The sequence below is a fragment of the Haliotis rufescens genome, unplaced genomic scaffold (assembly GCF_023055435.1).
Source record: "Haliotis rufescens isolate VD_foot unplaced genomic scaffold, xgHalRufe1.0.p SCAF_7, whole genome shotgun sequence".
Classification (NCBI taxonomy): Eukaryota; Metazoa; Mollusca; class Gastropoda; order Lepetellida; family Haliotidae; genus Haliotis; species Haliotis rufescens.
The window spans coordinates 58722562-59299277 of NW_025964361.1; the positions used below are offsets into that span (position 1 = coordinate 58722562).

At 40.5% G+C, this 576716-nt stretch overlaps 20 protein-coding genes, 3 long non-coding RNA genes and 1 pseudogene across 34 annotated transcripts in view; 7 read left to right on the forward strand and 17 right to left on the reverse strand.

Annotated features, from left to right (window-relative positions):
• The first annotated feature begins 7044 nt into the window (after positions 1-7044).
• LOC124147548 lies at positions 7045-14058 on the forward strand. Its single transcript, XM_046518180.2, has 4 exons — positions 7045-7355; positions 10816-10915; positions 11830-11990; positions 13350-14058. The coding sequence occupies exons 1-4, from the start codon at positions 7307-7309 to the stop codon at positions 13574-13576; spliced, it is 537 nt and encodes a 178-aa protein (XP_046374136.2). The 5' UTR covers positions 7045-7306; the 3' UTR covers positions 13577-14058.
• Positions 14059-16883: 2825 nt separating this feature from the next.
• LOC124147547 (protein shisa-5-like) lies at positions 16884-25267 on the reverse strand. The gene is made up of 4 exons (XM_046518178.2): positions 24969-25267; positions 22354-22465; positions 20999-21144; positions 16884-19679 (listed from the first exon to the last, which is right to left on the reverse strand). The coding sequence occupies exons 1-4, from the start codon at positions 25015-25017 to the stop codon at positions 19399-19401; spliced, it is 588 nt and encodes a 195-aa protein (XP_046374134.2). The 5' UTR covers positions 25018-25267; the 3' UTR covers positions 16884-19398.
• A 7485-nt stretch (positions 25268-32752) lies between these two features.
• On the reverse strand, positions 32753-38800 carry LOC124147504 (protein shisa-5-like). Its single transcript, XM_046518109.2, has 4 exons — positions 38701-38800; positions 36371-36515; positions 34793-34956; positions 32753-33195 (listed from the first exon to the last, which is right to left on the reverse strand). The coding sequence occupies exons 1-4, from the start codon at positions 38747-38749 to the stop codon at positions 32873-32875; spliced, it is 681 nt and encodes a 226-aa protein (XP_046374065.2). The 5' UTR covers positions 38750-38800; the 3' UTR covers positions 32753-32872.
• Positions 38801-46969: 8169 nt separating this feature from the next.
• LOC124147546 lies at positions 46970-52986 on the forward strand. Its single transcript, XM_046518177.2, has 3 exons — positions 46970-47100; positions 47761-48168; positions 48425-52986. Exon 3 carries the CDS (start codon positions 48460-48462, stop codon positions 52984-52986), a length of 4527 nt encoding a protein of 1508 aa, XP_046374133.2. The 5' UTR covers positions 46970-47100; positions 47761-48168; positions 48425-48459.
• A 16303-nt stretch (positions 52987-69289) lies between these two features.
• On the reverse strand, positions 69290-85134 carry LOC124147542 (post-GPI attachment to proteins factor 2-like). Its single transcript, XM_048388341.1, has 5 exons — positions 84781-85134; positions 74621-74879; positions 72500-72615; positions 71140-71248; positions 69290-69544 (listed from the first exon to the last, which is right to left on the reverse strand). The coding sequence occupies exons 1-5, from the start codon at positions 84952-84954 to the stop codon at positions 69399-69401; spliced, it is 804 nt and encodes a 267-aa protein (XP_048244298.1). The 5' UTR covers positions 84955-85134; the 3' UTR covers positions 69290-69398.
• Positions 85135-103565: 18431 nt separating this feature from the next.
• On the reverse strand, positions 103566-133296 carry LOC124147543 (post-GPI attachment to proteins factor 2-like). 2 transcript variants are annotated; one of them, XM_046518170.2, is made up of 5 exons: positions 133071-133296; positions 132256-132514; positions 130244-130359; positions 126348-126456; positions 103566-105097 (listed from the first exon to the last, which is right to left on the reverse strand). In XM_046518170.2, exons 1-5 carry the CDS (start codon positions 133230-133232, stop codon positions 104949-104951), a joined length of 795 nt encoding a protein of 264 aa, XP_046374126.1. In that variant the 5' UTR covers positions 133233-133296; the 3' UTR covers positions 103566-104948. The 2 variants fall into 2 exon arrangements, with proteins under 2 accessions (XP_046374126.1, XP_046374128.2); XM_046518172.2 differs by lacking the exon at positions 103566-105097 and adding an exon at positions 113030-116906.
• Positions 108151-108960, forward strand: LOC124147544. Its single transcript, XR_006862789.2, has 4 exons — positions 108151-108346; positions 108547-108600; positions 108714-108758; positions 108848-108960. It is a non-coding gene; the product is annotated as an uncharacterized LOC124147544 (long non-coding RNA).
• On the reverse strand, positions 109263-112286 carry LOC125376263 (annotated as a pseudogene).
• On the reverse strand, positions 112483-115677 carry LOC125376262. The gene is made up of 2 exons (XM_048388340.1): positions 113799-115677; positions 112483-113537 (listed from the first exon to the last, which is right to left on the reverse strand). The coding sequence occupies exon 1, from the start codon at positions 115675-115677 to the stop codon at positions 114559-114561; it is 1119 nt and encodes a 372-aa protein (XP_048244297.1). The 3' UTR covers positions 112483-113537; positions 113799-114558.
• A 5292-nt stretch (positions 133297-138588) lies between the features above and the next one.
• On the forward strand, positions 138589-154143 carry LOC124147541 (autophagy-related protein 13-like). Its single transcript, XM_046518168.2, has 5 exons — positions 138589-138990; positions 140619-141184; positions 141974-142159; positions 142553-142856; positions 146207-154143. Exons 1-5 carry the CDS (start codon positions 138832-138834, stop codon positions 146420-146422), a joined length of 1431 nt encoding a protein of 476 aa, XP_046374124.1. The 5' UTR covers positions 138589-138831; the 3' UTR covers positions 146423-154143.
• Positions 154144-169341: 15198 nt separating this feature from the next.
• LOC124147539 (post-GPI attachment to proteins factor 2-like) lies at positions 169342-195188 on the reverse strand. The gene is made up of 5 exons (XM_046518167.2): positions 194910-195188; positions 175338-175602; positions 173795-173904; positions 172679-172787; positions 169342-171598 (listed from the first exon to the last, which is right to left on the reverse strand). The coding sequence occupies exons 1-5, from the start codon at positions 195069-195071 to the stop codon at positions 171432-171434; spliced, it is 813 nt and encodes a 270-aa protein (XP_046374123.2). The 5' UTR covers positions 195072-195188; the 3' UTR covers positions 169342-171431.
• Positions 195189-216665: 21477 nt separating this feature from the next.
• On the reverse strand, positions 216666-352311 carry LOC124147537 (beta-1,4-mannosyltransferase egh-like). 9 transcript variants are annotated; one of them, XM_046518157.2, is made up of 4 exons: positions 352193-352311; positions 310668-310724; positions 248227-248522; positions 216666-225657 (listed from the first exon to the last, which is right to left on the reverse strand). In XM_046518157.2, exon 4 carries the CDS (start codon positions 225559-225561, stop codon positions 224194-224196), a length of 1368 nt encoding a protein of 455 aa, XP_046374113.1. In that variant the 5' UTR covers positions 225562-225657; positions 248227-248522; positions 310668-310724; positions 352193-352311; the 3' UTR covers positions 216666-224193. The 9 variants fall into 9 exon arrangements, with proteins under 9 accessions (XP_046374113.1, XP_046374118.1, XP_046374115.1 ...); XM_046518162.2 differs by lacking the exon at positions 352193-352311 and adding an exon at positions 339663-339681; XM_046518159.2 differs by lacking the exon at positions 352193-352311 and adding an exon at positions 333085-333405.
• LOC125376247 (oleosin-B3-like) lies at positions 280074-280742 on the reverse strand. The gene has a single exon (XM_048388231.1). The coding sequence runs from the start codon at positions 280740-280742 to the stop codon at positions 280074-280076; it is 669 nt and encodes a 222-aa protein (XP_048244188.1).
• Positions 283916-305178, forward strand: LOC125376044. Its single transcript, XR_007218930.1, has 3 exons — positions 283916-284102; positions 303278-303365; positions 305077-305178. It is a non-coding gene; the product is annotated as an uncharacterized LOC125376044 (long non-coding RNA).
• Positions 310430-325471, reverse strand: LOC124147517 (uncharacterized transmembrane protein DDB_G0289901-like). Its single transcript, XM_048388232.1, has 4 exons — positions 325452-325471; positions 324396-325178; positions 310668-310724; positions 310430-310436 (listed from the first exon to the last, which is right to left on the reverse strand). The coding sequence occupies exons 1-4, from the start codon at positions 325469-325471 to the stop codon at positions 310430-310432; spliced, it is 867 nt and encodes a 288-aa protein (XP_048244189.1).
• LOC125376045 lies at positions 342221-343982 on the forward strand. The gene is made up of 3 exons (XR_007218931.1): positions 342221-342351; positions 342821-343025; positions 343194-343982. It is a non-coding gene; the product is annotated as an uncharacterized LOC125376045 (long non-coding RNA).
• A 1936-nt stretch (positions 352312-354247) lies between the features above and the next one.
• On the reverse strand, positions 354248-355903 carry LOC124147516 (proline-rich extensin-like protein EPR1). The gene has a single exon (XM_046518122.2). The coding sequence runs from the start codon at positions 355901-355903 to the stop codon at positions 354248-354250; it is 1656 nt and encodes a 551-aa protein (XP_046374078.2).
• Positions 355904-380410: 24507 nt separating this feature from the next.
• LOC124147536 (carbonyl reductase [NADPH] 3-like) lies at positions 380411-401450 on the reverse strand. The gene is made up of 8 exons (XM_048387492.1): positions 401330-401450; positions 397511-397592; positions 396592-396770; positions 395090-395202; positions 389735-389863; positions 382776-382917; positions 381300-381363; positions 380411-380679 (listed from the first exon to the last, which is right to left on the reverse strand). Exons 1-8 carry the CDS (start codon positions 401354-401356, stop codon positions 380582-380584), a joined length of 834 nt encoding a protein of 277 aa, XP_048243449.1. The 5' UTR covers positions 401357-401450; the 3' UTR covers positions 380411-380581.
• Positions 401451-410125: 8675 nt separating this feature from the next.
• Positions 410126-423747, reverse strand: LOC124147501 (carbonyl reductase [NADPH] 3-like). Its single transcript, XM_046518107.2, has 8 exons — positions 423721-423747; positions 422567-422648; positions 421731-421909; positions 419838-419950; positions 413059-413187; positions 412084-412225; positions 411404-411467; positions 410126-410262 (listed from the first exon to the last, which is right to left on the reverse strand). Exons 1-8 carry the CDS (start codon positions 423745-423747, stop codon positions 410165-410167), a joined length of 834 nt encoding a protein of 277 aa, XP_046374063.2. The 3' UTR covers positions 410126-410164.
• A 553-nt stretch (positions 423748-424300) lies between these two features.
• Positions 424301-430145, reverse strand: LOC124147515 (carbonyl reductase [NADPH] 1-like). Its single transcript, XM_048388233.1, has 7 exons — positions 430097-430145; positions 428708-428821; positions 428067-428245; positions 425698-425810; positions 424920-425033; positions 424518-424668; positions 424301-424435 (listed from the first exon to the last, which is right to left on the reverse strand). Exons 1-7 carry the CDS (start codon positions 430143-430145, stop codon positions 424301-424303), a joined length of 855 nt encoding a protein of 284 aa, XP_048244190.1.
• Positions 430146-438207: 8062 nt separating this feature from the next.
• LOC124147534 (carbonyl reductase [NADPH] 1-like) lies at positions 438208-451267 on the reverse strand. Its single transcript, XM_046518155.2, has 8 exons — positions 451117-451267; positions 448541-448622; positions 447002-447180; positions 445882-445994; positions 442789-442917; positions 442194-442335; positions 441792-441855; positions 438208-440536 (listed from the first exon to the last, which is right to left on the reverse strand). The coding sequence occupies exons 1-8, from the start codon at positions 451141-451143 to the stop codon at positions 440439-440441; spliced, it is 834 nt and encodes a 277-aa protein (XP_046374111.1). The 5' UTR covers positions 451144-451267; the 3' UTR covers positions 438208-440438.
• A 955-nt stretch (positions 451268-452222) lies between these two features.
• Positions 452223-459528, reverse strand: LOC124147500 (carbonyl reductase [NADPH] 3-like). Its single transcript, XM_046518105.2, has 8 exons — positions 459324-459528; positions 458183-458264; positions 457293-457471; positions 455168-455280; positions 454589-454717; positions 454036-454180; positions 453327-453390; positions 452223-452721 (listed from the first exon to the last, which is right to left on the reverse strand). The coding sequence occupies exons 1-8, from the start codon at positions 459363-459365 to the stop codon at positions 452624-452626; spliced, it is 852 nt and encodes a 283-aa protein (XP_046374061.2). The 5' UTR covers positions 459366-459528; the 3' UTR covers positions 452223-452623.
• A 5180-nt stretch (positions 459529-464708) lies between these two features.
• LOC124147533 (carbonyl reductase [NADPH] 1-like) lies at positions 464709-472140 on the forward strand. Its single transcript, XM_046518152.2, has 8 exons — positions 464709-464785; positions 466503-466584; positions 467634-467812; positions 468042-468154; positions 469004-469132; positions 470075-470216; positions 470941-471004; positions 471595-472140. The coding sequence occupies exons 1-8, from the start codon at positions 464762-464764 to the stop codon at positions 471687-471689; spliced, it is 828 nt and encodes a 275-aa protein (XP_046374108.2). The 5' UTR covers positions 464709-464761; the 3' UTR covers positions 471690-472140.
• Positions 472141-477459: 5319 nt separating this feature from the next.
• Positions 477460-576716, reverse strand: part of LOC124125607 — a 149611-nt gene continuing 50354 nt past the window's right edge. Inside the window, exons 1-34 of one of the 3 annotated variants that reach the window (XM_048387361.1) lie at positions 534158-534263; positions 531661-531772; positions 530005-530151; positions 508290-508433; positions 507225-507434; positions 506753-506950; positions 503285-503416; positions 501999-502142; positions 501682-501825; positions 500418-500561; positions 499684-499827; positions 498950-499093; positions 498215-498358; positions 497477-497620; positions 497134-497271; positions 495999-496142; positions 495120-495225; positions 494805-494884; positions 494232-494545; positions 493790-493877; positions 493629-493705; positions 493352-493388; positions 493014-493114; positions 492665-492793; positions 491902-492047; positions 491344-491479; positions 490398-490544; positions 490211-490232; positions 489478-489512; positions 489110-489229; positions 488769-488873; positions 488368-488504; positions 488113-488245; positions 477460-479147 (exon numbers count right to left, since the gene is read on the reverse strand). In XM_048387361.1, the coding sequence (XP_048243318.1) occupies positions 479076-479147; positions 488113-488245; positions 488368-488504; positions 488769-488873; positions 489110-489229; positions 489478-489512; positions 490211-490232; positions 490398-490544; positions 491344-491479; positions 491902-492047; positions 492665-492793; positions 493014-493114; positions 493352-493388; positions 493629-493705; positions 493790-493877; positions 494232-494545; positions 494805-494884; positions 495120-495225; positions 495999-496142; positions 497134-497271; positions 497477-497620; positions 498215-498358; positions 498950-499093; positions 499684-499827; positions 500418-500561; positions 501682-501825; positions 501999-502142; positions 503285-503416; positions 506753-506950; positions 507225-507434; positions 508290-508433; positions 530005-530068 (4023 nt within the window). In that variant the 5' untranslated portion in view covers positions 530069-530151; positions 531661-531772; positions 534158-534263 and the 3' untranslated portion in view covers positions 477460-479075. Of the gene's footprint in view, positions 479148-488112; positions 488246-488367; positions 488505-488768; positions 488874-489109; positions 489230-489477; positions 489513-490210; positions 490233-490397; positions 490545-491343; positions 491480-491901; positions 492048-492664; positions 492794-493013; positions 493115-493351; positions 493389-493628; positions 493706-493789; positions 493878-494231; positions 494546-494804; positions 494885-495119; positions 495226-495998; positions 496143-497133; positions 497272-497476; positions 497621-498214; positions 498359-498949; positions 499094-499683; positions 499828-500417; positions 500562-501681; positions 501826-501998; positions 502143-503284; positions 503417-506752; positions 506951-507224; positions 507435-508289; positions 508434-530004; positions 530152-531660; positions 531781-534157; positions 534264-568988; positions 569133-576716 lie in introns of those variants that run through there. The other 2 variants (XM_048387362.1, XM_048387360.1) reach the window with 2 other exon arrangements.

The following is a 576716-nucleotide window of genomic DNA, read 5'->3' on the forward strand; positions in this document are numbered from 1 at the left end:
TAGTCGTTTTTTATGGCAAGCATACGGTTGCTGAACCCGGATATTCACGGGTCTCAGGGTACTTGTTACTGATCAAGTTTATAAAGTAGACAGACAAAGATGTGTTTGACTGACTTCAGTCCAATTTGCTAGTCCAGCCAAATTGCCGAGTATAGTCCTTTGAGCGGATTGTAGACTATCAGTTAGTCTCTGAAACGAACATACTTCACCGTTGTGTATATTATCAGGATAAGATATAATAAAACGGAGCCCAGAGTCTATGTTCGTGTTCGGAAACTGTAAGAACCTAGACTTGCCAATTATTATATATTTTCATGGGCTGTATTGGAAACAGTGTGTTGTTTGAGGGTCTGAATGACAGACCAAGCGTATTGCAAAAGATGACGATTAAGAAGATCAGCAATTAAGCTAACGAAAATGTGAACGCTTAATTTGAGTAATTACAAATCCTACCAAACTATACACACATGTACACTGATATGCTGACAGGTCGATCAGCATGATCGTTAAAAAACATCTACTCGTTTCATATGACAAGCATGGTATTCTAATAATGCAGCGCCTGGAGCATACACAGCGCATGGATGGAGTCATGTGCTTCACGAGAGGACAATATAACAGTATCTGCTCTTTCCTGAAATTACATGGGACCTAAACGTGCAAAATAGACTGAGAGAAAGCACTGTCCAGGTGACTTTGTTAACAAATAATAATGTTACACACATGTGTAGGTTTGTGGATACCACATGTATATAGAAATATTCCGTAGACATACCACACGCAGTGTTGATAAGGATTCATGATGCAGCGAGGTCTATGGATCATCAGTATGTATCAGGATTGAGACACAATCACCTGCATATGACTTTGAAAGCAAACACGAGAAACTATTTTATGTGTGTTATCTGTTTATTCATATCTAATTAGTCCCCTATGCATAGGACAAATATATAACGTTTAAATAGCGTAGATCACATTTAGATGTGTGAGTGAGGTGAGGTGAGGTGAGGTGAGGTGAGGTGAGGTGAGTGAGTGAGTGAGTGAGTGAGTGAGGTGAGGTGAGGTGAGGTGAGGTGAGTGAGGTGAGTGAGGTGAGGTGAGTGTGTGAGTGAGTGAGTGAGTGAGTGAGTGAGTGAGTGAGTGAGTGAGCGAGGTGAGTTGAGTTGAGTTGAGTTGAGTTGAGTTGAGTTGAGTTGAGGTGAGGTGAGGTGAGGTAAGTGAGTGAGTGAGTGAGTGAGTGAGTGAGTGAGTGAGTGAGTGGAGTTGGATTAACACTGCTTTGATTAGTATTTCAACTGAGTCGAGCTGGGCTGGGAGGAAAGCCCTAAGTGACACAGGTCGTTGGTGTATATCTGGGATATACAGTGATGATAAAGACAAAGACCATCACTAGGGTGAACCTGGAATTCGAACCTACGATCAGCGGCACCTGACCATAAACCGCTGGACCACCCGAGCCCCTACAATGATGTAACTATGATTGATTTTAGATCTTCCTTGTGACATGACATGTCATGGTATGACAATAATACAGTGTTTTGGATCAGGTAAGTATTTTCGTTTTGAACAAGACATCGTGTAAGATACTGTCAACGTTTGGGTGTTCTCAAGGCCTGGCATCAGGAAGAAGGCACGGGAGAGAGAGACGCTGTCTGTGCAGGGGGTGGACCTGGCGCTGGTTGAGGGGATGACTCCGTCGTCGGGAGGTAGGCTGTTTCAACCATCACTGCAGCGTATGATGGGGGAGGCTGTGATATACCTGCCGTCGGGAGGTAGGCTGTTTCAACCATCACTGCAGCGTATGATGGGGGAGGCTGTGATATACCTGCCGTCGGGGGTAGGCTGTTTCAGCCATCACTGCAGCGTATGATGGGGGAGGCTGTGGCATACCTGTCGTCGGGGGTAGGCTGTTTCAGCCATCACTACAGCGTATGATGGGGAAGGCTGTGCCATACCTGTCGTCGGGGGGTAGTAAGCAGGGGGTGGGGCAGGGTAGGCGTGGCTTCTGTTGAGTGCAGGTGTAGTTGGTATCGTGCCTAGGTGAAGACAATACAGAAGAAGGAATTTCCTGGCAGCCATTACTTCTGTTCGTTGTTTTATACTGAACTAAGCAATATTCCAGCTATGGGGTATGTAAATATTCAAGTCTTGACTGAACGGTCTGGTGATTTACATCATAAGAAACAATCCACGCAGTCGGGATACATGACACACAATCACGCATTCACCGAACCAGATTACTCAAACCTTGTCGCCTCTTATGACCAGCATTGGCTCGTGGGTATCAATTCATACCAGGGCCCACTTGCACAAAGCGATATTAGCGCTAAGATTATCTTAACTCCCATACTTTAACATAGGCTTACGATAGTCTTAGCGCTAAGATCGTTTCGTGCAAGTGGGCCCTGGACTTCCAGCGGGACAAACATTTCACGAACCCGACTAAATCGTTACCGTACACATACGAAACTTTGCTCTAATTACAGCATGTCATACACGGCCGTCAGAGTTGGCGACAATGATGTGTTCACTCGTGGCTGCTGAAACTATCAACTTTAAAGAAACATATGCTATATGTTATCTCTAAAATGGGGTGTTACCTGTGGATATGACAGCAAGTCCGTTGCACGCGGCGTTATCGTTGTTACGTTGTTGCTTTGGTCTCGCCGACAGCAGCAGAAGAAGATTAGTACCACCAGGACGATCAGCCAAACAGTATCACTCCCGCGTCCAGTAAACAGCTGTGTCGACGTGCTGCTGTTGCCACTGTGATAGTCGACAGTCGAGTGAGTGAATTGTGCATCTTACATACGATATGGTACAGGATCATACTTAAGCTATGTATGTATGTATGTATGTATGTATGTATGTATGTATGTGCGTAAGTGCGTGCGTGCGTGCGTGCGTGCGAGCGTGCGTGCGTGGGTGGGTGGTTGGGTGGGTGCGTGCGTGCGTGCGGGTGGGTAGGTGGGTGTGGGTGTGTGTGTGTGGTGTGGGTGTGGGTGTGGGTGTGGATGGGTGGATGGGTGGATGGATGTAAAATGTGCTGCAGTATATGGACACATGTCATTTACGACACGGTGCAGTATATGGAAACCTGTCATGGACAACATGGTGCAGTATATGGACACCGGCCATGTACAACATGGTGCAGTGTATGGACACCTGTCTTGTACACCATGGCGCAGTATATGGACACCTGTCATGTACAACATGGTGCAGTATATGGACACCTGTCGTGGACAACATGGTGCAGTATATGGACACCTGTCGTGTACAACATGGTGCAGTATATGGACACCGGCCATGTACAACATGGTGCAGTATATGGACACCGGCCATGTACAACACGGTGCAGTATATGGACACCTGTCGTGTACAACATGGCGCAGTATATGGACACCTGTCTTGTACAACATGGTGCAGTATAAGGACACCTGTCGTGTACAATATGGTGCAGTATATGGACACCTGCCATGGACAACATGGTGCAGTATATGGACACCTGTCTTGTACAACATGGTGCAGTATATGGACACCTGTCATTTACATCATGGTGCAGTATATGGACACCTGCCATGTACAACATGGTGCAGTATATGGACACCTGCCATGTACAACATGGTGCAGTATATGGACACCGGTCATGTACAACATGGCGCAGTATATGGACACCTGTCATGTACAACATGGTGCAGTATATGGACACCTGTCATGTACAACATGGTGCAGTATATGGACACCTGTCGTGTACAACATGGTGCAGTATATGGATACCTGTCATGTACAACATGGTGCAGTATATGGACACCGGCCATGTACAACATGGTGCAGTATATGGACACCTGTCGTGTATAAATTTGTCGCTTATAATTATTTTAAATTTGTGCCATACAACAACTTCTTGAACACGGCAACACTTGTTTATTGTAAGGCGTACAACCCGTTACAGAAGTATGTAGAAAGAACTGCAAAGTCATTGAGAACATAGGCACGAAGACCTACCTTCCGCTTCCACAGCAGTATCTGGTGTTGGTTCTTCCACAGCATCTGTCGGGAACAGTACGCTGTCCTGTAGCCCCAATAATAACACAATCGGGAAGCAAACGCTACACAAAAAGAGACACCGTTAATTGTTCGTGGGGTGCTTTACCTAACACAATTTTGGTTTGAGGATGTCTGCTGGTATGTATTTGTGTTCACTGAGTAAATCGAACTATCGTTTATCGAGTCCTTTAGGAACACATTTCAAGTCAATCTGTCGCCAATATGAACGGTTGCAGGCAAGGATCGTAGACTCAACGTGAAGTCGTGTATGGCTTAAAACATCTTCTGCACAATGTGTGAAAAACCAGAAACGTATAATTAGGGCATAAATATCTTCCTTAAAACCTTGGCTTGCCATCCACTTGGTCGATCAAGCATCTGACGTTAAGGCAAAGTTAACCTCACACGAACAGTCCTTTCCTAAAAAACATCCCCACAGCTGATGGTCGAATATTCAGTAAAATATAGTTTTTAATAGCGTTAGAAATATACGCGTTTCTCACACATGCTCATACGGATCGTTTCAGAACAGTCTAATCAATATAAAACCACAACGTCTTAATGAAATGTTTAATGTCTACATGCATGACATGTGATGGTAATGAGAGGTATTTTATTTTGTTCTCAAGACTGGATGCGCTCACCATTGGGGTTGAAAGGAAGTCACAGTTCACAAAGCGAACATTAAACAATCGTTGGCAATGAAATACCCTCTAAATGTTAAATGTTGCACTTTTCAGGAATATCAGTTATGATTGGGGTTTCACATGCTTATTTAAACACCCTCATGGAAAAGAATGTCTGTTCTAAAACCTTCAGGTGCACATGGACAAAATCGGATCCATTAGAAATGCAGCATTTTGGGAATGCTCTTTTTCAAAGTTTCGATTCAGTAACTAACAGATACGGGGTAAAAGAAAACAGACGTAAACTGAAGTTAGGTTTGATCAGGTTTAACTCCAGCCCAGACAGGTTGGACACAGGATCAAGACTTATTACACATTGAAACTGTTGCGAACCTGTTGCCTTTGGTAATTATCCTTGACATGACCTTACAGAAGTATCAAATGAAACATACACTGTACATATATAAGACGAACACTAAACCAATGAAAACATTTCTGTAAAATAATTATAATTGTTTTTCTTCGAAAGAACCTTTCATCTTCCGTTGTTTTCATGTGGAATAAAACAAACTTGTCTTGGTTAGTTAAAGATTTGCCTCGGCTTTTAGTAGAAAACACATACCTAAAAATATAAATAATTTTATTCCACAATCATGGCGCAGGACAATACATATATGTACTTCCTATGTAGAATGCGGCATTTAGCGATGGGTGTGTCATACTTAATGTCCTTGCCTACATGTATGTAGTTGACAATGCATGGAATGTTCTGTTTGTTTCGTATATTTGTTTATTTTTGTTTTAATGCCATTGGAATGCAATCGAGTTCTTATTACTTCGCACAGATTTCTCTTACATTTAGCTGGCCCTTATGACCACTTTGATACGCATTATCTCACTGTCGTGACTTAGACACAATCAAGATAAATCGACCTCATCTGTTGGTTGTCAGTGGAATATAAGTCCATATACACTATACACCAGATTAACCAAAATGTTCTTTTGTAATGTTACCAACCGTTCAGACGTATGCTAAAGAAAAAACACATACTAACTCTGCCTCGGTGACCTCAGAATTCCAGACCATGTAGATGTCAACTGCTCACTTGTCGTTTTTACGATGACACAAAATCACCCATTTATTCTTGATACCTGAGATTAACACAATGTTCCCGTCACTGACCAATACGACATCGTTTTGTTAACACCCAGCCAGGTTGTTACCATTACAGCTGCTACTGCTGCTTCAAGACAGGGCCGTTCTCATCTATATATGACCGCGACATATCCAATGTGACTTTTACTAATCAATCACTTCTGAAAACACCATATTTTCACTCCAAAAAACAGCTTCTGTTTCCTCCTTGTTATAAGCTTGTTCGTGAGTCCAGTGGTTAAAGAGTCGGCTCGCCACGCGAAATATTCGAGTTCTATCCCCGCATGGGTTCAATTTGTGAATCTTATTCTCCGGCTGTTATATGGCTGTTATATTACTTTTACTCCTAATGCCATTGAGTCACTTGGTTACATTTATGTTTTCCATATTTGTTTTCCATATTTCATATTTGTCTTTATGTCTTCCCTTATTGTAAAGAGAATTTCAGTTACAAAACATGTACAGTCCTCCGTCGATTTCAGTAACCAATGGCAATTTTGGCCACAATATGTTGATTATTATTTATTAATAAATATATGTTTTAAAGTTTTGTTCTTGGCATTTGTGTACATGAACTGTCGACGGGTGTAATTGCATGCATGCATGTTTGACAGGAGTCCATGGTGGATTTCATCAAGTAAAGAAGGCAACACATGAAGCGTGTTTTATTGTCTGTGGGTCCTGGTGATGTGAGGCGGGCAGTGATTAAAATGTAATAATTAATTCATTATGGTTATTAATTGAGACTGGAGGCATTATATAGTTAATAAATATATGTTTTAAAGTGTTGTTCTAGGCATTTGTGTACATTAACTGTCGACGGGTGTAAATGCATGCATGCATGTTTGACAGGAGTGCATGGTGGATTTCATCAAGTAAAGAAGGCAACACATGAAGCGTATTCTATTGGCTGTAGGTACTGGGTGACAACAATATCTAATCATTACTTCATTAGGGGTATACGCGCGACCGACTATATGATCCATGTGAAGCTGGAAGAGCTATCAGCCTTACGCTGAAGAATGTCCTGACACTTGTACTTGTAACATATTTATGTTGTCCGGAAGAAATGACTTCGTATATTTACCATTGATGCACAATGCACACCGGAAGGCAGACAATTTATACTCATGATTCAAGTCGCCATTTCCCATAAATATCCGACTACATCCCCCTGGACATCCGTTCGCTATTACATTTTATTTGTTACAGCTAGTTCATGGTGACAAGGATGTATAAAGACTGTTAATCACACACTTGGTCTCTGGACATCTGGGACAAGAAGTCATATCGCTCACATAGTTAGTTAGTAATTCACATACTGAGTAACCAGCAGAGTTAATATACAGTGTTATTGAACGTACAGAACACGTAGATACCAACGAGGACTTCGTCCAGCCAGGAATCGTTTGGCTACAAGGAATAAAGGTTGACGTCACTGTCTGTTTGGTGAAGTGTAGTGAGGTGTGTGTTCACGATGTACTTTCTGAAACGTGGATGGATACTTCTCACTCTGACTGCTGTTTGTGAGTATATACATGCTCTATGAGTTTTTGGCCTTCGGGGAGAACTTACTGCGCTGGAAAACCACTAATATCACTATCACCAGCCAACCACCCCACCATCCCGATTGCATGGATCGATGCTCATGATATCAATCACTGGACTGTCTGGTCCAGACTCGATTATTTACAGACCGCCGTCATATAGCTGCGGCGTTAAACAACAAACCAACCAACCAACCAACCACCCCACCACCTCAAAACCGAACCACACCACACATGCCCTATATATTGATGCATTTTGAAATACATTACTGAAACATTAAATGTTGAAACAACGTGTCCTGGGATTTTTTCGGGTAATATTGTAGTTTTACAAGCTTTATGGTTGTAGTATGTGCACGTGTACCCCAAACGCGGCTCTTACACGATAAGGTAGTGTGAGTGATCAGTTGGGTTTAACGCCGCTTGTAACGTTGTTCCGGTTATAGCACGACGTTTCAGCGTGATGTGGGAGGAACGCCCGAAGTGATGCGGGTTTTAGACGTTTAACAATTAGGTAAAACCCACGAATACGACTATGTTGCGAACAAACCTGGAAACATGATTGGGAATTCGAACTCACAATCTGTGTTTCCCCGAACACCTAAGGGACACAACTCTGCACAGTTAATTCCGGCGCCATATGCGACTGGGTCACCCGTGCCCCCATTTAGAGTCTCGTTGTGTGTTTATGAGCGTAATGACACCGATGGTCTTGTTTTAAAGCTGTTTTAGTGTCACGATTAATTATATTTCAAGCGATGATGGAAATCCTTGGTTAATGTACACTACATGACATCTGCACATAGGGCATTTAGACACTGTTAAGTATGTCTGCTGGCATGTATTTGCGTTCACTGCGCAACTCGAATGTCGTGTGTTAGGCTATCGACAAAATTACGTCGCAGGGGAGAATAATGGAATAAAAGTCAAATCGTCAAACAAATAAATTGAACTGATTTACTTACGACAGGTCACGTATTCTGAACGGCAAACGTGAATGGGAGTAGCGCCGCTACGTGCTTACACTATGACGTCACTGCGACATATATAAATCTCGTTTCGTAACGTCATGGCACTGTATGACATCATCAATGCAACGTCGCTGCACGTTAGAAATTGTAGGAAATACGTAACTGAGCACGTTTGTATCCACTTGCTACAAAATGAGCACACTAACATAAAGAAACATGTTTTTTATAGCTGAACATTTTATCCCTAACATATTTGATTTTTAAAATTTTTTTTAAATAATGAAGTTTTTTTAAACACATGCTATTAATTATACGTTAATGTTAAACTGAAAACCCGGTGAATGGTTTCCTTACGAGGTGAGGTGAGGTGAAATGGGGTTTAACGTCGCGTCCAAGATTATTGCACTTATATAGCGACGTGCATGCACGTGTGTGTGTGTGTGTGTGTGTGTGTGTGTGTGTGTGTGTGTGTGTGTGTGTGTGTGTGTGTGTGTGTGTGTGTGTGTGTGCGGCTGCTTGTACTAATCCGGACTGATGCCGATTTATAGTGCTAGCTCACTGAGATACCATGCAGTTTAACATGAATACCCCACTCAGACACAGTATACCGACTCCGAGCCGACCAGTCCTTGTTTTAGCCTCTTAAAGCCGAGCGCCAGACAGGTTAAACAACAAGTACCATCTTTTAACGTCTTTTGGTATGACGCGGCCAGGGATCGAACCCTGGACCTTCCGCTATCCGTGCGGACGCTCTACCACTAGACCACGGAGGTGGTCCGGTTTCCCTACGAGTCTCTATAGGAAAGTGTGAGTGTGGCAGCAGTACTTACACTTTGCACCGAGCACAACAAATGCAGAGTCGCCTTCATATTTCAATTGGATTTGAAAACGTCCTCCTCTCAGAAACAGTTAAACACTCTGAATTCAGACAAGCGGACATCCGTAATAATGATGACGTGAACCCATAACAGGAACATATTCACACATGCACGGATTATTTCGAAATAATTGTCATTTAAATTGAGATTTAAATTTAGTCACATTCCCTGACGTGGGATGTACACACGGAGATGAATTGCGCAATTGACTTTCGCTCACTTTAACAGCGGAAACTCCGATATGAAACGTCAATGAAATATCAAAATTCAAATTTAAACGAGTGCATTGTACATGTATTGTGAACATTATTTATGGTACCAAATATAAGCGTTTGCTTTAACCGGATGCTGTTATAGCTTATGATCCAACGTATGACAACAGCATACTCTGTCAATGACCTGTGTCACTTGGGGCTATAATAATATATACCCTGATATAATTGAAATACTGTTTGAAGCGGCATGACACTATATAGAGTGTCTACCCTGTTTAACTAACACTCTTCAACATTCGACCACCTCCTTGCCCTAGAGCATAGAGTTGTCTACCCGGTGAGCGGAAGGTCGGAGGTTCGATCCCCGGCCGCGTCATACCCAAAGACGTTAAAAGATGGTTCTTGTTGTTACCCTTCCTGGCGCTCTGCATAAACAGACTAAAACATGAACTGATTGGCTTGGAGTCAGTATACTGTGTCCGGGCGGTGTATTCGTGTTAAACTGTGGCATGGTATCTCAGTGAGCTAGCACTATGAAATCGGCATTAGTCCGGACTAGTACATGTAGCCACACACACACATACACTTGCTTGCACGTCGCTTATATACGTGCAATAATCTTGAAAGCGACGTTAAACCTCATGTCACCTCATCTGTTCAAGGGGGCACGGGTGGCCCAGTCGTCTAAGGCGCCGCGATTCGCTGTGCAGAGTTGCGTCCCTTGGGCACGCCAGAAACCTATGATTGTGGGTTCGAATCCCGGTTCGCCCCGATTATGTTTCTAGGTTTGTCAGCACTATACCCGTGCTCGTGGGTTTCACCGAAGTGGTAAACGTCTGCGACCTGCATCACTTCGGGCTTTCCTCCCACATTAAGCTGACACGCCGCGATACTGTTAAAAGCGGCGTTAAACCCAACTCACTCACTCACTCACTCATCTGTTCTACATTGCTTTAACAAAATGTGCGAAGTTTCTTAATTCAGAAAGATTATCAGTACTTGATCATTTATCAAGTTCGATTACTTTTGATTTGGCTTTATAAAGTATTTTGATGTACATTATGTCTACGAAGATTATCAAAATATGGACACGGTAATATAAAAACGGTATTTATCGGTAACGGTAAATCATTCTTATTAAAATGATTACAAGTTCTGTCTTCGGGTCAATTTTTTCCCATCACCCCTTCTCTATTGCTTTTGTGTGGTTAGTAGGGTTTCTCAATGATACGAATACTAAGAGATGGCAAATAACATTTTAATTTTCTTTTATGTCAAATAATCTATCAAATAAAAACCTGTCGAAAAGTATGTACTGAACTTGTCCATCTGACATACGTCGACAGAATATAAATTTTAACATTCAATTTTTCAGCCTATGCCTTTGACGTGTGTACCGAGGTTGGGGATTTTCATACCAGGACACTGACGTGTGACGATTTATGTTGTGGGTCACTTTCTTCCAGATATTGTTGGTAAGTATGATTGTAAAGATGCATCACTTGTGACGTTAAAGATCATAACAAGCAGACGAAGTCATGATCATTCCTTTCCCAATTTACTCGCATTATTTTATCCGTAGATGTGAAAATACACTCACATACCAAATCAGATGTATGTAGCCTTGATTTAAACATACAGTTCCAAGCACGTGGTCCTATGTACAGCATGTAGGTCACACATGAGGCAAAAGCATTGTTGGTTGCGGAGAGTCACGGGATGGGTGACCGCGTACGGCAGCTTCATTCTTGGGATTCGGCCCTGCCCAACACCGAAGCAGCAAGTGACTGTTCGAAATGTGCCTCTGTTCACCCTGCAGTGAATGGGTACCCGGTAGGATGAGATGTTATGTGACTCTTAACCTTCCAGCCCCTCCCAGGCGGATAGGATTGTATTCTCCCAAGGGAGTTGAGAAAGAAAACCGCTTGCACACTGATCCCTTGATCGGTGTAATAATGGTGAAAGGCTTTGACAAAGTCCGTGTGTGGGGAGGCAATATATCGCAATATAAATAGCTATCATTAAAGTTCCTTGGTTACCAGCGTGATATATATATCAAAATGTACCACAATGTACGAAACGTTGATACATCAGATACATTTGAGATACATCAGATACATTTTGAATCCTGACTAGCGTAAAATGGTTGCCAATATTTTCACAATATCAGAGTGATAACATATTATTGCATTTATCCCTCATGGGGTTCTCCACACATTTCTGCTTTCATAAAAGGCGACATAATTGGATCGGATGGTCGGACTCAGTGATAATCATGACTCTGATAATCGAGACTGAATATCCTCTGGCGTTATGTTCATCATACTATCAATCACTGGTTTGTCTCGCCCAGCTTCGGTATAGCTGTACTAATTCGTGTTTCTTCTAGCTCAAAGAGACGTCTGTCAGCAAAGAGTATTGGGGTCGTCGTGACTTGTGTTGTGTTCGGGATCGCCTTAATTATCGGAGCACTCTACTGCTGTTGGTTATATCAAGGCCCCCGGGGTCGCGCCGTGACCACCAACCAACAACTAGCCGTCGTACAGACAGGTACTACACATACTCCATCAATATGTATAATCCATCAATATGTCGTACATGTGTTGATGAAATGACACATAACAGCTACAGTCGTTATTTTTATTTGACGAAACAAATGGGTACTTCCTACCTGGTTTCATGCCTGATTTCCAGTGGTCCATTCATATACTATTCACAGCTATTTGGCCCTTTACGCCAAATGGAACTTGTTTCGGCTGATAATCAAGACTGGTTATTCCCTTACTTTGACAATGTATATTTCTATGGTGTGAATGTGTTGATTCACAACGTATGTTGTGCTTTGATAACATTTTTGCATTTTTCGTTGTGGTTTTCTTTCTGAAAGGCTCTGAGGATGTCAACGTCTTCACATGTAATTTTGTTTTGTTTTCGTTATTTGGGGAAAGTAGTTCTCAGACTTTAAGGAATTAAATTTTTAATCATTATTAGGTACCAAATGCAGGTATGTCATATCAAAAAGACGCAATCATTAATCGTATTATTCAGTTGTTTTTCTCAATAGAACGTTTCTCCATAAACAGTAAATTGAAGTGGAAGTGTGTGCTTCAATCTCATTGGTTCAAACTCTTCTGTCAGTGCGTATGAATCCATTTCTTGCAAAGTATAATGTCCCAAATCTGAAATCCATCCTTGAGTCTGGAGACATAAATTGATATGCACTACTTTGGAGTTGCAGTTGAATATACAATGTAGGCATATTCCCTTTTATATATATCATCTCTGGAAATGAAAGTAACAGTGACACTATACACTGTGACCAGTGACCACACATTTGAGGAAGATGGTTCAGAAAAGATCAACAATAGTAGTTGTAGCTATCTACAGATATCTGGAAAATATTTTCATACTACTGGGTCGTAAAACTGAACTCACTCACCCTCTCATATGAACGTTGTGGTTTCATATAACTTTCATGATATAATAATAGTTTTGACATGCACGAATATCTGGACTCTGTTTTTTTTTTATTTAATGCTTATATACCTGAAGAAATCACTTTCCAGAAGATGCCAATTTCGTCATCATTTTAATCAAAACTTGTATGACAATGTAACTACTTTACTGCTCGATAGTACTTGAAAGAAAATATATATCTTAATGTTGCTATGTGGTGCTATGCTTGCTTTTAATATTCCCATATATACGAACAAGCAGGCTTGTACTTGTACAGGGGGTATTATTAAAATATGACATGCTTCTTATCATTACGAATTTGACTGCTCTGTTGTTTTACTATATGCCTATAAGGCTGATGCAGAATAACTGATTGCCGTTGACAATGTGAAGTAATACCCTTACTAGCCTCGCTATAAGTAGACTCAAATGTATCCTTGATCCTTTATCCAGGTACAAACCCCACCGGTGCTGCATATAATGCAGGATACATCTACCCATCTCAGCTTGCTCCAGGTACGTACTGCCCCCAACCTGCAGGGACGGAACAACCCCCACCACTCTACTTCCACAGACCAGGGCCAGTCTATGATCCAACAACAGGAGAAGCATTTTCTCCGTTTACACTCTCTGAAAACAACTCTGACACCAAAGCCTTGACAACCAGTGGGCAGGTTTAAGACAGCCTGCGGTGGTAGAGAATCGCGTAGCTGATAGACAATAGAGTTTACTACAATATCTGTTGCATGAATAGGGGTAAGGAAGCCCGGAGGGCAATCTTCTATGCATGATCTACTTATAAGCAGCAGAATCCCTGCACCTGTTCACAGAAGATTAAAACCAAAATTTACATACCTTTTTCAGTTTCAACAAATTCAGTAAATGCGATATCGTGTGACTTGATTTCTGGTCTTTCGCTTGATTGTCATCTTCTGAGTTAATTGTGTATGTTACATAGGACCAGTCGTTGTATCATACCTACGAATGATTCACACCACGTTTTACGTGATGCGTCAAAACAACCGCACGTAAACATAACGTACGTGTGTGCGTGCGTGCGTGCGTGTGTGAGAGAGAGATAAGTACTTTCGTCGTGCGTCACTTCTTATTGTAACGCAGTTGTGTATCATTATTTCTTTTGTATAAGTATTTGATGTTTTAAGATCATGTTTTTGCATTTGTTTCGGTCTGTTTTGTCGGCTTTAACCACTAGGCTACCCCGCCGCCCTCAAACACAAAAGTAATATGGGCAAGAGGACGATTTTCTTTAACTTCGAGAGAAATTCTAAGTGTGAGCAAGTTCGTGACGCAAGAGTCACAATCGGGAAGCATACGCTACACAAAAAGGGACACCGTTAATTGTTCGTGGCGTGCGTTTACCTTCCATCTCACAATGAACACAGTGTTAGTTGAGGATGTCTGCTGGTATGTATTTGTGTTCACTGAGTAAGTAAATCGAACTATCGTTTATCGAGTCCTTTAGGAACACATTTCAAGTCAGTCTGTCGCCAATATGAACGGTTGCAGGCAAGGATCGTAGACTCAAAGTGAAGTCGTGTATTGCTTAAAGCTGCCCACATAACGCACTTGGAACCATACGCTACACAAAGAAACACAGTTGGTACGATCAGTCAAGCTCATCTCTGACGACGATGTCAATAATTGTCCTCTGTACGTAAGGTCTGTAAGCCCTAATTCCTAGAGCCCTAAGTCGCCCAGCCACTATATGTCGAATAACAATATGCCCAAGGACATTCGTGACGTCACTGTCGAGAATCGATCAGGGAGATGCAAAGTACCGGCCCCTTTGGGCGTAGTTACCCTGGGTCTGCCTGTTCTTGGCCTGATGTCTGCCCGGTGTGTCTGTAACGTTGCATCAGGTTACTTACAGCAACACGGGAGCAACCAAGAGGTCTAGCAATGTGGGCACGGGTGGCTCCCACCTGTATCATACATACCCAGGGTCAGCTCGCGTTGTTCGGGGGTCAGACGTAGCATTCTGTGGGGGTTATTTATCAGTGTCATCGTCTGATATGCAGTCCGTATCATTTATATACCCTCAGAGGTTAAAGCGTTCGCTCGCCACACCTAAGACCCGGGTTCGATTCCCCACATGGGTACAATGTGTGAAGCCCATTTGTGGTGTCCCCCAACCGTGATATTGCTGGAATATTGCTAAAAGCGGCCTAAAACCTCACTCACTCACTCACTCACTCACTCACTCACTCACTCACTCACTCACTACAATTGGAACGTTAGATTATATTATCTGGTTTTAAAACTTTAAATCTCAGAAAAAAATAAATACTCTGAATAGAGATCAACGGACATCCCCAAGAAGGTTTTCCAAGACAACATGCATTTAGGATAGCAGGTACTGATGTTGCTTCAAGGAATGAGGATGTGGTCCATTCGTCTAAGGCGCCGCGATTCGCTGTGCAGAGTTGCGTCCCTTGGGCACGCCAGAAATATATGATTGTGGGTTCGAATCCCGGTTCGCCCAAATTATGTTTCTAGTTTGTCAGCACCATACCCGTGTTTGTGGTGAACGTCGACGACCTGCATCCCTTCGTCCTTCCTTCCACATGTACATTAAGCTAACACGCCCTGATATAATTGTAATAATCATAAAAGCGGCGTTAAACCCACTCACTGTTTTGTGGGAGCAGCTCTGTGTGTGCTGTGCTCACTGAAGAGCAGGAGAGCGTGACGACAATGTACACCAACCACTTCCTGGTCTATGTTATAAGGGCATGTTATTCAAGTTCTATTTTAGTCTGAATACAAATCATGAAAGAAATCCTTGTCGAATTGTGGCCATGCATACATGCCCTCGATATGATGGCATTACGAAATAGTGTAAGCTAGAAACATCTACAAGCATTTTTTTCTGCAGATATATCAAATGATGGGATTTCGTGATCGGTGCACATAACGCTCCCGAATATAGCCCCGGCTGTACAAACACAGCATACACATATATACCGCGATAAAGGTATCAGGTCCCCAGCTATGTCACATCGTCATGGAAACAATCGAGTCTGGGTCAGACAAACCGGTGACTGAAAGCATCAGCAGCCATTCCTTTCAGCGGAGCACAGATGCAGACTATCAGTCCAGTCGCACATTGAGAATATCAGGTCAGGTGAGGTGAAATGGGGTTTACCGTCGCGTCCAAGATAATTGCACTTACATAGCGACGTGCATGTGCGTGTGTGTTTGTGTGGCTGCTTGTACTAGTCCGGACTGATGCGGATTTATAGTTCTAGCTCACTGAGATACCATGCCGCAGTTTAACATGAATACCCCACTCAGACACAGTATACTGACTCCGAGCCGACCAGTCCTTGTTTTAGCCCCTTAATGACGAGCGCCGGACACGGTAACAACAAGTACCATCTTTTAACGTCTTTTAGTATGACGCGGCCGGGGATCGAACCCCGGACCTTCCGCTCTCCGGGCGGACGCTCTACCACTAGACCACGGAGGCGGTCTTCAGAATATCATCTACCAGCGCATACGATGTAAATCTGCGTCCTTATATTGCAATGATATACTGCTCTACTGTATGGTGTGCGGAGTTGTGTCCTTAAGTTGTAGTGTGGTACCTTTATTAATGAACGGAGTTCTCTCACTCAGTGTCAAACACAAAGAGGACCTGAACCCGTCGTTCTGAACCCATATGAACCATGTTCGACGCTACGACTAACTTCTTCCTCAGTATGTCGCTAAGGCGCCATAATCCGTCTTGCATAGTTGCGCCCTTGGCCGATTCAGGATCTGCTGATCGCGGGTTCGAATCCACGAGTCGAGTAGAATATGACCATCGCTTTGCTTCAGCCATGCATGGCTCGTTGGTGTTACCAAATTGGTAAGCTTCATGACCTGCACCATTTCAGCTGACTGGCCGTGAAATTACAAATATATACTGTTCAAAGCCGTATTTGACCCATCTGAATCCCACCCAATATCACGATAAAACACACATTCAACTTACGAATACTTTTTTATTGTACAAATAGCCTGGGAGGATTGTATCAAATTTAAACTCACAGACAGATGTGAATCTTATACATGTATTGATAACCTTAACTTTAATTATTGTGATGATGATATGGACAATATGGCTTAAAAATAAGACGAATCGTATAATTGTGTAATCAAAAGGCCATTTGTTTACCCGGCCCATTTTGTGTGTATCGGGGCAAAAAGGTCAGATGCATCTACACCTTTCTTTCCTTTTCAAACTGCTGCACAATACCATGTATAACAAAATAGAATCTCACCACAACTGTTGTAAAGAAAATAAATTAAAGGCAGAATAACAATTTGTTAAAATTACATTTCATTAAAAAATATATATCTTAAGAGAGCATATTCCTACATCTGCCAAAATATAACAGAGTACATGTTAGCTTTAATGACAATGAGAGGAGATTTAAGTTAAAGAAACTATCACGATATTGTAAATTAAAACATCACAGATGGACATACTATTTATTATAATGTACATCCTATTCTCACATGCACCTCATGTGGTTGTCATCTTCATGAACATAGAAAGTATGGATATAAACAATATACATATTTACAAATATGAATGATATGTTCAATTGATACTGAATTACTAGCATTGTTTCCGCAGGGCATACATCCGCGAATCTCCAGACATGCTACACTATTCTTGTATGTTTCTCACATTACACGTTATCATTTAACATACCATTGCATAAACACGTGTAAATAACAGGCCAGTGTCACTAGGTCAAACGAACTGAATGTTTAATGAAAAGCGATATAATTACTTCAACATAGGAGATTCGGGTTCTTAGGACAGTGTTCATCAATGGTCAGTCACAAGGTAAAACCTCATGCAAATTTGATCAAGTTTAATTAAGGTCAGGGTGTGTTAAACGTAAACATAGAACTTTCAATCTAAGTGTTGCTTATCCCACCGTTGGGGTTATATTATGGTTATCGTGTTTACCGTCACTGTTTTGTTCTAAAAATGGCTGGTAGTCATAACGCATTGATTTGTATCGTGCACAGAAAGGGAGTTTCCAATTCAGTACTTAATTCACATATGGTCCTCCAGTCTCTGGGTATCGCTCGATGCCTACCTTTACGAAGAAAATATGGGAACTACGAATGTGACATAAGGTATTCAACGATGGCAAAATGACCTGGGTAGCATTTACATGAAATACCAATTCATAATGCAACTAATTTAGGTGATATATTCATTTTAACTATTTATATAAACTAAGTAAATGTAAAATATCTTAAATGTGTTCATTGAAATTCCGGTAAATAGAGGTTCATTAACGTCTTTAATTGCTTCTGACAATCTTCCATGCCGCCTTAAACATTGCATCTTCAAGCCTCTTGTTTCAATATGGCATCACCTCCTACTAACAGACCATGTTTCAGACGCTCTAGAGATGGTGAAAATGACACGGTTCACACAGTTGGCTCGGGTGTACCTTAGTTGTTTGCGTAGTGAGGTCTGGTCTTTGATTGGGATTATCAGAGAGAACAAGTGATCTGGATGGGGATTTCATATCAGGACTAGCACCATTTATAAACCTCTCCTTGCGGAGACTACGTGTCTGTTGTGATCAAATACCATACATACTGTGTGCAACATGTCGTTCCCTAATTTGTTTTGGAACTTTGTCATTTGAACCACGAGTGTCCACATACATGAAGAATTAAAAAAAAAAAACGCCAGAGGGTTATCAATCTCGACAATATGCCGAAACATATTGCATGGCGCGTTAAAGGCAACATGGTAATGAATTTAATTTAACTGATCACTGAAGATCCGTGATGACACAAGGTGTTCGCGAAAAGGGTAAGCATTTCCTGCTCTACCGGAAGTAGACTAATCATTCTTCTTTTCTTGTCGATTATACGATATTATGTGTTTGAATACATGGATGTGCAAGAACTGAATATGTCTGTTTGAATTCCTTATGTGGAAATATTGTGCTTCCAGGTTATATGTTAAATATGTCATTCCGATTAAACACCAGTATTCGAGAACCACAAATTCATGTCCGTAAATATGGACAAGTATATGTACATATAAAATGTTGAAATACTAATCGCAATAGTTGACAACAAATGCAATATTTATTAATTTCTTTAAAAAAACGTCAAAACATGTAACTTTCCAACAGGAAATTAAAACTAGTATTTGATCAATGCACATAGCCGGTGTGAAATACTATAAATGATCAAATTGGTCAGATCTTACTTAATAAATCTCTCAATATTCCTTGCTGTTGATCACCCAGCCAACGAATATAAAATGAGACATCTGGAATGATTCTCAGTAGTCATGCATATTGTCTCCTGAGCATAAAGCTAAAACTGCAGATTTAATACGTATACGTAATTAATACATATATCAAACTGTAAGAGAGTATACGTACCATGGCTCATAGTACTCACTTCATTTAGTTTTAAATCATTATTATCTTCGTTTCCACACCCCGAATTATGCTAAAGGTGTGTATGCGTGCTCGTCTGGAGGGGGAGCCGAAGATTTGGAATCAGGTGGTCCATTTTGTAAGGGAGCGGCCGTTGCTGCCGTTGGGGAATATGGTGGCAGAGGCATCGGTGGATATTGTGGCCCCGCCATCGGGGAACTGGGTTGTCCCGCCATGACGGTGGAATACGATGGGGGTGGCTGTGCCATTGCTGTTGGTTGGGGGTAGTAGATTGGGGGTTGAGCTGGATAGTTGTAGCCTTGGTTGACGGTTGTTGTGTTTACTGTGCCTGAGTGGGAGAAACATTGTGTAAATAGAAGCAGCAGAACCATTTCCATATTCATAAAACATCTCTGCCCTAGCCAGTGTCGATTATAAGCAAACATCTCCAAGACCCACTTGCACAAAGCGATCTTAGCGCTAAAATGATCGTAACTCCCATACATGAACATAGGCTTACGATAGTCTTAGCGCTAAGATCGCTTTGTGCAAGTGGGCCCTGATCTTAAATCAGACAGTTGCAGAGATTATCATACAGATCCATGTACGATGTTTCTCTCATGAGGATATGGTGACAAACATGTGTTCTAGATTATGAGTGAGCGAATTTGATTTTACCCCGCTTTTAGCAATATTCCAGCAATATCACGGCGGGGGACACCAGAAATGTGCTTCACACATTGTACCCATGTCGGGAATCGAACCCGGGTCTTCGGCGTGACGAGCGTCTAGATTATGAAGACCTGTGGTATGGACATGTACATTCTGGGGCGGTCGGGTAGCCTAGTGGTTAAAGCGTTCGTTCGTCACGCCAAAGACCCGGGTTCGATTCCCGACATGGGTACAATGTGAGAAGCCCGATTTTGGTGTCCCCCGTCGTGATATTACTTGGATATTGCTAAAAGCGGCGTAAAACCATATTCACTCACTCACTCATATGTACATTCTGACCCATGAACATCCGGGTATTCAGCAACCCATGCTTGCCGTATTATGCTTGTCGTAAGAGGTGACTAACGGGATCGGGTGGTCAGGCTCGCTGACTTGTTTGATGCATGTCATTGTATCCAAGTTGCGTCAATCGGTACTCACTGGATCGTCTGGTCCAGAATCGAATATTTACAGACCGCCGTCATATAGCTGGAATATTGCTGGGTACATTCTATGTAGCGGGACATACTTAGGTCAGATGCCACACGTGTAACGGGACATTCTTAGGTCAGATGCCACAAGTGTAACGGGACATTCTTACGTCAGGTGCCACACGTGTAACGGGACATTCTCAGGTCAGGTGCCACACGTGTAACGAGACATTCTTACGTCAGATGCCACACGTGTAACGGGACATTCTTACGTCAGGTGCCACACATGTAAAGGGACATTCTTACGTCAGGTGCCACACGTGTAACGGGACATTCTTACGTCAGGTGCCACACGTGTAACGGAACATTCTTACGTCAGGTGCCACAAGTGTAACGGGACATTCTTACGTCAGGTGCCACACGTGTAGCGGGACATTCTTACGTCAGGTGCCACACGTGTAACGGGACATTCTTACGTCAGATGCCACATGTGTAACGGGACATGTCTATAAATAAGCAGTCTCACCTGTTGATATGACAGCAAGTTGGTTGGTGGTCATCAAGCGACCCTGTGTCCGTGATCGCCTACAGCAGCAGATACATGTTACAATCACGGCGATGAGAGCCAGGCTCCCAAACCCGCTCCCCGTGTATACACCTGTACTCGAGTAGCTGCAACGGTGATTGAACTTTGTTTGTTATATTTCACGAGTATATAGTAATAATAATATACACACGCGCTAAAAATCAACCAGATACACACAACACAGACAAACAGAGAGAGACACACACATGCACAACTCAAACACGAACACACATCAACACACACACTGACACACACACACAGATACACACACTGACACACACACATTTTCACATTCACAAACACACGCAAAATCACACACATCACAGACACACTTACACATACAACTACACATTCACAAATACACACACATCCACAAACAGAATCAGAATCAGTTTATTCTCAAAAACCACAAAAGGTGGTACAGAGTATATTACAATAAATAATTATGTATATGTACAAAAAGCAGACAGGATGGCAGTAAATAACAACATACACACACGGCGCACACGTACGCACTCACACACATACACACACGCACACGTACGCACTCACTTACACACACACACACACACACTCACACGCACTCACACACACACACACACATACACACACACTCACCATACATATATACATACACACACTCACACGTACGCACTCACTTACACACACACACACTCACCATACATACATACACACACACACTCACCATACATACACACACACTCACACACATACACACACACTCACCATACATACATACATACATACATACATACATACATACATACATACATACATACATACATACATACATACATACATACATACATACATACACACTCACAAGCACTCACACACACACAAACACATACACACACTCACCATACATACATACATACACACACACTCACCATACATACATACATACATACATACATACATACATACACACACACTCACACGCACTCACACACCATACATACATACATACATACATACATACATACATACATACATACATACATACATACATACACACACACACACACTCACCATACATACACACACACACACTCACCATACATACACACACACTCACACACACACATACACACACACTCACCATACATACATATATACATACACACACACTCACCATACATACACACGCACTCTCTCACATACACACACACTACACACACACACACACACACACACACACACACACACACACACACACACACACACACACACGCACACACGCACGCACACACACACACACAAGGGCTACCCACCTTGTACAGCAGTATCTGTTGTAGGTTGATCCACAACACGAATCTGAGCAGTAGATGCTCTTTATGCTCGAACTGTAGCTACTCCTCTCATAACACACTTCGAAAGCATACGCTGAAGGAAGAAACAATGGGTTGTTAATAATGGACTGATTTTCGAGTGATGCCCTTCAATAACAGGAATTATAGCATGTCTCAGAAGAGGCACGTGTCACAATATAAACACAAGCTATGTAAATGCTGCAACCCATGTTTGATATGTATACATAAGTCCGTTTTTAATTTCAGTATTTTATAATGGTATGAATTAATGTTTATCATTTATTTAAATTATTCGTTTATGTATATGTGCACTAAAGTAAATAACATTGATAAGTGTCAGGCATTAGAAGCTCCATACACTACGACACAAAAGGGTTTTGTTCTGGAAACTGTTTTACACATAACAATATGACTGTAGTCTTTGTAACAGTGGTCCTGTTTCTATATTATTTGTATCGTTTTCTGGACCTTTAAGTTTTCATGTCAACACCAATGGTATTATGAAACAGGAAGCGATATTTACATCAGCCAGTTGGGCCTATTTACCAATCCCTTTCAAGTTGAATGAAATATGTTAACACTCAGTGTCGGGCCTTGTGTGGATCAGCCTTTGTTTCTCCACGCTTCATCAACGCCATGGCCAAGACAGAGAACACTGCTCTCCACTCCTGGCTGGTGATTACGCGTTGTTATGGTGTACACGGTTAACTGAACAACCCAGCTGATGTGTATACGGTGACGCGGGTATCCTAGATCTGCGTGTGACTGGTGAATATACGACGATAACACTGACGATAACACTGATCTCTGCTTAAACAGTCCTCTGCTCTGCTTATACAGTCCTTCCAACCTTTCCCTCACAAATATGACTAATGATAATTTATGGCTACGATAGAAAACATAGTCATGATTTGTCACAGTCAGTATTACTAATAAAAGAGGTTGAACAAATTTTATTCCACTCTACTTAAAAGGGATTCGTAAATATGCTTTACGGTATATAAATACCGCTCCCTGTTAATTCCAGTGTTGACATCAAAACTTTAAGGCCAAGAAACAATACAAATTATATAGTATTATGACCACTCCTCTTGTCAAAAATACGGACTGTGATATATTTAGACTCATTGTACAAGCCTACCACTATTTTCTATAAAAAAACACATGGACAGACATAAGTATGTGGTGGCTGACAACTATAGTTAAATTCCCCTGACCATACTGTTTTCAGATCAAAATTGTGCAGCAGTACATATAGCTTCTTTTGTTAGGATAAGGAGGACAAGTAGTGATGTGAAGTGGAGACTCTAAAGAAAAAACGCACTGTCATGCTGTAATATTTGAAATATGTCATATGTTTTACAACGCTTTTTCTTTATATCTATATTCATATTTCCACGTCCTCAGTAACAACACATTGTTGATTCTTAATATTGATAATTTATAAATAATTATTTTTGCCACATTAATAACATCATCTACGGTCCTACAAATACTATACCACTCCCCCGCCATCCACACAGAAACACCCACCCACTCCATCCCACCCCATTGTGGTCTTGTGGATAGAGCGTGAATGGCAGGTAGTTCGATCCCCAAGTCGCGTCATACTACAAAACGTTGAAAGATGGTACTTGTCACATAGATGATAGGGGAATCTCAGTGTGATAGCATTATAAAACCGGCATATGAATAGACAAGCAAAAGCACACGCACGCACACACACACACACACACACACACACACACAAGCGCACACGCACACGCATACACACACGTCGCTATATGAATGGCATGAGCTTGAACTCGCAATTTAAGACACTACACCATTCCCCCTGCCAAGTATTTCGTGATAATTTGATGCAACTTGGTCTATTGTGTTACATTTCAGAAGTGATGTAGCTGATCGGATGGCCTCTGTGTCATCGTAATCCAAGTGGAAGTTGCTCATAACATTAATCACTGGGTTGTCTGCCCCAGATTCGCTTATTTACAGACCACCGTTATATAGATAGTATATTGCTGAATGCGGCGTTAAACAACAAACAAATCGGGGGGGGGGGGGGGGGGGGGGGTAATGTAAGTGCGAACTCTTGAACTTGGTAATGGTTCAGAACTCATTTGTAGTGACAATGGTATTATTTGAGTGCGGTGTTACTTACAGTATTATTTAGACATGTAGGTGTCTGCTTTGCTTTTTTTAAAACAGCGCCTGGCCAGAAGTATAAAAACTTATAATTATATATATTATAAATTATATAATACTTATATATGACGCGGAACAAGCAAAAGTTACAAATATTTAAAGGTTAGGGGTAAATAAAACTCGTAGCTGGAAAATGGGTTACAGGCGGAAATATTTCCCACATAGATACAAGACCTATGAATTGGTGTCAGCTAAGGGTTAGTTTTGTTAAGCTGATTTCATACAGTGAGTGGCTGCTTGTCGTGGATGTGTTATACAACATTTTCCATAAATGTATATGTGCAGTGACTCAAGAGACCACGACGTGATTCCTTGTATCTAGATTGCCTACATGATTCTAGTTATGATGACTATATACACTGAATACTCACAGGCGGTGATAAAAGGTAGAATAATCCACAAAAACTTCAGGGAAATCATGGTTATCAGCGTCTAGATATCCGACATTCACCCACTTGGGTTGCCTAGATCCCGGATGTAGAGGTACAACCGACCTTCCCGCCTGTGACCTGTGACCCGTGAGGACACAGTGGAGCATAACGCAGCACAATACCTACACCAGGCTTTCAATACACAACCCGGTTCGTCACTGCTTATTTCGAAATCCCTTCTATCCTCAACGCATGACAGGATCTAAGTAACCAGCAGGCCTCGTGTGCGTCACACCTACACTTACATGACATTGCACAATATATGACAGAAGGAATAATGCCTGAGGAGGATTCTTTAAGAAAGACATCCACACCGTCTATGCGATCATATATCATGGCTGTGTAAATACATGTGCCAGGCTGGCATCTACCCAGGTTATATCCGCTCCGTGTTGTAAACACATGACTGGTCCCATTAAACCTGTGTGTCTCGCATACCGCCTGTATGGGGTTCGGGAGAAGTGAAGTGGACATTCAGAGTGCGGTTAGTGAAGTAGTGCGTCGCGTCTTGCAGTATTGCACCAATACTGCCGGAAGGACAAGCATCTCATCCGTGATGAGGAAGTTGATTCATTACTGCGATTGATGAATCATAAACCTGTTGCTGATACGTATAAAGAGGAAATAATTTGACGTGTATTTCTCATTTACTTTGTTTCATTTTTGTTGCCGTGTTGTAAATGCGCTATCGTGTCACTGGATTTACTGGTCTTACAATCACTTGATTGTCTGGTTTGTTTACAAGCCGTCGTCGCATGGTAGCAGTACTTCTTTTCGGCATCGGGCACAATTGTTTCCAGTTGTTGTTGCTATCGGTAGAACAGGACATATGCTTACTCTTTTCGCGAACACCTTGTGTCATCAATGATCTAGCCATATTATTTTACACACACACACACACACACACACACACACACACACACACACACACACACACACACACCACACACACACACACACACCACACACACACACACCACACACACACACACACACACACACTCCAACCCACTCCCACCCCCACACCTTCACACACCCAATATGCCCGTTGCCTGTCAATACAGTAACAGGCCTATTCTACCCCGGAATGCTCACGGGGCTATTTCAAATCTTGATTCAGCAACCTTTTCTTGGATTATTTCGTCATGATATCTACACACTCCATTTTTTCTGATCATGTATGATGTTATAAAGTAGTTTATAATCGTGTTATCGGAAAAGTGAGGTGCATACTATATAAACCGCACAGTGTCACACTATGGCAAACAATGCATCACGGATGTGATACAAACTATGACCCGTACAACTTCCTACATAAACACCAAGTGTTCCTCATAATATCCTGTATAGTTTGGTTGCAACCTATAGGCTTGAATAATACAGTCATATGGGGATGCTTTTGGTCATGATTTTCAAGAAACTTCTTGACGCCTGTATCAAATGGGAGGTTTGCATTTATTTCTGAATTGAGGAAACAATGAGTTAATCCAGAAATCTGTACGAAAAAGAATTCAGAATGAAACCAACAAACAACAAATGGTATACAATTAACAGTTGTAATATCAAATGTACTAGGTTTACAAATGAATACAAAAAATACTGCAAAGTAAGTACAATGACAGTACACAAGAGAGTGTCAGTACCAAAGTCAATGGCAGTACTATTAAAATGGCAGTATCAAATATGAAAATAGAGGAAATAGCAAAACGTCAGTGATAATAATATTCACCTAGCAGCAACAGTGGTCAAGCTTCCAAAATAGGCCTAGGTTGGATATCCAGGGTGAAAAGTGATCTTCACTCAAAAGCTGGTCTTGGTGTAATGTGGGACGAAATGTGAGATGATATAGTGAGTGAGTATGGGTTAACGCCGCTTTTAGCAATATTCCAGCGATATCACGGCGGGGGACACCTAAAATGGGCTTCACACATTGTACCCATGTCGGGAATCGAACCTGGGTCCCCGGCGTGACGAGCGAACGCTTTAACCACTAGGCTACCCGACCGCCCCGAGATGATATAGCCACGCGTTGGCCCCCTTATTTAGTCTCACCAGCTTGCAGAACTTTCCATAACGGACTGGATTGGTCTATGCTGTTGTGCAACTTTCCAGACAACATCACCTTATAAATATAGTAACCTCTACGCCACAGCTTATATCAAACAAATACATTCTTGATAAATAATTATTTTTAAAACACTGAATCTACGCAAAAACAATCTAACACAATTCCAACATTGTTTTACAATACACAACCATAAAACATTATGAAGGAGTATGATTGTAGGACTTACACTAGAAAATCGCATTAATGTTTGATTGACCTCCAGAATTCATTTCATATCTGACTTCTTGCAGCATTTTCATATACTACCCAATTTCAGTTTATAACTCGTATATTATCATTTTTTATTCGCATTTAGCTGGTAGGTACTGTTTGCAATAGGTCGGATCGTTCGTTGTTCTGAATCTGTGAATCTGTGAATCTTTTGACAGTTATGTGGTGCATGAGGACATCCTTGATGGTCCAGCCAAGAAGTCCATGACGATCCTCCCTGTGTGCGGCCTAGCATTGTCGTGCTGTAAGAGTATTCCCTGTTACTGTTGGTGAAGGGTATATCAGTGTGTTGGCTTTTTACGCCGCGTGTAACAGTATTCCGGTTATATCAGGGCGTGTGGTATAGACGTTTACCACTTTAGTAAAACCCACGAGCATGAGTAAATGTATAGTGCTGACAAACCTAGAAACATCTCGGGGCGAACCGGAATTCGAACCCACAATCATAGGTTTCCGGCGTGCCCAAGGGACGCAACTCTGCATATCGATTAGACGACTTGGCCACCCGTGTCCCTGGCCGTTGAGGTTGCCACGGATAAAAAGTCCCGTCCGTCAGTTGCCACAAATTCCTCCCCAAACCATCACCCATGGGTAATACTACTAAACACAATATTTGAAGTTGCAAGTTCGATTCAGGTCACTGGAAGGGGACACAGGTGGCCTAGTCGTCTAAGGCGCCGCGATTCGCTGTGCAGAGTTGCGTCCCTTGGGCACGCCAGAAAAATATGATTGTGGGTTCGAATAATAATCGACCCGATTATGTTTCTAGGTTTGTCAGCACCATTTCCGTGCTCGTGGGTTTCACCGAAGTGGTAAAACGTCTGAGACCTGCATCACTTCGGGCTTTTCACCCACATTAAGCTGACACGTTGTGGTATAACTAGAATACTGTTAAAAGCGGCGTTAAACCAAACTCACTCACTCACATACAATTCAAATGAAAAAAACAACAACCAGGCGTTACAGTTCAAATGTAAAACCTCTCCGCGGGTCTCAATTGAAAGTAATACCTCTCACAAGGATACTGTGTGACAGCAAGATACCTACAATACTAAGGCAAAACTAGCAGTAGGTTTATAAGTAAAGGAGATACCACTCCTTAGGATTACTTGAGATTGTAAACCCTGATAGGAGGGGTGTTCCCGTATGTCAGGGTTTACAATCTCAAGCAATCCCGAGGAGAAGTGTTTTGTCCTACTTACAAAGCGACTCATCACATAGATAATTTTTTATGTGGTTTTACAATTTCAACCAAAACCGATGAGTCGTGTTTTATCCAAACTATGCAACTCTAAATGCAAGAACTACCAGAAAAAAATAAGAAAGTAACGAGATAGCGATAGGAATTCGACCAAAGCGTGCGAGAGAAAAAAACACCTTCAGCATGGACCAACTGGAGTCACGACAAGTAAAATTGAGCATCACCTACCGGCTCAGTGGGAACACGGCGGGTTACACAACTAAACACGATGTGTGCATGAAATGCTTATGTTGTCAAAAGTAATTCAGGGATTTCTCTGGTAAATATATCCAGCGATTTCGTGTAATCCCTGAATATTTTAGGGATTACATGGAAGCCTTGACCAAAACAGAGTTAGCATCAGGTTGCTGAAAGGTTGAGGGATTTCACGAAGTCCCTAGTTCCACAATCTTTCTACAACATATACACATTCTTGTTCTTCATGTCATGTCAAAGGCATTTAACATGTTTTGAATCTTAAATCTCATTGTTAATATCCTCACTGGAACCGTATACATGTATGTGGCAGTCATGTCACAATTAGTGTACTTCCATACGTGTAAAGTAATGTAGGGTGGTAAGGAAACTCACCGAATGTCTTCCGAGAAGAAGTATACTAAGACGAGTTGATAAGTTACAACTATCAGAGGCTTGGGGAATTTGTCAACGAGCCATGATATATTTGAACTTAGAAGGCACAAGGGTGAGATTCTATTTTATCATCTTCCAACGTTTTGTGTTTGTAAACAGTAATATCCAGTGTCTTGACTGTACATGCGTGGCCGGGATTAATGACCTCATATGATTGTGACGTAATGGGGACGCCAAAATGGTCTGCAAAGGGTTGTGCACTCTCCTACCAAGAGTTCCATGGGACCAGCATACACAGTCCATTCAAGATATTCTATATGTTTTTGATCTGTTTCATTTTTGACAAGTCTACATATCATATGTTATAGAATGTTATAGAATGTTTAACTTTCATTGAGAAATATCCAAAATCATGAAAAACTATTTCCATTTGCGTAGTTATCCTATGTTTACATTGGTTGTACGGCTCCACGTGCTGTCATCGAAGCATTACGAAGAGCTAGCGATACGGTCAGTTTGATGTGTAAATATGTATCGTGATGTCGCAGCCACTGTGATGTCACTGTCGCAGTTTTAGTAGCATAGTTTTATAATTATGCAAAACAACATTTAAAGAGCCCCAAAGTACTTGCATTAGTCCGTTCTATTCTGATTTCTGAAAAAGCGCGTTTGTTTACCAACAAGAGAAAAGTCCGGTCACGTGATATGCAAATGAGCGTTTGGCAGTGGTGTTATGCCGGAGTGTGAGGGTTGGGATGCAATGTCGTTGTAGCAATATCTCCTAGGAGATATTGGTTGATCTCACCCAAGCGATATATCCCGTTTAAGCCGGTATTGGATGATAAATCATGTTTACTTCGATTGTGGAGTAGGTTGGTAGCTTTGCAGATTCGCGTCGTAGCTTCGTGCCGGATTCACTCGCGGTTGCCCGATTAGTAATTCTGCTCTGTCAACACCATCCATTGGTCGTCCAGCCGCAATTCTCTGTGAAGGGTTGCGTCCCTTAGACGTATCAGATAATTCAATACCAATTCAAAGCGAAATCCAAACCATTTATTCACAATTCTATTTCTAGACTCTCATCGACTGCCCAGCCAAGAATGAAAAAAATGTGTCAAAGACTTAAACTACATAGCGTAATTTATGACATATATAACTGCACACCGTGCAGCATAATGTTTGTTAACCATGGGCCTACCTTCAACAATACTGATAAGATTTTATCTGAATTTCAGCGACATCTTTCTATTATGACAAAACAATGACTTTGCACCCAATTTTGAGCCATATTGAGAGTTGGATACATTCATTTCTCGAACACCCAGTGTCATCGTCTTTACAATACATAGCATTTTTATTGTATGAATATGCATTGCGTTTATTTTTCAGCATTGGCAGGATTTACCAGCAGCCGTATGAAATTATGAGCGGTGGAGGCGTGATTGAGTGAGTTAGTGAGTTTGGTTTAACGCCGCTTTTAACAATATTCAAGTTATATCGCGACGTGTCAGCTTAATGTGGGAGGAAAGCCCGAAGTGATGCAGGTCACAGACGTTTACCACTTCGGTGAAACCCACGAGCACGAGTATGGTGCTGACAAACCTAGAAATATAATCGGGACGAACCGGGACTCGAACCCACAATCATAGGTTTCTGTGCTCAAGGGACGCAACTCTGTACAGCGAATTGCGGCGCCTTAGACGACTGGGCCACCGTGCCCCCTGAGCGGTGGAGGAACGCAGTGTACATAAACCCGGAAGTTTTCACGATGGTTTTCCTGCTGAACGTCAATAATCGGCTCCAAGAAATGTTAAACATTACAAGAAATACTAACTCAACGGAAGGTTTGCTCTCGAGACTTTAATCAAACAGACAATATAATGAATCCATTATTCTGATTTTAAAATTTCCACTGAACCACAGTTTTAGAGGGATCAGATACATATTTGTTTTTCCGTATGTAAATATATGGATAATCATGTTTAGAAATATATCCCCCCTATAGCACTTCCTTGATACACCTTATCTGCTACTGTGATAAATTAATGTATAAGTTGATCTTAATCAAGCGTGTATGGTCTAAAATACCCATGAGACCTCGTGCGAATAATATACAATACAAAACTCCAAATGTCACGGAGAAACAAGGAACAAATGTCCAGGTGAGGTGGGATGAAATGGCGTTTAACGTCACGTTAAAATTTATTGTACTTTAAAGCGACGTCAATATGTTTAATAGTGATAACGCACTGAGATACATGTTCCATGCCTCAGTTTGACATAAATTTATGTACCTCTCTCCGATATCCGCTTAATGCCAAACAAGGTGACAACAAGCACCACCCTTTAACGACGTGGTATGATGCGGCCGGGGATCGAACCACAGACCTCCCGCTCTACGGCCGGCGTTCTATCCACTAGACCAAGGAGGCCCATACGTCTAACAACGACCAAATGTGCTAACCCAACTGTGTTGCAAAAGGAACGTATTTCTTAAACATATTTTTTATTAATTGTAAGCAGCTGAATCTCTATACTTTTACACAGCAGTAATTCAAAATTTACGTATCCTTTATATTTTTTTAACAAAATTAGTACATGCGTATTCGTGTGACTGGATTTCGGGTCCTTCATTTTATTGTCTAGTTTGTTTACATGCCGCCGTCGCATGGCAGGAGTACTGCTGGGCAGTGTGTGGCAACATTCCCATGCAGTTTTACAGTAAAGTACGGTTATAACGAACTCAAAGGGACTACTAATTTTAGTTCGTTATAACCGAAGTTCGTTATAAGCATATATACAGCATAACTACAGCAAATAGTCGGGACCAAAAAAGTAGGTTCGTTATATCCGTCAGTTCGTTATAAGCGTGTTCGTTATAACCGTAGTTTACTGTATATAAGTTGTGTGAGTGGCGGATGCTACCGGAAGGGAAGGACATGCTCACCCTTTTCGCGAACACCCGGTGTGATTTTCGGTGACCCATCAATATAATTTCCACCGCTATTTTGCTCTTTACTTTCAATGGAATCTGTTTTTGCGGATAATCGAGACTGGTTGTTCTCTGGTGTTGACATTTTATATTGATATCACAACAAATTGCCATGAAACATCTGTTTCCTTTTAAATGGGAACTTGTTCTGACACGATTGATTCAGGCTATTTAAAACCCTCTTTGTTTATCGACAAATTCTTAGTTCACATCAAATATAACGTTAAAAGATGGTACTTGTTGTTAACCTCCCTGGCGCTCGGCATTAAGGAGTTAAAACTAGGACTGGTCGGATCGGAGACTGAGTGGGGTATTCATGTTAAACTGCGGCATGGTATCTCAGCGCGCTAGCACTATTAACCGACATCAGTCCGGACTAGTAAAAGCAGTCACACACACACACACACGCACGCACGCACGCACGCACGCACGCACGCACGCACGCACGCACGCACACGCGCACACACACGTGCACGTTGCTTTATGAGTGCAATAATCTTGGACGCGACGTTAAATCCAATTTCACCTCACCACACGGTAAATATAACTAAAAAACGCAAATATAATATTAAACGGTAACTCTAATTACACAGAGAATATGACACATTTTGACACATGTCCAATAATACAACGCAAAAAGTTTGGATGGAAATATTTTCAGTTCCGATGCGCATCATTCCTGTTTAAGGAATGGTTTCGTAGACATGGCTGTCACTGACGGATGCTGGGTACTCTGATGCAGGGTGACGGGTCTCCTTCACCGACTGCGGGTCGACGTGAGCAGGTGAGGCTCTTCTGGATTTAGGGACATAAGCTGGCCCTGTGGGTGAGGTGGAGACCATTTGTGATGGTGGCGTGTACGGTGGCGCAGTCGGTGAAGATGATACAACTTTTGTTGGCGGCGAGTAGGGTGGGGGAGGATAAGCTGTTCCTGCTGGTTGGGGGACTCGTGGGTGCGGCTGAGATGCGAGATCGTAGCCTGGATTAAAGGCACGGTTTGCTGTACCTGGATCAAAAGGAATATATGTGTAGATCAAAACAGCGTCTATGTTAGCATATATTAGTATCTCTATACTGTGAAGCAGAATTCAGATAGAAATAAAATTCAGTTATGATTATAGTAATTGTACAAAAACACACACACACACACACATACACAATACACACACACACACAATACACACACACACAATACACACACACACACACACACAATACACACACACACACACAAAAAATGTAGTCAATAGATTACATCAGAGCATTTAATCAGGCACGTTTTGCACGTGCATTGGTTCTGTAATACCCTCAGGCGTGCCTTGACGCAGTCCAGTTCTGTTCAGGAACACTCTTACAGTGGAAAGAGTATAATATTACCCTGGGTCAAGTTCCAAACAACAAAAACTAATCGCCATGATCTTAGTTTAATATGGACTTCCAACAGTCGTAGCTCTTTGGTAAAAATGTAAACACACACAAGACGTATTTACATCTAACCATGGTTAGGAATGTGTTTAAATCCTAGACGAAATAACCATTTGGTGTGTTCTGTCTTAACACGTTTAGGGTCTAAACACATGAAAAGAACTATCGTTATAGCAGCCTAAACACCACCTAATCACAACATCCCCATAATCTAAACACGTTATAAATTACCTACGATGAATTTCAAGGGGGGTCTTCTAGTCTTTCCAATAATTACACACTAAACACGTTTAGCTGTTTAACACAGCCCTTATCATGTTTAGGATCTAAACACTTTGTTTAAGTGTATAGATCGCCATGGCTCCAGGGCCTCGTTCCACAAAGCGATCTCAGCGCAACGACGATGGTTAGCCAATGTTAAAGTATGCGATCACCTTAGCGCTGAGACCCCTCTAAATACCAGTTACAAAGCGTAGGTGTACGATATAATTTGTGAAAAGACCGTGCAGTCTAGACAGGAAAAGTTGTGTCAGGTTTCCATTCATATACGGATCCATATTACTCACTAATCAAGTTAAGTCTTTCAGAGCAATATTCGTCGGGTACAGAAACACTGGACAAGAACACCTTAATGGGAGACATCACCGAAATCAATGTTGTATGTATGTTGCAAAACGATCTTTCTGTTACAAATGAAAAAGAAATGGTTTTGAAAATGACGAAGGGAGAACTATTGTGATCGAGTGTTGCGTCACATGACTACGGCAGCAGGGTACGCCAAGGCTGCTGCTGGTCTAAGAGTCAAATGAAGCCATACGAAATGTCTCCCTCTCATTGTTGTACCGAAAGACCTAATATACATGCAGGAATTAAAGGCGTCTTAAATTACACATGATGCTTTCTAAGAAATAACCTCATGTGAACAACACGTTTCACGGTAAACCAAAGGATAAAGCGCACTTTGAATGCATGGACAATACTTGTATTTCACATTTACCTACCCAAAAGCCTACATGAATTTTCACGAAGTCACAAATAGACACATTTGTGCGGACACTTGATGTCGTCGCCTGACGTCAAGTGCGGTAGTTTCATTTATTCAAACGCCCATCCACAGTGCTCCCGATATGTCATGACTAGTTCCCAAGAACTAAGCCATCATTAAGTACAGTGTTTACCTGCAGGTTTGATGTGCCGTTGGTGTTCTTGTCCCGCTTGACCTGGTTCTCTTCTAGAAGACTTCCCGCAGCACCCGCAGCACAGAGCGATGCCGACAATGATGGAGATGAAGGCGACAGCCCCTACTGCGATCCCTGCAACCGCGCCCGTGGACAAACCAGAGCTACACGTACAGGAAACAAGCTCTTGTCAGACACAGTGACGAGATGTACTCTGTAGGTAACGTTTAAGGACTTGACATACAATGTCTAGCCTTAAACATCACCTTCATGTAACGAAATATTCAAACAAGAATGCAAAGGGGAGTATTATACTTCTTAAATACATTGGTACACTGTTTAAAGACCTGTTGCTGCAAGGGGCGCAATATCCTACTCTTCACCCAGACGCTCTCTCGTGGAGAGTTTTGGAACAGCTGAGTGAGTGAGTTTGTTTTACGCCGCTTTTAGCAATGGTCTAGCAATATCACGGCACCAGAAATGGGTTTCACACATTGTACCCATGTCAGGTATCGAACCCGGGTCCTCGGCGTGAAGCGCGAACGCTTTAACAACTGTGCTATCCGACCGCCCTTGGATAAGCTGTGCAACGTATTCAATGTGCCCTTTATCTTCAAATCCCTCCGATTCGGATAGTCTATCAGTTATATATCATCCCTTCACCTCAGCCTGACATGCCAATTGGCTCAATTACTCATAATACCCTCATATCATTTATGTCCACCTTGGGACACTGGTAAAACCCCAGTTGTCTAAGGCACCGCAAGTCGTGTCCAGACTTGCGTCACCATAAGCGTGTCAGAATCCTATGGTCGTGGGTTCCATTCCATCATTTCCTTGGACATAAGTATTGCTTTTTCAGTAGTGTGGGTTTCAGCAAGGAGGTTGCAGCAATCACAAGGAGGTTTTTCCCGCATTGACACAGTGAATACTGTTCAAAGTGGCGTTAGACCACTCACTCTCTGTTGGAAAAAGATAGTGACCTCATCCTGTCCTTTCTTACATTATTATAAAAATAATTGGCTAATGCCTTCATGATACGCCAGTCCCAAAGTAGAATATCATGGTCAATGCTTCTCTGAGGCACTGACACCACAGTGAAAACAGGTTCGTTGCTTTAATTCTAGGTCTTCTTATCCACCTGGAAACTGGATAATTGTTCATGCGTCATGGTCGGCTATGACATTAACCCCGTAGACGTCAGCCAGTGCAGTCACGATTTATAGTTGCCTAATATTGTCATGTTTCTCAGTCAACACCCTCCCAAACATCAATGTGTCAAGTCATCTCATAATGACGTGTTTTAATACCAGTCATGTTTGTAATTGTCAGTTAGTTTCTACGGTGATTCTCGACCGAGAGAGTCAGGGAAAGAGTGAATGTTGTTTTACGCCGATGTCGCATTACAATTATTTCATGGCAGATGTTAATGCAATGTCGCCCAGACAAACGTCCGTTGATAAGGACCGTTGTATGAACTGCTTTTTCAAGGGTGTGATGACACACCGCCATCTTTGGAACCATCTGATTCGACAAGCATGGAGTTCTTGAGAATTTTTTGTTTGTTGTTTAACTCACCTCGTGGGGCAACAATGCTTCGAGTCTGGGCTTCCACAGCAACGGTCAGGACATGTCAGTTTCTTCTCTGACCCATAATTGTCTCTCCTCCCAGGGACAACATCAGTCGTTTTCTCGCGCTTGTAGCATTCTTCATACCCATATACTGAATAACATAAACCGCACATGTACTCAATGATATAAATCATACATCTTGATACACAGCACATGTACTCAATGATATCAATCACACGTCTTGATACATATCACATGTACTCAATGATATCAATCACACGTCTTGATACATAGCACATGTACTCAATGATATCAATCACACGTCTTGATACACAGCACATGTACTCAATGATATCAATCACACGTCTTGATACATAGCACATGTACTCAATGATATCAATCACACGTCTTGATACACAGCACATGTACTCAATGATATCAATCACACGTCTTGATACACAGCACATGTACTCAATGATATCAATCACACGTCTTGATACATATCACATGTACTCAATGATATCAATCACACGTCTTGATACATAGCACATGTACTCAATGATATCAATCACACGTCTTGATACACAGCACATGTACTCAATTATATCAATCACACGTCTTGATACATAGCACATGTACTCAATGATATCAATCACACGTCTTGATACACAGCACATGTACTCAATGATATCAATCACACGTCTTCATACACATATACTGAACCAGATACACCACACATATACTCAATGATGTTAATCATACGTATTCAGATTCAAAGTTGGAATGTCTTCTTTAATCATTTGTCATTTTTGTAAAAAACGACTTTTCATCATTTGAATGTAATACTTGATGGGAGACTACGGATGATACGGTGCCAGTGTCATCTTACTCATAAAGAAGGTGAGGTGAAATGGGGTTTAACGTCGTCTAAGACTATTGCACTTATATAGCGACGTGTGTGTGGTTGTGTGGCTGCTTGTACTAGTCCGGACTGATGCCGATTTATAGTGCTAGCTCACTGGGATACCATGCCGCAGTTTAACATGAATACCCCACTCAGACACAGTATACTGACTCCGAGCCGACTAGTCCTTGTTTTAGCCCCTTAATGCCGAGCGCCAGACAGGGAAACAACAAGCACCATCTTTTAACGTTTCTGACGCGACCGGGGATCGAACCCCGGACCTTCCGCTCTCCGGGCGGACGCTCTACCACTAGACCACGGAGGCGGTCACTCTTAAAGAAGAGTTTCGAAAGAACGAATTTGGAAACCTCGGCTATAAATCTTGTTTCTTGCTCCTTTATTGGGCGGAATTTCAAGAACGAACAGCTTTACAGGGAAAGTCGGATAAGGGATGCAGCATGGCTGGCTGTACCTACTTTTGCTGTATGAAAATAGTGATTGTCTACCTGTGTAATGTCTTGTGCAGTAAGTGATATAAAACGTTTTGTTTGTTTGCTTGTTTAACGCTAGGTTAACATACAATTCCCGAAATAATGTATTGCATAACGTTAACAAATATAATTCGGTAAAGGAGCAACCGAATACCACGGAATCCGCATAGAGCCAAAAATGGGACGTTGGAGCTAGAACTGAAAAGTGGAGGAGTGAGTGAGTGAGAGAGTTTTCAGCCATATTCCAGCAATATCACGACGGGGGACACCAGAAATGGGCTTCACACATTGTACCCATGTCGGGAATCGAACCCGGGTCTTCGGCGTGTCGAGCGAACGCTTTAACCACTAGGCTACCCGACCGCCCCGAAAAGTGGAGGAACCCCCGCCATGCGCTAAATGAGAGATACATGGTAGTGAATGTTTTAACAAGAATAAGCCCTTGGGTATGTAAGAGAGACGAGTTTAAAGCCGCACTTAGCAATATAAGGGTGGCCTGTAAATCATCGAGTACAATAAACCAGTGATTTGTATTGTGGGCAACGATTCAAAACGTCGGAGTACGATACAATCATCCTTGTGTCAAGCTCTGACGACCAGATCCAACAGCATCTCTTACGACAAACACAGGTTGCGCAGAGGACGATTCTAAGCAGGAATCCCACAGGCATAAAGATATAATATAGTCGGGAAATCAGTTACTAACTTATTACTGACCAATATTGTGTGAAGTATTTCACTGAACTGAACAGTGAACATCCTTTTTCTGTGATTAGTTTTTCCTTACTACATTGCGTTGCATATTCATTTACCGCAGATAACAACGTGACTGTGAGCGAGTGAGTGAGTGAGTGATTGTAAGAGGCAAGGAAACAATGCATACATCAAACACATGACATTTGATAAATATTGATATGTGATATTTGAGGCATGCTACTCACAAACTGTGGTCAAGAGAGAGAGAATGAGAGCAGTCTTCAGGGAGACCATCTTTGCCAAGTGTAAATATAAACTGTCCCTGACGCATGGTCTTGCTTTCAATAGGAGAGGTGACGTGGTTTGTCATGTGAACGCATTAAAGCACATCCACTAACCTGTAAGGACTATATTTAGTAGCCTCAGTGATGCATTAACTTTCAAATTCAATGTATGTTTTGTTATTCGGAAATATGTATGTTTATTAAGTGTTTAACGTCGCAGTATTCCAGCTATAAGACGGCGGTTTGAAAATAATCGAGTCTGGACCAGACAATCAAGTGACTGACATCATGAGCATCGTCAAGTGACTGACATCATGAGCATCGATCCACGCAATTGGGATACAATGACATACATTAACCAAGTCAGCGACCCTGACCACCTGATCCCGTCAGTCGTTCTACGGCAAGCGTATCGCCCCTTACGGCAACCGTGGGTTGCTGAAGGCCTATTCTAACCCGGATGTTTACGGGTGAGAGGTTCTTGAACACTTTGAAATTTTGAATGGTAATGTGCAACACACCATACAATCTGTACGTACTACACATTCTGTAGTACGTGAACATTAACATATTGAGCATGAATGCAGACATTTGTTAGAAGTGTCATGGCGGCGCCCACGACAGTTGTGCAGGTAAACAAGGACTCCGACCCGAGTTACAACAAATCGATTGTAATCAGATAACGCAACTCAGTACGCAACTAGGATTTGATAAGAGTGAGTGAGTTAGGTTTAGCGCCGCTTTTAACAGTATTCCAGTTATATCACAGCGTGCCAGCTTAATGTGGGAGGAAAGCAGGTCTCAGACGTTTACCACTTCGGTGAAACACACGAGCACGAGTATGGTGTTAAACCTAGAAACATAATCGGGGCGATCCGGGATTCGAACCCACAATCATTGGTTTCTGGCGTGCCCAGGGGACGCAACTCTATAGCGAATGATTACCGTGTTTAAAGACTGGCGTATAGAATGGACAGTTTGGAAGGCTCCATTGAAAAGAGAATGGCTGACCTATACAAGAAAACAGAAATCCAAAATACATGTTGTAGACATAGAACTGTAGTAAGGGTGAGGTCGGATTTCGGTTGGTTGGTTGGTTTGTCGTTTAACGCCGCACTCAGCAATTTTACATGACGGCGGTCTGTTAATAATCGAGTCTGGATCAGACAATCCAGTGATTTACATGAGCATCAATCCACGCAATTGGGACTGATGACGTGCATCACCCAAGTCAGTGAGCCTGACCACCCGATCCCGTTAGTCGCCTTTTACGACAAGCATAGTCGCCCTTTACAGCAAGCATGGGTAGCTGAAGACCTATTCTACCCCGGAATCTCCACGGATTTCGGAACCTGGACGGATGGTCTGCTCTGAACACTGATCAGTGTTATTGAAAATTGTTAATTATAATATTTTAAGTGTTTGTGAAAGCTTTTAAAATATGATGAATTGCTGAGTGTTGATGGAATCGTTTCGGCTGAAATGAACTATTTGAAATCATTTGTGATGTGATAGATGTCTCTACATTTGCAAGACTATGTAGTGAGGACGATGATATAATCCTGTCTGTACTACTTGGCGGTATGTCTGAGTGTGTTAGCTCTTTATCTCAAAGTCTATGGGGTGACCTTATGGTTATTGTGTCAAGATACTGTAGGAAATGGCTGTATCTGTTACAAAACAGTTATAAGAATGCTTGATTGTCATGCATTTTGTAGTTATCATTTCTAATAATATTGTTCAATTGTACTACTGTACAGCTCTGTAATTATACATAATATCATATATGATATGTATCTTCAATATCTGGAGGAAATAAAGAATATCTATCTATCTATCTATCCATCAGGCAGCAGCTGCACAGTAGGGCTAAAAGTGCTCTGGTCGAGTGGAGGTTTTTTTCACTAAAAGGTTTCTGTGTTGACCTGCTGCAGACGCATGGGGGAGCAGAATAAAGCGAGTTGAGTACGGCACATCACAGCGAGATGTCCGACGAGTTGCAGCCCTTCCTCTGTTCCCTACCGAAGGGAGTTCAGGATACCTAGATCAAGATCACGAACACAAGTCCAGAATTCCAGCCGATGCCCCTCTTCAAAGTTTATGTGACAACCACTTAAGGCTTGTGGGTTGAGGCTGCATTTGGATCATGGTGCCCGAGACCATGAATCTATCGATATCTCTACCAGCGCAACCTGCGACGCAAGGATAACCTCCATTGTGAAAGGAAAATCCAAATGTGTTGCAAAACAATCATATTTCTTAAACGGTATTTTTCTTCACTTATAAGACGCAGAATATCTGCACTTGTACACAGAGAACGAAATGTAGAATTAACACTAGTGTACAGTTCAATAAAACTAGTAAATGCGCTTTGGTGTGACCGTATTTCTGGCCCATCACTTGATTGTCTGGTTTGTTTACACACCGCCGTTGCATGGACGGAGCACTGCTGTGCGGCGTCAGGCACAAACGCACACTTTATTATGCAAATTGAGCGAATGGTGGGAGCTACCGGCAGGATAGGACATGCTTACCCTTGGCGCGAGCAGCTTGTGCCATCACTGATTTTCAGTGGTCTATTCAAGTAAGCTCTCCACGGTTGCCTAAATGCAATATTTGTGATCAGATTCTGAAAACGTCGTCAACAACGTGATGAACGTCTAAGGGATATTGCTTCAAACTGGTCGAACTCAGCGAGAGACAATATCCTCAATGTATCTCAGTTTCTGATTTGCATACTTTCCGACAGGTTTCTGCAGAAACAAAATGTAAATGATGGGCCCCGCACACGACACCCAGGTAAAGTAGGGAATATCGAACACAACAGATGATTATGGAAATACAACGAGGTATAGAGTGACAGTTATGGAAGGATAAGAAAGGGGAAGCCTTGTGTAATGTCCAAATGTTTCAACTCATTGTTCTGAACTTTGCCTCCCCATCTCACCCACCAAAGGCCACTTTGATATTAAACGTTGGACTTCAAAGAAGAAGCTGCTGGCTCTATTATAAGCTGAGTTTATATAACTGCATATGGGATTAAAACTGCAGGTTGGTTGATCAAGGGACTCATACAATTTTGTGAAAGTGTCATAGGTCATTCCAGCTACTTCAATGCGTTTTGCTTATATACAGGAAATGCTCGGCTTGCTTATTTGGCTGTCTATTCCTTTGCTGAAAGACCCGTGAAGATTCGGTGTCTAGCCGGTTGAGCCACATTTCTAAAAATGACTTTTGCCGAATGCGCCACATTTTCAGCTGTGTGCATTTCACCTACTCTAGCCGGTAATTAGTTAATCAGATTACCGATACCTTTAAATGAGTGTCTCACATTTAAATTGAGTAGACTCACCTCAATTAGCTTGTAGAGATTACTAAGCGTGGTGTTCTTTAGAGATCAATGGCGGTCTTAATTGACATTGAGTTAATCCTGTTATTCATAACGTATTTAATTGACGTCCTGTTCACTTCATGTCAAACTACAGGAATAGTATTTAAACACAAAAACATGAAACCCGCCTCCCTAAAACTCCAGATAAACAACAAACCAATCCAATTCCTAAAACAAACCAAATTCTTAGGACTAATTTTCGATGAACATCTTTCCTGGGACGCTCACATAAATAATCTAATAACTAAATGTAGCAAAGATCTAAATGCGCTAAGATGCCTCACTGGCTCAAACTGGGGGGCCTCGAAAGACACCCTCCTCTCACTCTATATATCACTAATTAGATCTAAAATAGACTACGGATGTGCCATGTACGACACCCTAAACCAATCCCTAAGCAAAAAACTAGACTCAATCCAATATCAGGCTCTAAAACTAATAACACGCACTCAACATGGCACCTCCTACACTTCACTCCAGGCCTTAACAGGAGAAATGCCACTAAGTCTACGTAGTGAACAATTAACCCTAAATTTCTGGGCCGCGTCTCAATCCAACCCCCTAATTCAAAGCCTAATAAACAAAAATATAAGCCCCAAAAACCAAGCCCTAGCTCGAAAACACCCTCTACTTACTCCAATATCCCAAAGAATAACCAATTACTTACATGAACACCAAATAAACAATCTTAAAACAAAACTGTAAAAAATCAAATATCTTCACCCCAAAACTTAAAACACCCAAAATAGACATAACACTAGCTAGCACAATAAATAAACAAACCGACCCAAACATAGCTCAAACCACCACACTAGCATACATACTTGAAAATTGGCCAAATTGGTGTCACATTTACACAGACGGATCCTCAGATCCGATCTCCAAACACACAGGTTTCGGAGTCCACATCACACAACCTACTAAAGCCACACAATCCTACCGACTCCCAAACAATCAATCAATATTCACTGCCGAACTAATGGGCATGGCCTCAGCCCTTTATAATCAACAATCTAAAAAACAACAAAAAATCCTAATACTTACCGACTCGCTCAGTGGACTACAAGCCCTCTAAAATAAAAACACCAAAAACCGCCCTGAACTAATAAATCAGATACTAAAGAGCTCAAACGATTTAACTAACGCAGGCAAACAAATAGTATTCATTTGGATCCCCGCCCACGTAGGAATATACGGCAATGAAAACGCCGATAAAGCAGCTAAACTATCCCTTAAAATCCCAGAAATAAGCTTAAACCTACCCATCTCCAAATCAGAAATTAAAAGTGTTACCAAACAAAAAATCACCAAAAAATGGCATAACCTATATCAAAACTCAAATAGCCAAATCAAAAAGGTTCTCAAAAAAAACCTAACCAAACCAAAAATTTTACATCCGTCCAAAAAAATCGACAGAGTAATTACTAAACTCCAAACAGGACATACCAACCTAAATAACCACCACAAAATAATAAGAAAACACGCAACATGAACCTGCCCACATTGCAAACAACAAGAAACCCCAGAACACGCACTCATACACTGCACCCACTACCTAACACACCGAACTACACTACAAACCACCCTAAATCTAAATAAGGCTCTTACTCTAGAAGCAATCCTAAACCCACAAAATAAAATAGAAAAATTCAAAGCCTTAGGCTTCAAAATTTCCAAAATTCTATATAAGCAACCACTAAAACACCCCTACTGGATTGCCAAACAACTTATTCCCCTTTTCGGAAACACATTAAATGGCTTGGCCGGGCCCGTGTGCGAAATACGCTGCAGTCGGAAAGCGCACGTAAAATCTCCAATATAAGTAAGTAAGTAAGTAAGCACTTTATGTCAGAACCATGGCAAATGCACAAGTTCAAATAAAGTTCATTGAAAGTGGCAGAGGAGGCGTCATTTTGTACTATGATGGCTTTAAGTTACGGTGTAAGAACAGTCGTGGTGAAAGAAGATACTGGTCCTGTATTGTCAAGGAGTGCACTGCAAGGATCACAACTCAGGGTGAGTTGCTCCACGCCACCTCGTGACAAGGTGGATGATGTGTGGCTTGATGCCATTGCTGACTCTCCTGCTGGCCCTAAAGTGACTGCCTCCATGGACAATGTGACAACCAGTTGGGTTCAAGGACAGGCCTTCATCCCAGAGATTTGGAATCACTTCGAAAACCAAGGCAACCGTACCAACAATCACCTAGAAGGGTGGCACAACAAGATAAAGAGACTTGTCAAGAAGTGCCACCGGAACATCTACGAGGTAGTGAAGCTCTTTCAGCGCGAGCAGTCACTCACAGAGGTTGCAGTCCTGAGACTCTCTCACCAGTGGTCAGAACCTTCACGAAGAAGGAAGTACAAAGCAACCGATGCTCGTATTGCATCCCTCAAGACCCAGCCACTGAACCAACACCTGAGTGAGATGAAATATGCTGACCACGTGGGCGACCTCCTTCATCTGCAGCAATGACATTATGGTAGTGTTCGGCATCATCAAGCCATGCAGTAGCGTAATACATCTGTGTCTTACATATAAGTGCAAACATTGTCATTGTTTTGGATGTGCTACACAACAATTCATTACACAATCATGACCCGTAATGTGACAATGTAATATGACCTGTCATGATATCCATCAATGTGATGTTTTGATGAATATATTATCCCTGTTATGATCTAAAAATGAGAAAACAAGACTTGTTTTGTTAAATACGGTAACCTGTTAGAATCACAAAGCATGTTTTGACAGCATAGCCACGAGAGCCACATTCCACAATCATGGAACCGTAACCATTGCCCCGCGAGCCACATCAATTTTGGCTATCTATTTTCGAAATGTGGCTAAGGCGGCCTGTAACCGAAGATTCCGGGGTAGAATAGGTCTTCAGCAACCCATGCTTGCCGTAAAAGGTGTCAGACTCGCTGACTTTGTTGATTCATGTCATCAATCCCAATTGCGTGGATCGATGCTCATGACATTAATCACCGGATTGTCTGGTCCAGACTCGATTATTTACAGACCGCCGTCATATAGCTGGAATATTGCTGAGTGCGGCGTTAAACAACAAACAAACCAACCAACTAACCAACCTTAGCTGAAAAATGCAGATCCAAATTGTCATTAAGCCAGATTCATCAATATATTAAGTACTGCTGACGACGATATCGTGTGGTCCAAAGGTCCAAAGCTTTCTTACATATGTGCCCCCTGATTTTGCTATAAGATTAATGATCTTTTATCTAGTCTAACCTCCTTGTTATCTTTTGCTATGGCTTCACGTTTTTAAAGTTCAAACTTGGCGTGCTACTGGTGAGGTGCTAAATGGGTCTTCTGCTGATTCGTTGGTTAGTTTGTTATAATCAATAGGCCATAATCTCGTGAAGATCACGTGTAATATTTTCATCAATGTTCACCACCTCTGTGGGAACGAAGGATTTTCTATCATTACCTATACCTATCCCATTCATTGTGGTTCTTTTTGATTCCCCTAATGGTGAAGTTGAGTGGGTGTGGATTAGGCTTGTCTCCCTGAACAAGATGAATTTCCCTGAAGAGTGTGTGTTCAGTCAATGATTATAGGTTTCTTGCAAACCTGAGGTTAGGTCTACTAATGCTGTGATGTCTACAGATGGATTCGACGCTCTGCAGCACTTCCATTCCTCCTAGTCACCCTGGTGCACGATGTATGGAAGACGCTCTTGCCGTTAGACAGACACAAGAGCTCCATGACAACATGACCAATACCTGTTCAATTCCACCATGGTATCCAGAACCACGATGACAAACTTTGGTCATCGACAGACAACCATATCGAGGGATGGCACTCTTATCTCAACAAGGTGGGTACAGGGCACATCCTTATGTATATGCTCTTGTCAAAGCGCTGCAGCGATTGAAGATGATCGAGAGAAGCAAACTGTCTAAGATGGTCCTTGGTGTCCGTCCCCCACCCGCCAGAGGACTTACAGTGAGGCTGACCATAGACTGTCAAGACGAAGACCATTTCTGAGGAGGACTGGACACTCCTCTTGAGTTCCTAACTGCTGCATGACACAAGTCCTCCTATAGAACGAGACTCTTCTATGTCTGAAACATTCACATGAACAAAACAATGAGTAATAATTGTGACGAGCAGGACTATATCCCTTTAGTTCAAGGTTAAAGGTAGTAATTGAGAATACCACTGGTACATAAATGTGTTTATTTAGCACTGTATAGGCATGTCCCACTTTTGGCATTAGTTGACTCCACCCACTTAAAACACTCTGCACAGCAGATTGCGGCGCCTTAGGCCAATGGGCCACCACACAGTTGGACCACTCTGGCAAATCAACTTCAAGGAGATAAGAAAGTAAGACACAATATATGTTTTTCATTGAATGCTATAGTTCTTTATTGCTTCAGAGCAAAGTGTTCAAGTTATGCAGACTACAAATTTGTCACTTCTAACCATTACTGGTGTTATCTTTAGACTTTGCGTTATGTCATGGGGTCTAAAGGGTATTATCCTATTGTGAATGATAAGAAAACTTGAGAAATTCTCTTTTCTTATACTGAAATTTGCTTGGTTTTGTATTTGAAATTAAATATTGAACTATGGATATACTTCTGTCAGTGACCCTGTTTTACATGTAGTTGTGCACAACATTGACTCAGTCCTCTTGTCATAGGCACGGTGGTATGTGTTAAACCAACTCTCGTTTATCAAACAGGATTGTTCCTGCTAGCTGATAACAATACATATGTCCTATCCGGGTCTCAAGGGGAACTACTTGATTTACTGATATATAGGTCATGTCGGGTCAAAATGTTGTTATGTAATGATAGTCTTAAGCGGGTCACCCGTCTCACTAGCGTGTGGACATGACTTGAAATTACCTGCAGTTTGCAATGACCGGGAGCCATTGTGAACATACCTTGTTTCGTTGGAGTATGTGTGCTGTTGTCTGGACGTCTAGTCTCAGGTAGGTGTAACATATATTCGTTGTAACATATGCATATCTGGTTTCAAATACATCTCGCGTTATTTTTATTCGAGCTCACACTTGATTAGAACGACCAATGAGATTGGGTGAAAGTTAGGGGAATACAGTGAATTATTCATCACACAATGATGTCAGGTGAGTTTGTATTAAGTCAGTGTACAACTGTAGCGAATACTGCATTGTGAGTTATTAGGTGGCCATGGACATTTGAAGAATCCAGCATCACTTTATAAACTATTTCAGTAAGGAGAAGCATGACATCAGAATAGTTAATAATTGATATGATCAGAATATCAGATATTGGTTGGATAGATCAGGACGGCCAAATTGTCAAAATTTGTCCCTTTTCCGTGCTTTGTTGACACCGATACGTGTGACATGTGCCATCCAGCTTTGACCTTATGTTTACCAAGTCTCGCTTTCAAATTTGAATGTTTGGGTGTCTATTCATCATCACAGATAGATGCAATCAACCAGACTCATTATTCGGACAATCATCCGATTCAAGGTCAATGCATTTTCACGTTCATGTACAGATCATCTAATCCCCAGATTACAATCTGATTACATTATCAAGCTTGTCTGTGCATTAATGCTTACCCCTTTAACTGAAAGGCCTTTTTCACTTGTATACTTCAGAATGTGAGGTGAGATACCATTGACAGACAATAGCCTTTGCTTCTTGCCTAGGTAGACAACAATTCTCAAGTGAAAAGTCCGTGCACTCTCCCGAAACCTGAGACAGAAAGCAGGGATATACAGGTGATCAATGGTCACAGTCTAACAATAGAAAGGTGCACATCAAAAGAACACAAACGTCAAAGCCGGAACAGATCCCACGCAAAAGTCAAAATGCCAGCGATGGAACACTGAAAATCAGCGTTGACACCAGTTGCTCACGAAAAGGACTGACATTTGTTCCTACTAGAACTGCTGCTACTACTACTACTACTACTACTACTACTACTGACACCACTTAGGTGCACGAATCATTCACAAGAACACTGACTGCTGGTAGAAAGGATATTTCAGACTCCAAAACAAAAGGTAGGAAGAAAAAATATCCGCCTCAAAGAATTCATTCCATAGGACTGTCACATATTTTCACCTGCATTTCATCGTCCATACCTCGTCAATGTAGTCATATGTCCAAAATCTTATTTATTATTCTTTTTCTACTGACCTAATATTGACATCAATACCCCTTGTCTGAGCAATGTCCCCTTTTTGGCCGATAATGTTCATTGAATTCTGAATTTCAATTCCTTTAGATGTACCTAAACCAATGTATTTATTATTACAGATAAATTCTACAAATATTCTTGGGAAACACTGAAAATGAGTTCATCAGATCAGGTACCGGATTGCAACAAGAAATTTCTCTTGCCATGGGTGAAAATATCAAAGCTGGTGACAAAGCATAAGCAGCATATGACGCCCGAAGAGATAATAAATGACATTCTAAAAAAAAGTTCTAAGTTGCATCAGAAGACCATTCTTCGTCAAATTGTTGACAGCATGGAGGAGTTTCATGTGCAGCTGTATTACTCTAAAAGACAGTCTAAAGTAAAATGTAAATTTGATTCTTTTGTTGCTGAAGAAGAAAGAAGTAGGCAAACTGTCAATATGAGAATTGACGCGTTGTTGTTTTTCTACAGAAATGTTGGACATGAGCCAGAGATTTATGCACTTACCACTGGCTGTGCTTTGAAATTACTGAAGGGTCATATCGACTGTGGTTTCCCTAAATATATTGGCCGGCGAATACTAGGTTTCCATCTAAAGGTATTGTCATCAAAACATTTATTTGGGGACAAAATTTCATCTTATGCAAACTACTGGCAGACTGAGTCCGAAACATTCCTGTCATTTTGGGACTGTCTTGGTGACATCACAAACAAGTATCAGATGCCTGTCAAGAAACAGTCGTCAGTATACACACTTCTTACTGGAAATAAGGAACGTGTTGTAAACGTGGAGATCAGTGAAGACAGTATAACATTTCACAAACGTCTTAGTTGGTTAGATATTTCTGAGCTGTTGACGAAAATGTCTGCAATACTGGATGGATTTGTGACTGATGCAGCAATGGACAAAGATGACCCTCGTTTTGATGTGTTTGACCACGTAAAACGTGTTAACACGAAAGCTGAAATGAAGAAATATGATGACAAACTGAAAACACTTCTGGCTAAATCATTAAAACTGTTATGTAATCCATTGCGTCTGAGACTAATGTACAAAGATGTTGAAAGTTGGGTATCGGCAGACGAGTTTCTCCTAGTGATGCCAAGGGCAGCTGGAACATTCATACAAAAATGGGAAGGAAGCCCTCCTACATTGGAATCAGTTCTCGGGGCTTGCAGGCGTTATGCCAAGGAAAAGAAAATCCATGATGCTGCCCTGGGAAGATTAGTGAATGACGTGTCTATTCAGTTTGCGTGTACAGATACAGGTACATACATCATCAGAGGAAAGGCAAAGCTGACAGATCTGATAGAAGGACACTTGCACACTGACACGGGCATATCAGTATTCAGATACTGTGGCAAATGGTTTCGTATACACGTTGAATATTTGACACAAGTTGAAGAGCTATTTTCTAAAGTGATGGGAATTTGTAATTTAGAACAGGACAAACTTCCATTACCATGGCTATATTCTAGCTCTGATAGCAAAGTGGCAAATGTAGACACCAATGATATCAAATACTGGATCACACAACTGAACTTTAGTGAGTGTTGCAACCCCATCGAGGACAAGGCTGATTTTAACGATTTTCTTTTGAATGAAACAAATGTCGTTAAAGTCGAGAAGCAGCTGATGGCACGATTATTTTCTAAACAAAGAGAAAGGGAATACAACAGTGGATACATACTTTACAACAAGATACCCTCAAAAAGAACTAATGGTGAATCAGGATTTTTGCTTGGAGACAACATTTTGATGAAGAATATAGAGCTGTTTGATCTACTTTACTACACACCAGAATGTACATATCTGATCCATGTCAAAAATGGTTTTGGAAATTCATTCAGGGATGTTTGCTCTCAAATAAGAATATCAGCTGACTTTTTGCACTGTTGTCTCAATGCAACTAACAGGTTCAATTTTCTTAAAGAATTCTGGAAAATTGCTGCCAACAGAGGGAAAACAACCTACAGAGAGGCTGTAAGACAAATGTATCGAGAGGTGGGATGGTACAGATTTGAACAAATGTTCCACAGGAAGATTTGCTTTGTTTTGGCATACAGAGACATTAAAAAATCGTCACAAAGACGAACATTCTCCAGCGCATCATCCAAGAAGCTGACCAAACACTGTGGAGAAGACACAGACAGACTATTGAGGAATTTGGCACTTAAGGACTTTCTGGAGGAAAGACAAGGTACATATTATCTCACAGATAAGATTTTCAAGTTGAAGGCTGATATAGTGAAGGACATCATTAATGTGACCACACGTGTTGCCAAAAAAGTGGCAAGTATTTTGAAAGAAAGAGTTTCCAAGTCATTCATTTCTAAAATGGAGTTTGTTCAGTTATACAGCTATTTCAGAAAATATTCAATAGGAAATGGTTTTTCTTTAAGGATTTGCAGAATACAAAACCATACCATTTCACATTTTTCATTACCCAAATCTTCTGCATCTCCAGTGTCTGATTGGTCAAATACTGGCTTGAGCGAGCATGATGACAGACTGCACACTTATGAGTTTCATCACCAGGGGTCTGATCACACAGGGCTTGGTCAACAACAATCTCATGATCTGCAGCCTCATAGACCAAGGTCTGATAGTCAGGGATTGACAAGCTCAGGGTCACTTACATCAGGTAGTAGTGACCACCATCATCATACAGAGACGTCTGATCAACAGAAATCTGATAGTGAGAGGCTGACTAACTCAGGGTCACTGGCCTCACATAGTGGTGACCACCGACATCATTGTGAGAAGTCTGACACACGAAAATCTGACACAAGGAAGTCTGATAAACGGAAATCTGTTCGCGAGAGGCTGTCAAGCTCAGGGTTACTTGCCTCGTGTAGTGGTGACCACCATCATCATAGTGAGAAGCCTGACACAAGGAAGTCTGATAAATGGAAATCTGATAGCGAGAGGCTGACAAGCTCAGGGTTACTTGCCTCATGTAGTGGTGACCACCATCATCATAGTGAAAAGTCTGACACAAGGAAGTCTGATAAACGGAAATCTGATAGCGAGAGGCTGACTAACTCAGGGTTACTTGCCTCGTGTAGTGGTGACCACCATCATCATAGTGAGAAGCCTGACACAAGGAAGTCTGATAAACGGAAATCTGATAGCGAGAGGCTGACAAGCTCAGGGTTACTTGCCTCATGTAGTGGTGACCACCATCATCATAGTGAAAAGTCTGACACAAGGAAGTCTGATAAACGGAAATCTGATAGCGAGAGGCTGACTAACTCAGGGTCACTTGCATCACGTAGTGATCAGCTTCATCATAATGAGAGGTTTGACACACAAAAGTCTCACACAAGGAAGTCTGATAAATGGAAATCTGATAGCGAGAGGCTGACTAACTCAGGGTTACTTGCCTCATGTAGTGGTGACCACCATCATCATAGTGAGAAGCCTGACACAAGGAAGTCTGATAAACGGAAATCTGATAGCGAGAGGCTGACAAGCTCAGGGTCACTTGCCTCACATAGTGGTGATAAGCATCATCACAGTAAGAGGTCTGACACACGAACATCCGACACAAGGAAGTCTGATAAATGGAAATCTGATAGCGAGAGGTCGATCAGCTCAGAGGTACTTGCATCACGTAGTGATCAGCTCCATCATAATGAGAGGTTTGACACACAAAAGTCTGACACAAGGAAGTCTGATCAACAGAAATCTGATAGCGAGAGGCTGACTAACTCAGGGTTACTTGCCTCATGTAGTGGTGACCACCATCATCATAGTGAGAAGCCTGACACAAGGAAGTCTGATAAACGGAAATCTGATAGCGAGAGGCTGACAAGCTCAGGGTTACTTGCCTCATGTAGTGGTGACCACCATCATCATAGAAAAAAGTCTGACACAAGGAAGTCTGATAAACGGAAATCTGATAGCGAGAGGCTGACTAACTCAGGGTTACTTGCCTCATGTAGTGGTGACCACCATCATCATAGTGAGAAGCCTGACACAAGGAAGCCTGATAAACGGAAATCTGATAGCGAGAGGCTGACAAGCTCAGGGTTACTTGCCTCATGTAGTGGTGACCACCATCATCATAGAAAAAAGTCTGACACAAGGAAGTCTGATAAACGGAAATCTGATAGCGAGAGGCTGACTAACTCAGGGTCACTTGCATCACGTAGTGATCAGCTTCATCATAATGAGAGGTTTTACACCAAAAAGTCTGACACAAGGAAGTCTGATAAACGGAAATCTGATAGCGAGAGGCTGACAAGCTCAGGATCACTTGCATCACGTAGTGATCAGCTCCATCATAATGAGAGGTCTGACACACAAAAGTCTGACACAAGGAAGTCTGATAAACGAAAATCTGATAGCGAGAGGCTGACAAGCTCAGGGTTACCTGCCTCACGTAGTGGTGATCAGAATCATCATAGAGAGGCGTCTGGCACACAGAAGTCAGAGATGAAAAGGTCGACTCAGCAGGCTCGTAAGCGGAAATCTGATAGACACTGGAAAAATGATTCGAGGCCATTTCAGCACCTCACGCATGGCTGGCAACCAGACGGACAGCTGTATGGTAGTTGGGAATCTGACGGACTTGATCAACCTTCTTGGGTTTGGACTAATGTGCACAATGGGCAACAAACTCCTGAATGGCAACAGGAAGGACAACCACATCTTAAACGCCGTAAAGTGTAGCACAACTATGGACGAAGTAGAGACAGACATCATGACCGAAGGTGGCGTGATAGGAGCGTGCATGAACTGTTCAGACATGCTTAAATGTATTATGTTGCCTTCTTCGAAGTAACAATATGAAATTTGGTTAACACAGCTTTGAACAGTTGCCATGTATTTATGATCATGTTCTCCTGCTGGGTTCCATGCAGGTAGCAAAAGTACTGTAAGTCCCTATGGTCCCCAGTGAGGTGATCTATCTTCAGTTGCTGGCGATCTATAGCCTTTTTTTATATTGTATCGTTAGGTATAGTGACATCTTTTTATGGTTGTATACTAGTTTTAAATAATATTCTGTGATCATCTAGGTATTTTACTGTCCTTTGTTGACAGGCCGTTATTGTTTAAATGTATATATTATGTATAACTTTTGGTAGTCACGATATGGCTGAAATACTGCCGATGTGACTATAAATTTTAACTCACTCACTCACTCACTATGATCATGTTCAATAAGTGTATGTATTAATTATTCAAGTGGTAGGTGTTGAAAGCAGAAGAAACGAAACTAACAGCACTCAAACGACTGTCAAATTGTTGTGAGATATATCTGATTTCTCACACAATGACAGTGTGGAGCTGGGTGTAAAGATGCTTTCTAAGTTATGTTTTTCAAATTTTGGTAACAATTGTTTTCTTCAATCAAAAAAGTCAAGTAGTAGATACAAGTTCTTCAGGCTTTGTTCTACATGAAAAGTAATTAAAGTAGGTTATTTTCATTGTCATTCAACATGTGCGTGCCAAGGTTCCTTGTCAAGAGAAGAACGATGTAAAATATAAATTGCTCGACTATCATTGTGGATGTAATCAAGTTAATAGTGTTACTATTACATTATTGATAAGTGATATTGTTTTTTGCAATTTAAATAATAGTTTATTGAACAAGAACGATGGACAAGTAAAACAATGAATTTGTTGCTTGTGTTTCAGTATTCTTTCAAAATAATCTCTATGATTACACCTGAGGCTAAGAGGATACTCTGGTTATAAAGCATATATAACTTTCAGTGTTTCTCTATATAACCCTTTTTAGTTGAACTATAAGGTGACACAAACCTTTGCTTTCAAATCTAATCTGTGAAATACTAGATGGCAAGATTCCATTTGGACCATTACTGGAAACAGTTGACATCCTTCCCAACTTTTAAATGCGTTTTAATCACATCTTATCAAAGCTAAAAATTGTTTTAAATATGCCATGAAAAATGTGTATGTGTATGAAAAACATACACAAAATTAATTATGTCTATATTCGCAGCCTTCAATTTTTTGGTGATTTTGTTTTCATCCAATATAATTTTAAGCATATTTTAAATGACTTGTTATCAAATATATAGTTTAGTCAACTTGACATCATCAATGTGAGCTTTTGTCATGCGTCATCCATCCTTTAGAACTGAAACTTTATAGTCTCCTTCTCCAAATGTACTGAACATATCAATATCGGTTTCACGTAACATGTTTTTAATGTACCTAGCTACAACGAAGTATTCTTTTCATTTTGAAAGATTTTAAATGGCCACAGCAAAAGCTCATTTTAATCCAAAAAATAAAATGTGTGGTCATGGCGCTTCTCGAAATGGTGTCTCTTTTATCAGTTGAATAACTAATTTTGTTTGCTATATGCTTACTAACACTCCTAATAATAATAAAGTGACAAAACCCTTTCCATATCCCAAAGAAATCTCTGCATAAAGCTGAGTCGATAGTACAAGAAAAACCCTATGTATTGTAATTTTTCTCTGGAATAAGAAAGGAGGTCTTTGAAGATCAAAGTCATAATGGATAAAGCACTTATAGGACCATTGGCTTAACGATACGCTTGAAATGAGTTTGTTGGGGTATGTTTCACCATTTCAGGCTGGGGCGGTGAGGTAGCCTTGTGGTAAAAGCATTCGCTAGTCATGTCGAAGGCCCATGTTCGATTCCCCACATGGGTACAATGTGTGAAGCCCTTTTCTGGTGTTCTCAACCATGATATTGCTGGAATATTTCTAAAAGCGGCATAAAACCATACTAACTCACGCATTACAGGCTGGGCTTTCTAGGGCTTGTGATATTGATAGGTATAATTTGAAAGAATCCCAGGACAAAATGAAAGTACATGATGACAAAAATTCTCAGGAGAGAAATTTCAGTCCTTGTGATAAAGTCTTGGTGTTTTAATCCAATACCTGGTCAACCATTATGTGCAAGGTACCATGATCCATGTGTTAGTGATGGGAAAGCCAGTGATACTGACTATGTTGTACAAACACTTGATAATCATAAAAAGACACAGCATTGTCATGTCAATGTGATTAGAAAATATCATGAAAGAAATGACAATGGACCTACCTGTATGTTGCCACTGTTTATCCAGGAGATATTTTATCAGATTGAGATACTGATGAGAATTGTGACTTTGTAAAGTTTGTTGCCATTAAGTTGGCGTTAAGTCAAGAAATGGCTCAAGTGTCAGGGTTTATACAAGAGCTTGCTCACTTGAATACGGATGTACATGGCCTTAGTGAGTCAAAATGTAGATGTGGGTGACGCTGTGCCTGTGAAACAACATCCCTACCAGATGAAACAAATGAAGCTTGAAGCCTTGAAGAAGGAAGTCTAATTCATGCTGGACAATGACATTATTAAACCAAGTCACGGTGACTGGAGTTTAACTTCTATTCTGATGGTCTGATGATAGTTACAGATGCTGTACAGACGTGAAAGGGTGAACGCTCTTTCTTTAACTGGCCTTTACCAATACCAAGAATCGATGACTGCATCAACAGAATTGGTCAAGCCAAGTACTTCAACAAGTTTGACCTATTGAAGGGATATTGGCAGTGAGAGTGCTAAGCAGGTCTCATCTTTTGTGACTCCAGACGGACTTTATCAATAGAAAGTTATGCCGTTTGGGCTCACGAACACTCCAGACACCTTCCAGCACCTTGTCAATGACATTACAGTCAATCTTGATGGTGTCATAGCTACATCGATGATGTCGTCACTCATGCCATGGAGTGGGACGAATGCCTGAAGAGGATCTATGCTTCCCTCAAGGCTCTCACTGAACGAAACTGACTAAATTTAGTGAAATATGAATTTGAACAGGCACATGTACAATTTCTACGTCATGACATAGGCTGAGGTCAAGTACAGCCTGTTCAAGCAACGTGGACGCTGTTTCAAAATTACCAACTTATGAGATTTCTTGGTATGGCTGGATGCGACCATAAATATGGTCACAATTTCTTACATGTGGTACCACTCTCACGAATATGATGGACAAAAGGTTGAAATTTGTTTTGGACAGCAATTGTCAGACTGCTTTGGAGTAAATACAAGCCATTCTCATGAATTCTCCGGTTCTCAGGGAGCCAAATTTTGAAATCCCTTTCAGATTGGCGGTAGATGCTAGTGACATAAGTGCCTGAGTTGTCCTGCTGCAAGAAGAAGCTTTGATCACCTTGTTTGTTGTTATTCACGAAAATTTGACAAACATTAGTGAAATTATTCAATAATTGAAAATTGCCCTGTTGTTAGCTCTGCCTCAATTTGAAGTGCATGTTACTACTTTGTTTCCTATTCAAATGTGCATTGATCACAATCCACTGACTTTTCTTCATAAAATGAGAACAAAAAGCAATGCCTGATGCGCTTGAGCTTGTCTTTGCAGGAATTGATTTAGACATCAAGTATATTTAAGGCAAAGACAAACATTATTGTTGATGCATTATCACGAGGTTGAATGTGATCAGTTTAGACTGGAAACATGATTTGCACTTTCGTAACAATTTCTCCTAATTACCATGTATAATGTTTATTATATGTTCCAATTTTCTTTCCCCGAAAGAGGAGAGTTTTATATGGCAGTGTAATTTATTATTAAACAATGTTGTAAATGTATCACATTTATTGCTTCTGCTGACATTCAGAAGAAGATCATAGTTCATTGTTTTGACAATGGTTAGTTGTAAAATGTAGTACTCAGCCCGGGGAACAAAGATCCCTTAACCCCTCGAATGGTCCTAGGTCTAGGTTGTGTTCATAAGCCAGTCACCACGAGGCCTTACCTTTCGATGTATCACCCACTTGTTCATATATCCGCCACTTTTTTTAGAATGACCACTTTTGGGTGGGGATTAGGATGGGGGAGGGTAGAGGTTGGGGGTGGGTGGGGGGTTATTAGGATGTTGGGGTAATGGAATAATGGATCGAGAAGAACTGAATTCTTAGTTCAAAGCAAAGGTGGATAAATATTTATGTGAAAACAATGTGTTGTGTCATATGATTTCATTTCTGTTATTATCTTATTTCCTAGGTGTCATAGAGAGTTTATTCTCTGGAAACTTAATAATATTTAAATAAAAATAACAGGGAAAACTGAAAAAGAGCCCTGGAATTATGGGATATTCAGAATCTTAGAAATCTAGACTTGCTTCATTTGGAGGTATAGCATTCCAGGTTGCATTTTGGTGGAGGAAATTAATGTGATTCAGGGACTGTGAGACAGTCAAATAGATCGCATGCAGATGAACATGAACATACAGCTACATGTCACAGTCCTTATATCATATAATATTTCTTCAAAACAAACTCAATTGTAATTCTATAGCCCAAATGAAGCATGTTTAGATGTCACCAGTTTTATCAAATTCCGTAATATATGGTTCCTTTGTAATATTTTTTGACGACAAACATCCTATGCAAGAATTAATGTCTTTACGACTTAACACAAAAACAGTCCTATAGTTTGCACGTTCCTCACGCAGTACAAGGGTGTCAGTCATAATTTTGACACTTCCAAGGAAGGTCGATTAATCTCTGTGGAACAGGTTTTTTTTGCCAATCATATTGATTCTGCTTATCATACAGTTGTGATTTACTTGATTTCATTCATTGTTTGAGTATGAAATAGTAATGTGGCGTCTACAACGCAGACCGTCCATAGGCTATTCGCATGCTGGAAACTGACAGAAGTCAGCACGCAGTGGCCAGTACGTTCAATGTATCACAGTCTGTGATTAGCAGACAATGGTACAGGTACATATTGTCAACAGACGTCAATGGTGTACGCAACGTCGAAACTGAAGTAATTGTCGCTGGTCGTGTAATCAGATAAGTGCCGATTCACCTTGCACTTCCTTGATAGGCGTGACCGTGTCTGATGACGTCGAAATGAACGTCAAGCCATGTCAACCTGAGACCTCATGACAGATTTGGCGGTGGATCGGTTATCACTGTGACTGAGCGAACCTCACTCCATATTGTGCATGAAAGGGACCCTGGACAGTGACATCATTTGTTGTCCGGTTTGCGAGGGGTGTGGGTCGGCGTTTTGTCTTTCAGGGCGGCAACGCTGTCTGAGTGGGAATCGTCAGTGCTCACCTTCACATCCATAGAATGCTCACACTTCAATGAACCCATCCAAACTGACGTTCAATTCTTATAATTTCATACTTTGCAGTTTACTGGTCTCGCCGAATAATATTGTATCAATTTTTGCTTGAATTTGAAGGCCTCTGGTTTCGCCGAAGATCATTGCAACAATGTTATTTTGCCGGCTCTCGGTCACATACGTTTCCCCACTCATACTACGCAGAGATAAATAGTTCTTTGAATACATGCAGCATAAATTACCATAATCTAGAAAAATGTCAACATAATTTCTTTCTCTGAACAAATTTAAAAACAATATTTGGGATAAATCAAATCTTAAAAATAGATTACAGGAAGGTGAACAAAAATATAAACATGACCTTGATGCACCGAGGCGAGGTCAACCTTCAAGCGCGGATTTATATATGACGTCACATAAGTTTGTAAAGAGGTGCATTTCGAGTCGAGCGGGAGCATGAGGATGAAATTTATACTTACTGCTGTTGAAAATGACGTTTATGGAGCAGTTATGGAAAACACCCCGAGGCGTGAACCACCTCATGGCACTAGCAAATTGGTAATTCCAACGATTTATGAATGTGTTGCTTGTGTTTGGATAATCGCAAACCAATTCGGACGATGCGGAATGGACTGGTGGGGATTGAACCGAGTGCTCTAAAAATAGTGTATTTTGTGTTAATTTTCAACGTCAGGGTGTGTGTTATATTTGGAGTATGGATTTGTCGCGTGTGCTGTAATTCTTTGCTTAGCTGGTGTTTCTGGCCATCTAAGATTGACCTACTGTATGACCTGATACCAGCTTAATTTCTGTGTCCCGTCACTCCTCATGTGCCGCCGCTTCTCGGCCTAGATATAGAGTGTACGGAGAAGGTCGGCCAACTCAGAAACCGGAACAGTACATTTCTAGTATCTGATCACCAATCGATAAAACAGGTAGGCAAGTTTTGGGTTGTTGTTTTTTAATTTAAGTTTCTTTCCTTACCTTTTATATGTTTTCTCAAAATCTTAGATTTCTTTCCCGATACGATAGTAAAACGGGTTTTAGTTTGGGATTGATCAGGAGCAGTCGCGTTTGCTCTGTGTCAGCGGCCACATCTGAGCAGGGTACGACATTGGTTTCATTGGTGCTAGATTCCTGTCATTTCCGAAAACAAGGCATCAAAGTCAATATCGCTCAATAAATCATTTTCATTCACCTCGGTAATTTTACAGAATTTATTTTCTTCATTTGCATTATTAGTATTGAAAGATCTATTTTGTTTCATGTAGCAGCTAGACGACATCAATCACCAGCACCAAAGCATTTATTTATTTATAAGTTAGATGAAATGTTACAAGACTAGGCAAAAATACTAAATTAATTATATTGCTGATAAATGCAGGTAAATATAAGAAAGAGCTGATCGTAAACACCGATCGAGAATTCGGGGAAACCCCGGAAAGTAGTTCCGGCAAAAGTTCACACGTTCAATTTCACAAAAAAAATGTTCACATCGTGTGAACTTTTTTGTCCGTTCACAGGTGTGTGAACTCCAAATATCAGATCACGTGACTACCCCTTCAGCCAATCAGCATGAAAGAAACAGTGTCAACTTCAATGTATGAAATTATTGAAATTTGTACTGCCACTCTATTGTGTACTGCCATTGGAATTGCTGTGCACTAATTTGTACTGATTTTGTAAACCTAGTTAATGTTACAATACAATTGTTAATTGTATAGCATTTCTTTTTGGTTTCTTGGTTTCACAATGAATTCCTTTAGGTATAGATTTCTAAGGTTAACTTATTGTTTCAATTTGAAGGTCGACACGTAACAATACTATGACCAGCATCAACCAAGTCAGCGAGACTGACTACCCGATCCTGTTAGTCGTCTCTCAAGACAAGCATGGATTGCTGAAGACCAATTCTAACCCGGATGTTCACGGGGACTCACTCTGACGCCAGTGTCAGCAAGATTGTAATAATCGTATCTGGGACCACGCACTAGTTTGTGATTCAAGTAATTGGCAACCATCCACGCCTTCGGAGTATGATGGTTTGCTATCTGCCACGTCACATTCTCACTACACAATCCTCTAAGTGCTACAGGAATTCTAAAAGCAATATGTTAGCTCTCCTGACACAGTTAACAGATATCACTCCAATGTTTATAGGTCAAACATTTTGTGTAACAGACACATAGGAACAATGGTTAAGTGCCTCAATATATTGTTTATTTATTATCCTTTATTTATATACGATTCATTACCCATACGGGAAAGGAGACGCAGGTTAGGAAGTTTTCGCTTACAGGTGATTGACTGTTTCAGAAATAATGCCATTTGATTAGTTGTCGGAACTACTTTCCTCATTCAGTGATAAGGTTCATTCATCTTTTTCCCACGAACAAACCACACACACACGAGGCTTCATATTCACAACAGCAAATACTCTACTGAATATATTATTTTTAAATTTTCCAATAAGGTTAATCGTTTACACTTGTAAAACATATAAATTGATAGTATTTCTTAAAACATTGAATTTGCTTGAATAATCGTCTGCTACGTCGTAGTACATTGAACGTAAGCGAATTGAAAGATCAATTCAAGATCGATGGATATGTGTTTGGAAGAGTTGTACACATTATACATTGAACAGTTTGAACATTTCTGGTGTCAAAACAGAGATAGGTGAGTTACAAGAACCTCGTTATCGGCTATACGTTCTTCCGGACACATTGTCTTCAATGTCTGCCGTACCTAGCCTAAATCTCGGCCTAGATCAGTCGTTTTTGGATGATTTAGCTACTGACGATTTTCCTGGTTGGTTCTAACGACACACCAACGCCACCCATTGCTCAACAAGTCAAAAGGTTTGTACAAGGTACGACAGTGACATTCACAAATTCTTTGAGGACAAGGAAACTGTCAATACAAATTTAGAAACTACGCTGAACATGAAAGTTGTGAGACACTTCCTTGCCAACAAACTGAATGAGCGCCGCCCAGTTGAAACCATCCCTCCCTTCAAACTGAACATTTCCTTTTGTCATCGGGGTGAAAACACAAGCGCCAAGCTCACTTGTTGGGTTAAGGGTAAGTTTAGAACGGCATTTGAAGCGGAAAAACCATGGCTATTATCTTTCAGATTCCATATACTTTTCGAAATTAAGGGATGCCATTAATTCTAAACTAAATCATTAAATAAAAGGGGAGCTGAGGCTATTTCGGACACTAAAATCCAACAACTAAAAGATGCAGGCCATCTTAGTTCGAGTTTACCGGTATCCGTATTTAACACGTTATTGTGGAACACCATCATGTTTCGGTTTGAGGTCTACTACACAACACAGAAGGATGACTTTGGGGGATGTCAGAGTGAAACGCGATTCCGAAAATCATGAGTATCTTGAGTATGTGCACAGCTTATCAAAACCCCTACCGGTGTCGCCCCAACGGGTGTTCGCCGGTCGCATGTTACCCGGTCACTGTGTATGGATTGTACCGATATTTGAGACCAAGCAATTTTTCTGTTAAAGATGATCCGTTTTATCTGGCAACGAACACCAAGGAGAAGGTGGTTCAGATTACAGTATGTGAGCAAAAATAAACTAGGAGCACTTATAAATTCCATGGCATCAAAAGCCAATCTGTTCTCTGACAAAATAAGCACAATGAGCGAAAACACATGATTCAGTCACTTTCACGTTAGGGCATCACGGCAAATCAAATAATGCTGGTAATTACTGGTCATAAAAACATCCATTCAATAAACGATATTAGCAAATCACCGAAAGACAACTCTGTGGCATTTTCAACACTCTGTCAAGTTCCAAATTCACTGATTGAACCCGTTGTGCGTCCCTGAACGCGCTCTCCACTGCCGTTTTTAACTCTTACGGGACTTCATCGGGACAAGAACATGACGTGATTCTATCATCCAATTCACAAGACACAAATGCAGATGTGATACACTCCCTCTTTTCCGGTGGTGTACTCAACACATACATTTGCAAATCTGTCGAGTCGGCAGTTGAACACATCCCTTCCAAACGTCGCGGACTGTAAATGCTTCCCAGCAGGGGCGGTCGGGGTCTAGTGGTTAAAGCGTTCGCTCGCCACGCCGATTACCCGTGTTCGATTCCTGACATGGGTACAATGTGTGAAGCCCATTTCTGGTGTCCTCAACCATGATATTGCTGGAATATTGCTAAAACCACACTCACTCACTCACTCACTCACTCACTCACTCACTCACTCTTCTTCCCAGCACAGACCTTTGTATTGGCTTTCCTACACTTATGAACAGTAACTGGAAGTTCGTTCCGTAACTTCGTGCTGCAAAAACATTGATCACTTCAGGGTCAGGGTTGCGCTCCTTCCAATGTTTATATTTGACACTGACTGTTGTTTAATAACAGTTTTAAGCAATTTGTTGGAGTTGACATTGCAAAAATCGTAGGAATATGACACATTCGTGACTTCACCTCTCGAGGGTGAATGTAGGTGCTTCTTGTCAGCTTATGTTCAAGTTTTACGATGGGTTATAGAAAAATATACAACTCGTCACAAGGATTGATGGATTATCTGTCCCTCGTAAATATATTATTGTAAGTCAGTCGCCTATGCTCGTGACTAACAAAATTAATTTCAATCGGGACAAATAATCCGTTATTCCTCGCCACGTAAATTAGTGTCTGTATCTATGGAGGCCGAGAGAGAACATCGCTTTCACGCCTTCAATTCAGGCCGCGAGAAAACGCTAACACGAATCGATAAAAGCGATAGCACGAGACAAGAAAGCGATAACTCGAGACGAGAAAGTGATAACATGAGACGAGAAAGCAATAACACGAGACTTGAAAGCGATAACACGAGACGAGGAAGCGGTATGAATATCGCTTTCGTATCTCGTTTTATCGCTTACTCGCGGTAAAGCAATGTCCCCTCGTGACCACTATAGGGGTCACATGTGTCACATGGATTTCAATTGTTATACCAAATCTTAGAATCATTCAGGGGCTGACCATTTAGCATATACGGATATAAGGGCGTGGTCATGTAGTTTTCTTCATTGGGGGCGGGGGGGCTGAGGTGGGGTTTTTTTCATAAAAGACCGCTGTTACGGCGTAAATTGTAATTAAAAGGTAAATTATAATACTTGCAGCAAATTGTAATAATTTTGACGTAAATTGTAAAACAATTTAACGTAAAATGTAATACGCAAATTGTAATAAAAATTGACGTAAATTGTAATAATCTCTACTTGCAGTAAAATGTAATAAATTCTTACGTAAATTGTAATAACCTTACTACCGTAGTGTCTAAGACGCCAATTGACTAGAAAGGATCTTTGTCAGTTGAGCTATAGGTTTTATCGTACAATCGTCATTAAAGGGTGGTATCAACATCGATAAATTTAAATGACTGAAAGATCCATCCTCGGGTTCAAAATAATGGGTTACACAACCGTATATTCGACAAATAACTTAATTGTGACATATTGTTCATTACCCTTATAAGGCTATTCAAGATGTTTTTTGCATGACTTGCTTCAACAGTACGTTGACCAGTTCGACACGACTGAACGAGTGATGACGAAGGGTACAAACACAGGCTGGTCACGCGTGTGCGTGTGCGTGTGCGTGTGCGTATGTGTGCATGTGCGTGTGCGCGCGCGCGCGCGTGTGTGTGTGTGTGTGTGTGTGTGTGTGTGTGTGTGTGTTTGTGTATGTTTGTGTTTGTCTGTCTGTGCTGATGATGCCCAAGTATCGCAGCAACAGTATGATTTGGTTTCTTAGATAGTAACTAGTCTTTTCATCAGAATTTTAACAAAGTATGTTGTAATTTCAGTACAGTGCTTGATGTTAGCTGGAATTATTTTAATCCTCTAAGACCCCAAGAGTAGATTATCCTCTGAGGTAATTTTTGTCCGTATATATGTCACAAATTAGTGATAACTTATGAAAAACGTAATTATCTTTTTCGAAAATTATGTACCGCATTATACGTGAGGTACCAAATTTGGTATCAAGGTTGCTTGGCGCAATCCACCAACGATTGTCGAGTTTAATGATCTTAGAATACTCTTCGTATATGGTCAAAGAGAATATTTACGTTAGTGACAAAACCCTTTACATTATAGATTTCCCATCCTTTCAATTTTGATCAAAACAGATATATTTCAGCAATAATTGATTGCAACAAATTTATTATACATTCTGATGCTCTTTGAAACTCAACAAGACATGCCCGAAGATACCGGATATTATTTGTGTATGCTTTGAATTATGATTTCGTGCCGTTATCATAATGGAATCTGTTTTTGTTGTTGGGGAAAGGAGTTATTATCCCAGCAAAAGTTGTCAGTAAGTTGTTGTTAGTTCTTAATGACATATGAAAAAAATCCAGACAGTTACATTTATTCATTTATTTCATTCAATATACTTCTTCCTATGAAAGGAAATATTTCATGTTATATTAATGATCCATATGGTAATCATACATTGCTACAAATATTGCATAAGTTAACATGGTTTGCATTTATTTATTATCATTTCTTTATCTGTGAGAAGTTCACAGAGATCGAGAATACACAATATCTAAAAGTATATGCAATGTAGGTAAAGAATACCCACGCCCCTCTTTTGATATTAATAAAAACATTGTATATAATGTAATATAATATAATGTTACACAGGTTCGATTCCCCACGTGGATTCTTTGGTGTCCCCCGCCCTGAGATTGCTGGAATATTCCTCAAGAGAGGCGTAAAACCATACTCACTCACTCACTCACTCACAGCGGTGTTTATCAAATCACTATGTGCAGGTACATATACTTATAGACTTGCTTTAGACAAGAGACACAATGCAACTTTATCATAAATCAAATGTCATAAAGAATATTTACGGACAACAGTATTAAGGCTTTCACGCTGTAATAAATACTACTCAAAACAAATTACAATTATTGTGTGTTGCAGAACAATCAGCTATTGCTGATAAGCCATGGTCATATGAAAGAGTTGGGGGTACTTTAACTTCTTTTGAAAGGTATATATTTACATTTTAACCTGATTCATTTAGAGCGCATTGCCATGACCCGTAACGGGCTGACGGCGTGTTGGTCACACACAACCCATGAATAGGGTCATAAACAGTGTTCGAAATACCTGCCTGCCCGACCGTCCGAGACGGGTTGATTTCAACTCGGGCTGCCAGATTTTCAAATCCCCCTGCCCGACGGTCGGGTTATATTTCATTTGTAAAAAGATTCCAAATATTTCCCGATGATAAGCATTATTTACATGATGTATTCTAGGATATTAAATACAAATCTGACCTAAAAAGTGTTTGCTATTTCTTTTCTTGCATTACTTCGTGTTCAGTGAATTCGATTTAAAGTTTTAATTAAATTATCCTGAGAAACATATGATTATAGTGGGCAGGCAGGTTTTGGTCAGGGCTGGCAAGTATTTCAGCTAGCCAATCCTGTGGTCTGGCTGAAAATTTTGGGAGTTTCATACCCTGTCATAAATCAATCAATTACTCTTTACGCAGAAAGCCGTGGATTGTTTTAATACGTATGTACAATTAAAATTATGTTTAAGAAAATAGTGGGGAAATTCCAATATTCCCTCCAGAGGTATATTTTTGAAAACCCACCTGTTGTGTTGTGAGGTCCTGAGATTCAATCGATGTTGCAAAATCTTTTGCTGTAAGAATTTTAGATAGTTTTCTAGTTTTAATTATGATAATATAGAATACACCCTTCGTAAAGGTTTCCCAATTTGAAGTCCATGTTTGTGTATAGGCATCTTCGAGTCTATTCCTTTAGTGATATCAAGTGGGATATACAGCTGAAGTTTGGATTTATCCACGTATATCCTCGTGGATGAACACGTGGTCGGGATTAACAGATTTTATCTGCGCTTCAGCGGAATGAGATCGTGAACGTCTCGACAATTTCATAAACGTTTAGGTATTTTTGTATGTGCCTCACAACATTTACAACCGATAGAATCACATATTCGCGACTATTTGGGACGACATTTGTAGAACATACCAGGCGATTCTGATCTCTCTCTCTCTCTCTCTCTCTCTCTCTCTCTCTCTCTCTCTCTCTCATTACACACATACTCACACCACATGACCTTGTAACTAATAATAATAATAAACCAACTCGCAGGCAAGGCCGAAGTAGAATATTTTGTGTTTGTTTATTATTATTATTATTATTATTATTATTATTAGTTACATGGGCCTGTGCTCACACACACACATATGATCTAACTGACTGCATCTCCGTGTGCAGAGTTTCGTCCCTTTGTTGTGCATGACTAAGTACGCTGACCAGGGTTCGAATGGCATATTCGCCTTACCTTGGTTTGCCAGCACTGCTTTACTTCGGGCTTACAGAAGAAGATAAATATTCTCTAATACCAGTAGAGACAACATAGTAACGGAAGTTGTCATAATGGCTGGCACTAGGACATTTTCGATTTTTGATAGGACATTCTTCTATATCATTACCAAATATCGAAAGTTTTGCCGATTTTGATACATGCTTGGATCGAGCCCCGGACCTTCCGCTCTGCGGGGAGACGCTCTACCACTAGACCACGGAGGCGGTCAGTTTCGTAGATATAATAATAATGTGTGTATTTATAATGCGCCAAGTCCACAACCGAAAGCATGCTGAAAGCGTTACATTATTACCCCGGCAATTAACCTGATTTGTGGCCAGTGCCCTGTTAACGGGACAACGTGCCACCTTGTAGACAGTTAACGGGTAACGGAAAGTTTAATTCAGGGCGTCACTCTAATTGGAGGATTCTATCAATCTAGCAAGTTAACGAGTCCTAATTACACAGAGATGATGTCCCAGTTTCACACGTGACAATAACTACGCCTAGACCTAGACTGGACCATTGAGCACAGCCCCCTATAAATGAGATGGTAGATGTATGTCGTATCTAGTGTATAGCATCATGGTGATAAGGGACCGACTATTTCATATTCTGGGGGAGGGCCAGGAATTTTGTATCAAGATCAGATATTTTTTCAGCTTCAGCTGCAAAACCAGATATTTTTCAATTAAACCTATGAGACTGGAAAAACACCTGACAACAATATATTTTTTGTGGTAGTCTTTTTCTTTTTTTCAAAGTTCAAATAATTATTTTTCAAGAGTTTTCAGGAACATTTTCTTCGAGAGGGAATTGTCTTGTGAGTTGTTCCTGATACATGTAGCTGGACAACACCGATAAAGGCGATTGCCGAAAGCCCAAACCGTGAAAGATATGACATTCGGTGTTGGGAGAAAAGGGACAGGTAATCGACGTGAGGATTGTGGGAATATGCGAGAAATGTCCAGCTGTGAGTGAGTGAGTGAGTTGGGTTTAACGCCGCTTTTAACACTATTCCAGTTATATCGCGGCGTGTCAGCTTAATGTTGGAGGAAAGCCCGAAGTGATGCAGGTCTCAGACGTTTACCACTTCGGTGAAACCCACGAGCACGGGTATGGTGCTCACAAACCTAGAAACATAATCGGGGCGAACCGGGATTCGAACCCACAATCATAGGTTTCTGGCGTGTCCAAGGGACGCAACTCTGCACTGCGAATCGCGGCGCCTTAGACGACTGGGCCACCCGTGCCCCCTCCAGCTGTGCATAAAATGGACTTGTCCGAAATTGCAGAGGTTGGATTCTCTTGAAGGAGTCATCATTATTAAAAAACGGGTAAATATTTTGAAAGCTTGTACATTTAATCATGCTTAAAAAGGCTGAACATAATGTTGAGGAGGAGAAAACAACTCGGGGTTGCGCCCCTCATGGTTTATTCTCCCTGCAGTGTATTATTGTAGATAAACAACTCCCACCCGTCATTTATTTCTTAAATACAAGGTATGTTGCCGGTTAACTATACTTGACAATGTCGGCGGTAAGATTATTTTATTGGATGTTAATTAATTTTAATTGATTCGTACTAACTGGCTAGATCATTATCATCTTGGGTTGAGGATAGTGAGGGGAAATTGGGCTTAACGCCACAACAGTTTATCGCGTCAGTATAACATGGGAAGGACCCCAAAGTTATGCAGGTGTTTGACTTTTACCACTTTAGTGAAACACCAGCGTGGGGCTGTCAAACCACGAATTATAAAAAGCAAATTTCGGATTCGAACCCACGGTCATAGTATTCTGGTTCGCGTAAGGGAGGCAACTCTGCATAATAAACTATAGCACATAAGACGACTGGATGGTGGATGTGGCTGGGTCTGTGTTTCACCCTTCGTGTCATGTGTCAGGGACAAAGTAATTAATTGGGGCATCCATCCCATCAGTGTGCCTATGTGGGAATGCGACGCTTCTACACTACTAAAAAAATAATAAAAGTATGCTTGTCGTAAGAGGCTACTAACGAGACCGGGTGGTCAGGCTCGCTGACTTGGTTGATGCATGTCATCGATCCATATTGTGTGGTTCGATGCTCATGTTGTCAATCACTGGATTGTCTGGTCCAGACTATTTACAGACCGCCGTCTTATAGCTGGAATATTGCTGAGTGCGGCGTTAAATAAGAAACAAACAAACAAAATGTTGCAATCTTTCACCCGATTCTTTCATTCCATGAAAAATAAATTTACAGTAGTATGAAAGAATCAGTTGGTCCTACTTATTCACATCTCCCCGAGGCAAGAGAGTTTCCACTGGACTTTTAAAGTCAGTTAACTCTCTTGCCTCGGGAAGATGACTTATTCATGGGAAGAGACGCTTTATGGTGCTATCCCCCAGGCATACACGTCGATCTAATGAAACCTCCATATACGCAATCTTCAACAAGTTCTGTTATACAAATATACAATTCAATGGAACATGACTCAAAAGCTGTTTTTAATACTTTTAATGTGAACAAAGGCTGAGACAATAGCCACACGCTCCCAAAATAACACACTCATTCTATATGTACAGTAACAATCTAAACATAAGGCAGTCATCAGTCGGACTTGCCCTGTAATTTGTCCACAAAGTCGTTGTGACTGAGCATCAACGTGTAGTCCTTCCAATCCAGAGACACAGTGCCGTGAAACGCTATGTTAGATATCACCGTGAGATACTCGCACGCTGCAAATCCAGTGTATACTGAAAAGAGAAAGAAACCGCAACAATCACTCACCATGACGGTAAGAGACACGAGTTCAAGGTTCGCGATATAGTAGGTACCTTCATGTAATCCCACCCGACAGCCATAGGAGCCTGGTATTTTAGTTGCAAAACCTACGTCATAACGAGTCGTAGGTCATAATGAGGTCTTACTCCAGACGATTTAATTGAGAACGTCTCCTATAACATGCTTGCCGTAAAAGGCGACTATGCTTGTCGACTAACGGGATCGGGTGGTCAGGTTCGCTGACTTGGATGATGCATGTCATCGTATCCCAAAAAAAGAAATACAGAGCCAAGCATTAAATAAAAACATGACGACAAAAGCAATGTCAAAATTAAAATTATTACACAAATAAACAGAAGTTATCCCAGAGCTTGCAAAATAGTCACCAAATTTATTACGCTTAACTGTCCGATTAATGACCGTGACAGCCCTTCCAATGTGACAGCTGTTGCGGCCATATTGCAGGTCGGATTAGAATATTTTGAACAAATATTATATCATATCGGTTTCATTAATACTGGATACAAGTATGTGAAGTCTCAGCTTCGTTGGTCCAAGGGTTCTGGCGAGATGATGTTTACCAACGGGAGAAAATGCATTTTCAGACAATTTGAGAGCATGGTCAAAATAAAAACAATCAAATAAAGGAGAATATTTAAGATGAGCCGGATTAGTAAATACACAAATACCAAATATCATTATATTTTGAAAGAAAATGGCTGAGGAGAGGACATAAGAAGTTTCTAATTTCAGTAAAGTCCACGTGCAAAGGTCATATCAAGGTAAACCTCTCAAAATAACCGAAACATATCTGTTGTGTCCTACTACTAACTACACATACAAAACTGCATTTCATATTGAACAAAACGGCGATAAATAGCTTTTTCAATAGGGCTGTGGCTGCCGCAGAACCGGGTATGAATACAATGCCTAAGTAAACTGTTCCATTTATAACACAGAGCAAAGTATTTGCTCACGGACATGTTTGCTTACCCCGAGGCAATTAGTGAGTGAATGAGTGAGTTGGGTTTAACGCCGCTTTTAACAGTATTCCAGTTATATCACGGCGTGTCAGCTCAATGTGGGAGGAAAGCCCGAAGTGATGCAGGTCTCAGACGTTTACCACTTCGTTGAAACCCACGAGCACGGGTATGGTGCTGACAAACCTAGAAACATAATCATAGGTTTCTGGCGTGCCCAAGGCCCCCCACCCCACCCCCCCCCCACCCCCTCCCCCTCCCGGAGAAGCAAGTAGCTTTCGGGAAACAACTCTCTAACCACGTTCAGCATCAGTTGTTCACACATTATTTGATATGGTTGGTTGGTTAACGCCCCACTCAGCAATATTCCATCCATATGACGGCGGTCTGTGAATAATCGAGTCTGGACCAGACAATCCAGTGATTAATATCATGAGCATCGATAAACGCAATTGGGATCGATGACATACATCAACCAAGTCAGCGAGCCTGACCTTCCGATCCCGTTAGTCGCCTCTTACGACAAGCATGGGTTGCTCAAGACCTATTCCACCCGAACTTTACGGTCTATTTGATAGGAAGCATACCTCCTGGTTCGCAGTAGTCGTGATGTCGGAAGTAAAGGTACACCGCAAACAGGAAAATGAACAGGTTAAAGATGAACAACGTGGCCTTGAGGTTAAGAGATTTCCTTTCCTGCAATGAAGATTCATATTTATAATTGTAACATCTATATTTCACCCCTGACAAAAATATATGTTTTGGTCTACCATACATTGCGTGATGCGCGTTGCGTGACTATATTGCATGAGTGAGTGAGTTGGGTTTAACGCCGCTTTAAACAGTATTCCAGTTATATCGCGGCGTGTCAGCTTAATGTGGGAGGAAAGCCCGAAGTGATACAGGTCTCAGACGTTTACCACTTCGGTGAAACCCACGAGCACGGGTATGGTGCTGACAAACCTAGAAACATAATCGGGGCGAACCGGGATTCGAACCCACAATCATAGGTATGCGTAAAGCTGTGGCCAGGACGCAGTTGAGAGAAGGAATGGGTGAGATATTGTACAAATCAAGGTATTAAAACCGGGCGGTGACGTGGTTGTTTAATGTAGTTCAACGTCGCACTCCAATGTTCCAACTATATTGCGGCGGTCTGTAAATGATGGAGTCTGGACCAGACAATCAAGTGATTGACATCATGAGCATCGATCTACGCAATTGGGATACAATGACATGCATCAGCCAACTCAGCCGGCCTGAACATCCCATCCGTTAGCCGCTTATTACAACAATCAAGTTTGGGCTGCTGAAGATCAATTCTAACCCGGATCTTCACGGTGACGTGACAAGCGAACACATTAACCACCAGGCTATCACACCGCGAGTGAAAGAGGTGGCTCGAAAGACAGGAACATTTCAGGTTTCTCACAATAGGCAGAAATATATGATTCGGTCTTGCTTTGTGATGCGTCCACATCTTTCTACTGTCGTCAAATGTCTAAATGAGAATAAATATTGTTTAACTCCACAGCCAGTACGTAATATCACATCAATATCACTGCAAATATACAATCAATGTTGTGAGAGATGACAATTAGCAGTGGAGGTGCCGACAGACCAAGGTTCCAAATCGGATGGAATAGGGAGACAGGGCTAAGGGGCAACTCAGAGATGCATTCGTAACCTACTCGTGTCATTCCGGGACAAGCTGACGTTGCGGAAAGAGTCGAGAAGTGACGAATGAGCGAGATGCAGTTCTTCCCACCCCTGGGATGACGTACCGAGTCTATTAACATGAGTCGAGTTCTAAGGAGCCTGGAGGCTTTGCAATAGTTCTGGAACTCTTTTTCCCCATTAAAAGAATGAAACTGACAATTCCACACAGAAGCCTTACAGTTATGTCTGTTCAACGACACAAATATGCCGCTTATATTTAGTACTTACCACGGGAGTAATTTTTCTTCCGTTGCCAGTGCGTCCCCAGGAGAACAAAATGCACATGAGCAGCATATATGTGAGTGAGAACACCATGAAGGCAATGAATGCATTTTCGTGGAATTCTGAAAGAAGAATTTGTGATCAAACAATCGACCATACCAGGACTCAGATTTTAGGTCTGCGAATCTGCAAAATGAAATGACATTTAGTAACAGTGAAGGTCAAACAACGCATTCAAGATAAATCCCGAAACAATAAAACCTATTCATATCGCCTCCTTTAACCAATCCCCGGGGTGTTATCGTACCAAGCACTTTCTCAGTGGTATTGATCTCACAATAACGTGTTTGTTCAAAAGACAGTAAAGTCTGTGTATTGCTTCATAAATATCTTTCTAATATTCAACAGAAACAGAAACAGAAACAGAAACTCCACTACAGCACAAAACCTATACCTGACTTTAGTGTTTTTGCTCTAAACGCTCTTTACACAAGAAATGCTGTTAGGCAAATATATTGAACGTGCTTGTGGAATAATGTGATATTATTAGAATATTACAAATTGAATTTCCATATTGATATAACTATTGATTATTAATCAATCAGAGATTCAATACGTGTGAAGGTGATATCTTATATTCTGTTTAACATAAATGACCATGACAATGATCTCGGTCCCTTAAACGAAAGTCATCTCAACCTTGTATCGTCCCTCGGAGAGAGCTTTTACCTCTGTTTGCATTCACAAACCCCGTCGAGTGTTAACACATCGTACACGGTGTAAATACGTGTAAAAGAAGCGTGTGGGTAATAATCTGGGTACCGTTCGACAAAGCGATCTCAGCGCTGGGACGATCGTAAATCTCATACTTCAACATAGACTTACGACAATCACAGAGCTGAGAACGCTGTGTGCCCTGAGGGTAGCGGCTGTTGTTATACGCTCGAAGGTTTGAACAGCTGGCGCCGCGCTTCAAGTCACTTTTGTGTCCAGTGTCTACATAGTGTTCTATTGACACAATTGCATATGTTTAACCCTTGTGCTCCAGCAAACAAGGGTCGGCAGTCCGAACTGAACTGCTGTGAGCCATCCCGTGTAGAGTCCGGGTTATTCCACATACCACATGCTTGCCGCAAATCTAATATTTCATATTACATGGATAAATGGGGACAATGACATTTGAATATGGCCGCCGTGGCGGCCATGTTTAATACCGGATTAGCGTTCTCTGATCTATTTTCAGTGACACCATAACTGGGATTATTCATTTAGAAAGTTTCAACTCGTAGCTTCAGAGATGTCGGTTTTCGACGGAGGGACATCCGGACGAACAACGCGCCATGACATATGGTCACTTGACATTTTCAATTAGGTGAGCTAAATACCCATCTACCGACCCATCCGTGAGCCATGTTACCTAAATCAAGCATGTGGGGGGTTGGGGGGGCTTAAAAAATATACGAACAAAAATAGTTGCAGTTGTTTTTCGCAGGCATTGGTGCTTTGGAAACTGTAATATATCATTCGTCCATTTTCAACGCCTCTTGAAGTTTAATAGTCAATATTTAAACTTTTGGAAACTATGACTTTTTCCCAGATATTACAGGAGGGCATAGTTCATAAACAAACGTTCTTAGACATACGACAGAGGTAGACCTAAGATCTCTTTGCGGAATAGGGCCTAAGGACCACTTGCCCAAAGCGATGGTAGCACTACCAATGTTTTAAGACCTGTATGCTTTAGCATGGACTAAACGACAGTCGTGGGGCTAAACTGGGGTCGCGAAAGTAGACACCTTTCCATAATGCGATCCTAGCGTTATACGAGTGTCATTACTCCGGTTCTATAACACTGACTTACAGGAGACGTGGCGTTAACATCGTGGCTATGGTGTCAGGCCGCTTTTAGCAATATTCTAGTAATATCACGGCAGGGGACACTAGAAATGGGCATCACACATTCCACCCATGTGGGGAGTCGAACTCGGATCTGAGGCGTGACTAACGAACGCTTTAACCACTAAGCTACCCTACCGCCCACTTTGGGGAACGAAACCAGAAGTATGTTAGGAATATAATGATATTATATAGAACTATTTCATCTGTATAAGATCTTCAATTACGTACCGATGTTTTCGGATGACGAGACATACGTCAATGCCACCAGCGCCATATTTTCACATATATGTAACGTCGTAGCCAAGGCTGCCAACCCCGTGTAGATGCTGTTGTACTGTCGCATGTCGACGGAGGTGTGGTAGTTGAAGTAGCCGAGGGCGAGGAGAAATCGAGGGGCACAATGAAGGGCTATACATATCCTCCAGATGTAACGCTGGGGAGTGTAGCCCCCGATTGCTGAGCTGATTGAAGGCAAGTAGTTGGGTACCTGGAATAGGAGTGAGTGAGTGAGTGAGTTTTGATTTTACGCCGCTTTAAGCAATCTTCCAGCAATATCACGGAAATGGGCTTCACACATTGTACCCATGTCGGGTATCGAACCCGGGTCTTCGGCGCAACCAGCTAAAGCTTTAACTACTTGGCTACCCGACCGCCCCACCTGAAATAGGAAGTGTGACATTAAATGACGTTAACTATTTTATAGTGACGTGAGCGTCATTCAAGTGGAACCTGTGAAGATCCAGGTTAGAATTGATCTTCAGCAACCCATGCTTGTCGTAAGAGGCGACTAACGAGATTCGGTGATCAGGCTCGCTGACTTGGTTGATGTATGTCATCGTCTCCCAGTTGCGTGGATCGATGCTCATAGTGTCAATCACCTGATTGTCTGGTCCACAATCGATTATGTACAGACCACCAGTTGCATTGTCTCTCTGCGCGTTGCTCCACAACCGATGTCACACAGCAACAAACAAAAATAATTCACGTGGACACAATGGATATTATTAACCGAATATGTTTACGTATCGTAATATATCATATATAGTGAATAAAAATTATTTCATTTGGCTCGCATAATATAGTAATACAGTTCGTATTCTTCATATATACGACACGAAAACACACGAGAGTAATTATCATTTTATCGTAATATGTCATTCTTAAAATAATTAATTGTTTGGGACGTCAATTCACTCACTGATTTAACAGTGAAACAAGATTGGTTGTTTGTTTGTTGTTTTAACGCCGCACTCCAGCTATATGACGACGGTCTGTAAATAATGGAACTACACAGACAATCCAGTGATTGACATCATGAGCATCGATCTACGCAATTGAGGTACGATGACATGTATCAACCAAGTCAGCGAGCCTGACCATCCCTCTCATGCTGCCTTTTACTGCAAGCATGGGTTGCTGAAGACCTACTCTAACCCGGATCTTCACGGATCTAATAACACACACACATTTAGGAAATTTAAACTCTCTGAGGAAGAAAAGCGGTTTTATGACAGAAAGAGGTTCCTGCTCAGTGGTTCTAAGCGGATCGGGATACCAAGTTAATCTGATTGGTTTATAGCATACAGAACACTGATAGAACACTTAATGTTTAGTTTGTCATTATAGCTCACCAGTGGGCATGGGTGGCCCAGCAGTGCAGAGTTACGTCCCTTTGGCACGCCAGAAACCTATGATTGTGGGTTCGAATCCCGATTCGCCCCGATACTGTTTCTAGATTTGTCAGCATCATACCTGTCCTCGTGAGTTTCACCGAAGTGGTAAACGTCTGAGACCTGCATTACTTCGGGCTTTTCGCCCACATAAAGCTGACACGCCGTGAAATAACTGGAATAATGTTAAAAGCGGCGTTAAACCCAACTCACTCACTCACTATAGCTTAACGTCTTCTTATTACGTACACAGAGAATATTACACATGAGACAATGTGAGCGTGCGTGCGTGTTCTGTACTGTTTATTCTAGTGACAAAATTGTATTTTTTTAGCATATCTGAAGTTAAGTATATCTAAAGACATATGTGAGACATTTTATTCGTAATAGTGTGAGTGAGTTGGGTTTAACGCCGCTTTTAACAGTATTCCAGTTATATCACGGCGTGTCAGCTTGTTACGACGTAAATTGTAATAAAAAGGTGAATTGTAATACTTGCAGCAAATTGTAATAATTTTGACGTAAATTGTAATAACAACGTAAATTGTAACAATATTTGACGTAAATTGTTATACGTAAATTGTAATAAAAATTGACGTAAATTGTAATAATCTCTACTTGCGGTAAAATGTAATAAATTCTTACGTAAATTGTAATAACCTTACTACCGTAGTGTCCAAGACGCCAATTGACTAGAAATGATCTTTGTCAGTTGAGCTTGCGTTTTACATGTACAATTCGAGAAATACTGTGTATGATGACAAACGTACAAAACTGTTAAGTTAGAGATGGTTGGTATAGGCTTTATCGTACAATCGTCATTAAAGGGTGGTGTCAACATCGATAAATTTAAATGACTGAAAGATCCATCCTCGGGTTCAAAATGAGGGGTTACACAACCGTATATTCGACAAATAACTTAATTGTGACATATTGTTAAAAAAGAGAGTGACAAAACCCTTTTCGTTATAGATTTTCCATCCTTTCAATTTTGATCAAAACAGATATATTTCAGCAATAATTGATTGCAACAAATTTATTATACATTCTGATGCTCTTTGAAACTCAACAAGACATGCCCGAAGATACCGGATATTATTTGTGTATGCTTTGAATTATGATTTCGTGCCGTTATCATGATGGAATCTGTTTTTGTTGTTTGGGCAAGGAGTTATTAGTTAGTTCTTCATGACATATGAAAGGAATCCAGACAGTTACATTTATTCATTTATTTCATTCAATATACTTCTTCCTATGAAAGGAAATATTTTATGTTATATTAATGATCCATATGTTAATCATACATTGCTACAAATATTGCATAAGTTAACATGGTTTGCATTTATTTATTAGTATTTCTTTATCTGTGAGAAGTTCACAGAGATCGAGAATACACAATATCTAATAGTATATGCAATGTAGGTAAAGAATATCCACGCCCCTCTTTTGATATTAATAAAAACATTGTATATAATGTTATGTATTAAGTATTCTCCTTTCCCATGCATGGGAAATCTATGCTGCATTTGCTGACGACTGGTTTTTTTCCTTTGACGTTGCACAGGAGATCTGTCACTCATTTGTTGTATTTGAATTCTCGTCAAAATTTAATGTATAAATACGATTGAATTGTCTCGTTTGTTTCAAGGAAACGGACATGTGCTCCTTATCAAATTAAGTAAACCTCCAATGCAAATCGACATATTTTCAGGGTCCGGTTGCACAGAGCTCTCGTAACTCAATGTTATTGCAATGGACTCCTAGCTAAGCTACTATTGGATGATAAATCAATTAACCTATTTGTCGAATAGACGTACCTAATGTAATCCATCATTTTTAGCCCGAGGATGGATCTTTCAGTCATAAATTTCGATGTGTACATTTGCTAGAGTATCATTCTAACAATACAGACATGACACAAGCTGCACGTAAAATAATTGATAAAGGTAGTCCTTGCGGGTTCACATACCTACACGTACATCGCCCAGGACATTGCCATTATTTGCTTTACATCATCCGAGCAACGTTAAAAAAATTGAAACTTGAATAATAATAAATTGATATTATGTATATGAACAATTATAAATCAGCTTGCACGCAGACTACTGCAGAATGACATGTCATCCATTTGCTAGTTTAGTTTAGTTTAAACATATTTTATTCACAGAACAAAATGAGAATTGTATTGGGGACAAGTTCTTGCAACTTAGTAAACCCCTCTCCGCATAAAATATGTACAAATATACAGTTGCAAAATAAATAAATTTGCTTCAGTCAGTAAAAGTCAGACTTTCCACATTTACACATCAATATATTTGTGTAAGTTTGTTACGTTATAATTATCCCATTGTGTATACTACTACCTACTTTACCAATTGAAATATGATTATATTAGGTTAAATATGAACAATTACGATGAAAATCGTCAATAGGATATATTACAATTAAGTACAAAACAAACAGAGTATTTCTCAAATAAATAGGAAAACTAAGTTCATTCTAAAGTACTCACGGAAATGAAAAACAACTGTTTTTTCGATCTCCGATTTTAAATAAATGCAGTTAATATACAAAATATATAAGTATTCAAACAGCTCAATTAGTACTAATTGGGCCTTGGCACAAATACAGTCTTTTTACACGTAAAAGTGTGTAAAAATATGAACAAAACAGACTATTGTGAAACTGAGCATAACCAGGTGTTAGGAGATCAAGGTGAATGTCCATGACCTATGACACCTTGACGACAGGTGAAAACAGGTGCTTGAAACCCACGTGCATGTGATTTGTCAGTGGTTAGTGATTTGTGAGTGGCATTGTGGGATAGTGAATCATCGTCAAAATATCAGAACGTAAAAGTAACATATTCCCTTCTCAAACAACAATTTACATGTCATTATTATTATGTACATAAACATAGCTGTTATTTTTATTGTTGTTTTGATAACTTTTTCCCAGGCTAATTTGCATAATGCCTATAGCCTGTTTCTGCCATGTCAATTTGGACTTAGTTTTATTTTTGAATGTTGAATGTGCCTACAAATTACCTCCTGTAAAGTACATTTTGTATTGAGCACTGAGATAAAACTAGCAAATCCAGACTAGTACTTTTCCAGTTGTTTGGTTATTTCGTATTTACATCTACGTAATGCTTTGTGTCGATTATTAAATCCAGCAAAACAGGTTTTTTTCATTTCCATAAGTACTTTAGTAATTAATCCTCTTCTCGACAACCATAGAAATGAAATTCCAATGCGTTTATATATACATATAATTATACAACAATGTACGATATCGACCTCAATCCTCCCCCACACCCATACTCTAATGACGATTGTACGATAAACCCTGTACCAACCCTGACAAGGATAGGTTCTAGTCATTTAACGCCTTTGACATTAAACTTATGAGGTTATTACAATTTACGAAAAATGTTATTACATTTTACCGCAAGTTGAGATTATTACAATTTACGTCAATTTTTATTACAATTTGCGTATTACAATTTACGTCAAATTTTATTACAATTTACGTCAAAATTATTACAATTTGCTGCAAGTATTACAATTTACCTTTTTATTACAATTTACGTCGTAACACAGCTTAATGTGGGAGGAAAGCCCGAAGTGATGCAGGTCTCAGACGTTTACCACTTCGGTGAAACCCACGAGCACGGGTATGGTGCTGACAAACCTAGAAACATAATCGGGGCGAACCGGGATTCGAACCCACAATGAAAGGTTTCTGGCGTGCCCAAGGGACGCAACTCTGCACAGCGAATCGCGGCGCCTTAGACGACTGGGCCACCCGTGCCCCCTCTTCGTAACTGATATCTGTCTTTGATCCGTATTAGTTATCTATAGGAATATATGTCAGAGAAACGCCAGCACCAGGTACCCATTTAAAAATTGAGGTTCGACAAATGTATCAGTTTTGGGTGAGCGAGTTTGGTTAAACGCCGCTTTGAACAGAATTTCAGTTATTTTACTGTGTGTCAGTTTGATCTAGGAGGAACGTCCGAGGTAATACAGGTCTCAGATGTTTACCATTCTGTCAGATACAAGAGCATGGGTTGGTGCCGACAAATCTAGAAACATAATCAAGCCGAATCAGGACATGGGTTTCTGGCACGCAAGGAGCCCAACTGCACATCAAACGTGTCCCTAAAATGTTTTGTTTGTTGTTTAACGCCACACTCAGCAATATTCCAACTAAAACATATCAGTAACAGACTGATAGGTGATCGGACAACGGACAGAGTTCTACTGGCGGGCAGTCACAGGTCATAGGTACTCAACAAGAGGATGGTGGGGTAGCCTAGTTGGTAAAACGTTCGCTTGTCACGCCGAAAGCCCAGGTTCGATTCCCTACATGGTTCAATGTGTGCCGTAAAAGGTGACTATGCTTGTAGTGAGAGGCGGCTAACGGGATCGGGTGGTCATGCATCAAATCCCAATTTCGTGGATTGTCTGGTCCAGACTCGATTACTTACAGCCCGCCGTCAAATAGCTGCAATAGTGCGGCGTTAAACAACAAACAAACATTACTATTGTCCGTGATAATACTGGAATACTGCTAAAAGCGGCGTTAAGACACTCTACTCACTCATTCAGCAGAGAAGGATAGGCTTCAACAGCCGTTTATGCGTATTTATCCCAGCCACGGGTGGAAAGATAAGGGAACAGGGCGTCTTACTGTATATTGTCAAACTGTATGCAACATGAAGAGTACCACGGACTGACACACTATATTCTGTTGGAAATAGTTATGGCCCTAACATGTGATTATTTTGAAATAAAGACAATCATTAGTAACATATATGAAAATAACAACATTCTTACTAATTTATATCTACGGAAAATAACATTGTCACGAAAGAATACGAACCAGCGATACGAAACATGAAACAGACTATACTGTGTTGTACCAGGTCACCGCGGCCAGGTGCAGCATTGTGTGACGCGCTGACAGCATAACTCGTGAGAGGTGGGAAAATACCTGTGACGACAGGATTGCCTAAAATGCATATACAATAGGATTCATGGGTAAATAAGTGCAATGAGAACTATATGTTTGTCTTCATTATCACAAAAATACGTTGCATTTGGAGTATTGTTTCGTCTATTTAATAATATTTCAAATAAGCAGTGTTCGAAATACCTGCCTGCCCGACCGTCCGAGACGGGTTGATTTCAACTCGGGCTGCCAGATTTTCAAATCCCCCTGCCCGACGGTCGGGTTATATTTCATATGTGAAAATATTCTAAATATTTCCTGATGATAAGCATTAATTCACATGTAATGATGAATGATAAAATGTAACCCAAAAGAAACCCCGTCAGCTTATCCTGAGAAACATATGATTATAGTGGGCAGGCAGGTTTTGGTCAGGGCTGGCAAGTATTTCAGCTAGCCAGTCCTGTGGTCTGGCTGAAATTTTTGGGAGTTTCATACCCTGAAAAAAGTGTCAGGTTTCTTGTTTCGATCGTCTCATTACTTAATGCTATATCTTGTTTCAGTATTCCGGGTAAGACTGAAAGTGACCAAAAACCTATGCTTGTCGTATGTTTGTTTGTTGTTCAACGTCGCACTCAGCACACATACCAGCTGTAAATAATCGAGTCTGGACAAGACAATCCAGTGACTGACATCATGAGCATCGACCTACGCAATTGGGATACGATGACATGCATCAACAAAGTCAGCGAGCCTGACCACCAGGTCCCGTTAATCTCTTGCGACAAGCATGGTTTGCTGTGGTGTCCTACCACTAGTCAGATGGACCCTCCGCTGAAGACCAATTCCAACCCGGATCTTCACGGGAGCCAGTGGTATGAGGCGGCTAAATGGATCGGGTGGTCAGGCTCTTTGACTTCTTTGATGTTTCTCCAGACCTCTCCCCCAACACAACCTGCCTTGGGTTAGGTTGTACGACGCCTACGACAGGACCAGAACCAATCAGTAACTCTAACCCAGTTGACACTTGGAACAACACCCATCCCCCAGGCTGTTATCAATCACCTGGCGTCTTCTATATACATCCGCTACCTCGCATGTTTCAACGCAAATAGTGGTCACTCCCGATATTGTCATTGGTAAGTGAGTTGTACACCACCCCTCTTTTAAGGCATGTCGCTCTGTCTCCTGTTACCGGGTATGGGGTTTTGTAAATGGATGTGTTATGATAAAATATTGATCAGACGAATGACCAAATATTATCTTGTTATTTTCAATAACATAAAATTAACACCAATTAATATGAATCAGTTACTTTTTTTCCGTTAGTATAACACTACCATATATAAAACGCCAAGGCCAGAGAGTAACCAGTCTCGACTACCCGCCGATTCCATTGGACGTAAAAAACATAATAGCTGTAAACAATTAAATGAATGGATCACTGAAAATCAGTGATGACACCAAGTGTTCGCGAAAAGGGTAAACATGTCCTGCCTACCGGTACACATAAGAGAAACTTCTTGTTGTCATCGCACAGCATGAATCATAGTCAGAACGAATCTGGGATTCGAACCCACGATCCACGGTTTCTGGCACGTGTAGGGGTCGAAGCTGCTGCGTTTAAGCGAGATGGCTCACGTACAGCCGACTGCATTGGTCAGCTTACGCGGGACACAGGAATGGGAGTCACGCGTTGAACCCATGTGCAGATTTGAACCCGAACACTATAATCACGATAAACTCGTATATCCTACTCACTACGTTGTGGTGTATCAATGTACACATGTATGAATGTTCTGACACCTCGAAATGACAACTATGATCTTAATTAAACCACAAAGCACGTAACAGTACAAGTGTTATTGAAAACATGCACCTCACTGCTGGTTCAAGAATTCCATACGTTCATATCTGCTCACTGAAAAACACAACAGAGGTGACTGGGTTCTAAAGCTTGTTTGTGCAGAGCTTGTTCCCTTAGGTTATTGTTTTTTATCAATGGTTAAAAATGATTTGCCGCTTCGCGACCACGAATATATGTTTGGCTATTATCTGGACGTCTGCATACGGGTTATATATCTGATGATAATCAGATCAAATTTTTCGCTTGCGGTAGCGAGAACTTCATTCTGATTTCAATGAGATTGCCCACATTATTATTGTTATTATTATTATTGTTATTATTATTATTATTATATTATTATTATTATTATTGAATGATAAAAAATAACATGTTTTGTTATAATATGCAGATCTGGTTATACCCCACTGTTTATTCCTGAACAAGCACACACTGATCAACTGATTAGAATGTAGTCGGAAATCGAAGGTAGCCACCTGGTTGTCTTAACCGTTGAACCATCAACAGCACAATGGGCCAACAAAAGTTGGGCGGCAGGTATTCATTCAGTATATCCTGAGTCATGCTCTCTCATTGCCTTGAGTGCTCGACCGAAGTCGGGTCATCAAGCTATGAAAAGAGGGCATACAAAGGCCTCAAGCACATCACTGAAATGTCCTAGGCACTCATAATTCATAATTATCACGCAAGTATGCTTAAACCGGGGTACCGTGAATCCTTAAATAACCGCCCTGTGTATATTTATTTCGGAAGGTCCAGAGACCTGGTGTTAATTCGGGGGAGGCGTCTAATCAATGTATCCCGAATGGGATTTTTACATGAAAGCCTTGTTTTCCCCCTCACGTTCTGTGCCTCAAACTGATTCGGTAGGTAGATCCTTACAGACAATAATTGGTAAAATTCCCAGAATCACTCATCACAAACCTAAGATTTTCAGACTAAAATACTACCTGGGCCCCGTTCCACAAAGTGATCTTAGCGCTAAGTCGATCGTAACTCCCATTCTTTAACACTGACTTACGACAATCGTAGCGCTAAGATCGCTTTGTGGAACGGGACCCTGGCCTTTTATTCAAAGGCCAGGGCCCCGCGTTTATTCAAGGATTTACGGTATGCACAAAAGTGTGGACCCCATTTTCAGATTACGTCTAGATGTCTTTTTTGGCCACTTGTATCAAACTGAGACGTTGTCTTCTTGTATTAAGGGAAATTATTAACTGTAAGATCAGTATAAATTACAATATTATAGTTTACAGAAACACATCATTGTAGTGAATAACTGTAATCAAACGTACTGGGACTCAATTGAACCGAGCCACAATTACACCAGATGGCGTGAAACGAGCCTATCGGAAATTGTTGTAAGAAACTCATATAACACGCACTTTTCATATCAGGAAGAATGCTCTCACTCTTGTCCCATCTTAATCGATTATATGTAATGTAATATTTGACATTTTATATTAAATAAATAAGGAGCTTAGAAATTGACAAAATCTGCGTGCGAACACACGTTACGCTTTCTGGCTGGTCCATTAATCGATATCAGGCGCAAACTCAATCGCTTTGGTGTCGCGTGGCTTTAGCGCATTCGTATTGAATGAGATCAAGGTGCCCTTGTACAAAGGAATCTTAGCGCTGAGGTGATCGCAACTCCCATACTTTAACATAGACTTACGATCATCGTCGCGCCTTAGTTTGTCTTGTACAACAGCACCCATGTGTTTAGTCTTATTACTCTTAGTAACTGGAAAGGAAACTAATAACAATTAGTCAATACTTCTCCAGTGCTTATGTCACTTGTCTCAAATCTCGCACGACTCCACGGGAGTACAGTGCACATTTAGCAATGGAAATTAAATTATCGATTATAAACGTTGGCAATGAGAACGGCGTACCTTGCAGTGTGTAGCAGTCGATGAGGCGAAATCAAAGAGTAGAGACAAAATAACACACACGCTTGCTCCCATCAGAGGTAATCCGGTCAGAATTCTTAAAAGCGTCGGTATGGATATTCGGAAATAGTCCTGTTTTGACGGAATATTGTTATTGTCAGTGACGAACGAAGCCATGGCTAGCAAATGATCCAATCACCCAGTGTTCCACAGCCTGCCTGATAACGTGAGCAGTGCCGCCATGAGCCCCTATCCAGTGTGCGTCTGGTTCAGCGAACGTTGTCGGTATCAAGCGGGTTTCGTTTGACTGGTGCGTTTGCGCGATTGTTTCTTGTTTTGAGGTCCTTGTACTGTCAACATTGTTTATGTTGATTAACGATCGCGGACTGTGCTTCAACAGCACAGCATTTATTACAGCCAAGACTGGGTTTCTGTCTAGCTATAGTGGGCGGAGGCGCATTGCAGTAATGATTCCGATTTAATGTTACGTTGACTTGGAGTGCTAAGGGAATATTTTTCAAAACCATTAGAACAATATTCATTTTAAAGCTAAGCATTCTGAATATTACTGAATAAGTATAGTTCGAGTGATTCCATGGCTTTGATTGGCTATCGAAGTGAATGTATTTTGTGTATATAAACCCACAAAATATAATTAGGCTGCGGCCTCAAACGGGCCAATATTATCTGACTGGCAAGCATGGGCAAAGCTTGTGTAGCATTCTTTACGCTTAAGTGGCGTCAATGAGATTTCATATCGCTGTCTACAGGTGTTTGTGTGTTTATAAATAAATAAGTAATAGCTGAAGTTATTATTGCTGACTCTTTTATTTATAAGAATTGACGTCAATCTACTTGCATTGAGGGGCGGTCGGGTAGCCTAGTGGTACTTGATATCGTCACGCCGAAGACCCGGGTTCGATTCCCGACATGGGTACAATGTGTGAAGCCCATTTCTGGTGTCCCCCGCCGTGATATTGCTGGTATATTGCTAAAAGCGGCGTAAAACCATACTCACTCACTACTTGTATTGATCAAGGTAGAGTGAGTTGTGTTTGACGCCGGTTTTAACAGTATTACAGATATATCACGGCATGTCAGTTTGATGTGGGAGGAAAACCTGACGTGAAGCAGGTCTCAGACGTTTACCGATTGTGAGACGCACAAGCAGAGTATGTTGCTGTCCCCTCCTTCCAGCCAAACCCCAGCGCGACCCTCACCCCATCCTCCATGACGGATCCTTATAAGCATAGCAATATTCCAGCTATATGGCTCAAGTCTGTAAATAATCGACATGTATGCTTTTGTCCGCTGACACACAATCAACCAATTCGCCCAGTCTGACCGCCCCATCTAAAATAGTCGCCTCGTACGACACCAATAACATTACTGGGTACATAGTCTAACCTAGAAATGAACATACGTCCCATTATGAGAAGCAGAGGACGTGCTCGGGACCAATTCTTACCAAATTCCCGTCAGAGGCAGGTCTATACTATTAGAAGGCTTAAGAACATGATGCAGCCACACAGACATGGAGACGCATCATAACCTTTGATTCGAACTCTCACCAAGCGGATCCTGCCAGTCTTGACAGAGACGCCTTAGACCACTGGACCACCCGCAAGAAAAATATATTCAGAAAAGGAAAATGGAAAAATTATATTTATTTTCAACATTCATCATATTGGAATAGATAGATAGATAGATAGATAGATAGATAGATAGATAGATAGATAGATAGATAGATACTTTACTTGACTGCTTCCTTTACTCACATCATTACTTCTTCTGTTACTTGACAAGCCCATCTACCTACTTTATTACCTGCTTTGCCTACTTAATGTCCCTATATCTGCCTGATTAATAACGTTTCATTTTTGTATATTTGTCGGTTTATTTAATTATCTTCCCTGCCAACTTAATTGTTCCTCTGCCTCCTTATAATGGCCTCCTCTGTCTACTTCTATTACATTATTGCGGAAAACTTTGAATTATCAGTGTGAGGTGAGGTTAATTGGGTTTAACGTCGCGTCTAAGATTATTGTACTTATACAGCGACGTGCATGCACGTGTGTGTGTGGCTGCTTGTACTAGTCCGGACTGATGCCGATTTATAGTGCTAGCCCACTGAGATGCACCACTCAGACACAGAAAACTAACTCCGAGGAGACCAGTCCTTGTTTTGACGTCATGGGTGAAGTTTAATTAACTAGAATTGCAATAATTATACACATGTTTACGATACCATTGCAATAGTCAAACCAACACTGTCGTTGTATTGGTAGTATGTTGAGTACTTGAAGCTCTGCCGTCCCAAAATATTGTAAATCTTTCTTTTTTTGTTCCCACTTCCTATGAAAGAATACCGCGTCCCCATTGCCGTGGTTTATTGGGTCTGAGGTTAAGGGAAGTAACACTGATTTATTACCTGACATTTATGATTTTAAAAGGATATCTACTTGCAAATTTTAGGAGTATGATGGATATAGAAATGTAGTTTTTATTCATTTCATTACTAAATATATTCACAGTATATATTATAATAAATATAGAAGGCTATTGACATTAATAACTAGACGTTTAAAGGCGCACAAGTGCCAGACCATTGCACTCCGTAACGTCTGGACACCCTGCTCTCCGTAACGTCAGGACACCCTGCCCTCCGTAACGTCAGGGCATCCTGCACTCCGTAACGTCTGGGCACCCTGCACTCGGAAACGTCAGGACACCCTGCACTCCGTAACGTCAGGACACCCTGCACTCGGTAACGTCAGGACACCCTGCACTCGGTAATGTCAGGGCACCCTGCACTCCGTAACGTCAGGACACCCTGCACCCCGTAACGTCAGGACACCCTGCACTCCGTAACGTCAGGGCACCCTGCCCTCCGTAATGTCAGGGCACCCTGCACTCCGTAACGTCAGGGCACCCTGCACTCCGTAACGTCAGGGCACCCTGCGCTCCGTAAGGTCAGGGCACCCTGCACTCGGTAACGTCAGGACACCCTGAACGCCGTAACGGCAGGACACCCTGCACTCGATAACGTCAGGACACCCTGCATTCCGTGACGTCAGGACACCCTGAACTCCGTAACGGCAGGGCACCCTGCACTCGGTAACGTCAGGACACCCTGCCCTCCGTAACGTAAGGGCACCCTGCACTCCGTAACGGCAGGGCACCCTGCACTCGGTAACGTCAGGACACCCTGCACTCGGTAACGTCAGGACACCCTGCACTCCGTAACGGCAGGACACCCTGCACTCGGTAACGTCAGGACACCCTGCGCTCCGTAACGTCAGGACACCCTGCATTCCGTGACGTCAGGACACCCTGCACGCGGTAACGTCAGGAAACCCTGCACGCCGTAACGTCAGGACACCCTGCACGCCGTAACGTCAGGACACCCTGCACTCCGTAACGTCAGGACATCCTGCTAGCCGTAACGTCAGGACACCCTGCCCTCCGTAATGTCAGGAAACCCTGCTCTCCGTAACGTCAGGAAACCCTGCACGCCGTAACGTCAGGAAACCCTGCACGCCGTAATGTCAGGACACCCTGCACTCCGTAACGTCAGGACATCCTGCTAGCCGTAACGTCAGGACACCCTGCCCTCCGTAATGTCAGGAAACCCTGCTCTCCGTAACGTCAGGACACCCTGCACTCGGTAACGTCAGGACACCCTGCCCTCCGTAACGTCAGGACACCCTGCACGCCGTAACGCCAGGACACCCTGCACTCCGTAACGTCAAGACACCCTGCCCTCCGCAACGTCAGGACACCCCGCCCTCCGTAATGTCAGGAAACCCTGCTCTCCGTAACGTCAGGAAACCCTGCACGCCGTAACGTCAGGACACCCTGCACTCCGTAACGTCAGGACATCCTGCTAGCCGTAACGTCAGGACACCCTGCCCTCCGTAATGTCAGGAAACCCTGCTCTCCGTAACGTCAGGAAACCCTGCACGCCGTAACGTCAGGAAACCCTGCACGCCGTAACGTCAGGACACCCTGCACGCCGTAACGTCAGGACATCCTGCTAGCCGTAACGTCAGGACACCCTGCCCTCCGTAATGTCAGGACACCCTGCACTCCGTAACGTCAAGACACCCTGCCCTCCGTAACGTCAGGACACCCTGCACTCGGTAACGTCAGGACACCCTGCACTCCGTAACGCCAGGACACCCTGCACTCCGTAACGCCAAGACACCCTGCCCTCCGCAACGTCAGGACACCCCGCCCTCCGTAACGTCTGGGCACCCTACACTCGGTAACGTCAGGACACTCTGCACTCGGTAACGTCAGGACACCCTGCAATCCGTAGCGTCAGGACACCCTGTATGTTTGTGTGTTTGTACCCTGAACACTATAGGAGGCCATTCGGCCATTACGAATAAAGAATGTTAAAGGACTGTCAAGGGACAACGTTGCGCTGCAATTTGCTAAACATTCCGAGTTTAATCGGGTGTATGATAAATGCATGCCGAAGTGCTCAATTAGTCCCTTGTGTGCACTGACGTTCTTCAGTTCAGTTCAGTTCTTCCTTTCTTTACATATGACGTGTTTTGTTTGCAGGTTGTTCATTGGTATTGTTTTGCATTTTGAGTATGTAAAAAATAACCTTTATTTTGTAGCATTCATCTCATACCATTTAACCTTTATTGCGTACTTTTGTCCTTTATTTCAACTTTGTATTTTTTGACCGAATGGCTGCCTATAGAACACAACCGAAACGTTTCAGAAAGAAAACCATTTTGCCCATCGTTATATATTCATGTGCGTGCGTGTGTGTTTGTGTGCCGGTTCTATAGTGCTAGCTGCGATACCATGCCGTAGTTATATTGACTCCGAGCCGACCAGTCCTTGTTTTATCCCCTCAATACTGAGCGCCAGGCAAGGTAACCACAGGTACCATCTTTTCCTGCAGTTGGATAACTATTCCGAGAGACCGTTCTGGTGGAATGAGTACGTCCGTCCATCTCGTTTTACACCGCGTTTAGCCATATCCCAGCAATAGCATGACGAGGGACACCAGACATGGGTTTCACACATTGTACCCATGAGGGGAATCGAACCCGGGCCTTTGCCGTGACCACAGAACGCTATGACCGCTACCCCACCGCACCTCAGCCTTGAATATTGAATGTTCAAACATCTCACATTAGTTTATTCCGAAAAGAATATATGAGATAAAACCTTGAGATGTTTTTAATTAAATAATGATTTTTTAATGGAGAATCAAGATATCATCGTCTAAATCAAGAAAGCAGTGTTTATGTTCTGACACATCACAGTTCGTTTGTGATATAAAACACGTCCACAACAGACGTCTGCCCTGTCAAAGTCATCCTAAATGACAAGAGCAGAGTGATTTATTACAAGTCCGTCCCATGAGAGTCAACAAAGAGTGATATTAAATCGGTTGGTTGGTTGGTTTGTTGTTTAACGCCGCACTCAGCAATACTCCAGCTATATGACGGCGGTCTGTAAAATAATCGAGTCTGGACCAGACAATCCAGTGATTGACATCATGAGCATCGATCCACGCAATTGGGATCGATGACATGTATCAACCAAGTCAGCGAGCCTGACCACCCGATCCCGTTAGTCGCCTTTCACAACAAGCATAGTCGCCTTTTACGGCAAGTATGGGTTGCTGTAGACCTATTCTACCCCGGAATCTTCACGGGTCCCGAACCTGTGAAAGATCCGGGTAGAGAATTGGCCCAATGCTTGCAGAAAGAGGCGACTATGCTTGTCGAAAGAAGCGACTAACGGGATCGGGTGGTCAGATATATAATCGTGAAGAAAATATATCATTCTGCAAGTAAAAGAAGTACACTGGGTAGTTTATTTCGTTACTCAGTTCTTTTCAGCTGACTCGATGAGAAGATAAGACAGTGTTCTTAAAATTCAAAATTTATTTTACATTTATTACATTTTTTTCTAAATGTAATAAATACAAAAAAGCCTTCTCATAAAATATCTTCTATTGACTATGTATGGCGTTACTGCTCCAGTGACACCGTGTGTTATCTATCTCATAAAGAGAGTCAAATCCGTGACGTCGTTGCGTTGTGAATCGAGTGCCCAAATCCGGTTCCGTGAGCAACATATAATGACTTGAACCCTCAGTGACCCTCGCTTTGTTTGCCACCCTAACAGACTCGATCGTTTCCCTGCCTAGGTTCACGGATTTTGCCCAGAATGAACTAGGCGTGCACTGCGTATACGTAAGGACGTCACTGGAATACTGAGTTGATTTCGTGTTTAAATTATTTACATGGTGTGTGGAGGTCGATGTTAATGGAGACCTGGCCTGACCCGAATATCAACAGGGGGTTGGGGGTAGTTGTTTTACGCCAGTCAGCAATATTCCAGCTGTATCATTGCGGCCTGGAACAATCGAATCCGGGTGCGGCAAACAAGTGGTTGAAAGCATGAGCATCGATCCACGCCGTCAGTTCAGGGTGACACCAGCTATGGGGAAACACTAGCTGTGATCACCAGAATCTCCTCAGTCGCGGTACTTTTATTAGATCTATATACTTCAGTGTGAAAGACTGAGTTTTCTGATGTTGAGAAAAGTGATATTTTTATTGCAGTGAACATAACACTTGCTATTTCACTGCAGTGAACATAACACGTTGACGGAACTATTGTCATACAAGAGTTATCTCCCCTTAAATTGTCTCCCTTTAGTGTTTCAAGCTCCTCACAGCGATATCCCGTTCGCAGAACTTTCTATACTATCGAGAGTGTAACGAAGGTGTCACGCGCTGGAAAGGAGCTCGTAAATATCTAGCCCGTACACAAACTGTTGCCGTCCTTTTTACGTTAGGTCCACATTGACAAGGCACAGTAATGACAGACGGTCATTTATGGAGTTAATATCACTTCTTTCCGTTTGCTATTCTCTCGAAAATGTTTCGTTATAGACAATACATTTCTCATTTAACTCGTCAATCGAGACTATTCGTTTCGCAAAGCGCCATTTTTGTTTCTTGATGAGCGTGTATTCTTTCACTTCCAACAGCGTTCTCCTACTTTCTAAGAATATTTTTTGTTAAATTTGATTTTAATTTTGATTCATATCTAAATATATAATAAAGAATTTTCGTGACCCTAAATATTTTTGGATACTTTTGTTTATCATATAATGGGTAGGTTTCTCGGCAGGATAAAGCCAACGGATAACAACGATATCCGTTGGGGTCATATGCGGATAGAGATGCAAATATCAAAGGTCAAGTAGGGACTACTTTCACTGTTTATAAACAAACATGGCGTCGCACTCGTCATTCGGCGATCGAGTCAGAATTAACCATCGGGAATCTGGATTAACTACAGCAATAATTGCTATCATTATCAAAAGAACAGTCTAATATACTGAAAATCTGTGTCTCACTGTGACGCAGCTAAGGCATTTTATAATTTTGGCAACTTTGGAGATATAAATTTCGAAACAATTTGGCGAGGGCACGAGGCCTTGCCAAGCGGGATCAGTAGCCATATCTGTGCTTGTAGACCTCTGCGGCTTGAAACCTTCTCCACAAATTAAAATAGTTGGATTTGACGGGAATATGTTTGAATTGTTACCTTGTTTCGTTTTGTTGCCGTGTGTACATCTGAGTACACTTCTTATCGTTATGACAGGACAGACCGACTGTCAACAACGTCTGACCGTGGCCGTGACGTCTCATAGACTAGGGTTAGAGTAGCTTCCCTTTGACAAAGGGCAGTTACTCTAGCGGACAGACCGATGGATTGCCGCGAAAGGCAATTAAAAACAATTGTTGTTTTGCGTATATGTTGCTTCGCCACTGTATAAGAAACAGATTTCAGTTGGAACTATATTGGCTACTGTCACTGTCCGACTGACACATCGCTTACCCTGTGACGTAATAAATATTAATTCGCGCATTCCAGGAAAACTCGCAATGTTTCGGTAATATTTGTGAGAGAGGGAAAGCGATTTTGAAGCACAGAATTAAAGATTGACATTATATGATAAAGAGGTTATCACGCTTGTGTGTTTGGGGATGGTAAATATCCTGCATTAGGAATAAACACTATGTATTTAGCTCGCCAAGGCTCGCTAAATACAATGTTTATTCCTAATGCAGGATATTTACCATCCCCAAACACACTCGCGTGATAACCTCTATTTATTTTTTTAAAGATGTTGCAAACACGGATCTACTTTTTAAGTCGCAAATACAAAGGTGGTGTACCATCCCTGTGTGTTAGGTGAGAGAATTTACGCCTCAAGGTTTCACATTTGTAATGAAATAATTTAATTTTCCGGTAGACAACTTCACAAAAAGTATATAATAAAGGGATTTTAAATGTGTTGAGTGAAATATCATGTTTCTCTCATCGACTGATAGGGGTGAAGGAGATATATTCACGAGTGGCGTATATCAAACATGGGTATATTTGGAGAAAACGAATTAGTTGTAAGGAAAACATAAAACTAAGGCACTTTAAATAATATATATTGCCTATGTTCAGAAGCTGGATGACCACACTCTCCCGGTCATGTTTGCTTAATTTTCACAGCTATTTTGCCTTTTACGCCAAATGGAATCGCTTCGACGCATAATTAAGACTGGTAGTTCCCTGGCATTGACGCTTCATATTTACTTCAACTGGGTTGATGTTTCTGCTGGTGGACTAAAGTCCCCTCATTTTATCATAAATTCAGCGGCATGTATCTATGCCGAGTCTACAAAAGAAATGTTTGGACCGAGACATAAAACTGCCCCCACTGTGTTGCAAAACGAATTTATTTCTTATTCGATTTTCTTTATATACAAGCAGCAGAATATCTGCAACTGTTCACAGGAGACTTAATTCAATATTAACTTATCGTTTTTATTAGTTTCGACAAAATCAGTATATTCACTATCGTGTCACTGGGTTTTCGGGTTCATCCATCACTTGGTTGTCTGCTTTGTTTACAGGCCCCCGTCGAAGAAGTCCTGCTGTGCGGCGGCAGGCAATAAAAGCTTACTTTCTTGTGTAAATGGTGTGAATGGCGGGTAGGTCAGGCCATGCTTACCCCTATCGCGAACAGCGACTAACGGGATCGGGTGGTCAGGCTCGCTGACTTGGTTGATACATGTCATCGATCCCAATTGCGTGGACCGCCGTCATATAGCTGGAATATTGCCGAGTGTGGCGTTAAACAACAAACCAACCAACCTATCGCGAACACCTGGTGGCATATTTGATTTCCAGTGCTCCATTCATATAATTTTCACAGCTATTTTGCCCTTTACGTCAAATGGAATCTGTGTTGGCGGATAATAAAGACAGGTTCTCCTGCATTGACGTTTTATATATGCATGTTGCTAAACACCAGTGGCTATTACCAGTTATGTCCCTTCTAAGCCTCTCTTTAATTATGGCCCAATCAGATTCCACCTCTCGCATCGCTTGCGTTTGTTTCACACAAAATGGTGGCGACGAGTCAGGACGATCTGATCGATAATCAAGATCTATATTGTGATAAAACTGGTCTTACATCGCGAAATGCATCAAATCACGTGAGCAATTTGATTAAAAACATGAAAAGATTTGGAAATTATCTGCTGACAACGAGTTGGCGGTGCACATGCTTTACAAATCCTTCAATCGACCGAACTCTGCACGACAGTTTACGAACCGGATTTCGATTTCGGTGTGCAATTTTGATTGGACTATGCATAGACTCGTTAGTCCAGCCAAAATATAACTCCATAATACCAGCCTAGTTCGGCAAGGGTGGAAACTGGACTTTTATAGTCAGTTAACTCTCTTGCCTCGGGGAGATGTGAATAAGTAGGACCAACTGATTCTTTCATACTACTGTAAATTTATTTTTCATGGAATCAAAGAATCGGGTAAAAGATTACAACATTTTGTTTGTTTGTTTGTTGTTTAACGCCGCACTCAGCAATATTCCAGCTATAAGACGGCGGTCTGTCAGTTAACTCTCTTGCCTCGGGAAGATGTGTCTTGGTGGTATCTGTTCTCTGAAATATGACAGTTCTATTGGGCATTAATGTGCCGTAATAATACATTGTCGCTCTTACTGTCCATGTTGGGTGTTCCCGCTGATCCCAGTGACGAGGGGAAATGAATTATTTTAGGGTGTGTTTTTTTAAATTTCGTAGTTAGCAGATAGAAATCTGCGCCTGTTTACGATCATGTCTCTGTTTTTGTTTCGCACTTTCGTAACAAATAAATTACAGTTCATACCAATATTTTGCAAGTTTCCAAACAAGAAAGCGAATAAGAATGCGCTATGAATGGACTCCCAGTTAGAAGGCCCGATTTATATTTATATATTAACCGAAACTGAAAAGTTCTCACGTGTTAATTAAAGCGAAGAACCACTTCCATTATCATAAGAAATCTCTACTAAAAAGCTGATTCCGTTGTACGATTCCGACTATATCTTAGGCATGTGTCCATGATACACTACAGACTATTGCTGTTATCAGGTCTTCGCGAAAAGCTGGGCGTATCCTGTCCCAAATGTGGCACCCATCACAAACACATGCAAAACCAAGTCAACTGTTCACCTGTAAACACACAGGAACATATCGTTCAAGTCAAAATAAGGAATTGGAGTGGACATCATTTTTGTCACTGGTGAATCAAATTTGGAAATGTCCTCCACATATCTACATTTTGAAAGCATATCTGACGCCCTGACTGTTGTAACCCTGGTCAAACGGCCTTTATGGAAGAGGGGTATGACACTCGTGAAATCCTTGTGGAAAGAGCATGCTTGATTATACCTCAAAAGTTGTGAAATATGGACACCAAAGGCTGTAGCTGCTGGAATGTTGCTCAACATAAAGGGAAGTCATTCCTCCTGTCAATACACTGGTCTAATTTATCTCTAGTTAAGGCGGACAAATCAGTGGAAGGGAATTGTCTATTTGACATCAGATTATCCCTATCACTGAAGTTTAAGTTACAATTCTTGGACAGATTTCCTTGTTTTGATATTGACGGTAAAAGCAGAAATTCCTGTTCAAATGCATAAGGAAACATACAAGAAAGGAGAGCACAACTGATGCTAATGGGGACGTTTACCCCTTGCTTAATGTCTTACCCCCCTCATTTCACATGATGTTATCCATGAGGAAGTCCAGCATTTCACATTTTCTTTTCTCAGTGAACTCCAGATGGCATTGGGGGGGGGGGGGGGGGGGGGGGGGCACGGGTGGCCCAGTCGTCTAAGGCGCCGCGATTCGCTGTGCAGAGTTGCGTCCCTTGGGCACGCCAGAAACCTATGATTGTGGGTTCGAATCCCGGTTCGCCCCGATTATGTTTCTAGGTTTGTCAGCACCATACCCGTGCTCGTGGGTTTCACCGAAGTGGTAAACGTCTGAGACCTGCATCACTTCGGGCTTTCCTCCCACATTAAGCTGACACGCCGCGATATAACTGGAATACTGTTAAAAGCGGCGTTAAACCAAACTCACTCACTCACTCACTCACTCACTCACTCACCAGATGGCGTGAAGATTGAGATGAAACTATGTCTATCGTCACAACGTTTAGTGTCAAATTCTCCATGGATCAAGAAATTTCTTTAAATTTGGTCTTTTGGATTGACATTTCTTCATTTCTGAGATTCCAAAATTCCAAGCATATCCTGGGTATTACTTTGAGAATTCACATGGTATTAATAACACTAGTGTCAAATACTTTCTGTGAATATAAAGAAAGTCCTTCCTTGATTGGACTAAGGAATATGGTTAATCTTTGAGATAGGTATTTGGTGGTACATTGCTGGACCAAGCAATACATCTCTCTTTGTACAAATTGTAAAGGCGCATTGGAATCCAGTACAGAAGAGGAATGGACTTCGGGTTTTACCTGCTGACAACAGTGGCTGACCTGCTGACAGTGTTATCACAAAATAAGATCATTCCAGGCAGGGATATTTTCTGCGAATTGCACTGGAGCATATATTCTGTGTATCCTGAAGCATCTTCATTTTCAGGTTGGTTGGTTGTTGTTGTTCAACGCCCCACTCAGCAATATTCCAGCTATATGACGGCAGTCTGTAAATAATCAAGTCTGGACCAGACAATCCAGTGATTGATATCATGAGCATCCATTTATGGAATTGGGATACAATGACATGTATCAACCAAGTTAGCGAGCCGAACAACCCAATCCTGTTAGTCGCCTCTTACAACAAGCTTAGTCGCAAACATGGGCTGCTGAAGACCTATTCTACCTGGGATCTTCATGGGTACCTTCAGGACTCAGAAAGAGAACAGTTTCCTGTCGGATGTCAGGATGCAGATTCTTGATACATGGAGGAAGCAAAACAACCATTTTTAGTATTTTATTTACTAAAAGATAAATTACAGATACATTATATTCAGTAGAAAGTCTGGACTAGTCAGACTGTACTTGGTGATAATTTAACACAGCAAAACTTGGACCATACATTTCCACCGGAATTGACACTGGAGATCCAGGTTAGTCAGAATCGTGTTTTGACAGCTCCCCCTCAACATGAACATATGATCATGTAAAGGAATATGTTCATGCCTAGTTTGATATTTTATTGCTCAATAAATATTTATCCATTCCAACCAATGCATAACCTTCATGCTCTGTTCATGTTGATTGTAGTCGTTGTAAAGAGGACATCAATGAAATAAGTTTTGTTTGCCAATGTATTATTTGTTAGTTTGTTGTTTAATGCCGCACACAGCTATATGACAGTGGTCTGTAAATAATCGAGTCTGAACCAGACAATTCAGTGATTGACATCATGAGCATCGACCCACGCAATTGGGGCCGATGACATGCATCAACCAAGTCAGTGAGCCTGACCACCCTATCCCGTTAGTCGCCTTTTACAGCAAGCATGGGTTGCTGAAGACATATTCTAATCCACATCTTCACGGGTCTGCCAATGTATCAATTACAGCTGTGCTGATAAAGTAGTTATTGATGAGCAGATACAGTGGTCCCTCGCTACAATGCTACCAATGGGGTCCAAATATATGTATATGTAATGCATATCTGCTTCAAGTGTCCTTGATACCGTGTTTAATGTATCACATGTTTAGTTAGATAACAGAATGGCAAAATAATACACAATGCAAAGTATGCATAATATAATTCAATATTCCTAAACTTCAAATACTGCAGCAAAGACAAGATTTTGTTATCTTGTCGCTTTGTCACAAGCTTTATTTCCTCTGAATAACATAAAGAAAACTGAAATAAAAAAAAAGAAGAAAAAAATAAACAAAATCAATTTCATCACCCAACCAGTTTTGTTTTTTGTCATTTCCAGAAAACCTGAGAACCCCAAACACCCGTGTCTGTTTAACAGGGTAAACAATTCATGCAGTATTGAAAGGCTTATTCACCCTGACAACCGCAGGACAGTAGCCCTACACTGAACACTTCATTTAACTCATATCAATAAAACCTAGTAATCAATCTACCATAAACATTCTTGAACAAACACAGAAACTGGGAATATTTGCTCCCACCCACCAGAGAGCTAGTATTGCTGAAATCAGCCACACCCAACACACAAACTCCGGCTTCCTTTACATCAGGTCTGGACAGGAATGTGACTACAATGGGATTCATGTTCATATTTTCATTGACCAAGTTTGTTATCTCCTTTTCGTTCACCTAAAGTAATACAATGTAATGGTGTGTAGCAATTTTTCTAAATGTGAGGTGTGCACTATACATAAGAATATATGGCTCGTAAACTAAACTGTAAATACTAAAACTAGTTCTTCTTTCCTTCTATTCCTTAAGTTTTCCTTAAATTGGGCTACAGTACAGCCTTATATTTACCTAGCAGTGTTCACTTTCATAGATGCAACTCAGCACTATACACATGACCTTTGTCGGCCATGTTGGCTCTTCACAAACCTCTGCTGTCATTTCTTTGATAAGAGTACTAAGTAAGGATAAGAATTTATGGATGAACAACCTCTTTATTACAATTAAGAGCGACGTTTCGGTGTAGGTTCTAACACCGTTATCAAGCAAGTTGTCCAAGAAGTTGTTCATCCATAAATTCTTATCCTTACTCTGCTGTCATTCCAGTGGCTGAGAAATTAGTTATAGCACTGACCATGGTGAAACATGGTGGGTAATAGTGGTGAAACAATACAGTAGTAAATCGTGGTACAAGGCCCACGATGCAGGTTTTGCATTGATTTACAAAACCTGTATGATACATTACATTACGAGTTATATTTTGAGTAAAAACACCTGAATAATAACAGAGACTGTTCAAAAACAGTTCATGGAGATTCTCTAATATTTCCCGTTTGGTTATAAATGGCATAATATTCACAGTGACCTCAAACGGTTTATTATTTGTTATTAATTGTCCGGTGAATTAAACAATTTAGATTGAAATAATTCATCATATTATGAATACGTAACAACTTGTAATGTGTGTGAAAAGTCGTACTAAAATACGCTATTTGAAGGAGGCGTGGCCTAAATGCAAATGTCCGATTGGGATTTTAAATTTTCCGGACCCCTGCTCAAACCTACGTATATGTTTCTGCCCTACAATATCCTATTTCAAACTCTGAAATTTTAAACTATATGATTCAGGGTTGTGATTCACCTGCAACAAGAAATAATATTAACTTACAAAATATAAAATCTGTGTCGGATACGAAAAGTATCTCACCCATAGTATCGGGATATGTTTCGTAACGTGACACCATCATATCACTGAGTGAGTGAGTGAGTATGGTTTTACACCCTCTTTAGCAATGTTCCAGCAATATCACGGCGGGGGACACCAGAAAAGGCTTCACACATTGTACCCTTGTGGGGAATCAAACCCGGGCCTTCAGCATGACAAGTGAACACTTTGACCACTGGGCTATCCCACCGCCACTCATCACAATGAAGGCTGACATGGGAGAAAGGTGTCAAGATAAGATATCAGATATTCAAAAGATTGGAAATCAAAAGGCTAAAAGAGACAGATGAACGGACAGAGACAGACAAACAGACAGATTGGCAGATCCCCTGGATGAAAAACATTCATAAAACAATAGTTATAATTTGAACTGATTACATGTTACCCAGCACCACAACTAGATGAAAAAAAGATATTTAGAACAAACAAGGCATTTCTCCTGACCCTACCCCTGGTGACCCTCCCATTATTCCCCCTCTCCTAGAGCTGCAACAAACACTTTGTAGACAGAATACACATTTTGATTGTAAGGTTGTGATACAATACATGTCATGTTAACAATATAATATAAACGTCAATGCAAGAGAATAACCAGTCTTGATTATCCGCCCAAACTGATTCCATTTGGCATAAAAGGCAAAACAGCTGTGAAAGTTATATTAATGGATCACTGAAAATCAGTGATGACACCAGGTGTTCGAGAGTTTTATTCCATGAAACATTTGAAGTCACTGTAGACCCGACCAAAACTTAATTTGAGAAAAACAAACCATTCTTGAGAGTTTCTAGCTCCAGTTCTGATGTGTACTCCAGTGCTTAGTTCAGAGGAGCCTTTGACCTTTGCCATGGCCTCAAGGACCCGACCAAGGGAGATAACTCACATCTGCATTTCTGACAGCAGTCTTGCAGACATGGAAGAGAAAGGGTACAATGCATTGATGCACTTTGACTCAGATGCCGCTGACAAAAAATAAGTCTAAATGTCTATTGACAGGTATTTTACTTTTTAAATTGGGTACTTGAGTTCAGGTTGAGGTTTTCCGACATGGGTATGCAAGACTTTTATCTGTCCGTCAGAGCCCTAGTCCAGTTGACACCACAGTATTTTACAATTCCTGTGCACATAGTGGGCTCACCCGTTTAGATCAGGGTTAGACATGGTCTTCAGCACCCATTTTGGTTGTAGTAGGAGATGAACAGGATCAGGTTGTCGGCTCGGTGTCTTGGTTGATGCATGACATCTCATCCCAATTTCTTATATCAATGTTCATGATGTCAATCACTGGATTGTCTGGTCCAAACTTGATTATTAACAGACTGAATACAGCTGAATACTTAGATTTATGTTGACTACAGGATTTGTAAAGCATGTGTGCCGTCAACTGGACGTCAACATATCTTTTCATGTTTTTAATATAGTGATTTGATGCATTTCACGAAGTAAGACCCATTTTAGTACAAAAGGGATCATGACTATCGATCAGATTGTCTTGACTGGGTGCTGCCATTTTGTTTGAAAAAATGCAAGTGATATGAGAAGTGGAATCTGATTGGTCAATAGGAGGGACATAAGTTGCAGTAGCCACTGGTGGTACAATGATCGAGCCACGAAATTCAAGCCTAGTTCGGCAAGGGTCATCTTCCTGAGGCAAGTGAGTTAACTGACTATAAAAGTCCAGTTTCCACCCTTGCCGAACTAGGCTGGGATTATGGAGTTAGATTTTGGCTGGACTATGCATAGTCCAATCAAAATCGCTCACCGAAATCGAAATCCGGTTCGTAAACTGTCATGCAGAGTTCGGTTGATTGCAGGATTTGCAAAGCATGTGCATCATCAACTCGTTGTCAGCAGATATTTTCCAAATCTTTTCATGTTTTTAATCAAGGTGCTCACGTGATTTGATGTACTTGATACTTCGCGAAGTAAGAACCGTTTTATCACCAAATAGATCTTGATGATAGACCACATCGTCTTGACTGGGTGCCACCATTTTGTTTGAAGAAAATGCATGTGATACGAGAGGTGGAATCTGATTGGTCCATATGGGAGAGGCATAGAATGGACATAACTCGTAATAGCCACTGGTGGTGCTACGATCGAGCCCAGGAATTCCAGCCTAGTTCGGCAAGGGTAGAAACTGGACTTTAATAGTCAGTTAACATGCTTGCTACGGGAAGATGACTCCCTTGGTGATCCCCTGAGATTAACTGACTGTGTTTACTTATCAATGAAATGTTTGTGAGGTTTTCTTAAAATCTTAGTTTAACTGTCACGAAAAAATACCTGGCAAATACTAAAATGTCATAGACTTACTGAAAGTACCCTAGAAGGTTGTATTGGTCTACACCTAATGTTGCACGCTGTTGATACAAGTATCAGGTGTCAAGCATTGCCTACGAGGAAGTTTGTTGTTTCACGCTGTACTCGGCAGTATTCCAGCTATATGACGGCGGTCTGTAAATAATCGAGTCTGGACCAGACAATCCAGTGATTGATATCATGAGCATCCATCTACATAATTGGGATATGATGACATGCATCAACCAAGTCAGCAGGCCTGACCACCCAATCACGTTAGTCGCCTCTTGCAAAAAGCATTGTCGCCTTTTACGGCAAGCATGGGTTGCTGAATACAAGCATTGCATACAAATATTACAGCACACAGTATTATGATGCAACAAAACTTAACTGAATGGTTGCAGCCCTAATTACAATGAAGTAACGGAAGTAAACAATATCATCATACATTAATACATGTCTTTCATTTCCCATAGGGTTAGAAATAACCAAGTCGATGAAAACTGTATGTGCCCAAGTGCAGATACCACTTCTCGCAGTATGTGCCCAAGTGCAGATACCACTTCTCGCAGTATGTGCCCAAGTGCAGATACCACTTCTCGTAGTATGTGCCCAAGTGCAGATACCACTTCTCGCAGTATGTGCCCAAGTGCAGATACCACTTCTCGTAGTATGTGCCCAAGTGCAGATACCACTTCTCGTAGTATGTGCCCAAGTGCAGATACCACTTCTCGCAGTATGTGCCCAAGTGCAGATACCACTTCTCGTAGTATGTGCCCAAGTGCAGATACCACTTCTCGCAGTATGTGCCCAAGTGCAGATACCACTTCTCGCAGTATGTGCCCAAGTGCAGATACCACTTCTCGTAGTATGTGCCCAAGTGCAGATACCACTTCTCGTAGTATGTGCCCAAGTGCAGATACCACTTCTCGTAGTATGTGCCCAAGTGCAGATACCACTTCTCGCAGTATGTGCCCAAGTGCAGATACCACTTCTCGCAGTATGTGCCCAAGTGCAGATACCACTTCTCGTAGTATGTGCCCAAGTGCAGATACCACTTCTCGCAGTATGTGCCCAAGTGCAGATACCACTTCTCGTAGTATGTGCCCAAGTGCAGATACCACTTCTCGTAGTATGTGCCCAAGTGCAGATACCACTTCTCGCAGTATGTGCCCAAGTGCAGATACCACTTCTCGCAGTATGTGCCCAAGTGCAGATACCACTTCTCGCAGTATGTGCCCAAGTGCAGATACCACTTCTCGCAGTATGTGCCCAAGTGCAGATACCACTTCTCGCAGTATGTGCCCAAGTGCAGATACCACTTCTCGCAGTATGTGCCCAAGTGCAGATACCACTTCTCGCAGTATGTGCCCAAGTGCAGATACCACTTCTCGTGCATCAGTGTGTTGTTTTTATCATCCAAAACTGGCTCCCACAGGAGATATCGCTTGGATGAGATCAAGCGATATCTACACTGTAGATATCTCTGCAATGAAATTACATCACAATGCTTTGCAGACCATTGTGACATCACTGGTTACCATGACATCACAATCAAATGACATCACTAATGGCTCTGCTACTGAAGCTGTTTGCAGTACTTTTTACACTGAAGACACTGCTAATTACTGTCTACAAATTGAAAAAGTTGAAAGAATGATGTTGGATGATAAATAAAATCTCACCCGAGTGTCTTTTGATATCAAATATATCAACACTCGTTGATAAAAGTGGCAAAAATCCTCGGCAAGCCTCGGAATTTTTCCACTTTTATCAACTCGTGTTGATATATTTGATATCAAAAGACACTCGGGTGAGATTCTCTATATATCATCCGGAGTCATTGTCGACATCATTCCAATCTTATTGTGATGTAAGGTGGGAATGACGTCACACAAGACTGACGTCATTTGACAAACTGTGGTTTTCTTGGACAGCGGTGATCATGGCATTTTTCTAAAGGGGAACTCAAAAGGATTACGAAATGATGGTTAATAAAGAAATTATGACACTCACATGTCTTTCATACTGATTTTACGAAACGAGAGACAATATTCATGCACTACCCTCGCTCTGGCTCTGGCTCTGGAAATACAAGAACTCTGATACTCGTTGCATAAAATCAGTATGACACACGTGCTTGTATAATAATCTCTATATCTCTTACAGAACCAGGTATGATATCAATACTATCATTTTAAATAAGGCTTTGATCACAGAGGCATTATGATCAATGTTGGCTAGGCACTGTGGTAAATAAAGACATTCTACAACATACGATCACGTGATGGCACAGCATCATTCATACATTCAAACAAGTTTTGCAATATCAATATTGGTAAAACAAATTAAATATATGTTGATAAATATACAGCACAAACACATGAAATTCGAAAAGTGGTTATGGCAGTCCAAACGTTGACCTGGACTGCGCAACAGGACCTTCTGGTCACCGATTATGGTTAATATATAGGAAACTCATATATACTATATGTCATGTACACGATATAAGAATGTTAAATTAGAGTCTGGAGATGGTGGCATGCAATGTATTGTGAAAATAGCAGTCTTGAGATTCCATCTCTAAATAATTAAACATAAGCTTGATATGATAAAAATTATCAAAAATCACAATTCCCTGAATATAAAGGTAAGGGTTTGTGAAAAACTATTTAACTTTTTAACGATTCTGTTACAAATGCTGCATATATATGTATAATATTTTGTAAAATAAACTGAAACTGAAACATGCCTCTAAAACAGAAATAGACAAACCCTGACCTGTTATGTGAGACTCGGTGGGATGCACAATATCACAGATGTGGGCTGACTCGCCAACACAGTGGCCCTTGTGGTCGCGGAAAAATTGCATGATATGTCAAACTTAATCTCATACAAACAAATAAGACATGGATCATACATACATCTACAGAGAGAACCCACTAGTCCTAACATCACTTGCCATACCTGTCAAATCAGCAGATCCTGGCCCTGCAAAAGGGATGCAACTCTGTACAGCATATTGCAGTGTCTTAGATAGCTTGGACACCCATGAACCCCAACACCCCCACACACCACATATCAACAAATTTGAATGAACGCAAGGTCTTGAATTACAACACAGCATGACTGAGGGATGGAATGGGGACCTCGAGGTCACACAGTCAGGTAGGTGGTGTGGGCAGTTGATGGTTCCATGTCTACCATGGCCACACTGTAGGTGTTGAAGTCAAGGATCATGGTGCTGTGGAAGCACACGTTGGACAGGACGATGAGGTATTCACACAGAGCGAACCAGGAGTAGGCTGCAACAAAAGAGTAGGTCTTAGCAATGTCTACAGGTGATGTCAGATATTATTACTGTCACCAATTAGCATGTTTTCAAAAAATATGATAGTTCGGAATGTAATAGATGAAATATGTGAATGGGAAATATTTTGTTATTTTAAAAAAAATATTTCATAGGCCATGATAGACATGTGATATTGATATCTTTGTCCCATGGTGCCAGGGTACAACTACAATCAGATAAGTCACCCAGACTGACCACCACATATACCGCTAGCCACCCCTCACGACAAGCAACAGTGTTCTGGGGACCTGTTCTAACCGGAGGCCCTCTGTATTACAAGCAACGGTGTTCTGGAGATCTGTTCTAACCGGAGGCCCTCTGTATGACAAGCAACAGTGTTCTGGAGATCTGTTCTAACTGTGGGTCCCTCTGTATGACAAGCAACAGTGTTCTGGAGACCTGTTCTAACCGGAGGCCCTCTGTACGACAAGCAACAGTGTTTTGGAGATCTGTTCTAACTGTGGGTCCCTCTGTATGACAAGCAACGGTGTTCTGGAGACCTGTTCTAACCGGAGGCCCTCTGTACGACAAGCAACAGTGTTTTGGAGATCTGTTCTAACTGTGGGTCCCTCTGTACGACAAGCAACAGTGTTCTGGAGATCTGTTCTAACTGTGGGTCCCTCTGTATGACAAGCAACAGCGTTTTGGAGATCTGTTCTAACTGTGGGTCACTCTGTACGACAAGCAACGGTGTTCTAGAGATCTGTTCTAACTGTGGGTCCCTCTGTATGACAAGCAACAGTGTTCTAGAGATCTGTTCTAACTGTGGGTCCCTCTGTATGACAAGCAACAGTGTTCTAGAGATCTGTTCTAAATGTGGGTCCCTCTGTATGACAAGCAACAGTGTTCTAGAGATCTGTTCTAAATGTGGGTCCCTCTGTATGACAAGCAACAGTGTTTGGGAGGCCCTCTGTATGCCGAGCAACAAAGTGCTGGGAACCTGGGTGCCGTTTCACGAAAGCCTCTTAGCGCTACGACCTCCTAACCGCTGCGACCTAGTTTAGGATGTCCTAATGACTTGTCTTACGACCGTTTCACAAAGGCATCGTAAGCCCGTCGTAAACCCCTCTTAAGATAAGAGTGAGATTACGATTTACGACATCCTAACTTGCATAGCAACGCTATACAATTCAAACCGGAAATGGAAGCCCACCTGTTAATTTTTATCAAAAAAGAGCCAGATGCTAAACATGAATGAAATAAAAGCTCATATGGTGAGTATAGATAACTACAAACCTGTTCGAGTTTAATGATAGTCTGTTACACATCAAAGTTCCATCAATAGCTGTCAAGTGTGAGGGTTTGAATAGTAAATAACAGCGACAACAAGCTGCATCGGCAAAAATAGTAACTCTCTTGTGTGGAAACACGGAAGATTGTAATATTAGAGTTGTTCCCCTTCGTAGCGGCAGACGACCTTAAGATATATATTATGGACGCTTCTGGACTGAAGAAAAGAAAGAGAAACTTTACCTCGGCTGACATAGATATCATTGTGTCAGGCGTAGGAAGTAATTTTGACACGCTGAATTCGGCCTTTACAAATACAGTGACAAATAATACAAAGAAGAAGATTTGGAAAGATATCACCACGAAGTAAGCGCCTTTTATTCTGATGAAACCTTAAAATGAAACTCTCATAAAACATAAAAGTGAGTCTATGATTTTCACCCATGAAAGCAGGGGGACATTCCACTATATATTCATTTGTTTATTTATTTCAACTTACATATTTGTTTCCCAGAATGTTCAATAACGTAACAAGAATTTGTCATGTGTTTCAAGGGTCATAAAATGTGAGGTATAATGAAACAAATTGGAAATGGGGGGAAAGGTTTATTGAGAGAAGTGGATCTATACTGGATTACATAATGTAATGATAGTTAAATAAGGTCAGATTATTTTCATTTGTTTGGTTTCACTTTATGACATAAACAACTACGAACCACCACTTCACTTCAAAATTTTATTAACCTCTCACTGTTAATGATCATTGCATAATGATCAAATATGAAAGAACAGGAGAGTGGGTGAGTGATTGTTCCTCAAAACCACATCATCAATCTTGTCAGTTTTTTCATGATGAACAAATAAAGTAACATCTTACACGAATTTTACACAGTACAGTCATATTTTTAAATAAAGATACCAATTTCAAAGAATTTTCACAAATGACACCATAACTAATCATAATAATATAAAATAATAATAATAATTTTGAATATCAGACTAAATGCCACTGGTGACATAACCCGGAATGAGGATGAGGTACGTAAGAAATGGACGGACATGAAGGGATGTGTGAAGAAGGCAGAGTCAGCCAGGAGGCTGAATGCTAGGAGGACTGGTGGTGGACCACCCCCAGATGACCTAACTGCAACTGAAAAGAGGGTAAATAATTAACATAAATTCATGTCAGCATGAAGCCTACAAACAAAATGTTTCAATATGTACCTGATAAAGTAAAATGGTTTGAAACATATTGAGTTTGTGTGACAATAGACATAATTCATGAAAAACTAATTGTGTATTACACATTTTAAAATAAACTATTATTATAGTAATATAGCCACCAATTCCTTCTTTAAATAGATTCTACAGCTGATTCCATCCTGTGCTATTGAGGGGATCTCAGGAGGCATGGAAACACCTGGTAATGATGACACTTCCTTCTTGGGATTCATGTACATGTGTACTAAAGTCAATAAAGTATGTAACTTAATCAAGTTTTATTGGTATTTGATGGTATATTTATGACATATTGACAGTATTTGTTATGATAACACCAATGAAAAATATGTTTTATTTATTTAACAGTGTTCAGCATGATTCCTTCAGTACCTGATGAAACTGAAGAAGCTACACAGGCATTAATGTTTGGTAAATAATACTTCAAACTCATTTATTTCTTTGTTTTGAAGATGTAAATAAACTAAATATTGCCATATTCAAAAACTAATACCTCCTGCATATTGGCAAATTCCCCTTACATATTAAATGTATTATAAATGAACACATGTATACAAAAGAAATATTTGAGATTTCTCGATGCACTTAACGGTCAGGCACAATTAAGCAATATCTTCAATACAAATATTTTAGTGCACTCACAACTTATCTATTTCAGATTCTCCACAGGAGGTGTTTTACACTCCACTGACAGCTACAAGCACAGGAGACAATGATTGTGGAACTATCACAGGTATGAAATAATTTTTAATAATAAAGATAATCAAATGTTACAATTTACACTGACATGGTGAATAAATTCATATACTTGGTGCTATTTTATTCTAAAAATCCAAGTGTATGCTGTAAATACATATGAACAAACTGAATACTGGTACCCCATGTGAGATGTTAGCAGTTACAATTATCTTAAAAATATTATATACATTTCAGAAAAGAACCAAGCCAGTCTGGAGGATATAATGATGACTCCTGCTATCAGAACCAGTATGTATTAAACATTATGCAACTTTATTCAATAGTAAATTTGTATTAACATAAAAAAATCAAGACACTATATCATGAATTCCAGTTAATAACAATACAAATTTGTTTTCAAGGAAAACCTAAAGGGAAGCCTCTGATCAAGAAAACATCTAATGAAGGTATGGCATATATTTGTTCATAATGTAGTGGTTTCAGTATTACATATCATGATCATAAATGTTTAATAAAATGTTTAATGTATTTTCAGAAGACATTCTGGGAGAGATAAGGTCCTTACAAGCCCAGGAGGAGAGAAAGATGTCTCTCCTTGAGGAAATTCTGTCTGTGCAGCGGGACATTCGTGACATCCAATGACAGAGCCTGGACCTGGAAAGAGAAAAATTTGAATATAAAAAATCATTTGGAAACTCATTGTCTCCCATAATCAAATTTGATTAAAGGCAGTGACTCATGTTACTGTTTACTTGTGATCACAAAGATGTTTAGTTTGTTTGTGTTATTATTTGGATATAGCATATGTACAAAAACAATACATTTTCATAAACTCCAAAAAACAATAATATGCAATATTCACAAGTGAGGCCATAAAGTGGTGCTGGATTTTGAAAAAGTGCTACCTTACAACTTTTAGTATGGGATTATTGACATTATGTGGCCTCTTAGTAAAAGTATCACAATTGGATATGTATGCTACCTCATTTAAAACCTAGTGTTGATAAGATTTCCCCTGACTCTACATCCATCCATGTTGTGGTTATCAGCAGGACTGCTGTCCACCTCTGGTCCAGGATTCTCACAAAGAACATCAGGCTCAGGCAACCTCAGTAATATTGCCAAATTATGAAGTTGAAAGCAGGCAGTAATAATTTTGATGCTCTTCTGTGGGCTGAATAACAGGCATCCTGTTGATTTGTGTAGACACCTAAGCAGATGTAACATACTTATATAGTTGTGTTTACAAATATAGTGATGAATATATCATGATATAACATTTATACTACGTTTTCCTATACTAATTAGATCCACATCAAGTGCTTTTATGAGTTATCATGGTGTAATATTTACACATCATTTCATATATAATTATAGTTTAGCAAGTAATACTTATCATCAGGTAAAACGCATATTTTATATTATGCGTTTTACCTGTTAGTATAAATGTTATATCATGATAAATACATGCCAACAGCACAGGTATTTTGAAATCAGAATGACATACAATCAGCAATACACATGCTCATTAGTCCAGTTACTTCAGCAAAACCTTGAATTAAAACATAAACCTTCCATGAATTAAATATTTACCTGAATCTAGATTTGCACAATCCAAATGCCCTCTCAACTGAGTTCCTTGTTCCAATATGACAGCGGTTGTATTTCTCCTCTTTTTCATTTGCAGGGTTGTTGACAGGTGTCAGGAGGTAGGGTCTACAGGCATACCTAATGTAGAATGTTTTGATAAATTAATGTTCCCGATATATATGTATGTATACTTTAAAAGACAAACATGACATAAATAACTTGGACATACATGTACCTACCCTGAATCACCAAGAAGCCAGATGTCATATTTCCCTTCCTCCAGATGCCTTTTCAAATTGCAGTTGTTGAAAATATGTGAATCATGGGTTGATCCTGGCCATTGGACAATAATGTTTGTGAATCTGCAAAAATAAATAAATACATACATAAATAACTAAATCCACAAGTCCACATTCGTTAAGAAAATAATATTTAAATAAGCCGAATAATTATGAAACATTTGGACATAAATAAGCCTACATGAGCTATTGACAAATCAATTATGACACAATGACGTTTATTATCTGAAAGTACCAGCAAGTCTAGATTGTTTGTTTACATTGCAAGGGTCAAGGACGTCAAGGATATTTACCGGAGTTGGGCGTCGCACACAGCTTGCACATTGATGGCGTGGAATCCTTTTCTGCACACATATACTGCTTCATCTAATGCTGATCGTTAAATAGGTGTCAAAGTACAATCTATGCAGCCAACAACTTTCGGAAAACCACAGATGTGGAAGAAATCCTCCGCTAGTTTAGCGTGTTTGTCGGGCGTTGGAAACCGGATCAAGTCATACGACTTTACGATTGCATCTGTCGTCTTTTCCAACACGCGACAAACACTTGATTTGGCAATACCATGTATATCTCCTAATTCGCTTAGGAATCCCCCTTTTGAAAAGTATCTAAGCGTTACTAACACCTGAACATGGACAGGTAAGGCACGCGAACGTTGGGTCGGCCGAGAGATATCCGAGCTGACCCGATCAACCAGCTGTAGGATGGTAGGCCGAGGGAAGCGATACCTGGCAATCAGTTCTGTGTCGGTCAAAGTATCCAACACTTGAGTCCTATCCCTGAATATTCGCTCTTGCCTAATTTTTCTCCTGTTCAAAATTTCTTTGATTCTCAATAGTGTCGCCATATCAGATGCTGACTTAGGATGTCGTAAGCTAGTTACAAGTGCCCCATACCTATCGTAGGTTAGGAGGTTGTTTACAGTGGGGTGTAAAGTTAGGAGGTCTTTGTGAAACGGCACAAATATTTAAGAGGTGCTTTACGACATGGTTTAGGAGGTCGTAGCGCTAAGAGGCTTTCGTGAAACGGCACCCTGGGGTGGTATTCAATTCTTAGAGTGCTAAAGAGGTCTTAAGTCAGAGAAAATTCTATAAAAAGTTAAGAATACCCCCTGTTCTAATCTGGAAATCTACAGTGCCTGCACGAATATTGTGTATTTGAGTACGTAATGAAAGAATTGTGTATCATGACTCATGAGGTTATGTATTTGATTGATATTGTTTATTTGTTTATAACATAATGTGCAGGTGTGTATTTTAACAAAATTGTGTAGATCGGAAATTCATTAAAAATGTTTTAAAAAGTTTAATACAAGCTTCTTCACACGTAACTGTGTTTTGGACATGTGACGTGGTAGTGACAAGCTCCTTATAAGCATTATATATCATATCATGATATGATATGACACTCCCATAAGAAGAGTTGCCCTTAGGACGTGGGTCCATGCATTGACAAACTCCTATATGTAGAGTTGCCCTCAGGACGTGGGTCCATGCATTGACAAACTCCTGTATGTAGAGTTGCCCTTTGGACGTGGGTCCATGCATTGACAAACTCCGATATGTAGAGTTGCCCTTAGGACGTGGGTCCATGCATTGACAAACTCCTGTATGTTGAGTTGCCCTTAGGACGTGGGTCCATGCATTGACAAACTCCTGTATGTAGAGTTGCCTTTAGGACATGGGTCCATGCATTGACAAACTCCTGTATGTAGAGTTGCCTTTAGGACGTGGGTCCATACATTGACAAACTCCTGTATGTAGAGTTGCCCTTAGGACGTGGATCCATACATTGACAAACTCCTGTATGTAAAGTTGCCCTTAGGACGTGGGTCCATTCACTGACAAACTCCTGTATGTTGAGTTGCCCTTAGGACGTGGGTCCATGCATTGACAAACTCCTGTATGTAGAGTTGCCCTTACGGACCGACCATTTGATATTGGGGGCGGGGGCCTGGGATTTTGTGTCGGGATTTTGTATCGAGATTAGATATTTAAACAGCTACAGTTACATAATCAGATATTATTTTCATATAAAAATGTGAGCCTGAATGTTTCTGAAATGTAATTTTTGTGGCAGGCAATTTCTTTCTTTTTCAAAATATTTTTTTTAAGAATTGTTAGGGACAAATGTTTTTTTTTTGGGGGGGGGTAATATTCCAGAACCCCCCCCCCCCCCCCCCCCCCCAACAAATATCAAACACTGTCAAATGGTCGGTACCTTAGGACATGTGTCCAGTGTTCTGTTAGGATGTGTGGATAAATACAGTGGACACCAAGACTATTGCCAATATGTTTATTCTCACAGGAATAATAACAAAAATAATATCCTACCCCGTCCATTCCTCATGCACCCTTATTGCCATAATCTCTCACATGATCTTATCCCAAGACAAGGATATTGTTATGAATATTGCTAACATCCTTCACAGTTAATATTTGACAGTACCAGTAAGTGATTATGGCAGTGACCCAGTGATTAATTATGGCTACAATATAATTCGGAAAATACAACAATATATAGCACTGGTTATACTTCATGACTGGATCTTACAAACATATATAAACAAGGCAACTGTTGGGTATTATAAGCTAACATAGCTTGAGATGATTCACAGGGCAATTGCATACAAAAGGTGAGTCAGTTAATGCTGCCGGCAATATGCTTGCCTGTCATGCTCGATATCAACATTTATTGTCAGCAGAAGGTATACTGATGGAAAGAATTAAGGGAACTGGTAGGAACAAAATGTTTTTGACCCATGGGGACTGTGTCCCAGGAGATGACCTGAGGTCTTTTTGTCCAAGGAGATGACCTGAGGTTTTTGGTGTCCCAGGAGATGACCTGAGGTTTTTGGTGTCCCAGGAGATGACCTGAGGTTTTTGGTGTCCCAGGAGATGACCTCAGGTTTTTGGTGACCCAGGAGATGACCTCAGGTTTTTGGTGACCCAGGAGATGATCTGAGGTTTTGGTGACACAGGAGATGACCTGAGGTTTTTGGTGTCCGTGGAGATGACCTGAGGTTTTTGGTGTCCGTGGAGATGACCTGAGGTTTTGGGTGTCCCAGGAGATGACCTAAGGTTTTTGGTGACCCAGGAGATGACCTGAGGTTTTTGGTGTCCCAGGAGATGACCTGAGGTTTTTGGTGTCCGTGGAGATGACCTGAGGTTTTTGGTGTCCCAGGAGATGACCTCAGGTTTTTGGTGACCCAGGAGATGACCTGAGGTTTCTGGTGTCCCAGGAGATGACCTGAGGTTTTTGGTGTCCCAGGAGATGACCTGAGGTTTTTGGTGTCCGTGGAGATGACCTGAGGTTTTTGGTGTCCCAGGAGATGACCTCAGGTTTTTGGTGACCCAGGAGATGACCTGAGGTTTTTGGTGTCCGTGGAGATGACCTGAGGTTTTTGGTGTCCCAGGAGATGACCTAAGGTTTTTGGTGACCCAGGAGATGACCTGAGGTTTTTGGTGACCCAGGAGATGACCTCAGGTTTTTGGTGTCCCAGGAGATGACCTGAGGTTTTTGGTGTCCCAGGAGATGACCTGAGGTTTTTGGTGTCCGTGGAGATGACCTGAGGTTTTTGGTGTCCCAGGAGATGACCTGAGGTTTTTGGTGTCCCAGGAGATAACCTGGGGTCCAATGTTTTAGGTGACCTAGCAGATGACCCAAGGTTATTTTTTTCGGAGAAATGTCCATTCCCTTATGTCTTTCCATCAGTACGATTGTTCTTAATTTGATTATTTCAATAAGAATGAAAATATTGTTAAAACAGTACTACAACACTGAAGTTTTCTGTTTCCCAGGAAACATGGAAACATTGGCCACATGACCAGTTTGGCCAGGTGATACCTTGAGGCTCTGTATTAAAATATGAACAGTTCAAATACATCCAACAAAATGTACAAAACAGGGTATCACTTGTATTCCTACATATTGTAAAACTTATAACAAAAATTGTAAAAATATGTCATGACGTCTCTTATCATTTTCAGCTGCTCTTGCAAGCAACAGTGGAAGCAACATTTGAGGAAACTTTGGAAGCAACAAGTAACAGCAACAACAAACAATGATAAATAGATTATGCTTCTATTAGTGTCATGCAATTAAAAAGATTGTGTATAAATAATATCATCTTCAAAAAACAAATGTGTAGATTGTGCTCAGGGTGGGTCAGTCTTGCACTGTAAACCATCATCAGTCCACCTCCGACCCTGAGTCCAGAAGAACTGCCACACATGAAGCACAATATAAGTTGTAGCAGGATCACGACAGGTACATGGGGTTTTATACCACCAGGCGGAAGTGAGGTTATAAAACCTAACAAGGACTCATAAAACCCCATGTACGCCAAATGATCCTGCTACAAGAAATTTATCTTCCATTGACTCGGAAAAAGCATGTAGGTTTTTGCTTTAAAGCGGGGTATAAGGCATTTATTCTGTCTCTCAGAATCCGTGTGCAGCCTGTATTGCACGAGGCCGGGTATAAGGGATTTATTCTGTCTCTCAGAATCCGTGTGCAGCCTGTACTGCACGAGGCCGGATATAAGGGATTTATTCTGTCTCTCAGAATCCATGTGCAGCCTGTATTGCACGAGGCCGGATATAAGGGATTTATTCTGTCTCTCAGAATCCATGTGCAGCCTGTATTGCACGAGGCCGGATATAAGGGATTTATTCTGTCTCTCAGAATCCATGTGCAGCCTGTATTGCACGAGGCCAGGTATAAGGGATTTATTCTGTCTCTCAGAATCCGTGTGCAGCCTGTACTGCACGAGGCCGGATATAAGGGATTTATTCTGTCTCTCAGAATCCGTGTGCAGCCTGTATTGCACGAGGCCAGGTATAAGGGATTTATTCTGTCTCTCAGAATCCGTGTGCAGCCTGTATTGCACGAGGCCAGGTATAAGGGATTTATTCTGTCTCTCAGAATCCGTGTGCAGCCTGTATTGCACGAGGCCAGGTATAAGGGATTTATTCTGTCTCTCAGAATCCGTGTGCAGCCTGTATTGCACGAGGCCAGGTATAAGGGATTTATTCTGTCTCTCAGAATCCATGTGCAGCCTGTATTGCACGAGGCCGGGTATAAGGGACTTATTCTGTCTCTCAGAATCCATGTGCAGCCTGTATTGCACGAGGCCAGGTATAAGGGACTTATTCTGTCTCTCAGAATCCGTGTGCAGCCTGTATTGCACGAGGCCGGGTATAAGGGAGTTATTCTGTCTCTCAGAATCCGTGTGCAGCCTGTATTGCACGAGGCCGGATATAAGGGATTTATTCTGTCTCTCAGAATCCATGTGCAGCCTGTATTGCACGAGGCCGGGTATAAGGGACTTATTCTGTCTCTCAGAATCCATGTGCAGCCTGTATTGCATGAGGCCGTGTATAAGGGACTTATTCCCCTCTGAGAAATTTATTACCCTCCAAGGCGGGTTACACAATATTTTACCAAGATCATGTGGACCAATAAGATCTCTCATTCTGACATGGAGGGTTGATAAAATGCTTGGCTAAACAAAAGACTATTTTCGGTGAAGCCATGTTCTATATTATCCAGTGATTGAGCTGGACAATTAAATGTAAAACTGTTTCTTTATTTTTGTAGTGTGGGCTTTGGTCACTCCAATTTGTAAACTGAATAATCCAAATGAGTTGCCTTACCCTGCTTCATCCCATCCTTGATTGACCAACTTATAATATCTCAGTTAAGTCCCTTGCCTCAGGAAGATGGGTTAACATAACTATTGTGGGTGGAGACTGGACTTTTACCGTCAGTTAACTCCCTTGACTCAGGAAGATGGGTTAACATAACTATTGTGGGTGAAGACTGGACTTTTACCGTCAGTTAACTCCCTTGACTCAGGAAGATGGGTTAACATAACTATTGTGGGTGGAGACTGGACTTTTACCGTCAGTTAACTCCCTTGACTCAGGAAGATGGGTTAACATAACTATTGTGGGTGGAGACTGGAGTTTTACCGTCAGTTAACTCCCTTGACTCAGGAAGATGGGTTAACATAACTATTGTGGTCGGAGACTGGACTTTTACCGTCAGTTAACTCCCTTGACTCAGGAAGATGATTTTAGCTCCAATGACAAAAAGACAATTTCACAGTTTGATACAAGGCACATAATACAATCACAAGACCTAGGCTGGCACAGGCACTGACAGGAAATTCATACACTCTGCTGGGTTTCAATAAAAACAAAATAGCTCGGCCACTACAGGGATGCTAGGTTCTAATTAACATATGACACAATGACTTCATGCACAAGGATAAATGTAGATATAATTGAACGTACATTTGACTTCATTGTAAAAAAATCATCAAAAACAATAACATCCCAAGGATAAATGTAGATATAATTGAAAGTACATTTGACTTCATTGTAAAAAAATCATCAAAAACAATAACATCCCAAGTTCAATCCCTTTGTTTCATCTATGCTTGTTGTAAGCGGCGACCAACAGCAGCGTTAAACAACAAACATAGCTAAAGCCAAAAATATGATTAAAATATAATCCAATCTGATAAATAGGCTGCACTAGTACATTATATTCTTTAAATATGTTTTCTTTCTAATTTGGCGACAACATCCTTTTGTGCCAACACTAGATTAAAGTCTTCAAAATCAAATACTGCCGTTAAATGGAAGGCAATGTTAGATAAGACTGTGAGATATTCACATGCAGCGAAACCCGTGTACACTGAAAGAAAAAAGAAGACTCCTAAAAGATCTCAACAACATAAAGGACTGATGTGCGTGATGATATAGTGCCACAAGAACCACAAACACAGCAAACATTTGTTTCTTTCAGCATCTATAAGTTGTTCTTTCTGATTATTCATGCTAAAAAATGCCTTTTTAAATCACACAAGGTAAATAAAATAAACATTAGGGGTTACATTCGATACAATCTGCGATGCTTGAATCACAATACGATACATTTGTTAGTTTGTTTAACGCAGCACTCAGCAATATTCCAGCTATATGACGGCGGTCTGTAAATATCCTAGTCTGGATCTTAGTGCTACGACTGTTGTAAGCCTATGTTAAAGTATGGGAGTTACGATCATCTTAGCGCAATGATCGCTTTGTGCAAGTGGGCCCAGGCAATCCAGTGATTGACATAATGAGCATCGATCCACGCAATTGGGATATGATAACATGCATCACCCAACCACCCGATTCCTTTAGTCGCCTCTTACAACGAGCTTAGTCGTCTTTTACGGCAAGCATGGGCTGCTGAAGACTGGGAGGCGTATCTTCTCATCAAGTGAAAATCACAGTTCATGTACGGCTTAGTTTACGAGACAATTGACAAGGTAATCTTTATCCCTGCATATAGCGATATATTCTTCTAGCAATGTTTAATCACAAATTTACAAAGTTAGTTATAGCATTGTTCATTCACCTGAAGCTATACAATGTAGTTTTTTTACCAACAGAAAGAGAGTTTGGTGAAAGTGTAACCCATACATAAGCCAACCCCTTTCTAAAGTATATTTTTTCTGGTCCTAAAAATATGGCTTATCTACAGTCATATACGGTATACACTGGTTGGTCAAGATAACCCTAATTTAGGATTTGGCAGTTATTCAAGATTAAAAACATGACACACTTCATGGTTACACACTTCAGGGCTTCCTCCCACATCAAGCTGACATGCTGGGATATAACTGGAATACCGTTCAAAGCGGTGTTAAACCCAAGTCACTCACTCACTCTTCATGAACACTACATAACCAGTAATAAATAAATTATCAGAGCATATAATATTTGGTTTCCCTTTTTTAAGAAAAGGCAGTAACCCATGAGGCGAATACGATTCGTATCACGAATATAGGGTAATGAATACGAATATTAATTCACGAATACAATAATAAGTCAGCAGTTGATGTATTATTTGTTATATTCAGTGAAACATTAACAACATAAATTATTTGACATGGTTTGTTAATTATCTATATTATACATTTATATACCGGTACTGCACTTGTCCAGGTACTTAGTCTCAGTATCTGCTCAAATGCTACAATGACCAGTGACCAAATTCCTGTCAAATTATTATAAGAGTGTTGTCTTTAAAGAAATCTATGCGTATCATATGTTCTTATGGATGTTTTAGGTACAGGGTATGTAAATGCACATGACTGCATATTCATTCATAAATATTCGATTTTTTACTTCTCCATACAAGTATCGATCACAGTCGCACACTAAGTAAAAGCTAGCTCGTTGTCAACAAATATTTTCTATATCTTTTCTTGTTTTTGATCAAGGTGCTCACGTGATTTGATGCACTTCGCGATGTAAGACTCATTTGATCACAATATAGATCTTGATTATCGATCAGATCGTCTTGACTGGGCAAATGCTAGTAATACTAGAGGTTGAATCTGATTGGTCAATAGGAGAGGCATAGAAAGAACATTACTCGTAATAGCCACTGGTGGCGCTACGATCGAGCCCAGGAATTCCAGCCTAGTTCGGCAAGGGTGGAAACTGGACTTTTAAAGTCAGTTAACTCTCTTGCCTCGGGAAGATGTATAGTAACATATACCAAAAACCTCCAGCAAAAATCTCTACTATCCTTATGATAACAAAAATCTCTACTATCCTTATGATAACAAAAATCTCTACTATCCTTATGATAACTTAACTATTGGGCAGTTTGGAAAGAACTGTAGGACTAGTGCCAATTTCTATAGGTGGGATAACAGCGGCCCTTGGGGTTTCTGAAGGCAAACTGGGTACTTGGTGTTCACTTGGGGTGTTCACTTGGGGTGTTTACTTGGGGTGTTCACTTGGGGTGTTTACTTGGGGTGTTCACTTGGGGTGTTTACTTGGGGTGTTTACTTGGGGTGTTCACTTGGGGTGTTTACTTGGGGTGTTTACTTGGGGTGTTTACTTGGTGACCAAGAATCCTCTGATGGTTATCACTATCAAACTTTCTGTGGTAGGGCAAAATATATTTCTTGTTTTATGGATCTTCCATGCCATTGTTACCATCAGGCTGGAAACAAACAAGGGGTGAAGGGGGGTCACAAACAGTAAGGTCAATGAACTATGGGGTATCTCTTAGAACATTCCTCAATATTATGAAATAAGTAATACAAAATATAACATAACTGTCTATGAACTATTTTATTACACAATAAATTTATCTCATTTCGTGGAAAAAAATTCTAAAAAACAACAATGTAACTACAACATGTAATAAGTCAACTACTGAAAGATGTATACTGTCTTAAGAAAACAAAATTTACTTAATTATCCCTTTTACCTCCAAAACAATATGGCCAACGTAATTCATAACAGGAAGGACAATACATTGCTCAGGCTGAGATACACACAACACAAAGACAGTTCCGAATATTGGTCAATATGTAAGCAGGTCGCTATTTCAGCCTCAGGCTAGAAGCAAACATATCACCAAAACCTCCATCTATCAAATCCCTAAACCCCATCCGTCCTTAGTCAGGTGTATATACAGTTTTCTGAAGTTGAGAAAAGTGATATTTTCATTGCAGTGAACATAACACTTTGACGGAACTATTGTCATCCAATACATACGGATATTGCCCAGATATTAACTAAGCGTGCATTGCGTATACGTAGGGACGTCACTGGAATACTGAGTTGATTTCGTGTTTAAATTATTTACATGGTGTGTGGAGGTCGATGTTAATGGAGACCTGGCCTGACCCGAATATCATTTATGGAGTGAAACTGAGCATAACCAGGTGTTAGTAGATCAAGGTGAATGTCCATGACCTATGACACCTTGACGACAGGTGAAAACAGGTGCATGAAATCCAGGTGCATGTGATTTGTCAGTGGTTAGTGATTTGTGAGTGGCATTGTGGGATAGTGAATCATCGTCAAAATATCAGAACGTAAAAGTAATATATTCCCTTCTCAAACAACAACTTACATGTTATTATTATTATGTACATAAACATAGCTGTTAATTTTATCGTTGTTTTGATAACTTTTTTCCAGGCTAATTTGCATAATGCCTATAGCCTGTTTCTGCCATGTCAATTTGGACTTAGTTTTATTTTTGAATGTTGAAAGTGCCTACAAATTACCTCCTGAAAAGTACATTTTGTATTGAGCACTGAGATAAAACTAGCAAATCCAGACTAGTACTTTTCCAGTTGTTTTGTTATTTCGTATTTACATCTACGTAATGCTTTGTGTCGATTATTAAATCCAGCAAAACAGTTTTCTTCATTTCCATGAGTACTTTAGTTATAAAAGCTAGACAGTAAATTTACAAATTTGCCTGTTAATGTACTTTTAAAAACATTTGATAGCAAGATAAGGCCAGTATCATAATATGGAGCTGAAGTCTGGGGCTTTCAACAAAAAAAAGTTGTTAATAGATTTCATACAAATTTCTGAAAATATGTACTGGGAGTTGGTAAACGTGCTTCAAGTAATGCTATCTAATACATGTTGATTGTTATTTAAAATCTGTAACCTATGGACAATTGTAAATTACAGAGACCTATATGAATTTCATTTGACGTTACTCTCCATTGATTGGTTACTGACTTTGTTGGTGTGTCAAGTTATGTGCAAAAAATAAACAAACACCTGATTCATGTCACGCCAAAGTAGGTATTCCTACGCCTTGAATGTTTATCAACCTCCTCATTTTTGTCTGCTTTGATTCATATAATTGTTCCTTATTAAACTATTCTAGATAATACACTTTCATTGTCAAATTTATCCTCAGGATTGACTGTGTATATTTTCGATTCATCGAGGTATGAATTGAAAAACCGATGTGCAAACTTTTGAAAGAATCTTCTACACGGATTCATACAGTTTGCACTTCATACCTTAAGTCAAGCCTTAAGTAATAACAAAAGCAAAGATTTTGTATGGTTAAGTGGTATGTGTTGTTTGTTTGTCTGTTCATTTGTTGCCGCACTCAGCAATATTCCAGCTATATGACGGCGATCTGTAAATAATCGAGTCTGAACCAGAAAATCCAGTTAGTCACCTTATAACAAGCATAGTAACCTTTTATGGCAAGCATGGGTTGCTGAAGACCTATATGTAAAATGTATGACAGCAGATATATCAAGGAAGAACTCCATTTATTGTTTGAATATGAAACTTATAATTCATAACATGTTATGAATTTGCCTATCTTTGAAAGTGGTTTAAATGTTGTTAAATACAAAGCTATTACACTGCAACTGTAAATGACGATTAGAAAATTGTTCAAGATAAGTCAAGAAAGCCCTAACCTATAAGCAATCATTGTTCAATAATGCTAGGTATTTAGTTTGAATGTGTGCTACTCTCTTGAATAAATGACTGTGATGTACTGTACTGTACATGGGCCTATGTCCCAAAACCAAAATAAACCTGATTTGATTTGACAAGGAGCAATCATGTCTTGACACTGTATTGCCACAGCAAAGAACTAAGGGCAGGCATTTGGAATTCAGCTCTCGACAAACTGAATAAACATGTCCGAGCTGGACTTGAAGGCTCTGTTCTGTATCATCACTGAACTTGTATTTGCAAAATGAACTACTTCAGGTGAGGTGAGGTGAGGTGAAATTGGGTTTAACATCGCGTCCAAGATTATTGCACTTATATAGCGATGTACATGCACGTGTGTGTGTGTGTGGCTGCTTGTACTAGACCGGACTGATGCCGATTCATAGTGCTAGCCCACTGAGATACCATGGCGCAGTTTAACATGAATACCCCACTCAGACACAGTATACTGACTCCGAGCCGACCAGTCCTTGCTTTAACCCCTTAATGCTGAGCGCCAGACAGGGTAACAACAAGTACCATCTTTTAACGTCTTTTGGTATGACGCGGCCAGGGATGGAACCCTGGACCTTCCGCTCTCCGGGTGGACGCTCTACCACTAGACCGCGGAGGCGGTCGAATTACTTCAGGAGCCGGGGCATAAGTGCACATGATTCCTGACAACTGACCTCAACAATTATCAATGGATACTGCTAAGCCTTTCATCTTAGATGCAATGTGGGCACTAACCATTCACCACCATGATCACATTACTCAGCTTGTAATAATAATAATAATAATAATAATAATAATAATAATAATAATGTATTTATATTGCGCCAGATTCCATTCACCAAGTGGATGCTCATAGCGCTACACTATTATTACCCCGGTCAATGGATCAGTGAGCACTTGATTTTCATTATCAGCTCCCTGGGGAGTATACAATCCAAGCTGCCTGTGAGGTGCTAGAAGGTTAACAGCCACATTACCATCTCATCCTACCGGGTACCCACTCACTGCTGGGTGAACAGAGGCACATGTCGAACAAAGTCACTTGCCTAAGGAGACACCACATGAGGTACATGTGCTTCAGTGTGGGGCAGGACCGAAGCCCTAGAAACTCTCAGGAGTCAAGCTGCTGAACGTGGTCACACATCCAACTACTCGCCAAGACTGACGTTGCTTAACTTCACCTGATCTGTGATCTGTGCGCTGTGCACAGGACCACGTGCCACGCGCCACCGTGCTATCAATGGTTGTCTGTCTGCAGAATTATTCCCTAAAGTGAGTGAGTGTGTTTGTATGGTTTTACGCCGCTTTTAGCAATATTCCAGCAATATCACAGCGGGGGACACCAGAAATGGGCTTCACACATTGTACCCATGTCGGGAATCGAACCCGGGTCTTCGGCGTGACGAGCGAACGCTTTAACCACTAGGCTACCCGACCGCCCGTTCCCTAAAGAGTGATTTAGATGTATTTTCTATACATAATCAAACCTCATGTTAAATTCCTGGTTGTCTGAAACTCCCCATTTGAAGCCTGCAAACTCCTTTTATATCTATAATCATGTACACAGTGGAATCTGTGCAAATCAGACTCTGTCAAATTCAGATTTTGATTAAAACCAGACTTTTTCTCCAGTCCCCTCCGTTCCTTATTACATTATCATTACTCAAACTGACCTAAAGCTCACTACTTCACTACCACAGTGTATGTTTTACACTACGGGCTTGTCCAATAAACTATTTACTATTGAAAAGAAGCGGTCTAAATCGGACTGGACCAGACCGGACCTGACCGGACCAGATCAGACCGGATTTTCTCTCACTTGGAAGTAAGCTCAGTCATTGTCAGCTCAAACAACACTGCTAATCCTGCATGTAATCCTATTGATCTTAACACTTTGTTGTCCATTTGGTTAATTAGAATTTAATTACTTGTTAATGAGAAACTTAGCTTAATTAGATTCACTAAGTGTCATGAGCATGTCAATAAATAACGGTAAACACAGTTTGGCATTATCAATCACAATGGCTTAGCGACTGGTACAGAAAAAGCGCATCAAACTTTCACTTGCTAAGTTGCTTTAATTGAGGAATTTAAATCAGGCAGAAAAAATGTGTATTTAATGCCAATCCATGTCATTATTTTGTGCCCCAGCCCGGGCTAGGTTAAAACAAGAATTGCAGTTAGATCCGCTACCTGTCATAGATCTCCTAAAGCCAAGAGATGCAATAGCGAAGGCTACACTAACTCTATTTCTGAGAGATGGACAGCTACTCGAACGTATATAAACAGAGCAGCCAAGGATAGAAATGAAATCATATCAATATAAGAAAATAGAAATCATATCAATACAAAACCAGAAATTATTTGAACACCAAACTCACAATAGATAGGTGTACCCTACTCACACACAGGAGTCCCAAAGAGGGACAGGTCGGCCGAAATTGCCTAGGCAGAAGGCGACCTCCTAAACACTTAATGCAACAACAACATCATTATTTTGTTCAGTGTATGTGACTAAAGATGAATGATCTTTGCTTTTTGTTTGGTCTTCAGTCTTACGTTTTGTACTTGCGATAAACAATACTTTTACACTGGTCCCAACCAAGTCCAAAAAGGACAGATTCCACTGTACTTGGATCTGTCCACCTGGATGTGTCGAAATCCTGGTTTGGGAGTCCCAAGTATCCAAATTAAGCATAAAATCCCCCTTTTGACTCAAACAGCTCAAAATAAAGAATAACATCCACACACCAATACTCGCAAAACTTTCAACTTTGAATATACTTCACATACAAATGACCTTACTGCGATTGCCGTAATGACATCAAAGAAGGGTGCTTTCTACCAACATGCCAATATCCATTTAGCCTAAATAACCAGCACATCAAAGGTGCAAGCATCTTCCTGAGGCAAGGGAGTTAACTGACTGTAAAAGTCCTGTTTTCACCCTTGCTGAACTTGCCTGGAATTCTGCAGTTACATTTTGGCTGGACTAACGAGCCTATGCATAGTCCAATCAAAGCCACGTAATGAACTAGATGTCCGGTTGGCAAACAACATGGATTTCAAAGTGGAGATTTCAAAGCATGTGTTCCACAAACTTGGCGTCGACAGATATTTTACAAATCTTTTCATGTTCGCACTTTGTGGGGTAAGACCCTTTATTGATTATCGATAAGATCATCTTGAATGGGCGCCACCATTTTGTTTAAAGCTAATGCAAGAGATATGAGCGATGGAATCTTATTGGTCAAGGGGAAGGATGTGGAAGGGACACACCTTGTAATATCCACTGGTGGTGCTACGATCAAGCCTGGCAATTCCAGCCTAGTTCGGCAAGGATGGAAACTGGACTCTAGTCAGTTAACGCCCTTGCCTCAGGAAGATGAGATGCAAGCTGATTACTGTGTACACATTGGCAGCAAGTTACTGAAATGTTCTCATGTGACTGCCGTTGAAATATGAAAATTGAGAAATGAGTAAAACGGATTTAGATAATGTTAGTGAATCTATTATCCAAGCTATGACTCATGCAACGATGCTGATCCAGACGAGGACAACGAGACTGATGCTACACCTGAGTGCCGCTCCTTCACTACCAGCAGCCTCGGCACTTTTGGCTTCTTATCGGTGTACATAGGCATGGAAGTGGTAAAAGTAACTATTATCGAAAAAGGGTAAGTTTTACTGAAATTTGAACTAACTTTGTGCACTACTGCTCGATCACAGACAACAAATTTAACATGTTTTTTTTAACTTGTATGGTGTGAAAAAGCACAAACTCCCAACCCCTTTCAAAGACAGACATTAAAGGCTAATGAGTGAGTGAGTGAGTTTGGTTTTACACCATTTTTAGCAATATTCCAGCAATATCACGGCGGGGGACACCAGAAATGGGCTTCACACATTGTACCAATGTCGGGATTCGAACCCGGGTCTTTGGCGTGACATGCGAACGCTTTAACCACTAGGCTACCCGACTGCCCCTAAAGGCTAAGAGAGGATCTCTTTGTAATCTTCACAAACCAGGCTGTCTGGATAGAGACTTGTTGTGTCTTGACATGTGTTGCCATGTGGGGAGTCTGGGTTTGAATTGGTCCCCATCATCCTATGCTTGTTGTGATGGGCGACCAAATTAATCGGGCTGTCAGAAGCGGTGACTCGATTGATGACGTGTCATTGTACCTGATATCATGGATCATTGCTCACAATATTGATCACTGGAAAGTCTGGTCCAGACTTGATTATTTACAGGCTGCCATCATATAGCTGGAATATTGCTGAATGCGGCGTTAAACAACAAACAAACAATTTGATAGATTGGTGAGTCATCTACAGGAATATCTTATCAACAGCTTCAACATTTGTGGAGTATGAGAAATAAAGGTGGCGAGGTGAAATGGGGTAAAGATTAAGATAAGATATAAGATTATTGCACTCATATAGTGACATGCATGCACGTGTGTGTGTGTGTGGTGTATGTGTGGCTGCTTGTACTAGTCTGGACTAATACCGATTTATACTGCCAGCCCACTGAGATACCATGCCACAGTTTAACATGAATACCTCACTCAGACACAGTATACTGACTCTGAGCCGACTAGTCCTTGTTTTAGCCCCTTAATGCTGAGCGCCAGACAGGGTAACAACAAGTACCATCTTTAAATGTCTTTTAGTATGACGTGGCCGGGAAACGAACCCCCGGACCTTCCACTCTCCAGGTGGACGCTCTACCATTAGACCATGGAGGCGGTCTAAGAAATACAGAGGATTGAAGGTTAATGTAAATTTTTGACAGATTTGTACATTGATATCCACACATTCATACAGAGTTATCTGCCCTTACCTCCAGGTTCACAGTAGGCGTTGTGGCGGAAGAAAAGATACACGGCAAACATGAAGACGGAAATATTGAAGAGGAACAGGGTTGCCTTGTGTCGCAAGGATTTCATTTCCTGGAAAATAAATAAAATAATAATGAAGGAATACCTGAAGGTAGGGCCCATAATACAGTGCAGAAGACAGCTAGAGCTAGATGCCTTCTACATCACACTACCACTGAAAACGTGTTCGCTAGTTAAATTGTTTTAGCCTAAACAGTTTTGATCAGTGTTCTTTTGACAAAAAAGCTTTCATTATTACTCACTATCATATGAATAACTCAAAAGCTCACAATTCTTGTTATGTTCAATTTTTTTTACTTTTGCTTTAAAAGATATAAAAACCATAAACTCAACCTTTTGTAATTTCCAAATTTGATAGGTCAAAATGTAAAACTGTCATCATTAGCAACATCTTTCTGTTTTCTGCAGTGGGTGATATTCGTAACTTTGAAAGTCAGGACTCAAAATAACAAGGTTTTGAGGATTTCATTTTCCGAGTTCAGTGCTGAAAAGATGAATTACAAGTGCAAGTTTGAACTTTCAAGCTTTTCAATTTTCAAAATGAGTTTGGCTTACAGGGACGGTCGTGCAGCCTAGTGGTTAAAGCGTTCGCTCGTCACGCCGAAGACCCGGGTTCGAATCCCGACATGTGTACAATGTGTGAAGCCCATTTCTGGTGTCCCCCGCCGTGATATTGCTGGAATATTGCTAAAAGCAGCGTAAAACCAAACTCACACTAGAAAGTGTTTTTACTCGTAAAAACATATGTCTCCCCCCACTCCCCTAACCCCCATTCATTCGTTTACTTCACGTTAAACCCCATCTCTTCATTCCCATCTTCCATTACTAAATAACAGAGACAAAAATAGAACTCCTAGAAATTTCAAACAACTAATGGGCACCACTTCAGTGCTGGGTTAATGTGTATACAAAGTTTCGCGAAAAAAATATTAAACGGTTTCTGAGTTATTGTCCGGAAACGGTGGGAACGCCGACGCCAACGCCTGAGTTATGGTCAGGAAACAAAGCTTACCCCCATTCAGAGCTTTGTTCAACTTATCTCAATGGAAACGAGAAAAAATAAAAATGTCAAAAATCTCTAAATAGCAAATGGCACCACTTCAGTGCTGGGTTAATGTGTATACAAAGTTTCGCGAAAAAATATTAAACAGTTTCTGAGTTATGGTCAGGAAACAAAGCTTACCCCCATTCAGAGCTTTGTTCAACTTATCTCCATGGAAACGAGAAAAAATAAAAATGTCAAAAATCTCTAAATAGCAAAAGGCACCACTTCAGTGCTGGGTTAATGTGTATACAAAGTTTCGCGAAAAAATATTAAACGGTTTCTGAGTTATGGTCAGGAAACAAAGCTTACCCCCATTCAGAGCCTATGTTCAAGTTATCTCCATGGAAACGAGAAAAAATAAAAACGTCAAAAATCTCTAAATAGCAAAAGGCACCACTTCAGTGCTGGGTTAATGTGTATATAAAGTTTCGCGAAAAAATATTAAATGGTTTCCCAGTTATGGTCCGGAAACCAAGCTTACCCCCATTCAGAGTCTATGTTCAAGTTATCTCCATGGAAACGAGAAAAAATAAAAATGTCAAAAATCTCTAAATAGCAAAAGGCACCACTTCAGTGCTGGGTTAATGTGTATACAAAGTTTCGCGAAAAAATATTAAACGATTTCAGAGTTATGGTCCGGAAACCAAGCTCATCCCCATTCAGAGTCTATGTTCAAGTTATCTCCATGGAAACGAGAAAAAATAAAAATGTCAAAAATCTCTAAATAGCAAAAGGCACCACTTCAGTGCTGGGTTAATGTGTATACAAAGTTCCACGAAAAAATATTAAACGGTTTCTGAGTTATGGTCAGGAAACAAAGCTTACCCCCATTCAGAGCCTATGTTCAAGTTATCTCCATGGAAACGAGAAAAAATAAAAATGTCAAAAATCTCTAAATAGCAAAAGGCACCACTTCAGTGCTGGGTTAATGTGTATACAAAGTTCCACGAAAAAATATTAAACGGTTTCTGAGTTATGGTCAGGAAACAAAGCTTACCCCCATTCAGAGCCTATGTTCAAGTTCTCTCCATGGAAACGAGAAAAAATAAAAATGTCAAAAATCTCTAAATAGCAAAAGGCACCACTTCAGTGCTGGGTTAATGTGTATACAAAGTTTCGCGAAAAAATATTAAACGGTTTCTGAGTTATGGTCAGGAAATGGTGGGAACGCCGACCCCGACGCCGACGGGAACCATGCCAAAAACAATATGTCTCCCTCCATTCTGGGGGAGACATAACTCCATCTTTTACATACTCTTCCCAAAAAGTATTGGATTGTGAAATATGAATTTTATGATCGGTTGTCAGAAGAAAGATGACTGCCATTGACAGGACATTAGCATGATTAGTATTCACAGGGCCATGTAACAGTTGCCGATTCAGTACCATCACTTGGTACCCAGTTGTATTCAGTGATCACCTGTTATTTTTCAAATATCTCCCTTTTTGGGAGCATAGCCTCTATATAAGTATGAAACAATTAACTTAAGAAAGTACACTGAGTAGTGTTGCTCCTTGATCCGAAACCTAAGAGCTACCTTTCATACAGGAGATAAACCTCCCATAGGAAGTCTGTACTGAGTGCTACCTGCCGTGTGGGAGATTGACCTCCCATAGGAAGTCTGTACTGGGTGCTACCTACCGTGTGTGAGATTGACCTCCCATTGGCTGACCACCCCGAGTGCTCTGGATGGGGTGTGAGATTGACCTCCCATTGGCTGACCACTCCCGAGAGCTATGAACCATTTGTGAGATCGACCTCCAATTGGCTGACCGCCCCCAGTTCTACGTACTGTGTGTGAGATTGACCTCCGATTGGCTGACTGGCCCGAGTGCTATGTACCGTGTAAGAGATCAACCTCCAATTGGCTGACCACCCTGTGTGTTACATACCGTGTGTGAGATTGACCTCCGATTGGCTGACCACCCCGTGTGTTACATACCGTGTGTGAGATTGACCTCCGATTGGCTGACCACCCCGTGTTTTACATACTGTGTGTGAGATTGACCTCCTATTGGCTGACCGCCCCGAGTGCTACGTACCATGTGTGAGATTGACCTCCGATTGGCTGACCACCCTGTGTGTTACATACCGTGTGTGAGATTGACCGCCGACTGGCTGACCACCCTGTGTGTTACATACCGTGTGTGAGATTGACCTCCCATTGGCTGACCGGCCCGTGTGTTACATACCGTGTGTGAGATTGACCTCCCATTGGCTGACCACCCCGTGTGTTACATACCGTGTGTGAGATTGACCTCCCATTGGCTGACCATCCCGTGTCTTACATACCGTGTGTGAGATTGACCTCCCATTGGCTGACCATCCCGTGTCTTACATACCGTGTGTGAGATTGACCTCCCATTGGCTGACCGGCCCGTGTCTTACATACCGTGTGTGAGATTGACCGCCGACTGGCTGACCACCCTGTGTGTTACATACCGTGTGTGAGATTGACCTCCAATTGGCTGACCACCCTGTGTGTTACATACCGTGTGTGAGATTGACCTCCCATTGGCTGACCATCCCGTGTCTTACATACCGTGTGTGAGATTGACCTCCCATTGGCTGACCGGCCCGTGTCTTACATACCGTGTGTGAGATTGACCGCCGACTGGCTGACCACCCTGTGTGTTACATACCGTGTGTGAGATTGACCGCCGACTGGCTGACCACCCTGTGTGTTACATACCGTGTGTGAGATTGACCTCCCATTGGCTGACCGGCCCGTGTGTTACATACCGTGTGTGAGATTGACCTCCCATTGGCTGACCGGCCCGTGTGTTACATACCGTGTGTGAGATTGACCTCCCATTGGCTGACCGGCCCCAGGAGAAGACGTAGGTGGTCAGCAGCATGTAGATCAGGGAGCACAACATGAACAGGATGAAGAACTTCTCATGCAGATCTGCAAATACCAAACTCGAGGCTAGAAACATCACAAATACCATTTCTTTGTTGCTTAACGCTGCCAGACTTTAGTGTCTTTAGTTACATATCCAATGAAGATCCTGGGTATTCAGTGTAAAGGTCATCACGGATTGTTTTATGCCGCACTCAGCAACATTCCAGCTTCATGACAGTGGACTGTAAATATACTAAATGAGACAATCCAGTGATTGATATTATCAGCAACGTTCCATGCTGTGCATCTTCTCAAGAAAAGGGAGTTAACTGACTGTAAAAGCCCAGTTTCCACCTTTCCCGAACTAGGCTGGAATTTCTGGCTTCAATTGTAGTGCCACCAGTGGCTATAACGAGTTGTCCCTTCTACCTCTCATATCACTTGCATTTGGTTCAAACAATATGGCGGCGCCCAGTCAAGACGATCTCATCATTAATCAATATCTAAATTGTAATAATTTTGATTGATTGATTTGTTGTTTAACGCCGCACTCAGCAATATTCCAGCTTTATGACGGCGGTCTGTAAATAATCAAGTCTGGACCAGACAATCCAGTGATTGATATCATGAGCATCAAGCCACCCAATTCGGATCTATGACATGCATCAACCAAGTCAGCGAGCCTGACCACCCAATCCCGTTAGTCGCCTTTTACGACAAGCATAGTCACCTTTTACGGCAAGCATTGGTTGCTGAAGACCTATTCTACCCCAAATTGTAATAAACAGGTCTTACATCACGAAATGCATCAAATCATGTGTGCACATTGATTAAAAATATGTCAATTTCGTTACGCACTTTTTTTTGGACTATGCAAAGAATTGTTAGTCCAGCCAAAACATAACTCTATAATTCCAGTTCCATTTCTAGTTCAGCAAGGCTGGAAAATGGACTTCGTTAGTCAGTTAACTCCCTTGCCTCGGGAAGACGCATGCTGTGGGGATACAATGGCAGGCAATCAACCAAGACACCGAGGCCGACCATCCTCGCATGGCTAAGAGCACTACACAGGATATACCAAGCATATCATAGAATCTGTAAGGAAGAGAGTCTGGGCCAGACAAACCAGTGACTGTAAGCATGAGCAACTATTCACACAACGGTACAATGTCATGCAGTTGGCCAAGTCACAGACCATGAACCCCTCATCCCCATTGTATTTTCAGTCATCTCTTATGACAAGCAAGATACTCGGGGAATTGACTAAGACAGAATGACCACAAGAAGAGACGACTCTGCACAGCATAGTGACACCTTTGACAGCAGAGCCATCTATGCTCCCATTATTCTAAAGAAATTGAATTTGATCCAAATGATTTTCAATATTCAGCAGGGATCTATACTTAATACTATTTGGACCATTGATCTGACTATTTTATTTATATGTTTCATCCAACTGCAGGGGCTTGCCTCTTTACATCTTTGATCCAAGTAATAAAGAAAAGCTAACATAAGCCATGAACAAAGACAAGCCATTATCAAGACATTAGGTAGATAAGGTTTAAACCAGTTGTGACATCTGAACAGAAAGTATTTGGTTCACCTGAACCATGAAACAGGATGAGTCATGCAAAACAGTCCTCAAAATGCTTCCTGTCGTCTTATAGCTGGAATATTCCTGGAATATAGCTGGAATATTGCTGGAATATTGCTGGAATATTGCAGAGTGCAATCAAACAAACTGCATCATACATAGAAGGTTTAGTTATGTCAATATTCATGGAGGAGTAACAAAGAGTTATTTTCAGTCAATATTGAAAACATGTTATGTTTATGCTCCAACAGAAAATGATGAGTCACAACCCTTTTGACACTTTTTCAAATGGAACTAACAAAAATCAGAATTTGCTTTTAAAAGTAACCATACCAAGGGAAATGAAATAAGAAGTGTTTCCTCACCATGGTTCTCTGAAGACGAGACATAGGTCAGTCCTATCAAGGCCATGTTTTCACAGATGTGTAGAAATGTGCACAAGGCTGCCAGTGTTTTATACAGCTGATTTCGGAGTCCGACATGAATTGATGTGTGGTAGCTGTAGTACGCAATGGCCACCATGAACCGTGGGCCGCAGTGGAGAGCAATACACACTCGCCACACATAGCGCTGCGGGGTGAAGCCACCTATAGCAGCACTTATTGATGGTAAAAAGTTGGGTACCTGGAACATAAAGGTTCAAATATATTTTCTTTCTCAAGTCCATTACCAGTCTCCCAAATGTTCCAAGTCTAGCAGCCCAAACTTGCCTCTTAGCAACATATTCAGTAGATTTAGTTATGATAGAGACTTTTATTTGCTGAGCTCACATGACCAAAGGAATTTTACAAGAATCAGATTTCAGGCAAGTGGCCGACCACATTACATAGAAGAGTTTAAAGCAGTCAATGATATTCTATAATTGTGTTATTTCTTATCCATCATCCCATAGTACAGCTATCTGCTAATGAATGCATCATTCAGAATTATGGACTATCTTTGGTTTTTTTAGTGTATTTTTTAACATCATGTAGTTTTTTTTATTCATGGTTGAATTTCAACTTGAAATTGGACGAACGTTTTTTTATGTAAAGAGAAACTGGTCGAAAATGTTGTGATACAATTACAATCCACGTCATTGTTGATGTAAAGTCACAAGATCTGAGAGTCATGATCTTTAATAACTCAAAGCCACTGCCTGACTTTACGTCTGACTGACTGAGGTTGGGATTTTACGTACCCCACAGTGTGTTTCTGTGGAAGATTTGAAGTCGAATATCACAGACCAAATCACGCAGAAAAAGGTTGCAAAAATTGGTAAACTGCAAACAATCTTGCCAAGTGTCGCAAGCGTGAGTTTGAAATGCACTGGTTTGTTGAGATCTGAATAACTCGCAGGCATGACCTAGTATTATGAGGAATATACAAAAATAAACAAGAGGTAAATAAATGACACGTGAGGAACCCGGAAGTTAAAATGATAACATGTTAATATCCCTACGACTAGTTATATTCGAACTCATCAAGAAACGTCTCAGTTTGAATTGTCTGTGTCATTTGGTCACTGAAAGATATGAGGTTGTGAAAGATGAAACATATTGTGAAACAAGTGTCATACAGAACGTTCCTGGGCAAGCAACTGCCGCTAAAGGGGTACTGATCTTAATCAATTCCCCGGGACTGGTTGTTGCCTTTGTTATTGTTTTTTCTTCTGAGTACCCGGATGATTCGCGACCTGTAAGACTATTTGTCACTTTTATTGATAGGGCGTATGGTCACATTGATCAACAAAATGAAATACAGTTTTAGATAATAAGGAATAATAAGGAAATGTAGGTATCTTTGTGGAAAGCATCGGTAATGGCACGGACTTGTATATATGTTATATAGGTCCGTGGTAATGGTGACGGAAGTTTTGATAAGTCACTTGCTTGGTAATTGTGCGGTTTCTCGTTTACACCATTTGACTTGCAACACAAAGTAAATATTTCTCCTGAGCATTGCGTATTTTATCGTGTTTATAATTTTAGTCAAAATGTGCGAATTTTTCACTTTGGAAATTAAACGCCTGAATATTCAGTTATTTTACAAATTGACAGAAAATATGTCCATCTGTATTGTTGTGACAACCACAATCTCATTAAAATCAGATCTTAGTTTTCGCTACCCCTTTTGTTTAGCGATAGCGAGAACTAAGATATGATTTTAATAAGATTGTGACAACGAATTACAAACATGTTTATGAGACTGAACATATTACGATGAAAAGTACATTTCTATATTGTTTGGCTTCTAATCCTACATAATAATCTATTGTGATGTTTTAGGCCCTTTTGATCGTCTTTATCAATTTTAGTCAAACTGTTAAAGAAATGGACCGATTTTTCAGTCAAAATGACTAAAATATTTACACATTTTATAATTTGCCTGAGAGAATCATATTTTAAAAATTGACTGTAATATATACACGCTTACAAAGGAAAAGACAACAACGTCTATCGCACATCGAAGAATTTCCGAACCAAGACGTAGAGGAACAAGAACGAATCTGTCCAATGCTACAGCAAATGAAGGAAAACAAAATGCAAATATCATAATTACAACCTACCAAACTTATGTGTATAATTTTAGGAAGCATCCTTGGTCGAGGAATGTATCTGTGAATATCCACACAAAGGAACAATATCCCATACGAGATACTGACTTGTGATGCCATTTTCTGAGAGGCTAGTGTTGTGTTTCACTTTAAGAACATTTGACACTTTAATTTCAACCTTGATGATCAGATTTGCCAAGTTTCATCTTTTTGATATGTCTCAAAGTATGTTTTATAGTGTTTGGACAAATAAGGTTTCTCATATATCTATCAATGGTGACGTTTCTTTTGCGGTTCAGTATATAACAATCAGGGGCCTTTCCAAATGACGGCATCCGATGAGCTCCGCCGTTCTTTTTGTCTGTTTAGTCTGAAGAAATTAACTGACATGCGCCCTTTGTCGAAATCTTTATAGATCACGGTTAACCAGTGTTCAAAACTGTGTAAAACAAATATTGCCTCCAAGTTTATTTAGCTGTCCTTACAGACGGTAGCACAGTCTCTTGTCACGCTCAGTTGCGTTGCGTATCATCCGGGTACTCACGGAGAAAACAACAATAACAAAGGCAACAACCAGTACCGGGGAATTGCTTTAGGTCAGTGCCCCTTTAATGGGGACACAATGGTCAATAATCACCTGTCAGTGGTCAGTTATGAAGTCTTGGTGTTTGGCCGCGTGAAGAAAACGCCAACGTATTTGATGGTTTACTCCCATTCGTGAGATGTGCAATCAGTCAGACAACGGAGTATGGAATAATGAAGTCAACACCCCTATCTGAACCCAAACTGGACTTAGCGGATATATTGAATTAAACTAATTGGGCATAGGTGGGAACTTTTCGAATGTGGCTTAAAAATGTAAAGGAAAAAATTCTCTGTACTTCTGTTACCAACTGTTGGATCAAACCATTTTAATAACAGTTAGGGTGGGGAGGGCAGAGCGGGTATCTGTAAAATCAGCCATATGGTTGGGCTTGCCCTCATATCGCCTACACTCCATATGGCCTACAATAATTATAATGATGAGTTGTACCACCCTATCATATCAATGGGTATTACCCAACTGGCTATACATGCTTTGATTGATGACTTACTTATCTTCTTCTTTGATCAACCATACACATGTTTTTTTTATAGTATAAACATGACTTACTAATCCTTTTTTTCTTTGATCACCTAAGCTGTTTTTTTCTGTGTTAGCAAGACCTGCTCATCTCATCTTATTCTTTATCGCAATGTTGTATATAAACCTCTGCAAGTTTCACACTCAGCGTCAAAATGGCAGATCTTTAGAGAGCTGAGTTTGTTACTACACAGAGAGGCGGTCAACAAGTGCTTCATGCTGGATGGATACCGATACAGACTGAATGTCAAGCGTCAACCTGCAGTTCACTGGAAGTGTGTCATTCCTGGCTGCAATGGAAGATGCAGCACTATCGGCGACCACATCGCATCCACTACTCCGCACACTCATCCTCCTGTTGAGAATGCAGATCACATCAGAATGATAGCCAGAATGAAGGAACTTGTCAAGACGGACATCACTCTTGAGCAGCAGATCTACAATGCTGAACTCGACCAAGCTGACGAAGACACAGCAGCCACCATGCCTTCCTTTGCCAGTGTACAAGCTTCCTTGTACAGACATAGAGCCAAGTCGGTTCCGCCAGTTCCTGAATCCAGAGCCAACGTCAACCTGGAAGATCCATGGACCAAGACAGAAGATGGCAGAGACTTCCTGTGCGTAGACGACGGCGTAGATGACGGACTACTGGTGTTTGCAACCATTGAGATGTTTGCAACCATTGAGATGTTGGAAATACAGAGTGAAGCTGACATCATGTTTATGGATGGTACTTTCTTTGTTTGCCCTAGCTTGTGGTTGCAGGTGTACATTATTCACTGTCTGGTGGATGGCAAAATGTATCCTGTGGCATTTTCACTGCTCCCACACAAGACCAAGCAGACTTATGTTAGATTATTTAGATTGTTGAAGGACATTGTTGGTGCAAGGACTGGTGTAGAACTCTCCCCAGATGTGATCCAGACAGACTTTGAATCGGTTGTTATCAGTGCTGTCGGTGACAATCTCATTAAAATCAGATTTTAGTTTTCGCTATTGTTTGGCGGTAGCGAAAACTAAGATCTGATTTTAATGAGATTGTGTCAGTGAGATCTTCCCTGGCAGCTCAGTTCGGGGCTGTTTCTTCCACTATGCCCAAGCTTTGTGGCGTCAAGTTGCTGACGGAGGTCTTGTGCGAGAGTACATGAACAATCCTGCAGAACAGAGCCACGTCCGACGAGCTGCAGCTGGATCAAGTCCAAGATGTTTGGATTGAAGTTATGGAGCAGGGTCCAGATGGTCAACAGATTTCCACCTTCAATGACTATGTAACAAGTACCTGGGTAGAAGACGACGCCAGATTTCCCTGTAATATCTGGAACCAGAACACTGGACCTCGCCCCAACAACCACCTGGAGGGGTTTCACAATGGACTAAAGAAGAGAATGCCCCGGTCACATCTCAGCATCTACCAGTTCATAAAAGAAATCAAGAAGATTGAGACAGCAGATAAACGTTCTAGACGACAGACAGGTCTTAGTGGTGCTGTTAACTGCCGTGCACGTATTGACAGAGACAGAGATGCCCGACTTGAGAGACTGAAGCTACACCTCGCAGCTGGACGAAAAACTGTGATGCAGTTGGACACTTGGTGAAATTACAGTAATTGTTATGTGACTGATGAATTAGTGAATCACACATGTACTTGATTAACTTGTGTGACTGATCATCGTGATGATGATATTGATGTATGTTGAATATATGACCTTATTAAAGTATAAATCATCAGTGCAAGAGTTTATTTTCTTTAGTTGTTGAAATATATGAAGTATACCTCATGAGTGAAAGAGTTCAGACTTCTAAAGGTATAACAGCATTTATGTGATGTGCAGTCAACCCTAAATTTGTTTTAATAAGGGCGTAGGCGAAATGGGGTGTAGACGATATGAGGTCAGGCTTATAGTTTTTGTTGGTTACAAGCTGTCTGACTGGGCATCTGGCTATGGGAGGACACACATTTTGGTATCAAAATATGTTTCATGTTTATAAATAGCTGTTATTTTTATCATTATAAAGGGGGGTTCGCAGTCTTATATTATGAGGGTGGGGGGACAACATGTGGCATCCTTTACCTGAACTTGAACATGTCATTTCATATATCACCCGTGAAGTTTCGGGATAGAATTTGGATTCAGCAACCCATGCTTGTTCTGCGTTTATTTGTTCTACAGGATTGTCGGGCCCAGACTCGATTTACAGACCGCCCTCGTGTAGCTTGAATATTGCGGAGTTAAACAACAAACAAATCATTTCACATTTTCAGAAAGAATAAGCCTTGATGAAAGTAATTGTTACGTTAAACAAGAAACAAATATGTGAATATACCAGTTATAGATAATGACTCGAATTACGTTTGCTTGTGCAAACAGATTAATTGTCCACAGATTAGGTGATAAACATATAAAGGTCCCTCCCTCCCTCACTCACGTCCTTCCTGTTTCACTTGTGTGAGGTGTGGACTGTAGGTTTGATGAATACGCGCACATTTCAAGTAAAAAAAAAGTTTGTTTCTGAGTAAAACATACTTTTTGTGTCCTCATCAATCACAACGTATGTTTCATTTGTTTGAATACATACGTTTTTTATATGGGGCCGTTTTCGCGACCATTTTCGGCACACCGGGGCCGTTTTAGGCATAACTCATCATTTTTCTGGTAATATTTTTGTGGAGTGTCGTCCGTTTTATTCTTTAATTTGACTGAAACTATAATGTGAATGGTCGCTTGCAAAGTGGTTTTGACTTCAATTTTCCACGACTGGTTAGGTGAATGGTCGTATGCTCTCTAAGTTGTATATAATTTACAACGATGTAACTGGAAACTGGCACGTCACTGCCGGATGTCAATCGTGTACATGTACATGTATTTAAAACTGAAAATTGTTTAAAGGTACGCACCTTGTGATATTTGTCAATATTCAACACCACACAATAACTTAATCATCTGTTATTGTTTTAGTTTCAACAGAAGTTCCTTTGGGGACGCTTTAACTGAATGAGTTGTGTGGAAAATAGTCTTAGTTTTTATAATGTCCAGGAATTGTGGGTAACAGGAAGTTTAGACTGTCTGCGTTGACAGTGAAAATATTTAGGAAAATTATGAATGTTGTGGATTATTCTCCCTGTGTAGGGGCATGTACATCAAAATACAGATAGAACTATTCATGATTTAAAGTTTGTCAACACTTTGACGTGCTGACATATGCTTACACGCAGGACAATCGTTGAAATGTCACATTGGAACAACTGGTGGTGAACCAGAAAACGTAAACAACGGACGGACTATGAATATGGCTGCTGGAAAGTTAAATAGTCAAGATAAGAAGGACTTGGAGAAATTCACAAAGTTTTTCATTTTCAAGAGCCTTCAAATCATCGTTCAATCAAGACTCGGCGAAAAGATCAGGACCAAGTCAAAACCATTTTCATCAGGCGCAGACTGGGTATGTACCAGCCTGGCATTGTGTCATCCACCAGCTGTAAACTGAAGAAATTAAAAAATAGCTTAAAAACTAATAATTTGTTACATTGATACTGATTTTTATAAACATATTCCGACACACTGAAAAACCACAAGTTATAAGAACCAATTTTCCTTTTTCACAATGTTTACCTTGGAGTTGACTAAATTATAAATTAATGTTGAAACCTGGTAAACTAACCAACATTTTCCTGGGAGGCCAGTTGTTATTGTAGTTACCTAGTTAATTGCAGTATGCTTTCTACGTAATGATGATAATGATGCTTATGTAGTTTAACATGCTTTATGCCGGTCAGGAGATGTTTTGAAATGTTTTCTGGAAGTATCCATGACAATGGACATGATAGGACCTACCAAAGAGCCATGTTGTAGGACAAGGACAAACTATTGGAGTGTATCAGTTATAAGTTAATTTCTCAAATATACCAAGTTAAATAGCGCTTATCTGAACTTAGCTGAAGCAGTCATAAAACTCCAAATGACAGAGTATACCTAGTTGGTAATCATGATACAGATCTCTATATATTTCAAACTAAACAAATCCTGCTTGATATTTTTAGGCTTCACAAATCAACTAGGTCAACAATTAGCCAACACAGTCAATAAGTATTTGAAGAGTGAAAATATGAAATCTAGTTTATGCATGTTGTAACTACCAGATGACATTTTCTTTGCATATTCAGCTGCTCTGTGTCATTTAAGACACATGTATCTGTTTTAAAAAAAAGTGTTTTATTTTACAATTGCATCTCTACTTAGTCATTGTGTGTGTCAGTTTTTTTCTCTGGCAATGAGTTATGGTCAACCTCAAAATACTGGTAGATCTACTGTCATGACTATAAAGTGTCAAAATCTTAGCAATGGCATGTAGGGTTGTATGTAGGCATGGTAAGCATGGTAAGTTGGTGTAATATATTTATTTATTAAACATGTTTGTTAAACTGTTCAACTGTTCAACTGTTCACAAAATTTAAGCTAAAAGATGCCATGCCAATCAGCGTTATGAATTGGCACTAGTCCTGTAGTCGTTGCCAAACTGCCAAATAGACTCATAGAAAGTTTCCTTTTTTAACATGTTTAAGGGTTTTGCTATATATATTATCATTATAAGGACAAGTGGACTAAAAATGTTAGTTTCTACCGCTGAAAATGATATCACTTTCGCATGTTTATCATGTTTATTGTGTTTATCATTCAAATGATCATGTATGACCCTAAGGACAAGTGCTGATGTAGTATAAGCCTGATAAAGTGGAACATCAAAGATTTAGGAAATTACATTTGTTTACCAACACAAAAAAACATGTTCACATTACTTGCATAAAGTAACATCACTTCAGAAGTGTTCAACTAAACTTGCTGAATGTATATTTTTATGTTCAAAATGCCATATATATTTTTTGTCTTTTACTTGCTGTTATGATCATGCGCAATTCTTACTTTCTAAGTGAAATACTGTTAAAAAAAACATATTATATGCATACTTTTCGTAACTGCATATTTTGTTTTGACAAATATTTTTTTCAATGAGGAAATACACCCACATCCAAAGACTTGAATACAGTGAAATCATTTACATTTTCATTTCAGTTCAATCTTGCCATACGGGACATCCCAGAAGTACACTCTGAAGCAAAGAAGGTATTGTCTGGCCAGCAGTCTATGCTGGGTCAGGATGTGTGTGTGGAGATATCCCTGCGAACGGCAGAGGGCGACACCATGGTCTTAGAGACGTGGTACATCTCCCTCAACAAGGAACAGTGTGAACCGGGTGTCAAGGTCTCCTACACCGTCTACAACAGGATGGGCATAGCTTTAAAATCGTTATTCTCAGTTTCTCGTGTTCCTCCTGCCTACAGGTTAGCGAGGAGACAGAGTGCCAATGGAGGAGGAGATTATGTCATATGCTACAGAATCTATCTCGGAGATCCACAGTTCTTTCAGTTGGGTGATGGGTACCAGTCTACTAAGGTTGGAGCAATTCCTACGCCGGTAGGGACAATCTTGCTGAATTTGGCTTACCGGACGAAGCTGCTCATTTCTCCACACAAAACTACCAAGGATTTACCTTTTGAAGTTAAGGACGATCATTTCAAGAGAGATGCCAGCCCAAAACTACCGACAACACCTAAACCCTGCAGTTTAGGTTTTAGAAGGTAATCTTGAATATCAGTACTATTACAAAGTTTATCTGTATTGTTATTGGTCAAGAAAGGGTCACAGGTCTTTCCTGAAAACACGGTATTGCCCTGAGACCCACCCTGCTGGGCAGCGACTAAAACTTATATTGCCCTGTGTGATTAAGCCAATAGACTCAAAGGAGAGAAATATCAGCCAATCAGAGAGAGCGTAATGCAAGGCTTGTTGGACATCATCTCCAGTGTCTTCCCGTAACATCTGATTCAAATTTGAAATTTTTATATTTTATTTGTTTATGTAATCATTGTAATATAACCAACCATAAATATTGACCAACAATACAAGATTGAAGGAAATTCATGGAAGGATGTGTTTTCTGAATTTCCAAAAGTGAAAATTTTCATGTGTTTAGGTAAAATAATTTTGAGTGTTACTCATTCAAACAGCTGAAGTATGTTTTGTTGCTTGCATAGACATGATAGAATTTCATTCTTTTGATTATGAATGTATAAGTATGAACAATGATAAAGCCCAAAGTTTAAAGATTGAATTATCAGTGATTATAGCAAAACTAATTTTTCACCTTTGGGATTGCACATGGTTACAATGTGTGACCTGCCTGTCCGTGTGCCAGCTTACCCCAGCATTATATCATCATGATCATAAAGCTGTTATTATAATTTGGTGTGATGCTAAACATTCAATCACTCACCATTTTGATTCTTATATAAAACTAATAATCCACATTTCAGAAGAAAGCAGGCTCCTTACAGAGTTGTATGAAGTCCATTTCATTCTTTTCTCAGGAACAGCACCTCTGATGAGCTCCTGAACGTGGGCCTGGACAGACAAGACCTGTGTTCCACCATGTTCTCTACCAGCCCCTCATCCGACCTCAACATCAATGAGTGCGGAATGGCTCTCAACACTCAGCCACTTTGTATCATCAATGAAAAGTCAACAGAAGACAAGGATGACCATCGACCCAGGAGGTTAGCAAGTTACATGACCTGCTCAGAGACCAATATTCCACCCCAAATCTGAAACAAATGTCTGTAAAACATTTAAAATTGTAATTAAAATACCCTGTTCATAAGGAAGTGGTTTTGATGCATTGTTTTACATTATTGCATTGAATGCACTGTTAAGATACTGTGTGAAAATGCCTCTGAATATAAGAAAATGTATGGGTTTTTTTTCATAAGGGCACTTAGGAATCCTAGATAAATTCCTGCCTGTTTCTCCTTAATTCTAGTTATGTTACATAAACCATGAGTGCGAAATGAGTTCATGTTGTCTATTTTTGTTTGGTAGAATGTTTTTGCATTTATTGCTAATCCCAGATATGAGAATTGATGTCTAAGTTCTAACCGTTTTCCCTGCAGCGTTCCAGAGAAGGGTTCAAACAGCTTCACAGAGCTGCAGAGGGTGGGGGCGTTTGCGACACACCGCAGCATGAAGGACTTGAAAACTGACATGGAAGAGATCCCCTTCTTCAGCCTCCTGGCTCCGACCAAACCTGCAGAATTACCACCACCGCCCCCACCACCTATAGAGAAACTCAAATCCTCTATCACATCAGGAGAGACAGACAACATGGAAACCACAACCAACTCGGCTGGAAGTGATATTAACAAGAGCAATAGCAGCGATGCTTCAGCACCAGATGATTTTGTGATGGTGGAATTGGTATGGTGATTCTGAGATGTTTTCCTATTTTTGCATGTTTAGTTTTGTTCATGGAAAGGTCAGCTTTCAAAGGGCGATGTCCACTTACAAAGAGGAATCTCCTGACATGATTACTTTTGAGAATAGGTCTCCAGGAACCTATGCTGGTCGCAAGAGACGACTATGTGGATCAGGGTGCGGTTGTACAAAGCGATCTTAGCGCTAAGGTGATCGTACTCCCATACCTTAACATAGACTTAGACAGTCGTAGCGCTAAGGTTGTTTTGTACAACTGCGCCCAGGTGGTCTGGCTCCTTGTACCCGATGGAGTGGATCATTGCTCATAGTATCATTTACTAGGATTGTCTGTCTAGACTCAATTATGTAGAGACCGACATCATATGGCTTGAATAGAACAACAAGCACATACAAATGAATATAAGTCAAGTCAATACAGGTTCCTGTGTTTTTCGCTCCAAAGAGATAACTAGGCACAAATTTGGAAATGATGAGTCAGTCGTTCATTTAATATTGAAAACAGAAAATTCTTTTGCTTTGCCATATTTTTTCACTTATCCTGATGCAACCATATGCAATATTCCTTCTTGCTCGATCATAAAACTGTAGAACATTCATATGAACATACCCAACAACCACCTCTCTCCGAGCTTGTACTACTGGTCAGCTTTTCTTCATTGCCCAACTTGGACAGACATGTTTCTGATACACTCCTGGTTTACGATTGGAATAAGACTTTGGTTGTCATTTCGATTTGCTAATCTGAGGACCTGTGTTGATCCGGGGTAGAATAGGTCTTCAGCAACACATGCTTGTCATAAAAAAGTGACTGTGCTTGTTGTAAGAGGCGATTAATGGGATCGGGTGGTCAGGCTCGCTGACTTGGTTGATGCATGTCATCGTATCCCAATTGCGTGGATCTATTTCCAGAGTTTCAATCACTGGATTGTCTGGTCCAGACTCAATTATTTACAGACCGCCATCATATAGCTGGAATATTGCTGAGTGTGGCGTTAAACAACAAACAAACAAAATGTTAACCTGAGATTTATCCTTTGTGTAACATTAATCAGTGGTGCCTGGCTGTAAGGAACTAACTAAACGGCTACTTATATTCCTCACTGTGTTCTCCAATACGTGTCATGTTCCATCCACTATTATGATGGTGTTTTGTGTCCTTGTTATTGACCACTTCTGATGTAAATGAACGTTTCACGTTGACACAAGGTTTCCACCTTGGTGTAATTCTGCATGTGAAGGCTCTGTTTTGGTATACCTCAGTCATGTTTCCCTTGCTATAACGCAGGGTCGGTTGCGTTTTGTTTAATGTTCTATTCTAATTTCTCATTATATTGTACATATTGAAAAAAGAAGGCATGGTTAGGTCATCTCCGAGCCAGTGTCCAGGATCAACAAGGACCTATCTCGTCCTCTCCGCAAGTGCATGAGTGGTAAAAAGTCAAAAGAACAGGTGCCTTGTGCAAGACTACAGCAAGGCCAGCGAGATCACAGTCGCCTTCTCCTGAGTCTTGAAGCACGTGCACGTGTACTTCGGCGCCCAGCGTTGCTGCCTCTGCCACAGATTAGCAGCTGCTTATAGCATCCAAATATAGGCTCCTTTGGATTGTGGACATGCTCAAAGTTGAACCTGTCCCTCTACCATCGGCTAAATGCTCCTCTGCCCCGAAGGTTCCAACACCTACTTGCACAGTTCACGTACATACCATAGTCGAAAGTATACCAGCACTTCTGCAGCAGGCGGGATGAGGTCACGCTCAAGGGTGTGCTTCCGAAGCCTGCAATCATACCAACCTGATTGAAGGTGATTGGGATTTTTTTCCCACCTCAGCAACCCAACAATGCCAACAATGTGGACAATGCCATTACTTTGGAAAGCTCTGCTTCTTTGCAGCTAAGATTAATGATAGGTCCCTGTTGTTTGTTGACTCAACTGTCACTCCTGCCATTGTCTCTCATAACCACCTCCGTGCAAGCATTGATGGCCAGAACTCGTCTGCCAAAGACAGACTTTCATGGGAACTTCTCTTGTTTTTGGAAGATATTATTTGCCTTCTTCAGGATCTGGCTCAACCTCTCATGCATGCAATGGGCTCCCTACTCATGTATTGAGAAGAAAGGGTGGTACCCATCTTGTTTGAGCTTTTATGTTTACCTTGGTCGTCCGTGAAACACTTTAACAATCCTTTTTAGGAGGTTTATGAGAAGTCTTTGTCCTCCACCCAGGCCACAGCTACAGTTCAGGCCGGGTACCTAGTATACACCGAGGATGCCCTATCAGCCCAAGGCTGCCTCTGTCGGGTCCAACCATTCTCCAAACCATCGACACAGGCCTCATCTTCTCAGTCCTCTAAGACCAGACCACTCTCAGCCCAATAGAGACAACGGAGTTCCTGCTACATTTGCCCTTACGCCAGGATTTTATAGCTGCTTCTTGCTGGTTTCAAAGAAAAATTGGTTGAAGCTGCAAATGATTCACAGTCTGTATGTATTCAATCTCAGCTTCTTGAACAAGCCTCCTTGGTTTCGGATGGTTACGCTGCTGCTGCCTCGGACTGCCATTCCACCTGACACTTCCTGGCCTCATTCTACCTCCAGGATGCTTACCTGCATGTCTCGGTTTTTCCAACCTACTGTTGGTACCTCTGTTACATCTTCAATGGCTGATTCATCACCACAGAAGGAATATTGCATGTTGTTGTGTCAGGATAAGTATATCAATAAGAGGAATACTCTGATTCCGTATGTTTACATCGCTTGAGCAATGTTGCATCTCTTCATGACAGAGTTGAATGAGTTTTGGTATATGAATCTATATATATTAGTTCAGTCTGTTGTGAGATTAGTCCTCCAGAGGGGAAAGTGACAAAATTTTGGACTAAACAACTAATTTCAACATGGTTTAAATTCATTGTTATGTGACTGACTGATCTATCTTTGATTGATAGAATACAGATACCAAAATATAGCAAAAGAATTAGCAACCATCAACAGCTGTTTTGTATGTGTGATCAATGCACCAGTACACCTACTTTGTGTGAAATGTTGACAGATATCAAAGACACAGAGATGAGAGATTCCAAACATTGCAGACCAGTCATGCTTGAAAACAACATAACTTTAACAGTGACAATATTTGTTTTTAATTTTATTGGTACTGCTTTGTTAGGCAGCCTTGCTTTACAACAGTGTAAGCATCTATAACAAAACGTTGCTATAGTAGTACAATAAAGAAGTTGTTATCCATAAATTTTGTCTACTTTGTATTGGTACCGGGTATTATGAAAGTATATCTACTCACTCATTCACTATACTCCTTTCTTCTTCCTCCTCAGAAAACACCATTTGCAGGAGCAGACGCCAACACTGACCTTGGCAAGTTCTACCGAGAGTGTCAGGGTGCACCGAACTTGAAGATGTTCGATGAGGAGGAGAGTGGATTTAACGAGACATTGGAAGTGGTCACAAACCAGCTGGCTCTGTTCGAGTCTGACATGAAGGGTTTTGATGAATTTGTTGATTCATTAAAGGACCAGGATTCTAGCGGGTAGACATACCTGAGCACAAGCTGCTATACTGACCAAACGACTCATGCTATGAAACACTGATAGTCTTAGACAATATGCCTCCTGTCTTGCATGGTGTAAACCACACTTTTCTCACATATTTTTGCACTCAGAAAGGGTTTTATGTCAGAATAAACAGAAATAGTGTGCATCTTTGACTGATTGCCTGATTTCTTTGAAAAGAAATCTAAATACAAATCAGTAAAAACTTTTTAGGATATCTTTGGTTTTGGTCTACAGAATTTAAAAAAAAAAAATTCTTTCATGTGGTGCAACTCTGAAAATCCAGTATCGTTTACAATAAAATTAGATAAAACATCCCAGGTTGACAATTCAGAGCGATATGTCCTCATAGAGCTGTCCCCTACAGTGATGGTCCAGAAGACGTGTTTTCCCAACCGTCAGGGTCTCAGTGTGTGTGGAGTATGTTGCGTGATGAAACTTAGTGCTAGGAGCAGCCGAGGAGGGACTGCGTACATACAATGTATACTTATCATACTCATAGAAAGGCATTTTCTATTTTTTGCATTTTACCATGACTGTAGCTAGGTGTTAAGCTTGGAGTAGAAAAGTTACTTTAATGACCATATCTAATTACATACGATACTGGATGATCAAAATTTACAGTGAAACGTTGTGGAGAGGATGGACTCCACTACGAATGAGAGCAACGTTTCATTGCGAAACATCATTATTCATTCTAAAAATAACCCTGTTGGGATGCCCAGTTCAAACTGCTCCCCAGCGATCTACACTGGTCCTGAGAGGTGACTTAATGAATTGGATGATCAGACTCGGAGATTTGGTTGATTGCATGTCATCGTACCCCGACTGTGTGGATTGTTGCTGACAATATCAATCACTGGATTGTCAGGCCCAGACTTGTTTATTTACAAGCCACTGTCATATAGCTGGAAAATTGCTAATGGGGCATTAAACAACAAACAATAATTCTGAAAATATACCTCACTGAAAACAGTTCTCCTCAATGATAAACTGAAATTTTGTTTCCGTTATAAAAACTACTTTCTTATAAAATTGTCAGGCTAACTGTGACATAGTCTTTGATATTCCTTCATGGAATGTGGATTGGTTTTCACATCTCAAAATGGAGGTGTAAATTGTTTGACCTATGTCTGAATGTTGTCAAATGTGATACAGCTTTGAACTGCAGCTAAATACAATATTGCTGCGTACTACTTGCCAATAATGCAATGTGTGTAAAGTGTCTATAAGTGTAAATATCAACACCTCCATATAATGGAATGTATTTGTGTCGTGTATGTTATGTTGCTGTTACAAATGTGTATTTTTAAACGTAGCCTATCTCACACTATGCATTTCTTCTTTTATCTTCGATCCTATATGGAAACATGGTTGAACAGAGTTACCAGCCTCTAGAAAACAATCCACCCAAACACATCCCAGCATCACTATGGTCACCTCCCAAACAAATGGGTCACGAATATAATCCCGAGCATATCGACCTACACAATGTGATCACATGCCTCGTTTGTCGGTCACTTCATTCTCTTTCTCCATGCAACACTGTCGTGACGTGTTGGATTAGAGAATACATTTTGTTTCTCAACGTTTTCCATATACTTGGCACAGCAATTTTGATGTCACGATAAGCAGAATGGGAAAGAAGAAGAAAAAACGTCAACAGATAATCTGCGAAATGTGAAGTGTGAGATAGGATAAGTATATAAATATACAATGTATTGGATATTTTCCAATTCTGACTCAGAAGTAAAAAGAGATTGGTTTATGTGAATGAGAATGACTATTCAAGATGTCAATCAACTGATAAACATGTCTAACATTATACATGTACATCTTCCTAAATGTATATGACTATGACATTAACATGACAGGTGGTTTTTTTTAGCTTCTCGCACACCTGCAAAAGTTTTGAAATTATTTGCAGACAATAAAACAATTATCCATACTTAGTAGCATACTCAAGAAGAAATATGAACCCCACAAACATTTCAGAAGTCATTGTAAGGGAGAACATTGTTTTCTGTTTTACAGTTATTAAACATACTTAGTTATTCAGATGTGATATATATCTATAGATAAGTATGCTATTTTCCAGTGTCTCAGTGCCGACATAATCAGGAAGTATAGCATATATGAAAGAAACTGTTCACAAATAGCCAAAGACTGAAACCTTATGTATGCTTCCCTTTGTCTTGTTCATATTGTAAGTATTTAATTACTGATCAGAACAGCTGACATTCCAAATCCATCATTTCCAAAATACTTGTATCTTGTGAGAATAGAAAGTTTTAAACAGGAAATTAAGTCTTTTAGCACAATTTTTCTCCGTGTCTCCAAGTAATACTAATTAATACTGCAGTAAGATCTTGCTAGCGTCAACCTCATTAACACAGTTTATCCCTTAATAAGAGCAGGAGCCCAGTTATAGTAGGGTTTCCAGAATGAAATGCAAAGTGTGGTCCCCAAATGCAGGGGATGATATGATACCATATTTGCTGTAAGGCACTTTGCTGGAATAAGCACCCTCTGACAAACATCTACACCAATCTGTAAGGAATTTATATAAACCTCCCCTGCTAAGGTCGACAGTGTACATGACAGTATATAGTTTCTTGCGTATACAGCGATGTAGAAGGGATATATATATTTGCCTAGTAACTATTATCGAAAAACAATGTTAGTTTCACCAATGCTGGAAACCCGAGATTGTTTACTACTGCTCAGACACTGACAACAAATTTCGCACGTTTATGGTTTTAATTAGTGTCCCCCCGTTGTCTGTTTCCTAAAGGCTCATGGCACTTATTTGCAGCAAATACATAGTATAATCCAGTTATAAAATTTGTGGAATATCAAACCAAAATTGGAGACTCTTAAAAATATTTGTGAAGACCTGCTTCTCATTAAGTCAAGATTGACAGTTCCTGGTAAAGTCTTGAGACAGTTCCGGGTAAAGTATTGAGACAGTTCTGGGTAAAGTATTGAGACAGTTCCTGTTAAGGTCTAGAGACAGTTCCGGGTAAAGTATTGAGACAGTTCCTGTTAAGGTCTAGAGACAGTTCCTGATAGTCTTAAGGCAGATCCTGGTAAAGTATTGAGGTTCTGCAATGGGATAAAAACTGAAACAAACTTTGACCTGACTTGTATTTTGTGAATTGTCAGCACCCCTGAATGAGTTTACCATGATGTGAAGTGTATGAGCTTGGCTTCAAGTATCATACTACCGGTAACTGTTGTGGTGTTATTAACTGGCAAATGGCAACAATTATCTCCAACTTGCTCAGCATTACTCCTGGCCATTCACTGTGTGTGTCGAACCTATGTACAGATTTAGTAGGAAGGAGACACATTGTATATTTTTGAACTTCCACAGTTTGAAACTACATTGCAATAATATATCATGCAAGTGTTGACTCTTTAATGCTTTAAAAAACTATTCAAAGAGTTAATATTGGTTGTATTCCCATGATTGTGTAGTATGGTATTTATTGTGTACATGTTACATTTTTTATTGTGTCATCTAGTTGGATTCATTTGTAAATATTCAGTGTGTTTAATGAATGTTTAAATGTTCAGTTGCCAGTACCCCTGATTTCAGACAAGAACTATGTGAATGTCACTTTTTGAAAACTTAAGACAACCCATATAGCTAGTCTTTTGGAGTTTAACGACCGTTACAGATTAGATCTGTTTTGCAGTTTATATGTCATATGCATGTTCATGCATTTCAGAGGCAAGATCAAAAGTGCACCAGTTTCTACTTTTTAAACTATAAATTGTGATATAGATAATTTGACTACAAAATTCATTTCTGGTGTCCCTCTGCCGTGACATTGCTGAAATATTGCTAACAGCGGTGTTAAACCTAACTCACTGAGTTGTTAAAGATATAAACAATGCATATTTCTTCACTTGGTAAACCCACCAACCCTATAACATTACACTGCTCTTGGCCAACTCCACACAGGGCTGTTCTGCTCCCTACCATCATAATGACACATGTTCCTTGTGTTTCCATCTCTCTCTGATTTGAGGGAGCTTCACAAACTGATTCTTTTTATCATCTATGCCTACAAATGTATTCTGGTCGCTAGCAGTTTGATGGAACCATTTCATTAATGCCCACTAGATTTATTTTCTAATGTAATATATAATGTTTGGCATTTTTCTTAATAAATAGTACATAGAATAGAAATAGGAAAGTTTTGAGCTTGCGCCTGAAAGATCTATCATTATGATATTGATGAAAATACTTATATTTGACAAAATTCCTTTTGGTGATTTCTTAGAAGTGTCATCATAAGACACGTTCAACTTCAAGGGAGATAATTCTCACAAGGCTCTTGAAACCTAATGCACTGGTGTGCATGGTATTCTGTCTGAAGTTTGTGTAACATCAGTTTTTTTAAGGTTGATTTCATTTTCTAATATTTTGCGACATAACAATCTAATGTTAATCTCATACATCTGTCATTGATACATATCTGTATTTATTTTCTTTGTAATTAGTGAATCAACTTCTACATTTTGAATATGAACTTGTCATGGTACCCACTTCTTCCGACCTAGGGTTGCTTGATACAATGAAATCCACATATTTATTGCCATTCAGAAATATTTTGGTCTTATGCACAGCCCTCCTCTGGAGAACGTCCCCGCAAGAGTATTATGTTTCTGTTTAAAGACCAACCCTAAAACACTGACTCTGAAGTAGCACACCATCTCATACTGAACACAACAGACCACCGTAACATTTAAAAAGGCATTATTTGAGAAGAACTTGTTTGTTTTTTTCAGTAAGAAATGTAATCAAGAAAACAGAACTGATTTAACATGGGGATTCCAGGTAAGAATACAGGTCCCCAACAACCTATGCTTGTCATAAGAGACGACTATATGGATCTGGTGGTCGGGCTTGCGGACTTGGTTGATTGCATATTGTATTCTAATTGTGCGGATCTATACTCATGATGTCAATCAATGGATTGTCTTGTCTTGACTCGATTATTTAAAGACTTCAGTCATATACCAGGAATAATGCTGAGTGCTGCGTTTAACAACAAACATACAAACCAAAACACATTTAATGAGCATATCAAAGGCGAGGACATGGTCGACCATGGCTGACCAATGTTCTATACAGATATAAATCCATGAATGATGTGTGCCAGGATCCTATCACTGGTTCATATGGAGAAACATTAAATGATTATGGGACTTAATTCTTCAACTCAATGTGGATTCCATATAAGATGGGGGTCGGGTAGCTTAGTGGTTAAAGCGTTAGCTTGTCACGCCAAAGACCCGGGTTTGATTCCTGACTTGGGTACAATGTGTGAAGCCCATTTCTGGTGTCCCCCCACCGTGTTATTGCTGGAATATTGCTAAAAGTGGTGTAAAACCATACTCACTCACTCACTCCATATAAGATATATATTCATATGTAGAAGTTGATTCCTACATGTAACACATCAGCCTGATCTGTGTTTTGTAAATATATGTGCTTCAACAGATTGATCGTCCATGTGCTGAGGGTGTTGAGATGAATGTTAGCATGTTTGAATGAGTGAGACCGGAGAGCAGTTCAATATTCTAGTGTAAAGAATTATTTGAAATTCTGTTTTGTTAAAAATTTGAAAGTAACACTTCAAAGGGCAGATATGTTTGTTATATCTGGCATAACATTGTTGTGAAGAACAGACTTTCAAGTCTGCTATTGGCATTTTCTTGTTCAGCAATGAATGGGTACCGATGGGATGTGATGGTAAATTGTGACTGTCAAACTTATTGCATCTCACACGAAGCTTGGGTTGTCTACTCCCCAGGAGCTGAGATTAAAATTTGAGTGCCCTCTGATAAATTGATGATTTTGTGCTTTGAGCATACATGAGGATGCAGTTTTGCACTATATAAGCAGCTTTGATAAGTTGAAGAAACTGCGATTATTTTGTTGAGCAACTTTATTAATGAGTTTCATTTTAAGTTTTGCACTAGTCAGAAATTTTGTAGAATTTTGTGATCTCTAATATGTTAATATGGTTATCGAAAAGTTGTAAATATATCAAATAGGTTTTATGTCAGAATCTGCTGTTTGTTTGATTTACATTTTATCATATTTTGTTATGTTTTCATTAGTTACTACTGAGATTTATCAAATGTGTTGTACATATCTGTGAAAAGAATTGTGTTAATCTTTCTGTTTGCTACTTAAAAGATGCCATTGATATGATTGTTTCTTTCAACATAGTTGTTAAAAGGTATGATATTGCTGTTCTGTTTCAGTTATAGGGGTTGATGATTTTGTTAAAACAAACCTTTTTTCCCTTGTATCTGTTTTTGGTTCCAGCTGTTCAGAAGCTGTTGATCGATTGTATGAAAGCCTTTTAGGATACTATGTTGCAATTTCAAGATAATAAGTTGAAATTTTAATGTATGTATCTTGAAATTTCAGCTTGGTATATTGAAATACTAAGTTGAAATTTCAAGAAGCAATGTTGAAATTTCAAGGTACTAAGTTAAAATTTTACTAAGTTGAAATGTCAAGACACATACTTAGTTGATATTTCAAGATAAAAAAATTAGCTTGTAATTTCGCCTTAGTTTCTTGAAATTTCAAGAAAGAAAATAAAAAACAAATGGCCCTAAAAGGCTTTTATGCAATTGTGACTGCTGGTAAAAGTTCACAGACGGAGCCAATTTGTCGCAGGCAGCAATTGGATGTCACTAAACATAGCATTCATTTGGTCTCGGTATTGAATGAAAACAAATATCTGACAGTATGCAGTTTGTGAACTAAAATCAAAATCGAGGTGTTGACATATCTACTTTTTGTTTACATTCATAATGAAGGATGCTTTGTATGCACACCATCAAACTGATACGGTACATATTTTTACCTCTTCTTTTGGCACCCCTATTGGATAAAAGCACTGTGCTTGCTGTGCAAACCAACAATGGAACCAGTTTGTCAGAATCATTTTGTAACTGCAATGGCCTCTAATTGTGGAGCAGGTACACCTATCACTGACAGTGAGAACTTGCATCCACGTTGTGGACCATGGAACGAGGTACATGCGCAAGGTCAGCTAAGATTTGGACTTGGCTAAAGATACTACAGGGATGATCACCTACAAAGATGACACTCGTGTGTTATATGCACCCTTAATTATGGGCAATTAAATTCTGGAAAAATATATCTCTCGTACATAAACATTTCAGGCTGTCAGCATAAATCACGAAATTTATCTTTTTTTTGACAAAATAATATTCTAAAGAGAGCCCCCTATTTCTAATTTTGAGAGTGCCCTGGGCGCTTATTACGTCAAATACGGTAAATGAAACAAATTAATTATATTTTGCTGACACTAATTTTTACCATGTTTTGATAAATAAGAGGATACATTTTTACATCATCGCACCACATCACACTGACAACCTGGTTGAACGAAATTGTTCTACATCTTCCAAGGTTATTTCTCAACACTGAACCAAGGCATCATTCAGTAACAACTATTCCTTTCATTTATGTTTGTATTGTGGGTTGAATAATAATGGGTTGGATATTAATTTGTGTCTGCCAAACTTTTGTATTCTGTACAGCAACTGATTGTATATACGGGGAGTATGACATATTGTGTGCTTGAAGCTGTCATTGTGATGCACTGGGTGTTGCATTATCCGAATAAAATAACTTCAATCTTGATAGTCTTTTATTTGAGTATTCTCCCTGGTACAGAGGAGGTATGGTTTTTGTTCGAATGATCACAAGACAGTATGGATAAACCCTCTTCTGGGGTTTTGCGTGCTGTTGCTGGAATACAGTTAAAAGCGGTAAGACCAAAGTCGCTATCTCACTCACTCGTTCGCTGAAGTACTATCCAGCGGTAAGCCCCTCTGCCTTATCATCATACTTAAATGGTATGCCAAGTATTAACTTGTCTAAATCTGAATAACTTGACATAGTCTGTATATTCCACAGTGTCAACTTTAGTTCACTAGGTAGCAGTATCTGTAGAATATCAACCAGTGACCAAAATATGGGAATATGGGTGAGTGAGTGAGTGAGTTGGGTTTATCGCCGCTTTTGACAGTATTAAAGTTATATTGCGGCGTGTCCGCTTAATGTGGGAGAAAAGCCTGCAGTGATGCAGGTCTCAGTTGTTTAACACTTCGGGGAAACCCACGAGCACAGGTATGGTGCTGACAAACCTAGAAACATCAGCAAATCGGGATTCGAAACCCACAATCATGGGTTTCTGTCGTGCCCAAGGGAAACAACTCTGCACAGCTAATCAGGGACCTTAGACGACTGGGCCATCCGTGCCCCCCTGAATTTTCTTAAGAATGATTTTCCAGGGAGACTATGTAACATGATCACTTCAAAGAGTCTAGTTATTGAAATATATTAATGAATTTATCAAGATTCTAATTGTCCAAAACAGCAACAAAATTGCTCCACAGTGTAGCATCTTACCAGAGAGCGAAATGTCTGTGGTTTGATCGCCCTGGCTGCGTCATCCCAAAAGAAATCAAAAGATGGTACTTGTTGTTACCCTGCCTGGTGCTTGGCATGAAGGGGATAAAGAATGTTCACCTTGAGAGTCAGTATTATGTATCGTATGTGGGGTATCTATGTAAAGCTGTCATGGTATATTGGTGGGCTAGCACTATGAAACCAGTAAAAGTCTGGACAAGTACAAGCAGCCACACGCACATTTTCATGCAAATGAAATAATCGGGGATGTGATGAGAAACCGCATTTCACCTCATTGAAAAAAGGATTACGGTTGTTGTGCAATTCTTTGTTTGTCGTACTTATTAAATACCTGGTCAAATTCATACCTTATATTTTGGGCTTATATGTGTGTATACAGTTTTGCATAAATGCATGATTGTAGTCCCCCTTTATAACACATTTTAACATTTTTTAATAAGAAAACAATAATTTCTTAATACGTGTTAATGTTTTAGCAACTGGACACAATAGTGGGGCTTCCGTATAATCTAAATTTCAAACATGCAGTGACATGCCACTGATGATGTCTGCAAGGCTGACACCTCGCAACGTTACAATGCAATGACATCATAGTTTTAAGAACACAAGATGCACATAGTTTTTGCAACAACGTTACAATGCAATGACATCATAGTTTTAAGAACACAAGATGCACATAGTTTTTGCAACAATGTTACAATGCAATGACATCATAGTTTTAAGAACACAAGATGCACATAGTTTTTTAAATGACATCACAGTTTTGGAACATATGATTGAAAACAGCCTGTGATGTTGTTTCAAATGTTAACCAAAGATTGGCCCAACTGATCTAGCATGAGTGGCTGGTTCTGGTCTTGTCGTAGGTGTCGTTCCATCTGATCCCAGATCATGTTCTATGCAGAAGAGGTCTGGAGAAACAGCCAGCCATGGCTGTATAGCAATGTTATGCTGCCTCAACTCTGATACAACACGTGCAACATGTGGGCGGGTATTATCCTACAGCAAGGTGATGTTATGTCCCTGCATTTGCACAAAGGGTAGAACATGATCTCGAACGATGTCGTACTGGTAGCATATGCCATTCAATTGCCGTTTACGAGGATGAGTTGTGTTCACCCATTGAGTCGAATAACGCAAGCATTGCTAAAACTCATGGTCGCACCTGGACCTATCTGTAAAAATATACTGTCCCAATCGTGACTTGGAAACCTTAGTTCCTGTCTGCACCAAGCTAGGTGTGTCTGACAGTGACATGGAAGCAAAATTTGGCATATCGCTGGATGTCGGGGGCATGTTGTACTGTCTCAACCGATTGCGTAGGGCTCACTAATTGGTCTCAAACCAGGAATTGTCCGCGCTGTTAATGTGGCAGTTTGGTTTCGATTCCGCGGATGCACCTACCGAATATGGTTGTCTTGTTGACGTGACGTCACAAATGGACGCCCGGCCCATGGCAAGTCATGAGTGTTGCCCTGCTGTATATAACATGTTCAAAGAGATAATATTGTGTTTCAGTGAACATTCAAATGTCTGGCAACTACGTTTTGTGCCTTTCCTGTTTGCAGCATATCCAGGGCACATTCACATTAAAGAAACGTGCATCATGCTTCCAACAAACACGCAAACATCCAAATTGTGCGCTGTGCATGAACATGCAGGTGCAAATTGTGAACCACGACCTCAAAGTTGCGATGTTTTCATGAATATGTATTGAAAGCTTATTTCAGAATATATTAATTTTTATTGAACTTTGTATGAAGCACAGTTACTTTTTTCTGTTAGTACACACACCAGCAGACATCCTCTAACTGAGATCCAAGAATATTTTCCCTAAAATATAAATGTAAGGCCCACAAACTGATTGCAAGCCAAGAAGAGTCAAGGCATGGGTGAGTGTATGATGTTTTATGTCCTGAATGCAACAGTCCTGGTGTATCTTCATGATCATGTAAATGTTCACATCTGAGTCAACCAGTGGAAAGATCCAGGTGAGGTGAAACGGATTTAACATCACATCCAAGTTTATTGCATTTAAATAGCGATGTGCATGCATGCGTGTGTGTGTGTATGTGTGTATGTGTGTGTGTGTGGCTGCTTGTACTAGTCCAGACTGATGCCAATTTTATAGCACTAGCCCACTGAGATATCATGCCGCAGTTTAACATCAATACCCCACTCAGACACAGTATACTGACTCCAAGCCGACCAGTCCATGTTTTAACCCCTTAATGACGATCACCAGACAGGGTAACAAGTACCATAATTTAATATCTTTTGTATGCCACAGCCGGGGACCAAACCTCAGACCTTCCGCTATCCGGGAAGACGCTCTACCACTAGACCATGGTGTCTGTGCAAAGATCCTGGGTGTCAGGATGCAATGACTATGTCAGCAGTACATATATTGAAGTAATCCTCATCCTCGTTAGCTCCTACTATAGGGTCTGGGGACCTGTCCTGCTCTGGAGCACACCCAGCAACACACATTCAGAATGAACCTCGGTCTTCGGAGTGATGAGCGGACGCTTTAACCGCTAGGCTACCTGACCGCCCCTCAGCTCTGAGTTGTTGAATTTGTTCAAATAAATACACCAGACATTTTCTCCACAAAAGTTTATTATGCACATGTAACATGTTACTCTGGACAAGACAAGACAACAATAACAATATACAATTGTACATATACAAAATAGCATGGCTACAGCACATTTACACACAGATGTCAGTCACAACAACGTCTATTGCAAACATAACATTCACACAACTGACATGCATGACAAACACAGTCTCCTCCCCAGTTAAGTAATGGATATATATATATAGTACATGTATATCAAGTTTATATCGGATAAGTATCCAGGGAGTATGCTATCTTGCTTACTGAGTAATACCAGGTTTGTCTCAAGAGGGTAAGAGAACTTATACCATCACAGAGAATACGTGTTCTGTTACATAAAATATTTTTGGTATGTAATAATTCAAGTGCACAATTTTTCTTATTGGACAATGTAATTCTGATAATGAACAAGAATTTTAAAGTAAATTAAATCAGTTGAGAGAATAATTATTCCAAGCATAATTTTTCGAATAAATATAGATTAATATTTCTCTATTGATTAAACTTATGTTTCCCACAACCAGAGAGAAAACATGACTTAGGAAGTAATATCTGCCATAGAAACATGATATATTTTAAAGGAAGTGTTTTAATGTCAATATAAGACAAAAATTTCATCAATCTGAGTATTAAGTAACGCAACATATAAGCTCGAACCGTTTAAATATATTTTCTCTGAAGCTACCCATGGTGTAGATGTATAAATACCAAGCTATAGTGTGCAGCTCCAAGGGAGCTGAGAATGAAAAACAAGTGCAAACTGATCAACTGACTAGAGTAGTAATGTTTTATTTTGTTTGTTGTTTAACGCCACACTCAGCAATATTCCAGCTATATGACGGTGGTCTGTAAATAATCGAGTCTGGACCAGACAATCCTGTGATTGACATCATGAGCATCATTCCATGCAATTGGGATATGACAGGCATCAACAAAGTCAGCGAGCCTGACCACCCGATCCCGACAAGCATAGTAGCATCATGAGCGTCCTCTTGAAGTGGAAATTGGTGCATTATTAATGCACATATTATTATTATTATTGGTAGTAGTCGTAGTATGTAAACTCACTCATGGAGTCCTGCATGTATGGGTTACTGAGTTGGACACAGTGGAGCTGAAGATGCACTGAACATGTTCCAGTCAGAGCTCCACAGTCACCATGGCAATCTTGAAACAGCTGTTTCATATCATCCAACACCATTAGCTGTTTATTGTTGTGTACACAGGAAACTAAATACGGTCTTAAAATTAACTGGACCATTTCTGAAAATTGAGATGACATACCAAAACTTGAAAATGTGTTTAATGAGTGAAATACTGACATGTCAGCATTCATAAGGAATTCAAATATTTGAAAATTTAACACAAAAAATAGCATCAAGTCAATACTAATTGCAATATTTATTTGCATTTAAAGAAAGTATGCAAAATACTTGTTTACTAAATTCATAATAAACAGTATGAAGCCATGGATTTGTCAATGAAATCCAATGAACTGTCATCGGTTGAAATTTCTTTCACATACACTCTGACCTCTATGCTCTAATTGAGTCCCAACTGGAATGGTCCCATATTCGTAATGAACAATTCATATTTATACAAAGAATATGTTTGACATGTCAATCTGAATTCATGATTTATCGTTTGACAAGAAATGAAATTATTTTCTTTATCATTTTGATTTGGACGTGTGTGGTCACATTAATACATTTTTAAATATTCTATGTATCATTTCTATTGCTACACACTTAAACTAAACTACATCTGTACTATAAAATATTTAACAATTTCTAATACGAGACAACAAAGTCCATCACAAAATCCACATTCTTGAGATTTCAACTCGCACAAAATCTTCTTATGTTTCATCAAACTAAGTATTCACAATAATTCAACATTTCATCATTAAAATATGTTCAGATCTTTCTCAAAACAATAATAGATCTCTTCTACTTTAACGAATCTGTACACTATAAAATATGCAAATCTAGCCATAAACAACTGCTTAAATCCAAACATCTTATCACTCTGGAAAGAATACAAAGTCAAGTCCATTACATCAAACATAAAACTCCAACTGTCAAACTTCCTGACAGGACCTGGGCAACACAGACGGTCAAACAATACAAAATCGCTGCTGAGAAGAAACTTCACACATCAAGAGTTCAAAAATAAACAATGCCACAAAGTTTTTGAATTGATTGAGATGATACATTGTTAATATTTATCCACTGCTACCAAATTATATATTTTTTATAGCATTTAACACTTTTCCTGAGCCAAACCATGGGTTGAATTAAAAATGTTAACTTTACAATTTGCACATTATTTATTTTTGAAATCTTTGAAAGTCTAAAACTGATATTTTGCTGTTACCAAATACTTATCACATCGGATCCATTCACACTGAAAAACTCTTTCATTTTAGAAAAAGGAAATAGAATCTGTCCAGGAAGCAAATATAGAATATCTTTCAGCGCTCCATACAGTAAGTCTATTGTCAACAATTGGCACATTTCTTCTCCAATTCTGTGACATATTGTCAACACATATCACAAGTTTCTACATTTTCTCAAAGTAGAGGGACAAACCCTGCAGACTGGTACCGGGTACAACAGATAGTAAGGCAGGACCATGATACAAAACCTGACGGACGGCAGCGATGTCCCCAACACATTTCACCAGCACATTACAAACATTACAAACATTACAAGGTACAACTGAAGTTAGGAGTAAATATAGTGTCAAAGAAGCCAACTTCATTTTGATATTGAACAACCAATAACAGATTTCCTGTTAGTTAAGTTTGATTTTGGCGAATAGATCTCACAGTTACAAGTTCAGAAACTAATACCTTATAATTTAGATTTTGTTCAAAATTATTCAAATTTGCTGAATGTTGTTGACAGGCAGTCACATGACTATATCGTGTGTCATATGATCACAAACATCACAAGACTGTCACCTGACATGTCATACAATCACAATTTGCAATCTCATAAACTTAAAGTATATACAATTGTTCATCAAAACTATAAATTTGTGACACAAAATCTTGGAGCCAATAAATTCAAACAAACTGGCAAGTCAACAAATGTAACAGCAGATTATGTAAGACTGATTAGCAGTAGTGTTAGTACAATCTTATCAAAATCAAAATCATGATAAAGAACTGGTCATTTATTAATAAGGATCAAGATAGGAGGGCTTGGACTGTAGATATAAATGACATTGTGATAATATACGAGTCCGTTTACTGTTCTTACATTCAAAATGATTAAAATTTAGACCAAATTACTTTTTTTATGGAAGCTTATCCCCAAAATACCGGAAGGCACAAAGACACAAAACGTCAGTGATTAACTTCCTGCTTTGTGCCTGTTACCATATTTTCCAATGTCAAGTTTCACATAAAAGTTTACAATCCCAAATTATTTGCCATCAATGATGATATTTTGGCGAATGTCAGGATAAAGGTTGATGACCATTTGCTGAGAGTCATCCTAAAGGTTACATACATACAGAGGCTTATATTGCACTCCCAGGTGGGCAAGGGACCTGAGTTTACTGCAAGACAACATGGACACCAGGTGTGAAAGCCCCTCAGTTCTCTTTGAGGAATCATGAACACCAGGTGCACAAGGTCCTGTGCTGACTGCAAGACACCATTGAAACAGGTATACATGGCCTAAAGTTGATTGCAAGACATAATGGACACCAGGTGCACAAGGCCCTGAGTTGACAAGACACCATTGATACCAGGTGCACAAGGCCCTGAGCTGACAAGACATCATGGACACCAGGTGCACAAGGCCCTGAGCTGACAAGACATCATGGACACCAGGTGCACAAGGTCCTGAGCTGACAAGATATAATGGACACCAGGTGCACAAGGCCCTGAGTTGACTGCAAGATATAATGGACACCAGGTGCACAAGGCCCTGAGCTGACAAGACATCATGGACACCAGGTGCACAAGGCCCTGAGCTGACAAGACACCATGGACACCAGGTGCACAAGGCCCTGAGTTGACTGCAAGATATAATGGACACCAGGTGCACAAGGCCCTGAGCTGACAAGACATCATGGACACCAGGTGCACAAGGCCCTGAGCTGACAAGACATCATGGACACCAGGTGTTCAAGGCCCCTGGTCAGTGGAGGCATCATAAGCCACCTGAGAGAGCTCTTGCTTCCTCATACAATGTGGTATATTATTCTGGAAGGAACTGTCACCCTTACAACACCATTCAGCATCTATAAAACACAACTCCATCTCATCGTCAACATTAAAACATCCACAGCCACTTGAAATGTATTTAAAGTTTGAAATAATATTCTACAACACATGTAAGTTCATCAGTCAACGACAGATAGTGTGACACAATGTCTGACAAAACACACACGTCTGTAACAGAGGCAGTAATGTTCCACATGCTCATCATTGCAACATCTCCTGTCTGAAGTACTTTAGCTCTGCAGTGATTCTCAGTCAGTCAGTCAGTGAGTTGGGTTTAACACCGCCTTGAAAAGTATTCCAATTATATCGTGGCATGTCAGTTTGATATGGGAGGAAAGCTCAAAGTGATGCAGGTCTTGGACGTTTACTCACTCTGCACATAGAATTGCGGCGCCTTACACGACCTAGCCACCCATCCCTTGCAGTCATTCTGATGTGTTTTCCCATGTATTTTTGATAATGACCTCGAGTGAAACCACCGAATGAGAGATGTACACAATTGAGAAATCCAGTAATTATCTCATGAAATTCCTTTCTCACCAGGTAATACTTCCCACACACAACTGCCTAACAAACCCAATGACAACATGAGCAAGATCTAGGATGTGTTTTGGTTATGCTGCACAATATGTTTGGATACAGTAGCAAATGGGCTTATTATTATTTCCTTATCCTGAGTAAGCAGGTCTATATGAGGCTTAAAAAAAAGAAAGAATTGGTTCTCGGGCAATAGCTTTTGGCTTTTGAAAATATTGTGTCATGTTTTCAAGACGCAGAGGGGGGAGAATGGAAATAAATACGAAACATGCATCGAATATTATGAATGATGAGGGCAATGCCCGAGAACCAAGACTATTATTTTTTTCTTGCTAACTATCCATTGGCTTATGCCCTGACGACCCCATCACTGAGCTCTGTTTCTAAACATCTTGGTGAATATGGCATCAGGCTGCTTCATCAGCAGTATATGAGGAATAAATGGTAGTTCTGTTGCTAAAGCAACAAGATAATGGGTGTTCTTTCTGTAATCATTGCCATCAATAGTTACATCTCAGTTCTCCTAAAAGAGAATTCGAAAATGATCATGGATAAGATTATGTAATGCTTAAACATCAAATACTAAAATCCGATATTTTTGACAAAACGGAAAGGTTTCTACTAAGTCTGCTAACATAGAATGTTTTGAAGAAAATGTGGTCCAAATGTTTACATATCTGACAACTGGCATGTCAACAATTTTGAAACAAATAACAATTGACAGATGGCAACTGACAAAAGTCGAACAATGCTGCTATGATTTAAATGTAATACAATCAACATCTAAGAAACAGAAACGTACTTGAGCAAATGTCAAATATCTGATTCAACATTCATTAATCACTGGTTGACAAAGAAATCATGGCATGTAGAGCTACCTGGGAACACATAAAAGGAAATTTACACTCAAAATCATTTATATCAACAAGCTTTTACCTCAAATATATGCAAATTCACTCATGAAAAAATGAAAACTATCCAAAAAGAATACAGTACAAAGTGTCTGCAAACAAAATGTCATCAATATGCAAAATATAAACAAAGAAAATATTAACAACTACCCGAAAACAATCGACAGTCAACAAGTCAGCAGACGATATGAGAGTGATGTTAACAATGAGTGTTTCAAGGGTTCAAAGTTCTTGTCTTCTAATGCCTGTGAATTTTAACGATGGTCGTCAACATGATGAAATCATGAAATTAATGCATCACCAAATTAATGAGAGTGTTATACAAGGTGTGAAATGTTTCAGCAGGTAACCCTACCTTTGACTCTTAAAAACTACTCAGCAAGATGGTAAACATAGACTTTTATGACATAGTATTGGGTGAAAGCATTTCTATTGAACAATATCTTCACAAACTTAAATTCAGCTGTGTGACATCTAACGGGCAGGAAATCAAAAGGAAGAAAATCAGAATATAGCATAATCAGATGAGATTGGTCAGGTCACTGAAACAGATCATACAAAGGTCATGCTTGGCACAATCGTTTGAACGAATATGACCAGAGTATTGCTTGTAATTGAAAGATTAGACTAAAATCTAGTCTCTGAAATGAACATATCGTACATAAAAAAACAGTTGTTCAGTTATCTTAATAAAAATATAATAAAAAGGAGCCCAGTGACTCTCTTCATTTTCAGATACTGCAGTGATCTAGACTTGCCAAACATTATAGACTTGCATGGGCTGCATTTGATATATATTTGTATCAGGGTCTGTAAGACAGACTATTGAAAGATTATTTGACAAGGTTATCAAAGACACCACCATCATACACGGTTGGTGATTGTCTTCACTGTCTGGTGAGCATGGGCAAACAAAGTGACCACACCTGACTCAGAACTTGGTGAGAAGTTTGGTCGAAATCTAGCACTCAATTTCATTGTTTGTTGTGAGCCTTGCCAAACATGTCATTGTTGTCACCCACGGGCAGTGAACCTGACATGACAGTAAACTGCAATATAGGAAAACAAAAATGCATCCCTTTATTAATCCGCGAAAAGGACACACACATTTTTCACATTAATTTCATGATTTACAGTAGTTACTGAAGATGTCTTCAGGGTCCATACAGTGACAACACTTAAGAACTTTTCAAAGATAAAATTCCTATTTTGAAGGACACAATCATAGAATGTTGAACCCTGGAATCAGGGACTTATTATAGCAAATAAGCATTATACTTCACCCTTTTGATATTAAATATTACATGACTAAATTTTGATATAAACAGCCTTTGTCTCATAGTCTAACAAACAATATTTAATCTGTAAAAATATATTTCACAAAAACTATTTATCAGTTAAAGAAGTTAAAAACCAAACTGCAGTTGCTCTTGTAAGATATCCTTTTTGGCATTTCAAGATATGACTTATAAAGAAATGGAAAGGTCATGATAATAATACAAATATTACACACAATCTAACACTAATATTAAATATTGTTACAAACAGAAGAGGTAGGGCCATCATCAGTTATTTGTAGACGAGATTCTTGCCAATATTTCCCATATCCAGAAGTAAACATAACTCCTAAGTATGAGTGAGTGAGTGAGTGAATATGGTTTTACACCACTTTTAGCAATATCACGGCGGGGGACACCAGAAATGGGCTTCACACATTGTACCCATATCAGGAATCAAACCCGGGTCTTCGGCGTGACAAGCGAACACTTTAACCACTAGGCTACCCGACTGCCCCGCCAAGTATGAAATAGTAGCAGGGACAGGCAACTATTCAGAAGGGGTCATTGAAGTTTAATATGATTAGGTAAGTTTGCATATTCCTTATTTTCAAATTAGTTGTTCGACTGGGGTTTTATATATATAAATGTGTTGGCATCCTAGAATAGAGACATTACTCTTTGTAAAACACTACTACCAGTATACCAGTACATAACAGTCACACATTACCTGGGAGCCGCCGTACAAAACAACCTTAGCACTATGACTGAAGTAAGTCTATGTTAAGGTATGGGAATTACGATCACCTTAGCACTAAGATCTGTTTGTACAACGGCCCCCAGGCCCCCAGGCCCCCAGTTTCTATCCCAATGCTGACTTATTACTGATGTTTAGGATTCTGCACTTGTTTTCACACAATGTGAAATCTCTACTTTCATTGGGCATTTCAGACTTAATAGAACATCATATTCGACTGGTTGGTAAAAATACCACTAACCCCACTCCTAGGACAAGCAGAGGACTGAGGATATCTATCTATAGATCAAAACTCATCTTCCCGAGGCAAGGGCTTACCTGACTATAAAAGTCCAGTTTCTGCCCTTGCCGAACTAGCCTGGAATTTCCAGGCTCGATCGTAGCGCCTCCGGTGGTTATTACGAGTTATGTCCCATCCAAGTCCCTGTTATTGACCAATCAGATTTCAACTCTCATATCACTTGCATTTGCTTCAAACAAAATGGCAGCACCCAGTCAAGACGATATGATCTTTAATCAAGATCTATATTGTAATAAAACATGCCTCATCCCTTAAAGTGCATCCAAAGTGCATCCGATCACTTGAGCACCTTGATTAAAAAACATGTACAGATTTGCAAAATATCTGTCAACGACCATTTGGCAGTACACATGCTTTGCAAATCCTGCAGTCGACCGACATTTGCACATTGAAATTCAGGTTGTTTACGAACCGGATGTCTAGTTCATTTCGCGATTTTGTCTGGACTACTCATAGATTCGTCAGTCCAGCCAAAACGTAACTCCAGAATTCCAGCCTAGTTCGACAAGGGTGGAAACTAGAGTCAGTTAACTCCATGCCTTGGGAAGATGGTCCAAACTAGTCTTTTGATTCCTGTCAATATATGAACTCTAGTCTAAATGACGTTTACAAGACAATATTTACATGTCAAGGTGAGAGACTAGGCCTGAGTGATGTTGCCCACAAATAACTGAAGATGAGGTAGCAGATAGATGTAACCATGGCAACCCAATGACTACACTATTGCACTATCCTGAAGTGAGTAAGTGTTTCACTGTGTGTGACACTCACTCTGTCATTCCTCAATACAATGAGTGAGTGAGCATGGTTTTACGCCGCTTTTAGCACTATTCCAGCAATATCACGGCGGGGGACACCAGAAATGGGCTTCACACATTGTACCCATGTCGGGATCCTCAATACAAAACTTTGTGACTCAATAAACTTGGCCCACATGCACGAAGTGTCTGTAGCACTACAGCAATTGTAAGGCTATGCTTAAGTTATGATTTATATAGTACTACAAATAGTTTGTGCATACAGGCATTGAGCTGTATGACTGTAGGCATCCACTTGTAAACAATCACACACAAAAAAAACACGGAAATAAGAACTCAATGAAGACCTAAAAGGGGAGCTAACTCAAAATAATTTTTGTCAAGTATTGTCCGTCCGTAACATAAAAAATCTTATTCATAGAAAAGATGACATTTGCTAAATTATTTTAAAAAATGGATTGTTTGGTCAAGACGTTAAGTTACACACAACAAAAGAAAGATTTATCTTCCTTCACTTAAACCATAACCTTGCAGTCAACAAAACATTTCATTTCAAATCAGCACAATGAGAAGTTTGTATATTTTGCTAAGGACTACTTCTGCTGTGTGGGAATATCATTATTAGACCAGAAAGGAAACATTTCATTACAATACTATTGAAATACTAATCTGGAAAGATGTTGTGTCAGCATATAAGCAGTCTACATGCTTTAAAAAACCTTATTTGGTTATGTAATAATTTCAGCCAGACTTATTCTCTGGTAAAATATTTTCAGATGACAAGATAATTGTACAACATGAATCACTAAACCAGCTTCCGCCTAATGTACATATGACAAAACACTGATCTACAAACTACCAAGGACTTATTTCACAGTAGATATTTACTTCGTCTTGCCTCTAGGCTAATCAGTCTAATACAGATGAATGAACATCATACAAACTATTTGTCTTGTAGACTCCTCAAACTGATAGGTATCATACCAAGGAATGACTAGGTAATTGACTCCAGAATAAAGGGAAACTATCTGTATTGGCAAATACAATTCTCGCGTAACCATAGGAACAAAGAATCAATGTGCAAAATATAACTGGCATTCTCCGATTCATGGACTGATTATTGTCACTGATAAAGATTATATAAAATATAACAGTTGTAGGCACAGACAACACAATGCTGTGTCCAATCAATAAGTGTAGTTGTTAACAGAAAAGGGCACTGTTTGGTAATGTCACAATTTGAGATTTGAACGCATTATCATTGCAATTCAATCACTGGACCGGTTTATCTGGCATTGTGATACAATGATGATAATAATAAATTCATCTTTGATTCTAAACGTTAATAAAAACAGCAAATCTATCAAAATTTAACAAATCTTAACACACCACCCAAATTTGTATATATTCGACATAGTTTTGAGAAACCTCAGTGGAAAACATATATTATATACTGACCAACTAAACACGTGTTAACAAATCAGGGATGAATTCTGTCAAATGACCTCTTTACCTCTAACAGCAAATATAATACAACAGTTGAAGCTTAAAGAATGAAAAAAAAACCATCTAGAGTTTGATTAAACTTGACTACATACTTGTCGATTTCAGTGAAATGTACATGTGAATTACTAGCTGCTTGATTATGCTGATGTGGCTCTAGGCCTGTAAGTGACTGAGATCTGTGGCATGTGTGAAATGTACAACCATCTGGTTAACACTAGGGAAGAAGTCAGCACATACCAGGACAGCTCTATCATATCTGAGAATGTGGGAGTGTCATTTTTTACCATTCTACTGCAATAAAACTTTACTTATTTGAAAGTTGTGTGAAAACCATTATTATTTTCATGACAGGGTTTCAGTTCTAATTATAGACAATAAGCGAACATTTTTAGCTGAATTTCTCTGCAATACACTGCTGATCAAGCCATATTATGCTCTACACTCTACGCACCCTCCCAGACAGCACAGACTTGGGAAAGTTTGATTAATGCTCTTGGTAAAAGTGATGTAGAAACAATTCCCTGATGTATTTGGTTGCAAGACCAGCATCTTCAGAAGGGATAGGACTCACAGCTGTCAAATTTCCCAAATTACAGTAGGTACTTTGTCACAATCTTCTGGTCGGGATAGCAAACTCCGACATTATGAATCATCTACAGTGCAATACAGCCATGTGATTCTGAAACTCAGATGATAGATTCATTGCTTAGTTACTATTTCGACTACAGCAAATTCTAATATCATGAGTGGAGTGTCTTGATTGGACAGATACAAAACAATAGACTTTAACCACTCAATAAACAAGATACATTTGTAGTAAATGGTGGAGATTTAATAATAACCTCTGTTATTGCTGTCTATGATCATTTAGCCCTTGGGACGATTTATTCGTAGAGTTCTTATTTTTGTATATTACATGTAGTTGCAATTTCGTAAAAAAAAACATACAAAAAATTCAGGACAGCTTTCAGATATGCAGCTACTGTTGTGACTAATGTACTAAATTATCACTGAAATTAACTGTCACTTTGTTTAATGAAACAAAAACAGTCTTTCAACTCTGACTAGAATCCTTTTCTGCAAGTTATTTCCTCGTTCACTCATGACAGTCTGCTACAGTTAAAAATGAGTGAGAGCTATATCTGAACCTGTTTCACAAAGTGTTCATCGAACAGCTGATTCGGTCCGTGGCAGCACCAGGAATTCAACCCAGAGCAGTCCATGTCCACGACCGTTTGGTGAAACACTGCCCAGAACAATAGATCAAAACAGTATTTGATATACCGTATTCGACGTAATAAGCGACCAGGGTGCTCTCAAAAATAGAAATAGGGGTCTCTTATTAGAATATTATTTTGGTGGAAAAAACAGAGTTAAAAGATAAATTTTGTGGTTTACGCTGACAAACTGAACTGTTTTTATACGACAGATATATTTTTCCTGAATTTAATTGCCCATAGTTAAGGGTGTATATAACACACGCGTGCGTATTATACACGAATAAATAAGTCTTGTGTACATTGATCAATCAGAAGGGGTGCTAGTTTGGATTGTTCACTTGCCAATATATTAGCAAATATTGCCGTGGGTGCTTATTAGAGCGGAGCGCTTATTACGTCTTATACGGTAAATCAAATCTTCTCACTTTTCCATAAATCTGACACAGTTCATCTGGGGCCCCAGTAATTGTTAGGTTGCCCTAAGACACCCAATACCTCAGTTTTACCCTGAAAAAGTGTCTGAGTATGTGACTTACATCACCAGGGTTGTGAATACCCAAATGGCCATGGCTATCATTTCCATGGATTCTAAACATTATTTCTCAACAAGCAGCTTTCTTGGTCTATTCTTTCATTCTCTTTTTCTCTATTGTTCCTAAATTCAAATGAGAGTGTTGGCAGTACTTGTGGCTGCAATTATATATCTATACAGAAAGCATATCTTCAAGGTCAACCATGAAAATATATCGGACAATATCGAATATGAAACATATTGCTGTGAATTTCAATACTGATGATTGACTTCTAAACACATCAGACTGACCGATATTTCAACATTTCAATAATATTAAACACATGACTATAATAGAACAAGAAAGTAGCAATAATTATAATATTTCTGTTATTCAAGATATGGAACAATACCACTAACATGTGAATTAATTTAACCATCCCTACAATAATTTCAGTCATTACATAAAATACAATTTAAATGGTATATCAACATGTCTGGTGATATTTTATCTCAAATTTCAAATTTGTACTGACCAAGTTTCTTATCATTCGTTTACCGGAATTCGCTGAAGGGTAACGGTGTAATTTCTTTTCTGCGCATAATATTCGATTTTATTTTTCTCCAAAACACTGAATCCACTAGAGGGGGTGCACATTAAACTTGGGTGCGCACTATACTCAAGAAAAATCAGTACATATCTTTGATTTGTGGGCCGCGTCAAGAATGAAGAAAAGCTGGTTAATAGGATCTGAATATAAATGCCATAAATAATTGATATATACACTGATTGTATTGTGATCAATGGGTGATACTGGAGTGAGTCATGGACCAACCTAAGTAGCATGTTTAACACCAGATGAGTTCTTACAATGAGTAACAAATGGTATGTGTGTCAAACGAAAGAAAATGACTTTCACAACAATCCAAATACATTGTCACAAATACCATAACTGTAGGAAATGTCATGTGGTAGTTGATCTAATAAGCGCCCTGAGCACTTTATAAGTTGCAAGGATGCCAAAGATGACAGCATCACTTAAAATGTTGACAATAGTGGCGTGTACAGCATTATGTGAACTACAATCGACAACTAATTCGTTCTACAGCAAGGATTCATGGGATGGTATCTTTCGAATCCCACTGCAAACGTAGCCGCTTACAAAGCTGAAGATGATAAAGTCATGATTTAATGCTCATTAACAAGAAACTATCCACTTGATTCCTACAAAAAAATGAGTACTTTTGATCTTAGGCCACGATAAATTCATTACAAGATTTTCATTTTCAAAAATATGCATAAGTATTTTCAGTTGTTCAAGACATCTGTTTGTATTACCGGTGACGGCTGAATTTCACACGAAGCATGAATTTTTGGAACAAAAAGTGGTGAATGTCTTCAGCCGTAGGTACTCATGCACAATATAAAGATTTGAGGTGGGGAGTGTGGTAGTGAGGTGGGCGGAGGTAAAAATCTCAGAACTAATTTATTATGGCCTTACCCCATATCAAAATCAAAATACAATTAACAGTAAACATTAGCGCCAAACACCCTGAAGTCTTTACTAATTGCTTGCACTTTACAAATGTAATATTTCTGTTTTGTAATATTTACTAAATTCATGTTCCAGAGAAAGATAATATTTCCCTATTTCAGGTAAGTATATGCTTATGTTCCACATTACCCCAAAATACATAAAGTCAGGATTCATGGATAGAGCACGGTATGCACGGATAACAAAAATCCTGCAAATCGATTCTAATTGATAAATGAACTTTCATGTCAAATAGTTACAACAAATGAACTATGATATGGAACTGTGACAATGATTTGTGTGGAAGTAGCTGTGACGAGTCTATCTCTTTTTCTTGTTGTTGTTGTTGAGGACGGTGCCGTTAGTGTGCTGTATCCCCAGCGTGCCGGCCACGATGGACATGCCTTTGAAGTCCCAGTACGCTGATATGTGGTAGGCCATGTTGGTGTAGCCGATGATGTATTCACACAGCGAGAAGTAGCTGAATGCTGCACACAAAACAGAGAAAGAGCATGGTGAGTTGGTTTGGTATTGCTGTGATAGGTTGGTTGGTTGGTTGGTTTGTTGTTTAACGCCGCACTCAGCAATATTCCAGCTGTATGACGGCGGTCTGTATAAATAATCGAGTCTGGACCAGACAATCCAGTGATTGATAACATGAGCATCGATCCACGCAATTGGGATCGATGACATGCATCAACCAAGTCAGCGAGTCTGACCACCCGATCCCGTTAGTCGCCTTTTACAACAAGCATAGTCGCCTTTTACGGCAAGTATGGGTTGCTGAAGACCTATTCTACCCCGGAATCTTCACGGGTCCTGTGATAGGTGGAAACTGGTTGTAAAATCATGATTGATGATTGGGTCATGCCAACAAATCGATCATCGAAACATGTCAGTTAGTATCATTTGTTGTGTCTTAATGGTAAGTTCAGTAAAACTAGATCACACCTGACAAAAACAAATACAAACGCTTACTTTTACATTATTTTTAAAAAAAAGACACAGGACTAGTGAACAAAAGTTCTCAGGAAACAAAACTAGCTCAGGGTTGAGAGAGGGACAAAAATCCTTTGTTTTTTGACAATGGAAAATTGCATTCAATTGATGGTACCTTACCATCAATTTTCGATTATTTCAATTAATGAGGATACTAAACCTCACAACATCAGGACAACATTATGCAGCCTGTAGACAATTAGCACTAGCATATTGCAAACTGAGGACTCTTATTGGGAGAGTCTGCAATTCATACCAATAATCATAGGATCCTAAAACCTGACCTTGAACATCACCTTGACCCAGAACATCACCTTGATCCCGAACATCACCTTGACCCAGAACATCACCTTGACCCAGAATATCACCTTGACCCAGAATATCACCTTGACCTTTAATATCACCATGGCCCTGTGAGTGAGTGAGTGAGTGAGTGAGTGAGTTAAAGCTTTACGTCACATCGGCAATATTTCAGCCATATCATGACGAACAATGGCCCTGTAAATCACTTCTATCCTGAACTCTGCATATATCACCTTGACCCCCGAATAGCATCTTGACCTACTGACCTGTTGGCTCACAATACAGCCGATGAAGAGCAAAGAAGTACAGCAGTCCCATTGTAGAAAGGAAGTTAAGAACAAACATGATCTTCTTCAGCTTGTAGGAGATTTCCTCCTGTAAAAAAAACAGACATGCATGTCAAACCCTGGTTTTACTGGTTCAACAACAGTAATATCTAAACAGGACTTTAAATCCCCAGTTTTCCAGAATACACCACTCAACTTATGTAAGCAACCTGGTGATATCAATGTGAACAGTTTGATCACAATATCCCTAAGCAGGGCTCAAGTTAGCTACATAAAACATTAGGGATGGGTTTTTAGGTTCAAAGTGTTTCACAATAATTTGCGATGCACAAGGCTGTATGCCGATACATATCACGATACATTGAGGTATGAATTGAAGCTCATAAATGAAAAAAACAAGAACCTGGTAGAACATGATGTTAACTTGGTCAATAAATACACAGCCATCTTAGGGCCCTAGATGCATGTTCTGGGGCAGTGAAGGTTTTTGGCAAGTATATAACATTAAGCACATGATAAAAATCGCTATTTGAAATCACCCGATATATTGAGCATGAAAAAATGATATTGTGATACGTATTGTGGAAAGAATGAACCTCAATATACCAAACTACGGGTAATACCTCGCACCTTTATAAAACATGCATCAGTGCAACCTATTTTTGAAAAATGTCACCAATATTTTATGTCTACATGCACCCTGTGCACACAACATCCCTCTTTGAACACACTCAATACCTCTAAGCTCTATTTGTCACACGACTTCACAAAGCCCTGTCTTATGTGTAATCTGTCATGCTTTCGGGGGCTTGACATCTTCAAATGGTGGGTACTTCAAGTTCAAGACAATGTGCATGTTTCAATTATGATAAATTTATGGGACCAGGGTGCAACCTGGTTTTGTCTTGTGCAACTAGGTTTTCATGTCAACATGCCCCTTGTGCAAGTTAAAATCAAATTCCTCAAATTAAGCCCAGCGAAGGTTGCTTTGGAAAGTGATTGCAATACAGGGGCCACTTGGTCAAAAGGGGATATTAGCTCCCACAGTTTAACATAGAATTATGATAGAGAATTCAACACGTTATGTAAACTCACATCTTCAGAAAACTTCCCCGCTGTCCGCGTCAACCTGAATATGATGGTGTTCAACAGCATGTAGCACAGTGACGCCGTCATGAACACCACAAACAGCTTCTCGTGCACAGCTGCAATGACGACAGTAGTTTTGAAATGTATAAAGTTTTATTTGTTGTCAAAGCTTCAATTAAACCATGTGATTTTTTAATCAGTGGAGGCGTTGTTTTGTTTGTTCGTTGTTTAACGTCACACTCAGCAATATTCCAGCTATATGACAGTGGTCTGTAAATAATCTAGTCTGGACCAGACAATCCAGTGATTGAAATCATGAGCATCAATCAATGGAATTGCGATATGATGACATACATCAACCAAGTCAGCGAGCCGGACCACCCGATCCGGTTAGTCACCTTTTACGACAAGCACAGTCGCTTCTTATCATGCTTATGGTAAGCATGGGTTGCTGAAGACCTATTCTAACCCAAATCTTCACAGGTATGGAGATGTGATTTAGAATGATTTGATGTTGAAAATAACTTGATAGTGAAATTGATATGATTCTGAAATTAACTTGATAATGAAATAGAAAAATAAGAGATAATCATGATAATGAAACTCATGTGATAATAAAATCGAGGTGATAATAATAATGACACTGATTTCATAATAAAGGGGGTCAGTGAGTATGGTTTTAAGCCGCTTTTAGCAATATTCCAGCAACATCACGGCGGGAACACCAGAAATGAGCTTCACACATTGTACCCATGTGGGTAATCGAACCTGGACCATCGGCGAGACGAGCGAACTCTTTAAAGGGCAAGTTCACACGGAAATGAACCTATTTTTCTTGTACTTTTTCCACATTAAAAGTGTTAACCTAGAAGTGTCATAGACAAAAATATAAAAATATCACTAATAATTGACATATTTTTTGCATTAAAATGATTTATATTTTTCACATTTACCAAGTGTTCTATTTCCATAACAAAAACATCATGGCTTATGCCCCTTACAATATGACGTCATTGGTGCCAATTGATAAACATTATGACGTCATCATGCTTTGTTAGAGCCGCTTCACGTGGTGTAGGTACAGGTGTGTGATTCTAGCGTCTCAGATGCCAGCCAGCATAGTGTTATGCTGAGTCACCACTGCGCCGGAGTGTGTCGTAGGCCATGTTGTTTTACCACAAACTGGTACTTGATATCTTTTGCATTGAGAATAGACAGGGACCCAGTTGAATTGGCACCAATTACGTCATAATCTAAGGGGGATAACTCAGGCCTGTTTAGCTCGAAAAACGAAGGCCTCATAACGGCATATCATTTTCACACTATTGTGAGCTTCCTACTTTCACTGTGAAAAAAAATGAGTGTATATTTTCAAACACAGATACTAACTAATTCTAAAATTGCGTTTTGTTTAGAAAAAGATAGAAAGAGATTTTTGTGTGTACACTTCCCCTTTAACCACTGGGCTACCAGACCGCCCAATATCATAATAAAAGTTTCTGAAACTGATACGACATAAAAATGACAGTGAGATTGTGGTGAAACTTACGGTAGTTGTCCCTGTTAGAGATATACGTTACTCCGACAAGTGTGGAATTTTCTATAAAGTTCAGCCAGTAATTGAGTCCTATAACTTTGAGGAACAGTCCACGGTACTCTTTACTGACAACGTTGGTGAGGTTCTTGTACAAGTTGTAGTATATAATGGCCACTGCAAAGCGTGGTGTGGCGTGAAGGGCAACACATATCCTCCACACATAACTCTGGGGGGTGATGCCTGTCACAGCACTGATAGATGGGATGAAATTAGTTACCTGAAAAAGAAAGAAAATAGATATTCTGCTGTTAACATTGTTAAAATGATTTAATCATTCTTAAATCATTTTCATAATTTTGCTCATGACTATACAATCATAACATGCATGGATTTCCTTTCTAACAGTACCGGTAAATATAAGTCAGACAGAAGAAATATTATTATTGATGTCACTGGGGAAGTTTCATCCAGCAAACATCCCTGGTGAAATTGACGAAAGCACTGGAATGTAAATAACATATTTTTGCTAACAAACTGTAACACCATTTAAAACAGTTGCTATTTCATGTCATCATTTTGAACATATTAAATTACGATCACAACTGACATTGTCGAAGACCTAGAAATTTGATAACTGCAGATCGTTGGCTCCTGCATCCTAACAGCTGATGGTGGCAAACATGCCTCCTAAATCATCTATAATTGTCCTCGCGACAATAAACAGAAACACATTATTATTAATGTAATTTCTCCTGAAGTAGACAATGAACAGAAAAATGAGTACTAATGTATTTTTTTTTAATTCTAATGCTAATATTTCTAAATATTCGTAGTTGAATAATTAATGTTTCGAAAATAGGATATTTGAGGATATATCAATATAATCTAGTAACTTTAATTGCAAAATAAATTGGAGTCACAAATTGTGAAAACCAAATACTGTCTCCAATGTAGATGAAATATCTCTGAAAATTAGCAAAATCTCATCACACGCCCAAAAATCTCTTTGCTTTTGGACCAGGGGAGATTTTCTCTCATAGGTAAAAATGTCCAGGATAATCCTTGTTAATGTGTCTCTATATGTCATCATCACTGAAAAGAGGAGTTTGTTTTCACCATTTTCTGGAATACAAACTTTTGGTGAAGTGGCTGGTATTCAAGTAGACCCCGTTAAGGAGGACAAGACAGAAGTATTGACCAGTCTGGAAAGAACTATGTGAAACTAAAGGTGTTTTGGCAATAAATGATTCAACGTTCCCCACCCAAGATGTTCAACCGATAACAGCCCCCCACGGCTTCAGGCTGACCTGGTTAAACCCCAGGATGGTGATCACATCACTTTCACAAAGTGTTCCTTAGCCTTACTGAAACCACACTAGAAAACAATGAATGCTGTTCTGAATATTTTATAGGTAGAATTTTAGAAAGTCAGTCTATGAAGTTAGACGAGGTAAAACGAGGTGTGAGGTGGGAGTTTTGGTAGTGGGGAGTGGGGGATGAAAATAAGTGACCAAGTATTTTTTAAGTCGCTTCGAACAGTGTTTCAATTATAATCATGGCACGTCTGCTTGACAAGAGAGGATGAGATGGAAGCATGATAAGGCAAACTAAAATGGTTTTAACATTGCATTCAATATTATTTCACTTTTCAGGCGACGTGCATGCTGCTTGTACTAGTCACGACTTATGCCGGTTGTGTATCACAAGCCCACTGAGAGGCCATGCTACAGTTTAACATGGATACCCAACTCAGACTCAGTGTATTGACTCTGAGTCAAGTTGGTTGGTTGGTTGGTTGTTTAACGCCGCACTCAGCAATATTCCAGCTATATGATGGCGGTCTGTAAATAATCGAGTCTGGACCAGACAATCCAGTGATTGACATCATGAGCATCGATCCATGCAATTGTGATCGATGACATGCATCAACCAAGTCAGCGAGCCTGACCACCCGATCCCATTAGTTGCCTTTTACGACAGGCATAGTCACCTTTTACGGCAAGCATGGGTTGCTGAAGACCTATTCTACCCCGGAATCTTCACGGGTCTCTGAGTCAAGGGTTCCCTTAATGAGTGAGTGAGTGAGTAAGTATGGTCTTATGCCACTTTTAGCAATATTCCAGCAATATCATGGTGAGGAACACCAGAAATTGGCTTCACACATTGTACCCATGTGGGGAATGAAAATTTGTTTTTTGTGTGATGAGTGAACGCTTTATCAACTAGACTACGCACTCCCCTTAATGCCGAGCACCATGGAGGGCACCTTCTCAAGCAGGGTTAGAAACTGGCACTAGTCCAATAGTCCTTGCCAAACTGTCCAATAGTAAGGTATCATAAAGACTAGTAGCAATTTGCCATTTGTAATGGTTTTGCTATATATTATCATTATAAGGACTAGTGGACCAAAAATGTTAGTTTCTACCATTGTAAAGTCTTTTGGATAAGCATGATAAGAAAGAGTATCACTACAATCCTGGACAAGAAGAAAGAAGCAATGAGATTCAGAATCACCCAGAGTCTATCTCAGGCCACAACACAAATCATCAATATGTAGTCAACACCTGGCTGTCACAAAAAATAAACCAGATGAAAACATTTTTCATGAATATTCTTCTAAAAACTAATTTCCATTCATCAATAAATTCGCTGCATCATCCTGTGCTTGAACCATGTTAGCATGACACAGATGTTGTTTATTGACAGTTTATCCATAATTCCAACCCTACAAGCTGAATCTTCACAAGGGACATTACAAGGGTGAGGTGAGGTGAAATGGGGTTTAACGTCGCGTCCAAGATTATTGCACTTATATAGCGACGTGCATGTACGTGTGTGTGTTTGTGTGGCTGCTTGTACTAGTCCGGACTGGCGTCGATTTATAGTGCTAGCATACTGAGATACCATGCCGCAGTCTAACATGAATACCCCACTCAGACACAGTATACTGACTCCGAGCTGACCAGTCCTTGTTTTAGCCCCTTAATGCCGAGTGCCAGACAAGGTAACAACAAGTACCATCTTTTAATGTCTTTTGGTATGACGCGTCCGGGGATCGAACCCTGGACCTTCCGCTCTCCGGGCGGACGCTCTACCACTAGACCACAGAGGCTGTCCACATTACTAGGGAAACTAGGAGCACTCGAAGTTGTTTCAATAAAATGTACAATGGGAGTTTTTCATGTCATTTTTAAATAACCAAAATGTTATTAATAAATTATGCAACAAATCTTAGCAACACCATCAACAAATATGACAATTATATATTCTACTAAGTCGACTCCTGTTGTTTTGAAAAAGTCTGACTTATCAATGACTCGTCATCTTGATCTCATTACCATTTGACCTTGATGTCAGACAACAAACAGTGAACACACATCATGCATGTTGTGTAAATAACATTTATATAAACATGAGGATTAGAAAATAGTAGCAGAAGCATTTGTTGTATCCACATATATGCATCTAAATCCATTTGAGTCACATCACTGGATTATCATGAAGTCATGTGACTTACGATGTAATGCTGGGACTTACCACTTATAACTTATTTATAACCTGGAGTTCAAGACAACCTGGACAACACATCCAGTAGAAATAGTGATAAATATTGTAAGAGTTTGCAAGAACCGGACTGTGAGTTTGACAATAACTGAACCAATCGGGTTCGACTGCAGGTTCACTGGTACTTGGCCCTACAGGAGTTTCTGGAGGTACACCGGCGTCTCTAATAACAGATCCAACCCTTGTCATCTGGAGCCCAGGTCAAATATCCCCTGGTCTAGTAACATGAGCTTATACTTGTCAACAAGCTAACATGAATAAGGAAAATAAATTGCAAAAATTATCGACTAGAACCCACACTTTGCGGAGGTCCACAGCTTGCACACCGGTATTATGTTTATATCTCCATAAACACACATAATATCGAAGTCCATTCTTAATTACCAACAGAACTATTTGGCGGGCGGAATTCCTGAACTCAGGTGTAAAAAAATTATAGTTTCAACAAAGGTGTACACAAGGTAATGGTGATGCTAAGTAAGCATCATTGATATCTTAGTAACACACAAGCATTAGTGGTGTTCCATGTAATTGAAATAATTGAAGATTGATCAGAATGTCCAAACAACCAAGCAATTCACACTCAATTTTGCACTATTGATCACAAACAATTTTGCCCCCGTCTCAAGTTCTCAACTGTACGGTCCTTTTATTTAGGTTTATACACTGGAAAATGTGCAGCTTTAAACAACACACACACACACACACACACACACACACACACACACACACACACACACACACACACACACACATATATTCACTTACTACTTGGAGACGAAGAATGAGACTAGCGTCTATTTTGAAAAATAAAGTGCTGAAATAAGCATTTGTTTGTATGTGTGGCCTAGTTTTACTGAACTTCATATTAAAAATCAGTGAAATAACGCTAACTAATTAATCTAATGATGGCTCAATCATCAATCATGATTTTACAACCAATTTACATCACTAATAAGCAGGGTAAGCGTTACCCATGTTGAGCTGTGCGTGCGTGTGTGCATAAGTTTTTAACAAGGTGAGGTGAGGTAAATTGGTGTTTAATGTCGCGTCCAAGACTATTGCACTTATGTAGCAACAAGCATGCACGTGTGAGTGAGTGTGTGTGTTTGGCTGCTTGTACTAGTCCAGACTAATGCCGATTTTATAGTGCTATCCCACTGAGATACCAGTTTAACATGAATACCCAACTCAGACACAGTATACTGACTCCAAGCCAACCATCCTTGTTTTAGCCCCTGAATGCCGTGCGCCAGGAAGGGTAAGAAGCCTTTTGGTGTGACACAGCCGGGGATCGAACCCCTGACCTTCTGATCTCCAGGCAGACACTCTACCACTAGACCACAGTGAGGGTCGCCTCCACTTCAGACATATTATACAGTGACTATGTTCTTGTACAGACTGATTGCCAGGTTATTCCACCCTTGCTGGGAGGGTGTAATGTCTGGAAGCGTGAAAATAGCATCACTGCTGCTGGAAATAGATGCATCAGTCATTTCTTTATCACAAAATGACAACTGATATCGCTAGTGTTCTTGGTGAAAGCTGCTTAACCCAGGATCTCAATAGTTCCCGTTGTGTACAATTTGTTCCAGAATGACAATGATACATACTCTGATAAAGGCTAGAATTTCCAATATCAGTGATTTTGCACTAACATCAGGACCTTTGCGTGAGTTTGGATTGGACATTCTTCCACATAATTACCATATTTTCTAAAAAAGAATTAGGACATTTCGGAGGACAATCACTCAATGTCCTACAAAATGAATTGATCCGAATACCTGAAATACACCAAAAAATATCTCGGTATGGTAAGCTTTGCCTATCAAAGTCCATACATTAAACACAAAGATCTACTGAAAATAATGTCAAGTGGCAGGTCCAGACCAGCAGACTCAAAAGTTTCGGGACAGACTGTTATGATTTACCAATTACTTTTTTTTGGTTAGAGATTTGATTTGACAAATCGTATCATCATGATCATCAACAGCTGATCATAACAATCAATTACATAATTGTGAGTAGTGTTAAACTAATTGGGGACACTGAGTTTTTCTGCTTAACATTTTAAAGAAAACAGATCCTTAACAATTTCAACCATGTCAACAGTCAGTCTTTTTTTTTCATTGACAAATGTTTTATTTCTGAAAGATGAGACTTTTTACCAAGAGCAAGTCGGACAAATACATGCTTGTCTGGAAATTATGATACACACACCATAGGCTATGTTGACTTCATACCGGTAATGCAAACATCACAGATGAAATAAACAAACATTGAGTACAAGAGCACACTCTGTCCCAAACAATTTTTGAATACAAATCAACGAAATTTTTTTATGATAGTAAACAAAGTTAGCAGTGAGGGAATGGTCATATTATCTGTTCACCAATCGATTGTACATGCATTCCAAAATATTATTATCGATCACCATGAGCATCGCATTTGAAAATCTCGAGATCACAAATTGAAATGTCAATCAAGCAATTTCCATGGCATATTTGCCTTGAAAATGTATTCTACACAATAGGCATAAATGTTCCATCAACTAAAGTAGCAACTATGTGATCAAGTGAGTGAGTGAGTATGGTTTTATGCTGCTTTTAGCAATATTCCAGCAATATCATGATGGGGGACACCAGAAATGGGCTTCACACTTAGTGCCCATGTGGGGGATCGAACCCGGGTCTTCAACTTGACGAGAGAACGCTTTAACCACAAGGCTACCCCACCGCCCCCTATGTGATCAAGCAGTGAGTGAGTGAGTGAGTGAGTTTGGTTTTACGCTGCTTTTAGCAATATTCCAGCAATATCACGACGGGGGACACCAGAAATGGGCTTCACACTTAGTGCCCATGTGGGGGATCGAACCCGGGTCTTCGGCGTGACGAGCGAACGCTTTAACCACAAGGCTACCCCACCGCCCCTATGTGATAAGCAGGGAACAAGTAAGAAACTACTCAATACGTGACACCTTCTCTGTGCTGCAGTAATGAAGGGTGTAGGGTTGGAGGAATCTGTGTAATGAGCTTGAGGTCAAGTGTATGTCAAGGAGAAATAATTTTATTTATTTATACGCCCATACCTACACAAGCACCAGAAGTGCTGCATGTTTAGATAAACATACATAGTAAAGATATCACTGCAGACTTCTTCATGAATCCCAAACTCACATATGACTTAGATAGGTTTCTGTTCTGGCTGTACTGACAAAATTGTTTGATGAAATGTTTGATGCTGTGATGCTGTGAGGAAGACACATGCAAGCGATTGGATTGACTGCTAAAAAAGAAGTTCTGAAGATGAAAGCATGTGTGCAGGGTCACATACAAATAGATCAACACATCCTCTCTACTTCCAAGCTGATAATTATTAGCAAAGTAAGACAGTTACAAGCAACAGTTAACAAAAAACAGTTAGAACTCAGCACAGTGCTCTAAAACCTGACTTACTTCTGAGAGCTTCTCAGCATTCACTGTCAATAGATTGTTAATTATTGATCCAATGATGATGTTGACTATTGATCACAAAATAAGAGCTTGACTTCCATCAATAATGATAGTTACTTAAAGTGTTCATTTTAATATCATTTGGCATGGTACCTTTTCAACACTTCATCATGATGTACAACAGCTACAGATAAGCTGTGTATTAGCGTAAAATACCCCCCCCCCCCCCCCCCAATTTTTTTTTTATTCAAAACCCAATTACTTTCAATTGACTTGCGTATAGAAACAAATGCATTAATGAAAAACTCAAATGTACAAACACAGCATGTGAAAATATCCAATGGAGCTAATTTCCATAACACAATTACTAGATAATTTACTTTCCAAGTCAAGCCCTTAGTTAGAACCCTTATATACATTTAAAACATTATCATGATTATTTGAATTTTTTTTTAAATCGCAAAATGTTAGCTAATTTTGGAAAAACCCAATAGAGTGATGAATAGATGAGTGAAAAAATATTGGTTATCCAAGAAAAATGTAATAACCCAATTAAAATAGAAACCTTTGAGTAAAAACACTCATACAGCGACGTGCTTGCACGTGAGAGTGTGTGTGTTTGGCTGCTTGTACTGGTCAGGACTAATGCCGATTTCATAGTGCTAGCCCACTGAGATATTATGCCGCAGTTCAACATGAATACCCCACTCAGACACAGTATACTGACTCCGAGACGACCAGTCCTTGTTTTAGCTCCTTAATGCTAAGCACCAGACAGGGTAAAAACAAGTACTATCTTTTAACGTCTCTTGGTATGCCGTGGCCATCTGTGTGGGAAATTACGTTGCACCACACAACAGTCTATGACTTTACTGTCTTTAGCCACTAATCCGAAGCTGAAATTCTGTGCAGAAAGCTCAATTTAAACAGTATTAAATATAAAGACACTAAATTCTACTGAAAATGATGCTAAGAGCCAAGTTCATGCTTGTCATCGCAAGAGTTTTTCGGCACTGACTGCATCATCAACAACTGTCTTGTTAAGCCTGGGCTTGATTGCTGACAGGCCACCTAGACACAGCTGGAATAGTACTGACTTCTGCTTCAAACATTCACTAACAATGTTAATAAGGAGTCTGAATAAAGGCATCGTCTTAAATCAAATACCTTGTTAACTACACTGAACTCCACTTCCAGTGAAACAGATCTTACTGTCAGGACTAGCTATTGATATAGATTACCGTATTCGACTTAATAAGCGCCCCGCTCTAATAAGCGCCCACGGAGATATTTGCTAATATATTGGCTAGTGAACAAACCCAATTAGCATGATTAGCACCCCTTCCGTTTTATCACTGTACACAAGATTTATATTCGCGTATAATACGCACTCGTGTGTTATATGCACCCTTAATTATGGGCAAATAAATTCTGGAAAAATATATCTGTCGTATATAAACATTTCAGGCTGTCAGCATAAACCACCAAATTTATCTTTTAACTCTGTTTTTTTCACCAAAATAATATTCTGATAAGAGCCCCCTATTTCTAATTTTGAGAGTGCCCTGGGCGCTTACTACGTCGAATACGGTATAGACATTGATAATCGCTAACTAAATATCGATCAATTATCATTAAATATCAGAGAAGTAACTTAATCTGTGTTCCTGTTTACCGGTAATTACCAGTTTTTTACCAGTAAAATTAGGCCTGGACCGGTAATTCATGTGACTGCCAGTCCCTGTGGACCGGCAAATAAAATACAGTAAACTACAGTTATAACGAACACGCTTATAATGAACTGACCCTCATAACGAACTTATTTTTAGTCCCGACCATTTGTTGTATAAATGCTGCTTTTGTCCTTATAAAGAACTACAGTTATTACAAACTAAAATTAGTGGTTCCTTCGAGTTCGTTACAACCGTAGTTTACTGTACCTTGTAAATATGGGATATTCATATACCGTATTCGACGTAATAAGCGCTCCGCTCTAATAAGCGCCCACGGCGATATTTGTTAATATATTGGCCAGTGAACAATCCTAATTAGCATCCCTTCCGATTGATCAATGTACACAAGACTTATTTATTCGCGTATAATACGCACTCATGTGTTATATGCAAACTTAATTATGGGCAATTAAATTCTGGAAAAATATATCTGTCGTACATAAACATTTCAGGCTGTCAGCATAAACCACAGAATTTATCTTTTATCTCGTTTCTTTCACCTAAATAATACTCTAATAAGAGCCCCCTATTTCTAATTTGATAGCGCCCTGGGCGCTTATTACGTCGAATACGGTAAGTGTATTTTTCAAACAAAGTCAGCTTGTCTGTTACCATCAGGGTTTCCCCTTGTCAATTTTTAGTGCAAGGAAATGACATTTTGCTTTGCCTAAAGGTTAAAAATATCTTTGTAGTGACTTTTTCTTGAAACATTAAAAAAGAAGAAGAGAAAATTGTGACTGATCTTTGAGTGAATGATGTGTAGATCTAACTAAGTTACTTCAGAGACGACGTCATTGCATTGAACATGATGAGAAGAATTATAACCAGGTAATTTTCATATGTTTTATTATTTGTTGAAAGTTGGGACTGACAAATATTAGAGGGGACTGGTCATTTTTAGAGTTACCAGTCCACTAGGACTGGCAGTTTCAAGAGCCAGTCGATACACTGTTAATGCAAATGTGCAAGAAAGTCCTCCTAGATAGAAATCAACATATTTTACACCACTATATAATGCATGACACATATATGCATGGATTACTTTGTGGACATTTGAGACATCACAAAAACAGTTGCTTTCCATCTTTGACAATTGGCATTACTGACAATAAAAAGTCTCGGTATATCTAAACCTTATTTCATCACAATAGATTATGTAAGTTATTAACGATGACAACAATTTCATATTGATAATGGTTAATAATTCTTCCCATCGATGATAATTCTGATTCTTGATCTTTTTAGCCAGCCCAAGTACATGTACATGCAAAAATGATGAAGTCCTGTCCAAAATACTGGCAAGAATTTCTGACTGATCCCATGTTTAACCAATGAACCAGTAGAAACATCTGCCCCTGTACACATCTATCCTCTGAACTCCGTACTGTGTACTGCAGTTAGACTAACATCTAGTCTCTGAACCGCGTACTGTGTACTGCAGTTAGACTAACATCTAGTCTCTGAACTCCGTACTGTGTACTGCAGTTAGACTAACATCTAGTCTCTGAACCCCGTACTGTGTACTGCAGTTAGACTAACATCTAGTCTCTGAACTCCGTACTGTGTACTGCAGTTAGACTAACATCTAGTCTCTGAACTCCGTACTGTGTACTGCAGTTAGACTAACATCTAGTCTCTGAACTCCGTACTGTGTACTGCAGTTAGACTAACATCTAGTCTCTGAACTCCGTACTGTGTACTGCAGTTAGACTAACATCTAGTCTCTGAACTCCGTACTGTGTACTGCAGTTAGACTAACATCTAGTCTCTGAACTCCGTACTGTGTACTGCAGTTAGACTAACATCTAGTCTCTGAACTCAGTACTGTGTACTGCAGTTAGACTAACATCTAGTCTCTGAACTCCGTATTGTGTACTGCAGTTAGACTAACATCTAGTCTCTGAACTCCGTATTGTGTACTGCAGTTAGAGTAACATCTAGTCTCTGAACTCCGTACTGTGTACTGCAGTTAGACTAACATCTAGTCTCTGAACTCCGTACTGTGTACTGCAGTTAGACTAACATCTAGTCTCTGAACTCCGTACTGTGTACTGCAGTTAGACTAACATCTAGTCTCTGAACTCCGTACTGTGTACTGCAGTTAGACTAACATCTAGTCTCTGAACTCCGTACTGTGTACTGCAGTTAGACTAACATCTAGTCTCTGAACTCCGTACTGTGTACTGCAGTTAGACTAACATCTAGTCTCTGAACTCCGTACTGTGTACTGCAGTTAGACTAACATCTAGTCTCTGAACTCCATACTGTGTACTGCAGTTAGACTAACATCTAGTCTCTGAACTCCGTATTGTGTACTGCAGTTAGACTAACATCTAGTCTCTGAACTCCGTATTGTGTACTGCAGTTAGAGTAACATCTAGTCTCTGAACTCCGTACTGTGTACTGCAGTTAGAGTAACATCTAGTCTCTGAACTCCGTACTGTGTACTGCAGTTAGACTAACATCTAGTCTCTGAACTCCGTACTGTGTACTGCAGTTAGACTAACATCTAGTCTCTGAACTCTGTATTGTGTACTGCAGTTAGACTAACATCTAGTCTCTGAACTCCGTACTGTGTACTGCAGTTAGACTAACATCTAGTCTCTGAACTCCGTACTGTGTACTGCAGTTAGACTAACATCTAGTCTCTGAACTCCGTACTGTGTACTGCAGTTAGACTAACATCTAGTCTCTGAACTCCGTATTGTGTACTGCAGTTAGACTAACATCTAGTCTCTGAACTCCGTACTGTGTACTGCAGTTAGACTAACATCTAGTCTCTGAACTCCGTACTGTGTACTGCAGTTAGACTAACATCTAGTCTCTGAACTCCGTACTGTGTACTGCAGTTAGACTAACATCTAGTCTCTGAACTCCGTATTGTGTACTGCAGTTAGACTAACATCTAGTCTCTGAACTCCGTACTGTGTACTGCAGTTAGACTAACATCTAGTCTCTGAACTCCGTACTGTGTACTGCAGTTAGACTAACATCTAGTCTCTGAACTCCGTATTGTGTACTGCAGTTAGACTAACATCTAGTCTCTGAACCCCGTACTGTGTACTGCAGTTAGACTAACATCTAGTCTCTGAACTCCGTATTGTGTACTGCAGTTAGAGTAACATCTAGTCTCTGAACTCCGTACTGTGTACTGCAGTTAGACTAACATCTAGTCTCTGAACTCCGTACTGTGTACTGCAGTTAGACTAACATCTAGTCTCTGAACTCCGTACTGTGTACTGCAGTTAGACTAACATCTAGTCTCTGAACTCCGTATTGTGTACTGCAGTTAGACTAACATCTAGTCTCTGAACTCCGTACTGTGTACTGCAGTTAGACTAACATCTAGTCTCTGAACTCCGTATTGTGTACTGCAGTTAGACTAACATCTAGTCTCTGAACTCCATACTGTGTACTGCAGTTAGACTAACATCTAGTCTCTGAACTCAGTACTGTGTACTGCAGTTAGAATAACATCTAGTCTCTGAACTCCATACTGTGTACTGCAGTTAGACTAACATCTAGTCTCTGAACTCTGTATTGTGTACTGCAGTTAGACTAACATCTAGTCTCTGAACTCCATACTGTGTACTGCAGTTAGACTAACATCTAGTCTCTGAACTCCGTACTGTGTACTGCAGTTAGAGTAACATCTAGTCTCTGAACTCTGTACTGTGTACTGCAGTTAGACTAACATCTAGTCTCTGAACTCCGTACTGTGTACTGCAGTTAGACTAACATCTAGTCTCTGAACTCCGTACTGTGTACTGCAGTTAGACTAACATCTAGTCTCAACTCCGTATTGTGTACTGCAGTTAGACTAACATCTAGTCTCTGAACTCCGTACTGTGTACTGCAGTTAGACTAACATCTAGTCTCTGAACTCCGTATTGTGTACTGCAGTTAGAGTAACATCTAGTCCCTGAACTCCATACTGTGTACTGCAGTTAGACTAACATCTAGTCTCTGAACTCCGTACTGTGTACTGCAGTTAGACTAACATCTAGTCTCTGAACTCAGTACTGTGTACTGCAGTTAGACTAACATCTAGTCTCTGAACTCCATACTGTGTACTGCAGTTAGACTAACATCTAGTCTCTGAACTCCGTATTGTGTACTGCAGTTAGACTAACATCTAGTCTCTGAACTCCATACTGTGTACTGCAGTTAGACTAACATCTAGTCTCTGAACTCCATACTGTGTACTGCAGTTAGACTAACATCTAGTCTCTGAACTCTGTATTGTGTACTGCAGTTAGACTAACATCTAGTCTCTGAACTCCGTACTGTGTACTGCAGTTAGACTAACATCTAGTCTCTGAACTCCATACTGTGTACTGCAGTTAGACTAACATCTAGTCTCTGAACTCCGTACTGTGTACTGCAGTTAGACTAACATCTAGTCTCTGAACTCCGTACTGTGTACTGCAGTTAGAGTAACATCTAGTCTCTGAACTCCGTATTGTGTACTGCAGTTAGACTAACATCTAGTCTCTGAACTCCGTACTGTGTACTGCAGTTAGACTAACATCTAGTCTCTGAACTCCGTACTGTGTACTGCAGTTAGACTAACATCTAGTCTCTGAACTCCGTACTGTGTACTGCAGTTAGACTAACATCTAGTCTCTGAACTCCGTACTGTGTACTGCAGTTAGAGTAACATCTAGTCTCTGAACTCTGTACTGTGTACTGCAGTTAGACTAACATCTAGTCTCTGAACTCCGTACTGTGTACTGCAGTTAGACTAACATCTAGTCTCTGAACTCCGTACTGAGTACTGCAGTTAGACTAGCATCTAGTCTCTGAACTCCGTATTGTGTACTGCAGTTAGACTAACATCTAGTCTCTGAACTCCGTACTGTGTACTGCAGTTAGACTAACATCTAGTCTCTGAACTCAGTACTGTGTACTGCAGTTAGACTAACATCTAGTCTCTGAACTCCGTATTGTGTACTGCAGTTTGACTAACATCTAGTCTCTGAACTCCGTATTGTGTACTGCAGTTAGAGTAACATCTAGTCTCTGAACTCCGTACTGTGTACTGCAGTTAGACTAACATCTAGTCTCTGAACTCCATACTGTGTACTGCAGTTAGACTAACATCTAGTCTCTGAACTCCGTACTGTGTACTGCAGTTAGACTAACATCTAGTCTCTGAACTCCATACTGTGTACTGCAGTTAGACTAACATCTAGTCTCTGAACTCCGTATTGTGTACTGCAGTTAGACTAACATCTAGTCTCTGAACTCCGTACTGTGTACCGCAGTTAGACTAACATCTAGTCTCAACTCCGTACTGCGTACTGCAGTTAGACTAACATCTAGTCTCTGAACTCCGTACTGTGTACCGCAGTTAGACTAACATCTAGTCTCAACTCCGTATTGTGTACTGCAGTTAGACTAACATCTAGTCTCTGAACTCTGTACTGTGTACTTCAGTTAGACTAACATCTATCCTCTGAACTCCGTATTGTGTACTGCAGTTAGACTAACATCTAGTCTCTGAACTCCGTACTGTGTACTGCAGTTAGAGTAACATCTAGTCTCTGAACTCCGTACTGTGTACTGCAGTTAGACTAACATCTAGTCTCTGAACTCCGTACTGTGTACTGCAGTTAGACTAACATCTAGTCTCTGAACTCCGTATTGTGTACTGCAGTTAGACTAACATCTAGTCTCTGAACATGTGCTGAAATGAACATATTTTACAGAAGAAAAAAACAGTTGTTAAATTATAGTTACTTCTCATGTGCTGAAATGAACATATTTTACAGAAAAAAAACAGTTGTTAAATTATAGTTACTTCATAGAGACTTTCTTCATTTTCTGATACTGCTGCATCCTAGACTTGCAAAACATTATAGACTTGCATGGGCTGTATTGAATATATATGTTTCAGGGTCTGCATGACAGACTATAGTGCAGTATGTAAGTAGGCACCTGGGTTGATTCTGAATAACAAGTGTTATTACCATTTACCATTAGCACTGCATGGTGTTACATATTGCAATATATTTTCTGTTACTTAGTGGGTAAAAAAAATATATATAACAAGTTTTAGTATTATTTTTATCGTTAAACCTAAAATCTGCACAGAAAATCATTCACAAATAATGTTTCCCTGCAAAACTGAAACGCTGATTGAATTCTCTCTCATCTCCCCTGTATCTATGAATACAAATGGCTGCGAATGACAATGCTAAGTATTACTTACTATAGTATGTGGAAAATTGGTCTGCATGTACAGTTAATGTCAAACAGTGTCAAACTTTAGCACCCAATATATATACATATAGCATTACAGATACTGTATCACAAAATATTGCAATAAATATACTTATTCAATACGCTGCCCTACCTAAAAGCAGAAAGCCAAATTTGTCATGTTTTTGGATAATGATGTCAGTAAGAAATTGGGCAAACTTTTTTTTTAAGTCCAGTTTCCACCCTTGCCGAACAAGGCTGGAATTCCTGGGCTCGATCGTTGCACCACTAATGGCTATTACGAGTAATGTCCCTTCAAAGCCTCTCCTATGGACCAATCAGATTCCACACCTTGTATCACCTGCATTTGCTTCAAATAAAATGGTGCCCCCCAGTCAAGACGATCTGATTACTAATCAATATCTATATTGCGATAAAACGGATCTTACTTTGCAAAGTGCATCAAATCACATGAGCACCTTGATTAAAAACATGAAAAGATTTGGAAAAAATCTGTTGACGAGTTGGCGGTGCACATGCTTTGCAAACCCTGCAATCGACTGAAATCTGCACGGCAGTTTACGAACCGGATTTCGATTTCGTTGCACGATTTTGATTGGACTATGCACAGACTCCTTAGTCCAGCCAAAATGTAACTCCATAATACCAGCCTAGTTAGACATGGGTGGAAACTGGACTTTATTATATAAGTCAGTTAACTCCCTTGCCTCAGGAAGATGCTGAGAACCAACCTAAACCTTAATTTGTCACAACTTTAGCTGCTATGACTAACAAGAAAAGATAACTCTCACATCACAACAACCATAGTTAATCCCATCAACAAATAAATAATTGAAAAACCATTAGTGTCAGCTCTTTATGAGAGTTCCACAAAATATGAGTCAATACCTTCGCGTGTGCACAATGCTTCCAATAGTATGGATAGCCTGTGACCATGCAATAGGCATTGATTGATTTCACCCTGCACCAATATTGATTATACTATTCTATGTAAATGTATCTGTGTGTGTGGTATTGATGCATGTATCTTTGCAAATGATCCAATTGTCCTCTAGGAGGTACCAAATCAATATTGTCCCCCATTCCAAATGTAAGGCAACGATGGAATGAGAGGTTTATTTCATTATTGTTATCATGTACATAATCCAAATACCAGTCTGCAAATTTGGCCACAAGTCCAAAACCGAGGTCTTGCAACATACTGTTTGATGTGGTATAATACTTGCAATCTCTGTTAAAAATTGTCCATCTCTTAACACGAAAATCTACAGAAAATGATGCTAAGAGCTAAAGTTCGGTCAAGTAGATTCAAAGTTTTTGGCAGAGATTGTGATACATGTCTACAAACGGGGAAATGGATATGGTTTTCAGCATTAGAAATTGGCACTAGTCCTGTAGTCCTTGCCAAACTGCCCAATAGTTAAGGTATCATTAGGGCCAGTGGAAATTTGCCCTTTTTAAGGGTTTTGCTATATGTTGTCATTGTAAGGACTAGTGGACTAAAAATGTTAGTTTCTACCGCTGGTTTTACCAACAAACACAGTAACTGCATCTCCATGTCCACCTTTAGCAGGATATTATTCACACATGCTGAGGCCTTTATTTCAATTTTTGAACAAAATAATGAGTTTATGATAAATAAGTTTGGAAGACTTGATAAATCGCTGAAGGAATTATTCTGTATACAAATGAACGCACTGCCCTGTTTTCCTCACCTTACATGACTCATCGAGGGACATACAATGTAGTTGGCAAATGTTTGTAATCGGTACATCCAACCAATCATAACTGCTTACAAACATTTGGGCATATTTCAGAATTATATGTGAAAGAATTAGCTCCTATCATGCCTGGAAAATGTTTAAATCTTATTCCTTCATTGAAATTCTCTTACTAGTTACTGGTACATACTGATATCAGTACCGGTTATGATGAGTGTCTTTCAATATGTTCAGGTGTTATGTACAGTGGTAGACTTAAACACATGAACATGTTGAACAGTATTTCAGGCATATGTCATACATGTGGAGGGAAGTCAAAAGAAGTTTAGGCCATAGACATGATGTACAAAATTGGTGAATTGATACGGTGCAGACAGACTTATCATGCTTATGGTAGGACCAAGGAACAGCAGATCCTTGAATGGCAGAGAATGAACAGTAAAGTACAACATTTTTAACAAATTGGCGAGAATTCGCTAATGAAGGAATATCTGTTACTATCCAGAACAGTTTGCCGATAGAATCTGACTCTACTAGTTTGCAATATCACTTCCCAAATTATACAGATTGTGTAGACAAAAATCATTTCTGGTATTTACCATTTATCAGATACCGGAAGTAACATGCATTTTAATGGTTATTTTTGTCGGGACCGGAGGAGAATTTTGTTAGAAACTGAGCATACTGATATACCGAGAGAGGCCATCAACTTGAACACCTACATGTCCATGGAAAACTGGGACTATTGCGGAAGGATGCACTTACATATTGTTTATTGATACAATGTATTTGATAACACTGCATCAATACATAAAATGGAAATAACTATACAAATATCATAATTCCTCGGACAAATTGCTGACGTAAGTTACACTCACATGAAAATTAAAAAAAACTTTGCAAACAATGGGAATAACAGATACTCGTTAGTAAAGACCTTCGGCTAAGAAATTCATACATATGGATTAGACATTTAAGATCTTTTGTCAAAAGTATCATTTTGTCGTAACATTTCTGAATGGACTCATTAATATATTGACCTTTCAAATCAGTGACAGTTTTGAAAATAATTCCTGATCTGTCAAATAAAGAATTAATGTCTTAACAACATTATAACATTATATTTTGAAATCCCCCCAAAATTCAAAACAAATGCTTTGACATGTTTTTATATGTCATAATACTTAGCCACTTCTTGAACAATGCACATCAATACTTGCCATAATCAAGCTAATTAAGCCAGCAGCAATTAACTCAATAGGCAATTAACATCTACACAATCAAGGGCCCACCAGCTGATGGTCAGGTTGCATACTTTGCATGATTGGACACACACAATAGGTGGATGAAACAATTAACTACTTATTACACTTTGAAATAGTTTACAGTAGTTGACCACGACAAACACCCGTTCCTTACTCTACTTATGACCATTAACTGCATGTTATGAAATCTAGTTATTTTCACAAGCTTTAACATATGTACTATGGTCTTTTTTTCAGTTCTTTTACCAGATTCACAGACATGACAGATATATTATTTGTTGTCAAAAACATGAGGTCCTTGGTCATGTTGGTCCAAACAAGTAAAGAATTACGGAAAAACAATGTTTTTAACACATTCAACTGATCTCTTGATAAATATTGTAAGTCTTGTGAAAGTAGACTTACATCTAGTCTCTTTAATGAACATATTTTACACATAAAAACGGTTGTTAAAAAATCGTTATTAAACATAATAAATAGGAGCCCAAAGACTCTCTTAATTTTCAGTAATCTAGACTTGCTTCATAGCAAATCTTCATGGGCTTTATTGGATATATATTTGTTTCAGGGTCTGTAGGACAAGACTAGGGTGAAATGTCCCTATTACCTTGAATGACAAGTCTTCCGACCTCTATCTACTTTGTGAATTATTAATTTAATTGAAATGTAGCATAAGACTTGCTGTTCTTAATGTTTACATACTATTCCAGTTGAATGTGAGATATTATAGATATGAGATATAGATTCTAGGTTTGCAGTTCTGTAAAGCAGGCAATTTTAAAAAAATGACTAGCTGAAGTCACATCAGTGTTATTAACATGATAACATCACATGTCATAACAATACAGAAATCAAATATTTCATATAAAAAGTTGATGGATCTCTTAGGTCTATATTACAAAACCTCATGTATCAAGAACATGCATCCTCGCATGACTATTTCCGAAGAAATATAAAAGCATATCACAAAAAGCAAAACAATATTATCCATAACATTAAACCATGAGTCAAGAAAAAGGTCATGAACCCATTTATGTATAAACACAGTAAATAAAAGTTAATCATGTTTATCGCATTATCTTATAAAGAAGTTCACCTTGACTTGTCTTCCAATTGCCTTGATTACAGTTAAATTATTAATCCCACATTGAACGCAGAACTTGATCCGCTGACCTGTGTCAGAAACTAGGACTAATCCTATCACCTGAATAAAATATCTCAATCATTAACAAACATTCTGGATTAGTAGAAATAGTTAATACTTGGAATTATTGTTTGTAGCACTGTGACTAAAGTATCTGAGCTAGCCTAATAAAGCTTCCTAATAAAGCTTCCCCAAGGAATAAATCTGACTGTTCTCTCAAATAAAATAACTTGAATCTGTTTCAAAAAAAGTTTAAAAGGATTATCGACTAAGCTTACGCTAATGTACCAGCACGAATAAAAAAAAACTCATTAAAAAACAGATAAAGTTTCACATTTTCCAAAATCACAGCATGTCAACTTGTTAACTTTGATGTTTGTTTACAAACAAATAGATGATCCGAGAAAGTGTTCAAACAATGCGTCACCAGGAAATGGATACAATCTAGGGCTACAATTTCCTCAAATGGCTAATACTTACATTACACTGAGTGTCGTTCACATCGTCGAAACGGAACAGATATGCTGTCACGAAACAGAAGAGGAGGGCAAGCGCTGGCAGCGAGACGGTAACCACCGCAAATTTCAAGATTGGAATGTGCAAATACACTTTTTCTATCGTTCCTTCCAGCGGTTTCCCCATGGTTTCTTTCCACCTACAGCTCCCGTTCACGAAAATCACTTTTAGTAACTTTATCCTCGTTCAATCACGCGTCGGTGTTATTCGCGTTTGGTTGACAGAGGCAACCGGAAGTGGTGGTCGAAGGTGTGGTCATGGTTTCGTTAAAAAACACGAACGTTTCTGATTACGAATCTGGATTGGTTAATCTCGGCATGGTGCACATTGTGCATTGACGACCTCACTCTCAGGGCATAATGTTGCTGTGGTAATAAATACTTCGGCGTCTTTTCTTATTTGACAACCCCTGTTGATTTACTGTCAGACAACGCAACAGCTGTTTCTACAGTGGAAGCTAACACAGTAGCATGCAGAATGTAAGCTATGCGATACAATGGGCTCGGTAATGCGTACTGTTGGCATCAATATTTTATACTGTGAAGTGCCAAGCTTGCATTATCCCTTTCTATCAAAACTATTTGCATCTTACATCTGTGAATCACGTGCTTTTGTTGCGTGACAATCCTTCATAGATTTTTGATTTGTCAAAAATATATTTATGCCAGGTCATTGCAAATGGACCGATGCATAAACGCGGGGACCGTGTTCAAACAACTTGAAAAAAAAATGTTTCAAAAAGTAATCAATACATTTCAGCTTTGTAGTCTATATAGCTATTAAAGTACATTATAAAAGTAAAATATTGATTTTTGACAAAGAGAACTGTGTGACTGAAATGAACCATGAATACTTTACAATATCCAGCGATGGAGTGAGTCAATGGGTGAGTGAGTATGGTTTTACGCCGCCTTTAGTAATATTCCAGCAATATCACGGCGGGGAACACCAGAAATGGGCCTCACACATTGTACCCATGTGGGGTCTTCGGCGTGACGAGCGAACGCTTTAACCACAAGGCTACCCCACCGCGCCTATCCAGCTATGGATTGCAGTCGGCCATATAAACAGACACGCAAACAAGACAAACTAGCTTTACACACACACACACACACACACACACACACACACACAAACACAAACACACACACACACACACACACACACATATATATATATATATATATATATATATATATATATATATATATATATACGTACATAGAACTTTGTTACTGGGTATGTTCACTTGTTACTGAGGGCGGTTGGGTAGCCTAGTGGTTAAAGCGTTCGCTCGTCACACGGACGACCCGGGTTCGATTCTCCATATGGGTACAATGTGTGAAGCTCATTTCTGGTGTTCCCCATCGTGATATTGCTGGAATATTGCTAAAAGCGGCGTAAAACCATACTCACTCACTCACTCACTTGATCACATAGTTGCCACTTTAGTTGATGGAACATTTATGCCTATGGTGTAAAATACATTTTCAAGGCAAATATGCCATGGAAATTGCTGGGTTGACATTTCAATTTTTAATCCCGAGATTTTCAAATGCGATGCTTATGGTGATCGATAAAAGCGGGGTAAAACCATACTCACCCACCTAATTGTCATTGATTGTCCTTGAGATTCACTGAATGGTCAGTTAACAATTAAAGCATTATAGCAATTGTAGAGTGACACAGGCTGGCGAACAGATGGAACTATGGTGGGAGAACCGAATGAGTGGATTGACAAAATTCAAAAGTGTTTATGTTCAAAGGGAGGTGACCTCAGAAATAAAGGTGTCATTTATAATTACTTCCAAATAAGCAGAAAACGTTCTACCCCAAGTACAGTATAGGCTTTTGTTTGTTGTTGCTTAACGCCGCACTCAGCAGTATTCCAGCTATATGACGGCGGTCTGTAAATACTCGAGTCTGGACCAGACAATAGAGTGGTTGACACCATGAGCATCGATCTACGCAATTGGGATCATGACATGCATCTACCAAGTCAGCGAGCTTGACCACCCGATCCCGTTAGTTGCCTCTTACGACATCATCACATGCATAGTCACCTTTTACAGCAAGCATGGGTTGGGGAAGACCTATTCTACCCCGGATCTGCACGGGTCCATCTTATGAGTATTCAATATTCAATATTTTTATGTGGTGATTTATTTCTTCCCGTGGGCGTACTTAAGGACACCACCGTCATTCATTCATGCTGTACCAGGGAAGCTGAGAAGTTCTGACCCTAACCAGGAAGGATGTACTGTACACCCTTAGCAGCTTGCATGTATAATACTTCCATGCTAACATGCTGCATTTGAACCATTTACCCAACTATGCTACATATTTCTGCAGGCATCGAAGAGAGTAAGTATTCTGTTTATGATAATGAATATAAATGGCTAGCGCGCTGTCATCAAGTGAGTGAGTGAGTGTGGTTTTACGCTGCTTTTAGCAATATTCCAGCAACATCGTGGCGGGGGACACTAGAAATGGGCTTCACACAGTGTACCTATGTTGGGAATCGAACCCGGGTCTTCGGCGTGACGGGCGAACGCTTTAACCGACCGCCCCTCTGTCATCAAGTATCTCCAAATGAAAGAGTGAGTGAATGTGGTTTTACGCCGCTTTTAGCAATATTCCAGCAATAGCACGACAGGGGACACCAGAAATGGGCTTCACACATTGTACCCATGTCGAGAATCAAACCCGGGTCTTCAGCGTGACGAGCGAACGCTTTAACCACTAGGCTACCCGACGGCCCCCAAATCAAACACTCCAACAGCCATTCATGCGACATCGTGTCAACTGTTAGGGGATAAGGCTCCCCCCTTTGCTACTATTAAGGGATGGACAGAGGAGTTCAAGTGGGAAAGAAGAACTCCGAAGATGATCCATGATCCGGAAGACCATCAACTGCCATCACTGGGGAAAATGTTGACAAATGCATAATATAAACATGGATGACACGTCCAGCCAATACAGTAGGTATCTCTTTTGAGAGTTGAGAACATGCTGAGGAATGAACTGGGCGTTACAATGATTCAGCACGCCGGGTTCCAAGGCTTCCGATTCCTGATCAGAAAAGCTCCAGGTTCACTATCTCTCTTGCTCATTTACAGACTCAGATGATTTTGTTGAACAGTGGAAACATCTAACGTCTTCTCCCAGGAAGAAGTCAAAGTCTGTTCGGTCTTCTGGGTGGACGACCTGCCGAAAGGTCACCCCATTAATGTCACTCTTTTGCTAATCTGCCGAGGCAATTACGTAGATCGATGCTCATGATGTCAATCACTAGATTGTCTGGTCCAGTTTTGACTATTTGCACACCGCCTTGAAACAGCTTCAATATTGCTGCGTGCGGCGTTAAACTACAAACAAACAAAAACCAGACTGCGGCATTAAACTACAAAAAAACACACACAAAAAACCAGACTGTGGCTTTAAGCACACTGAACATCCCCCGTATTCACCAGATTTGGCACAGTCAGATTTCCACCTTTTCTCAAACTTTAAGAAAAAAGCTGTCTGGCAAGCATTATGCAAAATGATGACGTCATTTCTGCTGACTTTTACACCACTACGACGAAGCCTTCTACATGAACGAGATCCAGGCACTCCAGCATCGTTGGCAGAAGCGCAGCGCCACTGAAGTTCATTTTTTATATATCGCTAACTTAAGATATTTTCAATTAAAAATCAAACTGAGAGGTATAGCTTCCTTTGCTCCCAAGTCTTATTTACTGCTGGACCTTATAAAATGTATAATAAAGAAAATTAGGATAGAAAGAATTGGCGTACGTCATATAATGTTGTTTTTAAAAATGGTTAGTGATTCAAGAAGAATGACAGTTCCACATCTTTTTGAAATGGCTTTGATTTGGATCCTGTATGACTTGTTTTGATTCGAATTTGATATATATGGTATATGTTAAAATTGTGTGTTTTGAAATGTTGAGTGTTAATTTCACATTGAATCGTCCCAATAAAGTTACCATTTTGAAAAAAAATATAATGTTGATGCCTTAAAAAAACATCAGCTCATTAAATGGTCAGGCGAGCCTGCAACAGCATCCAGTTCAATCTATCAAACAGTTCTGGAGAAAAAGAACAACTGCGAAGTGTTTACCGAGGACAGACCGTTCCCCACGACAGAGGCTCATCAATTAAGTATCAAGGTTGCTGGTTTCTGTTACATCACACTCGATGCCGCGTGTGGAACACACGATCATTGGACATTGCGAACCCTGTCTGCCGGTGTTTGTTGAAGTTTAACAAAGCCTGCTTGTGACTGGATGCTGCCTTCTTTCTCAATCGCAATTCAAGAGTGGCCTTGGTCTATGCATGTCTTTTAACCGGTGTTTTAATTATGAAGGTCCTACACACAATGCCTGAGCGCGGAGTTGACGTCGATGCTGTTAAATATTAAACCTTTTGGTTGATTCTTTTATACATAACACCGGATGTGCCTTCTGTATACATCATTGACACAGTCTCGGTGATGACAGTGACATGTTGCCCGTCTTTGTCTGCACGTCAACATGTCACGAATGTCAACAACGTTTTCACAAAACTATGAATCATCTGGACAACCGATACAGCCGAGAAAATAATAACGTACAAGACAGAGTCTGTCGTTTCTTCCTGTAGCCGTTTCACGAACATCAAACACTGGGTCGACGGTGAAAATATACTCACAGGCAAAAGAAACGCAAGTCGAGTATGCAGTAGACATGTTATTTATTTTCAACAGTAAAGACAAGAAATACTAATAGGCCAAGATTGACAAAAATTGACTGAAGACAGTTTAATGGATTAAAAGGCAGATGACATAATTGTTTTTTTTCAAATGTTAAGGGCTTAAATAGTTTCGGGTCAATACTCAAAATGTCAGTCAATACCTGGTGTGACCACCATTAGCATTGATCACTGCCACACATCTCCTGTACATTGAGTGGATCAGACGATCTGTGAAGGCCCTAGGGATCCTCCTGCACACATCCAGAGCAGCTGTGCGTAGTTCATCGGCAGTTGTAGGGACTGGGCGCACATTGTGCAGACACCTTTGAACCTCATCCCACAAGTGTCAGGGCTGAGAGTTTGCCACGGTAGAACACGGATGTTGTGTTGTTGCAGAAAGGCCATGGTAGCTCTGGCAACATGGGGACGAGCGTTGTCCTGCTGGAAAATGTGTTGTTGATGTTGTGCAAAAAATGGAACAACGTGGGGTCTGATCACTTGGTCGATGTACCGCTGAGCAGTGACGCCGTGTCCCCGACCTTGACCAACATTCAGAAAGCACATGGGTCCAAGTCTCGCATTAAGTCCAATCCCTGCCCATATCACGACGCTAGGTCCATCCCATGGATCCCTTTCCACAACGTTTCTGTCAGCGAAACGATCACCTCGACGCCGCCAAATTCTGACTCTTCCGTCTGCATGGGAGACACAAAAGCGACTTTCATCAGAGAAGATGACACGCCTCCACTCACGATGACGCCAATTGTGATGACCCTGTGCCCACTGAAGTCGTGCTTGTCGATGCCGTGGTTGGAGAACAGGACGACGTGCTGATCGGCGACATCTGAGGTTGTTGGAACGGAGACGTCGGATCACAGTGTCCCGGCTAATGTGTCGATTATGTGTTCCTATGGTCTGTCGAGCACTTTCACTTGCAGTTAGGAACGGATGTCGCTGGTGTTGACGGGTAATCTGCCGATCTTGTCGAGGTGTGGTGACCCTAGGACGACCGCTCCGAGGAAGGTCATCTGTGGTCTGTGTAGCATTGTATCGATGCAGGAGACGGTAAATTGTGGTTATGTTAACGTTGAAATGACGGGCTACATCTTGGACAGACTCTCCAGCTTCCAAACGTCCGATAGACTGGTTTCTCTGAATTTAAGTTAGGCGTGGCATTGTTGACCAAGGAGTGGTAGGTCCAAGAATCGGCCACAGTTTTATACCCACTACAGTTCGTGACAGTTCGTGCATTTTCGATTTCGCGAGGAATGGGTGCATGATACCCACATCTTCATTGAAATGATGCGTTTTGGCGATTCGTTTTTTATGTTGCGTTTTTACTCGGGGCTTCCAAAATGCAACCAAAAATATTAATAACACCATGAGGCTTCACTACATGCTAAAACTCGTATCAATTTATGGTTCCGTTTTTGTTACCTATTTGCTTAAACCCACTTCCGTTTCTTTTGCGTGTGAGTATAGATATCCGCCCCCTTTCCTCTACTGAAACTAGTTTATCATATATATGCATGTGAACTACTAGATCCGGTTCTCTCTATGCTCGCAGATGCTGAATCAATGCTCTTGTATCGCCATGTCAATAACCTTATCGCCCTAGGGTCTTGACGAAGAAAAGCAGCATTATGCCAGCTGACAGTTTGCCGTTATAGTCACAAGTCGATTCAATTCTCTCCCCCGTCGCAAGTCTTGCAATCTATTACGTTGAGGAGAATGTCCGAGTAACTCTCCATTCCTTAAAAAAACAATGGAGCAGAGGCCCATTATTTTTAAGGAATGGAGAGTTTTGAGGATATCCCCATACTTAAAACACATTCCTACTCTTCATCTTTTTTAGGAAAATATTTAAAAAATAAACGAGAACTCTTTAAAGCCTGTCTTTATTCTGTGCGAGTCTCCCATTCGTTTGGTGCACGAGGAATACGTTCTCTGTCGCTGCTGCACGTGCACCAAGCCCCGTCGCGAGAGGATATTTACAATGTATGGTACGAGGCTCTCCATAATTTCGTGAGGTCCTAAACTAGTATTTTATCAATCGCTTGCACGTTATAAATGCATGCTGATGTGGATTATAGGAAATATAGAGCCCTGAACAAGGATACATATATTTGCTGATTTCTTTTTTTCTCGTCAATGGTTTATCTAATTGCTATAAATATGAACATTGTCAACCTGCTGCAACACAACATATACATATTATTTTTATGCTTTTAAAGATTATGCAAATTTATGAAAATATTTAATTGTTAATTTCACACCATATCGTCGCCGAAGCTGAGGTCGATAATTACACGTCCTCAAATCAAATAATGCGGGTTGGAACATGTTTTCCGACAAAATTTGAAATTATTCACTTGTGAAAATTGTTCCGTCTATTCCAGGTGAAAATTAATTAAACTGTTGTTTTAAGATAATGTATAATTGACAAACAACTCTCCATTCCTGAAAAATAATGGAGCGTTTGAACAATAGAATGACGTCACAGATGTGTTTTAATTAATGCTTGTCTTGCTTTCCTTGAAATTTCAACTTTGTATATGTTTTGAAATTCCAACTTAGTGTCTTCAAATTTCAACATAGCATCTTGGAATTTAAACTTTGTATCTTGAAATTTCAAGAAAGAAAAACAAAACAACAATTGTCCCTGACAGGCCTTCGTAGATCTCTCTAATGACTTTCTACATGTGAACCACGATGTTTATCTTGGACGTATATATATATCGCTCCCTGACGTCACCAGAACACTTTCCTATACTAGAGATATAATAACTTATTAAAATATGTCGGACTATGCTTGAATGTCAGGAACTAAACAAAGAACAAAGAACTTGAATGATTTTGTCAAATTTGAAAATTTCTTTGCAGTCAATGACTAAGTTAGAATTAATGTGTTGCTCTATATTTTAGTATTCCAGCAATATCATAAGGGGGCACCAGAAAAGGACACATTGTACCCATGTTGGAAATCGAACCTTGACCTTGGGCGTGACGAGCTAATGAGTGAGTGAGTATGGTTTTACGCCGCTTTTAGCAATATTCCAGCAATATCGTGGCGGGGGACACCAGAAATGGGCTTCACACATTGTACCCATGTCGGGAATCGAACCCGGGTCTTCGGCGTGACGAGCGAACGCTTTAACCACTAGGCTACCCGACCGCCCCGACGAGCTAATGAGGTGGAACGTTGTACATGTCGATCACTGGAATGTCTGGTCCAGACATTATTATATACAGGCCGCCGTCATATAGATGGAATATTGCTGAGTGCGGCGTTAAACAACAAACAAACACACCACAATCCCACATCCCCCATTAAAAACACCTGTGCACCTGACTGCTCTTTACTGTTTTGCTTCAAGTCAGACAGTTCACACTATCTATACCTCAACAACAGACGGTAAAGAAGCGGGAGAATATTTCAGGTGAAAATCCGATTCCGAATAACAGCCGCGGAATGCAGCACTGGCAGGAACATTCTGTAAGCGCTCACCCTGCCCTGACTGCCAGCCAAACAAATACCTGGGATGAGTGAATGAACATCCAGAGGTGAATGACGTCTTCCGTGGCGTGGCCTGCATCTGTTAGAAGGGAAATGCTTCACCATTTTCACGTTTCATGGCGACCGCCTCCGTGGTCTATTGAATAGATCGTGTTCCCAGAGAGCCCTAGGTCGGTGGTTCGATCCTGCACCTGGTCGCGTCATACCAAACAACGTTAAAAGATGGTTCTTGTTGTTGCCCTGCCTGGCGCTTGGTATTAAGGTGATAAAACAGGAACTGGTCGGCTCGGAGTCAGTATACTGTGGTGTATCTATGTTAAACTGTGACATGCAGCCACCCACACGCGCGCGCGCGCACACGCACACGCACACACACAAACACACACACAAATAATTGCAATACTATGGAATCCTAGAAGGGATATTGTTTGTAGTTTTGTCGCGTTGTCGCCCTTATTGTTTTTGTTGTTGTTTGACGCCGCACTCAGCAATATTCAAGCTATATGACGGCGGTCTGTAAATAATCGAGTCAGGACCAGAAAACCAAGTGATTGACAACAGGAGCGTCGATCCACGCAACTGGCACACGATGACATGCATCTACCAAGTCAGCGAGCCTGACCACCCGTTAGTCTCCTCTTTCCACAAGCATAGTCGCCTTTTACGGCAAGCATAGGTTGTCGCCCTTATAAAAACAAAATCGCTGTGCAGAGTTGCGTCCCTTGAGCACGCCAGAAACCTATGATTGTGGGTTCGAATACTGGTTCGCTCCGATTATGTTTCTAGGTTTGTCAGCACCATACACGTGCTCGTGGGTTTCACCGAAGCGATAAACGTCTGAGACCTGTATCACTTCGGGCTTTCCTCCCACGTTAAGCTGACACGCCGTGATATGATTGTAATACTGTTAAAAGCGGCGTTAAACCCAACTCACTCACTCACTTACAAAAGACACAAAAGGTCATGTTAACGTGGATGACACGCAACTTGCCCGCCGCCAAACGTACGTGTCCCCGTGAGGTGGCTGGGCCAGCTCGACTCACGTAACAACGTAACAGCGTAACAACGTAACGTAACATCGTACTAAAAACGACCTGATGGATACCACTCGTTTGTGTGGGACATTGATTACTGCGACGTAAAACACCATTCACTCACTCACTTATATAAACGGTCGGGGCAAAGAAAGTATACACCCATGTGCATGTGATGGTGGCTTGAAATGGTTATTCGATGGTGATGTATTTGATTCGGGTATCATGGTTTTGTTTTGAAACTTAAGTCGGCAGTGTTTCGGCGACTGTCTTCAACCAAGTAACGTTGATAAAGTTTGCATATTTTGGGGGTCAAATCCAAGTCCCAGTTGTTTAAATTCCTTTGGCCTGCAGTTTAATACAGCCACTCTGACCCACTGACATCTGGACCAAAAAATATAGGGTATTTTTATATACAGTAGTACACGACATCGATTATAACACATTTCTCTCTTCTGAACAATGATGCTGATTTGAAACAGTTAGCTAGACAAGACTATTTCTATAATCTAGATTAGTTTTGATTTAATAAAATACATATATTCCAAGAATCCCCACCGGCCCGCTTAGAAAATATATGTTTTTCACCAAAATATATATTACCCCGCCCTGGAAACAAAGCAACGACTTTCCCATTTCACTAAAGCTCGCTCGGGGGCACGGGTGGCCCAGTTGTCTAAGGTGTCGCGATTCGCTGTGCAGAGTTGCGTCCCTCGGTCGCGCCAGAAACCTATGATTGTGGGTTGGAATCCCGGTTCGTCCCGATTATTTTTCTAGGTTTGTCAGCACCATACACGAGCTCGTGGGTTTCACCGAAGCGGTAAACGTCTGAGACCTGCATCACTTCGGGCTTTCCTCCCACGTTAAGCTGACACGCCGTGATATAACTGGAATACTGTTAAAAGCGGCGTTAAAACCCAAGTCACTCACTCACTAAAGCTCTGAAACAGGAACCAGGAACTGCTGCTCTACGAAATTAACGTAATAACAATCAAATCGTGAACCGTTCTTGCGCGCATCACAAACAACAGGCAACAGGCCACTTGTATTCGCAACCAAAAGCTTTTTTTGCTCTGCCACCACCTGCTCCACTAAAGCTGACCATGGTGATTAGAAATACCCATAGACAGCATGTAATACCGCTGTACTTTAAAGGTGAAATGTATATATATATGTGCAGCATTCTTCGCTCAGGAAGTAATTGCAAAAAGACAGAACGGTCTTGGGTAACGATCGAGCGTTTCTTGCCAAACACATGTCAAGGCAAATTTCTTTTGTATTGCGTTACTCTTGCCAAATAACAATCTTTCTCATTACCAAACAGACAAATGATGATACTGGCACTATCGTCTATCAATAAGTAAGTGAGGTGTTCTCCACCGTCAATTAGAAAATTACACATTGTACGTAGTGCATATGATCGGTTCCGGAGGCTGCAAACTGGTAGATGTGGAATTACCAATTTATTTCCAAGCTATTGGCTTAGTTAGCCCAAACGAGTTCTTGAACAAGACAGCCACACAGTCTATTATTTTACTTATTCTGTAGCGGGCATGGGCGTTAACATAATCTGTATTCATGTAAACATTACGTCATCCATAGGTTAAGTTCATGTCATGTTCAGGCTAATATCGCCTTCGTAACACTCTGGACACGATCGGCTGACTTTTCTTAGCGGTTACGGAAGGAGACGAGAATTGCCGAGTGCCTTTGTAGGTCATGTGTCGTTACTTTAATACCTTTTGATTCTTGAAAACAGAAACAATACAGGAATTTTAATCACAAACTGTCAAATTCGAGACCAGAACCAATTTCCATCTACCCCAATCTCAAAGCCAGGTAAATTATCCTCAATTAGATTTTTTACTATGGGTCTTAAACAAATATATTAAGTTATTGGAGTATGTTGTTGGTGGAGTATGTTTGTATGCTTAATTTTTAAAGATCTTTTTCACTTTTGAATACCTTGGACAGTTAAACATTTAGTTTAAACTATCTCAGGTCATTTGAAAGGCATTTAGAAGTGCTTTACATAAGAAAGAGAATATATGGATGTCAACTTCTTTATTGTGAGAAACACAACGTTTTGGAGTACATGCTTACTCCTTCATCAGGTGATCACCTTCATTCACCTGATGAAGGAGTAAGCATATACTCCGAAACGTTGTGTTCCTCACAATAAAGAAGTTGATATCCATATAGTCTCTTCCTTAAACTATCTCGACAGATATCTAGACTTACGTTGGATGCTCCGCTTGTGGGATGAGCGTCCCCTTCGAAGCGTATTTTGTGGCACTGTTTCCGAAGGTGTTTGTGTATGACGGAACGTACACGACTGCACGATCAGATCACTCAAAGTGAACAGTTCCGACACAAATCATTTTAAAACTCTGTGGAACTGTGCCAGACTTCTGACTGTGTTGCCCGAAACATCCCAAATGTGAACATTAACATTCCCTATTGATCTCAAGTGTAAAACGCTGCGAATATAGATCACAGTTGTCTTGTCTTATTCTGATGGTGACCTTGCCCTTCGTTTGAAACTGTTACTGACATGCAAGCAGAATCGAGTTTGTTGGTTTTCACTAATTCTGTACAGGGTCGTGCAGTTAACACGAACGTCTTTAGCTAGCACTCTAAAATCCCACTTCCAAAACGGTACAGGCACGATACAAATTCAGCAGATCAAGGAAACGGAACCATTTTGATTGCACAGTAGGATCCCGGCGGTGTGAGTGGCGACTGTTACGAAATTCAAATCGCGGCGCTGTTTGACTTTTTAAGTTTTCTTACAGCTGTCCTGCGTACTGACAAAAATACTTGTTGAGGACATGGTAGACTGAACTTGTGCCTTGTGTCGTTTGAGGCAAAGGTGACAATGTTGTCAGTGTCAACTATATACTAGTATAATAGGCCTACTCTCCAAAAAAAGCAGGGGAATCATGAAATATATGTTATGTCATGGGACGTGTTATAAATAAACTGCCTGGAACCAAAGGACTATGCAATTCCTCCGTGCACGTGGGCAGGGGTCATTCTTGATTTTGTCACTTCAGTGAAAGTCAAATCGCTCCGAGCCATAAGTTTCATGATGTTCATTATCCACTGTAACACGCAAGCTCTCAACTCTTGCCTTTTGAAAGCAGTGATTAGACTGGGAATGCGTCGTCTACAACGCGATGGATGTCTATAAGGGCTATTGGCATGCTTCATGGTAGAACACAGCGAGAGGTAGCAAGTATGTTCAATGTGTCTTAGTATGTGATTTGCAGACTTTAGAACAGGTTTCTGCAGACACAAAATGTTAATGATCGGCCCCGTGCAGGCTCTAAGAAATCGAGCCGAAACACCGCATCAAATCGCTGTTAAGAATAATTATTAGTTTTATTCCACTCTGAAAGGGCACAGGCCCATATATAATCGATATATTTTGTTGTTGTTGAGTGGGATGTACATAAAAAGGCAGTTCTATATATATACTTCTCAGATTTCTCTTGCAATGTTTCTATATAAGGCTACTTCAATCCTAATTCTATGACAGCTGCATCTTAATTGTGCTAAAGCTATTCTAAATCTTTTAAAAATTGATATCAAACAAATAGTATTTTGGGAACATTTGTCTTAAAAGGCTTGTAATTACTGCATGTTTTTTTAAACAATAACATCATATTATATCATTTTCTTGGTAATCTATCAATAGACATTTCAAGATACTTGAAGCAATACTTAAGAACTTAAGAACATATTGAAATATTCACTTGCGCCAGGCCACCGGAGTTCAAGTTACAGTAACTACGGTTACAACGAACTCAAAGGGAACGCTAATTTTAGTTCGTAATAACCGCAGTTCGTTATAAGCATATATACAGCATATATACAACAAATGGCCGGGACTAAAAATACTTTCGTTATATATCGGTCCTTTCGTTATAAGCGTGTTCGTTATAAACGTAGTTTAGTGTGCTACATCTAGCTTGTCTGCACGCCCGGGGGCCATGTGTTGTATCATATCCTTAACAAAACGACACATTCTAGCCATACGCCACTGGTGTTTCTACGTAGAAACTGGGGTAGCGACGATGGTCTCGTGTAATGTTTTCAGATGTCCAGATTTACAATGGACTTTCTGGAGAAGCGTCGGAAGTGTCCGGAGGCGTCCTACCGAACGTCATTCGGACGTCAACGTAAGGCAAAATAATAGACTTGAGGGTGGGTCTGTAATGATATGGGGTGGGATATTGTCCATGGAAGGGTCACTGGACAGTACTACCGAGACAATGTACTGGCGTCAATAGTTGTGACGTGTGCGGGCCATGCTGGTCCAGGTTTTGTCTTTTATGACGATAACGCTTGTGCCCACCGTGTACGTATCGTAATTTTCTATTTCCAGCTGCAAAACATCACCAGAATGCAATTGCCATCCTTGAGTCCTGACCTTTCCCCCCACAGAGCACGTCTGGGACATGATGGGGATACGTGTTCGCCGACGTCCAATACCACCCGCCTCGTTAGCCGAACTACCCGCTACGTTAGCCGAACCACCAGCCACGTTAGCCGAACCACCCGCCACGTTAGCCCAACCACCCGCCACGTTAGCCCGCCACGTTAGCCCAACCACCCGCCACGTTAGCCCAACCACCCGCCACGTTAGCCGAACTACCCGCCACGTTAGCCGAACTAGGCCAGAAGCAGCACGAGGAGTGGACAAAACTCCCTCCAGATGTCATTGGGAGATTGATTCGAAGGGACATGACCATTATTGATCTAATCATCTCAAACGTTCAGTTTTTGACAACACGCCACTGTCTCCTTCTTGGTTGTTTGTGTCCTTACAATACACAGCCAACATTTTACATCCTGGTCTTCCTTTTTGTAATTCATCCATTACCATAACTCAGTTCCTCTATGTATGTCGAATATCCCTATAGAACACTTCCGGAGGGGTCAATATGATGGAAGTTGACAGGTTATGCTAGTCATAGTTTTACCACCTCTGCTGCAGAGTGGACAAATAATCGATCACGGTTCATAACGCGTATCAATGCACTTTTTTAGATGAACGAGATAGACATGAGTTATCTCCCTTTAGATGTCTCTTTAATGTGAAATGTGACGAGAAGCACTACTGTGACTTCAATATCTCTCAGCATGGTCATTTAAATAGTATATTACATTCTCAGTTCACGTGAGAGATTATATTGTCCGTGTTAGGTCACAACATAAGGTCTCCATTAAATAATCCTTAGCAAAACTTTTATAGATATACTTAACGATATATTTTTTAAATTTTTTATTCAATACATTTGTCCAGACACAAAGTGTTATCCATCATTCAATTTATATACTATGGTAATTGTGTGTGGCAAGTTAAATATTTCGGGGGATAAATATAAAGATCCATCATATTGTTCAATGTGCATTTTGACGACGTTTGTAAATGCCGGTGCATCATCAAAATTGGATTCTAGGAAAACACTACTGTATGACGGGTTCTCAGTCTGTTTAAATCAGATTTTTTTATTCCACACGATACCTCTCTGCGTGAAGATCTGAGGTCACGTGAGGGGAACCTTCCGATCAGCCTGTCAAAGTCGAGGCTTCTAAATTAGCGACATGGGTGAGCATTCAAACCAGAATTATCTGATTTCTGTATTTCGAAAAAAAAAGAACCTTATCGACAGGTTAAAAAGTATAGCAACGCCGTTATATTGTTGTAGATAGTTTACACACCCTGTCGTTTCCTAGCGCCGTGGCGTCTACACCCTAAAGAAAGTGTACCATCGAAGGAATATTTGTTTTATGTGTGGATTTTCATTTGTACAAACCGACATTTCCAAATCGAGGTGGTAAAAAGATTAAGCCAAATAATTTTACAAAGCTGACAGCTGATAGATTCAAGAACCACCGAGCGTTTTATTTTTAAATTCAGCGGTCAAAATTCAGGGTTCACTCTGACCTTCAATAGAAGTGTCATCAGATCTTAACACAGAAAGGCAGCCTCGGAGTAAAAGATCTGTTTTTAATGGACTGATTCTAAGCTACATATAAAGGTAGTTTAGTGAGTGTACCTGAAATTGAGTGAGTGAGTATTCCAGCTTTTAACATTATTCCAGTTATATTGCGGCGTGTCAGCATAATGTGGGAGGAAAGCCCGAAGTATTGCAAGTCTCAGACGTTTACCACTTCGGTGAAACCCACGAGCACGGGTATGGTGCTGACAAACCTAGAAACATAATCGGGGCGAAACGGGATTCGAACCCACAATCATAGGTTTTTGGCGTGCCCAAGGGACACAGCTCTGCACAGCGAATCACGGCGCCTTAGTCGACTTGGCAACCCGTGCCCCCTATGATTAAACTTCGTTCAGGGCTTCATATGAATTTTATTTTATATTGTGTAGGTATATGTCAATAAATAAGCTAATTATGTTTCAGGGCCTTAATGTTAATCCAGCAAGTGTAGAGCACGGCGCAGTATTTATCGTCTATCCTCCAGTCTGTGGTAAACAGTAACAGGTCTCTGTATAACCAACCACAAGCCCCATGGCGATTATGAAGATATATTCTTGATATATTTATTTTCCTTTTTAAAATATGCTTCCAAAAGAGAACGTTCATTTGATAAGAAAAAAAAATCATTTAATCTACTTTTGGATTAAATGTATGAATAGAGCGATATATGTGTGAGATGGCAAACCTATATCTCCGAAAATTGCTTATAACGCAAACCTCGGGACATACACATTAATTTCACCTGTGATGGCAATGATGATTATGACAAGAATGGTACTGATCGTTCACGTTTGACGGTGACATCGGAACACACCGTGGCATGCACGTACGCGTGCAGTGTGCCACTCGTGCATTCTTAAAATTGCAGTGTGTTTCTGGAACCTAATTTGGGAATTCAAACGCCTTGTCTTGCAATGTGTAATTTTCTCCGTGAAGGAGGATATCAGAGACGCAGAGATGCCAAATACTCGGAATGCATTCGACAGGGTTGTCCTTAAAGGTTATCTAGCGTCAACTGGGCAACCATTACACAGTAATGAACAGATTAGTGAGAAAACGCGGTGAAACCAATGCTGTGGAAGATTTTCCCCGGTCAGGACGGTCAGGTCTTGTGACGACAGGGCGCTGCTTTGATTAGTACCACGTCAGCCATTTGCAGCGAGTCCCGTCCTGAAGCGACAATGTCGACCCAATCGACGTCTGTCCACCAGAACCTTAAGGAACCGCTTGAGAGCAGCAGAAATGGCGTCCAGGAGAGCCTTCAAACGCCCCCTACTGGTAGATCCCCATCAGAGTCCCGTTTGGCATGGTGTTTAGCACGACAGACTTGGAATCTGAGAACCTCGCGAAGAATCCATTGGTCGGACGAGAACAGGTTCCTGCTCCAAGTCACAGATGGACTCGCTGAGGCACAGGAATACGGCCTATACACCCAGGAACACTAAACCTTATGGGCGAGGCTAGGTATTGATTTGGGGGTGCATCTCACACTATTGCAAACAGGCAATCTCACTCGTAACCAGAACAGCCGAGATGTCCTGGAACCAGTTGTTGGCCCCATTTCGACAACCACCGCTCGCTACAAGACCTCAGTTTATGGATGACAAACATGGCAGCCAATACTCCATTAAAAGCTGTAATGTCATGTCCCGCCATGATTCCAGATCTGAATCCGCTGGAGTACATTTGAATCCTTGGCTGTATACAGGCACTGACACATCCTCTAAAAAAGCATCTTTCTTTGTCGTGGGGGCAGTTGCCCCTTCAGCAGATCCGACGTATGGCTGCAGGGATGAGACACAGGAAGGAGGCCGTCATCCGGGCATGTAGAGGGTTTACTTGGGACTGAACCTTTGAACTATGGGTGTCATCTAGAGACACAAAGTGACATTTGTATCCAGAAATATTGAAGTTGTCGTCTAAACACTGCAGCTCCATACTTAAAAGGGGTGTTGTTTTGTGCTACCAAAACGTGGTCATCGCGATCAAAATCTAACATCAGCTGAAAATTGTGGTGGTTTCTTATTCTCAGAGTGTTGTCCTTACATATCACATTCGTTTATATGAGCTCCATTTTGTCTGTAGTTTCATTCCTGCACTTGTTTCATTAGTCACTGAAAAAAAATCTGTTTTTCTTTTTAAAAATTCAAGGCGTATAGTATGCATTATACAGAATCTGTCAGCCTATTTAAATTCTATTATTTGTAACTTAAAAGTAATATTTTTCAAGAAAAAGTAAAATAAAAAAATGAATTAATGATTTGGAGATATTACGGCCAACTGACAATTTTGATTAAAGTTATTCAAATACGCATTCTCTGCTAACTAATATTTAATGCCCAAGATTATTTATTAAATCAGTTAAACAGAATTATTACTTTAAAAATTAAAATGTTCGTTTACACAAGACAAGACAAGACAAGGGAAACGAACCCGGGCCTTCGGTTTGCAGAGCCAACGTTTTAACAATAAGTCTACTCCACCGCCACAGCTTCGTCGTTTTAGACCATTTGAATAAGCACGTGTCAAATCTGGTTTAAGGCGTTGTTTATTGCATGCAGGTGTTCGCCAGTATTGTCACGTGATGTCATGGTTACGAGTTTAACCAATCGGGGTTCACTGCCGTTGCACGAGTTTTTTTTGCGCGTTATTTCCAGACGACACGAATGGGGGCAGTAGGACGTACATATACATTTAACAGCTAACAGCACTGGTAAGTTTGGCGAGAATTCATTCAGAATCAATATGATGATGAGATAATCCTACAATATACTGACATAATGTCACAACCACAGCAGAACCGGTTCGCCCCGATTATGTTTCTAGGTTTGTCAGCACCATACCCGTGCTCGTGTGTTTCACCGAAGTGGTAAACGTCTGAGACCTGCATCACATTGGGCTTTCCTCCCACATTGAGCTGACACGCCGCGATATAACTGGAATACTGTTAAAAGCGGCGTTAAACCCAACTCACTTACTCACTACAGCAGAACAGTACTTTTCTCATTGACAGTAATGTTACATTCATTATCAAGATGTAATTGTAAGACAACACTGTCAAGTGACTAAGCATTTCGTACAATCAAAACCCGATAAATAAAACGCACAACGTTCATGGAAATTGTCTACAAACGAGTGTGAAGGACAGGACCCTTTCATACGCTTAAAGCAATTGTTATAATATAATGTTAATTTTGAGAATATTAAACAAAAAAACGAGTGAGAAGGTCTGGGTTTATTGGCGTTTTATGACATATGAACATAATTATACCTTTTTGAATTGAATGAAAAACGTACCTTCATAGTATATATACTTAATCAATTGCTAGTTCATGTGAAAAGAAAAAATACGTGGACAGCGAAATGATTCTGATTCCAAACATCATGTTTGTCACTGATGCGTCAAATTTTGAAATGTCCTCCTCATTTCCACCATAAAAGGGCGGTGGGGTAGCCTAATGGTTAAAGCGTTCGCTCGTCACGCCGAAGACCCGGGTTCGATTCCTCACATGGATACAATGTGTGAAGCCATTTCTGGTGTCCCCCGCCGTGGTGTTGCTGGACTATTGCTAAAAGCGGCGTAAAACCATATCACTCACTGACTCCACCATAAACCTTTCTGAGGCTTTACTAAGTCTTTGACTGTTGTAAGACTTCCCCCGTGAGGACTGTGGTCCGTAGATATAGAGATGTATTTTGATAGTTAGAGATTTAATGAGGAAAATATAACCTTCCGCGTTCATGGTGAAGTGTAAAAATGAGTTACAGGTGATATTCACACCAACTGATACCCCAGTCACCGTAGAAAGGCAGTTGTGGTGTCAGCTGAGGTCGTCTGGAAGCCTGATCTCATGTGTTCCTATATCGGTAAATACTCAATAGCTGTTAATACCAGAGGTATAGGGAACGATGTTATACAATATCAAATTGCTTGTCAATAATACATAGTAGTCAGTGACCGCCTCCGTGGTCTAGTGGTCGAGCGTCCGCCTGGAGAGTGGAAGGTCCGGGGTCAGATCCCCGGTCGCGTTATACCAAAAGACACGAATGGAAGACGTACATGTATATTAAGGAACTTGTTGTCACCCTGTCTGGCGCTCAGCATTAAGGGTATAAAACATGGACTGGTCGGCTCGGGGTCAGTATACTGTTTCTGAGTAGGGTATTCATGTTGAGCTAGCACTATTAATCGGCATCGTCCGGACTAGTACAAATGCAATTATCTTGGACGAGACGTCAAACCAAATTTCACCTCACCTCAGCTCACCTCACCTCACCACACAGTAGTCAGTTTAAATACGTCGAACCGTCGCTAACTCGGTTAACTCAATGAATCGACTGAGGCGTAATAATCGTGTGATCTCGGCAGAATTCTTTTTACACACTCGTCTAATATCGGAACGGCGGACACAGTCTCGCCGGAATACCGCCATAACTTTCAAGTTCAGCGTGTTGGATCTCGATCAACATATTCGTCCTCCATAGTCAGTGACGGATACAGACTATGCATTCTACTTCCTGTGATGATGTCTCTGCCCGTACCTCGACTTGGATGACAGGAAGTGCTTTACACATGTCGGAGGTTGTTGGATAAGTAGGGGCTTTCACGTTATGTCACTTCGCCAGTTGGTCGTCACTACTAAGAGTATATGACTGAAGTATTGATTGATTGATTGATTGATTGATTGTGTGAGTGAGTATGGTTTTGCGCCAATTTTGGCAATATTCCTGCAATATCACGGCGAGGGACACCAAATATGGGCTTCACACATTGTACCCATGTGGGAAATCGAACCCGGTTCTTTGGCGTGACGAGCGAACGTTTTAACCACGAGACTACCCCATCGCCCCGCTGAAGTATTGAAGATGTGACATAAAGCTTTAAAATCCTAAATTTTAAGTCACCCAGATATGATCGTTTAATGTTTTATCTTGAGTGTATATAGTTTAGACAATTATTAGTTCAGGTGCGTGAATATTAAGACCATACATGTACAGTTCTAGCTCAGTAATTTCTTATGTTGTAACGCTCGTGTGCGGTTGATGCGGGGGCACTGACTTGGACATTAATTGAGATAACTTATGAGCGAAATGGGCGAAATGCTGAGAGCCTCATTTACCAAGCTTTAAGTGACCAAAATTAGAAGCATTGTCCGCCGACGGAATAATTAGCCGTATTTTATTCTAGGGTAAAGGGGAGCCATATGAGAAGCACAAACAAATACAGGATATCTTTTTCTGTCATGTCTATATGACAACGGTGACAAAGGTGCCCAGGTGACAGTGTAACGGGGATGTTATGAAAGCTGAGCAGATACCGAGGTAAATCAATCGGTCGTCAGTTTCACTGGTTTGTCCTCCACTTGATAACCAGACACAGGCAGAAACAGGTCTTCTGTGATCCGGTTCATAACTATCAATATATACTACTCAAAAGAAGTTAAGGATCATCCGATTCTTTCATATTGGTAATGTTAATCTGTCATGGCATGAGAGATTGACGATTGTAATATGAAAGAATCAGGTGAACCTTAACTTCTTTTGAGTAGTATATTTCGGTTTAGTTAAGAGGCAGGAAACTAGTGGGTATAATAATGTCCAAGAAGTTCTTCAATGTGCGCCCTATTTAATGCTATTGTATGGTGGACTTAGCCATGAATAGTCAAACGGAATTGTCGCCTTATCATGCTGACAGATATTTTAGTACGCTTCATGTGGTTTCATAACGCTGCTTCGTCTGGTTTGGTTCGGATAATGTGCAAATCTGGTGGGAATATACATGTATGTACACTGTGAAATTATTATTGCCAAATAAACATTACCATGTGTATACATTGTCTATGGTAGGTCCACTTGCCCGTCAAATACAACTCATCAATATTATCAAACCTAATTAGTTTGTTTGTTTGTTTTTTAACGCCGCACTCAGCAACATTCCAGCTAATTGACGGGGTCTGTAAATCATCGAGTCTGGATCAGACAATCCAGTGATTGTCATCATGAGCATCGATGCAAGCAATTGGGATACGATGACAAAGTTAGCTAGCATGACCACCCCATCCCTAGTCGCCTCTTACAAGTTTAGTCGCCTGTTTCGGCAAGCATGGGTCACTGAATTAGGGATGAGTGTGTGTCTTAACGTCATAACTATGCTACAAGTGCTTTGACTGATTCTGTTCTTGTGCACAATGTAACCTTCTTCCTATATGTTTTTTCTATTCACCTTTATGTGGTATCTGCCTTTGCAGTGAAAACAAGTGGGGGACAATGTAACCCTTAGTATGTACAGACATTTGGCAAGCTGACAACTTGCCAACACTGGCTGGAATCTCAGATCACAGTGTCTGCAGGTGCAGATTCAAACATTACAGGAATTATGGTGTTCCAGCAACAGAAAAAGAAAAGAAAACAGACCACATGATATCTTTTAAAATTTATTATGTAATAAAAAAGCCCCTACAGAACATATTCACATGACCAAACACAAATAAATAAGTCATCTTCACCAGAAGATTCACTGTTACACAAACAAGCCATTTGACCTGAAGGTACACAGTTGACTGTTACATATATAGATCATCTTAACCCGGACGTACATGGTTGACTGTTACACAAAAAGTCATCTTGATCTGAAGGTACACAGCTGATTTGTCCATATATATGTCATCATGACCCGAAGGTACCCAGGTTCTTTGTCCATATATAGGTCATCAGAGGGTACATAGTTGACCTTTACATAAACAAGTCATCTTGACCTGAAGGTACACGATTTACTGATACATAAACATGTAATTTTACCTGAAGGTGGACAGTTGACTGTTACCTGTACAGGTCATCTTGACCTGAAGGTAAACAGCTGATTTGTCCATATATAGGTCATCTTGACCTGAAAGTACACAGTTGACTGTTACACAAAAAGTCATCTTGACCAGAAGGTACAGTTGGCTGTTTGATATATAGGTCATCGTGACCTGAAGATACAGTTGACCTTTGCATAAACAAATCCTGTTGACCTGAAGGTACACAGTTGACTGTTACATATATGTCATCTTGACCTGACGGAACACAGTTGACTGTTACATATATAGGTCATCTTGACCTGAAGGTACACGATTGACTGATACATAAACAAGTCATGTGACCTGAAGGTACACAGCTGACTCAGAAAGCAGTCTGCTTGACCTGAAGGAAACAAATAGCTTGTCACACCAGTCTGTGACAACACTGCATGCAGCACTCAAATCGTCAGTGATTAACATCGCAGCATCTGTGTTAGAGGCACTGTCAAAGTTTGACAAAAATCAGCAATTATTTTATACGTTTTTTTATTTATTGTATTACAGATTTGTTTGTTACGACCGACAAGCCAAACCGGAAAGGCCAAGAATGAAATGGAAACATGTGATTGGGTTAACAGGTGGTACATTTTGAAGAATCATTTTAAAAATTTTCTTACAGGCGATTTCAGGATATAATTTCAACAATTCTTATGGATCAGGAATCTACTTGTTTCGAAGAAGCTGTTGAAATGAAAATGTGTGTTCTTATGGTGATACTTTTGACACCACACTCTAGTTCATACTTTGTGCTGACCTTACTTTTCCCTAAAACAAGGAAAATATATAGGCTTTGCCTGTTTCTTCATAAAAGTAGACTGCCATTGTTACAGACCTTTGCTTGACAGGTTTACTTACATACTGAAACAGAATGAAAGTAAATAATGAAAAAAATGCTAATGATTATGTGATACTGTAACTGAGAAAAGCACATCTCAAAAAGTTGAAACTTGACAAGGAACCACGATACTCTACTTGATTTCGTGACAGCCTTGATCTTAGAGACACTTCCGACAAAGGCCAGCTATAAAGATCCATAATTGGAATTATCGTCGATGGGAAGAAATATTAACTATTATCAATATGAAAATTGTGTCATCGATAATATCTTACACAACCTTTTGTGATGAAATAAAGCAGACTTGTTTTTTACCATTGCCGAACACAGAAAGCAACTGATTTTGTTATATCTCAAATGCCTGAAAGTAGTCCGTGCCTAAATGTGTCACCACTCACCAGCGACATGAACTTTGTTGTTTTGTCTCTGAGCATTTTGCATATTTGCTCAAAGTTACTTCTATGATATTTATGGATAATCGATTAGTTAACGATGATCGATCTCTAAGATTTATATCGATAGCCACCCTGCTTCAGACATGGTAAGCAATTCACCCATTGGACAATCTGGGAAATCCAGCATGTGCTGTTTCTCCACTGTTACCATGGTTACAGTGGTAAGGAAGATGAACATTAAGGTGGTGTCAAGCAAGGCTAGCTTTTACTTTCGTATGTATCGGGCATTTCCCAACAGATCGTTTATGGCCTATTACCACGGTTATAATCAACAATACATTTTCAACTACCAACTTCTGAAAAGAAATAATTTTATTGTTCTGACATGTTGTTTAAATAATACTTTATTAGTTAAGTAAATGACAAGGAAGACATGAAACTTAGTTTAATTCATTATCTAGAATTCATAGATTCTTCATGTTCCTGAATTCGGAGATTGTGTATGTTTTCTAGCATCGGTGTGTATCATGTTTTAAACAATAGCATGAATGCCAAATCATGAACACAAAACATTACATGCCTCAACATCAGGACCGTCAAATTTATTAAATGCATGTAAAATGTAACATTTACTTTTATTCATTGAAACATCTGATGAAAGCTTAGCATAGCTGAACAATGTTTGTCAGTACAAAAAATGATCAAGCATATTTTGCAACATCAAATTTAACATAATTATGATAAAGCGATGAGGAGCCTGTACAACAGACTGAGGTTTGTATTTGAGTCCCACACAGGCATGGTCTTGTCCCCCTGCATGACGTGTAAAACAAGCGCAGTGATGGGTGCGTACAAAACATTTCCATCATCTTAACACCGAACACATTTCATTTCCACAATATGAAGCATGCCAACACCTAATACCGTATTCATCCCAATAAGTACCACATTCCTTATAAGCGCTTCAAATATACCTCTTCGTTCCATCAGAGACCATATAATATCTATTATATGGTCTCTGGTTCCATCAAATCAGCACTCATGCTGGTTGTCACACATCTTAAAGGCAAGTACCGTATGTGTTCTTGCTTGTAATGACATCAAACGTTATTTGTTTCATGCTGAATGTCAGGTTGAAAGGTAAAGTACAATAGCAAATCTTGTCCAAATGGCAAGATATAATTACAATGAACCTGTTTCTGTGGCTTTCAAGGGTTGAATACGGTACTTTTAAGAACTTACTCTTAATTTTACATTACTACAGATAAATATAAATAAAGTGCCATCTTATTTTAACAAGTAAATGTTTATCAAATTACAGACTAGTACATTATCAAACCGCCTTTAACTTAAATCTTTACCAGATCTCAGCAAAAAGCACGAAAGGAACCTTCTTTTTCCCTCAAGGGAGACAATTCTCAGTTACTCAACTGCAGAGTTGGAGAACTACATGCTCCTTCTATCAAACTGTAACATACTCTTAGGCTATAGCACTTTGCTCTATTACAGTAACAAGTACCGGTTGTCTACTGAAAGATAGCGGTTTCTGCATAGATGGTCCCTTAAACTCTGATGTTTCATACAAACTGAGAAATATCTACCACATGTGCATCTGCTGACTTGGTAAGCCATTGTTGACTGAATGTATGGTTCTCATAACTTTGACATATTTGGCACTTAAATAGACAGGCGTCAAATTTTGGTGCAAAAGATCTCTAATTTTTGGTATATTTGGAAATAATAAAATCAATCTTTCAAGAACTACTCTACTTTCAAAACCTAAAAATGGTAAATACATAAAAGTAAAGAGCACTGAAAAGCTTTGATATGTTACCATGGCAACGTCACCTTGGTTACATTAAATAAGGGAATGGGCAACAATGATGAGGGCTGAGGTAAAGACAATGATCAAAAGCCATTTACTTTACTCCAAGTAACTGATATGGACTGTGACAAAATAATATACAAAACATACAAAATAAAATAGAATTCAAAATGTACCCAAGCATACAAACTACATGATTTAGGTAGCAATAAATAAGACAAAAATGTCCACACAACTTCTGGACCAGGTGCAGAATATGAATGAGAATAGCATCAAACATGGAAGTTTGTTTTCGTTAGTTACATTCTTTTCATTAAAGCATTGGTTGAACCATATAAAATAAATCAAATTTTATCATCTAGGAATTAATACTTTATATTAATCACGATTGAAGCAAAAAGCCTCATGAAGCTAGTTCATCTCATACCTTAAGTTTCAATTATTGTAGAGACTAAAATCTGATTTGACATTTGCAGATAATTTGTTAAAACATGTTGTGAAATGATGTACATTGTAGTGGTGAATAAATACTGTCTCATCGCATGGCAGACCTAGGCGTTAGGCAGACCTCCACCCAGGGACAGGCTGACCCCTTCAACTTGCTGCTCCACCCCCATGGCAGGCGGACCCTCCTCAAATCACTGCTTCACCCCCTGGGCAGACTGACCCTCCTCAAATCACTGCTTCACCCCCAGGGCAGACTGAACCCCCCTCAAATCACTGCTTCACCCCCAGGGCAGACTGACCCTCCTCAAATCACTGCTTCACCCCCAGGGCAGACTGAACCCCCCTCAAATCACTGCTTCACCCCCAGGGCAGACTGAACCCCCCTCAAATCACTGCTTCACCCCCAGGGCAGACTGACCCCCTCGTATTACTATTTCACTCCCAGGGCAGACTGAACCCCCCTCAAATCACTGCTTCACCCCCAGGGCAGACTGACCTTCCTCAAATCACTGCTTCACCCCCAGGGCAGACTGACCCTCCTCAAATCTGCACCACACCCAGGGCAGAGTGACCCCACCAGAAAAAAACTGCTCCACCAGGCTAGGGATGATACCTTGTCCACCCTTACTAGGCAATCAAGATCTCAAAGGTTTCATACCACTTACAGGTATTTTGTTTCCCAAATTCGAACTGCTTTAGCTTTAAAATTGAAAATATATTTGACAAATTCAATGATTAATTTATTTTCAGTTGTTTTTTGCAGTCCAAAATGGAATACAAATCTTGTCTTTTCGAACTTCTTTCAGTTGACAATAACCCTAACATATGCACTCTTATTACAGACCAAAAAAGATATTTTACTCAAATAGTGCTTCAGACAAGAAAGTCACAGACAAGATTTTGGTAGTTTGTCTGATTAGTTAAAACTTTACACAGAAGTGGTACAAGACTTAACAGAGATTCAAACAGCACTGTGACCAAACAGGTGGAACACTATTTCAATCATGTATTTGTTGATGGTATCAAGACCCACTGCACACCCGCCTCAGGGCACCTGTCATGTTGCATAGGAGAGGGTGGCCGTCCCTGTAAGCTTCAATGGTCTGCCCGGCCAACACTCTAGGCTGCACAGTCACACATCACTCTCATCACATGCTTGTAAACAGCTCATAACCCATGTAAATGACTATAAGATTCCCCTGGAAGGACAATCAACTTGGAAGTATCTTAAACTCCTTCCTACGGAAATGGCAAGATGTTCTTGTCCATGAGTATTTGTAGACATCACGAATGACATGTACCGTAATTAACATTATCAATGCACCTCCTGGAAATATTTGGTTTCTTATCTTCAGTTCACCTGTATGAGGAGATGGGTGCCAGTATTTTCTCAAATCCTCTATGGTATAACAAATCAATTACTGCCTCAGATGTTTTTTGTGAATAAATTATGAGCTACCTCCAAAAAGAAAAGAAAACAGTTTTCCTTTGCATTGATGCAAACTTGGCACTGTCCACAACAAGTTAATGACATGTAGATAGACACCAAGGTTCAAAGGGCAAGTCAATTGTTATACAGGACATTTAAACTTTGATAATTAAATCACCACCAAAATAAAAAGAACACAGATGAGGCAGCAATTACGGATACAAGTAATTAATTTGACGTCTTGCTACCAGTCAGCTGTTGACTAAAGCTGTTTCTTACGGTATGTACTGTCATCAGATAACAACAAAATCAAGTTGAAACCAAGAAAGTTTTGAGAAGCAAATCAACCATGTAACTATTCTACTTAATTAACTTATAACTCATTGAAGTGTATGCACAATTGTTTTTTATTCAACAATTCCCCTCTTTCTATAAGTATTTGTCTCCATTCAGAACATACATACACAAAGCACTATGTCTACCAGAACAGGAGGACTTTTAATAATGATCACAATCTTGATGAAATTAATATGCAAATATTAAAAACATGGTAGGGCTTGTGTATTCACTAAAATCAAGATCACAAACTAAAACAAATGCCTTGTAAGAATTACTCAATATCACATCAAGTCCATTGCTACAGAAACTTAGATTGTTTTAACAGAACTGTAGCATTATAACCTTGTGAATAATGTTTTATCTTTCATAAGTGTCAGTATGGAAGACAACTGTTTAATGGTTTGTGTCATGTTCAGGGCATGTAGGCAAATATGAATAATGTTCAACTATGTCCATAGTCATCAGTGCCCTCTGTGAGATATCAAACGCTTACCTAACACTGTTGTATAAACTTGATCACAAATATCATAAAATATAAAGTACCTCATCTAAAACTCTCAAACTTCCATAACTGGAATAAAATACCAATAGGGATCTCAAAATCAATATGAGTTATCTCCCTTTGACTGTAAATTTCAAGTAAAAGGACAAAAGTTCATAAAATCTAAAATCACAAGTCATGTAAGCACATGCCAAACAAACTCAGACCATGAAAGTGTGCATTTCCTTCCCCACCCAGTCCCTCCTCCTTCAAATCTCTCACCATTCTTATACCGAAGGAGTAAATAAATAAGTTTTTTACCACATAGGAGATGCTCTGGTCTTCAGAGGTACCCATAAAAGAAAAGAAATTGTTTTTTCACTTAAGTAAAACTGACTGCAACTAATCTGGAAGAAAGATATGAATTTATCAATCCATTGTTGGAGTATCTGCCTTCTTCACAGCTGATACATTGAAACTGAACAGTCCAATGCCCACACCAGGGCAGTGCTTGGAGTGAGTGAGTATGGTTTTATGCCGCTTTAAGCAATTTTCCAGCAACATCACGACGGGGGACACCAGAAATAGGTTTCACACATTGTACTAATGTGGTTTGGAGCTCTTGCAGTGCTGAGGTATACCTTCGATGTAATGTCCTCTCCTGTTCCTGTTACATAATGGGTAAATCTTTGTCTAGGATGTTAAAACAACAGCTGATATGGTCATGAGAAAAGTCATGAGTGTTTGCATGGACTAGATGACGGTCCTCCACATTCGTCCTGGAGCTTGTGGTTCTGTGTGTTACACCACAGCTCAGCACTCTGGATCAGCTGACTGTGGTCACATGAGATTCTAGGTTTCTGACAGAGAACAAAAGTATCCTTGTTCGAGCAACATAATTATCAGCTGCCAAAATATAAAACATAGTCAATGTGTGAACAGAAGCTTTCCCAGGCAAAGCAAAATCAGTCCAGTATTTGGAGAACGAGAGGCTTCTTTAATACAGTTGTAATACATAACTCGAGCTCATTTCCAAACCTATCACCATGCACTGAAATCTGGTTGAGTATTCCTTGGGAGTGGTTGGCAATGTCTTAAGTTACACATTGGACACCTCTGGTTAGTTGATTGGCCAGCTAAATTCTTGCACAATGGAACATGGTTTTTGGAATGGAAATTGGTAAAATTCAAACACATAGAATGTACAATTAAAATTGTGTGCTAAAGCATTGAGCATTCACTGTAGAATCATCATTCAACTTTCACACCAGAGTGCAATCTTGGTAGCCCTGTTGCATTATGCAAGGAGGCAGTTACCTCCCTTTGATTGTAATGAAAAAATCCTAAAGATGGTTAGAATCAGACAATAGTTTGAAGTCGAATGTCTTTCTTAACTATCTGAAACTCAGGCTGTTTGTGGGGTAGCCAAGCCATGATGGCGGCCACATTTTCTAGGACACTAGAGATGATAGCACAAAACAAAGAGGCTATCACCAATAACACACACTGTAAAGCTCCCGTCCTTCGAATACTGAAGGATTTCATTGTGCCGAACATGAACAGAAAGAGGATAGTTCCAAGGAAAGAGCACAGGATGAGATGAATGCCATTCCAGGCCGGCAGGGGCCAGATGAAGCCGAAGAAGAAGCCCATTGTTGTGAAGGGGAGAGAGAGGCCAGACGCACTCATGAGGATCACGCCCATCTTGTACTTGTAGGGAATCTTTCGACTACTGGCAGTGAGGTAGATCCCCTGAATCCAGCGGCGGCGTTGACGGATGTAGTCCATCAACGTGAAGGTGCTTCGCTCCCACATTTCCCCCTCCACAAAGCCGAAACTGTAGCCCTCCTTGAAGGCCATCATCGCAAAGAAGCAGTCCTCGGCAATTGAAGACTCAGGTCCATGGTCGAATGAAATGTGTTTCTCTGCTGCGGCGTTGGCGATGATGAATGACCCCTTCCAGCTGAAGAACGGTTTGTTGAGAGTACGCAGAGAGAAGCGTAGTGCTCCATAATCAACTCCTACACGAACACTATCGGCTAGCGTGGTCACCCAGTTCACAATCTTATCCTTACTGTACGTGATCACACCTTGTCCAAATGAATGCTTGCCTTCTGATACAAAGTTGATGGTACCAATGACGGAGCTTTCTGTGAGGATTGTTTCCTCATCGAGATGCACAATCCAATCATCATCACTGAGGATGTCCACACCAGGCTCTAGGCTGTACTGGAGGGCTCGAGCTTTGAACAATGTTCCATTCCTTGTTGTGTAGTTGTGAGGAACAACTAGCTCTCTTGTGCGGGGATTCTTGGGTAGGTTTACAGGAATATCCGTCACTACTTCAAACATAAAGTTCTGCAGCCCCACACTGGTGCAGACTTGGAGGTTGCGTTCCACATTCTCCCGCACGAGCTCTGGGAATAATCCGCGCGTCACAACACGGAAACAGAAAAACGGTCCTAGAAGTGGAGATCTTTGGAGTTGTGGTTTTTCTGGAAATGTGTGATAGCAGATGATCCCGAGGAAGTTGAATCCAGCAAATACCAGTGGGAAGTACAGGAATATCCTCGGAGCAAACAAGATCCAGGTCAGAAAATAGCCATATTTTTCAAACGGGTCGAATCCGCTGTCATCATTTCCGCTGAGAACTGCGTAGTATGCATATATGACGAGAAGCAGAAGACAAACACAGCCGCCATGTTGCAGATTCCGTATGACGTGCATGATGTTGTTGATATGTTGACTTAATCCACTGTCCTTGTTCTCAGGAGCTTTGATTAAATATCTCTTGGCAGTCCCCCTCTAAAACATGTCGCCAATCTGCAAACACAAAAAATTCATATAAAAATTTCATTTATTGCTTCAATATCAACAAAAAGACAGTCAACAGAGTGTAAAGATGTTTAACAAACCTAAAAAATATTCCAATCCATTCTTGATAGTATTTACTTAAAATCTGAATCTCAAAAAATAATTAATTCATCTCATGTATTTTCTACCATCCTTGCCACTGAAAAGCCTATCCCTTTCAGCTTTATAGAACCCTGTCTAATATTAAGCTTGCTCAAGCACATGCTTAAATGATCAAAGACCCGCAACAATGCAGGATGAAGGATAACACGTAACACGTCCCAAATGACTCTTTTTACAACCTCTCTTTCAACCTGTAACATCAACATTAAAGTCTGAAATTGCCAGTAAAACCCTGAGTAAAACATGGCGACTTGAACTGCAGCAAGGCAAGGATCATGCACTATCTGTCATTGTGTCAATAAGGGTACAATCTAAACTTCTTACAGCCATTCTTCCTCCCTCAATCAATACCTCAGTGGCTTCCCTCCCCAGTTCAATGCACTGCACATCAGACACTAGAGATTTACCACTAAGCTTCTCAAGGAACAGATAAGGGCTTTCAAGAAAATTATTACAAGTGGTCAGTCAGACTGATCATCAAGTACTTTTACCAACTTAAAAACCTGTATACTGTAATAGACCATCAGTGTTTGGAAAATGATTTTGAAGACGGCAGCGATTGATTTAATTGATCCTAAACTCATGGGCAAGCCCCTGGATCAGGGCAAGCCCCTATATATCAGGGCAAGCCCCTATATATCAGGGCAATTGTTCTTGGCAGCTCTCCAATGTGTGAAACCAAAATATGAAGTGGGGACGGCAAGAGTATCGGGTGGGAAATTACATTGTTATTGATTAACTCCCTTTATGTTGTACCAACAAACGAGGAGTGAATGGCATTTCACATCACTGTTTAGATTATATGGAGTGAGGGAGTGAGTGTTTTATGTTGGATAACAAACAACTAAAATTACAGCCTTATCACTGCAGCCTGTTTTGATTTCACTGCTATGTTCAAAATTTAGCATGAATGGGGGTCCTTGTCATGACCTTTACGTTACATTTTTAATATTTTGGAGATCAAATACTGTAGCACCAGTTCCCAAGGACCGCAGTACCCACCTTAATCAGCACAGCAGAAAAAACCTCAAGTATTGATTGTAATCGCACAACCACTATTAAATATTCAGACAAACCAGTGGTTGACAGCAGAGCAATGACACCTCTTTGGGACATGACAACACCTCTTTGGGACATGACAACACCTCTTTGGGACATGACAACATCTCTTTGGGACATGACAACACCTCTTTGGGACATGAGACAGAATCAGCCAGCCCATGAATTGCGACCCCCCAATCTCAGCTTGAGTCTGCCCTTACAACAAGCATGCAATACCGGGGATCTGTTCCGGCCTGACTCCCAACACCCACAGGTGTAATGACATGGTGGGGTTGCGCTACTTTTATTTCATAACTTGATATTCTTTCTTTTTGCAGGTGAACCACCAACCTGAATCATTTGTTATTAAATTTCAAAGATCGAAGATGGGATATTGCAGGGCAGAAACATATTGGCTACAGGGCACTGTGAATGTTATGCTGTTTATAGCCACCTGGGAAATACTAGAGAGTTTGGTTGTTGCACAGTTTCTGTTATTATTCACGAGTTTTTACACCAGTATAACTTGTAATATAATGTAATTTAATGTGTGTATCATGATACAGGCGTTGTAAATCCGTGTATTGTATCGTTCTGTCCTGGACTCCCCACTACAACAAGCTTGGGGTCCTGGGGAGCCGTTCTGTCCTGGACACCCCACTACAACAAGCTTGGGGTCCTGGGGAGCCGTTATGTCCTGGACTCCCCACTACAACAAGCTTGGGGTCCTGGGGAGCCGTTCTGTCCTGGACACCCCACTACAACAAGCTTGGGGTCCTGGGGAGCCGTTCTGTCCTGGACACCCCACTACAACAAGCTTGGGGTCCTGGGGAGCCGTTCTGTCCTGGACACCCCACTACAACAAGCTTGGGGTCCTGGGGAGCCGTTCTGTCCTGGACTCCCCACTACAACAAGCTTGGGGTCCTGGGGAGCTGTTCTGTCCTTGACTCCCCACTACGACAAGCTTGGGGTCCTGGGGAGCTGTTCTGTCCTGGACTCCCCACTACAACAAGCTTGGGGTCCTGGGGAGCCTTTCTGTCCTGGACTCCCCACTACGACAAGCTTGGGGAGCTGTTCTGTCCTGGACTCCCCACTACAACAAGCTTGGGGTCCTGGGGAGCCGTTCTGTCCTGGACACCCCACTACAACAAGCTTGGGGTCCTGGGGAGCCTTTCTGTCCTGGACTCCCCACTACAACAAGCTTGGGGTCCTGGGGAGCCGTTCTGTCCTGGACACCCCACTACAACAAGCTTGGGGTCCTGGGGAGCCTTTCTGTCCTGGACTCCCCACTACAACAAGCTTGGGGTCCTGGGGAGCCGTTCTGTCCTGGACACCCCACTACAACAAGCTTGGGGAGCCGTTCTGTCCTGGACACCCCACTACAACAAGCTTGGGGTCCTGGGGAGCCGTTCTGTCCTGGACACCCCACTACAACAAGCTTGGGGTCCTGGGGAGCCGTTCTGTCCTGGACACCCCACTACAACAAGCTTGGGGTCCTGGGGAGCCTTTCTGTCCTGGACTCCCCACTACAACAAGCTTGGGGTCCTGGGGAGCCGTTCTGTCCTGGACACCCCACTACAACAAGCTTGGAGTCCTGGGGAGCCGTTCTGTCCTTGACTCCCCACTACGACAAGCTTGGGGAGCCGTTCTGTCCTGGACACCCCACTACAACAAGCTTGGGGTCCTGGGGAGCCGTTCTGTCCTGGACTCCCCACTACGACAAGCTTGGGGAGCCGTTCTGTCCTGGACACCCCACTACAACAAGCTTGGGGTCCTGGGGAGCTGTTCTGTCCTGGACTCCCCACTACAACAAGCTTGGGGTCCTGGGGAGCCGTTCTGTCCTGGACTCCCCACTACGACAAGCTTGGGGAGCTGTTCTGTCCTGGACTCCCCACTACGACAAGCTTGGGGAGCCGTTCTGTCCTGGACACCCCACTACAACAAGCTTGGGGTCCTGGGGAGCTGTTCTGTCCTGGACTCCCCACTACAACAAGCTTGGGGTCCTGGGGAGCCGTTCTGTCCTGGACACCCCACTACAACAAGCTTGGGGTCCTGGGGAGCCGTTCTGTCCTGGACACCCCACTACAACAAGCTTGGGGTCCTGGGGAGCCGTTCTGTCCTGGACACCCCACTACAACAAGCTTGGGGTCCTGGGGAGCCGTTATGTCCTGGACTCCCCACTACAACAAGCTTGGGGTCCTGGGGAGCCGTTCTGTCCTTGACTCCCCACTACAACAAGCTTGGGGTCCTGGGGAGCCGTTCTGTCCTGGACACCCCACTACAACAAGCTTGGGGTCCTGGGGAGCCTTTCTGTCCTGGACTCCCCACTACAACAAGCTTGGGGTCCTGGGGAGCCGTTCTGTCCTTGACTCCCCACTACGACAAGCTTGGGGTCCTGGGGAGCCGTTCTGTCCTGGACTCCCCACTACAACAAGCTTGGGGTCCTGGGGAGCCTTTCTGTCCTGGACTCCCTACTACGACAAGCTTGGGGTCCTGGGGAGCCGTTCTGTCCTGGACACCCCACTACAACAAGCTTGGGGTCCTGGGGAGCCTTTCTGTCCTGGACTCCCCACTACGACAAGCTTGGGGTCCTGGGGAGCTGTTCTGTCCTGGACTCCCCACTACATCAAGCTTGGGGTCCTGGGGATCTATTCTTACCTGGACTCCCCACTTACGTTAAACTTAAAAAAGTTAAACTTAAAAAAGTGGAACGTGATCTCAAGTGGAACAGTGTTTAACATTCTTGTTTTATTCAAGTAAAAAGCTTCGGAACTGTCAGCTTCCAGGATGGTCTCTATCTATTTCCACACATTTATTCTTGAGAGTAATTACATTTGCTCTTCAGATGATGATGATTTGAAACGTAAAACCTGCCACTGTAAGAAAGAGGTCCTGATGATCAAGTACTTCAGCATAGGAAGTAAATAGTCGTAAAGGCAGTCACAAAAGTTGGAGAATACTGCCATGGCAATATTCGTGTTTCATTAAAACATTACGAATCCCATTAGAAATCACTCATCTAGAAACTCAATTAATTTTTCCAAGAGGCAGGTTCCGAGTTGTTTTGACAACAGTCCTACCAAACAAAGTGTACCAAAGAGGCAAGAGAGGTATCATCTTTGATGCTTGTTCTTTGAATAATTTATATCCTGAGGTAAAAGATTCAATGAAAAACATTTTGCTATTTCCAGGAAACTCCATAATCTAGTTATCTGACTGAACCGATGATATTATTATAGTGGATATAGCCCGGCTCCCCATATGGCCATAAGCCATGGCCGACTGGTAGATGTTAACACTCGTATTACTCATGTGTTGATGGTGGGAAAATTGCTATGTGATGATCAAAGTTTCATATTTTGCATGTCTGGGTCATGTGAGGTCATTGATTGAGTAAGACTGGTATCAGCACTGCAGGTAGCTGGGAAAATAACTCATGAAAAAACATCAGCCTGGATTAGAATGCATGAGATTTCCGCATGGAATTGGGCAACTTTCCATATCATCTTAAAGGGGCCATCCAACACTGACAAAAGCCATCTCGACTTAAAAGTGTCAGCTTCATTTCTGGTTGCCGTGGAAATGTATTAGCTTATTTAGTAAACACGCTAAAATTGTCATCAGCAAGTTTTTAATTAAAGTCTCAACCAAGTGTAGTTTTCATCTCAACAGTCCCTGTCAAAACTTGACACTCAACTCATTCAGAATTTGGGAATCCTTTAAGTAGACTGTAAGCTGAAATGACAGACAAAATAACTAGTCATAGACTAAAGTCGCTAAAGTTAAAGACTACAAACATGTTGCTTTTAAGCTACATCATCAAAACAAATAGTTATCCAACATTTCGGATGTTTATCACAAATAGTTATCCAACAGTTCGGATGTTTATCACAAATAGTTATCCAACATTTCGGATGTTTATCAATGGTGTCCATGATTTATTCACTATCACTAATTGCTTCCATGGTGTTCCGATCTACAAATACACCTGGATGATTAGGGGAAGCTAAACCCGTCTGACCCCGACCTCGTCTTACATCGAACACTGCTGACCTCCAAGGATTAGCTGATCTCATACCAATTGTTCCACTAACACAAGTTGTACAAGAAACCCAATTGATAACCCTTCAATTGATGCTCAGATGTTAACAATAATTTGTGACTTAGCGGCCACACGGACAGCAGAATGTTTCAAATTGTTGCAGTTTATCATTATTTGTTATTAACATGACAGTCAGCATTATTTCCTCTGTATCATGGATGCAAGCAAATAATTGAGTCCAGGACAGACAAACCAGTTGATGATAAGAAATGTCCCATGTCACTGGGAATGCTGACATGCACTCAACCAACTCACGGAGCCTGGGGAGATACAATTTAGTCATCTCTCGTGACAAGCAATAGAGTGCTGGGGACCTATTCTAACCTGGGGCCCCACTGTATGACAGGCAATAGAGTGCTGGGACCTATTCTAACCTGGGGCCCCACTGTATGACAAGTAATAGGGTGCTGGGGACCTATTCTAACCTGGGCCCACTGTATGACAGGCAATAGCGTGCTGGGGATCTATTCTAACCTGGGCCCACTGTATGACAGGCAATAGCGTGCTGGGGATCTATTCTAACCTGGGGCCACTGTATGACAGGCAGTAGGGTGCTGGGGATCTATTCTAACCTGGGGCCCCACTGTATGACAAGCAATAGGGTGCTGGGGACATATTCTAACCTGGGCCCACTGTATGACAGGCAGTAGGGAGCTGGGGACCTATTCTAACCTGGGGCCCCACTGTATGACAAGCAATAGAGTGCTGGGGACCTATTCTAACCTGGGGCCCCACTGTATGACAAGCAATAGGGTGCTGGGGATCTATTCTAACCTGGGGCCCCACTGTATGACAGGCAGTAGGGTGCTTGGGATCTATTCTAACCTGGGGCCCCACTGTATGACAAGCAATAGGGTGCTGGGGATCTATTCTAACCTGGGCCCACTGTATGACAGGCAGTCGGGTGCTGGGGACCTATTCTAACCTGGGGCCCCACTGTATGACAAGCAATAGGGTGCTGGGGACCTATTCTAACCTGGGGCCCCACTGTATGACAGGCAATAGGGTGCCTGGGGACCTATTCTAACCTGGGCCCACTGTATGACAGGCAATAGCGTGCTGGGGATCTATTCTAACCTGGGGCCCACTGTAAGACAGGTAGTAGGGTGCTGGGGACCTATTCTAACCTGGGGCCCCACTGTATGACAAGCAATAGAGTGCTGGGGACCTATTCTAACCTGGGGCCCCACTGTATGACAAGCAATAGAGTGCTGGGGACCTATTCTAACCTGGGGCCCCACTGTATGACAGGCAGTAGGGTGCTGGGGATCTATTCTAACCTGGGGCCCCACTGTATGACAAGCAATAGGGTGCTGGGGACCTATTCTAACCTGGGCCCACTGTATAACAGGCAATAGAGTGCTGGGGAACTATTCTAACCTGGGGCCCCACTGTATGACAAGCAATAGAGTGCTGGGGAACTATTCTAACCTGGGGCCCCACTGTACGACAAGCAATAGAGTGCTGGGGACCTATTCTAACCTGGGGCCCCCACTGTATGACAAGCAATAGGGTGCTGGGGACCTATTCTAACATCAGCCCACTGTATGACAAGCAATAGGGTGCTGGGGACCTATTCTAACATCGGCCCACTGTATGACAAGTAATAGGGTGCTGGGGATCTATTCTAACCTGGGCCCACTGTATGACAAGCAATAGGATGTTGGGAACTATTCTAACAGCGGCCCACTGTATGACAAGTAATAGGGTGCTGGGGACCTATTCTAACCTGGGCCCCACTGTATGACAAGCAATAGGATGCTGGGGATCTATTCTAACCTGGGGCCCCACTGTATGACAAGTAATAGGGCGCTGGGGACCTATTCTAACCTGGGCCCACTGTATGACAGGCAATAGCGTGCTGGGGACTTATTCTAACCTGGGGCCCCACTGTATGACAAGCAATAGGGTGTTGGGGACCTATTCTAACCTGGGGCCCCACTGTATGACAGGCAATAGGGTGCCGGGGACCTATTCTAACCTGGGGCCCCACTGTATGACAGGCAATAGGGTGCTGGGGACCTTTTCTAACATGGGCCCACTGTATGACAAGTTATAGGGTGCTGGGGAACTATTCTAACCTGGGGAACCACTGTATGACAGGCAATAGGGTGCTGGGGACCTTTTCTAACATGGGCTCACTGTATGACAAGCAATAGGGTGCTGGGACCTATTCTAACATGGGCCCACTGTATGACAGGCAATAGAGTGCTGGGGACCTATTCTAACCTGGGGCCCCACTGTATGACAGGCAATAGGGTGCTGGGGAACTATTCTAACCTGGGCCCACTGTATGACAGGCAATAGGGTGCCTGGGAACTATTCTAACCTGGGCCCACTGTATGACAGGCAGCAGGGTGCTGGGGACCTATTCTAACCTGGGGCCCCACTGTATGACAAGTAATAGGGTGCTGGGGACCTATTCTAACCTGGGGCCCCACTGTATGACAGGCAAAAGGGTGCTGGGGACCTATTCTAACATGGGCCCACTGTATGACAGGCAGTAGGGTGCTGGGGACCTATTCTTACCTGGGCCAACTGTATGACAGGCAGTAGGGTGCTGGGGACCTATTCTAACCTGGGCCAACTGTATGACAGGCAGTAGGGTGCTTGGGACCTATTCTAACCTGGGGCCACACTGTATGACAGGCAGTAGGGTGCTGGGGACCTATTCTAACATGGGCCCACTGTATGACAGGCAATAGGGTGCTGGGGATCTATTCTAACATGGGCCCACTGTATGACAGGCAATAGGGTGCTGGGGACCTATTCTAACCTGGGTCCCCACTGTATGACAAGTAATAGGGTGCTGGGGATCTATTCTAACCTGGGCCCACTGTATGACAGGCAATAGCGTGCTGGGGATCTATTCTAACCTGGGGACCTATTCTAACCTGGGGCCCCACTGTATGACAGGCAGTAGGGTGCTGGGGACCTATTCTAACCTGGGCCCACTGTATGACAGGCAATAGGGTGCTGGGGACCTATTCTAACCTGGGCCCACTGTATGACAGGCAATAGCGTGCTGGGGACTTATTCTAACCTGGGGCCCCACTGTATGACAAGTAATAGGGTGCTGGGGATCTATTCTAACCTGGGCCCACTGTAGGACAGGCAATAGCGTGCTGGGGACTTATTCTAACCTGGGGCCCCACTGTATGACAAGTAATAGGGTGCTGGGGACCTATTCTAACCTGGGCCCACTGTATGACAGGCAATAGGGTGCTGGGGACCTATTCTAACCTGGGCCCACTGTATGACAGGCAATAGCGTGCTGGGGACTTATTCTAACCTGGGGCCCCACTGTATGACAAGTAATAGGGTGCTGGGGATCTATTCTAACCTGGGTCCACTGTAGGACAGGCAGTAGTGTGCTGGGGACCTATTCTAACCTGGGCCCCACTGTATGACAAGTAATATCAAACCCTTCACATACAACTGGGTTAACAAATTGTCATCAAATTATGATGGATGTTACAGGAATCTTCTTGCACATCTTCAGCACAGTCACTTAAGTTTCAAGTGTCAACAATGCTGTGGCCCTGTTGAGGACTCACTTAGGTGTGTCTGTATATCAAACATCCAGTACATCATCGAATCAGGGGGATGTGCTTTTTCTCTAAAGCAAATATATCACCCTCTGCCGCTTTTCCTTGTCAATAAGCGATGTTCCACAAAAATCCACAAGCACAATGAAAAGTAACACAGCTGAGGATCTTCCCTGGCAACAATGTATCTAGCTTAAGTAGTTGTTTTTTATGAACTGATGTTGGTGTAGCAGACAAAAAGAGACTTAGAATTTAGCCAACACATCTGTTGAATACCTTCTAAATATATCCCAGTGATTAAGGATGCGGCATTTGATATACTCTCATGTTTCCCTGTTCCTTTCATAATCAAATGAATGTATCAAATCATATATGCTGAAAACAGCAAGGAATAGAAATAAGGGAGTGAGATTCCAAAATTCTCACTTCAAATCTTAGCTCCACTGATAGAAATTAACAACAGCTCATGAATATGTACTCCAACATTTGACACAACAGTAATTGGTTTGCCAATCAACTGAGACAGAGCAGATTCCTTTTCTGTCAACAGGACAAGAGCAATAGGAGCCTTACAAGCCTTACTTGGCTAATCAATTATCATTAATTATCAGTTATCAATGTTATCTGAACTTGACAAAAACACATCTCACCTCTTTGTGTGATCATACGTCCTCGACAACCTACCAACAAGCTTGAAACTACAACTATACATTCCCTGCCGGAGACACCCCCCATCCCACTGATCAAGGAAGTCGAATTTTGTTTGTTACTCACTCAACCCACTAACCTTTGACCCCAACCCCTGCTCAACCTTTGACCTCTACCTACCTCATCACATGGGCTTGTTCTTCCTGTGATAATACTGCAAGGAGTGTGTAGAGAGAGAGAGAGAGAGAGAGAGAGAGAGAGAGAGAGAGAGAGAGAGAGATGGTATCTTCACATCTAAGCATCAAACTTCCAGATGATTCGCTTCTTTGAAATCATAATATTTATTGTTCCTAACTTGTTTTCGGGGCAATGGTCATGATTTTTAACCATGTTAAGACTCCAAAGTACATGCCCAGAAAAGAAATGTCTGCCGAGATTCTGAACTAAAACAAATAAAATGCCATTTGAAGGATGAATTATTTCTTTACTGAGTCAGCATATTCTGCAACAATAAATATAGCACACATACATCAATCAAGATATATTTTGACTTCACTAAAAAGGAAGAACAGGAATTTGTTGATAAATAAATATAAGATAAATCTCTGCCAGATCCTCACTTTTGACAAAAAATATCATTAAACACCAAACAATAATAAGAATTGTTTCCATGGACATGAACATGACAATGTTACAAAGTATGAAACATATGAATAAATATATGTACTGCACAGGTGTAAACAACTGACCTCGATTTCAATCCTGTCGAGTACGAATGCATAAATCCTGTATTACGCTGAATGGGAAATAACTTGTTGTGTCACATTTGACACGCACACAACTGAGGTAAATGTAGCCATGTGTAGGACATACCTTAGAGTTTCGGCCAAAACACCATCAAATATTTCTCCCGTCCAAATGCTGCTTATCTTTCTAAAGCATATCCAACATGGAACCCAGCTTTATTACATCATACAATGTTGTAAGAATGTGTCAAGTGACTGACAATATGCCGACTTGCCATGAATGCAGAACAATTTTCCAGACAATTTCTTTCCCTTCTTTTCCAGCCATCATCATATCATAAATTATTGAGACATAATCATAAACATTCCCCTTACTTTGCATGGATTGAACAAAGAGGTCATGATAATAGGGCAGGTATGTGATACAACATATATCCCCATGTACACACAGGCTGGATATAGAGGTGATGATAGGGCAGGTATGTGATACAACATGTATCCCCATGTACACACAGGCTGGATATAGAGGTGATGATGATAGGGCAGGTATGTGATACAACATATATCCCCATGTACACACAGGCTGGATATAGAGGTGATGATAGGGCAGGTATGTGATACAACATGTATCCCCATGTACACACAGGCTGGATATAGAGGTGATGATAGGGCAGGTATGTGATACAACATATATCCCCATGTACACACAGGCTGGATATAGAGGTGATGATGATAGGGCAGGTATGTGATACAACATATATCCCCATGTACACACAGGCTGGATATAGAGGTGATGATAGGGCAGGTATGTGATACAACATGTATCCCCATGTACACACAGGCTGGATATAGAGGTGATGATAGGGCAGGTATGTGATACAACATATATCCCCATGTACACACAGGCTGGATATAGAGGTGATGATGATAGGGCAGGTATGTGATACAACATATATCCCCATGTACACACAGGCTGGATATAGAGGTGATGATAGGGCAGGTATGTGATACAACATATATCCCCATGTACACACAGGCTGGATATAGAGGTGATGATGATAGGGCAGGTATGTGATACAACATATATCCCCATGTACACACAGGCTGGATATAGAGGTGATGATAGGGCAGGTATGTGATACAACATGTATCCCCATGTACACACAGGCTGGATATAGAGGTGATGATGATAGGGCAGGTATGTGATACAACATGTATCCCCATGTACACACAGGCTGGATATAGAGGTGATGATGATAGGGCAGGTATGTGATAAAACATGTATCCCCATGTACACACAGGCTGGATATAGAGGTGATGATGATAGGGCAGGTATGTGATACAACATATATCCCCATGTACACACACAGGCTGGATATAGAGGTGATGATAGGGCAGGTATGTGATACAACATGTATCCCCATATACACACACAGGCTGGATATAGAGGTGATGATGATAGGGCAGGTATGTGATACAACATGTATCCCCATGTACACACAGGCTGGATATAGAGGTGATGATGATAGGGCAGGTATGTGATACAACATATATCCCCATGTACACACACAGGCTGGATATAGAGGTGATGATAGGGCAGGTATGTGATACAACATATATCCCCATGTACACACACAGGCTGGATATAGAGGTGATGATAGGGCAGGTATGTGATACAACATATATCCCCATGTACACACACAGGCTGGATATAGAGGTGATGATAGGCCCACTTTAGGGATGTGATACAACACAAATGCCTATACACAAGCTGGATATAGAGAAATGTTGCTACCAGTCATTATGTCATTTTTCAATCTGTGCATTGTTTGACTGATCCAAACCTCAAACAGATTATGATACATTAGTAGATTGTGTACGTAAGCTAGGCTGCGAATGACTGAGAAGAATGATACATGCATAACTGGTGTAAATATAAAAAAAAATCTCCTCCCACATTATATGCCTGGCTACGACCTTTAGCAGTGAAAATATTTTTCATCCAAAATTATCTTCCCTATGCTGAAGTTATATTCTTGATAGATGTATATATTTTAAGACTGATGTCTAGTTCAGATAATGATACATAAATATCAACCCTCCAGCCATGGTGAGTCTCAAGACAAGATAGCAAGGATGTCCATACCTGATAGCACCATCTTTATATACCACAAATGTATATCACATCAGGTCTTCATGATGGAAAAGCCACACAGGCCATATCTATTAATCACTACCAAATGGTGATACAACCACCTATTATTTACCGGGTAGATTGGGTTTGGTCGTAGAACTATATTTCTCAGCATACCTGCATTTTCCAAAGAGAGTGAAATTGTTAATCTACACATCCTGCCTTCTCTATACATATATATATATAAACAGTATTCAAATTGCTATGACTCAATACCTAATATCCCTTAAACAGGAAACTTGTTAATCTGGATAATGTCCCTGAGAATTATACTGTCCAGTTTAATCAGGTCGCACTGTATATTGCAAATGCACCATACAAAGTGTATATTTAAGGGACATGAAGTAAAAACATTGACAAGAAAAAAAAACTTCAGTTCATATCCTATTTGGGAAAGGGGATGCAAAGCATTTGGTGAGGATGTTATATTGCTGAAAGGGGGCGGTCGGGTAGCCTAATGGTTAAAGTGTTCGCTCGTCACGCCGAAGACCCGGGTTTGATTCCCGACATGGGTACAATGTGTGCCATGCTAGTGCTTGAATATTGCTAAAAACGGCGTGAAACCATACTCACTCACTCACTCACTATATTGCTGAACATACTTCAAGATTGGGCAAATTTAAAATTTAAAATGATACAGGCCAGCTTCCAAACTAATGTCACCTATAAAATCTAATCTGAACTGGGGAAAATATCCTGACTGCTCAGGGGGCAATTACAAGCCCATGTCCTCGTCTGCCACAAGGCAGCTTCCCGTGTCACCTAATGATGGCCAACTGAGGGCAGCCACACTGACATCAAAGACTCCACCATCCTTTGTGATTACAGTAGTGGAACCGGCCTAAATCAGATCTACTTGCAGGATAAGCTGGCGGACAGCGAGTTAGGGATGATGAAAGAACCAGCTCCACTTCAAAATATTTACAGAATTGGGCAAGAAAAGTGTAAGTTGTTTGTGTATCAATTAGGTCCAGAGAGCTGAAATTGTTTCAATATCAGTTTGAAAATGAGTAGCAATGGTATGTTTCTTTCCTATAGTGTATGAAATTTGGGAGACAAATATCACATTCCTTTTACACTTGAAGCATCACATGAAAGATGATAGGACAAACATTCATGTCAATTATTCCCTTTCAGGCATGGAGTCATTAAAGACAGTCCAGTCTGGAATGAGATGAGTGATGCGGGCGATAACACCACTCTTCAAGTATTAGTGTCATGTGATGGTTCAGTCGGTTGTGTGATGCAGGTTGTCTGTTGATGGCGGTGGTGCCACACAGGTATGCATGATGGTGCTCGTACCCAATCTCATGTTCATCATCAATCTTGGACATCAGGACAACAAGCAGCCCTGGCAGGCACAACTCTGAACCATAGGTCAGCCCTGCACACAGTGAGATGTGCTGAAGCCAAGGGACACAACTCTGGACAATGAGTCATAGACCTGCAACCTCCTCACAGTGATAGCCTGTTTGTGGAGCTCTCTATACTATCGCTGCCACCAGTGAAAGCTCCCCACTGTGATAGGTGGCTACAACCATGCTTGGAGTTGAACTCACCCCCGAATGACCATTATGTTTACAAACAAGTGAGGACTGTCGTGATGCCGAATACTCTTACCCCAGCTAAATTATTTTCTTTGTTGGTCAATTTAAATTCTATTTCATTTCAACTATCATGTAATTGGTATAGTAAGAATGTAAGGGGGAAGCTGGGTTAATTTCCGTTTGTCTGCAATCTTGAACCAATCTGATCAAACAAACAAAAAGGTAAATTCATCTGGGAAATATGGTCAGTCATAAACTTTTTTTCAAAATTCACTATAATGGCATTCCCAAAGAAAAACAAAAGTATGAACATTACTACATTTGGAGTTAATGAGCAAATTTCAAGATTCTTGTAATGGCTGCTCCCAAACTGATGTCAGCAAAATACTGAGAGTGTACCGAAGGAGTCACACGCTCGGAAGGAGCTTGATAGACCTTTAGGGAAGGGACACAACTCTGCACAGTGAAACTTGGAACAAAGGGTCAACACAATGTGCCGTAGGACCACATATACTCCCTGTATATTATCAGTATATCCTAAACGTTTAGAAAAGCATAGCAAAATAATCATGAGACAAAATATTAACTCATGTATCTGACTCATTCCAAACAATTGTGATATGTCCGGTGGCTGTCCATACAGAAGCATGATCTGTTACCTGGTTACATTTGCACCTGGCCAATATTACATGTCAGGTTTAACTTACTGAAACTTTGGTTGACACTCATGGACCCACATGGGATTCAAACCTTGTGCTTGCTCATGACCATTCAACATCGATAGTGTGTCCACAATGAGTTTATATAAACTTCAGCAGATAAATGCATCATGTATTTGCCTACCCGAACAAGCTTGAGTCTATTGTTATTTCATTCTGTTCCAAAGAATCTGAACTGCATCAAACAAGCTGCAGAAGTAGGCACCATAGATGCAGTCCAGTCCACACTTCAATCCAGACTAGCGGTTTATGTAATATAATCAGATTTGAGGTAAGATCCAGAATTGCACTAGTAACTTGAGTCTGTGTGCATCAAATCTGCATGACGCAGTGAGCACTACCACACACCATACTGAAACCAACACTGATGTCACACAGTACCAGTTCCTCAGAGACACAAAACACCTCCCAGTGCTCAACCAGAACTGGAATTGTGACAGGGCTCAATGACAGTCAGGGCCAAATGTTTGCCTTTCTGAGAAACAGCATCAGGCTGCTGAACACTGGGTGAGTCTGCTGAACACTGGGTGAGTCTGTTGAACACTGGGTAAGTCTGCTGAACCTTTGAAGAGTTTGCTGAACACTGGCCACTGGATGAGCTGGTACTAAACTCTCCAGCAAATACAATCCTCCTCCGTGCTACATCTGCTTCTGTTTTAATTACCGACCAATTGAAGGCTGTAAATTATTGATTGTGATCAGAATGGTAATACCAGCAACTGTGTTAAAGCAGTGGGCAGACAGGGAGTCACCAATCTAATCCTAACAAATCTTTCCGCTCAAGGAAAAAGCCATGATATTTGAGGCAAACACCATAATGCAACTTGTTGATAGTTGTAGGTGAAAAACTGGGGATATGATTTGCAGCACTGAATTACATATTTCTCATATTATTGAATTGTGCATCAGACTAACATTAGATGCAGGAGATTTTACTGACTCTCTGTTAGAGTGTGTCGGTTTGGTTGACTTGGCTGATGCATGTCATCGTATCCCAATTGAATGGATCAATGTTCATGATGTCAATCACTGGATTGTCTGGTCCACACTTGATTATTTACTGACTACCATCATATAGCTGGAATATTGCTAAGCGCGGTGTTAAACAAAAAACAAAAATCATCCTCAATATAAAGTCATGAAGTCTTTAACATAAAGGTGCAGGCAGTTCAGTGTAAGAGCCCGTCAGTTAGCCCAGTTTGAGGATTTTCAATTTACATCACAGGTCATAACTATAATAGTTTGGGGCAAAACTATACTTGATTACACTACACAAGGGGTAGAGCAAAATTTATTTCTCAATTTGAGTGTTTGTTTTATTTCATGTTGCACTCAGCAATATTTCAGCTATATGACAGCGGCCATTAAATAATCAAGTCTGGACCAGACAAACCGGTGACTGACATCATGAGTATCAAAGAGCACATGCCACAAGGCATGAGACATTTTGCTGCTGTAGTCTGAGTGCTCATTGGTCTGAGCACTAGACTGTTTCCCTTTCTCAGGCTGCGGCTTGATTCATCGGTTAATCTGCGCGACTACGGCGCAAAGCTGGCGTATGTATTCACGAGTCATGAAGGAACACAGTATGTACATACCAGTGAAGTACTAACAATGTCAAGTCAACTGCACAGTATGTAGTCCCCTTCTTCAAACTCACTGACACTGGATCCGAGATGAATAACCTGAGCAGACAGGAGCACACAACCCACGCAGACAAAACACAGTGTCTGTATCGCTCAATTTGTGATGATTCATTGAACATTTTGTTGATGTGTTGCAAAACTATTTGATAAGTTCTTGCTCTGATGCCACTGTAATGCATCAGGTGAAAAAGGAATAAATATAATGTTTCAAGCTTTGAAATTTGACACCAAACAATCTGAAGCAATAAATTAGCCACTCCTTTCACAGTTTGCCTAGAGTAATGGTCATTCAATTAAATAATGGAGGAAAAACTGGGTCATGAATCAACGCAAACTAAAACCGACCAGCAAAATCACAAATCTGTTGAATAAAAATATGAATGATACAAGCATGATTCACTTGGCGAAAAAACCTCATTAAAACCAGAAAGAGAAAATTAGAAACTGTAAGAGCTTTCTGTTGTCAATGAAAACAATCAGGCTTACAATCAATGGCACTTTGCCTCCTGGAACCTCAATCTTGGAAAAGATAGAATTACCACTTCTTGAAATGCCAGCCAATCAGAGCATTTGTATCGTGTAACTATGGTTACCACATTACAGCTGTATTGGAGCTTGTATCGGATATGATGCAAATGTGCACAGGAAATTTGTTTCCGAAACATATAACAATATTGGACTTAAACAGAAGCATGTTTTTTGTATATATTAATTGGACATTGTTGTTTGAGGAGATTATAGACTGTAATGGGTTGAGAGAGACAGTGGGGATGATGCACTTCCCCCAAGAATACCCCCAAGAATACCTATAGAATAAATTTATGGATGAATTTAGGGCTGAAATCCTGGGTCAACCAGTTAGTAATTATTCATGACAACTGTGGACTTCACTCTTATCATCTCAATTGAAATATGCATTTTAAATAATAGTGTCTATGAACATAAACATGTCCAGTGGACATAACTATTTCAGCCTTTTTTCCTCAGCAATACTAAAAAGCAAATTTAGGTATTTTATGACTATTGAAGAAATATCCACATAATGACGCCTAAACAGGATTCTGCTTATAATGTCTATTACAAGGATATGTTGAGTGTGAGATTCCTATACTTGGAGGCCGCTGATGGGGGTTGTTCACAGCATGAACGTCTCCATTGACATTCACTAAGTACATAGTTACTTTTCACTTGCCCAGTAACTGTATATCCTGGGACACTGATCACTATCCCTAGACAAGATAAGCTAATCCAACTAGTAAGAGGCAACTGACAGGATCGGGTGGTCAGACTCGCTGACTTGGTTGATACATGTCATCATATCCCAATTACGTGGGATGTTTGTCATGTCAATCACTGGATTGTCTGGTCCAGACTCAATTATGTACAGACCGCCGTCAAATAGCTGGAATATTGCTGAGTGCGGCGTTAAACAACAAACAAACATCCAACTTCTCCATAGCTCTTTCACCTGGTGGTTTTATGTATCATAGCTTATAATCCCACACTGTCATGAGACTGGAATTATCAGACCTTTAGCTGTGTCTAACCCTGCTATTTTTTTACCTGTATTGCACACTATGGATTATCCAATGTTATTTTCATTGCCATCCCAAACTGGAAACCTAGAAAGCCTAGATAGCACCAGACCATACATTGAAAGAAATGTCCGTTCACATGACAACAATGATGGGAGTAACACCCAGCATGTCAATTATGCATTGACTTCTTGCCCCACATTGAATGTTTGGAATGGATTCAGTGGCTGCTAAATGGAGTTTTTCCCCATCCTTTCTGAATACACAGACCTCAGGACCTTGGTACCAGTGATGAGTGAGTGAGTATTGTTTTACGCCACTCTTAGCAACATTCAAGCAATATCAGGGTGGGGGACAATAGAAATGGGCTTCACACATCAAACATCAGACTGATCTTGCCATTATGGCTAAAATGGCTTTCACCACTAGTCTACACCCCTGCCGGTACCAGTGATGAACAAAATGGCGGCGCCCAGTGAAGACAATCTGATCGATAATCAATATCAATATTGTAATAAAACGGGTCTTTCTTACGGAAGTGCATCAAATTACATGAGCACCTGCATTAAAAATGTGAAAAGATTTGAAAAATATCTTTTGTCGCTAAGCTGACAGTACACATGCTTTGCGAATCTTGCAATCGACCAAAATCCAGGTTGCCATGGCACTACGCATCAAACAACATTCACTCAACCACTACTGTGCAAGGCAACGAGGCCACATCATAAACTGTGGATTCCACTGCCTTGGCAAAACTTAACACTCGGACTAAAAGCAAGGGGACCTTGCCACAACCATTATTGGACGAAGCCTAGATTGAACACAACAGCAGAAAACCTACCACCCCTCCTCCCCAAACTATCACTGCCAAACACACAAATGCCTTCTCAACCCATGGAAAATTATTGGGAAGAAACAACTTGCTAAACATGGGTCACACAATAGCATATCAACTAACAATAGCCATTCATTATTTATACAAAATGGCCATTCAAATTCATCATTTCAAATTTAACTGCTTGGTTGACAACTGAATCTCTCCATTTCTATTCAGCTGATATTTGAGACAGAATTCTCCTGAAGAGGGATAAGCCCCATTACCTGGTAAAGCATGGCTGGGTGAGAAATGGAAGTTCCTGAAGCCATGTCATAAAACCTGAGATGCCCAAGTTTACCGCACACATCAGCAGCACATAATACATTGGGACACTCTCTAATCCCAAGAAAGCATTCAGGACTCTTTTTGACATTTAAACCCTTCAGCCTCCTGAGAATACAAAGCAAATGGAATCTGGGAATGTATTGAATGCTGCCTAGTCACTGCTGAATGTGACTGGACTTTCTCCTGATCCTGATTAAATGCCAGCAGATCCTTGCTGCTTACATCATAAAACAAGGTGAGTGAGTGAGTGAGTGAGTGAGTGAGTGAGTGAGTGAGTGAGTGTGTGTGAGTGAGTGAGTGACTTGAGGTTATTGCCGCTGTGCTTCAGTTTGGTCAGGGCATTTCAACTTATTGTGGAAAGAGATCTATGAAGATCCGGGGTAAAATAGTTCCTCAGCAACCCATGCTTGCAGTAAAAGGTGAATATGTTTGTTGTTAGAGGCAACTAACGGGATCAGGTGGTCAGGGTCAATGACTTGGTTGATGCATGTCATCATATCACCGTCAAAAGGATGAAATATTGCTGAATGCGGCGTTAAACAACAAAAAATAAAACAAAATAATGTGGAATGAGTGACAGGTTGACCACTTTCGAAAAACCCAACAGGCATGGGTAACGTGTTCACAGACCATTGGGATCACCACTGGGCTGAATCTGTGAGTTGACACACAATCATTGGATCCTTGCATAGCTAAGGGACACAAATGTGATCAACTTGCAGGCTCTTACACCAAAACCAGATTAGGAAGATTCCAATACTGTCTCGAGAATATCAAGGTGTTCTGCCATGTTAAACTGTTCCCCTGGAAGGCTGCTGAGTGAGTGAGTGAGTGAGTGAGTGAGTGAGAGTGAGTGAGTGAGTGAGTGAGTGAGTGAGTGAGTGAGTGAGTGAGTGAGTGAGTGAGTGAGTGAGTGAGAGAGAGTGAGAGAGAGAGAGAGAGAGAGAGAGAGAGAGAGAGTATGGTTTTACGGCGCTTTTAGCAATATTCCAGCAATATCACAGCGGGGTTCACCAGAAATGGGCGGAGAGGCTGATGGCATTGCATAAGGGGAAAGAGAGAGAAGTGAGTTGATGTTACGGGCAGCAATATCCTTGCTACATCACAGCAGCCTTGGCAAGGCAAACAAGTGTGCCATTGTACAAAGTGATCGTAGCACTAAGGTGGTTGTAGCTTCCAAACCTTAACATAGACATACAACAGTCGTTGCGCTAAGGTTGTTTTGTGTATCGGCACCCAACGCGCAACAACAACACAGTTAATGAGCCTGACCAGACCCATTCCATTTTGGCCACCTGTTACAAGCAGCAATGGGGTGCCGAGCGACCTATTCAAGTCCCCTTTACAATGAGTTTACAGAGATTGGAGCCTCAATGTTGTTGGGTATGATGACACAAGAAGTCTTCCTCTGTGGCTATCTACATTCGGCAACTATATTAATCAACCAATTCACATTTCCCAACAATTGCAAATTGCATAATAACATTCACAAAAAAAAATAGATATGAATGTAACTTGCCATTCCTACATACTGTACATACTTTAGGTAATAGTTCAGCCTACAAGCCAATGCCAGTTGGATAATCCCCCTTGTCTTAAGCATAAACATGTGGCTATTCCTCTTTATGTAAGAGAACAGACACTTTTGCTCCTTTTTACTGAAAAGGCTTTTTACCCGACAGATTAATGGACAAGTCCAGTGATGATAAACATTTTTACTGCCTAATAGAAACAAGAGAATCTGTAAATCAAATTAGGAGATCAATACCACTCCCGCTTACCACCAAGACTGCGAGCAGAGGAACCCCTTGCCACCAGATGGCACAACTATCGCCACAAATCTACTGAAAGACAATAATACGATTTGAGAGCTAGTCTGGCCTTCCTCGCTCGCTGATGAATATTCAAAAAGTTAACTTCATTGACGACAACTGGGAATTCTTTAAACCACAAAGCTTCATCCATAAATGTCTGGTTGTGTATTCCTCAACATAAGCCACCATGGAAAGAATCGTGACCTGTGATCGGAAGACACTGGTCACACACACAGAACATAACGCTCAACTGAGATATGGTGGAATATCTGTTGGAATTGCTAAAGGGTGTTGTCATGAGAGATGAAGCATTTAAATAAGCAGAAAATATAATTAATGTTTGTGATAAATCTTTAATTTTAAGATAATATGTAAATGAATCTTGGAGAGTCCTCTTTATTTATGATGGGTATATTTTTCATGAATAGATTAAGCTGCTAGCTTTCCCTACAGTGGTCATATAGATGATAACATTGAGAGAGTGTGGTGTAGTGGGGGTACCAGTCTTTCAGTCAAATCTTGCCGGGTCAGCTATTTGTGGCAGGAAAGCCAAATGCAAGTCGTACACATCAACACTTCCATGGAATCCATGAGCACTGGCCTGGTGTTGACAGCCCATGCAAGGATCATTATTGGGATCGTTACTGGGATGACGCCATGACCATACTGGTATGTGATTCCATGTACAGTGTTTGCATGCACGTTCATACTAAGACAATGAAGGCAAAAAAGTGAATCCACATGATGAAACGCCTCTAATTTCTTGAAGGAGCTGGGTTAATTTAACCAATGCTGCCCACGATGGTCTCAAGGATGTTGTTACAGGCTTAGTAAGGGACTTTAATTTTACATCGAGAATCCAAAATTGGAGACAAGCATGAGGTACCCTATACCATTCCCACCATAATACCCAAATGGAGACAAGCATGAAGTACCCCATACCCCTTTCCACCATAATCCCCAATTGGAGACAAGCATGAGGTACCCTACAAGATAGACACAATTTTATGGATAACAACTTCTTTAATACTGTAAAAAGCGACGATTCGGTATAGATCCTTATACCGTTGTCAAGCAAGACTGGCTTGACAACGGTATAAGGATCTATACCGAAACGTCGCTTTTTACAGTATTAAAGAAGTTGTTATCCATAAAATTGTGTCTATCTTGTCATCCGCCAACTTCTAAGTAATGCCTATCAAACAAGTTATGAGGTACCCTATACCATTCCCACCATAATCCCCAATTGGAGACAAGCATGAGGTACCCCATACCCCTTCCCACCATAATCCCCAATTGGAGACAAGCATGAGGTACCCCATACCCCCCTCACCATAATCCCCAATTGGAGACAAGCATGAGGTACCCCATACCCCTTCCCACCATAATCCCCAATTGGAGACAAGCATGAGGTACCCCATACCCCCCTGACCATAATTGGAGACAAGCATGAGGTACCCCATACCCCTTCCCACCATAATCCCCAATTGGAGACAATCATGAGGTATCCCATACTCCTTTCCACCATAATCCCCATACACCCCTCCAACCCATCATTCGCAAGACAATCACGAGTACTGTTATTTTCTCTGTCTCCTACATTAAGAAATGTATGCTATGAGGTACAAGAGACCTATTCCGCCGCAGAATCCCCACAGGGAGACAAGCATGAGTACTGGGGGCCAGTAGAGCTTCTATTCATCCTGATAGTTACCTGTGAGGTGATGGAGATAATCCGGCCAGGTATAATCCACTACTCAGCATACACTTAATCCAGTAAGCAGGTAATCTTGTAGGTGAAGCCGTATCTACCGGGGTGAAGCTGTATCTACCAGGGTGAAGTTGTATCTACCGGGATGAATCCGTATCTACCGGGATGAAGCTGTATCTACCGGGGTGAATCCGTATCTACCGGGGTAAATCCGTATCTACCGGAATGATGCTGTAGCTACCGGGGTTACAAGGCCTCTGCCTTCCATCAACCTCAACTGGCTTTACTCAACTTGATATCTGAAAACAAACATACATACATCAATATGTTGACAGGGTGTTATTTACCAGAATCAATGCATAAGAACCTGGCAGCAAACTTACCAGATGACTCACACTTCACACATACAAATAAACACATCGATCAGTCACCCACTGGGACATCTTTTGTGTGTTAGTGGCACTCGTTTCATTCAGGGTAGAAACATAAAAACAATGAGGCAACTAGCGAGACCCAAAGTTTATAGAGGTCATTACAGCATTTGCTGTACCGTCAGCTGTGTCAAGTCAAGCTGACATCCATCCTGAACATGAAAATGGCCATATTAATTTTAAGGCTACATGATTGAGCCCATTGGTTAAACATGGCTGTGAATTGTGTTTTAGATATATTATTGAACGTCAGCTTGATCATGCAATACTGTGTGCCTTGAATTCTACAAATTTGGGTGGATACAATTGACTTAGCTTTTGATGCGTTTTCTTTTAAATGGCCTGATTCCACACTCACTCAAATATTGATTTGTTTCTCAATTTGTTTTACATATGTCGGAACTAACCAGTTTTTAAATATATTACCATTTGTGTTCAGTCAGGTAATATTACCATTATAATCTTACATTCATATACAGGAATCACTTTGGGCAACGCCCTTGCGCCTTGCGCACACTGAAATATCAAATAGTAAATTCAAATTAGCAACATGGGACCTGATGGCGTACAAGAATACCAGATGGTGCAATGAATGCTATAATCCAGGACTTCAAACTTCATATATCGCACTCGGTTTGCTTATTACAATTTGTAAAAGATGACAGATTGTTCACATAGGAAGTAGCTTCAGTTATCCCCTCTCTACAATCCGGGAGAATCAAAAAGCATTTGGAAAGCTTGCTAGTGATCATATTCTCTGAGATATGGAAAAAGTTTGCACTTGTCGACAACAAATGATCGCTTCTGGCTAGATAATGTGTGGAATAAGCTGTCAAAGATTATTAAGTTGCAATACAGGGGAAAATCATTTTCTTTTTAAAATCAAAAGATGACAGTAGTAGATCAGACGATGAAGACTGTCTAACCATACTGGACCATGAAAGTTCAAATGAAATGGCTTCATGTGTATGCACAACTGGCTTAGAATGATAAGACGCAAGAAGATCTGGGGAAAAATAGGTCTTCAGCAACCCATGCTTGTCGTAAGAGGCGACTAATGGGATCGGATGGTCAGTCTCGTTGACTTAGTTGATGCATGTCATCGTACCCCAATTGCGTGGATTGATGCTCATGTCAATCACTGGATTCTGTGGTCCAGACATGATTATTTACAGAACGTCATCATAAAGTGGGAATTATGCTGAGTGCGTTAAACAACAAAGAAAAGAAGAAAAAAGGAACCCAGAAAGTACAAATGAAAAGGCTGTGTATAAACAACTGGCTTAGATATGATAATGTTAAGAACAATGTTTTGGACAATTGCACGTTGAAAGTAATTACAGCACCACTTGAACCAGCATCTTCAGCTAATAAACAGGTAGCCTACACACTGTCTCCAGTTCTCTGTGCATGGATCCAATACATACTGAATCATGACATACCCCGGTACATAAAATCACTACAAGCAACACTGGCCCAGGGCTCATTTACATTATTTTCCAGAGTGGTCCCAAAATGCAATACCAAAATTAGAACTCCCTCCCTCAGTAACAGCATAGCAAGAATGGAAGTGTTATGCTAGACTGACATTTATATCATATATCATATATATCAACAAAATAAAAAATCAATAAAAAAATCCAAATGGAGCACAGAACAATCCTTAATTTCTGAGCTGTCATTCTAGACTTGAGTTGGACGCCTTTTTCAATTTAATTCTCTAGGGTCTGATGGTAAGGCTGGTGCTATGCTTGCAAAGTGGGAAAAGCACATTGATGTTGGCAAATGAATTGATGAGACTGTATATTCAACAGGGGGGTTGACAGTTGGGACAGTTTGTCATACATACCCTTAATTAAAATTCATGTCCATTCATTATCCATATGCAAGTTTAAATTGGTTTTTCAAGTCTTGTATTCTTCAGTTTAGAGTCTGAACATGAAAGAACCACATGGACCCTTCTATCATACAATAAAAGACAATATACCAAGTGATACATTTCTTAAAATATTTCAATTGCAGAGGCTAAATGTCAGTCTTCAGCTCGTCTTTCAGCGCTCTCTGCAGTCAGTGGCCAGGCAGACCCACAGCTGATGCTCAGGTTCGATGACAACTTGCTCCACCACTCAAGGGAGATAACTGGGAAATTTCAACTTCACAGCCACACAAATCCCTTTGCAATTCTCTGAGCCCCCTTAATCATTTCAAAAAACAAACTTTGCAGCCTTCATATAGCTGTTCCTGAAGAAAAGAAATCTAATTTTCAGCCATGAGCTTACTTTTAAATATGCTGAGTGAGACAGCACACCACTGAAAGAATGCAACAATTCTCCACCTCATTTGAAGAATCGATGGGATCCATGGAAATGGGAGATGTGTGTTTACACAGCTTACAAAGACCACTCAGGGTGAGGGACATGGTTGAAGGAGACAGACCTCCCCTCCTTGCCACAACCCCCAACCCCCCCCCATCCTGCTCCGCGGGACAACTCAGGCCTTCATCACTCTAATGCTTGTTATACAATACATTTCGATTTTGACAATAAGTGAGGGATTTAAGGCATGTTCTTGATCTTGTTTTATTACTTTCAAAGAACATTTTACCACTGGTCCGAAGCAGCCTGAATGCCAAATAAGATATGAAATGAGGTGAGATGGAGGTCTTTGAAGGTGTTTGGTGATCTAATAATTTATACTGGTCCAGTTTGTTTGTTTGTTTGTTTGTTGTTTAATGCAGAACTCAGCAATATTCCAGCTCTCTGACGGCAGTTTGTAAATAATCGAGTCTGGACCAGACAATGCAGTGATTGACACCATGAGCATCAATCTAAGCAATGGGGATACAATGACATGCATCAACCAAGTCAGTGAGTCTCACCACCCGATCCCGTTAGTTGAGTCTTTTGACAAGCATAGTCGCCTTTTACGACAAGAATGGGTTGCTGAGGATATTTCTACCCCGGATCTTTATGGGTCACTGGTCCAGTTGTGGCATTACAATAATTAAGGAAACCTCATCATTTGTTGCAGTGAGTGAGTGAGTGAGTTGGGTATAACGCCGCTTTTAACAGTATTCCAGTCATATCACGGCGTGTGAGCTTAATGTGGGAGGAAAGCCCGTCTCAGACGTTTACTTCTTCGGTGAAACCCACAAGCACGGGTATGGTGCTGACAAACCTAGAAACATAATCAGGGCAAACTGGGATCTGAACCCACAATCATAGGTTTCTGCCTTGCCCAAGGGACGCAACTCTGCACAGCGAATCGTGGCGCCTTAGACGACTGGGCCACCCGTGCAACATGATCTCACTCTTACTGCCTCACTCACTCACACTCAGATTTCAGCACCTCACTCACTCTCGTCTCAAGTCTCTCAGTGCCAGATGCTTTAAACCCACTCCTAACGGTAATTGCAGGATTATGCTGAAAGTGCCATACTTCCATCTAAACGCTGCTTCCATTTTGAGGTAATGATATTTAAAGTGATAAACTGTCAGCATGACTGTCGGTCTAGCTGCAGATGTGCATCAGCTGTGAGATAAAGCTGATTCACCATAATGGTGTACTTAGCCCATCAAATGAAACACAATTAAAACAAAACATTATTCATGCACGCAATTCCACAAGGAGGCAAAAACGGAAAAGGCCTGACGCAGCCACCATAATGTTCTCATCTGGTCACGTTGTTCCCTGGAACTGCACACGCTGATTGAAGGTCTTCCTATTTCATCTACTTAACCAATGTTGTCCTTCAGCATCAGTTTCAATGGATTCTAGACTGAACATTCGCTATGTTTACTGGACTTGAGTGAGTGTTTGCTAAGTTTACTAGACTACCCTGAGTGAGTGAGTGAGTGAGTGAGTGAGTGAGTGTTTGCTAAGTTTACTAGACTACCCTGAGTGAGTGAGTGAGTGTTTGCTAAGTTTACTAGACTACCCTGAGTGAGTGAGTGAGTGTTTGCTAAGTTTACTGGACTAGCCTGAGTGCGTGAGTGTTCGCTAAGCTTACTAGACTAGCTTGAGTGAGTGAGTGAGTGAGTGAGTGAGTGAGTGAGTGAGTGAGCCACACCATCCGTCAGCAACATAACTTTCAAATAAACTGATATATTGTGTTTCAGCTGAAGGTCTACAAAAGGTCACTTGTTAAGCAGACAGAACACAATTCTAGTTCATGGCTGCAGAACAGGTTTCCCATCCTCCTGTCTACAAAGGATATCAAATGCAACACTCTGGAATATCTCAAATCAACAAGGAAACCCAGCAAAGACACACCTAGAGACAACACCACTCACATACCTTCCGACAACATCCACCAAGTGCATCTCCACAAGCTAGCCAATATCTCAACAAGACCAACAACATTTAATCCCTTCACACCCAATCCCCTCAAAATGTCCACTTGGATCTGACCCACATTACATCTGGAAGAGCCAATTGACACTGGTGGGTAGTTCAGGCTGTGAACAATAAGGCTCCTTGGTCACTTGTGTATCTGTCCATGAACCTTCAATTTGTCACATCAGGCAGCTTAGCAATAGCACTTGATTAGGAAGGACAAACAGAGCTTCTTAATGAGCTTGGTCTCCCTTATTGACCAGATACCAAACACACAGAAAACACATAGCGGCCCAGGATGACAGCCTCCTATCAAATTTTCCCCCATTTGGGGCAGACAGTGCCTGATATGAGTGAGAGGTTCCAAAATGGCCCAGAGCCTTTGATCTGATGAGAGCCAATGTCCTTGCTTGGTAATGTGGCATAAATACTGTCCTGAACCTGATTGCTTTATGCTTGAAAACAGGAAATTGTGACAATCAGAGAATTTATAGTCATCTCAGCATTGGTTTTGAGACGTCCATGGTGTTCCAATGTAATGAAGAATAATGTCTCCAGACCGTCACAAATATTGATCTACAAAAGTTTCATAATACTCAATGATGCCTCTTAATTTCGCAATTGTTTTACCTTGGTCAATCTGCTTTCTTTCAAACAACAAACAAACTTTTCAACTTTCAGATTACATGTATTTCATATCTTATCAACATTGAATACAAGAGTAACTTTGCCATCTGAATCTATTCATATCTGGGAGAAACCATGTGAAACATGACAAAAATCTGTTCAGGACTTTAACAAATGAAAATAGAACAACCCATTGATCCCTGTTTGTTTGATAATACATAAGTCCACACAAAATCTATTAACCTTCGTCAATTGAAAAACCCCCATGCTAAATCCATAATAATAAACAAACAAGCAAACAAATTAGTCCTGATTTGTAAAAGAAGTTAATTAAGCAAAGATGATCATTGTTAATGTAGGCAGTTAACGAGCGAGCAGTATTAATTAACTTAATTCCTTCAACACTATTTGACATTTCAAAGAATGATAATTACCAAGTAAAGATGTGATCCATATGGTACTCTGTTCACGATATACAAATATGCTGCAACTGCAGGGATATCTTTAAAAAGATAAATAAACGTTTTATATCAAATTTTAGCATTAATCACAAAAATAAGACAATGCAAAACACTGGATTGATTTTTTTAAGAATATACACTACAAAAACTAAACCAAAACAGTGTATTATAATTTTAATGTAGAAAAAATAGCTGTATCAAAATTAATAATGTACAGTTCGATACAGAACAAATCTTCGAGACCAACATCTAGTCTCTGAAATGAACATATCGTACGGAAAAAAAAGTTTTTAAATTATCTTAATAAAAATATAATAAAAAGGAGCCCAGAGACATCACAGCTAAGTTCATCACAAAATCATACTTTTTATTTTAACTGCTGTACCTCTAATAACATCTGACAGACAAACAATAGTCATCGTGCCAAGATCACTTGGTGGTCCAAATAATTCTACATTTAATCCTTGATACTTCAGTAATCTAGACTTGCCAAACATTATAGACTTGCATGGGCTGTATTTGATATATTTGTATCAGGGTCTGTAGGACAGACTACCAGGCTTCCTGTGAGTCCTGTTTCACTGACAGGCTGTCCCAGCCTTCACTGCCTCCGGAGCCCTGGAGCCCTGGAGCCTGACTCACTTCACTGTTAACATCATTATGTTTAGATCAAGGCAACATAAAATAACTACAAATAAACTCCAGTCAGTCATGAAGCCCTCACCAAATCTCAGGGATCATGGCTAAGACAGTCGGCTACACCTTATTTACCCAACACCTTGGGTGATCTCAAAGTCCAATCAATCAAATTCACCATCAGTGTCACAAATACCAACAAAATTTTGTATCACAAAAGTGCATCTATCCCAAGATAACAACAAGGACATAGTTTATTTATCAATTATTAACCATATTGTCAATCATCTCTTGTAGACAAGGAAGTGTCAAACTATGACTATATGTTTTACTTCAATATTAGTTGCAGAATAATTTTGGACAAGAAATTCACTGAAAACAAAATGCAAAAACCAATGACACACATCACCAAGCTGCTCTTCCTGAATAATTAAAGAATATGACTTCTCAATATTAACCTAAGTCAGACACAGAGGTAACTTTCATTTCAACACAGTAATTATTTGTTGTGTTCATGAACAGAGCAATAAAATCATATCAGTGAGGTCAACAGTTTTGATGGTCTCCTTCATACAGGGAAACCTTCAAGTTTAAACTTTCAAATAACTTCTACAGTTGCACCACCATATTACTCATAAATAAACAATCTAGACTTTTGTACAGAGAAACAAAGGCAATAAAACAACACAAACCTGCAGAGTAAAATCCTTCCACAAACAGTGCGAATCAGGTTGACTTGAATTGCCCCTTGCTCAATAAACTGGCTACAGTTACCTGAACAGCCCTTTCCCCGAGAGCCCTGCAACCAACTAGCTCCAAGCACCATGAGAAACAATGGCACAGGCAAGGTACATGGTAACATGTGCAAGTAGCTTAATCCCTGCCAACCCCCAAAACAAACCTAATCCCCTGATCCCCCCCCCAAGCAGGGCAAGAAGCTAAGAGGGGGTTAAGCAAATCCTCGTCAGTACATTCACTGACAGCTGCCGGTGTACAGACTCAACCTAGCCTGTCTTACAAACTTTTATAAAAACTCAGGAACAGGAAGAAATTATCGTCATTCCATTCTCGCTCCAGCGAGGCCCAAATTCCTCTGTCTTCTAGCTTACATCAGCACCGAACTGACTTAGCATATATTACTCCATGCACTGTCAGCATCATGTGTGAATCCTGCATGTACTTGCTTATTACAAGGAACTCCTAACAGGGTTGGAGGTATTCCTTTTAATAGGAGAAGGCATAAACTGCTATGATCATTACCAGAACTCTGTGCAGGGCCATCAGATTTCCCATGGTTATAACACTGATTGCTTCACACAGGGCTGTTTTTCGCCCGACCTATTGTGGGAGATTCCCCAGGGGGATTCCTCGGCTTCATCAGCTATGGGCTGGAGCAGCATCACGTATGCCGGCATACCAGGAAATCTGATGTGCATGAAAACTCGGACTGATTACATTCTGACTCGGAGGAATAAAAAAGAGACAATTGGAAGAAAAAGCCCGAAAGTCATGAATCATTAGACACCATGGATGTTATGCATATAATACACAGGACCTCTCATTTTTGGTAATTTGGAGCTCCGTGTCAACTTGACAATCCATTCTGTCAACATTACCCCTTATACTCACCTGCTATCATATCAGGGATAATGAGGTGAGGTGAGGTGAGGTGAGGTGAGGTGAGGTGAGGTGAGGTGAGGTGAGGTGAGGCTGTAAAGATTATTGCACTTATATACTGCAACATACATGTGACTGAGTGAGTGAGAGAGTGAGAGAAAGTGAGTGAGTGAGTGAGTGAGGGAGTGAGAGAGAGAGAGTGAAAGAGAGCATGCGTGACAGGAGGGTCCTGATGGGTTTTAATGCTTAGGGTAAAACACCCTTCAAACACTATCGTAAACGTAAAATTCATCGTTTTTTTATCCTAAGTGCTTAACAGAAAATACCCAAAAATAACTGCTTAACGTAAATAAATAATTTACCGCTTATTGTAAAATGATAAAAATGGTCAAAAACAGTCCGTCTTCAAGACCCAAATGCTTCGGCACAGAAAGAAGGCTCCGCAACTGACGCAGGGGACCAGTCTAGAATGTTTAGCGATTTGAGATTTTACCCGGTATTAAAAATATGAATTGTCAGGATGAAACAAAAGGTAAAATAACCTGGTGATAATATTATAATATTTGTTGAAAAATTCATTTGGCATTTTTGTGAAACAAATATGCGACCCCCCCCAAAATAATTTCGCGACGATTTTATTGAAAAAGTAGAAAAATTACTGCTTAATGAAAGAGTACTCTACATTTTACTACTTACTGCTTATGGGACACCCCCCCCCCCCCCCCCCCCCATATCAGGACCCTCTGACAGGGTGTTACAATGTTTGACCAGGCTGACTGTCTTTGTATCACAATGTGGATTATTGTTCATGTTATCAACCTCTGGCTCACACCAGCCACCTACACAGACTGCAGTGATATACACAAGATACAGATGACTCACTAACATCTACTACCCCGTAGAAACCTATGATCTCTAGTTTGAATCCTAGAATAGCTCTGATTATGTTTTGAGGAATGTCAGCACCATACCTGCTCTCATGGGTTTCACCAAAGTAGTAAACGTCTGAGACCTGCATCACTTCAGGCTTTCCTCCAACATCAAACTGACATGCCATGATATAAATGAGATACTGTTCAAAGCAATGTTAAACCAAATTCACTCACTTACCTAATCTTGTTTGAAACAACCAAATAACCAAATCGGAAACTTTTAATAATGCGATCTATTCCTAACTGAAGACATTCATTAATAACCATAACAAGACGACACAGATGATCCAGAAGCATGGCATCACTTGTCAGTTCCACTCTGTGAGAAACCTCTCCAGCAGATCATACAAGACCCCACACACCATCAACCCTGCTTCAGAAATCTACACTGACATAATGAAAACGGAGACAAAGGCATTCTCGAAAATTGGCTGCAGATTCCGTCATTAGTTGGTGTATCAAGATGTAACGGCTCCAGCGAGGATAAAGCTGGCAGCTTGTCAAAGTCCCAAAGTTCATCAGAGCTCCTATTTGCAGTAATTAAAGATGAAAGGTGGCTTGTATCTAGCAGGATTTACAAGCCCACTTTGGTGAAATAATCCCCACAAAATGATCCTTCCATCACGGCTGCAGTGAGTCCATGTGACAGTATTGGACATTAATTCTGGAGTTCAATATAAGTTCAGGGCCTGTCGGGTAGCCTTGTTGTTACAGCATTCACTTGTCATGCCTTAGGCCTGAGTTTGATTCCACTTAAGTTTAGTGTGCGAAGCCCATTCCTAGCGTCCCCTGTCTTTATATTGCTGGTATGTCACTAAACGTATGTAGCAGCCACTCACACACTAAATATCCTCTCAGCATAATGACTGGTAATTCATATTGCCCCTATTCTCCTGGTGACAGACATGACACCCGCCACTAGGCCAGCCTACCCCGCCTTGGTTCATGCTACACACCCAACATCTTAGATTAACATTTAGTCATTGAAAACATGTCTTTGATTATGTTTTTTTTTCTTCAAAAGAACCTTTCCTCTGCTGCTGTTTTCACATGGAAGCAAGGAAACTAGACTTGGTTTAGTTTAATCTAGACTTGCCTAGGCTTGAAGTAAAATAATTCTAAAATATATACATATAAATTCTACAGTCATGGCACAGGACTACCAAAAACTAATCACAGCCACCATCTAAAAGTCTTTATGAAGCTCCAGTAACATAATCATAATCGTTCTACATTTGGGTTAAATCTCATAAAAAAGCAATGTTACACTATCCCAGGGATTGTATATGTATATATATGCATGCACACATACGCACACGCACACGCACGCACACACACACACACAGAGTACCTGCAGTTAAAGAATGTGTTTTCAGTTCTTTCTTTCCTTGATGAAAAAAATCAAACATATGTAAGATCGACCAAACGTTCATGCTTCATGTGAATCACACCAAAATCAGAACTTCTTTCCCCAATTTTATTGACAATATCAAAGAGAAGTCTGCAATAAAAGTGGACATGTAGTATTAACACATTGGTGTCTACTACCTGAGTGTTACATCACTGTCACCAAATGGGACTTGATTCTTCCCAAAAGGACACAAAACCAAACGACATCCTGCTGAGCTGGAAAACCAGATCCCACACTTGAATCACTTGTGATCATCCAGCAGCGACATTTACTCTCTAAACCTTGCTAGGACATTGAAAAGAAATGAATAATAAAATCAAGACACGGCGCCGTATCCTTTTTGATCCAATTATTGCAGTTCCTAATGACCGCCTGCAAGCAAGCTAGGCTGAGAGCCTAGAAATATCAGAGACCTATGATGTGACACCATCTTGTACACGATCTTGTACACCCAGCTGTGAAACAACACCTTCCTTTCCGCTAGCAGCGTGATCAGCGCTCAAATGAGAAGTATTGCAGTTCCTTGCATAAATAAATTCTTGTGTTTCTATGGAAACTGTCTCATTACAAAAAGGTGATGAACCATTTGCTCTGAAACTGACAGAAAGGTAATATTCTAGCTGAAGCTTAGATGACATGTTGAAAATCTAGTTTTACATTCATCCAATGGAATGAGATGATCCCTTCCTGTCTTCGCAAGGGTGAAGTCCATGTGAAGTGCTTCTTGCAGCAATATTGGAGGGATGGTGCAGTCAGACATTGGAGGGAGGAGGGCTGGAGATGCCTTTCGTTCCTTATGTTCACTGGATATTAATGTGTATCAAGTCCTGCTGACTGAGACACACTGAACAGCTGGTTACAATCGTATACCGGACACTGAGACTGCTTTATAATGGCTGTCACAACTCAGTGAATTTCTGGACAGAGCAGTATAAGGAGATTATGTATGTCACTTCAGAAAATCAGTGATATAACTGTTCAGATAATTCTACACTTAGTTCCTGCTGTGTGTGGCTACCATTTGGAAAACTAATCGTGTGAGTGAGTGAGTGAGTGAGTGAGTGAGTGAGAGAATCAACAAGCTCCCACCCTCCTCGTGACAAACAGGAAGCACACTTATATATATTGTAACAAAGTCTTGCTCATTCACATCTGCTCTAACCAGTGAGTGAGTGAGTGAGTGAGTGAGTGAGTGAGTGAGTGAGTGAGTGAGTGAGTGAGTATACTATTACGCAGCTTTTAGCAATATTCCAGCCATATCATGGCAGAGGGACTCACGAAACTGGCTCCACACATTGTACCTCTGAGGGGAATCAACAAGCTGTGCTCCCACCCTCCTCGTGACAAACAGGAAGCACACTTATATATATTGTAACAACGCCTTGCTCATTCACATCTGCTCTAACCAGTGAGTGAGTGAGTGAGTATGGTTTTTACACCAATTTGAGCAATATTCCTGCAATATTATGGCAGAGGACAGCAGAAATGGGCTTCACACATTGTACATGTGGGGAATTGAACCTGGGCCTTCGGCATGACGACCGAACACTTTAACCACAAGGCTCTAAGCCAACCACCCGGCTTATCTCAGAGCCAGTATTGGTCAGTGATAGTGTGTGGTTTTCTAAATTGTGTATTTCCTGATATAGGGAGGGAAGATTACTGAGATCTGAAAGTGATTCACTGCGGAATCAGAAAACAGTGGTTGATAGTGTGAGCATTGATCATCCAAGTCCCAGCAGAGCTCCTCCAACTTCAACCATCAAAGTATGCTTCATACTCTGTTGTTGTGGACATAGTTGGGTCCCCAATAACTCAAACTCCCTGTGTGGGAAATAAACACATCAGAGAGCTGGTCAACCATATGGTGCAAAAAGTCAAAAATGTAGATTTTTTTCTTGACCTGCTCCCTATCCACAAACCTATCACTAAGCCATACACTCAAAAAAAACAGAGAGAGAGAGAGAGAGAGAGAGAGAGAGAGAGAGAGAGAGAGAGACAGATGAATACCATGACAAATCGAAACAATACCTGGTAGAAGTGTCAATCTTGCTCCAGCGACCTGACCTGACAGTAATGGCCGTGTTATCCTTCATGCAGAGTCATAACAATCAATCTTGTCCTGCATATTACACAACCATGAGCCGTGGGTATATCATTAGTGTTGGGAATCCATCACGATGTCATCATCGATCATTTCTTACAATCCATTTGTTTCAACCAATTAATTATATTCGGTAATATACAATTCTGTATTTATCAGAAATGAAAGCCAAGGGACCTGTTTTAATGATGATCAAAAGTCCTGTACCACAAACGGAAATGATTAGTTACAGTGCTGTGTCCGTGAATGTAAACACCTGTCGCTGAAACACCCAGAATGACACGTTGAATGAGTGCCCAGGAATCGACATTGGAAGCTAATATCAGGTGGATATATTTCATAACACCACTATCAACAAATCAAACTCTACCTGGCATGTAAGTATTGCCATTTATACAAGGAGAAGCGAAAAGCTCAATGTAAGCAATTACATTAAAAGACTTTGATTCCGAAACTGATTTTAGTATTACTGAAACAATAAAAAGAAAATTACTTATTGAACCATTGGAATTTCAACTGATTATCTTTCATCCTTTGCAGAGACCAATAACTCAATGGTTGAAGTGAGTGTGTAATGTTTTACGCCACTTTTAGCAATATTCAAGCAATATCACGGCAGGGGACAAAAGGAATTGGCTTCACACATTGTACCAATGTCGGGACTCGAACCCCGCTTCTTCGGCTTGACGAACGAACGCTTTCATCAGTAGGCTACCCAATCACCCCATAAGTGACAGAGAACATGAGCAATGGGGCAATTTTTAACACGCAACTAACCAAAACTCACTGACCACCCCTTACTCCAAGGAAGGCAAAGTTGGAGCTGTTTCCTCCCAGAATCCTCAGTGGGTATGTGGCGCACATTATATCGCAATAAATACACACCAGACAGTCAGTTTTTAAGACTGCTGCAAGTGCGTTTCCATCTTCAAAGTTTCAGTGCATCATATCACCATTCAATTGTACTCCATAAAACCTGCACCCATTTGCGACCATATACACCTTCATTTTTTGCTAACACCAAAGCAAGACAAATTCTGGGCTATGTTTCAGATATGCGAGATGGAGATGACATCACTTTCAAAATCAAAATGTTGGTGAATTATGTCCATAATAGATTGGCCATATAAGACACTATGTTAGATATTCAGGGATTGTGAGCTGACACAAATAGAATTGTTGGCTGGCCGTGTTGGATGTTTGATAAAAACATGTCTTCAAAGATGTCATAAACCAACCTCAAACATCCCAGTCCCCCATGAGTATATCATATGGGCGTTTCCAAAACGATTACATACAAGTTAGACATCTTGCATGGCTAACATTTTCCCATAGTCAACCAAACAGCCATATAACATGTAAGTCAGCAGACAATATTCCACAAGCAGTCACAACATCTACAACATATTCACATCGTACACACTTTACCTGCCAAGCCAAGACTGCACTATGGTCCCGGGAAATCAATGTCTGGAGAACCTGTGACTGCAGCAAGTGCACTGGGAGAGCCCATGGAAGAGATGCTGAGTGTGGGTGGTGACAGATAGTGAGGGCCATGTACACTTTGTAACCTGACACTGTCTTCCTTTGTCCCTCAGATACATACATTCATTCAATGGCCACACACTAATTAGCAGGACTGGCTGTTGTGACAGCTCCTCTAATGACTAACTAGGACTATTGTTCAGCTTGGTTGTGATTAGGAAACCAGAGAGCCTAATGTCACAAGCTTCGTTGGATGTCTCACAGCCTTGTTTCTTTATATTGATGGGATCAAGCTTCTGTGATTATATGTAACGGATGGTGAGAAAACTCGGTCTTTTCATTTTGTTTGAGATTGACGCTACATTCACTGATGAGGGTGGTGTCGAACATGAAAGCGATGCCAATTATGTGCAGCAGGGACACTAATTAGCTTATTAAATCTCATGTATTCTTTCATCAAGACATATTCAAACAACTCCTTCAGACATTGACTGTTGTGTATGTAGCTGTTCAACCTTCAACACTGCTTACAGGATTAGCATGGACACTTACAGTGCAGAACATGACCATTAGTTTACGATTCACTCTCAGCAATATTCCAGGTATATGATGGCAGTCTGTATATAACCCAGTGATTGATATCATGAGCATTGATATACGCATTTGGGATATGATGACATGAATCAACCATGTCAGTGAACCTGACCACCCGATCCCCTTTTTTACCTCTTACGACAAGCATAGTCGCCTCTTACGACAAGCATGGGTTGCTGAAGAACCATTCTATCCTGGTTCTTCACGGGGCCTATTAGCTTACGGAAAAACTGTTCAGTCAGTAGCTGCAAAAAGGTCAAATTCATTATTATTTTATATATTGTTGGTGCTCGTGAACCCATATCTTCACCAAGAATATATATCTTGGTCTGAATATATAATAACATTAATACTGCATCCATTCCAAATATTATCCAAATTGATTCTTGTTTCTGGAGGATTCTGTCTCATCCATTATCTAAAAAAGGATGAAATATTTACATAAACCAAAGTTTTGTTCTACACAGCAGCAATAGTCCATCGATATAACAGAGATTTGTAAATAATTAAATTGGGGTCAGTCAAACCAGTTGTCGATATTATGAGCAATGCCCGTGTTTCTCATGACATTAGCAACAGTCAGTGTTGAGGACTTACAGAGGGTGTCAGATGGGTTGAGTCCTCCTTTAACAGATTGTGTGGTGTGTCAGATGATTCAGAGAATTACCACCTGATATCTGAACACTGGCCCAGGAATATTTCTCAGATCATCCGAACTCAACGTCAGACTGATCTTGCCATCATGGCTTCAGTGGGCACATTCAAGTCGTCCTTTAGGATTTTTACTCCCCACATGTTCTCAGGCTAGAGTTTTAATGTATAATACTGACTATTATTGGTAATGAAATGAAACAAGGCTACAGGGTAACAGTAAAACCTATATTAATGTTAACTATATAAAATAGTTTACAAAAACTTAAAATAAACATAAAACATACACTTGATAAACATGAACTAAACATCATATTCATTTTTCTTGTTGCATATTTTTCAGTATGTTAAAATTTACACTAATTTAGTTGTATGTTTTACAGAAAAAGCTATCCCTAAATATATAATAAATAAGTAAAATTGCTGTGTGATTTTATATCTTGATTTTTGCATAATTTGTATTTCATGATTTATTTCATAAATATCTTGATTCATGAACCATAATTCTTAATATGTTTCTTGCCTCTTGACTCCAAAATAGTCTGTACACGATGAAATTGGTCCAACAAACAAAGCCAAACACTGTGTTTTTCTTGTATATCAACTCAAGATACCATGTTAGAGAAGGTTTGTGGTGAGATCATTGAGAATGTCAAACACACTTGACATGTTTATCAATTGCAACAAATGGCCCATTTCATGTTAGACATATCCTCCTTGTGTCTGTATAAGTAGTGCTTCAACCTACAGAGATGCCACAATGAAGTAAACACAACCCAGATCCCACTGCCGCATCAGCCACTACACAATCTGCTCCATCTCAATGTGTTGTCATCAACCAGTGTCTTAAGCTGGCCCTGCGCACGCACTCATGCACGCATCAGCCACTACACAATCTGCTCCATCTCAATGTGTTGTCATCAACCAGTGTCTTAAGCTGGCCCTGCGCACGCACTCATGCACGCATCAGCCACTACACAATCTGCTCCATCTCAATGTGTTGTCATCAACCAGTGTCTTAAGCTGGCCCTGCGCACGCACTCATGCACGCATCAGCCACTACACAATCTGCTCCATCTCAATGTGTTGTCATCAACCAGTGTCTTAAGCTGGCCCTGCGCACGCACTCATGCACGCATCAGCCACTACACAATCTGCTCCATCTCAATGTGTTGTCATCAACCAGTGTCTTAAGCTGGCCCTGCGCACGCACTCATGCACGCATCAGCCACTACACAATCTGCTCCATCTCAATGTGTTGTCATCAACCAGTGTCTTAAGCTGGCCCTGCGCACGCACTCATGCACGCATCAGCCACTACACAATCTGCTCCATCTCAATGTGTTGTCATCAACCAGTGTCTTAAGCTGGCCCTGCGCGCGCACGCACGCACGCACGCACGCACGCACACACACACACACACACACACACATATTTCACCATGCATCATCTGGAACAAACAAACATGTCACAGGTGTTGCTTGGTCAAGTAAATCTGCAAGGGACTTTGATTACCATATTGATGTAATATTTTGTTTGTTTGTTGTTTAGCACTGCACTCAGCAATTTTACAGCTATATGACGGTGGTCTGAAAATAATCAACTCTGGACCAAACAATCCAGTGATTGATTTCATGAGCTTTGATGCTCATCAACCAATTCAGCAATCTTGACCACCTGGCCCGCTAGTCGTCTCTTATGACAAGCATCATTGCCTCTTATGACAAGCATCATTGCCTCTTATGACAAGCATCATTGTCTCTCATGACAAGCATCATTGCCTCTTATGGCAAGTATGGGTTGCTGAAAGCCTATTCTAACCCGGTTCTCCACAGGGCTATTGACATAATAAGCACCAATATCTATAAAATGTCTTCAACGGGTGGAAATGATGAATGACTGTCTTTTCCACATCCTCTAAAAATGTTAACGTCTCAATATTTGCTTACAGAAGTACTTCTGAGGGAAATGGTGCATATTACAGCAGGATTGTAAAACGTTATTTACATTATGATACCATTTTGTGTAAAGTTTCACAAGTAAGCAAAATTTAAATACAACCCATGTTTCCTGATGATTGGTTAATTGACAAATACTTTCGGCTGGCTTGTACTGTAAACCTCAAAGGGGCCACTGATTTAAGTTTGTTATAACTGTAGTTTGTTATAAGCATATATATTGCTTATATACAGCAAATGGTCGGGACAAAAAACAATTCATTACACCCGTAAGTTTGTTATAAGCGTGTTTACTATAAACATAGCTTACTGTATTTCATATTGACATACAAGTTCAGGTAAAGGCTGGTTCCAAATGTTGACTGCCTCCATGGTCTAATGGTAGAGTGGAAAGTCTTGAGTTCGATTCTCGGCCGTGTCGCACCAAAAGACATTAAAAGATGTAATCTTGTCTGGCACTCGGCATTAAGGGGCTAAAACAAGGACTGGTCGGCTCGGAGTCAGTATACTGTGTCTGAGTGGGGTATTCATGTTAAACTCTGACATTGTATCTCAGTGGGCTAGCACTAAAAAATCGGCTTTAGTCCGGACTAGTACAAGCAGCCACACAGAAACGTGCCTTCATGTTGCATTATAAGTGCAATAATCTTGGACGCGACATTAAACCCCATTTCACCTCCAAATGTTGCATTCTGGGATTTTCTATGACCACGATAGGTGTTCATCACTTTCAGGTTGTCGTGACCAGACAGTAATGACTTGGCAATCTAAGCAGGAATGTGTCAATTACTCCCATAAACAATGAGGCCTAAACTGACAATTATCCCCTGACAAGAACCTATTCTATCCCCTGAGTTATCGACATCCAGCCAGCCATCCTACAGATGACAGAGTGTCTACTGTCCGCTGATACCTATGGGTGGGACGAGGCAGGATGAGGTGATGGCAATAGGTCTTGGGGGTCATATATATATTGACCTGACTTAACTAAAATCATTTCTGTCCTGTAAAAACGATAACTTCATGGATTTTTGGGCTAAAAACGATTATTTCAGCGAGCACGCATCCAGTTAAAATTTGTATACGAAACAAATTAGTGGGGGAAGATGAACAACATGACAAAGTACTTGTAACAGACATTGATTATTTAACAAACAGCTGCATAGAACTCATCTTAAAAGCAATTTGATGATTTCAAAACACATTCTGAGCACTATAATAACTATGTGAGTGAGTGAGTGAGTGAGTGAGTGAGTGAGTGAGTGAGTGAGTGATAACGCTGCCTTGATCAGAATTACTGTGTGTCTAAAGGTTTTCCTTTGTTGTTTAACACCGCAATCAGCAATATTCTAGCCATATGATGGTGGTCTGTACATAATTGAGTCTTGGCAATTTGGATACCATGAGATGCATCAACCAAGTCAGCGAGTCCGACCACCCGATGTTGTCAGTTGCCTCTTACAGCAAGCATGGGTTGCTTAAGACCTAATCTCTACCTGGATCCTCATAGGTTGAGTGTAAAGGACACAAGGGAATTTAACAGAAGTAACTTTCCAGATAACACAGACGTGTTCACAACATGTGAAGCTCCCAGTTTGAATTACTGGAGACTTGTCGAGATTTAATCATTGGTAAAAAAAAGACAATCAATGATTGATCATGAATGAAAACAGAAAAAAATACATTTAAAGCATTCTTACTCTGTATGCTTCATGTAAACAACAATAAATAAATAGGCAAGCCCTATCATCACAGCTTGAAATGTCTGCTATCCTTTGTTTTTATACACAAACTATACCCAATATTATCTTCCTCAACAAATTCAAATGTAATGAACTAATATCACTGGAAAATTATTCGATTGCAGAATTCATGAACAATTCTTTTACTGGCAGCTGATACTTGATCATCAACTATTTGGAAGAACAACACTTAGACAGTCTTCACCTCAACGTAAAGACAATCAGGACAATAAATGAAGTTTACTGATTCACTGGAAGCAATGCCTTGGGTGACTGAAAAGATGATTGATTGTTTGTTGTTTAACATTGCACACAGCAATATTCCAGCTATATGAAGGTGGGTCTGTAAATAATTGGGTCTGGATCAGACAATCCAGTGATTGACATTATGAGCATCGATCCATGCAATTGGGATACGATGACATGCATCAACCAAGTCAGCGAGCCTGACCACCCTATCCCTTTAGTCGCCTCATACGAGAAGCATAGTCACCTCGTACGGCAAGCATGGGTTGCTGAAGACCTATTCTACCCCGGATCTTCACAGGTCCAATCAACTTTGATGCTGTTCATTAGTCTACAACACCCCATTAGAGCTCCAGATAACTTTTTGTGCAATTGAGTTTTTACTCGAAGGTTTTTATTTTAATAGGGTCATTACATTTTTCATTGGGTAACCAATAGTTTTTCACTCATCTATTCTTCACTCTATTGGGGATTTCCCCAAATGAGTAAACATCTTGAGATTTAAAAGAAAGAAAGAAATGTTTTAGATGTATATAACGGTTCTAGATTTAGGCTTGACTCAGAAAGTAAATTAGCTTGTAATTGTGTTTCGGAAATTAGCTCTGTTGTACGCACGATGAAAAATCGTCATTGGGTATTTACGTGTGCTGTTTTCATTATGTGACAATTGAGTTTTTCATTTAATGCATGCCTTTCTGTACGCAAGTTAATTGAAAGTAATTGGGTTTTGAATAGTTTTGGGGGGGTATTTTACGCAAATATGCAGCTTATCTGTAGCTCTGACCCCTGTAGTGATGTCATCTATACAAGCCCACCTGGTCCGACCCACCACACTGGAAAACCTGTGGCCTTGTTGCAGCCTGAGGTGACATAACGACTTGCCAATTGATCCCGGGTCCTGTTTCTCATCTTCATTAGCGCTGTGATATCTTATCCTGTGAGCAATGATCGCCATGTGACCATCAGACTAGCCTGATATTGATCCGATTGGCATGTCACACCCGACATCACAGAGCTAGCAGTTGTCCACTCACCATCTCCACACTGTCGACCTCATCCACTTCATCATGTTATACAGAGTCAAACAGTGAATGTTATATAACAACACAATCAGCACTATTCAACTATATCATGGTGGACTGTACATAATCAAGTCTTGGCCAGACAAACAAGAGACTAAAAGCATTAACAACGATCCATGCCATCGGGCCACGATTCTATGCAATCACCGAGTCTGACCATGCAATCACCGAGTCTGACCATGCAATCCTCTCTGGCTGGGGAGAAACAATTCTTCTCTGGACAGTTTTTTGTTTGTTTGTTCATTGTGTTAATGCAGCTCTCAACAATATTCCAGCTCTACCCAGCACAGATTGTGAGAAACAGATTGTACTCAGGTGACTCTTTTCAAACTTGGTAATGACTCAGACGAATGACCTCCCAAAAAGTGAAAAAATCCTGAAAAGGTCCAAGAATATCCTTATGCATTTTTTCTTACAAATTCACTACAAAAACAATCTGTTTGAGCACCAAGGGTGAGTTTCATGAAACACTTGTAGCAAAAAAATAATAATAAACAAAGTGACAAAACCCTTTCCATATCCAATAGAAATCTCTGCATAAAGCAGAGTCCATTATACAATACTGGCCATATAATGAGGATGTGTTTATGAATCACTATCAAAGTTATGATACCAGGTGTTCATAAAATGGTGAGCGTATCCTGCCTCACTGGAGGCACACATCACAAACAGATGCAAAGGCAAGTCAAAGACTGTCGTTATTCATTTTCTGTGTTAAAACTTTGAAGTTTCAAAAGTCTGTCACCAAGACCGCTACTGGGTGACATCACACGGTTTCATCACATGAGTTAAACTTGTTTCCTTGATATTTCTTATCCTGGGCCCACTTGCACAAAGTTATCTTAGTGCTAAGATGATCGAAACTCCCATACCTTAACATAGGCTTACGATAGTCTTAGTGCTAAGATCACTTAATGCAAGTGGGCCTGTTCTCTTTACCACAGCAGCCCTCGGAGGCACGAGAGAAAGTTCTTCCTCCTCGACATCGCTTCAATCTGATTGGACATTGTACCATTACTTGACCTGCTTGCTACACTGCCTCATCTGGTTGTAGTTGAGGTGAAATGCCAGGTTATAACACAGTATCCAAGATTATTTCACTGACAAAATGATCTGCATGCATGCAGGGTGCGTGTGCGTGTGCGTGTGCGTGCTTGTACCTATCTAGATGTATTACCCCACTGAGATGTGACTATACTGCAGTTAAACATGGATACCCCACTCGGACATTATACTGGCTCCGAGCTGTCCTTGCAATAGCCAAGACGAACCGAACATTTGTTGAAGTGTATCCAACCGGTTAAGTAAATTATACTGAGTTGTTTGGTTTGTTGTTTAACGCCACACTCAGCAATATTCCAACTATATCACAGCGGTCTGTAAAAAATTGAGTCTGGACAAGACAATCCAGTGATTAATATCATGAGCATGGACCCCTTTAAACAGAATCTTTTTTCTGTACCACTAAATTCGGCTTAGCTGTGGATATATACAGTATATATAAACTTGTATGTATCTTGTTTAATACATAATATCTATGCATGATGTACATTAAAAGTATTTGACCATTCATGTTTGCCAGTTATATTTACTTCCTGTTGATGGGAGTTTTGTACAATCAACTGTTTAGCAGTTCAGTTTTCCTACAAGCTCAACTAACAGGAAATCATATTACATGAAACATGCATTTTTCAAAAACCAAACAAACACCTAGCACATTCCATCTTGAAGTTCTCACGTCTCTTGTAAATTGGACGAGCAGTTGTCATACCAGATATTTCAACACGCCATTACACACAAAAAGTTCACTCATGCACAAAAGTTTAATTGCTGCGTATCATTAGAGCTGCCGTGTTGAATTTATTACAACAAGAATAACGTTTTTAAAGAGACTAATGATTCATCTTAGAAATTCAGAAGGCAAGAATGGAATTTTTATCCAATATTTTTTCCAGGTTTGTGAGATCAGCCTATGATTTAGGATTTAACGATTTAGAATGGAGTCCCCAGTATATAATTTCTTTTGTTCAATTCATCTCTCTGATATCCATTTTCAATTTACTTGATATTACATGTCATTGATGAATGCATCAATAACGATACTCATCCTTAATCTCGTCTTTGTTTGCAATGGATTGGTAACATCATACAGCTGACACTGAGGCGACTAAAGACTCAGTCTCAGTCTCAGTCTCAGTCCCTGTTTCTCTGAATGTACTGTAACTGTTGCTGTGCAGATTTGTAGTCCTCAGTTGTGTCAGCAGCTGCTGGTCTGGGTTTGAATCCAAGATTCACCCAGTTATGCATGAGCCTGGCCGGCATCACTTGGACTCTCCCCTCCCTCCCCCCGCCACACACACTCCCATATCAACCTGATCTGCTGACATAACTGAAATACTGCCAGAAATAGTGTTAAACACATCCTAACTACCCAAATCATTCTCTACAATATCCACAGGGACAACAAGAACTGATGTGTCTCCTGTTAAATGACCTACCCTTTCTTTTTCTTTTGCAGGGAGACACTGTTGGTGACAAAACATGGACGCACATGACAAGATACCAAACTTTCCTTCACATTTGACCACCTTCTATCCAGAGCTTTCAGCCATGGGAGCCGTGCCAATATATACTTGTCAGATGGGTACACAAAGTATGTGATCTAGACTACCAGTTGCTGGATTTCTAGCTGTTTGGAAGATTCGACGGCTAAGGTAGCTGAATTTGTGTGCTGGTGATTTTGTGCCTTACTCTGAGAGTGTGGGTTTGTATCCTGGGTCGGACTGCACCCAAAAAGGTACGAGCTTTGTATAACCCTTAACGTAGCCCATGTTTAAACTTTACTATAATTCCCCAGCCTACTTGCATAAAACAAAAGCCTACTTTCCTACACTATTTTGAAACTTGGTATAATGAGAACAACGCCATTATTTTCATTACACCTAAGCAGGTTCACAATTTCATCAGTAGCTAATCTCGTGGGGTGTGATGTAACTCATCCAAGTGTGGTTTCATCCCGAGGCCCCTGCCCAACAGCTGGTGTCGTGTGTGGAAACAAGGCGGGTTAATCACACCAGGAGCATCATTATCACTACCCTGGCAACATCATACAATGGTTGAGAGGAAGCATACACGTGAAGGTGTCCTTGTCATAAGACAAAAGTCAATGGTGACTATCTGAGGGTATAGATTCTAATACCATAGCAGTAAACCTCACAGACTCCCATCACCATTCAGACAAATTTACTTTTGAGCAGAACCAAGGATCATAATTAAGGCGAATCAGGGATTCAAACCAAGGTTTTTGCTACAAATTGTGAATCAAAAGACTGTCCGCCTCCTTCTGACTTCTAGGTCAAGTTTTCTGGTATACTAAGAATACTGACAGCTGTGACTGAGTGAGTTGGATCTAATGCTGCTTTGAACAGTATTGCAGTTATATCGCGGCGTGTCAGTTTAATGTGGGTCAGGAAAGCCCCAAGTGCTTCACAAACCTAGAAACATTATCGGGGTGAACTGGGATTCGAACCCATGGTCACGGGTTTCTGGCGTCCCTAAGGGATGCAACTCTGTATAGTAAGTTTTGGCACCTTAGACGACTGTGCTCCCATACTGACATACTGGTAGCCTAGTGGTTAGAATATCATGATATTAGGTGATCCCATCACAGGGCCAGTTCTTGTATCCAATCGTGCCCCATCGGGATTCAGTTATAACAGACCACCAGCATTATAGCTGGAATACTGCCGAGTGAGGCACTAAACACAACAAACAAACAAATTATCCATTTGTGCGAAAATAATTAGGGGTTTTGCCACGATATTGCTGGAATATTTCAAAAAGCACTCAACTTTCTGCCTGTATGTCATGTAATTGTCTCACACCCGGGGTGGAACAGCTGAGGTAATTAAGAGTAACAGGAACAGGTGAGGTGAGGTGAAATTGGGTTTAACGTCGCGTCCAAGATTATTGCACTTATATAGCGATGTGCATGCACGTGTGTGTGGCTGCTTGTGCTAGTCCGGACTGATGCCGATTTATAGTGCTAGCACACTGAGATACCATGCCACAGTTTAACATGAATACCCCACTCAGACACAGTATACTGACTCCGAGCCGACCAGTCCTTGTTTTAGCCCTTTAATGCCGAGCGCCAGACAGGGTAACAACAAGTACCATCTTTTAACATCTTTTGGTATGACGGGGCCGGGGATCGAACCCCGGACCTTCCGCTCTCCGGGCGGACGCTCTACCACCAGACCACGGAGGTGGTCCGTAACAGGAACAGCCTTTAGTAACCACTATTCCCCGCCAGGCTTGGCATGAGAATTTTGTTTGTTCATATAGTAGTGAATAATCTGGATGTAATGTTAACAATAAAATAAGTATCTCTTATAAGCATGCAAACTTTCATGTAGTTTCTCGTGAAACTTGTACCCATTACAGACAGGAGGCACAAAATCTTAAAACATTTTGCAAGGACGTAACTCTGGAAAAATATATTTTATGGCACAAATTTTTTAACTAAGTCTTAATATCAAACTAAGTATCTTAGTATCTTATTAGAAAAGCTTGCTTGTTCATTTTTGTGATTTCATTAGTTTTTGAGAAGACCTGTCCCTATCTAACGCAGTATGCACAAAGCTGAAAAGCATTGAGCAAGGGCCATAACTCTGTAACAAATGCGGTTTTTTTTTAAAGACACCAATTTTCAAACACTTTTGAGATTGTGACCAGTAAGGGCAGTTTTTGAGAAAATCTTGCCTCATTGAGAAGCGGAGGGGAGTACTCCGTTCCTCTGTGCCCCGCCCCACTTTGTGACAGGGGACAATAATTATACTTACGACTTACAGTACGTGTGTCATGATAAGTATATATCATGAAGTAAATTTGTCATGATATGTATATCTATAGATATATCTCATGAATTAAGTGTATCGTTACACAAGTATTGTAATGTAAGTGTATCGTAAGTGTATCGTTACACAAGTATTGTAATGTAAGTGTATCGTAAGTGTATCGTTTCACAAGTATTGTAATGTAAGTGTATCGTAGGTGTATCGTTACACAAGTATTGTAATGTAAGTGTATCATTACACAAGTATTGTAATGTAAGTGTATCGTAAGTGTATCGTTCCCCTATAATATCAGTTTCGCAAACAGCCTCAAACAATTCCAACAGCAGGCATGTCTACAGAAACAATAGCCCATCAATCAATACTGTTTACCATAAACAAGGACAAATAAGCCAATATCATCCACATCTCATCAAGTCTCAAATAGCAAGAAATAATTAAACATTTATTCACATCACCAACACCGCGGAATCAGAGGCCAGAGACACCTAGAGAGCCTGCCCGCAAAACCAATCTCGTCTGTACCAACGTCAACGCTTCGTCATAAACCATTCCCTCCATCCTTATTGTCAACAGGGGATAATCTTGACAAGACAAGGACCGATTCCCTCGGTGCCAGTCGGCCATCTCTGTGCAGCTGAGTGTGGAAGTGATATGTTTGTCGGTTCATTAAACCTGTAGCCGTGAAGCCAGCAGGGTGGCAGTTGATAAATAAAACATGGTGAGGAAGGCAGGTTGGGACGGAGACCTTGATACACCAGGCCGAGGAGTCAGGCTAAACACTAATTTCTGTACAATACTTGAATTTTTTTAACAAGATCTCTATCAATATTTGGGATGTTCTGAATATGGATCATCGCCACGCTGCAAGTTCTCAGCTAGCAATAGCCCATGTCTGATAAGGTGTCGGCTAAAATGAAAGAGTTGGTTTTAACAGCATCTCAGTTATGTTAGCCTAATGTTGGAGAAAATCTTAAATGATGAGGTCTTACACTCGAACACTTTGGTGAAACGTATGAGAGATGGTGCTGACAAAACTAGGAATTAAAATGAGGTTGAATATGGGATTTGACATGATCATCGGATCCTGGTTTGGCCAAGAGACACAACTTAACGATCCTTTTTCGACAGTACCAATAATGCCAATGTTTTGAAACTCATGTGATCATCAAAGCAATCACACACATGCTCACTAATAAACAAATCTCTTAAACATCTGTGTGCAGTGTGTTCCTGCGCTGACTTTTTCAGCCCTCAAGATTCAGGAAACAAGATGCTTCCTACTATCACAAACCCTCATGGAGGAGCTCACACTTCCAAAACATTATGTTGTTCCAAAAACTGTTTAGCATTGCTGTTGACTATCGGTTCCAGTATCTTCAAGCCTATCCAGCTGCTCCATAACAAGCCGTCACATTCAGAAATGTATTACTTTGGCAGAAAACAAGACCGAAAAAATATCTCTGAAATTAAAATATTTTCTTATTTTCATTTTTCACTTGTCTTTTACCACAAAATAGAAAGAAGAACAGAGAATCTCTTCATTTTCAAAGAGCCTGAAACGGAAGAAATACAGCCTTTGTGATGTTATTTGAGTCTGTGAGAGGGACTATGGTCCACTTGCACAAACTGATCTTAGAGCTACAAATGTTTTGGAGTAGGAGTTGTGATTGCCCGAGTCTAAGATTGCTTCATGCAAGGGTCCAGACCTGTAAGGTTTTTCATTTCTTTATGGACTGTATTAAAGGGCAAGTGAAGTCAACATAGCAACTTTGCAGATATTAATACTTAAGGGTGTACTTCAACACAAATGCTTGACCAAAACTATATGGAAAAATGGAAGTAGCATATGGAAATCCCCTTAGTGGGGTTCCGTTCAGGAGCGTGAGATTTCAGCTCTGTTATTTGGACATTCAAATACTTTCTACGAATATTATGTAATTTTCTCTTTTGGAAACTGCCGTATCTAGGAAAATTGCAACAAAATCGCAATAATTTTTTTCACTTTACTTGCCCTTAAAGACCAGTTCTTGCTTGGAACATTGAAGTTATTGAACTTAAAATAACCCACCTGACAGATGAAGGTCTTGCATTAATTCATACTTCAAATCAACTCAAAACAACATGTCATACCAACAGTAGATACTACATTCAGAAACAACACAACCTATGAAGACCTGGAGTAGAATAGGTCTTCAGCAACCCATGCTTGCCTTAAAAGGCGACTATGCTTGTCGTAAGAGGCGACTAATGGGATCAGGTGGTCAGGCTCGCTGACTTGGTTGATGTATGTCATTGTATACCAATTAGATAGATCGATGCTCGTAAAGTCAATCACTGGATTGTCTGGTCCAGACTTGATTATTTACAACCATCGTCATATAGCTGGAATATTGCTGAACGCGGCATTAACAAACAAACAAGCAAGCAAACTGAAACAGCACAGGAGCTCTTGGTGAAACATGGTGAATCACATAATGGTAATCAATCGTAAAAGTGGTCTTACCAAGAAGATGTTTCCAAATTCGTCATGAAACTACACTTTCTGGTCATCAATCATTGACTCATCAATTTCCCATTTCTCAAGTGTGTAACTTGACTGATGTTTGATTGAAGTAAACCTGTACAACGCTGATGTAATCATTTATCATGCACTTAGAAGACACTAGTTTTGAGAAACTGTTTCATGTGGATCAGTGGAAGGGCATGCTTGGGTTCGCCCCATCTATCTCCACAGTCCCGGCTGGGAGACGAGTGGAACTGCCCTATCAGCGTGATGTCCTCATCTGTCAGACTGATCAATGGCAGTGCTTTTGTAGCAAATGGTGTAGAAATGACTCTCTTCATCACATAATGACAAGATGAAGTACCATGAGTAATGTGGATTGGTCAGTTGGATGGACGGAGCTGGAGAGGGAGGGGGAGAGGAGATTGGGTATGGGAGGGGAGAAGGCTGCATTGATTCGAAGTGAGAGGAGGGGAGGAGGGATATTGAGTTTGGAAGGGAGGAATAAGAGGCAGTGTCTTGAGGGGAGAAGATTGGGTGGTCTTAGGAGGAAATTGGTTTTGGGAGATTGGGTCTTGGAGGGCATGGGTCTTGAAGGGCACTGGGTCATGGAGGGCATTTGGTCTTGGGGGGCATTGGGTCTTGGAGGTTATTGGGTCTTGGAGGGCATTGGGTCTTGGGGGGCATTGGGTCTTGGAGGGCATTGGGTCTTGGAGGGCATTTGGTCTTGGAGGGGAGGGCATTGGGCTTGGGAGGTAGGAAGAGGGAGATTGGATCTGGTCTGGGTCTTGGAGGGGAGAAGAGATTATGAGGGAGGAAGTGTGTAATGTTTAACGCCGCTTTTAGCAATATTCAAACAATATCATGGCAGGGGACACCAGAAATGGGCTTCACACATTGTACCCATGTCGGGAATCAAACCCGGGTCTTCGGTGTGACAAGTGAACGCTTTAACCACTAGGCTACCTGACAGCACCTAAAGAGATTACGAGAGAAAGATAATTACTTTTGGGAGATTGCAACTGAGGAGATTGCATCTGAGTGGGGAGAGGAGATTGGGACAAGAAAGATAAGAGGAGGGGGGGGGGGGGGGGGGGCTGGGACTGCAAGGTTTGGGTGTGAGGTGTGTTGATACTGGGCTGGTCAGTGATGGAGAAAAGCTGTGGAGATTGATCTAATATCACCGACCAGGCCACTTGTAATGGGAGCTGTCACTCAAAGTGAGGTCGTTGGAATATTCATTAAGAATAACATTCTGTAACATTAGGCTGGACAGCAGTGGATACTGAACTCAAGGATGAGAGTTCCAAGATGACCAGTAGAGCCTGCACTGCCATCCTTCGGGAACACTCAGCCGACAGCAGGGTAGACCGAACACACAAACACACTCTCGGTGGGATACAGGGACAGAAGGTCAAGTCACAAGTTAATCACAACAGCAAACAGATAGTCAGCAGTCGAGAGTGATGGAGACATGAATTTCATCTTTTAGTTCCTAACCAATGGTAACTGGCCAAGAGGTGGCTCTCGTATTGAGTCATGCAGCTCCCCTTTGACAGGACCCGTGAAGATCAACCAATCAATCAACCCCTTTGGCAGTATGAGCAATAGTCAGTAGTCAGCAATATTTTTTAACCAAGTGACCTGTAAATGATCAAGTCTGGGGCAGGCAAACCAGATTGATAGCAGGACTGACAAACCACACAATGACACACAGGGACACATTAGGGACAGTTCACACAGTGTAGCCCCAAACATCAGACCAACAAGAAGTTTATTTTGTTTGTTTGTTGTTTAACCCTGTACTCAGCAATATTCCAGCTATATGACAGCAGTCCGTAAATAATCAAGTCTGAACCAGACAATCCAGTGATTGACATCATGTGCATCGATCCACGCAATTGGGATCGATGACATGCATCAACCAAGCCAGCCTGACCACCCGATCCCGATCACCTTTTACAGCAAGCCTAGGTTTGCTGAAGACCTATTCTAACCCAGATCTTCACAGACAAGAAGTATGAGGACATACAATCAACAATGTGGGATTGACACATCCTACCGAGCCAAGGCAATTAACTGACCATAATAGTCCAGTTTCCACCCTTGCCAAACTAGGCTGGTATTATGGAGTTACAGTTTGGCTGGACTAACGAGTCTATGAATAGTCCAATCAAAATCGCGTAACTAAATCAACATCCGGTTTGTAAAAAATATGGATTACAACCTGCAGATTTCAGTGGACTGCAGGATTTGCAAAGGATGTAAAAAGTCAACGTGCGTCAACAAATATTTTCTAAATCTTTTCATGTTTTTAATCAAGGTGCTCATATGATTTGATGCATTTCGCGAGGTAAGACCCGTTCTATTACAATATAGATCTTGATCATCGATCATATTGTCTTGACTGGGCGCCACCATTTTTTTTGAAGCAAACGCAAGTGATATTATAGCTGGAAACTGCTTCATCAATAGGAGAGATAGAGAAGGGACGTAAGTCGTAATAGCCACTGGTGGCACTACAATCAAGCCCAGAAATTCCAGCCTAGTTCGGCATGGGTGGAAACTGGACTTTGACAGTCCGTTAACTCCCTTGCCTTGGGAAGATGGGATTGACATGGCTGAAAAGTACATGTCCGAAAGGAATGTCAGTTTAATATCAGTAGAAAGCCCTAAGTGACGTACTAACACTTCTGCGGATCTCACCTTGCAGCATGAGGAGGGTGCAAACCAATCAGTAGCAAACTCGGAACCAAAGGGAGGCAACTCTGCGCCACAAACTGTAACTAATCAGGCAACCGGCCCCTAACTACAGGAAATTGTCCTGAAGAATGTAGTTACTATTTGACCGATAAGGGTTGAAAGATCGAGTGTAATAACTTTCAAAATTTGTAAATGTGATACTCAATACTGATTGGTCACTTGCTGCAATATGTCACATTGCTTCTGATTATTGAAATTTATAATGAAATGTCATAAATTGTTCATGAAATGTAATATCTGAACAAATGTAAGGCTGAAGTTTCACTGTTGGACTGACATTTCATGTTTAACAACAAACAAACCAAGAATTATTTCAAAATGTCAATGAGTAACGTACAGAATGACTCAAAACTACAAAATTATGGAGTAGCGGGCAATCAAGACCGATGCTCAGCAACTGGCTCCAGAACTCGGCCGAGGGTGAGAGGAAGTGAGAAGATAGCCTTGCAAAGTGTGTCATGGAAAGCACTTCCTTGTCTGCCATTTACCAAGGAGATCATAGAGGTTTGAGACACTTGAAGGCCATGAAAACACTTGTGCTCAGAAATCATTCCAAGGACACTGGTGCAGAAACACTGGTGCAGGTACAACATTCTGGATGCTTTGGTTTTTATTTTTAATTTTTAATGTCACACTCAACAATATTCCAGTGCCACATAAAAACAATGGTCTATTACAATTTGAACGAAAATGGGGAAAAATCCTACATAAATTAAAAATCATGCCCTGTACAATAATGCTATAGATCAGTAACACCTCAAATAGCAATACTATCAAAAATGCTTATATCTGACTATCGGTACAACTTTTCATGCTTTTCTTGAAACATATCATGTGTAGATATATATATATATTTCAGTTATACATGCTATATTTATATCACAAGAAATGTACATCCATGTAACGTATGTTTACTACAATTGATTAAAACTACTGTACAACCTTGGAACCTGATGTACAACCCTTTGAAAGGAAAAAAAAAAGTTAAAAAAAACACCAAAAACCACCAAAATTCCAGTGATATGACAGCAGGCTATAAATGATCCTAAATCCAGAACAAACAAACAGTGAATGATGATCAGCATGTCCACGTGCTGGCGGGTCCAACACACACACACATACAACCAGGCTGACCACTCCAGCCATTCAATCACCTCCCAAGAAACCATTACATTCATGTCCCACTATTGTTCTTGCAGTCAATTCTGAGTGATTCTGAACATGCATTTAACAAGTATAACTGTCATAACTATAGGTCATTTGGCAACATTATAGAGAAATTATCCATCAACCTTCTACTTCAGGAATCAACAGCTGACCAAGACAGGTTGCTAGGGACCAATTCTAACCCAGGATCCACATAGGGATCTTTAACTATGTTAACCCTGTAAGCCAGTGCACCCTGCTCCGTCTCTACCCACACCCCACCCCTGGGTCTCGCCCACTTTCCCATGTCTCACCCCTGGGTCTCGCCCACATTCCCATGCCCCACCCCTGGGTCTTGCCCACATTCCCATGTCTCGCCCCTGGTCTGCCCACGTCCCACCCCTGGGTCTTGCCCACATTCCCATGTCTCGCCCCTGGTCTACCCACGCCCCACCCCTGGGTCTTGCCCACATTCCCATGTCTCGCCCCTGGTCTACCCACGCCCCACCCCTGGGTCTTGCCCACATTCCCATGTCTCATCCCTCGTCTACCCACGCCCCACCCCTGGGTCTTGCCCACATTCCCATGTCTCATCCCTGGTCTACCCACGTCCCACCCCTGGGTCTTGCCCACATTCCCATGTCTCACCCCTGGTCTACCCACGTCCCACCCCTGGGTCTTGCCCACATTCCCATGTCTCATCCCTGGTCTACCCACGCCCCACCCCTGGGTCTTGCCCACATTCCCATGTCTCACCCCTGGTCTACCCACGTCCCACCCCTGGGTCTTGCCCACATTCCCATGTCTCACCCCTCGTCTACCCATGTCCCACCCCTGGGTCTTGCCCACATTCCCATGTCTCACCCCTCGTCTACCCACCCCCCACCCCTGGGTCTTCCCCCCTTTCCCCATGTCCCACCCCTGGTCCACCCACATCCTAACCATGATCAGTATGCAAACTGTCCATCCTGTATGTGATTGCTAAAATCCAAATACTTAAACAACATAGCTAAGGATCCTGGACAAATTATCAGACATAAATTCTATTACAAACAAAAAGTGATAACATTCCATGTCGGGCCCGGGTTATTGCACAGGCAAGAGAATATGTATTGGTGCCATTATCACTAACAGATGTCACAACACTACAGATTCAGACCAGTTTGCTGTGTCAAATCTTGCATGAGCTGAAGGCCATGTTCAAAGATTGCGATGAGCAAGCGTGTCCTTCACAAACCGATGAGCCGCCTTTTTCATTATGCTACCACTATGTCCTATTTTTTTACTGAGAAATTCCATGTTGTGGTGGACGTGAGTGGACACATCTCCTCACACAGCTCTCCAGTGAGCACAGCAAACCTAGCTACCAGGCCCAATATCAGGAATCAAATCACAAGGGCAGCCGAGACCAAACAGAAGGATGGAACTCGACATCAACATCACCTGAAGTGGAAGAAGCAGAAAATACAGCTCTTTCAGCGAGACATTTTCTGCCATATTAATACACATCGGGGACAAAAGCCCCATCAACAAGTACCCCCCGATGCTGTAGACGTGAAAGAGGTCCTGTGGGAATGCTGGCATTGAGAGATTAGTTGCCATCTTGCTGATCAGTGAAGAAGACTAAACATGTTCAAGAGTGCTCCAAGGGAGAGAACCCTGCTGGGACCACTCCCAGACACTTTAGGTAAAACCTTATCGATATCGAGTGCATATGAATTGGATCTTACCAAAGGGTTGCGACATGATTGAAGAGAGAAGGATAATTGATATGTTCCTTGGCAAGGTGTTGTATGGATAATGGGAGCTAACACAGGTTAAATCGATGGTGGAAGGAACTTGGTAGATGTAGAGTGGCTCGGAAGATGTCATCGTAAAAACAGCAAGCGTTTACAAAGATGTCATTTAAGACAAAAAAGCATGACAGCTGCATCTAACCAAAGTGTGTGAGGGAGTTTATTTTATTGTAGTTTCAACCAGCAGTAGAGAACCCACCTTAGTGACTCGTAGATGTTTACCGACTAATATAAAATAACACGTGCAAAAGTAGCTTTGATCTTTGGAAATCTAATCAACCGGGTGTTGCAAAATTTTTCAGATGCAGTAAAGGCTTTTTCAGATGCAGTCAAGGCTATTGTTAGCCACTCCAATAACTCAATGTTGCAAAACTTTCCAGATATACAGTGAAACTGGGGCAAATCTGTAACTCGTACAATCAGATGATCCTGGTAGCCTGAGGGAGCACCTCTGCACAGCTATTTGTAGCCCTTTAGATCACAGTTCCCATACATTCACTCATGAAAGGGTGGGCAATGTGTTAGCACAGGGATTCCGTGTCCATCGTACAGGCCACAAGTCAGGCAAAGTTAGGCAACATTGGTCGCAGAGAGTGAGTGATTGAGTATGGTTTTTACGCCGCTTTTAGCAATATTCCAGCAAAAGCACAGTGGGAGACACCAATCTTCACACAATGTACCCATGTGGGGAATCGAAACTGGGTTTTCAGAGTGACGAGCTAATGCCTTAACCACTAGGCTAGCCCGCCACTCTGGCTGCAGAGAGACGATAGATGGCTGACCCTGTTTGGCATGGAACAATCCCTGCCATCAGGGTGCACTTGGACCACATCATGAAAGTCACAACTACCCAGCTCTTATAACATGCAGGGGTTCATGGGTCTATTCCGAAACCAAATTGCACAATTTGTATAGAAAAGTGATAGAAAATAGAAAAGTATGGAACGATAGTGGGATAAGAAAATAAAGACGGAGAACTTGAAATAACATGATAAACCTGGGACTGTGATTACAGGATTGATGGGAATTGATGAAATGAAACTGAAAGACGGACTGCCACAGAGAGGAATAAAGGAGGGAAATAGACAAATATTGATCTGGGAGCATTCCGAGATGAGTATGATGAGATGGGAGGGAAGGACTCCCAAGCCAGCCTCACCCTCCCAAACAATCAATCATACCACATTTATTGTCCCCTAATCTGACTAGCCAATTACATGTTTTTCATACTGTCAAATAAACCCACACTTATAATCCCTAAAGAGTGGGACTGACTTCATTACAATGAACACAAAAATACTTCCATTGCCTGACCATCATACAAAGGTGGAATAAATCGATTGGCAAGATTTCTCTCAACATTGTCTTTGGTTTCCCCAAGTGACCACTGAGTTGAACGTGAACAGACCGAAGACAAGACCTACAGTGGTAATATTGATGGTCTGTCGGTCTGCACAGGAGGTAATTGTATTCTGGGATTTTGCTTTACGAGTTCAATATCCCCTGGACAGGAACTCTAAGTGATGGCGGTCATTTGAAAAACTCTCAACAAGGTGCCGATGTCCATTTCTCTTTAATGGGACGTGTAATCAAATTGGATAATAAAATAGCTGCTTTCCTCTTGTCATGAACTCGGTGCTGATAACACACCGTTCCCTGTCCTCGCCTTCACGGCGCTTAGGCTAACAAAATACGAGAGTGTTTCTAGCGCCGCAGCCAATGCATTATTTCATTTTCGATACCTTAATACTTCTAAAATCAGTTATCAAATTATCAAAATAGTTGTCTCACCATGCTCACTGTATCATATCCCCAAAATACACAAAAAATAAATCACTTTTTGGAAAGAAAAAAAAGTGACTGAATATAACAGCAGTGTTCCTTTCACCAACTGTTTTGGGGTCATTTTTTCGCTTTAAGTAAAAATCATAATCGTAGCGAACATGAGATTCGAACCCAAGATCCACAAATCTTCATCACATCCATCCATGTCCCTCTCATGATAAACAGTCAAAATGTTGACATGAGTGTGAAGTTTTCGAAAAGAGGTTAATCAGCTTGTAGATGGCTGAAATGTGACAGACAGATCTGTAAAATAATTAATTAAATATGTCTGGCCTCAAGAAAAGGCAAACAACCTCACATTTGCAAAAGGCATGTAACTCAAAACGTAAGAACTATTTCAGTTTGCCTGAAGCAGACAGCAATGAAATGTCAGAAGAGAAGACACTCAAATGTGACTGCCTGTTTACAGCCTAAATCGGCCTTATTCATTGTACGTGTGTTTATTATGCTGGCTTGGAAATTACTGTTTTATGGAAAGATTGTGAAAATGTCACTTTGCCAGTCATGGTGATTCATAATCATCAAGTCTGGCAAACAAGGAAGAAAGTAAAGTACATTTCAGGGTTCATTTTCCTTTGAAATTGACCCAAGTGTCATCACAATGCCTTTCCCCCAATTTATGCAGGCAATGGAGGACATGACGAAGGACATCAAAGTGAGTTTACACTTTTACACATATTTGTGTTACCAGCAACAGTGACAAGGATTTCATTGTCCTAAATATGTATTCCTCACCACTCAATGAAAACTGTGGGTAGTTGAACTGATTTCACTTGTGACATCAAGAGTGTTGACAGTACACTAAACTACAATTATAACAAACTCAAAGGGACCACTAATTTTAGTTCGTAATAACCATTGTTCATTATAAGCATATATACAGCACATATACAAGAAATGGCCGGGACTCAAAATAAGTTTGTTATATTAGTCAGTTCGTTACAAGCGTGTTCGTTCCCAGCACCTCATTGATGTCATCAGAGGCGATCGAATTAGGCAACTTCAAAAGATCCAGTTTAGAATTGTTCTTCAGCAACCCATGCTTGTCTTAAGAGGTGACTAACGGGATCTGGTGGTCAGGCTCGGTGACATGGTTTACGCATGTCATCGTACCCCAAATAACCCCAAATAATCGATGCTCATGATGTCAATCACTGGATTGTCTGGTCAAGACTATTATTTACAGACAGATTCATAAACAGGATAGTATGGTTTCAAAGCTCAAACAGGGGATTCTGGGATGCCTAAGGGACACAACTCTGTATTGGATGTATGCAGTGCTTCAGACCACTTTCCACCGTAAAAACAACAGAAATTAAGTATCAAACAAACACTGATCAGTTTTGATATTGTTGATTCTGTTATCATTCACTGGTCGCACCTGGAAACAAATATTTGCCTGAATGCCTGAATTGAATCAATTGCTTTCTGTGATCCATCAACTGCATGTGGCCAATGTTCCGTGATCCATCAACTGCATGTGGCCAATGTTCCGTGATCCATCAACTGCATGTGGCCAAAGTTCCGTGATCCATCAAATGCATGTGACCAATGTTCCGTGATCCATCAACTGCATGTGGCCAATGTTCCGTGATCTATCAACTGCATGTGGCCTATGTTCCGTGATCCATCAACTGCATGTGGCCAATGTTCCGTGATCCATCAAATGCATGTGGCCAATGTTCCGTGATCCATCAACTGCATGTGGCCAATGTTCCGTGATCCATCAACTGCATGTGACCAATGTTCCGTGATCCATCAACTGCATGTGACCAATGTTCCGTGATCCATCAACTGCATGTGGCCAATGTTCCGTGATCCATCAACTGCATGTGGCCAATGTTCCGTGATCCATCAACTGCATGTGGCCAATGTTCCGTGATCCATCAAATGCATGTGACCAATGTTCCGTGATCCATCAACTGCATGTGGCCAATGTTCCGTGATCCATCAACTGCATGTTGCCAATGTTCTGCGATCCATCAACTGCATGTGGCCAATGTTCCGTGATCCATTAACTGCATTTGGCCAATATTCAGTGATCTATCAACTGCATGTGGCTAATGTTACGTGATCCATCAACTGCATGTGGCCAATGTACCTTGATCCATCAACTGCATGTGGCCAATGTTCCGTGATCCATCAACTGCATGTGGCTAATGTTACGTGATCCATCAACTGCATGTGGCCAATATTCCGTGATCCATCAACTGCATGTGGCCAATGTTCCGTGATCAATCAACTGCATGTGGCCAATGTTCCGTGATCAATCAACTGCATGTGGCCAATGTTCCGTGATCAATCAACTGCATGTTGCCAATGTTCCGTGATCCATCAACTGCATGAAGCCTATGTTCCGTGATCCATCAACTGCATGTGGCCAATGTTCCGTGATCAATCAACTGCATGTGGCCAATGTTCCGTGATCCATCAACTGCATGAAGCCTATGTTCCGTGATCCATCAACTGCATGTGGCCAATGTTCTGTGATCCATCAACTGCATGTGGCCAATGTTCCGTGATCCATCAACTGCATGTGGCCAATGTTCCATGATCCATCAACTGCATGTGGCCAATGTTCCATGATCCATCAACTGCATATGGCCAATGTTCTGTGATCCATCAACTGCATGTGGCCAATGTCCTCCCTGATTGTAAACAATCTTTACAGCAAAGCTCAATAGTTTCCAACCTTTGACCTGTGGACCACCCATCAGGCAGCGATCGGTGGAGACAATGACGTATCAGTCTGTCCAGATTAAATGTTCACAGAAAATTGTTGGTATCTCCATGGATGATGGCCAACTTCATAAACTGGATTCAATTCATGAAAGAAATGCATTGCTGATTATGGCTTCTTGGACTGCTTAATTGTCAGACATCTTATTCTGTTACAAATGTTTTAATTTCTTTCATCTGCTTTTTACAATTTTCAACTAAAAATATGTAATGCCTTCAGCATGATGAGTGAATGCTTACAAACTACCCCCATTAAGGTCCTGTGAAGGTCCGGGTTAGAATTGGTCATCAGCAACCCATTCTTGTCAAAATAGGTGAGTAACGGAGCAGACTCGCTGACTTAGTTGATGCATGTCATTGTATCCCAATTGCGTAGATCAATGCTCATGATGTCAATCACTAGATCGTCTGGTCCAAACTCAGGATCATTTAGTGAGTCATATAGCTGGAATATTGCTTAGTGCATCATTAAACAAACATGATTTCTTGAACTCTTAATCCAGTGTTAAAAACTACCCGGCAATAGAATGCCTGCTAATTGAACATTTCTCAAGATGAATATAAACTTGCAAACTTTATGGAAAAGGATCTGGAAGTCTGTGGAATGAAATGAAATGAATACTTGTCAGAGTAAACAAAATGAAGAAAATGATGACAAAATACACATATTCAGGCCTTTTTATACTCACAATATATGCATATTTCTCCAGATGCACACGGGATGCTTTGGTAAGTATTACAATTGTCGTGCATTTATACATACCATGACCCAAAAGTACACTTCTGTGTTTTATGATAAATGTTTTTGTTGAGATTTTTGAAGCATTATCAACTGCATTTAGTCACAATGAAACAATTAGTGAATTTTGTCCATATATGTGACATGCAATATTAAAATCTTCTGACTAGTAACTCCAAGGTGTCATGGATAATGATACTATATAGTCTGTAACCATGGTAACACCTGTGTCAAAAGGGCCAATGTGACCAATAACATGCATAAGGAAATATGTATACATAAACATGTTAAACCCTCTTTAAAGGATTAAGTGGTGCAACACGGCCTTGGGCTCTTTCATCTATTAAATAGAGGTTATCATGCGAGTGTTTTGGGGGATGGTAAACATATCCTGCATTATGAATAAGCATTGTATTTAGTGTTTTCCTAATACAGGATAATTAACATCCCCAAACACACAAACGTGATAACCTCTTTATCATATAATGTCATTTTTAATTCTGTGCTTGAAAATCGCTTTCCCTCTCTCACAAACATTATCTAAACATTGCAAATTTTCCTGGAATACGCGCATTAATATTTATGACGTCACAGGGTAAGTGATGGGTCAGTCGGACAGTGACAGTAGCCAATATAGTTCCAACTGAAATCTATTTCTTCTTCAAAACAACAATTGTTTTTAAATGCATTTCGCGGCAATCCATCGGTCTGTCTGCTAGAGTAACTGCCCTTTGTCAAAGGGAAGCCACTCTAACCCTAGTCTATGAGATGTCATGGCCATGTTCAGACGTTGTTGACAGTCATCTCCAAAGTTGCCAAAATTATAGGGCGATGTCATGTTTGTTTTATAGACACTGAAAGTAGTCCTTACTTGACCTTTGATATTTGCATCTCTATCCGCATATGACCCCAACGGATATCGTTTTTATCCATTGGCTTTATCCTGCCGAGAAACCTACCCATTATATGATACACATATTTATTAATGTCAAGCAATGAAATATATCAATTAATATCTACTCAGCAAAAAAATCATTACAAGATTAAACAAAAAGAATTATGTGAGTTATTGCAAAAAACAGAAGCAATCCTCAATTTAACCAATGACGAATTCTGAATGACATCCCAAGTACATTAATAACGTTACCCCTAAAAAGTGTCGGCCCAGCACACTTCCTTGCCTGCTTCCATGCCCGGAGGCCGAGTTTCATTACAAAGATGTACTTTAATCAATGCAGGCAGTGGGCTAAACTGGATTGTGTAATTAATTAATGTGCAGCACCACCTTCAGTTACACCCAGAAATGTCTCGGATCTGCATCGACAGTGATAGTCGGTTTAGTTGCTGGAAGATACTCCCTTCTAATTCCTTGTAAGCAGAGGTGTGTCCCTTGAGCCGAAGGTCATGTTGGACAGATTACTTCCCTGACCTATGTCATGAGAGATCGCATGCACGCAAAGTACCGAGGGCTGTGGATTATTTACTCGAACAATAAGTAGTGACACTGGAAGATAGCTATTTTTATACTTTTATACTATTAATTACCAAGTGACTTCCTATTACACATATTTCCTGTTATAAACATGTGAACATTTCATTTGCCTGTCTAGCTTCTTGTGGTGTGATGACTTATTTAAATGATTGAAGATTTGTCGGACTTGATATCTGAAGAACAAGCGTTCGACTTTGTCACAACAAATGATTTGATTCAATTTCTCTAAATTAATTGAAATTGCATGGAATGAATTGAGTTCATTGTTTCCACAGTCATTTTCTCCAGTTTTGTACATTTGAAACAAGGAACAGGAAACATGCTTAATGTTCAGAAGTACACCGATAGTGTTGTGTTCCGTGTAGCTTCAGGTTGATAAACTGTGTGTCTGATCGTTCAGGAGTATACAGACATATAATACAATGGCAACATGTAATAGTGTTGTGTTCTGTGTAGCTTCAGGTTGATAAACTGTGTGTCTGAACGTTCAGGAGAAGACAGACATTTTAACCAGAGCCTTTTCTTTACATTTGTTTGGGCAATGGTCAATACAGGTCACCATTCCATAAACAAATCAAACAGAATGGAAGTGTCATCTTTCCAGAGGATGCTCCTCAGGTTTATCCCACAGATGCAGGTCTTCAATATCATAAAATCCTCGGACATGTTTTATCCTACACATAACACACTGCTGGGCCCCTCATGGTTTATTCTCCCTGCAGTGTTTTATTGTACGACAAACAACTCCCACTCGTCGTTTATTTCTAAAATAAAACAAGTTTTACCTCGTAAAGTGCATCAAATCATGTACACCTTGACTAAGAACATGAAAAGATTCGGAAAATATCTGTCAGCATTGAGTTGGCGGTACATATGCTTTGCAAATCCTGCAATTGACTTAAATCTACACAGCAGTTTACGAACTGGGTGTCAATTTCATTACTAATTTTTGATTGGACTTTGTACAGACTCGTTAGTCCAGCCAAAATATAACTCCATAATACCAGCCTAGTTTGACAAGAGTGGAAACTGGCTTTAATAGTCAGTTAATTCCCTTGCCTCAGGAAGATTGTTTAGTTGATGCAACAACTTCACAGAAACCTTTACTACAAACTAACTGTAAGCTGACAATGATGACTCACCCTGCACTACAGGCAACATTTATAGTGAGTGAAGGTCAAGTTCACTGTACCATTGAAATAAGATAAAACCTCAACTTCCGCCCAAGTTGGAAAGTAGCATACTTTGAATTAAGGCAAATATAACATTTTCAGAGTGTGGCAAGGTTCCAGGCAGGTTAGTTTGGGAAAAGTATCATCTTGGCAATCACGGACAGAAAGTTGAGATCCATTACACATCACAAAAGCCATTGTAACCAACAGACATAACAAACAGGCTTTACCCCAGCATAAACCATACAATATTTCCAGCACTGCATATGAGCCTGAAGCCTGGAGTAGTGATGAGGCAAGAACAGACGAGTACCACACATAAAGTCTCTGATGGAGATATCTGCTGGTTCCAGCGACAGATGGAACATTCTGCACACACACACACCAGGAAAATCAGGGATGGTGCCAAACTTTGACTCGAACATTTGTAGGTGGCTGGGAGTGGATAACCAGATTCCATCTTGGTCATCAATTCAAAACTCAGTTACAGACTTGCAATTTTAATGTTTGGTGCCGGTGGACCATAGCCTCACACATGCTTACCATGATACTGAAACTGGTGGGATGTGCACACTGCAAGACAAACTCGGGTCACAAACTTGTCTCAGTGTGCAAGTGTATTGACTGCCACTGTAAACAAAATACCTCACAAAGTCTGGAATTCTTTGCAAAATCAGCCGAAACCATTGACTGAATGTAAGTCTACAAGCATTAGAAACTTGCCAAACCTGATTTCAGAATGGATCAATTAACTACCGGTCATAGTATCTTGAATGAATGCTGCAGCAATATTCCGGCTGTATCATGGTGTCCTGCATAGAGTCTTGACCACTGGTTGACCACATGAGTCTATGCCATAGGGACACGATGAGAAGAATACACAGCCTGACCACCAGTTTGTAATGGCTGTGGTATCAATAAGACTAGTTCTACAATTACAACCAATCACTGAAAGTCAGACATCACCACCAGCTCCTAGCAAATACCCTCAATGATAATCATGATATTGTCAGTCAGACAATGCTGTCACATGACACTGTCTCACAATACTGTCTCACAATCACATAACGTGATACTGTCTCACAATACCACCACATGATACTGTCTCCCAATACTGTCACACGATTTACTGTCTCAACACCTCGACAATGAATATTACAACAAATGAAGGGAAAGACAAGTTGACTTTGAGCCAGCCATGAAGGCCAAACAAGCTCTCAACAGTTGCATATGAATCTTGTATGAGCTTATCTATAACAGCTTCAAAATATTGACCTTTAATATTCTAAACTCAGCAAGACCTTGAAGTAAAAAGATTTTCACTTATTTATGCCATGGAACCTATTGATGATGTGAAGGAGCAGGAAGCACTGGCATGTAGATGATGACAAGGGCACCACTTGTATGTCTTCCTCAAATCTTGTTGGAAAGGCCACAACCTCTTTCAATCTAGGGAAGCTTTCATAAATCCTGTCTATCATGAATTCCTGTCACCAACATCAGCACAAGTAATCCTCAGTCAGAAAGGGAAACAGTTACCATGATGTCTAAATACCACAGTGCATTCTAATAAAGAATATACTTGACGGGCAGAGTTGTTCAAATGATGGCTGAGTGATGGACGGCTTTGTGTAAACTGCTCAAAGGTTTCCTCAGGAAAGAGTTTTACTTTGTGGTAAATTACTAAATTCTGCCAAATATTCTGCATACTTGTATTTTTTGTTAAAGATGAACTATATTTATTTCTTGTTTCAAAAGAAACAGGCGTCAATGGTTCAAATACGATGCAGTTGATAAATAATAAGCCAAACAAATGTTGAATCCTCAGCATTGAATTCTGTTATATGACTGAAGTTAGTCCACCCACTTCATGCACGATAATAATGTAAGGCAATTTCTTGGTTCTCAGACACGAAATCCTTCAACAACTGACCCACAATAGGTGTGGAGAACAAGTCTTGTATTTCAAATGTTCCTCAATGAACTGGGCCAGCCAACTGTGGAGAAAGATGATAAAAAAACCTCTGATTAAAATTTCTAGAAACACTGTCAGCAGTGAAATGTGAGAGATCCACACACAAGGAAATCCACTGTATAAAGTTCGAACACTCTCCTTGTTGTTGGGCAAGGTTTAGTAGAGAGAAGGCACAGGCAAGCCAACAAGGTCGCATCTAATTTGGGTGGCATCTGACTTCACAAAATAACAAAGAAACCCTAGCTGAGTTCTATGTCCCTCAATGCCACGTGCAGGGCATGGGGACATAGGCCAGACCCTGCTCTGTTTCTGGTCTTTAAGACAACTAAGAGGAACTTACTCCGTGGTCATCTGCCCGCGAGTACACAGCCCTGTGTTTTCTTGGGAGACATGTTGGCTAGTGGCTGCATATAACAATGGCTGCAGAGAAAGTTTCTTAACAAAAAATTTTTAACCTTTAAAAAAACAAAACTGGATTAATCACATGTCTAGATTACCTCAGTTATATTAATATCAGATCAAACTTCATGCAACTGATGACGACATCTTATAACAGGTCACGTCAGATTGACCTTTCGCAAACTTTGACTGACCAATGAAATAACTAACAGGAAGTCAACATTAGAAAGAGAACCCATCTTTCTTGAGCTTTGTTTTAGCTTAGAACTAGTTTTACACTGGCAACTTCCATTTCAGACTACGCTTTCAAAAGCATTTTGAATAATTCATACAGCCCCTTCCTCTAGTTCGGAATGCCCTGTGTTACGTTTTTCGAGGTTGCATGATCAGAAGACATATTCCGCAAACAATATACCATAACAGTATGAATATTTTCTTTTTAATTATTTTACTACAACATACAGGTTTCATTCATGTCTGATTTCCTGTCACGAACATGGATACTACTTCATTTCGTTTTCCAACATAATCAAATGCAATCTACTATGTCGGATTTACAGAATTTGACTGTAGCTGGAGTATTGCTGACTGAACCATGTTGACTTGCACAACATCAAAGCCAGACACTTAAATGGTACGTCCTCAAACGTTCCATTATCAAATTAATAATGTAGATGTTGACTCTTGCGAGAATTCCCATTTAGCTTATCTCTCTTGCAAGAAATGTACGCCTACGTCCCTGCCCATGTCCACTCTCCTGAGACCAAACAGACAGATTCACTCCCCCATCAGGACTATACAAATCTCAGGAGTTACCACCAGTCCAACTTTCCAGTGACAACTGAAGTACATCAGTGGGAATTATTCAGTTTGTGTCTGCTGACAGACAGAACCATCTAAGTGTCTGTATGATATACCTCATGATACCCAGTGGTAGGGTAATAGCATTGTAGCAATGTCCTAGTGGGCTGGGTAATAGTATCTCAGGAAGGTCATGCAGTATATCATTCCGGCTTTGTGACTGACAGTATGAAATTACGTGGGTGCACTTGGTCAATATTGGTGTCAGATCTGCCATCTTTATGGAGAGAGTGTCATGATTAATATAGCACTCCTTGATTCCATAGTCAAGTCTTGGCTCTCCTATGTGTTCAGTGTCAGAAAACATGTCTGGGTACAATTCTTTCTGAATGCGACTGAGATTATTACAAAGTTTGCAAAATTGTACAGCTGCAATTCCAATGAAACCCCCTAGTAGTGTATGGTCAACATGTCTCTAGCTAGTGCCAGATCCTACTCTCTATAGCACCAGATACTGCTCCCTATAGCACCAGATCCTACTCTCTATAGCACCAGATCCTTCTCTCTATAGCACCAGATCCTGCTCTCTATAGTGCCAGATTCTGCTCTATATAGCACCAGATCCATCTCTCTATAGCACCAGATCCTGCTCTCTATAGCACCAGATCCTGCTCTCAATAGGCTAACTCCCCTCTTCATAGTTACATTTCCAATCTTAAAGTGTTTTATTCCATTGTCACTTGTGTCACACCTCATCATAAATGCCACATTTACTTCATCATAGCACCAACATGATGAACATATGCCTTTATTTGCCAACTTCACATCTTCACAGTGTTAAATCTCTCTCTTAAAGTGCCACTTGCCTTCTATTCAGAAGAGTGAGTGAATGTTGTTATATGCTGTAGTGTGGAATATTCCAGCTACCAGACATAGCCTGTAATGTAATCAAGGAGGGCCGAGCAAATCCACGTCCAGAGGAAAAGTGACGCTTGTGACAAAACATGAACAGTATTATTTAATCGAAATACTGTCACCTTATACCATATTCTAAGGCTATAGTCTTGGTGCTGTCATTTGCTGAGTAGTGCTTCTGTCACTAGTTTCAGGATGCACCCAAGGCTTGGAGTCCACAATTGCTTTAATTCAGGGAAACATTAATTTCATTAACTACAGTGTATAGTGGTAGCAATGCATCATTCATTCAAACATGTTCAATTTCTCAATCCACTGCATTATAATTTGAATGTAAATTTACCTGCTAATGTATATCTTTGGTATTTGATACTCAAGAGATCCACTTATGTATTCAACCTGATAAATAATAAAGGTTTAGCACATAACAATATACTGTATGTACTTTGAGGAATTTAATCTTCAGCCTGCTAAATGTCAGTAAACAGATATTTTTCTGAGAAACATTAACAATCTATGATATTTTTTTAAAATTCTGTGAGCGTGCAAAATATTGGCTGTTCTCCAAGAAAGGAGTTTATTTGGGCAAAAACACCATCAAGGGCAAGGGACTCTGTTTTAGATTCATATTGCAACATTAATTTGGTGAACACCGTGAAATATGAATGTCAGATTTGGTATTGTATTAGTGTTGAGGATGAGTTTCTAAAAACACTGGACAAAAACAATATGTTTGCTTGTGTCTGCTGAAAAGAAACATCAGTGTAAAATTAGACAAGTGTTTTGTCTTCTGTTGATTATATGCTGGCAATAAACAATAACATAATAGTCTGCACATGGAGGTACAAGTAAGGATAGTATTTCATATCACACAAATGTACGTTATCAATTTTCCTTCCCTAGGTTGTCAAATCACTTTCAATAATCAGTCTGAGTTAGGAAATAATATGACGCAGTGACCTGAAACCTAATCAGGAACTTTGGATTCCAATACCCACCACAAAGACAGCTGTCATTTGAGTCGCTCCCAGAAGCTGGGATGATACATGCTTATCTATACATCAGATATATGTCAGACAGGAAGTTCATCATTTCCAAACCAAACACAATCTCAACACCTTCACCCTTGAACAAACATTGACAAGGATGTATGCTGCATTGCATTCCAGCTAGTCCAATACAAATCAGGAATACTTGTACAATGACAAAGTATTTATTACTACATATCTTTTAAGATGGAAAAAAAGAAGCATTCCAATACCTTAGATGCCAACCAATGTCCAATGTACTGATGTCCAATGTATCAATCTTGATAAAGGGTTGAGGGTATCCCATCCACAGTGAAACGAGTTATCCCTTCTGATTTTCTAAATATCAGTGAGCCGGTCTGACTGAGTCGTTCTCCATGTCTCAGCACATTTATTGGCAAGCGAGGAAAGTCGGCATGACTCATGTCTGGCATTGCAGCCTCATGTGTTGCAAGCTCCGGGATCAGTGGAGCATGGCAAGCTCTGAAGACAGCAGCAGGAACACACTGCAGCATCATCAGCAGCAGCAGAATTGATCCACAGTGAATGGCTTCCCATTCTAATGCATGAGGGTGAATTTTATTAGATCTAAACAAACCCCCAAAGCCATTTTTTAGTTGGCGTGTCTGCATCACTTTGTAAAAAATGTCATCTGGCACTTGGTAATCAATTGGGTACTGGAGATCGCCTGCTATGCATTCAGTATCTTGGAGGAATCCATTAAAAGAACACAATGGTAGTACTTCTTCCAGTTTACAGGAATGAGATCTTTCTGGTTTATATAACATATCGGGTGTGCATCCGACTCCTGCAAACTACATGTACATGCATACAGGATGAGTTACCTTGTACTACCATATATGAGTGAGTGAGTATTGTATTAAGCCGCTTTTAGCAATATTCTAGCAATATCACGGCAGGGGACACCGGAAATGGTCTTCACACATTGTACTCATGTTGGGAATCGAACCTGGGTCTTCGGTGGGACGAGCGATTGCTTCAACCACTAGGCTACCCGACCGCCCCTACTACAATATATGACCATAGATTAGGCGTATGGTAGTTAAGCCAAGGTATAACCTTGATCCTTGAAATCTGTATCAAAATGGTCTGACTGGAACACAAGCCGGACCTCAAGATAGTGGAAGTCCACAACATGTGGCTAAGTCGGACTGCATGACTACCGACAGATATTCAAGAATATAGCATGTAAACCGTTGAAAAGGTGATAACTATTTCAAGTGAGTGAGTGAGTGAGTGAGTGAGTGAGTGAGTATGGTTTTATGCTGCTTTTAGCACTATTCCAGCAATATCACACCAGAAATGGGCTTCACACATTGTACCCATGTCAGGAATCGAACCCGGGTCTTCAGCGTGACAAGTGAGCGAACGCTTTATTCACTAGGCTACCCGACCGCCCCTATAACCATTTTCGAATCAAGACCACCTGTGGATTATACTGTTATATATAAAGATCATGATGCTTATGAAGAACAATAACCTTGAAGTTTAGAAAACTTATTACCAGTAATAGAAACATGTATAATATATAGAGGATATTATATGAGCATTGTACGACACAAGTGTCTAAATCCCCCCATTTAGGCACGAGTGTCATAAACATAGTATGACATGAACATGAATATAATGTTCTGTTTATTACCGAAGAGATGAATTTAGTGTTAATCTTTAAGGAAGATATGAATGACGTCAACAATGATGGAAACAATACACTGTTGTCTCATGACGCGATATGACCCAAGAGCACATTTGATTTTGATGAACCCCGATATATTTGCCCTTGAAGGTAATAATATATAGTAAAGGCAACAGTAGTGTATAATATGCATTTTTATCAATAATTTATAACAATAATGGCTGTAGTTGTAGCAAACCTCCAGGCAGTTGTAGTCTACTGGTATCGGACCGTCCTTATGTTGACATTTCTGACAGATCGCGATCTTAAAAATACTTTTATGAAAGTGAATCCATTACATAAGCCAAACTTTTTGTACAGACTTTTTCTTCTGTTCATCAATGCTTTAGTATTCGCAATGCTTTTCATTGGTATGTATAACTATCATCAAAAACTGGCTCCCACAGGAGATATCCTTGGGTGAGATTAAGCAATATCAACATTGTAGATATTGCTGCAATGAAATTGCATCACCATGCTTTGCAAACCAATTTGACGTCATTGGTAACTATGATGTCACAATCAAATGACATCACTAATGTCTCTGCTACTGAAGCTGTTAGCAGTACTTTTTACTATTAAGACACTGCTTATTACTGTCTAACAACTGAAAAAGTTGGAAGAATGAATTTGGATGATAAATAAAATCTCACCCTCGTGTCTTTTGATATCAAATATATCAACACTTGTCGATAAAAGTTTAAAACTCCTTTGGCAAGCCTCGGAGTTTTAAACTTTTATCGACTCGTGTAGATATGTTTGATAACAAAAGCCACTTGGGTGAGATTCTCCATTTATTCTATACAGCAGAGTGTGATTTCGTTTTTTTCTCTCCACTGCACCTAGTGCAGACTGCAGTTGACAACAGAAAAATTCCGCCGTATACCGTATACCGCTGTCTAGCTACTCCGCCTATAAGGCGACCCCCCTGTAAAAGCCTTAAAAATCAATGCTAATTTATATACCATGTCTGTACAGTGAATTGGCATGAAGCACATCACCACTGCATACAAAATCCCTACATTTGCAATAAAAACATGTTTGTTCTCTGCTGAAAAATATTACATCATATCAGTTCAGTGAATTCAGGAAAATGAACAGAGGATAATGATTAAACTTGGTCAATACAAATTTAAAATTTGAGAAAAAGCATCACTCGGCTCAATGATTTACCGTTTAAATTGTATTTCCTGTTCTGCTAGGCATTCATTTTTTGTTTATATGAGATTAAGATTACCATGTGTACATGTATTGCCTCATAAACTAAGCTGGAGGCAGCAATCACCTGTTGAAATATAATAGTCAAACTACAACAAATATGACTTCTAACGAGTCAAAGTATGGCATTTATTATATATACATAGCAGTAATCCGATCATGGTTGCTATAAATAACAGAGTTGTGCGACATATCGATCACTTCACACACAATTTTGCGACAATGAATGTAACAACGCATGACACACTCATTACAGGGGGAACAAACTTTTGACCAAAGGAGGACCCATGTTAAGCTGAACTTTGAGGTGGTAAGAAGGAGAGAAATGTTTGATATCCTGACGAAAAATGGCAGTACACATGGTATTATATGTACTTGCTGATATCTCATTCTTAGATGAGATATTGGTGAAAAGTATGAGTACTGTTTTGGCTTCTACATGATGTTTTGTGATGGTGTTAAGAGAATACATGAACCTGGTAAATGCTTTTGCTATTCAAATGCTTTTTTACGATTCAAATTCAAATTACGAGAATAGGCTATCTGAGTCAATCTCATTAAAACCTTGATTAATACCATCTGCATCTGCCAAGGGATAGTTACATATTTTTCTCTTATAATTGTATAACTTGGGGCATATTTTCTTTTATATTAACAAAGATAGGGCAGTTATTGCTACAGATGGGATAAGTACACCAGAAGACCTAACATTGTTTACACAGGATACGAATATTAAATCAATCAAAGTTTGAGAATTAGGCGTTATTTTTGTAGGATCTGTAATTATTTGTTTTAAACCATACATAGTTTGTAAATGTTCAATCTTTTTAGTGGTTTCGCATAGAATATCTGGAATGAAGTCGCCAGTAACAAGAGTAAACATATTAAGATCAACAGCATTGCCTATTGACTCATCAATTAAACTCCAACAATGGACACATTTATCAGCGCGATAAAATGTACCAAATAAGTAACTTCGAGTTTTACATTTAACCTGTATCCATATCGCCTCAAGCTCGGCAAGTTCTAAATTTCCGATTATTTTAGCGTACAGATTCATTTTAACATAAGCCGCAACCCCACCACCACGTTTTGTTCTGTCTTTTCTAAATGGGGATTGAAAACCGGGTATCTATATATCATTGTTTCGAATATCTTCACTTAACCATGTTTCAGGCAAACATATTACATCGTATGATCCAATTCTTCACTTAAAATATTTAATTTATCCCTGAGACTACGAACATTTAGGTGTATAATATTTAAGTCTTTAAGGTATTTAGGTCCAGGATGAGGGTGAACATCTCCACAGCAGAGGAGTAGAAAAATAAAGAAAATTGGTAGTCGCAGATCCAAATTTAGAAATGTGTACAAGAATCAGATACTTACATGAGTATTTAACATGAAGTTTAACTGCAAATGGACCTTCTGTTTGTCTATATTGTGATGTGGCAACCGACATCGAACGTTAGTATGATAAACAAAGACACAGTAGGTCTCAAAAGAAAGGTACAATCATAAAAACACACACAAGCTACAGATATGGCTCGGTACAAGATAGATAAATAAGCACTATTTTGTTTTTCTTTTCTTGGACAACATGTGCAAAAACTTCATAAAAAGTGAATGAATAACACAAACATAGTTTTCTCGGTTCGAGAAACCAAAATATCCGATAAAAACAATCAGGGGTAATGCATATCTTAATGTTAGGGTTTCACGTCAGTAGAATATGACTATATATGAAAATGTTACGATACTGTAGTTATCTGCACGAACTATTAAAAAATGGGCATAAGGTCACGGAGACGAAGGCGATAAATACTATCCCATATTCGATTTTTTAGATGATAAAGTACATTATTTGGTATAATAAATTCAGTTATTGATATCTACAAATCGATTTGCGACGTCAGTAAACATTTCATGATATAATAAAATCAAATTTGTGATATAAATTCTTTCTTTGGTATCCATAAATGAATTATTGATATCAAGTAAGGAATAAATAGTAAAAGACGCCCTATATATTGTTCTTTGTGGATTGTATTGAGCAACGGGATTGGATCACGGTTATAGTGTTAATTGCTAGTCTTTTTCTGCACCATCATTTCTTTCATCATGAAAAAGTGTTTTAAGAAAGTCAACTTATAATTAACCAAGGAAATAATACTTACCCGACCTGCGTGTATTTATTATCGTTAACTTGTGTTTACTTTTCAGTACTGATTACATCCTCCTGAGGCAAGTGAGTTAACTGCCTATAAAATTCCAGTTTCCACCCTTGCCGAACTAGGCTGATATTATGGAGTTACGTTTTGCCTGGACTAACGAGTCTCTGCATAGTCCAATCAAAATCGCACACCGAAATCAAAATCAGGTTCGTAAACTGTCGTGCAGATTTCGATCGATTGCAGGATTTGCAAATCATGTGCATCGCCAATTCGCTGTCAGCAGATTTTTCCCAAATCTTTTCATGTTTTTAATCAAGGTGCTCACGTGATTTGATGCATTTCGCGATGTAAGACCCGTTTTATCACAATATAGATCTTGATTATCGATCAGATCGTTCTGACTGGGCGCCACCATTTTGTGTGAAGCAAATGCAAGTGATACGAGAGGTAGAATGTGATTGGTCCATAGGGGAGGCTTAGAAGGGTAACTGGTAAAAGCCACTGGTGGTGCAACGATCAAGCCCAGTAATTCCAGCCTAGTTCAGCAAGGGTGGAAACTGGACTTTTAAAGTCAGTTAACTCTCTTGCCTCGGGAAGATGTACTGATTAAGGAATGACACATCATCGTAACATATAAGTACCGTGTACAGGTAGCACGCCGGTACTTTGTTTCTATAGCACCCGTTACCCTGAATTACTGTGTAACGGTTCACCCCTTATTTTCAGACGCGTGATTGAGACAAGTCAGGTGTGATCTCGCCGGTTATAAAGATTTGATACATACTGACTGACACTCTTGATTAAGTATGTACGTGTGATTACATGGCTGTATGTGTGCATGGTATGAATGGCTGTATGTACCATTACATGGATGTATGTATGTAAATTATGGGTGTGTTTTTATGTATGTATGCGTGAGTAAATGTATGTGTAAATGTATGTGTAAATGTATGTAAATGTATGTAAACCTAGATTACAAAAAAAATGACTCGGTCGTTTGAAGCCAGAAAGCAGGGGTATTCCCGGGAAGAAAGCCTACTCTTGCAGTAGGTCACTAGAGCAGAAATTTCTCTCGCGGAATAAGGCGAGTATAGCAGAGTAAGCTGGGGGATTAACGGCTGTTGTGTGAAAACAATGCTTCAGAAAGATCGACGTCCTGTCCCTTTGAACAAACCTACAGATTACAGATTCAACGCAAAAAGTGTCTGTCAGGTTTCTTAATGCTTAATTACTTTTGCTGGAGAATATGTTCTTGTACAAGCAATAATACAATATGATATGATATGATATGATATGATATGATATGATATGATATGATATGATATATATAGAATACTAAACGAGCTCCTGTGTAATACCAATTTTATGAAACAAGTGAATAGTTGTGGTATCTGACTTGCTTTCACTCGTCAGATACCACAACTATTCACGAGTTTCATAAAATTGGTTTTACACGGGAGCGAGTTTAGTATTTTATTTAGTATTTTGCCATTTATAACGTTTTTAGAATTATACTGTTGAGTGTATGATCGCCTTGTGGAACTGGGCCATGCAGCTCAAAGTTTACAATGACGTCGCAATACCTGATGACGTAATTTATGGAATTTTGTTGCAAGATCCTTCGGCGAAACAATGTCATATGACATCAGCCTAGCAACAAGGTTGCTGTGGTCATCGAGTGTGCATAAGTGAGTGAGTGAGTTGGGTTTAACGCCGCTTTTAACATTATTCCAGTTATATCGCGGCGTGTCAGCTTAATGTGGGAGGAAAGCCCGAAGTGATGCAGGTCCCAGACGTTTATCACTTCGGTGAAACCCACGAGCACGGGTATGGTGCTGACAAACCTAGAAACATAATTTGGGCGAACAGGGATTCGAACCCACAATCATAGGTTTCTGGCGTGCCCAAGGGACGCAACTCTGCACAGCGAATCGCGGCGCCTTAGACGACTGGGCCACCCGTGCCCCCTCGAGTGTGCATAAGCTCCTCTCAGTGTTCTATCATCTCCACACGCAATGTCGTTGAATAAGCCAAGGGATGTTGAGAGCTTTCAATATTTGTTCTAGAAACGTGTTCGGAGAGTACATAAGCACACATTTTGGTATTACACAATGTGTAATACAGCTGTATGTTTATTAAACGGGTGATCTCTTCACGGGCAAGTAATAAGATATGATATGATATCATATCATTTAATATAAAAGTAATGATGAATTTTAATATTCATATTATCATAATCTGTCAATTTGTACATAACTTATGTTAAATCATAAATATTCAAAGGGACTGCTCCCTAAACCCATCAATATCTTAATGAATGAACATTAGTTTATTGTATGGATTATATAAAGATCACACTAAGTGTATGTTTTACATATTGCGTGCATGAAAGATGGGATTAAGGGAGAAAGGAAATAGTTTCCAATAACTAGTGGAGGAAATTGGAAATGGCTGAACCTGTAGATAGCATCAAATCCATGATAGATGTGACAGATTTCACAATGTAGTTTAAATTTTGAGTTTTCGAAACCCATTTAAGGATTGACTGTTTATTTTTTTTCGGTTCACTGAGGTATGAATCGAAAAACTGATGTGTAAACTGTATGAATCCGCGTAGCACAACGTAAAACGTAAAACAGTGGCGTGACATGAATCAGGTGAATCGTGTAATCGTTTATGCAGATAACTTGACACGCCTACACAGTCAGTAGCCAATCAATGGAGAGTTGGATTAAAACAATATTCATTAGACCCGTCAATTAAGGCAAGAGGCGAAAAGAACTGCAACAGTAAGACTGTAACAAACCGGAAGAAATATGTCCGAGAGAAGGCAGCTGTTTCAATATAACATGGTCATTTACTGCGTGATTCAAACACTACTTCCCTGATTACGGTAAAACACAGTTGGAGAAATGCTAGTTAGAAATGAAACACGAAGACATGAAAGTTGAACCAAGGCGAGCGGGAAAAAACAGGCGAGTGAGCCTGCACGTTTGCTGTTTCATTCATTTTGGCCTTCAGTTTCAAAGGGTAGTTTGGACAATGAATATGCATGAAAGTCGCTAAATGTCCTGTCCAAGACGATACACGTGAGCAGAAAGGGAATTCCCTCGACTGTAATATTGGGATTCCCCGACATTCCGCAGTAATAAAAGTAGTGCGCCGCGGTGGGCGTGGCTTAATTTTTTACATTCATTGGGAAATGAATGCAATAACACATGACCAATTCAGCTAATCAGAATGCAGGAATTTCCATGAACACAACGAAAATTTAATTATGTACCCATGAAATCAACAATGTTGAATTCTGCAAATACGTTTGACCGAGACTGGCCACAGAATGTAGCGTTTCTGTACAAATGGGTTTCCAGAATTAAAATACTGTTATGAACCAATATAATATACTAGTATTTCATCTTGGATTAACAATATAATGCTTATTGAATTTTGTCCAAGTTATAACAATGTTGTTTTCGCTGCAGCCAGGGGGAAAAGGAGACAACAGCATTCCAGGAGATACACACGGAAATGTACACACCAAATACACCAGAGCCTGTGAATGATGCAAACGTACGTGCATGCCTAGAAACTGTTGTTAAGTACCATGAGCTACTAGATCAAGTATCTTTTGATGCTTTTGAGGCTTTAAATGAATGCTAAGAAGTGGATTTGTATCTCCACTCAGCCACTGACCGTTAAGTGGGTTGGGGTGTTCCTGGTGTACGACTTTATGAATTCAATATGATGCATGATAATGTTATAATACTATTATAGTTACCACAAGAATTTATCTGTCTCTGAATGATTATAAAAATATGTTTCCACCAAAAACCTACAAATATATTATTGTTAGATTACTGATAAAATGTTATCTTAAATGGAATATTGTCTCTTCAGTTGGAATACCGTATTCGACCCATTAAGCGCCCAGGGCGCTTAAAAAAAGACAGAAAGGGTGGGCGCTTATTGGGGACAATTCAGGTCAAATTGGCGTAAATTCATCAGTAAGCCTTACCGTATTTTCTTGAGAATAGTGCGCACTTTTTTCCAAAAAACACAGCTGGGTAGAAGGGGGTGTGCATTATACACAAATTATGAGTTTTGATGTTATTTCCCCCATGGAAAGACATTACTGTGAGCACGTAACACCGGAAATACCATGTCAACAAATCCATACTGCAGTTCGCAAATTATTCATGTTATTACACTGTCTGGCTATAAAAAGTGTTCTTTGTATATCTGGACTTTTGTTTGTAACTTATTTCATTAATTTTATTCAAAATTCCTTTTAATATCGTTTTAATTAATTTCAGCGAAATTGTGTGTGAAGCGATCGGAAGATCGCACAACTCACCGTTATTAACAGCAACCACGGTCAGATTACCACTATTGACGCCTTGAAACGAACTGAAGTTGACAGAGAACGGATACATATATCATTAATGCCATACTTTGAATCGTTAAAAGTCATATTTGTTTTTGTTGGAGAATTCTATGTCAACACGTAATTCTTGCGATCACACGATCACATGCAAGGGAGCCTTGACGGTGACTGGTTCCATGTAAAAAATAATACCCTGCAATAGCGATCAGCTGCTTCGCTTAGGGTTATTATAATTTTAAATATGTTTAGTAAAAGCTGCATCTAAATTAACAAGATATTGGAATATATTATTCCTGATAAAAAAATAGTTTCAGATACAACTTTTGCCGATCCTTGCATTTAAAATCCTGTAAAGTTATATCATTGGGTGTGTCTTGACCGAATCACCGGTAGATTCGAAGAAAACATGTGTACAGCTGATTGCTGTGTCCGGCTTAGTTTACGAGAAAATACACAAGGTAATCTTAATCCCTGGATATAAAACGATGCCTAGCTGAACAATAAATACAATTTAAACGGTAAGTCAACATGTCTGGTGATTTTTTTATCTCAAATTTCGAATTTGTATACTGACGAAGTTTCTCATCACCCGTTCGTTGGCCGGACTTCGCTGAAGGGGTACGGTGTAATTTTTTTCTGCGCATAATATTCAAAGTCACAAATATCTAAAATAAACAGAATACAGTCATGCCCCGCTAATATGGACTTCAAATATCCGGAAACCTCGATTCCTGGACGATTTTCATTTAAAACGAAATAATTACTATATAAATTTTCGGAACCGGGAAGGGGGGTGGGGGGCGCTTATTTGGAGAGGGGCGCTTAATGGGTCGAATACGGTAATACATATTTTAAAAATCTGCTTTAGATTTATTCAGAATTTGTTTTATGTTTCAGAAAAGTGGATCAAGGCAAAACCAAATAAAGAAAATTCTGACAATCAATAATTTCGAAAGGTGTAAAAGTTTTCTAAAAATATTAAAATCTCCACAGAACTGACTCTTGAAGTTCTTTGTTGACTGAATGTTGAAGACATGGCATGGTCATTGGTATTGTGTTTTCTGCATCACATGCCTGAAACATTTTGGAAACGTTATAACCAAATGTTCACAGAAAACGCTCCGTAAACGTTTTCCGGAACCATACAAATTCACGTGAATAAAACATTTCCAAAAGCATTTCTGGAATATTTTACAAAAACATTTTAGAAACGTTATAATCAAATGTTCACAGAAAATGTTTCTAAAACGTTTCTGGAACCATACAAAATTACATGAATAAAACATTTTCAAAAGTATTTCTGGAATTTTTTACAAAAACATTTTTGAAACGTTATAACCAAATGTTTCCAGAAAATGTTTCTGAAAAGTTTCTGGAACCATACAAAATCATGTGAAGAAAACATTTTTAAAACATTTCCTGAACGTTGTTTTTATACATGCCCGTTACCCATGATCTATAAAGATTTTGACAAAAGGGCACATGTTAATTAATTTCTTCAGCCTAAACAAAGAGACAAAAAGAACGGCGGAAGCTCATCAGATGTCGTCATTTGGAAATATCCCTTATGGTTATAGTATAAAAATATAAAATAAGTATCCCTGCAGTGAAAGCATTTTCAGATTTCGGATTGCGTGGATAATACGATTGCTACTCCCTTGTTGTCATCCACGTTTTCTGGTATACTCTACACTTGTGTATTTGTCATCATTCACTTGATGCTCAGTTAATGAATTTAATACAGGTATAATTAGTGGTACAGTTCCGATTTGGCATTTCTTGTGTCTGGGGTAATTATTCAGTCTAAATACAGGTTTGAAGTGAGGTGAAAAGTGTGTTATGTAATGTACCCGTGGCAGCCCAGCAAGAGATGAATGATCAGTTGATTTACTTTTTTGTAGATCAACGGATCGTCCCTAGTCATCAAAGGATTAACAGAAAATACGTTGATTGATTAATCACTGTTATCTTGCACAGTGGATATGTCAAAAGTAAGTGTTTACATGTCTAGTTTTACTAAAGCAAAGGGAATACACTCATATCATGGCGTGAAGTGCCGATGTACAAATAACATACTTTGTTCAAAGGGTTAACTGATAATACATTGATTGATTGCTCATTGTTTTCTATCTCAATGGACTTTTTTTAAGAGAAAAGAAAAATAAACACGATAAAATAAGCAATGCTCAAATGAAATATTTACTTTGTGTTGCATTTCAAAATAGTGTAAAATCGCACATTTCCCAAGCAAATGACTGATCGTCACCATTACCTATGCTACCCACAAAGATAGCCACATTTCCTTATTATTTCCACAAATGTTGTTGATCAATTTGAGGCCCTTATACTATCAATAAACGTGACAAATGCGCTTACGAATGGCGCAGCACAGGTCGCGAACTAGTCTAGATTTCCGCTTTATCATCCAGGTACTCACAGGGAAAAAACAATAAAAAAAGTCAGCAACATGTGCCCCTTTGAAACGAGTATGTCCGCAATCAACAATCACTTCATTAATGGCGGACATTTACCAACCTGTGACAATCATGTCAACTCAGGGGTTCTCCTAGCAATAAACACGCCATTCGTCACCACTCACCCTTTCCCACAACCTGCAAGATGACTCGTCTCCCTATTGATGAATGTTATGTGCTAAAATACAACAAACCAATCGGAATGCGCGTATGATTTCAAGTTCTTCGTCAAAGAATCCCTCAGAAATAATTTTTGATTTTACATATGTCTTGCATCTAAAAATATACCCAAGACACAGTTAAATGTGTTCAATAATACTGTATACTTCCGTGTGTCACGATGCGCTTTAAATTGCATCTGAAATATATGATATATGGGGAAATATGTGTGAACCATTAGGCAACGAGTTGACAATTGTTTAGGTATGCCCGTTTGCGCTAAGACAGAAACTGGTCGCAAAAATGGCCATGAGAGGGGCACGAGTCGCTATTCGGCTTGACCCGGAATAACACGAGTTGGTCGCGAATGTAAACTCACATCTAAATTCACTACTGTTCTACTGTCGGCTAGCCACAATGGCAAGACTGGACCTTCGTGGAATGGTTCATGCCATAAAAGTCCAGCAACCGAACACTGATTAAGACAGACCGACCTTGTGTTTATGGTCTGGTGAACAGAGGTCAATGGCAGCTTATTAGATTTACATCTCACTGTTTTGTTTTTTCTCACTATTCATTTGATATATTTGTCAAATTCAACTGAAACCCGGTCTGTGTTACACGCATGGCAGACGCGTGTGCAATGAGTGACCCACGCGTGTTCAACGGGTACTCAACCCGTGTGCAACCCGTTGTGCACCCGTGCCACAAGCGTGTTACACGCGTTCTTAACGCGTGTTAGGGGAATGAACTTCTCGGCAGTAGTGTACCGACCTCTAGTGGAAAATTAATGATTTCAGATTTTGACCTTATCCTAAATCCATTCCTCCTCCCACATTTGTCATACGATCAGGACGACATCAACACACTTTCTTTGCTGTAAGTTAGCCAATCCCCACCCCTCACTCCATGCAGACAGAAAATTATAGGCCTTAACTTTTTTTCCATAATGCTTAAAATCTGAAGATGTTTGTGACACTTCCACAACATGACGACTTTCCTGGGTTTGAGCTAGGCTGCACATGTACATTGTCTGCATGGCCAGTTGATCTTGTCATGTTTAGACATCTGTCAGCTTCCATCAACACGGCCACTATGTGATTCCACGTTTTTACCCGACTTACGATACACAACAATTGTAAATTCTTTTATCTAGTGTCTGTATTTATGGTCAAAACTATTTTAAAAATCACAATGAGGACATAAACTGCAGGGCCGGGACATTTAACTCGGGTACTCGGGTCAGGTCGTTCCTTAACAGGACCCACATACCCACTGGACAATCTGGACTCGTGGTTAGTCACGTGATATATTGTTTAATGGAAAAATCATCAAGAACTCTATGGTTACACTATAAGTGACTAAACTTCGCATTTCTTTCTGACCATACATCCATTACTTCTGACATTATATGTTAGAATAGAAATAAAATTTCAGTGAATGCATGACCAGATCGTTTTTTACGAGTATCTCAATACATTTTGCTGGGGCTACGGTCAAACTATTCCTATTCCCATTTGGCCATTTGTATCATCTCTTGAGACCTACAGTGGGTACCCGAGAAGGGTCGGGTTAAAGGGAGTGGGTACCCGGGTAGTGAGTCTGGACTCGTCCCAGCCTTAATAAACTGTCATCATGCAGACCACCATTTTGTTCTGTATCCCTTGGAAACCAGACTGCCTGGGGCATATTCCACTTTCTTTTTTCAGCCTCAAGAGCAAACCTAGTGATTGGATGTCATTTTCTGTTTTACTCACTGGAATTGATAGGTTAACATGTACATAGCAAAGGTTGGCAATCTGTAGTGTACTTAAACCGGTCGTAAACACGAAAGATCATGCAAAATGTTAATTTTATTCCAATTTGTTCATATCTTGTACACATGGTTATTTTGGAATATATTGGAAGCAAGTGATATTCATTAGCCTATTTTTGGAATATTTCACTGACTGCAGCAAAACTTAAGCTGCACAAGTGATTAACGTACATGCAAGTGTCTTTGTCACAATACATACAAACTGTTCAACATATGAGAATGATTTCAATTTATTCCCTGTCTTGCTGCTGTTTTCCTTTTTTTTCTCTCTCTCTATCTCATAAAATGTGTAAATAAGGAGTTAATAGGTTTGTCCTTAAACATGTTAAATCCAAAGACCACATCCCTCCCTGTCTGTGATGCTTCAATTGAAATACCTTTCAATCCACCAATCTTAGGACATCTTGGTTTCACATGCCTTATTCTACCTCCTTGTAGAAAACAAATCCATAATCGATCAAGTTTTTACGTTTTCAAGAAAACATTATAGGTCAGATGATCACAGAATATCATAATCTCTGAATCTGTGTCACGGTTACAGCCATGTCTACATGAGGATGAAGCCAGCGTGGAAACATTGAAAAGAAAATGTAGCAAGGCTTCTCTCCTCAAGTATCAACTTTATCCACACAGAAATCAATACATAAGAACTCTTGTTTGGATTCCAAAGATAGAAAATTTATAAAGATGATTAAATATGAGTACAAACTGGTTGGTAGACCTTGGAGCTCTGGTCTGACCTGACACACAGACACACACTGAAGGACAAAATATGCTGCCACATGTTGAGGCAGACACACAGACACACAGATAGAAGGACATCTCTTGTCTCCATTCTGAGGCAGACAGACACCGAAGGACAACATTCATTATCATACCTCCATGTCATAATGACGAGATCTGATTGGTCAACATGATCTTGATAAAATACTATGTAACCCGCTTGGAGGGGATAAATTTCTCAGCGGGGCAATAAATCTCTTATACCCTACCAGGAGCAATACAGGCTGCACGTGGATTTCTCGGAAGCAGAATAAATCCCTTACACCCCGCTTCAAAGCAAAAAGCCACACGCTTTTTCCGAGTCAATGGAAGTCACATGACATAGCACAAGTTAACCTCAGCTCAATCGAACATCTGTTTTCTATCAATTTTGAATTTGTGTTAATTCTTTAACAATGTCACATTAAAACATGTCGGCAAGATAAAATCATAGTACGATCACTCGTGGTACATGGGGTTTTATGCATCCCTTGTTAGGTTTTCGTGGTAAAAAAATTAACGCGGGACGCACAAAACCCCATGTCCCCCGAGGGATCCTGCTACAACTTATAGTGTCTCCACATTGAGGCAGACACGCAGACATCGAAAGACAACTTTCAGTGTCTCTGTGTCAGAAGTATGTAAGATGTGAAGTATATTCTGTCAAGCATGCCCTGTGAATGCCTTCAACTCAAAGGACAGATAAGCTAGACAGCATGAGATGAAGCTTGCTCTTGATCAACAAATCCCCCTTGTCGGGACCAATGACTATAAAATTTAATCATGAACACTTCATCAGCAGATTTGCTTACTCATCACATAACAGTTGGATAGAAACATTATGGGCCTTTCCAAGATTCGGAATGGTCTTCAATGACAAATACACCAACCCCAGTAAATATCTTAAAGTTTCTTTTTTCAGTTTATTTGGATTTGACCTCCCCAAACCTCAAATTAATTTGAATATTAAGTCAGTGAGTTTTTACGCCACTTTAACAATATTCAAGTACTATCACCACGGGAACACAAGTTTGAATATTTAGACACTGTGGGAAGAACACATTAAGTCAATAAATATCGACTGGCGCCTAAGTGCCGATACGTCATCTTACCAGGCCCCAATCGCTGATATCTATTTGGGAGTAGCTAATGATTTTCTCCAGCTCACATTCTTATCTGCAAGAAAGTAAATTCTTCATTCTCGTCAAACTTCAAAACTGGTCCCACAAATCAAGAATATTACTTGAAGCATCTCTAAAGACTTTTCGCCAACTTACCTCATGCTGCGATCACCAAATTCTTCATCAACTGATGCAGCAACCAATAAACAGAATCTGAAAATAAACCAGACAAATGTTAAGCAAAAATCCATGGCAGTGAAATTCTGCGGAAACATTCTCAACCTCCATCAACGGAACCAAATATCTAGCATTAAATTGATATCAATCACAAACCCTAAAACAGTCATTCTATTTAAGTGCTAATGCATCATTCCTAAAATGTTATTGCTTGCCTTAAATCTCAACCTTGCTCCCCCCAAATTGACAGGGTTGAAAAGTAAAGCTTGCTACTAAGCAGAAGTCAATTTGCTCAATATCCACTGTATCCCAGTCCATACTTTCTCCCTTGCCGTTTTTTCTTTTACATTTTATCCGTATTTAGACTGGTGGATCACGGAGTTAAGGTTTACAGCTAATCAGTCCTGCAAAATCACCCTAGTAAATCATGAAAGAAGATTCCTGTTGGTTAAAGATGTGTTTAATCACATGAAGATAAAACTAAATGAAGCTAGCTATTGTAACACTTTTCTTCACAAATCTGGGCAGTGCCAGCCTCGCTCAGGCTTCAGTATTGATTGCCTCAATCACGGAATCTCAAATTTGTTTCAAATGCATCATCCTTGAGAAATCACATCATCACCTACTTGTAATGAGAGTACGACAGACGGACAGATGCCTGGTATTTGCCAGTGAGAAACTCCACAAATTGTGTCGGGGTAGTCTCTCGGCTATATTTGGATACATCCGTATAGCAAGTTATTGATACATGTTGGTATTAAAGTTTAATGTGCGTTGGATATTTAGCTTTGTACATAACCTGTCTGAATTCATTCGGTGGACATCATGAATGTGCTAATGATGGAATATTTCCATCCCAACTGCCTCAAAGAGTGAAATCATAGTCTTTATGAACATGATTTCATAATAACAAAATATTACTTAACTAGTCTGTTCTTTTACTATTTCAATGAGATTTATGCATCTCTTAGCAATAATTCAGCAACACCATGCTAGGAGACACCATAAATTGGCTTCAGATATTGTACCCATGTGGGGAAACAAACACAGACCTTTGGTGCAATGAGCACCGCTTTTATCACTTGACTTCTCACCTCTGTTTACTATTTCAAAATAACCTAACACCCATTATGAACACACAAAACACACTCTCAGTACTTGAAGTTACTGATTAAAGTTTGAACGGAACTGACATTCACACAAAGATTAGACGCAGGGAATATAGTAGGCACTTGACGAAACCAATTTCCCCCATACCAAACAGCCAGCACAAAAAATCCAAAGCCTGATTCTAGTAAAATTACGTTTGTCAAGGACATTTGGCTTATGACAGCCCATATGTAAAGAGTAAAAACTAGGGAAGATCGGAAAGGACAAATTCAGGACAGAAGACTCGAAAGTTTCAGGCACACACTGGTTAAAGGTTAAATATTCCTTGCCATAGTCTGCCTAAAAGGTGTCATTATTTCGAAAGTGCTGAAAAAATAGATCATTTTCAATGCTTTGTGGTAAATTTACTGACTCTCTGGTCAGGCTGTCAGCATGTGTGTGAATTATTTTACAGCTCTACAGACACAAAAAGGTTACTTTACTGTGACAGGGTCTAGTGGGAAACAGAATCTTACTCTTCATGAATATTACAAAGGTATTGTTGTGTACACCGCCATCACAGTGACATACTGTGTACATTGATTATGTCTAGTGTTACAACCCACCTTGTTGTCACAGTGCTTCATTCAATATTCAAGTGTTAACATGTGTTAGGGTCTTGTGACTTATTCTAACTTCCAAATGACACAGTTAGAGAGTTAGAAATTCATGTTTATTTTCACTAATTTGCAATAATGATCTGCTATTGAGTTGCCATCTACCCAATGGTGAAAGTGGTAGTCCACAAGGAAATGTCACTGGTCCTGCTACAGAGTTGCCATCTACCTAATGGAGAAAGTGGTAATCCACAAGGAAATGTCACTGGTCCTGCTACAGAGTTGCCATCTACCTAATGGTGAAAGTGGTAATCCACAAGGAAATGTCACTGGTCCTGCTACAGAGTTGCCATCTACCTAATGGTGAAAGTGGTAGTCCACAAGGAAATGTCACTGGTCCTGCTACAGAGTTGCCATCTACCTAATGGTGAAAGTGGTAATCCACAAGGAAATGTCACTGGTCCTGCTACAGAGTTGCCATCTACCTAATGGTGAAAGTGGTAATCCACAAGGAAATGTCACTGGTCCTGCTACAGAGTTGCCATCTACCTAATAGTAAAAGTGGTAATCCACAAGGAAATGTCACTGGTCCTGCTACAGAGCTGCACTCTACCTAATAGTAAAAGTGGTAATCCACAAGGAAATGCCACTGGTCCTGCTGCAGAGTTGCCATCTACCTAATGGTAAAAGTGGTAGTCCACTTGTCATTAATTTGACTCATCTTGGGACTTAAAGCTTCTGTTAATCTCATGCCTGCAGTTGTGGTGACAATAGCATCAGCAACGTCCGTGTTCACACAAATATTTCTGAAATGGTTTGTAGTTTGCTGCTGGTGATGCATGTTGGACCATTATAATGCCACTTCAGATTCAGACACTGGGGAACAAGTGGGCTACATGGCATTTACAAGTTGTAATTTTTTTTTAAATTAGAAATTATTATGGATGGATGACATAAAATGACCTTTTGTGTTATATATTGTTCTTCAAAGTCCCACAAAATCTGCAATACTCAAGTTTCCATCATAAGCTAAAACAAGTGCCCTAGTCTGCAGTAAATGTCAGTAAACATTCCCAAATTGGAATGAAAAGGTTTCACATAAATATCAATATCATACAGGCTACAACTAATGTGATGGCTTAGGTAAGGCTGACTTGTATTTCACTGATAGCCAGACCAGGAAAGAGGCAGACACTTTAATACTTAACTTTACATGATTGAATGTATAAATGTCAATACACAATCTTAAATGACATCTGAATTAAAGAAAATAGGAACTTTAAAAAATCCAAAGTTGCTTTCCAGTTATTCTTTATATACATGATATGTTTGGAACCTGAGCGAAATCCCTGGTACGACAACTCTGCAAAATAAACACTGGAACTACAACATTGGTATAATATGTAATTACTGGCTATGACATGGGGTTCAATGACCCCCTCTTTGAAAGTAACATACAAGGACTAAAGTACCACAAATACCACAATATATCTGTGAATATTACTGAGCATTTATTTGTTTGTTTGTTTGTTTGTTGTTTAACACTGCACTCAGCAATATTCAAGCTATATGACAGCGGTCTGTGTAAATAATTGAGTCTGGACAAGACAATTCAGTGATTCATATCATCCATCCATCCACGCAATTGGGATCGATGACATACATCAACCAAGTCAACCTGATCCCGTTGGTAGCCTAGCTCTTACGACAAGCATAGTCGGCTTTTACAGCAAGCATGGGTTGCTGAAGACCTATTCTACACGGGTCCACGGAGCATTGAGAAGACTTGACCCTAATTGATTGACCAGTAAGTTCATGGAGCGTCTATCAGGTATCGTAAAAAAGAAACAGATCTGATTTGAATGAGATTGATTACAAGCCATTTGAATATCGTAGTAGTCACTAGCAATGATTTCATAGTGCATCTTGGCATTCATAGAGAGAGAGAGAGAGAGAGAGAGAGAGAGAGAGAGAGAGAGAGAGAGAGAGAGACACAAAGAGAGAGAGAGAGAGAGAGGGAGGAGGAGATAGTAAAGAAGGGAGTTAACTCTGGGACTCGTACGTACCGCTAATGACCAACCAACAATATTGGCATGGATATGTTGCACAGACTTGCTTGTGTTTGTTTTGGAAAAGCGTTATGGGTGTTTAAGAAAAAATAAGTTTATTGCTTATATTTTAATTTCCCCTAGCTACGCCCCTGGAGGGTTTTGGACTAAAAAGATTGGAGATCTAATACACTTGATGAGCAAGGATGACAGGATTATAATTTCTTTGACTTCTTTCAGTATTTTATGAATAATGAGGTTCCGTTTGCGCAAGTGATCAGAAAATATTCTGAAAAAGATATACAGAACACTTAGCCATCAACAGTCTTTTCCCAACCAAGCAGGACAGTGATTAATCTATTCATTTTGTTAGGTCATTTGTTCGAGAGGAAAAATGCACCATTGCAACACACAGCTTAGTTAGACCACAACACCACGCCCAGATCGTGCTTCACAGTTGAGGGCAGTAACTTCAAAACGACATGAACGAGTGTGAGCAGCAATAGAACAGGAACAACACTGAAACCAAAGCTATGAAACTGACCCAGCCAACATTTCCTTGATTAAAAATGGAATAAAAATGCATAGCAACGGTTGAGGATGTTAACAAGAACACAAACAACACAAGACCGACTGAACAACAATGGGTGACAGGAAACAGGAACTTAAAAGTAGTATGATAGTATTGTAGTCATTTATTCCAAAAGTCAGTTGAGTGAGTGAGTATGGTTTTTACGCCACTTTTAGCAATATTCCAGCAATATCACGGCGGGGGACACCAGAAATGGGCTTCACACATTGTACCCATGTCGGGAATCGAAGCCGGGTCTTCGGCGTGACAGCGAACGCTTTAAGCACTAGGCCACCTGACCGCCCCAAAGTCAGTTGAACCTGCTATACATGATCCGTTAAACCTACTATACATGATCAGTTAAACCTGCTATACATGATCCGTTAAACCTGCTATACATGATCAGTTAAACCTGCTACACATGATCCGTTAAACCTGCTATACATGATCAGATGAACCTGCTATTCATGATCCGTTAAACCTTCTATACATGATCCGTTAAACCTGCTATACATGATCAGTTGAACCTTCTATACATGATCAGATGAACCTGCTATACATGATCTGTTAAACCTGCTATACATGATCAATTAAACCTACTATACATGATCAGTTAAACCTGCTATATATGATCCGTTAAACCTACTATACATGATCAGTTAAACCTGCTATACATGATCCGTTAAACCTACTATACACAGAGCTCCAGATAAGTTTTTGGTGTTGTGGGTATTTTACCCATGCATTTTCAAATCATTGGGTATCAGTAATTCTATCTTGGTATTCAAATTTCTGTTACCCACTAGTTTTTACACATGTGGGTATTTAAGTTAAATATTTAACAACACTATTCATCTTGTCCTTGCAAACTGGTGTCATTTGGGTAAGAGAGCTTTATAGGACTCACAAATACCACGATACTTCCACAAGAAAGTGTGATGGCAAATGGTCATGATGTAACTGTTGGCAAGGTTGACGGAATGCCCGTTTATAACTTCAAAATAAGTTGCTAATCGAATACACAGGGTTACTTCACAATATGTTGATGATACGCACAAGTGTTATTTTTGTAGCGTATCTGTAATGTTCGTTGCGTATTTGGTATGCTTGGATTTTCTTTTACTGCGTATTTCTGCATTTCTGATGCGTATTTTACACAGATACGCAGCTTATCTGGAGCTCTGATACATGATCCATTAAACCTGCTATACATGATCAGTTAAACCTTCTATACATGATCTGTTGAACCTGCTATACATGATCAGTTGAACCTGCTATACATGATCAGATGAACCTGCTATACATGATACGTTAAACCTACTATACATGATCTGTTAAACCTGCTATACATGATCAGTTAAACCTGCTATGCATGATCTGTTGAACCTGCTATACATGATCAGTTGAACCTTCTATACATGATCAGATGAACCTGCTATACATGATCCGTTAAACCTGCTATACATGATCCGTTAAACCTGCTATACATGATCCGTTAAAGCTGCTATACATGATCCGTTAAAGCTGCTATACATGATCCGTTAAAGCTGCTATACATGATCAGTTAAACCTGCTATACATGATCCGTTAAACCTGCTATACATGATCCGTTAAACCTGCTATACATGATCCGTTAAACCTGCTATACATGATCAGTTAAACCTGCTATACATGATCGGTTAAACCTACTATACATGATCAGTTGAACCTTCTATACATGATCCGTTAAACCTGCAATACATGATCAGTTAAACCTGCTATACATGATCCGTTAAACCTGCTATACATGATCAGTTAAACCTGCTATACATGATCAGTTAAACCTGCTATACATGATCCGTTAAACCTGCTATACATGATCAGTTAAACCTGCTATACATGATCAGTTGAACCTGCCATACATGATCAGATGAACCTGCTATACATGATCCGTTAAACCTACTATACATGATCCATTAAACCTGCTATACATGATCAGTTAAACCTGCTATGCATGATCCGTTAAACCTACTATACATGATCAGTTGAACCTTCTATACATGATCAGATGAACCTGCTATACATGATCCGTTAAACCTGCTATACATGATCAGTTAAGCCATCTTTATACAATGACTAAAACCTTTTATGTATGATCCGTTAAACCATCTTTAAACAAGAAAACAGTGTTATCACTATCCTCATTGGGTACATTAGAGTTTTGTTTGTTCATATAGTAGTGAATATAAACTACAAAAAAGTCCAAGAAAGCCTTAAGAAGAGATAGATTCTTGGACTGCTTTATGTGATAAGAAAAAAACCCTTTTAAGTGAAAACAATACACACACTACCTCCAGTGAAGAAGATGGGGATGCTGAGAGCTCCAATCCAGGTCACTGTGACCACACTGAGGAAGAGGGCAAACTGGGTTTTTACATCGGTTTCCGCAACTACCTCTCTTACATGAATGAGGCAAGGAGAGTCTACTTAACGGGCAGATCATGTCAGTGAGCTGTGACATGGCATTATGCATTAATCTGCATCTAATTGTCAACATCAAGGGGATGTTATTTCAGACCCTGTTAGCAACACTCACTGCAACAACTGCTGAGCCGTGTGTTAATTAATGACTCGTACGTATTAGTAAAACAGCATACCATATTTTCTTGAGTATAGTGTGCACTTTTTAAAAAACAACAACACACAGCTGGGTAGAAGGGGGTGCACATTATTCATGCCATAATAAGTTTTGATGTTTTTTTCCACCAATGCAAAGACATTACCGTGAGCAAGTAACACCGGAAATACCATGTCAACAAGTCCATACTGAAGTACGCAAATTGATCGTGTAATTACGCTGTCTGGTTATAAAAAGTGTTCATTGTATATCTGGACTAATGTTTGTAACTTATTTCATTAATTTAATTCAAATTATCTTTTAATATTGTTTTAATTAATTTTGGCGAAATTGTGTGTGAAGCGATCAGAAGATCGCACAACTCATCGTTATTTACAGCACAATCTATACTCAAGCAGATATGGTAGTCAACTGTCTATATCCTGAAAAAACACGTCATATGCATCGCTTATCAACAGTTATTTGAGGATAATTCTCTGCATCTTTGCAGTTGTTTAACATGACAGTAACAGAATCATTACACACGTATTAGGTTCATACATCCTACAGGCAACAACCGCTAAAGACGTTGGGGGAATAACGGTTGTCACACATCAGGGCAACACAGTCTGATCAGAATGAGTTGGTGTACCTTCACGACAAGCATGGGGTACTGGAGACCTGTTATGAGCCAAATTCCCCATAGGGAGACAAGCATGGGGTACTGGAGACCTGTTATGAGCCAAAGTCCCGATGGGGAGACAAGCATGGGGTACTGGAGACCTGTTATGAGCCAAAGTCCCGATGGAGAGACAAGCATGGGGTACTGGAGACCTGTTATGTGCCAAATTCCCGATGGGGAGACAGGCATGGGGTACTGGACACCTGTTATGTGCCAAATTCCCGATGGGGAGACAAGCATGGGGTACTGGAGACCTGTTATGAGCCAAATTCCCGATGGGGAGACAAGCATGGGGTACTGGAGACCTGTGATGTGCCAAATTCCCGATGGGGAGACAAGCATGGGGTACTGGAGACCTGTTATGTGCCAAATTCCCGATGGGGAGACAGGCATGGGGTACTGGAGACCTGTTATGTGCCAAATTCCCGATGGGGAGACAGGCATGGGGTACTGGACACCTGTTATGTGCCAAATTCCCGATGGGGAGACAGGCATGGGGTACTGGAGACCTGTTATGTGCCAAATTCCCGATGGGGAGACAAGCATGGGGTACTGGAGACCTGTTATGTGCCAAATTCCCGATGGGGAGACAAGCATGGGGTACTGGAGACCTGTTATGTGCCAAATTCCGATGGGGAGACAAGCATGGGGTACTGGAGACCTGTTATGTGCCAAATTCCGATGGGGAGGCAAGCATGGGGTACTGGAGACCTGTGATGTGCCAAATTCCCGATGGGGAGACACGCATGGGGTACTGGACACCTGTTATGTGCCAAATTCCCGATGGGGAGACAAGCATGGGGTACTGGACACCTGTTATGTGCCAAATTCCCGATGGGGAGACAAGCATGGGGTACTGGAGACCTGTTATGTGCCAAATTCCGATGGGGAGACAAGCATGGGGTAATGGAGACCTGTTATGTGCCAAATTCCGATGGGGAGGCAAGCATGGGGTACTGGAGACCTGTGATGTGACAAATTCCCGATGGGGAGACAAGCATGGGGTACTGGAGACCTGTTATGTGCCAAATTCCTTATGGGGAGGCAAGCATGGGATGCTTTAGAACTCCTTTTTCATGGAATCTATGACCCGTGAAGATCCTGGGTAGAATAGGTCTTCAGCAACCCATGCTTGCCAAAAAAGGCGACTATGCTTGTTGTAAGAGGCAACGAACAGGATTGGGTGGTCAGGCTCGCTGACTAAGTTGATGCATGTCATCGTATCCCAATTGCGTGGATTGATGCTCATGAGGTCAATCACTCGTTTGTCAGGTCCAGACTCGATTATGTACAGACCACCGTCATATAGCTGGAATATTGCTGAGTGCGGCGTTAAACCACAAACAAACAAGGATGGAAGAACTTTGGAAACACCAAGGTTTTCTATAACAAAGATGTCATAGCACACCAATCACCCCAGATATGGTCATAGACTGCCATAGAAATGGGCTTTTCAAACCAAGTACAATTAAAAAAAATTATCATAAATCGTGCAGCATTTGAAAACAATCATCGACCATTAGAAGAACTAGATGTGTCATTAGTCTGTTAATGTTGCCATTGACGGAGACTAATGCTGCAGTTTTGCTTTGATTGTTGAGGCAGTCCATCAAAATAATCAAAGACATCATATTCTGTGGGTGTTTTTGCAAATTGAGCAGCTGCATGGTTCAGCCTCATTATTTTTGGTTTGTTTGTTGTTTAATGCTGCACTCAGCAATATTCCAGCCACATGACCACAGCATGTAAATAATTGAGTCTGGACCAGACAATCCAGTGACTGACATGACAACTGGGATACAATGACAGGCATCAACCAAGTCAGTTCCTGGCCACCCATCCCATTGTGAGCCTCTCACCCTCATAGTTTATACAGCTGCTGAGATCTGAAATCTAAAGCTGTGGCATGGTTGGTGTGGGTGTTATCATTCACCGTTTCACCATTGATTATTGATAAAAAGTGTTTATTCAAACCAATCACTCATTGACTATGTCCAGTCACTATTATTTTGAATAATAGCTGGAAATTTTATCTCGAAATCATGTATTTCAATAAAGTTACTATACATCAAACATATTCAAGGGACTAGGAATAGGAACAGTTTGGGCCAAGTTTCAGGATTGCACATATTTTACATATCAGACAAGTCTCTGCCTAGATTAAGCCCCTCTACCCTCAGAAAAGCTGTGACACTGATACGCTGGTTCTTATCAAGATTATATTTGTGGACATGTACTACAACAACAAAGTGACAAGTCCAGCTCCCCAGTTAGCCAACATTGTGCCTTGAACAAACTCATCACAGCTCCCTAATTTTACAACTCTGACAGTATCCCCTCACTCTCCTAAATGAGATCCTTAAAAAGAAAGCTAGTTATTCAGATGAAATATTTGAACAAAATGATCAGACTTGATCAGCACCCTTTCCACTCACAACCACCATCGACATATCTCCACCATTTCAATCCCTTCACTTCACATCACACCCGCCCCCCCAACACACACACACCAAGACATGTAACCTGGACATGTTGAAGGCTAAACTTACACACGTCTCTAAGGCAATAATAATTAGTTTAAATCATAAGTTCTAGGTCACATAAATAATAAGAAGTACAGCATTTGAGCAAGGCGAGTTGAAGGCATGCTGTGTGAGTCCCCAGTTCTTGTTGTGAATATGTTCACTGCAGTGTGACGAGATTACACAGGCTAACCCCCCACCTCTGAAAGCGAGAGGTGCCTCTGCTGTAACATACCTGACCCTGGGTCACCTTGTTCATACATGGCGGCTCCCCTCTCACTGAGTGCTCCCTGACCCGTAGTGTTATACTGTCACGCAGACATAAGGCCTAATGCACCGGAGCATATCAAAAGCTTGTAAAGTGAAGGACACAGTGTTAAGTGAGTTCCTATAGTGGAAATACAGCGTATCTTCTATAGATCAGATAGGGGGACACAGTGTTAAGTGAGTTCCTATAGTGGCAAAACAGCGTATCTTCTATAGATCAGATAGGGGGACACAGTGTTAAAGGGCAAGTTCACATGGAAATGAACCTATTTTTCTTGTACTTTTTCCACATTAAAAGTGTTAACATAGAAGTGTCATAGACAAAAATATAAAAATATCACAATTAATTGACATATTTTTCGCATTAAAACTATTTACATTTTTCACATTTACCAAGTGTTCTATTTCCACAACAAAAACACCATGGCTTATGCCCCTTGCAATATGACGTCATTGGTGCCAATTGATAAACATTATGACGTCATCATGCTTTGTTAGAGCCGCTTCACGTGGTGTAGGTCCAGGTGTGTGATTCTAGCGTCTCAGATGCCAGCCAGCATAGTATTATGCTGAGTCACCACTGCGCCGGAGTGTGTCGTAGGCCATGTTGTTTTACCGCAAATTGGTACTTGATATCTTTTGCGTTGAGAATAGACAGGGACCCAGTTGAATTGGCACCAATTACGTCATAATCTAAGGGGGATAACTCAGGCCTGTTTAGCTCGAAAAACGAAGGCCTCATAACGGCATATCATTTTCACACTATTGTGAGCTTCCTACGTTCACTGTGAAAAAAATGAGTGTATATTTTCAAACACAGATACTAATTAATTCTAAAATTGCGTTTTGTTTAGAAAAAGAAAGAAAGTGATTTTTGCGTGTACACTTCCCCTTTAAGTGAGTTCCTATAGTGGCAATACAGCGTATCTTCTATAGATCAGATAGGGGGACACAGTGTTAAGTGAGTTCCTATAGTGGCAATTCAGCATTGTTCAGTGTATCTTCTATAGATCAGATAGGGGGACACAGTGTTAAGTGAGTTCCTATAGTGGCAATACAGTGTATCTTCTTCTGTAGATCAGATAGGGGGACACAGTGTTAAGTGAGTTCTTACAGTGGCAATACAGTGTATCTTCTATAGATCAGATAGGGGGACACAGTGTTAAGTGAGTTCCTATAGTGGCAATACAGTGTATCTTCTTCTATAGATCAGATAGGGGGACACAGTGTTAAGTGAGTTCCTATAGTGGCAATACAGTGTATCTTCTTCTGTAGATCAGATAGGGGGACACAGTGTTAAGTGAGTTCTTATAGTGGCAATACAGTGTATCTTCTTCTGTAGATCAGATAGGGGACACAGTGTTAAGTGAGTTCTTATAGTGGCAATACAGTGTATCTTCTTCTGTAGATCAGATAGGGGGACACAGTGTTAAGTGAGTTCTTACAGTGGCAATACAGTGTATCTTCTATAGATCAGATAGGGGGACACAGTGTTAAGTGAGTTCCTATAGTGGCAATACAGTGTATCTTCTTCTATAGATCAGATAGGGGGACACAGTGTTAAGTGAGTTCCTATAGTGGCAATACAGTGTATCTTCTTCTGTAGATCAGATAGGGGGACACAGTGTTAAGTGAGTTCTTATAGTGGCAATACAGTGTATCTTCTTCTGTAGATCAGATAGGGGACACAGTGTTAAGTGAGTTCTTATAGTGGCAATACAGTGTATCTTCTTCTGTAGATCAGATAGGGGGACACAGTGTTAAGTGAGTTCTTATAGTGGCAATACAGTGTATCTTCTTCTATAGATCAGATAGGGGGACACAGTGTTAAGTGAGTTCCTATAGTGGCAATACAGTGTATCTTCTTCTATAGATCAGATAGGGGGACACAGTGTTAAGTGAGTTCTTATAGTGGCAATACAGTGTATCTTCTTCTGTAGATCAGACAGGGGGACACAGTGTTAAGTGAGTTCTTATAGTGGCAATACAGTGTATCTTCTTCTATAGATCAGATAGGGGGACACAGTGTTAAGTGAGTTCTTATAGTGGCAATACAGTGTATCTTCTTCTGTAGATCAGATAGGGGGACACAGTGTTAAGTGAGTTCTTATAGTGGCAATACAGTGTATCTTCTTCTATAGATCAGATAGGGAGATATTGTTAAGTGAGTTCTTATAGTGGCAATACAGTGTATCTTCTTCTATAGATCAGATAGGGGACACAGTGTTAAGTGAGTTCCTATAGTGGCAATACAGTGTATCTTCTTCTATAGATCAGATAGGGAGATATTGTTAAGTGAGTTCTTATAGTGGCAATACAGTGTATCTTCTTCTATAGATCAGATAGGGAGATATTGTTAAGTGAGTTCTTACAGTGGCAATACAGTGTATCTTCTTCTATAGATCAGATAGGGGACACAGTGTTAAGTGAGTTCTTATAGTGGCAATACAGTGTATCTTCTATAGATCAGATAGGGGGACACAGTGTTAAGTGAGTTCTTACAGTGGCAATACAGTGTATCTTCTTCTATAGATCAGATAGGGGACACAGTGTTAAGTGAGTTCTTACAGTGGCAATACAGTGTATCTTCTATAGATCAGATAGGGGGACACAGTGTTAAGTGAGTTCTTATAGTGGCAATACAGTGTATCTTCTATAGATCAGATAGGGGACACAGTGTTAAGTGAGTTCTTATAGTGGCAATACAGTGTATCTTCTTCTATAGATCAGATAGGGAGATATTGTTAAGTGAGTTCTTATAGTGGCAATACAGTGTATCTTCTTCTGTAGATCAGATAGGGGATATAGTACATACTTCAGACAGAACACAGAGGACCACGCTTGTCCCAAGGAAGCAGGGAGTTGACATTTATTCATATCAGTCACCAGCCTGAGGGGATATCTTCAAACCAGGCAGCTAACAGTAAAAAAGGATTTAATGTTCTCTTCTTTAAAAATAATTGCAATCTTATACAGAAATCTTTTCTTAAAATAAGTTTTTCAGACAGTCAGTCTGTGAAATCAATGAAGGTTTCGTCATGGTTGGTTTCATACCATAAATATGATGAACCTGAAAAACTTCTCAGGGTCAATGACCCATGTGAAACACTCTGCAGAGTTCCTATTTTTGTGGTCTACTATTTTCTACCATATATCATATGTAGTATATATGTCTTAAAGTTAAAACACTTTTCATTTCACAGGAAAAAAACTAAAATTTCAAAATAATCCATAAAAAAATCAGTAGAACAGATCATCAGGCATCCAGCCCTGGACATAGGTCCCACGTCAGAGCTGTGGTCCCCTTGACCAAACCCTGACTGACCACTGTGGTCCCCCTGACTGACCGCTGTGGTCCCCCTGATTGACCACTGTGGTCCCCTTGACCCAACCCTGATTGACCGCTGTGGTCCCCCTGACTGACCGCTGTGGTCCCCCTGACTGACTACTGTGGTCCCCTTGACCAAACCCTGACTGACCACTGTGGTCCCCTTGACCCAACCCTGACTGACCGCTGTGGTCCCCCTGACTGACCGCTGTGGTCCCCCTGACTGACCGCTGTGGTCCCCCTGATTGACCACTGTGGTCCCCTTGACCCAACCCTGATTGGGCGCTGTGGTCCCCCTGACTGACCGCTGTGGTCCCCCTGACTGACTACTGTGGTCCCCTTGACCAAACCCTGACTGACCACTGTGGTCCCCTTGACCCAACCCTGACTGACTGCTGTGGTCCCCCTGACTGACCGCTGTGGTCCCCCTGACTGACCGCTGTGGTCCCCCTGACTGACCACTGTGGTCCCCTTGACCAAACCCTGACTGACCACTGTGGTCCCCTTGACCCAACCCTGACTGACCGCTGTGGTCCCCTTGACCAAACCCTGACTGACCGCTGTGGTCCCCTTGACCCAACCCTGACTGACCGCTGTGGTCCCCTTGACCCAACCCTGACTGACCACTGTGGTCCCCTTGACCAAACCCTGACTGACCACTGTGGTCCCCTTGACCCAACCCTGACTGACCGCTGTGGTCCCCTTGACCAAACCCTGACTGACCACTGTGGTCCCCTTGATCAAACCCCCTGACTGACCACTGTGGTCCCCTTGATCAAACCCCCTGACTGACCACTATGGTCCCCTTGACCAAACCCTGACTGACCGCTGTGGTCCCCCTTGACCCAACCCTGACTGACCACTGTGGTCCCCTTGACCACTGCAGCATGGCAAGGTAATATCATTCAGTTTGTTCAACCACAGAAGTAAGTAGCCAGGCAAAAACATCCGTCTTGGCACTGCCTCAAATACACATTACACTAAATATAACTCAGCAATTCCAAATCTTATTGATACATCGACTTCAGTCTGACAGGTCATACCAAGTGAACAGTTCCGACATTTGGCAACCTTGTTCCAAATACAGACTCAATGACCTTTCTGTCAGTATTATGGCTGATAGATCAGGAAAAAAATCTTTTCAAATCAAGCTAAAAGACTGTGTTTATTTTCAGCCTATCTTTGAGATTCCCAGAAAAAATGAACCTACATACCTGACAATGACGTTTACAAGTGATAGCTGTGTTTTACGGAAGGAGTATCTGGCTGCAGGTGCCCACAAGGCAATTATGTTTTCCTCACAGTCACAGGGAGAATCCTGTGTATGTATATTCTCCGTGGAGTCTTCTGAAGCTAGCTATCATGCACTGACTGGCACTTGGTAAGTGTTTTCACAAGTTTGGAAATCAAGTCAATAATTTATCTTGTCTACACGGTGTGGCCATTTTTCTATGGCATTTAGAAAACCATTCAGGGCTCGATATAAGGAATTTGATTTAACCTGCATCATGTGCTCATTGAAATGAAAACCAAGTTGCACCAAACAAAACCAGGTTGCACCCTGGTCTAAAAATATTTATCACACTTGAAACATATGATGGTCTGCAGCCAGTGTCACATAAATTCCTGACACATTGCTGTGAAACGTAACAGGAACATGTGCACATAATCCTAAATAACCTACAGTTTGATGACATCAAGTCCAAGGAAGTATGATACATTCCACAAAACAGAGATTAGTCATGTAGTTTGGTGTAAAACTTCATTATCATACCTCCATGTCAGAATGATGAGATCTGATTGGTCAACGTGATGTTGATAAAAAACTGTGTAACCCGCATTGGAGGGTAGTCAATTTCTCAGCGTGGGAATAAATCTCTTACCGGATATGAACGCAGATAAGCCAACACCATAGATAAGCAGAGGTATTAACTTGACCATTGAAATATGAAAGAACATGATATGACCCATAGATAAGCCGAACCAGGAAGTGAAAGGCAAAGACACACAATGAAGTCAATAACATAAGATGAAAAGCGTTGTAATGATATTGAAAAAGTCATAATTTCTGACAAAGATTTAACAAAACAGTCATCCACTCCCCTAATATAGGAAGCTTTTTTTATGTCTTTTTTTAATCTCCTAATGATCGTTGCAATCAACAACGAAGCGTCATTTTGTGAATATACATAGAACCTGTGAGAAAATGTCTCAGCTAGAGCGACGACTCGCACTTTGAATACAGCATCGTAAGCATGGCGTTTTCATTTCAAACTCATGATGAGATGTGATGTGTGTGATGTGTGTGATGTGTGTGTGTGATGTGTGTGTGTGTGTGTGTTTGTACTAGTCCGGACTGATGCCGATTTATAGTGCTAGCACACTGAGATACCATGCCGCAGTTTAACATGAATACCCCACTCAGACACAGTATACTGACTCCGAGCCGACCAGTCCTTGTTTTAGCCCCTTAATGCAAAGCGCCAGACAGGGTAACAACAAGTACCATCTTTTGGTATGATGCAGTCGGGGATCGAACCCCGGACCTTCCGATCTACCACTAGACCACGGAGGCGGTCTCACAAATTTGAAATTTCTTTACATTCGCTTGGTACATGTAGATAGAACATGTTGAAGTATTAGGTTGTAATATTCAATAATAATACTTGGTTGTTCATGTTGTTCTGGTGCATGTTTTATATGGCAAAATCGATCCCTGCCACGGACAGCTGTTCAGATATGTGAAGCTGACATTTGTGGGTTCAATAAATGTTCATTTATTCAGTTCTTGTCTGCTCACATCATGGGATAGCTTATATGGATTCTCAGAGTTGTTAGAGGTGACAAATAGACCCATCTGACTCAGTGAGAAATCAACTCCATTAAATCCTAAAAAAGAAGTTGAATGAACGTGGGTGGGTATTTGGGAGGATGGGCAGGGTGAGTGGGTGGGTCAGTGGATGAGTAGGCTGGGTGGGTAGGGTGGATGAGTATTTTGTTGGGTAGGGTGGGTGTTTGTTTGGGTGGGTAATGTGGGTGTTTGTATTCCATAAAGAATGCATTCTAGTGTATGAAAGAGTGGACCTGTGAAGATCCGGGATAAAATAGGTCTTCAGCAACCCTTGCTTGAAGTAAAAGGCGACTATGCTTGTCGTAAGAGGCGACTGATGGGATCAGGTGGTCAGGTTCACTGTCTTGGTTGATGCATGTCATCGATCTCAAATGCGTGGATCAATGCTCATGATGTCAATCACTGGATTGTCTGGTCCTGACTCGATTATTTACGGACCGCCATCATATAGTTGGAATATTGCTGAGTGCAGCGTTAAACAACAGACAAAACAAACCATTGCAGTAAAAGGTGACTATGCTTGTCGTAAGAGGCCACTGATGGGATCTGGGCCCCGTTCCACAAACGAACGTAGCACTACAACTGTCGTAAGCTAATGTTAAAGTATGGGAGTTACGATCACCTTAGCGCTACGATCGCTTTGTGGAACGGGGCCCAGGTGGTCAGGCCAACACAATCACACAAATTTCAGCAAGGACTTCGACAAAGTATTTCTGGTTGATTATCCCATTCCACTTGCAGACGGACCAGCCATTCCTCAGGTTTGTGGTCACTACCTTTATGCCGTAAATCCTTGAATAAACACCAGCTTCAAGTGGCACACAATAAGAAATGAACATCTGCCTCATCTGCTTCATTCATCCTGTGGCAAATTCAGACATCTTTGTTTGTTTTTCCTCCATCACTTTATTTGTTGTTCAAGTCGCCACACTCAGCAGCCGTCCATCTATGTGACGGCAGCATGCAAATAACCATGTCTGGACCAGGTAATCATCAGGTGATCGATATTATGTTTGTTTGTTTGTTGCTTAACACCACACTCAGCAATATTCCAGCTATATAATGGCGGTCTGTAAATAATCGAATCTGGACCGGAAAATCCAGCGATTGACATCACAGGCATCAATCCGCGCAATTGGGATACGATGACATGCATCAACCAAGTCAGCAAGCCTGACCACCCAATCCTGTTAGTCACCTCTTAAGAAAAGCATTGCTGCCATTTACAGCAAGCATGGTTTGCTGAAGACCTATTCTACCCTGGATCTTAAAGGGATGATCAATATTATGAGCAACGATCCACATCAACCTGGAGTCACCAGGGGGGTTCGTCTGATGTGTGTAAGTGAACGTTATTTTATGTCACACTTCTTCTCATGATGACTAGACAGTGACCTCTGATACTTATTTTAGATGGTTATTGTGACAAAAGTGATGTTATATGCTGGGGCATGTCAATAATGGCATCTCAGTTTCACAAGTGTTGGACATAATGAACAACGTCCCCAACTGACAGAGGACGATGATGTGCTCTTAATCAAGGCAGCGACCACCCACTCCATTTATGACCACCACAGGTTGCTTGGGGCATGTCGAACCTGGAATCTCAATGGGGATGACAAGCATCAGTTGCTGGGGACTCTCTCAAACCAAAAATCCCAACAGAGATGACAAGCATACATTTCTGGGGACACATTCTAATCCAGAATCTCCATGGGTATGACAAGCATAGGTTGCTGGGGACTCATTCTAACCCAGAATCTCCAATGGAGAATAACTTACAACACAACCCATGTTCTGGTTATCAAGGGTTAAAAAACCCATAAGTATCAAAAACAAGGTGCCAGAATGGGCCATTCTATAGACACTCACCTTGAACAAATGTCTGTCTCTTAAAAAACAACAGCAATGCCTGTCACTATAAGAAAGATTGTGTGGGTCTCCACTGGGAGTGTCAGCACAGAACTATTGTTGTGGCAGTTGCCGATCAGTGTTGAAGTCCTCCAGGACCGTAGCCATACTAACATACACCTGTCAGTACAAGGCTAATGGGGTTTGTGTGGACCAGTGAAATATAGCATGGTGTGTTTATAATCCTGCCTGGCTACAAGGATGTTATGACACTAGTTCATTTACAGTTTGTACAATAGACATGAGTAGAGGGTATTGAATTTATTATAATGTACCAAGTTCACCTCAATAAGGGCACTGGGAGATAATGAAATCGACAGAGGGGGCACTTCTTAAAACCACAAGTTAAATTTGTTGTCAGAGATCATTGTCATGCCATGTTAGACTGTGCTGGGTGCTTGGTCTAAAGGTTGGTCAGAGGGCACATATTGGTGTGTGTGTGTGTGTGTGTGTGTGTGTGTGTGTGTGTGTGTGTGTGTGTGTGTGTGTGTGTGTGTGTGTGTGTGTGAGTGAGTGAGTGAGTGAGTGAGTGAGTGAGTGAGTGAGTGAGTGAGTGAGTGAGTGAGTGAGTGAGTGAGTGATCACTTACCCATAGCCCCACCCCCACATCTAACCCTGATCACTTGCCCACAGCCCCACCCCCACATCTAACCCTGATCACTTGCCCACAGCCCCACCCCCACATCTAACCCTGATCACTTACCCCCAGCTTCTTACCGTGTCCCACACAGCACACCTGACTCCAACTGCTGATACACCTGCAGTTCCAGCTGACGCCAACTGAATGTGTAAAATGCCTCAAAGGGCTCTGTTGTTATCGGAATAGGAACAATGCCATGTGAATCCAGCCATGACTACGTCTTGCTCAATACTTCCTCTACACAATTTTACCATGGGAAATTCACAATTTCTTTTTATAAATAGTTGAGATTTATTACAATGTTATCACAACCATGGAAACACTGAGGTGAATATTACAACTGACTGTTAATATGAAGTGTTATCGCTGGGGATTTCATTAATGTTAGTGTACAGGCTTTGTGAAGTAAATGCTTTCAGTGCAATATATCATGTATATTACCAATCTGTCCACTCATACCCTTGCTCTTTTCAGTACAAACCAATCAATGACAATTCACTGATTTTTTTGTGTTGTAAATAACAGGATATAAAGGCTATAAAATCTATCAGTAGGATCTGTTTCCATGTGCAATCTGATCCAACTTTATTTAATCAGAACTTTTACTCCTATTACAACGTTTAGTACCAGATACCTGTCACAGTGAACATCTGAGGACAAGCATACCTGATTAATGTATCTCAAGAAATGAATATAACGGGAGTTCTGAATGCAAAAACATAAAGCCACTCCATAATATTATCTTATATTATATACATAATGTACTTTCTGAGAGCCATGGCATCTAAACCCAAATGGGTGTACTTATCAAGGGCATACATATGTGTTCTGCGGCAGTTTTCTTTATGTAAGAATGAAATTTGTAAATCGAAGAGGTCAAGAAATGAACATTCTCATCCATCATTTTGATTGGGTAGATATAGCTTGCTCAGTGTCTGTGTGACGTGATGTGACGTGACGTGACGTGACGTGACGTGACCTTCTGAGTTGTAATGAGGAACATAACAGTAAACATCTGATATTCATGAGATTGCAATTTGACTTTATTATTGTTAAACTGTGTTTTCAAGGTAGAGCTAGGTTACCCATAGATTTAACCATGCTAAATTGTTTGTTTGTTTGCTGTTTAACACTGCACTCAGCAATATTCCAGCTATATGATAGCAGTCTGTAAATAATCGAGTCTGGACCAGACAATCCAGTGATTGATATCATGAGCATCGATCCACTTATTACTCCGGTCAATGGATCAGTGTGCACCCAACAATCATTCTCTGCTCCTTGGGGAGTATATAACCAAAGAAATAAATGAGGAATATGCAGAGACCAAGCTTTTACTTCGAGTCAACCATCCAACGTTTGACTCATCAAAATTTGACACGACGGTGTTTGACTGTGTGTTTTCATAAATTTCAAAGCTTATAATTGACTGACATTTACAATCATACCACACAACACCAGTTTTCTGGCAATAACTCATCTTTGTTATGACATGCACTGTTGAACATGTTGAAAATATTATTATGCTTCATGGCTAAATATTCATAGTGTGTGAGTGAGTATGGTTTTACGCCGCTTTCAGCAATATTCTAGCAATATCACGGTGGGGGACACCAGAAATGGGCTTCACACGTTGTACCCATGTCGGGAATTTAATCACTAGACTACCCAACCGCCCCTAAATATTCATAAATCATAACAATCACTAATGTAGAGAAGCTTCTGCCTAATGCTGGTTCCTAAAGGGTCTTGCTGAGAATAAATAGCTGTGAGTGTTTTATTACTCTGACTTGATGGGCTAGTTTACAGAAATGTATGGATTTCCTCCAACATTAAGACAAGAGATGGTTTGAAATAGATACAACCAGTAAAAATATCTCTGATCCAGTAATCAAGATGTGATCTTTCTAACAGTGCCTGTTATACAAGGACAGGTTAGACAACATTAGTGTACTTACCGTAATGAACCCAATAAGTTCCACAGATGAAAGGGGAGAGTGAGGGTGTTGCCAGGCTTCTTGCTTATTAAAACACTATTGCAGTGTTGTTTGTTTGTTGCCACACTCATCAATATTCAAGCTATATATAGACGGCAGTATGCAAACGATTAAGTCTGGACCAGACAATCCAGTGATTGACATCATGAGCATCAATTCACGCAATTGGGATAAAATGACATGCATCAACCATGTCAGCAAGCCTGACCACCCCGATCCTGTTAGTAGCCTCTTGCAACGAGCATAGTCGCTTTCCATGGCAGGCATGGGTTGTTGAAGACCTTTCTACCCCGGATCTTCACGGGTCGTATTGAAGTGTGTCAGCTCGACATGGGAGGAATCAGTATGATGAACACACAAGCAGAGGTACTGGTTCCGAAAAACTAAGGATTATGATCAAGGTGAACCTATCATCAAACCATGTTCAGCAGATCCTGTTGCATCTAAAGGATGCAACTCTTGAGTTTATCACTGCATGTCAACTTGTTATGGGAGGAAAACCAAAACAGTCAAGGTCATAGGTGCATACGAAATCTGCTGGAACCAAAGAGCACAGGTTTCGAGCCGATTCAGCAAAATTCAGCAGATACAGTCATCAATGAAGACGGGATTGATTGAGAGACCCATTGGGGAGGGGGGCTGTGCCCCTAATGGGAATCAGACCACCTTAGACGACTGGAGCACCAGAGCCCCACCAAGGAATCAGACCACCTTAGACGACTGGACCACCAGAGCCCCACCAAGGAATCAGACCACCTTAGACGACTGGAGCACCAGAGCCCCACCAAGGAATCAGACCACCTTAGACGACTGGACCACCAGAGCCCCACCAAGGAATCAGACCACCCTAGACGACTGGAGCACCAGAGCCCCACCAAGGAATCAGACCACCGTAGGCGACTGGACCACCAGAGACCCACCAAGGAATCAGTCCACCTTAGACGACTGGACAACCTGTGCCCAAACTACAAAATCAGACCACCTTAGACAACTGGACCACCAGAGCCCCACCAAGGAATCAGACCACCTTATATGACGCATGGACCATCCATGCCCTACAAAGGTATCAGGCCAACATACATTATTTATAGACAAGTAAACTATTTTCTACCATAAGCTCCTCCATGTAAGCCATGAAAGTAAGTCTATCAGCCTCCTGTAATTATAACCAGCATAATCTGACACAGGGTTCCTAATCATGCGTGGAGTTATAAATGCAATGACCAGTGAAGGCCTGAATAAATCTGAAACAAAAATCTGTAGAATGTGATCCTTACCAGTGAGACTTGTCCTTCCTATCATGACACAAGTGTATTCAGCAGCAGGTAAAACGCCTTTCCTGAAGGCCGCTGTACATGGTGTAACAAGTCTAGTGTCTCACACAACAGGCATTGCGTATCTGAGGTGACATTGTTCTAATACCCTGTGGCAGTTTCACATCAGGGGTCAGACAGAGATACATACTTACTCCATGCTTTACTATTGAGCTGGCGGAGAAACACTCTCACTGCCTCTTGTACTCTCCTTACAACAATTGCTCCAACCAATTTAACACAGTGGCTAAGAGTGACATGAAAATTCTTAAAACAAAACAGCAATTAATTTTGAATTTGACAGGTCAGGCAAGGAGCTTGGGAATTAATGAGAGTGGTACAATGAGGTACCTGGTGTTATAAAGAGGCAGGGACTTGTGATGGATGGGTCACTTCCTGTTGTGGCTTGGCATATATCAGTGATGTGGAGACAATACACTTGGGTTGAGATGGGTCACCATGGCGTGGAGACAGCTCACCTGTGGAACATACTTGCGTCTCATGACTGAACCATGACTCAGACTCCCAGGTCGACCTGCACTCGGTCAATCCTGGATGGATGTGTGCATTCATTTTGCAATTAAGCAACTCCATTTCCTGCATTGATAAAGCCTAATGGCGGCATATGTTTCCTCAAACTTTATTTTCCTATCAGAAATCTTCAAATTATTACCGTATTTTCTTGAGTATAGTGCGCACTTTTTTTCGAAAAAACACAGCTGTGTAGAAGGGGGTGCGCATTATACACGAATTATGAGTTTGGATGTTTTTTCCCCCATGGAAAGACATTACCGTGAGCACGAAACACCGGGAATACCATGTCAACAAATCCATACTGAAATACGCAAATTAATTATGTAATTACACTGTCTGGCTATAAAAAGTGTTCTTTGTATATCTGGACTGATGTTTGTAACTTATTTCATTGATTTTATTCAAAATTCCTTATAATATTGTTTTTATTAATTTCGGCGAAATCGTGTGTGAAACGATCGGAAGATCGCACAACTCACCGTTATTAACAGCAACCACGGTCAGAATACCGCTATTGACGCCTTGAAACAAACTTTAGTTGACAGAGAATGGATACATATATCATAAGTGACATACTTTGACTCGTTAAAAGTCATATTTGTTTTTGTTTGACGATTCTATGTCAACATGAAATTCACGTGATCACGTGCGCGTGAGCCTTGACGGTGACTGGTCAGACATGTTCCATGTAAAACATAATACCCGGGAATGGCGATCAGCTGCTTCGCTTAGGGTTATTATTATTTTAAATATGTTTAGTAAAGGTTGCATATAATTGAGAAAATAATGGAATATAATATTCCTGATAAATAAAATAGTTTCAGATACAATTGTTGCCGATCCTTGCATTAAAAAATCTTATAAAGTTACATCATTGGGTGTGTCTTGACCGAATCACCGGTCGATTCCAAGAAAACGTGTGTACAGCTGATTGCTGTTTCCAGCTTAGTTTACGAGAAAATACGCAAGGTAATCTTAATCCCTAAATTTAAAACAATGCCTAGCAGAACAATAAATACTATTTAAACGGTAAATAAACATGTCTGGTGATTTTTTATCTCAAATTTCGAATTTGTACTGACGAAGTTTCTCAGCACCCGTTCGTTTGCCGGACTTCGCTGAAAGGGTACGGTGTAAAAATTTTCTGCGCATAATATTCAAATTTCTTTTTTTCCAAAATATTGAACCCGCTAGAAGGGGGTGCGCATTATACATGGGTGCGCACTATACTCAAGAAAATACGGTACTTGACATAAGGACAACACCATGCTAATTAGGAGGAAAACATTTCCTCATCATGAGAGTGAGTGAGTGAGTTGTGTTTTACATGCTTTGAGCTGTGAGCATTTCAGTAATAATTGAGCACCAGGTTAATGTGGGAGGAAATCCCGAATTGTTTGTTTGTTTGTATGTTGTTTAATTATGGACTCAGCAATATTCCAGCTATATGACAGTGGTCTGTAAATAAAACGAGTCTGACCCAGACAATCCCTTGGTTGACCTCATGAGCATCAATCCTCGCAATTGGGATACAATGACATGCATCAACCAAGTCAGCAAGCCTAACCACCCGATCCCATAAGTTGCCTCTTACAACAAGCATAGTCACCTTTTACGGCAAGCATGGGTTGTTGAAGACCTATTCTACCCTGGATCTTCAAGGGTCTACAGAAGATGAGAGAGGCGGTTCTTAGTAATAATATTGATAATGATAATAATAATATATATCACCCACAGTATGCTCTGTGCGCTCATTGATGTAATAGTTCAAAGCTCGTGCAATAAAAATAGTTATGTACCAAAGAATCTAGTCTGTCTTACAGACCCTGATACAAATATATATCAAATACAGCCCATGCAAGTCTATAATGTTTGGCAAGTCTAGATCACTGCAGTACCTGAAAATGAAGAGAGTCACTGGGCTCCTTTTTATTATATTTTTATTAAGATAACTGAACAACTGTTTTTTTAAGTACGATATGTTCATTTCAGAGACTAGATTTTAGTCTACAAAGAATCAACCAGAGACAGAAATTGGATTCCACTGCAGTGCTGGTGACCTGGGATGGCTGAGGTTACACACATCGACCAGTGTGCATGCACTGCGACACCATTTATCTAGCTATCATGTTTATTATTTAAATATGACACCGAGGTTAAGATTTCTTGAATAAAATTGTCTTGATTTGTGATTTGATCGCTGTCAGTAATGGTAAGAACAGTGTATGGTAATCAAGAGTGCCCCTATATCTTCCCCTCTCTACATGAGGGGTTTGACAAGGACTTCTTGACTTTAAAAGCTCACTTTCAAACACTGCATCAACATGACTAGCAGTTTGTAGTTCAAATGCATCTCTTTTCTCACCTTTATTCACCTCCCTGACAAGACAGGGCAAGAGTGGTCATCATAGACAAGCACTGTTCACTACACCTGATGCACTCAGAAAGTAGGTCACAACAGCTTGTTATTGATTTCAACGACATGAACACATGGTTTTTAATGACATCACTTGTAACATGCACATGGCTGTAATATATGAAATATTACAAAAGAAAACTAAAGTGCATCAATAGTGCTTCTCTTTTGGTAAGGTCCTCACAGTGACATTGAACTTGCAGGATTGCAGGGTCAAAAATTTCTTAAACCCAACTTGTCCTGCAATATTTTCACTTGCCCTGTTAAATTTCATCATGTTCATAAAGTTTTATGTTATCAGTTATTATTTTCAGCAGACAGTACAAAATAATTCAGAGTCCCTGCCATCTGCGTTCATCTCCGCCCATTCAAACTCGCTCAAAAATGCGTCTTGTTGTTTTCTGTTTTTATAGTCATAGATCTGTTTTTCAGAAAAACCTTTTTGACCTGTTTTGATACCTGCTGCACAAATGTACTTCCTGTTTATTTCTGTAACATACGGTCGCCATGTATGTCGTCGTTTTATGATATGGGCGACATGTATTTAGTTTTTATTACAGTGTACCCTCACTTTTGAGCCCTTAAATATGGCGCTAAATCGGTTATAGCGCACAGTAACGCAGGGCTCCCAAAATTTACTTACATTTATATTAAACTCAAAGTTTACACTTACACGATGTCTTTCCACTTCTCCAAAAACATTATCATCTGATCATTGCGAGCACGTAATGCCAGAAATACCTGTCCACAAACCGAACTGAAGTACGCAATTTAATCGCATTATTATACTATCTGGTTATAAAATCGTGTCAATTGTATATCTGGACCTATCTTTGTGATATATTTTATGAATTTTAATTTAAATTTCATTCAATATTGTCAACATTAATTTTGGCAAAATCGTGTGTGAAGTGATTGGTACATCGTACAACTCACCGGTATATACAGCAACCATGGTCAGATTACTGATATTGTGGCTTTGAAATTTGTTAAAAGTCATATTTGTGGCAATTTGACTATGTGTCAACATAACGTTTTCGCAATCAAAATACACATAGTGCAGGAAGTCCCTACAGTGACTGGTCAAATTGTTCCATGTAAAAATATCCACCAATAGCAATCAGCTGTACCAAAGTGCTACGCTTATGGTTCTCAATCTCATAATTTAAAACATAAACAGTAAAAGCTGCAACTAAAATAACACGATATTGGAATATGTTATTCCTGATAAAATTATTTTTTCAGATACAATTACTTCCAACCATTGAACCAATTTAAGTTACATCATTGGATACTTTTTAACTAAATCACCGGTAGATTGAGAGAAAACGTGTGCACAGATGATTGCTATTTTCGGCTTAGTTTACAACAAAATACGGTAATCTTAATTTCGGCATATAAAACAATGCCTTGGTGAGTAGGGAATACAATTTAATCTGTAACACTCATCAATTATTTGGACCCAAAAGGTAGCATTGTAGCAAGGCCGAGGGATCACTGTACACTGTACTTAGATCATACGAGAGAAGAAAACATATTTTAGGTTCGAAATTATCTTGCATATTTTATTGAAAACAATTAGAGATGAATTGATATGATTGAAATATATGTACTCGCCCGGTAGCACGAGCGTATCTTTAATTCGTTCTCGCCCTGCACATACTTCAACTCGTCAATACGAGCGGACGAGTGGATTTTTCAAGACCTGGATTGCACACTCGTCCAGGTCTGATTATAAAGAAAAGGAATACTTTAGCAAAGTTGATCTTGTCCAACTTCAATACCTGTTAATAAATGGATCAAGCAATATTTACTGTGATATGCTGATGAATGAACCTAAAATCTCCTAGTGTGTCTCACTAAAGTTGGTTATGGTGACATGAAGGCCATCGCTTGTAATCAACAAAACAACAGCACTGACTGCCATAAATCTACCAAGCAAAAGGCAAGGTTTTTAAACAAGCACAAGTCTTTTGGTTTTGTGAACTAGAAAGCTAAAGTGACCGCTCAACGTCACCGATAAAAAAGGCGAGTTGAACACGAGTTGTTTCAGAAATATAGGAGTGAGGAATATAAGCTTGCAAATTTATGTACTAATCCTTTTTTGTTTCTATGGTTACTGAAAATTCCCCATGGCTCATTCAAAAATACAACACAGTCCATCCCCTAGACTAAAACTTAGTCAATAAAAAAACATTTTTTAAAATAATAATAATTTTTTTTTAGTAAAATATTATCTATTTATATACATATAAATTCCAGTCATGGCGCAGGACTATGCATCCCCAAATGATGAGTAATATCTGAAGGGTAAACTCAGAAAATAGCTCTGTTCATATATATTACAGGGGGTAAATAGAAAATAATTCTGTTAATATATATTAAATATTTACTTAAACTTGCTGAAAGGCTCCAACTGGAATTTCAATTCATCTGCCAGACACTAAGGATCTTTTCCTTTCGATATCGATCTCAACAGTCCCATACACTCAACCCACTTGTCACATTTAAACATATTGACTTCGCCGAACACACGACATTAACAAGCAACAAATTCTATTTCAAGACCTGATTCAAATATTAAATTGCCCCCTAGGTTCGTGCCACTGCTTTTCCTCCCCGAATGCTGCAGGCGAAAGATAAGCTGGTCTTGAAGTAACAATCAAAATGGGATTTGCAAGGGAATGTGAATGAGAAGTTTGACATTGCTTACAGCAATTAATATTTCATCAATATCAGGACAGGTAAACCAAGAACGGTCTTCATGTACCGATGTGAGGAATGAAACCCAGGCCGAAGGCAAGACACATCAATGCCATGTCAATACCATCTATTGCATGAAGGTCAGCAAATGATACCGTCAATCAATATTTCGTGAATGTAAACACAGGGATTCATCCAGGATGTCAAACCAAGTACCCTTGGCAGGCCATTTTGAGTTGTTTTTTCTCAGATTGGTCCGTGAAATACGAGTTGCCTGTACAAAGTAATAACATTTATTATAGGAACTACCATATGAAATGAAATGGGAAAGTTTTAATTCCAATTTGGGAATATTTGCTGACATTTGCAGCAGATTTGGGGTCAATTCATAGCCTCTGAATAGGCCTAGATAAGTCTGTGTAAATATTTAAAATATGTCCTCTTAAGGTCACACCACTATAGTCCACTCCATGTAATGTCGGCAATCATCACCTGTTACACCCATCGACATAAAATATGGAATGTGAAGAGAACCAAAATGGCGCTTCAGTGACTTGAATATAACTAAGGACTATTTGTCCAAGTCCAGACTCCCATAAAGACTTAAATGTACCAAGTTTTACAAATGTCAAAACACATGTTTATGTTTATGGGGTAACTACTGGAGTATAATATTGTGTCGCAAGCATATTTTTCTATGGCCACCCTACACAGTGTCATCAACATCTGTCAAACATACGAAAAACAAAATCTCCTCTTTTGTATTCATCTGGAGTCACTTTCCCTGACACCTCAAAGTGACAAGCTGCGCTGTTAGCATGATACTGAGCATTCCAAATTTTGAATCCCAAGTAATTGGATTCAGGGCATTTATTTATTCAGAACTTACCCTAGCAGCATGTATGAATGTGACCTGTCGACCTGCTGGCTTACATCACTTGCCCTGATGGCGTGGAGGTCGCATACAAACTACAATCACATTTCCATTTCAAAGAAACTCCCTTGTATGACAGCTTTGTAAACATGGCGGGAATTGATCCATTCCCATCTTACATGAACACCATGTCATCCAACAGGTCAACCTACAGTGTTGTTGATCAGGTTTTCCAAGTTCAGGGTTCTAGTCAGGTATCCGCAAACCGGTCTGTATGCCGGACTTGTCCAGTTGAAAAAGTGCAAACCGGACATTTAAAAATTTGCTAACCGAATATTTTTGAGAAAGTACTTGCCAAACATTACAACCTGAGACTGAGTAGCACTTTGGAAAAGCTGATTGCCATTGCCTGATATTTTGATACTCATTTCAATGCGTGAAAGTGTGGACGTCATGATATATGTATCCCTTCTCTGTCAACTAAAGTTTATTTCAAGGCATCAATATCGGTAATCTGACTGTGGCTGCTGTACATAAAGGCGAGTCACTTCACACACGATTTCCACGAAATGAATGTCAACAATATTAAATGAAATTTTGAATAAAATTAATAAAATAGACTGCAAACATAAGTCCATATATACAATGAACACTTTTTATTACTAGAAAGTATTAAAATTAGAAAGTATTAGGATTAAATTGTGTAATTCAGTATGGATTTGTTGACATGGTATTTCCGGTGTTAGTACATGTTCATGGTAAAATGTCTTTAGTTTTGTGTTGGGGAAAAAACATCAAAACTCATCGTTGTGTTTAATGGGGAAAAAAGTGTGCACTCTACTCCAGAAAATATGTATATGTTATGAAAGTGAGCCTTGATGTTATTATGTTATTATTTTATTCATACATGAACGTCCACCAGTACTCATGGAACTGACTGCGAGTCTTTTGATACCAGGTATATCAACACAAGTCGATAACAGTTTTAAAACTCTGAGGCTTGCAGAGGATTTTTTAACTCTCATCGATGAGTGTTGATACATTTAATATTAAACAACATGAAGGCGAGATATCAGTTATCTTCCAAAATTATTCTTCCAACTTTCCATTTTGTTAACAGCCATAGCCAGTGTCTTGAGTGTTAAAAAGTACAGCTCACCAGCTTCAGTGGCAAGCGGTTAGTGATGTCATATGATTGTTACATTATAGTAACTATATACATCAGAATAGTCAGTAATGCATTGTGATGCAATTTCACAGCATCCCCTAGGCGATATTGCTTTATCTCACCCCAGCCTGATCTGTGGAAGTCAGTTTGGGATGATAAATTGAAATAACAGACAGGATAAAGTGCTGCTGCAGCACATGACAGTTTCAGTGACGCTGTAACTGTGATCTTTGACCAAGTCAGTGCTGACCGACTTGCCAAGCTATCAAACCTAAACTACTCAACATGAACAATCCTGCAAACTAAATTTTCTCTAAATAACACCCAAGCAGTTATTTCCAAGAAACCAGTCAAGACAATTTATTGACCTTGACCTACATGTCAACCAATTTCGATGATTATCACAATTCATGAAACTCTCCCTTTCTTCAACAGGAACAGCCTCAGACTAAATGGCTCCAAATCAATCAATATTTGTTGAAGTCAACACTGGACATGAGGACTGCCACAACAAAAGCGTGACTGATTCTGATCATCAGCCAAGGAAAACCTTCAGCCAAAGCCCATGATTGCAACATACCTCTCACTCAGCCTACTGCAGCACCCCCAGCGTGATCTATGGAGTGTGTGTGTGGTGTTGCCAAGCGTGTACTTCACGTCACAGCCATGCTTATTTCACTTATAAAGCGACATGCATGCATGCGTGCGTGCGTGTGACTGCCTGTACTAGTCTGGACTTATGTTAGTTTTAAAGGAATCGACCAGTATTAACCTGAAATAAATGGCCCCCTAACTGTTTCAGCACCATGGATCCCTGTAGCTATATTTTAATACCAAGTGAGTGAGTAAGTATGGTTTTACGCCGCTTTTAGCAATATTCCCACAATATCACAGCGGGGGACACCAGAAATGGACTTCACACATTGCACCCATGTCGGGAATCGAACCCAGGTCTTCAGCGTGATGAATGAACGCTTTAACCACTAGGCTACCCGACCGCCCCTTTAATACCAAGGCCCATATTTCCAGTACATATGCCTATATGTCTTGTACCTGAGACTGTATGTCTGATGCACTAGTATATATTTCTAGGATGTCCATTAACCTTCTGGTGCCTCACAGGCAGCTTGGGTTGTATACTCCACAGGGAGCTGAGAATGAAACTTGAGTGCACAGTGATCCATTAACGGTGGTAATAAGTCTGTGAGTGCTTTGAGCATGATGATATCCAGTATGGACCTTTATTATTATTATTATTATTATTATTATGGAAGTCACCAGTGGACATGGGAACTGCCACAACAAAAGCGTGAGTCAGGTCCATTTGTGATCAGCGGCCAGCCCAAATTCAAATAGGTAATGTCACACAGTTCCTGGCATCAGTCTGCAGCTGTTCTGCCCCGAGTCCCAGAGGGGACTTCTGCTCTTCACTTATCTACTGCTTTTACAGATGCAGGGACTACGATGCCTTCAGGAACATTGTCAACCAGTGGAGCAGGGGGGAACATTCAGTGATTCACAGGAACACTGCAGCTGGTAATAAAACCTATGGCATTCCAAACACGAGGGAAGGATTGGCCCTTTCCCCACATGTTCCGACAGAACTTGTCATAAAAATAGTTCTCCCCATTCATTTATAAATCACATGGACTGGCCCTTTAGGCACATGTTCCAACAGAACTTTTAATAAAAATGGTTCTCGCCATTCATTTATAAATCACATGGACTGGCCCTTTAAGCACGTTCCGACAGAACTTTTTATAAAAATGGTTCTCGCCATTCATTTATAAATCACATGGACGTCAACCATGCCAACTGCTAAACACTTCAGAGCCATTTGCTTACTGACTTATATAAAAGTTAGTCATAAAACCAAATAAATCAAGTCTGCGCTTTAACATGTTTAACAATGAAATAGAGGTAATGATTAAGCTCTTCACGCTTACAAACACAATGTGTTTAAATCTAATGTTAAATCATTACGATACTTTCTATGGTTAATCAGCAGCAGGAGTCGATGGGGACGATGATGCTGAGAACAGTGCATGAAGATATCTTCAAGTACAGATGACATGGGGAGACAGCAGCATGACTGCAGCACCACTCAACATCAAAGACAGGAAATAAAAGACTCTCCATCCAGACTCAGCAGCGAGCATCATGCCAGGACGACCCAAAGCATGCAATCAAAGCTGAGGTGGAGTTGTCTGGTCGGGAAGGAAATCAGTACAAATTCTGAATCACATCCCCACAATCCAAACCCAGCTATGGGGAACATTGTTATCTTTTTTTCAAAACATATTGAAGAATTTAGACTCATAAGAGAATCGATAATGGAGTTTATGTGTTTATATATATATATACTCCTTTGTCTGCAGGTTTCCATCTTATCGTCATCCTTGAGGCAGACAGCGAGGGCTGTGATCTGTTCCTTCATTGGCAGCTACAAACTTGTATGATTGATTTGAGTTTGTGACACTATTTGAACTGTATTTCAGTTGTGTTAGCTTAATGGGGAGGAAAAATCTTGTGGCCATAGACATATACCATTTTGGTGAAACCCATGAGCAGAGGTACTTGTGCTTGCAAATCAAGTTTCATAATTGAGGTCACTGAACCATGTTCAGTGGATCCTGGTACAAGTAAGGGAAGTAACTCTGCAGAGAGAATTGCAGTTTCGTAGTCTCAGACTACCGAGTCCCATGCAAGAATAGACAAGTTTGTTATTCATGTTCCTGATTCTAGTCTCAATGTAAAGTTAGGACTCTTGAAGCCATATCAAGGCGGCCTGGAAGTAATCGTGGCTCATCCAGGCAGACCAGCGGTTAATATGAACAACTTTCCATGTCACTGCATTATAACACTCAAGTCGTGGAGCTTGACCAACCAATCCAATATGGTCACCTCTTCTGAGAAGCAATAGAGAGCTGGGGACCTGTTTTAGCATGGGCAAGTCTTTGGAGTCTTGTCACTGCCCAAATCGATAAGTCTTGACATTCTTCAGACTTGAAAACAAATCTTGCAACCAAATCTTATATGCAGTCCACACCTTGATTGATCCTGGTTTGAAATGTTTCATGCTTTCACAGTTGTATTCAATCAATAGATAGCACTAATTAAAGTTCATTGATGCTGCCACACAGCTACATTAGACAAGATTACTGATGCTGCGCATGAGCTTAGATGTATTACAACACATTGCCATTTGTACCCAAAAAAACCTAAGAATGGAAGCAAAGAACATTTGCTGCGTGTCCCACTTGAGACCGCCTCTGTAGTCTAGGCGCACGCGCACCCACGAACTCGCGCACACACACACACACGCACAGGCACGCACGCACACAAACACACACGCACGCGCTAAGATCGCGCTGAGATATAATTATGCATGTTGTGGACCTTGTAATGTACTTTCTTATGCCCCCCTTTCAATACAACCACTAATATCGTGAAACACTTTTGAAATTTGTGATGATTCGGCCAATAATGCAAACTTTCGTGGAGAATCGGTAGGAGGTATGAAGCAGTTACGACAAACGTATGACGGAGTTACGAAAACTCGTGGCTAATCGGGTTGAAAAATATGAAGATTGCCAGGAATGGGTTAAGCTGTACAGATCATGTACGGATCATGCACCAATTGTAAGAATCACCTACGACTTAAGTTACGAATATGCCGAATGCATGTACGAATGCAGGATGATTGCAATAAGATACGACTAATACCACATATTTACGAATAGTTGGCGAAAATCGGTACTTTTCCTGACACTTCGGCATGTGCTTGGGTCCCTAAAGACTGGCCAACCCATCATTTCCACCATGAAGGTTCAACAGAGAGCACGTGTTACTCTGGACCTTGTCCTTGGGGAATCGTGTTGTTCTTACTTAATCTTACATGATTTGTAGTTGACTCGGGACATTCGTGGCTGTTTCGGGATGTTTTCGGGTTGAGGACAAGAAATTTTGGGAGCCACAAATCCCTAAGAATAGCCAAGAATGAAAAAGAATCGATTACGAAGCTGTTACGGAACATAAGAATTAATTATGATTGGATTACGACACAGCCACAAAATTGCAATATGGGGACCCTTCCACGAAAGTTTTTGACAAACAAAAACTTTCATGCCAATTTGACGAACTCCTGCGAACTGTGCGAATGTTTGGGAATCAAATAGGATTCATTTACGAACTTCAAGAAATGATTGAGATTTATCTACGAACATGAAAAATTTCCTTTTCGGGGTGATTTGGGATATTTGTGGTCGTAGTGAAATGGGGGTATTAGTCTATATGTACAAATGAGAGTTTGGTAGTTGAAGTGCTAAGATCGCATTGTGGAAAGGACCCCAGCCTAGACTTTGTAATCAGAGGCTTGTGTGGAAATGAGACAATGTCAGTACGTAATTGGGTAATGGTTTACAGCTGGACTGATCTGGATGATAAACCTATAGTTAGCACACAAGTGTTGGTTGAATGATCGGATTCCAACATGCAAGGCCTGCAACTCCACACTCCAGCTTCCTCTTATACAGATCCACTGTTCACTATTTATCACTATCCATGACCAAAACCATGGATTGGTCATTTTTAATTGTGAAAAACATTTAAGCCCTTTGTGAAATAATTGACATTGTCACTGTCGACATTCAAGCATGTCAGTGAACGATGACAATTGTCATATGAAATTAGCCTTAATAATGACATGAATAAGTTACTTTGACTAAAAATAACTGATTACAACCTGAAGATGAGAAAAAGATATGACCGCCTCCGTGGTCTTAGGGTAGAGTGTCGGCCCAGAGAGCAGAAGGTTGTGGGTTCGATCCCCGGGCACATCATACTGAAAGATGTTTAAAAATGGTACTTGTTGTTTCCCTGCCTTGCACTTGGCATTAAGGAGCTAAAACAAGGACACGTCAACTCGCAGTCAGTATACTGTGTCTGAGTGGGTTATTGATGTTAAACTGTGACATGGTATCTCAGCATTGCTCAGTGGGCTAACCCCATAAAATCAGCATTAGTCCATACAAGTGAGTGAGTTTGTTTTTACGCCGTTTTTAGCAATATTCCAGCAATATCACAGCAGGGGACACCAGAAATGAGCTTCACATATTGTACCCAAGTCGGGAATCGAACCCGGGTCTTCGGCTTGACGAGCGAACGCTTTAACCACTAGGCTACCCGACCGCCCCGAGTCCATACAAGCAGCCACACACACACATGCATATGAAAGTGCAATAATCTTGAATACAATGTTACACCCGTTTCACCGCACGTCACACCTATGATGATGAATAATAACTGATTATCTACCATCAAGAGCCCCAACTTTCTTCCAGGTGACATTTAGAACACCTTGGGACAACAATGCTGAAATTTAATTGCTTCATTCAATAATTGGCATTGGTAAAATAACACCATCAGTGAAGGAAAATTGTTCTTGAAATACCATTTACTAAGGCCATGTTGAGCCCGGGACCATTAAATGAATACCGTAAATCATGAAATAAAGGCATCACCAAAGTATTGAGAGTGGCCAACAATGTGTCATGTAATTAGTTCTCGTAGACTTGACTTCGAACTATGAAAACTAATTTTCAATAGAATTCCATGATATAGCAAGGGGTGACCCAATCATTTGCAGGGTGAAGAAAGTCATTTGCTGTCATCACAAACTTAACTTCAACTGCCTGACATGTGATCGAACATCCACGAAATCAAAACTAGGAATCTTCAATTAGATCACCGGCAGGTTAATAGCAAGGGGGCTGGGGACTTTCAATCGAGATTTGATATTTTTTCAGCTATTTAAAACTATGAGCCTAAATATTTTTAAAGAAAAACATCTTGCAACAATGTAATTTCTTTTTTTTCAGCAGTATGAAGCATAAAATTATTCTTTACACATAATTTCATAACTTATTTTATTCGATAATATCCCAGAACCCCACCCTTGAATAACAAATGGTCATTCCTTAAACAAACAAGAAAATTGAAAGCCGTTAATTGTTAAAGTTCCTAAATATAATCTCTCAAAATATAGCTTTGAAAGGTATTCAAAAAGACCTTTTATAACATAACACTGCAAATTTCAGTCAAAGTGTCTTCAAAAAAAGAAATTAAGAAGTTCATAATTTTACTTAAAGTTAAACCATGGAAAGTTTCTCAAAACAGATCTCACCTGGTCATCGTTGCCTGTAAGTCGTTAAATGTAACCTTTTCTGAAACAACCACCTTAGTTCAACATTACAGTTGCCATTTCCTCACAAGCACCAGAGTTCCAGCTTTGGACTAATCTCGTATCAGTCACAACCATGCAGGGAATAACGAACATAATCATGATAAGTTGCAAGAAACAAGCATTTGTTGGCGTGTTGGAATGCCTCTCCAAAGTCACACGCTCCAACAAACAGATCTAAATATTGAACGAATATTCGTTTCACACTCTCAGAAGAGGAGGGCTTTCGAACAGCAAACAAGCTCTTTCTTTCACTGCTTAAACAGTAAACATGAGCTTTTCTTGCTTTATAAATATCTGTGCTTGTTCAGTGAGAGAAATTGGACATCCCATGGCATCACGGCCTGTTGCAAACATAATCAATGAGAAGCAACAATTTGGGTTCACTATTGGTCCACAATGGGATGGCAGTTAAGTTGACCGTTTTGGCTTGGCCAGTTCGCCTTCTTGTCTAGGCACAACAGCATTTGGTCTCGGTGACCAGAATGTCTCTGGGTAAAAAAATCCTCTGGAATGAAGGGATTTGATTCCATTTGGATTTAACCATGCTCGATAAATTTAAACAATGAAGCAATCACATCTACATCAAATATAAACAACGGAAGAAATGACAACTGCTTTGGGGGATTGTGAGCTGGGCCGGACTAAACGACATGCAGACTCAATCCACACGATGACAGCACAGGAGGAACAAGGATTATTTCAGTACTATTCTAAACGCTGAAAAGTGCATGTTTTACGAACAATCACAAACTCCGGCCTGCAGAATCAGATGTATTTTTGGATGAATGGCATCTTTTGAAAAAAAACAATGAATGTTTGTTTGTTGGCCTGTACATAATTGAGACAAGACCACATAATCCAGATAAGTATATTGTGAGCAAGGATGCACACTTTTGGGTAGACTAACATCTGGACTCTGAAATGAACATATCTTACAGAAAAAAAAGTTAAAATTATCTTAATAAAAATATAACAAAAAGGAGCCCAGAGACTCTTCATTTGCAGGTACTTCAGTAATCTAAACTTGCCAAACATTATAGACTTGCATGGGCTGTAATGGATATATTTGTTACAGGGATATGAGGACACAAGCAACCAAGCCACCAAGCATGACTTCCTGATCCATTTGGTTGCATCAAAGAACCTACTTAGGTTGCTGGGGATCAATTCCAACCCAGAATTCCCATGGGGTGCAGACACATTATGAAATGTGATAGCTAAATTTCCATATCAACCTGAGAGGAGACACAAACTTTCTTGAGGATGTATTAAGTGGGAACACTGAAATAATTGTCTAACAATACTATGACAAGGTATTGTGAGGTTATAAATACAATACATTCACAGGAGTGGTGAGTGAGTGAGTTGGGTTTAACACCGCTTTTAACAGTATTCCAGTCATATCACGGCGTGTCAGCTTAATGTGGGAGGAAAGCCTGAAGTGATGCAGGTCTCAGATGTTTACCACTTTGGTGACACCCACGAGCACGGGAATGGTGCTGACAAACCTAGAAATATAATCGGGGTGCACCGGGATTCGAACCCACAATCATAGGTTACTGGCATGCCCAAAGGACGCAACTCTGCACAGCAAATCGTGGCGCCTTAGACGACCGGGCCACCTGTGCCACCACATTTACAGGATGTAGACATGGCTATTGTATGAAAACATACATTAACATACAGTTTTCAGAGTGAATACAGAAGTTGTGAAGCAAGTGTTATCATGGTTATCTTCTGTCTAGTGACCACAGGGCTAGACATAATAGAAGTGTACTTTCTTTCAAGTGTTAGTGATTCAGTGGACACCTACAACCAGCACAGGTTACTGGGGTGTTATTCAGTGGATACCTTCAACCAGCATAGGTTACCAGGGATTGATTCAGTGGACACCTACAACCAGCATAGGTTACTGGGGTGTTATTCAGTGGACACCTACAACCAGCATAGGTTACTGGGGTGTTATTCAGTGGACACCTACAACCAGCACAGGTTACTGGGGTGTTATTCAGTGGACACCTACAACCAGCATAGGTTACTGGGGTGTTATTCAGTGGACACCTACAACCAGCACAGGTTACTGGGGTGTTATTCAGTGGACACCTACAACCAGCACAGGTTACTGGGGTGTTATTCAGTGGACACCTACAACCAGCATAGGTTACTGGGGTGTTATTCAGTGGACATCTACAACCGATTTCCCCCGAAGTTAATGTCAACATTATTGAATGAAATTCTGAATAAAATTAATAAAATAGATGATAAACATAAGTCCAGATACACAATGAACACTAATTATTAACAGATAGTGTAACGACAGGATTAAACCTGTGTAACTCAAAACAGATTTGCTGATATTTATTTCCGATGACGGACCATGATATAGACTAACATTTAGTCTCTGAAATCTTATATAACACAGTATCCTCAGAGCTCCAGATAAGCTTTTGGTGTTGTGGTATTTTACCCATGCATTTTAAAATCATTGGGTATCAGTAATTCTATCTGCGTATTCAAATTTCTGTTACCCACTAGTTTTTAACCATGTGGGTATTTAAGTTAAATATTTTAAAATACTATTCATCTAGTCCCTGCAAACTGGTGTCGTGTGGGTTCCAGAGCTTTATAGGACTCAAAAATACCACGATACTTCCACAAGAAAGTGTGATGGCAAATGATCATGATCATGAGTTTGGCAAGGTTGACGGTATGCCCGTTTATAATTTCAAAATAAGTTGCAGATTTGCTAATCGAATACGCAGGGTTACTTCACAATATTTTGATGATACGCACAAGTTTTATTTTGTAGGGTATCAGTAATGTTTGTTGCGTATTTGATTTTACTGCATATTTCTGCATTTCTGATGCGTATTTTACGCAGATACGCAGCTTATCTGGAGCTCTGATCCTTCTTGACTCTAAAAATTAAAAAAAATTCCCTATGCTGATTTCAGAGCTAGCTTTTTTATGCATTTCTAGATTATTATTTTTTCATAATATAAATATATTCCACGGTCATGGCGCAGGACTCACCATGATAAGAAGACCTAGTTTTAGGTTGGTGGCCAAGCCTATGTACCGCCTATAACATTTTGATACACATTTCAAGAACCAACTTAATACCTCAGCTTATCTACGCAATCGGCTTATCTACGGTCATATACAGAACTCATCATCACCCAATTAATCACAGGCAGCTCTTTGCATAGATCTAAATCAACAAAATCCATCTCAACGTCTGACATGTCTGAGACATGCAGAACTTAAAACCACACACGTAGGTGATCACTGGGAAACGACAAATCGAATTGAATCTCATCAATCATGTAAATAACAATTCTAAATCTGTGTCACCTTGCAGTGCAGATTACAAAGTATTATGCAACATAGTGATATATACAATACTTCATGCAATGCCTAGCAGCAGTGCATTAACACGGGACAGGTAACTGTGCAGGCACTTGCAGACTGGCCCTGTGCCCAAACATTCCGTTATTTTTTTACAGCATTTTGCCCCCCGGCTATCTTTTCCAAGGTTGAATTTTTCTAATTCAATATAAATTGGGTATTGAAATTCAACATACTTTTGGGGTAGGTTGGTTAAGCCATTGGTGGGCATAAAGAAATGCTGACTCGGAATAATAATACTGCGATAATAGTGCAGGCTACTAATGTTAATAAAGTACCATGGACATATATATTTACTTCTAACCGTCAAATTTGTAACCTGAAAGATTAAGTAAGTGTCACCTCACCACAAAAGTACAAAGAGTTTTCAAGTCTAGTTAAGCAAATGTTGATGAAAAGTAAATTTGGCATATCTCATAACACTGACATGATATATTTATGGATAACAAATTTCTTCCAGTATTTCACAACCCCTGTAACTTCTGTGTAGAAACCTCTTAAAACTGAATAGAATGTGAACCCTTCTGCTTTCAGTTTCTTGTAACACATCTGTGATCAGCTAGCATGACATTCTAGTGTTTTTCTGAAATTTATAGATATTTTAACCTCAGCAGGGTTGCATCAAAAGAGTGAGTGAGTATGGCTTTACTCCGCTTTTAGCAATATTCCAGCAAAATCACGGCGGGGGACACCAGAAATGAGCTTCACACATTGTACCCATGTCGGGAATCGAACCCGGGTCTTTGGCGTGACGAGCGAACGCTTTAACCACTAGGCTACCCGACCGCCACGCATTAAAAGAAATCAACCCAACAGCTGCACATCAATAATGTGCAATGCAACAAGTTTGTCAACTTCATGGATGTATGGATTATTGTGTTTTTGTCATCATCATGGGAGCATGCATTATTTACTTGTTATTGATTTATATGACATCACAACTCCTATTTCACACCTGGTTGGTTTTATGTAGATTGTTATTATTTTCAACAAATTACATTTTGAGATGCCACAAATGTTTTACAAAAAAAAATAAAAAAATTTAATGACATAATGTCAACCTGAGCACATTTACAACTGTCTTTGTCACAAACTATTTGTAAACATTTTGTTTATATCGTGAATACGGAACTGCATAAAATGCACGTCAAACAAATGCAGCTGACAGCTGTCCTTAGGACCCTAAGAGTTACCTCCCTTTGAAAGTGTTGCCGTGGAACTGGCGAGGAAAAGCGATTATTATGTAGCAAAAAGATCTACGCATCTGTCAATCGATCGATGCCTTTAAAGCACACCGCCATATTCACACCGTGGTACATAAGCCTACCACTATCAGATTACACACAAATACAGCTTGTTGTTAAAACTGTAAAAAAATGTGGCAATGTGACCGTCAATCGTAGGATTTAACTTCAATGCACTCCCTATAGCATGGTTTTCCATGCAGCATGCATGGTTATCACATTGACACTCGCGATATACATTATTTCCTGACTTGGGGGTTAAAAACGCTACGTAACCAACTGACGAATTCAAAAACCATCTTCCATGTTTGCAGCACCGCACCGGCGGTTAAAGCTCAACTTTCAAGTGCACCGCGCATGTGTGCACGAGACAGCCCCGAGGCCGCCTTCAGAACAGACATGTGGAATATTTCGATTTACAGGACGTTTGGTTACAAGAACAGGGCCATTATGAAGAGATATAACAATGACGAATACTTACAGCTAAAATCCAAGCAGCTCCTAGAATTCAGTAATTCTACTTTCCACTGTAAGTCATCTTGGCGCAACCGTCATAGCGCACAAGCTCGGTTCGCGTTATGACGAGACTGGGCTGGTGTTCGGAGCTAGCCATCTGTCTGTACGAGGCATCTGCCCCTCCGAGGATTCCATTGGTCAAATTTATCTGTAGACTTGTAGTCATTTTCGGAATATTTTGGTTTCCATGGAAACGCGGTAGGCATTGTCACTGAGATACGGGCGTATCAAAATGATTAATTAGTGAAAGGAAAAACGATAGTTCATCGCATCTTGTCTCTATCTCTTGTTTAATAGAGAGTGTTTTACTGTCATATATTGACTATTAAAAGAGAGGTTAAGGGAAGAGAGCGGTGATCCTGAAGTAATTAATGAAACGGTTGTCAGAATTCTTGTATGTTCGGATCAATTTTGTTAAATAGAAATAGTATGCACTCGATTAATAAATTATTTTTTTTTATCGCCAATAACATTCAGTATCACGGATTATGCACTCGAGTGTTATAAATGTATCGCCCTTATTTCAATATTACGGAGAGACCTCTATTGCGACACATGACGTCGACAATGATATTCTGTTACGTTTTCATCTATTGTGATGTCACTAGATATTGTGTCAACAATGGTGTCTTGTTTTACGTCACAATTATCCCAGACTCTAGACTATTACTTTTTTGTACATATGGATACTAAGTAACTCGCATATCATATGGATAATAAAGAACATTGTTAATATACCATTCTATTCCAAGGGTGCTGCGCAATCAAGCGATGCATAGCTGTATTTCTGTAACCATCTGTTATTTTCGAATATACCCTACCATTTTTGAGAGTATATGTTTGTCGAGGCGACTGACTGGATCAGGTGATCAGGTGGGGTGACTTGGTGTATTGGGTGTCACCGTATACCTGACGGCGTGGAACGTTGATCACAATATCTATCACTGGATTGTCTGGTCCATATTTGATTATTAACAGAAACGGTCATGTTGCTGGAATATTGCCGAGTCCGACGTTATATGAACACTAAACAAACAAGCATCAACTATTGAAGCACGGGGCATACCAGTGGATTCCCCACAGCGTGTTATTTCTTGCCTTGCCTTGCAATTTGCCGTTTAAAGCTTAGCAACAAAGCAAGGGAAATGTATCTCCTTTGAGGAAATAATCGAAAATTGCAAAACAATGTTTTTCTCATTCATTATTTGAACCATAAAATCAATAGAGCTGCAGAAGTGTTCCCCATAAGCAATATACATTCGTTTAATGATAATCGACGCCATTGAAAATAAAAGTTATACATGGATGAAAGGAGAGTGCTATAGAATTAGCACTCACTACCTAGAGCCTTATACTGACATTTAGTCCTTAAAGAAAAGTTACCTTATTTAAAAATACATATCTACAACATAAAAATAAAATAAAAACTCTAAATGGAGCCTAGAACAATCCTTAATTTCAAACAAACAAACAAACAAACATAATATCGATCACCTGGTGATTACCTGGCCAAGACATGATTATTTGCATGCTGCCATCATATAGATGGACGACCGCTGACTGTGGCGACCTGAACAACAAATAAAGTGATGAAGGTAAGACTAACAAAGATGTCTGAATTTGCTACAGGATGAATGAAGCTGATGAGGTAGGTGTTCATTTCTTATTGTGTGCCACTTGAAGCTGGTGTTTATTCAAGGATTTACGGCATAAAGGTAGTAACCACAAGTGGGTGTGGCGTTAAACAAGCCAAACAATCAGTCAAACACACACACACACAAACGATGTGATTTTGACCTTGTCTTGATTAGTTATTGTGCTGTGGTTGTCGAGATCAGTATACCTGGTCATGGTTGCGTATTGACAGTATCCGGATGATCGGATCAAAATGGGCTGATGGGAAATAAACATGCGCGGACCAAGCATAGCACACGCAACCTTTTGAAACGTTAACATTTTAACACGGGGAAGTTGTATCGATGAAGGAAGTGTATACATATCATAACTCTATATAACTAACTCATTTATACACAACTGGCAAACGTAAGTTGCTTTGGGAGGTATTTGTGCATTCAGCAAGTGCGGATACAGCGTTTTGGAAAAGTGGGGTGGGGTGGGTGTGACCCCCTTGGAATGGTGGTGTGGAGTGGGTGTGACCACCTTGGAATGGTGGGGTGGAGTGGGGTGACCACCTTGGTAGATGGGATGGAGTAGGGGGGACCACCTTGGAATGGTGGGGTAGAGTGGGGGTGACCATCTTGGAATGGAGGGGTGGAGTGGGGTGACCACCTTGGAATGGTGGGATGGAGTGGGGGTGACCACCTTGGAATGGTGGGGTGGAGTGGGGTGACCACCTTAGTAGATGGGATGGAGTGGGGTGACCATCTTGGAATGGTGGGGTGGAGTGGGGTGACCATCTTGGAATGGTGGAGTGGAGTGGGGGTGACCACCTTGGTAGATGGGATGGAGTGGGGGTGACCACCTTGGAATGGTGGGGTGGAGTGGGGGTGACCACCTTGGAATGGTGGGATGGAGTGGGGTGACCATCTTGGAATGGTGGGGTGGAGTGGGGGTGACCACCTTGGAATGGTGGTGTGGAGTGGGGGTGACCACCTTGGAATGGTGGGATGGAGTGGGGGTGACCACCTTGGTAGATGGGATGGAGTGGGGTGACCATCTTGGAATGGTGGGATGGAGTGGGGGTGACCATCTTGGTAGATGGGATGGAGTGGGGTGACCATCTTGGAATGGTGGGATGGAGTGGGGGTGACCACCTTGGTAGATGGGGTGGAGTGGGGTGACCATCTTGGAATGGTGGGGTGGAGTGGGGGTGACCACCTTGGTAGATGGGATGGAGTGGGGGTGACCACCTTGGAATGGTGGGGTGGAGTGGGGGTGACCACCTTGGAATGGTGGGATGGAGTGGGGTGACCATCTTTGAATGGTGGGGTGGAGTGGGGGTGACCACCTTGGAATGGTGGTGTGGAGTGGGGGTGACCACCTTGGAATGGTGGGATGGAGTGGGGGTGACCACCTTGGTAGATGGGATGGAGTGGGGTGACCATCTTGGAATGGTGGGGTGGAGTGGGGGTGACCATCTTGGTAGATGGGATGGAGTGGGGTGACCATCTTGGAATGGTGGGATGGAGTGGGGGTGACCACCTTGGTAGATGGGATGGAGTGGGGTGACCATCTTGGAATGGTGGGATGGAGTGGGGTGACCACCTTGGAATGTGTGGTGGAGTGGGGTGACCACCTTGGAATGGTGGAATGGAGTGGGGGTGACCACCTTGGAATGTGTGGTGGAGTGGGGTGACCACCTTGGAATGGTGGGATGGAGTGGGGGTGACCACCTTGGAATGGTGGAATGGAGTGGGGGTGACCACCTTGGAATGTGTGGTGGAGTGGGGTGACCACCTTGGAATGGTGGAATGGAGTGGGGGTGACCACCTTGGAATGGTGGGATGGAGTGGGGTGACCATCTTGGAATGGTGGGGTGGAGTGGGGGTGACCACCTTGGAATGGTGGGATGGAGTGGGGTGACCATCTTGGAATGGTGGTGTGGAGTGGGGGTGACCACCTTGGAATGGTGGGGTGGAGTGGGGTGACCACCTTGGTAGATGGAATGGAGTGGGGCGACCATCTTGGAATGGTGTGGTAGAGTGGGGGTGACCATCTTGGAATGGTGGGGTGGAGTGGGGTGACCACCTTGGAAGGTGGGATGGAGTGGGGTCGACCACCTTGGAATGGTGGGGTGGAGTGGGGGTGACCACCTTGGAAGTTTGGGTGGAAAAAAGAAATGTTAGATGAAACAATTTGCGGTTGTCGGCCAAAATTAATCAATTAATTCCCATTTTGGTCACCAACTGATTCAGTATTTGCTTTTTTAAAGGCTAACATGATTAACATCGCCACCCCCAAAAAAACAAAAAACAAAAAAACAACAGCAAAAAACAACAACAAAAAACAAAAAACCCAACAACAAACAACAAAACAAAACAAACAAACAACAACAAAACAAAAATCAAAACAAAACAAAAAACCCGTCTACATCTAGGGCAAATGTAGGATTGTACGGAATATCACACAAATAGTTGCGTGTCAAACACTGTGACCTCGCAATGTGATCATGAATTCCATGTCACTTCTCCATGTTGTTATTGCCAGCGGCTGGGAAATCCTCGTGACGTCACTGGGAAACACCCCTCTTTTAAAATCCCAAACACAAATGAGTTCTCTGTCCGAGTCACGAAAGGTGTCGTAGCTCTGTACGATCTGCGACAGGTTTACGATTGTTTCGAAAATCTGTCTTATCTTAAACTTAAGATATCTTATGTTTGAACGTAAGTTGTTAAGATTAATCGTAGCTAAGATCGTTTCGAAAACCTAGGCCCAGGTTACACATCATCCTCAATTATATCGGCTCTTGTACGAAAGGCATGGGGTATCTGCCTATAGAATCCCTTAATCCCGGTACTCAGAAACTAGTATGAGTTCATATCTACACCGCGTCTTCGAGAACGCGTGCCCGAGACGCCCAATCGGACACCGACTATAGGGGTAACACATTATACCTATACTGTTTCATGTACGTACGTATATTTGCACTGGTTTACCTAAACACGCCTGAAAATCACGCTTCCTAAATTATTCCGCGTGTGTTGTTTTGATATACAAAATCCACAAATACACTAAGGGATGCTGTCAACACGCAGGTTTGTTACAGCTGAGCGGATGCATGTCCCGGCTTTAGGTGCCCATACGTAAACAAATATGCAATATTACTTTACATAAATGTTGACATTCATCCATCTTTTCTTGATATAGTTTACAACATATGGTCATGTTCTTTTGCCGGTATATGACTTCACACGTCCATTTTACCGTATCGTTTTTTCAAATGATTGAAAGTTATTATACACCTAACAGTGAGTGAGTATGGTTTTACGCCGCTTTTAGCAATATTCCAGCAATATCACGTCGGGGGACACCACAAATGGGCTTCACACACTGTACCCATGTCGGGAATCGAACCCGGGTCTTTGGCGTGACGAACAAACGCTTTAACCACTAGGCTACCCGACCGCCCCCTTATACACCTAACACCAATCGTCTTATTGCATTGCACGAAAGGATAGGCTAATACGCCGGATTATCGAGGTCGTCCAGATGGAAAGTAGATATAAATAATACGCCGGATTAATGAGGTTGGGCAAAAAGGGCTCTTTAGATCTCCTTTCCGTTACGCCATCCTTGACGTGTTATTAAATAATATGACACGCTGAATAATCGATTACGTTTTCATTTGAAGTTACAGAAAGCTTTGAAATATTGGTATGAAAATTACCTGACTTGTTCAAATGGCTGATAACTTGCCTGCTTCTGTGTCTTGCACTTGCAAGTTTTGAACACGACAAATTCATAAGAATGGTTAAAGGCCGATTGCAAGAAACAATCTACACTTTTGTGTCATATGTTTGAACTGCCTTTATCTAGATCTCCTTAGCAAAACAGTTGTGGATTAAAGACTTGCTCATATTCAAAATACGCTTCCAGGAAACCTCTAAAACCACCTTTTTGACACAGATAATCCTTACCTATATTCAGTGTTGTAATAAGTCCAAAACAGGCAGTCTAATTATCATTCATACGAATATACGTGTTTGATCATATCTAATTTGATAACGTGTGGGGCGGTCGGGTAGCCTAGTGGTTAAAGCGTCACGCCGAAGACCACTACATGGGTTGAATGTGTGAAGCCCTTTTCTGGTGTCCCCCGCCATGATATTGCTGGATTATTGCTAAAACCCCACTCACAATAACGTGCATAACAATTTCTAAAACTTCTCATTCTTTCGTAAACTATGGACAGAAGTTGTGTCGTAATGGTTGAAGCGTTCGTTCGTCACATAGGAGAATTGGGTTCGTTCCTTCCCCGTATAAATGTATCTGTACGCGCAACTTCCGGTGACATCTTGAGTCTATAGCTGATCACACTTTGAATTTCAGCAAATGACAACTTATGCAAGATAATCTATAATTCATTTTAAGAACAACCGAGTTCACAGCGTACATCATACAGAATGCGATACTAGATGTCTCTTCTTCTTTGTGTGAAGCATTTCAGGATCTCTGCCAAAACATAATATAGCATATTTATATTTGAAATGCTTAGTTTTTGGTACGAACTTAAACATGGTTATGTCAGAGGAGTTTTGCCCACATTTATGCGAGGAAAACCATTGTTTCTTCTGTACAGTTGGGCATCGCTTACACATTGTTCTTTTATTGGTGAATTGTTCAGTTACATTCCTAAATATGGTGCATGATATCTGGTATGGTCATAACTTTCTAAACCATGCATACATTTGAAAATTTACAAATTAATTTTTTTCCCTGCCTACTCATATATCAAATCCCTGTAAGGTTTGCAATTAGTCATACATTTTACACCCTATGACAACCAGGCGAAATACACTATGATCAAGTATATACTTTATTCGAACCCACGATCATATGGTTCTGGCGTGCCTAAGGGACGCAACTCTGCACAGCGAACTGCGGCACCTCAGACGACTGGGTTCTCTCTCCCCCCACACACATTATATCTTACGTCAATGAAGACGTATGTAAATATCGTGCATTCACGGAGCGCGCTAGTTTGAAAATATCATAACAATTTAGAAACTAACATGGAGCTATTGGAAGCAAATTAAGACCTCATGATTATAATAACATGGCGGATGTCATCTGTGAAGATCGGCCAGCTCGTTTGACACAAAGTGCGAGATTAAAAGAGTTTGGTAGATTAGCCCACGTCCACTGGAGGTGAGATGAGGTGAAATGGGGTTGAACGTCGCGTCCAAGGTTATTGTACTTACAAAGCGACGTGCATGTACGTGTGTGTGGCTGCTTGTACTTGTCCGGACTGATGCCGATTTATAGTGCTACCCCACTGAGATGACATGCCACAGTTTAACATGAATACCCCACTCAGACACAGTATACTGACTCCGAGCCGACCAGTCCTTGTTTTAGCCCTTTAATGCCGAGCGCCAGAGTAACAAGTCTTTTAACCCCTTTGGCATGCTCTACCACTAAGCCACGGAGGCAGTTTCACCTGGCGGAAGCCATTCATGATAGTCTATATATGATTCAGTTGGTACGACAACATCATAAGCATATCGATAATTTACCTTAGCATCATTTCAAAAATATTTCCGTTTTTCAAGGGGGAAAAGGAGCGCTATTTGTATTTATCTATTTTTATTCTGTATCTACATGGTTCGGCCCCTTATTGTTGATAAGAAAACAGGGCGTTCTATATGAAAATGTATCGACATTAAATCTTATACGAAATATGTATGTAATGTGTTCTTATCGATTTGCTAAATATGTTATGGAGCTACTTTGCAAATTCTATTTTGGAGGAATACAAACTGAGCGCGTATTATGTTTTAATGATTTTACACGGCAATACTTTAAAAAATATCATTTGGTGTTTGTTAACATGTTCAGCTGAAGGCCAGGTTTCGATTCTCACATTGGTACAAATTGTAAAATCCATTTCCGATGTCCGCTGCCGTGATATTGTTGGAATATTACTAAATGCGGCGTAAATCAATACTCTTTCACTCACTCACTACATGTCACCATGGATATAGCTGGAACATATGTTTGCCTACTATGTTGATTACATACATGCGGATTGGGGAAAGCGAGAAATTTCATGTTTTCTGTTGTGCCAAAAATTTGAAATACACTGTTTTCCGTCCTAATGCATTACCACACATACTTTGAATATTGTAGTCACCGCACATCTGCATTTCGTAACCATTAGTTGTACATTTTATTTCAAAATTCCTACCGACGATGATTGGGAAAGAAACACTTGTCTTTAAATATCACTTTTCGCGGCCGTCAAAACAGGGGGGGTTATTGTTAAAACCTGTAACCCCTAACAAATAAGAATCAAATATTTACCAAATTCATGGCATTACTACTCCTATTGGTAACATTAGATTGATTGTAAACCAATATTTCATGATTTAAATGTCGCTTTAAATTTTTCGCCTGATACATTTCGTCAGAGTCATTTGACTGAAATTATTGTCTTCGTCGGATACTAATGAAAATATGCTCAAACTTGTTATTCTTTACGAGTAAACACGTTTATGTGTACTTTCTCGACATAATCACTGTCACATGAGACCAAATGAGTTTGAGGTATGTGTCTGGTTACAAGGTATGGCCTCAATGGTGGTGGTATGTCAACGTACCTACACGATCTGGGTCGTTGCTCACGCGACCCGTGAAGATTCCGGGGTAGAATAGGTCTTCAGCAACCCATGCTTGCCGTAAAAGGTGACTATGCTTGTCTTAAAAGGCGAATAGCGGGATCGGGTGGTCAGGCTCGCTGACTTGGTTGACGCATGTCATTAATCCCAATTGCGTGGATCGACGCTCATGATATTAATCACTGGATTGTCTGGTCCAGACTCGATTATTTACAGACCGCCGTCATATAGCTGGAATATTGCTGAGTGCGGCGTTAAACAACAAACCAACCAACGTTGCTCACGCTTCAGGAAACCCAGGTTTGCTGCTTCCAGCTTCGTTTATATACAGGCTTTCTTTGATATAACTGGAACATTGCTGACTGAAACAGTGAGTGCATGTTGTTTTACGCCCAAATCAGCAAGATTATAGCTATCTGGACAGCGCGCACCTGCCCACCAGTGTTAAGCTTAGTAAACAGTAAATATTCGGAAGTGTTATTGGTGATCGTTTATGATATATGTTCGTATTACAGCGCTATAACGCACTTTGGTGATATGTTTTGAAGAAAATTAATACGACTACCACGGGAAATTGTTCCGCAATTTATATGTAATCATCTACACTTGAAAGGAAACTTGTCCCTTCTAGGGTTTCCAGGCTGGAATTGGTCCCTAGCAACCTAATTCTGTAGTTAGAGGTGGCCAAATGGATCGGTTGGCTGGGCATGGTGACATGGTTGACATGTCATTGTACCCTGACGCTCACAATATCAATCACTGGATTGCCTTGTCCAGATTCGATTATTTTCAGGCCTCCTTCAAATAGCTAAAATACTGCGACAAACAAACTTAATTCGTGTTCACAAAATGCACCGCGCTCTTTCCATAACGCATCATCCGACTTGTGAAATAAAATGGCAAAATCAATAGGAATTTGACGTCACGAAAACTTATGGCCGATAAATAAATTGGAATGCTTTGTCAGGCGTAAGGCTCTCCGTGATTACTGCTTAGCGTATTTAAGTCGCCATTAGCTTCATTAGACAGCAACGTGGCTCGATAGGACAGAGCACATTATCAGCTCTCTCTCTCTTTAAAAATCTAAAAGCGGATTTTTGATGATATCTGTTTCAGTCGCATTAAGTAATTACGGGGGTTATCCTGCTAATTCTGACGTTGTAAACGTGAAACGTTCAAGAATAGAACGCGCGTGATGGCAGCTGTCCGTCATGCATGACGTCATTGGGACACCTCGCCAGGAGGTAATCGTTTCATTGATTGAATGTCCAACATTTACAAATTTGATCGAACTTAAATTATGTATAGTACGTGACATGATACGACATAAACAAAATAAATATTGACTGAGTATGCCATATAAAACAGCATACCTCACCTTTATGACCAGGCTACACACGGGGAAGTATATATATAGTATAGATTACTCTATATGAGAGGCATATTATTGTTATTAATAAACTGACGTCCAAAAGAAACTTTACCAACTGAAAATATAAATTTCAGACAAAGTATAATTTTTTTTTCGATGAAGTCAATCTAAAACACATAACCTAAATACAACAATAGTGTTTGCAGAAAATGTTAATCGTCTGTTACATGTTTGCGAGATAACACGCGAAAAAGGGAAAAACACGTGCACCACGGACAACTGCAAATGCACGTGCGGGTAAGGGTATAAAACGATTGCAACGGCAAGTCAGACATCCACAGTAATAAAAAACCACAAAAGAAATGCCACGACTCACAGTCGAACAACGTGAACGAGCCTTGGGTATGGTACAGATGGGAGCCACCCACACCCATATTGCACGAACCTTCGGTTGCTCCCGTGTTGCCGTTACCAACTTGATGCAACGTTACAGACAGACAGGGCGGGCCGCTGACAGACCAAGAACAGGCAGACCCAGGGTGACCACGCCACATGATGACCGGTACTTGCGTACCTTGCACCTCCGAAATCGCTTCCAGACAGTGACGTCATCGGCGACAAATGCCTTAGGTCACAGGGTTAGTCGACAGACAGTGGCCAGGAGACTCAGGACTCATGGAATCAGGGCTTTTAGACCATACAGAGGACAGCTATTGACAGCGCAACATCGTCGTCTACGATTGAGATGGGCCCGGACTGTACGATGTTGGCAACGACGTGACTGGCAGAGGGTTGTCTTCACTGACGAAAGTCGATTCTGTATGTTTAGGGCTGATGGAAGACAACGTGTTTACCGCCGAAGGGGTTAACGAACGGCGGCGTGTTGCGTCTAGGAGGTCGTGTCATGGTGTGGGGAGGGATCTGTGGCCAGGTGAGGACACCGCTGGTCATCGTTGACGGAAACTTGACAGCTCAGCGTTACATGGATAACATTCTTCGTCCAGTTCTCCTACCATTTCTCCAACAGCAGCCACGTGGTGTCATTTATCAGCACGACAACGCTAGAGCCCATACAGCCAGACTTGTCACTAACTTCCTCGCAGCCAACAACGTCAACGCCCTGCCGTTGCCTGCACGCTCACCCGATATGTCCCCCATAGAACACCTCTGGGACTTGATGGATCGTCGTGTTCGACAACGACCACACTCTCCAGCCAACCGGCAAGAACTGATCTTGGCCCTCCAAGAAGAATGGCGTCAAATCCCACGTGACCTCATCAGACGTGCGTCGAAGAGTTTTTGCGTATATTGAGGCATTTGGTGGTCACACACGCTACTAATGACTTGTTATTGAACGTGAGCGATTGTTTATGTACTCTGCCTATTGTCCATGATTCTGAAAGCTCGAGTTTTGTACCACACCCAACTTTGGGGGGCTCTGACGTCATTCTCGGTCGCGGTATGATTGTCATTTTCAGTGTTGATTATGTTGACATATTGATCTTCTCAATACACTTTACTTCATGCATGTATGTTTTGTTGTTTTTTAGCAAGAGAAAATTAATATACTCCATATGAAAAGGGTATATCATCATACATTACTCAAAATGGAAAGGGTGTATCATTTTAGTTTGCTCTATATAAACGGTGTATTATCATACATTACTATGTATGAAAAGGGTATATTATCATAGATAACCCAAAATGAAAAGGTAATATTATCACACCCGATCTCCCCACCCCGTCACAGGGACTTTATGTCAAGAGGAACAATAAGGATTGATGTCAAGATGACAATAGGGATTGATGTCAAGAGTAACATTAAGGATTGATGTCAAGATGACAATAAGGATTGATGTCAAGAGTAACAATAAGGATTGATGTCAAGATGACAATAAGGATTGATGTCAATAGGAACAATAAGGATTGATTTCAAGAGGAACAATAAGGAATGATGTCAAGACGAACAATAAGGATTGATGTCAAGAGGAACAACTTAATGTCAATTCTTGAGGAATTACCAGGTGAAGATCCGGTTTAGAATTGTTCTTTACCAGACCATGCTCGTCGTTAGAGGCGACTATTAAACATCTTTAATGTATGCACACTGTCTCTATTTAAATAGTTTGTATACATATAAGCAGTCCCAGACGCATGTACCACTGCAGGACAGGAACAGTTATACACAAAGACAAGATGAGTTTGAAAACAACGACTAATATGTCAATGACATTCTGGAAAACACAGTTTGACCTCGGGTCAACAGTAAAATTAACTCGTGAACTGGAATGTTTTGGTTTCCCAAATATAGTTTGACTGCTCTTGTAAAAGAAAAAAAAGAAAAAGAAAACGTTCCCTCGGATATTAAATGGTCGGACCCTAAAGACTCAAAATATAAACTGACGGGAAAAATTAACTGTGATTCATATGAAGTTCAATAATTATAAATTTATTCTGAAATGAAATGATGCACCTTCCACTATATATTCATGAAGACATCTCCTCGACTTTAAGGTCGTGAATCACAATTTGCACGTGCATGTTCATGCAAGGGGAACAATTCGGGTGTGTGCGTGTTTGTTGGGAGCATGATCCTCATACACGTGGTTTGTGAAAGTGAACAGCCCACAGTGAGTGTTAAGCTATCAAGTGTTCAAATACACTTTTGTTTAACCAGTCGTCCATTTGTTACTTCACGTCAACAATACAACCACATTCGGTTGGTGCATCTACGGAATCGATACCAAAATGCCTCATTAACAGCTCGGAAAATTCATAGGTTGAGATCAATCAGTGGCAGAAACGTACGCAACAGGTTGCGCGAGCACAACATCCTGCCACGGCGTTCAACGATACGCCCAATCTTGCTTCCATTTCACCGTCAGGCACGCCCAGGTCGGTATTGGCAGCATCTGAGGTTCAGTAGACAAGACTGGGACAGTATACTGTTCACAGATGAGTCCAGGTTTCACCTGGACTGGTCTGATGGTCGTGCAAGGTCGTGCAACTCATCATTGTAAAATGGCAATTTGAATGGCGTACGCTATCGATACGACATCGTTGGATATCCTATTTTCAATTTGTGTCACGTTGCAGCAGGATAATGCCCACTCGAATGTTGCACGTGTTGTAACAGACTTCTTGAGGCAGCATAACATTGATGTACCGCCAGTCTGTTTCTCCAGATCTCTGCCCCACTGCACATGTCTGGGATGAGATGGAGGGACGTCTACGACAGGATCAGAACCAGTCGGTAACGCTAGCTCAGTTGGCCCAATCTTTGGTTCACATTTCGAACATCCATCAGGCTGTTTTCAAACATCTGGTGTCATTGACAATGTTTATTTAGTTGTTATACCACCCCTCTTTCAGGGCGTGTCGCTCTGTTTCCTTTAACCAGTACAGTCAAAGAATTTGTTAATAAATAAAAGCAACTCCATATTAAAAAAGACATTTCTGCCAAAAGCAGAGTCGATTATACGATTCCGACTTTATCATGAACATGTGTTTATAAATCACTATCAAATAATGATGATGTCAGATGTTCGCGAAAAGGTGAGCGTATCCTGCTCCACCGGTGACACCCGTTACAAATACATGCAAAGGCAAGTCAATTGTTCACCTGAAAAACATGATTGTGAACATATCGTACAAGTCAAAATAGGAATCTGCATCGGACGGGTGACCCAGTCGTCTAAGGCGCTGTAATTAGTTATGCAGAGTTGCGTTCCTTGGGCACGCCAGAAACTTATGATTATGGGTTCGAATCCCGGTTCGCCCCGATTATATTCTAAGGTTTGTCAGCACCATACATGTACTCGTGGGTTTCACCAAAGTGGTAAACATCTGAGACATGCATCAAATTCGTGCTTTCCACACACTTCAAACTGACACGCCATGATATATTTGGAATACTGTTCAAAGAGGCGTTAAACTGAACTCATTCACTTACTTACATAATAATAATAATAATAATGAGAACATTAATCTGATGTGACACACCTTGATATATATATATATATATATATATATATATATATATATATATATATATATATATATATGTTACAGGAAACAAGTAAAATCAGTGATTAAGTCTAATGACTGAAAATGTCAGTGATTATGTCTAATAACTGATTCACTCAGTGGTTATGTCTAATTACTGAAATCTTCAGTAATTAGACATAATCACTAAAATCAACCAAGGGAATTTATACTTGTTTACTGAAAGTATATTCCTGCCTTGTTTTTATAATGTGTGCTAGTTTTGAAATTAGATTAGTGTAAGTAAATACAACCTCCTGTAACCAGAAACCTTACACAAAAATCACAGACCAATCGCTACAAATGTTTTAAGGCCAAGATGCAATGTAGTTCTAGATGTCATTCAAGTCTTTCATGTGCAAACAAACATTCCTGAGTGTCCATCTGACTGCTATTTGTCACACCATTCATGTCATACCATTCACGTCATACCATTTTATGAAATAAAAGATTGAACTGTTTAAGCTTATTTCTGTGATTTTTGTGTAAGGTATCTGGTTACAGGAGGTTGTATTTACTTACACTAATCTAATTTCAAAACTAGCACACATTATAAAAACAAGGCAGGAATATACTTTCAGTAAACAAGTATAAAATCCCTTGGTTGATTTCAGTGATTATGTCTAATTACTGAAGATTTCAGTAATTAGACATAACCACTGAGTGAATCAGTTATTAGACATAATCACTGACATTTTCAGTCATTAGACTTAATCACTGATTTTACTTGTTTCCTGTAACATATATATATGAAATACCGCTCAAAACGGCGTTAAACCACTCGCTCAGCCCTAGGCTGGAACATCCGTCATTTGACACAGAGACAAACGAGTGAGAATTGCCGCTTCGTGAGATTGTTCTAAGGGATAGCTGTTGCCACTCATGAAAAATCAATATTTGTACAACTGACGTTTAATCGTTCTTGCACTTGAGCGATCGCTGTGTTAAGCACTGGCCAATAAGTGAATATAGACGCCCAAACAAATAGTTACAGTCCCGCCGACATATGAATCTGTTCTCCAGTGACACCCCGTCTGTTGCCCACCTCGTCTGGAACAAATTGCCATTTAAACCCGAGGTAACAGGACTAACGAGTCAGTGTATGTCCAATATAAAGAATGTTCAAATTACGCAAGACGCGATGTTTGGTATAAATACGTTATTACCAATCTCCTAACCGATTTTTAACTGATTAATTTGAAAGCGGTTTCAGCTATTTTTGCCGTTGAAGTGCGTTTGAATTAAAGTGTTCCGTTCAGTCAATCAGTTGAAATGAAATTGCACTTCCTGTCTTGCGTGATGGCATGAGATGGCATTTGCCGTCCGCTTTATCTTGTAATATTGAATATATGAGAAACCAGGTTTTTCTATCCATCGCATGCATGCTATATCTTTTTTAAGGTCAGAGTGTCTTAACTGAACCATGTATTTTGGAACTAAAGTGTCTTTTCTTTTCAAACTAACACCCATCATTACGTGATATTGTCAGAAGCGATTTCCGCGACGGTGAGAATGGGTGCAACTTTTTGTCACGGATGAGTCTACTTTCATGATAGGTGACCAGGGTCATACTCACTTCATTGGAGGAGCTAAACATGGCGCCTCGTGGGCGCCAACCACTCGGCTAACCGGCTTTAATAGAATAACCTCTAGAATAACCTCTCCGACTCTTACTGTGAGAATTATACGCGGGGAATTGCTCCTGACATAATTCGAACGTTTCACCACGAATCATATGGAAGATGGTTTTTCGACTGTGCAAATATCCTTGTATGTAATATTCAGCTCAAGTTGGCTATACCATATATGGGCACGATATAGGACTTCGTGCCAATCCTGTTACATACTTGCATGCAATTATGAAGTTGAAGGCCTGAAGGGACCTGGATAGGATTAGTCCCCAGAACCCCCAACCCAAGCACCCTGCGTTAAGATCCGAGGACATCCCCTTTGTAGGTCGCGTCAGGTGAACCTTGAGGGGGTCTTGACCGCGCAATACAAAGTGAGGCTGTCTGGGTTTCTGAGCCAACCATCTGTCAGCTATCTAAAACGACTAAGCTTGCTTTTTTAAACCACATCCATCCAAATAATTATGCTCGTATGAAAACCAACACAGAACACAAATATTCCTTCTATATAGTACTCTCTTTTGCCGTGGCGCTCAGAAACGAGACGGGGTGGTCGGGTAGCCTAGTGGTTGAAGCGTCCGATCGTCACGCCGAAGACGGGGGTTCGATTCCCAACATGGGTACAATGTGTGAAGCCCATTTCCGGTGTCCCCCGCCGTGCTGGAATATTGCTAAAAGCGGCGTAAACCCGTATTTACTCAGAAACAAGGCAATGTATGAAATGCCCACAGTTTTAAAATGACGCCGCGGTCCATTCGGAACTTTTTAGTTTGTTTTCGAGATACAGAAACCAGATATGCTGGTTTAAATGCTACGATCACCCGAACCGAGAACTCAGAAGCCTCGACGCTGTTTGTGGGTGGGAAGCGTCTAAGACCTGCGTCACTTTTCGTACTAGCCAAGCACGATTGCACCCACATGTGCTTATATCTTCAACGATATTGAGATCTACGTTGCCACATAAAATCAGGTTGATATCAGTGTTAGCATTATTATTATCAACCAACTATGTTGCACAAATCATTTAAAAAACACTTGTATGTTTATCGTATAAATTGAAGGAAATGTTTTCAATGAAAATACTTTTCTTGAGGGTCCCTACATCTGCAACTGCAACGATCATTAGTTAAACTGACACAGAACAGGCCGTAATTCAATGTACTTTGACTGTAGACCTAGTCTCTTATACAGTAAACTACGGTTATAACGAACTCAAAGGGGCCGCTAATTTCAGTTCGTTATAACCGTAGTTTGTTATAAGCGTTTACGTTATTAACGTAGTTCACTGTATAAGAGATTAGGTCTACAGTCAAAGAACATTGAATTACGGCCTGTTCTGTGTTTATATTATGTTTTATAACGTCGCGATGTTCAGAATGCCGTTGATAGTACAGCAGCATTTTGCAATATAGCCAGGGCCCGAGATGTACGCCAGTGGAAAAGATTTAACACCCCATTTCGACCGACGCAAAATAACTCAATTTGTTGCACGATATGTTTGACAGTTACCAAATCACATAGTACTCTCGAGCCGGTGTATTCACTACCCATTTGAAAGCATGGCCAGACGCCCCGCCGCCATCTTTAATTTTCCTCATTTCAACTCAAAATGGCGTCAATATCGGCCGTCCACTTCCCATCATGCGCTCCATTGTGCATTGATGACACATACCGCTAGGGACCGTTTTCATAAACACGTTATCTGGTTAACTCATCGAATATGATAACGTTTTCCAATTTCGCCACCACGTGGGTGGATTAGAGGCCAGGAACTGTAATACAGTTAACATGAGAAGAGGTCAACAGATCAGATGTCAATAATAAGACATTCTGTTTATAGATGGCGGACAAAGCTGAGGCGTTATCACATCGTCACGAGTGACTGGTATATAATCAGGGCTCGGATTGAGAAAAATAATTGCGGCAGAAATAACAAAAGAGACTCACGAATGTGTTAATGAGATAGTCTGGACCTATGTCCATCTGGTCACTGCTGTTAGACATGACCGGAAATTACCTATCTTCTAATATTACATTGCGAATGAATTAGAGAATGACAAATACTCGCGATTCAGTCTTAGTTCTTAATTTCTTTCATGTGGCTGGTTCGATTAAGATGCTTGTTAAATTTGTATTTTAGCTCTTTATTTCTTTTTCGGATATTGGACAGAATGAAAAAAAACAAGCTTATACAACCTTCCTTTCAACATAATTGTAATATACATTTATCCGACATTGCTAACACTTTAAATAACTTACATGAATGGTTAGAGAATAACCAACGTACGACAAGGTTATACGGATTGTCTGGCCCGAATGAATTAATTGTGTCAGCCCCCCGAACCTTGGTGACGACTTAACGTTTCGTTCTTGCACTTTTAAAGCCCCATGTGTGTGTGTGTGTGTGTGTGTGTGTGTGTGTGTGTGTGTGTGTGTGTGTGTGTGTGTTGTGTGTGAGTGTGTGTGTGTGTGTGTGTTTGCCATGCCGCAGTTTGAACATGGAAACCCCAATCAGACACAGTATACTGACTCCGAGCCGACCAGTCCTTGTTTTAGCTCCTTATCGTTGAGCGCCCGATAGGGTAACAACAAGTACCATATATTAACGTCTTTTGGTATGACTCTCCGGGCTGACGATCTATCACTAGACCACGGAGGCGGTCCTTTTTATTCAAGAGGACAACACTACACAGAAACTTCACTGAAGTCAGCCTGTTGTTCATGTGACGTAATACAATCAATTTGGGACACCATGAACAATGGATAATGTCACATCGTATTGTTCGAAACAATGAAACAATTGTGACGTCATATAGTTTCACCTATACAACGAACCAGCATTAGGAATAAGCACGTGCAAATGTCGACAAATAATTACGTTCGATTTTCCTCCCCACTGGGTAAAATACTGATCCTGATGGATACTATCTGGGAGATAATTATGTACTATCAAATTTGCAGGTGTTATTGAGTCGAGGTGAAATGGGGTTTAATGTCTCGTCCAAGATTATTGCACTTGTATAGCGACGTGCATGTACGTGTGTGTGTTTGTCTGTCTGCTTGTACTAGTCCGGACTGATGCCGATTTATAGTGCTAGCTCACTGAGATACCATGCCGTAGTTTAACATGAATACCCCACTCAGACACAGTATACTGACTCTGAGCCGACCAGTCCTTGTTTTAGCCCCTTAATGCCGAGCGCCCGACAGGGTAGCAACAAGTACCATCTTATAACGTCTTTTGGTATGACGCGGACCTTCCGCTCTCCGGGCGGACGCTCTACCACTAGACCACGGAGGCGGTCAGGTGTTATTGAAGGCTGTAAAACGAATGGATGTGTGTAAAACCCGCAAATCTGAAAAATCCCAATTCATCAGGTGGAGGTTTCAAATGTTAAAACTTCGTAGCATCGTAAACTCAATATCACCCGTAAATCACGCTTACTATACTTTATATATCAGATGGATAATTAACAGGATAATCGATAGTTCAAAGCCGGCACACATCATGTTAGTGACGCAGGTTCAATGGCACACATGGAACATGAGATTCTCAAAGATAAAGATCATCTGTTCTCGATATCTTGTATGGCCACCATTAGAGTCCAAAACCGATTGGCATCGTCGTCCCATGGAAGCATTCAAATCCCGAATTGTGGTCTGGGGAATGTTCACCCACTCCGCCTGCAGTTCTTGTGCCAAATGTCGGAGGTTCTGTGGTCGTTGCTGGCGTGCTCGCAAAGGTTGCTGACGTGCATCCCATAAATGTTCGATTTAATTTAATCTGGAGACCTGAAGGGCCAGGGCAGGACCTGGATGATGTAATTCCTGAATTAGGCTGTTGTCAGTCTTGTCGTTTGAGGTCTGGTGTTTGTCTTGTTGGAAAGTTACGTTCGCTTGTTGCATAATGGGAAGGACGTGTGGCCGAAAAATGTGATCCGTGTAACCTTAACTTGTGCCGTTAAATTCCCCATTACTTGCACCAAGTCTGTTCTTCCAGTGTAGGAGATGGCTGCCAACATCATCACGCTACCACCACCAAATCTGTCCACCTCCTGTATGCAGTTTCGTGCATAACGTTCCCCGCGATGCCTGTAAACACGACGTTTACCATCCGCACGGCGAAGCATAAAACTCGTCACAAAACCAAACTTGTCTCCATCGCAGTTGTGGCCATACTCTGTGTGTGTGGTGTTGTTGCGTTGGCCTTCCGTCAGTATTATCTGGCATGTTTCGCTATCCATTTGCTGTAAGATTATGATGGAATGCAAATGAAAACCAAACGTTTTTATAGCCCAAGTGATGTTGCACGTGCATGTCATGTTGGTGTGTTTCGGGACCAGGCTATCACGTGGTTGTGTTTTGCGATTTCCCCCATCTTTACACCAAATTTCTGCAGTACCTCATTCTTTCCACACAAATCAATCCCAATCCATACTAAAACGACCAATTCATTTTGGTGTAAATTTTGTATGGGTGTCGGCAACACTCAGAATTTTACGATTTTACTACTTTTGCGTTTCTTTTTTTGCAGAGGATTCTAAATATGGGATAAACGACAGGCATACAACAGCACTAACACCGCCGTGAAGGACCTGACCGCCACATCAACACATGAAGACTATAATTAACACACATATAATTGTGTCCGGGGCGTGTTTCCAATCTTGCTATTGTGTGACTCTGCGTGTACTAAAAGTCCGGGATTAATCAATATATTCAGTAAGTGAACGCTGCATTTCATGACAGTGTGAGTGAGTGAGTATGGTTTTACGCCGCTTTTAGCAATATTCCAGCAATATCACGGCGGGGGACACCAGAAATGGGCTTCACACATTGTACCCATGTCGGGAATCGAACCCGGGTCTTCGGCGTGACGAGCCAACGCTTTAACCACCAGGCTACCCGACCGCCCCATTTCATGACAGGAGTCGTGCATATAATGTATATGGTTATGATCCACATGCAAACAGCTCCATACAGTCTGAGCTTGGACAAACCTTCTATTCTATTTCCGTATCGGTCACGCAGATTTCAAACTAAACATCATATATAATTCATTTCTTTTCTAAAAGGCCCATTTACGACAATACGAATAACCAATTAGTTCCAGTTTCCGGGCGACAAAATCTGAGTTGTGGAATACGATATGCACGGATACTACGGAGAGCCACTGGGGCTAAGTTTTCAGCATCTCATTCCAATTCTCTTGATCGGGAACACTAAGAAGATATTGTATCGACAAATTCGTGTATGTAAAATCATACAACTCTAGAAGAAGAACGAAATATACCTTCATTCTTGTGTATGTTGTATATATATGTGCGTGTGTCCATGTACATGTACATCAATATATAAAAGGGCCACCGTGCATTTTCTTCTGGTTTCATTTTAGGATTGAAGTTGGTTTTGTTGACCTTCATCAGCTGATGAAGACAGTTCCTCACGTGAGCAAATTTACCATGAAGCGCCTCGCTATTATTATTATTATTATTATTTGTTATTATATACACAAAGAAAAAGGTTAAGCACATCCTAATATATTTCATTATTGTTTGGTCCCAATATTTGTAACAGTCATGAAAGATATAATTACGGGAATAATTAAGCTGAAGTGCCATGCATGGTATGCCCGTGCAGCATGCTATACTCGAGTGTCTCTAACAGCAGTATATCCAAACGTTAAAATTGTTTTCTTAAGCTCGGTTTTAAACAGTTATTCCATGACATTGTGTGACCATTGCACAAAGGCGATTATCATACGCCGCAAGATGGCAAATAATCGGCATGTATAACGCAGGAATGTCTTGTAATGTCATTGGTCGGAATTTGGGGTATCTTCATACTGTCGTAAGCCGTTTAGTCGAGAAACATGCTTAGACCGGTGATGAACAGGACCGTCCCAGAGCCGGAAGACCTCTTGTGATGACACATCGCAAAGACAGGGACCTTCTTCCTCAAATACGCCGAGAACCCTTTCTAACAAGTATTCGTCTGAAACAGCTTTGGTTGCCCAATCGTCGTTTCAGCACCAGAACCGCCAGGAACCGGCTGAAAGCAGCTGGACTGATGGTCTAGACGAGTCATAAAGCATCCCTTGTTGAGAGATCACCACAAAGCTGCTCGTTTAGCATGGTGTATTGCGCGACAGAAATGGAATCTGAGAACTTGGAGTTGGATCCATTGGTCAGACGAAAGTCGCTTTCTGCTCAACGTCACTAATGGAAGAACGAGAGTTTGGAGTCGCTAGAACACGGCCAACACTCCCAGGAACATTAAACCGACTGTTGCATACGACGGATACTCGGTAATGGTTTTGGGTGTATCTCTCATGATTGCAGGTTGGATTTTGTCACCATAAGGGGCAACTTAACAGGGGCTCAGTACATCCGGGACGTTTTGAGGCCAGTCGTCGTTCCTCATTTTGACAACCACCCTCTTGCTACTCGACCTCAGTACATGGATGGCAATGCCAGGCTTCATCCTTCACATGCAGTCGTGGATTACATGAGGGCCAATGCAATAACTACTCTACCCTGGCCAGCAATGAGCCCAGATTTGAATCCCCTTGAACATGTTTGGGATTATCTCGGGCGGCGCATACAGGCACGAGATCTGTACAAGATTTACGCCAAATGGAAGCAGCATTGCATCAGGAGTGGTTGTTGTTGACCTATCAACAGATCCAACATCTGACTAGAGGCTTGAGACGTAGTATGGACTGCATCAACCGGGCACGTGGCGGTTATACCCGCTACTTATCTGTTTCATGTGTCATGTGACTTTAAGGAACATTTTCACATGAAACATCAAACGTAACTCGTTTACTTAATCCTGCAGATCCATATTTTTTAAAGTATTGTCTATGGTAAAAAACAGCACCTGTGTTACCATGATGTTTTTGTCAATAAATTTCAATCACAACTCACCAATATCTTCTTTACTTGTTGTCAAATGTTTGTTCTATCCGATGACATTGGTATTTCCCAGCTTCTGAGGTCAGTCATCCAATGCCATGATTTTTGCCATTTGTCATGGTTCAGAAATTGGGGTGTGCTTAATTTGTTTCTCTCTTTTAACTACTGAACGCAACGTGATGAGGCCACGGCCTTTGGCCAACTTGAAATGTCAAATGTTTAAGTTTAAGTGAAATATTGTCATGAAATTATTGGACATGTTGGTATGATTAACAACCAGGACTAGGAAGGTTTGTATATTTGACATGATGAAGTACCTAAATGCAGGTTTGAAAAAATGGGTGAATAAAGACAAGTTTCGAACTTCTGTCGGATAAAGCATTCAGTTGGGTAAAAGAGTCTTTCATGTTGAAATATAGGAAGCAATTTCAATAAAACTATGGTCACCCCCTTTCACATGTAGTGAGTGAGTTGGGTTTAACGCCGCTTTTAGCAGTATTCCAGTTATATCAAGGCGTGTCAGCTTAATGTGGGAGGAAAGCCCGAAGTGATGCAGGTCTCAGGCGTTAATCACTTCGGTAAATGCATGTCATCGATCCAAATTGCGTGGATCGATGCTCATGATATCAATCACTGGATTGTCTGTCCACACTCGATTATTTACAGACCTCGGTCATATAGCTGGAATATTGCTGAGTGCAGCGTTAAACAACAAACCAACCAACCACTTCGGTGAAACCCACGAGCACGGGTATGGTGCTGACAAACCTAGAAAAAAGACTTTGTTGATGCATGTCATCGTATCCCACTTGCGTGGATCGATACTCATGATGTCAATCACTGGATTGTCTGGTCCAGACTCAATTATTCACAGTCCGCCGTCAGAGAGCTGGAATATATTACTGAGTGCGGCGTTAAACAACAAACAAACAAGTTGGCCAAAAATGAGCTTCAACACACCACATCTTTCCTGGTCTGTTTAAATGCTCCGTTAGCTTTTCTGGAATTGGGGACGTTTTCGTCAATTATTTAAGAAAAGGAGATTTGCACATTCCCATATATTTACTCATAAACAATTCACAAGTGCCATGGCACAATGGATCGGTCTGTTGCTCAATCGTCACCATCAGCCAATTCTCGTCTGCCAGTTGAGCATGTTTTTCTTACAATTCATGATCAGAACGTGATCAGCTGCAGCCCGTGCGCACGAACTACACGTGCAGTACACCGACACAGTAATCACTCACTGACGAAGAAGTCATGCTGCGATCTCTGAACAGACAACTCCGAAATGAAATTGTCTGGTGTGGATCAAGAAAAGATGTGGACCACTTGGGAAATTAAATGAAGATATCGGGGATTTTCCATTTTCGTTTACAACGCAGTTACTGGTCTAGACACGATCCATCGAATCCCGTGCGATCAAGATAGCTACATGATATGAGAACGGAACAGGTTCGAACAAAAGACAAAAACTGCAGCATGTTTTCTCATGTATTGCTGCTCTGTTATGTACAAGACACGGACAAACATATGTCTTTGTAAAAGGCTATATATATCCGCGGTTTCAATGTCAGTTTCATTTTCAGACTTTGAAGATGTATTTTCAGTTGAAAATAGGTTTTGTGTCATGTTTGATTTTGTTGTAGTCTGTGCAAGGGGCATTGTCGTCAAAGGCGCCGCAATTCGATGAGCAATAATTCTTGGGTTGTCAGCATCATACATGTGCCAAATTGCGTCCATGTAGAGTGGCGTCCCTTTGACGTGCCAGAAGCCGACGGTCGTGCGTTCGAATCCGATGGTTTTTCGTGCTCTTTGTTGACACCAATGTTATTAATATCAAGGATCTGCATCAGTATTGGCTTTCCTCTTGTGTGAAGCTGACACTCCACGTTATTGAGAGCGGGTGATTTAGTGAGTATGGTTAAACGCCGCTTTTAGCAGTCATCCAGCAATATCACAGCGGGGGACACGAGAAATGCGCTTCACACATTGTACCCATGTGAGGAATCGAAACCGGGCGAACGAACGCTTTGACCACTAGGCTACACCACCGCCCCACACCGTGTTTATAAATAACCCGTGAAAAGCTGGGGGTAGAGAATTGGTCTTCAGCAACCCATGCTTGCCTTAAACAGTTAGGGGCACGGTTGGCCCAGTCGACTAAGGTGCCGCGATTCGCTGTGCAGAGTTGCGTCCCTTGGGCACGCCAGAAACATATGATTGTGGGTTTGAATCCCGGTTCGCCCCAATTATGTTTCTAGGTTTGTCAGCACCATACCCGTGCTCGTGGGTTCACCGAAGTGGTAAACGTCTGAGACCTGCATCACTTCGGGCTTTCCTCCCACATTAAGCTGACACGTGATATAACTGGAATAATGCTGAGTGCGACGTTAAACAACAAACTATAAATGAAATGCCGTCTTAAGCTGCGCTCACTCACTCACTCACTCACTCACTGAATTTGCCGTTAATCCAGGTTTGTGCTCAACGGTCACATTGTCTTGAAGTTTTCTGAGCCGATGTAAACCGCGACCACGGGAGGGTCTGGTTGGGTTATTGTTGAACCGCATCCGAACGGTGATGTCGTAGCCTGCTCCATTATGGCAGCTCTGATGGTGTTGACATTTGCAATATGTAGTTCACACGCAAGCGCTCATCAGTCGACAAGCCGTCATGCAACTTAACAATCTTTCAAAGGGTAAATCCATCTTAATGGTTGATATCGTTCGGCTCCAGGATGCTGACTGCGTGTCTTCAAACATCAAACAACATATCGTGCGTAACGTAAATGCTTCACATATGCCATTATTTCCCAGTCCAAATAGTCTCCACATGAGGGACGAACTATGGATTTCAATTGAATTCTATAACAAATCTGAGTGTATGGTGAAAGCGCGCATAGAACAAATTGACCACCAGGGTGGCTAGCATTTTACGAATGCTTCTATCACTGAATCTCGGGTGAATGTTTTAGATTCAGGAACAGCACTACTGGGATTCGGCATTCACGGAGGTGCGGGAACAGCGACAGACATTCATAGAAGAAATATTTAGAATTTTGAAACCCTTGTTTTGGTCAGATGACATATTTGAAACAATATAAGATACATATAGATACGACCCGTGAAGATCCGGGGTAGAATAGGTCTTCAGCAACCCATGCTTGCCGTAAAAGGCGACTATGCTTGTCGTAAGGGGCAATTAACGGGATCGGGTGGTCAGGCTCGCTGACTTGGTTGATGCATGTCATCGATCCCAATTGCGTGGATTGAAGTTCATGATGTAAATCACTGGGTTGTCTGGTCCAGACTCGATTATTTACAGACCGCCGTCATATAGCTGGAATATTGCTGAGTGCGGCGTAAAACAACAAACCAAACCAAAACCATATAGATACGTAATAAATCGCAAAGAACAGTGAAGAACGAAGTTCGGTTTATTACACGATAAAACATTGTTCTATCACGTCATTTCCAGAGATTCGAGCATGCGCTCGCAACTTGGCGTATTATGTTGGACGACGTTATGTTTTAGAGGGGAGTGTCCGAGTTGTTCCCCATAGATGAAGCTGGGCAATGCAGATAAACGCGATGGCCGAACGATCGCATACAGACGCGAGAGGGATATGTCCATCGGTATTGGGAGAAAAGGTACAGGTAATCGAGTGAGTGAAGATTGTGAGAATATGCGGGAAGTACCCACCTGTGCATAAAATGGACTTGTCCGACATTGCTGAGGTCGGATTCTATTGAGGGAATCATCATTATTTAAATACAGGTAAGTATTTTTAAAGCTTGTACATTTTATCATCCCTAAAAAAGGCTGTACATAATGTTGAAGTCGTGGTCGTTGTTTATCGTAAAAAAAAACAAAAAACAGACTGCAGAAAGAACAAACAACTCGGGGCAGCGCCCCTCATGGTTTATGCTCCCTGCAGTGTTTCATTGTACCATGAATAACCAAGGATTCCTATATAGCTCACCTACCCGGTACTTCCCAAATCCATATCACCTTCGAGTACTCAAGAACAGACAGAGTCCTTTTGTGCAAGATTCGGTAAGGAAAATGCACCTAGGGTGCAAACAGATTTGGCACGCAACACCTGCGGATGCCAGACGAGGTGCCTCACCACTCATTTTTCAAAATAAAAAGGTTTAATTTGTTTTGCCGGTGACAAGTAGAATATGTTAAGAGAAAATGATATTGATAAATTCAGTAGTTTGGAGATGAAGAAATACATATTGTCAGTTGCAAAGGGACGGATGGATTGACAGATCACAGACCAAGACCAACAACACATGGTCTCACTGATCATGGCAAGTTGAACTGAAAACGTCATACGACCCGTGAAGATCCGGGGTAGAATAGGTCTTCAGCAACCCATGCTTGCTGTAAAAGGTGACTATGCTTGTCGTAAGAGGCGACTAACGGGGTGGTCAGGCTTACATGTCATCGTATCCCAATTGCGTGGATCGATGCTCATGATATCAATCACTGGAATGTCTGGTCGAGACTCCGTTACTTACAGACCGCTGTCATATAGCTGGATCATGGAATATTGCTGAGTGCGGCGTTACACAACCAACCAACCTACCAAAATATCGTACAGAATGTTGTGTGAACAGTTGCTGGACAAGGAACCGGACATAACAGTACATGTATTCTTTATTCCATATAAACATCTGCATTCACAGCAAACATATACACGCATCTTATCCATATAAACCACAGTCAATAATAACTTTAAAATATCGTGCGTTGAGCAATATCTCTATGACCTTACCACAGACATTACAATTAGAAGTCTCTGCCCCTTTGTCATCACCATACTGATGTACTCCTGGCAAGAGAGTTAACTGACTATAAAAGTCCAGTTTCCACCCTTGCCGAACAAGGCTGGTATTACGGAGTTACATTTTGGCTGGACTAACGAAATCGAAATCTGGTTCCTTAACTGTTATGCAGATTCCGGTCGATTGCAAGATTTGCAAAGCATGTGTCAACAGATATTTTCTAAATCTTTTCATGTTTTTAATCCAGCGATGTAAGACTCGTTTTATTACATTATAGATCTTGATTATTGATTAGATCGTCTTGACTGTGCGCCGCCATTTTGTTTGAAGCAAATACGAAGTGATACGAGAGGTGAAATCTGATTGGTCCATAGGAGAGGCATAGAAGGGACACAACTCGTAATAGCCACTGGTGGAGCTACGATCGAGACCAGGAATTCCAGCCTAGTTCGACAAGGGTGGAAACTGGACTTTCTTGCCTCGGGGAAGATGGGCTTTCACCAATGTGGTTGACATCTATCATATGCATCACTTGGATTTTCCTGGGTTGTGTTTCCCAACTCGAGAGACTTCCATGATCTTACATAGACTTCCCTGTTAAGCTACCACAGAGTGGCATCACTAAAATACTTATTGCTGAGTGCAGGTTAAACATCCCACTCAAACCCAACCTCCCCACTCTCTCAGCAATGTATCTTGAGGTAAACTTTGGCTGCTAATGCAAAATTACTCTACCCCCTAATATCTAATGACATAAGAACTTATAACATATCCCACGTGTTGCCACTGTGTAGAAGCCTTCAAGTCATGACACACATTATAGTACAGAGCTATAGAAAAGTTGTATTTACGTAAAATACCCCCAAAAACTATTCAAAGCCCAAATACTTTCAATTAACTTGCGTACAGAAACGCATGCATTAAATGGAAAACTCAATTGTTTGAAAACAGCACACATAAATGCCCGATGAAGCTTTTTCAGCATGCGTACAACGGAGCTAATTTCAGAAACACAATTACAAGCTAATTTACTTTCCGAGTCAAGCCTATAGTTAGAACCGTTATATACATCTAAAACATTATTTCATTTTTTAAAAATCTCAAAATGCTTATTCATTTTGGGAAAACCACAATAGTGATGAATAGATGAGTGAAAAAATATTGGTTACCCAATGAAAAATGTAATAACCCAATTAAAATAGAAACCTTCGAGTAAACACGCAATTGCTCAAAAGGTTATCTGGAGCTCTGTAGTCGTGTTAATGTACAGGTGCTCATCACTTTCTGGTATTGAAAGAGGTCATCCCGAGTTCTGGATTGTCCTGTCTGCGACTAAGCTGCCTCTCGGGGATGTGGTGTTGAGGGGAAGGAGAGCCAGATACACCAGGGTGTCTGCACCTGGAAGAACAAGCCACAATCCTAAAGGTAAAGAACAAGATGATTGACTAGATGTTCCACTGAATTTAACAGCCACACTGTATCACATCCTGTCGAGAGGTATCTGAAACCGAAATACCAGAGGTTCAGAAGCTCACCTTTATTTAGTGATAATTCTTATGTGGTGGTCATGAGCATCACTAAAGCAGCTTAATGGTCTCAAAACCGTGCTGCCCTATCCTTGGATGTGATACAGTGAGTTTGTTTAAATATTTTCTGGTTCTCTTGTTAACTTATTAAATACTTTTATATTTAATACTTTAATAATAAATAAATGTTGTATAAATCTATAAACTGTGCACTTAAAAGATATATATTAGGGAGAGGCATAAGGGATTTCATCATTATCAATGGCAGAGGTTTGATTAATTGCAGCCTTCAATAATTCCAAGACATAACTTGAAAGGTTAAGTAAAGAAGAAACTGCTATTGAACAATTTATCATTGAAAATTGTTTCGTATTATCTTGAATTTAAATGTCTTCCATGATTTTGACATTAAGGTTTCTGATGACCTTGACCTTCATTGGAGGTAATCAAGAATCCAATTCAGCTATTTTGTTATGTTTGAACAAAGGTCACCTTCATCGATGGTCTTCGTTCCTTTATGGCTGGTCATGTCAGTTGCCACACGCCCTGGAGAGCACTGAAAATCATCATCACAATCATCACCATGATAATTACCATAATCACATTCATTCTTTCTAACTATCATAGCTCCGTAAATAACAGGTGAAGTATAACAGACAGGTCTGCACCACGTTAACCCTTGTTCTGTGGATCTGTTCTGCCACAGGAATCCCCCCAAAATATACACTGAACAAAATATCCCCATAAAATATGCATAATCACTGTTCACATGGTCAATCAAGTTCTTAGACCATCTAGTTTTATATAGGTCAAAAGAAGACAAAGAAGTCTCTGTGGTCATTCAAGACCATTTAATGTCATAGGCAAGGCATGGCAGTTTGTCAACACGAGCACATTGACAGCATGTGGTTACATAAAAAAGTATGAATCGGGTGCATATAATTGTTGAATCGGCAACGAAATGGCAGAGAAATGAAATTACACCCAACGGCATGTACACAGCATTGGCAATAGGCAAACAGCCTAACTATTCTTACTATTAATGAACAGCATTCAATCATTACTTTATCACAGTAGACTTTAATATCTTTTGATGTTTTGGAGATACAGACATAAAAACCAGAGTACATGCTGTGTGATTCCACAAACTCCATGAATGCAAAGACATACTGAAGTCATATCTTGCCGTAAAAGGCAACAGCTTGTTGTAGGAAGCGACTAACGGGACCGGGTGGTCAGGCTCACTGACTTGGTCATGTCATCATATCCCAAATGCGTAGATCGATGCTCATGATGTCCATCACTGGATTGTCTGTTTGAGACTTAATTTTATACAGACCGCCATGATATAGCTGGAATATTGCTGAGTGTTGGGCAACAAACAAAATAACAAATAAATCTTATTAATAAATACGTAAAAAATAATAACTTCACAAAATGCTTTTTTAATCAATAGCACAAACAAACTGAAGTCATCAATATGAAATCAGTGATAACATTTAGCTATATAATTAAACAAAATATTAATTATGCCCATTCTTTTATCAGCTAATCAGGAAACATAAAAAAATGTTAGTGGACGCGGCCTAATTACTTTACAGTTTATGGAAACAAACACAGACATAATTGCTTGGTAATCCAGACAAATGTATCAGAAGCAACTCAAATATATTTATTGAAATATAAACAAAAACTTTTTTGTTCACTTCATGAAGAGTAATTTAAGTGAGCATGAGATAATGAAATGTAAACTGTGTAAAGGTCGACTTAATTAGGGATACTTGTCTGAAAGAATTCAATTTATTTCTTGTTCTGTTGACAAAACAAAATGGTTTGTTCCTTGTGCTGAAGTCGCTTATTGTCTTTTCCAACTGCAGGGTATCATCTCAACATATGTCCGTGATAAAAATGATAAACAATTTGGTCGTAAGGGAATCAGTTATCAAAACCATCAAGCCATGACCTCACCGCATTGATGACGATGTCCTCTCTTGAGTCCTTCCTGATTTCTCTGTCTTGGATGAAGGACATGACAGTGACCCCTATCTTGGACATTCCGTACGGCATGTTGGGGAAGCCCTGGTCCTGGTGAGTACTTTCCTTGGCAGCACTGGAAATATAAAACACGTCTGAATGGACCCTTGTGTTTGTGTGTTCTGAATGAATCGTAGTGCTTGTGTACTCTGAATGGACCCTGGTGTTTGAATGAATCGTAGTGCTTGTGTGTTTTGAATGAATCTCAGTGCTTGTGTGTTCTGAATGAATTGTAGTGCGTGTGTGTTCTGAATGGATCGTAGTGCTTGTGTGCTCTGAATGGATCGTAGTGCTTGTGTGCTCTGAATGGATCGTAGTGCTTGTGTGCTCTGAATGGACCCTGGTGTTTGAATGAATAGTAGTGCTTGTGTGTTTTGAATGAATCGTAGTGCTTGTGTGTTTTGAATGAATCTTAGTGCTTGTGTGTTCTGAATGAATTGTAGTGCGTGTATGTTCTGAATGGATCGTAGTGCTTGTGTGCTCTGAATGGATCGTAGTGCTTGTGTGCTCTGAATGAATCAAAGTGCTTGTGTGTTTTGAATGAATCGTAGTGCTTGTTTGCTCTGAATGGATCGTAGTGCTTGTGTGCTCTGAATGGACCCTGGTGTTTAAATGAATCGTAGTGCTAGTGTGTTCTGAATGGATCGTAGTGCTAGTGTGTTTTGAATGAATCTTAGTGCTTGTGTGTTCTGAATGAATCGTAGTGCTTGTGTGCTCTGAATGGATCGTAGTGCTTGTGTGCTCTGAATGGATCTTAGTGCTAGTGTGCTCTGAATGGATTGTAGTGCTTGTGTACTCTGAATGGACCCTGGTGTTTGAATGAATCTTAGTGCTTGTGTGTTTTGAATGAATCTTAGTGCTTGTGTGTTCTGAATGAATTGTAGTGCGTGTGTGTTCTGAATGGATCGTAGTGCTTGTGTGCTCTGAATGGATCCTAGTGCTTGTGTGCTCTGGATGAATCATAGTGCTTGTGTGTTTTGAATGAATCGTAGTGCTTGTTTGCTCTGAATGGATCGTAGTGCTTGTGTGCTCTGAATGGATCGTAGTGCTTGTGTACTCTGAATGGACCCTGGTGCTGAATGAATCGTAGTGCTTGTGTGTTCTGAATGAATTGTAGTGTGTGTGTTCTGAATGGATCGTAGTGCTTGTTTGCTCTGAATGGATCGTAGTGCTTGTGTGTTCTGAATGGATCGTAGTGCTAGTGTGTTTTGAATGAATCTTAGCGCTTGTGTGTTCTGAATGAATCGTAGTGCTTGTGTGTTCTGAATGGATTGTAGTGCTTGTGTGCTCTGAATGGATCATAGTGCTTGTGTGTTCTGAATGAATCTTAGTGCTCGTGTGTTCTAAATGGATCGTAGTACTTGTGTGTTCTGAATGGATCGTAGTGCTTGTGTGCTCTGAATGGACCCTGGTGTTTAAATGAATCGTAGTGCTAGTGTGTTCTGAATGGATCGTAGTGCTAGTGTGTTTTGAATGAATCTTAGTGCTTGTGTGTTCTGAATGAATCGTAGTGCTTGTGTGCTCTGAATGGATCGTAGTGCTTGTGTGCTCTGAATGGATCTTAGTGCTAGTGTGCTCTGAATGGATCGTAGTGCTTGTGTACTCTGAATGGACCCTGGTGTTTGAATGAATCTTAGTGCTTGTGTGTTTTGAATGAATCTTAGTGCTTGTGTGTTCTGAATGAATTGTAGTGCGTGTGTGTTCTGAATGGATCGTAGTGCTTGTGTGCTCTGAATGGATCCTAGTGCTTGTGTGCTCTGGATGAATCATAGTGCTTGTGTGTTTTGAATGAATCGTAGTGCTTGTTTGCTCTGAATGGATCGTAGTGCTTGTGTGCTCTGAATGGATCGTAGTGCTTGTGTACTCTGAATGGACCCTGGTGCTGAATGAATCGTAGTGCTTGTGTGTTCTGAATGAATTGTAGTGTGTGTGTTCTGAATGGATCGTAGTGCTTGTTTGCTCTGAATGGATCGTAGTGCTTGTGTGTTCTGAATGGATCGTAGTGCTAGTGTGTTTTGAATGAATCTTAGCGCTTGTGTGTTCTGAATGAATCGTAGTGCTTGTGTGTTCTGAATGGATTGTAGTGCTTGTGTGCTCTGAATGGATCATAGTGCTTGTGTGTTCTGAATGAATCTTAGTGCTCGTGTGTTCTAAATGGATCGTAGTGCTTGTGTGTTCTGAATGGATCGTAGTGCTTGTGTGTTTTGAATGAATTGTAGTGCTTGTGTGTTCTGAATGGACCCTGGTGTTTGAATGAATCGTAGTGCTTGTGTCTTTTGAATGAATCTTAGTGCCTGTGTGTTCTGAATGAATCGTAGTGCTTGTGTGTTCTGAATGGATCGTAGTGCTTGTGTGCTTTGAATGGATGGTAGTGCTTGTGTGTTCTGAATTGATGGTAGTGCTTGTGTGCTCTGAATGAATCACAGTGCTTGTGTGTTTTGAATGAATCGTAGTGCATGTGTGTTTTGAATGAATCGTAGTGCTTGTGTACTCTGAATGGACCCTGGTGCTGAATGAATCGTAGTGCTTGTGTGTTCTGAATGAATTGTAGTGTGTGTGTTCTGAATGGATCGTAGTGCTTGTTTGCTCTGAATGGATCGTAGTGCTTGTGTGTTCTGAATGGATCGTAGTGCTAGTGTGTTTTGAATGAATCTTAGCGCTTGTGTGTTCTGAATGAATCGTAGTGCTTGTGTGTTCTGAATGGATTGTAGTGCTTGTGTGCTCTGAATGGATCATAGTGCTTGTGTGTTCTGAATGAATCTTAGTGCTCGTGTGTTCTAAATGGATCGTAGTGCTTGTGTGTTCTGAATGGATCGTAGTGCTTGTGTGTTTTGAATGAATTGTAGTGCTTGTGTGTTCTGAATGGACCCTGGTGTTTGAATGAATCGTAGTGCTTGTGTCTTTTGAATGAATCTTAGTGCTTGTGTGTTCTGAATGGATCGTAGTGCTTGTGTGTTCTGAATGGATCGTAGTGCTTGTGTGCTTTGAATGGATGGTAGTGCTTGTGTGTTCTGAATTGATGGTAGTGCTTGTGTGCTCTGAATGAATCACAGTGTTTGTGTGTTCTGAATGGATCGTAGTGCTTGTGTGCTCTGAATGGATTGTAGTGCTTGTGTGCTCTGAATGAATGGCAGTGCTTGTGTGTTCTGAATGGATCGTAGTGCTTGTGTGCTCTGAATGAATCGTAGTGCTTGTGTGTTCTGAATGGATCGTAGTGCTTGTGTGCTCTGAATGAATCATAGTGCTTGTGTGTTCTGAATGGATCGTAGTGCTTGTGTGTTCTGAATGGATCGTAGTGCTTGTGTGTTTTGAATGAATCGTAGTGCTTGTGTGTTCTGAATGGATCGTAGTGCTTGTGTGCTCTGAATGAATCGTAGTGCTTGTGTGCTCTGAATGGATCGTAGTGCTTGTGTGCTCTGAATGAATTGTAGTGCGTGTGTGTTCTGAATGGATCGTAGTGCTTGTGTGCTCTGAATGGATCCTAGTGCTTGTGTGCTCTGAATGAATCATAGTGCTTGTGTGTTTTGAATGAATCGTAGTGCTTGTTTGCTCTGAATGGATCGTAGTGCTTGTGTGCTCTGAATGGATCGTAGTGCTTGTGTACTCTGAATGGACCCTGGTGCTGAATGAATCGTAGTGCTTGTGTGTTCTGAATGAATTGTAGTGTGTGTGTGTTTTGAATGGATCGTAGTGCTTGTTTGCTCTCAATGGATCGTAGTGCTTGTGTGTTCTGAATGGATCGTAGTGCTAGTGTGTTTTGAATGAATCTTAGTGCTTGTGTGTTCTGAATGAATCGTAGTGCTTGTGTGTTCTGAATGGATTGTAGTGCTTGTGTGCTCTGAATGGATCATAGTGCTTGTGTGTTCTGAATGAATCTTAGTGCTCGTGTTCTAAATGGATCGTAGTGCTTGTGTGTTCTGAATGGATCGTAGTGCTTGTGTGTTTTGAATGAATTGTAGTGCTTGTGTGTTCTGAATGGACCCTGGTGTTTGAATGAATCGTAGTGCTTGTGTCTTTTGAATGAATCTTAGTGCTTGTGTGTTCTGAATGAATCGTAGTGCTTGTGTGTTCTGAATGGATCGTAGTGCTTGTGTGCTTTGAATGGATGGTAGTGCTTGTGTGTTCTGAATTGATGGTAGTGCTTGTGTGCTCTGAATGAATCACAGTGTTTGTGTGTTCTGAATGGATCGTAGTGCTTGTGTGTTTTGAATGAATCGTAGTGCTTGTGTGTTTTGAATGAATCGTAGTGCTTGTGTGTTCTGAATGGATCGTAGTGCTTGTGTGTTTTTAATGAATCGTAGTGCTTGTGTGCTCTGAATGGATCGTAGTGCTTGTGTGCTCTGAATGGATTGTAGTGCTTGTGTGCTCTGAATGAATGGTAGTGCTTGTGTGTTCTGAATGGATTGTAGTGCTTGTGTGCTCTGAATGAATCGTAGTGCTTGTGTGTTCTGAATGGATCGTAGTGCTTGTGTGTTTTGAATGAATCGTAGTGCTTGTGTGTTCTGAATGGATCGTAGTGCTTGTGTGCTCTGAATGAATCGTAGTGCTTGTGTGCTCTGAATGGATCGTAGTGCTTGTGTGCTCTGAATGAATTGTAGTGCTTGTGTGTTCTGAATGGATCGTAGTGCTTGTGTGTTTTGAATGAATCGTAGTGCTTGTGTGTTTTGAATGAATCGTAGTGCTTGTGTGCTCTGAATGGACCCTGGTGTTTGTGTGTTCTGAATGGATCGTAGTGCTTGTGTATTCTGAATGGATCATAGTGCTTGTGTGTTCTGAATGGATCGTAGTGCTTGTGTGCTCTGAATGAATCGTAGTGCTTGTGTGCTCTGAATGGATCGTAGTGCTAGTGTGCTCTGAATGGATGGTAGTGCTTGTGTGTTCTGAATGGATCGTAGTGCTTGTGTGTTTTGAATGAATCGTAGTGCTTGTGTGCTCTGAATGGACCCTGGTGTTTGTGTGTTCTGAATGGATCGTAGTGCTTGTGTATTCTGAATGGATCATAGTGCTTGTGTGTTCTGAATGGATTGTAGTGCTTGTGTGTTTTGAATGAATCGTAGTGCTTGTGTGTTCTGAATGGATCGTAGTGCTTGTGTGCTCTGAATGAATCGTAGTGCTTGTGTGCTCTGAATGGATCGTAGTGCTTGTGTGCTCTGAATGAATTGTAGTGCTTGTGTGTTCTGAATGGATCGTAGTGCTTGTGTGTTTTGAATGAATCGTAGTGCTTGTGTGTTTTGAATGAATCGTAGTGCTTGTGTGCTCTGAATGGACCCTGGTGTTTGTGTGTTCTGAATGGATCGTAGTGCTTGTGTATTCTGAATGGATCATAGTGCTTGTGTGTTCTGAATGGATCGTAGTGCTTGTGTGCTCTGAATGAATCGTAGTGCTTGTGTGCTCTGAATGGATCGTAGTGCTAGTGTGTTCTGAATGGATGGTAGTGCTTGTGTGTTCTGAATGGATCGTAGTGCTTGTGTGTTTTGAATGAATCGTAGTGCTTGTGTGCTCTGAATGGACCCTGGTGTTTGTGTGTTCTGAATGGATCGTAGTGCTTGTGTATTCTGAATGGATCATAGTGCTTGTGTGTTCTGAATGGATCGTAGTGGTTGTATGTTCTGAATGGATCGTAGTGCTTGTGTGCTCTGAATAGATCGTAGTGCTTGTGTATTCTGAATGGATCATAGTGCTTGTGTGTTCTGAATGGATCTTAGTGCTTATGTGTTCTGAATGGATCGTAGTGCTTGTATGTTCTGAATGGATCGTAGTGCTTGTGTGTTCTGAATGGATCGTAGTGCTTGTATGTTCTGAATGGATCGTAGTGCTTGTGTGTTCTGAATGGATCGTAGTGCTTGTGTGTTCTGAATGGATAATAGTGCTTGTGGGCTCTTGTGTTTATGTGTTTGGATCATGTGGATGGACCACATTGTTTGTGTATTCTAAGAATGGACCATAGTGTTTGTGTGTTCTTAATGGTCCACAGTCAATATAACAATGTCCAGACAGGTATATATCACATGACTGTGCTTGCAAACATCAGACTTGATTGAACTAAGTAGTTTTGTATGACATTATTACTGTGACCATTTAAACACATTTTAGCTTAAAAACCCACATGGTTTTTGTAGCTCACCTGGTTTTTACTGAATCCAACAAACCGAGGAAGAGGAATACAATCTGCTTAAAAACAAAACATAACTAAATGCACACTAGCCACAAGCCAGATATAATCAGACTGGGTTAGGGACCTGTAACCTCTTGGAATTAACAAACATTGCTCCAGTACTTCAAAGAACTCTACACCCTGTTTTCTCTCTGCCAGTCATCTGTTCTCTGGACCGACCACCTTTGTGGTGAAGTGGGGGTAGCCTTGTGGTTAAAGCGTTCGCTTGTCACGCCGAGGACCCGGGTTCGATTCCCCACATGTGAATATGTGAAGCCCGTTTCTGGTGTCCCCTGCCATGATGTTGCTGGAATATTGATACAAGCAGCATCAAACCACACTCACTCACTCACTCACTCACTCACTCACTCACTCACTCACTCACTCACTCACTCACTCACTCACTCACTCACTCACTCACTCACTCACTCACTCACTCACTCACTTGTGGTGTAATGGATATGTTCGTTTCCTTGGTCAAGTCATACCAAAAGATCTTATTCAGTATGGAACTGTTTGACACCCTTGTTGCCATGCCTGTAACTCGATATTCAGGGGATAAAACAAGGACTGACCAACTCAGAGTGGACGTAATGGGGGCAAGCACCATAAAACAGGTCCAGACTAGTACAAGCAGCCAGTCACACTTGCATGCACATTTCTGTATAACTGAAATAATCTAGAATGCACCTCATGTTAAACCCCATGTCACCTCACCTCATATTATTCTCTGACTTACTCAACAAACTCCTGCATGATCTTCTCCAGACCGTCCATCATCAGGCAGGGGTCCTTGAAGCGACCTTGAACAGCGGGAGAACATTTTGTGATGGCAGACTGACATGACATGCTGGAGACGTTCACAACCCTGCCAACACAATACAAGGCACAACTTGACACTTTACAACGGCGGTATGTAGAGGATCTGCACATGTACCAATATTCTGTTTTCCATTTTGTTCTGACAATCATGTCAAGCGAGGAAGTGACTGAGTGAATGTTGTTATATCACCCTTTTCCAGCTTTACCGTGGCAGCTTAAATATAAATAGTTGAGTCTCAGCCAGGCAAACTGGTGGTTGACAGCATGATCAATTATCAACACATGTAGCCAGGTCCTATCACAAGACCCTGGAGCCGTGAAGATCTGGGTGAGACCAGGTCCTTGCTTGACAATGTTAGGATCTATACCGAAACATGGCCATTACAGTAAAATAAAGAAGGTATACTTAAATTGTCTACTTTGTTCTCCGTCAACTTGTAACAAATGACTATCAAACAATTCATACTTTATATTGGGTAAATTCTTATGACAAGCATGGGCCAGGGAAGTATTTTGCACTGGAATCCACACATGGGTAATAGAAAACGAATGTTTGGGAGCTGTGATCATCGACAATATTGGCCAGGTCAGTGTGACTCATTGTTCTTGATACTTGGGACATATTCTGCCACAAAATTCCCATAAGGGGATTTACCTGTAAGCTGGTTTTGTTGTGTCGTATGTGTCATGTGAGCTGGTTTGTTGTTGTACCTGGCGCGTGAGCTGGTTTGTTGTGTCGTACCTGGCATGTGAGCTGGTTTGTTGTGTCGTACCTGGCATGTGAGCTGGTTTGTTGTGTGGTACCTGTCATGTGAGCTGGTTTGTTGTGTCGTACCTGGTGTGTGAGCTGGTTTGTTGTGTCGTACCTGTCATGTGAGCTGGTTGTTGTCGTACCTGTCATGTGAGCTGGTTTGTTGTTGTACCTGGCGCGTGAGCTGGTTTGTTGTGTCGTACCTGGCATGTGAGCTGGTTTGTTGTGTCGTACCTGGCATGTGAGCTGGTTTGTTGTGTGGTACCTGTCATGTGAGCTGGTTTGTTGTGTGGTACCTGTCATGTGAGCTGGTTTCTTGTGTGGTACCTGGCGTGTGAGCTGGTTTGTTGTGTCGTACCTGTCATGTGAGCTGGTTTGTTGTGTCGTACCTGGTGTGTGAGCTGGTTTGTTGTGTCGTACCTGTCATTTGAGCTGGTTTGCTGTGTCGTACCTGGCGTGTGAGCTGGTTTCTTGTGTCGTACCTGGCATGAGCTGGTTTGTTGTGTCGTACCTGGCGTGAGCTGGTTTGCTGTGTCGTACCTGGCATGTGAGCTGGTTTGTTGTCGTACCTGGCATGTGAGCTGGTTTGTTGTTGTACCTGGCGCGTGAGCTGGTTTGTTGTGTCGTACCTGGCATGTGAGCTGGTTTGTTGTGTCGTACCTGGCATGTGAGCTGGTTTGTTGTGTGGTACCTGTCATGTGAGCTGGTTTGTTGTGTGGTACCTGTCATGTGAGCTGGTTTCTTATGTGGTACCTGGCGTGTGAGCTGGTTTGTTGTGTCGTACCTGTCATGTGAGCTGGTTTGTTGTGTCGTACCTGGTGTGTGAGCTGGTTTGTTGTGTCGTACCTGTCATTTGAGCTGGTTTGCTGTGTCGTACCTGGCGTGTGAGCTGGTTTCTTGTGTCGTACCTGGCATGAGCTGGTTTGTTGTGTCGTACCTGGCGTGAGCTGGTTTGCTGTGTCGTACCTGGCATGTGAGCTGGTTTGTTGTCGTACCTGGCATGTGAGCTGGTTTGTTGTGTCGTACCTGGCATGTGAGCTGGTTTGTTGTGTGGTACCTGTCATGTGAGCTGGTTTGTTGTGTGGTACCTGTCATGTGAGCTGGTTTGTTGTGTCGTACCTGGCGTGAGCTGGTTTGTTGTGTCGTACCTGGTGTGTGAGCTGGTTTGTTGTGTCGTACCTGGTGTGTGAGCTGGTTTGCTGTGTCGTACCTGGCGTGTGAGCTGGTTTGTTGTGTTGTACCTGGCATGTGAGCTGGTTTGTTGTGTTGTACCTGGCGTGTGAGCTGGTTTGTTGTGTCGTACCTGGCATGTGAGCTGGTTTGCTGTGTCGTACCTGGCATGTGAGCTGGTTTGTTGTGTCGTTCCTGGCATGTGAGCTGGTTTGTTGTGTCGTACCTGGTGTGTGAGCTGGTTTGTTGTGTCGTACCTGTCATGTGAACTGGTTTGTGTCATGCCTGTCAGGTAAGCTGGTTTGCTGTGTCGTATCTGGTGGGTGAGCTGGTTTGTTGTGTCGTAGCTGTCATGTGAGCGGGTTTGTTGTGTCGTAGCTGTCATGTGAGCTGGTTTGTTGTTTCGTACCTGGCATGTGAGCTGGTTTGTTGTGTCGTACCTGGCGTGTGAGCTGGTTTGTTGTGTCGTACCTGTCATGTGAGCTGGTTTGCTGTGTCGTACCTGGCGTGTGAGCTGGTTTGTTGTGTTGTACCTGGCGTGAGCTGGTTTGTTGTGTCGTACCTGGTGTGTGAGCTGGTTTGCTGTGTCGTACCTGGCGTGTGAGCTGGTTTGTTGTGTCGTACCTGGCATGTGAGCTGGTTTGTTGTGTCGTACCTGGCGTGTGAGCTGGTTTGTTGTGTCGTACCTGGCGTGTGAGCTGGTTTGCTGTGTCGTACCTGGCATGTGAGCTGGTTTGTTGTGTCGTACCTGTCATGTGAGCTGGTTTGTTGTGTCGTACCTGTCATGTGAGCTGGTTTGTTGTGTCGTTCCTGGCATGTGAGCTGGTTTGCTGTGTCGTACCTGGCGTGTGAGCTAGTTTGTTGTGTCGTACCTGGCGTGTGAGCTGGTTTGTTGTGTCGTACCTGGCGTGAGCTGGTTTGTTGTGTCGTACCTGGCGTGTGAGCTGGTTTGTTGTGTCGACCTGGCGTGAGCTGGTTTGTTGTGTCGTACCTGGTGTGTGAGCTGGTTTGCTGTGTCGTACCTGGCGTGTGAGCTGGTTTGTTGTGTCGTACCTGGCATGTGAGCTGGTTTGTTGTGTCGTACCTGTCATGTGAGCTGGTTTGTTGTGTCGTACCTGTCATGTGAGCTGGTTTGTTGTGTCGTTCCTGGCATGTGAGCTGGTTTGCTGTGTCGTACCTGGCGTGTGAGCTAGTTTGTTGTGTCGTACCTGGCGTGTGAGCTGGTTTGTTGTGTCGTACCTGGCGTGAGCTGGTTTGTTGTGTCGTACCTGGCGTGTGAGCTGGTTTGTTGTGTCGTACCTGGCGTGTGAGCTGGTTTGTTGTGTCGTACCTGGCATGTGAGCTGGTTTGCTGTGTCGTACCTGGCTTGTGAGCTGGTTTGTTGTGTCGTACCTGGCGTGTGAGCTGGTTTGTTGTGTCGACCTGGCGTGAGCTGGTTTGTTGTGTCGTACCTGGCGTGTGAGCTGGTTTGCTGTGTCGTACCTGGCGTGTGAGCTGGTTTGTTGTGTCGTACCTGGCATGTGAGCTGGTTTGTTGTGTCGTACCTGGCATGTGAGCTGGTTTGCTGTGTCGTACCTGGCGTGTGAGCTGGTTTGTTGTGTCGTACCTGGCGTGTGAGCTGGTTTGTTGTGTCGTACCTGTCATGTGAACTGGTTTGTGTCATGCCTGTCAGGTAAGCTGGTTTGTTGTGTCGTACCTGGTGGGTGAGCTGGTTTGTTGTGTCGTAGCTGTCATGTGAGCGGGTTTGTTGTGTCGTAGCTGTCATGTGAGCTGGTTTGTTGTGTGGTACCTGTCATGTGAGCTGGTTTGTTGTGTCGTACCTGGGGTGTGAGCTGGTTTGTTGTGTCGTACCTGGCATGTGAGCTGGTTTGTTGTGTCGTACCTTAGGCATGTGAGCTGGTTTGCTGTGTCGTACCTGGCATGTGAGCTGGTTTGTTGTGTCGTACCTGTCATGTGAGCTGGTTTGTTGTGTCGTACCTGGCGTGTGAGCTGGTTTGTTATGTCGTACCTTGGGTGAGCTGGTTTGTTGTGTCGTACCTGGCGTGTGAGCTGGTTTGTTGTGTCGTACCTGGCGTGTGAGCTGGTTTGTTGGGTCGTACCTGTCATGTGAGCTGGTTTGTTGTGTCGTACCTGGAGTGTGAGCTGGTTTGTTGTGTCGTACCTGGGGTGAGCTGGTTTGTTGTGTCGTACCTGGCGTGTGAGCTGGTTTGCTGTGTCGTACCTGGCGTGTGAGCTGGTTTGTTGTGTCGTACCTGGCATGTGAGCTGGTTTGTTGTGTCGTACCTGGCTTGTGAGCTGGTTTGTTGTGTCGTACCTTAGGCATGTGAGCTGGTTTGCTGTGTCGTACCTGGCATGTGAGCTGGTTTGTTGTGTCGTACCTGTCATGTGAGCTGGTTTGTTGTGTCGTACCTGGCGTGTGAGCTGGTTTGTTGTGTCGTACCTTGGGTGAGCTGGTTTGTTGTGTCGTACCTGGCGTGTGAGCTGGTTTGTTGTGTCGTACCTGGCATGTGAGCTGGTTTGTTGTGACGTACCTGGCGTGTGAGCTGGTTTGTTGTGTCGTACCTGGCGTGAGCTGGTTTGTTGTGTCGTACCTGGCGTGAGCTGGTTTGTTGTGTCGTACCTGGCGTGTGAGCTGGTTTGTTGTGTTGTACCTGGCATGTGAGCTGGTTTGTTGTGACGTACCTGGCGTATGAGCTGGTTTGTTGTTTCGTACCTGGCATGTGAGCTGGTTTGTTGTGACGTACCTGGCGTGTGAGCTGGTTTGTTGTGTCGTACCTGGCGTGAGCTGGTTTGTTGTGTCGTACCTGGCGTGAGCTGGTTTGTTGTGTCGTACCTGGCGTGAGCTGGTTTGTTGTGTCGTACCTGGCGTGAGCTGGTTTGTTGTGTCGTACCTGGCGTGTGAGCTGGTTTGCTGTGTCGTACCTGGCATGTGAGCTGGTTTGTTGTGTCGTACCTGGCATGTGAGCTGGTTTGTTGTGTCGTACCTGTCATGTGAGCTGGTTTGCTGTGTCGTACCTGGTGTGTGAGCTGGTTTGTTGTGTCATACCTGGCGTGTGAGCTGGTTTGTTGTGTCGTACCTGTCATGTGAACTGGTTTGTGTCATGCCTGTCAGGTAAGCTGGTTTGCTGTGTCGTACCTGGTGGGTGAGCTGGTTTGTTGTGTCGTAGCTGTCATGTGAGTGGGTTTGTTGTGTCAGAGCTGTCATGTGAGCTGGTTTGTTGTGTCGTACCTGTCATGTGAGGTGGTTTGTTGTGTCGTACCTGTCATTTGAGCTGGTTTGTTGTGTCATACCTGGCGTGTGAGCTGGCTTGTTGTGTCGTACCTGGCAAGTGAGCTAGTTTGTTGTCGTACCTGGCGTGAGGTCGGAGCAGGGGGAACAGCACACGGCATACATCCAGGGTGGCCCAGAAGTTAGTCTTACACGTAACTTCAGCACGTTCCGAGAAAGGGGCAGGGTCATCATCCTGGAATATCCTGAGATATTAGTCTGTGGGTTTGGTTAATTAAAATTAGAAATATATATGTTGGTGTTATAATGGAAAAATGATGATCCTTACAAAAGGGTTTGTTACATATTCATCCCTGAACTTTGGAACAGTGAAACAATCGAAAATATCATGTTCCCTTCAACTTATAATAATGAACAGCCCTATATAGATGACATGTATATATTCCTCAACCAGAAGCGTGTATAACTTTTTTATTTGGGTAAATGATGTCACCAGTATTTTGTTCAAATAAATTAGAAACAAATTGATTTTGATGTTATATATATGAATGATTTTCACAGACAAAATGGTTTCTTGTTTGACAGGAATACCTACAATATGTTCCCTTCAACTCATTCGTCATTAATCAGCCCATGGAAATGATTTCTGGGTCCTGCTGCTGTTTTTGAAATACTCGCAGACACACATCTACTTTTTTGGTAGATTTGTGAAAATTACATTCAAACTTTTTGGGGAAATAAAGGAAGTATTCATGTCAAACATCCTTTTTCAAATTAGTAACTTCAATTCTTATGAATTAAATCTTTAATATATCCTTTTATAACTGACCTTGAGTCAACCCTGCTGATGTTTTGCCTCATATATACACTGTGGGAAAGTTATGTTTAGCAATATTACAATTTACGATGTTTGTATGAAGAAATTGTATCGTATGGGTGTATGTGCAGATGTGGTTCACCAGCCTGCATGAAACCATGTTATGTGAAAATGGAAATAAAACCAGTGCTTTGCTGTGACAACGTCAACCATATTTGATACTATGCACTTGTTCTTATACAGAGCCGACAAGGTATCACCAGGTGTTTGAGACAAGCTGTCACGGATATTTACATGATTACATGATTTATATTTCAAGCACAAATGTTTCCAGTACAAACATCAAGAAGAACATCACCAAAGCTTTTTTCAGTCTCTACCATTTTGTAATGTGACGTTGACTCAGAACTAACTGGATTAATTATGTATTCTGCCTGTTGTGTATTCAGTAAATCATACAGCGAGTGAAGGTTTCTAACAAGGTTCTGGCATGTATTTTTTGTCAATCGGACAGTTGTATTTTGGTCACGCCCACCTTTTTTTTTACATTTACTGTTGGACTTTCATGTATGAATAAAGTAATATAGAATAAATCAAGGGTCACCTTCATAACATATACCATATTTTCTTGACTATAGTGCACACTTTATATTCGAAGTGACTTTCTAGTCAGAAATCAACCAGCAAGATGACAGTGGACTGGCAAGTTGGGGCCTCACAAACCAGTAGAAGACAGAGTGAGCAGCAACATTAGTTGTCTGTGTCACATACAGGGGACACGGTTTTACAAATAACAAGATGTTATACCTTGTATGCTATTCCGGCATTGTTGACCAGAACATCCAATCCCCCATAGGTTGTCTGTAGGAAGGACTTCAGTCGCTCTAGGCTTGACCGGTCGTTGATGTCCAGCTGATGGAACTTGGGCTGCAAGCCTTCCTTGTTTAGGTCAGCGATGGCCGCCTGCCCACGACCTACATCCCGAGCTGTGTGGTGGAGGTAGATAAATGAGTAGGCTAAAGTGAGTGGCTCAAAACTCATAATCTAGGATTATGGGAATGGAGACCAATATCCTGGCGTACCTAAGGGAGGCAAGTCAGTAAAATTGCAGAGGAAAAATCTGGGAACATGTCATTATGAGTAGCACCAGTCCTTTAGCCTTGGTGAGCTGAGAGTATCAGCCATTAAGCCACACTTACTATATTACATTTTACTTGTTTATCAAATAACTTCGGTTAGGTGGAATATTATTAAAAATACAGGCAAAGGATTTACCTGAAAAATTGTAATAGATCAGAGAGGTCAAACATGGGTAAGGAATATGTGAAAATAAATAACAGGTGTCTCTCCTTATAAAACACATAGCATGTTCATTATTATGATACATGCAGGTTCAGTATGACTATAATGACACTATTTGTAACCACAGCAGTACACACAGGTGGAAGATGTGATGACTATTACAGTACACAGCATGCTAGTGTGTTATTGTTAGTCACACAGCATGTCATGGCTCCATATCAAACTGCATGATGATACATGCGGTAATGACTGTGCCATGGGCAAATATGATGCCATTCCCAACATGACAGCTAGGTTTGAAGTTGGTCCGAATCCTGACACCAGACCTGAGAGCAAACTGAACAAAAACTACATTGTGACATGTTTTACTATTTACAATTCAGAACAAGCTTAGAAATATGTAAAAATAAGCATAATCAGTTACATGTAAGGAAGACGTCCCCTTCGTAGCTTTTACACAATGCTCTGACGACGGCAAACCCCACACCCTTGTTGGACCCCGTCACCTGGAAGATATTCATGAACATCTGAAACTATGCTGCAAATATTGTCCACATACATTCTCAAGTACGGAATCCTTTTAGGGCCACTTGTTTTTTTCTTGAAATTTCAAGATGCTATGTTGAAATTTCAAGATACTAAGTTGAAATTTAATGATATATACGTTGAAATTGAAGTTAAAAATCAACCTATTATCTTGATATTTCATGATCATAACCTTGAAATTTCAGCTTTGTATATACCTTAAAATTCTTACAAAGCATCTTGAAATTTCAACTTTGTATTGCAGGCACCTGAGGCTAGAGATAAGTAGCTTGATCTCCAAGAGTTTTACTCCAAGTCAATCCATATGCTCAGAAGCATTACGTCTGTTTAGATTTCAATGTGAGGTCATTGTGAATCAACCATCAAGATGCTAAACTGTGTGAATTTCCTTTCAGAATCGGGAGCACAGGTGGCCCAGTCGTCTAAGGCGCCACGATTCGCTGTGCAGAGTTGCGTCCCTTGGGCACGCTAGAAACCTATGATTGTGGGTTCGAATCCTGGTTCGCCCCGATTATGTTTCTAGGTTTGTCAGCACCATACCCGTGCTCGTGGGTTTCACGGAAGTTGTAAACGTCAGAGACCTGTGTCAGTTCGGGCTTTCCTCCCACATTAAGCTGACACGCCGCGATATAACTGGAATACTGTTAAAAGCGGCGTTAAACCCAACTCACTCACTCCTTTCAGAATCCATGATTTATCTACACCCTTTCAGAGGCTGGTATTCAGCCCCAAGTCTGCAGCATACTTTTAATTAATATTTCCATTTTTTCATGACATTATTACAATGTGTTTTCATGTCATTATTATAATAAATAATGTTATGGCTTTGTAGAAATGATTTGTATATCAATGATAACAGGACCAATGAAGAGGAAGTGGCATGAATTCTTAATCTACATTATTGAAGGCAATGTTAAAATACCTGTGAATTTAAGAAAATAGAAGGTTTAAAAAGCATCACAATAATATTTTTCACCCAATTTACTTCTAACGGGCACTCAGTTTGGAAAAAACCTAAGAATTGAAATGTCAATCATGTTCATTCTCAATTTGTATGCATATAGGATTCAGTATTTCGCGTAGGTAGAGCCCTGTTATTTTTTGGTAATTAAAATATTTGACCAATTTTGTTGAAGTGCAATAAACAAAATCAAAACTTGAAAATTCCATCATTTTTGATTAAACACAAAAAAACATCTAAAATTGACAAGTTGTTAGGTAAATAATGCAAACACAAAGATATTCTAATTACACATGAACAGCAGTAAAAAAACATTGTCTTTGGTGTAACCATTGTTGTTACCAGTATTTTGCAGAGAAAAAAATACATGCAATTTTTCTGTCAGTGTAATTTTGTAATACTAATATTTTACCTGAAAAAAAATCACACTTTTAATAACACAACTTTTTAAAGCTTGATTTATCACTCTTGGCTCCCACACACAACCAAAATGTTGATATAATTTCAATATTCTTTATTTTTTGAACATGGTCTTTGTCTTTAATGATAGTCATGCTATGAAATGTATGTTTACCTGAATTATTTTCAAAATTTACCCAGCTTCCATCAAGGACAAACAGTTACACCAACACAAAGTGGTTACACCAAGGACAAACAGTTACACCAAGACAGTGGTTACACCAGGGACATCCAGTTACACCAAACACAAAGTGGTTCCATCAAGGACAACAAGTTACACCAAACAAAAAGTGGTTACATCAAGGACAAACAGTCACACCAAGACAAAGTGGTTACATCAAGGACAAACAGTTACACCAAACAAAAAGTGGTTACATCAAGGACAAACAGTCACACCAAGACAAAGTGGTTACATCAAGGACAAACAGTTACACCAAGACAAAGAGGTTACACCAAAGACAGAGTGGTTACATCAAGGACAAACAGTTACACCAAGACAAAGAGGTTACACCAAAGACAAAGTGGTTACACAAAAGACCAAGTAGTTACACCAAGGACAAACAGTTACACCAAGACGAAATGGTTTCATCAAGGACAATTAGTTACACAAAGACAAAGTGGTTACACCAAGGACAAACAGTTACACCAAAGACAAAGTGGTTACACCAAGGACAACCAGTTACAAAAAAGTCAAAGTGGTTACACCAAAGACAAAGTGGTTACACCAAAGACAAAGTAGTTTCACCAAGGACAAACAGTTACACCTAGGACAAACAGTTACACCAAGATGAAATGGTTTCATCAAGGACAATTAGTTACACCAAAGACAAAGTGGTTACACCAAGGACAAACAGTTACACCAGGGACAATTAGTTACACCAAGACGAAATGGTTTTATCAAGGACAATTAGTTACACCAAAGACAAAGTGGTTACACCAAGGACCAAGAGTTACACCAAGACACTGTGGTTACACCAAGGACACAGAGTTACACCAAGGACAATCAGTACAGAAGCTTTGTTTTTTTCTAAAAATTTCCAAGTTGAAATTTCAATATACATTTAGCTTACTTTCTTGAACACCCCCCCAAAAAAAACAAAAACAAACAACAACAACAACAACCAACAACAAAAACACACAACAGAAACCAACAACAAAAAACCCACAAAAAACACAACAACAACAACAACCCCCCCCAAAACAACCCAAAACAACAACAAAAAACAAAACAAAAAACAAAACAAAAAACAAAACAAAAACAAACCCAAATAACAAATAAAACAAGTGGCCCTAAAGGTTTCCGTAACAATGGCATATGTGTTTTTTGCGCAAACATTTACTTGGAATTTAATACTTCTAAGTTGGTTTCAATAACGTTAAGTGATTACACCAGTGTAGAGTTGTAAACAGACATGCTTTATCCTTTATTCTTTCAAAGTTAATACTTGCTGACGTGTGGTAACGCAAACGACATGTTACGTTTTGTTTTTTCAAAGACGTACTGATTGTTGTTTAACGCCGCAGCAAGATCTGTTAGACACCTCTCACGACAAGCATGGTGAGTGAGTGAGTGAGTATGGTTTTACGCCGCTTTTAGCAATATTCCAGCAATATCACGGCGGGGGACACCAGAAATGGGCTTCACACATTGTACTCATGTCGGGACTCGAACCCGGGTCTTCGGCGTGACGAGCTAACGCTTTAACCACTAGGCTACCCGACCGCCCCACGACAAGACAAGCATGGGCTGCTGAAGACCAATTTTAGCACCCGTTCAATAACACCGAATATTTATTGTCATGATACAGATATAATATGTTAGGTGTGCGTGCGTGCGTGCGTGCGTGCGTGCGTGCGTGCGTATGTATATAATATACGCACGTATGCACATAATCACATCAAATCGTGGTTGCATAAATAAGCAGAAACTTACAAATATTTTGGTGATAATTTGAATTAAAAACGACGATTTGTTGCCTTTTAGAATAATATTATTTTACCATTATATAATATTAAAAAAAAAAAAAAATCATATTGGTTTTAATTTTTACAAAACCTGATCGAAACGTAAACTGTTAGTCGGTGTCTGTTGCGCTAAAACCAATGCGCCATTGAATTTCTGATTGTAACTTAAGACAGGATGCCAGTTAGTCCTAAAACAAAGCTCCGTGCAGCATGCTCCCTAAAATAGATCAGATCACTGATGTGGAGTTTACTTCGAAATATTAAATTGCTATGTTCACCATGTTTGCTAGAACCAACTTTACCTGTACTTACCAGTGATACCTTTCTGTTACTTGCCATGGTTGATCCTCTGCTGAAATGAACTGTCAATCCTCAGATATGAAATACACGAGCAGACACTCCCACCGGCGTCATGCGATAAGCTCTATGCTCAGTGAGAATGAAAAGTGGGATTGTGAAATACGACCGTGTGTTGTGATGATCGATACTTTCAGCACCCAGACTTCAGTGTTGCTGACATATTAATACAATACAATACAATGTGTTTATTCATCTGAACCTCATGCTTCTGATTTACTATTATTAAATTTAAGACAAAGCTGAACTCAAAACTTGAATCAATATATCTAGCTATTTTTCGTGCAACAGACTGTGCCTTGCTATCAAGTAATTGAAATCAATTGTCCGGAGATCGTCCGGGTAACACTTGACAATTTATATTTCAAACTTTAGTTTTGAAAGATGTCCAGAAAGCTTGAAAGCTCACTACTTCCTTATCACTTCCGAAATCGGTTTTGAAAGATGGAAACTTCAAAGATAACCCGCCCTCCCCCATCTCCTTTATAAATTACCGTTCCGTAAATAACGTCGATCAAAGTTAGAATGTAATTGTAATTCTCGGGGGTACCATGACTGACGTCACAATCAAATGACATCATCAATCCCTCTGCCACTGAAGCTGGTTACTCAAGACACTGTCGAATCTTCATAAACGACGCCATGATGAAGACGTTTTATCGTGAAATAAACAACCCCTTGTTTTTCGTTGTTCTTTTCGAATTTAACGACGACTTTATCGTACAAAGACACACTGCAGGGGGAATAAACCGAGAGTGTCGCATACACCAAAAGACACTCGTCTGTGTAGAAACGTTATGGTTTTCAGGTGTAAATGTGTTTTAGATAAATCTTTGATATTATGCAGTTTGCTTTATCATCATCGAGATATTCCACAGGTACGGCGTTCGCTCGTTAGATACGTTTTGAAACCACTCGTTGTAAGATAAATGGTGTCTGACAGCCACCCGTGTAGTAATCTGTATGTAATAATGTTTAATATGTGTGTTATTTGGGGAGAGTGATCGGCTACGGTTTTACGCCGCTTAAAGCTATATTGCAGCAGTATTGCGGCGGGGGTACCATATTGGCATCACACATTGTGTCCATGTGCGGATCCGAACCTTGGCCGTCAGTGTGAGCAGAAAAAGTATAGAAAATTAAAGTACTGAAATGTACGTATTTCAGTTACAGCGTCCTAGAATAAATGAGCAATGACTCTGGCACAGGAAATACAGAAAGAGTCTGAGATTCGTTTAAATTTTTATATTAAGACATTGATTCCGTGATACAATAGGGGTCCCCAGTAACCTATGTTTGTAAAAGGCGACTAAATGGATCGGGTGGTCAGGTTGGGTGGCTTTGTTGATTGCATGTCATCCTACCTCATTGGTTTGATCGATGGTCAAGAGGTCAATCACTGGATTGTCTGGTCCGATGACTGCAGGTTGTCGTCAGATAGCTGCAATGTTGTGGACTGCGGCGTTAAACAACAAACACAGAAACAAAAGAACAACCACGTGGTCACCGACATTGACATTGTGCTGTCAAAGGTAATAAACACGAACACATTTTCATGAAATAACAGCGGTTTGATGGCATGGTCAAAATAATAACGTTGTATTTTACGACCGCTTCGATATCTAATCTGCCTTCAGGAGACAAATTAGGGTAAACTCATAGTTACTTTGCGGACAACCAACGGGGATGGGCTTGGATTGTGTATGGTTGTTCTTATTGTTGTTGTTGGTGGTGGTGGTTTGCATGGAGACTGGAAATCTTTTCAGCTTCAGCTTGAAAACCAGATTTTCTTCAAATTAAACCATAAACCTAAATCTTCAAAAGCATCGTGCAACAATTTTTGTATTTCAAACCTTCATATTTTTCGAACATACCCATACACGGGTAGTGTCTAGGGTTGCTTAGGACGAGGAAACGATTGCATTTTTTAGCCCACTTCCGGGATCGTGATACGAGGGTTGACTGATAGTCTCACACTAAAAGACTTGACTAAATGAAATAATTAGTTCCTTCCACATTAACGCACTTTTACCAACGATGTTGTAGGAATTTTAATCCAAACTTCTAAGTTCACTTTCTCTTGGCTGTCCACAAAGTTACTCGCAGCTGCCATGGCCTCATCGTTCGAGGTGAAGTTCGAGGCGGGTTCCGCCAAGAGCGTTCTTCATGTTTGAAAATTGATGGAAGTCTGACGAAGCCAGATGAGGACAAGGAGGTGGGTGCTGTAGGAGTTCACACCCATAGATTGTAGCAACGGTAATCGATTTGTGCTGATGGGAGAGCACACCTCCTTTTCGCAGCATCCAATGTCTCTTAGTCTTAAAGTCATCTTGTAACTGCCTCAAAAGTACAGTGTTGTTTGCTCCGTTTGGCCTTTTGGAGGTAATGATGACACCCTTAACATCCCCAAACTCATGACGATCCGGGGGAGAATAGGTCTTCACCAACCGATACTTGCCGTAAAAGGCGACTAGGCTTGTCGTAGGAGGCGACTAACGGGATCGGGTGGTCAGGCTCGTTGACTTTGTTGAAGCATGTTATCGATCCCAATTGCGTGGATCGATGCTCATGATAACAATAACTGGATTGTCTGGATATAGCACTATGACATCATGTTGTGTCCACAACAAAATATTTCGCTATAACGCAATTCTTTCTCTGTGAGTTACGGAATCTATCGGTCAAACCTCATCAGACAGATACACATTGCCTCAGATCAGCTGAAACACTGACAGGGCCACCTGGAAGGAAGTCTGTATCCAATAGTTATACCACATTCACCTTCATGATTGACTGGTTACTATAAAGATACACTGTCTCAATGTTCAGTGACGGAAATGCATTGAAAAACTGTAACGCTAGAGACTTCTGCAACAAAATTCTTTCAGCACCCATATATACTTATAGTTAAACATGCAACTCATTGATGATACCATCCCAAACACTTGCCAGCACCACGTCACAAACGCAGTAACATTTGACACCCCGCCTCCCCCCATTCCAAGGCAAAACACCCCTGTTTTTGCAGAATATACTTGTGAAAATATATGCAGTCGGTTTATGCACCCAATGGAAACTTCCTTCCAAAAATACTTGCAACATAATAATAAAATGGACAATACCCTTTCCATTTTCAGAAGAAATCTCTGCCAAAAACAGATTCCAACTATCATGAACATGTCCTTATGAATTACTATCAAATAGTGATGATACCAGGTGCTCGCGAAATGCTGAGCGTATCCTGTCCCAACGGGGCAAGTCAATTGTTCATACGGGAACATATGGCACAAGTGAAAATAGGGGATTGCATCGGACATCAAATTTGGGAATGGATTCCACATGTCTGCCATACAACCTTTTCAAAGCCTTGCGCCATGGATGTTGTAACCTTGATCCAACATTGTTGGTTGGTTGGTTTGTTGTTTAACGCCGCACTCATCAATATTCCAGCTATATGAAGGCAGTCTGTAAATAATCGAGTCTGGACAAGACAATGCAGTGATTAATATCATGAGCATCGATCCACGCAATTGGGATCGATGACATGCATCAACCAATCAACCAAGTCAGCGAGCCTGACCACCCGATCCCGTTAGTCACCTTTTACGGCAAGCATGGGTTGCTGAAGACCTATTCTACCCCTGAATTTTCACGGGTCACCTTTTACAGCAAGCATGGGTTGCTGAAGACCTATTCTACCCCGGAATCTTCACGGGTCCCTTGATCAAACAACTTCTGAGCAAGAGTCGTATGACACCCCTTGGAATCCTGGTAGGAAGAGCATGCTTGATGATACCTCAAAACTTGTGAAAGGTAAAACTAAAAGCGGCAGCTGATGTAATATTGCTTGATATTAAGGTGAAGTTGACTCTTGGAAATTTGTAGTCAATCAATCAATCAATCTTTATTGTATGAAAGGCCATTGGCCCATATACACATACAGATAAACAATATCATTTACAGCTGTACAGCGCATTATATAATTATTGGATAACTAATATGATGCTTGACATGTAATAGAGGTATTGTAATAACAGTGGTAATAACCACAGTGGCAGTAGTAGTATAAAATACAAAAGGAATGGAATAGCATAGCACGACGTTCAATACAAAAGAATCTATCAGTAATATACTCATCATGTCATGACAATTTGACAATTTAAATGTATATGCATTTCTAGTAGAAACAAACAGACAAAAATGAAATGTAGATACTCCTGACCTAGATGCGAAAGTTTCAAAACAACTATTTTTTTCTGGACATATCGGATTCACTAAGTAATTTACTACGCACTCTAGTCATCCCTCTTGTCACAAAGTCAATTTGAAATCATCGATCCCTCTTGTCATACAGTCAATTTGAGGTCATCCCTCTTGTCATACAGTCAATTTGAGGCCATCCCTCTTGTCACACAGTCAATTTGAGGTCATCCCTATTGTCATAGTCAATTTGAGGTCATCCTTTTGTCATACAGTCAATTTGAGGTCATCCCTCTTGTCATACAGTCTTGTGGAGAGTGTTTTGTCACTCTGAATCTTTATGCCCAGATCTAAATATGAAACAGATGAAGCGGTCTCACTGGTCCCCCCTCCCTTTATTTCTACCCTTGAAGATTACGGGGTAGAATAGGTCTTCAGCAACCCATGCTTGCCGTAAAAGGTGACTATGCTTGTCGTAAAAGGCGACTAACGGGATCGGGTGGTCAGGCTCGCTGACTTGGTTGATGCATGTCATCGATTCCAATTGCTTGGATGGATGCTCATGATATTAATCCATGGTCGGTCCAGACTCGATTATTTACAGACCGCCGTCATATAGCTGGAATATTGCGGCGTTAAACAACAAACCAACCAAGCAACCTTTATTTCTAGTTCTGAGGAATGGAATTGACAATTTGATGGTTACTGAATGATATAAGATCATCTCTATACTGAAGTTTATTGCCAATCCGAGCAGAAATTCTGATTCATGTGCATGAAGAAACAGATCCGCCAGAAGGGGAGAACAATTAGTGCCAGTGGGGATGCTTACCGCCTTCCTTAATATTTTACCCCCAAATTTTACAAAGATGTTATCAATGGGAAAGTCCAGCATTTAACCTAATGTTTTCTCAGTAAACTTCAGATGGCATTTGCTTTTTTTAACAAGTTGACCTGAACCTCTGAAGATAAATGTGTAACTATATTTATGGTCCCCACGTTTTGTAGCATGGATCAAGAAATGAAGTTTTCCATTGAGTTTGTGATATAGGATAGTGGTGTACAAAGGTGAAAATCAAATGGTTTTCTTTGACAGAATTGAACCTGGTACTTTTCTGAGATTGTTTGAGAATCCAAATGGTATTAATTCCACTTGTCTCAAATACTTGCTGTAAATATTACGGGTCATGGATAATCTTTGAGACAGGGATTTGATGGTACATGTGCTGGACACAGAAAGATATCTCTCTTTGTACGGATTGGTATTGAGCTTTAGATTACAGTACAAAAAAGGAATGGACATGTCTTCAGGTTTTAGAGTCAGACCAACGCTTACACAAATACCCAAGGCAATGTACAAGATTCTGAGAATATATATACTGCTGAACATCTTTTAAACAGATCATTGTAAAAGCAGAATAAAGACTTCTCCAATGCACATTGTTGGTACCCTTAGACCAAGTTAGACGCATAACTTTGGCCTTGTAATCTACTAAAGGGTAATGGTATATGATACATGGGTAAACTGCCTGCAGTATCGGATTGTCATTGCCTGTGTAGAACCCAGTTTATACTGGGACCCTGCATATCCAGGGACCCACCACATGTCGAAAATGTTTATGTAGAAGCAATATTTACTGGACTTTTGGAAATATCATAGCATATCGGATGAAAGTTTGTAATTTTGATTTTCAGGAAGCAGCTGAACCACGACAATTCTGTATGCAGCGTTACTCTTACTCTCGTTTCATGGAGTTGCAGGGAACAGCGATCATACATTCAGATAATTTTTTTATTTTGAAATCCTTGTTTTGATCAGGATATCGATACATTTATGAAACAATAACCAAGTATTCTTATTTTGCTTACCTACTTAGTGGCATAATTCTTTCAATACACTCTAGTGGTAGAGCGTTCGCCCGGAGTGCGGAAGGTCCGGGGTTCGATCCCCTGTCAAGTCATACCAAAAGAAAACTTGTGACCATGTCTGGCACTCGGCATTAAAGGGCTAAAACAAGGACTGGTCGGATCAGAGTCAGTATACTATGTCCGAGTTGGGTATGTTAAACTGCGGCATGGTATCTCAGTGGGCTAGCAGTACACATCGGCATTATATCCTGACTAGTACAAGCAGCCACACACACACACGTGCATGTACGTCGCTACATAAGTGCAATAATCTTGGACGCGACGTTAAACCCACTTGACCTCACCTTTCAAGAAACAAACATCACTTGAAAGTAATTTTTTTTACTTAAATTCATCTCACTTGCAAATACTCATGGATGGACCAAGTCCTTCTGAGCAAGATTCGATTTAAACAAACACACCTTGGATGCGAATAGATGGGGCACCCTGCACCCGACGCATAAGGAGCCTTACCACGCCAGCATTGGTTGTCCGACCCACAAACAATATGTACAAACAGAACACAAACACAGGAAGCAAATTAAATAGTTTACATTGTTGTCACCTCGGGCATTTAGAATATGTTACGTTGAAATGATATTGAAAGGTTCTGCAGTTTCGGAGATAAACAGATATATAATTTATGTTGCTATTGACGGAGGGATAAACCGCAGCTCTCATTGTGTATATCCAGGTGAGCCAAAGCCTTTGTAATCAGAATGTTACTGGACAATGAACGGTAATCATCAGTACATATATTCTTTATTACATACAGAAACCTGTATTAACAGCAAATATATACACATCTCTCTCTATATATAGCAGTCAGAAACTTTGAAATATCTGGGCAACCACAGACAAGGCATAACAATGAGAAGTAAGGCTGAGAGATTCATATACATTGGATTCTGTTAATCTGTAGTGTACTGTTCCGAATGAAATTGTCCGGATAAACAAATCAAAGGAGATTCGTGATGTCCTTCTGTGTCCTGAAGTCGCTGCCCGTGTTGTCATCACCATGCCTCTTGTGCTCGTGGCTTTTACTAAAGTGGTTAAAATGTAGGCCATCCATCACTTTGGGTTTCCCTCGCTTGTGTTGGCCAGAGAGGCTTCTACGATCTCACGTAGTCACCCCTTTAAAGCTGATACAGTGTAAAGTTAAAGTTAAATATTGACAACTTAAAACTTTGGTTGTTAAGGCAATTTCCACTGTCCTCACTCCTGATATCGTATGCCATATGAAAGTAACAAAGTTATATATGTTATACATATATGTATCATGTGTTCTACATATACATATATGTCCCACATGTTCGAAAATCTGCACAACCGAATATTACACAACCGTTACTGTTGATGATATCCAGGTGAGCTTATGTTTTAATTCAGCAAATCATTTTGTTCTCTTTAATTTAAACACAAGAAAGCCAAAGGTAGGATGATCCCTAAAACATGAAAACAATTCGTTTGACCCAATGATTGTAACAGAAAACTATGCAACACGATGCCACTGTGTACATCCCTACAAGCTATATGCCACACATTGCAGTGATAATTACATTGTGGAATAAGGGTTTGCAGTTGTAAATTGTTTTTTCTTATCTGTCTGTTCCATCAAATTAACAGCCCCAAGCCCCCTACTGTTCACCAGTCTTCCGTGCCACGAATGTCCCCACGATGAGCGATATGGTTGCTGTTAACTGGTGAGCGAAGGGGAGGATCTACTCTGTACAGGAGTATTGTGCCTAGCACGTTAAAAATGAGTAGCCTTCGTGTGACTTTAAACATGTTTTAACAGTATAGCAAACTTTGATATGTAAACAGCAAATATAATTTAGTTTTATGTCATCTATCCCATGTAACAATTTTACTTGTCATTTAGGCGAATCTTCACTCTACTGGAAGTAGTGCCAAGTTGTGTATAGTGTCCCATAACGATATTAGTGTGATGTACTTGGTGTACTTTACTTGTTCCTGAATTGGTTGCACAATATTGATACTGATATGTTAGTATGTTAAAAAGTTGATATGTTCTTCGGCTTCTTAATTCAATGTTTAGTGTAGAGGCATGCTTCAGTTAAGGATTAGTAATATCATTTTAATTATGATATCACTGTCATTATTATATCTTCAGATTATAACAATTACATGTTTGATTTATTTTTCATTTTAAACATATACATGTAGGCATGGAGATTTTGTCTGACATTGGCATTTTAATACAATTCGTAATTCGTTAGGATATTCGAAAATGTACAAATTAAATTTACTAACTATTACTTAATCTCTATTATTTTGAAATTGATACAGGGACAGAAAAGCAAAGGACTAAAAGAATCGCCCTGAAATATTCCTCTTTTAATAGAAATGGGTTCCGAAGTCACCACCTGCCCCTTCGAATACATCTCAAGTTGTGTTAACCAGCACTTCATCAATACTTTAGTCCCCATGCTTATAAGCAAGCTTTTAATTTTTATTCAATGTATTTTGGAATTGTGTGCAGCCCAGCTAGAGCCATCTGCTGACAATTATTCACTAACTGTCAATCACCGACTGGCCTAATCAGAAAGTGGAACGCCATACTTCAGAGGTCAAAGAAAACCAGCCTGCTCACCCTTTGAGCAAAATGTTTACCCTGTTTCATAACGTACAGGTTCTCCAACACTTTCTGGTAGTGACATGCTATCCCCAGTTTTGGATTCTTCTGTCCGCGACTAAGTTGCCTCTGGGGGATGTGGTGTTGGGGGGAAGGAGGGCCAAATAGACCAGGGTGTCTGCACCTAAAGAACAAGTCACAATCCTTAAGTTAAAGCACGGGATGACTGACTCTTTGTTCCACTGAATTTCAGCCACATTGTATGACATCCTGTCAAGAGGTTTTCGTAACCACAAGTCGGCGTACTACAGGTACAGAAGGTATATTCAGTGATATAATTCTTATGCGGTGGTCATGAGGATCACTTAAGCAGCTTATTGGTCTCAAAACCATGCTAACTTACCCTCGGATGTGATGCAATGAATATTCATTGATATTTTTAGATTCTCTTTTTAGCGTTTTAAATACTGTTTCTTGTGTAATGTAACTGTCTGAACTTCTTTTTTCTTAGGTTTCTACCATACTAATGTTGTGAATGTTCTTGAATTGAAATATGTATTCCATGTTCAAATTATTTCTTTCATAAAGTTTAAGCCATATTTCATAATTTGATCTCTCGTGACCTTAACTTAATATGGAGGGCACCCCAACATTGATGCAATCGATAAGCTGCTTTATATATCATACATCATAAATTCCAATCGTTAATGAACAATTGTTTGTGTATTCAAACTTTATTTTACACCTAGTTTATGACGTGTGACCTTGACCTATAATACCATCCAAACATATGTCTTAACATGTCCCAAGGGATATAAAAGAGGTATCAAACAAATGTCATACACATCGGAGGAACGCAAACACATCGGAGGAACGCAAATTTGAATAAACTCTTTACATGGGGGACCCGTGAAGATTCCGGGTGTAGAATAGGTCTTCAGCAACCCATACCTGCCGTAAAAGGCGACTATGCTTGTCGTAAAAGGTGACTAACGGGATCGGGTGGTCAGGCTCACTGACTTGGATGATACATGTCATCGATCCCAATTGCTTGGATCGATGCTCATGATGTCAATCACTGGATTGTCTGGTCCAGACTCGATTATTTTACAGACCGCCGTCATATAGCTGGAATATTGCTGAGTGCGGCGTTAAACAACAAACAAACAAACAAACTTTACATGGGGCTGCTTAATCAGATTTCGTTCCCCTACATCCGGGTTAGTAAATGGTTCTAGTCACTGGCCCATGTGGCTGATGAGGTTTTTGGCACGTGTGTTCATATTTAATGCTGCTATCTTGTAATGGATTTTTTCAAAGGTCACCTTCATCGATGGTCTTCGTTCCTTTATTGCTGGTCATGTCTGTTGCCACACGCCCAGGAGAGCACTGAAATTCATCATCACAATCATTATCACGTTAAATCCCTCATCGCTACCACCTTGTACTGTTGATCTGTTTTGTCTATAAATTATAAATGTCATGCTGAATACAACAGACAGGCCTGATCTATGTAAACCTTGTTCTGTGGATCTGTTCTGCCCCAGGACGCCCCCCCCCCCCCCCCCCCCACCCCCCACCCCCCCCTCCAAAAAAAAGAAAAAAAAAAGAAAGAAAAGAAAAAAGTACATGCTTGTTACTTACAGTTACATCATGTAGTTGTCTAATTAAGAACTAACTTCAAGGTATAAATGTAAATACAGGAGTGCACACTGTAAATCCGAAAACTCCATAAATACAAAAACATATTGAAGTTATAAATAAATACCTACAAAATAATTTCAAGGAGTGTTTTTTGAAATTATTAACACAAATAACCTAACACGTCAATTTGAAATCAGTGATATTGTTCAGTGTAATATTGCAACAAAACCACCACCCACTCTATTATCAGTCAATCAGGAATCACCTGCAGGATATCATCTCAATATATATCCGTGATATAAATGCTAAATATTTGTCTGTAATGGAGTCGCTTATCAAAACCACAGACCTATGCCCTCACCGCGTTGATGACGATGTCCTCTCTTGAGTCCTTCCTGATATCTCTGTCTTGGATGAAGGACATGGCAGTGACCCCGATCTTGGACATTCCGTAAGGTATGTTGGCGAAACCCTGGTCCCGGTGAGTACCTGCCTTGGCAGCACTGGAAATATAGACCACAACTGGCATTAGAATCAACACATACTTTAAGTTGTTTTCTGAATGGACCCTAGTGTATATGTGTTCTGAATTGACCATGGTGTTTGTTCGTCCTGAATGAACAATCGCGTTTGTGTGTTCTGAATGGACCAAGGCCAATCTCATTAAAATCAAATCTTAGTTCTCGCTATCGCTAAACAAAGATCTGAGGACATCCCAGTAGGGGTCACGTTAGAACGACCTTTCATCCGACCAATCAGAGCGTCGCTTACCAGATGATGAAAGTGACAGTCGGAATCTGATTTCTAGTCATGCATCCTCGAAAACTTTAACACGATGTATTCCGAACGATAGTTACGGGTTTAACGACTGAATCCATACAATCTGGACCATCTATTAGCGATTCCAGAATGTTCGTTTGTTCAGGTTTCAGGTTAGTCATTCCATTGGTCGGTCAAAGTTCGCGCAAGGTCGGTCTGACGTGACCCGTAATAGGATGTCCTCAGATCTTTGTTAAGCGGCAGCGAGAACTTAGATCTGATTTTAATGAGATTGGCCCAAGGCGTTTGTGTATTCTGAATGGACCAGGGCGTTTGTGTGTTCTGAAGAGACCATGCAGTTTGTGTGTCCCTAATGGGCCATGTTGTGTGTGTTTTCTGAAAGGACCATGGCGTTTGTGTGTTCTGCTCGGACCTCAGTGTTCGGTTTTAGAGTTCAGCACAGACAAATCTAGAGCAGATTTGCATGACAGCATTGCTTTGTTCATATTCACATAACATATTAGTTCAAAAGAACCCATTTCACTTCTCTTTTAAACCCATTTATTCTCTGACTTACTACACAAACTCCTGCATGATCTTCTCGAGACTACCCATTGTCAGGCCGGGGTCCTTCAAGCGACCTTGAACAGCTGGAGAACATCTTGTGATGGCAGACTGAGATACCAAGCTTGAGACGTTCACAACTCTGCCAAAGCAATATAGGGGACATCGTTCTTTTTACAATGGCCATTTGTTTAGTTTTTTTCTAAACATGTGCCAAGTACTCTGTCTTGACTTCTTTTATTCTGACAGCCATATCAAATCAGTTATTGTTAAATATCAAATGAGTGAGTACATTTTGTTTTATGCCACCACATTCCAGCTGGTTTGCTGTGTCATGCCTGTCATGTGAGCTGGTTTGTTGTGTCATGCCTGTCATGTCAGCTGGTTTGTCGTGTCATACTTGTCATGTGAGCTGGTTTGCTGTGTCATACCTGGTGTGAGCTGGTTTGTTGTGTCGTACCTGTCATGTGAGCTGGTTTGTTGATGTCCCTGTTATGTGAGCTGGTTTATTGTGTCGTACCTGGCGTGTGAGCTGGTTTGTTGTGTCATGCCTGTCATGTGAGCTGGTTTGCTGTGTCGTACCTGGCGTGAACTGGTTTGTTGTGTCGTACCTGTCATGTGAGCTGGTTTGTTGTGTCGTACCTGGTGTGAGGTGGTTTATTGTGTTGTACCTGTCATGTGAGCTGGTTTGTTGTGTCGTACCTGGCATGTGAGCTGGTTTGTTGTGTCGTACCTTGCATATGAGCTGGTTTGTTGTGTCGTTTCTGGTGTGAGCTAGTTTGTTGTGTTGTACCTGTCATGTGAGCTGGTTTGCTGTGTCGTACACGGGGTGTGAGCATGTTTGTTGTGACGTACCTGTCATGTGAGCTGGTTTGTTTTGTCGTACCTGTCATGTGAGCTGGTTTGCTCTGTCGTACACGGGGTGTGAGCTGGTTTGATGTGCCGTGCCTGTCAAGTGAGCTGGTTTGTTGTGTCGAACCTGTCATGTGAGCTGGTTTGTTGTGACCCACCTGTCATGTGAGCTGGTTTGTTGTGTCGTACCTGTCATATGAGCTGGTTTGTTGTGTCGTTCCTGTCATGTGAGCTGGTTTGTTGTGACGTACGTGTCATGTGACCTGGTTTGTTGTGTCGTACCTGTCATGTGAGCTGGTTTGTTTAGTCATTAATGTCACGTGAGCTGGTTTGTTGTGACGTACCTGTCATGTGAGCTAGTTTGTTGTGTCGTACCTGTCATGTGAGCTGGTTAGTTGTGTCGAACCTGTCATGTGAGCTGGTTTGTTGTGTCGTACCTGTCATATGAGCTGGTTTGTTGTGTCGTTCCTGTCATGTGAGCTGGTTTGTTGTGACGTGCGTGTCATGTGACCTGGTTTGTTGTGTCGTACCAGTCATGTGAGCTGGTTAGTTTTGTCGTACCTGTCATGTGAGCTGGTTTGTTGTGTCATTACTGTCACGTGAGCTGGTTTGTTGTGACGTACCTGTCATGTGAGCTAGTTTGTTGTGTCGTACCTGTCATGTGAGCTAGTTTGTTGTGTCGTACCTGTCATGTGAGCTGGTTAGTTTTGTCGTACCTGTCATGTGAGTTGGTTTGTTGTGTCGTACCTGTCATGTGAGCTGGTTAGTTTTGTTGTACCTGTCATGTGAGCTGGTTTGTTGTGTAATGCCTGTCATGTGAGCTGGTTTGTTGTGACGTGCCTGTCAAGTGAGCTTGTTTGTTGTGTCGAACCTGTCATGTGAGCTGGTTTGTTGTGTCGAACCTGTCATGTGAGCTGGTTTGTTGTGTCGTACCTGTCATATGAGCTGGTTTGTTGTGTCGTTCCTGTCATGTGAGCTGGTTTGTTGTGACGTGCGTGTCATGTGACCTGGTTTGTTGTGTCGTACCAGTCATGTGAGCTGGTTAGTTTTGTCGTACCTGTCATGTGAGCTGGTTTGTTGTGTCATTAATGTCACGTGAGCTGGTTTGTTGTGACGTACCTGTCATGTGAGCTGGTTTGTTGTGTCGTACCTGTCATGTGAGCTGGTTAGTTTTGTCGTACCTGTCATGTGAGCTGGTTTGTTGTGTCATGCCTGTCATGTGAGCTCGTTTGTTGTGTCGTACCTGTCAAGTGAGCTGGTTTGTTGTGTCGAACCTGTCATGTGAGCTGGTTTGTTGTGACCCACCTGTCATGTGAGCTGGTTTGTTGTGTCGTACCTGTCATGTGAGCTGGTTTGTTGTGTCGTACCTGTCATATGAGCTGGTTTGTTGTGTCGTACGTGTCATGTGAGCTGGTTTGTTGTGACGTACGTGTCATGTGACCTGGTTTGTTGTGTCGTACCAGTCATGTGGGCTGGTTAGTTTTGTCGTACCTGTCATGTGAGCTGGTTTGTTGTGTCATTACTGTCACGTGAGCTGGTTTGTTGTGACGTACCTGTCATGTGAGCTAGTTTGTTGTGTCGTACCTGTCATGTGAGCTGGTTAGTTTTGTCGTACCTGTCATGTGAGCTGGTTTGTTGTGTCGTGCCTGTCATGTGAGCTGGTTTGTTGTGACGTGCCTGTCAAGTGAGCTGGTTTGTTGTGTCGAACCTGTCATGTGAGCTGGTTTGTTGTGACCCACCTGTCATGTGAGCTGGTTTGTTGTGTCGTACCTGTCATATGAGCTGGTTTGTTGTGTCGTTCCTGTCATGTGAGCTGGTTTGTTGTGACGTACGTGTCATGTGACCTGGTTTGTTGTGTCGTACCAGTCATGTGAGCTGGTTAGTTTTGTCGTACCTGTCATGTGAGCTGGTTTGTTGTGTCATTAATGTCACGTGAGCTGGTTTGTTGTGACGTACCTGTCATGTGAGCTAGTTTGTTGTGTCGTACCTGTCATGTGAGCTGGTTAGTTTTGACGTACCTGTCATGTGAGTTGGTTTGTTGTGTCGTACCTGTCATGTGAGCTGGTTAGTTTTGTTGTACCTGTCATGTGAGCTGGTTTGTTGTGTAATACCTATCATGTGAGCTGGTTTGTTGTGTCGTACCTCTCGTATGAGCTGGTTTATTGTGTCGTAGCTGTCATGTGAGCTGGTTTGTTGTGACGTACCTGTCATGTGAGCTGGTTAGTTTTGTCGTACCTGTCATGTGAGCTGGTTTGTTGTGTCATACCTGTCACGTGAGCTGGTTTGTTGTGACGTACCTATCATGTGAACTAGTTTGTTGTGTCGTACCAGTCATGTGAGCTGGTTGTTGTGTCGTACCTGTCATGTGAGCTGGTTTGTTGTGTCGAACCTGTCATGTGAGATGGTTTGTTGTGTCGTACCTCTCGTATGAGCTGGTTTATTGTGTCGTAGCTGTCATGTGAGCTGTTTTTTTGTGTCGTACCTGTCATATCATCTGGTTTGTTGTGTCGTACCTGTCATGTGAGCCGGTTTGCTGTGTCATGCCTGTCATGTGAGCTGGTTTGTTGTGTCGTACCTGTCATGTGAGCTGGTTTGTTGTGTCGTACCTGTCATGTGAGCTTGTTAGTTTTGTCGTACCTGTCATGTGAGCTGGTTTGTTTTGTCATGCCTGTCATGTGAGCTGGTTTGTTGTGACGTACCTGTCATGTGAGCTGGTTAGTTTTGTCGTACCTGTCATGTGAGCTGGTTGTTGTGTCGTAGCTGTCATGTGAGCTGGTTTGTTGTGTCATACCTGTCATGTGAGCTGGTTTGTTGTGACGTACCTGTCATGTGAGCTAGTTTGTTGTGTTGTACCGGTCATGTGAGCTAGTTTGTTGTGTCATACCTGTCATGTGAGCTGGTTTGCTGTGTCGTACCTGGCGTGTGAGCTGGTTTGCTGTGTCGTACCTGGCGTGTGAGCTGGTTTGTTGTGACGTACGTGTCATGTGAGCTGGTTTGTTGTGTTGTACCGGTCATGTGAGCTGGTTTGTTGTGTCGTACCTGTCATGTGAGCTGGTTTGTTGTGTCGTACCTGGCGTGTGAGCTGGTTTGTTGTGTCGTACCTGTCATGTGAGCTGGTTTGTGTTGACACACCTGTCATGTGAGCTGGTTTGTTGTGACGTACCTGTCATGTGAGCTGGTTTGTTGTGTTGTACCGGTCATGTGAGCTGGTTTGTTGTATCGTACCTGTCATGTGAGCTGATGTGCTGTGTCGTACCTGTCATGTGAGCTGGTTTGTTGTGTCGTAGCTGTCATGTGAGCTGGTTTGTTGTGACGTACGTGTCATGTGAGCTGGTTTGTTGTGTCATTACTGTCACGTGAGCTGGTTTGTTGTGACGTACCTGTCATGTGAGCTAGTTTGTTGTGTCGTACCTGTCATGTGAGCTGGTTAGTTTTGTCGTACCTGTCATGTGAGCTGGTTTGTTGTGTCATGCCTGTCATGTGAGCTCGTTTGTTGTGTCGTACCTGTCAAGTGAGCTGGTTTGTTGTGTCGAACCTGTCATGTGAGCTGGTTTGTTGTGACCCACCTGTCATGTGAGCTGGTTTGTTGTGTCGTACCTGTCATGTGAGCTGGTTTGTTGTGACGTACGTGTCATGTGACCTGGTTTGTTGTGTCGTACCAGTCATGTGAGCTGGTTAGTTTTGTCGTACCTGTCATGTGAGCTGGTTTGTTGTGTCATTACTGTCACGTGAGCTGGTTTGTTGTGACGTACCTGTCATGTGAGCTAGTTTGTTGTGTCGTACCTGTCATGTGAGCTGGTTAGTTTTGTCGTACCTGTCATGTGAGCTGTTTTGTTGTGTCGTAGCTGTCATGTGAGCTGGTTTGTTGTGTCGTTCCTGTCATGTGAGCTGGTTTGTTGTGACGTACGTGTCATGTGACCTGGTTTGTTGTGTCGTACCAGTCATGTGAGCTGGTTAGTTTTGTCGTACCTGTCATGTGAGCTGGTTTGTTGTGTCATTAATGTCACGTGAGCTGGTTTGTTGTGTCTTACCTGTCATGTGAGCTAGTTTGTTGTGTTGTACCGGTCATGTGAGCTAGTTTGTTGTGTCGTACCTGTCATGTGAGCTGGTTTGTTGTGTCGTACCTGGCGTGTGAGCTGGTTTGCTGTGTCGTACCTGGCGTGTGAGCTGGTTTGTTGTGACGTACGTGTCATGTGAGCTGGTTTGTTGTGTTGTACCGGTCATGTGAGCTGGTTTGTTGTGTCGTACCTGTCATGTGAGCTGGTTTGCTGTGTCGTACCTGGCGTGTGAGCTGGTTTGTTGTGTCGTACCTGTCATGTGAGCTGGTTTGGGTTGACACACCTGTCATGTGAGCTAGTTTGTTGTGACGTGCCAGTCATGTGAGCTAGTTTGTTGTGTTGTACCGGTCATGTGAGCTGGTTTGTTGTATCGTACCTGTCATGTGAGCTGATGTGCTGTGTCGTACCTGTCATGTGAGCTGGTTTGTTGTGTCGTAGCTGTCATATGAGCTGGTTTGTTGTGACGTACGTGTCATGTGAGCTGGTTTGTTGTGCGGTACCTGTCATGTGAGCTTGTTTGTTGTGTCGTACCTGTCATGTGAGCTGGTTTGATGTGTCATGCTTGTCATGTGAGCTGGTTTGTTGTGTTGTACCGGTCATGTGAGCTTGTTTGTTGTGTCATACCTGTCATGTGAGCTGGTTTGTTGTGACGTACCTGTCATGTGAGCTGGTTAGTTTTGTCGTACCTGTCATGTGAGCTGGTTGTTGTGTCGTACCTGTCATGTGAGCTAGTTTGTTGTGTCATACCTGTGAAGTGAGCTGGTTTGTTGTGACGTACCTGTCATGTGAGCTAGTTTGTTGTGTTGTACCGGTCATGTGAGCTGGTTTGTTGTGACGTACCTGTCATGTGAGCTGGTTGTTTTGTCGTACCTGTCATGTGAGCTGGTTGTTGTGTCATACCTGTCATGTGAGCTGGTTTGTTGTGACGTACCTGTCATGTGAGCTAGTTTGTTGTGTTGTACCGGTCATGTGAGCTGCTTTGTTGTGTCGTACCTGTCATGTGAGCTGGTTTGTTGTGTCATGCCTGTCATGTGAGCTGGTTTGTTGTGTTGTACCGCTCATGTGAGCTGGTTTGTTGTGTCGTACCTGTCATGTGAGCTGGTTTGTTGTGTCATGCCTGTCATGTGAGCTGGTTTGCTGTGTCGTACCTGGCGTGTGAGCTGGTTTGTTGTGTCGTACCTGTCATGTGAGCAGGTTTGTGTTGACACACCTGTCATGTGAGCTGGTTTGTTGTGGAGTACCTGTCATGTGAGCTTGTTTGTTGTGTTGTACCGGTCATGTGAGCTGGTTTGTTGTGTTGTACCGGTCATGTGAGCTGGTTTGTTGTGTCGTACCTGTCATGTGAGCTGATTTGTTGTGTCGTACCTGTCATGTGAGCTGGTTTGTTGTGTCGTACCTGTCATGTGAGCTTATTTTCTGTGTCATGCCTGTCATGTGAGCTGGTTTGTTGTGTCGTACCTGGCGTGTGAGCTGGTTTGTTGTGTCTTACCTGGCGTGTGAGCTGGTTTGTTGTGTCTTACCTGTCATGTGAGCTGGTTTGTTGTGTCGTACCTGACGTGTGAGCTGGTTTGTTGTGTCGTACCTGGTGTGTGAGCTGGTTTGTTGTCGTACCTGGCGTGTGAGCTGGTTTGTTGTCGTACCTGGTGTGTGAGCTGGTTTGTTGTCGTACCTGGCGTGTGAGCTGGTTTGTTGTGTCGTACCTGGCGTGTGAGCTGGTTTGTTGTCGTACCTGTTATGTGAGCTGGTTTGTTGTGTCATACCTGTCATGTGAGCTGGTTTGCTGTGTCGTACCTGGCGTGTGAGCTGGTTTGTTGTGTCGTACCTGGCGTGTGAGCTGGTTTGTTGTCGTACCTGGCGTGTGAGCTGGTTTGTTGTGTCGTACCTGGCGTGAGGTCGGAGCAGGGGGAACAGAACACGGCAAACATCCAGGGTGGCCGAGAAGTTCGTTTTACACGTAACTTCAGCACGTTCCGAGAAAGAGGCTGGGTCATCTTCCTGGAATATCCTGGGATATAAGTCTCGTGTATTTTGTTCATTAAAATTAATATTTGGATGTTATAACAGAAATATTTTGTCCACACAAAATGATTTAATGTTTTGGATTTTCATCCCTGAATTTTGGAACACTGAAACATTCGAAAATACAAAATATGTCCTTAAACGTAGAAATAAACAGCACCATACAAAGATGACATGTGTATTCCTCAACCAGAAGTGTGTTTAACTTTCTTTTTTGGGTAAAAGATATCACTAGTGAGGTAAAAGATGAAATTACAGTGGAAATACCCAGAGCGTCTTCATTTTGCTAGCTAGAGGCAAAGTACTTTAAACGGGTGTGAGCTTGTTCTTTGTATGTATTTTACTGAAGGTGATTGTATAACGCTGGATATATGTGATGGCCTTCATAAAGTGACAGCGTTAGCTCGTCACGCCGAAGACCCGGGTTCGATTCCCGACATGGGTACAATGTGTGAAGCCCATTTCTGGTGTCCCCCGCCGTGATATTGCTGGAATATTGCTAAAAGCGGCGTAAAACCTCACTCACTCACTCATAAAGTGACCGTTGCTTTTTCGCACGTTCTCACAGACATGTTTCTAGTTGGTAGATTTGAATCAATCAAATTCAGCTTTTGAGGGGAAGTATATCAAGTAATCTTGTCTTACATTCCTTTTCAAATTAGTAACTGGAATTGTTATGAAATATATCCTATATATTTTTATTCATAATTGACCTCCAGACAACCATGACAATGTGTTAGGTTTCATACACCACATCATAGGTACCCTCAGTTACATAACTATTTGTTTTGTTTTATATGTTTTCTGGGGGTGGGGGATGCCGCGATGTGTTTGTCTCTAGTAATAAGGTGAAATTGTTGTGTTTTGGGGGTTTGTCCAGGTGGTTGGTCACAACACTAGTTCACCAACTTCTATGATCCATATTGTCATGTGAAAATGGCAATAAAATCAGTATGTTATGACAACATCAACCACATTTGATACTATGAATCTGTTCTAATATAGAATTGACGAGATATCACCTGGTGTTAGAGACAAGCTGTCATGGATACTTACGTGATATTTATATTTCAAGTACAAACTTTTACAGCACAAACACCAAGACGTGCACCACTAAAGCTCTTTTTAGTTTTAATGTGTCATCAATATCTAACCGGGCATGTTTCAACTCAAGATACATAGTCTCTTCACTATATCACCATCAATAACTCAGAGCCAACTGGATTAATTTAATCACAAGTTTAATCACAATCACAGCGAGTGAAGGCTGTTACAGAAATCAACCAGCAAGATTACAGTGGACTCGCAAGTCCGGACCTCCCAAACCAGTAGAAGACAGAATGAGCAACGACCCAAGCTGCCTTATACAGTTTTAATAACATGACGTTCTACTGTATGGTATTCCAGTATCAAAATACCTTATGGCTTGTTCTCTGTTCACGCATCACATTAACAAGACGCTATACTGTATGATATATATTCCAATATCATAATACCACTGTCTTATGGCTTGTTCTCTGTTCACGCATCACATTAACAAGACGCTATACTGTATGATATATATTCCAATATCATAACACCACTGTCTTATGGCTTTTACGCTGTTACAGGATCACATTAACAAGACGTTATACTGTATGATATATATTCCAATATCATAACACCACTATCTTATCGCTTGTACGCTGTTACAGGATCAAATTAACAAGATGTTATGCCTTGTATATTATTCCAGCACCACAATAACAAGATATACCTGGTACGCTATTCCGGCATTGTTGACCAGAACATCCAACCCCCCATAGGTGAACTGTAGAAAGGACTTAAGTCGCTCAATGCTTGACCGGTCGCTGATGTCCAGCTGATGGAACTTGGGCTGCAATCCTTCCTTGTTTAGGTCAGCGATGGCCGCCTGCCCACGACCTACATCCCGAGCTGTGTGGGTAGAGGAACACCAATTAATTCAAATACATGTATTGGCGAGAGCCTCGCATTGGCTTAAAAGTGTGGCTCAAAACTTATAATTGAGGAAATGCGTGATTTGAGGTCAAGATCTAAAACTGTAAAGGAAAAATCAGGAACATATCTTAGTAGAACCTTCTTTAGCATAGGAGAGCTAGACGTACCAACCAGGCCACGCTTACCATATTATGTGTGTTTTTCATAATCAACGAATTGCTCGAAATAAGAAGAACCATAGAGGCTTACCAAAATTTTCCTGGTATATCATATACGATCATACACGTGTAAAGGGTAAGAGTAAATAAACAACAGATGTCTCTACTGTACACATCCTCACGCCATGTACAAAATACAAAGGTTACAGATATATGTGGAGCAAAACTACATGTTCATTATGACAAAAGCAACACTAACGGTAGCCACGACATGACATAAAGGTCAAAGTTGTGACCCGATACCGAATTTCATGATGATGCATTTAGAAATGACTGACAAACATGACTTTTTCATCATGACAACTAAGTTTGTCAGAAGCTGGAAAGCATACCATTAAGTACTGTGGCCGAAGGGATTCCTGGTCTTTAGTTTGCCATTTTGCAAAAGTCTACAGAAATAAGATTAATAAGTTACATGTAAGGAAGACGTCCCCATCGTAGCTCTTACACAACGCCCTGACGACGGCAAACCCCACGCCCTTGTTGGACCCCGTCACCTGGAAGATATTCATGAACATTTGGAAAACTGCTTCAACAGGTTTGGTTTTTTGTTGTTGTTGTTTAACGCGACACTCTGTACATAATCGAGTCTGGACCAGACAATCCAGTGGCTGACATCATGAGCATCGATACACATAGTAGGTTTGTGTTTTTTGTTTGTTATTTAACGCCGCACTCAGCAATATTCCAGCTATATGACGGCGGTCTGTAAATAATCGAGCCTGGAACAGACAATCCAGTGATTGACATCATGAGCATCGATCCACGCAATTGGGACCGATTACATGCATTTTGCCAAGTCAGCGAGTCTGACCATCCGATCCCGTTAGTCGCCTCTTACGACAAGCATAGTCGCCTTTTACGGCAAGCATGGGTTGCTGAAGACCTATTCTACCCCTACGCAATAGGGATACGATGACCTGCATCAACTAAGTCAGCGAGCATGACCACCCGATCCCGTTAGTTGCCTCTTTCGATAAGCATAGTCGCCTTTTACGCCAAGCATGGGTTGCTGAAGATCTATTCTTGCCCGGATTTTCACGGGTCTTCCTGCAACAGGAAAAATAAGGAGGAAGTGGTATCAATGCATAGTTTTACATTAATGCCTTGAATGTAATGTTATGAATGTAGTACCTCTAAATTTCAGAAAAATAAAAAAACTTCTTTTAACCCTACAGATAAATTCCAGAGAACAGGAATGTCAATTATATGTAACATGCAATAGTTTTTATCCTTCATACAGCAATATGTTTTTGCTTCCGCCAGGACTTGTAAAGTAAGATATTTGCGTCTATTTCCATTTTGTACGCATATAGGACGCAATATTGTGTCTATGTATATATATCATGTATGTATATATGATGTATACATAATGGTTGCAGTAATGTAAGTCGGTATCTGCTGCGCTAAAAACAACACACCATTGCGTCACCGGTCATTAGTTATAGACAGGATATCAGTTAGTTGTGAAAACAAAGCTCTAAGAATAGGTCGGAATAGTGGAGTTAGTTGTAAAATACTAAATTGGCATGTTCACCATGTTTGCTGGAACCAACTATCTGTTCTTACCAGTGCTACCTTTCTGTTACTTGCCATGGCCGATCCTCTGTTGAAATGAGCTGTCCTTTAGCAAATATGAAATAAACGAGCAGACACTCCCACCTGCGTCATGACATATGCTCAGCGTGATTGAAAAGTGGGATTGTTAAATGCGACTGCGTGTTGTGAGGACTAATTATTACAGCCCCAATAATTAAGAGTTGCTCGCACAACAATTACACTCTGTACGCTGTGCTCCGCGTGTATGCTTCATACAAAGAACCTCTTTGGAAAATTCTACATAATTATAAAAACAAACTAATAAGTTAGTTATATTCTGTTTGAAATGTCCCAGCTTGTTTTTCTATATATTTGATGAAGTAATATGAATTACGACTAATTATTTTTTTCTCTGGGAAGCTCTAGGCAGACAGCCAAGTACGAGGTTCCGGGGGCCTATTCTGCCCCAACTCCATTCAAGGAGATACGTAAGGGATACTTGGGCCCCATGTAGCCCCAGGTAACATAAGTATGGGTTATTATGGACCTAATCTGCTCTAGGAGTCGATGACAACGAGGAAGCCAAAGACATTTGAATAGAAGCTGGGAGTCATACTTGGACAGGAACACAAACTACATCACAGCCTGGTGTTTCTGAATATGTCCTGCAAAACTGCTCACCTTCATCGATAGTCTTTGTGCCTTGGTGACTTGACATGTCTGTTGTCACGCTGCCCGAACAGCACTGAAGGAAACACATCATCATCATCATCATCATCATCATCGTAAGGGAATCAGTTATCAAAACCATCAAGCTATGATCTCACCGTATTGATGACGATGTCCTCTCTTGAGTCCTTCCTGATTTCTCTGTCTTGGATGAAGGACCCCGATCTTGGACATGACGCCCTACGTGTTTGGGAATCCATGGTTCTGGTGTTTACCTGCCTTGACAATACTGCACATAGAAGAGCACAACTGACAGTACAGCCACAACAATACAATTGTGGGAGTTGTAAAATCATATCCATTCTTAAAAGATTGTGTTTCCATGTCATAAAAATGGCACGGCGTAAATGTCTCCTTGGTCCTAAAGCAGTCTATTGGAGTTATCGGTGATTACTTGTTTGCATAAATAGATGTGTCATTTATGTGCTAAGATTCTATAGAAGTGAAATAATCGATGTAAAACCCCTTGTCACATCGCCTCATATTTTTCTCTGACTTACTCAACAAACTTCTGCATGATCTTCTCCAGACCGTTCATTGTCAGGCTAGGGTCCTTGAAGCGACCTTGAACAGCGGTAGAACATTCTGTGATGGTTGAGTGACATGGTGGAATGCTCGAACAAAAACTGACTTTGGGACTTTGGGGCATCTTGATGTACTTAGGATAAAAATGACAATAAAATCCAGTTTCACGTTACTGCTTCAACACAAGATCATCCAGCTGACCCTTGTTTGTGTTGTTTGTTGTTTAACGCCGCACTCAGCAATATTCCCGCTATATGAAGCGGTCTTTAACATGTAGTTAGGATAGCTATTGTTTAAAAAAGAAAATTCGTTGGTGGGGGACATGCTCCCAGAAGCTCCTGGTATTTAAGTGAGACAACTAAAAACCTTAGAACCATTCCAAAGGAAGGAGCCCGTGAACATTCCTTATCAACCATCTCTCCCTCCCTCTCTCTATCATGAACATAAGCTTGTATTCATTTCTTTTGTTAAATATGCATAGCTTCCAAATATTTTTCTGCTCTTTCATTTTCCTTTAAGTACTATGTGGTCAACGGCAGTTTTTATTCTAAAGAGGTATCCAGCTGTCCTTGAGGGTAGCACCTGAAGTTATTCCATCTAGTGACCCCCTAAATCTTCACAATAAAATTAAGGTTAGCACAAGGACCCCTTTAGAACACAATAAGTTCGATCATGGGGTACAAAATATAATATAGTCCATGATACACAGGATGTGATACACATGATGAACGCTGAGATGTTGTTGTGTCGTACCTGGCGTGAGGTCGGAGCAGGGGGAACAGAACACGGCAAACATCCAGGGTGGCCCAGAAGTTCGTCTTACACGTAACTTCAGCACGCTCCGAGAAAGGGGCTGGGTGAGCTTTCTGGAATATCAAAGACTGTCAGCCAGACTGGTATGAGATTAGGCAACCCGTCATCCTTTAGACAACTGCTGCCTCCATGACCTTCATCCCAGGCTGTGGTTGATGACTCATTTGAATTTCGTTAATTTCAAGAGTAAATACCCAAGACAGTATGTACACAATCATTGCTGCCTTATTCACAATGGTTGACGTTACCTTCGATCTTTACCAATCACATACCAGAACATACCAATATTAAGTGAAACTGACATTTCACCATTTTCCAAGACATATTTCATAATGAGAACTCTAGTAACCCTATTTAACGGTGAGCCGAAAAGTGATGGAGATTCCTCTCACGAGAATATGAATATTAAGTTTTGTCAAATTTCAGTCATAAATACATTTTCTCAATTTGGTCAGGCTTTGTATGTCTAGTCGTTGACGGCGAGTGATCTGGACCATCTATGTAATCTTACAGTGAATACCTGGGTTATATTTTGGGGTCTTCCCAGTTAGCTCAAAACTGAAATTCAGGAAGATTAAGGGGATTATGTCTAGGGGATTATACTCTGTTCCTGACAGGTGAACACCAGTTTGCTCAACAGCTCAGAAGCTGAAGTTAGCATTTGACAGTTGAATTCTTCGTGAACACCTTTCCCCTAGAAAAGTTTTTATTACCAGTCAAGTTAGTGCATGTTTCATATGTTGATAATCAACTGTATCTGTTGTTGTTACTTAAAGTGAGCCAAAATCATGGCTAGGTATATTAAGATCAAGTTACGAATTCGAAGTGTAGGTCATAACCATTACGGCAAACGCACGAGTTCAAGTCCAGTTTATTTTTCACACTAAGGGTGGTAGAATACTGGTTCATGCTGACTATAAGTGTAACAAAAAAACAAAACATATTTGAGATGTCTACATCATACCACTGGGTGTCCAGCTACTCCTAACACAATGACATATTTGGGAGGTCCAGGAAACTCAAAACCTTCAATTGTAGGGTGCAAACCTATAAAATGGGAGTCAGATAATGTCACAAATTGTGTGCAGTACTCTACCACTCTAGTAAGACTGTCTATGCTGAGAGGTCGTCAATGAAAAAAAGATAGATGTGGCTTTGGCCAATTGTAACAAATCTATGTATTGTATTTTACAAATGATAACGTACAGAAATTAGTTATCCGCCATGAAATAGCATTACTCATTCCGAAACATAAATACAATTTGACTGCATCCAAGTGGATGCAGTCTGTATATGTTTTGTTTCCGATTTAAGTTTTATGCGTATCGGATACAGGATTTATCAACAGGTAAATCCCTGATCCAAGCATAAGCAAGTGAGTGAGTATGGTTTTACGCCGCTTTTAGCAATATTCCAGCAATATCACGGCGGGGGACACCAGAAATTGGCTTCACACATTGTACCCATGTCGGGAATCGAACCCGGGTCTTCGGCGTGACGAGCGAACGCTTTAACCACTAGGCTACCCGACCGCCCCCAAAACATAAGCAAGACAAATTGCCCACGTTATACAGGCGATACATCATGTATAAAATGTCTAACGTTTGCAGTAAGTACACAGTGGAGGTAATATTACAGGGGGATTACCACTTTTAATATTTAAGTTCTCATGAGAAAATACTTATTGAATAATCATTAGGTCAATTCCATTTGTTTGAACTGATAATCATTCATTGCAAGACAATTATTTAAGTTACATGACTCAAATCAAAGACATACCACAGATACATCTTACTGTATGACTTTATACCTATGTAAATATTTGATTTTTACATATTTAACATTTTCTCCTGTATCCTCCCGCATCAGAGATATAATCACAATAACAAGATATTATACCTTGTACGCTCTTCCATTGTCACAATAACAAGATATTATACCTTGTACGCTCTTCCATTGTCACAATAACAAGATATTATACCTTGTACGCTCTTCCATTGTCACAATAACAAGATGTTATACCTTGTACGCTCTTTCATTGTCAAAATAACAAGATGTTATACCTTGTACGCTCTTTCATTGTCACAATAACAAGATGTTATACCTTGTACGCTCTTTCATTGTCACAATAACAAGATGTTATACCTTGTACGCTCTTCCATTGTCACAATAACAAGATATTATACCTTGTACGCTCTTCCATTGTCACAATAACAAGATGTTATACCTTGTACGCTCTTCCATCGTCATAATAACAAGAAATTACGTCTTGTATGCTATTCCAGCATCGCAGTAACCAGATGTTATACCTTGTATGCTATTCCGGCATTGTTGACCAGGACATCCAATCCCCCGTAGGTGGTCTGTAGGAAGGACTTCAACTGATCTACACTTGACCGGTCGTTGATGTCTAGCTGATGGAACTTGGGCTGCAAGCCTTCCTTGTTTAGGTCAGCGATGGCTGCTTGGCCACGACCTACCCCTCGAGCTGTGTGGTGGAGGTAGACAATTGAATTCAAATATTGGCAAAAGCCTAGTATTAGCTCAAATTGATGTCTCAAACCCCATAAACGTTGACACATGGGATACCTAAGGGAGGTAACTCTGCAAAAATGCAGAGGAGAAATCTGGGAACACATCAGAGTAGAACCTTCTTTAGCCTGTGTGAGCTAAATTAGTAAAAGTACCAGCTAGGTCTCACATACTATATCACATGTGCCCTTGCTAACCAGTTTACTCGGGAGGTCGAAATTTGAAGAAAACTGGACCCACCTGAACTTTCCTGGAATGCCATAAAGATTCCAAAAGCGTAAAGCATAAGCGTAAATAAATTTCAGATTTCTCAGATTTGCCGTTTGCAATATTTCTGAAAAGGAATAATAATTAAGTTTTACCATTCACAATTCAGAACAGGCTATTTGATCCACTAGAAATAAGGGTAATTAGTTACATGTGAGAAAGACGTCCCCATGGTAGCTTTTACACAACGCTCTGACGACGGCAAACCCCACGCCCTTGTTGGACCCAGTCACCTGGAAGAGATTCAAGAACATCTGGAAAACTGCTGCAAAATATGTCCACATACATATGTCAGAGTATTATCTGGGTTTATGTATGTGTAGTCCAAGAGACTCTCAGCAACCGGAGTGGTGTGTGTGTGTGTGTGTGTGTGTGTGTGTGTGTGTGTGTGTGTGTGTGTGTGTGTGTGTATGTGTGTGTGTATGTGTGTGTATGTGTGTGTGTGTGTGATGTGTGTATGTATGTATGTGTGTGTGTGATGTGTGTATGTATGTGTGTGTGTGATGTGTGTATGTATGTGTGTGTGTGTGTGTGTGTGTGTATGTATGTGTGTGTATGTGTGTGTTGTGATGTGTGTTTGTATGTGTGTGTGTGTATGTATGTGTGTGTGTTGTGCTGTGATGTGTGTATGTATGTGTGTGTGATGTGTGTATGTGTGTGTGTATGTATGTGTGTGTATATGTGTCATGTATGTGTGTGTGTCATGTACAATGTATGTGTGTGTGTCGTTTGTGTGTGTATATGTGTGTGTCATGTATGTGTGTGTCATGTGTGTGTGTATGTGTGTGTCGTGTGTGTGTGTGTGTGTGCTGTGATGTGTGTATGTATGTGTGTGTGTATGTATGTGTATGTGTATGTGTCATGTGTGTGTGTCATGTACAATATATGTGTGTGTGTGTCGTTTGTGTGTGTATATGTGTGTCATGTATGTGTGTGTCATGTGTGTGTGTATGTGTGTGTGTCGTGTGTGTTTCGTGTGTGTGTGTGTGTGTGTGTCTGTGTCCAAGGACAGATAATGAAGTCATGAACATGCAGTCCTAAGCTGGTGACAAGTGGCATGCTTCATTTGATCTCCAAGAATCTTACTGATGTCATTACGCATGCTCAGAAGTCTTAAACCTGTTTAGATTTGAATGTTAGATCACAGTAAATCAACCATCAACTCTGAACTTAGTGTATTTCTTACAAGAATCAGACATTTATCTCGGTCTGTTAAGGAGAGATACAGCCCCATTGGAATTGAGAAAGACATGCCATTGTTATTATTATATTAAAGCGACAAAACCCTTTCCATATCCAATGGAAAGCTCTACATAAAGAAGAGTCGATTGTACAATCCCGACTATATCATAAGCCTGTGTTTATGAATCACTATAAAAAAGTAATGACACCAGGTGTTCGCGAAAAGGTGTGCGTATTCTGCCCCACCGATGGCACCCGTCACAAACACATGCAAAAGCCAGTCAATTGTCTGTTCTGAATATTTCAACCAGGGACAGTTGTGTCGGCACTTTCCTTCTTGTTTGCTGGTGGCACTGACCCTTTGCATGTCCGCATTGTCGCACATTATTGAAGATGACGTCACCCATTGTTCATGACGCCATAAACGATTTGACATGACGTTCTTTAAAAAAAATAGGCCAACTTTGCTTATGTCCCAACTTGAAATGAATTATTATTCATCGGATAAGTTCTATCAGAATTATACTTATTTCTGTAGGCTTATATACCGACGTATTTTTTAAAGGTTTTAATGCTAATTAATTTGTCAAGTGTAATAATTCAGAATATATCCTTATAGTGCATGCCATGCTGTGGTCAGCCAACTGAAGTCAGTGCCGTGTGGTTACAATATGTGGCTTCTTTAATATGGTTGTTGGCGTATCACCGTACCCCATCGTAGTGGATCGCTGCTGATAATATCAACAGGTCTGTGTGGTGACAGAATTCGAAGTCTGGATTTAGGGGCTTGTGGACTCACACCCTTACAGATAAAATTTATGTTTGCTAGGAAGCACCCTTCTCCACAGACTAACCATGTGTTTTCCATATAGAGGTTATAGAGGTGTTTGATGGTAAAATAAACCATAACATTTTATCATTTGAAATCAGATTTTCGGTTTTGTTTTGGCCTTATACATCACAAGCTGTGACATAATCGATCATTTGCTCACTCAGGTTGGTTTCAATTATGTGTAACAGGTGGTGGTTCATCTGTTAACCTGCACATCTGTTACTTTGCAACGTCAAAACATAATAACGTTCATGTATTTTATGGTTTAATATGTCAGCCTCAGATATCCAGTTAAATGACACACACCGGTATCAGTATCATCCTAGAATAATACCGCACTCAGTATATGATAGACGGCGTATACATTATACAGTGAACCCCGTTAATTCGGACGATACACACCGAGTGAGGACTCCAGAGTCGACAAATGTCCGAACTCACGAAAATGGATTTGAGCAATGACGTTGCCAGCAGTAACCGCCTAAGTGCGATCTACAAGTCCGGGGGTTTCAACGAATACTCATTATATTTGCAAATTATGACAGAGAACCCACAGGCCAATTTATACACAGCAAGCACATGAAGACAAGTTCACCACCATCAGAGTCGAACACCATGTACCAGTTTTATGTAGGGTTGGCTTTTGTGTTTAATTGTACCATGTACATGTGTATTATATCTCCAGCATTACAGGATTGTTGAGATAATGTCGTCAGTATCTCGTGTTTCAACAATCCTCTAATGCTAGATTCTACATATGTGTGTAAAAGTTTAAACGAAACACAAGTCCGTAAACTTCCTCTTTCCTACCATCAAAGGGGCGGTCGGGTAGCCTAGTGGTTAAAGCGTTCACTCTTCAAGCCGAAGATCCGGGTTCGATTCCCGATATGTGTACAATGTTTGAAGCCGATTTTTGGTGTGCCTCGCCGTGATATTGCTGGATTATTGCTAAAAGCGGCGTAAAACCATGCTCACTCACACCATCAAACCTATTTAATTACTGTTTTAAAATCTGCACACAATAAATACCTCTTTACTGTTACAATGTTGATGTCATGGTGAGCTTATTTTCAAAACAACATGAACATTAAAACTCAAGAAAGTCAATTGCAGGATAATTCCTAAAGCTGTTGGTTTGACCAAAGCATGTATACATGTCGCGACTGCTTACAGCCCTGCATGCAATATGCCTTTCGCCTTAATGTATTCGGGCCCAAAGGCATGTTGTCCCCAGGTGCACCATCAGTTTCTGATATTGACATGTTATCCCCCGTTCTGGATGGTCCTGTCCGCGGCTAAGATGCCTCTAGGGGATGTGGTGTTGGGGGGAAGGAGAGTCAGATATACCAGTGTCCCTGCACCTGGTAGAACAAGTTACAATCCTTTAGGTAAACAACCTGATCGATGTTCCGTTAAATTTCAACCACACTGTATCACATCCTGCCAAGTTTTATTCCAAACCAAAAGCCGAGTACCAAAGGTACAGAAGCTAACCTTTATTCATGGACATGGGGAAGTCATGAGGATGGCTGGACAAGCCTATTTGTCTCAAAACCATGCTACCATATCCTTGAATATGATACCAGTACTTTTAGTTGATATTTTAAAGAGCTCTGAACATATTGTGATAACTTTAATAATACTCTGTGATATTTTAATGTAACTGGCAGAAGTGAAACCAAGTTATTTTTCGCATGTGGTGTTTCACCTAGGATTCATAAAGTTTTGGTTTGGTTTGTTTGGTTTGTTGTTTTACGCCGCACTCAGCAATATTCCAGCTATATGACGGCGGTCTGTAAATAATCGAGTCTGAACCAGACAATCCAGTGATTGATATCATGAGCATCGTTCCACGCAATTGGGATCGATGACATGCTTCTGCCAAGTCAGCGAGCCTGACCACCAGATCCTGTTAGTCGCCTTTTTACAAGCATAGTCGCCTTTTACGGCAAGCATGGGTTGTTGAAGACCTATTCTACCCCGGATCTTCACGGGTCGGATTCATAAAGGGCAGGGTTGACAACTTTCAGTGGTGTTGTCACTTGGGGTCGTCCGTTTCTAGGCCTGTCCTGTGTCCTCCCTGTCTGCCTGTACCGTTGAATCCAGCCTGGCTACTGTCAATGGTGTACAACCAAACCTTCTGGCAATTTGGACCTGTGTTGCCCCCATTTCGGCCTTACCGATGGCTCTCTCTCTCTGCTCCTGTGACAGTCGTGGCATTTCTTTTGTGTGCTTTCATCACGTGTGGCTATATTCTGCAGACGAACGTATTTATACAGCTAACATGCACGTGCAGTTTATGCCATAGGCGGGAAACCTGTTTCACCATTTATTTGTCACCGCACGAGCGCCGTCAAAGGTGGCGCGTTCGGGTGAGGTGTTGTGGGGTACCTGTTCCTGGGCAGTCATATTCCCAACACCCACTTTCCACTAGTGATAGCTGTTTTTAGGAAAATTACAAATTGCGAATCTATTCTTTCTTTTGCCGCTTTGTTTATACCATACGTCTCTCCTTAACACTTGCTCACAGCATGTTCATTAAATAAAACATGATACATGCATAGGGCACAGCTACACTTCATCATGACTATAATGACACTGATTGATAGCCAGATCACGCTGTGATAACTATTACAATACAGATCTCATACAGTTGTTATTGTTGGTCACACCACGTGTAATTACTCAGTATCAGTTTTCATGATGATGGATGTAGAAAAGACTGAGCAATGTCAAATAGACATCAATATGACAGCGATGTTTGAGGTTGGTCAGAAGCCTGAGAGAATACCCTTAATACTGTGTTTTCGTGTTATGGTTTACCGAGAAGGGCGTTGGATTTGCTTTTAATATTCACAACTGGTTTGTGTTGGACCAGACTAATTTCTTAGAGTCTGCTGTGGTGTAGCTTGAATATTGCTGAGTGTGGTGTAAAACAACTAACAAATAAAATCAAACTTATTACTGCACATCAAATTTCACAAAGACACATGGTGAAATAGCTGAGTTATTGGTTAAACTTTCCAATATGGCTGCCAGACGGCCATGTATAAAATTAGATTGAAACTTATAAAGCACTTTTTCGTGACATAGCTGGGGTAATTCATGTAATGTTTCCGCTAAATAGATCTTGTTGTATGAAAAGGGATTTGGAAAATGTAATGGCAGACGGATGGACATACAGGCAGACAAGACGGCATAACGTAAGCTCAACTGACTTTCTATCTTTTGCAATGTTTCTAAGAAGACATATTTGGCATAGTTGGTTAGGTCAGCCGGTAATAGAAAATCTTATTTCTGTTCAAAATGCAGGATGTTTATAATGCATTTGCGTAAAACATACGCAAAATATTTTTTCATTTTGAGTTGTTTGCGTACAAATACGCAAGAAAAATGTCAAAACCCCAATGGTATAACAACACCTAGTTTACCTAATTACCTAGTGCATCCTCATCAGCATGCGTTCCTGTACTTCTTTCCAGATCAATATTATACATACATGATTTCTACTGCAGTGAATAATGCATAAAAAGGGCGCCATGTCTTGCGGATTGTTAATAAGGCACATGGAACGTTGTTAGTTTATGCGCCCCTTATACACTTGAGGTAGCACACTAACAGGTGCAAATAAGAAACAGTATTTAAGTAGAATTATTTAAAAAAATGTTTACTGCATTGATATAAATATACCTAAACGACTGGACCCCAGGGAGTATAAGTCATATTGAATACCCAAAGATCACTAAACTGACAGCCAATAGAAATTTTACCACTTATAAAATGAAATTACGAAAATGTCAAAACACATGTTCAAACAAAATCAATGCAAAACACATTGTCCAAATACAACAATGCTCTATTCAGACACTGATGCACATTCACGGTTTGTATGTACAAATTCAAACATAAGCATTTAGAATTTCATACCATTATTATTATAAATATTGTTATGGCTTTGTAGAAATAACGTGACCAATAAAGAACTTCGTCTTACATGTACATTACTGCAATGTTAACATATCTCTGAAATTAAGAAAATGAAGAAACTATTAAAAAGATATCATATTAATAATTTATTCCCAATTTGCTTTCCAGGGGCACTAAGTCTGGAATCCTACAGATAAATCTGTGAGAATAGAAATGATACTAGTAGGAAAAGAATTGGAGTGATTTTTCACAATTAAAGGGAATATTTGTTGTCGTTTAAAATAACGTTATTTCTCAAATGTACAAACGTCGTTTTAACATATTTTCACTTTTACAATACCTCATGGAAACGCAAACGTAATATGCCATTGCGTTACTTATTATAACATATGGACTTATATGCCAATTAGTTGTAAACACAAAGCTCCAAGAATCATGTTATCTAAAAGTAGATCAGAGGCGCATAAGTAGAGGTTACTGTGAAATACTAAATTTATTACCATGTTTGCTGGTGTCAACTTGATCTGTACTTACCAGGGCGACTATGCTTGTCGTAAGAGGCGACTAACGGGATCGGGTGGTCAGGCTCGCTGACTTGGTTGATGCATGTCATCGATCCCAATAGCGTGGATCAATGCTCATGATATTAATCACTGGATTGTCCGTTCCAGACTCGATTATTTACAGACCGCCGTCATACAGCTGGAATATTGCTGGGTGTGGCGTTAAGCAACAAACCAACAACCTTTCTGTTAATGCCATAATCGATCCACTGCTGACATGAACCGTATTCAGCAACTATTAGAAACACAAGTTGACACTTCCACCTGCGTCATGTGATATGCTCAGTGTGATTGAAAAGTGGGATTGTGATGAAGAATATTTTCCGCACCAGGAATTTAGAGTTGCTTGCACATTAATTACAATATTGAACTTCACGCCTATGCTCTCTAAGAAGAACGTCTATAGAAAACTCGTCAGTTCTGTTAACATAATTATTGGAAACCATACATTAATAATCTTCTGATTAAAACCTCCAAACCCTATCATGTAGGTGTTTTTTGGAGTTCTACAAATATGATATGTGACAAAGTTTTTCTCAAACGCATATTGTTTAACATATATTTGAATAATTATACCGTATTATACAGATATTTCCTATCTACTACAGCTGTTACCCATCCCCAATCATCCAGTGTAGTATGCCTCCCAATAACTACATACATTTAACATCCAAAACTGGCTTCCACATGGGATATGCTTGGCAAAGATGATTCAACCTATGGAAAGAATGTTAAGAATTTCTCACTCTTCACTAAAACATAGTAACTATACAGATGTAGGTGAATTAAAAACAGAACAGAATAATAAAGCATTTTTGTATAATAAAAGACCATTTTTTTCAAAACTATTTATTTCACCTTACATTAAAATACTAGCTTCTGATTGGTTAAGGAGCGGGCAACGGTTCGGGGTACTTTGGTTCACACACAGGGTACATAACACCATATACCCCTCCGAAGATCCGGGGTAGAATAGGTCTTTAGCAACCCATGCTTGCTGTAAAAGGCGACTATGCTTGTCGTAAGAGGCGACTAACGGGATAAGTTTGTCAGGCTCGCTGACTTGGTTGATGCATGTCATCGATCCCAATTGCGTGGATCGAAGCTCATGATATTAATCACTGGGTTGTCTGGTCCAGACTCGATTATTTACAGACCGCCGTCATACAGCTGGAATATTGCTGAGTGCGGCGTTAAATTCTTTAAATTGACAGCAAAATGGTCAACTATACTTGTTTGTACTCACAACTGCTGGAGCAACGAACTTTTCAGACGGTTAGAGAGTGACACATAACGCTTCCTCCTACCGTTGTGCCCCCCTCCGTGCAAGATGTCAACTTGTACACATAACATGATAGGTTCTAAAACAACTTTTTCCCCAGTGATAGGAATATTGTTGGGTACAGGGTATTCATTAGTTAGTACCGTATTAACATGGCATAGACTATTCCCGATTTTGAATTTTTTTCAATTTATCGTTCTCATTTGGAGCCAAACGGACTGTGGGCGGAAGAGTACTAGTAGAAGGCCCAGGAGTGGCAGACGTGTCACCACCACCCATGAAAACGATATCCTCCTTCTGAGGAATCATCAGCTGCGAGAGTCATCCATGTCAGTAGCTGGACAGTGTCCAGGAGACCGCGTCGGTATAATATCAGGGCTGACCACCACGTTGTGTAACGCTGACACCGGAACACCGACATCGATGGGCTCGAAACTGGCAAAGAGTCAAATCTACGGAGATTCCAGCTTTTCTTAGCAGATGGAAGAATTTGTGTTTACCGCCGACGAGGAGAAGGAACTTCATGTTGTTGCTTTTAAGCTGTCGAAACGTTTGGAAGTGGCGGCATCTGTCGTGAGTGAGTGAGTGAGTGAGTGAGTGAGTGAAGTTTTACGCCGCTTTTAGCAATATTCCAGCAATATCACGGCGGGGGACACCACAAATGGGCTTCACACATTGTACCTTTGTAGGGAATCGAACCAGGGTCTTCGGCGTGACGAGCGAACGCTTTAACCACTAGGCTACCCGACCGCCCCGGCGGCATCTGTATCCATGAAAACACAGACCTGGTGATTTTGCATGGCAACGCCACTGGACAGCGTTACACTGACCAATCTCTCACCCTGTTCTGCTACCGTTCTAGCAACAGCTTCCACAACCCTGTTTCAGCAAGAAAACAAAAGGCTCCACACGTCTTACCATGGCCAGCACAATCAACAGACTTATCACCTATAGAACACTTGATGGGTCACCTTGACCACCAAATTTGTGCACGACCATGTCCCCATTGTTACAAGGATCAGTTAGCACAGGCCCTCCGACAAGAATAGTGTCTAATTTTATTTCTTGTGATCTGACGTCTACATCTTCTGGCCGTCGTCGAGGTGGGGCGTGCATCGATGACCCGATATTGACGGATTAAAGGGAGCTTCAAGTGATGTTTTCATCACCTATAGCTGATCGATTACTGAACAACTGACCTCATCCTCCAAACTGTAGTTGTTGTTTAACGCCATACTCAACAATATTCCAGCTGTATGACTGTGGTCTGTAAAAAATCGAGTCTAGACCAGACAATCCAGTGAATGGCATCATTAGCATCATCAAACATGTTAGCGAGCCTGACCATCCGATCTGGTAAGTTGCCCCTTATGAAAGGCAGTAAGAGTAAATGATTCTTAATGAGCATTCACATCAAAGTCAACACTTTTTAAGTCATATCACATGGGGACAAGAAAGCTTGAATCTGGTTGGTCAAAATCAGGATATTTACTTCTATTTATGATGGTTAAATATGATTTGATGTGTTGGTGCAAATAGACCTTCTTTCTGGACCAAGTCACTCTTCATCTACACCAACCATACCACCTGCAACGTTAAAGTGAGTGAGTATGCTTTTACGCCGCTTGTAGCAATATTCCAGCAATATCAGGGCAGGGAACACCATAAATTGGCTTCACACATTGTACCCATGTAGTCTTTGACTTGACAAGGAAACACTTGAACCACAAGGCTTCCTCACCGCCTCCAACCTGATTGTGTGCCATCTTTGGCATCAGGATACAGCTGCAATATTGCTGGCCATGTGCTCATGCACTGGTTTACATTAAAGACTTTATTAGCAATAGCTAAGAAACCAAAAAGGATACAATTTTATTAGTTCTTTTAATGTAAAAACTGGCAGCAACAGCAAAATGTACAAAATTATTGTATAGAACAAATACACCAATCAAAAACAATCTTCACAACTGATCAACCCAAGAACCTTTGATGAATATATTTTGTTAACATTGAACCAGGTTGTAAAAACATGCAAAAACATTGTACATAACAATTACAGCAATCAACTTAATAAACATACTTGTAAAAATGATGAAAACTAGAGCATCATGTCCATAATAGATCTCACACTAAGAGACCACCCATTTGCTATCCTGGGGGCAGGGGTGGATTTTGTATGGAGACTGGAAATTTTCTCCGCTCAAGCTGCAAAACCAGATACAGTATTTGATGTAATAAGCGGCCAGGGCGCACTCAAAATTAGTAATAAGGGGCTCTTACTAGAATATTTCTTTGGTAAAAATTTCGTGGTTTATGCTGACAGCCTGAAATGTTTATGTACGACAGATGTATTTTTCCAGAGTGTAATTGCCCATACTTAAGGGTGCATGTAGCACACAAGTGCGTATCATACGCGAATAAATAAGTCTTATGTACATTGATCAATTGGAAGGGGTGCTAAATGAGATTGTTCACTAGCCAATTTATAAATATCGCCCTGGGCGCTTATTAGAGCGGGGCGCTTATTACGTCGAATACGGTATAATGAAAAATATGAGCCAAAATGTGTTTTGTTTAAGAACACCTTGCAACATAATATTCTGCAGACTTCTTTGTTTGGCAACAATCTGAAGCATAATGTTTTAAAACATTTTCTGGGACAATTATATATTTCGATAAAATCCTTGCCCAACTCCCCCGACCCAGAATATTTAAGGTTGGGCCCTTATGTCATGGACTTCTACAATAAAGTATATGAGCCAACTTAATAAAGTGAGTACAATTTCATTCAGTCTGTATCCATCTGTGGCAAGTGTCTGGCATAATACTACACTGTCAAGAAGGTGTTTATCAACCATTAGCGATATTCTACCCAATAAACATCCCCACAAGTGATGGTCCAGTCATTGATAATAGTTTATGATTGAATTGATTACCTGAGATATAATCGCTGAATGTCCATCAGTGATGGAAATTCATTATAGATGCTATGGATACGGACATTTATAAAGAAAGCTTTCAGCACTCCTTGATAAATGTTTAAAAATACAACCATCATTAACATCAACCGTACCTTAAGCAACAAGATTCTAAAAAAATTGATTCAAATGTATTGTACCATAAGCAGAACCTAGTGTTGTTGATGATGTAATAGGTTGGAACAAACTGTCAATGACCAATGATTGATGAAAAAATCACAACCACCTCCTTGCACAACCTTAGCTCACCTTACCGTACGTACTTACCCATCAAGTTCAAATGTCAGCCTGAGTGTTGAAGTTATCACTACATGTTTAAGGTAATCATTATCTAAAACGAATAGACTTTTAATTGTTTGTTTTGCTAAACACTGAGACAGCTTCTCATCTGTTTCAAATTCTGCAAATATGCGTTGTGTGAACGATCAAAAGGAAAATAGATAAGAAAGAATGAAAGAAACAAGAATAAAGATTTGAAATCACAAGAGACTTAGTTATTACAATACTGAAGGTCATCTTTTCACCACAGTATTGCAAGTATAGTATTAAGACTTTTGAAATGCACATTGTTGGAATCCTTATGAGCATTACTCTGGCCTGGACATGTACTGAAGGGTAAGAGGCCGGTCCACAATCTGCCTCCAGCATCAGGTTGTCACTGACCTCAACGCCGTGGCACGGGACAACTTTAGACTACACTGCCGGACAAAAGAAAGTATACACCAGGTCATGCCATTTTAACTTTATGTAAAACAGTAAAATGTTTCAAGGCAAAAACACCAAAATAAAATGCCAGGCAAAAGAAAGTGTACATCCATGTTTGATGGTGGCTAAAACCGAAAAACAAACAAGAAATGGTAATTTGGTGGTGATTATCTGACATGGGTATCACAGTTTGTGTTTTGGATGTGTTTCGAAGACTGTTTTACTTGACGCTTGTAATTGCTTGCTCAAATCTAATTTTCAAGTGTATGCTTTGCTAAGTTATTTGTTAACGTAACATGACTACATTCTCTGAGAGGGTGACTATCTGCAAAGTTTTCACCCTGCCTCTGTGAGACCTGCATATACTGCATATACTGGATCTGTGCGCATGTTGAGTAAGGTATAATCACAGATTATCCCCAGTTCTGGATGGTTCTGTCAGATACGAAGTTGCCTTTTGGCGATGCTGTGTTGGGGGGAAGGAGAGCCAGATATACCAGGGTGTCTGCACCTGCAACAAATATCAAATGATTGAGTATTTTATCAGTTTTAAGTTCTGTTTATCACTGACACTGACAGTTCAAATCCTTATACTCTCACTGCAATCACATCTTTTACGCTGATACGATCAGATGATCTATAGAAGGTCATGTCAGGTGAACTCGGAGCAATCATTGACCGACCTGTATAGATGAAGGATGCGTGGGGTTTTGCAGCAAACAGACTTCAGCTTTCTAAAATTATTCTGCTTGATGTTTTACCACCTTGACAAACGAAAGTCCTCAGAGATCACAAATATTCCTTCGATGGTTCTTCTTTTCTGTGTAGATGCCCAGGTGTTCAGAAGCAACGGTGTTTAAAATACTCAGACCAATATAATGGTGCTGCCTTAATCATCTACATGTGGAAATAGTTGCTTCAGCTTGTTTCGAGATACAAACATCAGATATGGTCTAAATGCCTCGTTCACTCGTACCGAGAATTGAGCAGCGTCAACACTGATTGGCTGACTCACCTGATGTGACCCATGGAGGCATCCACAGATCTTCATGCAGAGAGGTATGATACAGGAGGAACAGATCTGGCTTCACTGAGATGAGCATGGAGTCACGAGGGAGTGTGTTATTAGCAGTGGTCGACAAAATCTGCAATTCCCAATCCAGTTGCCTCTGACTTGATATCAAGCATTGAAACCTTTCTGCCCTGGGAACCTACAGTGCCCAAACTCCACACAGGCAGGCAGCCAAGTATTAGGTTTGTGGGACCTATTCTGCCCCAGCTCCACACCACGTGGACTCTATGATGCCTAAGGGTGATAAGTAAGGATCACACGGGACCTTAGCTGCTCTGACACCATAAGAGATGACAACGAGGAAGCCAAAGACATGGCATAGAAACAGGCAGTCACACTTGGATAGGAACACAAACTACATCACAGCCTGTCTCTGTTTGTCTTATTACTTGGTTACCTGTGATATTACGGGGTAGAATAGGTCTTCAGCAACCCAAGCTTGCCGTAAAATTTGACTATGCTTGTCGTAGGAGGCAACTAACAGGATCAGGTGGTCAGGCTCGCTGACTTGGTTGATGCATGTCATCGTATCCCAATTGCATAGATAAATGCTCATGTCAATAACAGGATTGTCTGGTCCACACTCGATTATTTACAGACCGCTGTCTTATAGCTGGAATATTGCTGAGTGCGGCATTAAACAACAAACAAATATTAGTTGGTGTTTCTGAACATGTCTTGCAAAACTGCTCACCTTCATCGATGGTCTTTGTGCCTTTGTGACTTGACATGTCTGTTGCCACATAGCCCGGGCAGCACTGAAGGAACATATTATCATCATCATCATCATCATCATCAGGAAACAATATAGAAATCAAACAATTGGGAATCACTGACAGATAGCTTGTTATTATTTTACAGTAGTTGCAAAAGTTAGTAAATATCAAAAGACACTTTTTTCTGACAACACTTCAGCCTTGGAAATCCAATCTTACACCTCAGAAGTACATGAACTAACTGTGTTGCTAAGATTGCTTTTTTCTTCGCTAATTGGTTGTTTTCCAACTGCAGGGTATTTTCTCAGCATATGTCCATGATCCAGAGGATAAACAACTTGGTCGCAAGAGAGTCACTTATGAAAAATCTGTGCCCTCACCGCATTGATGACAATGTCCTCTCTTGAGTCCTTCCTGATTTCTCTATCTTGGATGAAGGACATGACAGTGACCCCGATCTTGGACGTCCCATACGCTGTGTTGGGGAAGCCCTGGTCCTGGTGAGTACCTGCCTTGGCAGCACTGGAAATACAAAACATAGTCACCAAAAAAACAATGTTGTTGTTAGAGTTGTGAATGAACTTCCCCTGATATCATCATAGAGAATAGTACTAAAGATGTACGGCTGAGAAGATGGGTGCCTGGAAAGTCCTGAACCTGACTATGAGTGAGTGAGTGAGTGAGTTGGGTTTAACGCCACTTTTAACATTATTCCAGTTATATTGCGGCCTGTCAGCTTAATGTGGGAGGAAAGCCCGAAGTGATGCAGGTCTCAGACGTTTACCACTTCGGTGAAACCCACGAGCATGGGCATGGTGCTGACAAACCTAGAGACATAATCGGGGCGAACCTGGATTCGAACCCACAATCATAGGTTTCTGGCGCGCCCAAGGGACACAACTCTAAGACGACTGGGCCAACCGTGCCTCCTTTTTATATATCAGATGAATGTATGAATATTATTCTCTGACTTACTCAACAAACTCCTGCATGATCTTCTCCAAACCATCCATTGTCAGACTGGGGTCCTTGAAGCGACCTTGAACAGCTGGAGAACATTTCGTGATGGAAAATTGAGATACCAAGCTTGAGACGTTCACGACCCTGCCAAAGCAATACAATGGACAACATTCACTTTACAATGGCCATATATTAGGATCTCTACATGTACCAATACTCAACGAGAAACGATAATGGTCAGGGCATCCTTGATTATTCAGTGTATCACATCTGCTGTTACAATCCACTGGCCACCATTGCTTGTCTCAGAAGTGACGTCAATAACCAAGCACACAATTTCTCAATTCACTTAAATTAGAATGGAGATATAATACTCTGGATACGTGAGGATGAGGTTGGGTGAGCATCAGTATTCCAATAGTACACCAAGTACCTTAACTTTCCCACAATGAAAATGTCCTGCTTAACATGACCATCATATCCTAGATTCAGAACATTAGTTCGTAATGGAGCTAAGGGAGACAACTCTGATTAAAATCTGGTAAACATGCTTAAATTCTTTGTTTGTTTGTTGTTTAACGCCTCAGTTAGCTATATTCCAATATGTAGGTCAACCAGCATGCAAAGTATGCATGACCCAGATCAAGGAGGTGACCATGGCGATGAGAGGTACGTATGAGTGAATTAACTTTAAGAGCTGGAGAACCTTTATTTCAGACATGTTTGCAGTTAGGATTGAAAATAAAAAGAGAAATGCATAGTGTGAGGTAGGATAAAAATTGACATATACTTAAAATAGCATATCTGTCAAGGATTGTGAGGGAGCAAGCTCCCCAAATCACCTGATATTTCAGTGAGGCAAGTAAAAAACTATCCTAATGAAGGAGATTGTGCACATTCCTTAGCAATATGGAGCAAGGTATCCAGTATTTAGTATTCTAGCCAAATGTTATCTAACAAATAAAAAGCATTTAGTAATTTCATATTGACTTTCATTCATATTTTATTTCTCATGAATGACCAGAATTGTTTCATTTTCTTTCTGGGGAAATTGCCCCATGGCTAATGGCAGTGTTTATTCTTTTGTTATCCATAATCTAGGGACCCCCCACATAGCATTGGGGTTACGACAAGGATCCCTTTCTCACACGGAATTGCGATGTTTCTGTGAGTCAGTGATGTATTTTATTATGCACAGGTGTGTAATGAGGCACACAGTTACATCTATGCTGTATCATCTCATGACACCCAACCACATGAACAAACTTCACAGAGGAACCTATCATTTTGTTGTAACCATGGCAACCATAAATCCTGAATGTGAACTGGTTTGATGTGTCGTACCTAGCGTGTGAACTGGTTTGTTGTGTCATACCTGTCATGTGAGCTGGTTTGTTGTCGTACCTGGCATGTGAGCTGGTTTGTTGTGTCATACCTGTCATGTGAGCTGGTTTGTTGTGTCATACCTGTCATGTGAGCTGGTTTGTTGTGTCGTACCTGTCATGTGAGCTGGTTTGTTGTGTCGTACCTGTCATGTGAGCCGGTTTGTCGTGTCATACCTGGCGTGTGAGCTGGTTTGTTGTGTCATACCTGGCATGAGTGGTTTGTTGTGATGTACCTGGCATGTGAGCTGGTTTGTTGTGTCGTACCTGGCGTGTGAGCTGGTTTGTTGTGCCGTACCTGCATGTGAACTGGTTTGTTGTGTCGTACCTGTCATGTGAGCTGGTTTGTTGTGTTGTACCTGTCATGTGAGCCGGTTTGTTGTGTCATACCTGGCGTGTGAGCTGGTTTGTTGTGTCGTACCTGTCATGTGAGCTGGTTTGTTGTGTCGTACCTGGTGTGTGAGCTGGTTTGTTGTGCCGTACCTGGCGTGTGAACTGGTTTGTTGTGTCGTACCTGGCATGTGAGCTGGTTTGTTGTGTTGTACCTGTCATGTGAGCCGGTTTGTTGTGTCATACCTGGCGTGTGAGCTGGTTTGTTGTGTCATACCTGGCATGTGAGCTGGTTTGTTGTTGTACGTGGCGTGTGAGCTGGTTTGTTTTGTCATAACTGGCGTGTGAGCTAGTTTGTTGTCATACCTGGCGTGTGAGCTGGTTTGTTGTCGTACCTGGCGTGTGAGCTGGTTTGTTGTCATACCTGGCTGTGAGCCGGTTTGTTGTGTCATACCTGGCGTGTGAGCTGGTTTGTTGTGTCGTACCTGTCATGTGAGCTGGTTTGTTGTGTCGTACCTGGTGTGTGAGCTGGTTTGTTGTGTCTTACCTGTCAAGTGAGCCAGTTTGTTGTGTCATACCTGGCATGAGTGGTTTGTTGTGTCGTACCTGGCATGTGAGCTGGTTTGTTGTGTCGTACCTGGTGTGTGAGCTGGTTTGTTGTGCCGTACCTGGCGTGTGAACTGGTTTGTTGTGTCGTACCTGGCATGTGAGCTGGTTTGTTGTGTTGTACCTGTCATGTGAGCCGGTTTGTTGTGTCATACCTGGCGTGTGAGCTGGTTTGTTGTGTCATACCTGGCATGTGAGCTGGTTTGTTGTTGTACGTGGCGTGTGAGCTGGTTTGTTTTGTCATACCTGGCGTGTGAGCTAGTTTGTTGTCATACCTGGCGTGTGAGCTGGTTTGTTGTCGTACCTGGCGTGTGAGCTGGTTTGTTGTCATACCTGGCGTGTGAGCTGGTTTGTTGTGCCATACCTGGCGTGTGAGCTGGTTTGCTGTGTCATACCTGGCGTGTGAGCTGGTTTGTTGTGTCATACCTGGCGTGTGAGCTGGTTTGTTGTGTCGTACCTGTCATGTGAGCTGGTTTGCTGTGTCATACCTGGCATGTGAGCTGGTTTGTTGTGTCGTACCTGGCGTGTGAGCTGGTTTGTTGTGTCATACCTGTCATGTGAGCTGGTTTGTTTTGTCATACCTGGCGTGTGAGCTAGTTTGTTGTCATACCTGGCGTGTGAGCTGGTTTGTTGTCGTACCTGGCGTGTGAGCTGGTTTGTTGTCATACCTGGCGTGTGAGCTGGTTTGTTGTGTCATACCTGGCGTGTGAGCTGGTTTGCTGTGTCATACCTGGCGTGAGCTGGTTTGCTGTGTCATACCTGGCGTGTGAGCTGGTTTGTTGTGTCATACCTGGCGTGAGGTCGGAGCAGGGGGAACAGCACACGGCAAACATCCAGGGTGGCCCAGAAGTTGGTTTTACACGAAACTTCACCTTGCTCCGCGAAAGGTGCTGGATCGGCATTCTGAAATATCATAGACTGTTAGCCAAACAGATGTGAGAAAAAATAGATTGGGGGAAACTCATCATCTTTAACACCCCCCCCCACCCCCACCCCCAACCATGACATGACAGGCAGGCAGGCATTGATTTTATTTTTTATAGTTTACACTCAATTATTGGAAAATGCTTTGATTTTTCGTGAACTGGCATATGCCCATATTGTGACCTTGACCCTGAACAAATTTGTTTCATCAAGACTCCAAACTACATGAAGATTAAGGTTTCTTTAATTTCAATCATAAATGCTCAATATATCCATTGCCAAATGCAACTGGGTGGTGGTGCTAACTCGAGTTCGCCACTTAGTGCTGCCCTCTATCAACCCTCAGTCTGAATCTAATAGAAAAATCACTTCCCCATTTTCGCCCATTTGTCAATCAATTTCAAGAGGAAACATCATTTGTTAATGAAATTCTGTGTAAACTTTAGGTTAAACGATACTAATAATAATGAAACTTGTTATTTTTTTTACCCAATAAATAGTAGAACACTGAAAAAATATTGCAATATGTATCTTTTGAAAAGCATATTAGTATCCTGGTTTATTTAAGTTAATTTATTGAATTATTTAGTCACCTAAATTTGCGCTGAACAATGTGAAAATCAAAGAAGTAAAGTCTGAAGTGAAAATCATTAATGACTCATCAATCATTTAAGATCATAGCTCAAATAAAAGAAATAATACACATACATCTTATTGTATGACTTGATATCTACGTAAATATTTCCTATTTACATATTCAAGAATTCCTTTCAATATCCTGTACCCTTCTGTATTCTGCATCATAATTACAAGATGTTTCCAACTTGTACGTTATTCCAGCATCACAATAACCAGATGTTATACCTTGTACGCTATTCCAGCATCACAATAACGTATGTTATACCTTGTATGCAATTTCAGCATCACAATTACAAGATGTAATACCTTGTATGCTTTTCCGGCATCGCAGTAACCAGATGTTATACCTTGTATGCTATTCCGGCATTGTTGACTAGGACATCCAATCCCCCGTAGGTGGCCTGTAGGAAGGACTTCAACTGATCTACACTTGACCGGTCGTTGATGTCTAGCTGATGGAACTTGGGCTGTAGGCCTTCCTTGTTTAGGTCAGCGATGGCTGCTTGGCCACGACTTTCGTCCCGAGCTGTGTGTAGTGTTAGAAAAATTAATTAACATATGGTCAAATGAAACGTGAGTAACTGGCTTACACAGGCGTGAACAGGCTGGGGACGATACACCACTTTGAACAGTAGTGCAGCTTGATCTGTGAGGAAGGCTAAAAGCAGATTTATAACTTTGGTAAAACACATGAAATTGGTATGGTGCAGACAAACCAAGGATCATAATCAGGGATTCAAACCAGATCCTGGCATGGCATAGCCCAACTCTCCATTGTTATTTACAGCACCTCGGACAACTGGTCTCAACAAGACTTAAATCTTGGAGCTTACTGGTATCAACATATATGCAAAGTCTCAGTTACGTCTGTCTTGTGGCTCTCGAGTTGTTGATGTATGACCATGACAGACGAGAAATGACACTAGCAGATAAGATGAGGAATGACACTAGCAGATGAGACGAGGAATGACACTAGCAGTGGAATGACACATGCAGATAAAAGAGGAATGACACTAGCAGATAAGACGAGGAATAAAACTACAGAGCTACAGATAAGCATAAAATACCCCCCAAATATATTCAAAACCCAATTACTTTCAATCAACTTGCGTACAGAAACGCATGCATAAATGAAAAACTCAAATGCATTAAAAGAGCACTCGTAAATTCCCAATGAAGCTTTTTCAGCATGCGTACAAAGGAGCTTATTTTTTCGAAACACTATTAAAAGCTAATTTACTTTCCGAGTCAAGCCTATATATTTACAACAGTTATGTACATCTAAAACATTATTTCATTTTTTAGATTCTTAAAATGTTCATTAATTTTGGGGAAAACCCAATAGACACATGATAGAGTGATGAATAGATGAGTGAACAAATATTGGTTACCCAATGAAAAATGTAATAAGCAATGAAAATAGAAACCCAAGAGTAAAAACTCAATTGCTCAAAAAGTTATCTGGAGCTCTGACACAAGCAGATATCATGAGGAATAACACTAGTAGATAAGCCGAGGAATAACACTAGCAGATAAGCCGAGGAATAACAGGAGCAGATAACATGAGGAACAACACTAGCAGATAAGATGTTGAATAACACTAGCAGATAAGATGTGGAAAAACACTAGCAGATAACATGAGGAATAACACTAGCAGATAAGACGAGGAATAACACTAGCAGATAACACTAGGAATAACACTAGCAGATAACACGAGGAATAACACCAGCAGATAACACGAGGGATAATACTAGCAGATAAGCATGATAAGACGGGAAATGACACTATCAGATAAGATGAGGAATGACACTAGCAGATAAGACGAGGAATAACACAAGATGATAAGACGGGGAATAACACTAGCAGATAACATGTTAACTACTCACATGTGAGGAAAACATCGCCCTCGTAGCTCTTACACAACGCTCTGACGACAGCAAAGCCAATGCCCTTGTTGGACCCCGTCACCTGGAAGAGAAGTTCACACCTTGGTTTCACATTCTATGACACTGAACCATTGTTATCCAAGCTGGCCTGAAGATTCTTCTTAAAGCTGGTAATGATACAGAAGAATGGTCTGTCAGAAATAAGGTCATTATAAATCCAACTTACTTCATACAGAATTCTATTGCAAACTATAATGTACCGGTATGATATGATATCAATCACATTCACCTCAGATCTTTTACTCTGATGCACGACCTCGCTGAGAGAGAATCTGAGCACACAAGTGATCCAAGCATTCAAACCAGCCTATCTGATTTTTTATCTCAAAATCAAACTAAGAAAGTTAGAAAGTTGATATTTCATACATTCTGTTGGTTTTGTTTGCCCTGGCATCAACACCCAAATCAGAGTACCAATAACGGAATGACTGTCCTGTGTGGGATTTCATTTGTCCAAGTCTAAATTTTCAAATCAAGATGGTTAATTTGTTTTAGTCGAATTGTTTTAGAAAGCTAACAAAAGATTGGCTCAGGAACCCACACTGCCTTCATTTTGATTGGCTGATCAAAGTTCGCTCAGGGATTACCTGACCAGAGCTGGAGATAAGATGTGTATTTGCGTAAAATATGCATAAACAGAAATACGTAGACAAATTAAATCCTAGAGTATCAAATATGCAACAAAAACTTTAAATATGCTATGGAAATAAATTAATGTGGATATCATAACTAAGAGAAAAAACAATTGTGTATATTACAACTGTTAGATAAAATGATTGTTTATCAGCCGATTGCATCGTGCCTAGTCAATGTACATGTTGTATCTTAAATAGTTGCTGATTGGTGATTAAAGAAATAAACAAATTAACAAAACATGGCTTCCCTGAGAAGGAGCCGCAAGCAGACGTAGACGGGTATACTACTATTCACATAGTTAACAACGCGTGGCGGTCTGACGTTGATTAATGAATAATTTGCATACTCGTATATGCAAGAGGCCGACGTGTGGGTCTCAGTAGGAAGTGACAACATGGAGATGATGGCTTAATTGCGGTATATACAGTTTTACTTTTTACATGTAGATATATACATAAAAAAGACACTATGTGCCAGGTCAGCACATAGTGGTAGTGGTTGTTGTCTAGGTGCCCCTGAGCACCCAGCCTAACCCTAGCTAGGCTAAGGGTACCCTTTCTTTTCTCCTCTTTTCTCAATCTCTCTGGACCAAGGCTTATATAGCCAAGGTCACCTGACATTTAGTAAGTAATAAATATAAATGTAAACAGTAATTCATCAGTGACATACTTGCACATCTCGTTCAGGATGGCAGACGGTCGATGTACACAAAAATGGGGATTAACAATTAGGATCAGCATCTTATAAATAACAGCAATTAAGTGTTTCAAGGCATATAGAGGTCATGGCTCCAGGGTAATGAGCCTTTGCAATTAAATGTTCTTCAGACATTGGGTGTCGTAAATCAGTAGCTATGACATAGCTTTAAATTATTTACAGGAATTGTTGTGAAAAATGTTTTAAATTAAATACCCAAATGTCAAGAAACAGCTGGGTAATTTTTGTTTTTATACCCTCTAAAACGTGAAGATACCCAATCAAAATCAACCCCCTGGGTAAACTACCCAAATAACCAATAGCTTATCTCTAGCTCTGCATGACACATCATACGGAGGTGTCCTCACATCGTCATGCAAACAGGTAGTCTTGGAGTAAAAGATCCAATTTAAATGAAACTGTATTTTATATAATAGTTTATCATTCAGTCCCTGTATCAAATATATATATCATCTACTGATGGACAAAACAAGCGTTGGCTGATGTCTCATCATATAATCATGGTCATCGATTGCTTTTACAAATCATGCTATTTTCTTTAAACAGTTATATTTTTGGAGAGACACGAACATAGCACATTTTCTATGTAGAGCTATGCTAATTTGATGGCACTTCATTAAAATTTGAAACAAAAGATCAATCTACAAACACAAAATTTACCTGCCATCTTTGTGTTAGGGTAATACAAAATACAATGTTTACAGTTGGCTGTAATACTTCCCAAACGATAACCAAACATTGTTTTACAGCAATGTATCTCAACATGAGAGGAATGGAAAGTGTGTATGTAGCACAGGTACTTCTGAAACCACTGGTTGAAACTATCAATAATACAATCAAGTATCTTCCAAAGTCATGACAGAATAATAAACCAAGTGTTTTTCGCATTCGTATAATTTAGTGACAATTTTCTTGAGAATTCGTTTCAGCTACCGTTCGACTTTTAACTTCACCCCACCATGAGCTTAAACTGTTCGTCCATATCTGTTACGCTAAACAAAATCCGCTCTTACAATGGGCTTTATCATATATATACAGCTGCCCAGTTCGTAGCAAACCTAGCTCCATTCAATGTACCCGGGCGTGATGAGGTGGAGTTTAAATCAGGAAGTTAAATGCTACGTTTCGAATTGATTGCTGTTATGAAAGTGATCTGTACTTACTACTGCAACCTTTCTGCTACTTGCCATAGTCGGAGTTGAGTTGTGGATACCTGCCACTTACGCAAATATACAGACACGGATATGCACTGTCGCTGTCCACGCCTGTTTCTGAGAATGAATGATTGAAAAGTGGGATTGTGGGATCCGGGTTTATGTAACGCATCTAGACTTGAAAAAGGGCGCTTAGACGAAGTTGCATCTATCAAATATCTCAAATACGATATACATATTTAATCTAAAAGTGGTGTTTAGTGATTAAAATCACGATAAAGAACCTGCGTTCGAGTTGGTTTTTATCATCACATTTCGCCTTTTTGTTTTACATCACCCATAGCCAGCTATGGTCGTTTTTAAAGATAAAACAGAGACCGAATTATTTTATGGTCTCTGGATAAGAACCCATTAATAACCGAGACAATATAGTGTGGATGATAATGTACACAGTTAATGTCTTAAGCCCCCGTTGCACTATGATATCAGAAAACTTTGACCAAAATGTATTGATCTGTTTACACTCAGCAAAGTTTTTGACCGGCCGTCAAAGTTTTGGCGGGAATTTTCTTCCAAAGATGGATGCTAAACTGACGAAAATTGTTTCGCTGTCATATGTATTTTGTGTATTGCTACATTGAGAAGGCGGCGTCGGGGTAGGCAAAGGCATATTTGGTCCCGAGAATGGCTGCTCGAGAATCAGAGAATCGATTAATTCTTCCAACATCTCGTGACATTCTCGTCAGTCCAAATTAGTGAACTCATTTTTACTTGAGTCTATTCACTTCTGCCTTATAAGGGGTAAATGTCCCTTGCATTCTGATTGGCTAAATTAAATCAGCGTCATAAAAATTTGTTCAAAGTTTGACGAGAAATAGGATCGGTTTCTTATTTAATTAAACTCCCTTAAAAACTTTTTTACGGCATGTTACACAATCAAAAACTTTGTCAAAATGGACTTTGACCAAGTTTTTTATCAAAGTTTTTGATAGTGTAACGGGGGCTTTGTAAACACACCAGCATGCCACATAACGATCAATAAAGACAGTTATATGCACTCAAGCTCCACTGCCTCTAGTGCCGATAGCCAGGCAATATATAACACGACTCATCACTTTCCAATCAACGCATTTTATTACCGATCGGATCGGGTTGTCAGGTTCGGTGACTTCGTTGATTGCGGGTCCTCGTACCACGACGACGTGGGACGTTGTTTATAATTCTAATCAATGTTTTATCTGGTCACCCATTAATTCCTGACCGCCGTCATAACACTGGAATATTCTTGTGTGCTGAGTAAAACGACAAAAAGAAATCTAAACGCCAACGTAGATAAGTAGGTACTCCGCGTGTCTCGAACTACGGACATCTCGATTATCTTCGAGTTATTCACTGTATACATAGTGAGTGTGGGTGTGGCTTGGGCAGATTAATTGGTATCCCCACGAGCCCAGCCACGCCCATCTGGCACCTGAGTGAACTGTTTATATACATTGCTGACTCTCGCGTCCAGCGGTCACCACCACTTGACCACTGTCCGCTCTGCCAGGAACTGACCCCTGGGGCGGGCAGCGTTGCGGGGTAGGAGCGACAAGTACATGGGGGTGTCCGCCCCTGAAACACATGTAACAAAGGGATATACTTAGTTTATATCTGTAAATATATTAAAATGTATTACATGTGACAAAAGGTCTGTTACCCTTTATTGTTTTCATCGAATCTGAGTTTTTATCAGGAAGGAATCAATTCAATAATTTTAAGGCATTTGTTTTATCACGAAACACAAAAGCAAACATGCACAAACGGACGCAGGCATGCACACGCGTTCGTACAAACGCTCGCCCGCACAAACTGCTAACTGACCTTGATCCAAACCCGTGAAGATCCGGGTAGAGAATAGGTCTTCAGAACGCCATGCTTGCCGTAAAAGGTGACTATGCTTGTCGTAAAAAAGCGACTATGCTTGTCGTAAGAGGCGACTAACAGGATCGGCGGTCAGGCTCGCTCTCTTGGTTGATGCATGGCATCGTATCCCAATTCCGTAGATCGATGCTCATGATGTCAATCACTGGACTGTCTGGACTTTTATTGTGAGTTAACTCTCTTGTCTCGGGAAGATGGGTACGGACTCAATTATTAACAGACCGCCGTCATATAGCTGGAATATTGTCGAGTGTGGCGTTAAACAAACAAACAAACACACAAACAAACAAACAAACCTTGATCTACTGTGAGGCTACCTTCATAGCGAGACATGTCCGTTCTCACGTGACCCGGGCAACACTGAAATGACAGCGAGTGGGTGACCTTTACTACTGCATTCCTGCATTATCAAGGATGCACCAATAATTGGCTTCATCCCAGATACATGTGTACATCTCAACCATTTTGGAATCGAACCCATGTCAACGTCGTTAACGAGCAAACGTTTAACCACACGACTCTCAAACCTCCCCTTTAATAACACAATAGACCTTTAACAACGAACTCAATGTCTACCCCAGTTAAATGCATCGGTTAAACACTGAATGAAGCCAGGTTATTCAAATATTATTAATCTAATACCAGTTACATCTACATTAACTTAAAATACCAGAACTATACAATGACGACTGATGACCCGCGAAAATCCGGGTTAGAATAGGTCTTCAGCAACCCATGCTTGCCGTAAAATGCGCCTATGCTTGTCGTAAGAGGCGACTAACGGGACTGGGTGCTCAGGCTCGCTGACTTGGTTGATGCATGTCATCGATCCCAATTGCGTGGATTGATGCTGATGATGTCAATCACTGGATTGTCTGGTCAAGACTCGATTATTTTCAGACCGCCGCCATATAGCTGGAGTGCGGCGTTAAACAACAAACCAAAAACAAAACAATAACGATTGCTGATACAAAATACTATACAACCACTCCAAATACGACATACCGCATTGACGACAATATCCCCTCTCGAGTCGTCAACAGCTTCCCTGCTGAGAATGGCAGACATCAAACAAACCCCGACTTTAGATACATCGTACTCGGCGTCTGTTGGCCATCCTACCCTGAAGTGGCCCCCCATCTCCCCCTTCCTGCAACACGGTGATAGTGTAGGTTAGCCACCCACCTCGAAAGTAAAACAACGATAGGCGAAAACAAAAATGTATTGTCGGAAAAGCTAGAAAAATGTTATTTTTCTGGGTTCACGGACTAAATGCGAATCATAAGGCAATCAAATTATATATTTAAAATTAAAGCAAATCTACCTAATCTAGCCTATCCCAACTTGATAGTGATATTCCTAAAAAGCTACTTTTACAGGTAAAATGATGATAAACTTACGTGTGTTGTCATTCATGTATGAAATGGTCGAAACCCTGGAGAAATTACCTGACACCTGTCCCGAGGTGATGACCACACACCGCACTACAATTTTCAAAACAGCGTTAAGCCAAGTCATTCATTCTATGACGAACGCGATAAGTCCAGTCCGGCTATACCTGACGTAGTCCTGCAAGAGCAGCTCCAACTGGGCCATGGTCAGGTCCGGCTTCAGCAGCTGACACAGGAGGTCCTGGGAGAACTCGGTGATGATCGAACTGATACAGAAGCAGGTCACGTTCACCACCCTGAAACGTCGTGAGGATAATGTAACTTCAACGTTGAGTGAGGTCCTAATGGAAAAGCAGTGTATTTAGTTTCCCTGAAGAATAGTGGTATTCCTTGGGGAAACTGTTTATCTATCACGTCAAAACCCAAGCATTTCCTGAGGTAGCGAGGTCCCTTGTACAATCAATGTTTCTAGTGTGATATCTCGTGCATTATATACCTTGCGTGAGATCTCGTGTATTATGTAGGTCGTGTGAGATCTCGTGTATTATGTAGGTCGTGTGAGATCTCGTGTATTATGTACTTCGTGTGAGATCTCGTGTATTATGTACTGTGTGTGAGATCTCGTGTATTATGTACCCTGCGTGAGATCTCGTGTTACGTACTTCGTGTGAGATCTCGTGTATTATGTACTTCGTGTGAGATCTCGTGTATTATGTACCTCCTGTGAGATCTCGTGTATTACGTACCTTGCATGAGGTCTCAACAAGGGCCACAGCCGCCTCGTCACAGACAAAGTGCCGAAGAAGTTACATCCCACCGTTTCCTTGATCCTTCTGGGAAAGGGAACACCAGCCTCCCTCTATAAGAAAGCCATTATATTCCCAAAGAAAATATTCAAAAATGTAGTGATAATATGATATCACACTTTCGGATATCATAACGACGTCGTTGTATTTCAATAAAGATTTAAATATATCAAATACATGATTTCAAAAAAACTAATACTTTTGTTGTTGTTGTTGTTGTTGTTGTTGTACTTCTTAAAACGCCTACTGCTCTATTTTACGCTGCGTTGTGTCTCATAAAAACGTATTGGGTTGGCTTTGTATTGCTAATAACCCGTGCTATATGAAGTAATACTGAAATTCATATACATGTATGGTACGAGTCGTAAAATATTGATAACATTATTTCGCTTCTGTTATTGGGAAAACGTTCTCTATCTGTTAAACTGCAACAGCTCCCTGCACATAAATTTGGGATGATTGTTCTGTGCACATATACACCTAGAAATTAATAAAACACCTTCTGACAAAACAAAGAACAGTCATATATCCGTTTATTAAAAAAACAACCAAGATCAAGTTTCATGATACTCATTCATAGAATTGCTGTCTATCTCGAGTACAGTCATAGCAAAAACTGACTGTGTCGCCCCCAAACACAGACACGACCGTGAAGCATGAATACCCTCGAGTTTCAGGAAAAAAATACTTGATGCAAGTAAGGGTATATAAAGTTTATCTTTGAACATGTAACCATGGCACGCAGGAGGCGGTTAGGGGAACTCCGTTGGCAAAGTATTGGCATGCATAACAGGTATGTCATACACAGCCATTGGACGTCAACTTGGCTATGACCATACTGTCATCAGCTGACTCGTAAGAAAACACCGCCAGACACGTGAAGCAAAGGACCGTCCTTGACCACCCCGAAAGACAACTGTGCGGGAAGACAAGGCTCTAGCACATCTTGTGAAGCGACAATCCTTTGCTTCGAGTAAAGCTCTGAAAGAACAATGGCTTCTCAACAGGCATCTGTCCACCAGAACTGTCCGAAACTGGCTAAAATAATTTCGGCTGTTAACTGCTCATCATGAGGGACTTCAAATGGCTTGGTGTATGGCTCGACGTCATTAGCATCTGAGGACTTGGCGACAGATCCATTGGTCTGATTAAGGCAGATTCTTGCTGCACGTCACTGATGGGCGAAGGCGGGTTTGGAGACACAGAAACACTGCGTACACCTCTAGGAACATTGTTCCTAAAGACCCGCATGGTGGAGGCTCCGTCATGGTGTGGGGAGCAATGTGTCATGACTGTAAACTGGACATGGTAACAGTACGAGACAATGACAACGGCGATTGTTATATCCAGGACGTCCTCAATCCTGTTGTGACACATTTTGGCAATAACTCACTTGCCACTCGACCTGTGTTTATTGACGACAATGCTGGACCCACCCATCGCTTACGTGCTGTGACGGCATTTCTACAAGGACACGCTACTGACACTTTGCCTGGACCCGCTATGAGTCCAGATTTGAAACCACTGGAACATGTTGGGGACATTGTTGAAGGTCGGCTGGAGGCAATGGATCCACCAGTACAAAATATGGCAGCTTAAGAGGCTGCATTGCATCGCGGGTGACAGCAGTTACCTCTTGGTTGTACCAGAAGACTCACTGGAGGAATGAAGAGTAGGTAGAATCATCCAGGCACAGGGCGGTTACACTCGCTACTGATTTTCGGGATTGTGATTATTTTTGAAAGATAACAATGAACGTTGTTTTTGGAAAGTAATGGTCGTCCATACCTGATCACGGAACTTCCCAGATTCCTATAATTTCCGTGCTTATTATTTTTGCTTAATTTTAGCACTATCGCAACTGTGTTAAATGTTAAACATTTGCATCTATCTCCGTGTTAAGAGTCTCACTTTGTACACAAGACATGTCATTCTCTACCATAGCTCAGGCTTGACGCGAATGAGACCTTGTTGTTTGACAGATATGGTCGCAAAACCAGGGGCTATTTAATTAATGTCTTGGTGTATATAAATATAATATTTTATAGAAGTCTAATGGGTTTACCCTGAATTTTATGGCGGCGTTATTGACCAGAACGTCCAGTCCGTCGTAGTTGTCCTTCAGGAACGTCGCAAGGGCGTCCACGCTGTCGGTGTCAGTGATGTCCAGTTGGTGGAAGCGAGGCCGGAGTCCCTCCTGATTGAGGTCAGCGACGGCCTGCTGACCCCGGTCAACATTTCTTGCTGCATGACGGGAGTGAGTCAGTAAGTTAGTTTGGTTTAACGCGCTTTGAAATATATTTCACTTATATCCCAACATGACTTTGTCAGCTTTCTGTGGAAGGAAATCCCAAAGTGATACATGTCTTAGACGTTTACCACTTTGATTAAACCCACGATCACGGGTATGGTGCTGACACACCCGGAGACATTACCAGGGTGCCTATTGGCTTCAAACCCATGATCATACAGGTTTCTGGCAAGGGATGCAACAGAGAAATGGTTTAGACGACTGGACTTTCTCCTGCCGGGGAAGATGGTAAATTACTCCAGTTCCAGACAGGCCGAGTGTTGATATTATTTTATAAAGACCATTCAAGTTGTTTTTATAACTTGGAATACGAATCCACCGACGCAACTTATATATCATGGGAATAAATAATAATTTGAGAACAATAATGTTTTGGTACTGCGGAATCTGGTAACTGGTATCAGCAATGAAAAAAACATAAAAGAAAGTCAAGTTAGGAAGCGAAGTAAACATTGTATTATATTTTTTCATATAGATTGATCAACGCCCCTACGGTTTAGAAGCAAATCACAATAGCATTCCGCCCACTGCCTCGACTATACCTTTACACAGATTAACCGCAGCGCCAATGTCCGCCACGCACGCTCCAATTGTTGCAGGAAGTAAATATATAAAAAAGTAAAATAGTTTCTCCGTGTACCCACCTGTTAGAATGACGTCACCATCAAACTGCTTGCACAATGCTCTGACAATACCGAACCCGACGCCCTTGTTAGCTCCTGTGATCTGAAGCAGTGAATACAGGGGCCGTATCAAGGTATTTCACCTCATAATCACAATACCTTTTACCAAAAAGCGATACCTTAAAACACGACTCCGAAAGAAAGAGTTTAGAATTGTAAAATAATAAAACACTATTTTTTAGATCGTCGACATCTAATTGTGTTTCAAACAATATTTTAATCCGAAAGGGAAACGAGACCGGCTTCATAAACACCGTACACATGTCAACATAATCAAAGAACTTCTTCAAGAACAAAGAAGTAACAAGAATGCCTATTTAAGATGCTGATGGAAACGAATAAAGGGACAATGAAAGATATAGGGGAATAAGCTTTACTGTCGTCAGTACATTTGAAAGAGCGCGCATACAAATTTAACATAAGTCAGGATCAAATGTTGAGATGTGTTTGTGTGCATTGTTTCCAACGCGTATTTGGTTGACAAGGCTGGGAACCCATGATAGCATATCATTTTTTATCACATCACTTTATTTTTCCCATCTAAGCACACGGATTATTTCACGCATACGTCAGCTAAGGAATAAGAAAGTTTGGCTTTATCGATGTGTTATTTCACAAGAAAAATAGTTCGTCATGTGATCGTTTGTTAATCAGGAACTTCGATGCAAACGGTGTATAACTTGATACCCGTGTATACTGATTTAGTCCCACAAGTGAAACTGGTATTTCCAAGAGGGATTCCTCCCCAAGAGATGAGGCAAAGGATGCGGAGTGTTGTAGACTGACACGAAGTGTAATCTTGTTCAGAATTGTTAGGAATCACTAGTTTCACTATTTAACGTGACTATTACATCACTCAACAATCTTGCAGTCGTTGCCATCCTCACATGATTATATCTCGATATCTAATTATACACCGAAAGTTCATAAACCACAAACGCTTTTCTCAAAATCGACCGTCATGTTGTACTGGGGTGATCGGGGGTATGCGGTGTTCAGGGATGTCATCCAATACGACTACGTCATTACTACACGAGGCATGATGATTGTGTGGCAGAATAAAGCGAGTGGACCCACGACGAGTTGATGAGTTTGTACATACCACTGCCACTCTCCGGCCTGAAGTGGTTGTCCGTGGATTCATTTGGTTGAAACGTCTGGTGTTATCCACGATTGAGATTACAACGGAGTCTAGACCACATGACAACACCGACGTACACTGGTCCAACGTCCCAAAACACAATACATTGTGAAACTCGAGATGTATGCAGTATCACAAACAAGCACGTGTTGAAAATCAACGATGACGGTTAAGTATATTTCTGTAACCAGCCCTGATAAGGGATACTATCTGGTGACACCGTTTATCTGTGACAAAGGTCGTCTGCGCACGTTATTAGATTCGTGTAGTTTCATCGATATTTAAAGGGGATCTCTGCTGCAGCATCTGACTTGTGTCAAGACAATTTGTGTGTGATTAGACTATTCATCAACGATAAGATTTTATCACAAGGGAGATAACCTTGACCACCCAAGTGAAGCAATACCTCTGTGGAAATTCCAGACCATAAGACGAGACTTCGTGGATCGGGTGATCAAGCTCGGTGACTTGTTTGATCGCGTGCCAACGTAACGTGAATCACTGCTCATAATATCAATCATTGGATCGTCTGGTCCAGACTCCTTATTTACAGCCGTCTTCATAAGCTGGGATATTGCTAAGTGTGACGGAAAAAAACAATCAAACAAAACAAATAGACTGATAATACATAATATAGATTGATATACATAATGTTAATAGTCATGGTGTCTTTAGTTGCTGTATACGCTGTCATATTAGGTAAAAAAAACCAAAACATTGGCGAGGCGACGCCATAACGGATTTATTATGCCGAAAAGTGTACACTATCTGGTAACCATATCACACATGTCATGTCAAAATGAAAACTTGACACTTACAACCGTTGAAGCTGAGGGTCAAAGGGAGACTACTCTTCAAATCGTAATGGCCACACCTTGTTGATAAGTGAAACTATAATCTTTATCAATAAAGTGCCGAACGTGATCTTCAACGATATTAATGCCCTTTCACGTCAAAATGAATGATATTAAAACACAAAACAGTGTCGAATAACGAATTTCCGTACCAGAAATTTCATGTGAAAGATGTGAGGTGGGTGTTGGAAAATCCAAAATGGCTGTTACTGACGGTATACAGTCTCATATCAGGTCAGTAACAGCCATCTTGGATTTTTACTCACGCTTTAGGGCTCATGTGGGATCAGTAGTTCTGCTCTCTGATTGGTCAATCTCACTTTGAGGCATAATAAAGATTGATATACATAATGTAGATTGATATACATAATAAAGATTGATATACATAATAAAGATTGATATACATCATGGGTTTGAAAGACTTTGTAAAACTGCCACTCTGTCCAGCCTAGTGTTCATATAAGTACCTACACATTGGCCCAGGGCCGTGTGGGGAACACCTGCCACAGTAACTTAACATTAAAATATGAAGATACTGGGATGAAGCATGGGATTCCTGTAACCTAGTGACCGATTCTTGTAAGAACCAAACAAATGGTGGTCGTTGATTCCAATGCCTGACAGGGCTGGCCGCCATCACGTCCAGACGGCGTTTGGTCGAGGTGTGAGGCAATATGGCGCACTGCAGTGACAGCGTCGTCCTCACCCTCACACATCAGTGAACATGCGAGTAACTGATACGGCTTAAAAGTGGTGATGCGATATGTAGTATATACAGGTTGGGTTGGTTGTCGGTTGTTTCTTATTTGTCACTCCAGGTCAACTGATAAGGGGATATCATTACAGCGGCCCGTGAAGACCCGGGTTAGACTAGGTTTTCAGCAACCCATGCTTGCTGTAAAACGCGACTATGCTTGTCTTAGGACGCAACCAACAGGATCGATTGGTCAGGCTCGCTGATTTGATTGATGCATGTCATCGTATACCAATTGCGTGGATCGATGCTCATGATGTCGATCACTGGATTGTCTGGTCCACATTCGGTCCATTTATTTACGGACCGCCATCATATAGCTGGAATATTGCTGATTGCGGCGTTAAACAGCAAAGAGAGAAAGAAAAAAAGAAAGTGTGTGAAGTGTGTTGGTGTGTATCTTGGTTGATCGTGTGTCATCGCAGCACCTCAACACATTTTGTTAAAAAACCATATGAGCTTCAGTGCCTCATATACACCTTCCCCCACCTCTCCCTCTCTCTTTCTCTCACAAGCAGCGTAAAATCCAACTCACTAACTTGTAAGTAGGGTACATGTTGTTATTTCGAAGGGAGGCAACTCGTGAAAGTACATGGAAGCGGGAGGTCGCTTTTTTACTGTCGGCGAGGTGACACATGTTGTCAGTCGTTCTCTAACACATCGTCACATTTCGTCCTTTTTTGTTGTAAAAGAGTTATAATGTCACCAAGGTAGGTTTAAATGACTGTCAGCATAAGAAATTGGCTTATGCTGTCGCCATATTTGCTGTTGTTTGTGTCGCTGTATTTGGTACGGGTTTTGGTTGTGTGAAGTTTGGTGACTTGTCGCCGGGTGTAAAACACTTGGAACAGACGGGATGGGGATGAGGATACTGCTAATCGTTTTGACTTTGAACAAACGTCCAGTGATGCCACAATTGCTGAAAATACACAATAATTGTATCCAAAAAGGCAATCACCAAAACATTACATTTCCAATGGTCCATTAATATTTATGGTGGCATTTTCGACAGATGAACCAACATTGAAGCTCAAAACTAAGATTTCTTTGGCCTAAGATTTCTAAGATTTCTTTTGATGGATGTTCATAAAAACATTGGTGACGTGGACTTTTGATCAACTGAAGGTCGCCCTGAATGTATGCACGATTGGTGACATCCGTGTCAAGTCTTGTGTCCCACACTCCTTGAGTCAAAGTGAAGGTGCTATATATAACACTGGCCGTAACGCAATTGAAATTGTTGACACATGAAACTGAACACATCAGTATGTATTTTCAAGCATTTGGTTACCGTCAGTACGTACCTCCAACAGTTGTGTTAACAAAGCAAGGAGACAAGCCTGCACCAGGGATTGTCATACTTCACTACTCTTGTGATTGGCTGCATTCAGAAAGAAACTTGCCGAGCTTCAACGTGTCCTTCGTGGAGCAAAACACCCTCACTTATTTCAAGTATGAATATGTACTTCATTGTGATCTATCTGGTCTAGAATCCAAAGTACCAGTGGTATAGGTATAGGGTTCAGTCCTTTATCCGACTGAGGCGTAGATGACAGCATAGTGGCCAGTTTTTAGGAGGCTGAGTCACTTGCTGAACAATTGGAAACAGTTAACAGTACTAGTTACTGAAGGATTTAAGAAAACTCAAAGAGTCGTATGAAACCCCATTTGCACGTGATATTTCTTCTGATTCCTAATTACAAACAGCTGACCTGTGTGATGAGATTCTGCTCTTTGAATTATCTACAAAATGTGTGTTGGAATTCTGGGACCATTCCTGAAACCTTGACACATGCCATCATTGTTCCAGTACCAAAATCAGAGAAAGATACAACTATGCCTGTTTCAAATAGTCCACACTTCCAATCTGTGCAAATCAAAAATTGATATAATTCAACCTACTCATGTAAATCCCTCTCATACATGATAATTGTATTTACTCTCGATTCGCTGTGCAGAGTTGCGCCAGAAACCTATGATTGTCGGTTCGAATATCCCGGTTCTCGCCAATTATGTTTCTAGGTTTGTCCAGCACCATACCCGTGCTCGTGGGTTTCACCGAAATGGTAAACGTCTGAGACCTGCATCACTTCAGGCTTTCCTCCCACATTAAGCTGACACGCCATGACATAACTAGAATAATGTTAAAAGTGGCGTTAAAACCAACTCACTCACTCACTCAAACCTGGACCTGTTTGGATCTGTATTCAGCTATTAGCAATAACAATGAGTCAAGGCATCATAAAAGCTGTATCTCAGGATTTTCTGAATGAGCACGTTGCCAACTTCACCCACATGTTTACTGATGCCTCCAATGATTTGGCCATGGTACATCCTGCTCGAGCATACTGGATTGCCGACGCAAATGAGTTCGAACTAAATGATCATTTCTCAACAGTTGAATCCTCCAAACTCTTTGATGGGTTAATGGGTATGATCACAAGACAGTTACATTTACTGACTCCATGGGAACTGATAAAAATATTGAAGCTGGTATCAGTGGTTCCCGAAGTGACAATGCACGTGAACTGTTAAAGCTGGATAAATTGTTGAACTGAAAATGCATTACCTGCTCATATTGGGCTGCTGCATGGTAATGAGACAGCAGACATCTTGCGAAATCTGGCTCACAAAATCTTGCGGGAACCATATCTCAAATCAGATCCCAACACCACGATTTTCGTAAACTGTTTTGCCATAAGCTGTAAACAGTTGTGACATGCTGGGACTACTGGTCAACAATTGTATGCGGTTTGTCCTGTTAACACCAATAGGACATTTCTTCGTCGAAAGCAACGGGAGGAGGTTATAATTACAAGACTTTGTCTTGGACACATGGTTAAATGCTTACAGCAGTGCCATTGATAAAGCGGTCTTCCCTGTACACTGTGATGTAAATACTCCCGAGACAGTGAAACAGGCCACAATCATATCAGACTTAAATTATATAGTGCAGTACTACATTTCCTCAAATTACACTTTGGCGCCCCGACATATTTCATGGTTAAGTTCAGTGGACAATTTTTTGTGATGTGGGTAAAATTCATATAATCCCGAAGACCAATATATTGATACATTTTGCATTGACTTTTAAACCATTAACGGCTTTCTTTATTTGTGTGATCTGCTTTTTTTAAATGGAATTAGTACTTACTTTTTAGAAATGAAATAGTGTTTACAAGCGGTATTAAATTAAAAAATAGAGATCACGAAGCGACCTTGAATGATGCAACTAGCCCTTAAACTCTAATACCATATGATGCCATATAATAGTACATGGGAGAAAATATTCTTCCTGTAGCTCAATTCATCCCTAATATCAACAGCTGTTATAACTTGTACAATAACTTGTAAATAATCCAGCTTCCATATCTCTTGTAATCTCATTTTCGTCAAAACGAATTAGCTTTTTCTATTTCATACATATGTGTAAATCTCGAAGACTAGCACGCTACTATTTTTATTTGTTTGTTGTTTAACGCCGCACTCAGCAATATTCCAACTATAAGTAAATAATCGAGTCTGGACCAGACAATCCAGTGATGGACATCATAGAGAATCGATCCGCGCAATAGGAATACGATGACATGCATCAATCAAGTCAGCGAGCCTGACCACCCCACCCCGTTAATCGCTTCTTACGCCATGCATAGTCGCCTTTTACGGCAAACGAAGACCTTGTCGAACCCGGGTCTTCACGGGTCGCTATGATGATATCCCCTTATCAGCTGACCTGGATTGATAACTCGGACAGGCATAAGTGGTTCACCTGGTCGTCACAAGAAGCAGTCATGTCGTCCAAGCGTGTAGCCGTGGTAGGTTCACCTTCCTCTTGTTTAGTTGTACTGACCTGTGTGTCTTATCCCTAAAGATCTTCAATTAGAATTTTTAGGAATAATATATTTCTATATATGGAGGAACACATGGTCGTGTTTAACAGATAACACAGCGTTTCCTCGTCATATTTCAGCTCAATTGTTATAGCGTTAACTAAAGCTTTTAGAGTTTATTTATAATGATATAACTTTTGGAGTTTATTTATTATTATATAATATAATTATATATAATTCCATGATTATACTTGAATACAGTTACTAGTACGTTAACATTTGAGGCGTGTTGTTATTGTATCTACGCTTTACAGGGGGACGCGACCAATGCCACTGTTTAACAATATTCGTTATGTTAGCCTGAAACCAGTTAAATAATTTGTCACAGCAAACAGCAAAAATATTTAAACTTGTAAGTGGTATTGCGGGTCGTAGTTACGGAATATAGAGTGCACAGTTCAAAGAAAGCTTGGCCCCGGAGGCTCTACTTCTAATCACCCCATTCAGGTCAGGTTGGTATCTGGCGGTCCTTGCGGACAAGGTCACAATGCATATGGGGCAGGCCAGTAATGTGTTGCCTCGTCATGTAGGAGTTGCGTTGTCGTAGCTGTCGTTGTTGTATCTCCGAGAGTTGCTGATGGTTGGACCCGTTGTATTAAACGTCTCATATATCCAACGCTGTAAATCAGCTGCACCAACGTTTTCATGACGATGGAAGAAAAACCCCAAACTAACTCACTTTGGGCGCACAAGGACTGAATTCATAGCGATGTTCGGGCACGCTACAGTTTTCCTTTTGATCAACTCACAAACAAACTATATTACGGAACGATCGATGTTTAGGCCCGATGTCATTTCAACAGGAATTTAACGAGTGCGTTTAACGTCATGGAAACATTAAGGGGAAAAACAGAATTTAATGACATGTTATAATTAATGAAAGCCCTATACACTTAGGAGGCATTAGTTAATGATGGTCTGATGAACGTTTAATACAATATCTTGAGTGCTTGCCAGTAACTAATTATACATTAATAGTTCAATGTATAATTATGTTTAAATATAGCCGATAGTTACTAAAAGTTTGATGCAACAAGATTGTTGTAAGAGATGAGCATGCAGATATTACTTCTAGAAATACGTCCACGAATGAGTGAGTGAGTTAGGTTTAACCCCGCTTTTAACAGTATTCCAGTTATATCGCGGCGTGTCAGCTTAATATGGGAGGAAAGCCCGAAGTGATCCAGGTCTCAGACGTTAACCACTTCGGTGAAACCAACGAGCACGGGTATGGTGCTGACAAACCTAGAAACATAATCGGAGTGAACCGGGATTCGAACCCACGATCATAGGTTTCTGGCGTGCGCACGGGACGCAACTCTGCACAGCGAATCGCGGAATACGTCCACGAATCTGAACAAGGAAAAAAACAACAGGTAACCTTGAAAACTCACATGAAGCAATACGCATCCGTGGGGAATCCGGGTCGCAGTTGGACCCCCAGCAATATATTGGTCGTACGGGGCTCAGTCGATCCCCAACGGCGTCTGATGTTGCTGATAATATCAATCACTGGTTTGTCTGATCCAGAATCGATTGTTTATAAGCCGCCTTCATATAGCTGTAATATCGCTGAGTGTGGCGTTAGACAACAAACAAACAAACATCGATACCCAGCGTGATCTATTTGCGTTGTCTTCAGGTGACGGGAGCCAACAAGGGGGTGGGGTTTGGTGTTGTCCGGGCGCTGTGCAAACAGTTTGACGGTGACGTGATACTTACAGGTGAGTAGGAGTAAAAAGAGCGGATTACAATTTTAAATACAGCTGACCTGCACAGCTCATGTGGACTATCAATCGTAAATTGTTTCGTGTGCTCATACATAAGAGTATTTTTGTTTCCCACTGAGAGTATACGAAATACGTCACGCATATGTGTAGGCTGAAACAAATAAATATCATAAAGACTGGATCCAAGCTGTCTTTGTCCGGCGCAATATTTATAATACCCATGTAAACACTTGATATACGCCTTTTGACATGGCACAGTGCCAGGTGACATAGGGAACTATATTTTAGGGATAAAAAATGAATATTGGTTAGTTGATTTGGGATAATGAATTTATACCCCAGTCAATCAATGATACAACTTTATCAGGATGATACTGAAGTTATAATATATACACCCCAGTCAATCTCTCATATCAATCATACAACGCTATCCCGGGGGTAATTTATACCCTAGTCAATCCCTCATATAAGTCATACAACTCTATCCAGGGGATATTGAAGCTACACCCCAGTCAATCTCGCATGTCAATCATACAACTCTATACAGGAGATATTGAAGTTACACCCCAGTCAATCTTTCATATCAGTCATGCAACTCTATCCAGGAGATATTGAAGTTACACCCCAGTCAATCTTTCATATCAGTCATGCAACTCTATCCAGGGGATATTGAAGTTACACCCCATTCAATCTCTCATATCAGTCATGCAACTCTATCCTGGGGATAATGTATACCCTAGTCAATGTCTCTTATCAGACATACAACTCTATCCAGGGGATATTGAAGTTACACCCCAGTCAATCTCTCATATGAATCATACAACTCTATCCCAGGGATATTGAAGTTACGCCCACGTCAATCTCTCATATCAGTCATACAACTCTATCCCGGGGTAATTTATGCCATAGTCAATCTCTCATACCAGTCATACAACTCTATCCCGGGGGTAATGTATACCCCAGTCAATCTCTCATATCAATTATGTAACTCCATCACGGGGATACGACATTTATATTTATACCCAAGACAATATCTCATGCAGCTCGAGATGTTGACCGGGGTCAGCAGGCCGTCACTGACCTCAACCAGGAGGGACTCCGGCCTCGCTTCCACCAACTGGACATCACTGACACCGACAGCGTGGACGCCCTCGCGACGTTCCTGAAGGACAACTACGGCGGACTGGACTTCCTGGTCAATAACGCCGCCATTGCTTACAAGGTACACGACGGTAACTTAGCAATGGTGTAGGATTCACTGTACATGCATTGTGCCGTCTGAACGATGGCGAGTATCCCTACACCGGCTGCATGTGGTGAAAACCGTCGACATATGCAGGTCATGTAGATGATATGATAACATTTTGAATTGAGTCATATATGTAACTGACACATTATCGGTTCCTTTTTGTGTTTGTGTGATACTTCTTGAAATCAAGTTCTCTTCCTAGGCCAAGTCACCCGCGTCATTCTCGGAGCAGGCACTGGAGTCTGTCAGATGCAACTTTACCGGGACACTCAGCGTCACCAGGGCACTCACGCCCCTCCTTCGACCTCACGCCAGGTTGGTAGGCTACTGCTACTACTTCTACTACTACTACTACTACTACTACTATGACTACTACTACTACTACTACTACTATGACTACTACTACTACTATGACTACTACTACTACTACTACCACTACTACTACTACTACTATGACTACTACTACTACTACTATGACTACTGCTGCAGCTGCTCTACTGCTGCAACTACAACAATTACTGCTACTGCTACTACAACAAGAAGCTTCTACTACTACTTTTACAATTACTGCTACTACTACTTCTCATACTACTACTACTCCTACTGCAAATCCATCTACTACGTACATGTATTTTACTGCTACTACAGTTCCTACTACTGCTACTTCTACCTGGAGTTCTGCTCCTACTTCAAGGAGGCGTTGTCTGTTTGGTTGTGATAATGGTGGTTGTGTGGTGTTGGGAGGGGTGGGGTGGAGAGGTGTGGGGAGGGGTGGGTTAGCTGAGGGTTGCGTTAAGAAGATATGGTTGACTGCCTGGCCATTAAATCGCATGTTACTACAAAAGTGTCGCCATACCCAGGCAGCGCGAGAAATGACCTAAGTTTAACGAGGGTAGTTCGTTAATTACAAGAGTACCTGAGTTACATCAATAAATATGCATTGTCTTTTCTCGTTTTAAGCAGACTGTGAAACGCCATTCAAATGTATTCCATTTACCGGAAATGTCGTTTTTCAATGAATAGCCAAAGTGGTCTAATAGCATCACTCCGTTGACACGAAATATGAATAAATCGACTTCGAGTGATCCAGGTCTAGGTTACACTGAGTGTACACATTTTAATCGGTTAATGTAGAATGTGTGGAAAGACTCATCTCTGTTTCAGGGTCGTAATAGTATCCAGCGAGGCTTCTAAGAGGGCGGTGGACAAATGTTCTTCCGAACGACAGGCGCAGTTCCGAGATCCGAGCTTGACCATGGAAGGATTACAGTCACTGATGGCGGAGTTTGTACAGTGAGTGCACCCCCAGCACACAGGGGACGTTTATTATTGCCAAGAGCTCACTGTCACACTGTAAATCTATTTCACATAGAAAAGATAAAAACATGAAAACGATGACCATATTTACACACCTCTCTAATACATTTTCATAGTTACTTGAATACTCATTTATAATCAAGACCTGCATAATATGTGCAAATGTGACGGCCAAATGATTCGCGCATTTCAATCATTGGTCAAAACTTCGGATTACAAGTTATTTTCCTATCATGCATTAATTTGGGATATACTGTCCCTTCGTGTGGTGTATGTGTGTCGTCTCGTAAATATTTATGTAAATGGGTGCATTGCAGTTCTATCGAACTTCGTTTACATAAACTCCAACATGGATGGTCAGAATCGGCACTGGGTTCTCTTACGAAATTTCAGATGAGATAAGGACCGTGTGATAATGTGTGACGGCGTGGATCAATGCTCATACTGTCAACCACTGGTTTGTCTGGTCCAGAGTCGATTATAAACACGATGTAAAATATGCACATGAAAGCGTTTATCGTGTGAGATAACATTTATTCACTCACTTGTCATTCATACAATACCAATAGAAAAATAATTTATTTTGACTGAAGGTTAATTTTAACACATGAACACGTTAAATCAAGGCCTACTTATTTACAGTACTATATATGGGACATAACCCATGGAGATCCGGTTTATAATCGGTCTTCATCAATCCATACTTGTCGTTGGAGGCGAATACAGGATCGTATTGTCAGGCTCGGTGACTTGGTTGATGCATGTATTTGTATCCAAATGGAGTAGAGGCTCATGGTATCCATCACTTTATTGTCTGGTCCAGACTCGATTAGGTAAAGACCGCCATCACAAAGATTGAATATTGCTGAGTGCGGTGTTAAACAACAATCATAGAGTGCATTATGTTTTCCACGCCAGGGACACTGCCGCGGGAACTCATGAACAACGGGGCTGGCCGAACACCGCTTATGGAGTGTCAAAGATCGGCGAGACAGTGATGGCGTTTATACTCACGCGAGAACTTGCCGCAGACTCGCGAGAGGATATAATTGTCAATGCTGTAAGTCTCGTCGCCAGTTTACCTATCTTGTCGCCAGAACACTTTGTTACCAGTGTGAAATATATGAACACTCTGCTAGCATTATGAAGTATATTAACTCTAGGTGACTTTATGCAGTATATGAACACTATGTTAGCAGTATGAAGTATAATAACTCTAGGTGACTTTATGCAGTATATGAACACTATGTTAGCTGTATGAAGTATATAAACTCCAGGTGACTTTATGCAGTATATGAACACTATGTTAACTGTATGAAGTATATTAACTGTAGGTGACTTTATGCAGTATATGAACACTATGTTAGCAGTATGAAGTATATTAACTCTAGGTGACTTTATGCAGTATATGAACACTATGTTAGCAGTATGAAGTATATTAACTCCAGGTGACTTTATGCAGTATATGAACATTATGTTAGCTGTATGAAGTATATTAACTGTAGGTGACTTTATGCAGTATATGAACACTATGTTAGCTGTATGAAGTATATTAACTGTAGGTGACTTTATGCAGTATATGAACACTATGTTAGCAGTATGAAGTATATTAACTCTAGGTGAGTTTATGCAGTATATGAACACTATGTTAGCAGTATGAAGTATATTAACTCTAGGTGACTTTATGCAGTATCTGAACACTGTGTTAGCAGTATGAAGAATATTAACACTGTGTTAATGAACACTATGTTAGAAGCATGGAGTATATGTTTCTTGTATTTCAGTGTTGCCCTGGTCACGTAGACACAGACATGTCCAGTCACTTGGGGCCGCTGACCATTGACCAAGGTAAATATCCACAGCACTCTCGGCTTTATGAATTGAAGGGCGGATACAAGTAGAATTGACTGAGGACAGTGTGTGTGTTCTACGCTGTATTGAAGGGCGGATACCAGTAAATTGACTGAGGACAGGACAGTGTGTTCTACACTGTATTGAAGGGCAGATGCCAGTAGAGTTGACTGAGGACAGTGTGTTCTACACTGTATTGAAGGGCAGATGTCAGTAGAAATGACTGAGGACAGTGCGTTCTACACTGTATTGAAGGGCAGATGTCAGTAGAATTGACTGAGGACAGTGTGTTCCACACTGTATTGAAGGGCAGATGCCAGTAGAGTTGACTGAGGACAGAGTGTTCTACACTGTATTGAAGGGCGGATGTCAGTAGAATTGACTGAGGACAGGACTGTGTGTTCTACACTGTATTGAAGGGCAGATACCAGTTAATTGAATGAGGACAGGACTGTGTGTTCTACACTGTATTGAAGGGCAGATGTCAGTAGAGTTGACTGAGGACAGGACTGTGTGTTCTACACTGTATTGAAGGGCGGATGTCAGTAGAGTGAATGAGTGGTAATTGGTTCCTCCTGGTCTTGCAGGCGCCGACACGCCGGTCTTCTTAGCTCTGCTACCCCCCGGTGCGGAGACACCAAAGGGACAGTTCTGTCGTCTCAAAAAGGCCGAGGACTGGTGACATGGAACCAGGAAGTAGTAAACCACTGTCGTGACTTCACCCAGCCACTGCAGAAAAATATGTGCTCGGCAAACACTTGGCGGAGGATATTTTTCATAATGTCATAATAGTATTTCCACCAAAAATAGACTGTGCACTGAGGTTATGGCGATTTTGTCTAAAGACAGGGAGAACTCACGCTGAAGGCGGATTTCATGTGTTACTGGTTTGTGAACAGGATTCCATATTGAAATATGTATATATCCAAATATGTTGGATCATTATGTTTGCATTCCTTTAATGCAGTCAGGTCATCTGAAAAATATAAGGTGCTATGTAATACCTCTACGTATTTGTATAAAGTGAAAAAATAAGAAATGCACTGACAATAATATTGCATGATGACTTATCGACTAGTTGCCTTTATACTGAAATAGATGTGTCTGTATGTTCAAATTTCGTTTCAATAAATATTGACTTATATATCAAGACTTCATTGCTCGTTAAGACTTACGTACATATACCGCTGGATGCTTTAACATTTGGAGGCATAATACGAGTGAATAAACAAAGATGTCACACATTGTACCACTTTCAGAAATCAATCCCGAGTAGAGAATACATCCAAGTTTGTTCCTCGTTTCAGAACTCCATAACCGAAGGGTTTGATAGGAAAGGGGGGTTCTGGATATTAGCCTTGAAAATAAAGGGCAGAATACGTTGAAAGAGGTAGAACAATCGAATCGTTTTTATCTGGTGTATAAAGTGTATGGTATTTGGTAGAACTTTCGAAATAGCTTTTCTCAGGAAATAATGGTCTACGAATCTACACCAATACATTGCCAAATGCAATGAACCAGAAGTTCCATTAAGTTGTATGGATTCTTATTTACTCATGATCACCAACTTCTGGAATGCTAATCAAAACTTGACACAAATTGTATGTTATTTTGGTCTATGTTCTCGCAACTCCAGAACAAAGCCAGGTGAGGATTTAGAGGTGATGATTAAAAACTATCGTATAATTTATATTATTTCTAAATTTGCAAAATGGTTTTAATTTCAAATTTGTAATACTTCTATCATAAATCCGGAAAACTAAGACGCATAATGTGTGTGTGTGTGAATGTGTGTGTGTGTGTGAATGTGTGTGTGTGTGTGAATGTGTGTGTGTGTGTGTGAATGTGTGTGTGTGTGTGAATGTGTGTGTGTGTGTGTGTGTGTGTGTGTGTGTGTGTGTGTGTGTGTGTGTGTGTGTGTTATATTTTCCAATTTTTAAAACTTTCCAATCAAAGATATGTAAAATAAAAACTAGGTAGCAGTACCAGTAGCCAGAACAGTTCGTTTTTCTTATATGATATAGCTAGCCTAAGATATTTTCAATTGAAATATATGAGGTATAATCTTTAACCCCTTTTTTAAGACACCCGAATCAACGAAAATGCTCTTGAAACAACAAGTACTATCGATTAACGTCTTGGTATTAACCCGCCAGGGGAAGAAAAACCGACCTTTCGCTCTCCACGGAGACGCTCAACTAACTACACGACGGAGGCGTTCATTTATTATAGACTTTCACTGTCAAAAGAGGTATAACGTTTCCAGGTGGCTTCACCCAAAGAGATGACTCGTTGCATTACACTGTGCTCAAAAATTATTCCTTTTCAAAGTTATTTTAAGCATAAAGTTAACTTGGCCATATTTTCTCGATGGCGTCTGACTGAAACTGACCTCAGCAGCAGTGTTACAATAAGGGAAGTGAGACCGTATCATCATATCATAGGTTGAATAGGGAGACCAGATTAAAGACAACACAACATTGCCTACAACTCTACATCTACATCGAAACGTGGCTATATGCAATGAACAAGAAGTTGTCATCCACAAAGTTTTATGTTTCTCTTATTTATCCACGAGCTTTTAGAATGTCAATCAAACACTGACAATGTATCCAACAGGCTAACAACACAACGCTGGCAGTCAGTGTCCACATAACCGACATGTTTGACAACCAGGAAGTTGTTTCAGCTTAACGTATTAGCTGGGGACACCTGCACGTAATGCTACACGGGTAAATGTACACTTGTGATGGGGAAAAAGTGTAAAGCTGCTTACATACATACAATAATTTGACATGCACGTATTCCTTTGTCACTTACCTTGCGTGTAAACGCAGCGAAAGCTCAGAGTTCATATTAAAAAGAATATTAAGTTTGTATTCTGTCAACAGTTCAAGCAAAATTTACGCTTGGTGGCCAATGCTTTTCACCTTTCAAAACATATCTTAGGTTCAAGGATATAATCAATACATGACTTTGACATGGTGCACTCGTTTTAGGCCCAGTAACATGTTCTGGTGGTATGTTATGATTGGGTGCCTGGATAGAAGGTAGAATGTTTCTCCGTAATATGAGGAGCGTAAATGCTTCACATCGTGTATCATGTCCCCCAAACACCAGCAAGTCATGTATTGCATCCGGGAAAGTCATAGGCGTCACTAGGATTCGAATCCAATATTCGCTGAATACTACTGAAGATCACCGCACATGTCGAGGGTTTTCATTAAGTTAAACATACGTCTACCTTCGTCAGTTTATGAATTATACACGTCCGTGATCGCTTTGTTATATTACTCGCATGGCAAACATACCATGTTTTCTGCTGGACTTGGGAATCAGATCCTCTCCCTCTCTGTGGTATGGAACTAATGAGTGAGACAACCATCTTAATAAGATTTATGAGATACACACGACCATTGCATTACAGTTGTTTATGAAGTCATTGGAGAATCCCGTGGCAACTAATCGGCTGAGTGGAGAGAATTGCGTCATGTGTTGCATACTTCGTTTCTACGACAGATATACTTCCTTATTTATTTGACTGGATGAAAGCATACACATGAAACATTATACATTCTTACTGTACATTGTATTCGACAGAGGGGAACAACTGAATTGTGAATTCGGATTGTTTTATCAGCGTAATAGCACAAAGTCAAGCTGCAGTACACACATGGGGATGAAGGTTACCAGGAAAAAGCACACAACTTCCTCCATTTGTTAGGTAAAAGTTATAATGTAATTCTATCACATTATAAAGGCACACCCTATTTGAGTACGTTATCAGGTTGAAACACGTGTACGTATACGTTTTAAAAAAAACAAAAACAATAAAACTCAACATGAGAGGAAGTATATTAATACTAACATATAACATGATTTGGTCTCAATAGATATCAAAGAGAACAAATATACTTCCCTGTGACATTCTAAGCGATACCTCTACTAATGGCTGTAATTTACAGCTTTATCACTGTGCATATCCCTTAGATATGTCATAAACATATTATCGTGGGTTCTAGTCTATTTATATTTATCTATAATAGTATACTTGTCAGTAGCATACCATACCAAGCTGACGATCCGTGTTATTACTATGAGTGAGGAATGTTCAATGTGGTTGTGAGTGTAATCGCCCCACTCTTATTAATTTCTGCTATTAGCGAAAGTCTACTATGCTGTAGCGACATTTCCCTTTTTGCCACAACAATCACGTGATATGCATTCCATTCAAAATTTGGTATAGATACCATTAGATATATCCTGTTTGGACGCTTACTTTACTTACAACAATAGTTCAGCGAATATTCGCTGATGAACTAAATGTAGGTACATGCTTATTTGTGTGAGCATAGATTTAGACAAGTCTTAGCACGATACGAATAATTTATTTGTCTATGTTTTTATTTCTGTGGATACACTCCGTCTGTACTTATATGTATTAATGATATAAATCAGACACACGTATTATCCCTCTGTGTCCTATAAGTCATGGAAAATGCATACACTCGCCCTCCATGGATTACTTGGTATATGAATCAGACACACACAATCCCCTGAGTGTTAGATTAGGAATTAGTGTTAGATTCATAAAATGAGATATTCCCTCTGTGTTGCATTGGTCATAGGAATCAGACGAACATTCTCTCATCACTCTTCATCCATCTAAGCACACGCCATTTGTGTAATGTTAGTTATTAGTGAGACAGAACAACGAGTTTTTATAACTAGATATGGAAGGGCAACAGGGGATGTTTGGTAAACCAAAACTAACAGGCATTGGAAATCCGCTGAGGCAATGTCCATACTGTTTTGCATATGTGAATATACAGTTCTGCCGGTTGTCATAGTTATGGTCCGTAGAATGGGCCATTATTATCTAGAAGATCAAGAACCAAGTGTCATCTGAATAAACAACAATGACAAGCATGAAGCTTAAATTTACCTTAATCAATGTTGATTGCATATTGTTCGTATTGTTCGGTAAGGTGCCCCATGTGTCATATTCTGTGGCCACAACATCCTGTTTGATAAACAAACTTTAATCAATGAGTTGACGCAAAAGTGCAAGGCCGTGAAGAACATGGCCACTTTACGTGTACACATGTTGAGGAAATTTACTTGGAAGATTATATTAGATAGACAGACCACAAAGTGAATTGCAAGATAAGCATGGGTACATCACCATAGCAGAGACAGTCAACTAAGATATAAGAGTGAGTGAGTGAGTAGAAACTTTACATCGCATCGACAATATTGCAGCCATATCGCGATCAGAACAAGTTTATAACCTATTAAATACCCGTTGACAAAGTTAAACAGTGAGGTAAGTCTCACGGTTACGTATGAATCAAACTAGAACAAATGATTTTTCATTGGTTTATTTAGTATAAAAGCTAGGCCACCCCACTGGGGAGAAAGATATAAGAGGAAGTGTGAAAACATGTTTACACATAAAAACCTGCAATAATAACACAGGAAAACAGAGCATTGTTCGTTGGGCAATGGAGCATGCGATCAACCACAATCAGACACGCCCCTTATAATAGCTTCCTCTATTGAAGAGTTATCAACACATCAACATACCGTATGCACACTTTTTGGAAAGAAAATGTGTATGATACGATTGAAAACCTGATCTATTTTAAGAATGGTAAAATAATCAAATCGGGTTGACAGTCGTGTTTAGCGTTTCCCATCCCAGGAGTGTTCTCCAGTCTTGTACTTTTCTGTATATAAACCTGTGGCCTTACATCAGACTCAAGTCTTTGTGTTTTTTCTTGCAATGGTACAGCATCTACTTCTGCTAAAGCATTATCCTAAACTAATCAAATAATGTGATTTTGTATGTATTTGTGCTTATGTTATTGAATAAGGTAAACATACATCATATGGAAATGAATATAGATGAAAGCATTTACGTTCTATCACCAGGTAAAGTTGATCGAACACTATACTTTAATCCTGACCCGTGTAAGAATATATGTATGTATATATATGAACATTATTACATATGTGTATATACCTTTACTCAGTATTCTCCATATGAAGGGGTCAAGAAGAAGCCCTGAACCTCTTTATAAAGACGTTGTTATCCATAAATGCACCATGTCTTCATACTTCCTTACCCACATAGCAAATAAAATTTTGAATTAGACATTTATTGAGTAGCTATCAGGTTAATGTTAAAACATTATGTTTCCCCCACACTTTGTTATTGTAAAGTTTAGTATATTTTATCAGTGAAAAACAATGGATATAACATTATCATAGGTGACATAATATGTATATGAAGAAATACAAACGCCTCAAATCAAACGACAACTCACACAAATAAAGTCAACTTGGCTAATCTACTCATCACGTGATTCTCATTGCTTTATAATGCATGTGTACAAAGTGAACAGGTGTTATCATATATTTTTGGTCACTATTTTGTTTTTTACGCCTTATTGAATCTCTTTTGGTGGACATTCGAGACTGATGATTCTGTGTCGTTGACCTTTAGTGTTGATAAGAAGAAGGTACATGAGTACTTAGATGTGAATGAAACTGTTCCATGACGCAGATACAGTTCACATAAATAATAATAGCCGCTTATATTTCATACCTATTCTAGGTCAGTGGCACAATAAATACAAACGTTTCGGTAATTCACTCTTATATTCCTGCTTCAAGAGCAATGGGTTGCCAAGTGGCCTGTGGCGTCAGAATCGGATGAACGTGATCCTCGTCAAACCAGGATCCGTTGATCGTGAATTTGAATCAACGATTCGTCCTGAGTTTGATCCTTGTTTTGTCACCATTTCACCCGTAATGTGAAGAAGTTCCTTTTCTTACTTATCGTAAGTGATATTGTATGTGCTTTATCGAAATGCCAAATGCCTTATGAAAACGTTTAATACGCCAAGTGAGTCAGTTAATGGAAGACGCCCCGGTAGCAATATCGGATGAAATTAGGTCTTCAGTAATTTATAACTTACAACTCACGCTCATTCAGTTATGGAAGATGGAAAGAAAATGAAACCTAAAAATAATATAAAGGACACGGAAGTATTTGAGTTAAATGTATTCTTAATATATGAAATTATAATTGCGTGATCATATAAAATCTCACATTTTATTTGAGGCCTTATTTATTTGAGGCTGATAACTGGAGGTCTACTCACCAGAAGAGTTATGATTCTGTGTTACACAGAATAACGTATGGTTGATATTTGTTTTAGCTGACACACCATCCCAGCCTTAGTGTTAATTTGTAGACCATTTAAAAATAAATCTGTGGAATGTTGTGGCATTGCTTGTCGAATCAAAATATATTTGCTACCTAAATTGCAACTAGTTTCTAACATTTTAAAAAGCTTTCTTCTGCCAAGTTACCTTTTTAGTAAAACCAAAAGTAAATGCATACTCAGTATCTGTCTTCACAAGAATCGAATCAATACATTTGAAAGAACCTGTCCATATTTTTGTAATTTCGTTAAATCAAATCAATCTCTATGCAAACAATATCAAATTCTAAACAAACGTGCACACTCTTTTTATACTCTTTTTTTCGTTTTTACAAAGATATCAAATTGTTTATTTATACAGAGAGAGAGAGAGAGAGAGAGAGAGAGAGAGAGAGAGAGAGAGATAACGTCCATGTGCATCTAGAAATCTCATTCGCTCTACCAACAATATATCACTTACAATCGGAAAGAGAAAATAAAAAAGATGTGCATATGGATTTCATAACAAAATAATTTGCTACGAGTGCAACCAGGAAACCAAGCCTTGCCTTGCAAATAAGAGGTCATGAATAATACAACGCAAAATATCAAGTCGATAAAAATATAGTGAATGTAACAACATTAAAACTATGAAATTATTTTCCCTAATGAAATGGAATTCAAGGATGGAGCTTCCGGTGTATTTCATATATTGACGGTATGATGTCCTTAAAGTTGCAGTCTTACAGAATATTGGTAAGCTGTGATGATATGTCATTGTTTCTCTATAATATTGAACGTTTCCTTTAGGCCACTGTTTCACACAGTCGCTTCCATGGAAGGTACGGTTCTTGTTGTCACATGTTGGCGTAAACTCCGCGTGCCTCCAGTCGCCGCTGAGTAAACTCCAGACATAGTCTCACGTCAGCCTGGAATAATAGGTTACATGATATTATGACACAGGCTGTGTTCAGACGCTGTTAGTGGAGAACATGGTAAACAGAGGGTGCCAATATATTCTAAATAACGATTCCATATCCATAATAAAATAGATAATCGTTAAACTGCAATGACATGATGTCAGGCGCAATGGGATTTAACGTCGTGTTTAAGATTATTGTACTTATATACCGACGGGCATTTACCTATGTGTGTGTGCGTGTGTCCAGACTAATAGGCGTTTTATAGTGCTGGCTCATGGCACGAAGATACCACGCGGCAGTGTATTATCATGGAACTGTTCTGGGTGAACAATACCTTCCAAATGACGTGCTGGTTTTCTTGGGGAATTAGTCAGCAAAGAGCCAGAGTCACAGGAGACTAATCACAATTTTATTTACAAGAACAATTAACAATTTACAATATACTTAGATAATAACTGAGGGTGCCACAGAGAGTCGGTACAACACTCTGGGCTGTGGGAGAGAGGTCTGCTTGGTAAGTTGGTCAAACCCCTTCTCTGCCTAAAACCTGCCTACAGTATGTATTTAACAAAAATTTAAACAATAGAAAGGAATGTGATTGGTTGATACACGATTGGTTGTGTCCTAAGCTAAATGGATGGCTAGACAGAGGGGAATACTAAATCCTGTTTATCCTGTTGGACTGGCACTAATCTTGTTGACATATTTACTGGATGCTTTGAAAGAGATTAGGGTGTCACTATAGATGAGCTTGTGTGGGAGCTAATCCTTAATGCCCTATAGACGAGCTTGTATGGGGGCTAATCCTTAATGCACTATAGACGAGCTTGTATGGGGGCTAATCCTTAATGAGTCTTAATTGAAATAATGTTATTCTAATATACCCCGGTGGGTGATGACAGATATACTTAAATAAATATCCTTTGTCTGGGAGATGGGATCTTGATACCTTAGGCTAGCATTTATCTAAAAGCTTTAAATCAATTAAACTATGTAGACGTAACTCTTGTCTTATTGAATAGTATGTCTAGAAGATGCGCTCCCATTACCTTAGGCTAGCAACCATCTAAAAAAAGCTTTAACTGAAACTACTGATATTTTATATATGCATTTTACCTAATGATATTTATTACTTAAACTATAATTATATGAAATGATGTATAAATATTACACCATGATAACTCATAAAAGCACTTGATGTAGATCTAATTATTATAAGATAACTTAGTATAAATGTTATCCCATGATAACTTCCCCTCCGTCTGAAAAAGTTTGGACCCCAAACGTGTAAAAAAAATAAAAATAATTAAGGCTTAGATGGACAATGTATAAAGTTAAACTGGTAGTAGTGAATAATAATTATTATAGAGTCTCTTTGATATAAGGAAACATAATATAAAAATGCTGTCATCAGGGATTCTGGATGTGGAGCTGGCTTGTCTGGGCAGTCTGTACTGGTAGTTTTATGGGTGATGAAGGAGGCCTTGAGTTCCACATCCTGGATTGGGGTTGTAAGATAGTAGGCTGTGTCCATGGAGGTTTTACATGGAAACAAAGAAAAGAGAGTTAGCATGTCATATATAAATACTTTCTCAGTTTGTCTGTAATAACTAGAAAATAAAACAAATATGATAATTATGATGTAAAAGATCGGTACATAAATATTACTAAACGGTGTCATGACCAGGAAGATGTATTGGCGGCAAATTACAAAAGTATATCATGAAAAATAGTAATATCCTTCTATCTTTTGGATACAATCATTAGACGCATTATATATGCATCTATGTGCATGTGCATATAACAAGTGCATTGGTTTATTACACTAATACGGTATACAAAAGGTGTATATCCTTTTTAGAATTCTTTGTTAGTTTTCGTAACTATTTGGTTTGCCTTTTTTTTGTTTTGGTTCATGTCAGTTTGTTAGGTTTGGTTTATTTTAATTTGGTTTGTTTCGCTTTGCTTCGTTTCGATTTTCGTTCAGTTCAATTCGGTTCAATGCAATGTAGTTCGGTTTCATTCGGTTTGCTATATAGTTTGATTTGCTTCGGTACGATTCGCAGTATCGGTTGCTTTGGTTTGGTTCATTTCATTTAATTCACGATAAGGTTCGTTTCGTTTCGATTCACGGTATGGTTTGGTTTGGTTCACTTCATTTTCGTGATACCGTTCGTTTCAATTCGGTTTGATTTGCCGTACGGTTTGATTCGTTTTGTTACGGTTTCGGTTCGTTTTGGTACGGTTTCGGTTTCGGTTCGTTTCGCTTGGTTTTTGAGATTGGTTGATCAGGTCAATGCTCAAAATTTGTTGTGATACAAATAACTCAGATGATCAGGCTGATGCCATTTGTTCTCAACTGGCGACCCATAGTGAAAAGACTGGACACAAGAAAACATAACAAGATACAGCTAATAACTGTTTCGTGATTTGCACCGTTTATTTAGGAGATTTTGTATTTTGCACAGGAATATTTTCAATTGGCATTCACAGACATATATGGGGAGTTGATCATAAAATGGTGAACTGGGTCTATAGTGTATGCTTGTAGCACGGTAGTAAAACCTGTCGATGTTTCCCAAGTCCCCATGTGGAAAAATAACCCTTTTGGATTTATAGATTGGTAGTTCAGTCGGATCATATGGACAACTGTCTACTTTAACGGGCCACTTAGAAAGATCCTTCCAGCTATCATCAAGGTAGCGCTGTATGAGGTGGAGAGGAACACTTTCAAAATAGCGTGTTTGGTAATCATGATGATCATCTCCATATGAGACCTTGACATAGCAGTCTCCTTGAATAATTTCAATGCCCATAACTCTTTCTATTTCATGATCTACTTTTCGAAGGTGTTTTGGAAAAATTGGATATGGTTTGACGTCTAATTCTATGCATGGTTTGGTGTTCTCTTGCTGGACATTCCCTGACATTGGATTACCTGACAAAACATTGACTGATTTATTGTCTTGTGCTGATTCCTTTTGGTCGAAAAACTTATGATTCTTCAGTGGACGTTTTCGTCGTTTTCCTGACATACTTCTTTTGAGGTGAAATTCTCTCCGAATGGAGTCTGGAATGCTGCTACCATATTCCCATGTGTTTCCTCTTTCTGGATCCTTCCATTTTACTCTGTAGTAGATTTTGCCATTTGCTCTCTTGGAACTAACAAGTGAATGGATGTCCTCTGGATTGAAGACCTGAGGGATGCCCTTGGTTTGATTACCTGATGTTGGAGGTTGTACCTGGCTGTCGTCGGGTTGTTTTCTGGATTTGGGCTGGTGATGCTTACTATTCACTCCTCTTTTCCCTTTATTTACCTTTTCATTTACCTTGGTTGGAGCACTAGGACCTGGTGTGGCATGATTTTCCTTCATGATTGCCGTGGGACTGGTAGGTTTTTCTGTTGTACTTGAAGCAGGGTTTTTCTTCTTTGTTGGGGTCTTTTGCTTCTGACTCTTGTTGCTGGAAGTACCTGCCTTTGTTTTGGAATTGACCTTCTTACCTTTCTGTTGTGGAGGTGATTGATCAGTTGCCTGGTAAGTTGAACTTGTTGGTGGGGAATTGTTGCTGTCAGGATGAGTATCATTGACTGGTTCCTCGTTGTCATCCATGACTCCTGAATCTATGTTACTGGGGTTATTGAGGTATGGTTCTGGAGGATACTGTGGACGATCAGCAGGATCAAAATATGGCTTCAGACGGTTGGCATGGACCAGTGGTTTGTGTATTTTGTCGTCAGAACATCGGCGCAGTTTGTAGGTATAATTTGGACCTGTATGGATGATATAATAGCTACCATACCACTTTTTGGTTAATTTGTTGGAAAGGCCTTTTTCAACTTTTTGACAGTAAAGCCAAACTCTTTGACCTGGGGCGAATTCTGGTTCTTTAGCCTTTCTATTATATTGTTCTGAATACACCTCCTTACCCTGAGCAGTGTTTTCAGCTGCGATTGTTCTAGTGATTTCAAGCTCCTCAAGCAAATTGGAAAGATAACTTTTGTTATTGTGGCCTAAATTTTCTTTTGGAATTAATGCTACATCTTGTGGAGCTCTCATTTCCCGGCCGAAAAGCATAACATATGGGGATTTTTGAGTTGATGAATTTGGAGCCATCCGATAGGCCATCATGATGCCAGGAATAAAACGGGGCCAATCATTTTGAGACTTGTTACAATAGGCTCTTAGTGATTGATTGATGTAAGAGTTGAGCCTTTCTACACAGCTGTTTGTTTGAGGATGGTATGGGCTGGTATGGGTAAATTTAATTGCCAAAAGTTCACAAATTGCTTTGATAAGTTTGGACATGAAATTCTGACCTCTGTCTGAAATTAAGGTCCTTGGAGCGCCATAACGACAAATTATTTCTCTGACGAAAACATCTGCTACCTCTTTGGCTTCTTGGGTCCGAAGTGGAAAGGCTTCACACCATCTAGATGATGCATCTGTGATGACCAAAATGTACTTGTACTTATCTGGTGTTGTTGGCAGGGGACCGAGAATGTCAATGTGCCATCGGGTGAAGACCTCTTCTACAGGTAGTGGACGAAGTGGTGCCTTCTTGCCATGGTAGTGCCTCTTGGTCTGTTGACATACCTCACATGTCTGGACATAAGTAGCAATATCGCTGTACATTTTGGGCCAGTAGTACTTAGGTCTCATGGTGTTGTGCATCCTTTCTTTCCCATGGTGGCAACCGCCAAACTCTGAGTCATGATAGGATTGCAGGACTTGATTTCTGAGGGTTCTTGGGACTGCCAGCTGTTTAATGAACTTGTCTGCGTGGCCTTTCTGTCTTTGTGGAACAAATCGGTATAGGATGCCTTCATCAATTTCAAAAGTATTGGCTTCAATAAGAATCTTTTGACGATCCTTTTCATTTTGTGGAAGGACTTCATCCTCTTTGTAGTCAAAGATTTGGATGAAATCTGGACAAATCCTTTGTAGGTGACGTAAATTTGGATGTTCTTTTATACTTACTTCAACCAATGTGTCTTGGGTAACATCAGCATTTGAAGCATGTAATGCTGCGACAACATTAACTGGTACTGACTGATAATCCTCTTCATATTCAAAGGTGGCTGACCAATGTGTTGTCTGTGTGTCTGATTCTAAGTGATTGACAATAGGTGTGCAAATATCCTCAGTCTGAGTTGTCTGTGTGACCTGTGTGGATGAATGGGTGTTTGGCAAGATTGTATTGCTAGTTGATTTGCTTTGCTGAGTTGAAGTTACTGAGAAGACTGTTTTCTCAGCATCTTCTTCTGTCTGATCATTACAGTTAATATTTTCCTCATATTCCCTACGTGACAGAGCATCAGCATTCCCATTGGCTTTGCCGCTGCGGTGAACAATGTCAAAAGTGTAGGTAGAAAGTTCCAAAGACCATCGTCCTAACCTACCTGTGGCATCCTTGATGGATTTCAGCCACTTCAATGCTATATGATCAGTGTAGACTGTGAATTTGGAATTTGCAAGGTATGGACGAAAGGATCTAATGGCTTCAACTAGAGCTAAGCCTTCCTTTTCTGTAATGCTCCAGTTCTTTTCGCTGCCATGAAGAGCTCTACCACCAAAAGCTATTGGATGTTCATTATTTTTCTCGTCTTTTTGACTCAAAACAAAACCTATGCTCATATCACTGGCATCAGTTGCAAGAAGAAATTCTTTGTCAAAATTTGGATACGCCAGAACAGGTGTATTACTCATAGCATGTTTGAGTGTGTTGAATGCCTGATCACACTCAAGTGACCATTGGAACTTTGGTTTCTTTTCTAGTTCTGCCTCCGAATGCTTCTTTAGCAAGGCATTCAGTGGAAGCGCTATGTGAGCGTAATTTTTCACATACTTCCTGTAGAAGTTCGTGAGACCTAAGAAGGAGCGAATCTGCTTTTGTGACTTGGGCACTGGAAAGGTTCTAATTGCTTCAATCTTTTTGTCATCAACTTGAACACCTCCACATGATAAAACATGACCCAGAAAAGAAACTTTGTCCGTTGCAAAATTGCATTTGGATGGCTTTAGTGTTAATTTTGCCTGTTTCAGATAGTAAAATACTTGCTCCAAATGTTGGAGATGCTCTTCAAAGTTTTTGCTGTAAATTATCAAATCATCAATGTATATCAGCGCAACCTTAAAAAGTAATTTTCGTAGCACTTTGCTCATGAGCTGTTGAAAACAAAGTGGAGAATTAGTCAAACCTTGGGGCAATCGTTTGAATTGATAAAGGCCTTGATGGGTGACGAAAGCAGTTTTATGCTTTGAATCTTCATGTACTTGGAAGAAGCCATTAGCAAGGTCTAAAGTTGAGAAGATCTTAGCATGTGCATTGGCGATGTTATCAATAACATCATCAAAATCAGGAAGAGGCCAAGACATTGGTAAAGTGACAGAATTCAACTTTCTGTAGTCACAAACAAATCTATATGAGCCATCACGTTTTTTGACTAGGATAATTGGAGCTGAATACATAGAAGTAGATTCCTCGATCAAATCATACTTTAGAAAATCATCTATAAGTTCTTCAGTGACTTTTTGGAGATGAGGAGATTGACGATATGGTCTACACTTAACGGGTTGGTGGTTGCCAGTGTCAATGATATGTTGGTGCATGTCAGTCTTACCTAAATCTGCAAGACTCGTTGAAAACATGTTTCTATTTTGTCCCAAAAATCTAAGTAGTCTGTGTCGTTGGTCTGGAGTCAGTTGTGTATTGGTCAAATCAAATCCTAATTCTTGTGCAATTTTAACATAATCCCTGGTGTCATTGGCTCTCTTCTCAGTGGTGTGAACGGTACTGATGAATGGTTGGTCAGAGTCGATTTCATAAACAGAGCCCTGTTCAATGTAACTAAATTTGCCTACAACTGTACCCTTGTCAAGAACCTTTTCTTCTTGGGAGGGATTCATAAGCCTAAATGTAGCAGTTTTGCTTTTCACTTTGGAAAGAGTTCTACCACCTGCTACTTCAGAATGAGCAGTGAGGGAAGCAATGGGTTCAATGAGGATGAGGGTGTCCTCTTTGGTCTCTGATAGTCTAACCTTGAAATGAATTTCACTCTGAGGGGGGATGTAAATCTGATCTATTGTTTTTGCTAATCCACTAATCTCTTGTACTGAATTGGCTATGAAATTGATATATTGCCTGTCTGAGGTGCTGTTGTTAAGTATCAAGGAATGACAGCTATAATCTAAGACTGCATCATTGTCATCAAGGAAGTTTTCACCTAGTATCACTGCCTCTGGAAGTGTAGGCAGAATGTGGAATCTTTGAGAAAATTCCTGATCCTCAATGACAAAATCTAACACAACTGAACCTAACACTTTATGCAATTCGCCGCCAACACCTTTAACCTGTGGAAAGGGTGAGTTTCCAAGAGTAAGGTTTTCAAAAGCTGTGCTAAGAAAAGCAGACGAAATACAAGAAATGGATGCCCCTGTATCTACTAAACAATTTGTTGTTTTTGTGCCAAATTTTGCCTGAATTACACTGTTGGCAAGGGGCGTAACTAAAGACACTGTTGGAATTTCACTTTCAAAGTTACTTTCCATTCCAGACTCCATATTTGCCATGACACCTATTAGTATGTACCGTACTAAATTAAAGGATGACAAGTATTCAACAATGTATTACTTACAATATTTGAAGACTTTTTCTTCCTTTGTTGGTGTCTTTGGAGGAGTTGGTTGTCTTTAATCCAGTGTTGAGGTCAGAGGTAGATGCAGCTTGCTTGTTATTCCATCAGATGATCACGGTTGGGCATGTCCTCCAATGGGTTCTTGTAGCTGGTCGTAGTTAGTTCCTGGACTCTGTGGTTCCGAAAACGATGATTCTCCGCCAAATTATCATGGAACTGTTCTGGGTGAACAATACCTTCCAAATGACGTGCTGGTTTTCTTGGGGAATTAGTCAGCAAAGAGCCAGAGTCACAGGAGACTAATCACAATTTTATTTACAAGAACAATTAACGATTTACAATATACTTAGATAATAACTGAGGGTGCCACAGAGAGTCGGTACAACACTCTGGGCTGTGGGAGAGAGGTCTGCTTGGTAAGTTGGTCAAACCCCTTCTCTGCCTAAAACCTGCCTACAGTATGTATTTAACAAAAATTTAAACAATAGAAAGGAATGTGATTGGTTGATACACGATTGGTTGTGTCCTAAGCTAAATGGATGGCTAGACAGAGGGGAATACTAAATCCTGTTTATCCTGTTGGACTGGCACTAATCTTGTTGACATATTTACTGGATGCTTTGAAAGAGATTAGGGTGTCACTATAGATGAGCTTGTGTGGGGGCTAATCCTTAATGCCCTATAGACGAGCTTGTATGGGGGCTAATCCTTAATGCACTATAGACGAGCTTGTATGGGGGCTAATCCTTAATGAGTCTTAATTGAAATAATGTTATTCTAATATACCCCGGTGGGTGATGACAGATATACTTAAATAAATATCCTTTGTCTGGGAGATGGGATCTTGATACCTTAGGCTAGCATTTATCTAAAAGCTTTAAATCAATTAAACTATGTAGACGTAACTCTTGTCTTATTGAATAGTATGTCTAGAAGATGCGCTCCCATTACCTTAGGCTAGCAACCATCTAAAAAAAGCTTTAACTGAAACTACTGATATTTTATATATGCATTTTACCTAATGATATTTATTACTTAAACTATAATTATATGAAATGATGTATAAATATTACACCATGATAACTCATAAAAGCACTTGATGTAGATCTAATTATTATAAGATAACTTAGTATAAATGTTATCCCATGATAGTATCATGAATACTCAAATCAGACACAATAATCTGACCTTTCCAGCCGACCGGTCTTTGTGTTAACGTCAAACCCCATTTGGTTTGACACGATCGGGGATCGAAGTAATGACATGAATGACATGTCTAAATCAAGCTACACGCAGGCTACACTGTCTCTAATGAGCACACATATCTGCGTCTACCTCTGTGAATGGTGGACCTCCCAAACGTGTGTAAAGTTGTCGCATGTTGTTGATGACGTCCACTCTGCCGTCGTCCTGCAGTCTGCTGGCGATGTTCACAAGAAGCACCAGGAGTCGACACTCGCTCATACAGCTGAAATACACATAGTCATGCTCAAGACATGTGATGTATTCGGTGACAGTGTAGTCGTTTTCTTGCAGAAAGGGCATGTCCCTGAGGTGATCAAGTGTTTAGATGGTTCCGTATATACTTACTCAGAAATGATCATGCTGCAGACTCGTTCCGGATCATTGGTCCATGTCAGAAGGCTATCAATAAGCAAATCCAGTTCCACGTCACGTGCACTTCCGGTGTTGTGGTAGTGTTGTATAACAGTGACCTCGCCACTATCCTGGAAGAAAAATGTAGAATGGGATTGCTTGAAGAAAGCTTGTTAGTTCTTACCTAATCTATTTTTGACACAGTTAAGATTTCGTAAGAAGCAGGTTACTCCAGAATATTCTTTTATAATAACAAGTAATGAATTAAGCCAGGGAAGTAAAACATCCATGTTATAGGGATATCAGTTTTTAGATTAAATGCCCCAGTTTAGTTACCAATTAAATACCAAGGTTTAAAACAGAACTGGATTATTTATTTTGCTAAGAACGCATACCTTTAATTTGACTTCAACCGTGTTCAGTAAGATGTTGTCAGACAATGGGGTAGTCACTTCGAACCTCTTGGTTGTCACTGAAGTTTCAGCTGTTGGTAGATAAGACTGAAAGAGAATCATTTATGAGTTGGTCTGTTTTGTTTCTAGATACGATGTACCCTGGCTTTATCTTACCGAGAAATATAGTTACCCTCATACACTATACAAAAACAACTTGATGCATTTAATTCCTACATGCCCTTCCCCCTCTTCAAACTAAAAGCAGTAATGCTTAAACATTTGATAGCTTATAATATGACAAACACATGCAGAGGTTACATGTTTATCTAATTTTAACCAACCTGATCATGTGTAGGGTACGTGAATATACTTCGGCAGTCACTATTGTAAAGTGTCTCCCACACTTCCTCTTTGTTCGGATGTGACGTCATGATAACGAAACCATTACGCGATGTATATGACTGGGGGATATAAAAGAAAATAGATCAATTTGAAGCGGAAATATGATTCATTTGAAGAGTATATACGAGATGAAAACTATATAGTAATTAACGCACACACAATATACTTTTCTCTGTTTTCTTCGTTTATTAAATATTCGGTGAAAAACTAAGAACAACTTTTGGATGAGATATGATTTACTTCAGCGCACGCCAATGACAGGTGTGTTGACAATAAGTTTGCCATATAGGGGAGTACATATACTTACTGGTACAGTCGTGATGGGTGAATCGTCAGGTTGGCCTGGAAGCGAATCACATGCAGACTAAGAGGATACTCGGACATTGCTTAGAACAGTGTTTCAGTTATATCACGGTGTAACAGCTTGGTGTGGGAAGAAAGCCCGCAGTGATGCAGGTCTTATACATTTAACAATTTGGTGAAACTCTCGAGGACGGGTTTGGTGCTGAAAAACCTCGAAATATAATCAGGACGAATCTCAAACCCAATTCTCAAGTTTTTTGAATTAATTGAAACAATTTTCTTAAAGCTGGCAATGTCTCAGTGAGTCCTTTGGAGAACACTCTGTATGGTACAAAGTACGATGCTTAGTTCAAGACGCCAAGTTTTACACTAGGAACCGTGTCCAATTACATGCGTCAAGGTACATCAGTGAAACATGACAAGGTGGTGGTCATAATTGACCTTTAACAAACAACCTCGAAAACATACTGAAGAAGGAAAATTACAAATCAATTTCAGAGCTATCTAACATGCATCAGTTAATGATAGAATTGGCATTGCCTAGATCCATAAAGAAGATCAAATATGACAAACCATGTGTTCATCGTCACAACAAAACTATCAGATACAATTTTGTTACTTATTGAACATATTGTCACCAATTCTTATCAATTAGATGGATAACATTTAACCTGTCATTTAACATGTCAAAACTTGAAATTATATTATTAGCTATATTGTATTGGATGTATGCATACCTTGAATTTCACTTTGCAAGACCTGCAAACGAATGAATAGGTTTGTAGTATGTAGTAATAGTAACTTGATTCATTATTTGGCGTTTCTAATGCATGTATGATATGTTATTTGTTATTGCAACATTTCTTTCAAAAGCGACCATGATCGAGAATGATTAACATCACTGATGTAAATTTCAACCCCTGCCTTGATATGTTGTTGAACAGTCCTATTTCCCATAGCAAAGTCTGACATGTCATCCAGGTTGATCTCTCTAATGACGTCACAATCCAATGACGTGTCACCCTCTGTCATCGCCCTCGCCACCGCCTGGTACACGAACAGGTACTGCTCCTGGGGGGTGTAGAGGTGTTTGAATAATAACTACAGTCAACACCATAATGAGACAGATGGGCGTAACGTTGCTTTGAAATGTGTTTCAGTTTCATCACGAGGTACGATTCTTTCAAATAGATATTATTATTTTGCAGCAATTGTAACACATTAAATAATCCAAGAAACACGTACATGTATATAACAATAATAAATAGAGGATATTTCACGAGACACATGGAATATCCTATTTAGATATACTTTTTTTGTAGTTGTCTACCGGAAAATTAAATTATTTTATGACAAATGTGAAACCTATAAACCTAAATTCTTTTTATCAGACACCCCTTGTATTTTCGACAAAGTAGTTTGTGTTTGCAAAGTCTTAAAAACTATAAACAAAGGTAAAAAAACAAACACATTTAGTGTCTCGAAAATTCTGCATCATACATATCGATATGATTATATCCAAAATCAACTTTAACCAAAAAGTCTTTTGAAAACTATAGGACCGCTTTTGAAAGTGCAAGATTACACCTGGGTCAAGTATTTTTCTCTATAAGTATTTATCACTTTTCTCAACTTTTCAGTTTTTCTTACTGAAGTATATATCATATCTTATGACAGAAACACATGCACAGAGGAAATAAGTTAATTTATGCCACTGTCACTTTTAGATTTCAGCATTTAGGACGATTTTAAACAAAAAAATGAAAGTGTTGTATTTGCATTCCTTAAAGTTCTCATTGAAACAATTTCTGATGACCCTTGTGTCATAACATGTAGTACAAAATAAGAAACCACGACTGCATGTACTCGCCTTTGTCTGAATCATGTTCTTCCTCTGCCCTCTCATGTTTGAAACGAAGCTGACGACGTCCACTACGCCCTCTGACTTTGCCTGTTCCACAAGACTCTCAATAGCGATGTACGTCCCTGTCCGACCTATACCAGCACTGAGTACAAGAGACAGTAAATCAACTAAAACATGCGAATAATGGTAAGGGGAAGATTAATTGGCTCTAAATATTATTAGACAGGAACAAGTGTTTCGTTGTCTGTGGTAAAATTCTGTTTCAGCCATATCTTCTCTGTCTATACAATAGTCTGCAATTAATATGTTCTGTTCTCCTCAGGGGCAGTGAAGGTCGAATGAGTGTCTTACAAAAAGGCTTCCGGCATAATTAAATATTGCCATATGTAACGTTTTATTAATCAGTGCAATGGATGCACACAAGTGTATATAAATCCGACGAACCCTTTCTGTAAGAAATGTCATATGGTTCAAGTAAAAATAGTGAATTTCATGTAGAGATGTATAGACATAGATAGAGACATGAAAACAGAGGCATCCCTTTTATCGGTGTAGTGTTTTCACCTGCAGTGGACTATGATCGGCTCTGTTTGTTGTCCAGATATGACCTTGACCCTCCACATGAAGTCCAGCAGGGCAGCAGTGTCCGGAACACCATGATCTGGCCAGCTGCTGAAGTGAAGGTGGTAGACATCCCGTCTCTCGCTTTCCTGAAATATGTCAAATGCGACCCAAAGGAATATTTAAACAATGTTATATTAAAGGTTTAGTGTTTGATCCCCAGCGCACGGCAATAAGGGGCTAAAACAAGGACTGGTCGAATTGGAGTAAAGTCTACTGTGTCTGAGCGGGATGTTCATGCTAAACTGCCGCATGGTATTTCCTAGGGCTAGCACTCTAAAATCCGCATTAGTCCGGTCATAGTACAATCACACACACACACACACACACACACACACACACACACACACACATACACACACACACACACACACACACACACACACACACACACACACACACACACACACACACACACACACACACACACACACACACACACCCACACATTGGTTACATTTATTCAATGATTGTTACATGAAATTTGGGTAGTAGTTTAATTCGTGTTAACAGTTTTAACAGAAAATATTTATACATTTTACTTTCTCTTTACTCATGTATGTCTCTCAACGTTATTCCCTTTGTACCTGTACTCTAGTGTTTATTTCTTTTCTATTATGTATAACCTACTCCAAACCCGATTCCAATGTCTTGAAAATATAACTAATGCTAATGACCAAGGATGTACAGACTGATTCACGTCCACCTTTTCATTCTCAACAGCCAACTTGGTGATGGTGTAGTTGGCTAGTCGTGTCTCTGTTTCCACCGTAACCATAACGTCACCAAACTTCTCTGATACTTTCCCCGAAGGCCAATACTGAAGGCACTTCACCTGTGAACCAATGTAAACAATGTACCAATGTGGGGAATATGCTCAGTGCTGTGCTCTATTACATGATTAAATAATTGTCTGTATAGAAGTAGGTTATAAATAAGTAATGTGAGCGATTGAGATTCGCCCAAGCACTTAAGTTCAAAATTCACACAATAATTTCTAAACATTTTACCCAAACCACTCATGGTTCACTTCCTTCAAACAAATCTTGTCCTACCTTGCCGGCTTCCACCAACCCCGTTACCATGACAATAGACGTGCAACCTTCTTGCCAAATCATCCTCCAGAAATCCTCGACAATGTCCGACTTGTAAGGACCTAGGAAAAGCGTTATTATCGTTACTTAAATATCATTCTGACAAGGACACAGCTACTGTTATTTGATTTAACAATACACCGTATAGTTATAGATATCAAAACGTATGAAGGCGTTACCTGACACTGAATCTATACATCTAGACTGACACACATTTATTGGATAATGGTAATGTTGTTATCAATTGTGTTTATTCAATTGGCGGGTTTTCGGCTGTTATCAATAAGCATGTGTACTACCTTGTGCTGCAATGTATCGATTGTCAGTTTTATATCCCTGAAAGAGAAATGATAAAAACGATGTTACTCATAACTAGAATGTTTCATGTTAAGTTCACTTCTAAATTGTATGCTTGAATGTAAAACACGAGCAATGGACATTTACTGTGTGTATTTGCATAACATGGGCTCATGGTACTACTGTATTGCGGGAATTGGTATGTAACCTTAACAAGGACAAGAACGAGAAAACAACTTCATAACCATGCTATTTAAATAATGACAAATCAAAACTCACATCTAGGTAGCTGGCGTTGATGTAGTCGCCTCTACTGTCGTCACTGTCGTCGTGCAATACCACACGGTTGTAGTCATCTAGGAAATGGAAGATTGCGTGTTCAGCAGGAAGCCATGTTATATTTGATAAGTGGACAGGCAAGAACGTTCTATCATACTCACATGGATAGTATCCCTTGAATCTGTTCTTCCCTTTGTTCCCTGCCTTCTGAGATTCTCCGTAGCTGTGGGTAAATCCGCCTGGCAAGCGCTAAGACATACAGAGTAACTATTTACAAACACCGACATCTTAGCAAAAGTGAAAAGAACCTGCTCAAAATACTGTTCACAAAATTCGTGATCATGGCAAAACTGAAAAGAATTTGAGGAAAACACTGTTCACGAAAACCGTCAACTGAAAAGAACATATACAACTTTTCGTACCATAACAACTATAAACATCTGTGCATTTATCCTGCATGGGATTATTTGTTTATTATTTTTACTCAGAAATAAATGACCTGCACTTGTATTATCGTTGTCCTTCTCAACATTCTACACTGGTTTGAGGAAGAGGACTGCTATACAGACCAGACATTTGTCTTTCAATAAAACACAACTTTACCTCGAATGCCTCTTGGGGATGGTTTTTAATTTCAAGTACTCTTGCCTCAAGAGAAGACAACGGAATCACGTGACCAAGGTCGCCCAGGTTGTAATAGCTACATCCTGAGACACCCGGTACTGCTTCCCCCTTCGGATGTATGTTAACATGGGCGTCCTTGTCGTCTTCCTCTTGGTTGGCCACACTCTGGGAATCAGCTTCCTGTGTATGCTCTTGATGGCCGTGATCTTTGTCAGCAATAGTCAGAGTGTGTCCTTTCTTGGGCACGGATTTGTTCTCCTCAAACCCAACATTCATGTAAACGTTATCAGCACCTGAAACCATGACCAGCAGAATAGTAACTTCTTTCTGAAGATTATATCAAAGAACGCATGTAATACACCATGACAAATCATGTCAATATTGACACGTACCTACCACGTTTAAAAGCTGTGTGTAAGCCAATCGACATCACATCGTCAGCGTTAGTACGACTGTAGAACAGTATCAACTGCAATATAACTCATATATATTATACGAAAGTTAAGCCGCTGTGGCCATAATGCATAAGCTGGATAACAAACATATCATTACCTAGGAGCTTTCTATTCCTTGGGGACGTCTCATCAAATACTGGTCCATCAGGGGGCCTATTCCCTCTGTTTCTTCTCCTCCTATAATTAATTAATTAATTAAATAAAGCGACAAAGCCCTTTCCATATCCAATAGAATATCTGTATAAAGCAGTGTCGATTATACGATTCCGACTATATCATAAGCATGTGTTTATGAATCACTATCAAATACCCCACATGTGTCACAAACAAAGTAAAAGCACATGGTCACCAGTATCCTATTTACACTTTGATGAGCAATTTAGTTCATTGTTTCCAGGCGGGTGAAACTGACCTGATGATGAGGAGGACCAGCACCAGGACCAACAGGACAAGGCCGGCCACAGCACCACCAACTGCCGCGACAGGCACAGCCGGGGAGGCAGAAGCTTGGGTTTGTACTGCAAGTATAACACTTCACAAAATACACGAAGAAACAAAAATGGATATTAATATATGTACATTGCATTCGGCTTGTCAGACATGCAAACATTGTATGATGAAAATATTCAAAGCTTGCGACATGCTTCAAGACAAGGTAATTTGGCCAAGAAGTTTAACCTGAGCTTCAGGTATATCGATGATCTGATATCGTTCAATAATGGTCAAATAGCCAATTCTCTTCCACTGATTTACCCACGTGAACTGGAACTAAAGGAGACCAGTGAGACAGCTTCATCTGTTTCATATTTAGATCAGAGTCAGAAATTGTTTGATCAAGGTTACAACATTTAAGGCCTCAGTAAAAAAATTATATCAGATGCAATTCTCGATTTTGACTTATCAGATGTTCCCTACTCTCTTCAAGTGAACAACTGACTTGTCTTTTCATGTGTTTGTGACGGGTGCATGGAGCATGATACACTCACATTTTTCGCGAACACCTGACATCATCACTCTTTGATAGTGACTCATAAACACATATTCATGATATAGTCGGAATCGTACAATCAACTCTGTTTGAGACAAAAATATCTTATGAATATTGAAACTTGAGGTTTTTTGCCGCGTATATTGTCTTTTCCAGACCATGATTTACAGGCGGTCGTCATGTAGCTGGAATATTGCTGAGTGCGGCATTTAACAACAACAAACAAACAAACATGTTTTAAAGGCTAATAACACTGTTGAAACATTGTGAGTAATACGTTAAAATGGTTATTCAGATGGTCACCTTCTTTGCAGTCTTCACCCATCCAACCTGGCGCACACCCGGAAACACATGTCCCGTTTATGTGATCACAGGTCGAATCTCCAGCACACTTTCTGTCAGTACATGAGTTGTTGCACTTCTGTCCATAGCGTCCACTTGAGCACACTGTGGAAGAAGTAACTATGTCATTTACATATTACAAATAGCAGAGTGTTTAATGTTCTTTTTATGGCTATAATAGTATGTTAAGTCACTTGTAAAGGAGAGTCAAAATTATACAAACATGCGATAGGGTAACAAAGGAGGTAACTATGTACATATGTCATATGAGTTGTACCCGACGTAGAAAATATAAAGGGATTAAAGTAATAGTTCATCTCAATACGTTACATATGTCGTAGACTATCCAAGATATGTACAGGTCACAAATGAACATATTAAGTACGCCGCGACAAGCCAAGCAACAGAGATCAAGGCTATTTCACCCCATCCACCTACTATGAACTCATTAAGCAATAATCACTACACCTATACAACCTTTTTCTGTCTAATTGGCTTCATGTCCCATTGGCTTCCAGCTATGTGTTCTCTGTCCATCATGTTTTGACAGTATCATCCTTCTGTTGTCATTACTTACTCATGTATGCAATTGTTGTTACTGTTAATCCTCCACCTACTATATATATTCTGTACAATGTAGCTCATTCAGTTAAGTTAAGCTCATTCATCCCGTGTGCTACATACGCTGTTAGTCGGAAAGCGCACGTTAAATATAAATCCCCAACCTCAGTCAGTCAGCTCATTCAGTCGTGCTTTACAACGGTATAAGGATCTCTACAGTATCAAAGTAGTTGATCCATAAATTGTGTGTACTTTGTCAAGTGTACACTTGTAAATAGCACATGCTAATAGTCCATTTAATTACACAAAAAATCATTATGATACATGTGTATATGAACTTCTTCCGATATATATGTTATATACATATATATTTTTGTGTGACACACTTATCCCATAAATGTTGTTTTATCACTGTATACCTTGTACTCTTCATGACATAGAGGAAATAAAGAAGATCTATTTATCTATCCATCTGACCCAAAAGCCTCTGCCACGCTCTCTACGCACTTCCTCGCTCGTGACATAACATCATTACCTGTACAGTCCGCTCCTGTCCACCCTGTCTCACACCCAGTGTCACAGTCCCCTGTTGAGTTACAGGAAGAATTCCCCACACAGTGTCTGGAGGCGCAAGTCTTGTCACAGTTAGCTGCGTAACGTCCAGTGTCACAGACTGGAACATTATCGTGTAAACCTTAAGTTGTGATATGAGGTGTTACCGACATAGAAAATATAAATTTATTTAAGTAATAGTTCACCTCAATAAGTTACATATGCACTATCAATACTCACTCATAAAGGAGACTCAACACGTCGAGAAATACACGTTCGATATATATTCCTATGTTTAACTCAAACTGTAAAACAACGATAACCACCTTCTCTACAGTTTTCACCCATCCAACCTGGCGCACACCCGGAAACACATGTCCCTCTTATGTGATCACATGACGAGTCTCCTGCACACTTCCTGTCAGTACAAGATTTGTTGCACTTCTGTCCATAGCTTCCATTTGAGCATTCTGTGAAGAAGTCACAATGTCACGAACATATTAGAACCCATTTGCTAAATATTGTTATGCCTATTATGAAATTCAAAATCTCAGTAATATGCATTATAGTCACATGTGGAATTTAAATAAAAAGGATATTTTCAAAGGGAATTTACTTGATATCAGTGTCCTTACGAGATAGTCTTGTAACCTAAACTTTTAATAAGAGGCGACGGTGAAAGGGTAGTAAGAGTCTAGTCCAGACTCAATTAAGGACAAGCGAACGTCATAATTATAAAGGTGAAATATTGCTAATACAATACAAAACCTGGTTCAAGCTTAATATGATTTGTTACAACACAAAATATGATTGGTTGTAACGTTCTGCGTGATTTCTAAACGGCTCGAGATAAACATTGTTTTGAACATATTATTGTAGGTGCCTTTGAAAGCATACATTTTGATGAATGCTGTTGTTAATGTCTTAATGCTTGTTCAAACCTCAATGGTTGAGTACATCACTATTTGCACCGAAAGTTATTTAAACGACAACATGTTATGAAGGCTAATGACACCGTTGAGAGATTGTCAGTAAAACGTTAAAATATTCATTCAGATGGTCACCTTCCCTACAATCTTCACCCATCCAACCTGGCGCACACCCGGAAACACATGTTCCTCTAATGTGATCACATGGCGAGTCCCCACCACACTTCCTGTCAGTACAAGATTTGTTGCACTTCTGTCCATAGCTTCCATTTAAGCATTCTGTGAAGAAGACACAATGTCACGAACATATTAGAACCCATTTGCTAAATATTGTTATGCCTATTATGAAATTCAAAATCTCAGTAATATGCATTTTAGTCACATGTGGAATTTAAATAAAAAGGATATTTTCAAAGGGAAATTTACTTGATATCAGTGTCCTTACGAGATAGTCTTGTAGCCTATACTTTTCATAAGAGGCGACGGTGAAAGGGTAGTAAGAGTCTAGTCCAGACTCAATTACAGACAAGCGAACGTCATAAAGGTGACATATTGCTAATACAATACAAAACCTGGTTCTAGCTTAATATGATTTGTTACAACACAAAATATGATTGGTTGTAACGTTCTGCGTGATTTCTAAACGGCTCGAGATAAACATTGTTTTGAACATGTTATGGTAGGTTCCTTTTGTAAAGCATACATTTTGATGAATGCTGTTTTTATTGTCTTAATGCTTGTTCAAACCTCAATGGTTGAGTACATCACTATTTGCACCGAAAGTTATTTAAACGACAACATGTTATGAAGTCTAATGACACCGTTGAGAGATTGTCAGTAAAACGTTAAAACATTCATTCAGATGGTCACCTTCCCTACAATCTTCACCAATCCAACCTGGCGCACACCCGGAAACACATGTTCCTCTAATGTGATCACATGGCGAGTCCCCACCACACTTCCTGTCAGTACAAGATTTGTTGCAGTTCTGTCCATAGCTTCCATTTGAGCATTCTGTGAAGAAGTCACAATGTCACGAACATATTAGAACCCATTTGCTAAATATTGTTATGCCTATTATGAAATTCAAAATCTCAGTAATATGCATTATAGTCACATGTGGAATTTAAATAAAAAGGATATTTTCAAAGGGAAATTTACTTGATATCAGTGTCCTTACGAGATAGTCTTGTAACCTATACTTTTAATAAGAGCCGACGATGAAAGGGTAGTAAGAGTCTAGTCCAGACTCAATTACAGACAAGCGAACGTCATAAAGGTGAAATATTGCTAATACAATACAAAACCTGGTTCTAGCTTAATATGATTTGTTACAACACAAAATATGATTGGTTGTAACGTTCTGCGTGATTTCTAAACGGCTCGAGATAATCATATTTTGAACATGTTATGGTAGGTTCCTTTTGTAAAGCATACATTTTGATGAATGCTGTTTTTAATGTCTTAATGCGTGTTCAAACCTCAATGGTTGAGTACATCACTATTTGCACCGAAAGTTATTTAAACGACCACATGTTATGAAGTCTAATGACACCGTTGAGAGATTGTCAGTAAAACGTTAAAACATTCATTCAGATGGTCACCTTCCCTACAATCTTCACCCATCCAACCTGGCGCACACCCGGAAACACATGTTCCTCTAATGTGATCACATGGCGAGTCCCCACCACACTTCCTGTCAGTACAAGATTTGTTGCAGTTCTGTCCATAGCTTCCATTTGAGCATTCTGTGAAGAAGTCACAATGTCACGAACATATTAGAACCCATTTGCTAAATATTGTTATGCCTATTATGAAATTCAAAATCTCAGTAATATGCATTATAGTCACATGTGGAATTTAAATAAAAAGGATATTTTCAAAGGGAAATTTACTTGATATCAGTGTCCTTACGAGATAGTCTTGTAACCTATACTTTTAATAAGAGCCGACGGTGAAAGGGTAGTAAGAGTCTAGTCCAGACTCAATTACAGACAAGCGAACGTCATAAAGGTGAAATATTGCTAATACAATACAAAACCTGGTTCTAGCTTAATATGATTTGTTACAACACAAAATATGATTGGTTGTAACGTTCTGCGTGATTTCTAAACGGCTCGAGATAATCATTGTTTTGAACATGTTATGGTAGGTTCCTTTTGTAAAGCATACATTTTGATGAATGCTGTTTTTAATGTCTTAATGCGTGTTCAAACCTCAATGGTTGAGTACATCACTATTTGCACCGAAAGTTATTTAAACGACAACATGTTATGAAGGTTAATAACACTGTTGAGAGATTGTCAATAAACGTTAAAATATTCATTCAGATGGTCACCTTCCCTACAATCTTCACCCATCCAACCTGGCGCACACCCGGAAACACATGTTCCTCTAATGTGATCACATGGCGAGTCTCCAGCACACTTCCTGTCAGTACAAGATTTGTTGCAGTTCTGTCCATAGCTGCCATTTGAGCACCCTGCGGAGCAATGTTAATGTCATGAACAGAGTATATATGTTGCTATGATTATAATAATAATGCTAATAATGTAATGATAACTACCAGTTTAAAACGTATTTAACACCGGTCCCAAGTTCAGATAAAACAGAATAAACAGAATGTGAAATGTTTACTAAATGGGTATTGGTTACAATGTATGAATAATCTGTTTCTGTTCATCTCAAACTTAAGCCATGACCAGGCACCATACAGGGGTGAAATAGAGTTGAACATGGTGTTTGGTTGATTACATTGTATTTTAACATGTATTTATAGTAGGATCAATTAGTATCTTTGTGATTTGCATTGTAGATCACACCTTGATTTTTGACAAAATAATACATTCTTTTGAACTTCATGCCGGTACATTTGGCCAATTCATGTTAAACATTTTTCTTCATACATGTCCCTACAACCTATGCGTGTGGTATGAGGCGACCATGACAGGGTGATAATGCTTCGTCTTCAGATTGACAGCGGTTAATGGTTTGTCTGGTCCAGATTGAATAGATTAAAGGCAAACGTCATATAGGTAGAATAAAACTTATGCAGCCCTCATCTTCTTGCAAATATCACGGGGTGCAACAGTTTCAATTCGACTCGAGATAAAGGCTTGATTACAAGGTACATTTATTTTAATGAATGCTGTTTTTATACTTCAAACCTCGTTTATTTACAGACGGTTGTCAGCGGTAGCGTACACCACTGAATGCTAAAGATATGTATTCGTTCTTCACATGTATTAGTAATACTACCACATGTTTTAAAGACGCGTGAAGATTCCGGGTTAGAATAGGTCTTCAGCAACCGATGCTTGCCGTAAAAGGTGACTATGCTTGTCGTAAAAGGCGACTATCGGGATCGGGTGGTCAGGCTCGCTGACTTGGTTGATGCATGTCATCGATCCCAATTGCTTTGATCGATGCTTATGATATTAATCACTGGATTGTCTGGTCCAGACTCGATGATTTACAGACCGCCGTCATATAGCTGGAATATTGCTGAGTGGGGCGTTAAACAACAACAACATGTTTTAAAGGCTAATAACACTGTTGAAACATTGTGAGTAATACGTTAAAATGGTTATTCAGATGGTCACCTTCTTTGCAGTCTTCACCCATCCAACCTGGCGCACACCCGGAAACACATGTCCCGTTTATGTGACCACAGGTCGAATCTCCAGCACACTTTCTGTCAGTACACGAGTTATGGCAGTTCTGTCCATAGCTTTCAATTGAGCACACTGTGGAGAAGTAACTATGCCATTTACGGATTACAAATAGCAGCGTATTAAATGTTCTTTTTATGGCTAGATAAGTATGTTAAGTCACTTGTAAAGGAGAGTCAGTAGCCTTAACAATGGAATACACTTGCGACAAGTTTGAATGTCTTACAAATGTAAACTACGATAATTACCCTCTATGCAGTCGTCACCCATCCATCCAGCTTTACACCCAGAAACACACGTCCCGCTTATGTGATCACATGGCGAGTCTCCTGCACAATTCCTATCTGTGCACATGTTGCTGCACTTCGGCCCATAGCTTCTATTTGAGCACACTGTGGAGCAAGCACCAAGTCATAAACACATTACCTAGAGGAGATTTCGAGTTAAATATCATGTTTCTCTCATCGAGTTACGGTTGAAAAGGAGAAATATTGGCGTAACCACTCGTGAAAATATATCCTTTTCTCCCGCAACGGGATATCTTCGTATCCTGTCCTATATATTATATATTTTAGGTGTAGTTATCTGCGGGAAAATCAAGGTATTTCATTAAAAATGTAAAACCTTGAAAGGAAAATTATCCCTATCTAACACACTGGGACGGTTCACCACACCTTGTATTTGCGACTAAAAAAGTAGTTTCGTGTTTGCAAAATCTTAAAAACATATTAACAAAAGTAACAAAACATATTTTGGGTAACTAAAATTTTGTATCATACATGTATAGATTTGACTATATACAAAATCCTCTTCAACCCAAAATATTCTTGAAAACTCCGAGACCACTGTTGGAATACACGCTGGTCAAGTAACATTCGATTGACGAGTTTAAAATTAACATTTACAGTTTATAACGAAATATTTTCAAGAGAATAACAAACGGCATGAAGCAACATTAACTCCAGAAATGACTATCTGTCATTATTTAGCCTTGTCTTTATATGTCAAACATGCTATTTCTCTTAAAAACATGTTTGGAGGCTCAAATTGGTCTTTTTAAAACCAATGATCTGGCTTGTCTGACTGTTTACTGTGTATGTATACTTTGAAATACTTACTGATAGGTCTCATGAAATAAATCATTTACATTTCATAGTTTACCCTACAGTTCCTCAAAATACAATAACTGTAAATAAAAGCGACAAAATCTTTTCCATAATTATGAAAAGATCAGCACTGAAACATTTTACGATTTCGACAATACCATGAGCATGTGTTCATGAATCACTAGTGCTGATTACAGGTTTTTGCTGAAAGGTGAGCATATCCTGCCCCCTCAGTGGCACCCGGTATCCAGGATACACACCACTGACTGAATCTCCTCACCTGTATCACACCTGTCTCCCTGCCACCCGGGTCTACAGTCTCCAGGACACACACCACCGACTGAATCTCCTCACCTGTATCACAGTGGTCTCCCGGCCACCCGGGTCTACAGTCTCCAGGACACACACAACACACTGAATCTCCTCACCTGTATCACACCTGTCTCCCTGCCACCCTGGTCTACAGTCTCCAGGACACACACCACTGACTGGGTCACACGTTGCTTGGAAGCAATGGCAGAACTGATTGCAGCTATCGCCAAATACACCTGGGCTGCAAACTTAAAATATGATGATAGTGAATATCCTTGTTTCCAAAGGTTTTCCAGGTTTTCGCGGAAAGGTGAACATATCCTGCAACACCGATGGCACCCGGTCTCCAGAACAGTCACCACTATCTGAATCTCCTCGTGTATCACACCTGTGTCCCTGCCACCCTTGCCTACAGTCCCCAGGACATACAGGACAAACTGAATCTCCCCATCGGCATCACATCCTGTCTCCAGGAAACCCTGGTCTCGTGTCACAGATACAGCTGACTGAATGTCTTTGTCTTTATGTCAGCCTCGTCTGAGCGCCAATAATACGGATACACTCACGCGTCCCAGCCATCTTCGTCTACAGTCGCGTCACCGCTTCATGCTTCACAGGGATCATTCAAACAGTGACGCTTTCCTAGCTATAACCCTGTGCCGTCACGCCATTATCATCGAATTAAACCGTTTGCTCAAAACTCGACTAGACATGTATGACTCCCTTTCAAGCAAATGCTGTATTCTGATGTTAGAATACAAGACCATATTGCACCTTTGTCGTGTCATTATAAACAATAATTGATTTTTCCATCTTATTATTTACAAATTAGTTGGATCTAATATCTACTTGTCAGTCGACTGATATATCTTACCTCATACCAGATAGCATGTACATACTTTCTTGCAATACATACCTTCTGATATCAACTTCCAGGCCAAGTCATACCAAAATACGTTAAAAAATGGTACTTGTTGTTACCCGCCTGGCGCTCAGCGTTAAGGGGCTAAAACAAAGACTGGTCGGCTCGGAGGCAGTATATTGTCTGAGTGGGGGTATTCATGTTAAACTGTGGCATGGTATCTCAGTGGGCTAGCACTACTACATAGGCATAAGTCCGGACTAGTATAAGCAGCCGCACACACTCACACGAATGCACGCATGCATATGTGCATGCACGTCGCTATATAAGTGCAATTATCGTGAACGCGGCGTTCAACCCCAGTTCATCTCACCTCTGATATCAACTTGCAAGATTTTCATGTGTAAGTGGTAATGTGGTACATATTTGATTTCTGAAACGGTTTGCATTCAAAAGAATCAATAAAGGAATCGATAAAGAATAATTGATGACTGAAGGATCTTTATGAGTTTGTTTCACTGAACCTCATATTAAAACGTAGCTAAGGATGTTGAAACTTCATTCCTTGTCAATTGACATCCTGTATATTTCATAAGAGCTTTGCGTTTTATTTTAGACAGAATGTACGAATGTATACGTCATTTGTAAGAGAACTTATAGTGCTCTGAGTGGGTAAAGCTTTGCAGAATTGGACAGATCGTGACATCGTTAATGCAATGAAAACCTTTGTCCCACACTGCTGCACCATTGCGCCGGTAGCTTTAGTCCACGAATACATATGTTTTGGATTCCGATCAAGCACTTTCCCTTGGACATTTACATACTTATTACGTATATTACGACGTGTGTACGTACACAGGAAAATTGAAGAGGTGAGGTGAAATTGGGTTCAAGATTATTGCACTTATATAGCGACGTGCATGTACGTGTGTGTTTGTGTGTGTGTGGCTACTTGTACTAGTCCGGACTAATGTTGATTTATAGTGCTAGCTCACTGAGATACCATGCCGCAGTATAATATGAATACCCCACTCAAACACAGTGTACTGACTCCGAGCTGACCAGTCCTTGCTTTAGCCCCTTAATGCCGAGCGCCAGACAGGGTAACAACAACTACCATCTTTTAACGTCTTTTGGTATGACGCGGCCGGAGATCTAACCCTGGACCTTCCGCTCTCCGGGCGGACGCTCTACCACTAGACCACGGAGGCGGTCGATATTTGAACAAGAATCACAATCAATGTTTTCGTACACTTTAAGAGAACAAACATGACAAAAGTCATTGCATATATGACTATGTTACCCATGTGGTGAAGATACAGGTGGTAAGATACTAACACGGTACGTCACACGTGTGTCGTACAAGGTTGACCTTGTTATATTCGTTGTGATTGGATAACCGTCACCTCTGTCACACTTGAACTACTTTTTTCTTTCATAAAGAAATCTCTAAATTTACTTTTATTACAAGGCAGAACTGAAGGAATCTGTAAAAGTGAGAGACATTTACACTTTATTGAACCAAACAAGATCTGTATACGCATCAAATTCGCTTTGCATTCTATATTAGTTATGCATAGAGCCACTGCAGACATTATATATTCGTGCTATATCCATATGCAATGTACGACTACCGATTTATCTTCTAACGAGTGTCCCTATGAGCGTGAAGTACCCGACCACTTTCGCGACTTTCAATCTGATTTAATGTTGAAGGTTAAGCGTGGTGAAATAAAGTCAGTTTATACTATCTGGACAGATAGACTTACATTGGATGCACCGGTTGTGCCATCAATATCCCCTTTGAAGCATATTTTGTGACTTTGCTTTCGAAAGTATTTGTTGATGAATGAACATACTCGATTGCATGACCAGATCACTCAAAGTGAACAGTTCCGATAAAAATGATTCGAAAACTCCGTCTGGGGAAGTGTGTCTGACTTCTGTGGCCCCAAACATCCCAAATGTGAACAATTTCCTATTGATCTCTAGCGTAAAACGTTGCGTATCTTTTCTTATTCCGGTGGTGTCATTCAAGCAGACTTGAGCTTGTTGATTTTCACGTCTAGTTTGAGGTCGTTCAGTTAACATAAACGTCTTTGGCGAACCCTTTGATTTCCCTCTTCCAAAATGGTATGGACGGGATATATATTCACCTGATGGATCAAGGAAACCGAACCATTTTGATTGCACAGCCGGATCCCGTTGGTGATCGAGTGTTGGTCCGAGATTCAAAGCGCGGCACTTATTGACTTTTTAAGTTTTCTTACAGATGTTCTGCATACAACAATGCGCTTGAATTATGATAAGTTGAAGATAGTCTTCAAAAGAATCTTGAGTGTTGGTGCTGTCATGTTTGCACACACAACAGCAGAACATGTTGTTAATGCGTATGCATAGAAATATGGGCATATATCAATATATATGCGAAACCATATTGGCTACCGGTTTCAGACTGGTCTGTTAACGACAGAAAGTTGTTACGTATTAACAGTACATATTTAATGTGGGAATAAATAAAATACCACACTCTTTCTAGTTAGATACATGTTTTACCAAACTCGTGAACTTTCTGTACTATTTGACTTAGCTGTCGCTCGACCAGATACCACAGAAAATGGTATCTAACGAGAATGAGTGTAGAAATATCTATAGATCAAATATTTGTGAGTTAAAAGGCAGTGACCACGCACAGTTTACTGCTATGAGCAATTATCCATACCATAAATCTCCACCTCACACAGATTTAGCCTTGCTCTGTGTGCAATGGTGAAGTATCTGCCTGTGCCGTCACACGGCACGTCGTACACGCTGTTGTTTGTTTTAGCTGTGTCATTGGGGATAGTGTAGCAGGTGACGCCTGGTGTGGAGCTGCTGGAGTTACTCAGGGAGAGGACAGCAGTCCTGATCAAATGAATATCTAAAACATACAATGAAATAAATGATTTACTGACGCAGGGTGCAATGTGCTCTTGAACAATAACAAATAGCTAATCACATGGCACTTGATACGATTCAGTTCACCTATTATCTTGTTGCTGAAACGTGCGAACGTCAAATAAGACCATGTGACCACATTCAGTTAACATTTGCCAGAAACACGTTGTTCCTGATGTGCGTGTACTAAAATGTTTTGAGACGCCTCAACATAATATCCTGCAAAATCAATTAACGCTGTCTGAACTGATACATACGATTTACTCGGTTGTATATTCTGACGTCGTGTATCCTGTACGGCTGTCCCAGGTCCACTGTCCACATAGTTTTAGATGCCACAGAATGAGAGTGAAAACAGGAGTTTCCGTTCACATACTGGTACCGGTTCCCATCTACAGCTTTGTCTGCAGGCCAGCGGTGGTAGTCGGTGAGGGACGACGTTGCTGTCTTGTTGAAGGCAACGTTCCCTTATACCAAAATAAGTACGAAGATATATTAACGTATACTTTGTAAATTATACGGGAAAAGGTACCATTTGAATTGCCTAGGAAATTGATCTTAGTGGATTCAATAGATGTGATATCTGCAAAAGTAATTGAGTGTTACTGTTAATTGTGAATGTTTAAAGGATATATCCAAAAGGATACACACTTTTGTTGAAGTATCAAAGATCCAATTTCAAACTATTTGAAGCATCACCTGATCAGCCACGTTATGGTGTCAGCAACCGCGTAGCTTTAGAATAGATATAATTAGTGGTAAACTCTGAAAGGTTTAATATACAAACTACAGATGGGGTGAGTGTGGTATTATCTGCTTGGAAGAAAAAATGGGATGCAAGTCTTTGAAACAGTTTCGATTTTTTACTGCATGTTGTTACGAGGTGATTCACTATATTGAAACACATAGGATTAAGCTCACATTCACAAGCGGCAAGACAATGGGTCAAATAACTGGCAGCAGCAATGAATAACAGGGCCAATAATAAGCCAGTTAACCTATGAATATCTTGCATGAAGACACTGTCGAATGTCTTGAATGTGAAAAAAGATAGCAAATTGCTTTGAGAGCTGCGGTAGGTAGTCAATGTTTTCAGAATGGTATCCCCTCCACGCTTGGCACTTATATACTTGTATATAAGACCCAAGATTGTAGAAGGTAGATAGGTGCAGACATTCTTCTTCCTCTCTGTCTCTCGCTCTCTGTCTCTCTCTCTCTCTCTCACACACACACACACACACACACACACACACACACACACACACACACACACACACACACACACACACACACACACACACACTTGTGCCAAGAAAACTCACCTCTCTGACAAATTTGCCCATTCCCACCAAACCAGCCTCGATCACAGTTTCCGTTGCAGACTCCAGTTGTCTGGTTACAGGGAGGAGTACAGTGGCAGGAGTAGCTACAGGTGTCTCCGAACATTCCTCCTGGGCAGCTGGTACCTGTATTATGTACAACAAGCTTAGATCAGGTGAATATTCAAGTTCAATTTCAAATGTTTATTGTATAAAGGCTATTGACCGACCTAAACGAACTGCTTATTATTAGGTATAATATGTTTGTGGTTGCCATAAGGCGAATTAATCGTTGGACTTATTGTCTAATTAATATTTATTTGGTATGTATTGCTTTCGGGGGCTTTTTAAGGATGGATCCGGACTTTTGAGACAGCGAGGAATGGATAGCCAGCCAGAAAGCCAGATCAAGTAACAGACTCAGTATTGTAGATCCATGGCAATACGACTGCATACATCATTAATCAAGAACACATGACGTGCCTGCAATGACTAATTGAAGTAATTACGCAGGAAATGACAATACAAATTGTGACCACAGCCATGTGTACATGTGTACATGTATTACGTGTAGGAAAGAGAACAGCTGAATGAGTTGCACGTAGTCTTGGTGTTTATATATATATATATATATATATATAAAATCCATTAAAAAACAAACAATAAAATGTCAGGGACAAATGCTTAATTGCACTTAATGCCCTTGACATCTGTGAACGAAAACAAGTTTGACAAGAGATCTCTGTTTTTTACTTTATTCAGGATCCACAGCCTGTATATGGGAGAATTTCCAACAACTTTGTGAATTGCTTATTTGCGCTTCTTGAAGCTGTTGATATGACAAATGCCAACTTCGAGACAAAATTCTAAAGTCAAAGGGACTGAGTCACAGGTTCGAGACAGCGCAAGTATTTGTACCTGTACACGTAATTTTTGATGACCACTTATTTCGCATTCACACAGAGTGAGAGGTTTAATGTTTTAATTACATATTTTGAAGTATATTATCATAGGAATTTTCCCCATGTCCAGGCCACATTAAGAACATATAAAAGTGACCGTTTCCATTTGACGCCAAATTTGACACTGCTCGTGTTAAATTTAAAGATGGGGGTCATGATCAACAGTCCAAGGTACTTTTGTTCTTCTACAATATCATAATGAATATACCACTCAAAACTGTTTAGCAATCTCACTTATAATTTAGTTTTTTGACAGGTTGACATTTAATTTCCATGCTAAACAATTATCATCGAAAATATTCCGTTGCTCTTGTAGCTTATCTACTCTATCAGAAATAAAAATATCATCAGCAAACCTTAATAGAAACATTTTTTGTAAATCTTTCAAAAATTATATTTCTCTTCGACATGTATCAAGACTTTCAGCAGCCAACTCATAAATATAAAGTAACAATAAACTTGGCTCAATAAACCCTGCTTCATTCCAGGGACAGGCCAATCAAACCACTTATTAAAACTACTGTTACCACCGTTTATATCGTAATACATAGACTGAATCATAATCAAAATTAATAGGTAGACCATATTTTTCGAGAACATGCGTAAGTTGTTATTTTCTGAATACAAAATCAAATGCATTTTTGAAAAAAGATGCAGGGAACGTTAAGTTTACTTAGAATATCCTTGTATACCAGCAGTCAGTGTGAACAAGTTATCAATTGATGTATGTCCTGGCGTAAAAACCTGCTTGTCTGTTATATATTTTGTTATTATGTTATAATTTTGATACTGTTGAAAAAAGCTTACCGAAAACACTAAGTAATCTTGTGTCCCTGTAGTTATTACGATAATAACTTTTGCCATTCAAAAACTTGTATTACCATGACACTTTTACTCCAAAACACGTGGAAACTGGCCTGTTGAACAAGTCCTATTGAATGAAGTACTTCCAGTATTTAAACCTTATGATTTACCCTTCTGTGAAGATTGTATACCATTTAGTATCTCTTGTTCTGTAATTGCGGACTCCAGTTCATTATGAGTTGCAGCTTTTTCCATAGCATCATAAACTTCATTCAAACAAATCCTGAAGATATACGTACCAAATGTTTGCGCTAATATGTACAACACATGTGTATAAATTTAACTTGCTTCCAAAATAATTGACTGTTATCAAGTGATCAAGGTATGTAGCTGCTTTTTCTTCAGTGAAGTACACACATTTCTAGTGATTGTATATCTATTGCGAAAATGATTATAGAAACATTCTGTACCCTTATAGTGCTCGCCGGGGCCCTCTGTTTACTATAATGTTATTCTATATTAAACGATTTTCCCGTTAAACATCTCTAAGAAGACGTAGCACTCAACTTCAATTTAGAGGCAGCTTGTAACACAGCTTGGCCATACTTCTACACAAGTCTCAATTTATCATATCAGTAGCACATATCATGTGAGATTTCAAAGTATTACAGAACTCCTTACGACACTCGGCCCATGTATACACCTGGATGCCGTTGTTACAAAGCGATCAAAGCGCTAAGGTGATTGTAGATGCAAGATTTCCTAATGTTTCAAAGTATGAACTGTTAGTGAAATGACATGAAATCAAGTTAAAATTGTTACAATTGATTTAACTTATTATCCATGGTGGTCCAATGATTAAGACACTTTATTATTACACTTATGTTCTAAAGTTCAATTTCCACGTAATATTTATCAATTCTAAGATACATGTATGCAATGTTTACATGTTCTCAGTAACTTTCCACTACCTCGTGACCTTAACCTTCATGTGCAATGTCAAAGCTCACAGGTCACACGACCTCTTCAAAGCTCATGCATTTCGAAGCACATGCTCATCAGTGTGTATTGGACCTCCATGCTGCCAGGTTCTCACCTTACTGCCTGCTATACTTGAACTTTGTAAAGACACATGTGAGTACCTTTCCCTTTCATTGTTAGGTTTTATGTTTATTTCTGAACACCCTGAAATTGTATATATGCCAAAATATTAATTTAGTGCAAAAATTGTTTAGATATTTCACACAACTGTTACATTATAGTTGCAAATGTGTGCTTGGTAATTTTGCATAATTTCAATGTAGTCAATGTATTTATTGCTTCATTTGGATGTAATTTCGAATGTTTTAAATACTAGGAAATTGGTAAATGTTTCTGAATTTACAGAAAGCTATTGTTTATTGTAGTTTTCTGAACCTCATCAACTTGTCGACGCTTCAACTTGTCACCAACTCGTCACATCCTTGTCATCAACTGTCACCAATTGTTTCTTAAGCCATGGCTCTAACTATAAATTGTACTACGTTAAACGTCACGAAATAAACCCTGTTGATGCGAGTGTCAGTTGTGTGTTCTTGCATCCACATTAGTTTAGAAAAATATAGAGACAGTAGGGTGTAATTATTGGTAAAATGGCAGTATATTGAACGTCTTACCGTAATGGAGGCCAATACACACATCTTAGACTGTTCAAAACGGTTATCAGTTACAGTCCGGGATACGTTTGAAGTTGATTTTGAACTGTTTATTGCTTAACAGTACAGGGATTTAACGTTTAACCATAAAGCAATTCATCGGACAACAGGTGTTAATTGTTGGAAAGTGACATCTGTATTTTTGAAAGTTAAAGAGTCATGGCTATAAGAGACATGCAGGAATACTCGGACGTTTCCAATCCTGTAGAAGAGGACGAAGACTGGGACATGCTGGGAGGTGAAGAGAATAAGGACACTTCACAACGTCCAGTACGACAGAATTCTTACGGAGAAAGGCAAAAGTGAACATTTACGTCTGCTGAAAAACAAGAGTACTGCTGCTCTTTCTGCGTTGACTCAGTGCAAAAATGAACTTGTTTCTCATATGAACAATCATGATAATTTGCATTTAGTTAAATCTTTTCTTGATAATTTTGCTGCTTTGTTTTCTAGTTACGAAAAAATCTCTCAGCTCTATTCCAGTGAACTTGACACTCATGAGGAGAAAGTGAAGTCTAATCAGCATACTGTGGTTAAGCTGAATGAAGCTCATTTGGTCTTGAGTTGGATCCAAAGTGTAGAACGTGTAGAGTTGTCTGATCAAGTTAACAGAGAATCCATTTCAAAACAAAATTCTGTAATCAGTTGGCTATCTAAGCGTTCAGTTAATTCTAAAAAGTCTACCATTTGCTCTACAAGGTCTGCTCATATTTTTGCGAAGGCGGAACTTGCTGAGCTTCGTGCAGAAAAGGGCATGCTGCATTCGATGACACAGGCCCAGACATCCATGCTTGAAATGCAGTTGAAGATGAAAGAGCTTGAGCTCGACATGGAGATCGCCAAGACCAGTGCAAGAGAACAGAAATTTGCTGATGCTGAGGTAAAGTCAACAACAGAGATGAATTTAAAGATACGAGGTACAGACCACAATGACCACAATCCTTTTTACATCCGAAATTAAACCTGATATGTGTGATGAGCAAATAATTTCCAATCCCGCGAATCACTGCACTGACCAGCCATCTTGGCAACTATCGAATCCTTGTTCCAATCCTGTACATTACAACACTGGTCAGTCCTCGCAACCAAGGTTAGATCCTAATGCAAATGACTTTCTGCCAGAAAATAGGAATATTTCAAATAACTTTGTTCAAGATCATGAATGTGTATCTGATAACCAACTTCATTCATCAAACCATGTTTTCCTACAGACTCAAAGACACATGGCCAAGTCCATGTTTTTACCATAACCGGAAGTCCCCAAGTTCAAAGGTGACCCAACGGAATTTGCCGCTTTCTTGATGGCGTTCGATGCCTGGATTGTTCCACACACACAGACCGATGCTGATGGGCTTTACTACCTAGATCAACAGTTGCAGGGAGAGGCAAAGGATCTTGTTTCTGGATGTCTCTACATGCATGTAAATACTGGCTACAGCAAGGCAAGAGATTTATTGATGAAAGAATATGGTGACCAATATAAAGTTTCCACAGCATACTTGAACATAATTCTTTCATGGCTCGTATTGAAAATTGATGACTATGTGGGACTTAAACAGTTCTCCTTTCTCCTGATTAAATGTTGTCATGTAATGCAAAACATTTGACACATGCTTGTTCTTAATCATGCTCCACATATGCAAGCAATTGTCTTAAAGCTTCCGCAGTATCTGCAGACCAAGTGATGGGATCAAGTGATGGGATCGAGTAACCCAAGCAAGGATTCGAAACCACGTCATTTGTTTTCCAGACCTGGTCGACTTTATAGGCTTTGCAGCCAAGTCGGCGAACGAACCAACGTTCGGTAAGCAAGCTTTGATCAACTTACACGATGCATCATATCACAAGGGGACCCACAACAAGGCCAAGCAGATGTCTCACAGGAATCAGTCAACCAGTTTAGCAACTGAAATGACACTTCACAAGGTAAACGATTTTCTTCAACTTGTTATTTCTGCAAACAACCTCAAGATCTTGATGACTGTAGATCCTTTGCACAAAAGTCTCTTAGCTAGAAGCGTGACTTCTTAAAGGAAACTAACCGATGTTTCAGTTGCTATGGTCTCAATCACTCTGCCAAAGGTTGTCTAAAAAGACGCACTTGCAAAACCTGTAGTCCTAACGCTATGCACGATAATAACTTCAAGCCACTGAAAAGGCCAAACGAAGTAGTCTGAAAGTAGTAACAAGCAATGTAGCGATGATACTCCTGTCAAACAGGTTCATGATGCTGCAAGTTGTAACGCTTCAAAGTCCAACAACTGTATCGAAACTGTTCTTCAGCCTATTTTTCCCGTAAACGTGAAACAGAAGGGATGTAATCGGGTTATCACTACATATGCCATGTTGGATAGCGGTAGTACAGGCTGCTTTATCACGGAAGATCTACGAGATCTAATTGGTGCCAAGCGTTCGCCTACTGTATTAATGCTTCAGACAATGAATGGTATAGATTTTGTCCGGGGATCTGCTGTAGGTGACCTTTCGGATCTTGACGACACGCAGCATGTAGAATTGCCCCGCACATTTTCCCAAGATGTTATGCCCGTAGATAATGATCACATTCCAAAGCCTGAACTACTGAAACAATTTTCTGATCTTAAAACCATCTTACCAGTACACATGCCTAATCTTGAGATAGGTTTACTGATAGGCAATAACTGTTCACTTGCATTACAGCCATTAGTAGTTGTTCCACCCCTAGGTGAAGAACCTTTTGCAGTTCTTTATAGGCATGGTTAGACAATAACAGTATGAGTCATACTTATTGAGAATTGAAAAATCTTTTAAATTGTAAATATGAAAATCCCCCCCCAAAAAATAAAACATATTTTAAGTGAGCACAAACCATCTTTAATCACATCACAGTAACATCAACATTTTATCAGACGACCATTTGCTTCCAAACAGTTTTATACGATTGGGCATACTTCCTATGAGAGAGGTTAGAGTCTCGTGGGTGAGAGAGTTCCAATATCGCACCACCTCACGCTTCCTGTCATCAACTTTTGTCAATCCCTTTTGGTTCACCAACTCTTTCATGAGTCCCCACACATTTTCTATAGGATTTAAGTCCGGGCTGTAGCTAGGCCAGTCCAAAACGTTCACATTGTTGTCCACAAACCACTGTCGCGCATGTCTTGCGGTGTTTGGGGTCATTATCCTGTTGCTAAAATCCAAGTATTTCAATAAAAAACATCTGCATTTGGGATCAGGTGAGCTTCCAAAATGTCTGTATACCTTTCACTGGTTAAATTACACTCAAAGACACACATGGGCGTCGTTCCAAGTGAAGATATCCCTCCCCAAACATGAAACTTCGGACTGTACTTTGGTCTCTGGTACAATGGAACGGAATGACATTTTGTCCACATTTTAACATTGTTAGGATACACCCATACAGAGCTCTCATCTGTGAAAATAACACTGTTCCAGTCAAAGTTTTCATGCGCCAAGCACCACTCTACACGTCTATCCTTGTGTTAAGATAGACTCAATTTTACTCAATTTTACTCAGTCTTGCTTGACAACGGTATAAGGATCTATACCGAAACGTCGCTTTTTACAGTATTAAAGAAGTTGTTATCCATAAAATTGTGTCTATCTTGTCATCCGCCAAGTAATGCCTATCAAACAAGTTATCCTTGTGTTCTTGTTCAAGAGCGGAGAGGCAATTCCTTTCTTTTTTCCAATCCAAATTCAATCAAATTTCTTCTTACTGTAGATTTGGATACATTTACTGTCCCTCTATTTACCATTTCATGTTGGATATTTGAGATACTCACCCTTCTGTATTTAGAAGCCAAAATACCCAGTCTCACACGATCACCAAACACAAGTTTTCGAGGTCTCCCCGCTCCTTTTCTGTGCTCAATTCCTGAACCATTCTCAATATTCTTCTTAACTCTATACACTGTAGAAAGAAGAGTATCTGTGTCCTCTGCTAATGTAGCAGCATCAGTGATGCTTTCATCATGGAGCTGTAGAATCAACCTTCTTTTCTCCTCTGCACTCATTTCTGACATATATCAGGAAAAGTCGTCTGCTCCATAATCAAGGGAGATAACGCTAATTTGCTACTTCTAAAATTGAAGAAGAGTTGCTTCCCTTTGACCATACCTCAATGTTAAACACTTGTCAATATTGATATTTTATGTATGCTTCCTTTCAAGAATATTACATTAAAATTCACAATAATTTTGAACCAGACTATAATGGTCCAATACAGCTCAAACACAATCTTTCCAACACCACTTTAGTATGTTATAGAATTGTTCTGAAAGAAATTGAAAAGTCAAAAGAATGCATTGCTCCTGAAACGGTTTTGAAATTGTTTGAGTTAGACTTCAATGAGCACGATCTTGGATCGACTCCAAACGAACGAGGCTATTCTGTTGAAGATCGTCGTTTTATGAAAGACACTGAACAAAATCTCAAATTCGTTGATGGCCATTTTGAAATTCCTCTGCCATTTAGAGATCAGGGAACAGGGAACAAGCTTTTAAACGCGTCCTTTGGCAAAAGCGAAAGATGCTAAAAAGATGACAGGTACCATAAAGATTATGTCAAATTTATGGACACCATATTGTCTAAAGGATATGCTTGTGAGGTCCCTGAAGATGAACTGCACCGACAAGAAGGTAAAACTGAGTATTTACCACATCATGGTGTCTGTCACCCAAAAAGGCCAAATAAGATTCACGTCGTATTTGACTGCAGTGCTAAATTTGATGGTTGTTCACTTAATGATGTTCTGCTACAGGGTCCTGACTTGGCCAACTCTTTGATTGGTGTCCTCACAAGATTCCGCTCGGATGATATTGCTTTTATGGGTGATGTGGAGGCAATGTTCCACCAGGTGAAAGTGCCTAAAGAACAACAAGACTTTCTCTGGTTTCTGTGGTGGCCTAAGGGCGATTTGAACAGTGACTCAAAGGAGTACAAAATGACAGTTCACACTTTTGGAACAGTGTCATCTCCTCCTATTGCAAACTATGCACTGAAAGCTTCTGCAAGAAATGCAAAGTCAAAATATGACGCAAACGTTATTGAAACCATAGAAAGGAACTTTTATGTAGACGACTGTCTCAAGTCTGTTGAAAACAACCAAGTAGCTGTTGAGCTGATAACCAATTTGCAATCTGCATGCGCGGAAGGGGGATTTAATCTTACCAAATTTACTAGTAACAGCAAAACTGTTTTGGCATCCATTCCCACAGAACATTGTTCTAAGGAAATCTAAACAATCGATTTGAATTATGACATTCCAATGGAACGAGCACTTGGTATGCAATGGGATATAAAGTCAGATAGTTTCAAATTCTCTGTAGATTTGCTGAAGAAATCAATGACAAGGAGAGGAATTTTGTCTACAATGTCTTCCTTGTATGATCCTTTAGGCCTTGTATCACCAGTCTTGCTACCTGCCAAAAAGATCCTCCAAAACTTTTGTAAGGACAAGTCCTTAGGCTGGGATGATGAAGTCAGCACTGAGCACAAACGAGGATGAGCCACGAGGAACAATGGCTTCAAGAGTTGGAATTGTTAAGGGGCTTAACTGTTTAACACTGCCTCAAGCCTTCTTCTTTTGGCACAATTGTTTCCAGACAATTGCACATCTTTTCTGACGCTAGCACTACCGGGTACGGATGTTCACCTTACCTTAGACTATGTGATGACCAAGATAACATACACACTGCTCTGTTACTAGGCAAAGCCAGGCTAGCCCCTTTGAAAACTCTGACCATCCCAAGGCTTGAACTAACAGCAGCTACAGCTTCAGTTAAACTTGGTCAGTTTTTGTTGCATGAGTTGGATATCAGCATTGATGAAGTCACTTATTACACCGACTCCACAACCTTTCTTCACTATATCAGCAATGAGCGGAACAAATTTCCAGTTTTTTGTAACAAATCGTGTGAAGATAATCAGAGATTACAGTGAGCCCCAGCAATGGAAGTACATTGATTCAAAAGGTAACCCAGCATATAGTTCTTCTAGAGGCTCAGGTTGTAAGCAGTTTCTCAAGTCAACACTCTGGTTTGATGGACTACAGTTTCTTGGAACTCCTGAAGACAAATGGCCAGTTTCTGATTGTCATGAATATGCTGGAATGGTAAAGTCAGAAAAAGCTGGCAATGCTGATAGTTACTGCAAGTTAGTGGTCGTTTAAGCAAAGAAAAAGTGCCTGATCTTGTCTAACATCCAATTACCTTGCCCCATAAATGCCATTTATCTACCTTGATCATTTAACAGATCCATGATAAACTTTGCCATGCAGGTCGTAATCATGTGTTGTCTGCCTAAGAGAAACATACTGGATTCCAAACGGAAACTCTGCTGTAAGGTCAGTTATGACATGTATATGTGTTGTATGCAGGAGATATAAAATGCCTACAAGTGTACAACTAATTTTTAGAACTTCCATCCAACCATGTCAACCCAGCGCCTCCTTTCAAATTTACAGGTATTGACTTCTTTGGGCCACATGTTGTGAAAGAAGGGCGTAAGTATGTCAAACGTTATGGTGCACTTTTAACATGCCTTGTCAATAGAGCCGTTCATATCGAAACCGCAAATTCTTTGAACACAGATTTCTTCATTAATGCTCTTCGGCGCTTCATTGCCTCGTTGAGGTCCAGTTAAAGAAATCCACTGTAACAACGGAACAAACTTCAAAAGCGGTGCCAGGGAACTTCGTCAAGCAATAGATGACTTGGATCAGTCAAAGTTACAATCTCAATTGCTTCAGCAAGACATTAGATGGAACTTCAATCCACCGTAGGCAAGTCATATGGCTGGAGTGTGGGAAAGGCTAATCACATCTGTCCGCACTGTCCTGAATCCTTTACTTCATGAGTTCAGTCAGCAACAGGATGATGAAATGTACAGAACTTTCCTATGTGAGGTAGAAGCAATTTTGAATTCAAGACCTCTTACTCCAGTTTCTAGTGACCCTGATGATCTTGATCCACTAATGCCAAATCACCCTCTCATGATGAAATCAAAAGTCTTTATTCCCCCACCTGGCGAATTTCAGCTAAACGATGTTTATGCACGTCAACGCTGAAGACGCATTCAACATCTGGCAAATGTCTTCTGGTCACGTTGGAAAAGAGAGTATCTTGTAACACTACAACAACGTCAAAAATGGAACACTCCAAACTGCAATTTCCAATTGAACGATATCGTGCTCATAAAAGATGATACACTTCCCCGAAGCACTTGGTCTATGGGTCATGTGACCGAACTGAGGCTGATAAAAGCGGATATGTCAGGAGTGTCATATTGAAAACAATGACTCTAAACGGCGAAGACCTATTCACAAACTCGTTTTACTCGTTCCATCAAACAATTGATTAAAATGTATATTTGACGTCGTGTTAATGACATTGTCATCTTACATTTTTGTAGGTCTGTATTTTGCCCATAAACACACCGTGAGTATGTTTAAGAGGCCGAGTGTGTAGATGCAAGATTTCCTAATGTTCCAAAGTATGAACCGTTAGTGAATGACATGAAATCAAGTTAAAATTGTTACAATTGATTTAACTTATTATCCATGGTGGTCCAATGATTAAGACACTTTATTATTACACTTATGTTCTAAAGTTCAATTTCCACGTAATATTTATCAATTCTAAGATACATGTATGCAATGTTTACATGTTCTCAGTAACTTTCCACTACCTCGTGACCTTAACCTTCATGTGCAATGTCAAAGCTCACAGGTCGCATCTCGGCTTGGACACTCGCCCTGCGAACACGTCCATCCAAGCTCTCAACACTCCAACCGACTAGGAGAGATCTCTCTAGGTCACTACCGAGGGAGCTTGTCTCCATCCTGGAGCCCCTGCTGGCTTACCGGGTTGGGGACTACTCTCTCAGGACTTCCTACAAGTCCAAAACCTCTACCATCTCCATCATCTTTGACTTAGGTCAAAAGAAGAGGCCTCTGGTCATAGCCTCGGCCAAGACCAAGCCCAAGGAGAAACCCACCTCGGCCACAGCCCCTCCTGCACCCCATCAGGCGCAGAAGAAAAGGCCCCCACGGAAGAAGAAGTCCCCTCCCTTCCTTCCACCCCATCCCCCCCGGCAGCTGCTTTGGAACTCGCTCCCCTCGAATCCAGAGGGGAGGAGCCCTTCCTCTCGCCGGAGGGCACTGGTCACGGAAGAAAAAAGAGGAAGAGGAGAGACATCTCCTCACCTCAACCTTCTACCCCACCGACCACACAAACAGCGTCATCAGAGTCCCAGACCTTGGAGCCCGCCCTAGTGGACTCCAGCGTCCAGACCACGACGCCACCACCTACTCCATCCGCTGAAGCCCAGACCCAGACCACCCCGGTCGAGGCACCCCCTCCGGTCAAAAGCTTGAGGATGTCCTAGTGGAAAAGGCACAAATCCTGATCCAGCACTACAGGACGCACCCGCAACTCCAGGCAGATAAGGTCCACACCTCCACGGATCACATCTACGCCAAGCCAGGAGTCCCATTGGCCATCGTCCACAGAACGGCAACCGAGGAACTGGAGTACGACATTGCAGGCTACACGGAATTGCAACACTTCTTCCAAAATAGCAGCGTCAAGTTCTCCAACCACTTCATCGCCAACACCACCGCCCTCCTTACAAAGGTCCTCTTCAGGGGTTCCAAACCCCATGAAGAGCAGGTCTCCAAGCACCTCCTGCAAGGACACTGTCGGTAAAACTTCCAAGCCCACGCTCGCCCGCCGACGCCGTGCCTTCCCACGCTTGACCCCCTCCCCTCCAACCCACGCCCAAATTTTTCCATATTATTGAGTATTTTATTACCACCCACACCCCCCCCAGCCAACCCCACTGCCCCCCTAGCTTTATTAGATTAGTACTGTAAAAGTTACATTTTTTTGGGTCGCACTTCTTTATTTATTTATTACGCTTTTTTTTCTCCCAATAGAATAAAGTGCTTCCCCGTGTGCGAAATACGCTTCAGTCGGAAAGCGCACGTAAAATCTCCTAGGTACCTAACCTAAGCTCACAGGTCACACGACCTCTTCAAAGCTCATGCATTTCGAAGCACATGCTCATCAGTGTGTATTGGACCTCCATGCTTCCAGGTTCTCACCTTACTGCCTGCTATATTTGAACTATGTAAAGACACATGTGAGTACCTTTCCTTTCATTGTTAGGTTTTATGTTTATTTCTGAACACCCTGAAATTGTATATATGCCAAAATATTAATTTAGTGCAAAAATTGTTTAGATATTTCACACAACTGTTACATTATAGTTGCAAATGTGTGCTTGGTAATTTTGCATAATTTCAATGTAGTCAATGTATTTATTGCTTCATTTGGATGTAATTTCGAATGTGTTAAATACTAGGAAATTGGTAAATGTTTCTGAATTTACAGAAATCTATTGTTTATTGTAGTTTTCTGAACCTCATCAACTTGTCGACGCTTCAACTTGTCACCAACTTGTCACCAACTTGTCACCAACTGTTCCTAAAGCCATGGCTCTAACTATAAACTGTACTACGTTAAACGTCACGAAATATACCCTGTTGATGTGAGTGTTTGTTTTGTCGTCTTGCATCCACATTGATCATAACTCCCATACCTTAACATGGACTGGCGTCCGTCGCATCGCTAAGGTTGTTTTGAACAACGACACCAAGGACATTAATTAAGATAGTTTTTTCGAACACGTATGTCTGACAACATGGTGTCACTCGTGGGGCAGTCAGAAATATGATGGAAAAAGAAATGCCATCTAGAAGATGAGGCCCTTGACTAACAAAAACACAGATATGATAGCAAGTGATGCACAGAAATGTTTCATCACAAATCCATCATCATCCAACCTTGTATAAACATCAATGATCTGCATGAATAAAACCTACCTACTCCACTTTTTTGTACATCACTTGCTTGATAACAGTGTTTGTATCTACACCGAAACGAAACGATATAGCTGTATATTCATAAAAATATCTCCACATATAGCACTGTAGCATCTTATTGAAAAGTGGTTTTATATAGGAGATTAAAAGACTTAACTTACACAATTCAGGATGTATTCCATGGCATTGATTGCTAAATTGACATCTTTTTTGAAACTATAAGGAATTTATGAATCTAATCCATCGCCTGTAGTTCTTTAAGGTAATTTGTCATATCAGCATCACAAGATTTGTACTTTGCTAGCTAGCCTTTAAGCCTGCTCAATCTTATTAACTCCTTGTTGATGTTTCGAACTACACACAATAGTCATGTGCACGTGGTCCGTTGCTGTGCGAGACTATACTTTAAAGTAGACTATGTTGGTAAACATCTGACTTGACGCTTGAAACTTGTCCACAAAACGTGTACCACGATGGTGTAATTACTTAGAATACCAAATATGTTTCTTCCATTGATAGTATGCATGTGAAACATTTTGCAAAGCTCAATCAGTGAGCATCCATAACAGTTCATTAATATTATCACATGTAGATCGATCAAGATTAAACAAATCAGGCGTATTTTGTTCAGGTAAAGGGAGATAATTGGAACTATCATCTAGAATGAAGTCATCTAAAGTTCTGATACGAGCTTTTACGTCACCTATCAAAATAAAATTTACCAATTACCAAAGTCATGGTAAAAATGTAATGGCTTCTGCCCAAGCATATCTATACCGTTTTCATGTGAGTTGGTGTATATGGGGGGATCTTTCTGGATGTATGTAGACAAGCCCCATAACAGTTAAATGCTCTCTAAATTTTTTAAAGAGCATATGTGTGCCCTGTATATTTTCAGATGAATCAAGTTTCGCTGCTTCTTTTGTGAAATGTCTAGGTCCCTCTTCTGTTTCCCTCCATGATTCACCACTCCCTTCATCAATTCTAAATACATTCAGATTGTTAGTCGATGTTGTGATAGTTGTTGTATCAAACTGTTGAAGCCTGATGTAAACAACTCGAGTTTCCGGTAAGGATACCGTTGAGCGTTTTAGTGAGGTCAGTTGATGTTTCTTGCTCTTTGGGTGTTTCACATACTAAGTCACAAGTAATGTTCTTGGATAAACGGGTTTCCATCCTTTTCAACTGACTATTCGATTGCTTTGGTCCTGGCTTTGTTTCTATACCCCCAGCCTCTACTATCAGGGTTCGTGTCAACACAGCCAGTAGAAGGTGTAGTTTGAGCCCTCAGTGTAGCATATTGCCGGTTTCATGTTTGTTTCCTGACAGATACAACAGGGCCACACTTGGAAGATATACACTTCATTTTTTTACTCTTCCCAAAAAGAAGAAAAATATTATGCGTGGAGTATGTGTGGAACGGAAGAGGAATTGTAAGAAGTATAACTTTGAGTCAAACAAACTGTGATGATCGGTTTAACTGAAGGTTACCAAGGATATAAATCTCTAAATGACATTGTCATGGTCTGTTTTGAGTCATTAAGTGATTAATATGCAGTTTGTGTATGTTATGTAAGCTCATATATTATCTGTGTTGAAGTGTTCATGATCATTGTCCTGTAAGCATCAAACCGGTGCTCATCTGTGTCGTGTTAATCTGATAATCCATGTCCAAACTAGGGAAGCATTCGTCAAACATATTATATTTGTTTGTTTCTTGATGCATGTTTTACAAAGAAAAGTGACTCATTGCTTCCATGTCCAAAATAAAACGGAACCTATTGAGCTAACTGCAGCATGACTTGTTCAGAAAGAAAATGTGCAGGAGGTTCGTCTTGTGATCATGTGAGAGGAACATGCCTTTCTGGATGCATATCTGGATGGAAGGGTGAAGACATAGTTTAGTCATCTTGCACATAAAGACAGCTTTATATGGCTACATGCAAGTATACACTTACTTTATGAGTCAAGTAATCTATATCAAGTTAGTAAACAATCGGCTCGTGATCGCGTATAATTTAAACATTAGTTATCGCTTATAACTTACTTAAGCACTTGACTTGCATTGCATGTAATACAGTTGGTGAAAGGCATAACACCATATATAATACTCAAAATGTGCTACGGATCAACACTTTTAAAGTTAATACCACAAATTGTGTGCATCTGTTGAAATAGCCAAAGACAGTATTGCGTGAAGATATATTTAGTGAACAAAAGTCCGTTGCCATGTACCACACGATGCCAGCAGACATCATGTGACCAATAATCAGTCAGATCACAGGTCAAATGGGGAGTATCTGATCAAAACTGAAACGACAAAACAACAACACAAAAACGAATGAGTTGTCCAAAACAACAACCTCAGTAGCGGGTACATGATCCATATGATGCAATCACAGCCTGACACAACGGTCGTCTTATGCCCAGCAAGTGTCTGGATGGTTACTGGCAAATTACCCTCCCCGTCTGTAAGGGCCTTGACAAGTTCCTGTAGAGTTGTTTGGGGCAGTCGGGTAGCCTAGTGGTTAAAGCGTTCGCTCGTCACGCCAAAGACCCGGGTTCGATTCACGACATGGGTACAATGTGTGAAGCCCATTTCTGGTGTCCCCCTCCGTGATATTGTTGGAATATTGCTAAAAGCAGCATAAATCAATACTCACTCATTCACTCTAGTCTGCATCTCCAGCACGTTCCACATGTGTTCGATAGAGTTAAAGTCTGGTGACTGGGTTGGCCACAACCGATTTCTCTTGCACTAAGAAGGCATCAACGACCCATGCACGATGAGGTCGTACACTAACGTACATTAGGATGATGTCCTGTCCGAATGAACCAGCATAAGATCTCACGTACACATCCAGAATGTCATCTCTGTAGCACACACCTTTCATCGTGCACCGATGGAGGAGTTTGAGATCGGTTCTTCCAGCTCACCTGTTCCCACCTCAAATCATATGCATGCATGCCTGCATTTGAATCTCAATGGCCTGACATCACAGGCAGGCACGTTTGGATTGAGCTGTAGATCATATCCATTGCACAGACCAGGACTAGGCTCCTGTACTTTTCATTGATGAATAGAGATGCTGCCTAGACTTCACAGATTGCTGTATCCAAATGATGTGAGACATATTTCAGGATTATTCCATTTCAGCCGAACATTTCCCAATGGAAGGGGCTCAGGCAATCTGTGAAGTCTAGACAGTGCCTGTGATGTCGGGTCATTGGGATTCTAATTCATGCCCTCCATGATCAGAGACCAGCCTAACTGAGATAAATACACACCGTCTGAGTAAAAACGTTAAATGGCAGGTCATTTCTAAGTGTGGTGGCAATTGTTACGGTTCTTGATTGAATGAATAAGGATTATTTCACTCGTCTACATGATTTTCCACACTCTTCATGATGAAACCAAGGACGCAACACACTTCATACAATTTTATGGATTTATTACTGCGACCTCGTCGTCGTTGGCCCCGTAAAAACATTGTAAGGATTCATGAGTACATCACACATCATCGCAAACATACTGTTTCACTTAACAATTTCAATGTGTATGACAGTCGCAATGGTAAAGTTCTGACACACGTCACCGCATAGCATTCTTTATTTCATAGACATCCGTGTCTAAACCACAAGCATGGCGAAGACGGTAATAAAAGCATCGAGCCACACCATCAAAGGACGTGAAAGGATGGGTACAACATAAATATTTGTGGCGTTAACTTTATTGCGAGCGTTCAGCTCTGAAGTTCTCTAAGCTCTAAGTCTACATTTGTACTCTGCCCAAAGTTTTTCCTTGATATGGGCATTCTGGAGTTTGTCCCTAACCTGCATACCTAATGGAAATTGCTGCCTTGTCAAACGCACCCAGGACTTTTCAGAGAATGTGAAGACTCCCCAACACTGCAGCCTTCTGCATTAACCCTATTGGCAGAAGGACTGGTAGCAAAACCCGGGTACTCTCCCAATGACGGTCAACAGTTTGGGAGGTACCACACCTAAGGCACCGAGAACAATGGGAGTCGGACAACTTGGTACTTGAAATGCAAGCGTGCCATTTTGAAAGCGAGGTCCGCATATTTACCATGTTTTTCCTAAATCTTGTCAATCACATTTGTGCCAAAAGGGACAGAAAATTCAATAATATAAATGATTACATTGGATTTATAAAAAAAGGTTTGTTGGACTGTATACATCTGAGGCTGTAAACCGGCCTATTCCAAAGAATTTTGTATTCATCATTTTCCATGACACCCTCTACATATTCTGGGTCGTACCATTGATTTCCCTCTGTGTCAAAACCACAAGCATTGCGAAGATGGTAACAAAAGGATCGAGCCACTCCATCATGTGACTTAAGATATTGTGTTTGTGCCAAAGCTGGGCATCCACTGACAATGTGTTGGACAGTCTCGTTAAATTTATTACATAATCTACATTTCATGTTTACATTTTGATGCAAAATCACACATGGGCGGTTACGACGGAAGTGACTGGTCCTGAGCAGCAAACAGAAAGCCTTCTGTTTCACTTTTCGGGCCAGCCGACTTCATCCAAGCAAAGGACTCTGCAGAGTTGCTGACCTTCTCAACACACTGCACATAAACTCGATGCAGTCGTTCCGATAGCCTTTCCTTGAAAAACTGAATCTGGGCCGATTTGATATGGCACTTCGCTTGTTTGACACTCATTTCTGTAACGTCCAGCAGAACAGAACCATCAACAAAATCTACACTGACATTGAGATTATGTCCCACATTCTTAGCTCATCCACGCAAACTGTGGAACGCCTTATTTTCATCATGAGTCCTGACATGCTTCACAAGAGGATCATCAGATAAATACATTTGTGCAAAAATGCACAAAACAATTCTATCATGGAGAGCCCCAACGGTAATCAAACCACACCCTCCCATTATGATTGGTAAATTTAAGCGATTGAGGGAAGAGTGAGGTTGGTTGGATCTATTGTCTGACATGATTCTTCGTTTGAGGGTGTCAATACCCTGAATTTCCTGTTTCGTCCAATCACCAACACAAAAACAATATGAAAGGATGGGTACAGCATAAGAATTTGTGGCTTAAACTTAAACCGAAGTTTGTCCTTGATATAGGCATTCTGGTGTTTTCCTTAATCTGTATCCCTAAGTACGTTATATTGTTTCGAAAATCACCAAACTTGCGTAGTGCAATGCCATCACATCACGTCCCACTATTCTGGGCCAGTCACCTAACTTTTCAAGTAAGAAAGTAGACCTGGGGTAGGTAGGTCTTGAGGTTCTACTACACCAAATCAGTACCAGTTTGGATAGCGCGGTTTTCGTAGGGAGCCTTCAGTGCAGATCGAGAGATATCAGCAGGCTGTGATTGGAGGATATTCTGTAAGATTTTTATGTCTTTCAAATGTACATCCATCAAGTTATTGAAACTGACCATGTTTTTCAATATTTAGTACTGTCTTTTTCAACATAATGACTTATGCTGAACGTGACCACAGCTATTTTCAAGTAGGTGACATTTGGTGCGAAACTGGGGTAGGTGTGTTTAGCTTCCGGTACTCGGAAAAGGAGCTGGCTAAGCTAGTCATTTTTATTTTTTTTATTGCTGCTCTAAGGCCAAACTGTGCACACACGTACAGGTAATAGCTGTTGAATGCTTAGTTATTTAAAAAAAAATCATAACGTTACTATAGAAGTCTATGGGAAAACATTTGGTTGTGTGTAACCTTGAGTTGTCAGTATCAAGATTTTTGCCTGATGCCTGAACTATAGGAGTGTTCAACTGAGGTGAAGAGTTAACAACATGTGTGTGATTCAGTTGTTTACGAATATATTCATCAGAGTTTTGAACATGATCCATCGCATACTGGGCCTTAGACACATGTTTATCAACTAGTGAAATGTGTCCTGTATTATCCCTGCCCTACATAACAGTATCTTCTACATCAACTTGAGTAAGGACATGCAATCTAGCTTCTGCAATTGCCAGATGTTTCTCTTTCCGATTCTGATCTTGTTTTGTTTTTTCAATACCAACATACTGTATCTTCACCTTTAATGCTGCCACCTCAGCCGCTGCATCAGCCCGAGATTTACTACTATGGGTCGACTGATATCCTATCACTGATTTTGATGGTCATGCACAAGCTTAACACAGTCATACATGTGAAACAATTATGTTATATTCTTGAATAACACATGACAGTCAGAAATGAAGTTGAATACAGTACACACAGCAGATGAGTAGCTTCAATCCGGAACTTCCTGAATAATATCCCGTATGCACTTCGTTAAACTATTAATAAGTGAGTGAGTGAGTATGGTTTTATGACGCTTTTAGCAACATTCCAGCAATATCACAGGGGGACACCAGAAATGGGCTTCACACATTGTACCCATGTCGGGAATCGAACCCGGGTCTTCGGCGTGACTCACGAACGCTTTAACCACTAAGCTACCCGACCACCCCACAGGTGAAATAAACTTTCGCATTTACAGAAAATAGCTCAGTACAAAATGTTCAATGTAATTACTCACATCCTACAATGTTTTTTACTGTAATGGATCTTGATTTGAAGAATAGAGATTATTTCACTTGTCTGCATGACGTTCCATACTCTTCATGATGTAACCATGGACGCATCACACTTCACACAGTTTTATGGATTTATTACTGAGACCCGTCATCGTTGGTCCCGTAGAAACATTGCAAGGATTCATGACTACGTCACACATCATCGCAAACATACTGTTTCGGTTGACAAGCTCAGTGGGTATAGAAATCGCAGTGGCACCCTTCATTGACCGCTTATGTCAATTGGATAGAGGCCTATAGCGTTATCACGAACTGCCCTTGCAATTTTGCACATAGTACATGTGTCTTCTTAAAGCGGTAAGCTGCCGCTGATTTGGGGAATTGGTGCATACCTCCCTTACCCGAATAGTTCTATTGCGCACTGCTTTTGCAATGCTGCATGTGATATTCAGGCAGGCAGGGAGAACCATGCAAGGAAGAAATCCATGTCCAGCCTGCAACTCAGTACTTTACTCCCTGCATGCCATTGCAACATATTGTTCAGCAAGAATAAATACCAGGCTTCCAATAAAGTATGGGATAAGAGCGCAAGCCCCAATAAAATATTTTTGACCGTTTTTGCCTTTATATCTTATTTTGTTCATGATCATATGCATGGTACTAGGTCAGTATGCAAAGATGAGTACTGTATTTGTACATGTGTATTTACATTGTAAATGTCTTGGTGGAAAACTACTTAATACTTCATTCAACACAATACTAGTCACAAAGTTCAGTAATACTGCTCAACACTCCTTAGTCCTTTGGGACACACGTCACATTTACTGTCAAACAGAACGTTGCATATTAACTTTCCATTTCACATTCTTCCTGTCAGTGCAATATACTGCTTCCATAACGTACATATTCGTTCAATGCACACAATGAAAATATTCTGAACACTTTTCCATGATCAATATCTTTTTCCCCCACAAACTCACTCAAAAGAAAAGAAATTGCACTTCTTAAAATCTTTATCAGATATTTTCCCCTCACTCAATCACTTTTCAACATGCACTTCAAAATGAAAAGGTCACCAATTCCAAACATTCTGATCACACGGTTACAGTTATAATCACTTGGTGCCAAAATTTATTTTGGTACTTTCATACCTTCCATATATTTCTGTTACCTGTAAACACTAATCAACAAAACATTTTGTGTCCGTTTTCTTCTTACGATTTCGTATGATGGTTTATGGTCATATGGTTTACTTATTTCTATAAAATCAACAGTTAAGTCTGAATTTTGCAATTCATTCTTTTCTGAAAAGTAATATATAAAATAAAAACACAATTATTTATCTGAAATAATGTGGTACATAGGGTATATATAAGTAAAAATAGGGAATTGTTTCGGACATATACTATAAAACTTTATAAAATCTTTACTTGGGAGTTGTAACTTTTATCAAACAACCTTGGAGCAAGTGTCGCATGGCACTCTTTGAAAGCTTCGTGAAAAGAACGTGCTCGATTAGAAAAGGATTAGAAAATCAGCTTTTTAATTATGGAGGTGAAGTAGGATTTAACGTTCCGTTCAAGGTTATTTGATTTACATATCGACGTGCATGCACGTGTGTTTCTGGCTGATTGTACTAGTCCGGACCTTAACATGACCCAGGGTCCGGAACGGATCAAAACAACTTGTTGAGAAGCCGACTTAGACTATCGTTACCTGACCAAGTTTTTATCTCTCTCTATCCACCTCGTTGTACGGACTGGCCATTGGTCAAAGCAATATGTGACCAGTCAGCCAGTCGACAAAAAAACTAGATGCTTACTACAGCTTACCTGCTAAAAGTTGTATCAAACAGGCTGACAACACCAAGCTGACAGTCGGTCGCCACACACCCATGTTGGACAACCAGGATTTTGTTTCCCCTTGACTGCAAAACCGGGCCACCTATTGCAACACGGGTACGTCTAGTACTGCACACCCTAAAATAAACATGTTTACATTCGATGTTAACATCTGAAATGCATGTCTCCCTTTGTCCTTGATCACATAAACATACATAAGGCTCAGCATTCATATTTAAACAAACGTTTCATTTCGGCCAATTCGTCAAGGAAATATTTCATAAATGGAAGCGTATTGAAATTCATAACGTCGACATGTTTGTGACCTAGTAACATTTTCAGATGGTATGTTATTGATGGGTGCCGCATTTACGATCACCGCATATGTAGAGGCTTTTCATAAAGTGAGAAAAGTCTACGCTCATAAGGTTATGAACTGAAAACTGTTTTACATTAGTCGCATGAAAGAGACACGCACAACAAGTGTCTTGTGTGTGGGGATCAGACACTCTCCCTCACTGTGTTATGGTACAAATGAGTCAGACAAACCATACTAATATAATCAATGAGACAGACACACACGACTTTTGTATTATAGTGGTTGTATGGAGTCATTGGCGGCTGTCGACTAAATGGAGAGTTTGCAGCAGATGTTGCATACTTAATTTCTATGACAGTCATACTTCCTTAATAGTGTGGATAGGTGAAAAGCATACATACGTTACATGATTCAAAGTGACTGTATAGTGTGTATTTGAGCGAGCGGAACAACTGAAGTGTGAATTCGGGTGGTTTCATCAACATAATAGCTGCAGTACACACATGGGTAAACAAGTTATCAGGAAAACACGCACAACTTCCTTCTAGTGTTAGATAAAAGTAATAATGTCATGATTATACATTATATAGACTTGGCTATTTGAGTTCGTTATCAGATTGAGGTACGAGTATGTTTAAAACTCGCAATGAAAGGGTGTATATTACAACATAATGTGATTAAGTCTCACTGGATATGGAAGAAAACACATCTACTTCCCTATGGCATTCTAAGGTGTACCTCTACTGATGGTTGTAAGATACAACTTACTCATTGTGCATATCCAAAAGGATAGTCATACCCATACATCAGCTGCCAACTGCTACAGAAAGAGCGATTACAAACAATGTTTAGTTGCATGTTATATGCATACTGTTGTGTTCGCTTTTATACTTGGATACCATTAATAGTCTTCTAAAACAATAAACTTATAAATGAGTTCCATATGTTCTGAGACAGTTCATATTGCAATGTTCCATTGCTGTACTTACTTACATTACTGTATGTTTAGTGATACCAACCGAACAGCAACTATGTGTGACGTAGGGATGTGTACCATTGACATTTATTGACAAATGAATTTGTGCTTTTCAAGGTGACTTTATCGAAGAAATATATCGTTTCATCTCGTTGCGCTCCAGCACACAAATTAGTTGAAACGTAAAGCTAACTGGGCCAAGCCTGCTCATCGGTGATGACATTTATCATGACTGAAACTAACCTTGGGTGGCAACAGTGTTACAAGAAGGTAAATGAGAACGTATCCTGTCCTAGGTGAAATAAAGACTAACAACAACTTAAAAAGCAACATACAATGACTGAAACCCTACCTGCTATAAGCTGTATCCCACACGCAGACAACACTGAGCAGTCAGTATCCACACACCCACCACGTGTGACAACCAGGAAGTTGATTCCGCTTGGCCGTGCAGATGGGGCCACCTATTACTACACGGGTAAATGTTATGCTGCTCACCTTTAAAAAACACATTGTAGTCTGTAAGCGGGGGTTTGCTTTCATAAAATGTAAATATCTAAAATGCATGTATTTTTGTAGCTTCAAAGGCATGTTTATACATAACGTGGACATAGTGCACAAGTGTATGACCATGACACAATGACGGTATTTTATGGTTGGGCGCCTGCGTTGACGGAAGATTGTGTTTCCTTTGTATGATGAGTGTAAATGTTGCTTGCAATGTTATTCTGAAGAATGAGTGAGTTTTGTCAACGCCGCTTGCACGGTATTTCACATAAATCAGGTTGTCAGCTTGATGTGGGTAGAAAGCCCCAAATGGTGCAGGTCTTAGACTTTTACGACTTTGGTTAAATCCAATAATGTGGTGCTGACAAACCTCAGCATTACCAACAGTCATTGGTTTCTAGTGGACGCTGCTCTAAACAGCGAATTGCAACATCTTAGACGACGGGACTAAATGTTCCTCCCTAATGTAGTTAAGGGTAATGCTTAAAAGTCAAAACAGGGACATACTGAAAGTGGGATAACGTGAGACACCACATAGTTTGGATCATCAGAACAAAGATACGTTTTGTTATGCCATTAAATTCAATCAAGTTGGTTAAAAAAATAACAAAGCAACAAATGGAACTACTATAGGTATGGATTCAGAATACTTCATTATCATTACATTCAAAATATGCAATAGTGGGAGAGTAATTGTCTAAAATTAGATTGTGAATAACTGCTATATTGACGTTAGAATTGAATACATTAAGCAACACTATATTGTACTTTGTACATTTAAATATACATTTAAGGAGAGACAGACCACGACAGCACAGCTTATGCGTGGTAGAATCTGGGTCAAATAAAAACGTTTTTTGAGAGAAGAATAACAGGGGTACGGTGACGGATAATCAGCCAGGACATACAATGCACCAAATTCTATTTATAATTGCTTTTTACAACACTTATTGAGCACCAAGGACTCCAAATTGTCATTTTAAAGTTGCTTCAATTGTGTATGTTCACATGCTATTTAAGGTTATAAATGCAAAGCAGCATACCCCGTGTCACATACCTATTCCATGTATGCATATTAACACACTGCAATTCAACCCTTGTGATATCACCGGGCTCAATCTCCCTTACCTTTGCGACGTATGAGGATATGTTGAGACCTTTTCGTTTGCATTTGGTTTAACGGTGCTATGTAAAATTAATATGAAATGTCATCGCCAGAGAAAAACGAGTCTCGATTATCCAACGAAACAGAATTCATTGGGTGTAAAAGGGAAATAATTATGGCGAAAACAATATGAATGGACCACTGAAAATCAATCATGACACAAGAGCAATCAGTGATTTTATTGAAATTTAAAACTAGATTTCAATTTTGAATTACGTCTGTTGTGTACAATAAATGTCAAAATGGAAATGGAACTCTTTAACAGACAGAGGTAATGCAAAAGGCACCATGGTTTTCAAATTGACAGGTAAAGGAGACAATTTGACAATTCAAAAGGCAGACACAAACTTTTATCTGTAACAGCAAGTTCAGTTAACGGCTATGGTGCACGTACTATGACCTGCGTTATCAAAATGTGTGACCATTAGACATATATCCTGTTGGACGCTTACTTTACTTACAACAATAGTTCAGCGAATATTCGCTGATGAACTAAATGTAGGTACATGATTATTTGTGTGAGCATAGATTTAGACAAGTCTAAGCACCTGCACTCGGAGATGTTTATGCAAAGGTTATATATTGTCAATGCTCAGAGCCAAGAGTAATTATTTATTTGTCTATGTTTTTATTTGTGTGAATACACTCCATCTGTCCTATGTACTTATATGTATAAGTGATTAATTTTGTTCTATAAGTCATGGAAAATGCATACACACGTCCTCCATGGCATACTCGGTATATGAATCAGACACACACAATCCCCTGAGTGTCAGATTAGGAATTAGTGTCAGATTCATGAAATGAGATATTCCCTCTGTGTTGCATTGGTCATAGGAATCAGACGAACACACTGCGCGCACTTTTCATCCATCAAAGCACACGCCATTTGTGTTATGTTAGTATTTGGTCAGACAGAATAACCAGTTTTTATAACTAGATATGGAAGCGCAACAGGGGATGTTTGGTAAACCAAAACTAACAGGCATTGGAAATTTTATATGGAGTATACAGTATCTCCACTGAGGCAATGTCCATACTGTCTTACATATGTAAATATACAGTTCTGTCGGTTGTCATAGTTGTCATCCGTAGTATGGTCTATTATGGTCTAGCAGCTCAAGAACCAAGTGTCATCTGAATAAACAACAATGACAAGCATGAAGCTTAAATTTACCTTAATCAATGTTGATTGCATATTGTTCGTGTTGTTCGGTTGTTCGGTAAGGTGCCCCATGTGTCATATTCTGTGGCCACAGCATCCTGTTTGATAAACAAACTTTAATCAATGAGTTGACGCAAAAGTGCAAGGCCGTGAAGAACATGGCCACTTTACGTGTACATATCTTTTTACTTGGAAGATTATATTAGTGGAGACAGACTACTTAGTGATTTGCAGGATAAGCATGTGTACATCAACATGGCAGAGCCAGCCAACTACGATATAAGAGTGAGTGAGTAAGTGAGTTAAAACGTTACATCGCATTGGCAATATTGCAGCCATATAGCGATCAAAACAAGTTAATTACTTATTAAATACCTGTTGACAAAGGAAAGTAAAACAGTGAGGTAAGTCTCACGGTTTAGGTATGAAAACCCCCAGAACAAATGATTTTCTATTGGTTTATTTAGTATAAAAGCATGGCCACCCCACTGGGGACAAAGATATAAGAGGAGGGTGAACCCTGAAAACATGTTTACACATGAAAAAACTGCTATAATAACACAGGAAAACAGAACATTGTCTACTGGGCAATGGAGCATGTGATTAACCACAATCAGACACGCCCATTATAATAGCTTTCTCTAGTGGAGTGTTATCAACACATCAACATACTGTATGCGCAATATTTGGAAAGAAGTGTGTATGATACGATTGAAAAGGTATAATAATTAATGTTATTATTTATTAATAAAATGCATTATTTTGGTAATCTTACATTATTCCAATTCAAGGGGTTTTCTCCCGTTGCAGTTGTGTTCCACGGTCAAAGGGAAGCTACTCTTCCTGGTTTAATAGTGCAAGGGAAGCTACTCTTCCTGGTTTAATAGTGCACCTTATCAGTGTATTATTCAGGAATTGTGCTTCACATGCTCTAAACAAAGGGAAGTAACCCATATTGTAGCTGAATTTAGTTGTTGTAGGTATATGTTCTGTCCGGGCACCATTCGGGTTGACAGTCGTGTTTAGCGTTTCCCAGCCCAGGAGTGTTCTCCAGTCCTTGTACTTTTCTGTACATAAACCTGTAGCCTTACATCGACTCAATTCTTTGTGTTTTTTCTTGCAATGGTACAGCATCTACTTCTGCTAAAGCATTATCCCCTAAACTAATCAAATAATGTGATTTCGTATGTATTTGTGCTTATGTTATTGAATAAGGTAAACATACATCATATGGAAATGAATATAGATGAAAACATTTACGTTCTATCATCAGGTATAGTTGATCGAACACTATACTTTAATCCTGACCGGTGTAGGAATATATGTATGTATATATATATGAACAATAATGACATATGTGTATATACCTTCACTCAGTATTCTCCTCATGAAGGGGTCAAGAAGAAGCCCTGAACGTCTTTATAAAGACGTTGTTATCCATAAACGCACCTTGTCTTCACATATCATCACCTATACAGTAAATGTGAGTTTGAAATAGACATTCATTGAGGAGCTATCAGGTTAATGTTAAGGCATTTTATTTCTCCCACACTTTTTTATGCCTTCACATTGCCTTATAATGCATGTGTACAAAGTGAACAGGTGTTATCATATATTTTTGATCACTATTTTGCTTTTTCCGCCTTATTGAATCTGTTTTGGTGGACATTCGAGACTGATGATTCTCTGGCGTTGACCTTTTTGTTTTGATAAGAAGTAGGTGCATGAGTACTTAAAAGCAAGTGATTGAAACTTTTCCATGACAGTTCCTTATCCTTGCTGCAGACACCAAGATTCATATTTGGAATTTTACGAGGATGATACTGTTTAGGCTGGATGTGTAATAATCCCAAAGTTGCTAACAATTTGCTCCCTCTCTCTCTCTTATATAATGTTGTTCATCAAAACATATCGCATGAATGACACAGCAGATAATATTCTGTTGATCGATTCTGATTTTCACATAAACTATGCGGCAAGACTGATAGCGATACAACACCTGGCTATAATTTGAATGAGACACAATAGGAACGGCAACACCCACTTCATATGAAAAAGCCTTTATCCTCCTGTGAAACATTTAATCACAATATTCTACTGAATTATCAACCAATGTAATAATAGTAATACAATAATACCACATTGTTATAAGTTCATAATATTATCTGATTAGAAGTTTTTCCTCTATTTTCGACCGCCTCCGTGGTCTAGTGGTAGAGCGACCGCCCTTGGAGTAGAGTGAATGAGTGAGTATAGCCTTTTTCCGCTTTTAGCAATATTTTCAACAATATCATGGCGGGGGACATTGTACCCATGTCGGGAATCGCACCCGGGTCTTCGTCGTGACGAGCGAACGCTTTAAGCACTAGGCTACCCCACCGCCCTCCCTTTCCACCCCCCCCCCCCCCCCTCCCTTTCCACCGCCCCTTCGAGTAGAAGGTTAGGTGTTCGATCTCCGGCCGCGTCATGTCAAAAGACGTTGTAAGATGATACTTGTTATTACCCTGCCTGGCGCTCGGCATTAAGGGGCTAATACAAGCCCCAACTGGGCGATTATTAAACAAATCAGTTTGAATTTCTTTTCCTATATGGGTTGTAAAGATAAAACTTCATTCAAGGGAAATAACTATACTTACATATCGGATAGCATGAATAGTGATGTGGATTATATATGTTTATCATAATAATGAAGCAGAACATGATGAATACCCAGCCATGTAGGGACATAAACAACGAGGTCGACCATGGCGGCCTCTTAACTGACGGGAATGTTGTTGCCGGTAAAGATAACAAAACTCTCACAAACAAATCACTGGGTTCGATTTTTGGGACAGGGAATACTGATTCACCAGACAATGGATATAACTTGGATTTGAACAAGTGGTTGATTTCTGTTTCATCTTTACATCTTGAAGTTCCGAAATAGTTGGTCGTTGATGTGGCTGCAGGTGAATATTCGTACATCATCGTAGTTGCTATGTCATTTACTTTAACATCGCAGATACAGTTCACATAAATAATAATGGCCTCTTATATTTCATACCTATTCTAGGTCAGTGGCACAATAAATACAAACGTTTCGTTAATTCAGTCATATATTCATGCTTCAAGAGCAATGGGTTGCCAAGTGGCCTGTGGCGTCAGAATCGGATTAACGTGATCCTCGTCTCACCAGCATCCGTTGATCGTGAATTTGAATCACCGATTCGTCCTGATTTTGATCCTTGTTTTGTCACCATTTCACCCGCAATGTGAAGAAGTTGCTTTTCTTACTTATCGTAAGTGATATTTTATGTGCTTTGTCGAAATGCCCAATGCCTTATGAAAACGTTTAATACACCAAGTGAGTCAGTTCATGGAAGACGCCCCAGTAGCTATATCGGATGAAATTAGTTCTTCAGTAACTTACAACTCACGCTCATTCAGTTATGGAAGATTGAAAGAAAATGAAACCTAAAAATAATATAAAGGACACGGAAGTTTTTGAGTTAAACGTATTTTTAATATATGAAATTATAATTGCGTGATTATATAAAATCTCACAATCTTATTTATTTGAGGCTGACAGCTGGAGTTGTGACATGTTGTGACATTGCTTGTCCAATCAAAATATATTTGCTACCTAAATTGCAGCTAGTTTTTAACTTTTAAAAAAGCTTTCTTCTGCCAAGTTACCTTGCTAGTAAAACCCAAAACAATGCATAATCAGTATCTGTCTTCACAAGAATCGAATTAATACATTTGAAAGAACCTGTTCATATTTCGTTAAATCAAATCAATCGCTATGCAATAAATATCAAATTCTAAAATAAACGTGCAAACTCTTTTTTTGACAAAGATATGAAATTGTTTATTTATACTTTGCGACTTTCATAATATATATATATATATATATATATATATATATATATATATATATATATAGAGAGAGAGAGAGAGAGAGAGAGAGAGAGAGAGAGAAATAACGTCCATGTGCATCTAGAAATCGCATTCACTTAGCCAGCAATATATCACATACATATCGGAAAGAGAAACTAAAAAAGATGTGCATATGGATTTCATAAAAAAATAATTTCCTACGAGTGCAACCAGAAAACCAGGTTTTGCCTAGCAACAAGAGGTCATGAATAAAACAACGCAAAATATCAAGTTCATAAAAATATGGGCGAATGTAACAACATTAAAACTATGAAAATGATTTTCCCTAATAAAATTGAATTCAAGGATGGAGCTCTCGGTGTATTTCATATTTTGACGGTATGATATCCTTAAAGTTGCAGTCTTACAGAATATTGGTAATCTGTGATATTATGTCATTGTTTGTCTATAATATTGAACGTTTCCATCAGGCCACTGTTTCATACAGTCGCTTCCATGGAAGATATGGTTCTTGTTGTCACATGTTGGCGTAAACTCCGCGTGTCTCCAGCCGCCGCTGAGTAAACTCCAGACATAGTCTCACGTCAGCCTGGAATAATAGGTTAAATGATATTATGACACAGGCTGTGTTCAGACGCTGTTAGTGTAGAACATTGTAAACAGAGGGTGCCAATATATTCTAAATAATGATTCCATATCCATGATAAAATATATAATCGTTAAACTGCAATGACATGATGTCAGTTGCAATGGGATTTAACGTCGTGTTTAAGATCGTTGTACTTATATACCGACGGGCATTTAGCTATGCGTGTGTGCGTGTGTGTCTGCTTGTACTAGTCCAGACTAATAGGCGTTTTATAGTGGTAGCTCACAGCACGAAGATACTACGCGGCAGTGTATCATGGATACTCAACTCAGACATAGTAATCTGACTTTTCTAGCTGACGAGTCTTTGTGTTAGCTCTTTAACGTCAAACCCCATCGGGTTTGACACGATCGGGGATCGGAGTAATGACATGAATGACATGACTAAGTCAAGCTACACACAGGCTACACTGTCTGTAATCAGCAAAGATCTCTGCGACTACCTCTGTGAATGGTGGACCTCCCAGACGTGTGTAAAGTTGTCGCATGTTGTTGATGACGTCCACTCTACCGTCGTCCTGCAGTCTGCTGGCGATGTTCACAAGAAGCACCAGGAGTCGACACTCGCTATTGACGCTGAAATACACACAGTCATACTCAAGACATGTTATGTATTCGGTGCCAATGTAGTTGTTTTGTTACAGAAAGGGCATGTCCCTAAGGTGTTCAAGTGTTTAGATGGTTCCGTATATACTTACTCAGAAATGATCATGCTGCAGACTCGTTCCGGATCATTGGTCCATGTCAGGAAGCTATCAATCAGCAAATCAAGTTCCGCGTCACGTGCACTCCCGGTGTTGTGGTAGTGTTGTATAACAGTGACCTCGCCACAATCCTGGAAGAAAAATGTAGAATGGGATTGCTTGAAGAAAGCTTGTTAGTTCTTACCTCATCTATTTTTGACACAGTTCAGATGACGTAAGAAGCAGGTTACCCGAGAATATTCTTTTATAACAACAAGTAATGAATTAAGCCAGTAAAGTAAAACATCCATGTAACAGGGATATCAGTGTTTAGATTAAATGCCCCAGGTTAGTTACCAATCAAATACCAAGGTTTAAAAGAGAACTGGATTATTTATTTTGTTAAGAACTCATACCTTTAATTTGACTTCAACCGTGTTCAGTAAGATGTTGTTAGACAATGGGGTAGATCTGCAAACAGTCGCTTCGAACCTCTTGGTTGTAACTGAAGTTTCAGCTGTTGGTAGATAACACTGGAAGAGAATCATTTATGAGTTGGTCTGTTTTGTTTCTAGATACGATGTACCCTGTCACACTGTTATGTCATGGTTATAGAGTAAATAGAGGTGATCACGCGGGTGTGCTATGGGATGGCTAATATCCTGTATCATGTGGCGAGTTTATTCCTAACATAAGATAATGCCACGCGTCATAACCTTTTTAATATACAATGTCATTCTTAAATTAATATCCCGAAAAAAGTTTTTTCGGCACTCACAGGCAGTACTTAAACAAAAGCCAGTTTTGCGGGAATATGCGCATTGATATATTATGTCACAAGGTCGATCAATGATAAGTCACTCGGATAATGACAACAGTTAATATAGTTCCAACTGAAACTTCCAAAATCCAAGTGCTTTAGACAGTGGCGTAGCTACTATTATTTTTTAATGTCATCCATCCTCCCGCTAGAGTAATTGCCCTTTGCCAACGAGAAGCTACTCCAATTAATGCGATGTCCCGTCTGCCTGGTTTGTGATAAAGTTAACAAATGCAGTGAGATGGCTTATATAACGACAAAATGGAACAAGGTACACTATTTGAGGCAACTCCCACTGTTTTAATTCTGGAAATCACTGCAAGCAAATATGTAAAATTTAATTAATCAATGTGAACAAAGTTCTTTAAACTCCGAGACCTCCGCTACGCCCTTGTCAGACACTGTTAAGACTTGTATTTTAATAATGGTAACACTTATCAAGTAATGTGTTCAGAATTCCGATGATCAATAACGACTCGATGAGCGATAGACAAGGGCGAAGCCATGTTTGTTATTAAATTCTGAAGGTAGTAAATGGCTCTATCCCATCTTTTAGTTTGCAGATGTACCCGAAAAAAACCCCAAAGGATACCACATTTATCCGTTGGCTTTATCTTACAGAGAAATATAGTTACCCTCATACACTACACAAACACAAATTGATGCATTTAATTCCTACATGCCCTCCCCGCTCTTCAAACTGAAAGCACTAATGCTTAAACATTTGATAGCTCATAATATGAAAACACATGCACCGGTTACATGTTTATCTAATTTTAACCAACCTGATCATGTGTAGGGTACGTGAATATACTTCGGCAGTCACTATTGTAAAGTGTCTCCCACACTTCCTCTTTGTTCGGATGTGACGTCATGATAACGAAACCATTCCGCGATGTATATGACTGGAGGATGTAAAAGAAAATTGATGAATTTGAAGCGGAATATACGAGATGAAAAATATATAGTAATTAACGCACACACAATATATTTTTCTCTGTTTTATTCGTTTATATAATATTCGGTGAAAAACTAAGAACAACTTTTGGATGAGATATGATTTACATTCATTGTTTTGACAATAAGTTTGCCATATAGGGGAGTACATATACTTACTGGTACAGTCGTGAAGGGTGAATCGTCAGGTTGGCCTGGAAGCAAATCACATGCAAACTAAGAGGATACTAGTACATTGCTTAGAACAGTGTTTCTGTTATATCACGGTGTAACAGCTTGGTGTGGGGAGAAAGCCCGCAATGATGCAGGTCTTAGACATTTAACACTTTGGTGAAACCCTCGAGGACGGGTTTGGTGCTGAAAAACCTCGAAATATAATCAGGACGAATCTCAAACCCATCATCATAAGTTTTTTGAATTAATTGAAACAATTTTCTTAAAGCTGGCAATGTCTCCAGTGAGTCCTTTGGAGAACACTCTGTATGGTACAAAGGACGATGCTTAGTTCAAGACGCTAAGTTTTAAACTATGAACCTTGACCAATTACATGCGTCAAGGTACATCAGTGAAACATGACAAGGCGGTGGTCATAAATGACCTTTAACAAACTACCTCGAAAACATCCTGAAGAAGGAAAATTACAAATCAATTTCAGAACTATCTAACATGCATCAGTTTATAATAGAATTGGCATCGCCTAGATCCATAAAGAAGATCAAATATGACAAACCATGTGTTCATCGTCACAACAAAAGTATCAGATACATTTTTGTTACTTATTGAATATATTGTCACCAATTCTTATCAATTAGATGGATAACATTTATCCTGTCATTTAACATGTCAAAACATGAAATGATATTATTAGCTATATTGTATTGGATGTATGCATACCTTGAAATTCACTTTGCATGACCTGCAAAAGAATGAATAGGTTTTAGCATGTAGTAATATTAACTTGATTCGTTATTTGGCGTTTCTAATGCATGTATGATATGTTATTTGTTATTGCAACATTTCTTTCCAAAGCGATCATGATCGAGAATGATTAAAATCACTGATGTAAATTTGAACCCCTGCCTTGATATGTTGTTGAGCAGTCCTATTTCCCATAGCAAAGTCTGACACGTCATCCAGGTTCATCTCTCTGATGACGTCACAATCCAATGACGAGTCACCCTCTGTCACCGCCCTCGCCACCGCCTGGTACACGAACAGGTACTGCTCCTGGGGGGTGTAGAGGTGTTTGAATAATAACTACAGTAAATACCATAATGAGACAGATGGGCTGAACGTTGCTTTGAAATGTGTTTCAGTTTCATCACGATGATGTAATAAACGATTCTTTCAAATAGATATTATTATTTTGCAGCAATTGTAACACATAAAATAATCCAAGAAACACGTACATGTATATAACAATAATAAATAGAGGATATTTCACGAGACACATGGAATATCCTATTTAAATTTACTTTTTGTGTAGTTGTCTACCGGAAAATTAAATTATTTAATGACAAATGTGAAACCTATAAACGTAAATTCTTCCAATCAGACACCCCTTGTATTTTCGATTAAGTAGTTTCGTGTTTGCAGAATCTTAAAAACTATAAACAAAGGTAAAAAAACCCAACATATTTAGGGTCTAGAAAATTCTGTATCATACATATCGATATGATTATATACAAAATCAACTTTAACCAAAAAGTCTTCTGAAAACTACGAGACCGCTGTTGGAAGCGAAAGATTACACCTGGGTCAAGTATTTTTTTGCCTTGTCAATGTGGAACTAACGTAAAAGGGGAGTCAACAGTGTGTGTACTGACCGGACACTTGCGATACAGGAAGATATTTTGAGGGGATTTAACCCTTGTATGACAATAGTTCCATCACAGTGTTATGTTCACAGCAGTGAAATATCAAATGTTATGTTCACTGCAATGTAAATATCACTTTTCTCAACTTCAGAAAACTCAGTTTTTCACACTGAAGAATATAATAAATCGTGAATCGTATCTTATGACAGAAACACAGATGCACAGAGAAAATAAGTTAATTTATGCCATTGTCACTTTTAGATATCAGCATTTAGGAGGATTTTAAACAAAAAAAATAAAGTGTTGTATTTGCATTCCTTAAAGTTCTCATTGAAACAATTTCTGATGACCCTTGTGTCATAACATGTAGTAGAAAATAAGAAACCACGACTGCATGTACTCGCCTTTGTCTGAATCATGTTCTTCCTCTGCCCTCTCATGTTTGAAACGAAGCTGACGACGTCCACTACGCCCTCTGACTTAGCCTGTTCCAGAAGACTCTCAATAGCGATGTACGTCCCTGTCCGACCTATACCAGCACTGAGTACAAGAGACAGTAAATCAACTAAAGCATACGAATCATGGTAAAAGATTAATCGGCCCTACATATCATCAGACAGGAGCAAGTGTTTCGTTGTCTGTGGTAAAATTCTGCTTCAGCCACATCTTCTCTGCCAATACACTAGTCTGCAATTGATATGTTCTGTTCTCCTTAGGGGCAGTGAAGATCGAATGAGTGTCTTTACAAAAAGTCTTTCAGCATAATTAAATATTGACACATATAACGTTTTATTAATCAGTGTAATGGATACGCACAAGTGTATTTAAATCGGACAAACCCTTTCCGCAAGAAATGTCATATGGTTCAAGTCAAAATAGTGAATTGCTTGTAGAGATGTATAGACATACTAGTAGATAGATACATGAAAACTGAGCCACCCCTTTTATCGGTGTAGTTTTTTCACCTGCAGTGGACTATGATCGGCTCTGTTTGTTGTCCAGATATGACCTTGACCCTCCACATGAAGTCCAGCAGGGCAGCAGTGTCCGGAACACCATGATCTGGCCAGCTGGTAAAGTGAAGGTGGTAGACATCCCGTCTCTCGCTTTCCTGAAATATGTCAAATGCGTCCCAAAGGGATATTTAAACAATGTAATATTATAGGTTTAGGTTTTGATCCCCAGCGCACGGCAATAAGGGGCTAAAACAAGGACTGGTCGAATCGCAGTAAAGTATACTGTGACTGAGCGGGGTGTTCATGCTAAACTGCCGAATGGTATTTCAGTGGGCCAGCACTATAAATTCCGCATAAGTCCAGTCATAGTACAATCACACACACACACACACACACACACACACACACACACACACACACACACACACACACACACACACACACACACATTGGTTACATTTATTCAATGATTGTTACATGAAACTTGGGTAGTTGTTTAATTCGTTTTAACAGTTTAAACAGTTAATATTAAAACATTTTACTTTCTCTTTGATCTCTCAACGTTATTACCTTTGTATCTGTACTCTAATATTTATTTCTTTTCTTTTATGTTTACCTACTCCAAACCCGATTCCAATGTCTTGAAAATATAACTAATGCTAATGACCAAGGATGTACAGACTGATTCACGTCCACCTTTTCATTCTCAACAGCCAACTTGGTGATTGTGTAGTGGGCTAGTCGTGTATCTGTTTCCACAGTAACCATAACGTCACCAAACTTCTCTGGTCCTTTCTCCGAAGGCCAATACTGAAGGCACTTCACCTGTAAACCGATGTAAACAACGTACCAATGTGGGAAATCTGCTCAGTGCTGTGCTCTATTACATGATTAAATATTGTCTGTATAGAAATAGGTTATAAATAAGTAATGTGAGCTATTGAAATATTTCATTGAAGATTCGCCCAAGCACTTAAGTTCAAAATTGACACAATAATTTCTAAACATTTTCCCAAAACACTCATGATTCACTTCCTTCAAACCAATCCTGTCCTACCTTGCCGGCTTCCACCAACCCTGTTACCATGACAATAGACGTGCAACCTTCTTGCCAAATCATCCTCCAGAAATCCTCGACAATGTCCGACTTGTAGGGACCTAGGAAAAGCGTTATTATCGTTACTTAAATATCATTCTTACAATGACACAGCTACTGTTATTTGATTAAACAATACACCGTATGGTTATAGATATCAAAACGTATGAAGGCGTTACCTAACACTGAATCTATACATCTAGACTGACACACATTTATTGGATAATGGTAATGTTGTTATCAATTGTGTTTATACAATTGGCACTTTTTCGGCTGTTATCAATAAGCATGTGTACTACCTTGTGCTGCAATGTATCGATTGTCAGTTTTATATCCCTGAAAGAGACATGATAAAAACGATGTTATTCATAGCTGGAATGTTTTGTGTTAAGTTCACTTCTAAATTGTATGTTTGAATGTAAATCACTAGCAATGGACATTTACTGTGTGTATTTACATAACATGGGCTCATGGTACTACTGTATTGCGGGAATTAGTATGCAACCTTAACAAGAACAAGAACGAGAAAACAACTTCATAACCATCCTATTTAAATAATGACAAATCAAAACTCACATCTAGGTAGCTGGCGTTGATGTAGTCGCCTCTACTGCCGTCACTGTCGTCGTGCAACACCACACGGTTGTAGTCATCTAGGAAATAGAAGATTGCGTGTTCAGCAGGAACCCATATTATATTTAATAAGTGGACAGGCAAGCACGTTCTATCATACTCACATGGATAGTATCCCCTGAATCTGTTCTTCCCCATATTCCCTGCCTTCTGAGATTCTCCGTAGCTGTGGGTAAATCCGTCTGGCAAGCGCTAAGACATACAGAGTAACTATTCACAAACACCGACATCTTAGCAAAAGTGAAAAGAACCTGCTCAAAATACTGTTAAGAAAATTCGTGATCTTGGCAAACTGAAAAGTATTTGAGTAAAACACTGTTCACGAAAACCATCAACTGAAAGGAACATATAAAACTTTTCGTATCACAACAACTATAAACATCTGTGCATTTATCCTGCATGGGATTATTTGTCATTTGTTTATTATTTCTACTCAAAAATAATGACCTGCACTTGTATTATCGTTGTCCTTCTCAACATTCTACACTGGTTTGAGGAAGAGGACTGCTATACAGACCAGACATGTGTCTTTCAACACACAACTTTACCTCGAATGCCTCTTGGGGATGATTTTCAATTTCACGTACTCTTGCCTCAAGACAAGTCAAGGGAATCACGTGACCAAGGTCGCCCAGGTTGTAATAGTTACATCCTGAGACACCCGGTACTGCTTTCCCCTTCGGATGTATGTTAACATGGGCGTCGTAGTCTTCTTCCTCGATGTTGGCAACACTCTGGGAATCAGCTTCCTGTGGATGCTCTGGATGGCCGTGATCTTTGTCACCAATAGTCAGAGTGTGTCGTTTCTTGGGCACGGATTCGTTCTCCTCAAACCCAACATTCATGTAAACGTTATCAGCACCTGAAACCATGACCAGCAGAATAATAACACGTACCTACCACATTTAAAAAGCTGTGTGTAAGCCAATCGACATCACATCTTCAGCGTTACTACGACTGTAGAACAGTATCAACTGCAATATAACTAATATATATTATACGAAAGTAAAGCCACTATGGCCATAATGCATAAGCTAGATAACAAACATATCATTACCGTGGAGCTTTCTATTCCTTGGAGACGTCTCATCAAATACTGGTCCACTAGGAGACTTATTCCCTCTGTTTCGTCTCCTCCTATAAATAATTAATTAAATAAAGCGACAAAACCCTTTCCATATCCAATAGAATATCTGTATAAAGCAGAGTCGATTATACGATTCCGACTATATCATAAGCATGTGTTTTTCACTATCAAATAGTAATGATACCAGGTTAAAAAGCTGAGCGCATCTGCCCCACAGGTGGCACCCGTCACAAACACATGCAAAGGAAAGTAAAAGGACATGGTCACCAGTATCCTATTTACACTTTGATGAGCAATTTAGTTCAATGTTTCCGGGCGGATGAAACTGACCTGATGATGAGGAGGAGGACCAGCACCAGGACCAACAGGACAAGGCCGGCCACAGCACCGCCAACTGCCGCGACAGGCACATGCGGGGATGTAGAAGCTTGGGATTGTACTGCAAGTATAATGCACAAAATACTCGAAGAAACAAAATTGTATATTGATATATGTACATTGCATTCTGCTTGTCAGACATGCAAAGATTGTATGATGAAAAATATTCAAAGCTTATGACATGCTTCAAAACAAGGTAATTTGGCCAAGAAGTTTAACCTAAGCTTCAGGTATATCGGTGATCTGATATCGTTCAATGATGGTCAAATAGCCAATTCCCTTCAACTGATTTACCCACTTGAACTGGAACTAAAGGAGACCAGTGAGGCTGCTTGATCTGTATCATATTTAGATCTATGCATATTGATTCAGAGTCACAAGACTCTTGTATTACAAGAAGGATGACTTCAACTGTCCAATAGTCAACTTTCCCTTTTTGTAAAACAATATTCCTACAGCTCTAGCCCTTTGTGTCTACATTTCGCAACTTTTGAGGTACAATCGAACATGCCCTTTCTACCAAGATTTCAAAGATCGGCATACGACTCTTGCTCAGAAATTGTTTGATCAAAGTTACAACATTTACGGCCTCAGTAAAACAAATTATGTCAGATGCAATTCCCGGTACTCTTTTCAGGTGAACAACTGACTTGCCTTTTCATGTGTTTGTGACGGGTGCCACTGATGGGGAATGATACGCTCACATTTTTAGCGAACACCTGGTATCATCACTCTTTGATAGTGACTCATAAACACATATATGATATAGTCGGAATCGTACAATCGACTCTGTTTAAGACAAAAATTTCTCATGATTATAGAAACTTAAGTTTTTTTGCCGTGTACATTTTCTCGTCCAGACCATGATTTACAGGCGGTCGTCATATAGCTGGAATATTTCTGAGTGCAACAAACATGCGATAGGTAATTATGTACATATGTCATATGAGTTGTACCAGACATAGAAAATATAAAGGGATTAAAGTTATAGTTCATCTTAATACCTTACATATGTTTTAGACTATCCAAGATATGAACAGCTCACAAATAAACATATTAAGTACGCGGGACGATCTTTATTAAAGCTTAATATGGTATTATTCACTGCTATTATTAAACATGAATATATATACTCAAAGTGTATCATATTGGCGAAATCTTACCAGTACATACAGGGCGAGGAAAAAGTAAAAGTGATCCATCTAACTACAGGGGGCATAACACTAACTTCAGTCCCAAGTAAGCTTTTCAAAAGAATGCTTCTCAACAGAATCGAAAAATTGACAAGCGACGAAGTACCCTTTCCTCACCTCCTACAGTTTCGATTTAGGAAACATGCTGGTGCTCAAACGGCGACCCTCACTCTTCCAGAAGGTATTTCATTCTTTATCGAAAAGAACCTCACCAGTTTATTGTGCCTTTATCGATAACGAGAAAGCCTCCGATCGTGTTTGACTTGACGGTCTCTTTTATAAATTACATAAATTTGGTATCAATGGTAAATTATGGAGAATTCTACGTCTATTTTACAATTCTATGTGCTCATGTGGTAGCTTTGCTGGCTTCAAATCTGATGTTTTCCCTGTTAAACAGAGTGTAGGTCAGAGTTGTGTCATATCAGCATGGCTCTTTACTCTTTATATCAACGATTTACTTCATGAGCTAAGCAGTTCCGGTAGTGGACTATGTCTCCCATGGGGACGATGCCCATGCCAGGAATACTGTCAGCAGATGACACGACCTTGATAAGCTGTTACACAACAGGTCCTCAAATGCTCCTAAACGTTGCAGAAAATGGCAAAGAAGTGGCAGTTAAACTACCATGTGATCACTACTTTTAGATGTAGTAACAAATCAGTGTCGCCTGAACATCTGTACATTGGTAAGATAAATCTACCTGTTCAAAAGGCAATTGTCTATGCGGGGGTGTACATAAGTACTGTTAAAACTTCTGTAGAAAGAACGAGGTTAGTATGTGAAAATTGATAAATGTAAACATTGATTCTGGCCTTTACTTTGGTGGACTTAATCCTGTAGCCGCTGTCCGCTGGCAACGAGTGATATCACCCTGCTTGTATGGATGTAATGTGTAGGGAAAACTATCCTTAAAGGAATATGAAATGCTCGAATCCACTCAACGCTATCTCTGCACGAAAATCCAGGGTTTCAATAAGCATATGCCTACAGAAATCGAGAGAGAGACACAATTGGTGTTATATCCATACAAGGATACATTGACCAACAAAAGCTTTGTTCCTTGGTAAGCTATGTAATTGAAACCTAATGTATATTTAAAAACAAATGTCTCTAGTCCAACTTGGACAGTTTAGATATAAAGCAACACTAGTTGGTAAGAACAAGCGGGTCACGGAATCACCTATTTTTAGCATGCTATACACAGTAAAAAAAGTGTTGCACCCCCACATTAATACGTTTGATACATCACAACATTTAAAACGCCCGACTCTGGTTTTAATGGTAGGTATTCCTTGGGGATCTGATGTTAAATGTGTAATGTTTTCGGAGGGAAGATGATCACCAAAACGTAGCAATCAGCACGTGAATTGCATGGTGCATGACATTTGCAGATTGCAGTATCTTCTTAAGCTCAACATCGCCTATAAAAGATGTTCTCTGACAGCCCAGTTTATTGTAACCCACAATGCCGGGTAGACGATTGTCAGAAGCAGTCAAGTGGCAGATTATTGGCCTTCATGGAGCAGGTCTTTCGTTCAAGGAGATTGGCAGAAGAACCGGACATCACTTCTCAACAATAAGCCGTTTGGTCAGAAAACACGCACAAACTAATGATGTAAGGAATCGCAGACCCTCTGGCAGACCACGTAAGACCACAGTTAGAGATGACAGAGCGTTGTTGAGGGTGGTAAGGCGTCATCCATTTGCTACAAGCACAACCTTGAAACGTCTTTGGCTTCCTCGTCAACAGTTCAGTACCAAGACCGTGAGAAATCGTCTTAAAGCTGCAGGGTTTTGGACAACCACAAACGACTACGTCTAGCCTGGTGTAGCCTGAGACAGAACTGGAACTTGAGGTCCTGGAGAAGAGTCCACTGGTCGGACGAAAGCAGGTTCCTTCTGCATGTTGTGGATGGCAGAGTGAGAGTATGGAGGCGTCCTGGAACAGCTTATACTGCAAGAAACATCATGCCAACTGTACCATATGGAGGTGGATCTGTTATGGTCTGGGGATGCTTCTCATTTGATTGTAAGCTTGATTTAGTGACCATACGAGGCAACTTGACAGGGGAGCGCTACATCCAAGAGGTGCTGAATCCAGTTGTGGTGCCCCATTTTGACAATCATCCACTGGCCACCAGACCGATATTCATGGATGACAATGCCAGACCACATCGTTCACGAGCTGTGACCCAGGTTATCCACAACAATGCTCTGACGCAGATTCCATGGCCAGCAATGAGTCCAGATCTGAATCCTCTGGAACATGTATGGGACATTTTGGGACGCCTGATTTATCGTCGGGACCCTCCTCCACAGAACTTGCGTGAATTGGAAGCAGCATTACACGAGGAGTGGCAGCAGCTGCCCATGGAGCGATTCCAACGTCTGGTGAGGAGTATGAGACGAAGACTTCAAGCTGTGATCCAAGTGCTTGGTGGAAGTTCTCGATATTGACTTACTGTGTTCGTCAAATCTCCATATGACATTCTTACCCTATTGGATGAATTTGGTCACTAAAAATTATTGAGATGTCACCATACTTAATGCGTCTTCGTTGTTCGTTCATTTTTCGTAAAAGTTCAGCATGAGATTATTACATGCCATAAGGTCATGGAATACCCCATTTAAGTTCATTGTATAGACAATACACTGGTTTGTTGGTATACACGAAATCCTGGTTATAATATTAATTCGGTTATCTTTACACCCTTTCAAAACACCCCTCCATGAAAAAGTATAGGGGGTGCAACACTTTTTTTACTGTGTATATGTCTTGTCTCAAAATCTACTGAAGCGCAAAAGAAACGTCACCCAAAGTAACATTGCATGAAAAATTGTGATTTAAATATCTGGGTAATTTTTGTCAAAGTTTCTAAAATTTAACATTAACTTGTTCGGAAAAATGAAATTTGATGATAAAAAACAAAGCAGATGATAATGAAACCGATCGCCCAAATGCAGCACGGCAACGACCATGGTAACCCGATTCACGTGAGTTCCGTGCAAATTGAAATGCACATGCCTTCCCCCATTTCTTGCCCTATAAAAATCCACCCAGAACGGATAACATTCATACGTTATTGAATTGCTACCATATGCCAAGATTGACAAGAAATCAGCAACATCAAGCCCCTGGACGATTGCAAGCTGGACAAACCACCCGGCAAATAGCCAATGCATTTCAAGTCCACATAAGGACCATATACAGGCCCAACGGTACCAGAACACCAACACTACAGATGACCGACAACGTAGTGCAAGACCAAGGGTCACCACCCGACGTAAGGATCGTCAGATTGTGCGACAGCATCTTCAAGATCGCTTCGTTACTGCTGCGGAAACAGACCATGCTCGACAGACCATGGGGACACCGGCGACACATTAGTGCGGACACCGTGCCTCGACGATTGACGAGCAGACACCCCCACTGTCACAGGTCACACCGAGGACCCATTCTGACACCATGTCATCGCCGGGACCGTCTTCAGTGGGCAACACAGCACCAGCATTGGCGCCGCCAGCAGTTGAGAAGAGTCCTCTTCTCTGACGAGAGCCGTTACTGTATCTCAACAGCAGATGGCAGAGAGAGAGAGCCTGCAGACGCCGTGGGCACCGTGGGGAGATGCTTGTGTTGTTGAGAGAGACTCGTGGGGTGGTCCGAGCATCATGGTGTGGGGTGGAATTGGTCTTGCTCAGAGGGTCGGCCCTGTGATCTTCCAGAACATCGGTCCAGGGAGAGGCAGTGGTGTCACAACAGCTCGGTACATTGAACAAGTTTTGAGGCCACATGCCATACCTCATTTAGTACGTCGAGTTTCAGCATTATAACGCCCGTGTCCACACTGCGAGAGCAACAAGAGACTTCCTCTAGCAGAATGGCATCAGAACCATGCAGTGACCTGCCCTCAGTCCCGATTTTAATCCCATTGAGCACCTGTGGGACGAGATTCAAGGACGGCTGAATGACGTCCGACTGCGTCAGGCGTTCCTCAGAGTGTGGGCTCAAGTGCCTATGGCCTTCATCAACCGCCTCATCCATTCCATGTATCGACGTTGCACGGCAGTCATCAGTGCACATGGCGGACACACGAGATACTGACTTGTGATGCCGTTTTCTCAGAGACTAGTGTTGTGTTTTACATTAAGAACATTTGACACTTTAATTTCAACCTGGATGATCAGATTTGCCAAGTTTCATCTTTTTAATATCTCACAAAGTATGTTTACAGAGTTTGGACAAATAAGGTTTCTCATATATCTATCCATGGTGACGTTTCTTTTGCGGTTCAGTATATAATTTGTCTGACGATGTTAATGATTATAAAATGTGTTCACATTTCACCAAGAAACAATTATGGTCAAAACTGGTGAAAGAAAAGATTCATTAACACGAAATACAATTACAAAACAATGCGCTTCTGAGCAGATTATCTCTGTCTAGATATCTAACAATACGATCTGGACGAGGACACAGGTTATGGAAACTTGCTCTCGGTTGACCAGAATATTTTACTTCCTTATCTAGACTAGTTCGCTTAGGTTCAAAGCAGAAAGCATGATAGATATTGGTGGTGCAGTTAAAAAATGGGATGAAGTCAACCGAAGCTGCTTATACTAAACAATGTATAAATTGTAAGCAAGTGTACACTTGAATTGTTTGATAGGCATTACATGACTAAAGGGAGTTTGTGTGTTTTTATAGAATTTTAGGGTTTTATGCAGCTTGTTTGCTGTACTTTTATTTTTAAATGCGGCCAAGCGGCCATTTAGGGGGTTTAGTACCGTTGCTAGTGTCATTTGATTGTTGCAATTTAGTGTGGTTTGGAGTGTTGTTCTGTGTTGCTGGAAATGTGTGCAACATAGTATTACATGTTCAGGCGTTTCTTTTAAGTTGCATTGGGGGCATTTACCGGTTTGATGTTTTAAAATTTGGTGTAGGTGGGAGTTTTACTTAGTGTGGCCTGTTTGTAGTTTAGTTATTACTCTGTCATTTATTTTGGTTTTATGATGGATATTTGTTTTTTTGAGTGGCTTTTGTAGCAGGTGTTTTAGTTTGCCATCAGATTTCTGATAGTAATTTTGCCACTTTGGGAAGATTTTCTCCTTTGTGATACTTTTAATTTCGTTTTTTTATATTGGTTGGTTGATGCTTACTTCTTCTAATTTTAGTGCTGATTTGGCTGCTTTGTCTGCGTGCTCGTTGCCAAACACAACAACGTGGGCAGGAATCCAAACTATTTCTATGTCTCTACCTAGTTTACATAGATTGTTGGTGCTTTTAATTATCTGTTGTATTAGTTTTGGGCGCTTTTTGTGTTTTTGCTTTTTTATGGCCTGGAGCCCACTTAATGAGTCTGAAAGGATTAGATTTTTTAGGTGTCTGTTTATTTGATCGCTATGCAGGGCTGTTACTATTCCCATTAATTCGGCTGTGAAAATTGATTATTTGGGAGCCTATATGAGTGTGTTTCTTGTTGATATGGATGCCGAATCCTGTGCGTTTTGAGCCCGGGTAAAAGGCACCGTCTGTGTAAATGTGACACCAATTTCTCGTGAATGTATGCTAGTGTGATGAATTTAGCAGTATGTGGATCAGTTTTTTATTTAGTCTGGTGGAGGGAGATATGTCGATTTGGGGGTTTGGAGTTTGGGTGTGAAGGTGTTATCTGGGGCTGTAAATTATTGAGGTTGTGTGTATTTAGGTAATTTATTATGCGTTGAGAGATTGGTTTTTATTTAGGGATTTTGCGAGCTAGAGCTGGGGATTATGTTAGTTTCAAGGATCTGTTAGATTTGTTGGTTTTGTTGGGTTGAGCCCCAGTAATTTATTGTTCGATGTTCTCGGCGTAGATCCAGTTTTTGAGCCATATTTATGCTTCTGGTGCGGAACCCGAGTGCTCCATCATACGCGTATTTGGAAGTTTGAATTTCATTGGGCATTCCCTCGAATAGGTCATCAATCGTAATGTTACCTTGCTACCTTGGGGTGTGCAATTTTCTAAAGGGAAACTGGCCCGATAGCGTTTGGTCGATACCGACGGTTTTTTTGCAAGTTAGGAAGTCTTGGATATAGTTTATTATTTGGCCTTTAAGTCCTGTTTTTTTAAAAGTTTTTGTATTAGCCTGTTATCCCATACCATATCAAAAGTCTAGAAATATGCCTACTGTGTATTGTCAGTTTAGTTGGCTCGTTTTGAATAATTTACATTGTACAAGATAGATATAGTAGGTGCAGGATTGACAGAAACGACAATAGCATACATGAGTGAGATAACAGGAGTAAGGAATGGCAACAGCAGAATGATACTGTCAAAACCTGATGGCAGAGAACACACAGGTGGAAGCCAATTGGACATGAAGCAGGAAAAAAGACAGGAAAAGTTTGTAAAGGTGTGGTGATCATTGCTTAATGAGTTCATAGTAGGCGGATGGGATGAAATAGCCTTGATCTCTGTTGATTGATGGCTTGTGGCGGCGTATGTGGACAGCGTCCAGCTGTGTGTTCTCTGTCCATCATGTTTTGACAGTATCATTCTGCTGTTGCCATTCCTTACTCATGTTATCCCACTCATGTTTGCTATTGTTGTTACTGTTATTCCTATTGTTGTTACTGTTATTCCTCTTCTGTTAATCCCCCACCTACCATATACATTCTGTACTATGTACCTCAAATCATATATAATCAAACAATATACTACAGGCATCTTCTTAGACTTCTCCAAAGCTTTCGACATGGTATGGCACGACGGGCTAATACAAAAACTACAAAAAATAGGACCCAAAGGTCAAATAATAAACTACATCCAAGACTTCCTAAACAATCGTAAAAAAACCGTGGGTATAGACCAAACGCTATCGGACCAATGTCCCCTAGAAAATGGCACTCCCCAGGGCAGTATCCTCAGCCCCACATTCTTCAATATAATGATAAATGATCTATTCGAGGGCCTATCCCCTAAAATAAACACATCTAAATTCGCGGATGATGGAGCCCTCTGGATCCGCACAAAAAGCATTAAAATGGCCCAAAACCTACTTCAAAAATCTCTAAACAAAATACAGCAATGGGCTGACAAATGGGGCTTCTCCCTTAACTCGGAAAAAAACTACAGGAATAGTATTTAAACACAAAAAACATGAAACCCGCCTCCCCAAAACTCCAGCTAAACAACAAACCAATCCAATTCCTAAAACAAACCAAAATCTTAGGACTAATTTTTGATGAACATCTCTCCTGGGACGCTCACATAAATAATCTAATAACTAAATGTAGCAAAGATCTAAATACGCTAAGATGCCTCACTGGCTCAAACTGGGGGGCCTCCAAAGACACCCTCCTCTCACTCTATATATCACTAATTAGATCTAAAATAGACTACGGATGTGCCATATACGACACCCTAAACCAATCCCTTAGCAAAAAAATAGACTCAATCCAATATCAGGCCCTAAAACTAATAACACGCACTCAACATGGCACCTCCTTCACTTCACTCCAGGTCTTAACAGGAGAAATGCCACTAAGTCTACGTACGGAACAATTTACCCTAAATTTCTGGGCCGCGTCTCAATCAAACCCCCTAATTCAAAGCCTAATAAACAAAAATATAAGCCCAAAAAGCCAAGCCCTAGCTCGAAAACACCTTCTAGTTACTCCAATATCCCAAAGAATAACCAATTACTTAAATGAACACCAAATAAACAATCTTAAACAAAACTGCAAACAATCAAATATCTTCACCCAAAAACTTAAAACACCCAAAATAGAAATAACACTAGCTAGCACAATAAATAAACAAACCGACCTAAACATAGCCAAAACCACCACACTAGCATACATACACGAAAATTGGCCAAATTGGTGTCACATTTACACAGACGGATCCTCAGATCCGATCTCCAAACACACAGGTTTCGGAGTCCACATCACACAACCAACTAAAGCCACATAATCCTACCGACTCCCAAACAATCAATCAATATTCACGGCCGAACTAATGGGCATGGCCTCAGCCCTTCATAATCAACAATCTAAAAAACAACAAAAAATCCTAATACTTACCGACTCGCTCAGTGGACTACAAGCCCTCCAAAATAAAAACACCAAAAACCGCCCTGAACTAATAAATCAGATACTAAAAAGCTCAAACGATTTAACTAAGGCAGGCAAACAAATAGTACACTCATACACTGCACCCACTACCTAACACACCGAACTACACTACAAACCACCCTAAATCTAAATAAGGCTCTTACTCTAGAAGCAATCCTAAACCCACAAAATTAAATAGAAAAATTCAAAGCCTTAGGCGTATACTTTATCAAAACAGGACTAATAAATCGCATTTAAAACCCCAATAAACTACCAAAACCAGACCACATAATCAAACTAACAAACTTCCATACTCAGGTCCCTTAGTTCGTCCCCCAAACCCTCTTGGCATATTTTAAAAATTTCAAAATTTCCAAAATTCTATATAAGCAACCACTAAAACACCCCTACTGGATTGCCAAACAACTTTTTCCCCTTTTCGGAAACACATTAAATGGCTTGGCCGGGCCCGTGTGCGAAATACGCTGCAGTCGGAAAGCGCACGTAAAATCTCCAATATAAGTAAGTAAGTAACCTCAAATCAGTTGCAGTTTGTACTCCAAGCGAGCAACACCTCCCAAGCCAGCACAGAGCATTGCCTGATAGCAAGCCAAGGAGAAATCCATCATCGGTAATTATCACGTTATCCTTTCAGCCTTATTCACATACTCTTAAAATCACTCTCATCGTTTGTTTGTCGAACTAGCAATATTCCAGCTATAGGACAGCGTCTGTAAATAATCGAGTCTTGGTCAGACAATCAGTTGCAGTTTGTACTCCAAGCGAGCAACACTTCCCAAGCCAGCACAGAGCATTGCCTGATAGCCAGCCAAGGAAACTCCATCATCGGTAATTATCACGTTATCCTTTCATCCTTATTCACATACATCACTCTCACCGAAATCATCACAAAACCCCTAAATCCTTAAAAACAACAACACTCAACTCTTATAAATAACCAACACCTTATCCTCCCCCATCTCCCTAACACAGCTCGCACTCATTTCTACTCATTACCCACGCCCACCACTCAAACACACCCTTTGACCCAACTCCTAAAAACAAAAAACACCTAATCCCCCCTTCTCCTTAACACAACGCACGCTCTTTCCTACTCACCACCCACGCCCACCACTCACATACCTCCACTCCTTCGACTAAATATCTCCTAATCCCCGCTTTCCAATTGTCTCATCTAATCCCAGCCTTCCAGCAACAAAAGAAATCTTTAATAATTAATCCATTTCCCAAACCCTCCTACTAAAACCAACAACAAATAACCACCGCAACCTCCTCCGCCTCCCAAACACAACTCAAAAACAACAAACCAACTCACCTCCCAAAAACACCACTCCCACTCCACCACCACTCACCACAACACACGCTCTCCAACCCTCAAACACAACACCCAAACAACATGACTGACACCCTCAACGCTACACTCGCAGACATTCCAGCTCCTTACTCACCCTCGCCTGCGGAAGCGCACAACACTTCCGGGAGGTCACTCGAAAACATCGTCCCGACCGAGTTTGGCAAAAACACGACACACACCCCCCCCCCCCCCCCCCCCCCCCACCAAACCAACTAACTCGCCACCTCAAAACACTAAAAAACGCAAACTCGACACATCCACTCCACCTCCATCGCCCACACCCTCCCCGGCCGCCTTCCTCACCACCTTCGCTTCTTCTCAGCAGGCTCAGGCACCACTCTCTCACTAGAACTTTCGGCGGATAAAATAGGACTTTGGTTTAAAAGAGAAAAAATAAATTACAACAATATTAAAAAAGCCAACAAAGGATACCAGATAATCTTCCCTAACCGAGAATCTTACAACGCAGCAAATAAAATAACTCAAATATTCCACGTCACGGTAATCAAACAAACACCTAATTGGCAACAATATACACGAGGCGTAATTAGGGTTAACCCAAGGGAAACAACTGAGGACTTACAATTATACTCTCTAGAAGCTAACATAAACCAAGACCAAAACCCTCAACCCCTTATCACCAGCACGCGTAGAATAACCTCAACTAGAAACGGAAAAACGGTCCCAACCTCCATTGTCATAATCAACTTCAAAAAGACCGCTAAATTCCCTGAAGCCCCCAAACACATATCCTTCGGAGCCCACACCAACTTAGAAGTCAAACCCTATATAAAGCAGGTTAAGCAATGTTCAAAGTGCCTCAAATACAACCACCGCCTCCCAATGCACATACCGTAAAACTAAATGTAAAAAATGCGCACAAACAGACTGCCCAGGCACATGCACACCCTGGTGCATCCACTGCAAATCCACCCAACACACTTCACTTTCAAACCAATGCCCATACAGACACACACTCACCCAGCAGACCAACAAACACATAAACATAGACACAGCTAAAATCCAAACACGAAAATTTGCTACACCTGCATTTAAACCACTCCTCCCTACACCACACCCAAACACCATCCCACAAACAAACACCACACCCATAACCGACTGCTCTGTCTGGGGCCCCTACCGAGAAACCGCACCCACCTCACACACACAAGCAGCCACTCAACCAACCACGAACCCTCCCACATCTAACATAGCCAAAACATCAACCCCCGCATGCAAAACAAACCTCAAAATGACCACCTCAAAATGACTACCACAACAAGACCCTCATCCAAGCACCCTACAGCCCATATGGCAACAACACTCTCCCACAAGCGAGCACAACAACAAAACGCAAACACTAAGAAATCATCAGCTACACCCATCCCGCAAACACCTTCACAATCCTCCACATCACATGCCTCCCCCATGGAAACTCAATCAGCTAAACCTAATCTAACCGATGACGAAGATTTCTCCATTACTGAGAAAAACAATAGACACTACTCCAACTAAAACAAAACAAACTCCCCAACCAGCCAACAACCAAAACCTAAATAACCTCACCTTACTCCTAGCATACATGCATAGTCAAAACTCACCAAAAGCTAGCATGAAATCCTTCCACAAAGTAGCTTTCAATCTAAAATTAACCGATCTTCCCTTCTTCCTCTTTAACCTCCATCTAAAAGAACTCACCGAATAAAATAAAAACAAAAAACTAAATCACCAATCACCCTAACCCAATAATGGAAGGACTAAATATTTTTCAGTGGAACGCCAACGGACTCACCTCCCACGGCCATGAACTAAAAACTAAATTGAAACTAAATAAAGGCCCTCACATTGCTTGTATACAGGAAACCGAATTCTAAAAAAAATCAAAATTCACACTACCTAACTACAACTCAGTGGGAACTGACAGAGCTAAACCGAAAACAAGAAGAGCCGCAGGAGGAATAATCATATTTATCAGGGAAGATATAAATTACAAAGAAATAAAAATAGACATGCCAAACCTAGAAGCCAACGGCATTAAAATCACATTAAATAACCGAAACATAAACATCATAAATATTTACCACTGGGCGGAACAAAAAGTCCAACCTGAGGATCTAAACAAACTACTCCAAATAAGCGATAAATCTACTATATTCCTAGGAGACTTTAACGCTCACCATCCTACATGGAACATAGATGATAAAATAGATAATCATGGCAAATTAATCTCTGAATAGATAGAAACAAACGACCTAGTACTCCTTAATAGCAACCAACCCACGAGGTACGATAAGATAAACAAAAAAAATGTCGGCTATTGACCTAACCATATGCACCGCAGATCTAGCCCAAAGTACTCAATGGGAAGTGCACGACGTCCCGCTAGGTAGTGACCACTTCCCCATAAACATAACAATAGGAAATACAAACGTATCAATCCAAACAGAAAACCAAGAACCAAATTCCATTACAATAAAGCTAACTGGGGCCAATTCCAATATATCTGCAACGAAGCTAACTTAAACGAAATAGAAAATAATGATCCAGAGACCTATTGTAAAAACCTAACAGACTATATGATAAACGCAGCCAAAACCTCCATCCCCTTCAAAACATCTAAGACAGGCAAACCGACGGTACCATGGTGGAATGAGGAAATAAACCAGACTAGACGAAAACGTAAATCAGCCTTCAATAAAGCAAAACGCGACTACAAATATTTAAACATAGCCCACGAACTAAACCACCAGGTTAAAAAACTAGTCCAAATAGCCAAAATTAGAGGTTCTGCGAAGGTATAAATAACCGTACAGATGCCAGAATGGTCTGGCGCAAAATCAACGCCATCAGAGGCTTAAAACGACATTAAAAAAAACCTAACATTGACAACTCAACCAACCCCGCCCCAAAAGCAAATAATCTCGCCAACCACTTTTCGGCCGTTAGCAGTAACACCAACTTCAGTCAAAAATTCCAAGATAAACTTAAAACAGAAAACAAACCCACAAAAGAACCAAACAATAACAATCTAGAAATAAATCAACCCTACACAATGGAGGAGCTCCTCTACGTAATCCAAAACAGGAAAAAGGGCACAGCTCCAGGATTAGACCTAACTTCTTACCAAATAATTAAAAAACTCCCCCTAAAACTACTCCAGGCACTACTCAAACTATACAATCTCATCTACCTAAACGGACAGGTTCCTACTCCCTGGAAACAGGCCCTAGTCATACCAATCCCTAAACCTAATAAACCAGCTAATCAAGCTAACTTATAAGGACCAATATCCCTAACTTCAAACTTATGTAAAGTAATGGAATCAATGGCTAAAAATAGATTACAACATTACTTAACCCAAAATAACATCATAAACCCAGATCAAAGCCGTTTTACCTCTGGCCGCTCAACCCTAGATAACCTCGCCCGACTAGAACAAGATATTAAGACAGGACAACTAAATAAACAATATAGCACAGGCATCTTCTTAGACTTCTCTAAAGCTTTCGACATGGTATGGCACGATGGGCTAATACAAAAACTTAAAAAAATAGGACTCAAAGGTCAGATAATAAACTACATCCAGGACTTCCTAAACAATCGTAAAATAACCGTGGTTATAGACCAAACTCTATCGGACCAATGTCCCCTAGAAAATGGCACTCCACAGGGCAGTATCCTCAGCCCCACCCTCTTCAATATAATGATAAACAATCTATTCGAGGGCCTATCCCCTAAAGTAAACACATCAAAATTCGCGGATGATGGAGCCATCTAGATCCGCACTAAAAGCATGAAAATGGTCCAAAATTTACTCCAAAAATCTCAAATGACAAATGGGGCTTCTCCCTTAACTCAGAAAAAACAACAGGAATAGTATTCACACATAAAAACATGAAACCCGCCTCCCCAATCCTCCAGCTAAACAATCAAACAATCAAATTTCAAAAACAAACCAAATTCTTAGGACTTATTTTCGATGAACATCTCACCTGGGATGCTCACATCCAAAACCTAACAACTAAATGCAGTAAAGACCTAAACACCCTAAGATGCCTAACTGGCTCTAACTGGGGAGCCTCCAAAGATACCCTCCTCTCTCTCTACATATCACTAATTAGATCAAAATTAGACTACGGCTGCGCCATATACAACACCCTAAACAACTCTCTATCTAAAAACTTGACTCAATACAATATCAGGCTCTCAAACTAATTACACGCACCCAACATGGCACCTCCTACACCTCACTTCAGGCCTTAACAGGAGAAATGCCATTAAGTCTACGCAGGGAACAGCTAAGCTTAAATTTCTGGGCCGCGTCCCAATCAAACCCTCTCATCCAAAACTTAATAAACCAAAACATCAGCCCCAAAAACCAAGTTCTAGCTCGTAAACACCCCTTACTTACCCCAATATCCCAAACAATAACAAACTACCTAAATGAACACAAAATTAAAAATCTTAAACAAAACTGCAAACAATCAAATATCTTCACCCAAAAACTTAAAATACCCAAAATAGTCACAACACTAGCTAGCCAAATAAATAAACAAACCGACCCAAACATAGCTAAAACTACCACACTAGCATACATACACGAAAATTGGCCAAATTGGTGTCACATTTACACGGACGGATCCTCAGATCCGACCTTCAAACACACAGGTTTCGGAGTCAATACCACACAACCAACTAAAACCACACAATCCTTCCGACTCCCAAACAACCAATCAATATTCACGGCAGAACTAATGGGCATGGCCTCAGCCCTCCATAATCAAGAATCCAAAAACCACAAAAAAATCCTAATACTTACCGACTCCCTAAGTGGACTGCAAGCCCTCCAAAACAAAAATACCAAAAACCGACCTAAATTAATAAATCAAATACTTAAAAGCTCCAACGACCTAAATAAGGCAGGCAAACAAATAACCTTCTTGTGGATACCCGCCCACGTAGGAATATACGGTAATGAAAACGCCGATAAAGCAGCTAAACTATCCCTCAAAATCCCAGAAATAAGCTTAAACCTACCCATTTCAAAATCAGAAATTAAAAGTGTAAACAAGCAAAAAATCACAAAAAATGGCATAACCTATATCTAAACTCAAATAGCCAAATCAAAAAAGTGCTCAGCAAACCACTAACCAAACCAAAAATTCTCCATCCATCAAAAAAAATCGACAGAGTAATCACTCAACTCCCAAACAACCAATCAATATCAACGGCAGAACTAATGGGCATGGCCTCAGCCCTCCATAATTAAGAATCCAAAAACCACAAAAAAATCCTAATACTTACCGACTCCCTAAGTGGAATGCAAGCCCTCCAAAACAAAAATACCAAAAACCGACCTAAATTAATAAATCAAATACTTAAAAGCTCCAACGACCTAAATAAGGAAGGCAAACAAATAACCTTCTTGTGGATACCCGCCCACGTAGGAATATAAGGTAATGAAAACGCCGATAAAGCAGCTAAACTATCCCTCAAAATCCCAGAAATAAGCTTAAACCTACCCATCTCAAAATCAGAAATTAAAAGTGTAAACAAGCAAAAAATCACAAAAAATGGCATAACCTATATCTAAACTCAAATAGCCAAATCAAAAAAGTGCTCAGCAAACCACTAACCAAACCAAAAATTCTCCATCCATCAAAAAAAATCGACAGAGTAATCACTAAACTCCAAACAGGACACACCAACCTAAATAACCACCTAAAAAGATTATAAAAACACACTACAGGAAACTGCCCACACTGCAAACAACCAGAAACCTCAGAACACGCACTCATCCACTGCACACACTACCCAACACATCGAACCCATTACAAACCACCCTCAATCTAAACAAGGCTCTCACTCTAGAAGCAATACTAAACCCACAAAATAAACTAGAAAACTTCAAGGCCTTAGGCGTATTCTTAATCAAAACGGAACTAATAAAACGCATCTAAAAACACTATAATCCACCAAATCAAAATTACATAAACACACAAACATCCACCATACCCAGCTCCCTTAGTTCTCCTCCCCTACCCCATCGGCATCTATTCCAAATCTCAAAATTCCCAAATTCTATATAAGCAACCCCTAAAGCCCCCTCTTTGGTTGCACACACCACTTTCGCCCCTTTCGGAAACACATTAAATGGCCTGGCCGGGCCCGTGTGCGAAATACGCATCAGTCGGAAAGCGCACGTTAAATCTTCAAAGTAAGTAAGTAATTAAGTACCTCATTCAGGTCTGCATGACAACTGCGTAAGGATCTATACCGAAACGTCGCCTTTACAGTATTAAAGAAGTTGTTATCCATAATTTGTGTGTACTTTGTCAAGTGTACACTTAGGAGATAAATATTTCGTTTTGTAAGATTTGCGTGATGTTATGCTGAATGGATGTACGGAAATTTTTCATTTGAACACTCCACCGACATTGTAACATGAACGTTAATTAAATCGATATTTAGGAGGAACTAATTTACTGAGCGCATGACACAACAAAACTGTTGTTCGCAATACGTCTCCTCGTGCTCACCTTCGAAAGGATGCATGATATGGGGTGCCGCGAAACCGATCAACGGTTTCGAAGTACTCCAATAATGATGGTTCATTTTACGAAAGGGGTGGCCACATGTTCAAGCCCATTTCTCAGAAAATAAACAAACAACAGGAAATATCACAAATTCAATTCTTTATCACAGTTCCTCATCTTACTTGTAATTTGTAGTTATGCGTATCTATAAAATACAAATAATCAAAATTAGAAAAGCCGTACATACTGTTTGGCCCCTATACAAGAAAGTGTCAACCCGCTGAGGTAGTGACAAGAGAGGTCAAACATGTGCGAGATTTTAGATATGCAGCTTAGCTGGGATGGAAAAAGTTGTTTACTGTCACAGTGGGATTATATATGTGAAAGAGACCATGGGAATTAGCAGAAGAATTAACCTGGAAGTTATTCACGGGAGCAGTGGACAGTGGCAGGATATTTGTATCTTGGACAGGTACCAAATTACGTTCGTTAGCGAGCTGCTGCTGTCCCTGAAGAATGTTCGAATAATGTCGTTTTTGAGCCGAGCTCGAGTCAATGGAGTACGACTTCAACGATTCATCGGTTTTGTGGCCGGTAATTTTGCAAATCTCGCGATTTTCAATGCCTGCGTTTGACAGCAAAGTAACAGCAGTTGCCCGAAGACAATGGTTTGTATACACTTTGAGACCAGCGTTGGTAGAAATTTCTTTCATCATGTTGCCAATGACATTTACACCAACTGGCCTCGTGGTGTACCATTCGGTGTCGTCGACGTGGACTCGTCTCTTGGGAGCCTGGTAAAAAGCACCATTGTTGGGATTGAGGAGAGACATGTATTTTTTTAATGAAAGTACAGGAGAGAATTGGTCCGATGTTGCATAAATGCGTTTGTTGGGCCCATTTGAGTCTTTGAGGTCCCCCCTGTGATTTTTTGTGACTTCGGAGTGTGTCATTTCAATGAACTCAAACCCCTGTTCATCGGTGGATACACGAAAGGAAGATGCAGTTAATTCCCTTTGGTTTTCTTTACCACGACGAGCGAAACCGAGTGTAAGGTCGAACCACACTTTACGAAGCAAGCCGGAAGGAGTTTCCGTATCCAAACTTTCACGAATTTTTTTAAATCATTCTCGGGGATAGCAGCATGATGTGTTGCCTGGTCAAGGCCATCGCGCTTTAGTTTTTTTATCATGGACAGAAAAACATTGTTTGCAGTGTGAAATTCCCGGTCTTGGATAATGTTTATGCTGCGCTCAAATGGCGGTCCCCTGATGTGCCTGTGTATGGCAGCACGCAACCCAACAAAACTCGATTTTGAGTAAAGTGTCCCTCCGCACTTCGGCATAAAAGAACCTCAGTCTCTCATTCAGTTGAGAAGCAGGAAGCTCTTCGAACTTGGGTTCAAAACCTCGGAAACCAAGCCATTCTGGAAGTGGAAAAGATTGCCTTGTTCAGGGTACAAATGTGACAGTAAGTGGGAGTAATTTGTTATTCTACCATGAATTTGGAATTTACTCGATTCTGATTGGTGAATCAGAGGCTATTAAATCACAATAAACCCCCTCTGATTGAAACAGCTGGTTTGACGGCCGCATCACGGCGGAAGCTAATATTCATAGAATAGTTCTATTTTCAGTCATTGTCGGCAGGCATATTAAAAAAATTATATCTACAATTACAGGTTACAAAATGCACAGAAGCGGTTACTACAATATTCAAAGGATGTGTGGCAATACATTTCTTGCAGAAAAACACGACAGAAATCAACAAAGGGAATGTATTTACGTTTTGGAGACAACAGAGAGCTTGGAATTTTGGCGCTTTTCTATATACGACGTCATATTTTTTGCGTCACAATGAGCGATATGACGTCATAATGGTGACGCACGATGTAGAGCGAAAGCCTTGCAAAGCTTTCGCGTTCGGTTCCAAATTCAATTTAGCGGGGTTAAATCTACAGGTAACCTAGCTCTACATTGAAAACACAGTATGTTTATCTCCTAATTAGGGCCTAGTCCTATTACGGCGTCGTGTTTAAATGAAATTTCCGTATATCCATTTAGCATAACATATCTCAAATCTTACAAAACGAAATATTTAATTTACGTTAAGATTTTGGTCAATCTCGTTATATTATTGCCATTTTTTGCGATGACACATTGGTCACGCTTTACATTGCTATCATGGCAATGGTGTAAGGGAGGTAACTCTCGCTGATGTTGATCGAATCTGCGTAGGAATTTTAGGTATGTGTTTATGTATTCTTTTATGTTTCAATGGCTTACGTCGAAATATTTTATCTCCCCAGGAGGTATTACGCCCAGTATTTTTGGAGAGGTTCCCATCCACGATGCCCTGTACTGCATTTGCATCAAGGGACGCGAAGCGGTCACTGGACGCTTGAACTTTTGGCTCTACTGAAACGCTGGCTGTATTTCCTAGTTCAGGGGCCATCTCAGAACGGCTTTCAGCTTCAACAGCTGTTGTGAGTAATAATAATAACAAAAGTAGGTGGGTGTATGAAAGTCATAACTATTATAGAGTTGCAATAAATTTTTTTACTCTGTTAAAAAATGATTTTCTTTTCTTTTCCCTTTGGCCAAGCCCAAGAAAATTACACCATTTATGATTATGATTGGGTAATTAATGAAAATAGGTAAATTTCATTTACCTTCAAATTCTTGAATTATCTCAGAAAATGTCTCGTCGTCCCAATCACTCAATATTTCATCGAAATCTCCGATGTGGAAGTCGGTAAATTTCCATCTGTTCCTCCATGTTGATGATTTCAAAAATAGTTCCATTAATTAATGTATACATACACGGTGATGAGACCCCAAAAACTCAGCGATGTTATGCTCATTCGACAACACTTTTTAACCAATCAGATCAGAGAACATACCTACTTTTATGTTACAATTGTAAATAGCACATGCTAATAGTCAATTTAATTACACCAAAAATCTAAATGAAATCAATATGATACATGTGTATATAACCTCTTCCGATATATATATATTTATTTATCTATCTGACCCAAAAGCCTCTGCCACGCTCTCTACGCACTTCCTCCCTGGTGACATAACATCATTACCTGTACAGTCCGCTCCTGTCCACCCTGTCTCACACCCGGTGTCACAGTGCCCTGTTGAGTTACAGGAAGAGTTCCCCACACAGTGTCTGGAGACGCAAGTCTGGTCACAGTTAGCTCCGTAACGTCCAATGTCACACACTGGAACATTATCGTGTAAACATGAAACTGACATATGAGCTGTACCCGACATAGACAATATAAATGTATTTAAGTTATAGTAAATCTCAATACGTTACATATGTTTTAGACTATCCAAGATATGAACAGTGAATATTCTCATCGTTTTTTATTGTTGTTATATCGCTGGAATAATGTCGATGCGACTGTCAATGTTAACTTACCCAACACATCGAGAAATACACTTTTGATATATATGTTCCTATGTTTAACTCGAAAGGTAAATAACGATAAACACCTTCTCCGCAGTCGCCACCCATCCACCCTGGCGCACACCCGGAAACACATGTCCCTCTAATGTGATCACATGGCGAGTCTCCAAAAAATATATTGCTAAATATTGTAATGACTACTACCAGTTTAAAACGTATTTAACACCAGTCCAAATACTGGCAAATTGTGTTCAGGCCTTGCCAAAGTTCAGATAAGACAGAATAAACAGGTGATTTTTTTACTAAATGGCTATTGTTTGCAATGTATGAACAATCTGTTTCTGTTCATCTCAAACTTAAGCCATGTCAAGGCACCATATAGGGGTGAAATTGGGGGAGAGTTGTACATTGTTTTTGGTTGATTAAGTTGTGTTTTAACATAGAACTGTATATATAGTAGGAATAATTAGTATCCTTGTGATATGCATTGTAGATCACGCGTGGATTTTAGTTAAAATGATACATTCTTTTGCTGGTACATTCGGCCAATTTATGTTAAATAATGTTCTTCATACATGTCCCCGCAACCTATGCCTGTTGTATGGGGCGACCATGACAGGGTGAGAGTGCTCGGTGATTTGGTTGACAGCTGAACATTGTACCCGATGGAGTGAGACATTGCTCTCAATATCAGTTACTACTTTGCCTGGTCCAGATTGAATTGTTTAAGGCAAACGTCATATATGTGGGATAAAGCTGATGCAACCTAATCTTCTCGCATATATCATGGGGTGCAACAATTTCCATTCGACTTGAGATAAAGGCTTAATTAAAGGTGGCTTTAATTTTAATGAATGCTGTTTTTATACCTCAAACATAGTTTATTTACAGACAGCAGTCAACGGTAGCGTACATCGCTGAATGCTAAAGATCTATATTCGTTCTTCACAAGTATTAATTATACGACCTTAAAGCCGACTATGCTCGTCGTAATAGGCGACTAAAGGGATCGGGTGGTCAGGCTCGCTGACTTGGTTGATTTATGTCATCGATCCCAATCGCATGGATCGATGCTCATGATGTCAATCACAAGATTGTCTGGTCCACACTCGATATTTTAAAGACCGCCGTCATATGGCCAGAATATTGCTGAGTGCGGTATTAAACCAAAAAACAACACTTATACGAACACTTGTTTTAAAGGCTAATAACACTGTTGTAAGATTGTCAGTAAAACGTTTAAAAGATTATTCAGATGGCCACCTTCTCTGCAGTCTTCACCCATCCAACCTGGCGCACACCCGGAAACACATGTCCCGCTTATGTGATCACATGGCGAGTCTCCAGCACACTTCCTGTCAGTACAGGAGTTGCTGCAGTTCTGTCCATAGCTTCCATTTGAGCATGCTGTGGAGAAGTCACAATGTCACGAACATATTACAGATTTATGGCTAATTATTGTTATGCTTATCATAAAAAAATCAAAATCATAGTAATATGCATTTTAGTCACATGTAGAATCTAAGCTAAAAGGATATTTCTTATGCTTATGGAAATGGTTTTGTAGCTTTTATTTAGTGACTGCGTGTCGGCGTGGGACATTGCGTCCTTATAATCAATTAATGGTTTATCCAGACTCAATCATCACCAGGCAAGCGTCATATTACTGAAATATTGCTGATGCAAATCAAAACCTTGTTCCTGCATAATATTATTGGTTGCAACACAAAAAATGATTGGTTATAATACAAAATCTATCCACATAACGTTCTGTGTGATTTCTAATCAGCTCGATATAAACATTGTTTTGAGCAGGTTATAATATGTTCCTTTTTTAAAGCATACATTTTAATAAATGTTGTTTTAATGGTATTATTTCTTGTTGGGTACAGCACTGTATGCACTAAGAGTGACTTAAACGACCACTTGTTTTAAAGGCTAAAAACAATGTTGAAAGATTGTCAGTAAAACGTTAAAAAGATTATTCAGTTGGTCACCTCCTCTGCAGTCTTCACCCATCCACCCTGGCGCACACCCAGAAACACATGTCCCGCTTATGTGATCACACGGCGAGTCTCCTGCACACTTCCTGTCGGTACAAGAGTTGCTGCAGTTCTGTCCATAGCTTCCATTTGAGCACACTGTGGGGAAGTAACTATGTCATTTTCATATTACAAAAAAGCATAGTGCTAAATGTTATTTTTATGGTTGGAATAGTATGTTGAGTCACTTATCAGGGAGAGTCAGTAGGCTTAATAATTGAATACGCTTTCGACATGTTTCAATGTCTAAAACATGTAAACTACGATAATCACCCTCTATGCAGTCGTCACTAATCCATCCAGCTTCACATCCAGAAACACATGTCCCGCTTACGTGATCACATGACGAGTCTCCAGCACAATTCCTATCTGTGCAAATGTTGCTGCACTTCGGCCCATAGCTTCCATATGAGCACACTGTGGAGCAATCACCAAGTTATAAACACATTACATAGAGAATATTTCATGTGTCAAGTGAAATATCACGTTTCTGTAGCCACTCGTGAATATATATCCTTTTTCCCACGCCATGAGATATCCTCGTATCCTATACTATTTATTATATACTTTTTGTGTAGTGTCTACTGGAAAATCATTGAAGAGGTTGTGCCCATTATGTCATTCAGTTATAGAAAATGAAATACGATTTACTATTGTATGTCATTTTGATCGTGATCTAAGAAATATGGTTATACCAGAACGCTTTCTGTCAAGGCACCCTGTACCTGCTTTTATTTCTCTTCTCTCTTCAAAAGAGGATACTGTCATAGTACAACTGTCTTTATATGATATTTCCCGAAATTTTCAAAATTGACTTGGTTTCGAATGGATTAAACTCTTTTACTCATACGTAACTCCCATGTTACTTTGACTTGACTTTAACAGTGCAACTACAGCCAACACCTTCTGAGTTTTTTTTCCGCGATCTGTTCTATGTTCAAATACATTTGAGGGGCTCAAATGTGTCTTTTTCAAACCAGTGGACTGACTTTGTCGGAATGTTTGCTGTGTAACATATATGTCCGCAGATAAGCCGAATTGTGAGAACCAGAAAAAAGATTCTGTAGAAACGGTTCGGCTTATCAACAGGATACACTTTTAGGATAGTATTATTTTTAGATGGTAATCCGTCAGGAATTATGGTCCGATAGATTACAACTTCCTGAAAGTTTGGAAGTTGCAACGACTACAGCCATTATTGTTATAAATGATCAATAAAGTTATCATTAGACTTACATGTACATACTCATAGGTCTCAAGAAACACCCTTATTCCTCCTCAACATACAATAACTGTAAATAAATGCGACAAAGACTTTTCCATAAACATGAAACTAGAAACATTTCCGATCTCGACAATGTCATCGCCATATGTTTATGAATCGCAATTAACGTTAACCAGTGTTGATTCCAAGTTTTTGCAGAAAAGTGGGCATGTCCTGCCCTATAAGTAGCAGGCGGTTACCAGGACAGACACAACTGACAACTGCATCAAGGTCACATTGATCATTCATATCTATGTTCTGTTGTCAGAATATAGGAACACACTGTAGCTTTACCGTGTCAGTATAAACTTGTCTAACAATATCAAATATAATCTTGCTTTGTATAAAAATGGAATGGGGGATATCAAACACTGCTGAAGGGGACCGGCGGATGCATGGGCTAGGTTTTAATACTGCTTACTTTCGGGTGGCATAAAACTACGAGGATTGTGATCGCTGCATTATCTTGCTCAACCTGCCGTATCTCAATGAATTGGAACAGATTTGGATAGCACCCCTAGATTAGACTTGTTGGCGTTGACCTGTTCATAATGACATATTATTGTGCTGCGTGATTGTCATCTGGGGTTATGCTGGTTGAACATCTTCGTGGGAACATTTCCAATTTATGGAAATTTGACGTCCGCTCTTAATCACCGGCAAAAGCCAAGTGCTGCCTTCTCAAGAGAAATAAACTGTAAATGAACCTGTGCATTTGCCACAGTTGAACTCTGTTTCAATGATTAATATGATCAGTTACGCATTGATATATATTTTGAACGTTTTCACTCGGTACAGTGTATGTGAATTATAGTTCACCAATTAGTGAGCTATTCACCAAGTTGTCGTGTCACACGTGAGATGCCCCCTTAATCCCCTGTTGTCTTACCAATCACCATCCTTGAGTGAATTTGTACCTATGTGACAATAAGACCTGGACAAGTGAATGACCCCCAATAAACCACATGCTGCCCTCGGTCCTATTCCACAATAATCAAACGAATGAGCAGACAGAAAAAGTCGTTTATGAATCCGAGGCTGAAGCAGGCAGACTGGGCGTCCCCCGATCGTTGAACATGCACATCGCGGGAAACACAGGGTGCTCGATTAAACCGTAGTGGCGGATTATTTCGTTTGGTGGACCATTTCTCCTGTCGGTTTTGACGCTATTTCCCTTCTTCAAATTAAAGTTGGGTTAAGCATTTGTTGCTATTTTGAGTTTACTTGCCCTTTAAACATTGGGAGCTGAGTTTTTAAACTTACATCAGTAGATGCTTGGATGTAAAACTTCATCCTTTGTCATGTTTATTTAATAAGACCTTGTTTTATTTAAGTAACTCATAGAATTGTGTGCCTCAGTGACATGATATAAACCACTCTCATTGAATATATGTCGAAACGAATACAGATGTCAGGTTCACGTTATTACTTGAGCACAGTTGTCTGCTATCAGCAACTACCTATATCATAAGTCTCCACCTCACAGATGTTAAGTGTCTCGGTGCTGTGTGTGATGATGGAGTTTCACGTCATAACTTTCGAATTAACTGACGTGTCCTATCAATTGTGCATTATTATTGTATGAAAACGTTTGTTCGAAATTTTACTTATGAAATTGGACATCAATCAATGAATATATTTTCAATCAATGAATATACTATGTTAGAATACAAGACCATACTGAACCTTTACAGTGGCCTAGTGGTAGAGCGTCAGAGAGAGGAAGGTCCAGAGTTCGATCCTCGTCAAACCAAAAAACAAAAGATGGTACTTGTTGTTACCCCACGCTTGGTGTTGAAACAATGACTGTACTTTGATCTGAAGTCTTCTTGTCTATCCACTGACTATCTTGCCGCATACCAGATAACATGTACTTACATTCTTGCAATACAGATCTTCTCATGTCAACATGTAAGATTTCCATGTGCAAGGGGTAATGTGGTACATATTTGGTGTTTTTTGAATGACAAAGTCTTTTAAGTGGAGCTGAGTTTACATCCAAAAGAATCAATAAAGGAATCGATAAAGGATAATTGATGACTGTCAGATCTTCATGATTTTGTTCCACTGTGCTTCATATAAAACGTAGCTGAAGATGCTGAAACGTTATTCTTTGTCAGTTAAGATCCTGCCTATTTCATAGAGGCTTTATGTTAAGACAGTTTATGTGAATGTATGCGTCATTTGAAAGACATCTTAAAGAGCCTTAGGTTAGAACAACTTTGCAGAATTGGATAGGTCGTAACATTGTTAATGCAAATATGGTACACAAAACATCAAAAGCGTCGCGTAAATATTGTTAATTTCCGCTTTAATCCTTTACATCAATTCGAAAGCCTTTATATATAGGGGGTTCATATATAGTGGCTGTTGGAGGTGATTAAATTTGACCAGAATTAAATTTGAAAAATTTAAAAAACCTTTAAAAAAAGGATAAAAAATTGACAAGTGAAATCTTTTCCCGACCATATAATCCATCACTGGAGGTTAAAACGGCTTCCTGTGTTCGACGCGCTGGGGAAATAGAGAATCTCACCCGAGTGTATTTTGATATCAAATATATCACGTTTTTTCCACTTTTATAAACGAGTCTGAAATATATTATATCAAAAGATACGAGGGTGATATTTTATTTATCATCCAACATCATGCTACCAACTTTTTCAGTTTGGAGACAATACTAAGCAGTGTCTGAAGTATGAAAAAGTATTGCTGACAGCTTCAGTAGCAGAGCCATTAGTGAGGTCAATTTATCGTGATATCTTGGTAACCAGTGATGTCACAATGGTCTGCAAAGCATTGTGGTGCAATTTCGTTGCAGCGATATCTACAATGTAGATATTGCTGGATCTCACCTAAGTGATATCTCCTGTGGGAGGCTGTTTTGGATGATAAATTCATCTATCAGGCCCATGGCCAGACTGCCAGCTTCCACCTTGGTTTCTTTTAGGGAAGACGAAAATTGATATTCAATCTAAATCAAAATCATTGTTTTCACTTTACCTGCATTTATTAAGACTGTGCAACTAACATGACATAAGTAGTAGTCACTGAATATACGACTATATAATATATCTGCCAGTTAAAAGGCAGTGCCGAGGCACAGTTGACTCCTATGGGAAATTATCCATACCATAAATCTCCACCTCACACAGATTTAGCCGTATGCTGTGTGTGATGCTGAAGTATCTCCCTGTGCCGTCACACGTCACGTCGTACACGCTGTTGTTTGTTTTATCTGTGTCAGAGGGGAAGGTGTAGCAGGTGACGTTGGATGTGGAGCTGCTGGAGTTACTCAGGGAGAGGACAGCAGTTCTGATCAAATGAATATCTAAAACAGGCAATGAAAAAAATTATTTACTGACGGAGGGTGACATTATATTGGGCTCTTGAACAATAAGAAATAGAATATCGCTGCTGGGGTTACTCACGGAGAGGACAGCAGTCCTGACCAAACCAATATCTAAAACATGCAATGAAATAAATGAGGAGGGTGACAATGTGCTCTTAAACAATGACAAAATGGACTATCACATGGCACTTGATATGATTCAGTCCATTTATCATCTTGTTGCTGGAACATGTGAACGTCAAATAAGACCACGTGACCACATTCAGTTCAAAAGTGCCAGAAACAAGTTGTTTCTGACCGGTGTGTACTAAAATGTTTTGTGATGCCTCATCACAATATCTTGCAAAATCAAGTAGCGGTGTCTGAACTGATACATACATCCTACCCTGTTGTATATCCTGACGCCGTGTATCCTGTACGGCTGTCCCAGGTCCACTGTCCACATAGATGGAGAGTTGACAGAATCAGAGTGAAAGCAGGAGTTTCTGTTCACATACTGGTACCGGTTCCCATCCACAGCTTTGTCTGCACTCCAGCCTTGCGTTTTTGCGTAGTCAGTTGGGGACGAAGTTGCTGTCTTTTTGAAGGCAACGTTCCCTTATACCAAAATAACTACGAATATAAATTAACTTTAACATTGTTATTTATTATGAGGGAAAAATAACTATTTAAACTTCCTAGGAGACTTTGAAATTGGTGAATCCAATAGGTCAGTGATATCTTCTCAAACTCAAAGTTTAGAGTTACTGTCATGCGTAAAATGAGAGTGTTTGAAAGATGAATTCCAAAGGAACACTGTCTCACGCTTAATTTCTCTCTGTTAAAGAATCAATGAAACCAATTTCAAACCATTTTAAGCATCCAATTGTGTGATCACCCAAGAAACAATGTGGCTTTCAAATAGATATAACTAGTGATAAACTCTGATTGGTTTAATATAGAAATCACAGATTGGGAGAGTGTTCTGTAATCTGATTAAATGTGAAAAACTGTTATTCAAGGCTTTGAAACGGTTTCGACGTTTTACTGCATATTGTTAAGAGGTAGTTCCCAAGCTGAGTCACGGAGGTTAACCCTAAAAGCATTTCATACAGAACTAAATTGGGAAATCAATTGAATAACCGCACAAGATGAATGAATAATTAACAAATTATATTGAAACAAACAGGATTAAGTTTACAATCGCAGGAGGCAAGACGATGGATTAAACATGTGGCAACAGCAATATATAAAACAGGGCCTATACTAAGTTAATGCACTCACGAATATCCAGAATATAAAGTCACTGTCGCATGTGTTGAATAAAAAAAATGGATCTGTATTTGTGTTGAGAGCTGTGGCCTGTAGTCAATGTTTTTAGATCAGTATCCCGTCTACACTGAATACTAGTAAGTATATATACATAAGACACAAGTCAGGTCGTAGAAGGTCGGGAATCGCCCTTGTCTCGTTCTTATAGAGGTATAGAGAGCCTTCCAGAAACTGTTACCAATTCGCCAGTGAGGGGGTATATGTCCCAGAAGTACATCATCGTCTGTATACAAGCTCTTTCATCTGAGCTCTCTATAACGGGAGGATAACAAAGGTGTCAAGCGCTCAGGTGTCATAGATGCAACAGACGTCATTCATTTCGAATGCACTCACGCACGCACACATATTAAAAACTTTATTATGGTTTCAACTCTTTCAGCATCCACATGGTATTCTTTAAAATAGGCACGTTGATCATTGACCAAATCAAAACTGATTCTTGTGGCAAGAAAACTCACCTCTCTGACAGGTTTGCCCATTCCCACCAAACCATCCAGGATCACATGTACCGTTGCAGACCCTAGTTGTCTGGTTACAGTGTGGAGTACAGTGACAAGAGTAGCTACATGTGTCTCCAAATCTTCCTCCTTGGCAGGTGGTACCTGTATAATATACAACAAGCTTAGGTAAGGTTAATATTCAAATATTTGTTTGATTCAAATTCAGACTACATGAAATGCAAATGTGACAGGGCAGGATCATTTGACAAAAAGGTTCACGTTGCATTTAAGTACTGTTCTGCTCTTGAAGGCATACTTGAGTTATAATCAGATGCCTAACAAATATTTAATCTTCCTCATTTGTGGTTGTTATAACCCCAATAAATTGTTTGACTGATGGTGGAATTACATATCTATTTGGTATGTATTGCTTTCGAGTGTCTTTAAAGGATGAACTTCCAGGCATAAAGGCATGGACCACTAGCAAGGCATATCAAGTATTGTAGATCCATGGCAATACGATTGCATACACCATTAATTAAGAACACAAGACGTGTATTCAATGACTAATGGAAATGTATT

Bases quoted from the DNA above. Each gene is read 5' to 3' on its own strand.
- LOC124147517 (XM_048388232.1), bottom strand. From the start codon at position 325,471: ATGTCGGAACTGTTCACTTG. The intron at 325,179-325,451 runs GTATGACCTGTC...GGTTTGATCAAG, and splicing joins ATGTCGGAACTGTTCACTTG to GGGACCACAGTGGTCAGTCA. The intron at 310,725-324,395 runs GTTTGGTCAAGG...GTTTATTTTCAG, and splicing joins GACCACAGTGGTCAGTCAGG to ATTCTGTTTATTGGTTGCTG.
- LOC124147548 (XM_046518180.2), top strand. From the start codon at position 7,307: ATGTACTTTCTGAAACGTGGATGGATACTTCTCACTCTGACTGCTGTT. The intron at 7,356-10,815 runs GTGAGTATATAC...TCAATTTTTCAG, and splicing joins TCTCACTCTGACTGCTGTTT to CCTATGCCTTTGACGTGTGT. The intron at 11,991-13,349 runs GTACTACACATA...TCCTTTATCCAG, and splicing joins ACTAGCCGTCGTACAGACAG to GTACAAACCCCACCGGTGCT.
- LOC124147500 (XM_046518105.2), bottom strand. From the start codon at position 459,365: ATGAATCCACGGACAACCACTTCAGGCCGGAGAGTGGCAGTG. The intron at 455,281-457,292 runs GTAAACCCATTA...GCTTTCTTATAG, and splicing joins ACGCCGCCATAAAATTCAGG to AGGGAGGCTGGTGTTCCCTT. The intron at 454,181-454,588 runs GTATAGCCGGAC...ACCGTGTTGCAG, and splicing joins CTCTTGCAGGACTACGTCAG to GAAGGGGGAGATGGGGGGCC.
- LOC124147537 (XM_046518157.2), bottom strand. From the start codon at position 225,561: ATGCACGTCATACGGAATCTGCAACATGGCGGCTGTGTTTGTCTTCTG.
- LOC124147501 (XM_046518107.2), bottom strand. From the start codon at position 423,747: ATGGCAAGTAACAGAAAGGTAGCACTG. The intron at 419,951-421,730 runs GTATATCTTGTT...AGGATATTCCAG, and splicing joins ATGCCGGAATAGCGTACCAG to GAAGATGACCCAGCCTCTTT. The intron at 411,468-412,083 runs GTGAGGGCATAG...GATGAATTTCAG, and splicing joins AGGACATCGTCATCAACGCG to TGCTCTCCTGGGCGTGTGGC.
- LOC124147516 (XM_046518122.2), bottom strand. From the start codon at position 355,903: ATGGTCACCCCCACTCTACCACACCATTCCAAGATGGTCGCCCCACTC.
- LOC124147534 (XM_046518155.2), bottom strand. From the start codon at position 451,143: ATGGCAAGTAGCAGAAAGGTTGCAGTA. The intron at 442,918-445,881 runs GTATGACACAAC...TTGCTTTGGCAG, and splicing joins CTGCTCCGACCTCACGCCAG to GGTCGTGAACGTCTCAAGCT. The intron at 442,336-442,788 runs GTAAGTCAGAGA...TTGTATTTCCAG, and splicing joins ATCATGCAGGAGTTTGTTGA to TGCTGCCAAGGCAGGTACTC.
- LOC124147547 (XM_046518178.2), bottom strand. From the start codon at position 25,017: ATGATTTCCCTGAAGTTTTTGTGGATTATTCTACCTTTTATCACCGCC. The intron at 21,145-22,353 runs GTGGGTAGCCCT...TCACCGTTGCAG, and splicing joins AACAGATACTGCTGTACAAG to CTACTCGAGTACAGGTGTAT. The intron at 19,680-20,998 runs GTGAGACTGCTT...TCTCCCACTCAG, and splicing joins ACTTGCTGTCATATCAACAG to GCACAGTAAACACAACAACC.
- LOC125376247 (XM_048388231.1), bottom strand. From the start codon at position 280,742: ATGTGGGTGGACCAGGGGTGGGACATGGGGAAAGGGGGGAAGACCCAG.
- LOC124147536 (XM_048387492.1), bottom strand. From the start codon at position 401,356: ATGGCAAGTAACAGAAAGGTATCACTG. The intron at 396,771-397,510 runs GTAACTGATTAT...TCCACCACACAG, and splicing joins AGGGGACGTCTTCCTTACAT to CTCGGGATGTAGGTCGTGGG. The intron at 380,680-381,299 runs GTGACCTTTGTT...TTGTTCTTCCAG, and splicing joins AACGAAGACCATCGATGAAG to GTGCAGACACCCTGGTGTAT.
- LOC124147542 (XM_048388341.1), bottom strand. From the start codon at position 84,954: ATGGCTTCGTTCGTCACTGACAATAACAATATTCCGTCAAAACAGGAC. The intron at 72,616-74,620 runs GTACGTAATTGA...TTCTTCTTTCAG, and splicing joins CTCGTCATCCGAAAACATCG to AATTCCACGAAAATGCATTC. The intron at 69,545-71,139 runs GTATGCTTCCTA...TTCTCTTTTCAG, and splicing joins CGACTACTGCGAACCAGGAG to TATACACTGGATTTGCAGCG.
- LOC124147533 (XM_046518152.2), top strand. From the start codon at position 464,762: ATGTCGTCCAAGCGTGTAGCCGTG. The intron at 468,155-469,003 runs GTTGGTAGGCTA...TCTCTGTTTCAG, and splicing joins CTCCTTCGACCTCACGCCAG to GGTCGTAATAGTATCCAGCG. The intron at 471,005-471,594 runs GTAAATATCCAC...CTGGTCTTGCAG, and splicing joins GCCGCTGACCATTGACCAAG to GCGCCGACACGCCGGTCTTC.
- LOC124147546 (XM_046518177.2), top strand. From the start codon at position 48,460: ATGAGTTCATCAGATCAGGTACCGGATTGCAACAAGAAATTTCTCTTG.
- LOC124147504 (XM_046518109.2), bottom strand. From the start codon at position 38,749: ATGGTCTCCCTGAAGACTGCTCTCATTCTCTCTCTCTTGACCACAGTT. The intron at 36,516-38,700 runs GTGAGTAGCATG...TATGTTATTCAG, and splicing joins CTCTCTCTTGACCACAGTTT to TATATGGGTATGAAGAATGC. The intron at 33,196-34,792 runs GTAAACACTGTA...CTTTTGATCCAG, and splicing joins ACGGCACATCAAACCTGCAG to GTACAGCAAACCGTGCCTTT.
- LOC124147541 (XM_046518168.2), top strand. From the start codon at position 138,832: ATGAATATGGCTGCTGGAAAGTTAAATAGTCAAGATAAGAAGGACTTG. The intron at 138,991-140,618 runs GTATGTACCAGC...TTTTCATTTCAG, and splicing joins TTTCATCAGGCGCAGACTGG to TTCAATCTTGCCATACGGGA. The intron at 142,160-142,552 runs GTTAGCAAGTTA...TTTTCCCTGCAG, and splicing joins GATGACCATCGACCCAGGAG to CGTTCCAGAGAAGGGTTCAA.
- LOC124147515 (XM_048388233.1), bottom strand. From the start codon at position 430,145: ATGGGTGACGTCATCTTCAATAATGTGCGACAATGCGGACATGCAAAG. The intron at 425,811-428,066 runs GTATAACATCTG...TTGATATTCCAG, and splicing joins ATGCCGGAATAGCATACAAG to AAAGCTCACCCAGCCCCTTT. The intron at 424,669-424,919 runs GTAAGTCAGAGA...CTGTACTGTCAG, and splicing joins ATCATGCAGAAGTTTGTTGA to TTGTGCTCTTCTATGTGCAG.
- LOC124147543 (XM_046518170.2), bottom strand. From the start codon at position 133,232: ATGCCTGCGAGTTATTCAGATCTCAACAAACCAGTGCATTTCAAACTC. The intron at 126,457-130,243 runs GTATGTAACACA...TTTATTTTCCAG, and splicing joins GGAGGTCAATCTCACACACG to GAAATGAAATCCTTGCGACA. The intron at 105,098-126,347 runs GTAAGGGCAGAT...CTTTTGTTGCAG, and splicing joins CGCCTACTGTGAACCTGGAG to CCTACTCCTGGTTCGCTCTG.
- LOC125376262 (XM_048388340.1), bottom strand. From the start codon at position 115,677: ATGAGAGATCTTATTGGTCCACATGATCTTGGTAAAATATTGTGTAAC.
- LOC124147539 (XM_046518167.2), bottom strand. From the start codon at position 195,071: ATGGGGAAACCGCTGGAAGGAACGATAGAAAAAGTGTATTTGCACATT. The intron at 173,905-175,337 runs GTAAGTTTCACC...TCGTCATTGCAG, and splicing joins CTCTAACAGGGACAACTACC to CTGTGCACGAGAAGCTGTTT. The intron at 171,599-172,678 runs GTCAGTAGGTCA...TTTTGTGTGCAG, and splicing joins GCTGTATTGTGAGCCAACAG to CATTCAGCTACTTCTCGCTG.